Genomic DNA, 576716 nt, shown 5'->3' on the forward strand with positions numbered 1-576716 from the left:
AATTCATGTTAATCCAAAAGACGCCTTAAAATCATGAAACTTCGCATGGTGCCATGACATGGCACCAACATGCTGTGGTAATTTTTTCGGCTGAACTGGAACAAGCTTCTTGCAAACCGGAGCTTCTCTCAAGAAGGCTCGTGGTTCCAAGAGGGAACGTTTCACCTCCGTGTGCGAAACAACATACATACACTGCCTTCTCCCGCCTTAATTTTTTACACAGGCAGATTAGACCAAATAGAAGTATCGTGCTAAATTTTGGAATTATTCAGGGTTCGTTTGGACTTTTTTATACATTAATTGAATATCTAGGCATTTAATGTGCATAATTCAAAATTGAACTACAAGCACATGCTCGAGTGCACCAAAGTTGGTTGAAAAATCACATGTGTGTCCTTGGGTTAATTCCTAGGTCCCATGCAATAAATGGGAATGAAATTCAAACATGTGGCGTCGTCGCTCGGCCGGAAAGATTGAGAAACTTGGATTTTTAATTCATGTAAATGCAAAAGACGCCTTAAAATCATGCTGTGGTAATTTTTTTAGCTGAATTGGAACAAGCTTCTTGCAAACCGGAGCTTCTCTCAAGAAGGCTCGTGGTTCCAAGAGGGAACTTTCACCTCCGTGTGCGAAACAACATACATACACTGCCTTCTCCCGCCTTAATTTTTTGACACAGGCAGATTAGACCAAATAGAAGTATCATGCTAAATTTTGGAATTATTCCGGGTTCGTTTGGACTTTTTTATATATTAATTGAATTTCTGGGCATTTAATGTGCATAATTAAAATTGAACTACAAGCACATGCTCGAGTGCACCAAAGTTGGTTGAAAAATCACATGTGTGTCCTTGGGTTAATTCCTAGGTCGCATGCAAGAAATGGGAATGAAATTCAAACATGTGGCGTCGTCGCTCTGCCGGAAAGATTGAGAAACTTGGATTTTTAATTCATGTTAATCCAAAAGACGCCTTAAAATCATGAAACTTTGCATGGTGCCATGACATGGCACCAACATGCTGTGGTAATTTTTTCGGCTGAACTGGAACAAGCTTCTTGCAAACCGGAGCTTCTCTCAAGAAGGCTCGTGGTTCCAAGACGGAACGTTTCACCTCCGTGTGCGAAACAACATACATACACTGCCTTCTCCCGCCTTAATTTTTTTACACACGCAGATTAGACCAAATAGAAGTATCGTGCTAAATTTTGGAATTATTCAGGGTTCGTTTGGACTTTTTTATACATTAATTGAATATCTAGGCATTTAATGTGCATAATTCAAAATTGAACTACAAGCACATGCTCGAGTGCACCAAAGTTGGTTGAAAAATCACATGTGTGTCCTTGGGTTAATTCCTAGGTCCCATGCAAGAAATGGGAATGAAATTCAAACATGTGGCGTCGTCGCTCGGCCGGAAAGATTGAGAAACTTGGATTTTTAATTCATGTAAATGCAAAAGACGCCTTAAAATCATGAAACTTCGCATGGTGCCATGACATGGCACCAACATGCTGTGGTAATTTTTTTAGCTGAATTGGAACAAGCTTCTTGCAAACCGGAGCTTCTCTCAAGAAGGCTCGTGGTTCCAAGAGGGAACTTTCACCTCCGTGTGCGAAACAACATGCATACACTGCCTTCTCCCGCCTTAATTTTTTGACACAGGCAGATTAGACCAAATAGAAGTATCATGCTAAATTTTGGAATTATTCCGGGTTCGTTTGGACTTTTTTATACATTAATTGAATTTCTGGGCATTTAATGTGCATAATTAAAATTGAACTACAAGCACATGCTCGAGTGCACCAAAGTTGGTTGAAAAATCACATGTGTGTCCTTGGGTTAATTCCTAGGTCGCATGCAAGAAATGGGAATGAAATTCAAACATGTGGCGTCGTCGCTCGGCCGGAAAGATTGAGAAACTTGGATTTTTAATTCATGTTAATCCAAAAGACGCCTTAAAATCATGAAACTTCGCATGGTGCCATGACATGGCACCAACATGCTGTGGTAATTTTTTCGGCTGAACTGGAACAAGCTTCTTGCAAACCGGAGCTTCTCTCAAGAAGGCTCGTGGTTCCAAGAGGGAACGTTTCACCTCCGTGTGCGAAACAACATACATACACTGCCTTCTCCCGCCTTAATTTTTTTACACAGGCAGATTAGACCAAATAGAAGTATCGTGCTAAATTTTGGAATTATTCAGGGTTCGTTTGGACTTTTTTATACATTAATTGAATATCTGGGCATTTGATGTGCATAATTCAAAATTGAACTACAAGCACATGCTCGAGTGCACCAAAGTTGGTTGAAAAATCACATGTGTGTCCTTGGGTTAATTCCTAGGTCCCATGCAAGAAATGGGAATGAAATTCAAACATGTGGCGTCGTCGCTCGGCCGGAAATATTGAGAAACTTGGATTTTTAATTCATGTAAATGCAAAAGACGCCTTAAAATCATGAAACTTCGCATGGTCCCATGACATGGCACCAACATGCTGTGGTAATTTTTTTAGCTGAATTGGAACAAGCTTCTTGCAAACCGGAGCTTCTCTCAAGAAGGCTCGTGGTTCCAAGAGGGAACTTTCACCTCCGTGTGCGAAACAACATACATACACTGCCTTCTCCCGCCTTAATTTTTTGACACAGGCAGATTAGACCAAATAGAAGTATCATGCTAAATTTTGGAATTATTCCGGGTTCGTTTGGACTTTTTTATACATTAATTGAATTTCTGGGCATTTAATGTGCATAATTAAAATTGAACTACAAGCACATGCTCGAGTGCACCAAAGTTGGTTGAAAAATCACATGTGTGTCCTTGGGTTAATTCCTAGGTCCCATGCAAGAAATGGGAATGAAATTCAAACATGTGGCGTCGTCGCTCGGCCGGAAAGATTGAGAAACTTGGATTTGTAATTCATGTTAATCCAAAAGACGCCTTAAAATCATGAAACTTCGCATGGTGCCATGACATGGCACCAACATGCTGTGGTAATTTTTTCGGCTGAACTGGAACAAGCTTCTTGCAAACCGGAGCTTCTCTCAAGAAGGCTCGTGGTTCCAAGAGGGAACGTTTCACCTCCGTGTGCGAAACAACATACATACACTGCCTTCTCCCGCCTTAATTTTTTTACACAGGCAGATTAGACCAAATAGAAGTATCGTGCTAAATTTTGGAATTATTCAGGGTTCGTTTGAACTTTTTTATACATTAATTGAATATCTAGGCATTTAATGTGCATATTTCAAAATTGAACTACAAGCACATGCTCGAGTGCACCAAAGTTGGTTGAAAAATCACATGTGTGTCCTTGGGTTAATTCCTAGGTCCCATGCAAGAAATGGGAATGAAATTCAAACATGTGGCGTCGTCGCTCGGCCGGAAAGATTGAGAAACTTGGATTTTTAATTCATGTAAATGCAAAAGACGCCTTAAAATCATGAAACTTCGCATGGTGCCATGACATGGCACCAACATGCTGTGGTAATTTTTTCGGCTGAATTGGAACAAGCTTCTTGCAAACCGGAGCTTCTCTCAAGAAGGCTCGTGGTTCCAAGAGGGAACATTTCACCTCCGTGTGCGAAACAACATACATACACTGCCTTCTCCCGCCTTAATTTTTTTACACTGGCAGATTAGACCAAATAGAAGTATCATACTCAATTTTGGAATTATTGCGGGTTCGTTTGGACTTTTTTATACATTAATTGAAGTTCTGGGCATTTAATGTGCATAATTCAAAATTGAACTACAAGCACATGCTCGAGTGCACCAAAGTAGGTTGAAAAATCACATGTGTGTCCTTGGGTTAATTTCTAGGTCCCATGCAAGAAATGGGAATGAAATTCAAACATGTGGCGTCGTGGCTCGGCCGGATAGATTGAGAAACTCGGATTTTTAGTTCATGTAAATCCAAAAGACGCCTTAAAATCATGAAACTTGGCATGGTGCCATGACATGGCACCAACATGTTGTGGTAATTTTTTTGGCTGAATTGGAACAAGCTTCTTGCAAACCGGAGCTTCTCTCAAGAAGGCTCGTGGTTCCAAGAGGGAACGTTTCACCTCCGTGTGCGAAACAACATACATACACTGCCTTCTCCTACCTTAATATTTTTACACAGGCAGATTATACCAAATAGAAGTATCATGCTAAATTTTGGAATTATTCCGGGTTCGTTTGGACTTTTTTATACATTAATTGAATTTCTGGGCATTTGATGTGCATAATTAAAATTGAACTACAAGCACATGCTCGAGTGCACCAAAGTTGGTTGAAAAATCACATGTGTGTCCTTGGGTTAATTCCTAGGACGCATGCAAGAAATGGGAATGAAATTCAAACATGTGGCGTCGTCGCTCGGCCGGAAAGATTGAGAAACTTGGATTTTTAATTCATGTAAATGCAAAAGACGCCTTAAAATCATGAAACTTCGCATGGTGCCATGACATGGCACCAACATGCTGTGGTAATTTTTTCGGCTGAACTGGAACAAGCTTCTTGCAAACCGGAGCTTCTCTCAAGAAGGCTCGTGGTTCCAAGAGGGAACGTTTCACCTCCGTGTGCGAAACAACATACATACACTGCCTTCTCCCGCCTTAATTTTTTTACACAGGCAGATTAGACCAAATAGAAGTATCATACTCAATTTTGGAATTATTGCGGGTTCGTTTGGACTTTTTTATACATTAATTGAAGTTCTGGGCATTTAATGTGCATAATTCAAAATTGAACTACAAGCACATGCTCGAGTGCACCAAAGTAGGTTGAAAAATCACATGTGTGTCCTTGGGTTAATTTCTAGGTCCCATGCAAGAAATGGGAATGAAATTCAAACATGTGGCGTCGTGGCTCGGCCGGATAGATTGAGAAACTCGGATTTTTAATTCATGTAAATCCAAAAGACGCCTTAAAATCATGAAACTTGGCATGGTGCCATGACATGGCACCAACATGTTGTGGTAATTTTTTTGGCTGAATTGGAACAAGCTTCTTGCAAACCGGAGCTTCTCTCAAGAAGGCTCGTGGTTCCAAGAGGGAACGTTTCACCTCCGTGTGCGAAACAACATACATACACTGCCTTCTCCTACCTTAATATTTTTACACAGGCAGATTATACCAAATAGAAGTATCATGCTAAATTTTGGAATTATTCCGGGTTCGTTTGGACTTTTCTATACATTAATTGAACTTCTGGGCATTTAATGTGCATAATTCAAAATTGAACTACAAGCACATGCTCGATTGCACCAAAGTTGGTTGAAAAATCACATGTGTGTCCTTGGGTTAATTTCTAGGTCCCATGCAAGAAATGGGAATGAAATTCAAACATGTGGCGTCGTCGCTCGGCCGGAAAGATTGAGAAACATGGATTTTTAATTCATGTAAATGCAAAAGACGCCTTAAAATCATGAAACTTCGCATGGTGCCATGACATGGCACCAACATGCTGTGGTAATTTTTTTAGCTGAATTGGAACAAGCTTCTTGCAAACCGGAGCTTCTCTCAAGAAGGCTCGTGGTTCCAAGAGGGAACGTTTCACCTCCGTGTGCGAAACAACATACATACACTGCCTTCTCCCGCCTTAATTTTTTGACACAGGCAGATTAGACCAAATAGAAGTATCATGCTAAATTTTGGAATTATTCCGGGTTCGTTTGGACTTTTTTATACATTAATTGAATTTCTGGGCATTTAATGTGCATAATTAAAATTGAACTACAAGCACATGCTCGAGTGCACCAAAGTTGGTTGAAAAATCACATGTGTGTCCTTGGGTTAATTCCTAGGTCGCATGCAAGAAATGGGAATGAAATTCAAACATGTGGCGTCGTCGCTCGGCCGGAAAGATTGAGAAACTTGGATTTTTAATTCATGTAAATGCAAAAGACGCCTTAAAATCATGAAACTTCGCATGGTGCCATGACATGGCACCAACATGCTGTGGTAATTTTTTCGGCTGAACTGGAACAAGCTTCTTGCAAACCGGAGCTTCTCTCAAGAAGGCTCGTGGTTCCAAGAGGGAACGTTTCACCTCCGTGTGCGAAACAACATACATACACTGCCTTCTCCCGCCTTAATTTTTTTACACAGGCAGATTAGACCAAATAGAAGTATCGTGCTAAATTTTGGAATTATTCAGGGTTCGTTTGGACTTTTTTATACATTAATTGAATATCTAGGCATTTAATGTGCATAATTCAAAATTGAACTACAAGCACATGCTCGAGTGCACCAAAGTTGGTTGAAAAATCACATGTGTGTCCTTGGGTTAATTCCTAGGTCCCATGCAAGAAATGGGAATGAAATTCAAACATGTGGCGTCGTCGCTCGGCCGGAAAGATTGAGAAACTTGGATTTTTAATTCATGTAAATGCAAAAGACGCCTTAAAATCATGAAACTTCGCATGGTGCCATGACATGGCACCAACATGCTGTGGTAATTTTTTCGGCTGAATTGGAACAAGCTTCTTGCAAACCGGAGCTTCTCTCAAGAAGGCTCGTGGTTCCAAGAGGGAACGTTTCACCTCCGTGTGCGAAACAACATACATACACTGCCTTCTCCCGCCTTAATTTTTTTACACAGGCAGATTAGACCAAATAGAAGTATCATACTCAATTTTGGAATTATTCCGGGTTCGTTTGGACTTTTTTATACATTAATTGAATTTCTGGGCATTTGATGTGCATAATTAAAATTGAACTACAAGCACATGCTCGAGTGCACCAAAGTTGGTTGAAAAATCACATGTGTGTCCTTGGGTTAATTCCTAGGTCGCATGCAAGAAATGGGAATGAAATTCAAACATGTGGCGTCGTCGCTCGGCCGGAAAGATTGAGAAACTTGGATTTTTAATTCATGTAAATGCAAAAGACGCCTTAAAATCATGAAACTTCGCATGGTGCCATGACATGGCACCAACATGCTGTGGTAATTTTTTCGGCTGAACTGGAACAAGCTTCTTGCAAACCGGAGCTTCTCTCAAGAAGGCTCGTGGTTCCAAGAGGGAACGTTTCACCTCCGTGTGCGAAACAACATACATACACTGCCTTCTCCCGCCTTAATTTTTTTACACAGGCAGATTAGACCAAATAGAAGTATCATACTCAATTTTGGAATTATTGCGGGTTCGTTTGGACTTTTTTATACATTAATTGAAGTTCTGGGCATTTAATGTGCATAATTCAAAATTGAACTACAAGCACATGCTCGAGTGCACCAAAGTAGGTTGAAAAATCACATGTGTGTCCTTGGGTTAATTTCTAGGTCCCATGCAAGAAATGGGAATGAAATTCAAACATGTGGCGTCGTGGCTCGGCCGGATAGATTGAGAAACTCGGATTTTTAATTCATGTAAATCCAAAAGACGCCTTAAAATCATGAAACTTGGCATGGTGCCATGACATGGCACCAACATGTTGTGGTAATTTTTTTGGCTGAATTGGAACAAGCTTCTTGCAAACCGGAGCTTCTCTCAAGAAGGCTCGTGGTTCCAAGAGGGAACGTTTCACCTCCGTGTGCGAAACAACATACATACACTGCCTTCTCCTACCTTAATATTTTTACACAGGCAGATTATACCAAATAGAAGTATCATGCTAAATTTTGGAATTATTCCGGGTTCGTTTGGACTTTTCTATACATTAATTGAACTTCTGGGCATTTAATGTGCATAATTCAAAATTGAACTACAAGCACATGCTCGATTGCACCAAAGTTGGTTGAAAAATCACATGTGTGTCCTTGGGTTAATTTCTAGGTCCCATGCAAGAAATGGGAATGAAATTCAAACATGTGGCGTCGTCGCTCGGCCGGAAAGATTGAGAAACATGGATTTTTAATTCATGTAAATGCAAAAGACGCCTTAAAATCATGAAACTTCGCATGGTGCCATGACATGGCACCAACATGCTGTGGTAATTTTTTTAGCTGAATTGGAACAAGCTTCTTGCAAACCGGAGCTTCTCTCAAGAAGGCTCGTGGTTCCAAGAGGGAACGTTTCACCTCCGTGTGCGAAACAACATACATACACTGCCTTGTCCCGCCTTAATTTTTTGACACAGGCATATTAGACCAAATAGAAGTATCATGCTAAATTTTGGAATTATTCCGGGTTCGTTTGGACTTTTTATACATTAATTGAATTTCTGGGCATTTAATGTGCATAATTAAAATTGAACTACAAGCACATGCTCGAGTGCACCAAAGTTGATTGAAAAATCACATGTGTGTCCTTGGGTTAATTCCTAGGTCGCATGCAAGAAATGGGAATGAAATTCAAACATGTGGCGTCGTCGCTCGGCCGGAAAGATTGAGAAACTTGGATTTTTAATTCATGTAAATGCAAAAGACGCCTTAAAATCATGAAACTTCGCATGGTGCCATGACATGGCACCAACATGCTGTGGTAATTTTTTCGGCTGAACTGGAACAAGCTTCTTGCAAACCGGAGATTCTCTCAAGAAGGCTCGTGGTTCCAAGAGGGAACGTTTCACCTCCGTGTGCGAAACAACATACATACACTGCCTTCTCCCGCCTTAATTTTTTTACACAGGCAGATTAGACCAAATAGAAGTATCATACTCAATTTTGGAATTATTGCGGGTTCGTTTGGACTTTTTTATACATTAATTGAAGTTCTGGGCATTTAATGTGCATAATTCAAAATTGAACTACAAGCACATGCTCGAGTGCACCAAAGTAGGTTGAAAAATCACATGTGTGTCCTTGGGTTAATTTCTAGGTCCCATGCAAGAAATGGGAATGAAATTCAAACATGTGGCGTCGTGGCTCGGCCGGATAGATTGAGAAACTCGGATTTTTAATTCATGTAAATCCAAAAGACGCCTTAAAATCATGAAACTTGGCATGGTGCCATGACATGGCACCAACATGTTGTGGTAATTTTTTTGGCTGAATTGGAACAAGCTTCTTGCAAACCGGAGCTTCTCTCAAGAAGGCTCGTGGTTCCAAGAGGGAACGTTTCACCTCCGTGTGCGAAACAACATACATACACTGCCTTCTCCCGCCTTAATATTTTTACACAGGCAGATTATACCAAATAGAAGTATCATGCTAAATTTTGGAATTATTCCGGGTTCGTTTGGACTTTTCTATACATTAATTGAACTTCTGGGCATTTAATGTGCATAATTCAAAATTGAACTACAAGCACATGCTCGATTGCACCAAAGTTGGTTGAAAAATCACATGTGTGTCCTTGGGTTAATTTCTAGGTCCCATGCAAGAAATGGGAATGAAATTCAAACATGTGGCGTCGTCGCTCGGCCGGAAAGATTGAGAAACATGGATTTTTAATTCATGTAAATGCAAAAGACGCCTTAAAATCATGAAACTTCGCATGGTGCCATGACATGGCACCAACATGCTGTGGTAATTTTTTTAGCTGAATTGGAACAAGCTTCTTGCAAACCGGAGCTTCTCTCAAGAAGGCTCGTGGTTCCAAGAGGGAACGTTTCACCTCCGTGTGCGAAACAACATACATACACTGCCTTCTCCCGCCTTAATTTTTTGACACAGGCAGATTAGACCAAATAGAAGTATCATGCTAAATTTTGGAATTATTCCGGGTTCGTTTGGACTTTTTTATACATTAATTGAATTTCTGGGCATTTAATGTGCATAATTAAAATTGAACTACAAGCACATGCTCGAGTGCACCAAAGTTGGTTGAAAAATCACATGTGTGTCCTTGGGTTAATTCCTAGGTCCCATGCAAGAAATGGGAATGAAATTCAAACATGTGGCGTCGTGGCTCGGCCGGAAAGATTGAGAAACTCGGATTTTTAATTCATGTAAATCCAAAAGACGCCTTAAAATCATGAAACTTGGCATGGTGCCATGACATGGCACCAACATGTTGTGGTAATTTTTTTGGCTGAATTGGAACAAGCTTCTTGCAAACCGGAGCTTCTCTCAAGAAGGCTCGTGGTTCCAAGAGGGAACGTTTCACCTCCGTGTGCGAAACAACATACATACACTGCCTTCTCCCGCCTTAATTTTTTTACACAGGCAGATTAGACCAAATAGAAGTATCATGCTAAATTTTGGAATTATTCCGGGTTCGTTTGGACTTTTTTATACATTAATTGAATTTCTGGGCATTTAATGTGCATAATTAAAATTGAACTACAAGCACATGCTCGAGTGCACCAAAGTTGGTGGAAAAATCACATGTGTGTCGTTGGGTTAATTTCTAGGTCCCATGCAAGAAATGGGAATGAAATTCAAACATGTGGCGTCGTGGCTCGGCCGGAAAGATTGAGAAACTCGGATTTTTAATTCATGTTAATCCAAAAGACGCCTTAAAATCATGAAACTTGGCATGGTGCCATGACATGGCACCAACATGCTGTGGTAATTTTTTCGGCTGAATTGGAACAAGCTTCTTGCAAACCGGAGCTTCTCTCAAGAAGGCTCGTGGTTCCGAGAGGGAACGTTTCATCTGCGTGTGCGAAACAACATAAATACACTGCCTTCTCCCGCCTTAATTTTTTTACACAGGCAGATTAGACCAAATAGAAGTATCGTGCTAAATTTTGGAATTATTCAGGGTTCATTTGGACTTTTTTATACATTAATTGAAGTTCTGGGCATTTAATGTGCATAATTCAAAATTGAACTACAAGCACATGCTCGAGTGCACCAAAGTAGGTTGAAAAATCACATGTGTGTCCTTGGGTTAATTTCTAGGTCCCATGCAAGAAATGGGAATGAAATTCAAACATGTGGCTTCGTGGCTCGGCCGGAAAGATTGAGAAACTCGGATTTTTAATTCATGTAAATCCAAAAGACGCCTTAAAATCATGAAACTTGGCATGGTGCCATGACATGGCACCAACATGTTGTGGTAATTTTTTTGGCTGAATTGGAACAAGCTTCTTGCAAACCGGAGCTTCTCTCAAGAAGGCTCGTGGTTCCAAGAGGGAACGTTTCACCTCCGTGTGCGAAACAACATACATACACTGCCTTCTCCCGCCTTAATTTTTTTACACAGGCAGATTAGACCAAATAGAAGTATCATGCTAAATTTTGGAATTATTCCGGGTTCGTTTGGACTTTTCTATACATTAATTGAATTTCTGGGCATTTAATGTGCATAATTAAAATTGAACTACAAGCACATGCTCGAGTGCACCAAAGTTGGTGGAAAAATCACACGTGTGTCGTTGGGTTAATTTCTAGGTCCCATGCAAGAAATGGGAATGAAATTCAAACATGTGGCGTCGTGGCTCGGCCGGAAAGATTGAGAAACTTGGATTTTTAATTCATGTTAATCCAAAAGACGCCTTAAAATCATGAAACTTGGCATGGTGCCATGACATGGCACCAACATGCTGTGGTAATTTTTTCGGCTGAATTGGAACAAGCTTCTTGCAAACCGGAGCTTCTCTCAAGAAGGCTCGTGGTTCCGAGAGGGAACGTTTCATCTCCGTGTGCGAAACAACATACATACACTGCCTTCTCCCGCCTTAATTTTTTTACACAGGCAGATTAGACCAAATAGAAGTATCGTGCTAAATTTTGGAATTATTCAGGGTTCGTTTGGACTTTTTTATACATTAATTGAATTTCTGGGCATTTAATGTGCATAATCAAAATTGAACTACAAGCACATGCTCGAGTGCACCAAAGTTGGTTGAAAAATCACATGTGTGTCCTTGGGTTAATTCCTAGGTCCCATGCAAGAAATGGGAATGAAATTCAAACATGTGGCTTCGTCGCTCGGCCGGAAAGATTGAGAAACTTGGATTTTTAATTCATGTTAATCCAAAAGACGCCTTAAAATCATGAAACTTGGCATGGTGCCATGACATGGCACCAACATGCTGTGGTAATTTTTTCGGCTGAATTGGAACAAGCTTCTTGCAAACCGGAGCTTCTCTCAAGAAGGCTCGTGGTTCCAAGAGGGAACGTTTCACCTCCGTGTGCGAAACAACATACATACACTGCCTTCTCCCGCCTTAATTTTTTTACACAGGCAGATTAGACCAAATAGAAGTATCGTGCTAAATTTTGGAATTATTCCGGGTTCGTTTTGACTTTTCTATACATTAATTGAACTTCTGGGCATTTAATGTGCATAATTCAAAATTGAACTACAAGCACATGCTCGAGTGCACCAAAGTAGGTTGAAAAATCACATGTGTGTTCTTGGGTTAATTTCTAGGTCCCATGCAAGAAATGGGAATGAAATTCAAACATGTGGCGTCGTGGCTCGGCCGGAAAGATTGAGAAACTCGGATTTTTAATTCATGTAAATCCAAAAGACGCCTTAAAATCATGAAACTTGGCATGGTGCCATGACATGGCACCAACATGTTGTGGTAATTTTTTTGGCTGAATTGGAACAAGCTTCTTGCAAACCGGAGCTTCTCTCAAGAAGGCTCGTGGTTCCAAGAGGGAACGTTTCACCTCCGTGTGCGAAACAACATACATACACTGCCTTCTCCCGCCTTAATTTTTTTACACAGGCAGATTAGACCAAATAGAAGTATCATGCTAAATTTTGGAATTATTCCGGGTTCGTTTGGACTTTTTTATACATTAATTGAATTTCTGGGCATTTAATGTGCATAATTAAAATTGAACTACAAGCACATGCTCGAGTGCACCAAAGTTGGTGGAAAAATCACACGTGTGTCGTTGGGTTAATTTCTAGGTCCCATGCAAGAAATGGGAATGAAATTCAAACATGTGGCGTCGTGGCTCGGCTGGAAAGATTGAGAAACTCGGATTTTTAATTCATGTTAATCCAAAAGACGCCTTAAAATCATGAAACTTGGCATGGTGCCATGACATGGCACCAACATGATGTGGTAATTTTTTCGGCTGAATTGGAACAAGCTTCTTGCAAACCGGAGCTTCTCTCAAGAAGGCTCGTGGTTCCGAGAGGGAACGTTTCATCTGCGTGTGCGAAACAACATAATACACTGCCTTCTCCCGCCTTAATTTTTTTACACAGGCAGATTAGACCAAATAGAAGTATCGTGCTAAATTTTGGAATTATTCAGGGTTCGTTTGGACTTTTTTATACATTAATTGAAGTTCTGGGCATTTAATGTGCATAATTCAAAATTGAACTACAAGCACATGCTCGAGTGCACCAAAGTAGGTTGAAAAATCACATGTGTGTCCTTGGGTTAATTTCTAGGTCCCATGCAAGAAATGGGAATGAAATTCAAACATGTGGCTTCGTGGCTCGGCCGGAAAGATTGAGAAACTCGGATTTTTAATTCATGTAAATCCAAAAGACGCCTTAAAATCATGAAACTTGGCATGGTGCCATGACATGGCACCAACATGTTGTGGTAATTTTTTTGGCTGAATTGGAACAAGCTTCTTGCAAACCGGAGCTTCTCTCAAGAAGGCTCGTGGTTCCAAGAGGGAACGTTTCACCTCCGTGTGCGAAACAACATACATACACTGCCTTCTCCCGCCTTAATTTTTTTACACAGGCAGATTAGACCAAATAGAAGTATCGTACTAAATTTTGGAATTATTCCGGGTTCGTTTGGACTTTTCTATACATTAATTGAACTTCTGGGCATTTAATGTGCATAATTCAAAATTGAACTACAAGCACATGCTCGAGTGCACCAAAGTTGGTTGAAAAATCACATGTGTGTCCTTGGGTTAATTTCTAGGTCCCATGCAAGAAATGGGAATGAAATTCAAACATGTGGCGTCGTCGCTCGGCCGGAAAGATTGAGAAACTTGGATTTTTAATTCATGTAAATGCAAAAGACGCCTTAAAATCATGAAACTTCGCATGGTGCCATGACATGGCACCAACATGCTGTGGTAATTTTTTTAGCTGAATTGGAACAAGCTTCTTGCAAACCGGAGCTTCTCTCAAGAAGGCTCGTGGTTCCAAGAGGGAACGTTTCACCTCCGTGTGCGAAACAACATACATACACTGCCTTCTCCCGCCTTAATTTTTTGACACAGGTAGATTAGACCAAATAGAAGTATCGTGCTAAATTTTGGAATTATTCCGGGTTCGTTTGGACTTTTTTATACATTAATTGAATATCTAGGCATTTAATGTGCATAATTCAAAATTGAACTACAAGCACATGCTCGAGTGCACCAAAGTTGGTTGAAAAATCACATGTGTGTCCTTGGGTTAATTCCTAGGTCGCATGCAAGAAATGGGAATGAAATTCAAACATGTGGCGTCGTCGCTCGGCCGGAAAGATTGAGAAACTTGGATTTTTAATTCATGTAAATGCAAAAGACGCCTTAAAATCATGAAACTTCGCATGGTGCCATGACATGGCACCAACATGCTGTGGTAATTTTTTCGGCTGATCTGGAACAAGCTTCTTGCAAACCGGAGATTCTCTCAAGAAGGCTCGTGGTTCCAAGAGGGAACGTTTCACCTCCGTGTGCGAAACAACATACATACACTGCCTTCTCCCGCCTTAATTTTTTTACACAGGCAGATTAGACCAAATAGAAGTATCATACTCAATTTTGGAATTATTGCGGGTTCGTTTGGACTTTTTTATACATTAATTGAAGTTCTGGGCATTTAATGTGCATAATTCAAAATTGAACTACAAGCACATGCTCGAGTGCACCAAAGTAGGTTGAAAAATCACATGTGTGTCCTTGGGTTAATTTCTAGGTCCCATGCAAGAAATGGGAATGAAATTCAAACATGTGGCGTCGTGGCTCGGCCGGATAGATTGAGAAACTCGGATTTTTAATTCATGTAAATCCAAAAGACGCCTTAAAATCATGAAACTTGGCATGGTGCCATGACATGGCACCAACATGTTGTGGTAATTTTTTTGGCTGAATTGGAACAAGCTTCTTGCAAACCGGAGCTTCTCTCAAGAAGGCTCGTGGTTCCAAGAGGGAACGTTTCACCTCCGTGTGCGAAACAACATACATACACTGCCTTCTCCCGCCTTAATATTTTTACACAGGCAGATTATACCAAATAGAAGTATCATGCTAAATTTTGGAATTATTCCGGGTTCGTTTGGACTTTTCTATACATTAATTGAACTTCTGGGCATTTAATGTGCATAATTCAAAATTGAACTACAAGCACATGCTCGATTGCACCAAAGTTGGTTGAAAAATCACATGTGTGTCCTTGGGTTAATTTCTAGGTCCCATGCAAGAAATGGGAATGAAATTCAAACATGTGGCGTCGTCGCTCGGCCGGAAAGATTGAGAAACATGGATTTTTAATTCATGTAAATGCAAAAGACGCCTTAAAATCATGAAACTTCGCATGGTGCCATGACATGGCACCAACATGCTGTGGTAATTTTTTTAGCTGAATTGGAACAAGCTTCTTGCAAACCGGAGCTTCTCTCAAGAAGGCTCGTGGTTCCAAGAGGGAACGTTTCACCTCCGTGTGCGAAACAACATACATACACTGCCTTCTCCCGCCTTAATTTTTTGACACAGGCAGATTAGACCAAATAGAAGTATCATGCTAAATTTTGGAATTATTCCGGGTTCGTTTGGACTTTTTTATACATTAATTGAATTTCTGGGCATTTAATGTGCATAATTAAAATTGAACTACAAGCACATGCTCGAGTGCACCAAAGTTGGTTGAAAAATCACATGTGTGTCCTTGGGTTAATTCCTAGGTCCCATGCAAGAAATGGGAATGAAATTCAAACATGTGGCGTCGTGGCTCGGCCGGAAAGATTGAGAAACTCGGATTTTTAATTCATGTAAATCCAAAAGACGCCTTAAAATCATGAAACTTGGCATGGTGCCATGACATGGCACCAACATGTTGTGGTAATTTTTTTGGCTGAATTGGAACAAGCTTCTTGCAAACCGGAGCTTCTCTCAAGAAGGCTCGTGGTTCCAAGAGGGAACGTTTCACCTCCGTGTGCGAAACAACATACATACACTGCCTTCTCCCGCCTTAATTTTTTTACACAGGCAGATTAGACCAAATAGAAGTATCATGCTAAATTTTGGAATTATTCCGGGTTCGTTTGGACTTTTTTATACATTAATTGAATTTCTGGGCATTTAATGTGCATAATTAAAATTGAACTACAAGCACATGCTCGAGTGCACCAAAGTTGGTGGAAAAATCACATGTGTGTCGTTGGGTTAATTTCTAGGTCCCATGCAAGAAATGGGAATGAAATTCAAACATGTGGCGTCGTGGCTCGGCCGGAAAGATTGAGAAACTCGGATTTTTAATTCATGTTAATCCAAAAGACGCCTTAAAATCATGAAACTTGGCATGGTGCCATGACATGGCACCAACATGCTGTGGTAATTTTTTCGGCTGAATTGGAACAAGCTTCTTGCAAACCGGAGCTTCTCTCAAGAAGGCTCGTGGTTCCGAGAGGGAACGTTTCATCTGCGTGTGCGAAACAACATAAATACACTGCCTTCTCCCGCCTTAATTTTTTTACACAGGCAGATTAGACCAAATAGAAGTATCGTGCTAAATTTTGGAATTATTCAGGGTTCATTTGGACTTTTTTATACATTAATTGAAGTTCTGGGCATTTAATGTGCATAATTCAAAATTGAACTACAAGCACATGCTCGAGTGCACCAAAGTAGGTTGAAAAATCACATGTGTGTCCTTGGGTTAATTTCTAGGTCCCATGCAAGAAATGGGAATGAAATTCAAACATGTGGCTTCGTGGCTCGGCCGGAAAGATTGAGAAACTCGGATTTTTAATTCATGTAAATCCAAAAGACGCCTTAAAATCATGAAACTTGGCATGGTGCCATGACATGGCACCAACATGTTGTGGTAATTTTTTTGGCTGAATTGGAACAAGCTTCTTGCAAACCGGAGCTTCTCTCAAGAAGGCTCGTGGTTCCAAGAGGGAACGTTTCACCTCCGTGTGCGAAACAACATACATACACTGCCTTCTCCCGCCTTAATTTTTTTACACAGGCAGATTAGACCAAATAGAAGTATCATGCTAAATTTTGGAATTATTCCGGGTTCGTTTGGACTTTTCTATACATTAATTGAATTTCTGGGCATTTAATGTGCATAATTAAAATTGAACTACAAGCACATGCTCGAGTGCACCAAAGTTGGTGGAAAAATCACACGTGTGTCGTTGGGTTAATTTCTAGGTCCCATGCAAGAAATGGGAATGAAATTCAAACATGTGGCGTCGTGGCTCGGCCGGAAAGATTGAGAAACTTGGATTTTTAATTCATGTTAATCCAAAAGACGCCTTAAAATCATGAAACTTGGCATGGTGCCATGACATGGCACCAACATGCTGTGGTAATTTTTTCGGCTGAATTGGAACAAGCTTCTTGCAAACCGGAGCTTCTCTCAAGAAGGCTCGTGGTTCCGAGAGGGAACGTTTCATCTCCGTGTGCGAAACAACATACATACACTGCCTTCTCCCGCCTTAATTTTTTTACACAGGCAGATTAGACCAAATAGAAGTATCGTGCTAAATTTTGGAATTATTCAGGGTTCGTTTGGACTTTTTTATACATTAATTGAATTTCTGGGCATTTAATGTGCATAATCAAAATTGAACTACAAGCACATGCTCGAGTGCACCAAAGTTGGTTGAAAAATCACATGTGTGTCCTTGGGTTAATTCCTAGGTCCCATGCAAGAAATGGGAATGAAATTCAAACATGTGGCTTCGTCGCTCGGCCGGAAAGATTGAGAAACTTGGATTTTTAATTCATGTTAATCCAAAAGACGCCTTAAAATCATGAAACTTGGCATGGTGCCATGACATGGCACCAACATGCTGTGGTAATTTTTTCGGCTGAATTGGAACAAGCTTCTTGCAAACCGGAGCTTCTCTCAAGAAGGCTCGTGGTTCCAAGAGGGAACGTTTCACCTCCGTGTGCGAAACAACATACATACACTGCCTTCTCCCGCCTTAATTTTTTTACACAGGCAGATTAGACCAAATAGAAGTATCGTGCTAAATTTTGGAATTATTCCGGGTTCGTTTTGACTTTTCTATACATTAATTGAACTTCTGGGCATTTAATGTGCATAATTCAAAATTGAACTACAAGCACATGCTCGAGTGCACCAAAGTAGGTTGAAAAATCACATGTGTGTTCTTGGGTTAATTTCTAGGTCCCATGCAAGAAATGGGAATGAAATTCAAACATGTGGCGTCGTGGCTCGGCCGGAAAGATTGAGAAACTCGGATTTTTAATTCATGTAAATCCAAAAGACGCCTTAAAATCATGAAACTTGGCATGGTGCCATGACATGGCACCAACATGTTGTGGTAATTTTTTTGGCTGAATTGGAACAAGCTTCTTGCAAACCGGAGCTTCTCTCAAGAAGGCTCGTGGTTCCAAGAGGGAACGTTTCACCTCCGTGTGCGAAACAACATACATACACTGCCTTCTCCCGCCTTAATTTTTTTACACAGGCAGATTAGACCAAATAGAAGTATCATGCTAAATTTTGGAATTATTCCGGGTTCGTTTGGACTTTTTTATACATTAATTGAATTTCTGGGCATTTAATGTGCATAATTAAAATTGAACTACAAGCACATGCTCGAGTGCACCAAAGTTGGTGGAAAAATCACACGTGTGTCGTTGGGTTAATTTCTAGGTCCCATGCAAGAAATGGGAATGAAATTCAAACATGTGGCGTCGTGGCTCGGCTGGAAAGATTGAGAAACTCGGATTTTTAATTCATGTTAATCCAAAAGACGCCTTAAAATCATGAAACTTGGCATGGTGCCATGACATGGCACCAACATGATGTGGTAATTTTTTCGGCTGAATTGGAACAAGCTTCTTGCAAACCGGAGCTTCTCTCAAGAAGGCTCGTGGTTCCGAGAGGGAACGTTTCATCTGCGTGTGCGAAACAACATAATACACTGCCTTCTCCCGCCTTAATTTTTTTACACAGGCAGATTAGACCAAATAGAAGTATCGTGCTAAATTTTGGAATTATTCAGGGTTCGTTTGGACTTTTTTATACATTAATTGAAGTTCTGGGCATTTAATGTGCATAATTCAAAATTGAACTACAAGCACATGCTCGAGTGCACCAAAGTAGGTTGAAAAATCACATGTGTGTCCTTGGGTTAATTTCTAGGTCCCATGCAAGAAATGGGAATGAAATTCAAACATGTGGCTTCGTGGCTCGGCCGGAAAGATTGAGAAACTCGGATTTTTAATTCATGTAAATCCAAAAGACGCCTTAAAATCATGAAACTTGGCATGGTGCCATGACATGGCACCAACATGTTGTGGTAATTTTTTTGGCTGAATTGGAACAAGCTTCTTGCAAACCGGAGCTTCTCTCAAGAAGGCTCGTGGTTCCAAGAGGGAACGTTTCACCTCCGTGTGCGAAACAACATACATACACTGCCTTCTCCCGCCTTAATTTTTTTACACAGGCAGATTAGACCAAATAGAAGTATCGTACTAAATTTTGGAATTATTCCGGGTTCGTTTGGACTTTTCTATACATTAATTGAACTTCTGGGCATTTAATGTGCATAATTCAAAATTGAACTACAAGCACATGCTCGAGTGCACCAAAGTTGGTTGAAAAATCACATGTGTGTCCTTGGGTTAATTTCTAGGTCCCATGCAAGAAATGGGAATGAAATTCAAACATGTGGCGTCGTCGCTCGGCCGGAAAGATTGAGAAACTTGGATTTTTAATTCATGTAAATGCAAAAGACGCCTTAAAATCATGAAACTTCGCATGGTGCCATGACATGGCACCAACATGCTGTGGTAATTTTTTTAGCTGAATTGGAACAAGCTTCTTGCAAACCGGAGCTTCTCTCAAGAAGGCTCGTGGTTCCAAGAGGGAACGTTTCACCTCCGTGTGCGAAACAACATACATACACTGCCTTCTCCCGCCTTAATTTTTTGACACAGGTAGATTAGACCAAATAGAAGTATCGTGCTAAATTTTGGAATTATTCCGGGTTCGTTTGGACTTTTTTATACATTAATTGAATATCTAGGCATTTAATGTGCATAATTCAAAATTGAACTACAAGCACATGCTCGAGTGCACCAAAGTTGGTTGAAAAATCACATGTGTGTCCTTGGGTTAATTTCTAGGTCCCATGCAAGAAATGGGAATGAAATTCAAACATGTGGCGTCGTCGCTCGGCCGGAAAGATTGAGAAACTTGGATTTTTAATTCATGTAAATGCAAAAGACGCCTTAAAATCATGAAACTTCGCATGGTGCCATGACATGGCACCAACATGTTGTGGTAATTTTTTCGGCTGAATTAGAACAAGCTTCTTGCAAACCGGAGCTTCTCTCAAGAAGGCTCGTGGTTCCAAGAGGGAACGTTTCACCTCCGTGTGCGAAACAACATACATACACTCCCTTCTCCCGCCTTAATTTTTTTACACAGGCTGATAGACCAAATAGAAGTATCGTGCTAAATTTTGGAATTATTCCGGGTTCGTTTGGACTTTTTTATACATTAATTGAATTTCTGGGCATTTATTGTGCATAATTCAAAATTGAACTACAAGTACATGCTCGAGTGCACCAAAGATGGTTGAAAAATCACATGTGTGTGCTTGGGTTAATTTCTAGGTCCCATGCAAGAAATGGGAATGAAATTCAAACATGTGGCGTCGTGGCTCGGCCGGAAAGATTGAGAAACTTGGATTTTTAATTCATGTAAATGCAAAAGACGCCTTAAAATCATGAAACTTCGCATGGTGCCATGACATGGCACCAACATGCTGTGGTAATTTTTTTAGCTGAATTGGAACAAGCTTCTTGCAAACCGGAGCTTCTCTCAAGAAGGCTCGTGGTTCCAAGAGGGAACGTTTCACCTCCGTGTGCGAAACAACATACATACACTGCCTTCTCCCGCCTTAATTTTTTTACACAGGCAGATTAGACCAAATAGAAGTATCATGCTAAATTTTGGAATTATTCCGGGTTCGTTTGGACTTTTTTATACATTAATTGAATTTCTGGGCATTTAATGTGCATAATTAAAATTGAACTACAAGCACATGCTTGAGTGCACCAGAGTTGGTGGAAAAATCACACGTGTGTCGTTGGGTTAATTTCTAGGTCCCATGCAAGAAATGGGAATGAAATTCAAACATGTGGCGTCGTGGCTCGGCCGGAAAGATTGAGAAACTCGGATTTTTAATTCATGTTAATCCAAAAGACGCCTTAAAATCATGAAACTTGGCATGGTGCCATGACATGGCACCAACATGCTGTGGTAATTTTTTTGGCTGAATTGGAACAAGCTTCTTGCAAACCGGAGCTTCTCTCAAGAAGGCTCGTGGTTCCGAGAGGGAACGTTTCATCTGCGTGTGCGAAACAACATACATACACTGCCTTCTCCCGCCTTAATTTTTTTACACAGGCAGATTAGACCAAATAGAAGTATCGTGCTAAATTTTGGAATTATTCAGGGTTCGTTTGGACTTTTTTATACATTAATTGAATATCTAGGCATTTAATGTGCATAATTCAAAATTGAACTACAAGCACATGCTCGAGTGCACCAAAGTTGATTGAAAAATCACATGTGTGTCCTTGGGTTAATTTCTAGGTCCCATGCAAGAAATGGGAATGAAATTCAAACATGTGGCGTCGTCGCTCGGCCGGAAAGATTGAGAAACATGGATTTTTAATTCATGTAAATGCAAAAGACGCCTTAAAATCATGAAACTTCGCATGGTGCCATGACATGGCACCAACATGTTGTGGTAATTTTTTCGGCTGAATTGGAACAAGCTTCTTGCAAACCGGAGCTTCTCTCAAGAAGGCTCGTGGTTCCAAGAGGGAACGTTTCACCTCCGTGTGCGAAACAACATACATACACTCCCTTCTCCCGCCTTAATTTTTTTACACAGGCTGATAGACCAAATAGAAGTATCGTGCTAAATTTTGGAATTATTCCGGGTTCGTTTGGACTTTTTTATACATTAATTGAATTTCTGGGCATTTATTGTGCATAATTCAAAATTGAACTACAAGCACATGCTCGAGTGCACCAAAGATGGTTGAAAAATCACATGTGTGTGCTTGGGTTAATTTCTAGGTCCCATGCAAGAAATGGGAATGAAATTCAAACATGTGGCGTCGTCGCTCGGCCGGAAAGATTGAGAAACTTGGATTTTTAATTCATGTAAATGCAAAAGACGCCTTAAAATCATGAAACTTCGCATGGTGCCATGACGTGGCACCAACATGCTGTGGTAATTTTTTTAGCTGAATTGGAACAAGCTTCTTGCAAACCGGAGCTTCTCTCAAGAAGGCTCGTGGTTCCAAGAGGGAACGTTTCACCTCCGTGTGCGAAACAACATACATACACTGCCTTCTCCCGCCTTAATTTTTTTACACAGGTAGATTAGACCAAATAGAAGTATCATGCTAAATTTTGGAATTATTCCGGGTTCGTTTGGACTTTTTTATGCATTAATTGAATTTCTGGGCATTTAATGTGCATAATTCAAAATTGAACTACAAGCACATGCTCGAGTGCAACAAAGTTGGTTGAAAATCACACGTGTGTCGTTGGGTTAATTTCTAGGTCCCATGCAAGAAATGGGAATGAAATTCAAACATTTGGCGTCGTGGCACGGCCGGAAAGATTGAGAAACTCAGATTTTTAATTCATGTAAATCCAAAAGACGCCTTAAAATCATGAAACTTCGCATGGTTCCATGACATGGCACCAACATGCTGTGGTAATTTTTTTGGCTGAATTGGAACAAGCTTCTTGCAAACCGGAGCTTCTCACAAGAAGGCTCGTGGTTCCAAGAGGGAACGTTTCACCTGCGTGTGCGAAACAACATACATACACCGCCTTCTCCTACCTTAATATTTTTACACAGGCAGATTAGACCAAATAGAACTATCGTGCTAAATTTTGGAATTATTCCGGGTTCGTTTAGACTTTTTTATACATTAATTGAATTTCTGGGCATTTAATGTGCATAATTCAAAATTGAACTACAAGCACATGCTCGAGTGCACCAAAGTTGGTTGAAAAATCACATGTGTGTCCTTGGGTTAATTTCTAGGTCCCATGCAAGAAATGGGAATGAAATTCAAACATGTGGCGTCGTCGCTCGGCGGGAAAGATTGAGAAACTCGGATTTTTAATTCCTGTAAATGCAAAAGACGCCTTAAAATCATGAAACTTGGCATGGTGCCATGACATGGCACCAACATGCTGTGGTAATTTTTTTGGCTGAATTGGAACAAGCTTCTTGCAAACCGGAGCTTCTCACAAGAAGGCTCGTGGTTCCAAGAGGGAACGTTTCACCTGCGTGTGCGAAACAACATACATACACCGCCTTCTCCTACCTTAATATTTTTACACAGGCAGATTAGACCAAATAGAACTATCGTGCTAAATTTTGGAATTATTCCGGGTTCGTTTGGACTTTTTTATACATTAATTGAATTTCTGGGCATTTAATGTGCATAATTCAAAATTGAACTACAAGCACATGCTCGAGTGCACCAAAGTTGGTTGAAAAATCACATGTGTGTCCTTGGGTTAATTTCTAGGTCCCATGCAAGAAATGGGAATGAAATTCAAACATGTGGCGTCGTCGCTCGGCCGGAAAGATTGAGAAACTTGGATTTTTAATTCATGTAAATCCAAAAGACGCCTTAAAAGCATGAAACTTGGCATGGTGTCATGACATGGCACCAACATGCTGTGGTAATTTTTTTGGCCGAATTGGAACAAGCTTCTTGCAAACCGGAGCTTCTCTCAAGAAGGCTCGTGGTTCCGAGAGGGAACGTGTCACCTCCGTGTTCGAAACGACATACGTACACTACCTTCTCCCGCCTTAATTTTTTTACACAGGCAGATTAGACCAAATAGAAGTATCGTGCTAAATTTTGGAATTATTCCAGGTTCGTTTGCCCTTTTTTATACATTAATTGAACTTTTGGGCATTTAATGTGCATAATTCAAAATTGAACTACAAGCACATGCTCGAGTGCACCAAAGTTGGTTGAAAAATCACATGTGTGTCCTTGGGTGAATTTCTAGGTTCCATGCAAGAAATGGGAATGAAATTCAAACATCTGGGCATCGTGGCCCGGCCGGAAAGATTTAGAGACTTGGTTTTTTAATTCATGTAAATCTCAAGCACGCCTGAAAATCATGAAACTTGGCATGGTGGCATGACATGGCACCAAAATGTTGTGGTAAATTTTTTGGCCGAATTGGAACAAGCTTTGGTACAAGCTTCTTGCAAACCGGAGCTTCTCTCAAGAAGGCTCGTGGTTCCAAGAGGGAACGTTTCACCTCTGTGTGCGAAACAACATACATACACTGCCTTCTCCCGCCTTAATTTTTTTACATAGGCAGATTAGACCAAATAGAAGTATCGTGCTAAATTTTGGAATTATTCAGGGTTCGTTTGGACTTTTTAATACATTAATTGAATATCTAGGCATTTAATGTGCATAATTCAAAATTGAACTAGAAGCACATGCTCGAGTGCACCAAAGTTGGTTGAAAAATCATATGTGTGTCCTTGGGTTAATTTCTTGGTCGCATGCAAGAAATGGGAATGAAATTCAAACATGTGGCGTTGTCGCTCGGCCGGAAAGATTGAGAAACTTGGATTTTTAATTCATGTAAATGCAAAAGACGCCTTAAAATCATGAAACTTCGCATGGTGCCATGACATGCCACCAACATGCTGTGGTAATTTTTTCGGCTGAATTGGAACAAGCTTCTTGCAAACCGGAGCTTCTCTCAAGAAGGCTCGTGGTTCGAAGAGGGAACGTTTCACCTCCGTGTGCGAAACAACATACATACACTGCCTTCTCCCGCCTTAATTTTTTTACACAGGCAGATTAGACCAAATAGAAGTATCATGCTAAATTTCGGAATTATTCCGGGTGCGTTTGGCCTTTTTTATACATTAATTGAAGTTCTGGGCATTTAATGTGCATAATTCAAAATTGAACTACAAGCACATGCTCGAGTGCACCAAAGTTGGTTGAAAAATCACATGTGTGTCCTCTGGTTAATTTCTAGGTCCCATGCAAGAAATGGGAATGAAATTCAAACATGTGGCGTCGTCGCTCGGCCGGAAAGATTGAGAAACTCGGATTTTTAATTCATGTAAATGCAAAAGATGCCTTAAAATCATGAAACTTCGCATGGTTCCATGACATGGCACCAACATGCTGTGGTAATTTTTTTGGCTGAATTGGAACAAGCTTCTTGCAAACCGGAGCTTCTCTCAAGAAGGCTCGTGGTTCCAAGAGGGAACGTTTCACCTCCGTGTGCGAAACAACATACATACACTGCCTTCTCCCGCCTTAATTTTTTTACACAGGCAGATTAGACCAAATAGAAGTATCGTGCTAAATTTTGGAATTATTGCGGGTTCGTTTGGACTTTTTTATACATTAATTGAAGTTCTGGGCATTTAATGTGCATAATTCAAAATTGAACTACAAGCACATGCTCGAGTGCACCAAAGTTGGTTGAAAAATCACACGTGTGTCGTTGGGTTAATTTCTAGGTCCCATGCAAGAAATGGGAATGAAATTCAAACATGTGGCGTCGTGGCTCGGCCGGAAAGATTGAGAAACTCGAATTTTTAATTCACGTAAATCCAAAAGATGCCATAAAATCATGAAACTTGGCATGGTGCCATGACATGGCACCAACATGCTGTGGTAATTTTTTTGGCTGAATTGGAACAAGCTTCTTGCAAACCGGAGCTTCTCTCAAGAAGGCTCGTGGTTCCAAGAGGGAACGTTTCACCTGCGTGTGCGAAACAACATACATACACTGCCTTCTCCTACCTTAATATTTTTACACAAGCAGATTAGACCAAATAGAAGTATCGTGCTAAATTTTGGAATTATTCCGGGTTTGTTTGGACTTTTTTATACATTAATTGAATTTCTGGGCATTTAATGTGCATATTTCAAAATTGAACTACAAGCACATGCTCGAGTGCACCAAAGTTGGTTGAAAAATCACATGTGTGTCCCTGGGTTAATTTCTAAGTCCCATGCAAGAAATGGGAATGAAATTCAAAACTATGGCTTAATTGGAACAAGCTTCTTGCAAACCGGAGCTTCTCTCAAGAAGGCTCGTGGTTCCAAGAGGGAACGTTTCACCTCTGTGTGCGAAACAACATACATACACTGCCTTCTCCCGCCTTAATTTTTTTACATAGGCAGATTAGACCAAATAGAAGTATCGTGCTAAATTTTGGAATTATTCAGGGTTCGTTTGGACTTTTTTATACATTAATTTAATATCTAGGCATTTAATGTGCATAATTCAAAATTGAACTAGAAGCACATGCTCGAGTGCACCAAAGTTGGTTAAAAAATCATATGTGTGTCCTTTGGTTAATTTCTAGGTCCCATGCAAGAAATGGGAATGAAATTCAAACATGTGGCGTCGTCGCTCGGCCGGAAAGATTGAGAAACTTGGATTTTTAATTCATGTAAATGCAAAAGACGCCTTAAAATCATGAAACTTCGCATGGTGCCATGACATGCCACCAATATGCTGTGGTAATTTTTTCGGCTGAATTGGAACAAGCTTCTTGCAAACCGGAGCTTCTCTCAAGAAGGCTCGTGGTTCGAAGAGGGAACGTTTCACCTCCGTGTGCGAAACAACATACATACACTGCCTTCTCCCGCCTTAATTTTTTTACACAGGCAGATTAGACCAAATAGAAGTATCATGCTAAATTTTGGAATTATTGCGGGTTCGTTTGGACTTTTTTATACATTAATTGAAGTTCTGGGCATTTCATGTGCATAATTCAAAATTGAACTACAAGCACATGCTCGAGTGCGCCAAAGTTGGTTGAAAAATCACATGTGTGTCCTCTGGTTAATTTCTAGGTCCCATGCAAGAAATGGGAATGAAATTCAAACATGTGGCGTCGTCGCTCGGCCGGAAAGATTGAGAAACTCGGATTTTTAATTCATGTAAATGCAAAAGACGCCTTAAAATCATGAAACTTCGCATGGTTCCATGACATGGCACCAACATGCTGTGGTAATCTTTTTGGCTGAATTGGTACAAGCTTCTTGCAAACCGGAGCTTCTCTCAAGAAGGCTCGTGGTTCCAAGAGGGAACGTTTCACCTCCGTGTGCGAAACAACATACATACACTGCCTTCTCCCGCCTTAATTTTTTTACACAGGCAGATTAGACCAAATAGAAGTATCGTGCTAAATTTTGGAATTATTGCGGGTTCATTTGGACTTTTCTATACAGTAATTGAAGTTCTGGGCATTTAATGTGCATAATTCAAAATTGAACTACAAGCACATGCTCGAGTGCACCAAAGTTGGTTGAAAAATCACACGTGTGTCGTTGGGTTAATTTCTAGGTCCCATGCAAGAAATGGGAATGAAATTCAAACATGTGGCGTCGTGGCTCGGCCGGAAAGATTGAGAAACTCGGATTTTTAATTCATGTAAATCCAAAAGATGCCATAAAATCATGAAACTTGGCATGGTGCCATGACATGGCACCAACATGCTGTGGTAATTTTTTTGGCTGAATTGGAACAAGCTTCTTGCAAACCGGAGCTTCTCTCAAGAAGGCTCGTGGTTCCAAGAGGGAACGTTTCACCTGCGTGTGCGAAACAACATACATACACTGCCTTCTCCTACCTTAATATTTTTACACAGGCAGATTAGACCAAATAGAAGTATCGTGCTAAATTTTGGAATTATTCCGGGTTCGTTTGGACTTTTTTATACATTAATTGAATTTCTGGGCATTTAATGTGCATATTTCAAAATTGAACTACAAGCACATGCTCGAGTGCACCAAAGTTGGTTGAAAAATCACATGTGTGTCCCTGGGTTAATTTCTAAGTCCCATGCAAGAAATGGGAATGAAATTCAAATATGTGGCTTAATTGGAACAAGCTTCTTGCAAACCGGAGCTTCTCTCAAGAAGGCTCGTGGTTCCAAGAGGGAACGTTTCACCTCTGTGTGCGAAACAACATACATACACTGCCTTCTCCCGCCTTAATTTTTTTACACAGGCAGATTAGACCAAATAGAAGTATCGTGCTAAATTTTGGAATTATTCAGGGTTCGTTTGGACTTTTTTATACATTAATTGAATATCTAGGCATTTAATGTGCATAATTCAAAATTGAACTAGAAGCACATGCTCGAGAGCACCAAAGTTGGTTGAAAAATCATATGTGTGTCCTTGGGTTAATTTCTAGGTCCCATGCAAGAAATGGGAATGAAATTCAAACATGTGGCGTCGTCGCTCGGCCGGAAAGATTGAGAAACTTGGATTTTTAATTCATGTAAATGCAAAAGACGCCTTAAAATCATGAAACTTCGCATGGTGCCATGACATGGCACCAACATGTTGTGGTAATTTTTTCGGCTGAATTGGAACAAGCTTCTTGCAAACCGGAGCTTCTCTCAAGAAGGCTCGTGGTTCGAAGAGGGAACGTTTCACCTCCGTGTGCGAAACAACATACATACACTGCCTTCTCCCGCCTTAATTTTTTTACACAGGCAGATTAGACCAAATAGAAGTATCATGCTAAATTTTGGAATAATTGCGGGTTCGTTTGGACTTTTTTATACATTAATTGAAGTTCTGGGCATTTATTGTGCATAATTCAAAATTGAACTACAAGCACATGCTCGAGTGCACCAAAGTTGGTTGAAAAATCACATGTGTGTCGTTGGGTTAATTTCTAGGTCCCATGCAAGAAATGGGAATGGAATTCAAACATGTGGCGTCGTCGCTCGGCCGGAAAGATTGAGAAACTCGGATTTTTAATTCATGTAAATCCAAAAGACGCCTTAAAATCATGAAACTTCGCATGGTGCCATGACATGGCACCAACATGCTGCGGTAATTTTTTCGGCTGAATTGGAACAAGCTTCTTGCAAACCGGAGCTTCTCTCAAGAAGGCCCGTGGTTCCAAGAGGGAATGGTTCACCTCCGTGTGCGAAACAACATACATACACTGCCTTCTCCCGCCTTAATTTTTTTACACAGGCAGATTAGACCAAATAGAAGTATCATGCTAAATTTTGGAATGATTGCGGGTTCGCTTGGACTTTTCTATACATTAATTGAAGTTCTGGGCATTTAATGTGCATAATTCAAAATTGAACTACAAGCACATGCTCGAGTGCACCAAAGTTGGTTGAAAAATCACATGTGTGTCCTCTGGTTAATTTCTAGGTCCCATGCAAGAAATGGGAATGAAATTCAAACATGTGGCGTCGTCGCTCGGCCGGAAAGATTGAGAAACTCGGATTTTTAATTCATGTAAATGCAAAAGACGCCTTAAAATCATGAAACTTCGCATGGTTCCATGACATGGCACCAACATGCTGTGGTAATTTTTTGGCTGAATTGGAACAAGCTTCTTGCAAACCGGAGCTTCTCTCAAGAAGGCTCGTGGTTCCAAGAGGGAACGTTTCACCTCCGTGTGCGAAACAACATACATACACTGCCTTCTCCCGCCTTAATTTTTTTACACAGGCAGATTAGACCAAATAGAAGTATCGTGCTAAATTTTGGAATTATTGCGGGTTCGTTTGGACTTTTTTATACATTAATTGAAGTTCTGGGCATTTAATGTGCATAATTCAAAATTGAACTACAAGCACTTGCTCGAGTGCACCAAAGTTGGTTGAAAAATCACACGTGTGTCGTTGGGTTAATTTCTAGGTCCCATGCAAGAAATGGGAATGAAATTCAAACATGTGGTGTCGTGGCTCGGCCGGAAAGATTGAGAAACTCGGATTTTTAATTCATGTAAATCCAAAAGATGCCATAAAATCATGAAACTTGGCATGGTGCCATGACATGGCACCAACATGCTGTGGTAATTTTTTTGGCTGAATTGGAACAAGCTTCTTGCAAACCGGAGCTTCTCTCAAGAAGGCTCGTGGTTCCAAGAGGGAACGTTTCACCTGCGTGTGCGAAACAACATACATACACTGCCTTCTCCTACCTTAATATTTTTACACAGGCAGATTAGACCAAATAGAAGTATCGTGCTAAATTTTGGAATTATTCCGGGTTCGTTTGGACTTTTTTATACATTAATTGAATTTTTGGGCATTTAATGTGCATATTTCAAAATTGAACTACAAGTGCACCAAAGTTGGTTGAAAAATCACATGTGTGTCCCTGGGTTAATTTCTAAGTCCCATGCAAGAAATGGGAATGAAATTCAAACATGTGGCTTAATTGGAACAAGCTTCTTGCAAACCGGAGCTTCTCTCAAGAAGGCTCGTGGTTCCAAGAGGGAACGTTTCACCTCTGTGTGCGAAACAACATACATACACTGCCTTCTCCCGCCTTAATTTTTTTACACAGGCAGATTAGACCAAATAGAAGTATCGTGCTAAATTTTGGGATTATTCAGGGTTCGTTTGGACTTTTTTTATACATTAATTGAATATCTAGGCATTTAATGTGCATAATTCAAAATTGAACTAGAAGCACATGCAAGAAATGGTTGAAGAATCATATGTGTGTCCTTGGGTTAATTTCTAGGTCCCATGCAAGAAATGGGAATGAAATTCAAACATGTGGCGTCGTGGCTCGGCCGGAAAGATTGAGAAACTTGGATCTTTAATTCATGTAAATGCAAAAGACGCCTTAAAATCATGAAACTTCGCATGGTGCCATGACATGGCACCAACATGCTGTGGTAATTTTTTCGGCTGAATTGGAACAAGCTTTTTGCAAACCGGAGCTTCTCTCAAGAAGGCTCGTGGTTCGAAGAGGGAACGTTTCACCTCCGTGTGCGAAACAACATACATACACTGCCTTCTCCCGCCTTAATTTTTTTACACAGGCAGATTAGACCAAACAGAAGTATCATGCTAAATTTTGGAATTATTGCGGGTTCGTTTGGACTTTTTTATACATTAATTGAAGTTCTGGGCATTTAATGCGCATAATTCAAAATTGAACTACAAGCACATGCTCGAGTGCGCCAAAGTTGGTTGAAAAATCACATGTGTGTCCTTGGGTTAATTTCTAGGTCCCATGCAAGAAATGGGAATGAAATTCAAACATGTGGCGTCGTCGCTCGGCCGGAAAGATTGAGAAACTCGGATTTTTAATTCATGTAAATGCAAAAGACGCCTTAAAATCATGAAACTTCGCATGGTGTCATGACAGGGCACCAACATGCTGTGGTAATTTTTTTGGCTGAATTGGAACAAGCTTCTTGCAAACCGGAGCTTCTCTCAAGAAGGCTCGTGGTTCCAAGAGGGAACGTTTCACCTCCGTGTGCGAAATAACATACATACACTGCCTTCTCCCGCCTTAATTTTTTACACAGGCAGATTAGACCAAATAGAAGTATCGTGCTAAATTTTGGAATTACTGCGGGTTCGTTTGGACTTTTTTATACATTAATTGAAGTTCTGGGCATTTAATGTGCTTAATTCAAAATTGAACTACAAGCACATGCTCGAGTGCACCAAAGTTGGTTGAAAAATCACATGTGTGTCGTTGGGTTAATTTCTAGGTCCCATGCAAGAAATGGGAATGAAATTCAAACATGTGGCGTCGTCGCTCGGCCGGAAAGATTGAGAAACTCGGATTTTTAATTCATGTAAATCCAAAAGACGCCTTAAAATCATGAAACTTGGCATGGTGCCATGACATGGCACCAACATGTTGTGGTAATTTTTTTGGCTGAATTGGAACAAGCTTCTTGCAAACCGGAGCTTCTCTCAAGAAGGCTCGTGGTTCCAAGAGGGAACGTTTCACCTCCGTGTGCGAAACAACATACATACACTGCCTTCTCCCGCCTTAATTTTTTTACACAGGCAGATTAGACCAAATAGAAGTATCGTGCTAAATTTTGGAATTATTCCAGGTTCGTTCGGACTTTTCTATACATTAATTGAATTTCTGGGCATTTAATGTGCATAATTCAAAATTGAACTACAAGCACATGCTCGAGTGCACCAAAGTTGGTTGAAAAATCACATGTGTGTCCTTGGGTTAATTTCTAGGTCCCATGCAAGAAATGGGAATGAAATTCAAACATGTGGCGTCGTCGCTCGGCCGGAAAGATTGAGAAACTTGGATGTTTAATTCATGTAAATGCAAAAGACGCCTTAAAATCATGAAACTTCGCATGGTGCCATGACATGGCACCAACATGCTGTGGTTATATTTTTGGCTGATTTGGAACAAGCTTCTTGCAAACCGGACCTTCTCTCAATAAGGCTCGTGGTTCCAAGAGGGAACGTTTCACCTCCGTGTGCGAAACAACATACATACACTGCCTTCTCCCGCCTTAATTTTTTTACACAGGCAGATTAGACCAAATAGAAGTATCATGCTAAATTTTGGAATTATTCCGGGTTCGTTTGGACTTTTTTATGCATTAATTGAATTTCAGGGCATTTAATGTGCATAATTCAAAATTGAACTACAAGCACATGCTCGAGTGCACCAAAGTTGGTTGAAAATCACACGTGTGTCGTTGGGTTAATTTCTAGGTCCCATGCAAGAAATGGGAATGAAATTCAAACATTTGGCGTCGTGGCACGGCCGGAAAGATTGAGAAACTCAGATTTTTAATTCATGTAAATCCAAAAGACGCCTTAAAATCATGAAACTTGGCATGGTGCTATGACATGGCACCAACATGCTGTGGTATTTTTTTTGGCTGAATTGGAACAAGCTTCTTGCAAACCGGAGCTTCTCTCAAGAAGGCTCGTGGTTCCAAGAGGGAACGTTTCACCTCCGTGCGCGAAACAACATACATACACTGCCTTCTCCTACCTTAATATTTTTACACAGGCAGATTAGACCAAATAGAAGTATCGTGCTAAATTTCGGAATTATTCCGTGTTGGTTTGGACTTTTTTGTACATTAATTGAATTTCTGGGCATTTAATGTGCATAATTCAAATTTGAACTACAAGCACATACTCCAGTGCACCAAAGTTGGTTCAAAAAGCACATGTGTGTCCTTGGGTGAATTTCTAGGTCCGATGCAAGAAATGGGAATGAATTCAAATATCTGGGCGTCGTGGCTCGGCCGAAAAGATTGATAAACTTGGATTTTTAATTCATGTAAATCCAAAAGACGGCTTCAAAACATGAAACTTGGCATGTTGTCATGACATGGCAGCAACATGATGTGGTAATTTTTTTGGCTGAATTCGAACAAGCTTCTTGTAAACCGGAGCTTCTCTCAAGAAGGCTCGTGGTTCCAAGAGGGAACGTTTCACCTCCGTGTGCGAAACAACATACATACACTGCCTTCTCCCGCCTTAATTTTTTTACACAGGCAGATTAGACCAAATAGAAGTATCGTGCTATATTTTGGAATTATTCCAGGTTCGTTTGGACTTTTTTATACATTAATTGAATTTCTGGGCATTTAATGTGCATAATTCAAAATTGAACTACAAGCACATGCTCGAGTGCACCAAAGTTGGTTGAAAATTCACATGTGTGTCCTTGGGTTTATTTCAAGGTCCCATGCAAGAAATGTGAATGAAATTCAAACATGTGGCGTCGTGGCTCGGCCGGAAAGATTGAGAAACTCAGATCTTTAATTCATGTAAATCCAAAAGACACCTTAAAATCATGAAACTTGGCATGGTGCCATGACATGGCACCAACATGCTGTGGTAATTTTTTTGGCTGAATTGGAACAAGCTTCATGCAAACCGGAGCTTCTCTCAAGAAGGATCGTGGTTCCAAGAGGGAACATTTCACTTCCGTGTGCGAAACAACATACATACACTGCCTTCTCCTGCCTTAATTTTTTATACAGGCAGATTAGACCAAATAGAAGTATCGTGCTAAATTTTGGAATTATTCCGGGTTCATTTGGAATTTTTTATACATTAATTGAATTTCTGGGCATTTAATGTGCATAATTCAAAATTGAACTACAAGCACATGCTCGAGTGCACCAAAGTTGGTTGAAATATCACATGTGTGTCCTTGGGTTAATTTCTAGGTCCCATGCAAGAAATGGGAATGAAATTCAAACATGTGGCATTGTGGCTCGGGCGGAAAGATTGAGAAACTCGGATTTTTAATTCATGTAAATCTAAAACACGCCTTAAAATCATGAAACTTTGCATGGTGCCATGACATGGCACCAACATGCTGTGGTAATTTTTTTGGCTGAATTGGAACAAGCTTCTTGCAAACCGGAGCTTCTCTCAAGAAGGCTCGTGGTTCCAAGAGGGAACGTTTCACCTCCTTGTGTGAAACAACATACATACACTGCCTTCTCCTGCCTTAATTTTTTTACACAGGCAGCTTAGACCAAATAGAAGTATCGTGCTAAATTTTGGAATTATTCCTGGTTCGTTTGGACTTTTTTATACATTAATTGAATTTATGGGCATTTAATGTGCATAATTCAAAATTGAACTACAAGCACATGCTCGAGTGCACCAAAGATGGTTGAAAAATCACATGTGTGTGCTTGGGTTAATTTCTAGGTCCCATGCAAGAAATGGGAATGAAATTCAAACATGTGGCGTCGTCGCTCGGCCGGAAAGATTGAGAAACTTGGATTTTTAATTCATGTAAATGCAAAAGACGCCTTAAAATCATGAAACTTCGCATGGTGCCATGACATGGCACCAACATGCTGTGGTAATTTTTTTAGCAGAATTGGAACAAGCTTCTTGCAAACCGGAGCTTCTCTCAAGAAGGCTCGTGGTTCCAAGAGGGAACGTTTCACCTCCGTGTGCGAAACAACATACATACACTGCCTTCTCCCGCCTTAATTTTTTTACACAGGTAGATTAGACCAAATAGAAGTATCATGCTAAATTTTGGAATTATTCCGGGTTCGTTTGGACTTTTTTATGCATTAATTGAATTTCTGGGCATTTAATGTGCATAATTCAAAATTGAACTACAAGCACATGCTCGAGTGCACCAAAGTTGGTTGAAAATCACACGTGTGTCGTTGGGTTAATTTCTAGGTCCCATGCAAGAAATGGGAATGAAATTCAAACATGTGGCGTCGTCGCTCGGCCGGAAAGATTGAGAAACTCGGATTTTTAATTCCTGTAAATGCAAAAGACGCCTTAAAATCATGAAACTTCGCATGGTGCCATGACATGGCACCAACATGCTGTGGTAATTTTTTTGGCTGAATTGGAACAAGCTTCTTGCAAACCGGAGCTTCTCACAAGAAGGCTCGTGGTTCCAAGAGGGAACGTTTCACCTGCGTGTGCGAAACAACATACATACACCGCCTTCTCCTACCTTAATATTTTTACACAGGCAGATTAGACCAAATAGAACTATCGTGCTAAATTTTGGAATTATTCCGGGTTCGTTTGGACTTTTTTATACATTAATTGAATTTCTGGGCATTTAATGTGCATAATTCAAAATTGAACTACAAGCACATGCTCGAGTGCACCAAAGTTGGTTGAAAAATCACATGTGTGTCCTTGGGTTAATTTCTAGGTCCCATGCAAGAAATGGGAATGAAATTCAAACATGTGGCGTCGTCGCTCGGCCGGAAAGATTGAGAAACTTGGATTTTTAATTCATGTAAATCCAAAAGACGCCTTAAAAGCATGAAACTTGGCATGGTGTCATGACATGGCACCAACATGCTGTGGTAATTTTTTTGGCCGAATTGGAACAAGCTTCTTGCAAACCGGAGCTTCTCTCAAGAAGGCTCGTGGTTCCGAGAGGGAACGTGTCACCTCCGTGTTCGAAACGACATACGTACACTACCTTCTCCCGCCTTAATTTTTTTACACAGGCAGATTAGACCAAATAGAAGTATCGTGCTAAATTTTGGAATTATTCCAGGTTCGTTTGCCCTTTTTTATACATTAATTGAACTTTTGGGCATTTAATGTGCATAATTCAAAATTGAACTACAAGCACATGCTCGAGTGCACCAAAGTTGGTTGAAAAATCACATGTGTGTCCTTGGGTGAATTTCTAGGTTCCATGCAAGAAATGGGAATGAAATTCAAACATCTGGGCATCGTGGCCCGGCCGGAAAGATTTAGAGACTTGGTTTTTTAATTCATGTAAATCCCAAGCACGCCTGAAAATCATGAAACTTGGCATGGTGGCATGACATGGCACCAAAATGTTGTGGTAAATTTTTTGGCCGAATTGGAACAAGCTTTGGTACAAGCTTCTTGCAAACCGGAGCTTCTCTCAAGAAGGCTCGTGGTTCCAAGAGGGAACGTTTCACCTCTGTGTGCGAAACAACATACATACACTGCCTTCTCCCGCCTTAATTTTTTTACATAGGCAGATTAGACCAAATAGAAGTATCGTGCTAAATTTTGGAATTATTCAGGGTTCGTTTGGACTTTTTAATACATTAATTGAATATCTAGGCATTTAATGTGCATAATTCAAAATTGAACTAGAAGCACATGCTCGAGTGCACCAAAGTTGGTTGAAAAATCATATGTGTGTCCTTGGGTTAATTTCTTGGTCGCATGCAAGAAATGGGAATGAAATTCAAACATGTGGCGTTGTCGCTCGGCCGGAAAGATTGAGAAACTTGGATTTTTAATTCATGTAAATGCAAAAGACGCCTTAAAATCATGAAACTTCGCATGGTGCCATGACATGCCACCAACATGCTGTGGTAATTTTTTCGGCTGAATTGGAACAAGCTTCTTGCAAACCGGAGCTTCTCTCAAGAAGGCTCGTGGTTCGAAGAGGGAACGTTTCACCTCCGTGTGCGAAACAACATACATACACTGCCTTCTGCCGCCTTAATTTTTTTACACAGGCAGATTAGACCAAATAGAAGTATCATGCTAAATTTCGGAATTATTCCGGGTGCGTTTGGCCTTTTTTATACATTAATTGAAGTTCTGGGCATTTAATGTGCATAATTCAAAATTGAACTACAAGCACATGCTCGAGTGCACCAAAGTTGGTTGAAAAATCACATGTGTGTCCTCTGGTTAATTTCTAGGTCCCATGCAAGAAATGGGAATGAAATTCAAACATGTGGCGTCGTCGCTCGGCCGGAAAGATTGAGAAACTCGGATTTTTAATTCATGTAAATGCAAAAGATGCCTTAAAATCATGAAACTTCGCATGGTTCCATGACATGGCACCAACATGCTGTGGTAATTTTTTTGGCTGAATTGGAACAAGCTTCTTGCAAACCGGAGCTTCTCTCAAGAAGGCTCGTGGTTCCAAGAGGGAACGTTTCACCTCCGTGTGCGAAACAACATACATACACTGCCTTCTCCCGCCTTAATTTTTTTACACAGGCAGATTAGACCAAATAGAAGTATCGTGCTAAATTTTGGAATTATTGCGGGTTCGTTTGGACTTTTTTATACATTAATTGAAGTTCTGGGCATTTAATGTGCATAATTCAAAATTGAACTACAAGCACATGCTCGAGTGCACCAAAGTTGGTTGAAAAATCACACGTGTGTCGTTGGGTTAATTTCTAGGTCCCATGCAAGAAATGGGAATGAAATTCAAACATGTGGCGTCGTGGCTCGGCCGGAAAGATTGAGAAACTCGGATTTTTAATTCACGTAAATCCAAAAGATGCCATAAAATCATGAAACTTGGCATGGTGCCATGACATGGCACCAACATGCTGTGGTAATTTTTTTGGCTGAATTGGAACAAGCTTCTTGCAAACCGGAGCTTCTCTCAAGAAGGCTCGTGGTTCCAAGAGGGAACGTTTCACCTGCGTGTGCGAAACAACATACATACACTGCCTTCTCCTACCTTAATATTTTTACACAAGCAGATTAGACCAAATAGAAGTATCGTGCTAAATTTTGGAATTATTCCGGGTTTGTTTGGACTTTTTTATACATTAATTGAATTTCTGGGCATTTAATGTGCATATTTCAAAATTGAACTACAAGCACATGCTCGAGTGCACCAAAGTTGGTTGAAAAATCACATGTGTGTCCCTGGGTTAATTTCTAAGTCCCATGCAAGAAATGGGAATGAAATTCAAAACTGTGGCTTAATTGGAACAAGCTTCTTGCAAACCGGAGCTTCTCTCAAGAAGGCTCGTGGTTCCAAGAGGGAACGTTTCACCTCTGTGTGCGAAACAACATACATACACTGCCTTCTCCCGCCTTAATTTTTTTACATAGGCAGATTAGATCAAATAGAAGTATCGTGCTCAATTTTGGAATTATTCAGGGTTCGTTTGGACTTTTTTATACATTAATTTAATATCTAGGCATTTAATGTGCATAATTCAAAATTGAACTAGAAGCACATGCTCGAGTGCACCAAAGTTGGTTAAAAAATCATATGTGTGTCCTTTGGTTAATTTCTAGGTCCCATGCAAGAAATGGGAATGAAATTCAAACATGTGGCGTCGTCGCTCGGCCGGAAAGATTGAGAAACTTGGATTTTTAATTCATGTAAATGCAAAAGACGCCTTAAAATCATGAAACTTCGCATGGTGCCATGACATGCCACCAATATGCTGTGGTAATTTTTTCGGCTGAATTGGAACAAGCTTCTTGCAAACCGGAGCTTCTCTCAAGAAGGCTCGTGGTTCGAAGAGGGAACGTTTCACCTCCGTGTGCGAAACAACATACATACACTGCCTTCTCCCGCCTTAATTTTTTTACACAGGCAGATTAGACCAAATAGAAGTATCATGCTAAATTTTGGAATTATTGCGGGTTCGTTTGGACTTTTTTATACATTAATTGAAGTTCTGGGCATTTCATGTGCATAATTCAAAATTGAACTACAAGCACATGCTCGAGTGCGCCAAAGTTGGTTGAAAAATCACATGTGTGTCCTCTGGTTAATTTCTAGGTCCCATGCAAGAAATGGGAATGAAATTCAAACATGTGGCGTCGTCGCTCGGCCGGAAAGATTGAGAAACTCGGATTTTTAATTCATGTAAATGCAAAAGACGCCTTAAAATCATGAAACTTCGCATGGTTCCATGACATGGCACCAACATGCTGTGGTAATTTTTTTGGCTGAATTGGTACAAGCTTCTTGCAAACCGGAGCTTCTCTCAAGAAGGCTCGTGGTTCCAAGAGGGAACGTTTCACCTCCGTGTGCGAAACAACATACATACACTGCCTTCTCCCGCCTTAATTTTTTTACACAGGCAGATTAGACCAAATAGAAGTATCGTGCTAAATTTTGGAATTATTGCGGGTTCATTTGGACTTTTTTATACAGTAATTGAAGTTCTGGGCATTTAATGTGCATAATTCAAAATTGAACTACAAGCACATGCTCGAGTGCACCAAAGTTGGTTGAAAAATCACACGTGTGTCGTTGGGTTAATTTCTAGGTCCCATGCAAGAAATGGGAATGAAATTCAAACATGTGGCGTCGTGGCTCGGCCGGAAAGATTGAGAAACTCGGATTTTTAATTCATGTAAATCCAAAAGATGCCATAAAATCATGAAACTTGGCATGGTGCCATGACATGGCACCAACATGCTGTGGTAATTTTTTTGGCTGAATTGGAACAAGCTTCTTGCAAACCGGAGCTTCTCTCAAGAAGGCTCGTGGTTCCAAGAGGGAACGTTTCACCTGCGTGTGCGAAACAACATACATACACTGCCTTCTCCTACCTTAATATTTTTACACAGGCAGATTAGACCAAATAGAAGTATCGTGCTAAATTTTGGAATTATTCCGGGTTCGTTTGGACTTTTTTATACATTAATTGAATTTCTGGGCATTTAATGTGCATATTTCAAAATTGAACTACAAGCACATGCTCGAGTGCACCAAAGTTGGTTGAAAAATCACATGTGTGTCCCTGGGTTAATTTCTAAGTCCCATGCAAGAAATGGGAATGAAATTCAAATATGTGGCTTAATTGGAACAAGCTTCTTGCAAACCGGAGCTTCTCTCAAGAAGGCTCGTGGTTCCAAGAGGGAACGTTCCACCTCTGTGTGCGAAACAACATACATACACTGCCTTCTCCCGCCTTAATTTTTTTACACAGGCAGATTAGACCAAATAGAAGTATCGTGCTAAATTTTGGAATTATTCAGGGTTCGTTTGGACTTTTTTATACATTAATTGAATATCTAGGCATTTAATGTGCATAATTCAAAATTGAACTAGAAGCACATGCTCGAGAGCACCAAAGTTGGTTGAAAAATCATATGTGTGTCCTTGGGTTAATTTCTAGGTCCCATGCAAGAAATGGGAATGAAATTCAAACATGTGGCGTCGTCGCTCGGCCGGAAAGATTGAGAAACTTGGATTTTTAATTCATGTACATGCAAAAGACGCCTTAAAATCATGAAACTTCGCATGGTGCCATGACATGGCACCAACATGTTGTGGTAATTTTTTCGGCTGAATTGGAACAAGCTTCTTGCAAACCGGAGCTTCTCTCAAGAAGGCTCGTGGTTCGAAGAGGGAACGTTTCACCTCCGTGTGCGAAACAACATACATACACTGCCTTCTCCCGCCTTAATTTTTTTACACAGGCAGATTAGACCAAATAGAAGTATCATGCTAAATTTTGGAATAATTGCGGGTTCGTTTGGACTTTTTTATACATTAATTGAAGTTCTGGGCATTTATTGTGCATAATTCAAAATTGAACTACAAGCACATGCTCGAGTGCACCAAAGTTGGTTGAAAAATCACATGTGTGTCGTTGGGTTAATTTCTAGGTCCCATGCAAGAAATGGGAATGGAATTCAAACATGTGGCGTCGTCGCTCGGCCGGAAAGATTGAGAAACTCGGATTTTTAATTCATGTAAATCCAAAAGACGCCTTAAAATCATGAAACTTCGCATGGTGCCATGACATGGCACCAACATGCTGCGGTAATTTTTTCGGCTGAATTGGAACAAGCTTCTTGCAAACCGGAGCTTCTCTCAAGAAGGCCCGTGGTTCCAAGAGGGAATGGTTCACCTCCGTGTGCGAAACAACATACATACACTGCCTTCTCCCGCCTTAATTTTTTTACACAGGCAGATTAGACCAAATAGAAGTATCATGCTAAATTTTGGAATGATTGCGGGTTCGTTTGGACTTTTCTATACATTAATTGAAGTTCTGGGCATTTAATGTGCATAATTCAAAATTGAACTACAAGCACATGCTCGAGTGCACCAAAGTTGGTTGAAAAATCACATGTGTGCCCTCTGGTTAATTTCTAGGTCCCATGCAAGAAATGGGAATGAAATTCAAACATGTGGCGTCGTCGCTCGGCCGGAAAGATTGAGAAACTCGGATTTTTAATTCATGTAAATGCAAAAGACGCCTTAAAATCATGAAACTTCGCATGGTTCCATGACATGGCACCAACATGCTGTGGTAATTTTTTGGCTGAATTGGAACAAGCTTCTTGCAAACCGGAGCTTCTCTCAAGAAGGCTCGTGGTTCCAAGAGGGAACGTTTCACCTCCGTGTGCGAAACAACATACATACACTGCCTTCTCCCGCCTTAATTTTTTTACACAGGCAGATTAGACCAAATAGAAGTATCGTGCTAAATTTTGGAATTATTGCGGGTTCGTTTGGACTTTTTTATACATTAATTGAAGTTCTGGGCATTTAATGTGCATAATTCAAAATTGAACTACAAGCACTTGCTCGAGTGCACCAAAGTTGGTTGAAAAATCACACGTGTGTCGTTGGGTTAATTTCTAGGTCCCATGCAAGAAATGGGAATGAAATTCAAACATGTGGCGTCGTGGCTCGGCCGGAAAGATTGAGAAACTCGGATTTTTAATTCATGTAAATCCAAAATATGCCATAAAATCATGAAACTTGGCATGGTGCCATGACATGGCACCAACATGCTGTGGTAATTTTTTTGGCTGAATTGGAACAAGCTTCTTGCAAACCGGAGCTTCTCTCAAGAAGGCTCGTGGTTCCAAGAGGGAACGTTTCACCTGCGTGTGCGAAACAACATACATACACTGCCTTCTCCTACCTTAATATTTTTACACAGGCAGATTAGACCAAATAGAAGTATCGTGCTAAATTTTGGAATTATTCCGGGTTCGTTTGGACTTTTTTATACATTAATTGAATTTTTGGGCATTTAATGTGCATATTTCAAAATTGAACTACAAGTGCACCAAAGTTGGTTGAAAAATCACATGTGTGTCCCTGGGTTAATTTCTAAGTCCCATGCAAGAAATGGGAATGAAATTCAAACATGTGGCTTAATTGGAACAAGCTTCTTGCAAACCGGAGCTTCTCTCAAGAAGGCTCGTGGTTCCAAGAGGGAACGTTTCACCTCTGTGTGCGAAACAACATACATACACTGCCTTCTCCCGCCTTAATTTTTTTACACAGGCAGATTAGACCAAATAGAAGTATCGTGCTAAATTTTGGGATTATTCAGGGTTCGTTTGGACTTTTTTTATACATTAATTGAATATCTAGGCATTTAATGTGCATAATTCAAAATTGAACTAGAAGCACATGCAAGAAATGGTTGAAGAATCATATGTGTGTCCTTGGGTTAATTTCTAGGTCCCATGCAAGAAATGGGAATGAAATTCAAACATGTGGCGTCGTGGCTCGGCCGGAAAGATTGAGAAACTTGGATCTTTAATTCATGTAAATGCAAAAGACGCCTTAAAATCATGAAACTTCGCATGGTGCCATGACATGGCACCAACATGCTGTGGTAATTTTTTCGGCTGAATTGGAACAAGCTTCTTGCAAACCGGAGCTTCTCTCAAGAAGGCTCGTGGTTCGAAGAGGGAACGTTTCACCTCCGTGTGCGAAACAACATACATACACTGCCTTCTCCCGCCTTAATTTTTTTACACAGGCAGATTAGACCAAACAGAAGTATCATGCTAAATTTTGGAATTATTGCGGGTTCGTTTGGACTTTTTTATACATTAATTGAAGTTCTGGGCATTTAATGCGCATAATTCAAAATTGAACTACAAGCACATGCTCGAGTGCGCCAAAGTTGGTTGAAAAATCACATGTGTGTCCTTGGGTTAATTTCTAGGTCCCATGCAAGAAATGGGAATGAAATTCAAACATGTGGCGTCGTCGCTCGGCCGGAAAGATTGAGAAACTCGGATTTTTAATTCATGTAAATGCAAAAGACGCCTTAAAATCATGAAACTTCGCATGGTGTCATGACAGGGCACCAACATGCTGTGGTAATTTTTTTGGCTGAATTGGAACAAGCTTCTTGCAAACCGGAGCTTCTCTCAAGAAGGCTCGTGGTTCCAAGAGGGAACGTTTCACCTCCGTGTGCGAAATAACATACATACACTGCCTTCTCCCGCCTTAATTTTTTACACAGGCAGATTAGACCAAATAGAAGTATCGTGCTAAATTTTGGAATTACTGCGTGTTCGTTTGGACTTTTTTATACATTAATTGAAGTTCTGGGCATTTAATGTGCTTAATTCAAAATTGAACTACAAGCACATGCTCGAGTGCACCAAAGTTGGTTGAAAAATCACATGTGTGTCGTTGGGTTAATTTCTAGGTCCCATGCAAGAAATGGGAATGAAATTCAAACATGTGGCGTCGTCGCTCGGCCGGAAAGATTGAGAAACTCGGATTTTTAATTCATGTAAATCCAAAAGACGCCTTAAAATCATGAAACTTGGCATGGTGCCATGACATGGCACCAACATGTTGTGGTAATTTTTTTGGCTGAATTGGAACAAGCTTCTTGCAAACCGGAGCTTCTCTCAAGAAGGCTCGTGGTTCCAAGAGGGAACGTTTCACCTCCGTGTGCGAAACAACATACATACACTGCCTTCTCCCGCCTTAATTTTTTTACACAGGCAGTTTAGACCAAATAGAAGTATCGTGCTAAATTTTGGAATTATTCCAGGTTCGTTCGGACTTTTCTATACATTAATTGAATTTCTGGGCATTTAATGTGCATAATTCAAAATTGAACTACAAGCACATGCTCGAGTGCACCAAAGTTGGTTGAAAAATCACATGTGTGTCCTTGGGTTAATTTCTAGGTCCCATGCAAGAAATGGGAATGAAATTCAAACATGTGGCGTCGTCGCTCGGCCGGAAAGATTGAGAAACTTGGATGTTTAATTCATGTAAATGCAAAAGACGCCTTAAAATCATGAAACTTCGCATGGTGCCATGACATGGCACCAACATGCTGTGGTTATATTTTTGGCTGATTTGGAACAAGCTTCTTGCAAACCGGACCTTCTCTCAATAAGGCTCGTGGTTCCAAGAGGGAACGTTTCACCTCCGTGTGCGAAACAACATACATACACTGCCTTCTCCCGCCTTAATTTTTTTACACAGGCAGATTAGACCAAATAGAAGTATCATGCTAAATTTTGGAATTATTCCGGGTTCGTTTGGACTTTTTTATGCATTAATTGAATTTCTAGGCATTTAATGTGCATAATTCAAAATTGAACTACAAGCACATGCTCGAGTGCACCAAAGTTGGTTGAAAATCACACGTGTGTCGTTGGGTTAATTTCTAGGTCCCATGCAAGAAATGGGAATGAAATTCAAACATTTGGCGTCGTGGCACGGCCGGAAAGATTGAGAAACTCAGATTTTTAATTCATGTAAATCCAAAAGACGCCTTAAAATCATGAAACTTGGCATGGTGCTATGACATGGCACCAACATGCTGTGGTATTTTTTTTGGCTGAATTGGAACAAGCTTCTTGCAAACCGGAGCTTCTCTCAAGAAGGCTCGTGGTTCCAAGAGGGAACGTTTCACCTCCGTGCGCGAAACAACATACATACACTGCCTTCTCCTACCTTAATATTTTTACACAGGCAGATTAGACCAAATAGAAGTATCGTGCTAAATTTCGGAATTATTCCGTGTTGGTTTGGACTTTTTTGTACATTAATTGAATTTCTGGGCATTTAATGTGCATAATTCAAATTTGAACTACAAGCACATACTCCAGTGCACCAAAGTTGGTTCAAAAAGCACATGTGTGTCCTTGGGTGAATTTCTAGGTCCGATGCAAGAAATGGGAATGAATTCAAATATCTGGGCGTCGTGGCTCGGCTGGAAAGATTGATAAACTTGGATTTTTAATTCATGTAAATCCAAAAGACGGCTTCAAAACATGAAACTTGGCATGTTGTCATGACATGGCAGCAACATGATGTGGTAATTTTTTTGGCTAAATTCGAACAAGCTTCTTGTAAACCGGAGCTTCTCTCAAGAAGGCTCGTGGTTCCAAGAGGGAACGTTTCACCTCCGTGTGCGAAACAACATACATACACTGCCTTCTCCCGCCTTAATTTTTTTACACAGGCAGATTAGACCAAATAGAAGTATCGTGCTATATTTTGGAATTATTCCAGGTTTGTTTGGACTTTTTTATACATTAATTGAATTTCTGGGCATTTAATGTGCATAATTCAAAATTGAACTACAAGCACATGCTCGAGTGCACCAAAGTTGGTTGAAAATTCACATGTGTGTCCTTGGGTTTATTTCAAGGTCCCATGCAAGAAATGTGAATGAAATTCAAACATGTGGCGTCGTGGCTCGGCCGGAAAGATTGAGAAACTCAGATCTTTAATTCATGTAAATCCAAAAGACACCTTAAAATCATGAAACTTGGCATGGTGCCATGACATGGCACCAACATGCTGTGGTAATTTTTTTGGCTGAATTGGAACAAGCTTCATGCAAACCGGAGCTTCTCTCAAGAAGGATCGTGGTTCCAAGAGGGAACATTTCACTTCCGTGTGCGAAACAACATACATACACTGCCTTCTCCTGCCTTAATTTTTTATACAGGCAGATTAGACCAAATAGAAGTATCGTGCTAAATTTTGGAATTATTCCGGGTTCATTTGGACTTTTTTAAACATTAATTGAATTTCTGGGCATTTAATGTGCATAATTCAAAATTGAACTACAAGCACATGCTCGAGTGCACCAAAGTTGGTTGAAATATCACATGTGTGTCCTTGGGTTAATTTCTAGGTCCCATGCAAGAAATGGGAATGAAATTCAAACATGTGGCATTGTGGCTCGGGCGGAAAGATTGAGAAACTCGGATTTTTAATTCATGTAAATCTAAAACACGCCTTAAAATCATGAAACTTTGCATGGTGCCATGACATGGCACCAACATGCTGTGGTAATTTTTTTGGCTGAATTGGAACAAGCTTCTTGCAAACCGGAGCTTCTCTCAAGAAGGCTCGTGGTTCCAAGAGGGAACGTTTCACCTCCTTGTGTGAAACAACATACATACACTGCCTTCTCCTGCCTTAATTTTTTTACACAGGCAGCTTAGACCAAATAGAAGTATCGTGCTAAATTTTGGAATTATTCCTGGTTCGTTTGGACTTTTTTATACATTAATTGAATTTATGGGCATTTAATGTGCATAATTCAAAATTGAACTACAAGCACATGCTCGAGTGCACCAAAGTTGGTTGAAAAATCACATGTGTGTCCTTGGGTTAATTTCTAGGTCCCATGCAAGAAATGGGAATGAAATTCAAACATGTGGCATCGTGGCTCGGCCGGAAAGATTGAGAAACTCGGATTTTTAATTCATGTAAATCCAAAAGATGCCTTAAAATCATGAAACTTGGCATGGTGCCATGACATGGCACCAACATGTTGTGGTAATTTTTTTGGCTGAATTGGAACAAGCTTCATGCAAACCGGAGCTTCTCTCAAGAAGGCTCATGGTTCCAAGAGGGAACATTTCACCTCCGTGTGCGAAACAACATACATACACTGCCTTCTCCCACCTTAATTTTTTTTACACAGGCAGATTAGACCAAATAGAAGTATCGTGCTAAATTTTGGAATTATTCCGGGTTCGTTTGGACTTTTTATACACTAATTGAATTTCTGGGCATTTAATGTGCATAATTCAAAATTGAACTACAAGCACATGCTCGAGTGCACCAAAGTTGGTTGAAAAATCACATGTGTGTCCTTGGGTTAATTTCTAGGTCCGCAAGAAATGGGAATTAAATTCAAACATGTGGCATCGTGGCTGCGCCGAAAAGATTGAGAAACTTGGATTTTTAATTCATGTAAATCCAAAAGACGCCTTAAAATCATGAAACTTGGCATGGTGCCATGACATGGCACCAACATGCTGTGGTAATTTTTTTGGCTGAATTGGAACAAGGTTCTTGCAAACCGGAGCTTCTCTCAAGAAGGCTCGTGGTTCCAAGAGGGAACGTTTAACCTCTGTGTGCGAAACAACATACATACACTGCCTTCTCCCGCCTTAATTTTTTTACACAGGCAGATTAGACCAAATAGAAGTGTCGTGCTAAATTTTGGAATTATTCCGGGTTCGTTTGGACTTTTTTATACATTAATTGAATTTCTGGGCATTTAATGTGCATAATTCAAAATTGAACTACAAGCACATGCTCGAGTGCACCAAAGTTGGTTGAAAAATCACATGGGTGTCCTTGGGTTAATTTCTAGGTCACATGCAAGAAATGGGAATGAAATTCACACATGTGGCGTCGTGGCTCTGCCGGAAAGATTGAGAAACTTGGATTTTTAATTCATGTAAATCCAAAAGACGCCTTAAAATCATGAAACTTGGCATGGTGCCATGACATGGCACCAACATGCTGTGGTAAATTTTTTGGCTGAATTGGAAGAAGCTTCTTGCAAACCGGAGCTTCTCTCTAGAAGGCTCGTGGTTCCAAGAGGGAACGTTTCACCTCCGTGTGCGAAACAACATACATACACTGCCTTCTCCCGCCTTAATTTTTTTACACAGGCAGATTAGACCAAATAGAAGTATCGTGCTAAATTTTGGAATTATCCCGGGTTCGTTTGGCTTTTTTTATACATTAATTGAACTTTTGGGCATTTAATGTGCATTATGCAAATTTGAACTACAAGCACATGCTCGAGTGCACCAAAGTTGGTTGAAAAGTCACATGTGTGTCCTTGGGTGAATTTCTAGGTCCCATGCAAGAAATGGGAATGAAATTCAAACATCTGGGCATCGTGGCCCGGCCGGAAAGATTGAGAAACTTGGTTTTTTAATTCATGTAATTCCCAAACACGCCTGAAAATCATGAAACTTGGCATGGTGGCATGACATGGTGGCATGACATGGCAGCAACATGTTGTGGTAAATTTTTTGGCCGAATTGGAACAAGCTTTGGTACAAGCTTCTTGCAAACTGGAGCTTCTCTCAAGAAGGCTCGTGTTTCCGAGAAGGCACGTGGCACCTCCGTGTGGGAAACGACATACGTACACTGCCTTCTACCGCCTTAAGTTTTTTACACAGGCAGATTAGACCAAATAGAAGTATTGTGCTAAATTTGGAATTATTCCGGGTTCGTTTGGCCTTTTTTATACATTAATTTAATTTTTGGGCATTTAATGTGCATAATTCGAATTTGAACTACAAGCACATGCTCAAGTGCACCAAAGTTGTTTGAAAAAGCACATGTGTGTCCTTGGGTGAATTTGTAGGTCCCATGCAAGAAATGGGAATGAATTCAAATATCTGGGCGTCGTGGCTCGGCCAGAAAGATTGATAAACTTGGATTTTTAATTCATGTAAATCCAAAAGACGGCTTGAAATCATGGAACTTGGCATGCTATCATAACATGGCACCAACATGCTGTGGTAATTTTCTTGGCTGAATTCGAACAAGCTTCTTGCAAACCGGAGCTTCTCTATAGAAGGCTCGTGGCTCCAAGAGCGTTTCACCTCCGTGTCTGAAACAACATACATACACTGCCTTCTCCCGCCTTCATTTTTTTACACAAGCAGATTAGACCAAATAGAAGTATCGTGCTAAATTTTGGAATTATTGCGGGTTCGTCTGGACTTTTTTATACATTAATTGAATTTCTGGGCATTTAATGTGCATAATTCAAAATTGAACTACAAGAACATGCTCGAGTGCACCAAAGTTGGTTGAAATATCACATGTGTGTCCTTGGGTTAATTTCTAGGTCCCATGAGAGAAATGGGAATGAAATTCAAACATGTGGCGTCGTGGCCCGGCCGGAAAGATTGAGAAACTCGGATTTTTAATTCATGTAAATCCAAAAGACGCCTTAAAATCATGAAACTTGGCATGGTGCCATGACATGGCACCAACATGCTGTGGTAAATTTTTTGGCTGAATTGGAACAAGCTTCTTGCAAACCGGAGCTTCCCTCAAGAAGGCTCGTGGTTCCAAGAGGGAACGTTTCACCTCCGTGTGCGAAACAACATACATACACTGCCTTCTCCTGCCTTAATTTTTTTACACATGCAGATTAGACGAAATACAAGTATCGTGCTAAATTTTGGAATTATTCCGGGTTCGTCTGGACTTTTTATACATTAATTGAATTTCTGGGCATTTAATGTGCATAATTCAAAATTGAACTACAAGCACATGCTCGAGTGCACCAAAGTTGGTTAAAAAATCACATCTGTGTCCTTGGGTTAATTTCTAGGTCCCAGGCAAGAAATGGTAATGAAGTTCAAACATGTGGCGTCGTGGCTCGGCCGGAAAGATTGAGAAACTTGGATTTTTAATTCATGTAAATCCAAAAGACGCCTTAAAATCATGAAACTCGGCATGGTGTCATGACATGGCACCAACATGCTGTGGTAATATTTTTGGCGAATTGGAACAAGCTTCTTGCAAACCGGACCTTCTCTCAAGAAGGCTCGTAGTTCCGAGAGGGAACGTGTCACCTCCGTGTGCGAAACGACATACGTACACTACCTTCTCCTGCCTTAATTTTTTTACACAGGCAGATTAGACCAAATAGAAGTATCGTGCTAAATTTTGGAATTATCCCGGGTTCGTTTGGCCTTTTTTATACATTAATTGAACTTTTGGGCATTTAATGTGCATAATTCAAATTTGAACTACAAGCACATGCTCCAGTGCACCAAAGTTGGTTGAAAAATCACATGTGTGTCCTTGGGTGAATTTCTAGGTCCCTTGCAAGAAATGGGAATGAAATTCAAATATCTGGGCATCGTGGCCCGGCCGGAAAGTTTGAGAAACTTGGTTTTTTAATTCATGTAAATCCCAAACACGCCTGAAAATCATGAAACTTGGCATGGTGGCATGACATGGCACCAACATGTTGTGGTAATTTTTTTGGCCAAATTGGAACAAGCTTTGGTACAAGCTTCTTGCAAACTGGAGCTTCTCTCAAGAAGGCTCGTGTTTCCAAGAGGGCACGTGTCACCTCCGTGTGGGAAACAACATACGTACACTGCCTTCTCCCGCCTTAATTTTTTTACATAGGCAGATTAGACCAAATAGAAGTATCGTGCTAAATTTGGAATTATTGCGGGTTCGTTTGGCCTTTTTTATACATTAATTTAATTTTTGGGCATTTAATGTGCATAATTCAAATTTGAACTACAAGCACATGCTCGAGTGCACCAAAGTTGGTTGAAAAAGCACATGTGTGTCCTTGGGTGAATTTCTAGGTCCCATGCAAGAAATGGAAATGAATTCAAATATCTAGGCGTCGTGGCTCGGCCGGAAAGACTGATAAACTTGGATTTTTAATTCATGTAAATCCAAAAGACGGCTTGAAATCATGGAACTTGGCATGCTGTCATGACATGGTACAAACATGCTGTGGTAATTTTCTTGGCTGAATTCGAACAAGCTTCTTGCAAACCGGAGCTTCTCTCAAGAAGGCTCGTGCTTCCGAGAGGGAACGTATCACCTCCGTGTGCGAAACGACATACGTACACTACCTTCTCCCGCCTTAATTTTTTTACACAGGCAGATTAGACCAAATAGAAATATCGTGCTAAATTTTGGAATTATCCCGGGTTCGTTTGGCCTTTTTTATACATTAATATAACTTTTGGGCATTTAATGTGCATAATTCAAATTTGAACTACAAGCACATGCTCCAGTGCGCCAAAGTTGGTTGAAAAATCACATGTGTGTGCTTGGGTGAATTTCTAGGTCCCATGCAAGAACTGGGAATGAAATTCAAACATCTGGGCATCATGGCCCGGCCGGAAAGATTGAGAAACTTGGTTTTTTAATTCATGTAAAGCCCAAACATTACTGAAAATCATGAAACTTGGCATGGTGGCATGACATGGCACCAACATGTTGTGGTAATTTTTTTGGCCGAATTGGAACAAGCTTTGGTACAAGCTTCTTGCAAACTGGAGCTTCTCTCAAGAAGGCTCGTGTTTCCGAGAGGGCACGTGTCACCTCCGTATGGGAAACAACATACGTACACTTCCTTCTCCCGCCTTAATTTTTTTACACAGGCAGATTAGACCAAATAGAAGTATCGTGCTAAATTTTGAATTATTCCGGGTTCGTTTGGCCTTTTATATACATTAATTTAATTTTTGGGCATTTAATGTGCATAATTCAAATTTGAACTACAAGCACATGCTTGAGTGCACCAAAGTTGGTTGAAAAAGCACATGTGTGTCCTTGGGTGAATTTCTAGGTCCCATGCAAGAAATGGGAATGAATTCAAATATCTAGGCGTCGTGGCTCGGCCGGAAAGATTGATAAACTTGGATTTTTAATTCATGTAAATCCAAAAGACGGCTTGAAATCATGGAACTTGGCATGCTGTCATGACATGGCAACAACATCCTGTGGTAATTTTCTTGGCTGAATTCGAACAAGCTTCTTGCAAACCGGAGCTTCTCTCAAGAAGGCTCGTGGTTCCAAGAGGGAATGTTTCACTTCCGTGTGCGAAACGACACGGATACACTACCTTCTCCCACCTTAATTTTTTAACACAAGCAGATTAGACCAAATAGAAGTAGTGTGCTAAATTTTGGAATTATTCCGGGTTCATTTGGACTTTTTTATACATTAATTGAATTTCTGGGCATTTAATGTGCATAATTCAAAATTGAACTACAAGCACATGCTCGAGTGCACCAAAGTTGGTTGAAATATCACATGTGTGTCCTTGGGTTAATTTCTAGGTCCCATGGAAGAACTGGGAATGAAATTCAAACATATCGCGTCGTGGCTCGGCCGGAAAGATTGAGAAACTCGGATTTTTAATTCATGTAAATCCAAAAGATGCCTTAAATTCATGAAACTTGGCATGGTGCCATGACATCGCACCAACATGCTGTGGTAATTTTTTTGGCTGAATTGGAACAAGCTTCTTGCAAACCGGAGCTTCTCTCCAGAAGGCTCGTGGTTCCAAGAGGGAACGTTTCACCTTCGTGTGCGAAACAACATACATACACTGCCTTCTCGTGCCTTAATTTTTTTACATAGGCAGATTAGACCAAATAGAAGTATCGTGCTAAATTTTGGAATTATTCCGGGTTCGTTTGGACTTTTTTTATACATTAATTTAAATTCAGGGCATTTAATGTGCATAATTCAAAATTGAACTACAAGCACATGCTTGAGTGCACCAAAGTTGGTTGAAAAATCACATGTATGTCCTTGGGTTAATATCTAGGTCCCATGCAAGAAATAGTACTGAAGTTCAAACATGTGGCGTCGTGGCTCGGCCGGAAAGATTGAGCAACTTGGATTTTTAATTCATGTAAATCCAAAAGACGCCTTAAAATCATGAAACTCGGCATGGTGTCATGACATGCCACCAACATGATGTGGTAATTTTTTTGGCCGAATTGGAACAAGCTTCTTGCAAACCGGAGCTTCTCTCAAGAAGGCTCGTGCTTCCGAGAGGGAACGTGTCACCTCCGTGTGCGAAACGACATACGTACACTACCTTCTCCCGCCTTAATATTTTTACACAGGCAGATTAGACCAAATAGAAGTATCGCGCTAAATTTTGGAATTATCCCGGGTTCGTTTGGCCTTTTTTATACATTAATTGAACTTTTGGGCATTTAATGTGCATAATTCAAATTTGAACTACAAGCACATGCTCCAGTGCACCAAAGTTGGTTGAAAAATCACATGTGTGTCCTTGGGTGAATTTCTAGGTCCCATGCAAGAACTGGGAATGAAATTCAAACATCTGGGCATTGTGGCCCGGCCGGAAAGATTGAGAAACTTGGTTTTTTAATTCATGTAAATCCCAAACACGCCTGAAAATCATGAAACTTTGCATGGTGGCATGACATGGCACCAACATGTTGTGGTAAATTTTTTGGCCGAATTGGAACAAGCTTTGGTACAAGCTTCTTGCAAACTGGAGCTTCTCTCAAGAAGGCTCGTGTTTCCGAGAGTTCTATTAATGTGCATAATTTAAATTTGAACTATAAGCGCATGCTCCAGTGCACCAAAGTTGGTTGAAAAAGCACATGTGTGTCCTTGGGTGAATTTCTAGGTCCCATGCAAGAAATGGGAATGAATTCAAATATCTGGGCGTCGTGGCTCGGCCTGAAAGATTGATAAACTTGGATTTTTAATTCATGTAAATCCAAAAGACGGCTTGAAATCATGGAACTTGGCATGCTGTCATGACATGGCAGCAACATGTTGTGGTAATTTTCTTGGCTGAATTCGAACAAGCATCTTGCAAACCGGAGCTTCTCTCAAGAAGGCTCGTGGTTCCAAGAGGGAACGTTTCACCTCCGTGTGCGAAACAACATACATACACTGCCTTCTCCCGCCTTAATTTCTTTACACAGGCATATTAGACCAAATAGAAGTATCGTGCTAAATTTTGGAATTATTTCGGGTTCCTTTGGACTCTTTTTTATACATTAATGGAATTTCTGGGCATTTAATGTGCATAATTCAAAATTGAACTACAAGCACATGCTCGAGTGCACCAAAGTTGGTTGAAAAATCACATGTGTGTCCTTTGGTTAATTTCTAGGTCCCATGCAAGAAATGGGAATGAAATTCAAACATGTGGCGTCATGGCTCGGCCGGAAAGATTGAGAAACTTGGATTTTTAATTCATGTAAATGCAAAAGATGCCTTAAAATCATGAAACTTCGCATGGTGTCATGACATGGCACCAACATGCTGTGGTAATTTTTTTGGCTGAATTGGAACAAGCTTCTTGCAAACCGGAGCTTCTCTCAAGAAGGCTTGTGGTTCCAAGAGGGAACGTTTCACCTCCGTGTGCGAAATAACATACATACACTGCCTTCTCCCGCCTTAATTTTTTACACAGGCAGATTAGACCAAATAGAAGTATCGTGCTAAATTTTGGAATTATTGCGGGTTCGTTTGGACTTTTTTATACATTAATTGAAGTTCTGGGCATTTAATGCGCATAATTCAAAATTGAACTACAAGCACATGCTCGAGTGCACCAAAGTTGGTTGAAAAATCACATGTGTGTCGTTGGGTTAATTTCTAGGTCCCATGCAAGAAATGGGAATGAAATTCAAACATGTGGCGTCGTGGCTCGGCCGGAAAGATTGAGAAACTTGGATTTTTAATTCTTGTAAATCCAAAAGACGCCTTAAAATCATGAAACTTGGCATGGTGTCATGACATGGCACCAACATGCTGTGGTAATTTTTTGGCCGAATTGGGACAAGCTTCTTGCAAACCGGAGCTTCTCTCAAGAAGGCTCGTGGTTCCGAGAGGGAACGTGTCACCTCCGTGTTCGGAACGACATACGTACACTACCTTCTCCCGCCTTAATTTTTTTACACAGGCAGATTAGACCAAATAGAAGTATCGTGCTAAATTTTGGAATTATTCCAGGTTCGTTTGGCCTTTTTTATACATTAATTGAACTTTTGGGCATTTAATGTGCATAATTCAAATTTGAACTACAAGCACATGCTCCAGTGCACCAAAGTTGGTTGAAAAATCACATGTGTGTCCTTGGGTGAATTTCTAGGTCCCATGCAAGAAATGGGAATGAAATTCAAACATCTGGGCATCGTGGCCCTCCCGGAAAGATTTAGAGACTTGGTTTTTTAATTCATGTAAATCCCAAGCACGCCTGAAAATCATGAAACTTGGCATGGTGGCATGACATGGCACCAACATGTTGTGGTAAATTTTTTGGCCGAATTGGAACAAGCTTTGGTACAAGCTTCTTGCAAACTGGAGCTTCTCTCAAGAAGGCTCGTGTTTCCGAGAGGGCACGTGTCACCTCCCTGTGGGAAACGACATACGTACACTGCCTTCTCCCGCCTTAATTTTTTTACACAGGCAGATTAGACCAAATAGAAGTATCAATCTAAATTTGGAATTATTCCGGGTTCGTTTGGCCTTTTTATACATTAATTTAATTTTTGGGCATTTAATGTGCATAATCCAAATTTGAACTACAAGCACACGCTCCAGTGGACCAAAGTTGGTTGAAAAAGCACATGGGTGTATTTCTAGGTCCCATGCAAGAAATGGGAATGAGTTCAAATATCAGGGCGTCGTGGCTCGGCCGGAAAGATTGAGAAACTTGGATTTTTAATTCGTGTAAATCCAAAAGACGGCTTAAAATCTTGAAACTTGGCATGGTGTCATGACAGGGCACCAACATGTTGTGGTAATTTTTTTTGGCTGAATTGGAACAAGCTTCTTGAAAACCGGAGCTTCTCTCAAGAAGGCTCGTGGTTCCAAGAGGGAACGTTTCACCTCCATGTGCGAAACAACATACATACACTGCCTTCTCCCGCCTTAATTTTTTTACACAGGCAGATTAGACCAAATAGAAGTATTGTGCTAAATTTTGGAATTATTCCGAGTTCGTTTGGACTTTTTATACATTAATTGAATTTCTGGGCATTTAATCTGCATAATTCAAAATTGAACTCCAAGCACATGCTCGAGTGCACCAAAGTTGGTTGAAAAATCACATGTGTGTCCTTGGGTTAATTTCTAGGTCCCATGCAAGAAATGGGAATGAAATTCAAACATGTGGCGTCGTGGCTCGGCCGGAAAGATTGAGAAACTTGGATTTTTAATTCATGTAAATCCAAAAGACGCCTTAAAATCATGAAACTTGGCATGGTGTCATGACATGGCACCAACATGCTGTGGTAATTTTTTTGGCCGAATTGGAACAAGCTTCTTGCAAACCGGAGCTTCTCTCAAGAAGGCTCGCGGTTCCGAGAGGGAACGTTTCACCTCCGTGTGCGAAACGACATACGTACGCTGCCTTCTCCCACCTTAATTTTTTTACACTGGCAGATTAGACCAAATAGAAGTATCGTGCTAAATTTTGGAATTATTCCGGGTTCGTTTGGCCTTTTTATACATTAATTGAATTTCTGGACATTTAATGTGCATAATTCAAATTTGAACTACAAGCACATGCTCCAGTGCACCAAAGTTGGTTAAAAAATCACATGTGTGTCCTTGGGTGAATTTCTAGGTCCCATGCAAGAAATGGGAATGAAATTCAAACATCTGGGCGTCGTGGCTTGGCCGGAAAGATTGAGAAACTAGGTTTTTTAATTCATTTAAATCCAGAACACGCCTGAAAATTATGAAACTTGGCATGGTGTCATGACATGGCACCAACATGCTGTGGTAATTTTTTTGGTCGAATTGGGACAAGCTTTGGTATAAACTTATTGGAAATAGGAGCTTTTCTCAAGAAGGCTCATTGTTCCGGGAGGGAACGTGTCACCTCCGTGTGCGAAACGACATACACTGCCTTCTCCCGCCTTAATTATTTACATAGGTAGATTAGACCAAATAGAAGCATCGTGCTAAATTTTAGAATTATTCCGGGCTCGTTTGGCCTTTTTAATACATTAATTGAATTTTTGGGCACTTAATATGCATAATTCAAATTTGAACTACAAGCACATGCTCCAGTGCACCAAAGTTGGTTGAAAAATCACATGTGTGTCCTTGGGTGAATTTCTAGGTCCCATGCAAGAAATGGGAATGAAGTTCAAACATCTGGGCATCGTGGCTCGGCTGGAAATATTGAGAAACTTGTTTTTCATTCCTGTAAATCCAAAACATGCTAGAAAATCATGAAACTTGGCATGGTGTCATGACATGGCACCAACATGCTGTCGTAATTTTTCTATCCGATTTGCGAGGGTGCACACATTAACAATCAACAAATTCATTTTGGAATAAGTGCTGTCATGTTACAAATCGGAAACACAAGTATTGTTGAAACCGTGGGCGTTCTACTTACCAATTACGTGCCGCCACGCGTCCTGTTTTTTTATTGGCTAGGAGGTGTCGTGCGGGGTAGCTATTTGAGTACGGGAGGCGTGCGATCAGACCCCTGCGCGTGGTCATCGCGAGGAGAGCCCTTTGACCTCTATCCGCCGCGCACCTCCCTCCCAACGTCTCCATTAATGGCACCCGAGCTCCTGTTTCACGGCGTGGCTATGTCTCACTGGACTGAGATTTAAAAGAGAAAAGAAAATCAGAAAAGAAAGTTTTGCACGGATCTTGATGTAAGATCCGACGAACCTATATAGCATCGACTGCGACTTATTGGAAGACTGATGAATATAAGGACGATAAAAGTGGATAACAATTGTCTTACATATTTAGGAACATAATTAAAAAAGCCACATGCGGCAACGCCCGAAATACACAAGGGCAAAAGAAGAAGGAAGACAACGATCTGGCTCGCTGACCTCTACTTTCTTGATGCGTTGCTGCAGGCCGCGGGAACTATTCTCCACGGCGAGCGGCGATGGGCTCTTTTGTGTCCTCAAGATGCTGCTTGAGAGCATCCACGGATTCCTCCACCAGCCTTTTGCGCTTGGTGCGCAGCATGGAATTCTCGTCCATAAGTTTCTCGATGATGACGCCGGTCCTCTTCAACAAGGCAGTGGTCTCCTCCTGCTGCTCCGCACTTCTGACGATCTTCACCCTCAGGAGGTCGCGCTCGGCCCGGAGCTTCGCATTGCTCTCATTTAGTTACCGGATGATGCCGGTAGCCTGTTCAACGAGGCTTTCATGTCATCCCGGAACCTCGCCCAACCGGAGATCTGATCCATCTCGCTAAGGACGATGACATGCATGCACCTATAAGAGTCCTCGCCTGCCCGCGAGACATTTTTCCAGGCCGCCACAGCGCGGGAGAACATCTCTGCTGCATTCGCAGCGCGGCGGGACATCTCTACTGCTTCTGCTTCCGCGGCACGGCCGGACCAGTCTGCTGCATCGACGGCGCGGCGGGACCTCCGTGCTGCTTCGGCGGTGCGGCGGGACCTCGGTGCTACTACGGCCGCGCGGCGGGACATGTCGGCTGCTTTCGCGGCAAGGCGGGACATCTCTCGTGCTTCCGCTTCCATGCTCGCCTCTCCCTGGTGGCAATCTCTCGACCTAGAACTCACGCTGGCCATGGCAGACGCAAGGGAACGATGATGAATGACTTGTTCGTTTTTGTGGATGAGGAGTTGAGGAGGATGTCCAGTCATCTCGGAGTAGTAGTATTTATAACCGAGTACTAATACGCTCCTAAGTGGGAAACCGTTTAGGTTTTGATCGGTGTGAACAGGTATGCAATTAAATATAGCATGGTAGTAATTTGGAATGTGACGGGACGCAGGCTCAAAATTTATTGACGGTTCTAAGTGCGGCGCTATTCCCGGACGGCGTAACGTGGGCACACTTTCTCGGCCGCGTACATGGCGTTTGCACCATAGGGTGCACCGCAATAGGCAATGTCAGCACACGTCTTGTTCCAACAACCATGGGCGCTCGTTATTACCATCGCACACGCCTCTTTTAATTAGAATGTGTGCCCGTCTAGCGCACACATGTTGATCTGTCTAACTATTTCTGTTTATTGTGGCTAATCACATACAGTTCATCCGTGTGAAGTGTATGCCATCAATCGCGGACACTTTGATCTGGCTCACCATTTCTGTTCTATTGCCTAATCGCAAACAGTTAATCCTTCTGAAGTGTATGCCCTCAATCACACACACCTTATCTACCTGCCCATTTCTATTGTTCCTCCTCATCACAAACAGTTAACCCGAGTGAACTGTATGCCGTATATCACACACGCCTTCATCTGACTGCCCGTTTCTGTTCTTCTTCCTCATCGCAAACAGTTCAATGAACTGAACCGTATGCCCTGCATCGCACACGCAACTAAAATCGGAACCGTGTTTGATGCATCCATCATCGCAAACGTTTTGCACCTTTTTTGACGGTTTTTTACATCACCGTTTGCGATTAATGCATCGCACACAGTTTCGTCGAAGGGTCTTTGATCGTAGTGTCGCGTTAGCAGCATCCTGCAATAGTGTGCGTTTGCTAAGATCCGATGAATTGTGGGTTTATGATCAGATTATCTATGAATATTATTTGAGTCTTCTCTGAACTCATTTATGCATGATTAAGATAGCTTTTTACTTCTCTCCAATCTATTGATTTGGTTTGGCCAACTAGATTGCCTTTTATTGCAATGGGAGAGGTGCTTTGTAATAGGTTCAATCTTGCGGTGCTTATTCCCAGTGACAGAAAGGGACATGACACGTATTTGTATTGTTGCCATTAAGGATAAAAAGATGGGGTTTGTTCATATTGATTGGATCTATCCCTCTACATCATGTCATCTTGCTTAAGGCGTTACTTCGTTCTTTTTAACTTTATATACTAGATGCATGCTGGATAGCGGTCGATGTGTGGAGTAATAGTAGTAGATGCAGGCAGGAGTCGGTCTACTTTTCACGGACGTGATGCCTATATTCATGGTCATTGCCTTAGATATCGTCATAACTATGCGCTTTTCTATCAATTGGTCAAAAGTAATTTATTTACCCATCGTATGCTTTCATTCAAGAGAGTAGCCTCTAGTGAAACTATGGCCCCCGGGTCTATTTTTATCATGTTATTTTCATACCTATAAAATCAAAAACACAAAAACACCTTGGTGCAATTTATTTACTTTTATCTTATTTTACACTTTTACTTATCTTTTATATCTATCACTATCAGATCTCATCCTTGCAAGTAACTGTGAAGGGATCGACAACCGCTTTATCGCATTGGGTGCAAGTACTTGTTTGTTTATGTAGGTGCAACCATTGGTGACTTGTGTGTCCCTCCTACTGGATTGATACCTTGGTTCTCATCTGAGGGAAATACTTATCTCTACTTTGCTGCATCACTCTTTCCTCTTCAAGGGAAAACCAACGCAAGCTCAAGAAGTAGCAGGAAGAATTTCTGGCGCCATTGCCGGGGAGGATCTACATCAAGCCTACCAAGTACCTATCATAAACTCCCATCTCTTGTATTTGCATTATTTGCCATTTGCCTCTCGTTTTCCTCTCTCCCACCTCTAAAACATTTTCAGAAAAACATAAAAATATTTGCCTTTTTATATGCCTTCTTTCCGTTTGCTTTTTCATTTGCCTTTTGTTTGCTTGTGTGCTAGATTGCTTTCTTTGTCATGATGTCTCAAGAGAATACTAAGTTGTGTTTTTTTCAACACTAATAATAATGATTTTATTAGTACCCCGATTGCTCCCGCCACTAGTGCGAAATCTTATGAAATTAATGCCGCTTTGTTGAATCTTGTTATGAAAGAACAATCTTCTGGTAGTCCTAATGAAGATGTTGCATCCATCTAAATACTTCCGTTGAATCGAGTGATATGCAAAAGAAACTACTATACTCCTAGATAATATTATGGCAAATTACTCTCAATGGCATAGGTGGTACTTTTATGGCAATCACATTAGGAGAAGCTACTATACTCCTAGATAATATTATGGCAAATTACTCTCAATCGCATACCGAAGATCTTCTACTAGTAAAAGAGTGCATGCTATTGAAGAAATTAGTACTTTGAGTGGAAAGACGGATGAACTTATAAAATTGATTGCTAGAAAGAGTGCTCCTATTGATCCTTTATATTCCTTTGTCTACTTTGATTGAGAATAATAATGAATCTATGGATGTGAATTTTGTTGGTTGGAAAAACTTTGGTAATAACATGTATAAAGGCAATTTTAATCCTAGGCCCTTTCTTGTAATTCCTATAATAATTATGGTAATTCCTACAACAATTCTTATGGAAATTATAGTAAGATATCTTCTGATCTTGAGAATAATATTAAAGATTTTATTAACTCCCAAAAGATTTTCAATGTTATGGTAGAAGAAAAATTGCTTAAGATTGATGATGTGGCTAGAAACATTGATAGAATTTCTCAAGAGATTGATTCCTTTAAGATTAGATCTATGCCACCCAAGCTTGATATTAATGAGTCTCTAAAATCTATTCAAATTACTATTAATGAAAGTAGGGAGAGAACCGCTAGGATGCGTGCTAAGAGAGAATGGCTAGAAAACATGTGTTCTTCTAGTTTTTGCGATAATAATGATGAAGGTCTTAAAGTGATTGGCGTGACTCCTACTGAATATTTGTTTGCTAATATAAAAATTTATAAATAAGGTACTGGAGAGGAGTCAACGTTAGCTAGAAAGCATCCCAATAATTTGGAGGGTGAAGATCTTAATGAAAAAATTGATAAAAGTGGGTTTGGTGAGGTCAAAACTTTAACTAGTGATGAGCCCACTCTTTTGGATGTCAAGGATTTTAATTATGATAATTTTTCTTTAATGGATTGTATTTCCTTGTTACAATCTATGCTTAATCCACCTCATGCTTATCATCAAAATAAGGCTTTTACTAAACATATCCTTGATGCTATGATGAAATCTTTTGAAGAAAAATTTTAGTTGGAAGTTTCAATCCCTAGAAAGCTTTATGATGCATGGGAACCTAGTATTAAAATTAAGATTAAAGATTATGAGTGCAATGCTTTGTGTGATTTGGGTGCCAGCGTTTCCACTATTGCAAATACGTTATGTCATGTGCTAGGTTTTCATGAACTTGATGATTGTTCCTTAAATTTTCACTTAGTGGATTCTACTATTAAGAAACCTATGGGAAGGATTAATGACGTTCTTATTATTGCTAATAGGAATTATGTGCCATAGGTTTCATTGTGCTTGATATAGATTGGAATCCTACATGGCCAATAATTCTTGGTAGACCTTTATTTCGAACGATTGGTGCAATTATTGATATGAAAGAAGGAAACATTACATTTCAATTTCCATTATTGTCATGGGGTTAACACGACAGATGCCCTCATGAAAGGACTTAGGTGCGAGGCCATGGCTACGGTGATTAGCTTAAAGGGGTTGAGCGGGACGAGAGACATGAGTTTACCCAGGTTCAGCCCTTCACGGTGGAGGTAAAAGCCTACTCCTGCTTTTGTGACTATTGCTTGAATACCAATTACAAGGGAGCGGATCACTTGACCTAGATTTCGATTGATTGTAACTTAGGTTTACCCACCACAGGGACTCGCCTTTATATATGCAGGTCGAGGCCCTGGGCTTACAAGAGTGCGGGTCGGGTTAAACATCGTAACCGATCCTGGCTCTAAATCACCTTGCCTTCTTTGGCAAGTCGCCATTGGGCGGCTTAGACTTCCGGGTCACACATCGTCTTCTGGTCTTGGGCCTTCAATCGGTGCACCTTCTAAGCCGCCTCTTGGCTTCGTGTCTTGGCTTCTTGGGCCTATCTAAGGCTTCCTTCTTGAGTCGCCAATAGCCTAACCGGGCCCTTTTAGGTCGGGTCTCACAGTGGGGTTATATCCCCAACATTAGGCCCCAGATTGATTTGAACTTGTTCATGCCAATCTTCAATACCTCTGGTTGGCGAGTCTTCTTTAGCCCTTCTAAATATTTTAACCTTGAAAAGATCTTCATAATCCGCCATATAAAAGAATGATATCATCTTCATTAATTCAAAAAAACCTTCATGACGTCGCAACGGATCTTTCGCATTAATCGTCCATTTTGAAAATCGAGGCGCCCCTTTTGCTATAGTAATTATAATGCCTGCTCAATCTTCGCACATGCCTATTACTGTTCCATCCTGTTTTTCCTTATAAATATGCACGGGGGCTATCTTTTTCACTTTTCACCCCCGTCGCCTCCACTCCTTCTTCCTTGCGACGCCCATCAAAACCGGAGCTCCGCTGCCGCAGCTGAGCCATGCTAGCCACTCCGTCGAGGCCGCTGCATCAACCTCTTGTGACCATAACTCAGCGGTATATGTCCGCTCCCCCCCAGCACCGTCAGGTATTATTTTTCTCTTTCCTCAGATTTGCATTAGGTCACCCTAGTTCATAGAGTTCACCGGCATTCATCTAAGTTCATCTTGCTCTTGTGCAAAACTTGTATTTCAATCCAAAATCGGTATAGAAGTAACGCGGTAGAAGTTTTAGCTTTCATCCTTGTATCTCGCATAGGTAGTTTTTCTTCTTCGATTCAATGACAACCCACTAGCTATTCCGCTACCACCGTTAGGTTTTGCAATTATTTCCCTTTTTTGAACTACCGTAGATCCACAAATATAGTTGTAAATTGCGAAATCCGTTTGTTCTATACTTCGCATAATTTCACCAATCTCGGATTCCTTAGATAATTGACCCGCCCTTTACCTTTTGGGCGACTTATCCATGTATTCGTAACTCACCATGGACTATTAGAAATCGCTTCTTTCAGTTAACCCGCCGTTAGCTTAAGACGGCTTATCTTTGTACTTTGCTTTTAACTCGCCTTCATATTTTTAGGCGCCTTAACATGGTCAAAACCACTCTTTGCAACTGGGGTCCTTCTCTGGTCACCGAGTAGATGCTCAAAGATTACGTAGATCAAGGTCTGTTAGTGGCTTAGGAAGAAATTGGCTGGTGGCTCAGCCAAGTGGAAAATTCCCTAATCCTGCCGAGGGAGAAGTGATTGTTTTCACTGACCATATTCTTAGGGGCTTCACACCGCCCGGGTCAAAATTCTTTCGAGATGTTTTGCATTACTTCAACCTCCACCTCAAGACATAGGCCCAAACTCAATAACAAACCTTTGCCACTTCCAATTATTCTGTGAAGTCTATTTGCAAGTAGAACCCACCGTTGCTCTCTTCAAAGAGTTCTTCTATTTGAATCGCCAAACTGAGTGTGCCAGTGGTCAATTTCAAGAACTAGGCGGGATCTCAATTCAGAGACGCTGAGACGACTGCTTTCCTGCCGCTGTTTTGCCTAGCCATCCCAAAGGATGGGTTAAAACCTTGTTCTATTGCAAAAACACTGCCCCGGCAAATGAGAACCCTCTGCCAGGTTACCGGGTTAATCGTCTTCCCATCGATTTTGACCCGCCAAGCAAACTCCTTCCAGCTGAGCATACTGAAGCTCTCCAACACTACCCCAAAGTGTCAGCTTTACTAGCCAATGGGTTGATAGGGGTCGACTAAGCCCGCTATTGGGTTTCATGGAGGATTCTTCCTCTAAGTCGCCGGCCTAATTTAATGTGCGAGTATTCTGGTGAGTCAGATGACCCTCAATGATATCGGTCTCATAATTTTACTGCTGAAGAAGTCTTTCAAGCTGTGAACTCTTTACTTGGGGAGGCACAAGAGAATTGCAACAAAGTTGGGATGCTACCATTCTTCAAGCTCAATCCACCCCAGCAGTAAGTGTTGTTTTATGTCCAAGTTAAAAATACCTTTGATTCTATTCTACAGCTTACGTATCAATCTCCTTTTATTATATAGCCTGGCTCAGCCTTTTGGAAGAGGAAAATAAAATCTGCTATACCCAAGAAGAAGAGTGGTCCGAAACCAAAGAAAACCAAACCAGCTGCCATGGCTAAACCGGCCGCTCCTAGCGAGTCATTGGAAGTTGATGACCAATCTAAGGTAGAATTTGACTCTCTTGGCCATCTCTTTAACGATTTAGCTCATGCTTCTTACTCACAGGATGATGGTGCTGAGAGCCAGGCTGATAATCAAGAGGTAATTTCTATCCCTTCCAGCTCAGACTCGCCACCTCCAAGGGGAATCAGGCGGGTTGTCCAGAAAGTACCGTTTTCTCACCCAAATGCTTATTTATACCCAAACTTTGTTTTGAAGAAGGCTCAATATGATGCAAGACACCAAACACAGAGTGGTGGTTCTGGTGACTTAATGGCCACGTTAAGCCATGAACGTTGCTGTCGTGGTGGAACACGATCACCTATGGGGCCATCGGCCCCTTGTGGTCCGGTGAGGGGGAAGGTCACGTTGCACAAAGAGCAGAAGCCATGAAGCAGCATGACAGTGGTGACACTGGTGGTTTTTACCCAGGTTCGGGCCGCTGAGAAGCATAAAACCCTACTCCTGCTTTGGTGGATTGACGGAAGTATTACGATGGGTATGCAGCGCTCGTGCCCGGCAAGGTCACCTCGGTGAGAGCAGCTACGCGCGTACAAATGTGCAAAGGTATGAATCCTTCTCTAGTTTGCCATGACCCTCCTTTTATATGCTAAGGGGTAACCATAGTGGAAAAACAGTCATTATCTAGCAATTAGAAACCTAACAGTGCTATCATACCTAACTCTGGCAGTTAGGACAAAGTGCATTAAATGCACTGCTAGGTGTCATGCTGAGGATGCAGCCCGCCAAGCCTACTGTGTCGCTTAATCATCTTCTGCTTATCTGCTTGACACGCCCCTGGACAGGTGTCATATAGAGGTAATCTTCCTTCCAAATGGCTACCGCGTGCTTAGTAGAAGCCACTTAATCATCTCGAGGGCTAGACACCGCGTTGATGGGTGATTTGCGTTGTGGCGCGATGGAGCGGTGGAGCTTTGGCGGAGAGATTTGCCCTTGGCGGACCCGGCAAGCCTGCCGGGGAACCCTTGGACTTGCCTTCGAGGCGGCCTCGACCTGACCAGGCTCTCCTGCCCGGGAAGGGAGGCTTTCCCAAAGTGATATCTTATTCTCTTGGCTTGTCTTGGTCTTCTTAATCCGCCCATTGATCTCACAGAGAGCTGCTTCTCTGGCTTGGTCTTGATTTGGATGCTTGGTGTAGTTGTATCCTTGCCGAGCTTTGGCTGCCGGAGACGGTGGTTCACTGTTCGTGCACAAGTCAGGGGAAACATACACCCCTGTTTATGTTCCCCGACAGAAGCCCCCATCCCTAAGCCATACGTGTCACTGGGCACGTTGGGTTAGGCCCCAAACGGTGCGTGGACACGTGTCGATAAAGTGCTTCCTCATGCAGCAGTTGTCATGATAAACAGTCAATCCAACATCCACTCTGCGTAATTTTCGCAGGTCATGGGGTCGTGGGACTGTAACAGTTAATGGATAGTGCGCATGTAAAACGGTAGCTTCCTGAGAAAGGATAGCGCAGAGCCAACCCCTGCGCCTGTTCCCAATAAAAAGGCAACGTGAAGGGGCGCTGCTCATTCGTATCTTTTCCTCCTTGCATCATATTCTTTCTCAAGCTAAGCAACTGCTCTCTCGCCAACATTCACCTCCATCACTCTGCCAAATCTTCCACCCACCCACCCCTCGTCGATCCCAAAGGATGGGACAGAAATCCGCCGCCGCGAGGGGGAAGCGGGTGACTACCGCGAAGGATGCCACAGCGGAGGGGAAGAAGAAGAGGGCGGCGGAGTTGGACTGGAAGCGGCAGGAGGACATGGTCTTCTTTGTGTCAAGCTTGGATGGAAATGCCCTTGTCACGAAGTATGAGTACATGTGGGGGAGGAAGTCCCGAAGGGGCATGGAGCGCCCGTTGTCCTGCCGGAGGGGGATGAGGTCCCGCTGAACTCGTACCGCTTCTTCTGCGCGTTCTTCCTCTATGGTCTCACCTCCCCCTTCTCAGATTTCTTCGAGGCGATGATGGTGGTGTATGGATTCCATCTCTTGGATTTCACGCCAAATACAATGGCGTGCATGGCGATCTTTGCTCATTTGTGCGAGAATTTCATCGGAGTCACCCCCAATGTGGATCTGTTCAGGCACTACTTCTTCCTGCGGGTTGAAGACAAAACTCATCGCTCAGGGAATATAAGTTGGATTCCCTGGGGCAAGAGGGACGTTTGGAATTACTTCCCTGGCTAGCAACACGGCAGATGGGAAGAATTGAGGACAGACTAGTGCTGGATCCAGGATGCGGACGCTCTAGAGTATTGCCGGGCGCGGACGAAATGCATTATACACGGCAGCGATTGGGGGAAGCCAGGCCATACTAACTATAGGCTTCGCCTGACACTGAACAGGGTCGCTCGTCTCAAAGCTGTCGGGCTAACCATCGAACAGGTGGAGGCTGACTTCCTCCGACGCCGCATCGCGCCACTTCAGAAGAGGGACAGATTTGCCTGGCAGTATGGAGATGCCGCAGACAGGATGCACCTATATCCGGGCCTTGCCAACAATCTATCGATGTACGGCCATGGCTGGCTATGCGAACAGCTGTTCGATAGCCTTGGGCCATTCAATTTTCTGGCAAGGGTCGTGTGGCTGCACATCAACTCTGCCAGGGACCAGATTCTGAAGTGGATGCCTGACTACAACGCTTATGGAGTTAAGGCCGATTGGCAATTACCCGAACTTGATGCAGAGATCGAGTGGGTTTCCAATCTGGAAGAAAGGGTTTCCAAGGTAGAGGGCAACATGTTCAAGCGTACCTACATGGTAGAAGTAGACTCCAACAAGAGGCGGATGGAGGAGGACAAAGCGCTCCGGGCTGCCGGGAAGACAAGGCTCGGAGAAGAAGAAGAGGAGGAGGAAGCAGAAGGTGAAGGCTCTTCTTATGAAAGGAGCGAAGAGCGCGTTGCAGAGGAGGCTTTCAGGATCGAGCCTGCTGGGGATGAATTTCTTCATGTCGCGGCAGTAGAAGCCCAAGAAAGATGTGGGGCTGAGGAAGCAGAGCAACTTGACGAAGAATGGCACGCAATGGGCCCTTAAGCTCCAGAGCCAGATCTAGACTAGCGTCCTCGTAGGCGAGCCTGCCGGGGAGCAGCAACTCCTGTTCCTGCGCCAGCCACCAAGAGGGTGAAGAAAATTGCTTGCAAGAGTGACAAGCCAGACGTGGCGTATTGCCATTCCTCCCGCCTTTCCGAGGCCAAGACCCCGCCTGCCAAGCGACGAGGGGTGTCGGGGGTTGATCCGAGCCCCCAGTCAAGTCCAGCTTCTTCACGCAGCTCGACTCCATCGGATTCCCCGACGGCTTCGAAGAGCTTGGTGCTGCCGGGAAGTTCTGCCTCTTTGAGCCTGAAGAGGAGTAGATAGACCCCGCCACCTGCGGAATATGCGCTGGGCTCAATGCTCATAGACCCAGAGTAAGGGGAAACAACTATCTTCTCTTGTCGAGGTATCTTGTACTTGTCGATTTGCTGATTCAATCTTGTTTGCTATCTTGACAGAGATGAAGAAGAGGAACCCCTCATCCACCGGGTAAAACGGACCAAGCAGGCAGTGGCACCGGGGCCTTCGGCAAGCACGGGCCTGGTGAGAGTCAGCACAAAGGATCCTATGCTTAGCCTCCAGCCCAGTCCCTGGCATGAAGGCACGGGGCAAATTTTGCCCGCCCAGTGAGATGTTGAAGAATGCACCCCATCCCCCGCCAAGGACGAGGAGGAGATCTACTAGGGTGAGGCCCATCGAGAGATGTCCACCCCTCGCCAGGTTCAAGTAGAGAACTCAGTGGCAAGAGCCTCCACCGAGGGATCGGCCCACGCCGAGGAGGTGGACACGAGCTGTATCCTGGCAACTGATGTTGCCGGAGAAAGTGATATCCCTCCGCACCAAACGATAACGGGTAACCTGCTTGTTCTTGTACCTTTTTTGTTTGGAACTATCTTATTTCCATGTCTCTGACTCAGCGGGTCGTAGTATCTCCTTATCATTGTCTGTTGATCACGTCTGCAACCCCATTGGGCGAGGAACCTGAGCTGCCGGAAGAAGTGGCCAGTATAGGCAAGGATGTTGTCGAGGAGGCTGCCAAGATTGCTGCCGCGAAAGGCCAAGAACACACCGCCGGGGACATTCAGGAAGCCCCTAAGGAAGTAGAGAGAACCTCCAACAGCGCGTCGAGGTCAGAGGTTGTAGTTGAAGAGAAAATTCCTCTTCAAACTATGGGCCCTCTTCCCTTGTTTGGCACGCTGGCTGCAGTTCTACAACCATCTTCAAGCAAGTTGGCGCTGGTCCTCTCCCAACCTAGGCTTGCAACCCCCAGCTCGTCAATTGCAGTGGGTGTGGACTTTGATGAAGAGATCCAATGCATCTAGGCACCACTGTCCCACAGGGCCGAAGAGACAGATGGTTCCGTTGACGTGGCCATGGACTTGTCCTTCATTGAATCCATGGCTGCAGGGATCAAGGATGTGCAGAGCAGGTACGGCCTGAAGTGGCAGACAATTAAGGAGCAACGTAATTCTGTCGGCCTCATGGATCAGAAGTTGAGGGATGATACGTCTCCAACGTATCTATAATTTTTGATTGTTCCATGCTATTATATTATCCATCTAGGATGTTTTATATGCATTTATATGCTATTTTATATGATTTTTGGGACTCACCTATTAACCTAGAGCCCAGTGCCAGTTTCTGTTTTTTCCTTGTTTTTGAGTATCGCAGAAAAGGAAAACCAAACGGAGTCCAATTGACCTGAAATTTCACGGAGATTATTTTTGGACCAGAAGAAGCCCACGGAGTATCGGAGATGGGCCAGAAGAGTCCCGAGGCACCCATGAGGGTGGGGGCGCGCCCTACCCCCCTGGGCGCGCCCCCTACCTCGTGGCCGCCTTAGAGACCCCCCCGACTTGTTCTCGACGCCAAAACCTCTTATATATACCCAAACTTCCAGAACATAACCTAGATTGGGAATTCCGCCGCCGCAAGCCTCTGTAGCCACCAAAAACCAATCGGGACCCTGTTCCGGCACCCTGCCGGAGGGGGGATCCCTCACCGGTGGCCATCTTCATCATCCCGGTGCTCTCCATGACGAGGAGGGAGTAGTTCACCCTCGGGGCTCAGGGTATGTACTAGTAGCTATGTGTTTGATCTCTCTCTCTCATGTTCTTGATTCGGCACAATCTTGATGTATCGCGAGCTTTGCTAATATAGTTGGATCTGATGATGTTTCTCCCCCTCTACTCTCTTGTGATGGATTGAGTTTTCCTGATGCGGAGCATCCCACGTTCATCCCAATGTACACTCCGACTACTCTCCAAGCCCCAAGAGGACATACGATGAGACCTCGACCATACGCTTTTGGACACAAGGTGAACTCACTCCTCTTCGAACCGTCACTTTCCACATGTGAGACATGGCTACTACCTCATGCATGGAGCTTGCATACACTCAGGTACAACCGCGACGACCATGGAGGATCCAAGGACCAAGGCCAAGCATGGAACAGGAGAAGGAAGAAGAAGCAGGGACAAGCTTCTGGAAAGCCCGGAACTTCCGGCCTCAGCCCGGAACTTCTGGCCCCCGGACCCTCCGGCCTGCCCGGAACCTCCGGCCCCCGGAGTCCAGACCAGCCCGAGCGCGCCAACTCTCTCGATAGCCCGGAACCTGCCCGGAACTTCCGGAGCCCAGAACTTCTGGCCCTGCCCGGAACTTCCGGCCTGCCTACGTGCAAAGACTCGGGCCGCAGCCCATCTATCCCTTTCCCACTTACCCCTTCGTGGCTTAGACTATAAATAGACCACCCCCTCCTCCTAGTTAGAGTTAGCATTGGTTTAGCTCATAGTTGAGATAGAGCTTTGCTCATCCATTACGGATCTACTCCACGAGAGAGACCGCGGCCCCTCTATGGAGAAGACCCCCTTGGATTCAAGACCCCCTCTTGGGTGGCCCCATCAAGACCTCCTCACGGAGAAGAACCGGTTACCCTATGTATCGTCCCTTGTTGATCGTGGATCGTGTATCTCTTTTGTGTTCTTGGATCTAGCGCATGTGTGATCATATTCGTGTTGGTTGAGTGTTTCTCTTGTTTTCCCCCGTGATTTCCCTCATGTTCTTCCGCGCGTTCTTCGTGTTCCTCGTAGGGATCCTCTCCAAACGTGAAAGATCGGCCCCTAGGGTTCCACCCTACATCATCTTGGTATCATGAGCCACGTTGATCACGTTTTTGGAGCCCCTACCCTTTGTTTTCTAGCTTGATTTTGTTGAATTCATCCTAAATCCGAAAATCCCCACCGAAAATAGCCCCCAATTTTTTTTTGTGATTTGTTGGTTTTGATGATGTTTTGTTGATTTTGATCCATGGATTTGCTTGGTTTCAAGTGGATCTAGCATCTCCCCATGTTTCCCCACTTTCCATCCACAAAATCGTCTCAATTTTGCCCTGGGAAATCGAGTTTTTCCGCCCCCGTTCTCAGATATGGAATTTAGGGTTCGTCCCGGAAGAAATTCCACGACCCCCGGGACTTCCGGACACCCCCGGAACTTCCGTCCCAGCCCCGAAACTTCCGGGCTAAGCAGAAAGTTTACCCCAAAAATCCCCAGACTCCCCGCACTTTTTCCGCGACCTCTGGAACTTCCGGCCACCCCCGGAACTTCCGGAGCCCGGAACTTCCGGCCCTAACCCCGGAACTTCCGGCCTAACCAGAAACTTTCCCCGAAATTTCAGCATCAACCTCTTTCACCGTTTTCATCACAACTTTTCGCTCCGGACTCCGATTTGAGTGTTCTTTTGCTCGTTTTGAAGCTATCGACGTGCCGGAGGTCCTCACATTGGTTTTACCACCTTTTGACTCCATCAAATTTTTGAAAATTTGGCAAGTTTGCCTAGGCCTTCCACCATATCATCCGCATAACCACCACCGACTTCCGCAACCTAACCCATTATGATCCCCATAGCATTTGAGGTTGTTTGAGTAGTGACTTGAGTCTCCTAAGGTGTTTAGGCTACTTAGGGATGGTTGCTTTTTCATCAACTACCACCACCACCATAACTTCCGCATAGTTTTGCCCACCTCACAATTCTGCGACCCCAACTTAACCCGATTTTGTTTGTGTTGTGAGTTGTGTCTCCTAAGGTGTTTCGGCTACTTAGGGACCGTGCTTCCAACCCCAACACTGTGTATAGCCCATCATACCCTTCCACATTAACCCATTTTGACCGGGTTTCCACCAATACTTCCGCAACCACCACCGCATTCCCGCTACCACCATTTGACTTTTGTCCTTGAGATTTTGAGTTGTGGTTTTCCGTTTCCTAAGGTGTTTCGGCTACTTAGGGACGAGTCTCCATCATCTTGGTATCTACATCAAGAACACCGCCACTCATCATCGCAACGGACGGTAACCTCGACGACATCATTGTACATTCCCCTTGCAATTGCATTCTTAACCCCTAGCCCATTTTGCATCACTTGCCTATCGAGACTAGCCATTGAGTATTGCCGGCAACGTTACTTGTGCACATTAGTGATCATTGGTCTACACCTCCCATTGCATACATACCATATCATATTGGTATCATATCATCTCGTGTGCCAAAAGTTTGTTCCCGCATATACACAACTGCTATCTTGGTTTGTGCATTTCGCAAAGTGGCCATAAAAAAAGAGAATAAAGCTTTTAAGCAAAAGAGAAAGCAAAGAAGCTTGTAAGCAAGTGCCATAGCATCATACCACATTGCATATAAGATTGTCATATCCGATCATCTTGGATCATCTTGAGAGAAACACCGGGAACAATACATATATAGCATACTTGGGATAGAAAGTTTATCCATTTTGCATATCACAGGTTGTGCACAAGTGTCGTATCCGCCTATTGAGCAATCGTGCTAGCGTCTCTCTTGAGTTGTGCAACACGAGCGTTTTCCGTGGACTCCACATTTTGTGCTCATTCCTTGGTTGCACGACCCCATTTATCTATCCGTGTGTGTGTTTCCGTGTGCCACATATTGCTATTGGTCTACTTGTTTCACTTGCGAATTTGTGAATCTCTTTCAACATTATTGACTCTTGCTAACATTTTGCATCAAATTTTTGTGCCACTATCCTCACCGAGCTCCACCATAAGCCTTACTTGTGTAGGTGTGAGAAACCGACAAGAATTGGTACCAATTGTGCTATTTCCTTGTTACACATTGAGTGATCATTGATCCATCTTCAACATCGGTCAAGGTACATTTGGTATAAGTTCTTCTCTTTCTCCCACTCATATTTGCTCGAGTTTTGTGATGGATAGGCAAGGCATTTCATCTCCGGTCTTCGACAACAACGACGACACGAACAACTACATCACCAAATCGTCAATCTTCGATCTACAACGACAAATGCAAGGCGCACAATCTACCTTGCGAGAGCGCCTCGACAACCTCGCCATCGACATACGACACTCCGAAGCAAGGAAAAGGGACTACATCGACACCAAGTTGGGCGAGCTAAAGGATCAACTACGTGACATGGTGGCCGACTACAAGTCTTCTTCCCCTTCATCATCCTCAAGGCGGCGAGCAAGTCGATCATCTTCGGAGCGCCAATGCGATACAAGCGCAAGTCGTCCACGTCCACATCTCCATGGCGACCATCGCCAACATCGTCATGAAGGGCAAGACACCTCCAAGCATCATCTGCACAACGACGACGAACGACATCTACTACGAGCTCAAGCACGACAACGACATCATCAACATGAAGATGCTCAACAAACGCAAATGCACAAGTCCCAACAAGCCCTACTTCACGCCAAGTCGAAGCTTCATGAGCATGAGAGAAGACCGCGAGACGAGCACCACCAAGACAGAGTTACGGCTACACCAACCACTTCGGCACCTTCGCCAAGTGTTATCAAGGCATCTTCGCCTTTGGACGTACGACATCTTTGCCTACTTCCCACGAGTTCGCCTAAATCGACATCTTCAACAACGCGGCGACCACCTACGAGCGAGGGCGACACTTCCATCTTCGGAAGCCCCTCAAGAAAGATGGCTGAGCATGGTAAATTCCCTTCGGTCATGGAGACGAGCTACGAGGTGCCACATCATATGGGCCTCCAACAACAAGATGGTGACAAGAAGGTTGAGCATGGGACTATCCCTTCAACCAAGGCGGCGATAGGAGTTGAGCATGGAGACATTTGCACCAACATCTCTCCAACACCCACATATCATGAGATGACTCAATTGCCATGTGAGGAGAGCCGCCAACCCATGAGTGAGATGAGTGACTCCACCCTATATGACATTGAGTGCATTTCCTGTGAGAGGATAAGTGTGACCACCACTAGCCCCACACATGAGAGCATGCCACACACCCTATGTGAGGTTGAGAGCCATCTGAGTGACTCCACCAACCATATGAGTGAGTGCATCCTTGAGGGAGTGTGTGAGCCACAACACTTAGTGAGTGAGGTAGTTGACACGGCACATGAGGCCACTATGATTTCTAACGACTTACCCTCTACTCCTAGTGTGTTTTCTCCTTTGGTGCTAGGTCTCCTACATGACGACATGCCTACCCCCGATGAGTCCATACCTCCAATGGAGACGACGATGGCCATGGTGGACGATGATGCACCACCCACATGGTTCCATCAAAATGAAGATGACAACGAGTGGATCTTCGACACCTCACCGACAACACATGAGCGATGCTCTAAAGGTAACATAGGTGATGGTGCTTCTCTTGTCCCACTAGCGGACTATCTCACCAATGATTGCTTGCATGATGTTGACACACCTATTCCCATGCTTCATGCTAGTGCGACTTCTTCATGTCATGACTTACCAATTTATGATGACTATGATGATGAGCATGTTGAGTTGCCTAGTTGTGATGCTATGCTCCATAGGATATCATGTGAAAATTCTATTGGTCACGTCATGTTTGACAATCCATTGAACTTGTCATATGCTATGAGTGAGATCTCCCATATTACATCATTTCAATCTCAACATAGTAACTATGCATGCCCCACTAAGATAAATCCCATTTGCACTTACGGCATAGATGACGAGATGATGGTCATTGGCTTTTGTTTCTCTTGTGATGATATTGCCATGCTTCATTTACATGATTTGCACAATTCATCTACTATGCCATGCCATGATCACATTGTTCCAAATATGCTTTGTTTTGGATGTTGTCAATATTCTCCATGTGATGTTTCTACGAATGCTCATGAGGAGACCCCCATAGTTTCCTCATACATATTAGGGGATTTTGAAGCATTCCATACTTTGCATGATTTTCATAATTGCTTGCACCATATGCATTCCACGCATAACAATGCTCTACATATTTCCCATGATGCATTACATAATTTGAGTCTCCATTATGCTATACATAATAACAAACCTCTCATGATGGATGACATGTTTCTATATCACGCATCTCATTTATTTGAGCATTGGCTATTTAGTGCTAACCAACACAAGCACGTATGCATCATGATGGATGATGCGTACATCTACCACGCACACACAATCTTCCCTTTGTCTTTGTTTTGCGTAGGTACTCACGTATACTCGTCAACCTCTCAATCCCAAGAGTTGACGAAACGAGCTCTTGAGAGCAACGATGACTTGGGATCCCGTGGACTATCCTTACCACCATTCCCTCCGCGCAAGGACTACGCGCATGTCTTCTACTTGGCTCTCACACGGCTATGGGCTATATATCACTTGTTACCTTATGCTCATTTTTCCATGTTCACTTTGCATATAATGCTTGCTTCTATGCCTTTGCCATGCAATTGTGACCCTTGCTTGCACTTACCCATGATTCATCATTCTACTACTCCTATGTGTATTTGCATGCTTGGTGGAGATCCTTTTAGCTATTGCCATGATTTCTTTGTGCCCCATGCTATTGATGCTTGTTGTGTTGGGAGAGTCATGATGACCCATTGCTATTTACATATGGCCGCTCGCCAATACATTGATGATACTTTCCTCATATCTTGCTTTCATGCTTGTGCTATGTCATGTGAAGTATTCATGCACACTATTTGCACCCATGACATGATTGCCATGATTCCTTCTAGTACGTTGCATCTTCGCACTACTAGCTTGCACCACTTGATCGGTATGATTGCTTGCTTTGTCGCATCACCCGTGTTCCATTCTTACTCGCTTTCTTGGGTTGATGACATATATGTTCATGCCTCTCACTTGATTTTTGTTGATCATTGTCTCTTATCTCCATTAGTTGCCTCTATCATATCCCCTTGTATTGAGTGCCAACTTGCTATGCTTATTAATCATGGAGACTTGGACATATTACTTGTGATGCATGCTTGTTTACTTGAGCCTATTGTATTTGGTTGTTCTCGCATCATATGCCTCCATACTATGAAATGCTCCATTGTCCTTTCTTATGATGAGCATGATGCATACACTTGTTGGGTATTTCACCACACGAATGTTTGGTTTTGCCTTTCCGCTAACCTCATTTGTTTTTCCGAGTGTTTGCCATGTTCTTTCATTTTGAGGGATTCACAAGGCGGTGCCATCATGCGACAACTTGGTCATGCGAAGGCATACACGATGCGCAACACCAACATCTTTGACATCCTCATAAAGGTGAACTCCTTCACTTTGAGCCATCCTCAAATACGCATATTGGATGGGTCATTCTTTCATTGTTGTCTCCTTCTTCTTGTCTACATGATACATATATTGGACGGAGGACCAACATTGGAGATGGACCCTATGGACCTTCAAGTTGAGGAGTGCCACGACATCGAGCATTGGTACATCAACACTCCTTTGACACATTGCACCAACACATACATATTTGTTGATTGTGTTCCCATATGTCATGCTCGATGGACATATCATACCCATAGCAAATTTGCATATTATGCATGGATTGACTCACCTTATGATTGCCTTGTTACATCTTGTATTTCTATGTCATCCATGATATATGAGCTTGTGCATTTCCTTAGCAAATTTGTTGTGATCTTTCTTGATGGCATATTCATACATCATGATCATATTACCTACCATCAATTGCATGATAACATAATCATATTGAGCATCCATTGTCATATTCATGCTATCGACAAACCGTCTCACTATGACATCATTTTGCACCGTGGTTGCATTGACCATATTCACAACACATTTGCGTGCACAATGAATGATTTTGCTCCCATGAATGCTTTGCATATCATTCTATATCATCTTGATAAGCTTCATGTGCTTTGTCACGAACAATCTTGTTGCACGGACTCATTCTTACATGATGGATATTTTGTGTGCGCTAACCATTGTATTTCCGAGTGTCGCTTGTGTTTGCTCTTTTGGCATGTCTATCACTCCGGTGACACCTTGGAATACTTGGATTGCGCCATGCCTTCCACTTCGTCCAACTACAAGCCCGTCCACGACAACCGTTTCCATGGTGATGAGGTTTTCGATCCGAGGTCGGATCTTTCCCAAGGGAGGGGAGATGATGCGGAGCATCCCACGTTCATCCCCATGTACACTCCGACTACTCTCCAAGCCCCAAGAGGACATACGATGAGACCTCGACCATACGCTTTTGGACACAAGGTGAACTCACTCCTCTTCGAACCGTCACTTTCCACATGTGAGACATGGCTACTACCTCATGCATGGACCTTGCATACACTCAAGTACAACCGCGATGACCATGGAGGATCCAAGGACCAAGGCCGAGCATGGAAGAGGAGAAGGAAAAAGAAGCAGGGACAAGCTTCTAGAAAGCCCGGAACTTCCGGCCTCAGCCCGGAACTTCCGGCCCCCGGACCCTCCGGCCTGACCGGAACCTTCGGCCCCCGGAGTCCAGACCAGCCCCGAGCGCGCCAACTCTCTCAATAGCCCGGAACCCGGCCGGAACCTGCCCGGAACTTCCAGCCCTGCCCGGAACTTCCGGCCTGCTTGCGTGCAAAGACTCGGGCCGCAGCCCATGTATCCCTTTCCCACTTACCCCTTCGTGGCTTAGACTATAAATAGACCACCCCCTCCTCCTAGTTAGAGTTAGCATTGGTTTAGCTCATAGTTGAGATAGAGCTTTGCTCATCCATTACGGATCTACTCCATGAGAGAGACCGCGGCCCCTCTACGGAGAAGATCCCCTTGGATTCAAGACCCCCTCTTGGGTGGCCCCATCAAGACCTCCTCACGGAGAAGAACCGGTTACCCTATGTATCATCCCTTGTTGATCGTGGATCGTGTATCTCTTTTGTGTTCTTGGATCTAGCGCATGTGTGATCATATTCATGTTGGTTGAGTGTTTCTCTTGTTTTCCCCCGTGATTTCCCTCGTGTTCTTCCGCGCGTTCTTCGTGTTCCTCGTAGGGATCCTCTCCAAACGTGAAAGATTGGCCCCTAGGGTTCCGCCCTACATCATTTCCGTTTGAAGTTATCTTATCGGATTGAGTCTTTAAGGATTTGAGAACACTTGATGTATGTCTTGCGTGGGATACCCGTGGTGACAATGGGGTATTCTATTGATTCACTTGATGTATGTTTTGGTGATCAACTTGCGAGTTCCATAAACTCGTGAACTTATGCATAGGGATTGGCACACGTTTTCGTCTTGACTCTCCGGTAGAAACTTTGGGGCCCTCTTTGAAGTACTTTGTGTTGGTTTGAATAGATGAATTTGAGATTGTGTGATGCATATCTTATAATCATACCCACGGATACTTGAGGTGACATGGGAGTATCTAGCATTAGGGTTTTGGTTGATTTGTGTCTTAATGTGTTATTATAGTACGAACTCTAGGATAGGTCGAACGGAAAGAATAGCTTCATGTTATTTTACTACAGACTCTTGAATAGATCAATCGGAAAGGATAACTTTGAGGTGGTTTCGTACCCTACAATAATCTCTTCGTTTGTTCTCCGCTATTAGTGAATTTGGAGTGACTCTTTGTTGCATGTTGAGGGATTGTTATATGATATAATTATGCTATTATTGTTGAGAGAACTTGCACTAGTGAAAGTATGAACTCTAGGCCTTGTTTCCTAGCATTGCAATACCGTTTACGTTCACTTTTATCATTAGTTACCTTGCTGTTTTTATATTTTCAGATTACAAAAACCTATATCTACCATCCATATTGCACTTGTATCACCATCTCTTCGCCGAACTAGTGCACCTATACAATTTACCATTGTATTGGGTGTGTTGGGGACTCAAGAGACTGTTTGTTATTTGGTTGCAGGGTTGTTTGAGAGAGAGACCATCTTCATCCTACACCTCCCACGGATAGATAAACCTTAGGTCATCCACTTGAGGGAAAATTTCTACTTTCCTACAAACCTCTGCACTTGGAGGCCCAACAACGTCTACAAGAAGAAGGTTGTGTAGTAGACATCAAGCAATTTCTGGCGCCGTTGCCGGGGAGGTGAGTGCTTGAAGGTATATATTTAGATCTTGCAATCGAATCTTTTAGTTTCTTGTTTTATCACTAGTTTAGTTTATAAAAGGAAACTACAAAAAATGGAATTAAGGGTGCCTCATATGCTTCATCTTTTTACTATCTTTCGTGAAAATGATGGGAAGGAAAATTGTGCTCAAGTACTAGAAGAAGAATTACATAGAATGCTTGGCATAAAATATGTGAATGTTGAGCATGATTGCAATGATGTTAGTATGAATTCTTTGAATACCCATGACGCTAATGATATGCAAAGCCACAAGCTTGGGCATGCTATGTTGGATGAAGATGATATGTTTAGTCCCCCAAGTTTTGATGAGCAAATTTATTATGATGAAAGCATGCCTCCTATTTATGATGATTATTGTGATGACACGTATGCTATAAAGAATAAATATAACCATGAAACTTGTCATCATGCTTTTAATTTTCAATTGGATTATGCTTCACATGATAGTTATTTTGTTGAGTTTGCTCCCACTATTCCTAATGAGAAGAAATTTGCTTATGTGGAGAGTAGTAAAATTTCTATACAAGTAGATCATGAAAAGAATGCTTTATGTGCTGGTTATATGGTTGAATTCATTCATGATGCTACTGAAAATTATTATGAGGGAGGAACATATGCTTGTAGGAACTGCAATAATATCAAGTTTCCTCTCTATGTGCTTAAAGTTTCGAAGTTATGCTTATTTTGCCTTCCTATGCTAGTTGATTATTGTTCCCATAAGTTGTTTGCTCACAAAATCCCTATGCATAGGAAGTGGGTTAGAATTAAATGTGCTAGTCATATTCTTCATGATGCTCTCTTTATGTTTCAACTCTTATCTTTTATGTGAGCATCATTGAAATCATCATGCCTAGCCAGGGGCGTTAAACAATAGCGCTTGTTGGGAGGCAACCCAATTTTATTTTTTGTTCTTTGCTTTTGCTCCTGTTTATTAATAAATGATTCATCTAGCCTCTGGTTAGATGTGTTTTTATGTTTTAATTAGTGTTTGTGCCAAGTAGAATCTTTGGGAAGACTTGGGTGAAGTCTTTATGATCTTGCTGTAAAAAACAGAAACTTTAGCACTCACGAGATTAGCTGCCATTTTTTACTGGAGAGTGCTTTTAGGTTTATTATTTGTGTAGATGATTAATAGACAAATTCCTCATGTCCATCAATTTATATCAGAATTTTTGGAGTGACAGAAGTATTCGAATGATACAGATTACTACAAACTGTTCTGTTTTTGGCAGATTCTGTTTTCTATGTGTTGTTTGCTTATTTTGATGAATGTATGAGTAGTATCGGAGGGTATGAACCATAGAGAAGTTGGAATACAGTATATATTACACCAATATGAATTTACAATGAGTTAACAACAGTACCTAAGTGGTGGTTTTATTTTCTTATACTAACAGAGCTTACGAGTTTTCTGTTGAGTTTTGTGTTGTGAAGTTTTCAAGTTTTGGGTAAAGATTCGATGGACTATGGAATAAGGAGTGGCAAGAGCCTAAGCTTGGGGATTCCCAAGGCACCCCAAGGTAATATTCCAGGACAACCAAGAGCCTAAGCTTGGGGATGCCCCGGAAGGCATCCCCTCTTTCTTCTTCGTTCATCGGTAACTTTACTTGGAGCTATATTTTTATTCACCACATGATATGTGTTTTGCTTGGAGCGTCATTTTATTTTCTTTTGCTTTGCTTTCTGTTTGAATAAAATACCAAAATCTGAAATACTTAAATGTTAGAGAGTCTTCACATAGTTACATAATTATTCAACTACTCATTGATCTTCACTTATATCTTTCGGAGTAGTTTGTCATTTGCTCTAGTGCTTCACTTATATCTTTTTAAAGCACGGCGGTAGTTTTATTTTGAAGAAATAGATGAACTCTCATGCTTCACTTATATTATTTTGAGAGTCTTTTAGAACAGCATGGTAATTTTCTTTGGCTATAAAATTGGTCCTAATATGATAGGCATCCAAGATGGGTATAATAAAAACTTTCATATAGAGTGCATTAAATACTATGAGAAGTTTGATACTTGATAATTGTTTTGAGATATAGATATTAGAGTCATGCTAGTTATGTAATTGTGAAATTGAGAAATACTTGTGTTGAGGTTTTCAAGTCCCGTAGCATGCACATATGGTAACCGTTGTGTGACAAATTTGAAGCATGAGGTGTTCTTTGATTGCCTTCCTTATGAGTGGCGGTCGGGGATGAGCGATGGTATTTTCCTACCAATCTATCCCCCTAGGAGCATGCGCGTAGTGCTTGGTTTTGATGACTTGTAGATTTTTGCAATAAGTATGTGAGTTCTTTATGACTAATGTTGAGTCCATGGATTATACGCACTCTCACCCTTCCATCATTGCTAGCCTCTTCGGTACCATGCATTGCCCTTTCTCACCTCAAGAGTTGGTGCAAACTTCGCCGGTGCATCCAAACCCCGTGATATGATACGCTCTATCACACATAAGCCTCCTTATATCTTCCTCAAAACAGCCACCATACCTACCTATTATGGCATTTCCATAGCCATTCCGAGATATATTGCCATGCAACTTTCCACCGTTCCGTTTATTATGACACGCTTCATCATTGTCATATTGCCTTGCATGATCATGTAGTTTACATCGTATTTCTGGCAAGGCCACCATGCATAATTTTTCATACATGTCACTCTTGATTCATTGCACATCCCGGTACACCGCCGGAGGCACTCATATAGAGTCATATTTTGTTCTAGTATCGAGCTGTAATCCTTGAGTTGTAAATAAATAGAAGTGTGATGATCATCATTATTAGAGCATTGTCCCGGAAAAAAAGAAAAAAAAAGAAAGGCAAAAAAAAGAAGAAATATAAATAAATAAAAGAAGGGACAATGCTACTATCCTTTTTTCCACACTTGTGCTTCAAAGTAGCACCATGATCTTTATGATAGAGAGTCTCTTATTTTTTCACTTTCATATAATAGTGGGGATTTTTCATTTTAGAACTTGGCTTGTATATTCCAACGATGGGCTTCCTCAAATGCCCTACGTCTTCGTGAGCAAGCAAGTTGGATGCACACCCACTTAGTTTCTTTTGTTGATCTTTCATACATTTATAGCTCTAGTGCATCCGTTGCATGGCAATCCCTACTCCTTGCATTGACATCAATTGATGGGCATCTCCCTAGCCCGTTGATTAGCCGCGTGAATGTGAGACTTTCTCCTCTTTGTCTTCTCCACACAACCCCATCATTATATTCTATTCCACCCATAGTCCTATGTCCATGGCTCACGCTCATGTATTGCGTGAAAGTTGAAAAAGTTTGAGAATACTAAAGTATGAAACAATTCCTTGGCTTGTCATCAGGGTTGTGCATGATGAGAGCATTTTTGTGTGACGAAAATGAAGCATGGCCAAACTATATGATTTTGTAGGGATGAGCTTTCTTTGGCTATGTTATTTTGATAAGACATAATTGCTTAGTTAGTATGCTTGAAGTATTATTATTTTTATGTCAATATTAAACTTCTGTCTTGAATCTTATGGATCTGAATATTCATGCCACAATAAAGAAGATTACATTGATAAATATGTTAGGTAGCATTCCACATCAAAAATTCTATTTTTATCATTTACCTACTCGAGGACGAGCAGGAATTAAGCTTGGGGATGCTTGATACGTTATAATTTTTGATTGTTCCATGCTATTATATTATCCATCTAGGATGTTTTATATGCATTTATATGCTATTTTATATGATTTTTGCGACTAACCTATTAACCTAGAGCCCAGTGCCAGTTTATGTTTTTTTCCTTGTTTTTGAGTATCGCAGAAAAGGAAAACCAAACGGAGTCCAATTGAACTGAAATTTCACGGAGATTATTTTTGGACAGAAGAAGCCCACGGAGTATCGGAGATGGGCCAGAAGAGTCCCGAGGCACCCACGAGGATGGGGGCGCGCCCTACCCCCTGGGCATGCCCCCTACCTCGTGGCAGCATTGGAGACCCCCCTGACTGGTTCCCGACGCCAAAACCTCTTTTATATACCCAAACTTCCAGAACATAATCTAGATCGGGAGTTCCGCCGCTGCAAGCCTCTGTAGCCACCAAAAACCAATCGGGAACCTGTTCCGGCACCCTGCCGAAGGGGGGATTCCTCACCGGTGGCCATCTTCACCATCCCGGCGCTCTCCATGACGAGGAGGGAGTAGTTCACCCTCGGGGCTCAGGGTATGTACTAGTAGTTATGTGTTTGATCTCTCTCTCTCTCTCTCTCTCTCGTGTTCTTGATTCGGCACGATCTTGATGTATCGCGAGCTTTGCTATTATAGTTGGATCTAATGATGTTTCTCCCCCTCTACTCTCTTGTAATGGATTGAGCTTTCCCTTTGAAGTTATCTTATCGGAATGAGTCTTTAAGGATTTGAGAACACTTGATGTATGTCTTGCGTGGGATATCCGTGGTGACAATGGGGTATTCTATTGATTCACTTGATGTATGTTTTTGTGATCAACTTGCGAGTTCCGCAACCTCGTGAACTTATGCATAGGGGTTGGCACACGTTTTCGTCTTGACTCTCCAGTAGAAACTTTGGGGCACTCTTTGAAGTACTTTGTGTTGGTTTGAATAGATGAATCTGAGATTGTGTGATGCATATCGTATAATCATACCCACGGATACTTGAGGTGACATTGGAGTATCTAGGTGACATTAGGGTTTTGGTTGATTTGTGTCTTAAGGTATTATTCTAGTACGAACTCTAGGATAGATCGAACGGAAAGAATAGCTTCATGTTATTTTACTACGGACTCTTGAATAGATCAATCAGAAAGGATAAGTTTGAGGTGGTTTCGTACCCTACAATAATCTCTTCGTTTGTTCTCCTCTATTAGTGACTTTGGAGTGACTCTTTGTTGCATGTTGAGGGATTGTTATATGATCTAATTATGCTATTATTCTTAAGAGAACTTGCACTAGTGAAAGTATGAACCCTAGGACTTGTTTCCTAGCATTGCAAAACCGTTTACGCTCACTTTTATCATTAGTTACCTTGCTATTTTTATATTTTCTGATTACAAAAACCTATATCTACCATCCATATTGCACTTGTATCACCATCTCTTCGCCAAACTAGTGCACCTATACAATTTACCATTGTATTGGGTGTGTTGGGGACACAAGAGACTCTTTGTTATTTGGTTGCAGGGTTGTTTGAGAGAGACCATCTTCATCCTACGCCTCCCACGGATTGATAAACCCTAGGTCATCCACTTGAGCGAAATTTGCTATTGTCCTACAAACCTCTGCAGATGGAGGCCCAACAACGTCTACAAGAAGAAGGTTGTGTAGTAGACATCAAGGGACAAGGGCAGTGAGTTGCGTGAGTGGCATAGCAAGCAGTTCCAATCCCTTTAGCGGCAATAGGAAGTGATAACCATGGCCAAGGAGGATGTCGCTGCCCGGGAGGTCCGTTTGGCGGAGCGTGAAGCACTTCTGAACGCCAAAGAGAAGGACATCTCTTCCCAGGAAGGAAACCTTGAAGCTACCCTTCGCGGCAAGGATGAAGAACTGGAGGCCCTTGTCCAATAGCGCACCAAAGGACTGGAGGACAAACACAAAGCGACCCTTGATACATTCACCCTTGACTCTGCTGCCCAATTGAAGAAGATTACCGATGATCTTGCTGTTGTTTCTGCTGCCAAGACCGACCTTGATCAACAAGTGGCCAAGTTGACAGAGGATCTTGCTGGGAGTAACAAGGAAGTCATGGCCCTCAAAGAAGAAGCGCAGAAGGCAGAGACCATCCCAAATGAGGCATGATCACATCTTTCCTCCGAGAGCCAGGATCTTGACACTGCCAATAGCACCATTACTGATATGAAGGCGTGGCTTGGTTCCTTGGAAAAGGAATTTGAATCTGTCGGGGCTCACGAGAAATTGCTGATGAAGGACCTGGATAGTGCAAGAATCCTCCGGAAGGATGCAGAGGACAAATTGGCGAATCAAATCGAGCAGCGTGACCTCTCGATCAAGAACTTGGTTGATATCGCCGAGCGCCTCACTACCCAAATTGCAACGATGAACATGAAGAGCTGGGCTTTCTCCACCAACAGGCATGAGGTTCCAAGCATCAAGCTAACGCTTCTTTGAAGGCTTGATCGATGGGCTAAAGACGTACGAAGACGACAAGGCCGCTTGTTTTGCAAACGAGTCTCAGAAACTTGCTCGCGACGCCCTCTTCCTGGTCTTGAGCAACTTTGCTTATCGCCATCCGGACCTCAACCTCTCCGACAGACTCAAGAGGCTGTCACCCGGCGCCGATGTTTCAGCTGCCGAGGCGAAACCAGGTCCTCTTGCCAACAAGGTTCTTTCCATCCTAAGGTTTCCCGAAGATCACCAGTCTTGAGCTCATTCGTGCTGCCCTGTAACCAGACATGATATGTATCTCGTTATTAGGCTTCGTAATATTTTGGCCTTAGTGCTTTGTTGAACTGAAGCTTGTTTAAGTTAATGCATGCTATCCTCATTATGTTTACCCGTTGATATTCATATGGTTAATTAATTTTGCGTACTTTGGTTGCCTGCCGGTAGCATGCTACCGCGATTGCTGTGAGGAACAGGTCCTTACCATTCAATTGGCGAAGATATGCCCCGGCAGGTTTCTCCTTAGCAGTCTTTGACGCAGCCGCCCACTTCGCTGAGCAGGCTCGAAACAAAGCGGGGGCGTGGACAAATACAACAAGGTACCATTATACAAAAGGCTTGCCATATGAAAATCTTGGTTGTCCGAGGGATGAGCGACGCAAGTTCGGGAGGAAAGCTAATGACATGTTAACTTAGCTTTCGTTCATGCTACCCTCATTGCTGGGTACGCATTTGGTCATGCATATCATCCCCTTCCTTGCTCGTGTATCCATCCTTATTCTGAAAAGTCAACAAACGAGGAGGCGCACAAGGGAAAGACTCGGTGGTTTAGTAATCATGCTTCTAGCCCCGGCAATGGCTGGAGAAGCGAATAAGAATATTTGCATCCAATGATGTATGGTTTAGAACTGAAGGAAGGCTCGGCTCCATTTTTCCCTTCCTTATACTCATTAATAATTCCATAGCAGCAGGCACAAAAACTATGCTGACGCGAATGGTTCTGCCCGAGCATGCTTGCCAGAGTGTCAACCAATGGATGTGCACCAGCGCTCCGCTCAGGATCTATCCTTGGCGGAATAGATGCTGGACAAAGCTCGACGCGGGCACATCAACGCTGACGACGCTACCATTGCATAGCTTGATCGTTGACAAGCGAGAAGAGGGGAAGGACGAGAGTCGGCCTCGTACTATTTTTCTCGTCTGCCCGAATGATACTTCTTGGTGTTGGCCATGCTTGGAAGAAGCTCACGTGGAGGGCGATGTCATCGCGTGCCTTGCTTCTTTTCCTGGATGTGGGCAGCACGGTGGCTACACCACCCATGCTACCCATGGTTGTCGCCTTGCCATTGCCCTCCATTCTCATCGCCGTCGCAGCCGCGGTGGAGACGAGCAGCAGAATCTAGGTAGGGCAAGGTGTGGGAATGATGTTCCTTCCTCTTCGGACTACCGACGAAGAGAGCGTTGATGTAGATGACGACGCAGCTTGACGCGCTGTTCGCAACCTCTGATTTGCGCAAGCGCTTTCCCTCTACCTGGTGTGCCAAAGATGTCATGGTGGAACACGATCACCTATGGGGCCATTGGCCCCTTGTGGTTTGGTGAGGGGGAAGGTTACATTGCACAAAGAGTAGAAGCCATGAAGCGGCGCGACAGTGGTGACACTAGTGGTTTTTACCCAGGTTCGGGCCACTAAGAGGTGTAAAACCCTACTCCTACGTTGGTGGATTGAGGGAAGGATTACGATGGGTACGCAATGCTCGTGCCCGGCAAGGTCGCCTCGGGGAGAGCATCTATGCGCGTACAATGGTCCGAATCCTTCTCTAGTTTGCCATGGTCCTCCTTTTATAGGCTAAGGGGTAACACTACAAAAAAAATACACTTCCGTGATGATACGTGTTTGTCATAGTAGGTCATGTTTTCTGTCATGCATGTACATCCATGACGATTTAATGACAGAATCAAGATAGTCATACATGTGCTGTCATAGAAGTGTTCCATGACATTACCAAAATTATCATCACGGAAGTGTCCACTTCCATGACGATAAATCGCGTGCCATAGAAGTGCTTTCATCAAGGGTGACCGACACGTGGCATCCACCGTAATAGGTCGCCGTTAAGCTATCGGGTCCGGTTTTGGATCTGATAACCCGTTAACAGCCCGGACCAATGTGGATTTTCCACGTGTAAAATTCTCATTGGCAAGAGGAAACATGTGTTGGCTCACCGTTGGGACAGGTGTCATCCACTCACTGGACAGGAGGCGCCTATGATACGTCGACATGTGGAACGGCCCAACAGAGGCCCATTCCGGTGAAAAGGCCGGCCCGTTTGACTTGGTCAAAAGGTAACGGGCCGGCCCACGGGAAGCCTATTAACGGCCTGTTCGTATATGGCCCATTTACGGCCCGCTAACTCCCGGCCCGTTACGGCCTATCAGAATTAAGCCCAGTAGTTTCATCTGGGCCGTCCAATATGATTCCAGCCCATTGTAACTTCCGGCCCATTTATGGCCCATGATGTCTTTCGGCCCATATGAGGCCCTTTGTAACTCTGGGCCCATTAAAGGCCCGAGATGAAAGTGGCCCATAATGAACAGTGTATCGCTTTATACCCATTAACGGCCCATTATTCTGTCGGCCGTTTCCAGCCCGTGTTACCTTTCGGCCTTCTAAGGGCCCATTTATTCTTGGGCTCATTTCTAGAATTCGGTTAGTTACGGTTCGTTACTGGCATGTTCCTTTTGTGGGCCAAATTCAGCCCTTGGTTACATTCGGCCCGTTTGTGGCCCGTTAACCCATTGGGCTGTTTTCATAGCGTTATCAAATACGGCCTATTAACGGCCCGTTATGGTCCATGAATAGTATGGCCCATGTTTGGCGAAATGATTATATGCCCCGTAGGAGGCCCATGGATCCTACAGCCGGTAGAAGGCCCATGGATCATACGACCCGTAGAAGGCCCATGGATCATACGGCGTGTAGAAGGCCCATGGATCATACGGCCCGTAGAAAGTCCATGGATCCTACGACATGTAGAAGGCCCATGGATCCTACGGCCCGCAGGAGGCCCATGGTTACAACAGTCCGTGTGTTGCCATGATTATTATTGTGGCCTAGTTACCAAAAACATGTTATTGTGGCCACTAGAAAAATGCGGAAAAAGAACTACAGTGACTACAAGCAAACAACTAAACAAGACAATAAGGAAATAAATAAGCAAGCAACTAACGCTAGCCTATTATAGCTATTACACATATTACATCCACTAGGCATCAAAGTTCGCCACCAGTGCAAATATAGGGAACAAAGCAGCATATTACATACACTGGCCGTCAAAATTGGCCACCAGTGCAAATAAACGCGGCAGCAAAACAAGTCCATAACTGAAACAACTTTAGAAGAGCTCAGGAAACGTTATCCTCGGTATCCACCATGCTGGCAATAAGCTTAGCAAGCTTATTAGCTTTGTCCTGTTTGGCGCTAAAATCCTCCAACGCTTGCTATTGCACCAGAAAGTATGCATCTGAATGCTCCACGGACTTCCACAGTCCTTCCGCTTCTTGTCGCAACATAGCTGATCGATGTCTTTCAGCTTGTAGTTGATACTCAAGAAACCGAACTGATTCAGACAGTGAGTTTGAATAGCTTGTGCAAGCGGTAGTGGCCAGTAACTCGAACACTAAACCAAGACAGGACTTTGGGGTTGTCTCACTGTCTTCAAGATAGTCTTCCTTAGCTGTTTTATCAGCTTTGTTGGAGACCAACAAGGATGTCTCGCTATCCTGAACCTTATCTTCATTACTTCCTTTACCATTGCTTAATAAGGCACTCTTCCGCAATATTCTGTTAGCATTCTAAAAGAAGAAACAAGCAGACACATAACAGGTTTAGCATATACTAGTATATGAAACTCATTTCGGTGAACCAGTTCATTAGTAAGGTAGACAGGATTAAACTACCAAGTCTTCAATTGCCAAGTACTAGTACATAATAAAAGCATCAAACAAACATATATCTATGTCCTATGGTCACTGCATTGTCTTGCCAAATCAAAATAGAGACACGGTTCAAATCATATCAGTTCAGGACAAAGCTGCAGTGAAAGAATACAAAGCATGGGAAACTACACGACACAACAAGATTTCAGATGGGTACCACGGGTCTACATGTACAACAACACTATTGGCTCTTTTGTGATGCTAGTAATGTGCATGATATGAGAAGTCAACTGTATATACAATTGAAATTGAAATCAATAGAGCTATTGATAAGAGCAAACCTGTTAAAGAAACATGCGTGAACATACCTACTGTGCCATTGGAGTTTCGATTAGATCCTTCAATTTAAAAATTAAGTTTGTATGAGTAAATACAGTGATACAAGAGCAAAGCAGTATGCACGATAGCAATGGAATCTTAAATTAGAACAGTTGTTCTTCAGGTTTAAGCACTTGTTCTACATGAACAGAGTACAATAAGACGCAAGAATATAGTTCTTAAAAATAGAAAATGAGCTCATAGACCTTACCACATTCTTGGTTCGGACCAGTACAGAACAAGGCGTTCCCAGTCATCATCCAGTAAATGTGTCTCAGGAGAACGTAAGGGAATTTGATGAGTTTCTTTGCCAATGAAGTACGTTTTCTTCAGGTAATTCCGATACTGCCACCAAGCATTCTTGAAGATAGCAGAGGTATTAGCACATGTTAAATCATCCTGAGTTTCCAAATCGGTCCTTCTCTATAGGGAAAAAATGGGAAAATTTGATGTATTATAACCATCATGGAGGTAGAATGTATGGGACAAAGCAAAGTAATTGCCATGAATAACATTACTTACACATAACTCCTGGGCAAACACCTGCAACTGGCATTTTCCTTCATCTTCAGTATAATATTTCCAAGATGGGAAGATACACACATAGGATTTAACAACATCAAATGCGATAGATGCTAAACTACGACTGGCTGGTTGTGCTTCCTCCACAGGAATAGGCGTACTAATTGGTGGAGTTGGGGTTCGCCGTGGTAGTACTAGCCCTTTGGGCACTGGAGCTGCCTTACTAACTGCTCTTGTTTGGGAGCTCGATGGTGGAGATGGTGCTGTGTCAACAGGAACTGTGTTACTATCCGCTGGGGTTGGGGTTAGATTGGGTGAAGCTGATATTCTGTCCATCGTAGTAGGGGTACAATCTGCGAGAGTCTGGGTTATGTGTGGTAGGACTGGTTCTCGTGCATGTACAACCGGGGTGCTATCTCCACCAAGAGGTAGCACTGTTTTATTTGAAGACCGTGTTTTTACTCCGCTAGATACTACCTTCACTCGCTCCAATTCAAACGGCCGATAAACGGGAAACATTGTTGAATGTACAGACATTTTATGAGAGATAGATGCAATAGATAGTGTGGAAAAAAGAGGGCATGAAATAGTTGACATATATATTGTTTAACTAAAACGGATAGCATGACATAATTTCACATATATGATGTCTATCTAAACTGGATAGCATAGCATAACATAATTCAAAGATATGATGAATAACTAAACAGGATCGCATGGCATAATTCACATACATGTTATCTAAGTAATCAGGATCGCATGATTTAATTCACATATGTGATTTACTAGCAAGATGCCCATGCGTTGCACGGAACATCAAGATGCATTTATATGAGTAGTTTATCTTGTGAGAGAAAAGGACGAACGAGGGAAGGCCTTATTTGCAAATGTGGAGATGGGTGTGGGTATCTTTTTACAAAATTGCCATAGTTTCCTTCCTGTCCGTCAGATATAAATTGGACGGCCTATATTGCAGGATGGCAGGCACACCATCAACACCAACTTTGTTTTTATAAGAGTAGAGATATGCTAAACAGAGGGCATTCGATATGATGTCTGAACTAAGAACATGGTGTTGAATATTGTGTATATGATGTCTAAACTATGCAATGCAAGATACCATATGCATGATATGAGCAGTATAACCGTGGACTTGTGATTTGTCTCTGAATCCATCTCTGAGGAGCTATCGGGACCCAACAAGAGATCTGCTTCGACAGGTAGCACTGTCTGCTCTAAAGGCCTTGTTTTCACTCTAGATTTTTCCATCTCCCACCCAAATGGCTGATTCACAGGAAGAGTAGTTTAATGTACAAACATTGTCGACAAATGGAAATGTAATGAAGAAAAGGATGGGCAAGATATCATTCAAATATATGATGCCTGGTTAAACAAGATGGCATTGCACATTTCACATATATTATGGCTGGGTAAAAGACATGAGACTGCATAATTCCCATGTATGATATAGAAACTAAACAGGTGGCATTACAGAACATGTCTAAACTAAGTAGATGACATATATGATGTCAAAAGTAGGCACTACAAGGCAACATATGCATGATATGACTAACATCATCTTGCCAAGGTAGAGCAAACACCTTGGGGGATAAATATGAGTGGTCAGCTGCGTCTGAATCCGCCTCAGAATAGATATCTTCCTTTGGATTACAATCTGGAGAGAGGGGGGAGGGTTTGCCATTGAACCCACCATGGAACAATGTCTGCATCACATTGTATTGCCGCGCAAAACTCTTCTCTTTTTCTCTACATGTTCAGCATGACTGTGTACAATATCTGACATGCATACGAAAAAAATATGGTGAGATTATTTAAGGAGAGCATGCAGAAATCTAGAGTGATGGTGACAACGAGTGGATGGATCAAAAAATAATGATAGCAGGCTGATGATTGCTTTAGTTTAATAAAAAGACAGATGATGATTGCTTTACTATTTGTTTCCCACCCAAGATGAACAACATAGGCATACCCTAGGTGAACCAGATATTAGACAGAGATACTATTCATTGCTGCCTCGATATGTGCGCACAACTAATTTAGAACTCAAGTTTGAACATTAATTTGGACCTGACATGGAGTCTAAGAAGTGAACAGGACGATAAAGTAGCAGGTAATTTTAAGCAATGCATAACATAAGCAGAAACAAAAGAGTGCGACCTCTCTTGTGGACCCGTGTACTCCTCAGGTTCATCTGCTGAGTCGATGATGGTGATGCCGTTGCGGTGGGTGCCGGCGGCAGGGAAGGAGATCTGAGGCGGCGAAAGACGGCCAGGAGTCGTGATGTCTGGTATGGTGGATGCTTCTGTCGATGGAGCAGCTCAGGTGAGGTGGATGACATCGCGGCAGGAGCAGGACAAACCACACAAAGTTTCCTTCGACACCTACCTGTAACTGAAGTAATTTTGTAAGGGCTCATTTGGCTTGCATGATTCTAAAAACGCAGGGATAGGAAAAACACCGGAATGGGATAGGAATGCACATGGTAAACAGAGCATTTGTAAACACATGATTTATGTCACCTTGGGCGTTTGGTTCACAGGAATTGGAAGAGCAGAGGAATGCAAAGAAACATGGCCAAAATAAAGTGAAACCATATGAAAGCGTGTACAGTTAGAATGTTATTCTGCCACTAATGCACTTGGTTTTGTTTTCATGCATAGGATTTTGAAAAGTAGGTCCAGGTGGATGTTTTGCTCCATTCCTTTCAACAAAAGGCATGAATAATTGAATAGTAGAGTGCCATAGGAAAATTTCCTATTGCTATGTTTTTCCGTTGAACCAAAATAGCCCTAATGGATCGACATGAATGTAAAGTAATAAGTGATGCGACAAGTGTACAACCTCTTTGCCGTAGCCATGTCGACCTCAACATCATTGGCTTGGTCGCTGAAGAAGTTGAGGCAGAGGTGGCTGTCGGAGGTGTGGAGGAAGATCTCAGGAATCTGTAGACGTCGTCCAGGGCACTGCTCTGTTGTGATGGATCGTTCCGTCGTTGGAGCAGCTCCGGTGAGCCGTAAGACGTCAAGGCTGAAGCAGCACAAGACAAACATCGTTAATCTCAAGTGGGATTCTAATAGCATCTCCAATAGATGATGTAAAATGCATTACCAAAAAGTGATAGATGTAAAATTTACATCACCAAAAACCACATGACTACAACAGATGAGGTAAAAACTGTTGACTCTGAACTTAGCTGTCGAAACTGAAATTTACTGTGGAATCTGAATGTTACTGTCGAAACTGAATGCAATGGTAGCAGAGAGGCACCTCACATGGGATAGTTTAGGGAGGGCCTGCAGTTCATCTTCAACCTACACCCCCTGAGCCGCCAGCCACCACCGGTCGAACCCCGCGGCGCATGGCCGCCCCGAAACAACTCCCCACCGCCGGTCCACCGCCGCCTCGCCGCACCGAAACAACTGCCCACCGCCGGTCCGCCACCGCCTCGCCGCCCTGAAACAACTACCCACCGCCGGTCCGCCCCGCCCGGCCAGCCCTCTACCCCCTCCCCCCCCCCCCCCCGCGCCAAGCTTTTTCTCCGGCGATCCCCACGCCACCGCCCCACCATCGCGCCCCCACCGCTGGCGAGCACCACCCCCACCCAGAACCCTAAGATAGATAGTGGGGTACCTCTCCGGCGAGCCCCCTCCCTACTGCGGGTGGTTCTTCCTTAACTCCGGCGAGCCCCCACCCCCCACCCCCTGAAAATCGACTAACCCAAAAGTCAATTTAGTCGACTGAAGTGTAGCTAAATCGGAGCAGAGCAGCAGCACGAGCGAGGGGAAGAGCAGCAGCAGCAGCGCAAGCGAGCGAGAGCCGGAGCAGCAGTAGCAAAGGAGAAGGTGCGATGCGATGAGTGTACAACCTCTTTGGTGGCGCCGAGTAGGCCTCGGCTTCGTCCGAGGAGTTGGTGAGGATGCTGCGGTTCTGGTGGAGCAGGTTAAGGCGGCGCTGCGGGGATGGAGCAGCCGTGATAGACGAGGCGATCGTCGGAGCAGCTCCTTGGAGGTGGAGGATGGGGCGGCTGAACCGGCGGGACGATGAGATGGACGACGGATCCTCATCCGGGAAGGTGGACGAGGGACGTTGAGCTATTGCGGTGGACGAGGGACGTCGAGCTGTTGCGATGGACGACGTCGTCAGGGAAGAGGCTCCGGCTGGGCAGCTGTGAGGTGGTGGACAGAGGAGGGTGGGGTTTCGCGGCTGGAGCGGAGAGGTTATGGCGGCCTGGTATTTCGAATGGCGAAAAGGAGGCGATGGGGGGGCCATGACTTAGGGACGCGCTTGTCCAAAATGTAGGGTGTGTTACAAAAGTAACCCCACCGATTTGAACTAGCAGCCCTTTCGGCTCAGGGTTAGAAGGGGGATTTCGCGTGTCGGGATTTGACAGCTGGAGGGAGTTTTCGCGCGCGTTGTAATTTCGGGATAGCAAGGCGCGGGTTGTGAAGGTGCCAGTTTTGAGAGCACGATATCTGAATTTTCGGGATATAACAAGGCGCGGGTTGAATTTTAGGGACAAGCCTAATGTGTAATATTGTACTTGTACGTACCAAATAAATTTGCACTTCCCTCAACGAAAAAAATGAAAAAATAAAACTATTCACACCACACAAACAGAGAGTCTTGTCCCATTTTACTATACAAATGCTATTCAAAGCTACTCATACCAACATCTTATGTCCAATTGAATTTTTTCGTTGGCTGTATAATGCATGTAACCTACTCATACCAACATTTTAGTGCATTCCAAATGTCTATACTACCGCTATAATTCGAACTAAATTTTAATTTGTTTCTCTATTTCAATAAGAATCTACAATCATGATTGTTGCCAACTTCAACCATCATTCGTGTATTACCTTAACAACACACCACATGATTACTATAGAGATAGATATGAACTATGTGTACTATATGAACTCAAATTCTATTTTTTGAATAAACTTGATGTTGATTCCAAATAATAGTACATTTGATGTACTAAATATATATTCATAATCAAAACCATGTTCCATACATACACCGTGTTTATCACACAAAGTATAGTGCCCCGCCCCCTACTTTATGACAAGTATTTAGCCCTGAGCTGCAAAAGCCACACATTAGCCCAAATTATAATCAATGTTCTATATATTATATGTAGTACCAGCAAGATGCCCATGCGTTCCACGGAACATCAAGATGATCGAGGGGAGGCCTTATTTGCAAATGTGGAGAGGGGTGTGGGTTTCTTTTTTCAAAATTGCCATAATTTCCTTCCTATCCGTCAGATATAAATCGGACGGCCTATATTGCTGGATGGCAGGCACACCATCATTAACAACTCTGTTTTTTATAAGTAGAGATAAAATATATTATATGTAGTATAACATGTTGATAACCACACCATGTGTATCACCATTATATATATTCACGCATGCATTGGTTTAAAACACTATGATAAATTCTTCAAATATCCAAATTCACTTTTTATAATGAATTATGATCTCTATTCGTCTTTTCCACCCACAAAATCCTCTTATCTTTGTAGCTAGCGCCAACTTTCTCTTGTGCATGCACACGCCCGCATCCCTCTGACCCTCCCTCAGCATTCTCTAGCTCCATCACACAAATTCGTCTTCTCACTTTAGGTCGTTCACCCATGGTGTGTGTGTAGGCCCCACAGCTCCTTCTTTACGGCACAAATCTATCGATATGCCTCTCAGCCAGGTGTGCCTACCACAAAAACAAGCTTTCCCTCTTCTCTTCTCACCGTCCATGCCTCACTCCCACCCCTCTTTTCATCGATCTCGTACTCGCACACTCCTTTCCCCTCGATATAGTATGCCTCTCGCACCACACCTCCTAGATGCATCCCTCTCTCTCTATCCTTCTCCCCGGGCCTTATTTGCTTGCAACACATACATGCATGTATATCGATCGATCTCCCTACATATACCTAGGTCGACTTTAACTATTTTCCCCCACCCATCAATCGACGTACCTCACAAGTTATGTCTCTCATCTCTCTGACAAAGGACGATTGATCTTCCTATGTAGTTACATCTACTTACCACAGCCATATCGTCCGCCCTCATCATTCATGCATGCCTCTTATCCCGTCTCTCACACGCACGTGCATAGACAGGCACCATCCCCTCTCTTATTGATATTGCGGGGGTGCCCTCCATTTGTCTAGCAAGCCTCTCCCACCATTTGTTAGAAGCAACTCCACCACCACCCCCTCCAACACTCTAGCTCTGTCTCTCTCCCAACATAATTCCTCTCCTACACATATGCATGGATGCCGATCGATCTCCCTCAATACATGAGGTAGGCCTCTCTCCTCCTCCACACATATACCAGCCATTGTACCTCTATAGTTAATTAGGTCTCCCCCACCCCACCCCCACCACACACCGATAGTCGAGCGTTGTAGGTAGGTATCTATGCCGCAGAGACAAACTGCACATGTCCCCTCTCACGTTCCAGTAGGCCAGTCACCCTATATCTTTGACGTGGGCACACACAAATTCGATGGCGCTCTTTATCGACAGCGCGCGCGCACACACACACACATCATCCCTCTCTTCGATTCTATGGATACCTCAACCTGATGAGACGCACACTCTCTTCTCATGGATCGCCCCTATATATATATGATATATCCAGGATTCTATTTCACACACATTGCATATGTTACATTTTTTGATTGAAATATCATCCACATATATTGCTTGTCTATTTCACACCCCCAAGATAAAAAACACTCACGAACGCACACACTATATCTCTCTACGTTTGTATCTTTCTCACACAACCCCTAGGTGCACGTACTCACGCTTCGTGCCCAGCCACACCCGCGCGGGTACACGGTGGAGCTCATTTCTGTATGAAATGGCAGCCCACGTGCTAATTTGCACGCATGTAGCGGTTGTTTACCTACGGAGGTCGTGTACCACGCGTGCACGAAACAAAGTTCGACTTGATGCGTTGGCGCGTTATTTTTAAATAAAGTTATATCGCTGAATGGCACGTACAGAGAATATAAAATGATTTTTATGGAGAAAAAGGTAGTCCGCTGCACTATATACAATGGAGCCTGCCTGCCTGGGTTTGTCTCTCTTCAGAGTGTCTCACACAAGGTGGCGGTGGTCTCTCTCTCTCACCGTTGGTCACTGATCCGGCCGCATCTCGTCCGCCGGTGGAAAGGGAGGATGTGCATCGTTTCTCTGTTTGTCGGCGCCGAGGCAGCACGTTCCGATCTACGGTACCCACCGTTCTCTCTAACCAAGCTCCGGCGCGGTAGGAACGACGCCACCTGCTCGCTGCCGCAGTATGGGCAGATCCCGCCCGCGACCGCTCTCCTAGTTACATCCCGACGACCCCCAGGTTTCCCCTCCGGCCATGCTCCACTGCCTGTCTTCCCACGTGGCTGCATGTGGAAAATCTTGCATGTGGATCTTCCATAGTTCTTTGCCCAAAATGTAGCTCGTCCGGCGTACTTTCCATATTGCAATCTCGTCCTCACACCGTTTTAGACAAACACAACCGTGTTGTTATCTTCCCTTAGGACAAGGAATATGCTTCTTTTTTGTCGTCGTATGTGTCATCAACTGTTATTGGCCAGTAATTGTTTCCTTTCTACCTCTTTTTTGCAAACAGGGCTATCCATTTCACCTCGTTGCTATTGCGACCTTTTGGTGAACTACACAAATCACTTTTTTCTTAAGAGTGTTTTGTGCAGTTGTACTAAAATGTCACACGGGCAACGTCTCTACATTTCAGTGCGACTACACAAAGGGAGATTAGTTTTGCTCTATCCTCCTCGTCCAACTCCGAGCCTAATATTCTTCAACTATTTGCTTAATCTTCTCCAACTAGTTAGTCTTAAGAGAGACTGCAAAGGTGACCGGCTTCTATTTGTGTGTTTATTGTTTAATCAACAGTCCTCTATTATTGTAATCACACTTAATATCTTTGGAACAGGGACGCTCAGCTCTATTTTAGTGGAACTGCACAAAATGATCGGAATGTTGCATGCTCCAGACATCTACTTTTTTTCCAACATGCCTTGTTGATTTAGACAGAGCTGGGGGACATTGCTGCCAATGGAAGCATGGATCAATTTTAATAACACCTTCTCACAACTTTGTCTTCAGTTGTGATGTAAATATCAGCTCTGATCTGCTAATCATTGAGATGCATTAGCAAGGAAGTTCGTTTTTTATTGTTTTTGAAAGAGCATGGATGGCAAGACACACGAAACAAAAGCTGAAAGCTCAGAGCATTGTACAATTTCATGTCGCTGGAAAATTATTTGTATAGTACGACAATTATGTAAACAAATGTTGGAAGCTTGATAGCATTGCCAGAAGCCTCTTCAGCATCCGGGTCCATGTGCCATGCACAAAATTATACTTCCTCCGTCCCTAAATATTTATCTTTTTACAAATTTCAAATGGACATATTTTAGAGTGTAGATTCACTCATTTTGCTTCGTATGTAGTCACTCGTTGAAATCTCAAGAAAGACAAATACTCCATAGTATATTTAAGAACGGAGGGAGTAGTGCACAACCGCATGGGAGACTCAGCCCGGTTGTTGGGCCGCACTAATAGTGAGTAGTAACGAGCAGTCAAATCATAAGCCCCACCTTTCCCACTGTAAGTTGCTCGGAAGAAGCAACCATAAATACGCTCTTCTTTGAATCCACTCATACTACTCCCTCCGTCACTGTTGAAAGAACATGCGGTGCCCCCATGTTTGGTTTTGGTAATTGATGACAATCTCTATGGACTAATGGTTGCCTTGAGTTATATTTGAAGGATTTGTCCATAGGCATTTCTTGAAGTCCATGTGTTGGTTTCAAGGAGTTTATGTGGTGACCAAGGTGTTATTAAGGAATTATCCAAAGATTGGTCATGTGAGAGTAGAACTTATTGCAAGCATGTCTTGAAGAAGAAGATTGTGTGATCATTCATGTTTACCTTCAAGACATCATCTAAATCAAGAGAATTGGAAAGAGTCAAGGTTGATCAAGACTAAGTCAAGAGTGAATCAAGTTGATCAACACACAAAGCGCACAAGATGTACCGAGAGGGATCAAGCGATCCCATGGTGTGGTAAGCATTGTCAATTACGCTTTGTGTACCGAGAGTTCTTTGTGGGGTTAGGTTGCGGTGTGCAAGTTCAAGTGAAGCATCATGAAGAGATCAAATGCTTGAAGCTCGCCGTCCATTGTGGCGACAATGGACTTGTGAAGATGTTGCGGTGTGCAAGTTCAAGTGAAGCATCATGAAGAGATCAAATGCTTGAAGCTTGCCGTCCATTGTGGTGACAATGGACTTGTGAAGATGTGCGGAAGAGTGGCTCACCCATAGTGGAGTATGGGGGAGCAATCAACTAGTCTTCATCGAGCCAACACAACCAAGAAAGGTGGTCCAACTTGAGGGAGTCAGGATCGTCATCATCTAGCTCAAGTGGACCATGTGCAAGGCAAAGGTTTGCTCTTGATAGGTTTTCTATTTCACCGGTCTCATGATGGTAGTTGGGAGACCGGGTTATAGGATCGATTGCCGTACTATCAAGGGGGGCTCTCGATGAGTAGCTTGATCGTATCGTTCATAGAGAGCTCAAACCATTGCATCCTTGCATCATCTTTGTTGGTTCTTGTTTGGTTCTTCTCTTTGTGAGTTTTGGAGCTTATGGTCATCTTGATGACAAGCTCGAGTTCATCGAAAACGGAGTTCACTCGCATCTTCTATGATGTTTTCGATGTTGGAGGTTATGCCGGTTCTTCTCGGTTGGAGGTTTCACTCCTCTATTTTTTGGCATACCTCCCCTGCCTCTTCTTACTATAACCAGCCGCTGTTTTGATGCTACTCGTCTTTCTCAATCCAACAAGCTTGAGTTTGCTCAATTCGGAGCTCATATGCAGAAGTTATGGCAGTTTTGGTTTCCTAGCGGTAGTACCGCGGCCAGAGCGGCAGTACCGCTTATCACCCCAAGCGGTAGTACCGCTGTCCAAAGCGGTAGTACCGCCTATGGCCATAAGCGGTAGTACGGCTATGGTTCCGCGCTGGTACCGCCTCGATTTTGGGTCTTGCATTTTTCGTGTCGAGTTTTGCAGTAGTTGCACGGCAGTAAGGCACGGCAGTTCCTCCTATAAGCGGTAGTACCGCCCCGATGGGCGGTAGTACCGCCTGTAAGCGGTAGTACCGCTCCGGTCGGGCGGTAGTACCGCTACTGCATTTTTGGTCCCGTGTTTTGCTCCTCCAGCGGTAGTACCGCTGGGGTGCGCGGTAGTACCGCTTATAAGCGGTACTACCGCCCCAAGGTTCATGTTTGGTTGCTCCTTTTCCCTGCTTCTTCCGCCAGAGCGGTAGTACCGCTCGTGGAGCGGTAGTACCGCTCGTGTGCGGGCTGAGCACATAACGGTTGGATTTTTCCCCTTCTATAAAAGGGGGTCTTCTTCCCCAATGAACCTTATCTCTTGAGCTCGTGTTCTTCCCTGATTGTTGACCTTCTTCGAGCTTGCTAACTCTCAATCCCTCCATGGATTCTTGCTAGTTTTTGAGGGAAAAGAGAGAGGAGATCTAGATCCACATTTCCACCAATCACTTTCTCCTCTTTGTGAGGGGAACCCCTTGGATCTAGATCTTGGAGTTCTTGGTGTTCTCCTTCTCGTTCTTCCTCTCATTTTCCTCCCTAGCATTAGTTGCTTCGGTGGGATTTGAGAGAGAAGGACTTGGGCACTCCGTGTGCCCTTGCCATTGCATTTGGTGCATCGGTTTGAGTTCTCCACGGTGATACGTGGAAGTTACAAGTTGAGAAGCTTATTACTCTTGGGTGCTTGGTGCCCTTGAGCTTGTTCCTCTTGGGTGCTTGGGCGCCCTAGACGGTTGGTGGTGTTCGGAGCTCAATCATTGTGGTGTAAAGCTCCGGGCAAGCATCGGGGTCTCCAATTAGGTTGTGGAGATCGCCCCGAGCAATTTGACAGGTACCGGTGACCGCCCCCAAGGGTTGCCAAAGTGTACGGGTTCGGTGACCGCCCCCAAGGGTTGCCATTTGTACGGGTTCGGTGACTGCCCTCAAGGGTCCCTTAGTGGAATCACGGCATCTTGCATTGTGCGAGGGCGTGAGGAGATTACGGTGGCCCTAGTGGCTTCTTGGGGAGCATTGTGCCTCCACACTGCTCCAAATGGAGATTAGCATCCGCAAGGGTGTGAACTTCGGGATACATCGTCGTCTCCGCGTGTCTCGGTTATCTCTTACCCGAACCCTTTACTTATGCACTTTACTTTGTGATAGCCATATTGTTTCTTGTCATATATCTTGCTATCACTTAGTTGTTTATCTTGCTAAGCATAAGTCGTTGGTGCACATAGGTGAGCCTAGTTGTTGTAGGTTTTGTGCTTGTCAAATTAACCGCTAGGTTTATTCCGCATTTGTCCAAGCCTAAACCGTAATTATTTTAAAGCGCCTATTCACCCCCCCCCCTCTAGGCGACATCCATGATCTTTCAACTGTTTATAGAGCGCGCTTAAAAAAAGAACAATCTCTGGGACCAAGGCCACTAGCGATCGGCCCGAAAAATAGCATTGGTAGTTATAGCACGACGTGTATTACTAGAGGAAATAATGCGTACACACATGCATGCAGTGCTTCCACCCCGGGTACACACATGCATGCACTTACTCCACTCCGTAGTACATCGAGAGATAATTGTGGACTTGATTGCGGTTACCACACCCTAATTAATTGAGCATTAAACCAAATGCTTCTAAAGTCTCTCTGATGGTGGAAATGCATGGAGAGAAATTCATCAGAATGAAGCGCGCCCTGTAAACTGTGACGGAGGGAGGAGTAGTATGAAGGTGCAAAACCAAGTACGCGTATGGCCAGTCGGTCAATGCACTTCTTCTTGGCATATCACTGACATGTGGGACCGGAGTGTGAGCAAACCGATCTCAATTGACGGCAAAATGGCCAACCCGCCGTTCCTTGAGAGAGACGAGGAGCGAGAACACACAGACGGGCTCACACGGAGGCCAAGATATATTCGAGCATGGTTGATCTATATTATCATTACATGTTCGATGTTTTTTAACACTACCATTGGGCTGCCGTTTTCCGCCCTTCTCCCGAATAAATGTGTACTTTATCAGAGATTAAAATAAAAGAAGAGTACAAACGCTCCACCATGATGTTCTAGTAGTAGTACTACTCGTACAACTAAACCTTGCGCTTGGCTCTTCACCTCTTTGTGAAGTCGAACAATGATGGTACTCCGCATGTTGGGTACTACAGTGTATGCCTCTAGAATCTGACACCGAATAAACTGCTGCATGTCCACCGCCTGGGCGAGGGTAGGTTGCATTAGTCAAAAGGCGTAAGCGAGCTTCACCTTGCCCTGCAAGCGTCTCCTCATTCTGCAAGTTGATGGGACACACCAAAAAGTAGTGCTAGTCCATACTCCCTCCTTTCCTGTTAATATGGCTTAATCTTTTTTGCGGGTAAATGAGAGAGCTTTATTCATATATAAGCATTCTTAGGACGATCAGCCAAGAGACTACTCACTAGGAAGCGAGGTACCCCGCAAAAAAAGAAGAAGGAAGCGAGGTGTTTCATCAAGCCAGCTCTTGGCCACATTCAAAGTGCAGCAAGCACTGTTCACACAAAGATGCGTCGCAAGGTTTGCTGACCTGTTTACATGCTGAATAACAAAAAAAGAGAAAATATTACTGAGCGCTCCTATTTGTAACAGGATATGAGCCAGAATTAAGCGAGAATTGTGGCAAGTGTTCCATGCAATCAACTTCCATTATAACATGCGAGAACCCTCAAAGACAACCAGATGTGTTGAGGATTGCTTTATCATATTTTAAAATAAAATAAGAGTGCAGACGCTCCTCCATCCGGTTCCTAGTAGTAGTAGATACCTCTATAGTAGTAGTACTAGTACTAGTAAACTTTGCGCTTGGCTGTTCGCCTCTTCGGGAAGTCGAACAATAATAGTACTATTATAGTGCATGCTCTGGCAATCTGACACCGAATTAACTGTTGCATGTCGACCGCCTAAGCGAGCCAGAGCTTGCATTAGTCAAAAGTTTCTCCTAGCCCTGCGAGCCACCGCGCGCAAGCTTCTCCCGTCCTGCAAGCGGACTATGCTTCGGTGCCTTAAGGCACCTGCCTTTGTGTCCATGACATGTGGGTCCAACAGGTGTCTGCCCACATGTCAGTGACACAAAGTCAGGTGCCATTAAGGCACCAAAGCTGCGTCCCCTGCAAGCTTCTCCTCGTTCGGCAATTTGACGGGACACAGCAAAGTAATGCTAGTCCATACTGCCTCCTTTCCGGTTAATATGGCTTAATTTCAAACGAGATAAATAAACTGTCTGTCACTGTATATTTGTAAAAATACGGTCAGTGGACTTCATAATACGCTCATTGCGCTCAATATATACATTTTCCGGTGTTTATACGGTCAGTAGCTCACCCTGGCTGAGTATGTGTGTGCATGCACGTGTAGGTTGAAACTTGGGCGTGACCGTGTCTATTCCGTCGTGTGCTCGGACATGCATGCTTTGTCAAAACGTTGCATGCAAGGTTTAATCATTCGTTGTTCACACATGCATTCCTGATATTAATACATTAGTAAAGACAATTTCTTGAGGAAAACGAGCCCATGAATTGAGTACAAAGGGGACCAATAAGCCAGGACGGAGGGAGTACCAGTAGTGAACCGGAAGGAGGGAGTAGGTACTAGTAGTACTACGTAACAACGTGTAGTAACACAATTCCTCTATGCGCATTCTGTCTACATGTCATGCAAGAAAATAGAGATAAGTACAAGTGAGACTCAGGAATGGTCATACACGTAGGGGAGTACGTGTAGGGGCCACTAAGGAGCAGTCAAATCACATAGTAAGTTAGTCGGAAGAAGCAACAATCATTTCACTCTTCAATGACACGTACACAATATAAAATGGTTGATATGGAGAGAAAAAGAAAACCACTATATATACACTAGCAAGAGCCTAAGCTACAAGCCTGCTTGCTCGGGTTGCTCTCTTCACAAGCATAGAACGACGTTGGGGGAAGGGAACGATGTTCTGCGTAGACGCGGTCGACATCGGCGAGGGAGAAAACCCACAGTCGGTGCATCCCAATCGGGGGTCCCCGCGGTATGGGATGATGCCGCCTCCCAACCGCCCTTCTAGCTACAGCCCGACGTCCCAGGTACATCTTCCTTTTGGAGCCGGCTTGCTCCACTGCTGCAGCTCCCCACGTAGCTCCATCTCCGTGTCGATCTTTCTCTACTTCTACCGGCTTCATGAAGTAGTGCCAGTACTATTATTTGTGATGAGTTTATGTCTCATGAAGTAGTGCCAGTACTATTATTCTAATCACACTTCTTCAATATCTTTGCCATCAAGGATGCTCAACTTAATTTTAGTGGAACTGCACAAAAGCATCATATGATCCGAGGGTGCCAGCCATCTTTCCTTCGACGGGTTCTACCTAGCCAGGAAATTAAATCCTGTTTAGGGTTTAGGGTTTAAGTCGTAGTGACCCCATCAGTAGTTTTTCTTTTATCTTTAGTTGTGAAGTAAATATTGGCTATCATCTGTGAATCATTGAGATGCATCAGCATGCGTGTTAGTTTTCCTTTGTATTTGATGGAATGTTGTAACGGGGCAACCTTGGAGTACGATAACTTTCCCGCCTGCTTGTCGATGGATCGCGCCATGGAGTACTAGCACTACTGGAAGAGATTGACGAGTTGGGGAAGGACAGCTAGCTGTAGCACGAACTCCCAAGAACTTTTAACATGCATGTTGTGGCCGGCTATTGCGACCTTTGAACGCGGAGCAGTCGTGTGCACCGGAAGCGGCGCGGGCGACGCTCTCTCGGCCGATGCGCCGCTTCAATGCCGGCGCCAGTGAGAGGTCGCGTCCGCTATGGCCGGGCATGAATGCGGCACTGACCGTTTCGGGCGGGAAGCATGCGCGGGTGATGAAGAGGGTTTGGGTTGGTCAGGAGTGGGCGTGGTAGCAGTCCGGACACCCGCAAATAAGAGATGATGTACTTAATATTGCTGCGTATATAATTAACAACGTAAATAATGTGCCAGTTGGACAAATATGATTGGAGATGGAGATGGAGATGGAATTTTACATAAACATGGATATGCATGTCTATGTCTATGTGTGTGTGCGCGACGTCTCTCGTGACCTAGAAGTGGGGGCGTGTTTTTGATCGAGTTTTCTTTCTTGGTACGTTAAAAAAATTGTCAGCCAGTTTTTGTTTCCATTTTTCGGGAACACGCGTATTCTATTTAAAACCACTGCTATGGAGAGATTTTTTTTACTCCATTGTATATATAGACTCTTGTTTGATAGGGTTTCTCGCCTCTCGCTCTCTCACCCTCTCCATATCAAAACAAGTTGACAGTGTCCACTCTATCTCTCTCCTAACCGGTAGTCACAGATCCGGCCGAATCCCGTCCGCTGCGGGAGGTGAGAAGGTGCAGCGTTGACGTTGTCGCCGTCGGTGATGGAGGAAGCCAATGCGCACCGTCCTCTCGGAGCCGGAGCTGGCGCGGACGAAGGTCCTCTGCGCCCTTGTTTGCTGCCGTCGTGTGGGCAGATCCCACCCGCCCGCCTAAGCAACATCTCGCCCACCTGAGGTATAACTTCTTGTACTGGTCCAGCTCCCCAGGTCGCTGCATGCGGGTTTTCTTCTATGCGACTACTCCCCAGCTCCCCATGTACAGTAGCTAGGGTTCGTCGGCTGGTCCAACATCACCTACTATTATAGAGGAAATGCCACTCGAAAAGTTGTCCTAGTTTATGCCTCGGTGGAGGTATACATGTTGTTTCGACAAAAAGTACATGGTGGTTGTGCGTTATTGTCCATATGCTCCTATTGCTGCTACTAATCTAATAGTACTATCACTGGTTAATGAAGAAATGCTTTTTTTTCTCGGGTATCCTAGTTTAGTTCCCATCAAGATAATCATGATGCTTCTGTTTGTTGGTGTACTTTTCATTAATTCTTATTAACAATTGAGATGTCGCTGTTAATCTTGTACAACTGCCAAAACAAAGTAACAACACTATATCCATTTTTTATATTTTTGCAAACAGCGATGCGTATCTCCATACCCGGGCATGTCTTCCTCAATTTTAGTGGAACTACACAAAATTGGATGGCCATTGTTGTTCTGCCTCACTGTCCTCTGCCACGTGGTTCTTCCTTCCTCGAGCTTAATTACTGAGAAGAAACAGACCACAGTGAGGATTTGTTGAACTTCATAGGTTCCTCACCCAAACTTGATGCCAAATGGATGATGTATCACCATGATGACGTATCGATGCTCATGGTTGCGCCTCATGGTTGCATCGGCTGGTGAAGCTGATCGATTTTCCATGAAAAACAAGCTGTCTTCCATCAGTGCTCTTTGCTTGTTACCCACAAAGATCCTTCATCAGTTCACCTTGGTTGCGTTGGAGACGCAGTCGTCTTTCACGTTAGTGCAATTTTATCACACAATTGGCTATGAACCAAATGTTTCCTCGAAGAAGGATCAACATTAGTACTAAGAGCAATAGTTTTGTATTGATTTCTAAGCCTTCTCACAACTTTGTCTTCAGCTCCCCTGTGTTTTTATTTTTCCAACTATTAACTTTGATTAAAAAAATGGTGTGGACTAAAAACCTGGATGGACGTAGTAGCCCTCCATTTTTATTTACTCTGCATATTAGATTTGACTGAAGTCAAACTTTGTAAAGTTTGACCAAGTTTAGGCCGAACACAACAAACCAATTATTGAGAGAGGGCAAACTGTACATACTCTCAAACCTTTCCGACAATTGAAATTAAAATTCTTTATTTGTACACACTCTCACACGTTTCTGATAATTTGGCGCATGTGTGGTTGTTCACTTAAGGGAGGGTAGTGCACCGCACGTGAAGGACAGGAAGTGCGACCAGGACGCGTGGATCGTTAGTTCATCAGAAGTAGTAGTTTTCTTCACTAGCACGTTAAATAAAGAGTTTCGTTTTGTACTTACACAATTTAAAACGATTGTTACAGAGAGAATAACAAAACCACTCCACTATATATTAGTAGTATACACGAGTACTATATGGACGCAGCTTCATTGACTTAGTGCACCTGCCTTTGGGTGTATGACAGGTGGACCCAAAATGTGGCTGGCCCACCTGTCAGACAACCAAAGGCAGGTGCAGTTAAGGCACCGGAGCTCAGTCCGTAATACAGTATATATACTATATAAGCTGGAGCCTCAGCGCTTGTTCGCTAGGGTTTGCACTCTCCACACTCTCGCCGCACTACATATATATACACGCTGGAGGCTCAGCGTTCCTTTGCTAGGGTTTGCTATATTCACAGTCTCTCACCCTCTTCACCAGATCTAAACAAGACTGTGTTGGCCTCTGTCTCTCTCTCCCCCCTCACAACTGGTGAAGGAGGCGTCCGGATACTGTCGCACCGGGAAGGGGAGGAGGTGCAACGTTCACTCTATCGCCTTCGGCGAGGAAGGCAATCCACTACCGGCTGCGATGTTCTCTTTCACCCAGTGCCTGTGCGAGAGGGCCACCGACCCCTTCTTCCTCGCTGCCGTACGTAGTGTGGGCAGATTCGGCCTCCCGCTGCATGCCTTGCCACATCCCGACGACCCTATGGTATAAGTTTCTTTGAAACCGTCATTGCTCTAGCTGCATGTGGATCTTTTTCGATTCTGTAGTCGAATCTAGGTCTTGGTTCAAAGAGGAAAGAAGGGTGCGATGGGGTGGAGCATGAATCTAGGACGTGGTTGCAATCCACTACCGGCTGCGTTGTTCTCTTTCACCCAGTGCCTGTGCGAGAGGGCCACCGACCCCTTCTTCCTCGCTGCCGTACTTAGTGTGGGCAGATTCGGCCTCCCGCTGCATGCCTTGCCACATCCCGACGACCCTAAGGTATAAGTTTCTTTGAAACCGTCATTGCTCTAGCTGCATGTGGATCTTTTTCGATTCTGTAGTCGAATCTAGCTCTTGGTTCAAAGAGGAAAGAAGGGTGCGATGGGGTGGAGCATGAATCTAGGACGTGGTTCAATGAGGAAAGGAGGGAGGGAAAGTAGTATAGACTGGCTATCCAGCCGCTTTGTTGGTCGAAAAGGGAAAAAGGGGGTAACCCAGTACACACATTTGTAAGGAACCGATCTCTTTGTTGAAAAGGAAAAGAAACTAGGGGTCGGGTTGTTTGTGCAGGACTAGATTTGCTACCCTCACATAGGAAAAAGGTTGAAAGAGAACAAATATGGGGCCAACGCAGATATGCTGCTTGGCTACATACTCTGCATCACCCATTTATACGTGTGGACGCACATGGTGCTGGCATGTCCCATGTCCCATACAACTATTTTGCTGTTGTTAATCTAAGAATGTTGCGGGAAAATTGAAGCAATGCCACTGTTAAAAGTAGATTACATTCTTAACGAATGTTGTTTTAAGAGAATGTCTCTATTAATATGAATCAATGCAACCGTTTTAGAAATGATACTGTCCTACTTTGTTTTCCATCAAGATAAGTTAGATGCTTCTTTTTGTCGCCGTTTGTTTCATCCTCCTTTATTAGCCAGTAATTGTTTCCTTTTTGCCTCTATTAAAACAGGGATATCTATCCAACTTGTTGCTATAGCAAATTTAAATGTCACACCGGCGACTTTGCTTGATTTCAGTGCAACTGCACAAAACGAGATTGGATTTCCTATTCGTGTTGGCAGATTCGTAGGTGATCTTGTGTGCGTCATGACAGGTTGGTACTTGCCTTCATCCACATGATCGTGCAGTGTGTTTTGAGATGCTGTGCTACTTGTATTGGTACTTTTAAATAAATGTTGAATTGAAGCTATCGTATTGCTCCCTTTTCCCATTAAGTAGTGAACAAAAATGGTACCAACCCAGACATGATGCTTGTTGCTTTGTTGCAACAAACTCTGCATCGCCCCCTTTATAAGTAGATGGAACCACATGGTGTTGTTGTGCTCACTCTCCCCTGGAACTGTTTATGCTTTTTGTTAATCTAATGCCGCTGGTAAAATTAAGCAATGCCACTCTCAGAATTAACTACTGAATCTTAGTTCAAAACTGCAACACTTGTTAGGGATTGGCGGGATTACCATTTTTGTGGCCGCATGTTTCATCCTCCTTTATTAGCCAGTAATTGATTCCTTTTTCGCCTCTGTTAAAACAGGGATATCAACTCAACTTGTTGCTATTGCGACATTTTGCTTCACTACGCGAAACACTTTTGTTTTAAGAGTGTTTTGTGCGGTTCAACTTGAATGTCACACTGGCGACTTTGCTTAATTTTGGTGGAACTGCACAAAAGGAGATCATGGATTTTCATATATGTGTTGGGATTTCTTTCAAGTCCTCCTCGCGAGTTGTTTCAAATCTTGGTCAAGAAAGGTCAGTACCGACTTTCATCCACATGATGCTGCAGTGTGCTTTGAGATGTTGTGCTACTTTTATTGGTATTGTTTTGGATAAATATTGAATTGAAGCTATTGAACTGCTGGCTTTTACCATTAAGTGGGCAAAAACTGTTCCAACCCACACATGATGCTTGTTTCTTTGTTACAACAAAATTTTGCATCACCCCCTTTATAAGTAGATGGAAGCACATGGTGTTGTTGCACCCACTCTCCCCTGGAACTGTTTATGCTTTTTGTTAATCTAATGCCGCTGGTAAAATTAAGCAATGCCACTCTCAGAATTAACTAGTGAATCTTAGTTCAAAACTACAACACTTGTTAGGGATTGGCGGGATTACCATTTTTGTGGCCGCATGTTTGATCCTCCTTTATTGGCCATTAATTGATTCCTTTTTTGCCTCTGTTAAAACAGGGATATCTATTCAACTTGTTTCTATTGCAACATTTTTCTTCGCTTAATTTTGGTGGAACTGCACAAAAGGAGACCGGATTTCCATATATGTGTTGAGATCTCTTTTAGGTCTTCCTCACGAGTTGTTTCAAATCTTAGTCTTGAAAGGTCAGTACCGACTTTCCTCAGAATTAACTACTGAATCTTAGTACAAAACTGCAACACTTATTAGGGATCGGCGGGAGTACCATTTCTGTTAGGGATCGGCTGGAGTACATGTTTAAGAAATGTATTGTTCAGATAATGTCTCTATTATTATATATCAGTTACAGTGTTCTACAAATGGCACTATCCTGCTTTGTAGTTCTTTCTACACTTTTAACCAAGGTATTGTTAAGATAATGTCTCTGTTAATATGAATCAGTCGCATTGCTTTAGGAATGGTACTTTTCTGCTTTGTTGTTCTTTATACATGTTGAAACAAGGCATTGTTAAGATAATGTCTCAGTTAATATGAATGAATCACACTGATTAAGAATTGCTACTCTCCTGCTTTGTTTCCCATTAAGATAAGGTAGATCAGTAATGTTTTTCTTCTGGGAGTACAAGTCATCAACTGTTATTTCTCAGTAATTGTTTCTCTTATACCTATTGTTGCTTACAGGGATATCAAAATTAAAGCTCGATATTATTCCGACTTTGATTTTAGTTGAACTGCACAAAAGGAGCCAATGTGTCTAAGGCAGACTACTGCATTAGTGGGTCCAGTTGGTCTTACCACTTTGCAGAAAGAAGCAATCACTGTTTGTGCTACATTACACAAGGAATGATTGAGAAGCTTTACAAAGTATTAGTAGACGCTGGTGACATGACTAGTCCGCAGAGAGCATAGGAAACTCTACAACACGTGGAGCGCACTGGGCAAAAAGTGCCCAAACAAGTACAAGAAGCCAGGACAGGACTCCAAGTCTGTCAATGTCATTCTAAGCAACAATGATGGGGCATCTGGGTATGGTAATCTGTTTATCGTACTTTCAGTTTGTTAGTCCATCGATTGGTGGGTTGACACTGGGCCAATATTCATGTGTGTGCGATGTGTCTTTGTTTTCTTGCAGCATATAAATACGAAATCCACATGGATGCTCATCTTGATTTTAGTGGAACTGCATAAAAAGTTCAGATGGTTCATGTCCTCCATAATACTTCATCATGCACAATACATCGAATGGTTCTCTAATCATTCGTTGTCACCTTGAGCCACCGGACTATCAAGTGACAAACTGATGACAAACCCTGCCTGTTCCACAATCATAGGAATTACATATTTTGAATGGGAAAAGCTTGTCAAAGTTCAATCATTGATGTTAGATGGAAGACATTAGTTTAATATATTGGAATTGGAAAACCTTGTCAAATTTTTCTCATTGATGTTAGCCAGAAGACATGCATTTGATATTTTTGAGTGGGACTTCCTTTGCTGTGAGCAACATCGATCGTTTTTTCCTATTCCCGTCTTCAGTTCAGAAATATTTACTCTGCTGAGATGCACTCACATGAATGTTGACTTATGTAAGGTATTTTAAGAGTTTGTTCTAAATGTTGTCTATGTAATGCCAGGCCTTGTGAGTTTGTTCTGAATGTTGTCTATGGAATGATGTGGCATGCGGCATCACGAGCTATTCACCGTGCCTCCTGAGAATAATGCTTCATATTGTTTTGCATGTTGAGCTAATGCATGTGATTTGCATGTTATGAAGATCATCCTCTTTTGTTGTTTCTGTGCTTAAGAAGTTCATTGTCTTATGTTTCATTCATAGCCTATACGACAACTCGGGTAGGTTAGAGGTGAAACCATATGATCTTCCGACCAACTCATCATCTTAGGCCGTGATTGGATCATTGTTTTCCAACCAAAACCGCTTGTAAAACTGACGCTTGTAAATAAAAGCAGATGGTCTTGGGCAAAGCGCTTTGTTGGTCGATTTCGACTAGTAAAATATACACTGGTCTCTCAAATTATAGGCGCAACACGCCGGTTTTCGTTATAGACCTCGTGCCCTCGGTTCATTACGCCTGTATTTTACGCGTTGTTTCCGATGACGAGTAAATTACACTTGTTTCTTAATACAGGTGTGAAATAAACCAGAGCTCCCAAGCGCGGCCTTACCGTTTCATGACATCTCAGTCTCTCGAAGGTGCTCATAGGTGTCTGATGATCCTGGTTTCCTGAATGAGCAGCGGGCGCTGTATCAGACCATCCGTAGGGCCCGCGAGGCCCTCTCCGTCGTCCTTCGAGTTGTTGCGCTCGCCATGGCGCTGAGCATTGTCAACATGGTCAACAAACATGAGGATTCAGGAGATCACTTTATTTTGACTGGATGATAGTAGGGACCTGTTGGGGAACGTAGCAATAATTCAAATTTTTCTACGCATCACCAAGAACAATCTATGGAGTCTTCTAGCAACGAGAGGGAAAAGAGTGCATCTACATACCCTTGTAGATCATGAGCGGAAGCGTTCAAGTGAACGGGGTTGATGGAGTCGTACTCGTCGTGATCCAAATCACCGATGCCCGAGCGCCGAACGGACGGCACCTCCGCGTTCAACACACGTACGGTTGGGAAGACGTCTCCTCCTTCTTGATCCAGCAAGGGGAGGGAGAGGTTGATGGAGATCCAGCAGCACGACGGCGTGGTGGTGGAAGCAGCGGGGATCTCGGAAGGGCTTCGCCAAGCTCAGCGAGAGGGAGAGGTGTCACGGGAGGGAGAGGGAGGCGCCAGGGGCTTGGGGTTCTCCGGCAGAGCTTCGCTAAGCACTACGGAGGAGGAGGAGGAGGTGTATGAGGAGGGAGGGCTGCGCCAGGGAAGAGGTGCGGCTGCCCTCCCACCCCTCCACTATATATAGGGGCAAGGGGAGAGGGGGAGGCACCCTAGGGTTTCCCCTAGGGGGAGGCGGCCAAGCAGATTGGATCTCCCTAGGGAAAATCCTAGGGAGACTTGCCCCCCAAGCCAAGCAGGTGGAGGCTTGCCTCCCAAGCCAGGTGGAGGCGCCCCACCTCCCCAAGTAACGTGGGAAACGGTGTGGGGGGCGCACCACCCCTTAGTGTGCTGGTTTGCCTCTTCCCCTTTGGCCCATGAGGCCCTCCAACACTTGCCGGGGCTCCCGAAACACCTTTCGGTCATGCTGGCCATAGCCTGGTACCCCCGGAACACTTCCGGACTCCAATACCCTTCGTCCAATATATCGATCTTCACCGCCGGACCATTCCGGAACTCCTCGTGATGTCCGGGATCTTATCCGGGACTCCGAACAACCTTCGGTAACCACATACTATTTCCCATAACAACTCTAGCGTCACCGAACCTTAAGTGTGTAGACCCTACGGGTTCGGGAACCATGCAGACATGACCGAGACACCTCTCCGGCCAATAACCAATAGCGGGATCTGGATACCCATATTGGCTCCACGATGATCTCATCGGATGAACCACGATGTCGGGGATTCAATCAATCCCGTATACAATTCCCTTTGTCTATCGGTATGTTACTTGCCCGAGATTCGATCGTCGGTATCCCAATACCTCGTTCAATCTTGTTACCGGCAAGTCTCTTTACTCGTTCCGTAACGCATGATCCCGTGGCTAACTCCTTAGTCACATTGAGCTCATTATGATGATGCATTACCGAGTGGGCCCAGAGATACCTCTCCGTCATACGGAGTGACAAATCCCAGTCTCGATTCGTGCCAACCCAACAGACACTTTCGGAGATACCTGTAGTGGACCTTTATAGCCACCCAATTACATTGTGACGTTTGGTACACCCAAAGCATTCCTACGGTATCCGGGAGTTGCACAATCTCATGGTCTAAGGAAACGATGCTTGACATTAGAAAAGCTCTTAGCAAACGAACTACACGATCTTGTGCTATGCTTAGGATTGGGTCTTGTCCATCACATCATTCTCCTAATGATGTGATCCCGTTATCAATGACATCCAATGTCCATGGTCAGGAAACCATAACCATCTATTGATCAACGAGCTAGTCAACTAGAGGCTTACTAGGGACATGTTGTGATCTATGTATTCACACATGTATTACGGTTTCCAGTTAATACAATTATAGCATGAACAATAGACAATTATCATGAACAAGGAAATAGAATAATAACCATTTTATTATTGCCTCTAGGGCATATTTCCAACAGTCTCCCACTTGCACTAGAGTCAATAATCTAGTTCACATCACTATGTGATTGTAATGAATCCAACACCCATGGGGTTTGTTCATATCTCGCTTGTGAGAGAGGTTTTTAGTCAACGGGTCTGAACCTTCCAGATCCGTGTGTGCTTTACAAATCTCTATGTCATCTTGTAGATGCAGCTACCACGCGCTACTTGGAGCTATTCCAAATAACTGGTCTACTATACGAATCCGGTTTACTACTCAGAGTCATCCGGATTAGTGTCAAAGTTTGCATCGACGCAACCCTTTACGACGAACTCTTTCACCACCTCCATAATCGAGAAAATTCCTTAGTCCACTAGTTACTAAGGATAAGTTCGACCGCTATCATGTGATCCATTCCTGGATCACACTTGTACCCCTTGACTGACTCATGGCAAGGTACACTTCAGGTGCGGTACACAGCATAGCATACTGTAGAGCCTACGTATAAAGCATAGGGGACGACCTTTGTCCTTTCTCTCTTCTGCCGTGGTCAGGTATTGAGTCTTACTCAATACTCACACCTTATAACACAGCCAAGAACTCCTTCTTTGCCGATCTATTTTGACCTCCTTCAAAATCTTGTCACGGTATGTATTCATTTGAAAGTACTATTAAGCTCTTTGATCTATCCTTATAGATCTTGATGCTCAATGTTCAAGTAGCTTAATACAGGTTTTCCATTGAAAAACACTTTTCAAACAACCCTATATGCTTTCCAGAAATTCTACATCATTTCCGATCAACAATATGTCAACAACATATACTCATCAGAAATTCTATATTGCTCCCACTCACTTCTTTGGAAATATAAGTTTCTCATAAACTTTGCATAAACCCAAAATCTTTGATCATCTCATCAAAGCGTACATTCCAACTCCGAGATGCTTACTCCAGTCCTTAGAAGGATTGCTGGAGCTTTGCATACTTGTTAGCATCTTTCAGGATTGACAAAACCATCTGGTTGTATCACATACAACCTTTCCTCAAGAAAATCGTCGAGGAAACAATGTTTTGACATCCTGTCTGCAAGATTTCATAAATAATGCAGTAACTGCTAATATAATTCCAACCGACTCTTAGCATCGCTACGAGTGAGAAAATCTCATCGTAGTCAACTCCTTGAACTTGTCGGAAAACATCTTAACGACAAGTCGAGCTTTCTTAATGGTGACATTTACCATCATTGCCCGTCTTCCTTTTAAAATCCATCTGCACCCAACAGCCTTACGACCATCAAGTAGTTCTTCCAAAGTCTATACTTTGTTTTTTATACATGGATCCTCTCTCAGATTTTATGGCCTCAAGCCATTCGTCGGAATCCGGGCCCACCATCGCTTCTCCATAGCTCGTAGGTTCATTGTTGTCTAGCAACATGACTTCCAAGACAGGATTACGTACCACTCTGAAGTAGTACGCATCCTTGTCGTCCTACGAGGTTTGGTAGTGACTTGATCCGAAGTTTCATGATCACTATCATAAGCTTCCACTTCAATTGGTGTAGGTGCCACAGGAACAACTTCTTGTGCCCTGCTACACACTAGTTGAAGTCATGGTTCAATAACCTCATCAAGTCTCCACCATCCTTCCACTCAATTCTTTCGAGAGAAACTTTTCCTCGAGAAAGGACCCGTTTCTAGAAACAATCACTTTTGCTTCCAGATCTGAAACAGGAGGTATACCCAACTGTTTTGGGTATTCTATGAAGATGCATTTATCCGCTTTGGGTTCGAGCTTATCAGCTTGAAACTTTTTCACATAAGCGTCACAGTCCCAAACTTTTAAGAAACGACAGCTTAGGTTTCTCTAAACCATAGTTCATATGGTGTCGTCTCAACGGAATTGCGTGGTGCCCTATTTAAAGTGAATGCGGTTGTCTCTAATGCCTAACCCATAAACGATAGTGTAATTCGATAAGAGACATCATGGTATGCACCATATCCAATAGGGTGCAGTTATGATGTTCGGACACACCATCACACTATGGTGTTCCAGGCGGTATTAGTTGTGAAACAATTTCCACAATGTCTTAATTGTGTGCCAAACTCGTAACTCAGATATTCATCTCTATGATCATATCACAGACATTTTATCCTCTTGTCACGACGATCTTCAACTTCACTTCGAAATTACTTGAATCTTTCAATAATTCAGACTTGTGTTTCATCAAGTAAATATTCTCAGCATCTACTCAAATCATCTGTGAAGTAAGAACATAATGATAATTCCACTGCGTGCCTCATCACTCATTGGACTGCACACATCAAATGTATTACTTCCAACAAGTTGCTCTCTTGTTTCATCTTACTGAGAACGAGGCCTTTCAGTCATCTTGCCCATGTGGTATGATTTGCATGTCTCAAGTGATTCAAAATCAAGTGAGTTCAAACGATCCATCTGTATGGAGTTTCTTCATGTATATCTACCAATAGACATGGTTCGCATGTCTCAATCTTTTCAAAAACGAGTGAGTCCAAAGATCCATCAACATGGAGCTTCTTATGCGTTTTATACCAATATGACTCAAATGGCAGTGCCACAAGTATGTGGTACTATCATTACTATCTTATATCTTTTGGCATGAACATGTGTATCACTACGATCGAGATTCAATAAACCATTCATTTTAGGTGCAAGACCATTGAAGGTATTACTCAAATAAACAGAGTAACCATTATTCTCCTTAAATGAATTATCGTATTGCGATAAACATAATCCAATCATGTCTACGCTCAACGCAAACACCAAATAACAATTATTTAGGTTTAACACCAATCTCGGTGGTAGAGGGAGGATGCGATGCTTGATCACATCAACCTTGGAAACACTTCCAACACATATCGTCATCTCACCTTTAGCTAGTCTCCGTTTATTCCGTAGCCTTTTATTTCGAGTTACCAACATTTAGCAACCGAACCGGTATCTAATACCCTGGTGCTACTAGGAGTACTAGTAAAGTACACATTAATATAATGTATATCCAATATACTTCTGTCGACCTTGCCTGCCTTCTCATCTTACCAAGTATCTAGGGTAGTTCTGCTTCAGTGACCGTTCCCCTCATTACAGAAGCACTTAGTCTCGGGTTTGGGTTCAACCTTGGGTTTCTTCGCTAGAGCAGCAACAGATTTGCCGTTTTATGAAGTATCCCTTCTTGCCCTTGCCCTTCTTGAAACTAGTGGTTTTACTAACCATCAACAATTGATGCTCCTACTTGATTTCTACTTTCGCGGTGTTAAACATCGCGAGTTGCTCAAGGATCATCATGTCTATCCCTGATATGTTATAGTTCATCACGAAGCTCTAATAGCTTGGTGGCAGTGACTATGGAGAACCATCACTATCTCATCTGGAAGATTAACTCCCACTCGATTCAAGCGATTGTAGTACTCAGACAATCTGAGAACATGCTCAACGATTGAGCTTTTCTCCCTTAGTTTGCAGGCTTAAGAAACTTGTTAGAGGTCTCATACCTCTTGACGTGGGCACTAGTCTGAAATCCCAATTTCAGCTCTTGGAACATCTCATATGTTCCGCGACGTTTCAAAATGTCTTCGGTGCCTCAATTCTAAACCGTTCAACATTACGCACTGAACTATCACGTAGTCATCAAAACGTGTATGTCAGATGTTCGCAACATCCACAAACGACGCTCGAGGTTCATCACACCGAGCGGTGCATTAAGGACATAAGCCTTCTGTGCAGCAATGAGGACAATCCTCAGTTTAAGAACCCAGTCCGCATAATTGCTACTATCAACTTTCAACTAAATTTTCTCTAGGAACATATCTTAAACAGTAGAACTAAAGCATAAGCTACGACATAATTTGCAAAGACCTTTTGACTATGTTCATGATAATTAAGTTCATCTAATTATTTAATGAACTCCCACTTAGATAGACATCCCTCTAGTCATCTAAGTGATACATGATCCGAATCGACTAGGCCGTGTCCGGTCATCACGTGAGACGGACTAGTCATCATCGGCGAACATCTCCATGTTGATCGTATCTACTATACGACTCATGTTCGACCTTTTGGTCTCTTGTGTTCCGAGGCCATGTCTGTACATGCTAGGCTTGCCAAGTCAACCTAAGTGTTTCGCATGTGTAAATTTGGCTTACACCCGTTGTATGCGAACGTTAGAATCTATCACACCCGATCATCACGTGGTGCTTCGAAACAACGAACCTTCGCAACGGTGCACAATTAGGGGGAACACATCTCTTGAAATTTTAGCGAGGGATCATCTTATTTATGCTACCGTCGTTCTAAGCAAATAAGATGTAAACATGACAAACATCACATGCAAATCATAAAGTGACATGATATGGCCAATATCATCTTGCGCCTTTGATCTCCATCTTCGAGGCGCGGCATGATCACCTTCGTCACCGGCATGACACCATGATCTCCATCATCATGATCTCCATCATCGTGTCTTCATGAAGTTGTCTCGCCAACTATTACTTCTACTACTATGGCCAACGGTTAGCAATAAAGTAAAGTAATTACATGGCGTTTTTCATTGACATGCAGGTCATACAATAAATTAAGACAACTCCTATGGCTCCTGCCGGTTGTCATACTCATCGACATGCAAGTCGTGATTCCTATTACAAGAACATGATCAATCTCATACATCACATATATGTAATTCATCACATCCTTTTGGCCATATCACATCACATAGCATACCCTGCAAAAACAAGTTAGACGTCCTCTAATTGTTGTTGCATGTTTTACGTGGCTGCTATGGGTTTCTAGCAAGAATGTTTCTTACCTACGCAAAAGCGACAACGGTGATATGCCAATTGCTATTTACCCTTCATAAGTACCCTCTTCATCGAATCCGATCCGACTAAAGTGGGAGAGACAGACACCCGCTAGCCACCTTATGCATCAAGTGCATGTCAGTCGGTGGAACCTGTCTCACATAAGAGTACGTGTAAGGTCGGTCCGGGCCGCTTCATCCCACAATGTCGCCGAATCAAGATAAGACTAGTAACGATAAGCAAATTGAACAAATCATCACCCACAACTACTTTGTGTTCTACTCGTCCATAGAATCTACGCATAGACCTAGCTCTGATACCACGGTTGGGGAACGTAGCAATAATTCAAATTTTTCTACGCATCACCAAGAACAATCTATGGAGTCTTCTAGCAACGAGAGGGAAAAGAGTGCATCTATATACCCTTGTAGATCGTGAACGGGGTTGATGGAGTCGTACTCGTCGTGATCCAAATCACCGATGACCGAGCGCCGAACGGACGGCACCTCCGCGTTCAACACACGCACGGTTGGGAAGACGTCTCCTCCTTCTTGATCCAGCAAGGGGAGGGAGAGGTTGATGGAGATCCGGCAGCACGACGGCGTGGTGGTGGAAGCAGCGGGGATCTCGGCAGGGCTTCGCCAAGCTCAGCGAGAGGGAGAGGTGTCACGGGAGGGAGAGGGAGGCGCAGGGGCTTGGGGTTCTCCGGCAGAGCTTCGCTAAGCACTACAGAGGAGGAGAAGGTGTATGAGGAGGGAGGGCTGCACCAGGGAAGAGGTGCGGCTGCCCTCCCACCCCTCCACTATATATAGGGGCAAGGGGAGAGGGGGAGGCGCCCTAGGGTTTTCCCCTAGGGGGCGGCGGCCAAGCAGATTGGATCTCCCTAGGGAAAATCCTAGGGAGACTTGGCCCCCAAGCCAAGCAGGTGGAGGCTTGCCTCCCAAGCCAGGTGGAGGCGCCCCACCTCCCCAAGTAACGTGGGAAACGGTGTGGGGGGCGCACCACCCCTTAGTGGGCTGGTTTGCCTCTTCCACTTTGGCCCATGAGGCCCTCCAACACTTGCCGGGGCTCCCGAAACACCTTTCGGTCATGCTGGCCATAGCCTGGTACCCCCGGAACACTTCCGGACTCCAATACCCTTCGTCCAATATATCGATCTTCACCGCCGGACCATTCCGGAACTCCTCGTGATGTCCGGGATCTCATCCGGGACTCCGAACAACCTTCGGTAACCACATACTATTTCCCATAACAACTCTAGCGTCACTGAACCTTAAGTGTGTAGATCCTACGGGTTCGGGAACCATGCAGACATGACCGAGACACCACTCCGGCCAATAACCAATAGCGGGATCTGGATACCCATATTGGCTCCCACATGTTCCACGATGATCTCATCGGATGCACCACGATGTCGGGGATTCAATCAATCCCGTATACAATTCCCTTTGTCTATCGGTATGTTACTTGCCCGAGATTCGATCGTCGGTATCCCAATACCTTGTTCAATCTTGTTACCGGCAAGTCTCTTTACTCGTTCCGTAACGCATGATCCCGTGGCTAACTCCTTAGTCACATTGAGCTCATTATGATGATGCATTACCGAGTGGGCCCAGAGATACCTCTCCGTCATACGGAGTGACAAATCCCAGTCTCGATTCGTGCCAACCCAACAGACACTTTCGGAGATACCTGTAGTGGACCTTTATAGCCACCCAATTACGTTGTGACGTTTGGTACACCCAAAGCATTCCTACGGTATCCGGGAGTTGCACAATCTCATGGTCTAAGGAAACGATGCTTGACATTAGAAAAGCTCTTAGCAAACGAACTACACGATCTTGTGCTATGCTTAGGATTGGGTCTTGTCCATCACATCATTCTCCTAATGATGTGATCCCGTTATCAATGACATCCAATGTCCATGGTCAGGAAACCATAACCATCTATTGATCAACGAGCTAGTCAACTAGAGGCTTACTAGGGACATGTTGTGATCTATGTATTCACACATGTATTACGGTTTCCAGTTAATACAATTATAGCATGAACAATAGACAATTATCATGAACAAGGAAATAGAATAATAACCATTTTATTATTGCCTCTAGGGCATATTTCCAACAGGACCCACTAGGGCCATCGCCGTACGTACGCAAGTGCCTCCTTATTATGTACAACTATATTTTCTTGCTTCCTCCTGGTTTCCTGACATCACGGTCCCACAGCATTGTCAACCTATGTAGTCAATAAATGAGAGAATTATACAAGGAGCGGCCGACAGCTGGGATCAAGCAGCTCGAGCAGTATTTGTGTTTTTGAGGTGTGAGCACTGCAGAGTTTTTCTTGAGCGATGTTTTCATTGTTGTTCATAGGAGAGCAGGGTATTAACTGGGCGGGCTGTGGCCCGTCTAGCCCAGGCCAGATATCCAGCCCAGATATTAATTTTTTTCAAGCTGAAAATGGCTAGCCCAGCTATACTTTTTTTGAGGAATACCCATGCAAGGTCAACTTTTTATTCTCCGCCCCGCTGGGCTGCAATCTTTCATAGGAGGGATGCATTAGGCTTAACAAGAAAATGGGCTTTAAGAAATAATAAATGGGATGTAATTATAAAAACTGGGCAGTAACTATAAAAAATTGCAACCAACACGCAATTAGTTTATAAAATATTATTTTTGGATTTTGAAAATTTTAATTTCATTAGTTGTTGCGCGCGCAATGTTTCATTGGATTTTTACGTAATACAAATTTATATTGAAATTGTATTTAATCTGACTAGAAATTCCGGGATAAAAATATTTCGGATCCCATCAAAATGTGGGAAATTTTATTGAATTCTATTTTGAATGGTTGGTTGAAATTATTAATCGTTGTCCTAGCTAGAAAATGGGTTGTACTTTTAACAAACTGTAAATGGGCTATGGTAAATTCCATTAGAATTCAAAAAAGGGCTGTGCATTCTTACAAATCGCAAATGGGCTATATGTTCTCTGCCACACACTTGTGGGCCTACTAAGTTGATGCGTCCCCTAAAAAAACTAAGTTGACGCGTATGCAAGGCTTTGTCAACTTAGAGTCAACACATGGTTCTAGCAGCAGTGGCCGTTGGATGTCCATCCAACGGATGTCGTTCTTCTTCTTCAATCTCGGATATTCTAGCTTCAGCCGCCCAAAAAATGATTCATCCCCCTGACATCTGGGGCGCACCGTTTCGGAGGCTGACCTGTGGGCCTACTAAGTTGACGCGTACCAAGGGCTTTGTCAACTTAGTCAATATAAACGATTCTAGATGCAATGATCGTACGATGTCCATCCAACGGCCGTCATGCTTCTTCAACCTCTGCTCTTCTTGCTCCAGCCGCCCAAAGCAGCGCCGGTCATGCCGCCTGCTACTGCCTCCCGTGGCCGGCTGTGTTGCCGCGGAGGCTTCACCGCCCCCTACTACTCCCACCGCTGGCTAGGCCATCCCTCTACTCACCCACACCCTCTGTCATTGTGCGGCGATGACAGCCTCACACCGCAGCCGAACGAGTGAACCCTCGTACTCCTCTCCGCGTGGGCATCCATTGCCGCGTCTTCCTCGGCTCCGTGTTGTCCCCTTCCTAGGCCTCGCTGTCGTCCACCGCCCTGGTGCTCTCGGCGCAGCTTGTTCAACGTGGTCAAGGAACGACTTCCATCGGAAGGGTACTGTACGTGCAGAGGCCGACAGCTTGGTCCACGGCCGCAGCAAGGAAGTGCCTCCTTATTACGTGGAAAATAATGATTCCTCCACCTGACAGCAGGGACCCACCGGACGGGCCACCGTATTTCATGAAAAAAAAAACGTTTCCCCCTGACTGCTGGGACCCACCAGCTACATCTTCGCACACAAGGAAGTGCGTCCATGTTACGGGCAAAAAAAATTGATTCGCCCCCCTGACTGCTGGGACCCACTAGGTGCATATTCGCACGCAAGGAAGTGCCTGACAGTCGGGACCCACGTGGTCGAAGCGTACGTAGCGTTGTCATTCTGGTCGCGAATGTGTATGTACATACTGGTCGATGTAGAGGCGCACACGTGTCGTAGTAGAGGCGCGCACGTGTCGTAGTAGAGGCGCGCACGTAGCATGTACACATACGTACAGCGGCCAGGGTGCAAGAAAGTAAATACGGCCACGTACATACATACAGATGGGGACTCGAACGCCTACTTGCGCATACGTACGGCCAGGGCTCGTGTACATGGCCGGGTCGGAATGGAGAAACTGCGTTGTCGTCGTGTTCATGGGGAGCCAACCGGCTGGGTCGGAATGGAATGCGTCGTCGTGTTCATCGGGAGCCAACCGGCTTGGACGGAACAGCCGATGGAAACGAGGCCTGGCGTACCGCAGAACGGAGGAAATGGCCTTGTGTTCGACCGGCCACGGTCGAAACGGGATCCTGTTCATCAGGAGGGGTCTGGCGTACAACAAAACGGAGGAAACATACTTCTCTTGGTCGAAATGGGGTCCTGTTGATCGGGAGGGGTGTGGCATACCGCAAAACGAAGGAAACGGACTAGTGTTGGAGCGCTACGGTCGAAACGGGGGTCCTGTTCATCGGGAGGGGTGTGGCGTACCGCAAAATGGGACTCCACGGGATACTATTCATCTCCACCGTCGACCTCCTCCAGCCTCCACGGGCTACTGTTCATCCACCGTCGACCTCCTCTAGCCTCCACCTGCGACTGTTCATCCACGGGCCCGTGTTCATCTAGCCTCCACCGATTAGCACTCCTCCACCGGCTACTGTTCAACCAGCCCTTTCCACAGGGTTCTGTTCAACGACCCCTCCACGGGCTACTATTCATCCAGCCCTCCACCGGCCACTGTTCAACCAGCCCTCCACGGGGTCGTCCTGTTCATCCAGCCCTCCATGGGGTCCCGTTCATCCAACCATCCACGGGGTCATGTTCATCCACCGGCTTGATCGATAGGGGTCCTGTTCATCCAGCGGCAACGGCCACTACTACCACGGGGTCCTGTTCATCCAACCCCCCACCGGGAACTGTTCATCCATACCCCCCCCAACAACGCTCACTGTTCATCCAGAGGTAGCAGGTTCGATCGGCTTCAGTTAGCAGCAGTAGCGAAGGAATCACTCGGCTTCAGTTAACAGTAAGGGATCGATCGATCGCTCGGGTTTAGTAACGCGTAGCCTGCAGTGCAATCGCTCGGGTTCATTTAGATCCCAACGCCTCGCTCGGGTTCAGTTAGAGCCCAACGGCTCGCACACACGTGCGTCCGTACGAGAGAAACGCGCATCGCTCGGCCCCGACCACCCACCGTAACCGGGAACTCCCGCGATATTTTCCTCGCCCTCACTTCTACCACGGTTTTTCCGTCATGGACGGCCCAAAGAATGTCATGCAGATGCGTCTCCGGCCCGCCCAGGACGAATAGCCCATTTTCTGTCATGATTTTTTGTCATAGAAGTAGGAGCCCACCACATCTATGATGATATCGGGTTTTGTCATAATTATCGTCATAGAAGTGTCATAAGCATGACAATTTTTTTTTCGTTCGGCCCAAAATGTCACGGATGTGTCTTTTTTTTGTAGTGTAACCACAGTGGCGAAATAGTCATTATCTAGCGATTAGATAGCTAACAGTGCTATCATACCTAACTCTGGCAGTTAGGACAAAGTGCATTAAATGCACTGCTAGGTGTCGTAATCAGGATGCAGCCCGGCAAGCCTGCCGCGTGATACGTCTCTGTCGTATCTATAAATTTTTTATTGTTCCATGCCAATATTCTACAACTTTTACATACTATTGTAAAAAAATTATATGATTTTCTTGGACTAACATATTGATCCAGTGCCCAGTGCCAGTTCTTGTTTGTTGCATGTTTTTTGTTTCACAGACATCCATATCAAACGGAGTCCAAACACGATAAAAACTTACGGAGATTTTTTTGGAATATATGTGATTTTTGGGAAAAAGAATCAACACGAGACAATGCCCGAGGGGGCCAGGAGGCAGGGGTCGCGCCTCAGGGGTAGGGCGTGCCCTGGAGCCTTGTGGTCACTCCGTAAGGCGGTTGGTGCTCTTCTTCTGGTGCAAGAAAGCTAATATCTGGATAAAAATCATGTAAAAATTTCAGCCCAATCGGAGTTACGGATCTCCAGGAATTTAAGAAACGGTGAAAGGCTATAATCGGGGAGCACGGAAACAAAAGGAAACAAAGAGAGAGCGAGAGAGAGATCCAATCTCGGAGGGGGCTCTCGCTCCTTTGCCGCCATGGAGGCCATGGACCAGAGGGGGAACCCTTCTCCCGTCTAGGGGGAAGGTCAAGGACGAGAAATAAGGAGGGGGGCTCTCTGCCCCTCTCTCCCGGTGGCGCTGGAACACCGCCGGGGCCATCATCGTGATGGCAATCTAAACCAACAACTTCGCCGCCGTCATCACCAACTCTCTCCCCCTCTATGCAGCGGTGTAACACCCCTTCTCCCACTGTAATCTGTACTTAAACAAGGTGCTCAACGCTATATATTATTTCCTAATGATGTATGGCTATCCTATGATGTTTGAGTAGATCCATTTTGTCCTATGGGTTGATTGATGATCGTGATTGGTTTGAGTTGCATGTTTTATTATTGGTGCTATCCTATGGTGCTCTCCGTGTCGCGCAACCTATGGTGCTCTCCGTGTCGCGCAAGCGTGAGGGATCCCCGCTGTAGGGTTTGCAATATGGTCTTGATTTGCTTATGGTGGGTGGTGGTACCTCTTGAGCACTGCGTTGGTTTTCCCTTGAAGAGGAAAAGGGTGATGTAGTAAAGTAGCATAAGTATTTCCCTCATTTTTTGAGAACCAAAGTATCAATCCAGTAGGAGGTCACGCTCAAGTCCCTTGCACCTACACAAACAAATAAGAACCTTGCAACCAACGCGATAAAGGGGTTGTCAATCCCTTCACGGTCACTTACGAGAGTGAGATCTGATAGAGATGATAAGATAATATTTTTGGTATTTTTATGATAAAGAGTATGTAAAGAAAGCAACTAAACAGTAATGGAAATAACGGGAGATTAATATGATGGAAAATAGACCCAGGGCCATAGGTTTCACTAGTGGCTTCTCTCAAGATAGCATAAGTATTACAGTGGGTGAACAAATTACTGTCGAGCAATTGATAGAATTGAGCATAGTTATGAGAATATCTAGGTATGATCATGTATATAGGCATCACGTCCGTGACAAGTAGACCGAAACGATTCTGCATCTACTACTATGACTCCACACATCGACCGCTATCCAGCATGCATCTAGAGTATTAAGTTCATAAGAACAGAGTAACGCTTTAAGCAAGATTACATGATGTAGAGGGATAAACTCATGCAATATGATATAAACCCCATCTTTTCATCCTCGATGGCAACAATACAATATGTGCCTTGCTGCCCCTACTGTCACCGGGAAAGGACACCGCAAGATCGAACCCAAAGCTAAGAACTTCTCCCATTGCAAGAAATATCAATCTAGTAGGCCAAACCAAATTGATAATTCGAAGAGACTTGCAAAGATAACCAATCATACATAAAATAATTCAGAGAAGATTCAAATATTGTTCATAGATAATCTTGATCATAAACCCACAATTCATCAGATCTCGACAAACACACCACAAAAGAAGAGTTACATCAAATAGATCTCCAAGAGAATCGAGGAGAACTTTGTATTGAGATCCAAAGAGAGAGAAGAAGCCATCTAGCTAATAACTATGGACCCGAAGGTCTAAGATAAACTACTCACACATCATCGGAGAGGCTATGGTGTTGATGTAGAAGCCCTCCGTGATCAATGCCCCCTCCGACAGGACGCCGGAAAAGGCCCCAAGATGGGATCTCACGGGTAAAGAAGGTTGCGGCGGTGGAATTAGGTTTTCGTGGTCGCTTCTGATGGTTTGGGGGTACGTAGGTATATATAGGAGGAGGAAGTAGGTCGGTGGAGCCACGAGGGGCCCATGAGGGTGGAGGGCACGCCTGGGGGGGGGGGTAGGCGCGCCCCCCTACCTCGTGGCCTCCTCATCTGTTGCTTGACGTCCACTCCAAGTCCTCTGGATCAGGTTTGTTCCAAAAATCACGTTCCCGAAGGTTTCATTCCGTTTGGACTCCGTTTGATATTCTTTTTTCTGCGAAACACTCAAATAGGCAAAAAAAAACAGCAATTTGGGCTAGGCCTCCGGTTAATAGGTTGGTGCCCAAAATAATATAAAAGTGTATAAATAAGCCCATTAAACATCCAAAACAAAATATATAATAGCATGGAACAATCAAAAATTATAGATACGTTGGAGACGTACCAAGCATCCCCAAGCTTAATTCCTGCTCGTCCTCGAGTAGGTAAATGATAAAAAAGAATTTTTGATGTGGAATGCTTCTTAGCGTAATTCTCAATGTAAATTTTTTTATTGTGGTATGAATATTTAGATCTGAAAGATTCAAGATAAAAGTTTAATGTTGACATAAAAACAATAATACTTCAAACATGCTAACCAAGCAATTATGTCTTATCAAAATAACATAGCCAAAGAAAGCTTATCCTGACAAAATCATATAGTTAGGCTATGTTTCAATATTGTCACACAAACGTTCTCATCATGCATAACCCCGATGACAAGCTGAGCAATTGGTTCATACTTTTAACGCGCTTCAGCCTTTTCAACTCTTACGCAATACATGAGCGCAAGCCATGGATATAGCACTATGGGTGGAGTAAAGTATAATGATGGGGGTTATGAGAGAAGACAAAAAAGGTAGAAAGTCTCACATTGACGCGGCTAATCAATAGGCTATGGAGATGCCCATCAATTGATGTCAATGAGAGGAGTAGGGATTGCCATGCAACAGATGCACTAGAGCTATAAATATATGAAAGCTCAACAAAAGAAACAAAGTGGGTGTGCATCCAACTTGCTTGCTCACGAAGGCCTAGGGCATTTTGAGGAAGCCCATCATTGGAATATACAAGCCAAGTTCTATAATGAAAAATTCCCACTAGTATATGAAAGTAACAACATAGGAGACTCTCTATCATGAAGATCACGGTGCTATTTTGAAGCACAAGTGTGAAAAAAGGATATTAAAATTGTCCCTTCTCTCTTTTTCTCTCATTTTTTGGGCCTTCTCACTTTTTTTACTTGGCCTCTTTTTTTATTTAGTCCGGAATCTCATCCCGACTTGTGGGGGAATCATAGTCTCCATCATCCTTTCCTCACATGGGACAATGCTCTAATAATGATGATCATCACACTTTTATTATTTACAACTCAATACTTTAGAACAAAATATGACTCTATGTGAATGCCTCCGGCGGTGTACCGGGATATGCGATGAATCAAGAGTGACATGTATGAAAAAATTATGAATAGTGGCTTTGCCACAAAATACTATGTCAACTACATGATCATGCAAAGCAATATGACAATGATGAAGCGTGTCATAATAAACGGAATGGTGGAAAGTTGCATGGCAATATATCTCGGAATGGCTATGGAAATGCCATGATAGGTAGGTATTGTGGCTGTTTTGAGGAAGATATAAGGAGGCTTATGTGTGATAGAGCGCATCATATCACGGGGTTTGGATGCACCAGCGAAGTTTGCACCAACTCTCAAGGTGAGAAAGGGCAATGCGCGGTACCGTAGAGGCTAGAAAATTATGGAAGGTTGAGAGTGCATATAATCCATGGACTCATATTAGTCATAAAGAACTCATATACTTATTGCAAAAGTTTATTAGCCCTCGAAGCAAAGTACTACTACGCATGCCCCTAGAGGGATAGATTGGTAGGAAAAGACCATCGCTCGTCCCCGACCGCCACTCATAAGGAAAGCAATAAAAGAACACCTATGTGTCAAAATTGTCACACAACTTTTACCATACGTGCATGCTACGGGACTTGCCAACTTTAACACAAGTATTTTTCAATTTCACAATTACTCAACTAGCACACTCTAATATTACCACCTTTATATCTCAAAACACTTATCAAGTATCTAACTTCTCGTAACATTCAATGAACTCAATATGGAAGATTAATTTCACAATTAAAGCAAATTACCATGTTGTTTAAGACTCTCAAAATAATATAAGTTAAGCATGAGAGATCAATAATTTCTATAAAATACAACCACCGCCGTGCTCTAAAAGGTATAAGTGAAGCACTAGAGCAAAAACTATATAGCTCAAAAGATATAAGTGAAGCACATAGAGTATTATAACAAATTCCGAATCATGTGTGTCTCTCTCAAAAGGTGTGTACAACAAGGATGATTGTGGCAAACTATCAAACAAAGACTCAAATCATACAAGACGCTCCAAGCAAAACACATATCGTGTGGTGAATAAAAATATAGCTCCAAGTAAGTTGCCGATGGTTAAGGACGAAAGAGGGGATGCCTTCCGGGGCACCCCCAAGCTTTGGATTTTTGGTGTCCTTGGATTTACCTTGGGGTGCCTTGGGCATCCCCAAGCTTAGGCTCTTGCCACTCCTTGTTCCATAATCCATCAAATCTTTTACCCAAAACTTGAAAACTTCACAACACAAAACTTAACAGAAAATCTCGTGAGCTCCGTTAGCGAAAGAAAACAAAATACCACTTCAAGGTACTGTATTGAACTCATTCTTTATTTATATTGGTGTTAAACCTACTTTATTTCAACTTCTCTATGGTTTATAAACTATTTTACTAGCCATAGATTCATCAAAATAAGCAAACAACACACGAAAAACAGAATCTGTCAAAAACAGAACAGTCTGTAGTAATCTGTAACTAACGCAAACTTCTGGAACCCCAAAACTTCTACCAAAATAGGACGACCTAGACAATTTGTTTAATGATCTGATGCAATTGGAATCAGTATTTTATCACGTTTTTGTGATTTTTAACAATTGTTTTCGTGAACACAAAGTTTCTGGAATTTTCAGCAAGATCAAATAACTATCATCCAATAAGATCCTATAGGTTTAACTTGGCACAAACACTAATTAGAACATAAAAACAAATCTAACCAGAGGCTAGATCAAAGATTTATTTCTAAACAGAAGCAAAAAGCAAAAAACTAAAATTAAAATTGGGTTGCCTCCCAACAATCGCTATCGTTTAACGCCCCTAGCTAGGCATAAAAGCAAGGATAGATCTAGGTATTGCCATCTTTAGTAGGCAATCCATAAGTGGCTCTCATAATAGATTCATATGGTAATTTAATTTTCTTTCTGCAGAAGTATTCCATGCCTTTCCTTAACGGAAATTGGAATCTAATATTCCCTTCCTTCATATCAATAATTGCACCGATCATTCTAAGGAAAGGTCTACCAAGAATAATAGGATATGAAGGATTGCAATCTATATCAAGAACAATAAAATCTACGGGCACATAGTTCCTATTTGCAACAATAAGAACATCATTAATTCTTCCCATAGGTTTCTTAATGGTGGAATCCGCAAGGTGTAAGTTTAAAGAGCAATCATCAAATTCGTGGAAACCTAACAAATCACATAAAGTTTTTGGAATTGTGGAAACACTAGCACCCAAGTCACACAAAGCATAGCATTCATGATCTTTAATTTTAATTTTAATAGTAGGTTCCCACTCATCATAAAGTTTTCTAGGGATAGAAACTTCCAACTCCAGTTTTTCTTCATAAGATTGCATCAAAGCATCAACGATATGTTTAGTAAAAGCTTTATTTTGACTATAAGCCTGCGGAGAATTTAGCACGGATTGCAATAAGGAAATACAATCTATCAAAGAGCAATTATCATAATTAAATTCCTTGAAACCCAAAATAGTGGGTTCATTGCTATCTAAAGTTTTAACCTCTTCAATCCCACTTTTACTAATTTTTGCATCAAGATCTAAAAACTCCGAATTTTCGGAACGCCTTCTAGGTAAAGGTGGCTCATCTTCAGTCCCATCATTATCAAGATTCATATTGCAAAACAAAGATTTAATAGGGGACACATCGATAAATTTTAGATCTTCATCTTTATTCTCATAAAAATTAGAAGAACACGCTTTTACAAAGCAATCTTTCTTAGCACGCATCCTAGCGGTTCTTTCTTTGCACTCATCAATGGAAATTCTCATGGCTTTGAGAGACTCATTGATATCATGCTTAGGTGGAATAGATCTAAGTTTCAAAGAATCAACATCAAGAGAAAGTCTATCCACGTTCCTAGCCAATTCATCAATCTTAGGCAATTTTTCTTCAAGCAAGGCATTGAAATTCTTTTGAGAAATCATAAATTCTTTAACGCTAGTCTCAAAATCAGAGGACATCTTATTAAAATTTCCATAAGAGTTATTGTAGGAATTACCATAATTATTAGAGGAGTTACTAGGATACGGCCTAGGATTAAAGTTTCCTCTATAAGCGTTGTTACCGAAATTATTCCTACCAACAAAATTCACATCCATAGATTCATTATTGTTCTCAATCAAGGTAGACAAAGGCATATCATTGGGATCAAAATAAACACTCTTATTAGCAAACAATTTCATGAGTTCATCCATCTTTCCACTCAAAACATTAATTTCTTCTATCGCATGCACCTTTTTACTAGTAGATCTTTCGGTATGCCATTGAGAATAATTAACCATAATATTATCTAGGAGTTTAGTAGCTTCTCCTAACGTGATTTCCATAAAAGTGCCTCCCGCGGCCGAATCTAAAAGATTTCTAGAAGCAAAATTTAATCCGGCATAGAAATTTTGTATAATCATCCATAAATTCAAACCATGAGTAGGGCAATTACGTATCATTAATTTCATCCTATCCTAAGCATGTGCAACATGTTCATGATCAAGTTGCTTAAAATTCATAATATCGTTTGTAAGAGAGATGATTTTAGCGGGAGGAAAATACTTAGAGACAAAAGCATATTTGCACTTATTCCAAGAATCAATACTATTTTTAGGCAAAGACGAAAACCAGGTTTTAGCACGATCTCTAAGAGAAAACGGAAATAGCTTCAATTTAACAATATCATTGTCCACATCTTTCTTCTTTTGCATATCACACAAATCAACAAAGCTATTTAGATGGGTAGCGGCATCTTCACTAGGAAGGCCGGCGAATTGATCTTTCATGACAAGATTCAACAAAGCAGCATTAATTTCACAAGTTTCAGCTTCGGTAAGAGGAGCAATCGGAGTGCTAAGAAAATCGTTGTTGTTGGTATTGGCAAAGTCACACAATTTAGTATTATCTTGAGCCATCGTGACAAGCAAGCAATCCAACACACGAGCAAACAAGAAGCAAGCGAAAAAGAGGGCGAACGGAAAAGAGAGGGCGAATAAAACAGCAAGGGTGAAGTGGGGGAGAGGAAAACGAGAGGCAAATGGCAAATAATGTAATGCGAGGGATAAGAGTTTGTGATGGGTACTTGGTATGTCTTGACTTGACTTGGCGCACACCTCCCTGGCAACGGCGCCAGAAATCCTAGTTGCTACCTCTTGAGCACTGCGTTGGTTTTCCCTTGAAGAGGAAAGGGTGATGCAGTAAAGTAGCGTAAGTATTTCCCTCAGTTTTTGAGAACCAAGGTATCAATCCAGTAGGAGGTCACGCTCAAGTCCCTTGCACCTACACAAACAAATAAGAACCTCGCAACCAACGCGATAAAGGGGTTGTTAATCCCTTCACGGTCACTTACGAGAGTGAGATTTGATAGAGATGATAAGATAATATTTTTGGTATTTTTATGATAAAGAGTAAAAGTAAAGAAAGCAAGTAAACAGTAATGGAAATAACGGGAGATTAATATGATGAAAAATAGACCCGGGGGTCATAGGTTTCACTAGTGGCTTCTCTCTAGCATAAGTATTACGGTGGGTGAACAAATTACTGTCGAGCAATTGATAGAATTGAGCGTAGTTATGAGAATATCTAGGTATGATCATGTATATAGGCATCACGTCCGTGACAAGTAGACCGAAACGATTCTGCATCTACTACTATGACTCCACACATCGACCGCTATCCAGCATGCATCTAGAGTATTAAGTTCATAAGAACAGAGTAATGCTTTAAGCAAGATGACATGATGTAGAGGGATAAAATCATGCAATATGATATAAACCCCATATTTTTATCCTCGATGGCAACAATACAATATGTGCCTTGCTGCCCCTGCTGTCACTGGGAAAGGACACCGCAAGATTGAACCCAAAGCTAAGCACTTCTCCCATTGCAAGAAAGATCAATCTAGTAGGCCAAACCAAATTGATAATTCAAAGAGACTTGCAAAGATAACCAATCATACATAAAAGAATTCAAGAAGATTCAAATATTTTTCATAGATAATCTTGATCACAAACCCACAATTCATCGGATCTCGACAAACACACCGCAAAAGAAGAGTTACATCAAAAAGATCTCCAAGAGAATCGAGGAGAAATTTGTATTGAGATCCAAAGAGAGAGAAGAAGCCATCTAGCTAATAACTATGGACCCGAAGGTCTGAGGTAAACTACTCACACATCATCGGAGAGGCTATGGTGTTGACGTAGAAGCCCTCCGTGATCAATGCCCCCTCCGGCAGGACGCCGGAAAAGGCCCCAAGATGGGATCTCACGGGTACAGAAGGTTGCGGCGGTGGAATTAGGTTTCGTGGTCGCTTCTGATGGTTTGGGGGTACGTAGGTATATATAGGAGGAAGAAGTAGGTCGGTGGAGCCACGAGGGGCCCACGAGGGTTGAGGGCACGCCTAGGGAGGGGGGGTAGGCGCGCACCCCTACCTCGTGGCCTCCTCGTCTGTTGCTTGACGTCCACTCCAAGTCTTCTGGATCACGTTTGTTCCAAAAATCACGTTCCTGAAGGTTTCATTCCGTTTGGACTCCGTTTGATATTCTTTTTCTGTGAAACACTGAAATAGGCAAAAAAACAGCAATTTGGGCTGGGCATCCGGTAATAGGTTAGTCCCCAAAATAATATAAAAGTGTATAAATAAGCCCATTAAACATCCAAAATAGAATATATAATAGCATGGAACAATAAAAAATTATAGATACGTTGGAGACGTATCAGGTGGCATGAGTGACAGAAGCACAGACCTGAGTAAGTACGTTGTTTGCGTTTGTGAGTAAAGAGGACTTGAGACTTTAATGCTATGGTGGGTTTTACCTTAATGATCTTTAGTAGTTACGGATGTTTGCTAGAGTTCCAATCATAAGTGCATATGATCCAAGAAGAGAAAGTATGTTAGTTTATGCCTCTCCCTCATATAAAATTGCAATAATGATCACCGGTCTACTTATCGATTGCCTAGGGACAAATAACTTTCTCGTGACAAAAAGCTCTCTACTAAAACTAACTTAGTTGTTTCTTTATCTAAACAGCCCCTAACTTCTTTTACGTGCTCTTTATTATCTTGCAAACCTATCCTATCACACCTACAAAGTACTTCTAGTTTCATACTTGCTCTAGGTAAAGCGAACGTTAAGCATGCGTAGAGTTGTATCGATGGTCGATAGAACTTGAGGGAATATTTGTTCTACCTTTAGCTCCTCGTTGGGTTCGACACTCTTATTTATCGAGAAAGGTTACAACTGATCCCCTACACCTATGGGTTATCAAGACCTTTTTCTGGCGCTATTGCCGGGGAGCAATAGCGTCGGGTGAATATTCTCGTGTGTGCTTGTTTGCTTTATCACTAAGTAGATTTTATTTGTTGTTCTAAGTTGTTCTCTATCTTTAATTATGGATATGGAACACGAAATACCAAAAAAAATTAGGTGTACTAGCTACTCATGGAGATGGAGAACCTCCTAAAACCCTCGATGCTCATTATGTGAAAGATATTATGCATTACTTTAATAATCCTGAGAAAACCCTATTCAACTATATAATGGGAGACACGTTGGATCAACGCGAACACTTTAGGGATTATCGCTTGACTAAAAAAGGGAAACTGTTATGGGATCAAATTCACATGTTGCATTGGTATGCTCAGAATTTATGCTTGAGATATGATTATACTTGTTGCTCTAGGATGAAGGCTCCACACCTTCCCTTTTCTTGTAGATTTAATGATAATTAAACCTTGGCTTCTTATGCTAATGGTAGATATGATTACTATGATGTGGAACGAATAGAATAATTTGTTGCTTTTAAGGGTGCTTATGAAATTGAATCTTTGTTTGAAAAGTATGAAGCTTTTGATGATGATGTTTATAGACCTAAAATTTTTGCTATACTTAAATATTGCTATGAGAATTATGAATATAATGCCGATATTAATGAGTTTATTGATAAAGTCTCCGCTGTCCAAGAAGAGACTAATATTTTGCAGGAATTTAAGGAAGAAGAAATTGAAGACACTATGTGCTCATTAGATGAAAAAGATGAGGAGGAGAGCCGAGAACAAAGGGAGGAAGAGCGGATTGATCACCCGTGCCCACCTTCTAATGAGAGTAACTCTTCAACCCATACATTGTTTAATTTCCCTTCGTGCTTACCGAAGGATGAATGCTATGATGATTTCTATGATCCCTTGGATTCGTTTGAAATATCCCTTTTTGATGAGATTGATGCTTGCTATGCTTGTGGCCAAGATGCCAATATGAATTATGCTTATGGACATGAACTTGCTATAGTTCCTTATGTTAAGAATGAAATTGTTGCTATTGCACCCATGCATGATAGTCCAATTATATTTTTGAATTCTCCCAACTACACCATATCAGAGAAGTTTGCGCTTATTAAGGATTATATTGATGGGGTGCGTTCTATTATTGCACATGATGATTTTGATAAATATAATATGCATGTGCTTGCTTCTCCTACTTGCAATTATTATGAGAGAGGAACTACATCTCCACCTCTCTATATTTCCAATACAATAAAATCGCAAGAAGCTGTTTATGCTATGTATTGGCCTTTACTATGTGTGCATGAATTGTTCTTTTGTGACATGCCAATGCATAGGAAGAGAGTTAGACTTCGTCGTTGCGTGATATATGTTACTTTGTGCTCACTACTGAATCACAAATCATTGTTAATTAAAATTGGCTTTGATATACCTTGGGATCTAGGTGGATCCATTACTTGAGCACTATATGCCTAGCTTAATGGCTTTAAAGAAAGTGCTGCCAGGGAGACAACCCGGAAGTTTTAGAGAGTCATTTATTTATGTTGTTTGCTTTTAAAAGTTTTAAAAACAAAAAAATAAAGCGGGGAACTTAAAAAAAAATTCAAAAATAAAAGCGAAAGTGAGAAAGACGAGCATTGTTAAAGTGGGAGCTGGCCTTGAACTTTGTTCGTGCCCATGGAAACTTCGTGAACCTTGATTACAGAAACTTTTCAACAAAAAGAATTATCCCCTTGTACAAATCCTTTGTATTATAAAAATAATGTGCCAAGATTTTCCTTTAGGATGATTAGATTGCTTGTTTGGTGTGTGCAGTGGAAAAACAGAAACTTTGGCTGTAGCTCGTGAATTTACTTTTTTACTGGAATGTCAAAAGCTTCTGAAACTTTTGGCATAGTACTTATATACGAATTGTTCATTTGTTCCTAATTTTTTAGAATGTTTGGAGTTACAGAAGTATGGTGAATGTGCAGATTGCTACAGACTGTCATGTTTAAGACAGATTCTGTTTTTGATGCATTGTTTTGCTAATTTTGATGAAGCTATCGATTTTATCGGTGGTATAAGCCTTGGAGAAGTTATAATACAGTAGCTACAATGCAAAACAAAATATGAATGGGTTTTGAACAGTACTTAAAGTGGTAATTTGCTTTATCATACTAACGGATCTCACGAGGGTTTTGTTAAGTTTTGTGTGATTGAAGTTTTCAAGTTTTGGGTGAGACCATGATGGATGAAGGAATAAGGAGTGGCAAGAGCCTAAGCTTGGGGATGCCCGAGGCACCCCAAGGTAATATTCAAGGACTCCCAAGCAACTAAGCTTGGTGATACCTCGGAAGGCATCCCCTCTTTCTTCTAACGACCATCGGTAATTTTACTCGGAGCTATATTTTTATTCGTCACATGATATGCGTAAATTCTTGGGGCGTATTTTGTGTCTATTTTTCCTTTTTGTATGCACCATGCTGGTACGAGATAGTCCTTGGTTGATTTATAAAATGCTCTTTGCACTTCACTTATATCTTTTGAGTATGGCTTTATAGAATGCTTCATGTACTTCACTTATATCATTTGAAGTTTGGATTGCCTGTTTCTCTTCACATAGAAAACCGCCATTTGTAGAATGCTCTTTTGCTTCACTTATAATTGTTAGAGCGTGGGCATATCTTTTGTAGAAACAATTGAACTCTCTTGCTTCACTTATATCTATTTAGAGAGTCATCAGGAATTGGTCATTCACATGGTTAGTCATAAAATCCTACATAAAACTTGTAGATCACTGAATATGATATGTTTGATTCCTCGCAATAGTTTTCTGATATAAAGATGGTGATATTAGAGTGATGCTAGTGAGTAATTGTGGATTGGTAAGAATACTTGTGTTAAAGTTTGTGATTCCTGTAGCATTCACGTATGGTGAACCGTTATGTAACGAAGCTGGAGCATGAGGTATTTATTGTTGTCTTGCTTCTGAGTGACGGTTGAGGATGAGCGATGGTCTTTTCCTACCAATCTATCCCCCTAGGAGCATGTGTGTAGTACTTTGTTTCTATAGCTAATAGATTTTTCCAATAAGTATGTGAGTTCTGTGACTAATGTTGAGTCCATGGATTATACGCACTCTCACCCTTCCACCATTGCTAACCTCTTCGGTACCGTGCATTGCCCTTTCTCACCTCTAGAGTTGGTGCAAACTTCGCCGGTGCATCCAAACCCCATGATATGAGACGCTCTGTCACACATAAGCCTCCTTATATCTTCCTCAAAACAGCCACCATACCTACCTATCATGGCATTTCCATAGCCATTCCGAGATATATTGCCATGCAACTTCCATCATCAATATATACATGACTTGAGCGTTCATTGTCATATTTCTTTGCATGATCGTAAGATAGCTATCATGATATTTTCATGGCTTGTCCGTTTTTTACATCTTTTGCTACGCTAGATCATTGCACATCCTAGTACACCGCAAGAGGCATTCATATAGAACCATACTTTGTTCTAGATATCAAGTTGTAATATTGAGTTATAAGTAAATAAAAGTGTGATGATCATCATTATTAGAGCATTGTCCTAGGTGAGGAAAGGATGATGTAGACTATGATTTCCCCACAAGTCGGGATGATACTCCGGACGCAAAATTAAAAAATAAATAAATAAAGAGGCAAAAAAGGAGAGCCCCAACAAAAGAGAAAATAAAAAGAACAAAAAAAGAGAGAAATAGAGAGAAGGGGCAATGCTACTATCCTTTTACCACACTTGTGCTTCAGAGTAGCACCATCTTCTTCATATAGACAGTCTATTGAGTTATCACTTCCATATACTAGTGGGAATTTCCATTATAGAACTTGGCTTGTATATTCCGATGATGGGCTTCCTCAAATGCCCGAGGTCTTCATGAGCAAGCAAGTGGGATGCACACCCACTTAGTTTTCAGTTGAAGATTTCATACACTTATATCTCTTAGTGCATCCGTTGCATGGCAATCCCTACTCCTCGCATTGACATCAATTGATGGGCATCTCCATAGCCAGTTGATTAGCCGCATCGATGTGAGACTTTCTTACTTTTTGTCTTCTCCACACAACCTCCACCATCATATTCTATTCCACCTATAGTGCTATATACATGGCTCACGCTCATGTATTGCGTGAATTGAAAGGCTTGAGAACATTAAAAGTATGAAACAATTGCTTGGCTTGTCATCGGGGTTATGCATGATGAAATACTTTGTGTGATGAAGATGGAGCATAGCCAGACTATATGATTTTGTAGGGAAAACTTTCTTTGGCCATGTTATTTTGAGAAAGACATGATTGCTTTATTAGTATGCTTGAAGTATTATTGTCTTTATGTTAAATGATAGACTATTGCTTTGAATCGCTCGTGTCTTAATATTCATCCCATGATTAGATTATATGATCAAGATTATGCTAGGTAGCATTCCACATCAAAAATTATCTTTTTTATCATTTACCTACTCGAGGACGAGCATGAATTAAGCTTGGGGATGCTGATACGTCTCCGTCGTATCTATAATTTTTGATTGTTCCATGCCAATATTCTACAACTTTTACATACTTTTGGCAACAATTTATATGATTTTCTTGGACAAACATATTGATCCAGTGCCCAGTGCCAGTTCCTGTTTGTTGCATGTTTTTTGTTTCATAGAAAATCCATATCAGACGGAGTCCAAACACGATAAAAACTTACGGAGATTTTTTGGAATATATGTGATTTTTGGGAAAAAGAATCAACGCGAGACAATGCCCGATGGGGCCACAAGGCAGGGGGCGCGCCCCAGGGGGTAGGGCGCACCCTGGACCCTTGTGGCCACTCCGTAAGGTGGCTGGTGCCCTTCTTCTGGCGCAAGAAAGCTAATATCCGGATAAAAGTCGTGTTAAAATTTCAGCCCAATCGGAGTTATGGATCTCCGGGAATTTAAGAAACGGTGAAAGGCCAAAGTCGGGGAGCGCAGAAACAGAAGGAAACAGAGAGAGAGAGAGAGATCCAATCACGGAAGGGTTCCCGCCCCTCCGCCTCCATGGAGGCCATGGACCAGAGGGGAAACCCTTCTCCCATCTAGGGGGAAGGTCAAGGAAGAATAAGAAGGAGGGGGGCTCTCTCCCCCTCTCTCCCGGTGGCGCCGGAACACCGCCGGGGCCATCATCGTAATGGCAATCTACACTAACAATTTCGCCGCCATCATTACCAACTCTCTCTCCCTCTATGCACTAGTGTAACACCCCTTCTCCCTACTTAAACATGGTGTTCAATGCTATATATTATTTCCCAATGATGTATGGCTATCCTATGATGTTTGAGTAGATCTGTTTTGTCCGATGGGTTGATTGATTATCGTGATTGGTTTGAGTTGCATGTTTTATTATTGGTGTTGTCCTATGGTGCTCTCCGTGTCGCGCAAGCGTGAGGGATCCCCGCTGTAGGGTTTGCAATATGTTCATGATTTTCTTATGGTGGGTGGCGTGAGTGACAGAAGCACATACCCGAGTAAGTGGGTTGTTTGCGTTTGGGAGTAAAGAAGACTTGATACTTCAATGCTATGGTTGGGTTTTACCTTAATGATCTTTAGTAGTTACGGATGTTTGCTAGAGTTCCAATCATAAGTGCATATGATCCAAGAAGAGAAAGTATGTTAGCTTATGCCTCTCCCCCATATAAACTGCAATAACGATCACCGGTCTAGTTATCGATTGCCTAGGGACAAATAACTTTCTTGTGATAAAAAGCTCTCTACTAAACTAACTTAGTTGTTTCTTTATCTAAACAGCCCCTGGCTTTTATTTACGTGCTCTTTATTATCTTGCAAACCTATCCTATAACACCTACAAAGTACTTCTAGTTTCATACTTGTTCTAGGTAAAGCGAACGTTAAGCGTGCGTAGATTTGTATCGGTGGTCGATAGAACTGGAGGGAATATTTGTTCTACCTTTAGCTCCTCGTTGGGTTCGACACTCTTATTTATCGAGAAAGGCTACTGATGTCTACTACGCAACCTTCTTCTTGTAGACGTTGTTGGGCCTCCAAGTGCAGAGGTTTGTAGGACAGTAGCAAATTTCCCTCAAGTGGATGACCTAAGGTTTATCAATCCGTGGGAAGCATAGGTTGAAGATGGTCTCCCTCAAACAACCCTGCAACCAAATAACAAAGAGTCTCTTGTGTCCCCAACACACCCAATACAATGGTAAATTGTATAGGTGCACTAGTTCGGCGAATAGATGGTGATACAAGTGTAATATGGATGATAGATATGAGTATTTGTAATATGAAAATATAAAAACAACAATGTAGCAAACGATAAAAGTGAGCGTAAACAGTATTGCAATGCTAGGAAACAAGGCCTAGGGTTCATACTTTCGCTAGTGCAAGTTCTCTCAACAATAATAACATAACTGGAACATATAACTATCCCTCAACATGCAACAAAGAGTCACTCCAAAGTCACTAATAGCGGAGAACAAATGAAGAGATTATTGTAGGGTACGAAACCACCTCAAAGTTATTCTTTCTGATCGATCTATTCAAGAGTCCGTAGTAAAATAAAACGAAGCTATTCTTTCCGTTCGATCTATCCTAGAGTTCGTACTAGAATAACACCTTAAGACACAAATCAACCAAAACCCTAATGTCACCTAGATATCCCAATGTCACCTCATGTATCCATGGGTATGATTATACGATATGCATCACACAATCTCAGATTCATCTATTCAAACCAAAACAAAGTACTTCAAAGAGTGCCCCAAAGTTTCTACCGGAGAATCAAGACTAAAACGTGTGCCAACCCCTATGCATAAGTTCATGAGGTCACGGAACCCGCAAGTTGATCACCAAAACATACATCAAGTAGATCACGTGATATCCCATTGTCACCACAGATAAGCACGTGCAAGACATACATCAAGTGTTCTCAAATCCTTAAAGACTCAATCCGACAAGATAACTTCAAAGGGAAAACTCAATCCATTACAAGAGAGTAGAGGGGGAGAAACATCATAAGATCCAACTATAGTGGCAAAGCTCGCGATACATCAAGATCGTGCCGAATCAATAACATGAGAGAGAGAGATCAAACACATAGCTATTGGTACATACCCTCAGCCCCGAGGGTGAACTACTCCCTCCTCGTCATGGAGAGCGCCGGGATGATGAAGATGGCCACCGGAGAGGGATCCCCCCTCCGGCAGGGTGCCGGAACGGGTCTAGATTGGTTTTCGGTGGCTACAGAGGCTTGAGGCGGCGGAACTCCCGATCTATTGTGTTCCCCGATGTTTTTAGGGTATATGGACATATATAGGCGAAAGAAGTCAGTCAGGGGAGCCACAAGGGGCCCACGAGGATGGGGGCGCGCATAGGAGGGTAGGGCGCGCCTCCCTGCCTCATGGCTTCCTCGAAGCTTCCCTGGCGTCTACTCCAAGTCTCCTGGATTGCTTCCATTCCAAAAATAACTCTCCCGAAGGTTTCATTCCGTTTGGACTCCGTTTGATATTCCTTTTCTTCGAAACACTCAAATAGGCAAGAAAACAACAATTTGGGCTGGGCCTCCGATTAATAGGTTAGTCCGAAAAATAATATAAAAGTGTTTAGTAAAGCCCATAAACATCCAAAACAGATAATATAATAGCATGAATACTTCATAAATTATAGATACGTTGGAGACGTATCAGCTACAACTAATCCCCTACACTTGTGGGTTATCACCGCACCGCTTAATCATCTTCTGCTTATCTGCTTGACACACCCCTAGACAAGTGTCATCTAGAGGTAATCTTCCTTCCAGTTGGCTGCCACGTGCTTAGTAGAAGCCACTTAATCATCTCGAGGGCTCGATACCGCATTGATGGGTCATTTGAGTTGTGGCACGGTGGAGCAGTGGAGCTTTGGCAGGGAGATTTTCCCTTAGCGGACCTGGCAAGCCTGCCGAGGAACCCTTGGACTTGCCTTCGGGGCGGCCTCGACCTGGACAGGCTCTCTTGCCCAACAAGGGAGGCTTTACCAAAGTGATATCTTATTGTCTTGGCTTGTCTTGGTATTCTTGATCCGCCCTTTGATCACTCAAAGAGCTGCTTCTCTAGCTTGGTCTTGATTTGGATGCTTGGTATAGTTCTATCCTTGCCGAGCTTTGGCTGCCGGAGACGGAGGTTCACTGTCCGTGCACAAGTCAGGGGAAACATACAACCCTGTTTGTGTTCCCCAACACTTCTGCTCCTAAACGGCCAGCTGAGGTGCCACATAGTCCAACCTTTTCCTTACCCAAAACTTGCCTTATACGACATCCTCTTAACCCTTGTAAATCTGATTACCAGGAGTCGCCACCTTCTTCTGGTAACTCATCTCAAACATAGCTGCCTGCCTTCATTGTAAAATGAGGGTAAGCCTTTGCTTATAAACATGTCGATCACAGGGCCAAAGCCATTGAGAAGAAAAGAAAAGTTGGCGACTCTTCCACGGCCCCTCAAATTTCTGAATCATAAGAACAGGTACTGGTAACTTCAGAAATTAATCCTGAACAGCCCGAGGAAACTCAAAACAAACAAGATGACCCGCCTCCATAGATCGAGGCAAAAATTTCAGCGGCTATGAATGTTGATGCTGACCCGACGGGTCATCCTCAACCGCCAAGTCCTAAACCTTCTTCTTCGGCTCCACCGGTTAACAAGAACCCTGCTGATGATGACATTGACAACATTGCTATTACTGGGTCGGCTTTTAAGTCGCCCGAGGTCTCTAGAGTGCTAGTTAAGCACTCAGCTAAGGAAGAAACACCCTTATTGGAGAAGGGTAAAGCCAAACTGGATCTGGAGAGCTATACAACCTTCAACGCAAGTGAGCTGCATGCGGGCAATTTAAGCCGCCTTCATACAAGCCGCGACATGGAGGCTGACTTAGTCAACATGATGAAGCAGAATTATGAGGTGCGAATGCATTTAACCCCTCTTTAGTTATCTTGCATATATTTATATCCATATAGCCCCCAAGTCTTAAGTATAGGAAGAATATCGAGTATGCTTGAGACTTGTAAAAATTTCCAAAGTGTAGCCCCCAAAGGGCCGGCTTATCTGACAAAGATGAGCCGGGTCTTCTGTACTGCCTAGTGAAAAACTTCATTGTACATTAGCCCCCAAGTGCCAAGGATATTGCTTGCAATGTGCTTGGGACTTAAATACCAGTGTAGAACATGAACTCAATCATCTTAGCACTTATTTGAACACTATTTATTGTTTGTAACCCTTGGCAGGAGGCTTTGAGTTTGGGCGAGTCAAACATCCCCGATTTAAAGGCAAGCTTGAAGACGAAACAAAGTGAACGTGCCAAGGCTGAATTAAGCCTGAAATCATCCTTAGAAAATATTGAGCAGATTAGGTCCAACTTTTATGCAAAAAGAGCCGCCTGGGAAACTGAGAAGGCCACACTTTTGAAGGGAGCAGAAGATGCTGAGGCTCAACTTAAACCTGTGACAGAAGAGTTGTCCGGCTTAAAACAACATATTTCTCAAATGACGGATGCCATCTTTGGTAAGTGAAGCTTACATTCAACTGCATTGACTTACCTGTTGACTTTTAATATGCTATTTAACTTGCCTGGCAACTCGTGTTTGAAAGGCTTAACAGGTGCGAGAAGTGCAAGCCTTGGACAAAACGCAGTTATGAAGCTGAAAGCTGTGTACTCTTTGACAGGACAATTGTACGCTGGCGCCCTTCGAACACTCGTGGCCACCTCCAATGGAAAGAAGCCGCCTACACTTATCAAGCCTTTTCTGGAACACTTATCCACAGTGCTAGCCCAAGTGGAAGGACTAAAGCTATTAGCCGCCCGCTCGGGTGCCATTACTGCTTTAAGTCGGGCCAAAGCTTGGCAATCAGAATTGGACCCAACAGAAATGGCTAGCGGGTGTCCAGAGTTTAATGACGACAGGTCTGTCTTCGAAGAAGCTAATTTTACCAGATGGGTCAAAGAGATGCAGCCCTTGGCGTGTCAACTGGCGCAGGACCTAGACTTGTCTAAGTACCAGGCGGCTTATGACAGCAACAATGTCTGCATTAAGGCGCCGACCCATGACATTGTAGATTTAACTCCCCCAACGCGTAAGCACACTTTTGCTCCTGACATTGACCCCACTCCTGTTATAAATGATGAAGCCTTCTTTGAAGCCTTAACGGGTATCAACTGGACGCCGGTCAATCTTCAGATTTCCAGCGTAGACCCGGCACAGGATGACCCAGGAACCTCCAGCACAAGGCGCCAAGATGATGGTAACCCGGCGGGGTCTAACCCAGGCGGCGCAAAAGCCGACTCAAAGGAGTGATCTTAACTCCTGAAAAACTTTGGTTGAAAAAACTTTCAGGGTCAGCTGTAGCCTTGTAATAGCTAGTTAAAACTTTTATCTGTCCTGCCATGCCTTCGTGCATGTTCTTATCAAATTGTGGCCAGGCAGTTGAACCTCATTATATATTTAATGAAGCTGTGGATGCGTATTTTGCTTGTCAATATCTCTGTCTTGACATATAATCCGCAGAAGACTCATCAAGCCTTGTACTGGCGACTTATAGTCACAATCCAGGGCGAGTTAAATAACCCAACAATCCAGGGCAACTTATAGTCATATCCAGTCTTCGAAAAGATCACTTTGGCGGCTTATAGCCTCAATAAACTCAACATGGAGCAATATAACCCGGATCTGTTATGACCTTGCAACTCCTCATCTGTAAAAAGTTTCTGCAAAACAGAAATAGAGGACATAAATATGTATATCTCAAATATGCGTTAAGCCAGCTTATAGGGCACGACTCAAAAAGATTGGTTTTGAAAAAACTCAATTTTTGCTTCAAAGAAGCTTGGCATGATAGCCTTTCATCCCGTAAGCTGGCTCTCACGTGACATAAATCCATCGTTCTAATCTTAACTAGTTCAGGGTCTTTCAAGAAGATTGACTGTTAAGAGTATGAACGGGCCACATGGCGGAGAGACTACATCAGACATGTGAGTTTATCCTAGCTCTCTGTAAGCCGGCTCTCATGTGACAAGAACCGCTGTTTTAACCTTGACAAGTTCAGGGTCATGGAAGATTGGCCGTCAAGAGTACATCGGGTCACCTGGTGGAGTAGCAAGTTGCAAAAAGGCAGGTTTAACCCATAATATGGCATGGAAGCCAGTCAAGAGGGTATGAAAGCTAAACTCATTAAGGTGGAAGCCCCCAAGTGACCCATAATATGGCATGGAAGCCGATCAAGAGGGTACGATAGCTATACTCGTTGAGTAAGAAGCCCCCAAGGGACCTTATGATCAATCAATAAAGACTCATGCACACAAAAAATGAGGTGCAACAACAAAGGCCCCAAAATTTGGGGATGCCGGCTTTATTATGCTGATCATAAAAAGATATGTACAACCATGAAAGTATATACAATGATGGGAGCTAGTGGTTCAAGTGTAATAAGGCCGAAGATGAGCAATGTTCCAGGGCCTGCGGGTCTCCTCCTCAGATGTGCGTGAATTCTTGCTCTCACGTATGTCAATGAGATAATATGACCCATTGTTTAGGTTTTTACTGACCACAAAAGGTGCTTCCCAAGGAGATGAAAGCTTATGCATCCCTATCTTATCTTGAATCAAATAGAGCACTAAGTCGCCCTCCTGAAAAGTCCAGCTTCGAACCCTACGGTTGTGATAGCGGTGTAGGTCTTGCTGATAGATTGCTGAACGAGCCACCGCAAGATCACGCTCTTCTTGAAGAGCATCCAAAGCATTCTGACGCACCGTCTCATTGCCAGCCTCCACATAAGCCGCCACTCTGGATGAGTCATGACGGATATCGCTTGGGACAACTGCTTCAGCACCATAAACCATGAAGAAGTGTGTATAACCCGTTGAACTGTTAGGGGTGGTCCTGATGCTCCAAAGAACCAAAGGAAGCTCTTCCACCCAACAACCCTGCGTCCTTTTTAAAGGAACCATGAGCCGGGGTTTGATCCGTCTCAAGATCTCCTGGATTGCATGTTTTTCCTGACCATTGGACCGAGGATGTGCAACTGATAAAACATCAAGCCTGATGTACTCTCGTTGACAAAATTCTACCATGGCACCTTTAGACAAATTCGTCCCATTATGAGTGATGATACTATGAGGATAACCAAAGCGGTCAGCTTCTTGACAATCTGAACTGCAGTAGTCGCCTCACAATTGCTGACCGGCTCTACCTCAACCCACTTAGTGAACTTGTCAACCGCCACCAGAGGGTGGGTCTTCTTATCCTTAGACCTCTTGAAAGGTCCAGCCATGTCAAGCCCCCATACCACAAATGGCCAAGTGATTGGGATCACCCGCAATTCTTGAGCCGGCACATGAGCTTGCCTTGTGAATTTCTGACACCCATCACACTTACTAACAATATCCTGGGCGTCTGCATGACCCGTCAACCAGAAAAAACCATGAAGAAATGCCTTAACCACCAGCGATCATGAGTCGGCATGATGACCACATTCGCCTACATGTATCTCTTGCAAAATTTCACGGCCCTCTTCAGGAGAGACACAACGTTGGAAGACACCAGTCACACTACATCGATGTAACTCGCCATTGACAATAATCATAGACTTAGAATGCCGTGTGATCTGCCACCTCAAATTTTCATCCTCGGGTAACTCACCACGAGTGAGATAAGGTAGATAAGGCAGCGTCCAGTCAGGAATAGCATGAAGAGCCGCCACCAACTGTCCTTCCGGGTCAAGAATAGCAAGATCTTCCTTAGATGGTAATTTGATCGAAGGATTGTGTAGCACATCGAGGAACATATTGGGGGCACCGGCTTACGTTGAGACCCAAGCAGGGATAGTGCATCAGCCGCCTTGTTTTTCAGTCGATCGATATGATCCACCTGATAACCCTTAAAGTGACCAGCAATATTATCAACCGCCTAACAATAAGCCGCCATGAGCGGGTCTTTAGAATCCCACTTGCATGAAATTTGCTGAGCCACTAGGTCTGAGTCGCCCAGGCACCTAACCTGGCTTAAATTCATCTCTTTGGCCATATGAAGCCCATGGAGAAAAGCTTCATACTCAGCTGCATTGTTAGTACAGGGAAACATGAGCCTTAAAACATAACGAAATTTATCACCTCGTGGGGAAGTCAAAATAACTCCAGCCCCCGAGCCTTCCAATTGCCTAGACCCATCAAAGTGGATTATCTAGTAAGTGTTGTTAGCTTCTCCTTAGGTGTTTGCAACTCTGTCCAATCATTTATGAAATCCACCAAGGCTTGAGATTTGATGGCTGTGCATGGCACATACTTCAGATTATGAGGCCCAAGCTGAATTACCCACTTAGCGACCCGGGCAGTGGCTTCCCTATTTTGAATAATATCCCCCAATGGAGCAGAGCTGACCATCGTAATAGGATGCCCAAGAAAGTAATGTTTCAATTTGCCACTCGCCATGAACACCCCAAACACCAGTTTCTGCCAATGTGGATATCTTTGCTTAGACTTGGTCAGGACCTCAGTGACATAATAGGCCGGCCGTTGGACTGGGTACTCTTTACCCGTCTCCTTGCACTCCAGGACAACTGCCACGCTGACAACCTTATTATTAGCCACCACATACAGGAGCAAAGACTCTTTCTCTATAGGAGCAGCCAAGATCGGCGGCTCAGCTAATTGTTTCTTAAGGGCCTCAAACGCTTGATCAGCAGCATCACTCTAAACAAAGTGGTCTATCTTCTTCATCGTCTGATATAGAGGAATTGCCTTTTTTTCCCAGGCGACTTATGAACCGGCTTAAGGCCGCAATACGAACCGTCAGATACTGAACGTCATTGACACACGTCGGCTTAGAAAGTGAACTAATGGCCTTAATCTTCTCCGGGTTAGCTTCAAGGCCCCGTTCTAAGACCAGAAAACCTAGCAATTTACCTGCAGGCACACCAAAGACACACTTGGCCGGGTTAAGCATCATCTTGTAGACCCGAAGATTGTCAAAAGTTTCTTTCAAATCATCCAGGAGAGTCTCCTTCTTCCTAGACTTGGCCACAATATCATCCACATAAGCATGAACGTTGAGCCCAATCTGTTCATGAAAACAATTCTGCACACAGCGTTGGTAAGTCGCCTGAGCACTCTTGAGCCTGAAAGGCATGGAAACATAGCAGAAAGCTCCAAAAGGTGTGATGAAGGCCGTCTTCTCTTGGTCTTTAACTGCCATCTTGATCTGATGATAACCAGAATAAGCATCCAAGAAGCATAAGCTCTCACAACCCACCGTTGCACCAATGATCTGGTCAATACGGGGGAGAGCAAATGGATCAGTTGGACAAGCCTTGTTAAGATCTGTGTAACCAACACACATACGCCATGTGCCATTTTTCTTAAGTACAAGCACATGGTTAGCCAACCACTCAGGGTGAAAAACTTCCACAATGAACCCAATCGCCAAGAGCCAGGCTACCTCTTCTCCAATAGCCTTAGACCGTTCTTTGTTGAAATGACGGAGGAACTGTTTGCCCGACTTAAACTTGGGATCCACATTAAGGTTGTGCTCAATAAATTCTCTTAGTACACCCGGCATGTTAGAAGGCTTCCATGCAAAGATGTCCCGATTCTCATGGATGAACTCGATGAGCACGCCTTCCTATTTGGGATCCATATTATCCCCAAAGTGAACTGCAGAGATGAGTCGCCAGGGACAAAATCCACTTGCTTGGTATCATCAGCTGACTTGAATTTCAACAAGGGGTCCTGCTCAGTAGTTGGCTTTTTCAGAGGGGTCCACTACAAAAAAACCACTTCCGTGATGATACGTGTTTGTCATAGTAGGTCACGTTTTCTGTCATGCATGTACATCCATGATGATTTTATGACAGAATCAAGATAGTCATACCTGTGCTTTCATAGAAGTGTTCCGTGACAATACCAAAATTATCATCGTGGAAGTGTCCACTTCCATGACGATAAATGGCGCGTCATGGAAGTGCTTTCGTCAAAGGTAACCGACACATGGCATCCACCATAATGGGTCGCCATTAAGCTATCGGGTTCCGGTTTGGATCCGATAACCCGTTAACAGCCCGGACCAATGGGGATTTTCCACGTGTAAAATTCTGAATGGCCAGAGGAACCACGTGTCGGCTCAGCGTTGGGACAGATATCATCCACTGATTGGACGGGAGGTGCCTATTGATGAGGACATCAATACCATTGTTACACCCACAACCCCTGCTACTATACATACTGGACCGATTACTAGAGCTCGCGGACGCCAATTAAATTACCAGGTACTTCCGTTTCTTGGTAATGATTCTCATGTTCATGAGAATATGATGCTGCCTAAATTGGATACATTTGTTTTGCTTAGAAATGAAGGGCCTAGCTTGGAGAAGAATGAACATTGGAGCAAGAACAAGCATGGAGTTGATGGCACGCGCAAGGGAGACAAGAACAGAGTTTCAAGTGATGATTTCAAGACTTTGAAGCCACCATAATGAGTGCATGAAGCCTTGGACGAAATATACAAGATGCCACTTCATAATTTTCGTCCAGAGGCTATTCTAGGTGTTGCGTCACCTTATTTTTGGGCCAGGCCCATGTAATTTCGAAATACTTCAATATAGGCTGTTTTTAGAGTCCGTATGTGTGGGGAAACAAGAGTTAGGGTGGGTTTCGGACCCCTCCTCCAAGGGCCACGAAATTCCCCCCTCTTCCTCCATATATACAGCCCCTAGGGCATCGTTTAGACTTTGGGTTTTGTTTAGATTAAAAGTTCGCCATAGCTGCAACTTCGCGTACTTCGTTTGTGTTCAACGACCAGACAAAGGCGTCACAGAACCCCACCTTCATTAATAAGGCTTTCCTCTTTTATTCGCAATATCCAGATTGCAATCTCAGTTTCTTGCTTGTTCTTCGTTTGCTCGCAGGAAATAGACCCTCGTGGTCAGGTTGATCGTGCGCCGGCGTGGTCAATAACCCCTCGGAAGTTGGTTTAGCGATTGCTAAGGCGCGACGTCTTCGCACGATCGTAGTCGGATCGTCAAAGTCGACTCCCACAGAAAACGATTGCTATCTCATCGAAACATCGGGACACCTTTGCCTCTATCAAGTGGTATCAGATTTCCAGGTTGCTCGATGAGATTTTACAGTTTTTCGTAGTTTAGATCGAGTCTGTTCTTCATACCTATAGTCCACGAAAAAGCCAAAAATATATATTAGGGTTAGTTCATCTTAGCCGAACCAATCTGAGCCTTTGCATAATCTTTTCTGTATTTGCTTTGTTGAATTTGCGGTTGCATCGTCGTGTTAAGTTGCCGGTCCTAGCGTCTAGTACTTTAGAGTTTCGAGTTCTGTTCACAAGTTGTCACGCCGCCGCACCATCGTCATCACCGCTGCCATATACCACCATTGTCATCACCGTTGCCATATACCACCATCATCATCACCGCTGCCATATACCACCATCGTCATCATCGCTGCCATATACCACCATCGTCATCGCCGCTACCATATACCACATATCCACCGCCATCACGCTAATCCGAGTCCACCTCCATCACAGATTCGCCACCACTCCGTGTTCCATCGCCCTGCAAATATCCGCCACCAGTCCGAATTTCCACCAGATTCATCTCTGCCACCAGTCCTAGTCCGAGTCCAGTAATTATTGCTTTGTTCTCGATTTCCAGATCACGCGATACTCCGAGTCCTGACAGAGTAGGACTCCCCAACTTCCGAGCCATCCGCAAAAGAAAAATAGTTCCAGTTTTAAAAAAAAAGAGGAAAATTCTGGCTAGGCAGTTTTTAGGACATTTGTAGACTTTTTCGAAAAAAAATTGTTGCGGAGCAAAAAAAAGAGGAAAAAAAGTGAAAAAAGAAAAAAATTCAGAGTGTGCTCCTCCCTTGTTTACGTGCAGCGCCGTGATTTTGTTAGTGTTCTAGGCTCGCGTCTCTAGTACGGTCTAGCCTAGGACCAGCACAGTACCGTCGTTGAGCATTTATTCAACTTTGCATCTCTGAATTGATTATTGCTGACCCTTTTTGCTACCATATTATAAGCCTTCCCAGCTCCACATACATCTACATCGTGCGTTTGACTCTCCCTGGTAAACGCTCTATGCAAGCTTTGAGAGTTTTGACTACATCGATTGCCGATCACCGCCTGCTGCTGGGTAAGAACTGGTAAGAATTTGAGATTTGCTTGACGGATTTGTGACACCCACCACCACCACTTGTTAGTAGTCTATAGGATCATATTCTTGTGTGTTTCTATTGCTGCTAACCATGCCAGGATCACAAGCCGATGAGATTGACTGGGAGAACTTAACGAACAAGGAGCTTCATGATAAGTTTTAGCAAATGATGACTGAACAGGTGCAAGATGTGCTGAACAATTTTGAAGAGGCCATGGAGAAGATCACTGGCCTTGAGAAGACATTCGAAACAAAGCTCGATAATAGATTTAATGAACTACTTGCGCGTCTTCCACCACCGGCTGCACCTGCCGCACCTCTGCAACAACAACAACAATAACGACTACCTCCACGTCGGGAAACAGCCCTCCGCCGAGCGAGTCGTGTCCCTCTTCAGCCTGGCCAAACTGCTGGTGCTGCTGTTGATACTTCTGTGGCTCCTGCTGCTGATGTGGAGGAGGATGATTATGCGGGAGATTACGAGGATGAGGTTGAGCAAAATCATAACTACGTGCAACCACCAGCACCACAACCACCAGGTCGTCCACATGCAAATAATGGCAATGTTAGGGCTCCTCCTCAGGTATGAGATCATGACCATCTCCCTAAACTGAAATTGAATATTCCACCATTTGAGGGTAGATATGTTCCTGATATATATCTTACTTGGGAGTTAGAAACTGAACAATGATTTACATGTTTACAATATCCTGAGGAGAGATGTGTTCCTGCTGCTGTTTGTGCTTTCACTAGCTTTGCATGTGTTTGGTGGTCTGAACATTGTAGATTATATCATGTTCCAGCTACTTGGGATGCTTTGCAAACTGCTATGCGTACTCGTTGGGTTCCACCATATTATCAACGTGAATTACTTCAAAAATTGCAGCGCTTAAGACAAGGAAAATATTCTGTAGAAGAATATTATCAGGAATTACAAACTGGCTTGATTAGATGTGGTATTGTTGAGGAGAATGAATCTATGCTTGCACGTTTTATGGGTGGATTAAATAGAGAGATTCAGACCATTCTAGAGTATAAGGATTATAATAATATCATTCGTTTATTCCATCTTGCTTGTAAAGCTGAACGCGAAGTGCAGGATCGACAGGCATTGGCGCGAACTAACTTTTCTGCAGGTCGACCTTCATCGTGGACACCACGTGCATCATCTACTTCCAGTGCACCATCACCTCCTTCAGGTGCCACCTCCAACCGTGATACAAGAAAGCAGGCACAACCACCACTATCTGCCAAGACCACACCTGCCGGGCCTGCACAGAGCTCTTCTTCTTCCAAGGCGTCAACAGGGCACACAAGTGATATTATTTGTCGTCGTTGTAAGGGAAGAAGACATTTTGCGAGAGAATGCAAATCTCAGCGTATGATGATTGCTACTGAGGATGGTGGGTATGAGTCCGCTAGTGACTACGATGAGGAGACTTTGGCTCTTATTACACATGAAGAACACGGTGGAGATGATTCTGATCATGAGACGCAATACATGGCTGCTGAAGATGCTGACAGGTATGAATGTTTAGTTGCTCAACGTGTTTTGAGTGTGCAGGTTACACAAGTTGAGCAAAATCAGAGGCATAATTTGTTCCATACAAAGGGAGTTGTGAAGGAACGTTCTATTCGCGTCATCATAGATGGAGGGAGCTGCAACAACTTGGCTAGCATGGAGATGGTGGAGAAGCTATCTCTCACCACAAGACCACATCCACATCCTTACTACATCCAATGGTTCAACAACAGCGGCAAGGTTAAGGTAACACGTACTATTCGGGTGCATTTTAGTATCTCTACATATGCTGATTATGTTGATTGTGATGTGGTACCTATGCAAGCATGTTCCTTATTACTTGGTAGACCATGGCAATTTGATAAAAATTCTGTACACCATGGTAGAAACAATCAGTATACTCTTGTTCATAAGGATACAAATATTACTTTGTTTCCTATGACTCCTGATTCCATTTTGAAAGATGATATTCATAGAGCTAATAAAGCAAAACAGGAGAAAAATAAGAGTGAAAATCAGATTGTGGCAAAAGAATTTGAGCAACAAATGAAGCCTAATAATAAACCATCTAGTGTTGCTTCTGAAATTAAATTGAAAAGTGCATGTTTACTTGCCACAATCTGATATTAATGAGCTAGTTTTTAGCAAATCTGTTTGCTATGCTTTTGTGTGCAAAGAGGCATTATTTTCATTCGAGGACGTGCCTTCCTCTTTGCCCCCTGCAGTCACTAACATTTTGCAGGAGTTCGCTGACGTCTTCCCACAAGACGTGCCACCGGGATTACCACCTATTCGAGGGATTGAGCATCAAATTGACTTAATTCCTGGTGCATCGCTACCCAACCGTGCACCATACCGTACCAATCCAGAGGAGACGAAGGAGATTATGCGTCAAGTACAGGAGCTGCTCGACAAAGGTTATATTTGCGAATCCCTTATTCCTTGTGCTGTTCCTATTATTCTAGTGCCGAAAAAGGATGGTACGTCGCGTATGTGTGTTGATTGTAGAGGCATTAATAATATTACTATTCGTTATCGTCATCCTATTCCTAGGCTAGATGATATGCTTGATGAATTGAGTGGCTCTACAATATTCTCGAAAGTTGATTTGCGTAGTGGATACCATCAAATTCGTATGAAATTGGGAGATGAATGGAAAACAACTTTTAAAACTAAGTTTGGTTTATATGAGTGGTTAGTCATGCCTTTTGGGTTAACTAATGCACCTAGTACTTTCGTGAGACTAATGAACGAAGTTTTACGTGCTTTCATTGGACGATTTGTGGTAGTCTATTTTGATGATATACAGATTTATAGCAAATCTTTGGAAGAACATTTGGAACATTTACGTGCTGTTTTTATTGCTCTACGTGATGCACGTTTGTTTGGTAACCTTGGGAAGTGCACCTTTTGCACCGACCGAGTATCTTTTCTTGGCTATGTTGTTACTCCACAGGGAATTGAAGTTGATAAAGCCAAGATTGAAGCTATTGAGAGTTGGCCGCAACCCAAAATGGTCACACAAGTGAGGAGTTTTCTTGGACTCGCTGGTTTCTATAGGTGTTTTGTGCGAGATTTTAGCACCATTGCTGCACCTCTCAATGAGCTTACAAAGAAGGATGTGCCTTTTGTTTGGGGTACCGCACAGGAAGAAGCCTTCATGATATTGAAAGATAAGTTGACACATGCTCCTTTACTCCAACTTCCTGATTTTAATAAGACTTTTGAGCTTGAATGTGATGCTAGTGGAATTGGATTAGGAGGTGTGTTATTACAAGATGGCAAACCTGTTGCATACTTCTCTGAAAAATTGAGTGGGCCTAGTCTGAACTATTCTACTTATGATAAAGAATTATATGCTCTTGTTCGGACCTTAGAAACATGGCAACATTATTTGTGGCCCAAAGAATTTGTTATACATTCTGATCATGAATCTTTGAAACACATTAAAAGTCAAGCTAAACTGAACCGTAGACATGCTAAATGGGTTGAATTCATTGAGACTTTCCCTTATGTCATTAAACACAAGAAGGGTAAAGAAAATGTTATTGCTGATGCATTGTCTCGTCTTTATACTATGCTTTCACAACTTGACTTTAAAATATTTGGTTTGGAGACCATGAAATATCAATATGTGCATGATGCTGAATTTAAAGATATATTGCAGAATTGTAAAGAAGGTAGAACATGGAACAAGTTCGTCGTTAACGATGGATTTGTGTTTCGTGCTAACAAGCTATGCATTCCAGCTAGCTCCGTTCGTCTTTTGTTGTTGCAGGAGGCGCATGGAGGAGGACTAATGGGACACTTTGGCGTGAAGAAGACGGAGGATATACTTGCTACACATTTCTTTTGGCCAAAGATGAGACAGGATGTTGAGCGTTTTGTTGCTCGCTGCACTACATGTCAAAAAGCTAAGTCATGACTCAATCCTCATGGTTTATATATGCCTTTGCATGTACCTAGTGTTCCTTGGGAGGATATATCTATGGACTTTGTTTTAGGTTTACCTCGAACAAAGAAGGGGAGGGATAGCATATTTGTTGTCGTGGATAGGTTCTCGAAAATGGCACACTTTATACCATGTCATAAAAGCGATGATGCTGTTAATCTTGCTGATTTGTTCTTTCGTGAAATTATTCGCTTGCATGGTGTGCCAAATACTATTGTTTCAGATCGTGATACTAAATTTCTTAGTCACTTTTGGAGATGTTTATGGGCTAAGTTGGGGACTAAACTGCTTTTTAGTACTACTTGTCACCCCCAAACTGATGGTCAAACTGAAGTAGTCAATAGAACATTGTCTACTATGCATAGGGCTGTTTTGAAGAATAATAAGAAAATGTGGGAAGAATGCTTGCCTCATATTGAATTTGCTTACAATCGTTCGTTGCATTCTACTACTAAGATGTGCCCTTTTGAAATTGTGTATGGTTTCCTACCTCGTGAACCCATTGATTTGTTGCCTCTTCCATCTCCGGAGAAGGTTAATTTTGATGCTAAACAACGTGCTGAATTGATTTTAAAAATGCATGAGTTAACTAAGGAAAACATTGAGCGTATGAATGCTAAATATAAACTTGCTGGAGATAAGGTTAGAAAACATGTTGTCTTTGCACCTGGAGATCTTGTTTGGTTACATCTACGTAAGGATAGGTTTCCCAATTTGCGCAAATCAAAACTAATGCCACGTGCTGATGGTCCTTTTAAGGTGTTAGAGAAAATAAATGATAATGCATATAAACTTGAGCTGCCTGCAGATTTTGGGGTTAGTCCCACTTTTAACATTACATATTTGAAGCCTTATTTAGGTGAGGAAGATGAGCTCCCGTCGAGGACGACTTCATTTCAAGAAGGGGAGGATGATGAGGACATCAATACCATTGTTACACCCACAACCCCTGCTACTATACATACTGGACCGATTACTAGAGCTCGCGCACACCAATTAAATTACCAGGTACTTTCGTTTCTTGGTATTGATTCTAATGTTCATGAGAATATGATGCTGCCTAAATTGGATACATTTGTTTTGCTTACAAATGAAGGGCCTAGCTTGGAGAAGGATGAACATTGGAGCAAGAACAAGCATGGAGTTGATGGCATGCGCAAGGGAGACAAGAACAGAGTTTCAAGTGATGATTTCAGGACTTTGAAGCCACCATAATGAGTGCATGAAGCCTTGGACGAAATATACAAGATGCCACTTCATAATTTTCGTCCAGAGGCTATTCTAGGTGCTGCGTCACCTTATTTTTGGGCCAGGCCCATGTAATTTCGAAATACTTCAATATAGGCTGCTTTTAGAGTCTGTATGTGTGGGGGAAACAAGAGTTAGGGTGGGTTTCGGACCCCTCCTCCAAGGGCCACGAAATTCCCCCCTCTTCCTCCATATATACAGCCCCTAGGGCATCGTTTAGACTTTGGGTTTTGTTTAGATTAAAAGTTCGCCATAGCTGCAACTTCGCGTACTTCGTTTGTGTTCAACGACCAGACAAAGGCGTCACAGAACCCCACCTTCATTAATAAAGCTTTCCTCTTTTATTCGCAATATCCAGATTGCAATCTCAGTTTCTTGCTTGTTCTTTGTTTGCTCGCAGGAAATAGACCCTCGTGGTCAGGTTGATCGTGCGCCGGCGTGGTCAATAACCCCTCGGAAGTTGGTTTAGCGATTTCTAAGGCGCGACGTCTTCACACGATCGTAGTCGGATCGTCAAAGTCGACTCCCACAGAAAACGATTGTTATCTCATCGAAACATCGGGACACCTTTGCCTCTATCACCTATGATACGTCGACACGTGGCACGGCCCAACAGAGGCACATTCAGGTGAAAAGGCCGGCCCGTTTGACTTGGTCAAAAGGTAGCAGGCCGGCCCACGGAAAGCCTGTTAACGGCCTGTTTGCATATAGCCCATTTACAACCTGCTAACTCACTACCCGTTATGGCCTATCTGAATTGGGCCCGGTAGCGTCATTTGGGCCATCCAATATGATTCCAGCCCATTGTAACTTTTGGCCCATGTATGTCCCATGACGTCTTTTGGCCCATATGAGGCCCTTTGTAACTCTGGGCCCATTAAAGGCCCATGGTGAAACTGGCCCATAATGAACAGTGTAACGCTTTACACCAATTAACGACCCACTATTTCGTTGGGCCGTTCCCAGCCCGTGTTACCTTTCGGCCTCCTAAGGGGCCATTTATTCCTGGGCTCATTTCCAGCATCGGGTACTTACGGTCCGTTACTGGCCTGTTCCGCTTGTGGGCCAAATTCAGCCCGTGGTTACAGTCGGCCCGTTTGTGGCCCGTTAACCCGTTGGGTTGTTATCAAATACGGCCCATTAACGACCCGTGATGCTTGTCGATAGAATTAAGCCCGTTATACATTTCGTCCTATTAACGTCCCTTTATGGTCGCGCCATAAACACATGATTTCCACTCTAGCCCGTTTACGACCCATTTTGAGGACTGTTATTGGTCCACGACCCATGTTTGGCCAATCGATCATACGACACGTAGAAGGCCCATTGATTATACGGCCCCTAGAAGGACCATGGACCCTACAGCCCGTAGGAGGCCCATGGTCACTATAGCAGGTAGCAGGACCATGGTTACAATGGTCCGTATGTTGCCCATGGTTATTGTGGCCCAGTTATAAAAATAGGTTATTGTGGCCACTACAAAAACGCGGAAAAAGAACTGCAGTGACTACAAGCAAACAACTAAACAAGACAATAAGGAAATAAATAAGCAAGCAACTAATGCTAGGCTATTACGGCTATTACATCCACCAGACATCAAAGTTCGCCACCAGTGCAAATAGAGGGAAGAAGCCGCATATCACATACACTGGATGTCAAAGTTGGCGACCAGTGCAAATAAACGCCACAGCAAAACATGTCCAGAACTGAAACCACTTCAGAAGAGCTCAAGAAACAATATCCTGGGTACCCAGCATGCTGGCAAGATGCTTAGCAAGCTTCTTAACTTTATCTTGTTTAGCGCTTAAATCCTCCAGCGCTTGTTGTTGCACCAGAAAGTATGCATCTGAATTCTACAGGGACTTCCTCAGTCCTTCGGCTTCATGTCGCAGCACATCCTATCGATGTCTTTCAACTTGAACTTGAGACTCAAGAATATGAACTGATTCAAGCAGCGAGTTCGAAGAGCTTGTGCCAGCAGTAGTGGCTAGTAACTCAAACACTTCATCAAGACAATTCTTTGGGGTTGTCTCGCTGTCGTCAAGATAGTTTTTATCAGCTTTGTTGGAGACCAACAGGGATGTCTCACTATCTTGAACCTTACCTGCATTACTTCCTTTACCATTGCATAACGGGGTACTCTTCTCCAATATTTTGTCTGCATTCTAAAAGAGAAACAAGCAGACACGTCACAGGTTTACCATGTTGTATACGAAACTCATTTTCGTAAATCAGTTCAATAGTTAAGTGGACATATAACAACATGAAACAAACATATATTTACGTACCATGGTGACTGTGTGGTCTATATCATTCTAGTTTTTGTTGCCAAATCAAGATAGAGACACAGTTCAAATAATATCTGTTTAAGACAAAGCAGCATAGATATAATATAGTGTGGGAAACTACACAACAATAACAACACTTGTAATGTGCATGACATGAGAACATAACTGTTTATTCAATTGAAACTAAAATCAACATAGAGCAAGTTACAACAGCAAACCAGTTAAAGAAACAGGTTTAAAACATACCTATTGCGCCATTGGAGTTTGGAGTTTCAATTCCATCCTTCAAATTTGAAAATAGTTGGTATGAGTAAATATAGAGATGCAAGAGCAAAGGAGTATGAACCATAGCTACAAAACCTGACCTGAGAACAATTATTCTTCTACTTTAAGCATTGAGTTGGGGTTCAGAGTGGTGGTCCTCCTGCTTTGGGCACTGTAGTTGCCTTACTAATTCCTCGTGTTTGGGTGCTCTGTAGTGGAGACAGTGCTGTGTCAACTAGAACTGGGTTACTATCTGCTGGGGTTGGGGTTAGAAGGGGTGTAGCTAGTTCTCTGTCCAACTGGGTAGGAGTACAATCTGTGAGAGTCTGAGTTATGTGTGGGGGGCTGGTTCTTGGGCAAGTACAACCGTGGTTCTATCTGCGTCGACTGGTAGCATTATATTTTCTGAAGACCATGTTGTTACTCCCTTAGATAGTGCCATCACCCCCTCCAATTCAAATGGTTGATAAACAAGAAAAGTAATTGAATGTACATACATTGTATGATAGACAGGTGCAATGGATAGTGGGGAATAAAAGAGGGCATGAAATAATTCACATTTATGTTGTCTAACCAAACAGGATTGCATGACACAATTTCACATATATGATGGCTAACTAAACAGGATAGCATGACACAAATTCAAATATATGATGGCTAACTAAACAGGATAGAAAAACATAATTCAAAATATGATGCCTATGTAAACATGATGACATGATATAACTATATGATGCCATAGTTCACATACATGCCGCCTATGGAAACATGATAGCATGATATAATTCACGGATAGAATGACATAATTCAAAAATATGATGACTGTAACACTAAACAGGATGAGATGGTATAACTATATGATGTATTTATTAAATGGGTTGGCATGCCATAATTCAGATAGATGTTGTCTATGTAAACATGATGGCATGATAAAATTCAAATATACGATTTATATACTAAGCAAGTAAGCAGATTGCAATCGCATATATGATGTAAAAACTAAGCAATGGAAGACAACATATGCATGATATGAGTAATATAACCCTGCCAAGTTTGAGCATAGACCTCAGGGGAAATAGGACTGGTCATCTGTCTCTGAATCCTCCTCTGAGGAGCTATCTGTAACCAGCAAGATGTCTGCTTCAGCAGGTAGCATTGTCTGCTCTGAAGACCTTGTTTTCACTCCAGATGTTTCCATCACCGCTTCAAATGGCTGATGCACAGGAAGAGTAGTTCAATATACAAATGTTGTCGACAAATGTAATACGTAATTCAGAAAATGATAGCATGATATAATTCACATATATGATGATTGGCTAAACAGCATGGCATTGCATAATTCACATATAATGCCTTGCAACAAGATAGCATTGCATAATTCACATATATAATGTCTTGCAACAAGATGGCATTGCATAATTAACATATATGGTAATTAGACACTAAACAAGTGGCATTCACACAAAGCATGTCTAAACTAAGCAGATGGCATAGCAATGCAAGACACCATACGCACGATATGAGCAACATAACCCTGCCAAGTTAGAGCATACACCTCAGGGGGGGAATAGGACTGGTCATCTGTCTCTGAATCCTCCTCTGAGGAGCTATCCGTAACCAGCGAGATATGCGTTTCGTCAGATAGCATAGTCTGCTCTGAAGACCTTGTTTTCACTCCAGATTTTTCCACCACCGTGTCAAATGGTGATGCACACGAAGAGTAGTTGAATGTACTAACATTGTTGACAAATGTAATACGTAATGAAAAAAAGGATGGCCTGATATAATTCACATATAAGATGATTGGCCAAGCAGGATGGCATTGCAAAATTCACATATATGATGTCTGGCTAAACAAGATGGCGTTGCATAATTCACATATACAATATAAAAACTAAACATATGGCATTTACACAAAGCATGTCTAAACTAAGCAGATGACATATTTGATGTATAAAGTAAGTAATGCAAGGCACCATATGCATGATATGACCAACATCAACATGCCAAGTTAGAGCGAATCAAGGGGTAAATAGGAGTGGTCTGCTCCTTCTGAATCCCCCTCAGAACAGTTATCTACCTCTTGATTACAATCTGAAATGGGTGGAGGGGGGCTGCCTTTGCGCCCACCATGGAGCGACGTCTGCATGAAATTTTATTGCCACGCAAGGCTCCTCTCTTTTGCTCTACATATTCAGTTCCATTGTTTACAATAACTGGCATGCACAGGAATAAAACATAGTGAGATTATGTCAGGAGTGCATGCAGAAATCCAGAGTGATGGTAGCAACTTGTGGATAGATCCAAAACCAATTATAGAAGGTAGATAATGGCTTCAGTTAAAAAGTACAGATCATGGCTTCTTTACTGTTTGTTTCCCACCCAACATGAAACTCATAGTAGACACCAGAGATTAACCAGATAGTAGACACATACTATTGATTGCGGCCCCAATATGTACCCCACAACCATTTTAAAACTCAAGGTTGAGCATTAGTTTGGAGCTGACTCAGTGTCTAATCGGTGAACATGACGATAAAGTAGCATGTAATATTAAGCGATGCATAACATAAGCAGACACAAAAGAGTGCGACCTCTCTTGCGGACCCGTGTAGTCCTCGAGGTCATCTGGTCAGTTGATGATGGTAATGCAGTTGTCGTGGCTGCCGGTGGCTGGGAAGAAGAACTGAGGCAGCGAAAGACAGTCTGGAGGGTAGATCCCTACTGTGGTGGACCCTTCTGTCATTGGAGAAGCTGAGCTGGGGTGGACGACGGTGCAACAGGAGCGGGACAAAGCACACAAGGTTTTCTTGGACAACTATCTGTAAGAGAAGTAATTATGTAAGGGCTCATTTGAATTGGAGGATTCTAACAATGCAGGAATAGGAAATACACAGTAATAGGATATGAATGCATGTGCAAAACAGAGAATTTAAAATCACATGATTTCTGTCAATCTGGGTGAATAGTTCACAGGAATTGGAAGATCACAGGAATGCAAAGAAGCATGGTCAAATTAAGTCAAACCACAAGAAAATGTACAGTTATAATGCTATTATGCTACTATCACTTAGTCTTGTTCTTCATGAATAGAAATTTGAAAAGGAGGGCCAGGTGGATATTAAAATTCCTACAGTTTTTCTTTGAAAGAGACACTAAAGGAACAAATCCTACAGTTTTCCTTTGCTCCATTCCTTTCAACCAAATGCATTAATAGTAGTACCATAGGAAACTTTCCAATTCCCTATGTTTTTCCTTCACTTCTCGTTTCAACCACTGGCAATTCTAGTAGGCAAGCTTGAATAGGCAAAAACCTACACGCCAAAAATGTTTTTGTGCTACTTGTACTACTTTGGACCCAGGCCACTGCCCTACTAACTCGACTCCCAGGCCCATCTACACATGCACAACTCAAACGCGCAGAAATAAATAATGATGGCTTTCGAGTGAGTCCATCACGGATAGCTAAGTTGCCTGGTACCTCACTGCTTGTTATATAGGAGAAACTAATCGTATTTCACGTTACTACGTGTGCTCAGTGGACAATATATATAACACGTAGAGTAAAAAAGCGATGCAGCAAGTGTACAACCTCTTTGGCAAAGCCATGTCAATCTCAGCATCATTGGGTTGGTCGCTGAGGATGCTGCGGCTGATGTGGCAGTCGGAGGAGGGGAAGAAGATCTTAGGCACCTGGAGATGGAGCCAAGGGTACTGCTCCGTTGTGATGAAGGGTTTCGTCATTGGAGCAGCTCTGGTGAGGTGTACGACGGCGAGGCTGAAGTAGGACAAGAGAGACAACGTTAACCTAAAGTGGTATTCTAATAGCATCTCCGATAGATGATGTATAATACATAACCAAAAAGTAGTAGATGTAAAATACATCAGCCGCTCATCTCTGAACTTAAATGTCGAAATTGAATTTAACCGTCGAAACTGAATTTTACTGTCGAAACTGAATTTTGCTGTCGAAACTGAATTTTACTGTCGAAACTGAACGCACTAGTAGCAGAAAAGCAATGCACTAATAGTTTTGGCCACTCGAGCATTAATGGTAGAGTAGTGGTGATCTAAATCGGTAGCCGCTCCAGCAGGGACCGTACTACCAGAGAGCAACCGGGGCAGAGCAGCAGCAGTGCCCAGAGCAGCAGCGTGTGCGAGAGCCGGGGCAGCTGGTCGTGTAGCAGCATCTCGGGAAGCGGCAGCAGGAGCTCGAGCGAGAGCCAGAGTTGTTGCTCGTGCAGCAACAGTGCGAGCAAGATTAGACCAGCAACGCAAGCAAGAGTAAGTGAAAGAGCAGTAACGCGAGCAAGAGCCAGAGTAGACCAGGCAGGGGACCGAGAGCAAGAGCAGAGCAGCAGTGCGAGCGAGAGCCGAAGCAGCAGCAGTGCCAGCGAGAGCTGGAGCAGCAGCAGCTCCGACTGATGTGGATGTCGCCGCTGAGGGAGCGACCCCGTGGAGGAAGTGGCCGACGCCGCCGCCATAGATGGAGCCGCGCCATGGCGGCTCGGGACCAAGCCCCGGCAGCACCGTGAGATTGTTGTTGCGCTGATTAGTGTAGAACCTCTTTGGTGGTGCTGATTAAGCCTCAGCTTCATCCAAGGAATCGGTGATGGGCTGCTCTTCCGGTGGTGCAGGTGAAGATGATGTTGTGGGAATGGAGGTGGCGTGAAAGACGAGCCCAACGTCAGGCAGCTCCTTGGAGGTGGAGGACGGGGTGGCTGAACCGGTGGGACGACGAGATCGACAACGGATCCTCATCCAGTGCGGTGGATGAGGGACGCCTAGTTGTTGCGGTGGACGATGTCGTCGGGGAAGTGGCTGCGGCTGGGTGGCAGACGGAGGTGGGTGTGGGGCTTCGCGGGTTTTCGCGGCCTCGGTGTACGAATGGGGGATGAGGGGATGGGAGGGGGGAACCATGGCTTAGGGACGCGCTTGTCCGAAATGTGGGGTAAGTTACGAAAGTATCCCCACCAATTTGAACTACGTGGTTCTTTTGTTCAGGGGTATCACTGGAATTTCGCATATCGGGAATTCGCAGGAGGTGGGAGTTTTCGCGCACGTTGTAATTTTGGGATAGCAAGGCGCGGGGTGAGATGGAGGGAATTTTACGAGCACAACGAGACAAAGAGATATCTTAAAATTTCAGGATAACAAGGCGCGGGTTGAATTTTCCGGACAAGCCTCACGTGTACTGTACCAAATCAATTCACACTCCCTCGACGAAAAAACCAAAAAGAAATCAATTCGCACCACACAAGAGAGTCTAGTCCCCTGTACTGTACCAAATCAATTCGCACTACAAATGCCATTCAAAACTTTGACTCCATGTTATATTCAATTAAAATATTTCGCTACTCAAATGAACATTTTAGTGCATTCCAAACCTATATAGTACTGCTTCAATATGAACTAAATTTGAATTCGTTTCTCTATTTAAATAAGATCTACAATCATGATTGTTGTCAAGTTAAACCATTTGAATTCTTTTTCTATTTTAATAAGATCTACAATAATCATTATTGTCAAGTTAAACCATCGTTCGTATATTATCTTCACATCACACCACATGATTACTGCTGAGTTAGATATGAACTATGTGTACTATATGAACCCGAACTCGATTTTCTGAATCCACTTTATGTTGATTTCAAGTCATAGTACATTTCAAGCTCTAGCTAGATCTTCATAATCTAAACCATGTCTCATATGTATAATGTGTTTATCACATAATGTATGGTGCCCCGCCCCCTACGCCTACAAGTATTTAGTTGTGAGTTGCAAACGCCACACATTATCACAAATTCAAATAAAATGTGAGATTGTTTGATATATAATATGGTTTAGATTGTTCGATATTTATTTATGAGCTGCAAAAGCCACACATTATCACAAATTCAAATAAAATGTGAGATTATTCGATATATAATACGGTTTAGATTGTTCGATATTTGGCTGTGAGTTGCAAACGTCACAAATTATCACATTATAGAATAACATGTCCAAAACAACACCACGCGTATCACCGCTATATTCATGCATGCATAGGTTTATAACACTATGATCTCTTATTCAAGTATATGAATCCACTATCATATTGAATTATGATCTTTGTTAGTCTCTTACACCCACACAATCCTCTAACCTTTGTAGCTAGCACTAACATTCTCTCGTGCATGCACACGCCCTCCCCGCCCTCCCCCTCCCTCAGCATTTTATCCATCGTGCACATTCATTTTTTTCTTTAGGTCGTTCTCCCACGGGCTCCACAACTCCTTATTTCCGATACACACCGATCGATAAACCTTTCTAGCGATGTCTGCCTACCACATACACACACACTTTCCATCTCCTCCTTTCTCTGTCCATGCCTCGTGTCTCTCATACGGTCCCACACACGTGTAAACTCTTGCCCCTCTTTTCATTGATCTCACAATCGTACACTCCACCCCCTATCTAGTAGGCCTCTCGCACCACCACATAGCTCCATCTCTCTCTCTCTATCCGTATCTCTGGGCCTTATTTGCCTCTAACAAATGGATGTACACCGACCGATCTCCCACTATACATATAGCTAGCTAGGTCATTTATAACTCGTTTTCCCCACGCGCCGATCGATCTACCTCATTAGTTATATCACTCCGTTCCTTCGACACACAACAATTGATCTTCCAATCTAGGTAGGTGTACTTACCATACACATGACCCCCTTCATCATCCATGCATGCCTCCCGACACATCTATCATGCGCGCACACGCACACACACACACACACACACAGAAACACATCCCCACTCTTCCTGATATTGCAGTTGTAACCTCGGTTTGTCTAGTAGGCCTCTCCCACCATCTCCGAGAAGCAACTCCACCACCCCTCTAGCACTCTCTCTCTCTCTCTCTATCTATCTCTCTCTCTATCCCAACCTATTTCCCATCCTTCACTAATGTATGGATGTCAACCGATCACTGGTACGCGTCGGTCCTAAACAAACAGTTTTTAACCCCTTTCCGCGACGAAATTTGGAACCGTCGCCAAGTGAGTGTGTGCGATAGGGTTTCCTTCCCACACGACCCAGAAATCGTCAAGGATAGGCCCTCCTGGGACCCAGGCTGGGGCCATGTGCGATCGGGCGAGGCATCGAAACCTAATCATTTCCGTAGGTATGTACATCCCACACGGTAATCCGAGAAAATCATTTTCGTAGGTATGTAAATCCCACACGGTGAATCCCAGAAAAACATTTCCATTCGTATGTATATCACAAACAGTAAATCCAAGGAATACGTTTTCGTTCTTATGTACATCCCACACAGTCAATCCAGGGAAAACGTTTCCGTTCGGACGTACATCCCACACAGTTTTATGTGTAGGCTCGTGTGTGAAAGGTGTAACTATCACACACGGTCTGCCTTGGTTAACTGTTTGCTTTTATCAACTATATCACACATGATTTGATGAAGAAAACTGTGTGGCATTGGGCTATCCATCGCAAGCGCTTTTACTGCTAGAACCGTTTGCAAAGGTCCATGACACATTTAGCAGGTTTATGAGTTTACAATTAATAATTCCAGTATTATGCAAATTCACATTTCATATCGAACAGCTGTTTGCCAATTTCATATCAGGCACATAAATATATTATAACATCACAGTACGGTAGCTACATGAATACAACATAGTACAACATATAGCTAGTTCAACTTCATAAGAACAATATATTCATTTCCCTAATCGAGATCATCCAGGCTCGTCTTATCCACCTCTGCTTTCAGTTCAGTAAGAACCCGTTTTGCACGGGCGAACTGGGAAAGTGCCTCCTCCTTTGCCAACACCATCTTAGCAAAGTCTGATTTAAAAAATCTGAGCTCATTCTCCACCTTCAACTTTTTATCCCACATCTTCAAATATGCTTCAGCATTGACAAGACTTTCTCTAAGCCTACGTGTGTTCTCTTCCACATACATTCTGCAGAGCTTCGCTAGGCACATCTTCAAAGACTGTGGCCACTCTTGATCAACCCACTCCAAGTAAGAACACTTTCGTTCATCCTATAATATTTAAAACTAGATCAGTAACAATTGTAGGGGAAATGGGTTTATAGCAACATAAAAATCACCAATTCTTATTTTGAAAAACTGAAGAAACATGTTAATTATGACATATCTTCTCAAAAAGATCAATGTGCAAATGAAATAATTGGTACTGAGACAACAACCAAATTCTGGAACATCAGAAGCTATAATTAACTACAACGACGCTACAAGTTCTTACTCATGTACAATAAATAACAAATTGAACATTTTATGAGGAAGGTAAATATAACTGCAACAGCATAGCGACAGTGTTTGGATGACAGCAAATTGATACTAACAGGTGTGTACATGCACAAATTTAGTAACATAGAACTAATAGCACTAAGGCCGTCCACTATGTATGCCAAAACTGGGGTAAAGACAACTGTTGCTACATCTCGCACCGGTGCCCTGCACTGGCGAGCCGATGCAGCGAAAAAAAATTAGGGACCCGGACTCCGGAGCATGTAGTTGCTCCGATGCCCAGTTCCTTTGTGCCATAAAGATTTAGTATTTTACTGCTTGGCTGCTCGGATGTGTGGACCAAAGTTGGCTGCACAAACTGCTGAAGCGGTGCCAAATAATTTTCTAATGGCACCACTGATGAGATGGCAACAATTCAAGATACTAGGTACAAGCTGTGACACTGTCTTAGGATGCGTTTGGTTGAAGGTGTGGTATGAATGGGTTGGGACCATGACAGTGTCTGAATCACATCTAACAAATGATTTGTAACAACGAAAGAGGGTCTAACCTTCTCTGCACATGCCAGAAACTTCCTCCCACTGTCCATAATATCAAACTCAACTAGCTTCACGGATGGAGATTGATGGTGACAACGAGCAAATAGATCTTCAGCCACCTCGCTCCATTCATTGCCACTGATGGTCCTAGGGAGCTACAAGAGGAAGAAATGACTCAAATCGACCGCCGGGTAAAAATCCTTCATTCCAAGTCATAGCCCGAGAGAGAGAAGAGAGGCATACCTGGGTGGTGAAGGAGTAGTCACCGAAGGAGGAACCGCTGGAGAGGTCTTTGAAGAAGACCATGGTGACCCCGGCGGTAGGATACGAGACGGCGAGAGCGGGGAAGCGGCTATAGCTTAACAAGGAAGGAAGGAAGGAGGAAACATGGGAAATGTGACTTGTGGTCGGGGAGAAAAGGGGGTGGGGAAGGGGGGAAGGGGGGCGGGGTAGATATTTTGGCGGTAGGCCAAAATTTTGGAAATGTGGAGGGAAACTTTGCGCGCGGTGCCGCCGGACCATTCACTTTGAACGATTGTGTGCATCGCAGACGATTCTTTTGCTTTACGCGCATGGGATGAGTTTGATAATTCAAATTTTGGTGGAAATTTCCCCGAGTACGTCATTGCATAATTTAACATCGCTTTTTAATTTGGGCACACAAAAGAGCGTACAGCAGACAGACCACACTTACTGAATCGAGAAATTTTAGTAATTACACAGAGCCAGTTGACCTAAACATTGCTCTGACAAAAGACCAGCATAAAAAACAAAGCCTAAGTATGCATAATTTTAACAAATCCGCCGCCCCACCGGCCTATGCGTCGCCGGTGTGAGATGAGACGTCGATGACTTGTCCTGTCGACATGCCGCCATTGGTGGACTCCGTGTCCCCCTGCTGAAGTCGACCGCGTCCTCGTCCTCGTCCTCGGCGCCGCCCTCAAGGTTGTAGTACTCGTAGTAGTGGCTGCGCCAGAGCTCGCGTTGGTACTCCACCGCCGATTCCTCGATCTCCGCCGCCTCCTGCATCTCAAGCTCCCGCTCCGCGACCTCATGAGGAAGCACGTGCTCCATGGCCACCGCCGCCTTTTCAGATGTGGGTTGCATACTGGAGTCCGAGGTGCCTGGAATATCCTCGCGTGTGCATCCTCGATCTTGGCGTGGATGGCCTCGACCCGGGCCAGGGCGACATCAGCGGCACAGATGGCAGCTCGAGCGCTCTCGGCATTTGTAGCCGCCGTCTCGGCTGCTGCAGCTGCCCTGTCGGCTGCCGCAGACGCCCTCCCGGCGGAAGCGGCCGCGCTCAATGCGGATGCGGCGGCACTCTCGGCGTAGGTGGCCACGCTCTCGGCGCAGGCGGCGGCGCTCGGGGGGACGCGGCCATCGTACGGGCCTTCACGAAGCGTTTCCACGACGTCATCTTTGCAAGAAGGGGGTGCAGGAATGGGGATCGGGATTCGTGGATTCGGGGGTTGCCGGCACTAGAGCAGACGAGCTGGCGAAGGTTAAGGAGGGAGACTTAAATAGGCCCAGATATTTTCATCGCAAACGGTTCCTAGAAAACAACTGTGTGATGTTGTAGATATTTTTTATTAGCTATGAAAGACGAATTTGGAATAAAGTGCCAACGGATGGTGTTTTAAATGAACGAGAAATTTTGTAGTAGAAATACAATTGTCATGTCAAATTTTGGAAAATTTCAGGGGTCATTTGACCGTTTAAGACATTTAAGTGATTTTCTAGCCATTTAATGACAGTAATTGAAATTTGAACTACATGTACATGCAACAGCTAACCATAACGGTTTGAAAACTCATATTTTGTGTACTTGTGTGCGACTTAATTCCATGTGCAGTAAATTGGAAGGAATTTTCAAACATATTGGTCTAACGGCTATGACACAAATAAGCATGGAGTGACATGGCATTTTAATTCCAAAAAAATCAGAAACACATGAAACCTCGGTTGATGTAATGTCATGCCACCAAGATGATGTGGTAAAAAATTTGGCATGTTTGACGAACGTTTGGACACACACCCCTCACAAACCGGAGCTACTCACTAGAAGGCTTGTGGTTCCAAGAGGGAACAATGCATGTTTGATGACGTACGGGAGATAGCTTCCTCTTACGGCCTTCAATTTTTTTCTACCTCTAACGTGCACTACAACTATAATGTGAAATTTTTGAAAATTCTAGGGGTCATTTGACCTTTTAAAGACATTTAAGTGATTTTCTAGCCATTTAATGACCGTAATTCAAATTTGAACTACATCTACATGCAACGCCTAACCAAAACGGTTTGAAAAATCATATTTGTGTACTTGTGTGTGAGTTAATTCCATGTGTAGTAAACTAGAAGGAATTTTCAAACATATTTGTCTCACGACATGGACACATGCATGCATACGTATGCATGGAGTGCCATGACATTTTAATTCCAAAAAAAATCAGAAACACATGAAACCTTGGTTGATGTAATGTCATGCCACCAAGATGATGTGGTAAAGAAATTGGCATGTTTGATGAAAGTTTGGACACACACCCCTCTCAAACCGGAGCAACTCGCTAGAAGGTTCGTCGTTTCGAGAGCGAACAATGCATGTTTGATGACGAACGGGAGATAGCTTCCTCTTACGGCTTCAAATTTTTTCTACGTCTAACGTGCATTACTACAACTGTAATGTGAAAATTTGGAAAATTCTAGCGGTCATTTGACCTTTTAAAGACCTTTAAGTGATTTTCTAACCATTTAATGACCGTAATTCAAATTTGAACTAGATCTACATGCAACGCCTGACCAAAACGGTTTGAAAAATCATATCTGTGTACTTGCGTGCGAGTTAATTCCATGTGCGGTAAATTAGAAGGAATTTTCAAACATATTGGTCTCACGACATGGATACATGCATACGTATGCATGGAGTGACATGGAATTTTAATTCGAAAAAATAAAAAAATGATCAGGAACCCATGAAATCTTGGTTGATGTAATGTCATGCCACCAAGATGAGGTGGTAAAGAAATTGGCATGTTTGACGAACGTTTGGACACACACCCCTCACAAAGCGGAGCAACTCGCAAGAAGGTTCGTGGTTCTTTGAGGGAACAATGCATGGTTGATGACGAACGGGAGATAGCCTCCTCTTACGGCCTTCAAATTTTTTCCTACGTTTAACGTGCACTAATACAACTGTCATGTGAAAATTTGGAAAATTCCAGGGGTCATTTGACCTTTTAAAGACATTTAAGTAATTTTCTAACCATTTAATGACCGTAATTTAAATTTGAACTACATCTACATGCAACGCATAACCATAACGGTTTGAAAAATCATATTTTTGTGTACTTGTGTGCGAGTTAATTCCATGTGCAGAAAAGTAGAAGGAATTTTTCAAACATATTGGTCTCAAGGCATGGGCACATGCATGGAGTGCCATGGCATTTTAATTCCAAAAAAAATGTTCAGAAAAACATGAAACCTTGCTTGATTTAATGTCATGCCACCAAGATGATGTGGTAAAGAAATTGGCATGTTTGACGAACGTTTGGACACACACCCCTCACAAACCGGAGCTATTCGCTAGAACGTTCATGGTTCCGAGAGGGAACAACGCATGTTTGATGATGAACGGGAGATAGCTTCCTCTTACGGCCTTCAATTTTTTTCCTACGTTTAACGTGGACTAATACAACTGTCATGTGAAATTCTGGAAAATTTAGGGGTCATTTGACCTTTTAAAGACATTTTAAGTGATTTTCTAACCATTTAATGACCGTAATTCAAATTTGAACTACATCTACATGCAACGCCTAACTATATGGGTTTAAAAAAAATCATATTTTTGTGTACTTGTGTGCGAGTTAATTCCATGTGCAGTAAATCAGAAGGAATTTTCAAACATATTGGTCTCAAGGCGTGGGCACATGCATGGAGTGCCATGGCATTTTAATTCCAAAAAATAAAAAAAAATCAGAAAAACATGAAACCTTGCTTGATTTAATGTCATGCCACCAAGATGATGTCGTAAAGAAATTGGCATGTTTGACGAACGTTTGGACACACACCCCTCACAAACCGGAGAAACTCGCTAGAAGGTTCATGGTTCCGAGAGGAAACAATGCATGTTTGATGACGAACGGGAGATAGCTTCCTCTTACGGCCTTCAAATTTTTTCCTACGTTTAACGTGCACTAATACAACTGTCATGTGAAAATTTGGAAAATTTCAGGGGTCATTTGATCTTTTAAAGACATTTAAGTGATTTTCTAACCATTTAATGACCGTAATTCAAATTTGAACTACATCTACATGCAACGCCTAACCATGACGGTTTGAAAAATCATATTTTTGTGTACTAGTGTGCGAGTTAATTCCATGTGTAGTAAATTAGAAGGAATTTTCAAACATATTGGTCTCAAGGCATGGGCATATGCATGGAGTGCATGCCATGGCATTTTAATTCCAAAAAATTAAAAAATGATCAGAAAAACATGAAACCTTGCTTGATTTAACGTCGTGCCACCAAGATGACGTGGTAAAAAATTGGCCTGTTTGATGAAAGTTTGGACACACACCCCTCATAAACTGGAGCAACTCACTAGAAGGTTCGTGGTTCCGAGAGGGAACAATGCATGTTTGATGATGGACAGGAGATAGCTTCCTCTTATGGCCTTCAAATTTTTTCCTACGTTTAACGTGCACTAATACAACTGTCATGTGAAAATTTGGAAATTTTCAGGGGTCATTTGACCTTTTAAAGACATTTGAGTGATTTTCTAACCATTTAAAGGCCGTAATTCAAATTTGGACTACATCTACATGCAACGCCTAACCAAAACGGTTTGAAAAATCATTTTTTTGTGTACTTGTGTGCGAGTTAAAAAATCATTAGACGATGTAAATATCTGGTGTTCAAAAAAGAAAATGTAAAGATCTGGCAAGACAACCGGCCCCCACACGATTGGCACTCTATCTCGCGGCTCTAGGTTTTGTAGGTGATTAGCGGGGATCATTAATCAGACACGGTTCTATATTGGAAACCGTCAGCTATTATGTTCACACACGGATTTTGCTGCGGGAATCGTGTGTAATTCAAACTACAGTACTCATAAATTCCGGCGACCGGCGTGTGTACCGTCCCCGTCGATCAAGATTCTGGCCGCCAATAAATACTTCCTTGCTCACGTCGTCCTGCCTGCATTCTCATCTACATCCTCCCCTCGCTCGCCCTCTCTCTCTCTCTCAAATCTCTGCCATGGCGCCGCCGGTCTACCCACGCGCCGACGAGGAGTCGCCGCCCCCCGAAGACGCCCACTCGATTAGCAGCGACGAGGACCCCTACGCGCCGCCTGACGAGGTTGTGCCGGACCCCCCAACTTTGGATTGGTTTTGGGGCTAGTACAATCTTTGTCTGTGGAAGTCGCTGCCGCCAGCTAAGAAAGCCATGCAAGTGGCGTTCAAGAAGGAGATGGCGGAGGAGGAAACCAGGTACCAGGCGGCCTGTGAAGCCCGTGATGCCGCCTGGAAAAAGGAGGCGGCGGAGCTTTGGGGGCGGGCGCGTCGTCGTGCCGAGGAGGTGTACGAAGACGGGTACTTCGCGAGGAAGGTCATAGGCGCTGGGCGCCTCGTCGCTGCGTGGAGGTGGGCCGATAAGCTCCAGCGTGCCACCGACGAGGAGCTTCGGTGGGCGCCCAACGAAATGGCAAGATCGGCCGCGCGCGTCCGCCAGCAAGAGGCAGATCGGCACGTCAAGCACTGCGAGGCGGAGGACTCGGAGTACTGCCTCCGCACTGGGAAGACGCCGTGCACCAGGGAGCTGCTGGCGAGGGGCTGCCAGAATACTGGCCCCAGGAGGGATTATTAGTTTTAGTATTGTTCGTTTTCAATTTTATGCATTGTACCTAGTAGTTAAGTATCATCACGTATATGTGATGATATTATATATATTCTGTGATGAACTAATGAACAATTAATATATATATATATATATATTATGAATTCCATTTTCTATCTGTTTTTGTATACTAATTTGAATCTAGCTGTTATCATCCACATATACAGAATGGAAAGCGTATATACACACATTGAAACAAAACATATAAGAATGGAAAACAGAGTACACACATTGAAACAGAGCAATACTATGATTGCTGTGAATACATAGCTATCCACGTCGAAATCACTTGTCAAAATAAAACGCGTCCATGAGACCATGACCAACAGCCCTTGCCTAGGGTAGCTCTTGGCTCTGCCTGAACTCGTGCAGGCGTTCGTCGAAGCGGTCGACACGCTCGCGGTACATCTGGAGCGCGATCTCGAGCTCCAAGTTGGCTATTTCATCGGAGATCACCAGCTCGAGGATGCGACGGCCATGTTCCTCTACTGCGCCTAGGTGGACACCTGCGCCAAGGAGGCGGTCGAGCCTATAGACCAGCGCGTTGGCATCCAGCGGGCCGCGGACAAGGCGAACGGCGTGGCGGGCGTCCGACGCAGGTACGGCGTGGCCGGCGTCTGGTGCAAGTACGGCGCTGAGAGCCTCTGCCCACTCTTGGCGAGGAATGGGGGTACTGACGGGACGTGTACCCAGCTGCGATGCCGTGTCGACAGCAGGCAAGCGCCGATGGATCCGCTCTTGCTGTGCTGTGCTCCAACAGTCTCGCCGTGCGGCGAGCCGCAGCCTATCGGCGCGGACGCGCCTAGCTTGCTCTGCGGCGCGCCATCGACCATATTGTGCGGCGAGCTATAGCTTGTCGGTGCTGACATGCCTATCTTGATCCGCGGCGCTCAAGCGCCATGCGCCAAAGGTCTGCTCAACCCTGGCGATGACGCACATCACCGTGTCGTCCATCGCGTTGCCGGGGAGTGCCTCGGCCTCGAGGGGCCGTGGCGCCTGCTCGTTTTCCTCGTCGATGAGGTTGATGGCAGAGGCGGCGCTTTGGTGGGTTGGCATGGTTGGAAAAGGTGGATGTGCTATAGGCTGTCCTTGTCGCCTCCGTGCATCGCGCACCGCCTATGCGGAATATAGCAGGGTGGCGGGAAATGGGTGAGGAAATGGCGGGAAATGGCGGCGTGTTCATAAAACGCCATCAATTAATGGAAACTTAGCATAGAAGGAACATCGAGCTAGCACAAGAAGTAGATGATGATCAGATGAACACGGACCACACTAGGGAACCCGTCGGTGATGAATTCATCAATCCAAAATGGTTGAACACTAGCAAGCGTTTGCCCACAACACACACGGCATATTCCATCACAAACAGGTCGGATGGATCAACTATATTCCACGTATTGCACATTGTCAAAAAGTAATGCGGTAGACCTTCTTTAACATGTGCTAAAAATAAAAAAATAAAAACAAGGACCTCGAGGCACCCATCCAGTCACCCATCTGATGGCTGCTCCAGCCTGAGCACACTTAACTTGATAGTTTTCTTACATGAGCTACTGGTGGAACAGCTAGTCCTTGCTGGTAGGAATGCCTCTTCGCATCCTTATAGCATATCCGAATGACCGCCCGTGCCACAATGGCCAATAGATGTTCTGTAGACAGAGCATATCACATACATCTTATTACAAGCAATCGTCTGTGTTATTATCGGTCTTCGCACACATTTCTGATTACAGACCAGTTTGCCGCGTATCACACACATCTTGTTATATTGAACTGTTTCTGTTCTCTTGCCTAATCACAAACAGTTCATCCGAGTGAACCGTATGCTGTACATCGCACACACCTTGATCGGGTTGACTGTTTCTTTTGTGTTGCCTAATCACAGACAGTTCATCCGAGTGAACCGTATGCTGTACATCGCACACACCTTCATCTGGCTGCCCATTTCTTTTGTTCCTCCTCATCGCAAATAGTTAACTGAGCTGAACCGTATGCCCTGCATCACACACGCAACTAAAATCTGAACCGTGTTTGATGCATCCTCCATCGCAAACGTTTTGCACCTTTTTGACGGTTATTTTACACCACCGTTTGCGATTATGGCATCACACACAGTTTCATCGAAGGGTCTCTGATCGTAGTGTCGCGTTAGCAGCAACCTGCAGTAGTGGATCTCCCTCAACACATAGCTAGGTCTCTCCTCAACACATCTACGAGTCGATCTACATCACTAGCTAGGTCTCCGCCTCCCCCCTCCCCCCCCCCGCCCACACACACACACCGATACATCGAGCGCTCTAGTCATGTCTCCCTACCGCACAGAAACTTGCTCTCTGCCCTCTGACGTTTCGATAAGTCAGTCGCCCTATATCTTTGACGTGCACACACATAATTTCGATGGCTCTCTTCATCGATCTCGCACTCACACACTTGATCCTCTCTTCGACTCTATCCATATCTATGACCCCTCCCTCTCTTCTCGTGGATCGCCCCCTCTATATATGATATAGACAGGCCTCTATTTCACACACATTGCATTGTGTCACATTTTTCTTTGAGATCGACACATATCCTCTAACCTTTGTAGCTAGCACTAACTTTCTTTCGTGCATGCACAGGCCCTCCTCGCCCCCCTCCCTCAACATTATATCCATTGCACACATTCATTATTTTCTTTAGGTCATTCTTCACGGTCTCCACAACTCCTTCTTTCCGACACACACCGATCCGATACACCTCTCTAGCGATGTCTACCTACCACATACACACACACTTTCATGTCCTCCTTTCTCTGTCCAAGCCTCATGTCCCTCATACGGTCCCACACGCGTGTAAACTCTCGCCCCTCTTTTCATCGATCTCACAATCGCACACTCCTCCCCCTATCTAGTAGGACTCTCGCACCATCTCCTAGCTCCATCCCTCTCTCTATATCTGTCTCTCTGGCCTTATTTGCCTCTAACAAATGGATGTACACCGATCGATCTCCCACTATACATATAGCTAGCTAGGTTGTTTATAACTCGTTTTCCCCACACGCTGATCGATGTACCTCATTAGTTATGTCTCTCCCTTCCTCTGACACACAACAATTGATCTACCGATATAGTTAGGTCTGCTTACCAAACACATATGGTCCCCTTCATCATCCATGCATGCCTCCCAAAACATCTATCACACACACGCACACACAGAAACACATCCCCTCTCTTCTTGATATTGTTGGTGTACCCTCAGTTTTTCTAGTAGGCCTCTCCCACCATCTCCGAGAAGCAACTCCACCACCCCTCCGGCACTCTCTCTCTCTCTATGTCTCTCTCTTTCTCTTTCTCTCTCTCTCTCTCTCTCTCTCTCTCTCCCTCTCTCTATGTCCCAACTTATTTCTCGTCCTTCACTTATGTGTCGATGTTGACCAATCTCTCTCAAGACATAGCTAGATCTCTCCTTCTCAACATATATACGAGTCGATCTACCTCTCTAGTTAGGTCTCTGCCTCCCCCCGCCCCCCCACACACCGATACATCGAGCGCACTAGTCATGTCTCCCTGCCACACACAAACTGGCCCTCTACCCTCTGACGTTCCGGTAGGTCAGTCGCCTTATATCTTTGATGTGCACACACACAATTTCGATGGCTCTCTTCATCGATTTCGCACCCACACTTGATCCTCTCTTCGATTCTGTCGATATCTATGACCCCTCCCTCTCTTCTCGTGGATTGCCCCTCTATATAGATATAGATAGGCCTCTATTTCACACACATTGCATTTGTCATATTTTTGTTTGAGATGTCGTCGACACATATTCCCACAAACACATTCATGAAATCCCCCCCCCCCAATAACAAAAAACACTCACGAACGTACAAACCATCTCTCTAGGTTTGTATCTCTCTCACACCCACATAGGTGGCAGACATGCACGAAGAGAAGAGGTGCACACACGGCGCACATACTCCCGTCTCTTTCCCAACCACACCCACGCGAGTACACGGTGGAGCTCATTTCTGTACGAAAAGGCAGCCCACATGGTAATTTGACACGTGTCCTGGTTGTCCACTTGATGGAGGATCGTGTACCACGGGTGAACAAACAAATTGCGAATTGACGCATTATTTAAAAAAAGAGGCAAACCATGTGGGGCCTACCTTAGAGGCAAGGCTCTATACATTGGAGATGCTCTGTACTACTTTTGATGTGTCCTATCAACTCGCAGAATGAGGAGAAGATTGCTTAGTGCACCCTCTCCCCTGCCCATGGGCGCGGTGGCTCGCAGAGTCGCAGGACGAGGAGAAGCTTGCTTACTACGCCTACGCCCGCTCCCTCGCCCATGCGCGCGGTGGCTCACAGTACGAGGAGAAGCTTGCTTAGGCTGTCCATAGTGGTGGTATCTTAGCCGGTATCATGCACTCGGGAATAAAAACATGTTGATGTGGCAGAGAATTAAAGAAGAGAGAGAGGGTTAGAGTAACATAAGTAGAGACCGTATCATGTTAAATGCTATGCTACTTTGTGTCATGCATGACAATAAATAAGATCAGCTATGAAACTACTCTATAATACTATGAACTATGAAGGTAGCATCATACACTAGTATCATATGCATGATACTAGTATATGGTACTCCCCACTATGTGTAGACTTACTATGCCTACGCACGCTCCCTCGCCCACGCACGCGGTGGCTCGCAGGACGAGGAGAAATTTTTTACTACTCCCTCCGTTAGACGTATAAACTCCTCGTCCCTACCTTGGATAGAGAGATTATCATATTATTTGAAATATGTATATGTCTTTAGCAGATTTCAATATGAACTACTAGTACATAGTCCAAACACTGATGTATATAGACGTATTTTAGAGTGTAGATTCACTCATTTTGCTCTGTATGTAGTCCATGTTGAAACAGACGTAGTAGTACGCACTCTCCCTCGCCCCTTGACCCTCGCCTCATGGTGGATGTGCAGCAATTCATTAGGTCTCAGATATCTAGAACCATATACTGTAGTACCATCATTGCTCAACTTCCTGAAGAGGCGAAGAGGCAAGTGCAAGGTTATATTATTTTTTTAGATGCCAAGCGCAAGGTTTATAGGACAATGAGTAGTAGTAGTACTAGTAGTATGTAGTGTATGAGGAAGAAGCAACAAGAATGTATGTTTTGCGTGACAGTCTCTTCTTATAGGACGTGCTAGACCTAGTGGACCACATTGTCGCAATGGGAGTATCTTAGATGGCACGATCCAGAGTCGTGGGCAGCGGGAATAATATTAGGAGCTGCTTAGTCTTAAACCCCATGAAGAAGTCCCATCGAATGGAATAGCCATCCTCTACATGTGCTCCTATGTAAAATGAATAAATGAGACAAAAATAGAAAGAGACAAATTAAAAAAATCACCAGCCTTAGAGCTAGCCCTATTGTATCAGTGAATGATATATCTACGTCGTGATTGACATGGCTATCTTGTTAACCATGCTGCGGAGGTAGCAGCGGATTTTTATTTATTTGCGGAGGTAGCAGCGGATGGATATTCAATGAGGAGTGAAATGATGGCTGCTTCCTCGGTCAAACATAGAGAAAGGTGGGCCTCGTGATTTGATGGCTCATTAGTCATTATTACTAGTGCCTATACTCTTTGCCCATATAATAACCGCGTGGTACAGTAGTTGGCTATACTTCTAAAATAACCATGATCGAAGAGAAGAGAGGTGCACGCACCCACACACGTACTAGCAGCACTCTTTGTGTCTTCCACAACCACACACGTGACATGGTGGAGCTCATTTATGTATGATGATGCAGCCCACGTGATAATTTGACGCGTCGAGTAGTAGTTACTCACTTAAGGGTCATGAACCATGCATGAACGGTGCCGCGTTATTTATAAATAAAGTTTTTTTTCTTCAGTGGCATGTACGCAATATAAATAGGTTCATATCAAGAGAAAAAGTAACCGATCCACTATATACATAGCCAGGAGCCTACATGGTTGCTTGCTGGGGTTGCTCTCTTCACACTCTCTCGCACAAAACGACTGTGGCCAAATCTCTAACATCCGGGTGGATCACGTCCGCCGGGAAAGGGGTGGATGCTTTGTGTAGATGCGGTCACTGTCGCCGACGGCGAAAACCCACTATCGGCACGTCCCGATCAGGGGTCCCCGCCGTTCTCTCTCACAAAGTCGGTGCGGTTGCCTTCGTCCCTTGCTCACTACCGCGGCATGGGCAGTTGCCACCTCCCACCGCCCTCCTCTAGGTTGAGCTACATCCCGACATCCCTCAGGTACTACTTCCTTCACAACGGGCTTGCACCACTGCTCCAGCTGCCCACATCGCTCCATGTGGATATTTCTCTACCTCTTTGCCCCGCACGTACCTCTACTGGCTTCTACTACTGTATTTGTGATGAGTTTATTTCTCATCAACTAGTCCCACTAGTCTTATTCTAATCACGCTTCTTCAATTTCTTTGCCACAGGGATGCTCAGCTCGATTTTAGTGAAACTGCACAAAATGATCCAATGGTCAAAGGGTTGCAAACTTCATTTCTTCGGCAGGTTCGACATCACCAACAAATTAAATCCTGGTTAGGGTTTAGGGTTCAAGGCCTAGGGACTGCATGGATTGTTTTTTCTTTAGTTATCTCCGTTCCAAAATAAGTGTCAACTTTAGTAAAGTTGGGATAAAGTTGAGACACTTATTTTGGAACGGAGGGAGTACATATTGGCTATGATCTGTGAATCATTGAGATGCAATAGCATGCATGTTAGTCTCCTTTGTATTTGATGGAATGTTGCAACGGGGCAACCTTGGACGCAAGATACATGAAACAGAAGCTGGAAGCTTCATACCATTGTACAAATTTATCTCGCTGAGAAATTACAGTACGTACTAGTATGTACTAAAGAGTTGGGCGTTGCACGGTGTCCAGAAAATATGGTGATAGTGTGAGGTGGGCCATGTGATCACTGAGCTGGCGTGTTTTCACTACTTTTACACTCCTTCGTTGTAAGAATGGAGAAAATTGTAAAGAGTTGAGACACTCTACCTCCTTTCGTCGAAACATGGGACATCCAGCATCTGGTGCACGTGTCATGCACCAGAGTAAAATGTACAGTGCAACTGAGACTCACCATGGTCGTACCACCTAAGTAATAATGAACAATGAGCCATCAAATCACATAGACCTGACAGTAAGTTAGATGGATGAAGCAACCATCACTCTTGAATCCGCTTCTCCCTTCAATGTGGGCGCTAGTGAGAGGTTGCGTCCGCTCTGCCCGGGCGATTCTATGGAGCGGTGCAGACTGTTTCGGGCGGGAAGCGCGTGTGCGATGGAGGGGCTTTGGGTGGGCCAGGCTGGTCAGGAGTGGGCGTGGCAGCTGTCCTGATCGTATGTCCGGAAACGAGAGGATGCACCCACTCGCGCGGCTAAATCGTAATACTACACACCATGTCTCTGTAGGAGTAGGTTGATGTGTCGCTCTCTCTAACACACACACACGCTGTTAAAACACACACGCACACACACAGGTTCATAGAATAGGAATAACGTGGGAGTGGGAAGCCACAGGAAGTGAGATAAATGGAGTACGTACAAGAAGAGAAGAGGTACACGCACGTCCGTCAGAGCCTCGCACTATAGCCCAAGCAACCACAACACGACGGCCGGATTTGTGCCTCTCGTCCTGGCGCCGGTGGTCAACCGCTATATCTGCGGCCGCGGGATTTGACGCATGCGGCTGCTGGATTTGGAGCATTCCGGCCACCTACAACTGCTCCTTGCCATGGAGTGTCCGGGTACCGGGTCGCACAATAATGGCAATGCCTCCACATCGCATGCAGGTACTGAATCCGCCTCTAGCCGCTCGGATCTATCCCGTCGGCAGTTCGCCGGCAAAGGCACGGTCGGCCACTGTCCGGGCTCGGCCCTGGCCCAGCGGCTAGTCGGTTCACCGTTGCCGCTCATAAAGTGTGATGGCTACCCACGGCAGGTCCTACGCCGCGTTTCCACCACGCCACAACATCCCGGATGGGTGTTCATCAAGTCCGAAAAAGATAAGGTACCCAATACTTCTTTTGATTCGTCTACGCTCCCTTATTCAGCGCACGTTCATCAGCTTATACTCGAACTTGTGTGTAGGATGGATGCAAGTTTTTGGTTTTGGGAAGAAGAATACATCGATCTATTGATAGTACAAAATTTGGTAGATGCTCGTGCTCTCCTTGCTAGAATAGAGGCTAGAGTTGAGACTAGAGATGATATTAGATGTGAAGCAACGTCTAGTTATTTAGAATCGAAGAAGAAAGAAGTGTGCAAGCTCGAGAAGCCACATATCAACATGAAGACTTAGAGAGAAATTAATTCAATTATTGGGAGCAGTTATGGAAATTTGATATCTTTTAAAATGTCAAATTGTGGTTCTTGTTTTCTTTGGTCTTTATCTACTAGCAAAGAATTGGTGAATGTACTTCCCTGTATCAAAATGTCGTTGATGAAATAAAGAGAAGTGCTAGAAAATAAATGTGTGCACATGGCCGGTGGCCGTATTAATTACGTTGGTTCTGAATTTTTCTTTGTTTATTGGGCTCAACTCATTTTCTTCGTAACAGTCTATTTCACTTCTTTCCACCACATGTTCACATTCCAAGGTGCATTAGATTGATGCATGCAAGGATTAAAAGAAACCAACCAGTGCATGTAACCATTCCTACTCATTTAGTGGTCGTCCATGAATACATTGTAATTAATGCATATTAAAGTTTGAGTATTTTTCTAAACTACAAGATGGAGTACTACATTTCTCCATTCATCACCTGCCTTGGTTGATGAGATTTCAAATTTACGCCCTATCAAGAGGAATGTAGTGAGTAGTGAAATTTTTTGGTCAAACTTTGAAAAAATATATATGACGTGGCGTAAAAAACTGGACTGAGGTAGTACTCCCTCCGTCTAGGTGTTAAGTCATCTTACGAAAATCAGATAATCCTAAAATGTTTAGGCGTCGTCCATTAACTTCGCATCTCAATCCCCTCCTAGCCTCATTGCTAGCGAGCGTTACTTACTCTACCTTTTTATTTCCCCCGGAAACCCAATGCATGGAGTGCAACTACGCGTTGATGAGTCAAGGAATCAAAGCCGGCTGGCATGTGAGTTATACGTGGCCCTGCATGGTAGCTAAAACGACATCTCTTAATTGCCGTGATTAATTGTTTCATTTAGAGAGAGAAATCAGGGCTTTGATTGGAGGAAGGACCGGTCAAGTTTCTCCTTCTCCTCCAATATGCTTGCACCTTGGTCCCGATACATCTTCTAAGGTGACTTATACACCTAGATGAAGGGATTAGTATGAGATACGGTGGCACACTGACTTAGGCCGAATACAAGTGCCCAAAATTATTAGAAGAGAGCAAAGTGTGTACATACAAAATAATTAAAATTGAATTTCTCTTTTTTTTCCAAAACGGAGGCAAAAGATTTGCCTCATCCATTAAATAAGAGGAGAATAGAGTTAGACAGTTTGCAAGTGACCCTACAAATAAATGACATGGCAATTACTCTCAATATGCCCTAGTTTCTTAGCACCCCCTGCAACCCTTAGTACATATGGTGGCACACTGACTTAGGCCAAATACAAGTGCCCAAAATATTTAAACTTGGAGTATGGTGCAACCCACCTTTCTGATATTGTGACCGAATACAAGTGCCCAAAATATTTAAAGTTGGAGGGTCGTGTACCACACGTGAATGATAGTAAGTGCGATCGGGAGGCGTGGAGCGTTAATTTCGAGTTGACTCCTTCGAGCATTAAATTTTCTTCACGTATTAGCTTTGCCCTAGTATTTTTTCCAGTAGTAGTACATTAAATAAAGAGTTCCGTTTCTTGCACAATTCAAAACGATTTTTATGGAGAGAAAAAGAAAAGCACTCCAACTATATACACTGCAGCCTCAGCGCTTGTTTTCTAGGGGTTGCTCTCTTCACACTCTCTCTCCACTATATATATACACGCTGGAACCTCAGCGCTTGTAGTTGCTCTCTACACACTCTCTCACCCTATCTAGATCTAATCAAGACTGTGTTGGCCTCTCCTCTCATCTCTCTCTCCCCTCACTACTGGTCAAAGAGCCAGCAGGATCCCGTCCGTGGGGGAAGGCAAGGAGGCTTAATGCTGACGCCGTCGGCGAGGGAGGGAATCCACTACCGGCGCTGCTGTTCTCTTTCTCCCAGAGGCGATGCGGGAGGGCCTCCGACCCCTTCTTCCTCGCCGCCTTATAGAGTGTGGGCAGATCGGCCTCCGTCTGCCCACCAAGCCACACCCCGAGAACCTTAAGGTATAATTTTCTTAATCCATAAGCATTGCTCTAGCTGCATGTGGAATTTTTTCGCTTCTGCACTTGAATCTAGGTGTTGGATCAAACAGGAAAGTAGTGGGGGACGTTGTATAGCATGAATCTAGGACGTGGTTCAAAGAGGAAAGGATGGGGGAAAGTAGTACATACTGGCTATCCAATGCCTATGTTGGTCGAAAAGGGAAAACAATGACAAACGAAGTGCACACGTTTGTAAGGAACTGATCTTTCTGTGGGTGGGGGACAAGGCTGTATAGTTTGAGTAGGACTAGATTTGCTGCCCTCACATAGTAAAGGTGTCTAAAGATAACAAAAATGGGACCAACACAAATATGCTCCTGGGTTGTTTGTTGCAACAGTGTGCATCACCCCTTTATACATCGGTAGATGCACATGGTGTGTGTGCGTCCACTGTCCCATACAACTCTTTAGCTGTTGTTAATCTAGTAATGCTAGTGGAAAATTGAAGCAATGCCACAGTTAAAAGAAAATTACATTTTTAACAACTTTTATTGTTAATATAATCTCTCTGTTAATATGAATCAATGCCACTATTTGAGAAATGCTATTGTCTTGCTTTCTTTCCCATTTAGATAAGTTAGATGCTAATTTTTGTGGGCTTCTGTGTCATCCACCGTTATTGACCAGTAATTGTTTCCTTTGCACCTTTGTGTAAATAGGGTTATCTACTTCACCTCGTTGCTATTGCGACCTTTCGTTGCACTGCACAAAACACTTTTGTTTTAAGAGTGTTTTGTGTAGTTCAACCAAAATGTCACACTGACAATGTTGCTTGATTGCTTGATCTCAGTGGAACTACACAAGAGGAGATCTAACTTCCGATCCGTGTTGGCAAATTTGTTTCAGATCTTCTTCTTCTGAGTTGTTTGAATTCAGCTTCATGAGAGGTCAGTACTGGACTTCTTTCGCGCGATTGTGTAGTGTGCTTTAATATGTTGTGCTACTTATACGTTAATGTTGCTTGATTTTAGTGAACTGCACAAATGGAGACCGGACTTCCAATCTGTATGTGCACCGTAATATCCCATTAAGGTAAGATAATGATATTTCACAATTGTTGACCTTTTTTTGCTACTGTCATTAGAAAATTAATGTCATTGTTTAGTGCTATACTTGTGCTCCCTAATTGACATGCCAAATCTTACATTGAAGGAGAAGCTTGTTTGTTATTGAACCAAGTGATGAAGGGGAAGAACTAGAGGAAGAAAAACAAAAATCAACTCCCGGTGCTGTAATAAAGCACTGGAACTATGATGACACAAGTAATGATATAGTTTTGCATCTTAATTTACTGCTATGGCTGGAACGAGCAATGGTTTTGCCACTGATTTGATGCCACTCTTAATGTAACTAGGACAATGCCTGTGCGTTTGATGTAGGGCGGAACCCTAGGTGGTCGATCTTTCACGAAAGGAGCGGATCCCAAAGAGGAACTCGAAGAACACGAGGGGGAACACGAGGGAAAACACGAGAGAATCACTCAACCAACAAGAATAGATCACACATGCGCTAGATCGATGAACACAAAGGTGAGATTCAAGATCCAAAGTCAACAAAGGACGATACAAAAGGGTAACCGGTTCTTCTCCGCGAGGAGGTCTTGATGGGGGTCTTCTCCGCGAGGAGGTCTTGAATCCAAGGTGGATCTTCTCCGTAGAGGGGTCGCGGTCTCTCTCGTGGAGTAGATCCGATATGATGAGCAAAGCTCTATCTCTAAATGAGCTAATCCTTTGCTAACCCTAAAACGTAGGTGGAGGGGGAGTATATATAGTCTAAGGGGCGAAGGGGTACATGGGCTTTCGGCCCGGATACACTGCACGCAGGCAGGACGGGCCGGATGTCCGGGCTTTCCCGAGACGCCGGATGTCCGGGCGCTGGGGCCGGATGTCCAGGCTGGCAGGGTCCAGCTTCTCTGATGGGGCGTCGGATTTCCGGGGGCTGGGCCGTGACCTGGTTCAGCTTCGGGTGTCTTCTGTGATGGGCGCCGGATTTCCGGGGGTCGGGCCGGATGTCCGGGCTGGGGCCGGATGTTCGGGGCCTGTAGCCATTGCCTCTTCTTCCTTTTCCTTCCTTTGCTTCCGCGCATGCTTGGTCTTGGTCCTTGGGTTCTCCATGGTCTCCTCGGGTGTACCTGAGTATGAACAAGGTCCGCGCTTGAAGTAGCATCCATGTCTTGCATGCGGAAAGGGAATATTCGGAAAGGAGCGAGTTCACCTTAGGTCCAATGGCGTAGGCTCAAGTGTACATGGGGATGATCGTCGGATGCTCCGCATCATCTCCCCTCCCTTGGGAAAGATCCGACCTCGGATCGAAATCCTCATCACCATGGAAACGGTTGTCGTGGACAGACTTGTAATTGGACGGAGTGGAAGTCATGGCGCAATCCAAGTACTCCAAGGTGTTTCCGGAGTGGTACACATGCAAAAAGAGCAAACACAAACGACACTTGGAAATACAATGGTTAGCACACACAAGGTGTCCATCATGTAAGAATGAGTCCGCGAGGCAAGGTTGTTCATGACAAAGCACATGAAGCTTAGCAAGATGATATGGAATGAGATGTAAAGCATTCATTGGAGCAAAAGCATTCATTGTGCACACAAATGTATTGTGAATGTGATCAATGCAACCACGGTGCAAAATGATGTCATAGTGCGACGGTTTATCAATAGCATGAATATGGCAATGGATGCTCAATATGATTATGTTATCATGCAATTGATGGTAGGCAATATGATCATGATGTATGAATATGCCATCAAGAAAGATCACAACAAATTTGCTAAGAAAATGCACAAGCTCATATATCATGGATGACATGGGAATAGGTGCAACAAGACAAGCATAATGTGTGTCAACCCATGCACAGGGTGCAAACTTGTTATGGGTGGTGTTGTACCATAGCTCGATGTCGTGGTAGAAGTGTTGGTCCGGTGGTGCATCCACTAAGTCCGAGCACTCCTCAACTTGAAGGTCCATAGAGTCCATCTCCAATGTTGGTCCTCCGTTCACGAGATGTATCATGTAGAAACACAAGAAGGAAACAACAATGAAAGAATGACCCATCCAACATGCGTATTTGAGAATGGCTCAAAGGGAAGGAGTTCACCTTTAGTAGTTTCTCAAGGGTGATGGAGTTGCGCATCATGTATGCCTTCTCATAACCAAAATGTTTCGTGATCGTACCGCCTTGTGAAACATTGTGAGGCATAGCATGCAAAGTGAACACAGAAAAATGGACATAATGTAACAAGTGATATATAGCCCAAAGCCGTGTGAGAGCCAAGTAAAAGGAATGCGCGAAGTCGTTGCGCGAAGGGAATGGCGGGAAGGACAATCCACGAGATCCCAAATCGTCGTTGCTCTCAAGAGCTCGTTTCGTCAACTCGTGGGATTGAGAGGTTGACGAGTATACGTGAGTACCTACACAAAACAAAGGCAAAGGAAAAATTGTGTGTGCGTGGTAGATGTACACGTCATCCATCATGATGCAGACGTGCTTGTGTTGGTTAGCACAAAATATCCAATGCTCAAATAAATGAGATGCATGATATAGAAACATGTCATCCATCATGAGAGGTTTGTTATTATGTATAGCATAATGGAGACTCATTGTGTAAAGCATCACAAGAAATGTCTAGAGCATTGTTATGAATGGTATGCATATGGTGCAAGCAACATATGCAAAGTATGGAATGCATCAAGATCTCCTAATATGTATGAGGAAACTATGGGGGTCTCCTCATGAGCATTTGTAGAAACATCACATGGAGAATATTGACAACATCCAAAACAAAGCATATTTGGAACAATGTGATCATGGCATGGCATAGTAGATGAATTGCGCAAAGGAAGCATAGCAATATCATCACATGAAAATAAAAGCCAATGACCATCATCTCGTCATCTATGCCATAAGTGCAAATGGTATTTATTTTAATGGGGCATGCATAGTTACTATGTTGAGATTGAAATGAAGCAATATGGGAGATCTCACTCATAGCATATGACAAGTTCAATGGATTGTCAAACATGAAGTGACCAATAGAATTTTCACATGATATCCTATGGAGCATAGCATCATAACTAGGCAATTCAACATGCTCATCATCATATTCATCATAAATTGGTAAGTCATGACATGAAGAAGTCGCACTAGCATGAAGCATTGGAATAGGTGGATCAACATCATGCAAGCAATCATTGGTAAGATAGTCCACTAGTGGGACAAGAGAAGCACCATCACCTATGTTACCTTTGGAGCATCGCTCATGTGTTGTAGGTGAGGTGTCGAAGACAAAGTCGTGGTCATCTTCATCTTGATGGAACCATGTGGGGGGTACATCATCGTCCACCATGGCCATCGTTGTCTCCATTGGAGGTATGGACTCGTCGAGGATAGGCATGTCGTCATGTAGGAGACCTAGCACCAAAGAACAAAACACACTCGGAGTAGAGGTTAAGTCGTTAGAAATCATGGTGGCCTCACATGCCGTGTCAACTACCTCACTCACTAAGTGTTGTGGCTCACTCACTCCCTCAAGGATGCGTTCACTCGTATGGTTGGTGGAGTCACTCAAATGGCTCTCAACCTCACATAGGATGTGTGTCATGCTCTCAAGTGTGGGGCTAGTGGTGGTCACACTCATCCTCTCATAGGAAATGCACTCAATGTCACATATGGTGGAGTCACTCATATCACTCATGGTGGGGTGGCTCTCCTCACATGGCAATTGGGTCATCTCATGATATGTGGGTGTCGGAGAGACGTTGGTGCAAATGTCTCCATGCTCAACTCCTATCGCCGCCTTGGTTGAAGCGATAGTCCCATGCTCAACCTTCTTGTCGCCGTCTTGTTGTTGGAGGCCCATGTGATGTGGCACCTCGTAGCTCGTCTCCATGACCGAAGGGAATTTCCCATGCTCGGCCATCTTCCTTGAGGGGCTTTCGAAGATGGAAGTGTCGCCCTCGATCGTAGGTGGTCGCCTTGTTGTTGAAGATGTTGATTTAGGCGAACTCATGGGAAGTAGGCGAAGATGCCGTACTTCCAAAGGCGAAGATGCCTTCATAGCACTTGGCGAAGATGCCGAAGTGGTTGTTGTAGCCGTAGCTCCGTCTTGGTGGTGCTCGTCTCGCGGTCTTCTCTTTTGCTCATGAAGCTTGGACTTGGCGTGAAGTAGGGCTTGTTGGGACTTGTACGTTTGCGCTTGTGGAGCATCTTCATGTTGATGGTGTCGTTGTCGCACTTGAGCTCGTAGTAGATGTCGTTCGTCGTCGTTGTGCACATGATGCTTGGAGGTGTCTTGCCCTTCATGACGATGTTGGCGATGGTCGCCATGGAGATGTGGACGTGGACGACTTGCGCTTGCATCTTGTTTGCGCTCCGAAGATGATCTACTTGCTCGCCGCCGCCTTGAGGATGATGAAGGGGAAGAAGACTTGTAGTCGGCCACCATGTCTCGTAGTTGATCCTTTAGCTCGCCCAACTTGGTGTTGATGTAGTCCCTTTTCCTTGTTTCGGAGTAGTGTATGTCGATGGCGAGGTTGTCGAGGCGCTCTCGCAAGGTAGATTGTGTGCCTTGCATTTGTCGTTGTAGATCGAAGATGGACGCTTTGGTGATGTAGTTGTTCACGCCGTCGTTGTTGTCGAAGACCGGAGATGAAATGCCTTGCCTATCCATCACAAGACTCGAGCAAATATGAGTGGGAGAAAGAGAAGAACTATACCAAATGTACCTTGACCGATGTTGAAAATGGATCAATGATCACTCAATGTGTAACAAGGAAATAGCACAATTGGTACCAATTGTTGTCGGTTTCTCACACCTACACAAGTAAGGCTTATGGTGGAGCTTGGTGAGGACAGTGGCACAAAAATTTGATGCAAATTGTTAGCAAGAGTCAATAATGTTGAAAGAGATTCACAAATTCGCAAGTGAAACAAGTAGACCAATAGCAAAGAATGGCACACGGAAACACACACACGGATAGATAAATGGGGTTGTGCAACCAAGGAATGAGCACAAAATGTGGAGTCCACGGAAAACGCTCGTGTTGCAAAATTCAAGAGAGACGCTAGCACGATTGCTCTATAGGCGGATACGACAGTTGTGCACAACCTATGATATGCAAAATGGATAAACTTTCTATCCCAAGTATGCTATGTATGTATGGTTCCCGGTGTTTCTCTCAAGATGATCCAAGATGATCGGATATGACAATCTTAAATGCAATGTGGTATGATGCTATGGCACTTGCTTACAAGCTTCTTTGCTCTTTCTCTTTTGCTTAAAAGCTTATTTTTTTGTATGTATGGCCACTTTGCGAAATGCACAAACCAAGATAGCAATTGTGTATATGCGGGAACAATCTTGTGACACAAGATATGATATGATGATACCAATATGATATGGTATATATGCAATGGGAGCTATGATCACTAATGTGCACAAGTAACGTTGCCGGCAATACTCAAATGGCTAGTCTCGATAGGCAAGTGACGCAAAATGGGCTAGGGGTTATCAATGCAATTGCAAGGGGATATACAATGGAGGGATACCACGATACCAAGATGATATGGAGGTTACCGTCCGTGGCGATGTTGAGTGGCGGTGATCTTGATGGAGATACCAAGATGATGGAGACTCGTCCCTAAGTAGCCGAAACACCTTAGGAAACGGAAAAACCGCGAACTCAAAATCTCAAATCTCAAATGTCAAATGGTGGTAGCGGGAATGCGGTGGTGGTTTTGCGGAAACTCAAAGGGATTGCGGAAATGCAATGATGGGGTTTGGAGAACGCAATGCGGAAGTGGAGGGTAAGGTGGTGGATTATACACGGTGTGGGAGTTGGAAGCACGGTCCCTAAGTAGCCGAAACACCTTAGGAGACACAACTCACAACACAAACAAAATTGGGTTAAGTTGGGTTGGCGGAAGTGTATTGTGGGTAAGCCTATGCAGAAGTTATGGTGGTGGTTGATGAAGAAGCAATCGTCCCTAAGTAGCCGAAACACCTTAGGAGACTCGAATCAGAACTCAAACAACCACAAATGCTATGGGGAACAAATTGGGTTAGGTTGCGGAAGGCTATGGTGGGTTTGCGGAAGTTATGGTGGAAGCCCTAGGCAAAGATGCCAAAGTTCCAACAATTTGATGGAGTCAAATGGGGATGGTAGTATTTTTGTGTTATGGGGGATGTCAATAGCTTCAAAACGAGCTAAAGAACGTCAAAAACGGACTCCGGATGAATTAGTTATGGACAAAACGGTGAAATGGGAAAAACAGAAATGACAGGGGCCGGACATCCGGGGCTCAGGCCGGATTTCCGGGACCTCATGTCCAGAACGCTGCGCGAAAATTCGCTCCAGGAGCCGGATGTCCGGGCTAAGGCCGGATGTTCGGGGTGGCCGGACGTCCGGGGATCGGGCCGGATGTCCGGGCTCCAAATCCGAGGATGAACTCGAGGAACTCGATTTTGGGGGCGGAAATTGATGATTTCAAGGGCAAAATTGCGGAGATTTCGTGGATGGAAAGTGGGGCAAATTGGGGGAAAGCTAGATCTACTCGAAACCAAGCAAATCCATGGATCAAAATCAACAAAACATCATCAAACCAACAAATCACAAAAAAAAATTGGGGCTATTTTTCGTGGGGATTTTTCAAATTTGGGACAAAATCAACAAAACTAGGCTAGAAAACACAACGGGGAGGCTCCGAAATTGTGATCAACGTGGCTCATGATACCAAGATGATGTAGGGCGGAACCCTAGGTGCCCGATCTTTCACGAAAGGAGTGGATCCCAAAGAGGAACTCGAAGAACACGAGAGGGAACACAAGGGAAAACACGAGAGAATCACTCAACCAACAAGAATAGATCACACATGCGCTAGATCGATGAACACAAAGGTGAGATTCAAGATCCAAAGTCAACAAAGGACGATACAAAAGGGTAACCGGCTCTTCTCCATGAGGAGGTCTTGATGGGGGTCTTCTCCGCGAGGAGGTCTTGAATCCAAGGTGGATCTTCTCCGTAGAGGGGCCGCGGTCTCTCTCGTGGAGTAGATCCGATATGGATGAGCAAAGCTCTATCTCTAAATGAGCTAATCCTTTGCTAAGCCTAAAACGTAGGTGGAGGGGGAGTATATATAGTCTAAGGGGCGAAGGGGTACATGGGCTTTCGGCCCGGATACACTGCACGCAGGCAGGAGGGGCCGGATGTCCGGGCGACGGGCCGGATGTCCGGGCGACGGGCCGGATGTCCGGGCTTTCCCGAGACGCCGGATGTCCGGGCGCTGGGGCCAGATGTCCGGGCTGGCAGGGTCCAGCTTCTGTGATGGGGAGCCAGATTTCCGGGGGCTGGCCGGATGTCCGGGCTGACCTGGTTCAGCTTCGGGTGTCTTCTGTGATGGGCGCCGGATTTCCGGGGGTCGGGCCGGATATCCGGGCTGGGGCCGGATGTCCGGGGCCTGTAGCCGCTGCCTCTTCTTCCTTCTCCTTCCTTTGCTTCCGCGCATGCTTGGCCTTGGTCCTTGGGTTCTCCATGGTCTCCTCGGGTGTACCTGAGTATGAACAAGGTCCGCGCTTGAAGTAGCATCCATGTCTTGCATGCGGAAAGGGAAGATTCGGAAAGGAGCGAGTTCACCTTAGGTCCAATGGCGTAGGCTCGAGTGTACATGGGGATGATCGTCGGATGCTCCGCATCAGCGTTGCTATGGGCAACAAGAATCAGATAATCACAATTTAATGATTGTATCGATCAATAAATGAATGATTGTTTGATATCATAGTTGAATTTACATACATTGCGGCAAAATATATATTACCATGATGACCAAAGGCACGTGAAATACAAAAATCGAGCACAACTAAATACTTCCCCAATAATTGGAAAAAGATATTAACTTAGAAATTGAAGAAACCGACAACATGATTTTGAACTTAAACCGACAACATGATTTTGAACTTAATTCATGAAAACATGCATGATTTAACTTTTCATTCTAAGTATGGTAAGTATAATTTTGTAAATTTTATTACCTTGTGAAATCAGTATATTCAGAGACATGAGACAACTCCGGGTGATACGACATTGAGAAAGCCCTAAATGACATAAAAATTATAGTGCTAACTGCCCGTGCGTCGCAACGGATAACAACATATTCTAGTGGTTCCACACAAATTGTGTTAGCATTTACCTTTAGAATCTACATGCATTACCAAGCAACATTGTTTAGGATGATGTAGTAGACTTTTAATACCATTAAATCACCTTTTTTTTTCTCGGCCAGCCACCTATTATCTGTCTCACCACTGCACCGTCAATGGCACATTGGGCGCAGCAGGATTACGGTGCCCCGGTTATATATGCGAGAAATCATTAACCAAAGCTATGATAAGAAAACTCTTTCATGTTACTTGCTGTTTTTAATACCTATCAGAAATTGTTCATGTGTTGCAATGAATGGCAACATATTCTAGTTGTTCCACACAAATTCTGTGAGTATGCACCTTTAGAATCTGCATGCATTATCAAGCGACATTTTTTTAGGATGACATAGTAGACATTTTTATACCACTAAATCACTCTTTTCTCTGCCAGTCACCTATTATCTATCTCACCCAGTTCACTGTCAATGGCGCATTGGGAACCCCCCGATGAAAGAACACAAAATACAATCTACATACGAGCAATGATGTATATAGAGGTAAAATTATGATCAATATACTGGCATAGACAACAAAAATTCAGGGAGGTACCTTCACTTACTGCCTTTGTATGTGCGGTGCTCAACTTCTTGGCTACACAACAAAATTTAAGAGCTACAACCTCAGAATGGCTGCATTGAAGCCTAGAAAAGATAGAAGAAGATGGTATTATCTGTATGACCCATCCAATCGTAACCATCCCTCTAATAGCATGCTTCATATTCGGGGAGGATCATATATGTAGTTAATTAAGTCTGCATCACGTACCTCTCGCTGTTGTCTCATAGATATACATGGCTGTATCACATTCATACTTGAATCCATCCTCAAGTCCTCTCATAGCTACATGTAGCAAAATCTGTCTGCACAATTAATTAACTGACCAGTAGATATAGAAGGTCAGTACGTGAAACTCTAAACATGCCACAGTGTGAATCAGTAAGTCTGACCCGAAGAAACATTCAACAACAATCATTCCAAACTTCCATGACAAAACCTATGCAAGATATATGATAGATTTTTTTGTATTTGGATCTTGCAAGATCAACGAATCTGCACAAATGCCCCATATAAATTTTCTAATGAACCACCAATGGTTCTGTTTCATAAATTTTCTAATGCTTGAACCTATGAGCCTAAAGCAATATTGACGACTCAGTAGCAATTCCTAAAGGTAACAACCGAGGCATGCATTCCATGCCAACATAAGTTTCATATCAGCACAAAAGATCACCATACCTTAAAAAAGACGGCCTTGGAGAAAGTCCTGACAACTCCAGCAATGTCTCATCTGCGTTTTTCCACATACTCCTGATGTAACACCTCGTCAGCACCAAATCCAAGCATAGCAATGCCTCAACTACATACAAGTAGGAACCTGGGAACTATTCATCTACATCCCTATCTTGTCCGTTCTTGAGGAGGCAGATATGGCACTCCAGAACCTTTTCCAAATCCTCCTCGATTCCCTTCTGCCCGTCTCATAGTACTCCCGGTTTTAGCATCGGAACTCCGGGTAGTAATCATCATCCTCATGATCCTGCTTCTCGCCTTCATCCCCGTCAGCGAGCCAGATGCAGAGGCGGAGGCATGCCTATTGGTAGACGTGGAGCCTGGAGCGGATGCGGGCGAGGTACCGCACGCGGCGAACGCGACGACGCGGAGGTGGTCGATCTCTGATGAGGACATCAATACCATTGTTACACCCACAACCCCTACTTCTATACATACTGGACCAATTACTAGAGCTCGCGCACGCCAATTAAATTATCAGGTACTTTCGTTTCTTGGAAATGATTCTAATATTCATGAGAATATGATGCTGCCTAAATTGGATACATTTGTTTTGCTTACAAATGAAGCGCCTGTCATGGATAAAAGGGATGAACACTGGGGCAAGACCAAGCATGGAGATGATGGCATGCGCGAGGGGAACAAGAACAGAGTTACAAGTGATGATTTCAGGACTTTGAGGCCACCATAATGAGTGCATGAAGCCTTGGACAAAATATACAAGATGCCACTTCATAATATTCGTCCATAGGCTATTCTAGGTGCTGCGTCACCTTATTATTGGGCCAGGCCCATGTAATTTCGAAATACTTAAGTATAGGCTGTTTTTAGAGTCCGTATGTGTGGGGAAACAAGAGTTAGGGTTGGTTTCGGACCCATCCCTCAAGGGCCACGAAATTCCCTCCTCTTCCTCCATATATACAACCCTTAGGGCGTCGTTTAGACTTTGGGTTTTGTTTAGATTAAAAGTTCGCCATAGCTGCAACCTCGCGTACTTCGTTTGTGTTCAACGACCAGACAAAGGCGTCACAGAACCCCACCTTGATCAATAAAGCTTTCCTCTTATATTCGCAATATCCAGATTGCAATCTTAGTTTCTTGCTTGTTCTTTGTTTGCCTGCAGGAAACAGACCTTCGTGGTCAGGTTGATCGTGCTCCGGCGTGGTCAATAACCTGTCGGAGTTGGTTTAGCGATTGCTAAGGCGGGACGTCCTCGCACGTTCATAGTCGGATTGTCAAAGTCGACTTCCTCCAAAATGATAGCCACCATCTCATCGAAAGACGGGACACCTTTGCCTCTATCAAGTGGTATCAGATTTCCAGGTTGCTCGGTGAGATTTTACAGTTTTTCGTAGTTTAGATCGAGTCTGTTCTTCATACCTACAGTCCACGAAAAAGCCACAAAAAAATTAGGGTTAGTTCATCATATATGAACCAATCTGAGCCTTTGCATAATCTTTTTAGGGTTTTTGCTTTGTTGAATTTGCGGTTGCATCGTCGTGTCAAGTTGCTGGTCTTAGAGTCTAGTCTTTTAGAGTTTCGAGTTCTGGTCATAAGTTGTCACGCCGCCGCCGCACCATCATCATCGCCTTGCCATCTACCACCATTGCTTATCCGCCATCGCTCTGAATCCGTATCCATATACCACCACCAATCCGTATCCATATACCACCACCAATCCGTATACACATACCACCACCGCTACCATATACCACCACCGCTGCCATATCCTACCACCATATATCCACCACCAATCCGAGTTCTTTTCATATTAGGTTTGTTTTCGAGATCCATCTATTTTCTGTTTCGTGTTTCCTAAAAATATTTTTCCCTATCCTATTTTTAGGCTTTTCTGAGTCTTTTGAGACACTCGCCATCATAGTGATTTTTTGTCGCACTTTTTCGTCGTCGCTGCCCTGATTTCCGAAAAAATAGTCAAAAAAATTTTGTACCCATCCTGTCAGTTTGACCTGGGAAGAGTTTTGAGACACTCGCCATTATAGTGATTTTTCGCAAAAAAAAGAGGAGCGCAAAAAATTACAGAGTGAAAAAAAATTCCAGAGTGTGCTTTTCCCTTGTTTACGTGCAGCGCCGTGATTTTGTTAGTGTTCTAGGCTCGCGTCTCTAGCACGGTCTAGCCTAGGACTGGCACAGTACCGTCGTTGAGCGTTTATTCAACTTTGCAACTCTGAATTGATTATTGCTGACCCTTTTTGCTACCATATTATAAGCCTTCCCAGCTCCACATACATCTACATCGTGCGTTTGACTCTCCCTGGTAATTGCTCTATCCAAGATTTGAGAGTTTTGACTACATCGGTTGCCGATCACCGCCTACTGCTGGGTAAGAACTGGTAAGAATTTGAGATTTGCTTGACGGATTTGTGACACCCGCCACCACCACCACTTGTTAGTAGTCTGTAGGATCGTATTCTTGTGTGTTTCTATTGCTGCAAATGCCAGGATCACAAGCCGACGAGACTGACTGGGAGAACTTGATGAACAAGGAGCTTCATGATAAGTTTTAGCAAATGATGAGTGGACAGGTGCAAGATGTGCTAAACAGATTTGAAGAGGCCATGGAGAAGATAGATGGCATGGAGAAGACGTTTGAAACAAAGCTCGATAACAAGTTTGCTGAATTGCTTTCGCGTTTTCCACCACCACCGCCGGCTGCACCTATCGCACCTCTACAACGACAACAACAACGCCCCCTTCCGAATCAGTTCGGACGAGCGAAGCGTGTTCCTCTTGAGGATGGTCAAACTTCTGGAGTTGCTGTACCTGGTGTTGATGCTTCTGTAGCAACTGCTGCTACTGGAGAGGTGGAGGACCATTACGAGGATGAGGTTGATCAAATCAGAACTATGTGCAACCACCAGCACCACCACCACCAGGTCGTCCTCATGCATATCATTGCAAAGGTAGGGATGCACCACCACATGAGGTACGAGATCATGACCATCTTCCTAAACTGAAATTGAATATTCCACCATTTGAGGGTAGATATGTTCCTGATATATATCTTACTTGGGAGTTAGAAACTGAACAACGTTTTACATGTTTACAATATCCCGAGGAGAGACGTGTTCCTGCTGCTGTTTGTGCTTTCACTAGTTTTGCATGTGTTTGGTGGTCTGAACATTGTAGATTATATCCTATTCCAGCTACTTGGGCTGCTTTGAAAACTGCTATGCCTACTCGTTGGGTTCCACCATATTATCAACATGAATTACTTCAAAAATTGCAGAAGCTATGCTGTAGAAGAATACAAGGAAAAAATTACTCGGTGGTACAAGGAAAAAATTTTGTAGAAGAATATTATCAGGAATTACAAACTGGCATGATTAGATGTGGTATTGTTGAGGAGAATGAAGCTATGCTTGCACGTTTATGGGTGGATTAAATAGAGAGATTCAGACCATTCTAGAGTATAAAGATTATAATAATATCACTCGTTTATTCCATCTTGCTTGTAAAGCTGAACGTGAAGTGCAGGATCGACAGGCATTGGCGCACACTAACTTTTCTGCAGGTCGACCTTCATCATGGACACCACGTGCATCCTCTACTTCCACTGCACCATCACCTCCATCAGGTGCCACCTCCAACAGTGATATAAGAAAGCAGGCACAACCACCACTATCTGCCAAGAGCACACCTGCCGGGCCTGCACAGAGTTCTTCTTCTTCCATGGCATCAACAGGGCACACAAGTGATATTATTTGTCATCGTTGTAAGGGAAGAGGACATTTTGCGAGAGAATGCAAATCTCAGCGTGTGATGATTGCTACCGAGGATGGTGGGTATGAGTCCGCTAGTGACTATGATGAGGAGACTTTGGCTCTTATTACACGTGAAGAACACAGTGGAGATGATTCTGATCATGAGACGCAATACATGGCTCCTGAAGACGCTGACAGGTATGAATGTTTAGTTGCTCAACGTGTTTTGAGTGTGCAGGTCACACAAGCTGAGCAAAATCAGAGGCATAATTTGTTCCATACAAAGGGAGTTGTGAAGGAACGTTCTGTTCGCGTCATCATAGATGGAGGGAGCTGCAACAACTTGGCTAGCATGGAGATGGTGGAGAAGCTATGTCTCACCACAAGACCACATCCACATCCTTACTACATCCAATGGTTAACCAACAGCGGCAAGGTTAAGGTAACACGTACTGTTCGTGTGCATTTCAGTATCTCTACCTATGCTGATTATGTTGATTGTGATGTGGTACCCATGCAAGCATGTTCCTTATTACTTGGTAGACCATGGCAATTTGATAAAATTCTGTACACCATGGTAGAAATAATCAGTATACTCTTGTTCATAAGGATAGCCATATTACTTTGCTTCCTATGACTCCTGATTCCATTTTGAAAGATGATATTAATAGAGCTAATAAAGCAAAACAGGAGAAAAATAAGAGTGAAAATCATATTGTGGCAAAAGAATTTGAGCAACAAATGAAACCTAATAATAAACCATCTAGTGTTGCTTCTGAAGTTAAATTGAAAAGTGCATGTTTACTTGCCACAAAATCTGATATTGATGAGCTAGATTTTAGCAAATCAGTTTGCTGTGCTTTTGTGTGCAAAGAGGAATTATTTTCATTCGAGGACGTGCCTTCCTCTTTGCCCCCTCCTGTCACTAACATTTTGCAGGAGTTCGCTGACGTCTTCCCACAAGACGTGCCACCGGGATTACCACCGATTCGAGGGATTGAGCATCAAATTGACTTAGTTACTGGTGCATCGCTACCCAACCGTGCACCATACCGTACCAATCCAGAGGATACGAAGGAGATTATGCATCAAGTACAGGAGCTGCTCGACAAAGGTTATATACGCGAATCTCTTAGTCCTTGTGCTATTCCTATTATACTAGTGCCTAAAAAGGATGGTATGTCGCGTATGTGTGTTGATTGTAGAGGCATTAATAATATTACTATTTGTTATCGTCATCCTATTCCTAGGCTAGATGATATGCTTGATGATTTGAGTGGCTCTACAATATTGTCAAAAGTTGATTTGCGTACTGGATACCATCAAATTCGTATGAAATTGGGAGATGAATGGAAAACAACATTTAAAACTAAGTTTGGTTTATATGAGTGGTTAGTCATGCCTTTTGGGTTAACTAATGCACCTAGTACTTTCATGAGACAAATGAACGATGTTTTACGTGCTTTCATTGGATGATTTGTGGTAGTCTATTTTGATGATATACTGATTTATAGCAAATCTTTGGAGGAAGATTGGAACATTTACGTGCTGTTTTTATTACTCTACGTGATGCACGTTTGTTTGGTAACCTTGGGAAGTGCACCTTCTGCACCGACCAAGTATCTTTTCTTGGCTATGTTGTTACTCCACAGGGAATTGAAGTTGATAAAGCCAAGATTGAAGCTATTGAGAGTTGGCCGCAGCCCAAAACGGTCACGCAAGTGAGGAGTTTTCTTGGCCTCGCTGGATTCTATAGGCGTTTTGTGAGAGATTTCAGCACCATTGCTACACCTCTCAATGAGCTTACAAAGAAGGATGTGCCTTTTGTTTGGGGTACTACACAGGAAGAAGCCTTCACGGTATTCAAAGATAAGTTAACACATGCTCCTTTACTCCAACTTCCTGATTTTAATAAGACTTTTGAGCTTGAATGTGATGCTAGTGGAATTGGATTAGGAGGTGTGTTATTACAAGATGGCAAAACTGTTGCATACATTTCTGAAAAATTGAGTGGGCCTAGTCTGAATTATTCTACTTATGATAAAGAATTATATGCTCTTGTTCGGACTTTAGAAACATGGCAACATTATTTATGGCCCAAAGAATTTGTTATACATTCTGATCAGGAATCTCTGAAACATATTAAAAGTCAAGCTAAACTGAATCGTAGACATGCTAAATGGGTTGAATTCATTGAGAATTTCCCTTATGTCATTAAACACAAGAAGGGTAAAGAAAATGTTATTGCTGATGCATTGTCTCGTCGCTATACTATGCTTTCACAACTTGACTTCAAAATATTTGGTTTGGAGACCATCAAAGATCAATATGTGCATGGTGCTGATTTTAAAGATGTAATGCAAAATTGTAAAGAAGGAAGAACATGGCACAAGTTCGTTATTAATGATGGCTTTGTGTTCCGTGCTAACAAGCTATACATTCCAGCTAGCTCTGTTCGTCTTTTGTTGTTGTAGGAGGCGCATGGAGGAGGATTAATGGGACACTTTGGCGTGAAGAAGACGGAGGGCGTACTTGCTACACATTTCTTTTGGCCAAAGATGAGACGGGATGTTGAGCGTTTTGTTGCTCGTTGCACTACATGTCAAAAAGCGAAGTCACGACTCAATCCTCATGGTTTATATATGCCTTTGCCTGTACCTAGTGTTCCTTGGGAGGATATATCTATGGACTTTGTTTTAGGTTTACCTCGAACAAAGAAGGGGAGGGATAGCATATTTGTTGTCGTGGATAGATTCTCGAAAATGGCACACTTTATACCATGTCATAAAAGCGATGATGCTGTTAATGTTGCTGATTTGTTCTTTCGTGAAATTATTCGCTTGCATGGTGTGCCAAATACTATTGTTTCAGATCGTGATACTAAATTTCTTAGCCACTTTTGGAGATGTTTATGGGCTAAGTTGGGGACTAAACTGCTTTTTAGTACTACTTGTCACCCCCAAACTGATGGTCAAACTGAAGTAGTCAATAGAACATTGTCTACTATGCATAGGGCTGTTTTGAAGAATAATAAGAAAATGTGGGAAGAATGCTTGCCTCATATTGAATTTGCTTATAATTGTTCATTGCATTCTACTACTAAGATGTGTCCTTTTGAAATTGTGTATGGTTTCCTACCTCGTGCACCTATTGATTTGTTGCCTCTTCCATCTTCGGAGAAGGTTAATTTTGATGCTAAAGAACGTGCTGAATTGATTTTAAAAATGCATGAGTTAACTAAGGAAAACATTGAGCGTATGAATGCTAAATATAAACTTGCTGGAGATAAGGGTAGAAAACATGTTGTGTTTGCACCTGGAGATCTTGTTTGGTTACATTTGCGTAAGGATAGATTTCCTAATTTGCGCAAATCAAAGCTAATGCCACGTGCTGATGGTCCTTTTAAGGTGTTAGAGAAAATAAATGATAATGCATATAAACTTGAGCTGCCTGCAGATTTTGGGGTTAGTCCCACTTTTAACATTGCAGATTTGAAGCCTTATTTGGGTGAGGAAGATGAGCTTCCGTCGAGGACGACTTCATTTCAAGAAGGGGAGGATGATGAGGATATCAATACCATTGTTACACCCACAGCCCTTGCTGCTATACATACTGGACCAATTACTAGAGCTCGCGCACGCCAATTAAATTATCAGGTACTTTCGTTTTTTTGAAATGATTCTAATGTTCATGAGAATATGATGCTGCCTAAATTGGATACATTTGTTTTGCTTACAAATGAAATGATGAGGATATCAATACCATTGTTACACCCACAGCCCTTGCTGCTATACATACTGGACCAATTACTAGAGCTCGCGCACGCCAATTAAATTATCAGGTACTTTCGTTTTTTTGAAATGATTCTAATGTTCATGAGAATATGATGCTGCCTAAATTGGATACATTTGTTTTGCTTACAAATGAAGGGCCTGTCATGGATAAGAGTGGTGAACACTGGAGCAAGACCAAGCATGGAGATGATGGCATGCGCGAGGGGAACAAGAACGGAGTTACAAGTGATGATTTCAGGACTTTGAGGCCACCATAATGAGTGCATGAAGCCTTGGACGAAATATACAAGATGCCACTTCATAATATTCGTCCATAGGCTTCTAGGTGCTGCGTCACCTTATTATTGGGCCAGACCCATGTAATTTCGAAATACTTAAGTATAGGCTGTTTTTAGAGTCCGTATCTGTGGGGAAACAAGAGTTAGGGTTGGTTTCGGACCCCTCCCTCAAGGTCCACGAAATTCCCTCCTCTTCCTCCATATATACAGTCCTTAGGGCGTCGTTTAGACTTTGGGTTTTGTTTAGATTAAAAGTTCGCCATAGTTGCAACTTCGCGTACTTTGTTTGTGTTCAACGACCAGACAAATGCGTCACATAACCCCACCTTGATCAATAAAGCTTTCCTCTTATATTCGCAATATCCAGATTGCAATCTTAGTTTCTTGCTTGTTCTTCGTCTGCCTGCAGGAAACAGACCTTCGTGGTCAGGTTGATCGTGCTCCGGCGTGGTCAATAACCTCTCGGAGTTGGTTTAGCGATTGCTAAGGCGCGACGTCCTCGCACATTCGTAGTCGGATCGTCAAAGTCGACTTCCTCCAAAACGATAGCCACCATCTCATCGAAAGACGGGACACCTTTGCCTCTATCAATCTCGGAGGCGTCGAGCACCATCTTCTTGTCGACGAAGCGACGGAACTGGCGCAACTCCATCTGGATCTCCATCCGCAGTGAGGCCGGGGTTTGGCAGAGGGGAGACGAAGCAGCCCGGAAGATGGAAGCAGATGGAATCGGCGGGACGATGTCCCGTGAGGGATTTCAATGAGGGATTTCGAGAAGGGAACCGACAATTACAACGGCGATTAAGGAGCAGATGAGAGGGAGCGTGCCGATGAATGGGTTGATGATGGGAAATAAATTGGTAAGAACCGGAGACGGACCAAAGAGGGACGATGGTAGGCAGACTAAAGAGAGGTTGATTAGAGCAAATCCAAAGGGCCGACCCATTTCGTCCGCCTGCGTCCGTTTGGGTCGGCGCGGACAAAAGTGGCGGCCCAACACGCCGACCCAAACCCAAATCACGTCCGCGTCGCGTCTGCGCCGACACATTTGCGGCCCAAATTTGCGCCCCAAATGAGTCGGCGCGGACGCCGAACGGACGCTTCGCGCGCCTTCTCGCTGTTGATGAGGACATCAATACCATTGTTACACCCACAGCCCCTGCTGCTATATATACTGGACCAATTACTAGAGCTCGCGCACGCCAATTAAATTACCTGGTACTTTCGTTTCTTGGTAATGATTCTAATGTTCATGAGAATATGATGCTGCCTAAATTGGATACATTTGTTTTGCTTACAAATGAAGGGCCTAGCTTTGAGAAGGATGAACATTGGAGCAAGAACAAGCATGGAGATGATGGCATGCGCATGGGGAACAAGAACGGAGTTACAAGTGATGATTTCAGAACGTTGAAGCCACCATAATGCGTGCAAGAAGCCTTAGACGAAATATACAAGATGCTAGTTCATAACTTTCGTCCAGAGGCTATTCTAGGTGCTGCGTCACCTTATTATTGGGCCAGGCCCATGTAATTTTCAAATACTTGAATATAGGTTGTTTTTAGAGTCCGTATGTGTGGGGAAACAAGAGATAGGGTTGGTTTCGGACCTCTTCCCCAAGGGCCACGAAATTCCCCCCTCTTCCTCCATATATACAGCCCTTAGGGCGTCGTTTAGACTTTGGGTTTTGTTTAGATTAAAAGTTCGCCATAGATGCAACTCCGCGTACTTCGTTTGTGTTCAACGTCCATACAAAGGCGTCACAGAACCCCACCTTGATCAATAAAGCTTTCATCTTATATTCGCAATATCCAGATTGCAATCTCAGTTTCTTGCTTGTTCTTCATTTACTCGCAGGAAACAGACCCTCGTGGTCAGGTTGATCGTGCTCCGGCGTGGTCAATAACCTCTCGGAGTTGGTTTAGCGATTGCTAAGGCACGACGTCATCGCACGTTCGTAGTCAGATCGTCAAAGTCGACTTCCACCAAAGCGATATCCATCATCTCATCGAAAGACGGGACACCTTTGCCTCTATCAGAACTACGTGCAGCCACCAGCACCACCTCCAGCAGGTCGACCTCAGGTATATATTCGCAATGGTAGGCCTGCACCACCACCTCAGGTACGAGATCATGACCATGTTCCTAAACTGAAATTGAATATTCCACCGTTTGAGGGTAGATACATTCCTGATGTATATCTTACTTGGGAGTTAGAAACTGAACAACGTTTTACATGTTTACAATATCCCGAGGAGAGACGGGTTGCTGCTGTTGTTTGTGCTTTCACTAGTTTTGCATGTGTATGGTGGTCTGAACATTGTAGATTATATCCTATTCCTGCTACTTGGGCTGCTTTGAAAACTGCTATGCGTACTCGTTGGTTCCACCATATTATCAATGTGAATTGCTTCAAAAACTGCAGCGTTTACGACAAGGGAAAAATTCTGTAGAAGAATATTATCAGGAATTACAAACTGGCATGATTAGATGTGGTATTGTTGAGGAGAATGAAGCTATGCTTGCACGTTTTATGGGTGGTTTAAATAGAGAGATTCAGACCATTCTAGAGTATAAGGAGTATACTAATATCACTCGTTTATTCCATCTTGCTTGTAAAGCTGAAAGTGAAGTGCAGGATCGACAAGTATTGGCGCGAACTAACTTTTCTGCAGGTCGACCTTCATCATGGACACCGCGTGCATCTTCTACTTCCACTGCACCAGCACCTCCATCAGGTTCCACCTCCAGCCGTGATACAAGAAAGCAGGCACAACCACCACTATCTGCCAAGAGCGCACCTGCCGGGCCTGCACAGAGCTCTTCTTCTTCCATGGCATCAACAGGGCACACAAGTGATATTATTTGTCGTCGTTGTAAGGGAAGAGGACATTATGCGCGAGAATGCAGATCTCAGCATGTCATGATTGCTACTTAGGATGGTGGGTATGAGTCCGCTAGTGACTATGATGAGGAAACTTTGGCTCTTATTACACGTGAAGAACATGGTGGAGATGATTCTGAAAATGAGACGCAATACATGGCTCCTGAAGACGCTGACAGGTATGAATGTTTAGTTGCTCAATGTGTTTGAAGTGTGCAGGTCACACAAGCAGAGCAAAATCAGAGGCATAATTTGTTCCATACAAAGGGAGTTGTGAAGGAACGTTCTGTTCGCGTCATCATAGATGGAGGGAGCTGTAACAACTTGGCTAGCATGGAGATGGTGGAGAAACTATCTCTCACCACAAGACCACATCCACATCCTTACTACATCCAATGGTTCAACAACAGCGGCAAGGTTAAGGTAACACGTACTGTTCGTGTGCATTTTAGTATCTCTACATATGCTGATTATGTTGATTGTGATGTGGTACCCATGCAAGCATGTTCCTTATTACTTGGTAGACCATGGCAATTTGATAAAAATTCTGTACACCATGGTAGAAACAATCAGTATACTCTTGTTCATAAGGATAAAAATATTACTTTGCTTCCTATGACTCCTGATTCCATTTTGAAAGATGACATTAATAGAGCTAATAAAGCAAAACAGGAGAAAAATAAGAGTGAAAATCAGATTGTGGCAAAAGAATTTGAGCAACAAATGAAACCTAATAATAAACCATCTAGTGTTGTTTCTGAAATTAAATTGAAAAGTGCATGTTTACTTGCCACAAAATCTGATATTGATGAGCTAGATTTCAACAAATCTGTTTGCTATGCTTTTGTGTGCAAAGAGGCATTATTTTCATTCGAGGACGTGCCTTCCTCTTTGCCCCCTGCTGTCACTAACATTTTGCATGAGTTCGCTGACGTCTTTCCACAAGACGTGCCACCGGGATTACCACCTATTCGAGGGATTGAGCATCAAATTGACTTAATTCCCGGTGCATCGCTACCCAACCGTGCACCATACCATACCAATCCAGAGGAGACAAAGGAGATTATGCGTCAAGTACAGGAGCTGCTCGACAAAGGTTATATACGCGAATCTCTTAGTCCTTGTGCTGTTCCTATTATACTTGTGCCTAAAAAGGATGGTACATCGCGTATGTGTGTTGGTTGTAGAGGCATTAATAACATTACTATTCGTTATCGTCATCCTATTCCTAGGCTAGATGATATGCTTGATGAATTGAGTGGCTCTACAATATTTTCCAAAGTTGATTTGCGTAGTGGATACCATCAAATTCGTATGAAACTGGGAGATGAATGGAAAACAGCATTTAAAACTAAGTTTGGTTTATATGAGTGGTTAGTCATGCATTTTGGGTTAACTAATGCACCTAGTACTTTCATGAGACTAATGAACGAAGTTTTACGTGCTTTTATTGGACGATTTGTGGTAGTCTATTTTGATGATATACTGATTTATAGCAAATCTTTGGAAGAACATTTGGAACATTTACGTGTTGTTTTTATTGCTCTTCGTGATGCACGTTTGTTTGGTAACCTTGGGAAGTGCACCTTTTGCACCGACCGAGTATCTTTTCTTGGCTATGTTATTACTCCATAGGGAATTTAAGTTGGTAAAGCCAAGATTGAAGCTATTGAGAGTTGGCCGCAGCCCAAAACGGTCACACAAGTGAGGAGTTTCCTTGGCCTCGCTGGTTTCTATAGGCGTTTTGTGAGAGATTTCAGCACCATTGCTGCACCTCCCAACGAGCTTACAAAGAAGGATGTGCCTTTTGTTTGGGGTACCGCACAGGAAGAAGCCTTCACGGTATTGAAAGATAAGTTGACACATGCTCCTTTACTCCAACTTCCTGATTTTAATAAGACTTTTGAGCTTGAATGTGATGCTAGTGGAATTGGATTAGGAGGTGTGTTATTACAAGATGGTAAACCTGTTGCAAACTTTTCTGAAAAATTGAGTGGGCCTAGTCTGAATTATTCTACTTATGACAAAGAACTATATGCTCTTGTTCGGACTTTAGAAACATGGCAACATTATTTATGGCCCAAAGAATTTGTTATACATTCTGATCATGAATCTTTGAAACATATTAAAAGTCAAGCTAAACTGAATCGTAGACATGCTAAATGGGTTGAATTCATTGAAACTTTCCCTTATGTCATTAAACACAAGAAGGGTAAAGAAAATGTTATTGCTGATGCATTGTCTCGTCGCTATACTATGCTGTCACAACTTGACTTCAAAATATTTGGTTTGGAGACCATCAAAGATCAATATGTGCATGATGCTGATTTTAAAGATGTTTTGCAGAATTGTAAAGAAGGAAGAACCTGGAACAAGTTTGTCGTTAATGATCGATTTGTGTTCCGTGCTAACAAGCTATGCATTCCAGCTAGCTCTCTTCGTCTTTTGTTGTTGCAGGAGGCGCATGGAGGAGGATTAATGGGACACTTTGGCGTGAAGAAGACGGAGGACGTACTTGCTACACATTTCTTTTGGCCAAAGATGAGACGGGATGTTGAGCGTTTTGTTGCTTGCTGCACTACATGTCAAAAAGCTAAGTCACGACTCAATCCTCATGGTTTATATATGCCTTTGCCTGTACCTAGTGTTCCTTGGGAGGATATATCTATGGACTTTGTTTTAGGTTTACCTCGAACAAAGAGGGGGAGGGATAGCATATTTGTTGTCGTGGATAGATTCTAAAAAATGGCATACCATGTCATAAAAGCGATGATGCTGTTAATGTTGCTGATTTGTTCTTCCGTGAAATTATTCGTTTGCATGGTGTGCCAAATACTATTGTTTCAGATCGTGATACTAAATTTCTTAGCCACTTTTGGAGATGGTTATGGGCTAAGTTGGGGACTAAACTGCTTTTTAGTACTACTTGTCACCCCCAAACTGATGGACAAACTGAAGTAGTCAATAGAACATTGTCTACTATGCTTAGGGCTATTTTGAAGAATAATAAGAAAATGTGGGAAGAATGCTTGCCTCATATTGTGTTTGCTTATAATCGTTCATTGCATTCTACTACTAAGATGTGCCCTTTTGAAATTGTGTATGGTTTCCTACCTCGTGCACCTATTGATTTGTTGCCTCTTCCATCTTCGGAGAAGGTTAATTTTGATGCTAAACAACATGCTGAATTGATCTTAAAAATGCATGAGTTAACTAAGGAAAACAGTGTATGAATGCTAAATATAAACTTGCTGGAGATAAGGGTAGAAAACATGTTGTGTTTGCACCTGGAGATCTTGTTTGGTTACATTTGCGTAAGGATAGATTTCCTGATTTGCGCAAATCAAAGCTAATGCCACGTGCTGATGGTCCTTTTAAGGTGTTAGAGAAAATAAATGATAATGCATATAAACTTGAGCTGCCTGCAGATTTTGGGGTTAGTCCCACTTTTAACATTGCAGATTTGAAGCCTTATTTGGGTGAGGGAGATGAGCTTCCGTCGAGGACGACTTCATTTCCAGAAGGGGAGGATGATGAGGACATCAATACCATTGTTACACCCACAGCCCCTGCTGCTATATATACTGGACCAATTACTAGAGCTTGCGCACGCCAATTAAATTACCAGGTACTTTCGTTTCTTGGTAATGATTCTAATGTTCATGGGAATATGATGCTGCCTAAATTGGATACATTTGTTTTGCTTACAAATGAAGGGCCTAGCTTTGAGAAGGATGAACATTGGAGCAAGAACAAGCATGGAGATGATGGCATGCGCATGGGGAACAAGAACGGAGTTACAAGTGATGATTTCAGGACGTTGAAGCCACCATAATGCGTGCATGAAGCCTTGGACGAAATATACAAGATGCTACTTCATAACTTTCGTCCGGAGGCTATTCTAGGTGCTGCGTCACCTTATTATTGGGCCAGGCCCATGTAATTTCGAAATACTTGAGTATAGGCTGTTTTTAGAGTCCGTATGTGTGGGGAAACAAGAGATAGGGTTGGTGTTGGACCCCTTACCCAAGGGCCACGAAATTCCCCCTCTTCCTCCATATATACAGCCCTTTGGGCGTCGTTTAGACTTTGGGTTTTGTTTAGATTAAAAGTTCGCCATAGCTGCAACTTCGCGTACTTCGTTTGTGTTCAACGACCAGACAAAGGCGTCACAGGATCCCACCTTGATCAATAAAGCTTTCATCGTATATTCGCAATATCCAGATTGCAATCTCAGTTTCTTGCTTGTTCTTCGTTTGCTCGCAGGAAACAGACCCTCGTGGTCAGGTAGATCGTGCTCCGGCGTGGTCAATAACCTCTCGGAGTTGGTTTAGCGATTGCTAAGGCGCGATGTCATCGCACGTTCGTAGTCGGATCGTCAAAGTCGACTTCCACCAAAGCGATATCCATCATCTCATCGAAAGACGGGACACCTTTGCCTCTATCAGCTGTCCACCGCATCCCCACATGGCGGCCGTCCAACTACCCGCTGCGCACGCGGTCAGCTTAATTTATGACCACGTGCCCATGCGTCAGCGACGGCGCTCGTCCTTTTTTAAGCCGACCGTGCGCCGGGGCCGTCCTCATCCAAAGTCGCCGTCCACATCTGCCAAGCTTTGCTCCCCCATCGCCGGCAAACCCTAGCCACCACAACCACAGCGAGATGGGCCTCTTCTCCGGCGCCAGCGGCAGCAAGGCCAAGGGCAAGGCCCCCGCCACCCCTTTCCCCTCAGAGTTCCTCCCGCCTCCGCCAGCGCCGGCGCCTCGCCGGCAGAGGCAGCGCGTGAACGTGCCAGTGCACCAGGCGGAGTGGCACTGGCAGCACCGCGAGCCTTTGCCGTATCCCGACGTGACCTTGCCGCACGACTGACATCTGGATCCAGATAGGATCCCAGTGCCGGCGGCGCCGCGGACGGCTCGGGCTCACGCGGAGGAGGTGCGGCGCCGGCGGGCGCTGCTGACGCCGGAGCAGTGCCGCGAGGCCGCCTACGCATCTGACTCGCCCAACTGGGCGAGGTGGTTCGCCTTCAAGTACGAGGAGGTGAGGCGACGGGGCGTGTGCAAGGTCGACCAGAGCTCGCCGCCACCGGCGCTCGTCGTTCGCGAGAAGGACCAGGCGGCCCTTGCGGCCGTCTACCGGGAGAGCGAGGAGGACGAGCGGCGCAGGGCAGAGGCGGCGGAGGAAGAGGACGCTCGATACGAGGCGGCAATGGCGCAGGCACTTGCCCACTCCGCGGCGGGCGACAGCATGGTGCCGCCGGTGGCCCCGCCGTCCCCTATCAAGCCGCAGCCGGAGCCGTCCCCCATCGTGCGCTACTCCTGGACGGGAGTAGTGCGTGAGTGGGTACGCGCGCCGTCGGTCTGGATGGGAGCGACGCCGGCGCAGGAGGCGGCGTACCTCGAGCACTGGCGCCAGATCCGGGTGGCGAGGAGTGCCGCGACGGCGAGTACCTCGAGATGCTCGAGCGCAACCTCGAGGAGGAGCAGCACGAGGCCGAGGAGGAGGCGCGCCAGGCCGCAGCTGCACAGGCGGCCGCACCCCCCCCCCCCCCCCCCCCGCGCAGGCACTGCCTGCGCCCGACATGATGGCGCTCTGGAACACGGCGTTCGCCTGGGCCGGGACAGCGCCGACGCTCATCGACCTCACGGACCCCGAGGATGACGACGACGACGCCTAGGGCAGCGCGCCGCCTCGTAGTTTAGGCTGTTTTTATTTTTTGAAATGCAAATGTGGACGCGTGGACTCTCGCCGGCCTTCGTGGCCGGCTTTAATGTTTAATTAATGTTGTTTCTCTTTTTTAATATGCATGCGTTTATTTTTTTCTAGCGCCGTCAATATGGGTCAGGCCGGCATTGGGCGCACGCGCCGACCCAAACGTGAAAGCGGACATCCGTGTCTGCCTGGCCGACCCAAACGGACAAAAAGCGGACAAAATCGCCGTCCGTTTGGGTCGGCCCGTTGGAGTTGCTCTTACCCACGATTTTTGGAAGGTGTTACGATGATTTGGGATGGGAGGAATGACGCGAGGAGGGAGAGTCGGACGAAAGGAAAAGACGTAAGAGGGGAGAGGGAACACTATGTTTCTTTTAGGTATTATATTTTAGTGGAACTGCACAAGAAGGTGTTGGAAACATTAAACTAATCAAGGAGTATATAGTAAGCATGGCAACCACAATAGCTAATAACAGATGGTTCCCGAGAAGTGCTTCATCTGTATGCTCTACACAATAAGCCTCCTGTCAAAGGTTGGTACCGGCCCATGGATTTCTTCTATATGATTGATCTTTGTCATCTCTATTGGTGTTGTGCTACTGTTTTGCTATCGTCATGAGAAAGTGGTATTGTTTTGCATGTTAATCTAAGGCTGCTAATAAATTGAGCACCGCTTTGCCACCATTATAGCCACTGATAAAATAAAGTAATAATACAGTTCAAGTTGAGCTGCTGTCTTTGGTATCATATCATTTCCTATGAGGACAATGAGGATGCATCTCTTTGTGACTATACATTTCATCAGTTACTCCCATTGTTAATGTAATGGCTCTTTTAAATATTTCCTTTTCTTTTTTTCAAGCAAACAGGGATGCTAGCATTTACTTGTTCTCTTGTCTTTGCACAATAGGATTATACTCCTCTGAAGAAGAATATGCCAGGATGAAGAAGCCAAGTCTCTCTTCTTATCAGAAGGGAGCAGTTGAAGGATGGTTACATTACTGCCCACAAGAACAAATTAACTTCAGCTCAAAAGGACTCATGGATCTCCATCTTTGTTACTGTGATGGCCAATACAATGTAGTTTTAGGATTCTTTTCGGTGAGTTCCATTTTTTTAAATGTGTGATCTGCATGGATCTTGTAGGTTGCCTGTTTAAACTGTCAATTCATTGTATAGTTCGCTTTACACTAATCACTTTTTTTGTATTTATGCAAACATGGATGCTCAGCTTGATTCCAATGGGAACTACAGAAAATGAACAGTGAAATCATACAAGCTACGCACGAAGTTGGTTGATTTTAGTGGAACTGCGCAAAAAGAACAGCTGGTTTATTTTGCACGAGGTGACATGTCAATGTCCGAACTGATGGCAAACCCTGCCCATTCCACAATCGTAGGCATTTGATATTTTGGAATTGGAAAACCTTGTCAAAGTTTTCTCATTGTGTGCACAAAGACACGCATTTGATATTTTGGAATTGGACAACCTTGTCAAATTTTTCTCATTGATGTTAGCAAGAAGACATGCGTTTGATATTTTTGAATGGGACGCCTGCTACTTCTTGAGCTTGCGTTGGTTTTTCCCTTCAAGAGGAAAGGGTGATGCAGCAAAGTAGAGATAAGTATTTCCCTCAGTTAAGAACCAAGGTATCAATCCAGTAGGATATACACACAAGTCTCCAATCCATGCACCTACACAAATAATCAAACACTTGCACCCAACGCGATGAAGGGGTTCTCAATCCCTTCACGGTCACTTGCAAGGATGAGATCTGATAGAGCTTGATAAAAAAGATTACTAAAATGTAAAACAAATAAAAGTAAATAAATTGCAGCAAGGTATTTTTGGCTTTTTGGTTTATAGATCTAAAAATATATGATGGAAAATAAACCCGGGGGCCATAAGTTTCACTAGAGGCTTCTCTCTTGAAGGAAAATAGTACAATGCGTGAACAAATTACTGTCGAGCAATTGATAGAAAAGCGCAAAGTTATGACGATATCCATGGCAATGATTATGAATATAGGCATCACATCCGTGTCAAGTAGACCGACTCCTGCTTGCATCTACTACTAGTACTCCACACATCGACCGCTATCCAGCATGCATCTAGAGTATTGAGTTCATAAGAACGGAGTAACGCCTTAAGTAAGATGACATGATGTAGAGGGATAAACTCAAGCTATATGATGAAAACCCCATCTCTTTTACCCTTGATGGCAACAATACAATACGTGCCTCGCTATCCCTACTTTGTCACTGGGTGAGGACACCGCAAGATTGAACCCAAAACTAAGCACCTCTCCCATTGCAAGAAAAACCAATCTAGTTGGCCAAACCGAACCGATAATTCGAAGAGAAATACAAAGATATCAAATCATTCATATAGGAATTCAGTAAAGACTCAAATAATATTCATAGATAATCTGCTCATAAATCCACAATTCATCAGATCTCGACAAACACACCGCAAAAGAATATTACACCGGATAGAACTCCAAGAAAATCGAGGAGAACATTGTATTGAAGATCAAAGAGAGAGAAAAAGCTATCTAACTACTATCTATGGACCCGTAGGTCTGTGGTAAACTACCCACGCTTCATTAGTAGGGCAATAGAGTTGATGTAGATGCCCTCCGTGATCGAATCCCCCTCCGGCAGGATGACAAAAAGGCCCCAAGATGGGATCTCGCGGAAACAGAGGCTTGCAGTGGCGGAAAAGTATTTTGGTGGACGCTTCTGTTGGTTTGGGAATATTTATAAATTTATAGGCCAAAGATTAGGGTTGGAGGAGTCCCATGGGGTCCACAAGCCAGGCGGCGCCCCCCTAGGGCGCGCCCTGAGGGCTTGTGGAGCCCTCTGGACTTTTATGACTTCCTCTCCAAGTCCTATGTGTGTCTTCTGGTCCAAGAAAAATCATCATAAAGTTTTATTCCGTTTGGACTCCGTCTGATATTCCTTTTCTGTAAAACTCAAAAACAAGGAAAAAACAGAAACTGGCACTCGGCTCTGGGTTAATAAGTTAGTCCCAAAAAGAATATACAATAGCATAATAATGCAAACAAAACATCCAAAATAGATAATATAATAGCATGGAACAATCAAAAATTATAGATACTTTGGAGACGTATCAATGCCCTTTGCCGTCAGCAGCATCGATCAATTTTTCTTTATTCTTTAGTTGTGAAGTAAATATTGGCTCTGACATGTGAATCACAGAGATGCATAATCATCGATTGTTTTGAATGTTCTCTATGAATTGCCAGGCCTGTGAGTTTGATTGCAATGTACAGGCACGCTAAAAAGCTGCTCAAACTTTTTGTACGTGTGAAACTGTTGCAAACGAGGTGATCATCGTGCGTCCTTGGAATAATGCTAGTATGTATTGTTTTGCATGTTCATCCAATGCCAGTGATACAATAATTTGAACTAATCGAACTAAACTCGTTCATACACAGCCGTATTTGATATAAACATGCCGGATTTCATTATATTTCGTACATTCTTTAACCAAAAAGGGGTGTGCTGGAGGTATAATTAATTAACCTCATCTATGATCTCCGGCGCCCATTTCCCGTGTCCGGCTGAGCCGAACAAAAGCTTATTCTCCAGCATGGCTCTCTGACTCCACGTCGCCGCTAAGAAGCTAATCCGCTGTCAATGTTCAACCCACCAAGCTTGGTTTCAATCGGAGGGTAGCAGTGGTGGCCTTACTTGGACCCGAGCAGCAGCGACCTACCATGTTCTACTGTTCCTTGTTTTCTGTGTGGCGCAGCTTCCTTGGCAGCGGGGCGGGGCCTCGACGAAGCCGGTGATGTCCTATTTCTCATTGCCAGTGGGGCGGCGCCTCGGCGGAGCGGGGGAAATCCCCCCTCATTGCCGGCAGGGCGGGGCCTCGGTGGAGTCGGCGATGTCCTCTGCCTCGTTGTTGGCGGTGCGAGGCCTCGGTGGAGCAGGGCCTCGCCGAAGCCAGTGGAGTCCTCCGCCTTGATGCCAGCGGGGCGGGGCCTCGGCGGGGCCGGCATTGTCCTCCGCCTCGTCGTCGGTCTCGCCAAACAGCGCCTCGCCCGCTTCATCGCCCTCTTTGTAGGCGGCCGCAACCTCCGCCACCCGCATGCGGTACCGCCAGCACGCGAGGCTGCTCTCACGGTTAGAGCAGTACGACTCGAGCAACGCCTCCTGCTCCGCCCGCTCCGCGGCGATCTGCAACTCCGCCTACAGGTGATCCTGGAGGACATGGTAGTTGTAGGTAGCGTGGGCCTGCGCCTCCTGGAACTACTCCTCATGCTTCTGCCTCACCATGTCCATGTATTGGGCATAGGCCTCACCGATGGTCATGGTGCAATGCACCGCCGAGGATGGCACGGAGGAGGGGGTTGGCACCGGATCAACGACTACCACGTTCTCCATTGGGACGTCATCATCCTCTGGCTGCCTGCCGGCCAGCCAGCAGCAATGGCTGCCTTCTCCTTCTGGTTCGTCGTCCGCCTGTCCCAAAGAGCGCTAGAGCGCGAGGAAGCCATGGTGGGAGTGGCGTGGATAGGAGAAAGGGAACGGGGGCGGATGACTGCGGCTATGGCCGGCGCAACAGTTTATATAGCAATGGTGGGCTGCAAAGGGACAGACGGGTGGCGCTGGAGTAGCCGCCTCGGCAATTGTGTATCATTAATGTGGGCGGCAGACAGACGGCACTTGTGTCATTTGAACACGGAGCAACTGCCTGCACCGGGAGCGGCGCGGGCGGTGCTGACCGTTTCAGGTAGAAAGCGCACGCGGGCGAGAGAGGGGGTCTGGGTGGGCCAGGGCGGTTAGATTCCTGCTTGGCAGCGGTCCAGTCTAGCAGCCGGACATCCTGGATCGCCAGCGAGCTCGCCGAGATGACAATCAGACGATGGATGTGGCTTCCAACCAGGAGCCGACGCCACAGCCCAAGCTGGTTCATGCCGTGTTCACCATAGAGCAGGTGCGGCCGCACTTCGACACCCTAGTGGCAGAAGAGCTACCAACGCAGGAGGACTTGTGCTGCAACCTCCATCTCCTCAACGACCAGCGGCTCGCAGAAGGACGAATCACCGGCAAACAAGCAAACGACAATGCCGTCGCGGACATGTGGCCCTATGATCCTGGCTTCCTGAATGAGCAGTGGGCGTTGTATCAGACCATCCGTAGGGCCCGCGAGGCCCTCTTCGTCGTCCTTCGAGTTGTTGCGCTTGTCGTGGCACCGCCATCTTGTATTGTCAACATGGTCAGCGAACATGAGGAATCAGGAGATAAGTTTAATTGGAGAGGATGACAGTGGGGACCCACCAGGGCCATAGCCGCATGTATGCAAGTGCCTTCTTATTATATACAACTATAATTATTTTTGCTTCCTCATAGTTTCCTAACATCACGGTCCCACACCATTGTGAACCTATATAGTCAATAAACGAGAGAATTGCACAAGGAGCGGCCGACAGCTGGGACCCAGTAGCTCGAGCAGTATTTGTGTTTTTGAGGTGTGAGTAGAGTTTTTCTTGAGTGATGTTTTTGTTATTGTTCAAAGGAGCAGGGTATCAACTGGGCGGGCTGTGGCCCGTCTAGCCCAGGCTATTATTTTATGTCGACCAAATATCTAGACCAGATTTTTTTTGAAGCTGAAAATGGCTAGCCCAACTATACTTCTTTTTGGAGGAATACCCAGCCCAGGTAAACTTGTTACTCTCCGCCTCGCTGGGCTGCAAATCTTTCCTAGAAGGGATGCATTAGGCTTAACAAGAAAATGGGCTTGAAGAAATAATAAATGGGATGTAATTATAAAAACTGGGTTGTAACTATAAAAAATGCACCAAACAAGTAATTTGTTAAAAATATATTATTTTCGGATTTTGAAAATTTTAATTTCATTACTTGTTGCGCGCACAATATTTCGTTGGATTTTTACGTAATACAAATTTATTTTGAAATTATATTTAATCTGACTCAAAATTTTGGGATAAAAATATTTTGGATCCCATCAAAATGTGGGAAATTTTATTGAATTCTGTTTTGAGCGGTTGGTTGAAATTATTAATCATTGTCCTAGCTAGAAAATGGGCTGTAATTTTAACAAACTGTAAATGGGCTGTAGTAAATTCCATTAGAATTAAAACATGGGTTATAAATTCTTACAAATCGCAAATGGGCTATATGTTCTCTGCCACACACTTGTGGGCCTACTAAGTTGACGTGCACGCAAGGCTTTGTCAACTTATAGTCAACACACGATTCTAGCAGCAGTGGCTGTTGGATGTCCATCCAACGGATGTCGTGCTTCTTCTTCAATCTCGGATATTCTTGCTTCAGCCGCCCAAACCACCGCCGGTGATACCGCCTGCTACCGCCTCCCATGGCCGGCTATGTTGCCGTGCAGGACTCACCGGCCCACCCTATTCCCATCGCCGTCGAGGCCATTCCTCTACTCACCAACACCTCCTATTATTCTTCGGCGACGGCAGCCTCACACCGGAGCCGAACCAGTGAACCCTCGTACTCCCCTCCGCGTGGGCATCCACCTGCCTCGTCTTCCCTGGCTCCGTGTCGTTCCCTTCCTAGGCCTCGCCGTCGTCCACCGCCTGGGTGTTGTCCGCACGGCGTGTTCAATGTGGTCAACGAACGACAACCATCGAAAGAGGACTCTACGTGGTGAGGTTGACAGATGGACCCACCAGCTACATCTTCGCACGCAAGGAAGTGCATCCATATTATGGGTAAAAGAAATGATTCTTCCCCCTGAGAGCTGGACCCACCAGCTATATCTTCGCACGCAAGGAAGTGCGTCCTTATCCTCCCTAACAGCTGGGACCCACCCGGTCAAAGCGTACGTAGCGTTTTCTGTCTTGTCGCGAGCGTGTATGTACATACTGGTCGATCAGTCTCTCTGCAACGATGAACCTTAGCCGAGCAAGCAGTGACACGTGTTGTTGTAGATCCCCTGACGTAGCAGTTCAGGCAGTCCCATCTAAACCGTGTACACGTACGTACATCCACATGCCAAAAATACGGCCACGTACGTACATACGGGCGGGGTCTCGAACGCCTAGCTACTCGCGCATACGTACGACCACGCACGTGTACATGGAGAGGCGACGGACGGCAGCAGCGGCGTCCTGTTCGTCGGAAGCCAACTGGCAGGGCCAGAACGGAGAAACTGCGTCGTGTTCATCGGGAGGTGATGTCTACTACGCAACTTTATTCTTGTAGGCTCGTGTTGAGCCTCCAAGCGCAGATTTTTGTAGGACAGTAGCAATTTTCCCTCAAGTGGATGACCTAAGGTTTATCAATCTGTGGGAGGCATAGGATGAAGATAGTCTCTCTCAAACGACCCTGCAACCAAATACAAGAAATCTCTTGTGACCCCAACACACCCAATACAATGGCAAATTGTATATGTGCACTAGTTCGGCGAAGAGATGGTGATAAAAGTGTAATATTGATGGTAGAAATATATTTTTATAATTTGAATAAATACATACAACAAGGTAACAAATAGTAAACGGGCACAAAAAGGGTATTGCAATGCTTGAAAATGAGGCCTAGGGTCCGTACTTTCGCTAGTGCAACCTCTCGACAGTGCTAATTTAATTGGATCATATAACCACCCCTCAAAGTGCGATGAAGAATCACTCCAAAGTTCCTATCTAGCGGAGAACATAAGAAGAAATTATTTGTAGGGTACGAAACCACCTCGAAGCTATTCTTTCTGATCGATCTATCCAAGAGTTCATACTAAAATAACACCAAATAATTTCAGATTCATAATACTCAATCCAACACAAAGAACCTCAAAGAGTGCCCCAAGATTTCTACCGGAGAAATAAAAGACGAGAACGTGCATCAACCCCTATGCATAGATTACCCCAATGTCACCGCGGGAATCCGCGAGTTGAATGCCAAAACACATATCAAGTGAATCAATATGATACCCCATTGTCACCACGAGTATTCATATGCAAGACATATATCAAGTGCTCTCAAATCCATAAAAGTATTCAATCCGATAACAATGAAATCTCAAAGGGAAAAACTCAATTCATAAAAACAAGATAGAGAGGGGAAATCACCATATGATCCAACTATATTAACAAAGCCCGCGATACATCAAGATCGTGACATCTCAAGAACACAAGAGAGAGAGAGAGAGAGAGAGAGAGATTAAACACATACCTACTGGTACAAGCCCTCAGCCCCGAGGGTGGACTACTCCCTCCTCATCGTGGTGGCCGCTGGGATGATGAAGATGGCCACCGGACTTGATTCCCCCCTCCGGCAGAGTGCCAGAACGGGGTCTAGATTGGTTTTCGGTGGCTACAAAGCCTTGCGGCGGCGGAACTTCTGATCTAGGTTAACCCCAAGGGTTTTTGGAATATTTGGGATTTTATAGGGCAAAGAGGGCATGCGGGAGGCCACCGAGGTGGGCATAACCCACCTAGACGCGCCTGGGCCCCCAGGCGTGCCCTGGTGGGTTTTGCCCCCTCGGGGCATCCCCCAGGTGCTGCTCTGGCCCTCTGGTGGTCTTCTAGTCCATAAAAAATCCACAAAAAGTTTTGCGGTGTTTGGACTCCGTTTGATATTGATTTCCTGCGATGTAAAAAACAAGCAAAAAACAACAACTGGCACTGGGTCAATGGGTTAGTCCCAAAAAATGATATAAAGTTGCTATAAAATGATTGTAAAACATCCAAGAATGATGATAAAATAACATGAATACTTCATAAATTATAGATACGTTGAAGACGTATCAGCATCCCCAAGATTAATTCCTACTCGTCCTCGAGTAGGTAAATGATAAAATAAATAATTTATGAACTGTGAATGCTAGCAAAGTGCATAAGTTTGATCAATGATAATTTCAATCACTTTTCCTAGCATCATGACAACAATTCTTTCTTATAAAACTTCTCACGTTAAAGTAGCAACCAATTCACATGTTAAGGTTCAGATAATGAATTCTCTTGAAACTCAACAACCTATGTTCTAAGTCACCAAGCAATTGCAATTCAACTTATTCAACACTGTTTAAGTAAGCGCTCTACATACTCAACCATCATATAGTCTTCTATGATTGCTAACACTCACTGCATACACTTGAGCAAAACGTTTCAACCGGAACATAGAAAGATGGGGGCTTATAATTTCGCCTCCCAACGTATTCACCTCAATGTGATGTCAACAATAATAACTCATGCTACCCATATCCAACTGGATATATGTGCCTAGATCTTTCCTCGCCACATGATGCTTGCCAAAAGAGAAAAATAAAAAGGAATAGAGAGAAAAACTTTGACTCTTTGCATAAAGTAAATACATAAAAGTAAATGATAGGCCCTTCGCAGAGGGAAGCAGAGATTGCCATGCGCTTATTTGTTTGTATGCTCAACCCCTTAGTGCAAAAGAACGTCACGTTGTATTGCCCCTTGTGATGGCAACCTTTATTATGCAGTCTGTCGCTTTTATTCTTCACCATCACAAGTTCGTACAACGCTCAATTTTCTCTTACACTAAATGATCTCACACTTTTAGAAGCACCGATGAGAACTTACTTGAAGGATCTTGCTCAATCCTTAGGTAGGTATGGTGCACTCTTGAATATAATATTTGGGTTTAAGGGTTTTTGGATGCACAAGTAGTATCTCTACTTGGTGCAGAATTTTTGGCTAGCTAGGATGGGGGGCAAGCACCACATGTCGAAGGATCTATGACAATATAATTTCTATGTGAATATGAACAAACATAAAGCATTATGTTGTCTTCCTTGTCCAACGTCAACAATTTTGGCATATAATATTTTGATGGGGGCTCACAATCACAAAAGATTTCCATGATAGTCTATTCGCATGTGAAGGTTCTCTTCCTTATAGTAATCATTCATGAATTGCTTGTATGGCCAATATTGTGATTGTCAAGCTTCAAAAGATTTCACTTTCTAAACCCAATGTGAAGCTACCACTAGGCATGATATAATTTAAACTTCATGATATTCAATTCATTCAACAGTTTACTCGTAGGATATAAGTGGAGCACAAGAGTAAATGACAAGCTACTCCAAAAAGATATAAGTGAAGATCAAGCGAGTAGTTATGTAAATAGGTAGCTAATTGTGGACTCTCTTTTATTAAAAACTTTCAGGCCTAAATATTTTATTAAAACAGCAAGCAAAACAAAACAAAACAAAATGACATTCCAAGAATAGCACACATCATGTGGAGAAGCAAAACCTTAGGATCAACCGATACTAACCGATAATTGTTGTTGAAGAAAGGTGGGATGCCTACCGGGGCATCCCCAAGCTTAGATGCTTGAGACTTCTTGAAATATTATCTTGGGATGCCTTGGGCATCCCCAAGCTTGAGCTTTTGTGTCTCCTTAATTCTTCTCATATCACGGTTTTCCTAAATCTCAAAAGCTTCATCCACACAAAACTCAAAAAGAACTCATGAGATAAGTTAGTATATACTAATGCAAAAACCTTATCACTCTATACTGTAGCAAATCACTAAAATTATTATTCAACATTGCATACTAAATGCCTCTGCATATTTAATACTCCTATCCTCAAATAGGATCATTAAACAAGCAAACATATGCAAACATAATAGCAATCTGCCAAACCAGTACAGTCTGTAAAGAATGCAAGAGTATCAATACTTATTAAACTCCAAAATTTATGAAAATTTTACCACACTGTAGAAAGTTTATCACAGCTTATTTTGAAAAAAGTTTCAACATGTTATCACATTCTGACTTTTCTAGGGAATTTTTGCAACATCGATAAACTTTTTGTTTTGAAACAGCAACATGTAGACTTGCAAAATAAGCATAATAAATGCTATCAATGCCACTTTTATTGAAATAAAAGATGCAAAACATTATTCTAAATAATCACAAGCAAATCCTAACAAAATAAATTGACGCTCCAAGCAAAACACATATCATGCGACGAATGAAAACATAGCTCCAAGTGAGGTTACCGATAATGTTGGAGACGAATGAAGGGATGCCTTCCGGGGCATCCCCAAGCTTAGTTGCTTGGATCCTCCTTGAATATTACCTTGGGGTGCCTTGGGAATCCCCAAGCTTAGGGTCTTGTCACTCCATATTCTCCTCATGTCGACATCTCACCCAAAACTTGAAAACTTCAATCACACGAAAGTTAACGGAACTTCGTGAGATAGGTTATTATGATAAAGAACAAACCATTTCACTTTGGTACTGTCAAAGACAAGATTCATAATTGTTTCCACACAATGCCTACTGTAGCATATCATTTCCACAATTTATATTGAGCAATATAAGCCATAGAAACTAGAAAGCAAGCAAACTATGCATTGAAAACAGAATCTGTCAAAAACACAACAGTCTGTAATGATCTGGATAACTACCATACTTCTGCTACTCCAAAAATTCTGAAAAATAGGAAAACCTGGGTAATTTATATATCTATCACCTGTAAAAAATTCAGATCAAAAGCACGTTGCAGTGAATTTTCAAAATTCCTGGACTGAGCGCATAAGTTTCTGTTTTGGACAGAAACAAGTCAACTATCATCCACACTACCCCAAAGGCTTTACTTGGTACTTTATTGAAACAAAAGCTATAAAACATGATTACTACAGTAGAATAATCATGTGAACACACAAAAACTGTAGGTAAAAGTGTTGGGTTGTCTCCCAACAAGTGCTTTTCTTTAGTGCCTTTTAGCTAGGCATGATGAGATCAATGATGCTCGCATAAAAGATACAGATTGAAACATAACAAGAGCATCACTAATCATAAGTTCCTCTCTCATAATAATTTTAAGTAGCATCATGAAGAGATTCATCAATATAACCATCACATAAAACATTCTTTTCATGAACCACAAGTGTAGAAATTTTATTACTCTCCATATAAGCAATTTTATTCTCATTCACAATAGTGGGAGTATCATATGAAACTTGAATACTAAAAATTGTTCCCACATTAAGAGACTAATGTTCAGTAAAAGGATATTCAAAATTATGACAATAATTATCACTACTTTTTATAACATAAGTATCATCACAATAATCATCATAAGTAGGAGGCATGCAATCATCATAGCAAATTTGGTCATTCAAAGTAGGGGGACTAAAAAGATCATCTCCATTAAGCATAGCATCCCCAAGCTTGGGACAAACATTAATTGTAGAAAATAAATACTCAAACATGTCATTTTCATCAAAAATAGCATCCCCAAGCTTGTGGCTTGGCATATCATAAGCATAATCATTCTCATCATTAATTGTATGAATAGCACCAATGGTATAACAATTGCTATCATCATAATTTCCCAAGTTGGTGCCAAAAAGATTGCCAAGATTATAAGAGGTATCATTATCTTCCCGATCATAATCATCACAACAATCAATAGGCATAACCAAATCATCATCAATAGTGCTCTCAGACATTGCACCATAAGACATAGAAGCAATATCATCATCAAGTGCATCATCCTCCACAATTACTTTTGATTCATTTTTATGAGGCACAACAATAATAGGTTTAGTATTTGGGAGAGATACCTTTTTACCTCTATTCTTTCTTCTTCTTCACCACATCATGTGTAGGTTTAATTAATTTTTTCAAGCTTCTTATTGATGAGATTCGTTGAATAGGGAGCTCCTCCTCGTCACCTATTTCATCATGAGAGACAATAGGAGGGAAAGTGGAAATCTTTACCCTTTCATTAGTATTCCTTTTATATTCTATTGGTTTTCCCATCTTTCTATAGTTGGCCATATAAGCATTCTCATTGCAATTTACCATGCAAAACATATAGATATTCTTTAGTTTAGTTTCAATGTCATCCGTGAGAATGAATACTTCGAACCAACTATTTTTATGTGTCAATTCTTCACTCCCTAGAAATAGACAAAGCTCATTATAAAGTTCATGGGTGATCAAGTTATTGCAATATTTGGCCATGATTCGATCATGAAAAAGTTTGCATTGAAAATTAAGATGACCAACTATCATGGACTTAACACGATAGATACCCTAGCGAACGGACTTAGGTGTGGAGCCATGGCAACTAGGTTAGCTCGAAGGGGTTAAACGGGACAAAGGACACAGAGGATTTACCCAGGTTCGGCCCCTCTCAATGAGGTAAAAGCCCACTCCTGCTTTAGGTTGTATTGCTTGGGTTTTGGTTACCAGGGAGCGAATACGCTTGACCTAGCTCTAGATTGATTGTTACCTGTCCTAACCCGCCGCCGGTTCACCCCTTTATATACACAGGTTGATGCCCGGCGGCTTAGAGAGTCCTAGGCGGCTCATACACAACGTGTCCAGCTCGGTGACTAATTAAGATTGCCTTACAGTACAAGTTAAACATATGGCGGTTCATCCTCTTGGGCCCCAAGTCGCCTCTAGGTCTTGGGCTTTCAATAGGCTTGCTTCATAACCCGCCATCTTCATCTTTAAGTCGCCAGTGGTATGACCTGACCCCTCCTGGGCGGGTCGTACCCAATAGTTATATCTCCAACATTAGGCCCCAGGTTGATTTGAACTTGTTCATATCAATCTTAAATACTTGACTTAGCAGAATCTTCCATCATCAACTTTGTGAATTTGCGGTGATCCGCATGACGTCAGCTCACAGATTTATGTTAACCCGCCATGACGTTATCTTGCATTAATCTTCACACGAAGATGAGAATATCTCATCATATCTTTGTTTTTAATAAACCTCCCGAAAATCGAGGCGCCCGTGCAGCCATATAATCATTTTTTGGCATCCTCGATTCCCGTGCATGCCATTTATCTACTGCCTTATAAATAGGGACAGGGGGCTCTGTTTTCACTTTTACCCCCTACCGCTCCCTCTTCTTCTCCTTCCTCTCGACGCCACCGCGACCAGAGCTCCACCGCCGCCGTTGATTTTCTTCAACAGCCCGAAGCCAGGCTGCTGCATCAACCTGAACGCGTCCAGAAATTGTGGCACTTCTCTGCTGTCCATCAGCCCCAACAGGTATTCCTCCTTTCCTGTAACAGATCTCCATTAGGGTTTGCCCCAGTTCATCGGAGTTCCTCTCCGTTCTTCTCAGTTCTTGCTTAGATCGTGCAGTTGAATCTGAACGTGACGCTGAAGACACACGGTAGTAGTTTTAGCATTCTTTTTCCAATCATAGTAGATACTTTTCCTGCACAAGATCCATCTGAACACATGAATTCGTTCACTGCCCTCACTTTAGGACTAGAATTTTATTTTATTTCCAAACTACTATGGATCCAAATTTTCCGCACCAATCTGTAGAATCTGTTTGTTCAACACTTCGCCATTCCTCACTTATAGATCTGAAAAATGACAACTGTTCGAGCGGCTTAACTAATAATTCGTAACCCGCCATGGACCATTAGTCCTCATTTAAGACAACAATAGATATATCCGCATGACTCAACGCTATCTTCCGGCTTAACATATTAGCTCTTTATAGAACTTTATTTTTAAATCAATGGGCCGGCTTAACAACATAATCTTAAACCGGCAATATTTCTTTCTTTTAGGGCTTCATCCTCAAAAGTGACTAAGACTGTCACCGAATGCAACTGGGTCGTTTCCTGGGTCACTGAGGAAACATTGAACAAGTATGTCCAGACAGGCGTCCTAGCCAAAAAAGATGTGATCTATTGGAGGGTCCCAGGCACAGAAACCCCTCCTAAGCCCAAGGACAGTGAAGTAATTGTCTTCACTGATCATTTGCTCCGGGATTTCAGCCCTCCCGGCTCAAAATTTATCCGCGATGTGCTGCACTTTTTCAAGCTCCATCCTCAAGATATTGGACCAAATTCTGTTTGAAACATCTGCGAGTTTCAAGTGTTCTGCGGGGCGTACCTTCAACAGGAGCCCACTGTAGAACTATTCAGGGAATTTTACTATTTAAACTGGCAGACCGAGTTCACGGACGGGCCCAGCCAAGAATTAGGTGGCATTTCGATTCAAAGGTGGAAAGAAGCCACTTTCCTAGCCGCCAAACTGCCCAGTCATCCCAAGGACTGGAACCAAACTTGGTTTTATTGCCAAGACACTTCTCCAGAAGGGGAAAATCCTTTGCCGGGTTATCGTGCCAGCCGACTTAGCAACATGCATCCTCTTCCTGACCGCATCAGCACAGCGGAACGGAAAAATATATGCTGGTCTTTTCAAAGATCCGAGCCTTAATGGCCAATGGCTTGACTAGAATCGATTTGGTTCGATGCTGGATCGCCTGGAGAGTTTTGCCTTAAGCTATCGCCCCGGTTTGATGTGCGAGTACACCGGCGACTTAAAGATCCACAATGCCGCTGCCAGATTTAGTTGACTGATGAGGATATCAATAACATGACCAAGTCTCTATTGAACGAGGGCTTGGCAGATTGCAGCAAAACCGAACTGAATCCTTTTTGCACTCTCAACAAGCCACCACCTGTAAGCTTGTAAACAATTTTTAGTTGAATCATATTTTCACTTAAACTGTCCTCTTATAACCATTTGATTTCCAAAGGCCGATTCTCCTTTTTGGAATGGGAAGCTGCAGGATAAGCCGGGCAAGACGACCCGGACGAAGAATAAGGCTCAGAAAAAGCCTGGCAAGAAGAATACCAACACCTCCGAGCTATTTGACTTGGATGATATTGAGTCGGAGGTAGAACGTGACTCCCTTGGCTCATTTTTTGTACATCTTATTGACAATTATCACTATCAGGATGACGCAGAAGATTGCCACGCAGATGGCGAAGAGGTAACTATCCTTTCCTCCGACTCAGAACCTCTGCCAAGACAAAAAGTTCATCAAGCAAGCCGGAAAGTAAGGTTTTCTTATCCTTTAGCTTATTTGGATCCCAACTTTATTTTGAAGAAACAACAACATGAAGCTCGCCGCACGACTTGGAACAGCGGTGGCGGGATTCTCTCCTCCGGCTTACCAAACACACTGGCTCCCCGCAAGCGCTGTCCAGAGGTTTCACAAACTTCCAACTTAACTTATCCCAAGGTGGGTCTTTTTCGATAGCCTCTTAACCCTTCCGACTCAAATTACCAGGGAACATCTCATTCCTCCTCTGGCGACTCAACTGGGACCTAAATCCCAGTCTTGAAGACCGTGCCGGGTGAGAATGTTAAGTCTATCCACTTTCAATCATGCACTTAATTTTCGTATTAATCCTATCTTGTGCTTCATTTTCAGCGCTATGGCAAAGCCCAGCAAGAAGCTGAAGGTGACCAAAACAGCTGAAGACTCAAATCTCAATGAACCGAAGAAGCAAACAACAGAAACTTCTCTCCAAGCTGCTGAGGCCACCATTGATGACCCGCCACCAGAGGTGCACAATGTCACCAAAGACCATATGGATGTTGAACCGGTCCCCACTAAGCCGCCAAGTCCCATCAAGCCTACTGAAGAGAAGGCTGGCGATGTTGTCATTACTGGGCTTGGTTACACGGCGCCTGGCAACCCCACTGTCTTGTCAAAGCACAGTGCTAAGGAAGAAATATCCGTTGCTGACAAAAGCAAATGGTCAGTGAATTTAGAGAGCTACGCACAATACAAGCCGTGACTTTGAGGCCGGCTTACTCAATCTTATGAAGGAACATTTTGAGGTAAACGCTACAATCTTCTTCATATAATTATACTTCTGTCAGCCGCCAAGTCTACTAGGTATGATAGAATTGAACATGATGTAGACTTTAGATAGCCTTATGTATATCAAGATCCAAACAAGAAACCGCCAAGGGCCGGCTTAAACTATCAAGTTAAGCCGGGACTTCAAATAGTAGTGATCAACTTTGCACCTGTAGCCCCCAAGGGCTGGCTTAATCAGCAGGAATAAGCTAGGACTTATCACCATAACTGTGAATAAAATCCAAGTATGTAGCCCTCATGAGTCGGTTATAGTCATAATAATGTAGCCGAGTCATCATAGAATTTTCTTCAAAAAAGAGCAATGTGCATTAGCCCCCAAGTGCCAAGTGAAATACTTGTATTGTGCTTGGGACTTTAAATAAAATGATTGCAATGCTGCCTGTCATTTGTATACTACAGGCGGAACTAAATATGAAAGAATCCCAAGTCACCGATCTTCAGCAAAATATCAAGTCTCAATAGTCTGAAACTTCCAAGGCCAAATCAGAATTGACAACCGCCTTGGAAGAAATGGAGAGTTTGAAAAAGGACTTCGAGGCTGACAGGACAAACTGGGATACTGAGAAGACAACCCTGTTGAAGAGAGCCGAGGAAGCGGAGGCTGCCCTTAAGCCGGTGGCTGATGAGCTTTCCGGCTTAAAGCATCAAATTAACATTATGATAGCTGCCATCTTTGGTAAGTAACACTGTACCTCAATCTTTCCGCAGCAATTTATATCAATCATTACCCGGTTTTACCAATACTTTTTCATTAATGCAGGCTCGAGAAGCTCCAGCCTTGGTGAAGACATGCGCGTCAAACTCAAAGCCACATATACTCCTGTGGAGCAATTGTACACAGGCGCTCAACGAGCTATCTCTGCTGCTTTGCACAAAAGTCACCAACTTCTCTGATCAAGGAGGTGCTGGAGAGGCTATCTGTGCTGCCACAAAGAATTGAAGAGTTGAAGCGATCAGCCGCCAGGGTCGGTGCCATCACTGCATTAAGCCGGGCAAAGGCGTGCACTGGTACAGCGACGTGCTATACAAACGGTCTTTAACCCCTTTCCGCGACGGCATTTGGAACTGTCGCCAAGTGAGTGCGGGCGATAGGGGGGTCCTTCCCACACGACCCATAAATTGTCGGGGATAGGCCCTCCTGGGGCCCAGGCTGGGGCCGTGTGCGATCGGGCGAGGCATCCAAACCCAACCATTTCTGTAGGTATGTACACCCCACACGGTGAATCCCAGAAAATTATTTCCGTAGGTATGTACATCCCACACGGTGAATCCCAGAAAATCATTTCCGTAGGTATGTACATCCCACACGGTGAATCCCATAAAATCATTTCCGTAGGTATGTACATCCCACATGGTGAATCCTAGAAAAACATTTCCGTAGGTATGTATATAACACACAGTTCTTTGTGTGGAAACGTTTGTGCAAGGTGGCCTAACGCAAACAGTTCGCTGCCGGAAGCCGTGTGTGATTGTTAGTTGATCGAACACGCCTACTTTCTAGAAACCATGCGGGTTGTTTGAGTTCATCGCCCACGATGCTATCTGAGTAACCGTCTGCAATAGAAAACCCCAATAAGCAGGGTAATTAGCCTATTATTGATATTCCACATAGTAATCAAATTGACATTTATTATAAAACACACCAGATATTTCATATCCGTATAATGGCAACTAGAACTTCATAATCGAATTACACCAGATAGCTTTGGCACTCAGTTATGCCATTATACAACAGCACCAAGTTTCACATGCAACATCGAAACCTTTGGAAAGTAGCATCATACATGGTAAATAGGCAGATGAATCTCATCTGGGAAACTGCAAAAGTGGAAGGCAAATATTGAGCCTTTAGTGATGTTGAATGTCCTCGCAACTTTAGGCCAGTGGCTATGGATAATTGCCCGCCCAACCTTCGTCCTCTTAAGGAAGACTTCAATATTGTACCGTGGGTGTTGAATGAATACCTTCCTCGCCTCTTGACACTGCTTTCAAAAGTACTGAAAACAAAGCTATGCATAAATCGCTATTGTAAATTTTGAAATGGCGCAAGGGGTAAAAACAAGGTAAAAGAGTTGGTACCATCCTATAGTTGACTGATGTCTTCTTCATTGTGCAAACAAAGATCTTGCTGTTATTCATCGCAAGTTTCTTCACCCTAACAATCTTTCTAAGTTTCTTGACTTGACTTATATACATGGACATCTCATTTCCCCATATGCAAAATGGGTCGAACAGTGGGTCTAAGCCTCTGACAGCAGGACCTACATGTGCGAGACCAAATTGTAAGAAACCTAAATATTAGAATGATTCCTGCAACTGCACAATAATGTGCTATTAGCCAAAGGGCCCTGCTTGAACAAACCTCGATGGTAAACCGCAGTGTCTCCCATTGTTTCCCTGCAACACACATAAGGAAGATCTTGATCAGGTTAACTGAGTGTTGCCATACTATCAGTAGAATATGTATTGAGTATAGCCAAATTCGATTGGTGTCACATGCATAACAATACAAAATTGTACCCACAACAAATGAAAATCAAATTACAGAACTGAACCAAACAGTTAAATGGACAGCAGACCAAATGAACCAAAATAGTTAACTGAGCACGACATTGCAGAATAGAAACATGTACTAGAAGATAAGATAGTTAATAAAACAAAGAATGCTTGAGAACTGTACTATGAAATGTAGCAATTGTTGGACCAAAGTGTTAACTGAACATTACATTTTAGAGGAGCAAACTATTAACTGAACATCAGATTGCATATTAACATTACAAAGGACAAATCACTAGAAGGCAATGGCGGTGGCCTAGAGAAAAGATCACGAACTGTATTTTAAAGTAGACAACCGCGTGGCGGTGTCGAAGGTGGCCTCGAAGACGAGGTGCTCCTCGAAGATCTGGCGGTCGACACGCATGGCAGCCATAGCGACCTCGTTCGCGCCTGCGGCCGCATGCTACTGAGCTCCACGTTATACTGCGTGCAAAATGGCTGTGGGCGGCGCTTAATTGGAGGAGGGGGGCAGTGATTTCGGTGGAAGGTTTCGCTCCGTCGGTCAGGGCATGTGGGACGGGAAAGGAGGAGGATGGTGTGGGTGGGTGTGGATTACCTGACCATATCGACGAGGCCACGCAGCAAGAAGAAGGGCCGGTGGCAAGGAGGCCGCGCATCAAGAAGAAGGGTCGCCGGCGAGGAGGCGGCGCTGCAAGAAGAAGGGTCACCGGCGAGGAGGCGGCGCTGCAAGAAGAAGGGTCGCCGGCGAGGAGGCTGAGCTGCCAGTAAGGAGTAGTGAAGGTTTGAATTTGGAATCCAAGGAGGAACAGTGGAAATGTGGCTTTTGGTAGGAGGGAGGGGGCGGGGAGATAGATATTTCCGCGGTGGCAAAAAAAATTAGCTCGGTGCCGCGAGAAACTGGTGCGCAAGTGTGGTTCAAGCGGGGGCAGTGGACTGTAGAGGACGAAGCTTCCTGCGTAAGCCAAACAAGACGGTGCGCCAAGATATTTTATATCGCATCCCACATGATTCTTTCTAGTAAATGGTGTTACGGAGGGAAAGGATGGTGTTTGAATTGCTAGAACATTTACGTACAGTGAACATGCAACTAGTACATGAGTGTCGTGTTTAAATTTGGAATTATTCCGGGCTCGTTTGGCATTTTTATGCATTAATTGAGTTTCTGGGCATTTAATGTGCATAATTCAAATTTGAACTACAAGCACATGCTCCAATGCACCAAAGTTTGTTGAAAATTCATATATGTGTCTTTGGATGAATTTATAGGTCCCATGCCAGAAATGGGAATGAAATTCAAACATCAGGGCGTCGTGGCTCGGCCGGAATGATTGAGAAACTTGGTTTTTTAATTCCTGTAAATCAAAAACACGAATGAAAATCATGAAACTTGGCATGGTGTCATGACATGGCACCAACATGCTGCAGTAATTTTTTTGGCCGAATTGGGACAAACTTTGGTGTAAGCTGCTTGCAAACCGGAGCTTCCCTCAAGAAGGCGCTTTGTTCCGAGAGGGAACGTGTCACCTCCGTGTGCGAAACGACATACGTACACTGCCTTCTCCCGCCTTAATTTTTGTACACTGGCAGATTAGACCAAATAGAAGTATCGTGCTAAATTTTGGAATTATTCCGGGTTCGTTTGGCCTTTTTTATACATTAGTTGAGTTTCTGGGCATTTAATGTGCATAATTCAAATTTGAACTACAAGCACATGCTCCAATGCACCAAAGTTGGTTGAAAAATCACATGTGTGTCTTTGGGTGAATATATATGTCCCATGCAAGAAATGGGAATGAAATTCAAACATCTGGGCGTAGTGGCTCGATTGGAAAGATTGAGAAACTTGGTTTTTTAATTCCTGTAAATCCAAAACACGCCTGAAAATCATGAAACTTGGCATGGTGTCATGACATGACACCAACATGCTGCGGTAATTTTTTTGGCCGAATTGGGACAAGCTTTGGTGTAAGCTTCTTGCAAACCGGAGCTTCCCTCGAGAAGGCTCGTCGTTTCGAGAGGGAACGTGTCACCTCCGTGTGTGAAATGACATAGGTACACTGCCTTCTCGCACCTTAATTTTTTACACGTGCAGATTAGACCAAATAGAAGTATCGTGATAAATTTTGGAATTATTCCGGGTTCGTTTGGCCTTTCTTATGCATTAATTGAGTTTCTGCGCATTTAATGTGCATAATTCAAATTTGAACTACAAGCACATGCTCCAGTGCACCAAAGTTGGTTGAAAAATCACATGTGTGTCCTTGGGTGAATTTATAGGTCCCATGCAAGAAATCGGAATGAAATTCATACATCTGGGCGTCGTGGCTCGGCCGGAAAGACTGAGAAGCTTGGTTTTTTAATTCCTGTAAATCCAAAACACGCCTGAAAATCATGAAACTTGGCATGGTGTCATAACATGGCACCAAAATGCCGTGGTAATTTTTTTTGGCCGAATTGGGACAAGCTTTGGTGTAAGCTTCTTGCAAACCGGAGCTCCCCTCAAGAAGGCTCGTGGTTCCGAGAGGGAACGTGTCACCTACGTGTGTGAAATGACATACGTACACTGCCTTCTTCCACCTTAATTTTTTTACACAGGCAGATTACACCAAATAGAAGTATCGTGCTAAATTTTGGAATTATTTCGGGTTCGTTTGGCCTTTTTTATACACTAATTCAGTTTCTGCGCATTTAATGTGCATAATTAAAATTTGAACTACAAGCACTCCAGTGCACCAAAGTTGTTTGAAAAATCACATGTGTCGAGGATATACCGCACGGCGTAAACCGGCCGGAAGTTTAACCCGGCCGGACATGGCGGTTTACTTGAGACCGGCTGAGACTTAACGATTCACTGGCGACCCGTTTGGACCTGGCGGTTTACGATTCATTAGTAATCCGTCAGGCGGGTCAGAGGAGCGACAAGACCCGGTGGCCCAACGGGCGGTTCATGAAGGCCGGTTCATACTATGGTGGGCCGGTTTAAGAGGAAAGGCGTGAGGAATATTTGTTTTACAAGGATTTAAGACCTGGACTTGTATCCGGGTTGTATTAGAGATAGACTAGTCCTAATCCTAATAGGACTCCACATGTAACCCGCCCCTTCAACATATATAAGGAGGGGCAGGGCTCCCCAAAGAGGAGGCAATACGAAACAATCTCTAGGGCTAGACACAAAGAGCCGGTAAACCGGCGAGCATAATGAGACCTAGCCTCAAACAGCATGTAGGGCTATTACCGGATGATGTTTCCCGGGGCCCAAAGCTGTCTAAATCCTTGTCTTGTGTTGCGTCTCTCGATTCCGATCAACCCCTCTCAAGCTACTACATAGATGCGCTGGCCTCACGACTAAGTCCTCACACTAGGACATCTGCCGTGACAATTCTACGACAGTTGGCGCCCACCTTGGGGCCTGCGCACGGTGGTGTTCGAGTTCTTGAAGGGATCTCTTTAGGGTTCCAGAAGCTACGACCTGCCGGATTAGCAAGAGCCGGCGTGGAAGAATTCACGTCAACTATGAAGTTCATTAGTCAAAGATTGAAAAAGTTTTTCAGTGGCAGCATATACAAGTTTGAAACGAGAGAAGCTAGGGTTCGGCATCCTGTGTGCCGCCGCCGGCGCGGCCTGACGAACCGAAGCCAGATTGATAAAGGAAGCCTACAGGATTTCCACTGAGCCGCCGTATGCCGCATCATATCGATCCGCAAGTTGCCACTGCTGCGTATATACGCTTGAAGCCCCGAGTACGCAGTGTCCCGTTTGCTGTATTGAGAGAATCAACCGTTGTTGTTGTTTCGAGTCCCAAGGGCCTTCACGTGAAGCTAAGCAGAATTGTTTGTGCTTTCATTACCGATCAAGAACTAGTACTTCGATCAGCCGGCTACTAGTGCTAGTGCTTGTCACGTCAAGCTGCAGTTTTTTGGTTCCGAACAGCACGTCAAGTTACAGAGAGCACGCGTCTGGGCGTTCCGTCGAATCCAGATGAAAGATCAATTTTTTGCTGCCACAGTTGCGTGTTGCCGAGATCGACAGGAATTGTGCTGCAAACCGCCGGACGTCGTGTCAGATCAGTCCACGTGAAAACTCAGATTTTTGGAAGGGGTAATCTGTACAGCAAGGTCCAGATTCGTTTTTAGTCATTCTTTTTGATCAGGCCAGCCGCGAGTGCTAGTACGTGAGTCTACTAGTAGTATTTGTTCAAGTTTTTCAAAGGGAAGAAGACCACGACCCGGATTCTGCTCCATTGTCGAGTCGCTCGCGGCGTGCAAATCGCCGTTCATCCCCGTTCAGAGACGCCTGGGTTTCAAACTGACATTTATGCTGATCTCCACCTTGAGCCGTTCCATGTGAATCCGCTGCTAAGTTGCTGCCGTCAAACCGCCTCCATCTTGCACTGCCTCGGGGCCTCTGTCTCCGCTGGCGGGTCTTGTTACTACGGCTGTGTGGCCGCAGCCTATGCCGAGTCACTACGGGCTGGAGGAAAATCCGGATGACCCCACAATAACTTGCCAGCCTGCCACCTCCGCCTTGGGGTACCTGCTTGGTGGGAGGACAGGCGGATTAATCCTGCGCTGTTAAGAAAAACAGAGGTTATCTACGGACATTGCGTACGGATCATCTGTCGTACCAATGCACCAGGTGATATCCATCCAGATTACTTTTTATCAGTAAATACTTGTTAATTTTTTGTGAAAACAACCACTCTGCCCTATAGTGTTGTTATATACAGGTAAATTATTCATTACAAAAGTGGTGTTATACCACGGATGCACGTTCGGCTGTGACGCGTGGCTCCACGGGCACGCGTGTCGCGGTCCAGTTTACATCAAATGCGCCAGCTAACTCGCCCGTCCGCACCACCTTACAACGCCAGGGATGACTCGCCCGTCCGCCCTCACGGCCGGTTCACATGTCCGCGCCAGCTTACAACGTGGAAGACAACTCCCTCGTTCGCAATGGTTTACAACACTATGGGCGATTTACCCGTCCGACCCCGTGGCCGACTCTCCCGTCCACACCGTCTTACAACACCACGGCCGTCTCTCGCGACCGCGCCGGTTTACAATGCCACGGCCGATTCATTTGTTGTCCGGGCGAATCAGGTGATATCCTTTTAAATATAAATTTGGCACATATTCATTTTGTCAAAAAACAATTGCTCTGGCCTATGATGTTTTGTGATGCGGGACAATTGTTCACTACATCAAAATGACGTGATTAACTCGCCCGTCCGTGCAGGTTTACGATACCGGTGCCGATTTCCCCCGTCCGCACCTGGCTTACAATGCCGCGGCCGACTCATCTGTCCGAGCTGCCTCTGATGTTGCGGTCGTCCTTGTCGTCCGTCTCTCGCGGCCTGGTCTACATCAACATACCAGGTCGCACCTGTCTGCATGAGCTGTTTATTGAGTATGAGCAAGTCACAGCTTGGGTAGCCCGGTTTTCTTTCAATAAAATGAAGGCAAATTATCATCAACCGCCGTCTGCACTAGGTGGTTCAATGGGCGGGCGCACAAGTCGTCGCCACTACAGTTTGGTTAACTTCAAATCGCCAGTTGGAAGGAACCATTGGCCGAGTTGCTGACACGGCTCATACGGGATCATTTATAACCCGCCGCAGTCACCTCAACCTTCTGTGGATTCACATCGTGCTATCAACACCAATGATATACAAGTTATGCCGGTTTATATCACGGTCAAATATGCAGAGTCTCAAGCCAAATGCTCGAGTCACCTTTGAGACTCGGGGGCTACGATGACATGACTCAGCAAATCTTGCCAGTTTCAGCAAATTTAAGAACCCCAGGACGTTGGAGGGAAAGATAACCCGGTCCCGGAGGCTACTACCATATTGATGACAATTTGAAGGCCGTCAGAAAATTTCCGGCTTAGAAAGTATATGACAGTTACAAAATCCCGGCTCAATGAAGAAGTTCCGGGTCATCAGAAAGGATTCCGGTTTAAAATCTGGCTCAAGGGAAGTCAGTCTCACTGAAGCTCTCAATATCCGGTTTACAATCCGGTTCAAGGGAAATCTATTCTCCCACAAAGCTCTGAAGCGCTCAAATCTGGTTTAATAATGTCCGGTTCAAAAAGGAATTAACTTCTCGCAAGTTCGAGTTTAAAGGCCGTCAGAAAATTTCCGGTTTAAAATCCGGTTCAAGGGAAAGATGTCTCCCACAAAGCTTTGAAGCTCTCAATATCCGGTTCAAAATCCCGGTTCAAGAAGAATTTATCTCTTGCAAAAAGTTAAAGGGTACCAAAGAGGACCTGCTGCCATGAGGCACGGTTCAAACATGGGTATCATGCCTTATTGTCTTATCATATTATTGATCACTTGAGGGCTTGGTCGTATCCGAACCATAGCTACACCTCTTGATTGGCGCAATACCACAGCATCACTTGGGGGCTTGGTCGTATCCGAACCATAGCTACACTTCTTGATCGGCGTAATGCCACAGCATCACTTGGGGGCTTGGTCGTATCCGAACCATAGCTACGCCTCTTGATCGGCGTAATGCCACAGCATCACTTGGGGGCTTGGTCGAACCCGAACCATAGCAACGCCTCTTGATCGGCGTAATGCCACAGCATCACTTGGGGGCTTGGTCATATCCGAACCATAGCTACGCCTCTTGATCGGCGTAATGCCACAGCATCACTTGGGGGCTTGGTCGAACCCGAACCATAGCAATGCCTCTTGATCGGCGTAATGCCACAGCATCACTTAGGGGCTTGGTCGAACCCGAACCATAGCAACACCTCTTGATCGGCGTAATGCCACAGCATCACTTGGGGGCTTGGTCGAACCCGAACCATAGCAACACCTCTTGATCAAATTTGGGGCCTGGCAGCTCGTGAAAAGCCTCGACTACAACGGACTTTTATTTGCCTTTTGCTGAGTTTTCTTTGTTTTCATAAGATTTGTGACGTTTTTAAACCGGTGTTCATCAACCCGGTTAGGCCGTCAACTACAAGTTGATAGTATACAATCAAATTATAATCCGGAGACTATCAGCCCGGTCTGGTTTTGACTCAAAGTCACCAGTATTATATATGGTTAATCCGGTGTTTATCACAACCCGGCACGGTTTTATCATAAACCGGCACGATATGGAAGGAGTTATCAGTACTCAAGATTGGGATTATCACCCTTACAACAAAAAGTTGGTAAAACCAACAATGTGATTCAATGTCACAGGTATGATATATTTCATATTTGATTATTTTTAAGTGCAGCCTTGGTTATAAACCCAGGTTATATGTTGGGCATTATGACCCGTCCGGTGGTAAACCGCCGGGACACTTTAAACTTGTTGTATGCAGAAACAGGTTGAATAAAGCATGATGATAAATTATCCGGTGTTTATTAAACCGGCCTGGCTTTGGACTATAAGTCGCCAGTATATATTTGGATTGCGCCATTGGAATCATGCGCTTATAAATCATTGGGTTATATTATTCAAATAGCCAAACTTGGCTGAATTTTCATTATGATATTGAATGAATAAGGTTTCATACCGGATTATATTATCTTAAATAGCCAACATGGCTGGATTTTTATGGTTATTAATAACCGGTATTATTGAGGTTTTCAAAGTCGCTTTAGCGCAATGGCTATTATTTTATCGAAGGATGTGATTTATTCTACAATGGAAGGAATAGTCCCGAGTCGCTGCAGGCTTACAACCCGGCACTTGGGGGCTACATTATTCAAATTGAGATTACATGCAAGTCTCATGTCGCTGCAAGCATGCACCATGACACTTGGGGGCTAATGCAAAGTCATTTTTACTAATCTTATTGAAGACCCGATTCATCATATCATAATGAGCCGGCCCTTGGGGGCTACACATCACTGCTCAAATCTACATGATTATATTTACAAAGTCCCTACTCATTATTGCATAATGACCCGGCCCTTGGGGGCTACACTGATTGAAGTTTTTATAAGCAATTACAAGTCCCAGGTTGCTGCAAGCATGACAACCCGGTACTTGGGGGCTACATATATGGAGTATTCAGTTTTTAATAGTGGCTGAGATGAGCAACATGGATTTCTTCAAAGTGGCAGTAATTATGATAGAGGCAAAGGTGTCCCGTCTTTCGATGAGATGATGAATATCGCTTTGATGGAAGTCGACTTTGACGATCCGACTACGAACGTGCGAGGACGTCGCGCCTTAGCAATCGCTAAACCAACTCCGAGAGGTTATCGACCACGCCGGAGCACGATCAACCTGACCACGAGGGTCTGTTTCCTGCGAGCAAACGAAGAACAGGCAAGAAACTGAGATTGCAATCTGGATATTGCGAATATAAGATGAAAGCTTTATTGATCAAGGTGGGGTTCTGTGACGCCTTTGTCTGGTCGCTGAACACAAACGAAGTACGCGAAGTTGCAGCTATGGCGAACTTTTAATCTAAACAAAACCCAAAGTTTAAACGACGCCCTAAGGGCTGTATATATGGAGGAAGAGGGGGGGAATTTCGTGGCCCTTGAGGAAGGGGTCCGAAACCAACCCTATCTCTTGTTTCCCCACACATACGGACTCTAAAAACAGCCTATACTTATGTATTTCGAAATTACATGGGCCTGGCCCAATAATAAGGTGACGCAGCACCTAGAATAGCCTCTGGACGAAAGTTATGAAGTAGCATCTTGTATATTTCGTCCAAGGCTTCATGCACGCATTATGGTGGCTTCAACGTCCTGAAATCATCACTTGTAACTCTGTTCTTGTTCCCCATGCGCATGCCATCATCTCCATGCTTGTTCTTGCTCCAATGTTCATCCTTCTCAAAGCTAGGCCCTTCATTTGTAAGCAAAACAAATGTATCCAATTTAGGCAGCATCATATTCTCATGAACATTAGAATCATTAGCAAGAAACGAAAGTACCTGGTAATTTAATTGGCGTGCGCGAGCTCTAGTAATTGGTCCAGTATGTATAGCAGCAGGGACTGTGGGTGTAATAATTGTATTGATGTCCTCATCAAATTATATGGAAACAAGTCTTAAGCCATCACTATGTTCTCCTCTTTAAGACTTGGAGGCTACAGGTATTATGCATATAAAGGAGGAACGTCTTCAGTTTATCAGTTTTGAGCAAATCAGGAAGATCAATTACATGACCCGGTGTCAACAACAATTATGACCCGGTGCCATCAATATTTATAAACCGGCACTTTTGACAATGATAAACCGGCAAGTTCTACATTTTCAAACCGGTGGATATCAGTTGAATATTTGAAGACCAATATTTTTGTCAAGTCAGCGCATTGAAGGCGGATTCAAATGGATTCTTTATTTACTAAATATCTTCTGCAAGCAAATTGATTATGAAGCTGGTCTATTGACTCGGATTTTCTAGAAGGAGGAAATGACAAGGACTTAAGGATGATCAGATGCCAGTTTACAAGAATTCTTAACCCGGAGCATAATGTGTCAAGTTTGTTCTTGTGTTTATTTTACAGGATCAGCTTAACATGGATAAATCCAAATTAAACTGGGGGCTAATGTCGGGGATATACCCCGCGGCGTAAACCAGCCGGAAGTTTTACCCGATCGGACTTGGCGGTTTACTTGAGACCCGGCTGAGACTTAACGATTCACTGGCGACCCGTTTGGACCTGGCAGTTTACGATTCATTGGTAATCCGACAGGCGGGTCAGAGGAGCGACAAGACCCGGTGGCCCAACGGGCGGTTGATGAAGGCCGGTTCATACTATGCTGGGCCAGTTTAAGAGGAAAGGCATGAGGAAGATTTGTTTTACAAGGAGTTAAGACCTGGACTTGTATCCGATTTCTATTAGAGATAGACTAGTCCTAATCCTAATAGGACTCCACATGTAACCCGCCCCTTCAACATATATAAGGAGGGGCAGGGCTCCCTAAAGAGGAGGCAACAAGAAACAATCTCTAGGGCTAGACACAAAGAGCCGGTAAACCGGCGAGCATAATGAGACCTAGCCTCAAACAGCATGTAGGGCTATTACCGGATGATGTTTCCCGGGACCCGAAGCTGTCTAAATCCTTGTCTTGTGTTGCGTCTCTCGATTCCGGTCAACCCCTCTCAAGCTACTACATAGATGCGCTGGCCTCATGACTAAGTCCTCACACTAGGACATCTGCTGTGACAATTCCACGACAACATGCGTCTCCTTGGGTGAATTTCTAGGTCCCATGTAAGAGATGGGATTGAAATTCAAACATCTGGGCGTCGTGGCTCGACCGGAAAGATTGAGGAACTTGGTTTTTTAATTCCTGTAAATCCAAAATACGCCTAAAAATCATGAAACTTGGCATGGTGTCATGACATGGCACCAATATGCTGCGGTAATTTTTTTGGCCGGATTGGGACAAGCTTTGGTGTAAGCTTCTTGCAAACCAGAGCTTCCCTCGAGAAGGCTCGTGGTTCCAAGAGGGAACGTGTCACCTCCGTGTGCGAAACGACATACGTACACTGCCTTCTCCCGCCTTAATTTTTTTACACAGGCAGATTAGACCAAATAGAAGTATCGTGCCAAATTTTGTAATTATTCCAGATTTGTTTGGCCTTTTTTATACATTAATTGAGTTTCTGCACATTTAATGTGCATAATTCAAATTTGAACTACAAGCACAAGCTCCAGTGCACCAAAGTTGTTTGAAATATCACATGTGTGTCATTGGGTGAATTTCTAGGTCCTATGCAAGAGATGGGAATGAAATTCAAACATCTGGGTGTCGTGGCTCGGCCGGAAAGATTGAGAAACTTGGTTTTTTAATTCCTGTAAATCCAAAACACGCTTGAAAATCATGAAACTTGGCATGGTGTCATGACATGGCACCAACATGCTGTGGTAATTTTTGTCCGATTTGCGAAGGAGCACACATTAACAATCAACAAAGTCATTTTGGAACATGTGATGTCACATTACAAATCGGAAACACAAGTATTATTGAAACCGTGGGCGTTCTACTTACCAATTATGTGCCGCCACGTGTCCCTTTTTTTTATTGGCTAGGAGGTGACGTGCGGGGTAGCTATTTGAGTATGGGAGGCGTGCGATCAGACCCCTGCGCGTGCTCATCGGGAGGAGAGTCCTTTGACCGCTACCCCCGCGCACCTCCCTCCCAACATCTCCATTAATGGCGCCCGAGCACCTATTCTACGGCGTGTCTATATGTCTCACTGGACTGAGATTTAAGAGAGAGAAATGAAAATTTGAAAAGAAAGTTTTGCACGGATCTTGATGTAAGATCCAACGGACCTATATAGCATCGACTGCGACTTATAGCAAGCATGATGAATATAAGGACGATGACAGTGGATAATAATTGTCTTACATATTTAGGAACATAATTAAAAAAAGCCACATACGGCAACGCCCGAAATGCACAAGGGCAAAAGAAGAAGGAAGACAACGATCTGGCTCGCTGATCTCTACTTTTTTGATGCGTTGCTGCAGGCCACGGGAACTAGTCTCCGCGGCGAGCGGTGATGAGCTCTTTCTTGTCCTCAAGATGCTGCTTGAGAGCATCCATAGATTCCTCCACCAGCCTTATGCGCTCGATGCGCAGCATGGCACTCTCGTCCATAAGTTTCTCGACGATGACGCCGGTCCTCTTCAACAAGGAAGTGGTCTGCTCCTGCTGCTCCGCACTTCCGACAATCCTCGCACTCAGCAGGTCGCGCTCGGCCCGGAGCTTCACATTGCTCTCATTTAGTTGCCGGATGACGCTGGTAGACTGTTCAAACGAGGCTTTCAAGTCATCCTAGTACCTTGCCCAGCTGGAGATCTGATCCATTTGCCTAAGGACGAGGGCACACATGCGCCTGTAAGAGTCCTCGCCTACCCGCGAGACATTTTCTCAGGCCGCCGCGGTGCGGGAGGACATCTCTGCTGCATTCGCGGCGCGGTGGGACATCTCTTCTGCTTTCGCGGCGCGGCCGGACCAGTCTGCTGTATCGACGATGCGGCGGGACCTCCGTGCGGCTTCGGCGGCACGGCGGGACCTCTCTGCTGCTACCGCCCTGCGGCGGGACATGTTGGCTGCTTTCACGGCGAGGCGGGACATCTCTCGTGCTTCCGCTTCCAGGCTCGCCTCTCCCTAGGGCAATCTCTAGACCCAGAACTCACGTTGGCCATGGTAGACGCCAGGGAACTATGATGAATGACTTGATTGTTTTTGTGGATGAGGAGTTGAGGAGGAATGTGCAGTCATCGTGGAGTAGTAGTATTCCCTGGTGCGCGTCGGTCCTAAACAAACGGTTTTTACCCCTTTCCGCGACGGCATTTGGAACCGTCGCCAAGTGAGTGTGTGCGATAGGGCGTCCTTCCCACACGACCCAGAAATTGTCGGGGATAGGCCCTCCTGGGACCCAGGCTGCGGCCGTGTGCGATCGGGCGAGGCATTGAAACCCAATCATTTCCGTAGGTATGTACATCCCACACGGTGAGTCCCAGAAATCATTTTCATAGGTATGTACATCCCACACGGTAAATCCCAGAAATCATTTCCTTAGGTATGTACATCCCACACGGTGAATCCCAGAAAATCATTTCCGTTCGTATGTATATCACACACAGTTAATCCAAGGAATACGTTTCTGTTCTTATGTACATCCCACACAGTCATTCCAGGGAAAATGTTTCCATTCGGATGTACATCCCACACGGTTTTATATATACGCTCGTGTGTGAAAGGTGTAACTATCACACACGCTCTGTTTGCTTTCATTAACTACATCACACACGATTTGATGTAGAAAACTGTGTGGCATTGGGCTATCCATCGCAAGCGCTTTTACTGCTAGAACCGTTTGCAAAGGTCCATGACCGTTTGTTCTATTTTTATTTTTGCCTGTAATTTATTATTCTAATTGGAAATTTTGAAATACGAAACGTGCAATTCAAATTCTCAGCACAATGGTTCAACAACGAATCCATAAATAAAATTGCCAGTACAATATGTTCAGTAATTACAGGATTAGGCAGCAATTAACTATGATGAACCGCAATATTTAAAGGCGGTAATGGTGAAGAGACAAGTGTAAATCATTTTGACTGCCGATGATGTTGAAGAAGCGGAATGCCCATAATGTGCCTTCCTGCATGCCATAGGCACGAACCACTTTTGTCCAACCCCTTGTGACGATCGCCCGCCCATCCTTCACCCCTTCAGGAAGACTTCTAGAGCATTGTCATGGTAGCATGAATTATATACTTTAACCTTAGTTGCCTCCACTCCGGTCATGTAGTTTGCAAGGTAATCATCGGTAAATAGCTTCGGAAACCACTGAAAAGAGAAAAATATCAGATACTGAGGTGTAATAGAGTAACTTGTGGGCAGGGAGAAAAGGCAACACATTACTTACCATCCTAAAGTTCACTGTTGTCTTCGACAAAGTGTAAATAAAGCGCTTAATTCCAATCACTCGTTTCTTTCGCCTAACAATCTTTCTTAGTTTCCGCACTTGATGCTTGTTCATGAATATCTCATTGCCCCTTACACAAAAGGGATCAAAGCATGGATCAGTACCCCTCATATATGTACCTACAAGCAACCAGTAAATGTTAGAAGCTAAACTGAGATTGCACAAATGATGTACAATACAACTACCTATGTTCCTAAGTACAAGTTTTTTTTTTGAGATTTCAATATGAACTACATACGGATGTATATAGAATTATAGATATAGTTTAGATTAGAATCTAGATTCACTCATTTTGCTCCTTATGTAGTCTATATTGGAATCTCTAAAAATACTTATATTTAGGAATAGATGGTGTATAAGACATGGGATGCAGCTAACCTCGACGGCAAACAACAACATCGCCCATTGTAGCCCTGTGTAAGTACATGGAAATCCAATGTTAACTACAACAGGGTTAACATCCACCAAAAATAGCAAATGGTAATAAAACGGCAGCATCTGTAGTGATATCTTCATTTCGAAAGAGTAGCACGGTAGCAAAGGGACAGATTAAAAAATGGATACAACTGTTAATTGCAACAGGCTTAACAACATCCTAATTCATGTTTTGTAAGTTTGTAGCCATTGAAATACAACTCTTTAAAAATGGATACAATTGTTAATTGCAACAGGCTTAATGGCCATTGAAACCGGTACTGATAAAAATGCAATTGGCAGAGTTAAACATCACAGGGCAGGTGCTGCCAGAGCAGATAATGGCCCAGTTGTCTATAAAAAGGTAGGGAAAATAGCTCAAACATGTTAGGCATGTTTACTACAACATTCTTAATACATCGACAGTACAAAACATAGGCATTAATTGCAACTGTTATTGGTAAGATTGAACTGGTGGGTACATACTTGGTAAGTCCTGAGAGGTAGTTGCTGGGGCACTTCATCTTGGCCAGAGCCCGCCCAAAGTCAGTGGCGGCGGAGGCGAGCTGTTACTCCGGGTCGAAGCGTGGATCAGTGCCACTAACATGTGTACCTACAGGCATCCAGTAAATGGTAGAAGTTAAACTGCAATTGCACAAATGATGTAAAATACTGTAAGACATGGGATGCACCTAACCTTGACGTCAAAACAACAGCATCGGCCGTTATGACCCTGCGTAAGTACATGGACAAGCATGTTAAGTACAACAGGGTTAGCATCCACCAAAAAAGCAAATGGGGCAACATCTCTAGTATATCTTCATTGTGGAGAGTAGCATCGTAGCAAATGGACAGATTAAAAAATGGATACAACTGTTAATTGCAACAGGCTTAACAACATCCTAAGTCATGTTTTGTAAGTTCATAGCCATTGAAATGCAACTGTTTAAAAATGGATTCAACTGTTAATTGCAACAGGCTTAATAGACATTGAAGCCGGTACTGGTAAAAATGCAATTAGCATAGTTAAACATCACAAGGCAGGAGGTGCCAGAGCAGAGAATGGCCCAGATGTCTATAAAAAGTTAGGGAAGGTAGCAAAAACATGTTAGGCATGTTTACTAGAACATGCTTAATACATCGACCGTACAGAACATAGCCATTAATTGCAACTGGTATTGGTAAGATTGAACTCATGAGTACATACTTGGTAAGTCCTGAGAGGTAGTTGCTGGGGCACTTCATCTTGGCCAGAGCTCGCCCAAAGTCAGCGACGACGGAGGCGAGCTGTTCCTCCGGGTCGAGGCGTGGATCAGTGCCACTAACATGTGTACCTACAGCAACCAGTAAATGGGTAGAAGTTAATCTGCAATTGCACAAATTATGTGAAATACTATAAGACATGGGATGCAGCTCACCTCGACGGCAAACAAAAGCATCGGCCGTTATGACCCTGCGTAAGTACATGGACAGGCATGTTAAGTGCAACAGGGTTAGCATCCACTAAAAATAGCAAATGGGCAGCATCTCTAGTGATATCCTGAGTCATGTATTGTAAGTTTGTTGTTGGTATTGGTGAAATTGAGCTCGACATGGTAATATTTGAACAACACACAGTGTGTAGTACTGAAATAAACAAGGCACGGACATGCTTAATACATCAACTGTACAAATCATAGCCATTGCAAGTGGTATTGGTAAGATTTAGCTGGTCAGATCTTACCTGTTAAGTCCTAGGGGGTAGTCGCTGGGGGACTTCATCTGGGCCAGAGCCTGCATCATGTCGGCGGCGGCGACGGAGGCGTGGTGTTCCTCTGGGTCAACACGCACAACGGCCATCACGCCATGGACCGCCATCAGCTCCTGGCGGGGGGATTTGGAGGCATGAGAATGTTTCACAGGCGCCATTTAAGCAATCAGACCGGGGACGTGATAGAGATCGGTGGGTTACCTGACTGGATCCGAGCAGAACGTAGATGTGGTTGAAGCTGTGGTTGCGGCGGGGGCGGTTTGATATGCCGGTAGGGGGAGGCGCGAGGGAGGGGGGACACTGATGGGAAGGGGATGTAGTTGGAGGAATAAATTCTGAAATCGCGCGCCTAATGAAAATTTTGGTGTGAAATTTGAAACTTGGGCGGGGGAAACACACAACGCAGATGAAGCGCGTAAAATACTCGTGTGCGAGAAAAAAGAAAGTTGGCAGATCCCGTCTCCAAAAAAATGTACACATGTACTTGATTTTTTTGGTCAATGGTACGCCTGGTTTATTAGGAAATATCGCAGAGGTAACTGACTTATGGGTCATTAACACAAAAAACGCAGACGGGTACGGCATAGAAACCGTGTGTTTTGTGATCTTCTAATGATTAACACACAAAAAACGCACACGGGCACACATGCTAATCAACGCTCAAAGCCCTCAAAGGATGCTCTTACCGACATTGTACGTTAATACTACAAACTTAAAGTACTACTGGTAATTTGCTCTAATACTACAAACTTAAACTACTTCTCACATGCTGCCATCAGGGCATGCTGGCCAGACGCCGGCGTTCTCCTTCCTGGCCTTGTAGGCGGCAGCCCACCATGCTTCGATCTCCGCCAAGCTCTCCTCACCACGGCGTGCGGCCTCTTTTTTCTTGCGGCGGCGGGACTCTCTTTTCTTGACTGCTTTCTACCTTTTCCGCTCCTTGTGTGTGGCTTTGGCTGCCTCTAGATCCACCACCCATTCGGCCATGGCAGCCTCAAAGTCCGCCCATGTAACTGTGTGGCCGCCGGCGGCGATGAACTCGGCGCGGCGAGATGCCATCGCTTCCTTACCATGTGTGCGGTCGCGGGCGGTGATAGAGGCAAAGGTGTCCCGTCTTTCGATGAGATGATGAATATCGCTTTGATGGAAGTCGACTTTGACGATCCGACTACGAACGTGCGAGGACGTCGCGCCTTAGCAATCGCTAAACCAACTCCGAGAGGTTATCGACCACGCCGGAGCACGATCAACCTAACCACGAGGGTCTGTTTCCTGCGAGCAAACGAAGAACAGGCAAGAAACTGAGATTGCAATCTGGATATTGCGAATATAAGATGAAAGCTTTATTGATCAAGGTGGGGTTCTGTGACGCCTTTGTCTGGTCGCTGAACACAAACGAAGTACGCGAAGTTGCAGCTATGGCGAACTTTTAATCTAAACAAAACCCAAGGAAAAAGCTACTAGATGGATCTACTTATATAGGAGCAAGGGGTGGCGGCCAAGGAGGTGGGAGGACGTCCCAAGGCAGCCTAAAACCAACCCTAGGTCGTACAAGGCTCATGGGCCCAAGTGGAGGTGATGCAACACCTTTGGACTTGTAGTTTGACTCGGATTCTGGTGCAACGTCAGATTGTTTCGACCATAACTCAATGCTCCGGACGAATTTAAAGGTGAATCCAATTGGGTTGGAAAGAGCACGAAATCTAGTTTCCAACAAAAAAAGAATCACCCAATTCGGAGTCCGTATGAAAAAGTTGTTGGCGTTTTGAGTCAGGTATGTCTGTGCAGTCCGAATCTGAATCCAGAACGTGAGAGACTTGGACTCTATCTTCTCTTGGCCCAAAAGTGACGTGAGAGGACTTTTTGAACAGAACCTAAACTTCTCCTTTTGCCTTATCTTCATATGTGGATTGTACAAATGTCCCATACACCTGCAATTAGACAAAACACAAAAGTGTGTGAAGTATTTTTGTTCTGGATAACATAAATAGATTATTGAATAGTTTGCACTAGAAATCACCTGGCAAATATGCATGTATGCAATATTTTTGGTCGTATCCAAGGTAGTCATGTCCTCATCATCCTCCCCTTCTTGAAAACAAAGCCGTCCTCGGCGTTGCTTAATCTGAAATGTGGCTAACAAAAGAGACAAGGTGTACATGTTGTATATGTATATGTCATCCATTTTTACTTCCCGTGGATTTTGCACATATGACACATGTATACATGAGTAACTTTCATAGTTAATAAAATATAAAGCCAAAATATTATCACAAGAAGTAGAAGGCATGAAAGTATTGCAACTCAGTTTGCACATATAAGTGAAGCTCTTATTCATATGAAAAGATTGACAATATTCATCATTAAACCATCCCAACATTGATGAACCATCACCAAGATTAGAGGTCATATCAAAATGATTAAACATTGGCACAATTATTTTCAAACATATTTGATCCAAATCTGATTTATTCCCTGATTCACTTGATTCTTTTGCATCGATAGTTAATTCAATGGGCTCACTCAAAATTGTTTGATCACATGGCAAAGTCAAATCATCAACATAGTCCTCTAAGGTAGCTGGTGTGATCAAAGTAGTGGGTAGCTCACCGCATGGTGCACTTAAATTGACAAGACATTCATCATACTCATGTGGAAGTGGAAGATTAGTACCTTTGTCATTACCTCTTATGATCAACTCAGATGAGGTAGGCACTCTCGGTGATGATGTGTCACATGGTGGAGGTGATGTAGTCCTCACAACAACGGATGTGGTTGTCATAGTATGCTTAGTAGTTGAAGGGACAACCGTATCAACTCTTGGAATGTGCATCTCGCGCTTGTTCTCCTTGTGCGCAACACGTCGTTTTATTTCCTGTTCAGCTTTGCAAGCAAGATGAAACAAATGGTCCATAGGATAACACTCTTCATGTATTAGTATCTCCTGAATGTCACGATTTAATCCTCCCCAAAATCTATCCATAAAATCTTCTTCACTTTCTTCTAAAGAGGAATGCAGCAAGGTAGTTTGTAAAGTATCATAATATTTCGTTACGGTGTCACTACCTTGTTTTAAATGTTGCAACTTTGTAATCATGTCACGAGTATAATAAGCGGGAACGAATGTATGTCGCATGGCAAGTTTCAAATCATCCCAAGTAGTAGGTATATCATTAGGGTGTAACCGACAATATTCACTCCACCAAACTACAGCATAACCAGTGAAAGAACCAACCGCAACCTTAACTTTTTTACGTACATCAAAATTATTGGAAGCAAATATATTATTTAGGTCAAACTCCCATTCAATATATAAAGCAGGTCTAAAACGGCCATTAAATGGTGGTATAGAAACATTAACCTGATCATGTGCATTTGGATGTTTGTGCACCTCTCGTGACGGTTGTGGTATTTGCATAGGTGATGGCACATCTCCCACGATCGACAAACCCCATGAATTGACTCTAGATCCTGTCATGATTAGTAGAAACAAGAAACAAAATTCAAGAATAATGTTCCTATGAACTACTAGGATGTGGTGGTAAAGCGCTCACAGTAAAGCAAATATCAATATCTTACAAGTTCTTACCAAGCAGCAGGTGGTGACAGGCAACCAGCGGTGTCAAATAACTCCAAAGATTGAGTAAAGCGATTGCCAGGGGAACGTACGTATACACGGTGTAGAAATATGTGGAGCTAGGTTGGCTATATATGGTAGCAAAATATTAGCAATAATCAATTCAGAGATGCAATGTTGAATAAACGCTCAACGACGGTACTGTGCTGGTCCTAGGCTAGACCGGACTAGAGACGCGAGCCTAGAACACTAATGAGGTCACGGCGTAGCACAACTAGCATCAATGAAGGATACTAAGTAGCTCTGGACAGCAAGATATAAGTGAAGATCACAACGACAGTAAAGATAATGATGAAAAACAACTGCCAAGCAGGATATACAACAACTCTCTCCAACTTTCCTCTTGAAAAGTTTGTGCCAATTTTCTGATAATTTTTTTCAAAGAATGCTACTAACTCAAGCTTTCCAATGCAAAAAGAATCACTCAATTCCGAGTTGATATGAGGAGTGAAAGAATTCTGAAACTGGCTTGAAAAACTGGAATAAGCTGTGTCCGCGAACTTCGGAGGGCAAAAAGACCTATTTAGAAGACGATTTTGAGGTGTCAAATATTGAACTAGTCTCTGCAACTATTTAGATGCGGCTCGTCGCTAGCTTTCATTTGAGTACTCGCGGAGTCAAAACGGACTTCGTATGAGGAAGGTATGCCTGTTTTACTAAACAGTGCACAAAACAGATTCCAATCCGAATTCAACTACGAGATTGAGTCTAGATAGATCCGAATTTTGTTTTTTTTTTCTTCTCTCTTTTTTTTTCCTCACACTTTTTTTCTTTCTCTTTTTTTTCTGACTTCTTTTTCTTTTTTTTTCTCTTTTTTTTTCTCTATCTTTTTTTTTCTCTCCCTCTTTCCAAGACAAACTAGATAAGATGCAGATTGGATCAAGCGAAGATGTGAACGACCTCAACTATGATTGTGACAATGAACTATGGGTAGCACATGGTGGAATTTGATGGATGGTGTGGTGGACAGCAGAAGGGATAACGATGCAGCGGCGACGTGACTAATGTGAACAGAACTCGAAACTCTAAACGAACTAGACCCTAAGACCAGCAACTCGACACGACGATGCAACCGATAATTCAATAATGCAAACAATGAATAGAAAATTGCAAAGGCTCAGACTGGCTTGGACAAAAGGATGAATAGATCTAACTTTTTTGTGGCTTTTTCTTGGACAATAGGTAAGAAAATAAATCTAATCTAGGGGAAACTGGAAATTCTCACCGAGCAACCTGAAAACTGATACCACTTGATAGAGGCAAAGGTGTCCCGTCTTTCGATGAGATGATGAATATCGCTTTGATGGAAGTCGACTTTGACGATCCGACTACGAACGTGCGAGGACGTCGCGCCTTAGCAATCGCTAAACCAACTCCGAGAGGTTATCGACCACGCCGGAGCACGATCAACCTAACCACGAGGGTCTGTTTCCTGCGAGCAAACGAAGAACAGGCAAGAAACTGAGATTGCAATCTGGATATTGCGAATATAAGATGAAAGCTTTATTGATCAAGGTGGGGTTCTGTGACGCCTTTGTCTGGTCGCTGAACACAAACGAAGTACGCGAAGTTGCAGCTATGGCGAACTTTTAATCTAAACAAAACCCAAGGAAAAAGCTACTAGATGGATCTACTTATATAGGAGCAAGGGGTGGCGGCCAAGGAGGTGGGAGGACGTCCCAAGGCAGCCTAAAACCAACCCTAGGTCGTACAAGGCTCATGGGCCCAAGTGGAGGTGATGCAACACCTTTGGACTTGTAGTTTGACTCGGATTCTGGTGCAACGTCAGATTGTTTCGACCATAACTCAATGCTCCGGACGAATTTAAAGGTGAATCCAATTGGGTTGGAAAGAGCACGAAATCTAGTTTCCAACAAAAAAAGAATCACCCAATTCGGAGTCCGTATGAAAAAGTTGTTGGCGTTTTGAGTCAGGTATGTCTGTGCAGTCCGAATCTGAATCCAGAACGTGAGAGACTTGGACTCTATCTTCTCTTGGCCCAAAAGTGACGTGAGAGGACTTTTTGAACAGAACCTAAACTTCTCCTTTTGCCTTATCTTCATATGTGGATTGTACAAATGTCCCATACACCTGCAATTAGACAAAACACAAAAGTGTGTGAAGTATTTTTGTTCTGGATAACATAAATAGATTATTGAATAGTTTGCACTAGAAATCACCTGGCAAATATGCATGTATGCAATATTTTTGGTCGTATCCAAGGTAGTCATGTCCTCATCAGGCGGCGAGGAACGCGGCGCGGCGGGACGCCATCGCTTCCTTACCAGTTACTGTGCGCCGCGGTGCCATGGACGACGCCTGGAGAGAGCTCTGGGACGGAGGGGCCAGGCAGCCGTACAGTGCGGTGGTATTCGAGAGCTCAACCACAAACGACAACAGAAATTTGGCTTCCCTTACAATTTTGCTCGTTCATTACACACGGTTCATCTCCATCGCTTCCGGAAACAGTGTGCGCTGAGCTTATTGTGTGTTGCGTTATGATTGGCCGGAACCCCAGCCACGCAGATCGCGCGTGTGCACCGTTGGATGCGCCGCAATTAAATGGCAATCCACGTCCCTCACATCACACCCGTGCACCTGTAGCTGGATTGGATTTATATGCGCTAAATGCCTAGAAAATGCACATAATCCCCTAAATATGGTAAATGAGCCCGGAAAAATGCCAAATTTGAACACGGTGATTTGCAGGGTGTATGTTCATCATAGAAAAAAACTTCAGGGCAGAGAACGAAGAAAATTAGGATTCCCCTTAAATCTTGGGGATTTTCCCTCTCGAAAGCATGGAACTTCCTCGGTGATGGTTCAATTTATGAAGGGCGTGCATGACGATATAAGCCAAACCTTCTCAAATATTTACCAGGGCACTGTGAGGTCATACCATGGTACCATGCCAGGCGTCCTGTTTTTTAAGCATTTATTTCATTTTTTCTATAGTTGAAAACCCAACAAACAAACATTTGTGGTTGACTATTGCCACACATTTCATCAAAATATCTGTCCATTCCTTGTAAAAGGCATGAGAATTTACTAAATGGCACGAGCATGGTTTTCTAGGCCGTTCTTGTGGACCCTTTCATGCATCGATTGTTTGAACTTGAATTATGCGCATTAATGCCTAGGAAATGCATGTAATCCCCTAAATATGGCAAATGAACCCGGAAAAGTGCCAAATTTGAACACGGTGATTTGCAGGTTGTATGCTCATCATAGAAAAAAAAACTCGTGGACAAAGGACAAAGGAAATTTGGATCCCCCTTCAATCTTGATGATTTCCCCCTCGAAACCATGAAACTTCCTCGGTGATGGTTCAATTTATGAAAGGCGCGCACCACGACATAAGGAAAAAATTCTCCAATTTTTACCAGGGCATGGTGAGGCCACACCATGGCACCACGCCAGGCGTCATGTTTTCCAACCATGTGTTTGATCTTTTGTATAGTTGTTAACCGAGTAAACGATGCGTTTATGGTTGACTATTGCCACACATTTCCTTCAAATATCTACCCATTCCTTGTAAAAGGCATGAGAATGTGCTAAATAACACGAGCATGGTTTTCCAGACCGTTCTTGTGCACCTTTTCATGCACCGATTGTTCAAATTTGAATTATGTCCATTAATGCCTAGGAAATGCACATAATCCCCTAAATATGGCAAATGAACCCGGAAAAGTGCCAAATTTGAACACGATGATTTTCAGGTTGTATGCTCATCATAGAAAAAAAACTCGTGGACAAAGGACAAAGGAAATTTGGATCCCCCTTAAATCTTGGTGATTTCCCCCTCGAAACCATGAAACTTCCTTCGATGATGGTTCGTTTTATGAAAGGCACGCATCATGACATAAGGAAAACATTCTCCAATTTTTACCAGGGCATGGTGAGGCCATACCATGGCACCACACAAGGCGTCATGTTTTCCAACCATGTGTTTCATTTTTTGTATAGCACGAGCATGGTTTTCCAGACCGTTCTTGTGCACCTTTTCATGCATCGATTGTTCGAATTTGAATTATGTGCATAATTAATGCCTATAAAATGCACACAATCCCCTAAATTTGGTAAATGAGTTCGGAAAAATGTCAAATTTGAACACGTTCCATTTGAGGCGGTATGTTGATCGTTGGAAAAAAACGAATGACAAACTAGGACGGAAATTTGGATCCCCCTTCAATCTTGGTGATTTCCCTCTCGAAAGCATTGAACTTCCTCGGTGATGGTTCGCTTTATGAAGGGCGTGCATGATGACATAAATCAAGCCTTCTCAGCTTTTAACCAGGGCACGGTGAGGCCATACCATGGCACCATGCCAGCCGTCATGTTTTTCAAGCACATATTTCATTGTTCTATAGTTGATAACCCAGTAAATGACGCGCTTGTGGTTGACTATTGCCATGCATTCCATTGAAATCTCTGCCCATTCCTTGTAAAAGGCATGAGAAATTACTAAATACCACGAGTATGGTTTTTCCAGACCGTTCTTGTACACCCTTTCATGCACTAATTGTTTGAATTTGAATTACGTGCATTAATGCCTACAAAAAGCACATGATCCCCTAAATATTGTAAATGAACCCGGAAAAGTGTCAACTTTGAACACGGTGATTAGCAGGGTTTATGTTCATCATAGAAAAAAAAACTCATGGATGAAGGACAAAGAAAATTTGGATTCCCATTCAATCTCGGTGATTTACTATCGCACACGATTCATCTCCGTCGCCTCTGCGAACCGTGTGTGTTCACTCACACATGCAAAAGGAAAAGAAAACCCTCGCCCACTTTGTCCCCACTCACTCGCCGCGGACTCCTCCGCAACTCTGCACCCTAAGCTCGACGGTTGTTGGCGGTGGGCGTAGGTCGCGCTCCAAACGGCACCGGATTTCGCCTCCACCGCTTTCTGCCGCCTATCTGCAACGACATTCTAGACTCTGGTCAACTGGGGTTTTCTGCGGGATTGGGCCAGGGATATTTCTCATGGAGAAGGTAATCAACTTAATTAGCGAAATATTCACTCATCTCTTATCGCAGTCCGTCCGTCGCTGTTAATCAACCAGCGGAAATCGCCGTGGAATCATTTTTGTTCTAGCTGATTTGTGGGTGTTCATTCATGTGTACACAGTGCGAGCACAAATCGGGCAACTGTGGTCGTGGCCAGTCGGAAACAAAGTTCTATCTCACCATTCTGGATGACTTCAGGGAGCGCTTGGTATGTTCAATCTCAACCTACCACGGTCGGCATGGCCTAAATTTGTGAACATATACCGTCTGTTGCTACATTATCTATATATTTGCATCAAATCTTTGTTACATTATCTATTTTTAATTCTATATTTTGTACTTTGCTTGCATATATATATGGATATGTTCTATCAGTTACTCCCATATTTGCATCTTGCTCGGTTATTTCAATATATCTAATTCACAATCTTAATTTTCATTTCAAGCAGTACATCCCTTGCTTTGCAAGAACAGGAGTAGAATGAAATCTTGGGCTTTACTTTGCTGATGACTCCCAGGATGTCATATTGACAACGCAACATGGATTTACAATGATGGTTAGCGTAAAACTTGATAAAGATGGTCACTCCTATTTTAATGCGGACCTTCGGAGAAAAATGTCTAAGTGTTATGAACTGAAAGCTGGCAATAAAATTCTAGTGCGTGCACCACAGCCTGGTCTAATTAACATGGATGTTTACTTCCCCAACGTCATCAACCGATCAAAGTCTCATCGAGGTTAGTGTCCCTTCAACTTTCTCCATGCTGTCATATTACTATTTAAGCAACCAATTGATCATTATTTAAGCAACCAATTGTGATATCATATTCTGACTCCGTTCCTAGGCAGTAACAAATTCCGTTTACCAATTTTTGCACTATATATTCTTCTGCCATGTTCTGAATAAATAATACCTTTCCACCTTTTAAGCAGGATATGTTGGATGCATAGTGAACGATTCGTATGTTACTAAGCATACCAAATTTCACTGGAAGGACTTGAAGTATGTCATAAACTTTGTTGATAATCTGACAGAGATAGCACAGCGTATGAACGCTGGATTTTGGATGGGATTAATTAGACCTATGGTGCACACACTGAACAAGACCAATTGTGTGCACAAAGCGCTGGTAAAAAGTCTTAATTTAATGTTGATGCTCATAAACAATATATATCTTCAACGATATGTTACAATTGTTTTTTATTCTACATGTCAACAGAAATTGCCCCTGTAGCCGTTCCTGGATCGATTTCCCGGCGTGGTCGAATTACACTTGTGCCCACTAATAACGCCAAAGTGATTTCAAGGTACTGCATGTCCCGCAAAAATGGAACCATTCAAATTAACAAGTTCTCGCTTCTCGTGGCAATGCATCCATATTGGAAAATTGGAGACACTGTTCTACTCCTGCTCTACCAAGGCACAGGAGGGCTCTTCCTCTTCATTGACGAGATGCCAAGTCGCCGTGATCAAGCTGCTTCCAGTGGATAGTTGTGGTTGTTGGCCCTCAGCCTCTTAAAATGTGCTAGCTGTTACTATATATGTTAAGTATGTAGATATGGACCATATGGTTGTTGGCCCTTAGCCTCTTAAAATGTGATAGTTGTTACTATGTTAAGTATGTAGATATGGACCATATGGTTGTCAAAACTATGTGACGAGGATCCTCCTCTTGTCGAATAGTGTAACCACTATATATATGTTACCCAAATGCTGTTACCCAAGTTCATAAATTTTCGTGGAAAGTATTAGTATCGTACACAGTTCATTGAGTTTAAGTGTGTGCCCGATGTCCAGAAGGCATTTGCATATTAACTGTCCATATTGCAAATTCACACACACGTTCACATAAGGAAACATATGTGTAACATACTAATCATCGCACACGAGTACTTGCAGACGCATCGTGTGCGATATTCCTAGCCACCGCAAGCAACTAGTTTGCATTTTTCAATGTTTTTGTACACACAGAATCACACACGAAGTAACTGTATTGACCGTCCGTGTTGTAATTTCTCCTCGCAAACAGTTCATCCGAGTCGGCTGTTTGCCACGTATCACACACATCTTGTTTACATGACTCGTTTGTGTTCTTTTGGCTCATCGCAAACAGTTCATCCATGTGAACTGTATGCTGCATATCACACACATCTTGTTAAGCTGAACCGTTTCTGTTGTGTTCCCTAATCGAAAACAGTTCGTCCGAGTTAACCGTATGCCGTATATCGCACACACATTGATATGGCTGCCCATTTCTGTTGTTCTACCTCATCGCAAATAGTTCGAATGAATTAACCGTGTGTCCTGCATCGCACACACATTGTTATGGCTGCCCGTTTCTGTTGTTCTGCCTCATCGCAGACAGTTTGAATGGATTAACCGTATGCCCTGCATCGCACATGCAACTAAAATCTTAACCGTGTTTGATGCAGCCATCATCGCAAACATTTTGCACCTTTTTGACGGTTTTTTACACCACCATTTGCGATTATTGCATCGCACACAGTTTCAGCAAAGGGTCTCTGATCGTAGTGTCACGTTAGCAGTCTCCGAACAGGTTTGCAATTTGGAATGTGACGGGACGCGGCCTCCCTGTTCTTCTAAAAAAATTGTGACAGGACGCATGCTCAAAATTTACTGATGGTTATAACTGCGGCACTATGCCCGGAAGGCGTAACGTGGGCACGTACGCCTTCTCGGCCGCGTACGTGGCGTTTGCACCATAGGGTGCACCGCTATAGGCAATGTCAGCACATGTCTTGTTCCAACAACCGTGCGCGCTCGTTATTACCATCGCGCACGCTTCTTTTAATTTGAATGTGTGTGCCCGTCTAGCGCACACAAGTTGATCTATCTAACTGTTTTAGTTTGTTGTGGCTAATCGCAAACAGTTCATCCATGTGAAGTGTATGTCATCAATCGCAGACACTTTGATCTGGCTGACCCGTTTATGTTCTGTTGCCTAATCGCAAATAGTTAATCCTTCTAAAGCGTATGCCCTCAATCACACACACCTTGATCTGGCTGACCGTTTCTTTTGTGTTGCCTAATCACAAAAAAGTTCATCCTAGTGAACCATATGTTGTATATCGCACACGCCTTCATCAGGCTGCTCGTTTCTTTTGTTCTGCCTCATCGCAAATAGTTCATTGGACTGAACCGTATGCCCTGGATCACACACGCAACAAAAATCTGAACTGTGTTTGATGGCTCCGCCATCGCAAACGTTTTGCACCTTTTTTGACGGTTCTTTTGCACCACCGTTTGCGATTATTGCATCGCACACAGTTTCGTTGAAGGATCTCTGATCGTAGTGTCGTGTTAGCAGCATCCTGCAGTAGTGGTGGCAAACAGATCTTGATCCAGAAGAATTGGCCAGTGGCTGCCCAAGCATTAAAGAAGACGATTCTCCCTTCAGCGCTGCTGACTTTGCCGAAATAGTAAGGGGAATGTGTCCATTAGCAAGCAAGCTGGCTGAAGATACGGACCTATCCCAGTACCAGGCGGTTTATGATGCTGGAAAAAAGAAGGTAAAAATGCCGGTTCATGAAGCCCAGGACCTTATTCCGCTAATTCGTAAGCACACCTTTGCCCCTGATATTGACCTATCAACACTTATTGATGACGAGGCTGTGTTCAAAGCTTTGACTGGGATCGATTGGTCATCGCCTAACTTCCAGACAATAGAGGAAGAAGAAGAGCCAGCGAAGGATGATCCGGAAGCCTTGACCCGCCAAGACTAGAAGTCTTGATTCATGAGCCGGTTTACCAGCCACAACATTTGGATGTCGTGTGTCTCAAAACACTTATTCATTTTGGCCGCATGATGCCGTGTAATAGGCTAGTTGAAAAAACCATGACCTGCCACGCCATAGTGCGTGTTTGTTTGCATAACACTTTTGAGCCACCCGATTTGACTTGAAGATCCGCTGTTTTATGCTCATAATTATTGTCAATCTTGATGATCATGTCATCATAAGCCCTACACACAAGCAAATAACAAGTGCCCCTGGTGGTTTATCTACGAAACTTGGTAAAAAATGAGCGATAAAATCGCAAGGTCCAGTTAAGAACTCATAAGTTTCAACAACTGAAACTTAAAATTTACTACTATGCTCTCGTGCGGGTCATAATGCCCCATATAAAAGCCACTGGTGACTGTATCGTCCATAACTAGGGCGGATTTATCAAAACCTCATTTATTCATAACAAGTGAACAACATACCTGTAATATTTGTTCATACTGCCGGCTTACCACGCCATATGCAGTAAGGGTAACAGCCCAAAGACTAAGAGCACAACGCCCTGTTCAATTTATTCATACTGACGGTTTACAATGCCATATACAGCAAGGGTATCATCCCAAAGACTTAGAGCGCAAAACTCCAAGCGCATAATCAACACACACTAGCGACTTATCATCCAAAGCCAGGCCGAATTATCAAAACTCTGGATAAATCCAAATATTAATCATAAGGATCGAGGCAACCTGGCCCGAACCAATTTTAAACCATATATCAATATGGTACATAGGATGAACCCAAAAATGTTCAAATCAAAAACAAATCAAGAAAAACAAGGCCTTCAAAGGCTGCCAAGCCTTAACATCAAATGCTATTCAAGGGCCGCACAACCACTGAGTTAATCCTTAATTCAAACCTGTAAACTAGGCCTCACATGACCAATCATCGTTTTAACTTTGACAAGTCCAGGGTCTTTATAAGATTGACTGTCAAGAGTATGGCGAGTCATTCCAGGATTACCTGGTCGGAGTGGCAAGCATACAAAGGCAGGATAACTTGGATTTTTGGTGAATACACCTGGCGTCCAAGCCAATTATAAGGGTAAACAAAGCTCTGTTTCATTAAACAGGAAGCCCCCAAAATAATAATTCAATCCAGGCGTGTCAAGCCGGATCAGTAGGGTGGTCACAACTATGCTCAATGAGCAGGAAGCCCCCAAGTCATTTGTAAACAAGGCATACAAGCCGAATCAAGAGGGTAGTCATAGCTATGCTCAATAAGCAGGAAGCCCCCAAGTGATCTTATGAAGTAACAATAAAGACTCAGATTCTCAGGAATGAAACGACAGAGGCCCTGAATTATCAGGGATGCCGGCTTTATTATACTAATCATAATATATACATTGATAGAAGTATGTACATCACAAGAGCCAATGGCTCAGGTGTAATAAGGCCGAAGATGAGCAATGTTCCATGGCCGGCGAGTCTCCTCCTCAGATTTGCGTGAGTCCTTGTGCTCTCGAACATTAATGAGGTAGTTAGATCTGTTGTTCAAATTTTTGCTGACCGCAAAGGGCCCTTCCCAAGGTGGGGATAGCTTGTGCCTGTTAGTTTGATCCTGGATGAGCCAGAGCACCAAATCCCCTTCTTGAAAGGTCAGGGTTTTAACCCGGCGGCTATGATAATGACGCAGATCTTGCTGGTAAATCACCGAACGAGCTGCCGCAAGGTCACGCTCCTCATCCAGAAGGTCAAGAGCATCCTGACGTGCTTTTTCATCATCGGCTTCAACATAAGCCGCCACACGCGAGTCGTGACGGATGTCACTTGGGCGAACCGCCTTTGCTCCGTAAACCATGAAGAAAGGCGTGTAACCCGTGGATCTGTTGGGGGTGGTATTGATACTCCAAAGCACTGAAGGTAACTCCTCAACCCAACAACCCGGCGTCCTCTACAAAGGGACCATAAGCCGAGGTTTTATGTCGCTCAAGATTTCTTGACTAGCTCTTTCAGCTTGGCCATTCGACTGGGGGTGAGCCACTGATGACACATCAAGACGAATATGCTCTCGTTGACAAAATTCTTTCATAGCACCTTCAAAAAGATTAGTGCCATTATCTATTATAATGCTGTGAGAGTAGCCAAAGCGGAAAATCACCTTTTTGATGAATTGAACCGTTGTCGCTGCATCACACTTGCTAACCGACTCTGCTTCAACCCACTTTGTAAATTCGTCAACCGTCACCAAAAGTGGGTCTTTTTGTCCTTGGATATTTTAAAAGGTCCAACCATATCCAGCCCCCAGACTGCAAACGGCCAAGTAATTGGAATCATCCTCAATTCTTGAGCCGGAATATGAGCTCGTCTTAAAAATTTCTGACAACCATCACATTTGCTAACCAAATACTCTGCATCCGCATGAGCCGTCAGCCAATAAAATCCATGACGAAAAGCCTTAGCCATGAGATACTTAGAACCGACGTGATGGCCACAATCTCCTTCATGAATATCTCATAGAATCTCACGGCCTTCCTCAGGAGAAACACAACGTTGAAACGCCCATGTAACACTGCATCGGTGCAACTGTCCATTGACAATAGTCATTGACTTAGACCACCGTGTTATCTGCCTGGCCAAAGTTTCATCTTCAGGTAACTCGCCCCGGGTCATATAAGCCAAATATGGAACTGTCCAATCAGGAATAGCATGAAGAGCCGCCACCAACTGCGCCTTCGGGTCAGGAACAGCAAGATCTGCCTCCATAGGCAATTTAACCGAAGGATTATGCGGAATATCAAGGAAAGTATTAGGTGGTACCGGCTTAAGCTGGGACCCTAGCCGGCTTAAAGCATGAGCCGCCTCATTTTTCTTGCGATCAACATGTTCCACTTTATCGCCTTTGAAATGACCAGCAATAGCATCAACCTCTCGGTGATAAGCCGCCATGAGTGGATCTTTAGAATCCCAAGTGCCTGAAACATGCCGAGACACCAAATCTGAGTCGCCAAAACACTTCACCTGGCTTAAATTCATCTCTTTAGCCATCTGAAGACCATGTACCAAGGCCTCATACTCAGCTGCATTGTTAGTACAAGGGAACATCAACCTTAAAACATAGCAAAATTTATCACCTCGTGGGGAAGTCAAAATAACTCCAGCCCCCGAGCCTCCCAACTGCCTGGATCCATCAAAGTGAATAGTCTAGTATGTGCTATCCGGCTTTTCCTCAGGCATCTGCAACTCAGTCCAGTCATTAATAAAATGCACAAGTGCTTGAGACTTGATAGCTGTCCGAGGCGTATATTTCAAACCATGGGGTCCAAGCTCAATGGCCCACTTGGCTACCCGACCCGTGGCTTCTCTGTTTTGAATAATATCCCCTAAGGGAGCAGAGCTGACCAGAGTGATGGGATGACCGAAGAAGTATTGCTTCAATTTACGACTAGCCATGAACACCCCGTAAACCAGCTTCTGCCAATGTGGGTATCTTTGCTTAGATTCAATGAGTACCTCACTGACATAATAAACCGGCTGCTGAACCGGATGTTCCTTGCTTGCTTCCTTCCGTTCCACAACAATTGCCACACTGACGGCCTGGCTATTAGCAGCCACATACAACAGTAAGGGCTATTGTCAATGGGAGCTGCAAGGATCGGTGATTCAGCCAATTGCTTTTTCAACGCCTCAAATGCCTGATCAGCAGCATCAGTCCAGACAAAGTGATCTATCTTCTTCATCATCTGATACAGAGGGATAGCCTTTTCACCCAACCGGCTTAAGGCCGTAATACGACCCGCCAGACGCTGCACATCATTAATACATGTCGACTAAGCCACAAAAGTGATAGCCTTGATTTTCTCCGGGTTAGCTTCAATGCCTCTTTCAGAAACCAAAAGACCCAAAAGCTTGCCTGCTGGCACACCAAAGACATAGTTAGCCGCGTTAAGCATCATCTTGTAGACCCGGAGATTGTCAAAGGTCTCTTTCAAATCGTCTATCAAGGTCTCCTTCTTCCTAGATTTCACAACAATACATCCACATTGACACGTAGCTGATAAGTCGCCTGGGCACTCTTGAGCCCAAAAGGCATAGACACGTAGCAGAAGGCTCCAAAGGGAGTGATGAAAGTTGTCTTCTCCTGGTCCTTAACTGCCATCTTGATCTGATGATACCCAGAGTAGGCATCCAAAAAGCTCAAACGCTCACAACCCGCTGTAGCATCAATGATCTGATCAATACGAGGGAGAGCAAAAGGGTCAGCCGGACAAGCCTTGTTCGGGTATGTGTAATCCACGCGCATGCGCCAAGTGCCATTTTTCTTAAGTACCAGCACCGGGTTAGCCAACCATTCAGGATGAAAAACTTAAATGATGAACCCAGCCGCCAAGAGCCGGGCCACTTCTTCACCAATGGCCTTACGCCTCTCTTCATTAAAACGAAGAGGAATTATTTGACAGGTTTAAATTTTGGATCAACATTGAGAGTGTGCTCAGCGATTTCCCTCGGTACGCCTGGCATGTTAGAAGGTTTTCATGCAAAGATGTCCAGGTTCTCAAGGATGAACTCGATGAGAGCGCTTTCCTATTTCAGATTGATATTAGCACTGATACTTAACTGTTTGGATGAGTCGCCGGGAACAAAGTCGACCAGCTTAGTGTCATCTGCCGATTTAAACTTCAACAACGGGTCATGCTCTGTGGTTGGCTTCTTCAAAGGTGTCATATCTGCGGGTCAACATTATCTTTGTAAAACTTCAACTCCTCTGTTGCACAAACAGACTCTACGTAAGCAGCATTGCCCTCTTCACACTCCCAGGCTATGTTCCTGTTCCCATGCACTGTGATGGTACCCTTACGACTCAGCATCTTAAGCTGCAAATAAACATAACAAGGTCTTGCCATAAACTTAGCATAGGCCGGCCGCCCAAACAAGGCATGATAAGGGCTCTTGATCTTGACGACCTCAAAAGTCAATGTCCCAGCTATGAAATCATGATCATCTCTAAAAGCTACTTCCAAAGCTATCTTACCCATTGGGTACGCCGACTTACCAGGCACGACGCAATGAAAAATAGTAGAAGACGGCTTAAGATCCTTATCAGTCAAATTCATACGACGGAAAGTATCATAGTAAAGGATATTGATGCTGCTACCTCCATCCATGAGTACTTTAGTAAACTTGTTCCCTCCAACCTGACTTGGATTGTCAACCCGGGGCGGGTGATCCTCACGGCTCCATACAATAGGAAGTTCGGACCACCGCAGGTAGCGAGGGCCGCCAACTCAACCGCGTTCACTGCCCTTTTATGAACCTTTTGGTCCCGTTTGCATAAACTTGTGGTAAACACATGATACTGACCACTATTGAGTTGCTTTGGATTACTCTAATAACCAGACTGCTGCTACTGATTCCCTTGACCAGATTGCTGATTAAAACCACCTTGACTGTCTTGGCCCTGAAAACCGGAGTTTGAGCCGCCACCACCAAAGCCAGGTCCATGAGAGCCGGATCCTGAGCCGCCATTCGGGCCATGATTATTCTGGAAAAATTAGAATTTCTATACCCCCTCATGATGAAGCAATCCTTCCACAGATGACTGGCCAGCTTCTCTTGCGTACCATACTTTGGGCACGGCTGATTCATCATCGCCTCAATATTAAAGTTTGGCTCTCCAAACCGAGGCGTTGACGCTTTCCCCTTACGACGCTGATTATTGTTCTGTGCATTGGTGTTAGCCACAAAGTATAAACCACCGTCAGCTTTGCGCTTACCATTACCACTTTGACCCGCCGTATTATGTTGCTGCCCCTTTGCATTGCCACTCTTCTTCCCCTTTCCAGCTTTCTCCTCATCAGACTCTGGGTCCTTCGTACTATCAGAGTCGGCATATTTGACAAGAGCCGCCATGAGCTCCCCCATATCATTGCAGTGGCGCTTAAGTCGGCCTAGTTTTTGCTTAAGGGGAAGGAAATGACAATTCTTCTCCAACATCAGGGCCGCTGAACCGGCGTTGATACTGTCCGATGAGTGTATAACGGCCGAGATCCGGCGCACCCAATTGGTTGTTGACTTGCCCTCACCTTGGACGCAAGAGTCTAAATCCAGAATTGACATAGGCTGCTTACATGTGTCTTTAAAATTTTGGATGAAACGCGTCTTCAACTCCGCCCACGACCTAATGGAGTTAGCGGGCAACCCTTTCAACCAAGTACGAGCCGGCCCATCCAACATCATGGTGAAGTACTTTGCACACACAGCATCACTAACATCCAGCATCTCCATAGCCATCTCGTAGCTCTCAATCCAGGCCTCTGGGGGCTGATCTGCCATGTAATTAGGCACCTTGCGAGGGCCTTTGAAATCCTTAGGCAGACGCTCGTTACGCAGAGCCGGCACTAAACATGGCACACCAAGGGTTCTGGAGGTTACACCCGCCTCCACCGGCGCTGATGGGTAAAGCAGAGATTGTTGCTGAGCTGCCAGCTCGGCCTCATGTCGCGCCCTACCCTGGTCCACCAAGGCCTGAGCATCATTACCAGCACACGGCGGGTCAGGCCTACGAGGCTGGTTGTGGTGCCGCTCACTGCTCGACACTGCTGGTGAATCAATGTGCCTGCTATAACTCCAGCTTGGATGCGGGGTTGAATGAATCCGTTCACCACTGTACGAATAAGCCGCCTGTTGAGCCACCGTTGTTTGAAGAAGCTCTCCGGCTAACCGTATGTCCATCGCAGCTGGTGACTCGTCTTGAATAGGAAGAGCCGCCAATCAGGTAGCTGTAGCGACCATATTGTCCAGAGGGTTAGAATAATGACCCGGTGGTGTCGGAACATGCTGAGGCGGAGTCAAATTCAAACATGGGGGTCTGCCACACGCGACTGAACCGACGCCCCGGCCGCAGGTACCTCGACGGCCCGGTTTACCACGGGCGGGTTACTGGTGCCTGCCCCAGGTGTGTTGAAAAGGTTTCTTGCGTCGTACTCCGGAAGTAATCAACTTTGGTGCCTCCTCCTCATAATAGCATTTGAAGCGTTCTGATCCAAGGTGAGCCGAAAAGACTCTGCATGAATCCGTTGTGCCTGAGCATCCAAAGCAGCTCGTTCCGTGTCCATCCTAGAGTTCTCAACCGCTAGTTCTTCCTTGGCTTGAGCTATCTCATCTCTTAGCTTCGCGACATTCACTTTATGTTGTTCTTGAGTCTCCGGGGTTACCTCCGCCCCATTAAATTTAAAGTCGCCAAAGCATCCAACAGCTCGGTCAATGATGTCTACTACACAACCTTCTTCTTGTAGACGTTGTTGGGCCTCCAAGTGCAGAGGTTTGTAGGACAGTAGCAAATTTCCCTCAAGTGGATAACCTAAGGTTTATCAATCCATGGGAGGCGTAGGATGAAGATGGTCTCTCTCAAACAACCCTGCAACCAAATAACAAAGAGTCTCTTGTGCCCCCAACACACCCAATACAATGGTAAATTGTATAGGTGCACTAGTTTGGCGAAGAGATGGTGATACAAGTGCAATATGGATGGTAGATATAGGTTTTTGTAATATGAAAATATAAAAACAGCAAGGTAGCAAGTGATAAAAGTGAGCGTAAACGGTATTGCAATGTTAGGAAACAAGGCCTGGGGTTCATACTTTCACTAGTGCAAGTTCTCTCAACAATAATAACATAATTGGATCATATAACTATCCCTCAACATGCAACAAAGAGTCACTCCAAAGTCACTAATAGCGGAGAACAAACAAAGAGATTATTGTAGGGTACAAAACCACCTCAAAGTTATCCTTTCTGATCGATCTATTCAAGAGTCCGTAGTAAAATAACACGAAGCTATTCCTTCCGTTCGATCTATCCTAGAGTTCGTACTAGAATAACACCTTAAGACACAAATCAACCAAAACCCTAATGTCACCTAGATACTCCAATGTCACCTCAGGTATCCGTGGGTATGATTGTACGATATGCATCACACAATCTCATATTCATCTATTCAACCAACACAAAGAACTTCAAAGAGTGCCCCAAAGTTTCCACCGGAGAGTCAAGACGAAAACGTGAGCCAACCCCTATGCATAGATTCCTAAGGTAACGGAACCCGCAAGTTGATCACCAAAACATACATCAAGTGAGTCAATAGAATACCCCATTGTCACCACAGGTATCCCACGCAAGACATACATCAAGTGTTCTCAAATCCTTAAAGACTCAATTCGATAAGATAACTTCAAAGGGAAAACTCAATCCATTACAAGAGAGTAGAGGGGGAGAAACATCATAAGATCCAACTATAATAGCAAAGCTCGCGATACATCAAGATCGTGCCAAATCAAGAACACGAGATAGAGAGAGATCAAACACATAGCTACTGGTACATACCCTCAGCCCCGAGGGTGAACTACTCCCTCCTCGTCATGGAGAGCGCCGGGTTGATGAAGATGGCCACCGGTGAGGGATCCCCCCTCCGGCAGGGCGCTGGAACAGGGTCTCGATTGGTTTTTGGTGGCTACAGAGGCTTGCGGTGGCAGAACTCCCGATCTAGGTTTCTTTTCGGGGGTTTCTGTATTTATAGGAGTTTTTGGCATCGGTCTCATGTTAGGGGGGTCTCCGAGTCATGCACGAGATAGGGGGGCGAGCCCAGGGGGTAGGGCGCACCCTCCACCCTCGTGGATGGCTCGGGACTCTTCTAGCCCAACTCTTTTACTCCGGGGGCTTCTTTTGGTCCATAAAAAATCATCAAAAATTGCCACGTCAAATGGACTCCGTTTGGTATTCCTTCTCTGTAAAACTCAAAAACAAGGAAAAAACAGAAACTGGAACTGGGCTCTAGGTTAATAGGTCTGTCCCAAAAATCATATAAAATAGCATATAAATGCATATAAAACATCCTAGATGGATAATATAATAGCATAGAACAATAAAAAATTATCGATACGTCGGAGACGTATCAAGCACCCCCAAGCTTAATTCCTGCTCGTCGAGTAGGTAAATGATAAAAACAGAATTTTTGATGTGGAATGCTACCTAACATATTTATCAATGTAATCTTCTTTATTGTGGCATGAATGTTCAGATCCGAAAGATTCAAGACAAAATTTTAATATTGACATAAAAATAGTAATACTTCAAGCATACTAACAAAGTAATCATGTCTTCTCAAAATAACATGGCCAAAGAAAGCTTATCCCTACAAATTATTATAGTCTGGCTATGCTCCATCTTCAGCACATAAAATATTCAAATCATGCACAACCCCGATGACAAGCCAAGCAATTGTTTCATACTTTAGCATTCTCAAACTTTTTCAACTTTCACGCAATATATGAGCGTGAGCCATGGACATAGCACTATAGGTGGAACAGAATATGATGATGGAGGTTGTATGGAGAAGACAAAAGGGAGAAAGTCTCACATCAACGCGGCTAATCAACGGGCTATGGAGATGCCCATCAATTGATGTCAATGCGAGGAGTAGGGATTGCCATGCAACGGATGCACTAGAGCTATAAATGTATGAAAGCTCAACAAAAGAAACTAAGTGGGTGTGCATCCAACTTGCTTGCTCACGAAGACCTAGGGCATTTTGAGGAAGCCCATCGTTGGAATATACAAGTCAAGTTCTATAATGAAAAATTCCCACTAGTATATGAAAGTGACAAAATAAGAGACTCTCTATAATGAAGATCATGGTGCTACTTTGAAGGACAAGTGTGGAAAAAGGATAGTAACATTGCCCCTTCTCTCTTTTTTTCTCTTTTTTTTGTTTGGGCCTTCTCTTTTTTTTATGGCCTCTTTTTTTCGTCCGGAGTCTCATCCCGACTTGTGGGGGAATCATAGTCTCCATCATCCTTTCCTCACATGGGACAATGCTCTAATAATGAAGATCATCACACTTTTATTTACTTACAACTCAAGAATTACAACTCGATACTTAGAACAAAATATGACTCTATGTAGATGCCTTCGGCGGTGTACCGGGATGTGCAATGAATCAAGAGTGACATGTATAAAAAATATGAACGGTGGCTTTGCCACAAATACTATGCCAACTATATGATCATGCAAAGCAATATGAAAATAATGATATGTGTCATAATAAAACGGAACGGTGGAAGTTGCATGGCTATATATCTCGGAATGGCTATGGAAATGCCATAATAGGTAGGTATGGTGGCTGTTTTGAGGAAGATATAAGGAGGCTTATGTGTGATAGAGCATATCATATCATGGGGTTTCGATGCACTGGCGAAGTTTGCACCAACTCTCGAGGTGAGAAAGGGCAATGCACGGTACCGAAGAGGCTAACAATGATTGAAGGGTGAGAGTGCGTATAATCCCTGGACTCAACATTAGTCATAAAGAACTCACATACTTATTGCAAAAATCTACAAGTCATCAAAACCAAGCACGACGCGCATGCTCCTAGGGGGATAGATTGGTAGGAAAAGACCATCGCTCGTCCCCGGCCGCCACTCATAAGGAAGGCAATCAAAGAACACCTCATGCTTCAAATTTGTCACACAGCGGTTACCATACGTGCATGCTACGGGACTTGCAAACCTCAACACAAGTATTTCTCAATTTCACAATTACTCAACTAGCATGACTCTAGTATCTATATCTCAAAACAATTATCAAGTATCAAACTTCTCATAGTATTTAATACACTCTATATGAAAGTTTTTATTATACCCATCTTGGATGCCTATCATATTAGGACCAATTTTATAGCCAAAGCAAATTACCATGCTGTTCTAAAAGACTCTCAAAATAATATATGTGAAGCATGAGAGATCAATAATTTCTATAAAATAAAACCACCACCGTGCTCTAAAAAGATATAAGTGAAGCACTAGAGCAAAATTATCTAGCTCAAAAGATATAAGTGAAGCACATAGAGTATTCTAATAAATTTCGATTCATGTGTGTCTCTCCCAAAAGGTGTGTACAGCAAGGATGATTGTGGTAAACTAAAAATCAAAGACTCAAATCATACAAGACGCTCCAAGCAAAACACATATCATGTGGTGAATAAAAATATAGCTCCAAGTAAGGTTACCGATGAACGGAGACGAAAGAGGGGATGCCCTCTGGGGCATCCCAAAGCTTAGGCTCTTGGTTTTCCTTGAATATTACCTTGGGGTGCCTTGGGCATCCCAAAGCTTAGGCTCTTGCCACTCCTTATTCCATAGTCCATCGAATCTTTACCCAAAACTTAACAGAAAACTCGTAAGCTCCGTTAGTATAAGAAAATAAATCACCACTTAAGTACTGTTGAGAACTCATTCTCAAATTCATATTGGTGTAATATCTACTGTATTCCAACTTCTCTATGGTTCATACCCTCCGATACTACTCATAGATTCATCAAAATAAGCAAACAACACATAGAAAACAGAATTTGTCAAAAACAAGACAGTCTGTAGTAATCTGTATCATTCGAATACTTTTGTCGCTCCAAAAATTCTGAACTAAATTGGTGGACCTGATAAATTTGTCTATTAATCATCTGCAAAAAGAATCAACCTAAAATCTCTCTCCAGTAAAAAATGACAACTAATCTCGTTAGCGAAAAAGTTTTTGTTCTTTACAGCAAGATCGCAAAGACTTCACCCAAGTCTTCCCAAAGGTTCTACTTGGCACTTTATTGAAACAAAAGCTATAAAACATGATTACTACAGTATATTGATCATGTGGACACACAAAAACAGTAGGGGTAAATATTGGGTTGTCTCCCAACAAGCGCTTTTCTTTAATTCCTTCTTAGCTAGGCATGACGATTTCAATGATGCTCACATAAAAGATAGGAATTGAAACATAAAGAGAGCATCATGAAGAATATGACTAACATATTTAAGCCTAACCCACTTCCTATGCATAGGGATTTTGTGAGAAAACAACTTATGGGAACAATAATCAACTAGCATAGGAAGGCAAAGCAAGCATAACTTCAAAACATTAAGCACATAGAGAGGAAACTTGATATTATCGCAATTCCTACAACCACATGTTCCTCCCTCATAATAATTTTCAGTAGCATCATGAATAAATTCAACAATATAACCATCAAATAAAGCATTCTTTTCATGATCTACAAGCATAGAATTTTTATTACTCTCCACATAAGCAAATTTCTTCTCATGAATAGTGGGAGTATCATAAGAAACTCAAAAACTATAAATTGTTTCCACATTAAAAGAGTAATGTTCAGAAAAAAGGTAATCGTAATCATGACAAGTTTTGTAAATATAATCATCACTACTTTTTATAACATAAGTATCATCACAATAATCATCATAAGTAGCAACTTTGTTCTTATCATAATCAATTGAAACCTCTTCCAAGATAGTGGAATCATTACTAAATAAAGTCATGACCTCTCCAAATCCACTTTCATAATTATCACAATAATATTCAACATCCTCCAAAATAGTGGGATCATTACTTCCTAAATTTGACACTCTTCCAAACCCACTTTCATCAATATAATCATCATAAATAGGAGGCATGCTTTCGTCATAATAAATATTCTCATCAAAACTTGGGAGACTAAAAATATCAACTTCATTAAACATAGCATCCCCAAGCTTGGGACAAACATTAATTGCAGGAAATAAATTCTCAAACATGTCATTCTCATCAAACATAGCATCCCAAAGCTTGGGCCTTTGCATATCATAAGCATAATCACTCTCATCATTAATAGTATGGATAGCACCAATACTATAGCAATTATCATCGTCACAATGAGTAATAGGAGCAACATCATTTGCGAGGGATACCTTTTTACCTTTGCTTCTCCGTCTTTTCTTTTTCTTCTTCACATTATGTGTGGGTTTAATCCTCTTTTTGGAGCTCCTTATTAATGAGATTGGTTGAATAGAAGGCTCCTCCTCGTTACCTGATTCATCATAAGAAATAATAGGAGGATATTGGGAAGTATCTTCCCTTTCATTAGTATTCTCTTCATCTTCTATTTGTTTTCTTGTCTTTATGTAATTGACAATATAAGGATTTTCAATGCAATTCACCGCGCAATACATATAAATTTCCTCTAGATGAAAATAAAGAACTTTATCAAGGACAAATTCTGGAAGATCCTTAGTTATACGTTTCATTTCTTCATAACCCACAAGCAAACTAAGTTCATTATGATGCACAAGGGAAATCAAGTCATCACAATTTTTGGACATGATTCGATCATGAAACAATTTGCATTGGATATTTAAATGACCACGTTCATTGCAAAGTTCACAAGGATGGCTAAGAAAATTTAAATTTTCAGCACAAACATCTAGCCTTTCTTGCAACCATTTAGTTTCTAAATACTTATGCCTCTTGCAAAATCTATCTTTCCTATTTGGTGTGTACTTGCAAACTCTATGCACTCCACAAAAATTGACATGCTTATAAGAGACATTTTCATCATGACCAGTGCAATCATCATTAGTACTATGGATATTCAAAGAGTTCGTACTAACAACATTGCAATCATGCACATCATTCAAAGATTTAGTGCCAAACATTTTAACGCATTCTTCTTCTAGCATTTTGGCACAATTATCAGAATCCTTATTTTCACAAAAGATATTAAAAAGATGAAACATATGAGGTACCCTCAATTCCGTTTTTTTGTAGTTTTCTTTTATAGACTAAACTAGTGATAAAACGAGAAACTAAAAGATTCTATTGCAAGATCTAAAGATATACCTTCAAGCACTCGCCTCCCCCGCAACGGCGCCAGAAAAGAGCTTGATGTCTACTACGCAACCTTCTTCTTGTAGACGTTGTTGGGCCTCCAAGTGCAGAGGTTTGTAGGACAGTAGCAAATTTCCCTCAAGTGGATGACCTAAGGTTTATCCATCCGTGGGAGGTGTAGGATGAAGATGGTCTCTCTCAAACAACCCTGCAACCAAATAACAAAGAGTCTCTTGTGTCCCCAACACACCCAATACAATGGTAAATTGTATAGGTGCACTAATTCGGCGAAGAGATGGTGATACATGTGCAATATGGATGGTAGATATAGGTTTTTGTAATCTGAAAATATAAAAACAACAAGGTAGCAAGTGATAAAAGTGAGCGTAAACGGTATTGCAATGCTAGGAAACAAGGCCTAGGGTTCATACTTTCACTAGTGCAAGTTCTCTCAACAATAATAACATAATTGGATCATATAACTATCCCTCAAATGGCGGAGAACAAACGGAGAGTCACTCCAAAGTCACAAATGGCGGAGAACAAACGGAAAGATTATTGTAGGGTACGAAACCACCTCAAAGTTATCCTTTTTGATCGACCTATTCAAGAGTCCGTAGTAAAATAACACGAAGCTAATCTTTCCGTTCAATCTATCCTAGAGTTCGTACTAGAATAACACCTTAAGACACAAATCAACCAAAACCCTAATGTCACCTAGACACTCCAATGTCACCTCAAGTATCCGTGGGTATGATTATACGATATGCATCACAAAATCTCAGATTCATCTATTCAACCAACACAAAGAACTTCAAAGAGTGCCCCAAAGTTTCCACCGGAGAGTCAAGACGAAAACATGTGCCAACCCCTATGCATAGATTCCTAAGTCACGGAACCCGCAAGTTGATCACCAAAACATACATCATAAGGGTATCCCACGCAAGACATACATCAAGTGTTCTCAAATCCTTAAAGACTCAATCCGATAAGCTAACTTCAAATGGAAAACTCAATCCATTACAAGAGAGTAGAGGGGGAGAAACATCATAAGATCCAACTATAATAGCAAAGCTCGCGATACATCAAGATCGTGCCAAATCAAGAACACGAGAGAGAGATCAAACACATAGCTACTGGTACATACCCTCATCCCCGAGGGTGAACTACTCCCTCCTCGTCATGGAGAGCGTCGGGATGATGAAGATGGCCACCGGTGAGGGATCCCCCCTCCGGCAGGGTGCCGGAACAGGGTCCCGATTGGTTTTTAGTGGCTATAAAGGCTTGCGGCGGGAGGAACTCCCGATCTAGGTTTCTTTTCGGGGGTTTCTGTATTTAGAGGAATTTTTTGCGTCGGTCTCACGTCAGGGGGGTCTCCGAGTAATCCACGAGATAGGGGGTGAGCCTAGGGGGGTAGGGCGTGCCCTCCACCCTCGTGGATGGCTCGAGACTCTTCTGGCCCAACTCTTTTACTCCGGGGGCTTCTTTTGGTTCATAAAAAATCATCAAAAATTGGCACGTCAATTGGACTCCGTTTGGTACTCCTTTTTTGTAAAACTCAAAAACAAGGAAAAACAGAAACTGGCACTGGGCTCTAGGTTAATAGGTTAGTCCCAAAAATCATATAAAATAGCATATAAATGCATATAAAACATCCTAGATGGATAATATAATAGCATGGAACAATCAAAAATTATAGATACGTTGGAGACGTATCAGTCAGCACCTGAGCCAGCGGGCGTGCAGAGCCGCTAGCACCAGCCATCGCTGCAACCGTTGAGCTGGAGGTCATAGCCGCGGTGGTCATCGAACCGAGCACCGGTTATGTACCGGCCATGAAGATTGCAACCCTGTTCGGCGGCCCATAGGGGTCCGGAATACTGTCACCATCGGAATAGCCCCCAAGCCTGCCGTCCTATAGTTGATACATCGAATCGGTCTCACCAGTTGAGGACTCACCATCAGAACAGATTACCGTCTCTCCCTGGATACAGATCCATCCTTAAGATCCGCCCCATGGATGAAACCAACAAAGGCATGCTTCACGGCGGCTTGCACCTTGGCGGGTCGTGCGCGCTGAGTCGTCTCGATGATGTCGGTGCAGGTGTCCGGCTCAGGCCCTGACTCACCGATCTTGCCATTGAAGACGTGGATTCCGCCGAAGGGGACCCGGTACCCGTAATCAATTGAGTCGGCTTCGGGGCCCCAGCCAGTGTCATCGATGTAGAGCCTGCCGCGACGACTCTTGGTCATCCGGCCCACGGCGTATCCCTTGATCCCTGCGAAGCTGCCCTTAAAGAACTCGAAACCACCGTGTGCTGGCCCCACGGTGGGCGCCAACTGTCGTGGACTTAACACGGCAGATGCCCTAGCGAACAGACTTAGGTGTGGAGCCATCGCAACTAAGTTAGCTTGAAGGGGTTAAACGGGACAAAGGACACAGAGGATTTACCCAGGTTCAGCCCCTCTCAACAAGGTAAAAGCGTACTCCTGCTTTAGGTTGTATTGCTTGGGTTTCGATTACCAGGGAGCGAATACGCTTAACCTAGCTCTCGATTGATTGTTACCTGTCCTAACCCACCGCCGGGTCACCCCTTTATATACACAGGTTGATGCCCGGCGGCTTATAGAGTCCCGGCCGGCTCATACGCAACATGTCCGGCTCGGTGACTAATTAAGCATGCCTTACAGTACAAGTAAAACATATGGCGGTTCATCCTCTTGGGCCTCAAGTCGCCTCTGGGTCTTGGGCCTTCAATAGGCTTGCTTCATAACCCGCCATCTTCATCTTTAAGTTGCCAGTGGTATGACCCGGCCCCTCCTAGGCGGGTCATACCCAATAGTTATATCTCCAACACCAACCTTATTGCAAAGTTCACAAGTAATAGGACAAAGAGAGCATAATTTTGTAGCAACTTCATCTATCTCTTTGAGCAAAGAATTGGTTCTATCATGTTTATGCTTCTTATAAAATCTATCTTCCCTATAAGGCACGTCTTCACAAACTTTATGCACTCCACAAAAATTGACATGCTTATAAGAAACATTTTTGTCATGACTTGTGCAATCATCATTGGCATTTTGGATATTCAAAGAATTCATACTAACAACAATGCAATCATGCTCATCATTCAAATATTTTGTGCCAAACATTTTATTAACTTCTTCTTCTAACAATTGAGCACAATTTTCCGATCCATCATTTTCAAGAAAGATATTATAAAGATGATCAATAATATGATGCAACCTCAATTCCATTTTTTATGTAGTTATCTTCTATAAACCAAACTAGTGATAAAACAAGAAACTAAAAGCTTCAATTGCAAGATCTAAAGATATACCTTCAAGCACTCACCTCCCCAGCAACGGCGCCAGAAGAAGGTCTTGATAACCCACAAGTATAGGGGATTGCAATAGTTTTCGAGGGTAGAGTTTTCAACCCAAATCTATAGATTCGACACAAGGGGAGCAAAAGAATATTTGAAGGTATTAGCAGCTGACTTGTCAATTCAACCACACCTGGAGATTAATTATCTATAGCAACGTGATCAGTAGCAAAGTACTATGATAGTTTTGATAATAGTGACAGCAGCAACGGTAACGATAACAGTGATAGCAATAGTTTTGTAGCAAGTGCAATAGTAATGATAGTAGTAGTAACTTAGCAAGAACAATATAGGATAAATTCGTAGACATTGGATCGGTAATTTGTTGGATGATATTCATCATTTGACAGTCATAACCTAGGGCGATACGGCACTAGCTCCAGTTCATAAATATAATGTACGCATGTATTCCATAAATAGTCATACGTGCTTATGGAAAGAACTTGCATGCCATCTTTTGTCCTACCCTCCCGTGGCAGCGGGGTCCATATTGGGAACTAAGGGATATTAAGGCCTCCTTTTAATAGAGAACTGAAACAAAGCATTAACACACGGTGAATACATGAACTCCTCAAACGACGGTCATCACCGGGAGTGGTCCTGACTATTGTCACTCCAGGGTTGCCGGATCATAACACGTAGTAGGTCACTATAACTTGCAAGATCGGATCTAGAACATGTATATAATGGTGATAACATAAATGGTTCAGATCTGAAATCATGGCACCCGGGCCTAAAGTGACAAGCATTAAGCATGGCAAAGTCATAGCAACATCAATCTCAGAACATAGTGGATACTAGGGATCAAGCCCTAACAAAATTAACTCTATTACATGATGAATCTCATCCGACTCCTCACCAACCAATGAGCCTACGAAGGAACTACTCACTCCTGGTGGGGCGCATCATGGAATTAGCAATGGAGAAGGGTTTGTGATGATGGAGAACAAAGAGCCCCCACTCCGGAGCCCCAACCGGACTCCAGATCCGGCCTCCTGATGAAGAATAGGAGGTGACGGCGGCTCCATCTCATGGATCGTGATAGTTCTTTCTCCCTGATTTTTTCTGGAAAAATAGGATTATATAACGTCGGTTTTAGGGTCTGCGGGGCCACCAGGTGGGGACAACCCACCTGGGCGCGCCTGGGAGGGCTTGTGCGCACTGGTGGGTTGTGCCCACCCAGCTGCCCCCCTTTGGTGGCTCTTGGCTCTAGAAATTCTCATTTATTGTGTAAAAAATCCTTGCAAAGTTTCGTTCCATTCCGAGAACTTTTATTTCTGCACAAAAACAACACCATGGTAGTTCTGCTGAAAACAGCGTCAGTCCGGGATTAGTTTCATTCAAATCATGCAAATTAGAGTCCAAAACAAGAGGAAAATCGTTAGGAAAAGTAGATACGTTGGAGACGTATCAACTCCCCCAAGCTTAAACATTTGCTTGTCCTCAAGCAATTCAGTTGATAAACTGAAAGTGAAAAAGAAAAAATTTATGAACTCTTTTGCTCTTGTTTGCATAAATAAGTTGAAACAACACCCAGGTTTTCAGCCAACATTATAACTAACCATGCCGACAATAACTCTTTAAAATTATATTAACTCATATCAATGACATAATCAACTAGCGAGCAATAATAAGACATCTCAAACAGCAACACGTTATCAAAACAACCATGATATAATATGACAATAGTGGTATCTCGCTAGCCCTTTCTAAGACCACAAAACATAAATGCAGAGCACCTCCAAAGTTCAAGCAGCGACTAAACATTATAATTCATGGTAGAAAAGATCTAGTCATGATGCACCCAACATTAGCTACACACAATGCATCGGCATGACAGCAGTGCTCTCAGGTTCTGGCACTTATATTAGAAGGTGATGACACAATATAAAAGTAAATAGAAAGTCCCTTCGCAGAGGGAAGTAGTGATTTGCAGAGGTGCCAGAGCTCAAGTTTTTAAAGCAGAGGTAAATGATATTTTGAGACATGCACCCTTCTCATTTACTTCACAACTATCAGTTATCAATATCTTCCATGCTAAGCACGCTAGTGGCGGTTCCCAAGCGATAAAAGTAAAGGTTTACTCCCCCTCCACCATCAATCACACTCCACGACTTGTCCGAAACAACGGGTGCCGTCCATACCAACAATAGTCCCGGGGGAGTTTTGTTTAATTATTTGCATTTTTGAGTTCGAGACTGGGAATCCCTATTACCACCCTTTTCTCGTCCGATGGCGAGTGAATAAACACTCGACCTGAGAATAACCCGCTTAGCATGGAGGATACCGACCACCTCCTGTCGTTCCATGAACGATCCAGACACACAAAAAAGGATATTTATTTGAAGTTTTTAGAGGTGGCACATGCAAATTTACTTAGGACGGCAGGGTAATACCGCATATAGGTAGGTATGGTGGACTCATCTGGAATAACTTGGGTTCAAGGTTTTTGATGTACAAGCAAAATTCCCACTTAGTACAGGCGAAGGCTAGCAAATAGGTTGAGAAGCAGCCAACTAGAGAGCAACAACGACATGAACATGCATTATGCATAAGTAACATTGTACACTAGCATGAGTAGGATATGAACACCATGCACAAAAATATCATAGAGGCTATGTTGGTTTTGATTCAACTACATGCATGAACATGTGCAAATTCAAGCCACTCGAACATTCAGAGGAAGATACCATATCATCATACTACATCACAATCATTTTAACGCAATGTTAATATCCAAGATAAAACATTATCCACTCCTAGCTACTTATGCATGGCATGAGAAACTATAATCTCTAATTGTCATTGCAAACATGTTTAATCTAATGGGCTGAATCATGGATACTAGGCATTTACAAAAACAGAACAAGTCGAGTTCATACTCGTTTCTCTCTGCCACGGCCAGTTTATCGAATATCGTCATTATTGCCTTTCACTTGCACGACCGAACGATATGAAAATAATAATAGTGCAAGAGTGCCGTGGACTAAGCTGGAATCTGCAAACATTTTATTCAATAGGAGAAGACAAGGTAATATGGGCTCTTTGTTAGATCAACAATTATGCAAATGAGAGCCACTCAACATTTTCATCGTGGTCTTCTCCTTGGTACGACTTGAATAAAGAGAAAAGTAATTCAGAGAAACACATTGAAATATTTTTGGAGTTTTTGGTTTTCTTGAACAAGCAAATAAAAGGGAAAAACAAGGAGAAAAACTATTTACACGGGAAAGCTCCCAACAAGCAAAAGAAGAACAAGGAAATATTTTTGGGTTTTCTTTTTAGTGCTACAATTAAGCATGCATAGAAAGTAAACTAACTACCACTAAATTTTTTGGTTTCTCTAAGGTTTTTCAAACACACAAGAAGAAAGCAAGAAAATAAATTTAAGCATGAATAATACAATGAAAAAGACTGAACACCGACAACTGGAATGAGATGTGTAAACATGAATGTAATGTCGGTGAGAAACACGTACTCCCCCAAGCTTAGGCTTTTGGCCTAGCTTGGTAAGTAGTCAGTAGCCTGGATAGTAGTCGGGGTGCTGAGGAGCGGGCATCCATGGATCCCACAGCTGAGGCCTGGTCGTTCCGGTAGGTGATGATATCTGCAGGCATAATCCTATATCCGCCCCTGGCAACAGGATCAAACAAAGCAGGTGCAGCCAATGGGATAATATCACGAGTGCTCACACTGAAAACCAAGTTATACGAAATAGGGATGTTAGGGAAATCTCATGCAATAAAATGGTGGTGTTCCATAGCTGCACGATCTAGGTAGACCTTGGTCAAAGGATAATCATGAAGGCGTATCTCAACATTAAAGCGAGCCGCCAAGCGAGTAGCAAAAATACCACCATGTATTTTACCCTTGGACTTATTAATGTGGAGGCGACGTGCCACAATATCTCCCAAGCTATAAGTGTTGTCGCCCTCTAGTGCACGATGTAAAACAGCAAGATCTAGTGAACTCAGTGCACCCACCTTCTCTCTAGCAAGCAAGCATTTTGAAATGAAAAGAGCAAAATAATGAACAGCTGGAAAATGCAAGCTAGCGGCAGTTATACTCGACACCCCTCTCTCATCACCCACTGTCAGAGCACGATAAAAGCATTCAAACTCTTCAAGTCTTGGCTCTGCTAAACTACCATCAGAAGGAAGCAAGCATATTTCACAAAATTCAGTAAGTGGTATCTGATGGGGTTCAGGATATAAATTAAACTGCACTTCAGGGGGATTATTCCTAGGGAGGTAATTAAAACTTTGAACAAAGATGTTTGTGAGGAGATGATATTGTTCACATTCAGCTACGATGAAGTCGGCGAGGCCGGCATTAGCCGCATATTGTGTAAACTCTTGAAGGATTCCAGCCTCTTCCATGAACGGGGTATGGGGCCATTCGCACGGCCGTACTTCCGCCAACTTCCGGGGGTGGAGATCACTATAAGATGACTCCCCAATAACTCCCTTGGAGTTCTTCTTGGAAGCAAATTTCCTAAAGATATTCATCCTTTTCCTATGAACAATAATTCTGAAATTTTTAGTCCACAAAATTTTTCTCAACAAAACTTGACAAGATTGATATCAATTACTCATAGGGATACATAGAGGCTATAGCAAGCATTAAAACTACTTAGAACTCTAAGAATTCAACATGCAAGCTCATCTACAGCAGCACCAAGAGTAGCTAATTATTCAAAATATAAACCACTAAAACAAAAACTAATTGGACAAACGGAGGAGTCACATACCAAGCAACAATCCCCCGAAACAGTTTCAGAATCCACGGGTTTGAGTGCAAGAACACGAGAGAGAGAGAGAGGGAGAGAGAAAGAGCAATGGTGAATTTTTTCTGGAGGTAGGTGATGATGTGGTCACTACTACAAAAACAGCTATAGCCAATATGGACACTAATGGCGCACTGTGCATGTGGTGCGCCATTACTAAATAGTAATGGCGCACCATGTGTTGGTGCGCCATTAGTGTGCAAATACTAATGGCGCACCATATCCACAGTGCGCCATTAGTAAAAAAAATATTTATTTTATTTTCAAAACTAGTAATGGCGCACCAGGGGATAGTGCGCCATTAGTAATTATGTTTCAATTTTTTTTCAATTTTTTTTAAACTACTAATGGCGCACCGTGGGTGTGGTGCGCCATTATTAGTTGAACTAGTAATGGCGCACCACTCCCACGGTGCGCCATTAGTAATTTGGCCCAAACATTCCCCCGAATGCACCCCCCCCCCCCCGTGGACCGCCTTTTTAGTTTCAAAAAAATAAAAGAAAATGATAGAAATGTCAAAAAAATAAAAGAAAATAAGATTCCCATGTGATATGTGGTCTAGTTGTTAGCAAAATTTACAAACATGAATTTTCGACTTTTTTGCAAAATCTCTCGAGAATTTGTAAAATGGGCATAACTTTTGCATACGAACTCGGATGAAAAAGTTTTTTATATGAAAAATCATCTACTCAAAAAGTAACATCCAAATTTAACCGGGGGAACCCCGTTAAACATTTTCAAAATCCTCAAAAACCTAACAGAAAAAAAGATACGGGGCTTTTAAGATCTGGAGAGGCAAAAAAAAATTCAAAAACATTCAACAAAATTCAAACTTACTAATGGCGCACCTGCCCATGGTGCGCCATTACTATCTTCCCGCCTTCAAAATTCAAAATAAAAAAAAAGTTAGTAATGGCGCACCTGCCCACGGTGCGCCATTACTATGCCGTATATATGGCTGGGCGTGGTCCTCTCCTCCTTACCTCTTCATTCTTCTCCTCCACTCCACCTCTCCTCCACTCCATCTCCTCCTCTCCTCCACTCCATCTCCCCTTCTCTCCTCCACCATACTACCCTCCTCCTCTCCGGCGACCTCCTCCTCCTCCTCTCCGGCGAGCTCCTCCTCCCTCCTCTCCTCCCCTCCCCTCACGGTTTCTCCTCCCTCCTCTCCGGTGATCTCCTCCTCCCTCCTCTCCGGTGATCTCCTCCTCCCTCCTCTCCGGTGAGCTCCTCCTCCCTCCTCTCCTCCCCTCCCCTCACGGTTTCTCCTTCCTCCTCTCCGGCGACCTCCTCCTCCTCTCCGGCGATGTAGGCGAGCGCCTCTCCGGTGACCTCCTCCTCCTCCTCTCCGGTGACCTCGGCCCTCCTCTCCGGTGAACTCCTCTCCGGCAAAAGAACACGACAAAAGAACGTACAAGATACAAAAACGAGAACAAAATTTGAAAAAATATCGTGCAAAAAAATGAGCAAAAAAACGAGCAAAAAATGGGCAAAAAAATCGCGATCCAGATCCAAATTCAAAATTCAAAAATAGCAATGGCGCACGGTGGGGGTTAGACGGTGCGCCACTACTATTTTCCCGCCTTCAAAATTCAAAAATACTAATGGCGCACCGTGGCCTATACTAATGGCGCACTGCCTGGTGCGCCATTAGTATCTGGTATACTAATGGCGCACCACTTGCGCCATTAGTATTAATTACTAGTGGCATGGTACTAGTGGCGCACCAGTAGTGAGCCATTAGTAGGCAAAACTGGTGCGCCACTAGTAGGCCTTTTCCTAGTAGTGGGTGTAAAGGGACAAGTGAGGGGGCCTACGTAGGGACCACAACCCACCAGGGCGCGCCTGGGGGTTCTGGGGCGCCCATGTGGGTTGTGCCCACCTGGTGCACCTCCCTCTGATATTATTTGCACCAGAAATTCTTAAATATTCAGAAAAAATTGTATTAAATTTTCAGAGCATTCTGAGAACTTTTATTTTTGGGTCATTTTTTATTGCATGGGAAATTCAGAAAACAGACAAAACATGATAAAGGTAGGGACAGAAGGTAGTGCTCACTAAATTCATCAACTTCATACCTCTAAAAATGATCCATTAATAAAGTTGATCAGGTCATGTTAACAACCACTTTCGATTAGCATGAAATCAAAGAACTTTCGTAAATCACTAAGTTACCTCAACGGGGATACGAATGTCCCAAAAAAAAAGAAAATTTCATATTTCTTTTTGACAGTAGGTAGAGGTAGTTGAAAACTTCCAATAATGACTGTCGGAGATTTTTGAATAACATTAATACCATTCACTTGGAATTGTTTCTTCGGAAAGTGCACCGTATGCTCATTACCATTGATATGAAAAGTGACCTTGCTTTTTTTGTAACCAATAATAGCCCCTACAGTATTCAAGAAGGGTCTACCAAGGATAATCGACATGTTGTCGTCCTCGGGCATCTCAAGTATAACAAAGTCAGTCAAAATAGTAACATTAGCAACATCAACGTCCACATCCTCACAAATATCGATAGGTATGGCAGTTGATTTATCAGCCATTTGCAAAGATATTTTAGTAGGTGTGAGTTTATTCAAATCAAGTCTTTTATATCAAGACAAGGGCATAACACTAACACCAGCTCCTAAATCACATAGAGTAGTTTTCACATAATTCTTTTTGATGGAGCAAGGTATAGTTGGTATTCCCGGATCTCCAAGTTTCTTAGGTACTCCATCTTTAAAAGTATAATTAGCAAGCATGGTGGAGATTTCAACTTCCGGTATTTTTCTCTTATTGGTGATGATGGCTTTCATATACTTTGCATAAGGAGGCATTTTAAGGATATCAGTCAAGCGGGTACGCAAAAAGACTGGCCTCAACATTTTAGCAAAGTTCAAATTGTTCATCGTCTTTCTTTTTAGTTTACTTGGGTGGAAAAGGCATAGGTTTTCGAACCCACGGTTCTCTTTATTTACCGTGTTTTCTAGCAATAAAATCTCTTTTATCATATCGTGTAGTCTTGGGTTGTGGGTTATCAAGATCAATAGCTGGTTCTATTTCAATATCATTATCTGGTTCTTTTTCATTGTTTGGTTGAGTATCTTCATGAACATCAGCATTACCTTTTGCATTATCACTAGGTGAATGTTCATTACCAGATTGAGTTTCAGCATCAGAAATAGAAACTTCATTATCATTATCAGGAGGTTTTTCTACTTCAGGTTCACTAGAAGCATGCAAAGTCCTATCATTTTTCTTTTTCTTCTTCTTTTAGAAGGACTAGGTGAAGTGGTGTTGTTCCTTCGTGAATTCTGTTCAATTCTTTTTGGGTGTCCCTCAAGATAAAGTGGTTCCTGAGTCATTTTACCTCCTCTAGTTGCTACTCAAACAACAAAGTCACTTATGTTGTTATTCATTTCATCAAGCAATTCCCTTTGAGATTTAGCAACTTGTTCTAACTGGGTTTGTACCATAGAAGCATGCTTTCCCACACCTCTAACATCATTTGAGATTCTAAATAAAAAGTCACTCAAGCGAGCAATAATATCAGAATTGTATTTTACTTGTTTCATAACATTGGCATTGAAGTGATCTTGTTTCCTAATGTAGTTTTCAAACTCATAAAGGCATTGGCTAGGGTGCATATTGTGAGGATTGTCATTACCATTGAATTTCATTAGAGAGTTTACCTCTGCTTCCTTAGGCAGTGGTGGTGTATTAAGCCCATGTATTTCTTCAATAGGAGGTAAATTTTTGACATCCTCAGCTTTAATACATTTTTCCTTCATAGATTTCTTTGCCTGTTGCATATATTCAGGACTGAGATATAATATACCCCTCTTCTTCGGAGTGGGTTTAGGCGGTGGTTTAGGAAGAGTCCAGTCATCATAATTTTTCAATATGTTATTCAATAATTCTTCAGCTTGCCCAACAGTTCGTTCCCTGAAAACACAACCAGCACAACTATCTAGGAAATCCCTAGAAGCATCGGTTAGTCCATTATAGAAGATATCAAGTATTTCATTTTTCTTAAGAGGATGATCAGGCAAAGCATTAAGTAACTGGCAAAGCCTCCTCCAAGCTTGTGGGAGACTCTCTTCTTCAGTTTGCACAAAGTTAAATATTTCCTGTAAGGCAGCGTGTTTCTTATGAGTAGGAAAATATTTTTCAGAGAAGTAATAATCATATCCTGGGGACTACGCACACAACCAGGAGCAAGAGTATTGTACCAAGCTTTAGCATCACCCTTTAATGAGAACGGAAATAATTTGAGAATATAATAATAGCGAGATTTCTCATCACGAGTAAAAAGGGTGGCTATGTCATTCAACTTAGTAAAATGTGCCACATCAGTTTTCATAACCATGGAAAGGATCATATTCAACCAAAGTAATTAACTCTTGGTCGACAGAGAATTCATAATCCTTATCATCAATAAAGATATGTAAGGTAGCAAACTTAGGATCATATTGCATTCTAGCATTTAGAGATTTTTCTTTATACTTGCATAATAATTTCTCTAGATCATCTCTATCCTTACAAGCAAGAATATCTCTAGTTGTCTCCTCATTCATAACATAACCTTCCGGTACCTTAGGCAATTCATATCTACGAAGGCTAGTTCTAGCAGGTGTTTCAGGAGTTTCAATTTCAAGCTCATCATCAGATTCAACAACATCATGTTGTATTACTCTAGCAATTTGTTCATCAAGAAATTCACCTAGTGGCACATCATCATCATCAAGCAAGGTACTAGCATCATCATAAGTATCATTCATAGCAGAAGTAGCATCATCAATAACTTGCGACATATCAGGATTAATAGCATTTGGTGGTGTTGCAAGTTTACTTATAACAGAAGGTGAATCTAAAGCAGAACTGGATGGCAGTTCCTTACCTCCCCTCGTCTTAGAGGGATAAATCTTAGTCTTAGCATCCTTCAGATTCTTCATAGTGATAAATTGATAATAATACCAAGTGACTCAACAAATACAGCTATACTCCCCGGCAACAGCGCAGAAAAGAGCTGGATGTCTACTACGCAACTTTATTCTTGTATACTCGTGTTGGGCATCCAAGCGCAGAGTTTTGTAGGACAGTAGCAATTTTCCCTCAAGTGGATGACCTAAGGTTTATCAATCCATGGGAGGCATAGGATGAAGATAGTCTCTCTCAAATGAGCCTACAACCAAATACAAGAAATCTGTTGTGTCCCCAACACACCCAATACAGTGGCAAATTGTATAGGTGCACTAGTTCGGCGAGGAGATGGTGATAGAAGTGTAATATTGATGGTATAAATATATTTTTATAATTTGAATAAATAAAACAGAAAGGTAACAAATAGTAAACGGGCATAAAAACGGTATTGCAATGCTTGAAAATGAGGCCTAGGGTCCATACTTTCGCTAGTGCAACCTCTTGATAGTGCTAATATAATTGGATCATATAACCACCCCTCAAAGTGCGATGAAGAATCGCTCCAAAGTTCCTATCTAGCGGAGAACATAAGAAGAAATTATTTGTAGGCTACGAAACCACCTCGAAGCTATTCTTTCCGATTGATCTATCCAAGAGTTCGTACTAAAATAACACCAAATAATTTCAGATTCATAATACTCAATCCAACACAAAGAACCTCAAAGAGTGCCCCAAGATTTCTACCGGAGAAATAAAAGACGAGAACGTGCATGAACCCCTATGCATTGATTACCCCAATGTCACCGCTGGAATCCGCGAGTTGAATGCCAAAACACATATCAAGTGAATCAATATGATACCCCATTGTCACCAAGAGTATTCGTATGCAAGACATATATCAACTGTTCTCAAATCCATAAAAGTACTCAATCCGATAACAAAGAAATCTCAAAGGGAAAAACTCAATTCATCACAACAAGATAGAGAGGGGAAATAGCCATATGATCCAACTATATTAACAAAGCATGCGATACATCAAGATCGTGACATCTCAAGAACACGAGAGAGAGAGAGAGAGAGATTAAACACATAGCTACTGGTACAAACCCTCAGCCCTGAGGGTGGACTACTCCCTCCTCATCGTGGTGGCCGCCGGGATGATGAAGATGGCCACCGGAGTTGATTCCCCCCCTCCGGCAGGGTGCCGGAACGGGGTCTAGATTGGTTTTCGGTGGCTACAGAGCCTTGCGGCGACGGAACTTCTGATCTAGGTTAACCCCGAAGGTTTTTGGAATATTTAGGATTTTATAGGGCAAAGAGGGGGTGCAGGAGGCCACCGAGGTGGGCACAACCCAGCTGGGCGCTCCAGGGCCCCCAGGCGCGCCCTGGTGGGTTGTGCCCCCTCAGGGCACCCCCCACGTGCTGCTCTGGCCCACTGGTGGTCTTCTGGTCCATAAAAAATCCACAAAAAGTTTCGCGGTGTTTGGACTCTGTTTGATATTGATTTCCTGCGATGTAAAAAACAAGCAAAAAATAACAACAGGCACTGGGCACTTGGTCAATAGGTTAGTCCCAAAAATGATATAAAGTTGCTATAAAATGATTGTAAAACATCCAAGAATGATAATAAAACATCTTGAATACTTCATAAGTTACAGATACATTATAGACGTATCAGGAGGCAATGGAATGCGTCGTGTTCATCAGGAGCCAACCAGCTTGGCCGAAACGGGGTCTGGCGTACCATAGTACGAAGGAAACGGCCTTCTGTTCGAGTGCCTATGGTCAAAGCGGGGTCCTGTTGATCGGGAGGGGTGTGGCGTACCCAAAAACGGAGGAAACGGACTTGTGTTGGAGCGCCTACGGTCAAAACGGGGGTCCTGTTCATCGGGAGGTGTGTGGCGTACCGCAAAATGGGACTCCATGTGGTCATGTTCATCCACCGTCTACTGCCTCGCTCTAGCTGCCATGGGCTACTGTTCATCCACCGTCAACTTCCTCCAGCCTCCACCAGCTACTGTTCATCCATGGGCTACTATTCATCCAGCCTCCACTGGCTACTGTTCAACCAGCCCTCCACGGGTCCTGTTCATCCAGCCTCCACCCGCTACTGTTCAACCAGCCCTCCACGGGGTCCTGTTCATCCACCCCCAATCGTCTCGGGTGTGTGGCGGCCTCCTCTCGATTGGGGTCATGTTCATCTAGCGGCAACGACCTCTATTGGGTCCTGTTCATCCAACCCCCACCAGGAACTATTCATCCAACCTCCAACAATGGTCATTGTTCATCAAGAGGCAGGTTTGATCGGCTTGAGTTAGCAGCAGTAGCCAAGGAATCGCTCGGGTTCAGTTAATAGCCAGGGATCGATCGCTCGGGTTCAGTAACGTAGCTAGTGCAATCGCTCGGGTTCAACAAGCGAACGCCTCGCTCGGGTTCAGTTAGATCCCAATGCCTTGCACACACGCACGTACGTGTATGAGAGAAATGTGCAAACCACAGTGCATCGCTCGGCCCCGACCACCCAGCGTAACCGGGAACTCCTCGATATTTTCCTCGCCCTCGCTTCTACCATGATTTTTTCCGTCATGGACGGCCCAAAGAATGTCACGCAGGTGCGTCCCCGGCCTGCCCAGGACGAAAAGCCCATTTTTTGTCATGATTTTTTGACATAGAAGTAGGAGCCCACCACATCTATGATGGTACATGGTTTTGTCACAATTATCGTCATAGAAGTGTCATAAGCATGACAGAGAAAAATTCCGTTCGGGCCAAAATGTCATGGATGTGTCTTATTTTGTAGTCGTCATATCAGCCGAGTCAACATTGTCCTTATAAAACTTGAGCTCCTCAGTAGCACAAGCCGACTCTGCACAGACTGCATCACCTTCTTCACACTCCAGGGCGACTTTCCGGTCACCATGTACTATAATGGTCCCCTTTGGCCCTGGCATCTTAAGCTGCACGTAGACATAACAAGGACGGTCCATAAACCGAGCATATGCCGGCAGTCCAAACAAAGCGTGATATGGACTCTTGATCTTAACCACCTCAAACCACAATGTCTCTGCTCTGTAATTATACTCATCACCAAAAGCCACTTCTAGCGATATCTTTCCAACAGGGAAAGCCGACTTACCAGGCACCACACCATGGAAGACTGTGGAGGATGGCTTGAGATGCTTGTCGGTCAGATTCATCCGACGAAAAGTATCATAATACAGGATGTTGATGCTGCTACCACCATCCATTAATACCTTAGTGAACTTATAGCCACCCACTTGAGGGGCCACCACAAGGGCTCAATGACCCCGGTTATCAACCCATGGCGGGTGATCCGCCCTGCTCCACGATATCGTGTGCTCAGACCATCTCAAATATTGCGGAACAACCGACTCTACTGCATGAACCGCCCGCTTATGAACCTTCTGGTCTCATTTGCAAAGACTTGTAGTAAAAACATGGTATTGACCTCCGTTAAGCTGCTTTGGATTACTCTGATATCCTGACCGATTATGTTGCTGCTGGTTGCCCTAACCAGACCGTTGATTATGACCACCATGGTTACCTTGACCCTGATAACCAGAATTTGAGCCGCCACCACCAAAGCCGGATCTCTGAGAACCGGACCTTGACCCGCCAGGCGGCCCATTACCGTTACCATGATGCTGGTTAAGGCTGTGATTTCTGAACTCCCTCATAATGTAATAATCCTTCCAGGCATGAGTACACGGCCTGTTGGGAAGACTATGCTTCGGGCAAGGGTCATTAAGCATTGCCTCAAGATTGAAAGGCTTTGCTCCACCAAAAGGCGGCTTACCATTATTGTTGCGACACTGGTTTTTATGCCTAGTTTTGGTGTTAGGTACTAGATCTGGCCCGTCATCGGGTTGTCTCCGATTACCACCATTACCCTGGTTGTTGCCATTATTCCCTGTCATATTCTACTATTGACCCTTACCATTGCCGTTCTTCTTGCCCTTGTTAGATTTCTCGTCATCATAGTTGGGGTCCATTTTGTTATCGGAGTCTACATACTTAGTGAGAGCCACCATGAGGTCTCCCATGTCATTGCAATAACGCTTGAGCGCCCGAGCTTCTGCTTAAGGGGGACAAAGTGACAATTCTTCTCTAAGACCGGAACTGCTTAACCCGCCGCAATACTGTTAGACGAGTGAATAATAGCGGGGACCCGCCGGACCCAATGGTTGGCCGACTCATATCACGCTTCATGCAATGATCTAGATCAACAATCCCATAGGCTGCTTGCACGTCCCATGATTTTTTTGATGAAATGTGCCTTTAACTTGGCCCATGAGTTAATAGAATTGGTTGGAAAACCCTTCAACCACGTGCGGGCAGGCCCTTCCAGCATCATGGTGAAATACTTAGCACAAACATCATCACTGACGTCTAACATCTCCATAGCTAACTCATAACTCTCAATCCAAGCTTCTGGAGGGAGGTCTGCTGTTGAGGGAGTCCTGGATCAGGGGGTACCCGGGCGTCTCGGCTATGTGATATGGGCCGGACTGGTGGTCCGTGAAGATACAAGATAGAAGGCCTTACCCCGTGTCCAGATGGGACTCTCCTTTGCGTGGATGGCAAGCTTGGCGTTCGGATGTATAGTTTCCTTTCTCTGTAAACGGACTCTGTACAACCCTAGGCCCCTCTGGTGTCTATATAAACCGGAGGGTTTAGTCCGTAGAGGCTAAGACAAATCATACAGGCTAGACATCTAGGGTTTAGCCATTACGATCTCAAGGTAGATCAACTCTTGTAACCCCTATACTCATCAAAATCAATCAAGCAGGAAGTAGGGTATTACCTCCATTAAGAGGGCCCGAACCTGGGTAAAACATCGTGTCCCCTGCCTCCTGTTACCTTCGATCCTCAGACGCACAGTTCAGGACCCCCTACCCAAGATCGACCGGTTTTGACACCGACATTGGTGCTTTCATTGAGAGTTCCACCGTGCCGTCGACAGAAGGTTTGATGGCTCGATCGATCATCTACAATGATGCCGTTTCAAGGGAGACTTTCCTCCCCGGCCAAATTTTCGTATTCGGCGGCTTCGCACTGTGCGCCAACTCGATTGGCCATCTTGAGCAGATCGACAACTACGCCCCTGGTCATTAGATTAGTTTTGGAAATCTGAACTATGTCGCTGATATGCTAGGAGACTTGATCTTCGAAGGGTTCGCGGCCCCAACCACCGCTCTGGCCTTAGATCCAGAGCAGACTACCAGGTCCGAAGATGGGAGTTTAGAGCCCGCCGGACTTTCTGCAATTATGGAGCTCACTACCGGAGATCCGGAGGGGACTGCGTCATCGGCAAACCCGGAGTCGAATCGAGCTCCCCTTGTCACTAAAAAGCCGGACTCTCCCCCGAACTCCAGATCCGAACTCTTGAAGTCCGTAGCAAGCAAGCATGGCCAGGAGGCTCTCACCCCGGCTAGCCCCACGGACTCTCGCTTCCCTGTCCAAACCTCGCTTTTAAACGAGGCTCTGGACTTAATGCGATCCCTCGCCATTACAGAGGAATCGCTTCCGAATTACGCCCAACCGGGAGTAGGGGCTGAGAGCGCGGAATTTCACATCCCACCCACCACCCACTTCATAGCCACTGTCGAAGATTTAACCGACATGCTGGACTACGCCTCCGAAGACATTGATAGCATGCATGACGATACTGGAGACGAACAAGGCCAAGACCCGTCGTTTACCAGACATTGGACGACCACCTTCACATATGACGTGTATATGGTGGACACACCCAAAGAGGATGACAACGACGGCAGGAAGGATCCGGTTGAGGACAAGCCTGCTGAGGCATCTCCAAAGCGTCGACGTCAGCGGCGCCGCTCAAAATCGCGTCACAGAAAAGACAGCAATACCGGCACCGGAGACAATGACACTCCGGAGAACGCCGAAGACCCAGAAGCCCCCGTCGAACCAACATCCGAACAGGATGATTGGGAGGAGGGGCAAGTGAACCCCGATGATCCGGTCGGGAACGAGGAATCGGAGGATAGTAACTGTCCACCGATCTCCGAGGATGATGTGAGCCTTGGCGATGAAGACTTCATCGTACCAGAGGAACCCCTCGAGCAGGAGCGCTTTAAGCGCCGGCTAATCGCCACTGCGAGAAGCCTAGAAAAGAAGCAGCACCAGCTTCAAGCCAAACAGGATACGCTTAATGACAGATGGACTAAAGTCCTGGCAGCCGAAGAATACGGCCTCGAACGCCCAACAAAGAGCTACCCGAAGCACAAGCTACTACCACAATTTAACGACGAGGCTCTTGAGCCAATACCGCCAAAGTATAAAGCTGCAGACGAACCTGGACGACCACCACGTGGGAGGGATAGAGCGGCCACTTACGCCGAACATCAGCCCACACCTCCCCGCCGTAGAGGCAAAGAGGTAGCAGCTACGGGCTACACCTACGACCTATGTAAGGACCTGGACAATAGAGCCGGTCAGACCGGATCAATCTACGGATCAAGGGGGCGTGCTCCAATGCGAGAAAACGGTCATCAGGCCTGGCGTGACAAGCACAACCTCACTCGAGCCGAAAACCGCATACGGACTTCATCCGAACTGCATCGTGACATCGCCCGATACAGAGGCGCCGCACACCCCTTATGCATCACTGATGAGGTAATGGAGCACCAGTTCCCAGAAGGGTTTAAACCCGTGAACATTGAAACATACGATGGAACGACAGATCCCGCAGTATGGATTGAAGATTTTCTTCTCCATATCCACATGGCTCGCGGTGACATCTCCATGCCATCAAGTACCTCCCGCTAAAATTAAAGGGGCCAGCTTGGCACTGGCTGAACAGCCTCCCAAAAAACTCCATTGGTAGCTGGGACGATTTGGAAGATGCCTTTAGAGACAACTTCCAAGGTACCTATGTTCGGGCCCCAGATGCCGATGACCTCAGTCACATAGTCCAGCAACCCGGAGAGTCAACCTGGAAACTCTGGACTAGGTTCTTAATTAAAAAGAACCAAATTGTCGATTGTCTGGACGCCGAAGCCCTTGCGACCTTTAAGCCCAGCGTCCGTGACGAGTGGCTCGCCCGACACCTCGGCCAAGAAAAACCGAAGTCTATGGTAGCTCTCACCACACTCATGACCCGCTTTTGCGCGGGAGAAGATAGATGGTTAGCTCGTAGAAGCAACAGCACCAATGACCCTGGCACCTCTGAAGCCAGAGATGGCAATGGCAAGCCACGACGCAACAAACAAAAGCGTCGAAGCAACAATGAAGATACCGAAGACACGGAGGTCAACGCCGGATTCAGTGGCTCTAAACCCGGTCAGCGGAAGAAGCCATTCAAAGGAAATAAAGATGGTCCATCTAGTTTGGACAGAATACTCGATCGGCCTTGCCAAATCCATGGCACCCCTGACAAGCCTGCCAATCATACCAACAGAAATTTTTGGATCTTTAAACAGGCCGGTAAGCTAAACACCGAACACAAGGGGAAAGGGCTGCCCAGCAAGGACGACGATGAAGAGCCTCGTCCACTGAACATAGGGGGACAGAAGAAATTTCCCCCCAAGGTAAAAATAGTAAATATGATATATGTTACACATATCCCCAAGAGGGAGCGCAAGCGCGCACTAAGGGACGTATATGCCATAGAGCCAGTCGCCCCAAGATTCAACCCATGGTCAGCCTGTCCGATCACTTTCGATCGCAGAGATCATCCGACCAGTATCCGTCATGGAGGTTCGGTAGCATTGGTCCTCGATCCAGTTATCGACGGATTCCATCTCATGCGAGTCCTTATGGACGGCGGCAGCAGCCTTAACCTGCTTTATCAAGACACTGTCCGCAAAATGGGCACCGATCCGTCAAGAATCAAGCCCACTAAAACCACCTTTAAAGGAGTAATACCTGGTGTAGAAGCCCGCTGCACGGGCTCAATAACATTGGAAGTCGTCTTCGGTTCGCCAGATAACTTCCAAAGCGAAGACTTGATCATCGACGTCGTCCCTTTCCGCAGTGGTTAACACGCACTGCTCGGGAAAACCGCCTTCGCCTGTTTCAATGCGGTCCCGCATTTTGCTTACTTAAAGCTCAAAATGCGTGGCCCCCACGGCGTTATTACAGTTATTAATGGAAACATGGAGCGCTCCCTCCGCACTGAGGAGCATACCGCGACCCTCGCAGCCGAAGTACAGGGTGGCCTTATTGAGCCGAAAACTAAATCGGCAGTCAAGCCCTCAGACACTGTCAAACGAGTCCGGTCTACCTTGCAGAATGGCTGTCCGGCTCGTCCAGAGCTAGATTAGCAATTCGGCCTCCGTCCAAGCCCCAACCTGATAGCGGCATACGTACCGCGCGTACATAAATACACACTAAAGATACCATGGGCAAGGACGGCGGCATACTAAAAATAAAGTCCACGGTACGGCTCGACCCTATCCGGAGCTTCATATTTTTTTCACCTTTTTATTTTTATTTTTATTTTTCAGGTTCTTTACACTTTTCAATGATACCAAGGGCCCCTTTCCAGGCCCCTTATGTATACTTGATCGTTGATCCTCTCAAAGGATCATACACCAAGGCGAAAAGCGGCGTAGACGTGCGGCAGAGTGTCCAAAAGATCTTCAAGATCATCTTTCCTTTTTAGGACATGTATACAGCTTTCCCTTGTTCTCGGCATGTAAAATAGCCTTGATGCTTATGGCATCTTCTGTACAAATACGCTTTGACGTACCAATCAGACTATAATGGAAACAGTTTCGCCCAACCTTGTTCGGTACTAGCTTATTTCTTAATCTGTCTTCCCCCTTTACGTCAGATTGGCATATCCACCTCGGCAGGACTTAAATCGCCAGGGGCTCTATTCAGCCATATATATTTTCGAAAACAGAAAGTCCGAACACTCTCAGAGTATACTTCGGCATCCCGAATACTGCATTATATGCATTGGCTCCGAATCATGTCTTTGGTCAATAGTTGGGGACCCCGGCTCCTGTGTTTGCTACCTTACGTTCCGCTTATTCAGCTAAGGTAGTAAAGGGAGAACTACTGCGATTGTGTTTCTCGTTCGCCCGGTCAAGCACCTCAGTAGAGAAAGCCGAAAACTGACTGTCACGATGCGGCGAGAGTTGGTCAGCAATTTGGTGACTTACTAAATCTCTAGCGATTTCTTCCGTATTACACGAAGGACTGGCTCTTTCCACTCACGCGCTTAAGGCATCCAAGTTCGGATAGCCGCATACGCACCAGGGGCTATCTTACAGTCCCATTGTCAAACTCCTATGGCTAAGTGAGAGTGATAAAGCCGCATAGTCAGATTGCCTGGTTTGCCGCACTGACACCTCCTTTACGGACCAAGACATTGGGCCAAGTGTGGTCATGTGCTATTCTGAACACCCCCGTAGTATCTATGTGGGGGCTAAAGCTGACGAGTGGTAAACTCTCAAGAACTAAAAACGGCCGCACAGGAGGAAAAATACTTTAAGATAAAAGGCACAAATATATTACAAAAGCCTTGGTTTATAATACATCGTCCGGGTAGTTCGGATACATTTATTCGAACATGATATCCTTCGAGCATTGACCCCCTATCAAACGGGCACCCTCTAGGACGTCTTCGAAATAGCGCTCTGGCTTGCGGTGGTCCTTGCCTCCTGGCGGGCCCTCGACTGCCACAACAGCGGCCTTCATTTTCGCCCAGTGTATCTTGACACGTGCAAAGGCCATCCGCGCACCTTCTATAGATGACGATCGCTTGACCGCGTCAATTGGGGGCAGCGCGTCGACGAGTCGCTACACCAAGCCGAAATAACTACTTGGAATGGGTTCGGTTGGCCATAGCCGGACTATGACGTCCCTCATGGCCAATCCGGATATCCTATGCAGCTCGGCCCACTGCGCCATCCGGTCATTCAACAGTGTTGGGCGCTCCTGCACCGCGAACTGTGACCAAAATAGCTTCTCCGTCGTGTGCCCCTCCTGGGCCCGGAAGAACTGCGCGGCATCAGCGGCACTCTTCGGAAGATCCGCAAAGGCATCTGGAGCACTCCATAGTTGAGTGAGCAAGGCATACTTCTGATTGCTGAATTTACTCTGTAAGAGAAAGGGCTTACCAGCCGCTATCAATTCGGCCTCCTTGATCTCCTCACGCGCTGCTCGGGATTCGGCCCACGCCTCCTTGGCCTCTTGAAGGTCCTTGGCAAGGTCGGTCGCCTGGGCTTTATTCTTCTCCTCTAGGGACTCGCACTTGCTGGCGGCGTCCTTGAGTGCTTGCTCCACTCCGGTTACCCGCTCCTCGTACTGACGGCGGACGACCTGTTCGGACTTCAAGTTCGCGGCCGCTTTGTTCATCCTTGCCTGCTCCTTGGCTTGGGCAAGTTCACCCCTGAGAGTCTCGACTGCAGAAGCACTGCCTGCAACCATACACATAGCAGCGTCTGAGCTTTAACTTAGAGTATGCATATCAATACAGGCATGAACGAGATATTCTGAAACATACCTTGCGCTTCATCAAACCTCCTGTTGATGCGGACGAGATCCTCATCAGCCAGCCCCAGCTTACGCTTAAGCTCGGATACTTCGGCGGCCTGGGCGGTTGCCGCTAAAAGTAAAGCATGCTTCTTAACATAGAAAATTACAGTATCTCCTGCGAATATTATCGATCCTCTGTTCGCCCCTTTTCAAAAGACGAATAGAGTCTCAGGGGCTACTCTCTATATACAGGCATATTTTTCATATGAAAAGCGGTCAGGCATATTTTTCATATGAAAAGCGGTCATGAATATTACATCGCATACCTTGAAGCCTTTTAGCAGGCTAGTGAAGGCTTCATCCAGCCCGCTCTTGGCGGACTGAACCTTTTCAACCGCCACACCATCAGGGTGCGGTGCTCCTCCATGATGGAAGCACGTTGCAGTGCCTCCATCAATGTGTTCGGTGCCTCCGGATTAGTGGAGGTCGCCGCTGGAGTTGGCGCTCCCCCTCCCTTGAAGGGGGTCGCTTATTCGGTTCCGGAGCCACATGGGTTTCCGGAACGGTGTTCGGCTGGGGGCCGGACTGGTCAAGGCCCCCGCCGCCAGTCTCCATGGGGATTACTCCCCTCGTGTTCTTGGCAGCCAAGGCGTTATCTTCTGGCGCCGTTTTGTCGACCTCCCGTACCGCTCCGTTGCCCGGAGAGGCCCTTCGGGACAGCACTTCGGTGTCGTTCGTGGCGATAGGCGGGGAGGCTCGCGGAGGCGACTCACTCTCCATCATCCCCGGATCCAAAGAATTCCCCTCCGATGATTGTTGGGGGAGATCGCGGGCCGGACTGCATCATACAATGTGTTAGAGGCGAGGGTGTCCCAATCTTTCGATGAGATGATAACTATCGATTTGGTGGAGACGACTTTGACGATCCGACTACAAACGTGCACGACGTTGCGCCTTATCAATCGCTAAACCAATCTCCTGAGGTTACTGACGATGCCGGAAGCACGATCAGCCTGACCACGAAGGTCTATTCCTGCAAGCAATCGAAGAACGAGCAAGAATATGATAATGCAATCTGAATATTGCGAATATATATGAAGTATTGATAGTGGTGGGGATCCGTAAGCGGTCTTGGTCTGGTCGTTGGACACAAACGAAGTACACGAAGTTGCAATGGCTAACTTTTAACTAAACAAATCCCAAGGAAAAAGCTACTAGATGGATCTACTTATATAGGAGCAAGGGGTGGCGGCCAAGGAGGTGGGAGGACGTCCCAAGGCATCCTAAAACCAACCCTAGGTCGTACAAGGCTCATGGGCCCAAGTGGAGGTGATGCAACACCTTTGGACTTGTAGTTTGACTCGGATTCTGGTGCAACGTCAGATTGTTTCGACCATAACTCAATGCTCCGGACGAATTTAAAGGTGAATCCAATTGGGTTGGAAAGAGCACGAAATCTAGTTTCCAACAAAAAAAGAATCACCCAATTCGGAGTCCGTATGAAAAAGTTGTTGCCGTTTTGAGTCAGGTATGTCTGTGCAGTCCGAATCTGAATCCAGAACGTGAGAGACTTGGACTCTATCTTCTCTTGGCCCAAAAGTGACGTGAGAGGACTTTTTGAACAGAACCTAAACTTCTCCTTTTGCCTTATCTTCATATGTGGATTGTACAAATGTCCCATACACCTGCAATTAGACAAAACACAAAAGTGTGTGAAGTATTTTTGTTCTGGATAACATAAATAGATTATTGAATAGTTTGCACTAGAAATCACCTGACAAATATGCATGTATGCAATATTTTTGGTCGTATCCAAGGTAGTCATGTCCTCATCATCCTCCCCTTCTTGAAAACAAAGCCGTCCTCGGCGTTGCTTAATCTGAAATGTGGCTAACAAAAGAGACAAGGTGTACATGTTGTATATGTATATGTCATCCATTTTTACTTCCCGTGGATTTTGCACATATGACACATGTATACATGAGTAACTTTCATAGTTAATAAAATATAAAGCCAAAATATTATCACAAGAAGTAGAAGGCATGAAAGTATTGCAACTCAGTTTGCACATATAAGTGAAGCTCTTATTCATATGAAAAGATTGACAATATTCATCATTAAACCATCCCAACATTGATGAACCATCACCAAGATTAGAGGTCATATCAAAATGATTAAACATTGGCACAATTATTTTCAAACATATTTGATCCAAATCTGATTTATTCCCTGATTCACTTGATTCTTTTGCATCGATAGTTAATTCAATGGGCTCACTCAAAATTGTTTGATCACATGGCAAAGTCAAATCATTAACATAGTCCTCTAAGGTAGCTGGTGTGATCAAAGTAGTGGGTAGCTCACCGCATGGTGCACTTAAATTGACAAGACATTCATCATACTCATGTGGAAGTGGAAGATTAGTACCTTTGTCATTACCTCTTATGATCAACTCAGATGAGGTAGGCACTCTCGGTGATGATGTGTCACATGGTGGAGGTGATGTAGTCCTCACAACAACGGATGTGGTTGTCATAGTATGCTTAGTAGTTGAAGGGACAACCGTATCAACTCTTGGAATGTGCATCTCGCGCTTGTTCTCCTTGTGCGCAACACGTCGTTTTATTTCCTGTTCAGCTTTGCAAGCAAGATGAAACAAATGGTCCATAGGATAACACTCTTCATGTATTAGTATCTCCTGAATGTCACGATTTAATCCTCCCCAAAATCTATCCATAAAATCTTCTTCACTTTCTTCTAAAGAGGAATGCAGCAAGGTAGTTTGTAAAGTATCATAATATTTCGTTACGGTGTCACTACCTTGTTTTAAATGTTGCAACTTTGTAATCATGTCACGAGTATAATAAGCGGGAACGAATGTATGTCGCATGGCAAGTTTCAAATCATCCCAAGTAGTAGGTATATCATTAGGGTGTAACCGACAATATTCACTCCACCAAACTACAGCATAACCAGTGAAAGAACCAACCGCAACCTTAACTTTTTTACGTACATCAAAATTATTGGAAGAAAATATATTATTTAGGTCAAACTCCCATTCAATATATAAAGCAGGTCTAAAACGGCCATTAAATGGTGGTATAGAAACATTAACCTGATCATGTGCATTTGGATGTTTGTGCACCTCTCGTGACGGTTGTGGTATTTGCATAGGTGATGGCACATCTCCCACGATCGACAAACCCCATGAATTGACTCTAGATCCTGTCATGATTAGTAGAAACAAGAAACAAAATTCAAGAATAATGTTCCTATGAACTACTAGGATGTGGTGGTAAAGCGCTCACAGTAAAGCAAATATCAATATCTTACAAGTTCTTACCAAGCAGCAGGTGGTGACAGGCAACCAGCGGTGTCAAATAACTCCAAAGATTGAGTAAAGCGATTGCCAGGGGAACGTACGTATACACGGTGTAGAAATATGTGGAGCTGGGTTGGCTATATATGGTAGCAAAATATTAGCAATAATCAATTCAGAGATGCAATGTTGAATAAACGCTCAACGACGGTACTGTGCTGGTCCTAGGCTAGACCGGACTAGAGACGCGAGCCTAGAACACTAATGAGGTCACGGCGTAGCACAACTAGCATCAATGAAGGATACTAAGTAGCTCTGGACAGCAAGATATAAGTGAAGATCACAACGGCAGTAAAGATAATGATGAAAAACAACTGCCAAGCAGGATATACAACAACTCTCTCAACTTTCCTCTTGAAAAGTTTGTGCCAATTTTCTGATAATTTTTTTTCAAATAATGCTACTAACTCAAGCTTTCCAATGCAAAAAGAATCACTCAATTCCGAGTTGATATGAGGAGTCAAAGAATTCTGAAACTGGCTTGAAAAACTGGAATAAGTTGTGTCCGCGAACTTCGGAGGGCAAAAAGACCTATTTAGAAGACGATTTTGAGGTGTCAAATATTGAACTAGTCTCTGCAACTATTTAGATGCGGCTCGTCGCTAGCTCTCATTTGAGTACTCGCGGAGTCAAAACGGACTTCGGATGAGGAAGTTATGCCTGTTTTACTAAACAGTGCACAAAACAGATTCCAATCCGAATTCAACTACGAGATCGAGTCTAGATAGATCCGAATTTTGTTTTTTTTTTCTTCTCTCTTTTTTTTTCGTCACACTTTTTTTCTTTCTCTTTTTTTTTCTGACTTCTTTTTCTTTCTTTTTCTCTCTTTTTTTTCTCTGTCTTTTTTTCTCTCCCTATTTCCAAGACAAACTAGATAAGATGCAGATTGGATCAAGCGAAGATGTGAACGACCTCAACTATGATTGTGACAATGAACTATGGGTAGCACGTGGTGGAATTTGATGGATGGTGTGGTGGACAGCAGAAGGGATAACGATGCAGCGGCGACGTGACTAATGTGAACAGAACTCAAAACTCTAAACGAACTAGACCCTAAGACCAGCAACTCGACACGACGATGCAACCGATAATTCAATAATGCAAACAATGAATAGAAAATTGCAAAGGCTCAGACTGGCTTGGACAAAAGGATGAATAGATCTAACTTTTTTGTGGCTTTTTCTTGGACAATAGGTAAGAAAAATAAATCTAATCTAGGGGAAACTGGAAATTCTCACCGAGCAACCTGAAAACTGATACCACTTGATAGAGGCGAGGGTGTCCCGATCTTTCGATGAGATGATAACTATCGATTTGGTGGAGACGACTTTGACGATCCGACTACAAACGTGCACGACGTTGCGCCTTATCAATCGCTAAACCAATCTCCTGAGGTTACTGACGATGCCGGAAGCACGATCAGCCTGACCACGAAGGTCTATTCCTGCAAGCAATCGAAGAACGAGCAAGAATATGATAATGCAATCTGAATATTGCGAATATATATGAAGTATTGATAGTGGTGGGGATCCGTAAGCGGTCTTGGTCTGGTCGTTGGACACAAACGAAGTACACGAAGTTGCAATGGCTAACTTTTAACTAAACAAATCCCAAGGAAAAAGCTACTAGATGGATCTACTTATATAGGAGCAAGGGGTGGCGGCCAAGGAGGTGGGAGGACGTCCCAAGGCAGCCTAAAACCAACCCTAGGTCGTACAAGGCTCATGGGCCCAAGTGGAGGTGATGCAACACCTTTGGACTTGTAGTTTGACTCGGATTCTGGTGCAACGTCAGATTGTTTCGACCATAACTCAATGCTCCGGACGAATTTAAAGGTGAATCCAATTGGGTTGGAAAGAGCACGAAATCTAGTTTCCAACAAAAAAAGAATCACCCAATTCGGAGTCCGTATGAAAAAGTTGTTGCCGTTTTGAGTCAGGTATGTCTGTGCAGTCCGAATCTGAATCCAGAACGTGAGAGACTTGGACTCTATCTTCTCTTGGCCCAAAAGTGACGTGAGAGGACTTTTTGAACAGAACCTAAACTTCTCCTTTTGCCTTATCTTCATATGTGGATTGTACAAATGTCCCATACACCTGCAATTAGACAAAACACAAAAGTGTGTGAAGTATTTTTGTTCTGGATAACATAAATAGATTATTGAATAGTTTGCACTAGAAATCACCTGACAAATATGCATGTATGCAATATTTTTGGTCGTATCCAAGGTAGTCATGTCCTCATCACAATGTGTTAAATTACAATCATAAAGATTGGCATATGAATGGCACCCTCGTATACTTATGATGCGGCGAGGGGCTTCGGCCAGGGGCGCCACTCGGGGATGGCTTGAGCATCCGAATCCGAGCCGTCCGGGAGGGATATTTTCCCCCTCTTGGGGCGCCTCCGCCTCTAGGTCCACAGAGGCCGCCCTTTTCTTCCTCCTCCCCTTAGGGGGGGATTGCTTTCTTCCTCCTCCTCTTCATCTTCATCTTCCTCATGGGAGGAATGAGTTTTGGTCTCTCGGGACACCGCGTCCGAAGTACCTTCACGGCAGAGACCACCTTTGGCCTCATTGCTCTTCTTCTTGCCTTTTTCTCCAGCGCCTGATAGGGCGCCGGGACCAGCATCCTCATTAGCAAAGGATCGGCTGGGTTTTCGGCTAGTGGAGCCGGACACCTAATCCGCTCCGCCTTCTTTGTCCAGCCCTGTTTACGGGATGGAATTCTCAGTGCACCCCCTTTGATTGATGAACTAAGTTATGTTCGGAAATTTCGCACTTACCGGGGAGCCGGATGATTGCAGTCGAGGCCGATGTCCTCGGATGTCTCTGGCCACGACTTTGAGTTTGAAGAGCAGCTTCCAGGTCGCTTCGTGTGTCGTGCAAAAGAATCGCTGCAGAGTCCGCGGCCCATCCGGATTAAACTCCCACATGCGGAGAGGCCGGCGTTGGCAAGGAAGGGTTCGGCAGATGAGCATCACCTGGATCACATCAGTGAGGCTGGTGTCCATCTCTATGATACTTTTGATGCGCTTTTGTAGCATCAACACATCGTCGGATGATCCCCAGTCCAGACCCTTGTTGGTCCATGACGCAAGCCGCAGCGGGGGTCCGGATCTGAAAGCTGGAGCGGCCGCCCACTTGGTGCCGCAGGGTTCGGTGATGTAGAACCACTCCTGCCGCCATGTCTTGACGGTCTCCACAAAGGCCCCTCTGGGCCAGATAACATTGGGGGGTTTGCTCACCATGGCGCCGCCTCAATCCGTGTGCTGCCCGTCGGCCACCTTCGGCTTCACGTTAAAAGCCTTGAGCCACAGGCCGAAATGTGGGGGGATGTGGAGGAATGCCTCATAGATGACGATGAATGCCGAGATGTGGAGGAAGGAGTTCGGGGCTAGATCGTGAAAATCTAGCCCGTAATAGAACATGAGACCACGAACAAAGGGGTGGAGGGGAAACCCTAGTCTGCGGAGGAAGTGAGGGATGAACACAACCCTCTCACCGGGCTCTGGAGTGGGGATGACTTGCTCTTTTGCAGGGAGCGTGTGTGTGATTTCCGCTGTCAAGTACCTCGCCTCACGGAGCTCCTTGATGTCCTTCTCCGTCATGGAGGAGGCCACCCACTTGCCTTGAGAGCCGGAGCCGGACATGGCTAGAGTGTTTGGCGGTGGTGGAAAAGATTGAAGCTTTAGCGCTGGAGCTCGAGGATGGGAAGGCTAAGGAAGAAGAAGGCGTGGGGTAAAAAGATGGGTCCTTATCCTCTTATAAAGGCAGTGGATATCAAGCGCCCCCTCACGAGCCTTAAAACTTGCCTATTCCCAAGGGGTCATGCAAACGGCACGGTGGGATTACCCAAACCCGTATTGATGAGAATCCCGCAATAAGGGGACATGATCTCTGCTTTGACAAGACGTGTCAATGAAGACCGCGCCTCGAAACGCGAAACGGGATGCTAAAAAAAGGTTCGAAATAATAATAAGGCCAGGCATAATGTCTCGCCGAAAAAGCTGTCAGTGGACATGGCTTATTTTGTTTAAGTATTTTGCCCTTGTGGTTCAGGGTTGTAACTGCTATACAGAGCCGGATATAGTTCTCTTGTTCAACTGCTTTGGAGTATTCGTCATTGAAGCCTGGTTCAGGGGCTACTGAGGGAGTCCTAGATCAGGGGGTCCCCGGGTGTCCGGGCTATGTGATATGGGTCGGACTGGTGGGCCGTGAAGATACAAGATAGAAGGCCTTCCCCCGTGTCCGGATGGGACTCTCCTTTGAGTGGATGGCAAGCTTGGCGTTCGGATGTATAGTTTCCTTTCTTTGTAACCGACTATGTACAACCTTAGGCCCCTCCGGTGTCTATATAAACCAGAGGGTTTAGTCCGTAAAGGCTAAGACAAATCATATAGGCTAGACATCTAGGGTTTAGCCATTACGATCTCGAGGTAGATCAACTCTTGTAACCCCTATACTCATCAAAGTCAATCAAGCAGGAAGTAGGGTATTACCTCCATTCAGAGGGACTGAAACTGGGTAAAACATCGTGTCCCCTGCCCCCTGTTACCTTCGATCCTCAGGCGCACAGTTCGGGACCCCCTACCTGAGAACGGCTAGTTTAGACACCGACAGCTATATAATTAGGTATCTTGTAAGGACCCTTAAAATCTTTGGGAAAATGCTCATTACGCAAAGCCAATACCAGACACGGCACCTCGAGACCCCTAGTGCTCAACCCGGCCTCAGCTGAAGCTGAAGGAATCACAGGGGGCGACTCATAATCTCCCTGGTTTGCTGCTTCTGCCTCTTGGCGGGCCCTGGCAGCGTTCATGAGCGCTTGAGACACACTTCAAGGATCGGACGTGTTCCGGCATTGTTCACTGCTGGAGACTGCGGGCGACTCAATACACCGGCTATAACTATGACTCGGGAGGGGAGTCGAGTGCACACGATCACGGCTGTAGGAATAAGCCGCTTGCTGTGCGATGGCTGTCTATAAAAGCTCCACCGCATTCTAGGTTTCAACTGTGACTGGTGACTCGCCGGTGGTCGGGATCGCCGCCAGCCGGGTTGCTACTGCTAACATGTTATCCACTGGGTTAGAAAAGTGTCCGGGTGGTGTCAAAACACGTTGAGGCGGTGTTTGATTGGGGGTGGTTTAGGCGCCCGCTCCTCCCTCCGAGCTAGCTCAGGCTGGTGAGCTTGAGCTGCTGTGCGATTCCCTGGCATATCTGTGTTTAACTGAGGGTTCACCCGCGCATCTAGAGTGCTTGGACCTGCCCCTGGTGTGTTAAATAGATTCATGGGCTCGTAATGCAAGGGCAGGCGGGTCTGGTGCCTCCTACGAAGAACTGCGTTGGAAGCGTTCTGATCCAGACTTAGACGCCAAGCTTCTGCCTTCGCGCTCTGACTCAGCCCCAATCAGAGTCTGCACCGCTGCCTTCCTGATATTTTCTGCATTGATATCCTCCTGGGCCTTGGTCATCTGATCCTTAAGCCTCGCGATCTCCGCATTGCGTTCTTTTTGGTTTTCGGTTGTGACCTCGGTCCCCATCAAAGTCGTTAATTCATTCATCAACTCCAAGAAAGTCTGAGCCGGAACCTAAGGGGTCGGTCGCTGCTGCTCCAGCCGCCATGTTGTCAAGAGCCGAAGTCGTGCCTACCGTAAAGATGGCGGTGACACGTCACCAAAGTATCTATCATTTTTTATTGTTCCATGCTATTATATTATCTATTTTGGATGATTTATATGAATTAATATGCCATTTTATATATTTTTGGGACTAACCTATTAACCCAGAACCTAGTGCAAGTTTCTGTATTTCCTTGTTTTTGAGTTTTACAGAAAAGGAATATCAAACGGAGTCCAAACGGAATAAAACTTTATGATGATTTTTCTTGGACCAGAAGACATCCACGGAGCTGGGAGAGGGGGTCAGAAGATGGCCGAGGAGGCCAGAAGCCTGCCAGGCACGCCCTAGGGGGCGCCCTAAGGGCTTGTGGGCCCCTCAGGACTCCTCAACCCTAGTTCTTGCGCTATAAAATCCCAAATATTCCCAAACCACCAGAAGCGTCCACCAAAATACTTTCCGGCCGCCGCAAGCCTCTGTTCCCGTGAGATCCCATCTGGGGCCTTTTCCGGCATCCTGTTGGAGGCAGATTCAATTAGGGAGGGCATCTATATCAACCTTATTGCCCTTCCAATGAAGCATTGCCCTTGTCCCCTTGAGATGTGGTGCAAACTTCGCTGGTGCATCCAAGCCCCGTGATATGATACGCTCTTTCACACATAAGCCACCTTATATCTTCCTCAAAACAGCCACCATACCTACCTATTATGGCAATTACATAGCCATTCCGAGATATATAGCCATGCAACTTCCACCGTTCCGTTTTATTATGACACATATCATTATTTTTATATTGCTTTGCATGATCATATAGTTGGCATAGTATTTGTGGCTTGGCCACCGTTCATATTTTTTTATACATGTCACACTAGAACATTGCATCCCAGTACACCGCTGGAGGCATTCATATAGAGTCATATTTTTGTTCCATTATTGAGTTGTAAGTAAACACAAGTGTGATGATCATCATTATTAGAGCATTGTCCCATGTGAGGAAAGGATTATGGAGGCTATGATTCCCTGAAAAGTTGGGATGAGACTCTGGACTAAAATAAAAAGAGTCCAAAGAGCTCAAAATAAAAAAAAATCAAAGAGCCCAAAAAGAAAAAGAAAAAGAAAAAAGAGGAAAAAAAAGAGAGAGAAAAAGAGAGAAGGGACAATGTTACTGTCCTTTTCCACACTTGTGCTTCAAAGTAGCACCATTTTCTTCATGATAGAGAGTATCCTATGTTGTCACTTTCATATATTACTAGTGAGAATTTTTCGTTATAGAACTTGCTTGTATATTCCAATGATGGGCTTCCTCAAATGCCCTAGGTCTTCATGAGCAAGCAAGTTGGATGCACACCCACTTCGTTTTATTTTGAGCTTTCATACACTTATAGCTCAAGTGCATCCGTTGCATGGCAGTCCCAACTCCTTGCATTGGCATCAACGGGCATCTCCATAGCCCGTTGATTAGCCTCGTCAATGTGAGACTTTCTCCCTTTTTGTCTTCTCCACACAACCTCCAACATCATATTCTATTCCACCCATAGTGTTATATCCATGGCTCACGCTCATATATTGTGTGAGAGTTGAAAAAGCTGAAGCACGTTAAAAAGTATGAAACAATTGATTGGCTTGTCATCGGGGTTGTGCATGATAAATACTTTGTTTTAAGAAGATGGAGCATGACAAGAATATATGATTTTAGGGATAACTTTCTTTAGCCATGATATTTTGGAAAGACATGATTTCTTTCAAGTATACTTGAAGTATTATTGTTTTATGTCAATATTAAACTTTTGTTTTGAATCTTACGGATCTGAATATTCATACCACATAAAGAAAGATTACATGATAAACATGTTAGGTAGCATTCTACATCAGAAATTCTATTTTTATTATTTACCTACTTGAGGATGAGCAGGAATTAAGCTTGGGGATGCTTGATACGTCTCCAATGTATCTATAATTTTTTATTGTTCCACGCTATTACATTATCCATCTTGGATGTTTTCTATGCGTTATTATGCTATTTTATATCATTTTTTGGACTAACTTACTAACCTAGTGCCAAGTGCCAGTTGGGAGGAAAATGAATCGACATCTCGATGTGATACAACCCTTTCCATTTTCGTTGGGAAAGAACAACAAAGTCCATCCGAACCCTCCACTAAAGAAATAAGTGGAGAGCAAAGCGCTAATGGCGCTGCTTTTTCCTTGTTTTTGCCTTTACAGAAAATCAATACCAAAAGGAACAAAACTTTTTAACGATTTTGCTTGGACCAGAAGACACCCTAGAAGGTTCGTCAGGAGGCCAGACGGTCCACGAGAGAGCCACAAGCTCGAAGGGCGCACTCTAGCGGGGGGCGTCCCAAGCTTGTGGGCCCCCCGTGGCACTTCCAACCCTAATTCTTCTTCTATAAACACCCAAATATTCCCCCCAGAGGGTACTCCAAAAATACTTTTCCGCCACCACAAGTTTCTGTCCTCATGAGATCCCATCTGGAGGCCTTTTCTGCTACTCTGCTGGAGTGGGATTCGATCACGGAGGGCTTCTACATCAACCTTGCTGCCCTTCCAATGATGTGTGAGTAGTTTACCACAGACCTACGGGTCCATAGCTAGTAGCTAGATGGCTTCTTCTCTCTCTTTGATCTTTAATACAATGTTCTCCGTGATGTTCTTGGAGATCTATTCGATGTAATCTTCTTTTTGCGATGCATTTGTTGAGATCCGATGAATTGTGGGTTTATGATCAGATTATCTATGAATAATATTTGAGTCTTCTTTGAACTTTTTTATGCATGATTAAGATAGCTTTGTACTTCTCTCCGATCTATTGATTTGGTTTGGCCAACTAGATTGATTTTTATTGCCATGGGAGAGGTGCTTTATGGGTTCAATCTTGCAGTGCTTATTCCCAGTGATAGAAAGGGACATGACATGTATTTGTATTGTTGGCATTAAGGATAAAAATATGGGGTTTGTTCATATTCATTTGGTCTATCCCTCTACATCATGTCATCTTGCTTAAGGCGTTACTCTGTTCTTGTTAACTTAATACACTAGATGCATGCTGGATAGCGGTCGATGTGTGGAGTAATAGTAGTAGATGCAGGCAGGAGTCGGTCTACTTTTCACAGACGCTATGCATATATTCATGATCATTGCCTTAGATATCGTCATAGCTATGCGCTTTTCTATCAATTGATTAACAATAATTTGTTTACCCATCATATGCTTTCGTTCAAGAGAGAAGCCTCTAGTAAAAACTATGGCCCCCGGGTCTATTTTTATCTTATTATTTTCATACCTATAAGGTCAAAAATAAATTGCAGGAAGGTATTTTTGGGTTTTTGGTTTTATAGATCTGAAAATAATATGATAAGAATAGACCCGGGGGCCATAGTTTTCACTAGAGGCTTCTCTCTTGAACGAAAGCATATGATGGGTAAACAAATTACTGTTGAGGAATTGATAGAAAAGTGCATAGTTATGACGATATCTAAGGAAATGATTATGAATATAGGCATCACGTCCGTGAAAAGTAGACTGACTCCTGCCTGCATCTACTACTATTACTCCACACATCAACCGCTATCCAGCATGCATCTAGTGTATTAAGTTCATGGAGAAACGGAGTAATGCAATAAGAACGATGACATGATGTAGACAAGATCTATTCATGTAGGAATAGACCCCATCTTGTTATCCTTAATAGCAATGATTAATACGTGTCTTGTTGCCCCTTCTGTCACTGGGAAAGAACACCGCACGATCGAACCCATCATTAAGTTAACAAGAATGGAGTAACACCTTAAGCAAGATGACATGATGTAGAGGGATAGATCCAATCAATATGAACAAACCCCATCTTTTTATCCTTAATGTCAACAATACAAATACATCTCATGTCCCCTTCTAACACTGGGTATGAGTAGTGCAAGATTGAACCCAATACAAACCACCTCTCCCATTGCAAGAAAAATCAATCTAGTCGGCCAAACCAAATCAATAGATCAGAGGCAAATACAAAGCTATCTTAATCATGCATAAAAGAGTTCAGAAAGACTCAAATAATATTCATAATAATCTGATCATAAACACGCAATCCATCGGATCTCAACAAACGCATTGGAAAAGAAGATTACATCGAATAGATCTCCAAGAATATCAAGGAGAACATTGTATTGAAGATCAAAGAGAGGGAATAAGTCATCTAGCTACTTGATATGGACCCGTAGGTATGTGGTAAACTACTCACACATCATCGGATGGGCAACCATGTTGATGTAGAGGCCCTCCATGATCAAACCCCCCTCCGGCAGAGTACCGGAACAAGTCGACAAATGGGATCTCACTAGTACAGAAACTTGCGGTGGCGGAAAAGTATTTTTGGTGTGCCCTATGGTATACGGGGAATATTTGGGTACTTATGGAGCTGAGATTAGGGTTGGAGGAGCATCAGGGGGCCCACAACCCTGGGGGCACGCCTCTCGAGCTTGTCGCCAACTGGTGCCCCCTCTGACCCCCTCCCGAAGGATCTTAGGTGTCTTCTGGTCCAAGAAAAATCCTCAAAAAGTTTCGTTTCATTTGGACTCCGTTTGGTATTGATTTTCTGTAAAAGACAAAAACAAAAAAACAGCAAGTGGCACTTGGCACTAGGTTAATAGGTTTGTCACAAAAAATGATATAAAATAGCATAATGATGCATATAAAACATCCAAGATGGATAATATAGTAGCATGGAACAATCAAACATTATAGATATGTTGGAGACGTATCAAGCATCCCCAAGCTTAATTTCTGCTCGTCCTCGAGTAGGTAACCGATAAAAATAGAATTTTTGATGTGGAAGGCTACCTAACATGTTCATCATGTAATCTTTCTTTATGTGGCATAAATATTCATATCCATAAGATTCAAAACAAGAGTTTAATATTTACATAAAAAACAATAATACTTCAAGCATACTAAAAAGTAATCATGTCTTCTAAAAATATCATGGCTAAAGAAATTTATCCCTACAAAATCATATGATAATGTCATGATCTATCTTCTTAACACAAAATATTTATCATGCACAACCCAGATGACAAGCCAAGCAATTGGTTCATACTTTTTAATGCTCTTCATCCTTTTCAACTTTCACACAATACAGGAGCGTGAGCCATGGCTATAGCACTATGGGTGGAATAGAATATGATGGTGGAGCTGTGTGGAGAAGACAAAAAGGAGAAAGTCTCACATCGACGAGGCTAATCAATGGGCTATGGAGATGCCCATCAATTGATGTCAATGCAAGGAGTAGGGATTGCCACGAAACGGATGCACTAGAGCTATAAGTGTATGACATCTCAAAAGAAAACTAAGTGGGTGTGCATCCAACTTGCTTGCTCACGAAGACCTAGGGCTTTTGAGGAAGCTCATCGTTGGAATATACATCCATAATGAAAAATCCCACTAGTAACATATGAGACTCTCTATCATCAACAACATGGTGCTACTTTGAAGCGCAAGTGTGGAAAAGGATAGTAACATTGTCCCTTCTCTATTTTTCTCTCATTTTTTACTTTTCTCTTTTTTTCCTTTTTGGGCTCTTTGGCCTCTTTTTTCGGGCTCTTTGGCCTCTTTTTATTTATTTAAGTTCGGAGTCTCATCCCGATTTATGGGGAAATCATAGTATCCATCATCTTTCCTCACATGGGACAATGCTCTAACAATGATGATCATCACACTTTTATTTACTTACAACTCAAGAATTACAACTTGATACTACAACAAAGATATGACTCGATATGAATGCCTCCCGCGGTGCACCGGGATGTGCAATGATCGAGCGTGACATGCATAAAAAATATGAATGGTGGCCAAGCTACAAATACTATGCCAACTATATGATCATGCAAAGCAATATGACAATGATGGTATGTGTCATAATAAAATGAAACGGTGGAAGTTGCATGGCAATATATCTCGGAATTACTATGGAAATGCCATAATAGGTAGGTAGGTGGCTGTTTTGAGGAAGATATAAGGTGGCTTATGTGTGAAGGAGCATATCATAGCATGGGGTTTGGATGCACCGATGAAGTTTTCACCAACTCTCAAGGTGAGAAAGGGCAATGCACGGTACCGAAGAGGCTAGCGATGGTGGAAGGGTGAGAGTGCGTATAATCCATGGACTCAACATTAGTCATATTGAACTCACAAACTTATTGCAAAGGTTTATTAGCCCTCAAAGCAAATTACTACTATGCATGATCTTAGGGGGATAGATTGATAGGAAAAGACCATCGCTCGTCTCTGACCACCACTCATAAGGAAGACAATCAAAATAAATCATGCTCTAACTTCATCGCATAACGAGAGACCATACATGTGCTTCGGGAATCACAAACCTTAACACAAATATTCTTCCTAAACCAAATTACTCACTAGAATGACTATAATATCACCATCTTTATATCTCAAAATAAATGCAAGGAATCAAACTTCTCATATATTCAATGATCTTCATGGGAGTTTTTATTTTATCCCTCTTGAAGACCTTATCATATTAGGACTAAATTCATAACCCAAGAAAATTGCCATTCTATTTATAAGACTCTCAAAATAATATAAGTGAAGTACGAGAGTTCATCAATTTATTCAAAATAAAACCACCACTGTGCTCTAAAAAGACATAAGTGAAGCATTAGAGTACCTACCTATCTCAAAAGATATAAGTGAAGCACATGGAGTATTCTAATAAATTAACGATTAACGTGCGTCCCTCTCAAAAGGTGTGTACAGCAAGGATGATTGTGGCAAACTAAAAAGAAAAGACTCATATAATAAAAGAAGCTCCAAGCAAAACACATATCATGGGGTGAATAAAAATATCGCCTCAAGTAATTTACCGATGGATCGTAGACAAAAGAGGGGATGCCATCTGGGGTATCCCCAAGCTTAGATGCTTGGTTATTCTTGAATATTACCTTGGGGTGCCTTGGTCATCCCTAAGCTTAGGCTCTTGCCACTCCTTATTCCGTAGAACTTCACAACGCAGAACTCAATAGAAAACTCGTGAGATCCGTTAGTGAGACAAAGCAAATAACCACTTTTAGGTATTGTTCTAAACTCATTCCAATTTTATATTTGTGCTATATCTACTGTAGTCTAACTTATCCATGGCTCACACCCCCCGATACTACCCATATATTCATCAAAATAAGCAAACAACACAATGAAAACAGAATCTGTCAATAACAGAACAGTCTGTAGTAATCTGGACTTTAGCCAAACTTCTGTAACTCCAAAAATTCTAAAAACTTAGGACAACATGGGCAATTTGGAAAAATTCATAATTTTTCGTCTCTCCAGTGATTTTTAACAATTCTTCTACTAGACGTAAAAGTTTCTATTTTTTCACAGAATCAAAGCAACAATCTTCCAAACCATCCCAAAGGACTTACTTGGCACAAACACTAACTAAAACACTAAAACACAATCATAACAGAATCATAATTGCATATTTATTGAAAAGACAGAAGCAAAAACATATATATATATATATAATTGGGCTGCCTCCCAACAAGCGCTATTGTTTTACGCCCCTAGCTAGGCATATTGCATAGATCTAGGTATTGTAGTAAGAGTGAGGAAAATCATCCATGCTCATATCATATTCCCTCCTTCGGGCATCGAGCTTTCTTTGTGGTAAGCGAAAATAATCAAAGGGGCTAAATTTAATAGAATACGGATCTATAAGATGAAGTTTAAGAGGAGGAGGTTCCTCCTTTGGCCCTTTATGTGTGATCACTATTTCTTCATTATAGACATTCCTTTGATTGTGGTTCCTAAGCCTTTCCTTAAGAACATGACCTAGCACATTATTTTGCATAGCAAAATTATCATTGAGTTCAGAAATCTTGTCAATCAAAACAGTTGGAGGAACCATTTTCCTTAGGTTTTCATTGTAAGCAGCATAATCTGTAGATTGTAATCTCCTTATCTCTTCTTGATTAAAAATGAGCTCCTCTATAGGAGGGAAACCACCATTAATATTGTAATGAGCAAGGATTTCACTAGCTTCTTTCATGATATGCCCAAATTCATGATCTAGAAATATAGTTGTAACACGCTTAACGGAAATTCATGAATAATAGAAAATTCTCAGAAGATACTTTGTATGCAAGGATGCATGTGAACAAATTGTCCTTCAAGTTCAACTATAAGCAAAGAGATAGCATCCACAGGACTAGAAGTTTTGTTGAGAATTGAACCTCCTAGCATAGGTAACGTATCGGCACAAGTAAAGAAATCTTGGATAACACCTTTTCCAATAATATTACCGTTACCTACACAGAGCTTTTTAGTGTGCATGACAGTAGGTTCTTCCTCATGAGGATCATCATTAGCAAAATCATCAAATTTTCCCGCAAGATTATTACTAGTTTTTTAATGGTAACCTCCCCAGATTCAGACGTGATGGCAAAGCAAGCAATCTAGCACACAAGCAAATAAAAAGCAAACAAAAAGACGAACGGAAAGAAGGCGAATAAAAAGGCAAATATTTTTGTCTTTTTCTGAAAACGTTTTAAAAGTGGGGGGGGGGGAGGAAAACGAGAGGCAAATGGCGAATAATGTAAATGCAAGAGATGAGAGTTTATGATGGGTACTTGATGTCGCTTGAACTACGTCGGTATTTCCCCAAAGAGGAAGGGATGATGCAGCTCAACTATGGTAGGTATTCAATCCAGTAGGAGAACCAAGCAACACTATGTAAACGGTACCTGCACAAAAACAACAAATACTTGCAACCCGACGCTTATGAGGGGTTGTCAATCCCTCTTACGGGAAACGGCGTAGGAAATTGTCAAGTTGACGGGATAAAATTGTCATAGATTGGATAAATGGATCTCCATAAAACGCGAAATAAAATAAGTAACGGAAAATTGCAGCAAGGTATTTTTGGGTTTTTGGAGTAATAGATCTGAAAATAAAAGCAAATAAAAATAGATCTCAAAGACAAATAATAGATCGGAAAGGAAATATGATAATGAATAGACCCAGGGGCCATAGATTTCACTAGTGGCTTCTCTCAAGAAATAGCACACGGTGGGTAAACAAATTACTGTTCGGCAATTGATAGAACTTCAAATAATCATGGCGATATCCAGGCAATGATTAATATATAGGCATCACGTCCAAGATTAGTAGACCAACTCCTGCCTGCATCTACTACTATTACTCCACACATCGACCGCTATCCAGCATGCATCTAGTGTATTAAGTTCATGGAGAAACGGAGTAATGCAATAAGAACGATGACATGATGTAGACTAGATCTATTCATGTAGGAATAGACCCCATCTTGTTATCCTTAATAGCAACAATCAATACGTGTCTTGTTGCCCCTTCTGTCACTGGGAAATAACACCGCACGATCGAACCCATCACAAAGCACCTCTTCCCATGGCATGAAAAATTGTTCTAGTCAGCCTAACTAAACCAAAGATTTAAAGAAGAAATATGAGGCTATAAATAATCATGTATATAAGAGATCAATGAAGACTCAAATAAATTTCATGGATAAAATATATTTGCTCATAAACTCAAAGTTCATCGGATCTGAACAAACACACCACAAAAAAAAGTTACATCAAACAGATCTCCAAGAGACCATTGTATTGAGAATCAAAAGAGAGAGAGGAAGCGATCTAGCTAGTGCATACGGACCCGTAGGTTTACAATGAACTACTCACGTATCATCAGAGAGGCACCAATGAGGACGATGAACCCCTCCGTGATGGTGTTTAGATTGGATCTCGTGGTTCTGGAACTTGCGGCGGCTGGAATTGTGTTTCATCGACTCCCCTAGGGTTTTAGGAATTTTTGGGTATTTATAGGGCGAAGAGGCGGTGCGGGAGGCCACCGACGTGGACACAACCCACCAGGGTGCGCCTGGGCCTCTAGGCGCGCCCATGTGGATTGTGCCCCCTCCCCTCTCATACTTCTTTGGCCCATGTTGTTCCTTCTGGTCCAGAAAAATTCTCCAAAAAGTTTCGCTGCATTTGGACTCCGTTTGGTATTGATATTTGGCGAAGTAAAAAAACAAGCAAAAAACAACAACTGGCACTGGGCACTATGTCAATAGGTTAGTCCCAAAAAATGATATAAAGTTGCTATAAAATGATTGTGAAACATCCAAGAATGATAATATAACAACATGGAACAATAAAAAATTATAGATACGTTGGAGACATATTAGCATCCCCAAGCTTAATTCCTACTCGTCCTTGAGTAGGTAAATGATAAAAACAGAATTTTTGATGTGGAATACTGCCTAGCATGTTCATCACATATTTTCTTTTGTTTTGTAGCATGGACATTTGGACTTTTATATGGTTCAAAGCAATAGGCTAGTTTTGACATGAAGATTTCAATACTCAAGCATATCAACAAGCAACCATGTCTTTCAAAATATCAACACTAAAGCAAGTTATCCCTAACCCATCATGCTCAATCATTGATCCATTCATGAAACACACTCGCATATTAGCTACACCCAATGCTCAAGTACGATCATAGTGCCCTTAGTTGGTGATTTATAATAGAAGATGGAGACCCAAATAAAAATAAAAATTGCACAAAGTAAACAGAAATGCCCTTCGTAGAGGGGGGTAGGGATTTGTAGAGGTGCCAGAGCTCAAAGCTTAAATTGAGAGATAAAATGATGCGGTGCATCCCACGATCATCCCCATGTACACTTCGACTACTCCCCGAGCCCCAAAAGGACATACGATGAGACCTCGACCATACGCCATTGGACATAAGGTGAACTCACTCCTCTTCGAACCGACACTTTCCACATATGAGACATGGTTACTACCTCATGCATGGACCTTGCATATACTCAGGTACAACCGAGATGACCATGGAGGATCCAAGGACCAAGGCCAAGCATGGAAGAGGAGAAGGAAGAAGAAGAACAAACAAGACAGCACTTGCCCGGATCATCCGGACCCCCAGCCGGATGATCCGGACCGAGCCCGGACGATCCGGACGACTACCCGGACGATCCGGCTATCTGCGTCAAGGACACCCAAAGGTTTCACCTGAAGCCGGATCATCCGGACGGCCGCCCGGATCATCCGGACCCTCGACACCCGGATCATCCGGGCCACCATCCGGACCATGCCTGCGCGCGTGACTTGGGCCGAGGCCCGTGTACCCCTTCGCCCCTCACCCCTTCGTGGCTTAGCACTATATATAGACCCCCTCCTCCTCCTAGTTAGGGTTAGCAAAGTAGTAGCTCATTAGAGATAGAACTTTGCTCATCCATATCGGATCTACTCCACGAGAGAGACCGCGGCCCCTCTATGGAGAAGATTCCCCTTGGATTCAAGACCTCCTCACAGAGAAGACCCCCATCAAGACCTCCTTATGAAGAAGAACCGGTTACCGTTTGTATCGTGCGTTGTTGACTTTGGATCTTGTATCTTACCTTTGTGTTCATCGATCTAGTGCATGTGTGATCTATTCTTGTTGGTTGAGTGATTCTCTCGTGTTTCCTCTTGTGTTTTCCCTCGTTTACCCCTCGTGTTCTTCGTGTTCATCGTCGGGATCCGCTCCTTTCCTGAAAGATCAGCCATCTAGCGTTCCACCCTACATCATCTTGGTATCATGAGCCACGTTGATCACGATTTCGGAGCCTCCCCGTTGTGTTTTTCTAGCCTTCTTTTGCTTGATTTCATCCTAAATCCGAAAATCCCCACCAAAAATAGCCCCAAATATTTTTGTGATTTGTTGGTTTTGATGATGTTTTGTTGATTTTGATCCATGGATTTGCTTGGTTTCCAGTGGATCTAGCATCTCCCCAAGTTTCCCCACCTTCCATCCACAAAATCTCCTCAATTTTGCCCCGAAAATCCCCCATTTCCGCCCAAAAATTCGTCCCCGAGAGGAAATCCCGAGCAGTTCGACCTGCCCGGATCATGCGGACCTTCTCCCGGATCATCCGGACATCCCCCGGATCAGCTGGATGCCCCCCCCGGACGTCCGGATAACCCACGCACCCGAATACCCGAACCGGAGCTGACGAACCCGGATCATCCGGAAGTACACCCGGATCATCCGGACCAAGCCCGGATCATCCGGACCTCCTCCCGGATGTCCGGTTAACCCTGAAACTCACACGGCTGAAATTTTGTTTTGGTCATATCTAATTCATCCGAACTCCGTTTTTGACGTTCTTTAGCTCGTTTTGAAGCTATTGACATCCCCCTTCCCACAAAAATACCACCACCATCATTTGACCCAATAAAATGTTCTGAATTTTGGCATCTTTGCCTAGGGCCACCACCATATCATCCGCATTACCACCACCGACTTCCGCAACCTAACCCATTTTGACCCCATTGCATATGTGGTTGCTTGAGTAGTGATTTGAGTCTCCTAAGGTGTTTCGGCTACTTAGGGACGGTCGCTTCTTCATCAACCACCACCAACACTTCCGCATAGGCTTGCCCACCATATACTTCCGCCACCCCAACTTAACCCAATTTTGTTTGTGTTGTGAGTTGTCTCCTAAGGTGTTTCGGCTACTTAGGGACCGTGCTTTCAACTCTGACACCGTGTATAGTCCACCATCATAACCTCCACTTTCGCATTGCCTACTCCAAAACCCATCATTGCCTAGTGTAAAACCACCATCGCTTTCCGCTACCACCATTTGACTTTTGTCCTTGAGATTTCGAGTTGTGGTTTTTCCGTTTCCTAAGGTGTTTCGGCTACTTAGGGACGAGTCTCCATCATCTTGGTATCTACATCAAGAACACCGCCACTCATCATCGCAAAGGACGGTAACCTCGACGACACCATTGTATATTCCCCTTGCAATTGTATTGATAACCCCTAGCCCATTTTGCGTTACTTGCCTATCGAGACTAGCCATTTGAGTATTGCCGGACCACGTTACTTGTGCACATTAGTGATCCACCCTTCCATTGCATACATACCATATCATATTGGTATCATCATATCATCCCTTGTGTCACAAGATTGTTCCCGCATATACACAATTGCTATCTTGGTTTGTGCATTGTGGCCATATCAAAAAAAAGAATAAGCTTTTAAGCACAAAAGAGAAAGAGCAAAGAAGCTTGTAAGCAAGTGCCATAGCACCATACCACATTGCACATAAGATTGTCATATCCAATCATCTTGGATCATCTTGAGAAACACCAGGAACCATACATACATAGCATACTTGGGATAGAAAGTTTATCCATTTTCCATATCATAGGTTGTGCACAAGTGTCGTATCCGCCTATAGAGCAATCGTGCTAGCGTCTCTCTTGAGTTGTGCAACACGAGCGTTTTCCGTGGATTCCACATTTTGAGCTCATTCCTTGGTTGCACGACCCCATTTATCTATCCGTGTGTGCGTTTCCGTGTGCCATTCTTTGCTATTGGTCTACTTGTTTCACTTGTAGATTTGTGAATCTCTTTCAACATAATTGACTCTTGCTAACATTTTGCATCAAATTTTTGTGTCACTATCCTCACCGAGCTCCACCATAAGCCTTATTTGTGTAGGTGTGAGAAACCGACAAGAATTGGTACCAATTGTGCTATTTCCTTGTTACACATTGCGTGATCATTGATCCATTTTCAACATCGGTCAAGGTACATTTGGTATAAGTTCTTCTCTTTCTCCCACTCATATTTGCTCGAGTCTTGTGATGGATAGGCAAGGCATTTCATCTCCGGTCTTCGACAACAACGACGGCGTGAACAACTACATCACCAAAGCGTCTATCTTCGATCTACAACGACAAATGCAAGGCGCACAATCTACCTTGCGAGAGCGCCTCGACAACCTCGCCACCGACATACACCACTCCGAAGCAAGGAAAAGGGACTACATCGACACCAAGTTGGGCGAGCTAAAGGATCAACTACGAGACATGGTGGCCGACTACAAGTCTTCTTCCCCTTCATCATCCTCAAGGCAGCGACGAGCAAGTCGATCATCTTCGGAGCGCAAACAAGATGTAAGCGCAAGTCGTCCACGTCCACATCTCCATGGCGACCACCATCACGTTCGTGATCCACATCGTCATGAAGGGCAAGTCACCTCCAAGCATCATGTGCACGACGACGACGAACGACATCTACTATGAGCTCAAGTGCGACAACGACACCATCAACATGAAGATGCTCCACAAGCGCAAACGCACAAGTCCGAACAAGCCCTACTTCACGGCAAGTCCAAGCTTCATGAGCAAAAGAGAAGACCGCGAGACGAGCACCACCACGACGGAGCTACGACTACACCAACCACTTCGGCATCTTCGCCAAGTGTTCTCAAGGCATCTTCGCCTTTGGACGTACGGCATCTTCGCCTACTTCCCGTGAGTTCGCCTACATCGACATCTTCAACAACAAGGCAACCACCTACGAGCGAGGGCGACTCTTCCATCTTCGGAAGCACCTCAAGGAAGATGGCCGAGCATGGGAAATTCCCTTAGGTCATGGAGACGACCTACAAGGTGCCACATCATATGGGCCTCCAACCACAAGACGGTGACAAGAAGGTTGAGCATGGGACTATCCCTTCAACCAAGGCGGCGATAGGAGTTGAGCATGGAGACGTTTGCACCTACACCTCTCCAACACCCACAAATGAAGAAATGCCCCAATTTCCATGTGAGGAGAGCCACCCCACCATGAGTGACATGAGTGACTTCACCATACATAACATCGAGAGCATTTCCTATGAGAGGATGAGTGTGACCATCACTACCCCCACACTTGAGAGCATGAAACGCATCCTATGTGAGGTTGAGAGCCTTTTGAGTGACTCCACCAACCATACGAGTGAGAGCATCATATTGGGAGTGAGTGAGCCACAACACTTAGTGAGTGAGGTAGTTGACACGGCACGTGAAGCCACTATGATTTCTAACGACTTAACCTCTACTCCTAGTGTGTTTTCTTCTTTGGTGCTAGGTCTCCTACATGACAACATGCGTACCCTCGACGAGTCCATACCTCCAATGGAGACGATGATGGCCATGGTGGAAGAAGATGCACCCCCCACATGGTACCATCAAGTTGCAACCTCACCTACAACACATGAGCAACGCTCCAAAGGTAACATAGGTGACAATGTTTCTCTTGTCCCACTAGTGGACTATCTCACCAATGATTGCTTGCATGATGTTGACACACCTATTCCCATGCTTCATGCTAGTGCGACTTCTTCATGTCATGACTTACCAATTTACGATGACTATGATGATGAGCATGTTGAGTTGCCTAGTTGGGTATCATGTGAAAATTCTATTGGTCACGTCATGTTTGACAATCCATTAAACTTGTCATATGCTATGAGTGAGATCTCCCATATTGCATCATTTCAATCTCAACATAGTAACTATGCATGCCCCATAAAGATAAATCCCATTTGCACTTACGGCATAGATGACGAGATGATGGTCATTGGCTTTTGTTTTTCATGTGATGATATTGCTATGCTTCCTTTACATGATTTGCGCAATTCATCTACTATGCCATGCCAAGATCACATTGTTCCAAATATGCTTTGTTTTGGATGTTGTCAATATTCTCCATGTAATGTTTCTACTAATGCTCATGAGGAGACCCCCATAGTTTCCTCATACATATTAGGAGATTTTGATGCATTCCATACTTTGCATGATTCCCATAATTGCGTGCACCATATGCATTCCATGAAAAACAATTCTCAACATATTTCTCCTGATGCATTACACAATTTGAGTCTCCATTATGCTATACATAACAACAAACCTATCATGATGGATGACATGTTTCTATATCACGCATCTCATTTATTTGAGCATTGGCTATTTTGTGCTAACCAACACATGCACGCACACACAATTTTTCCTTTGTCTTTGTTTTGTGTAGGTACTCACGTATACTCGTCAACCTCTCAATCCCAAGAGTTGACGAAACGAGCTCTTGAGAGCAACGATGACTTGGGATCTCGTGGACTATCCTTACCACCATTCCCTTTGCGGAAGGACTACACGCATCTCTTCTACTTGGCTCTCACACGGCTATGGGCTATTTATCACTTGTTACCTTATGCCCATTCTATCGTGTTCACTTTGCATGTTACACCTCTTTCCATGCCTTTGACATGCAATTGTGACCCTTGCTTGTACTTACATATGATTCACCCTTATGCTACTTCTATGTGTATTTGCATGCTTGGTGGAGATCCTTATTGCTATTGCCATGTTTATCATGTGCCTCATGCTATTGTTGATTCTTGTGTTGGGAGAGTCATGATGTTCCATTGTTATTTACATAGGACTTCTTGCCAATACAATGATGATACTTTCCTCATATCTTGCTTTCATGCTTGTGCTATGCCATGTGAATTATTCATGCCCACTATTTGCACACATGACATGCTTGCCATGATTCCTCCTAGTACGTTGCATCTTCGCACTACTAGCTTGCTTGACTTGATCACTACGATTACTTGCTATGATGCATCACCCATGTTCCATTCTTACTCGCTTTCTTGGGTTGATGACATATATATTCATGCCTCTCACGTGATATCTTGATATTTGTCGTTTGCCTCCATTAGTTGCATCTATGCTTATTGATCATGGAGACTTGGACATATTACTTGTGAAGAATGCTTGTTTCATTGAGCCTATTGTATTTGGTTGTTATCGCATCATACGCCTCCATACCATGAACTACACCGTTGTACTTTCTTGTGATGAGCATGATGCATACACTTGTTGGGTATCTTACCACACGAATGCTAGGTTTTGCATTTCCGCTAACCTCATTTGTTTTCCGAGTGTTTGTCATGTTCTTTCGTTTTGAAGGATTCACCAGGCGGTACGATCACGAGACATTTTTGTTATGAGAAGGCATACATGATGCGCAACTCCATCATCCTTGAGAAACTCCTAAAGGTGAACTCCTTCCCTTTGAGCCATCTTCAAATATGCATATTGGATGGGCCATGCTTCCATTGTTGTCTCCTTCTTCTTGTCTACATGATACATATATTGGATGGAGGACCAACATTGGAGATGGACCCTATGGACCTTCAAGTTGAGGAATGCCACGACATCGAGCATTGGTACATCAACACTCCTTTGACACATTGCACCACCACATACATATTTGTTGATTGTGTTCCCATATGTCATGCTCGATGGACATATCATACCCATAGCAAATTTGCATCTTATGCATGGATTGACTCACCTTATGATTGCCTTGTTGCATCTTGTATTTCTATGTCATCCATGATATATGAGCTTATGCATTTCCTTAGCAAATTTGTTGTGATCTTTCTTGATGGCATATTCATACATAATGATCACATTGCCTACCATCAATTGCATGATAGCATAATCATATTGAGCATCAATTCCCATATTCATGCTATTGATAAACCGTCTCACTATGACATCATTTTGCACCGTGGTTGCATTCATCATATTCACAACACATTTGTGTGCACAATGTATGATTTTTCTTCCATGAATGCTTTGCATATCATTCTCTATCATCTTGATAAGCTTCATGTGTTTTGTTACGAACAATCTTGCCGCAAGGACTCATTCTTTCATGATGGACACTTTGTGTGCGCTAACCATTGTATTTCTGAGTGTCGTTTGTGTTTGCTCGTTTTGCATGTATACCACTCCGGAGACACCTTGGAGTACTTGGATTGCGCCATGTCTTCCACTTCGCCCAACTATAAGTCCGTCGACGACAACCGTTTCCATGGTGATGAGGATCACGATCCGAGGTCGGATCTTTCCCAAGGGGGCGGAGATGATGCAGTGCATCCCACGATCATCCCCATGTACACTTCGACTACTCCCCAAGCCCCAAAAGGACATACGATGAGACCTCGACCATATGCCATTGGACATAAGGTGAACTCACTCCTCTTCGAACCGACACTTTCCACATATGAGACATGGTTACTACCTCATGCATGGACCTTGCATATACTCAAGTACAACCGAGATGATCATGGAGGATCCAAGGACCAAGGCCAAGCATGGAAGAGGAGAAGGAAGAAGAAGAACGGACAAGACAACACTTGCCCGGATCATCCGGACCCCTAGCCGGATGATCCAGACCGAGCCCGGACGATCCGGACGACTACCTGAACGATCCGGCTATCTGCGTCAATGACACCCGAAGGTTTCACCTGAAGCTGGATCATCCGGACGGCCGCCCGGATCATCCGGACCCTCGACACCCGGATCATCCGGTCCACCATCCGGATCAACCGGACCATGTGTCACGACCGGTTTTCCAATAAAAATATTTATTGAGAGACCGATCCCTTTTACGGACCAGTAGAGAAGAACTCCTTCTTACTGGTAGACAAAATCTTGATCACAGAAGAAAAATACCAGGAGTACTGAATATAATACAAGGTTGAGCGGAGACTGCTAAACAATTTATTACAAGCGCGCCAACAATACATAAAGGCGGATAGGGTGGCATAACTACTAACTCACGATAAAAGCGGTGGTGGATATATCACAGCGCAGTGGGTGATATGACTCCTGAAAACTAACAGCTCTTCGAGCGTCGGAGTGAGGCTCGAGGAGACTTATTGTGGGTGGCGGAAGCGTATATGATACAAGTGACCAATATCAGGATCGCACGGGACTGACTGGGATTCCTCTAGGCGTCGGACTCACTATCAAACTCTTCATCCATGAGATCGCCTTCGTCAACATCTGGCCAAATCAACAAGCCAGGTGAGTACTATGAAAGTACTCGCAAGACAGTTCGGACATAGGATATAACAAATGTAAACATGATGCATATGAACAGATTAATAAGCGCACTCAGACATAGAGATAATAATGCATGGGAAATAAAAGAGAAGTCGGGCGGTTGTCCTCCCGAAATCCCAAAATAATACCGAGGGCCAAACGAGTGTCTGAATGACTCCTCGAGAGGAAACAAAAGAAATAACAATGCCGCAGTCGGGCGTCAAGGCGACGCCACGTAAAGGGCTTATAATAGAATGTAAATAACAGTGCATGCCACAGTCGGACGTCTGAGCGACATCACATAAAGGGCTTATATCCAAAGTAAATAACAAGAGTGCCACAGTCGGACGTCTGAGCGACATCACATAAAGGGCTTATATCAAAGTAAATAACTAGAGTGCCACAGTCGGACGTCTGAGCGACATCACATAAAGGGCTTATATCCAAAGTAAGAGTGCCACAGTCGGACGTCTGAGCGACATCACATAAAGGGCTTATATTTCACAACTTAAAATTTAGTAGCTCATGAATTTAATATCACAACAAGGGAATATTCAGATATGAGATAAACAACAGGGTTAGTCCATCCACAGGAATAACGTTCAACCGATTTACCACTCAAACTTGTTCACCGGGGAAAAATACCACGAGGATGTGACATAGATATGGATACGCTGGTCACGGTCCTTGACCATGGATACGATGACTCGGAAGGATTTGACTCTGCAGAGTTTGTACTTTAACCACAGCCAACGGATTTCAGTAGTCATGGGGACTAGTTCCGTTTACGGTGTTTTGGAAGAAACACATCTAACCAGTACACACCCATTCAACATTCCGAAGCCAGGAATCACCCTCGGCAACGTTCAAGAAAAACTTTGAGACGGGGAGGCTACAACCTCGCGTAGCATGGGATCAAATTTATATACGCGCGCTCTAAGGGGTGCCCCCCTCTCGGTCCCAACCGGAAACACCCATGCCCCCTGACCGGATGACTGGCTTTAATCCAGGGCCATGGAACCCTCATCCCGGCCCCTCCATTTGGTGTGTACACGGAAAGAGGTTATCAACTTACTAAACCGTACTCTTTGCAGAAAACATGTGGCGGCACGGAAGGGGAAGAACGGTAACGTGACTCAGTCCACGTTGACGTCGGAGTTTATCGGATGTCGTAAGGCTGGCATGCTACAACAATACCACCTTACTGCCTTTCATGTCACCACATGACTAGGCCATCTCTCATCAGAAATCACAGTAACTTCGGAACTCACGGATAGTTGCCTCACATGCAACGAGATACTCACCGATGCTCATATGCCATGCACAAACCATTCAAGCAAACATGCAAAACACCCGTCATATCAAAGGTTCAAACATGCTTGCCTGGTTCGGAGAAGTCGGAGTCTAGCTCGGCGAAGTTCGCGGCTCCGTCACCTCTTCCGGAACCTACGGTATGGCGAAAACGTACACTAACGTGAAAATTAACGCGTGCATAAAATTTGTTCCAAAAATTTTCCAAATAAATACTATAAAAAACTAGACAAAAATACAAGACTGACAGAAAAAGAATCACTCAAAAATCATCTTTTATTAAAAAGTTATAAGAGTTTTAGTCCAGGGACTAATCTGTGATGAAATAGAAAAGATCCAGGGACTTAACTGAGAAAACAGAAAACGGTTCGAAAAGAAACGCGCCAGCCCAAAGAGAAAACGTATTTGCCCGAAGGCGCCAACAGAAAACGGTTCGAGAGAGAAACAGAAGAGAGGCTGACGGGGGGGTCCCACATGTCAGGTTTAAAAACCTCGCCGGCGCCCAAAGACTGCGGTGGTCGCCGGCGTTGAACCACGGCGAGGCAGGGAGATCGGAGTGTACCAAGAGGTTCAGTGCGTCCTTCCGCGTCGGTGGGTGGTGGTCTTGGTCGACGGAGAGCACCACGTCGACGGCGACACTTTCTCCGGCGGACGGCGGCTCGGGCGATGGTGGAGAACTCCGGTGGGTACTGCAAACTCCGAATTGAAGCGCGGGTCAGGAGAGTGGATGCGTAAGGAAGCTACTGGCAAGAGCTGAGAGGTAGAGGTGCACGCACGGGAGCGAATCGAGCTGGATCCCGTGGCGGGTCGCGGCGGCCGAAGTTGGGGAAGGAGGCTCCCTAGGGGCTCTTCCAGTGGCTAGGCGTGGTGTTCGAGGTGTGTAGAGGTCGTGTGGGTTCGAGTTTGAGCTCGGGGCCTCTATTTATAGGCGATCCGAGGGGGTGGCCGTGAACGGGATTTCTCCGGCGAGCGATTACGGCGAGGCAGTGGTTGAGCAGTGGGTTTAGGAGGCTGGGCACCATCAGTGAGACTTACTGGTCCCGTTCCGCTGCTAAACTTGGTCGGGCTTGGCGTAATAGCGCCGGTCTTCGACGGGGCGGCCGTACGGGCACGGCGGCGGCAAAGAGCGCGCTCCGCGCCTAGCAGTTCACGACGAGGGTGGCGGCGCGCACGGGGGAGTGGATGGCCACGCGGCGGCCTCCGGTGGCTTGGGCGGCGCTGGACGGCGCCGTCTGCGCTGCGCCCCTCTCTGGCAGCCGCAAAGCCGCCGCTGCCGTCGCTCACGGGGTGGCGCACCTCCTCCTGCTCGTCGCCGACACCCGCAACCTTCCAGGCGTTCGTGCGGCGCAGGGACATGAAGGAGGGGACGGGGAGCAAGGCGCCACCGCGGCACTGTCGAGATCGACAACAAGTTCTGAAGAAAACGACAGCAGCTCTGAAACTGTTACTGAATTAACTGAACATGATAGCAACAGTGTCCAGCAGGTGTTCGATGAAATGATTTGGCATGAAGAAAAAAATTTCTGGAGCTGGGACTTGGTGAGGTGACCTCTCAATGCACCCAGAGGCTGCCTGAATTTTCTCAGATTTTTAGGAGAAGAATTCAAATGAATTTCATCAAATTTGGCAAATCTGGTCCAAACTTGCAGCAAGTATAGTTTGAAATATTTGAACTGGAGACCAGTGGATCTTCATGGATCTTGGTTGAGGGCTCAAAGGACTAGCTAGGGAAATTGGTTTGGAGGCAAAACTCAAAGCAGAAAGGGTAGCTCCTTTGAAAATCTCCAAGAGCTAGAATAGAAGGCAGAAATTGTTTTTGATGAGAATTAAATGGAAAAGAAATTATGGGGAGGTTCAAACTGCTGGATTTGAAAAGTAACTTGACACAAAGATGGGGAAAGGCTTATGGGAGTGGATTTCCACTTAGGTCATGGCAAGAGGGATTTTTGGAAGGGGAAAAAGATCACTCAAATACCATAGGGCCCTTTAAAAGATTTTCAAAAGAAATTTTTCCAAGTGAAAAGCATTTGGTTTTGAGTCCAAACAAAAAGGGAAAACCTCCAAGACCAAGGACCAAGTCTTGGGTGAATCCAAAACAAAACACTTGCCATAAAACAAAATATTTTGAGAGGGAGAGTTCTTCAGAAGAAAATTTTAAATAACCTCCCGCAAAAAGTTTGAAAAAGTCAAATAAAATTTTGGGTGTCACAACACCTACCCCCTTAGGAAAAATCTCGTCCTCGAGATTTCTGCTGATCCTCAAATAGATATGGATACTCTGCCTGAAGAAAATCTTCTCTTTCCCATGTAGCTTCATCCTCGGTGTGATTGCTCCACTGAACCTTGAAAAATTTCGTCGTTTTCTACCGGGTCCTCCTTTCAGACTCTTCCAATATCTTTACTGGCCGTTCTCTGTAGGTGAGGTCTGGTTGCACATCAATAATTTCATGAGATACATGCTTCTCCGGGTTTCTCACACATTTTCTCAATTGTGAGACGTGGAACACGTCATGGACGTCTGACAGCTCCTTGGGTAGGTCTAGTTTGTAGGCCACTGTGCCTCTTCGTGCAACTATACAGAATGGTCCAATAAATCTCGAGGCTAGCTTCCCCTTAATTTTGAACCGTTGCAGGCCCCTCATCGGAGACACTCGTAGGTATACGAAATCACCGGGTTCAAAGCTGACCTCACGATGTTTTTGATCGTAATAGCTCTTTTGTCGGCTTTGAGCTGTCTTGAGTTTGTCCCTGATCTGTTTAACTTTCTCCTCGGCATCCTTGAGCATGTCTGGGCCGAAGATACGACTGTCACCTGTCTCTGACCAATTTAGTGGGGTACGACACCTCCGTCCGTACAATGCTTCAAAGGGTGCCATTTGTAAGCTGGCTTGGTAACTGTTGTTGTAAGCAAACTCGGCATACGGCAAACTTTCTCCCCAACTGGATCCGTAGGTGAGCACACAGGCTCTCAGCATGTCCTCTAGGATTTGATTCACGCGTTCCGTTTATCCATCAGTCTGGGGGTGGTACGCTGTACTGAATGTTAGTTGAGTGCCCAGAGCTTGTTGTAAGTGATCCCAGAATTTAGAGACAAATTGAGTGCCTCGGTCGGATATTATAGTCTTTGGGACTCCATGCAAACAACTATACGGGAGAGATAAAGCTTGGCGAGTCTTTGAGTGGAGTAGGTCGTCTTCACGGGAATGAAATGTGCCACCTTGGTTAGCCTATCTGTGATGACCCATATGGCATCATTTCTGCGTTGTGATCGAGGTAGCCCGACGATGAAGTCCATTCCAATTTCATCCCATTTCCACTCAGGTATCCTGTTTGGCTGGAGTAGCCCTGCTGGCTTTTGATGCTCGGCTTTAATGCGCTGACAAGAATCGCAACAAGCAATAAATGCGGCTATATCTCTTTTCATACCGTGCCACCAAAATCTTTCCTGAATGTCTTTGTACATTTTTGTTCCTCCAGGGTGGATCGAGTATGGAGCGGTGTGGCTTTCGGTTAGGATTTGTTGCTTGAGTTCTTCAATGTTTGGTACGCAAAGTCTGTCCCTGTACCATAATATTCCTTCCTTGTCTGTGACGAACTCTGAAGTTTTGCCAAGGCTCATTTTCCTCTTTATTCCTTCGATGCTGGGGTGCCCTTGCTGAGCCTTCTTAATTTGTTCCATTAGGGTGGGATGTATTTCCAGATTTGATACGGTGCCCTCAGAGACCAACACCATGTTGAGTCTAGCGAACTCCTGCTGAAACTTAGGCCTCAAATCTTGTGGACTGTCGTTGCCCAGGCTGGGGTTCCGACTAAGAGCATCTGCCACTACATTTGCTTTCCCTGGATGGTAGTGAATGCCGACATCATAGTCCTTGACCAATTCCAACCAGCGTCGTTGGCGTAAATTTAGCTCTGGTTGTGTGAAAATATATTTAAGGCTCTTATGGTCCGTATATATTTCACAACGATTTCCCAACAGAAAGTGCCTCCATTCCTTGAGTGCATGGATGACCGCTGCTAGCTCTAAGTCATGAGTTGGATAATTTTCCTCATGCTTCCGTAGTTGCCTGGAAGCATACGCGACCACTTTGCCATCTTGCATTAGTACACATCCGAGGCCCTTCCGGGATGCGTCACAATATACTTCAAAACTCTTGTGTATGTCTGGCACAGTTAAGACCGGTGCGGTTGTTAGTTTCTTCTTGAGTTCTTGGAAGCTTTTCTCGCATGCTTCCGTCCATACAAACTTCTTGTCCTTCTTGAGCAACTGTGTCATTGGTTTTGCCACAGTGGAGAATCCTTCAATAAATCTTCTGTAATATCCGGCCATTCCTAGGAAACTCCGCACATCTGTCACGTTGGCTGGTGGTTTCCAGTCAAGTATGGCTTTGACCTTTTCTGGGTCTACGGCCACGCCTTCTTGGGTTAATATATGGCCTAGGAAACCAACTTGCCTTAGCCAAAATTCACACTTGCTAAATTTGGCGTACAACTGATGTTTCCTTAATTCTCCCAAAACAATTCTGAGATGCTCAGCATGCTCTTCTGGTGTCCTTGAATATACCAGAATATCGTCAATGAACACCACAACAAATTTGTCCATAAATTTCATAAACACTTTGTTCATGAGGTGGACGAAATATGCGGGGGCATTCGTCAGTCCAAACGGCATTACTGTGAACTCATACAATCCGTATCTGGAAGTAAACGCTGTCTCAGGGATATCTTTTGTCCGTACTTTCAATTGATGATATCCCGATCTTAAATCAATTTTTGAGAACACCTTGGCTTGAGCGAGCTGGTCAAACAAGTCATTTATCCATGGCATCGGATATTTGTTTTTGATGGTGACCATATTGAGAGCTTGATAGTCTATACACAATCTCAGTGTCCCATCCTTTTTCTTGGCGAACAACACTGGTGAACCCCATGGTGAGGAGCTGGCTCGAATAAATCCTTTGTCCAATAATTCCTTTATCTGCTTCTTCAACTCTACCAATTCTGAGGGTGCCATTCTATAAGGTTTCTTATAGATGGGAGCGGTGCCAGGTGCTAGTTCGATGCTGAATTCTATCTCTCGGTCTGGTGGCATGCCTGGTAGTTCTTCAGGGAATACGTCTGGAAACTCGCACACTACTGGAACTTTTCTCAGTTCTGAAATGTCCACTTTGTTCAGCTTTGGTTGCCGCGACTGTGGCCTTTCTTGAGCTGTAACCTTTATTGTCTTGCCGTGATGATGAGTGAGAATCACAGTCCGATTGAAACAGTCAATAAATCCTTTGTTGGTGGTCAACCAGTCCATCCCTAGGATGACATCCAGTCCTTTATTTTCCAACACGATGAGATTAGCTTGAAACTTTAATCCTTCGAACTCAATGATCACTCCTTGGCAGTCGCTCTGAGCGATCTGCTTATTTCCGGGGGACTTGATGATCATAGATTTTTCCAAGGTAAGTATCGGAAAACCATGTTGTAAAACAAAACTCTTCGAAATGATTTGGCATGAAGAAAAAAAATTCTGGAGCTGGGACTTGGTGAGGTGACCTCTCAATGCACCCAGAGGCTGCCTGAATTTTCTCAGATTTTTAGGAGAAGAATTCAAATGAATTTCATCAAATTTGGCAAATCTGGTCCAAACTTGCAGCAAGTATAGTTTGAAATATTTGAACTGGAGACCAGTGGATCTTCATGGATCTTGGTTGAGGGCTCAAAGGACTAGCTAGGGAAATTGGTTTGGAGGCAAAACTCAAAGCAGAAAGGGTAGCTCCTTTGAAAATCTCCAAGAGCTAGAATAGAAGGCAAAAATTGTTTTTGATGAGAATTAAATGGAAAAGAAATTATGGGGAGGTTCAAACTGCTGGATTTGAAAAGTAACTTGACACAAAGATGGGGAAAGGCTTATGGGAGTGGACTTCCACTTAGGTCATGGCAAGAGGGATTTTTGGAAGGGGAAAAAGATCACTCAAATACCATAGGGCCCTTTAAAAGATTTTCAAAAGAAATTTTTCCAAGTGAAAAGCAGTTGGTTTTGAGTCCAAACAAAAAGGGAAAACCTCCAAGACCAAGGACCAAGTCTTGGGTGAATCCAAAACAAAACACTTGCCATAAAAGAAAATATTTTGAGAGGGAGAGTTCTTCATAAGAAAATTTTAAATAACCTCCCTCAAAAAGTTTGAAAAAGTCAAATAAAATTTTGGGTGTCACACCATGCCTGCGCGCGTGACTTGGGCCGAGGCCCGTGTACTCCTTCGCCCCTCACTTACCCCTTCGTGGCTTAGCACTATATATAGACCCCCTCCTCCTCCTAGTTAGGGTTAGCAAAGTAGTAGCTCATTAGAGATAGAGCTTTGCTCATCCATATCGGATCTACTCCACGAGAGAGACCGCGGCCCCTCTACGGAGAAGATTCCCCTTGGATTCAAGACCTCCTCACGGAGAAAACCCCCATCAAGACCTCCTTACGGAGAAGAACCGGTTACTGTTTGTATCGTCCGTTGTTGACTTTGGATCTTGTATCTTACCTTTGTGTTCATCGATCTAGCGCATGTGTGATCTATTCTTGTTGGTTGAGTGATTCTCTCGTGTTTCCTCTTGTGTTTTCCCTCATTTACCCCTCGTGTTCTTCGTGTTCATCATCGGGATCCGCTCCTTTCGTGAAAGATCGGCCATCTAGGGTTCCACCCTACATCATAAAATTGTTGAGAGGCATACTTTTCCCGTCAACGAAAACAACCGAGTAATTCCCAACACTTTCCATGCTAGATATATCATAGGCGGTCCCCAAACAGAAAATAAAGTTTATTCCTTTTTCCACCATTCTTTCACATTCCATGGCCAGCCATATCCACGGGTGCCTTCCATACCAACACTTTCCAAGGAATTTATTATTTGACAACATAAAGTAAATTTCTTTTTCATTTCAGGACTGGGCATCCCTATTACCGTCGTACTCTCGTGCAATAAGTGGATAAACACTCATCTTGAGAATAACACATCTAGCATGGAAAATATTGGCCAACCCCTACCACTTCCTGAGTGGTACGAGCACACAAAAAGGAAATTTATTTTGAAAATTAGAGATGGCACATACAAATTTGCTTAGAACGGCATGAGAATACCGCATATAGGTAGGTATGGTGGACTCATATGGCAAAACTGGGTTCAAGGATTTTGGATGCACAAGTAGTATCTTGGCTTACTACAAGTGAATGCTAGCAAATAGATTGAGAAGTAACCAACCAAGAAACGAAAAATCACATAGATGAGCATTAAGCATAATAACACCCAATAATGCACCAAAAGTAGGATGTAATTTCATTGCATAACTATTGACTTTCGTGCTTGCATAGGGAATCACAAACCTTAACACCAATATTCTTACTAAAGCATAATTACTCATGTTGTGGGAAACCACAGCCACCTATGGGGCCATGAGCCCCTTTGTGGTTCGGTAGGGGAATGGGCACGTTGCACAAAGAGCGGAGAAGCGTAACACAGCACGACAGAGATCACACGGGCAATTTTACCCTGGTTCGGGCCGCCGCGAGGCGTAAAACCCTACTCCTGCTTTGGTGGATTGATAGTTGATTTTGGTGGAGAATGCGGCGCTCTTGCGCGACAGGGTTGCCTCGGGGCGAGAGCGGCTACGCGCGTATGGATATGCGAGGGTCCGAATCCTCTCTACGATTGCCACGGGCCTCCTTTTATAGAACAAGGGGTCACCATAGTGGCAAATCAGTCATTACACACTGATTAGATAGCAAACAGTGCTATCATACCTAACTCTGCAGGCGGACAGAGCGCATTAAATGAGTCGCTTAGTGTCACATCAGAACATGCCCGGCAAGCCTTGCCGGGCTGTTTTGCCAGCTTCGCTCCTGCTTGCCTGACACGTCTCAGGACGGGTGTCATTTGGAGGTTTTTTCCATAGGATGTGGCTGCCATGTGGTAAGAAGCAGTCACTTAGGGGCTTGACACCGCACTGATCTATGACTTGCGTCACTGTGAGGTGGAGCGGTGAAGCTTTGGCGGGGCAGTCTGCCCTTGCTGTGTCCGGCAATCCTGTCGGGGTGGTCTGGTGGCTTGTCTTTCGGGCAACATCGCCCTCGCCAGGTTCGCCTGTCCAGCAAGGGAGGTTTTTCCCTTCGCGTTATCTTGTCTCTCTAGCTTGACTTGGTCTTCTTGATCCCCATTTTGGTTCTTCAAAGAACTGTTCTCCAGTGTTTGGTCTGATCTTGGGTGCTGCAATCTTGTCATTAGGCATGTGCACAGTCTGGGCAGCAGAATAGGGTTTGTTGCACCGACAGGAGCCCTCGGGCCGAGCCCGAACGCGCTGTCGGGCGTCGTCGGGGTAGTCCCTAACTAGTGCATAGGCAGGAGTGTAGCGGCGACTCGCTCTTTGAGATCTTCTTTGCTTCTTCATTAACCTGAGCCCAAGTCAGTTTCCGGTTCTCCCGCGCGTCATGTAACGCCAATTGTAGTGGGGCCACTCTTGTAATGGCTCGTGAATGACTTTAACGCATGACGAGTAACTGCCAATTCACTCTTCCCGCCACGCTCTTCTCCTTAGCCACATATGCTGCATGCATTGAGTGGGGTAGGTAATGGAGGCGCGTGGTGCAGGAGAGCTTCAAGGCAGGGGCCCGGTCATCTTGGATTGGTGAAGGAGGACGGCGGTTACCCGCCGGGATATCACCCCCCAGCCCTAGCCCGCCTATAAAAGGAGGGGTGTGGGAGGAGTGGGAGTTCCCATCCATACACCTCTCCTCATCCATCCTCTGCTTTCTTCTGGGTATGTCGAGAGGGAGAGCCCGGGGCCAGGCCCCGGGCCCTAGCTTGGGGTCGGGGATGTTGAATACTTGCGTCGTCGCTTGGAGAGTAGGTGAAGGATGCGGTCATGCCTCTGCTGGGGTATGATCCTTTTCCTGGCTTCATGCAGGCTCAATGGGAGTGAGCGGGCGACATGGTGGTAGCAACCAGAGGTGGCGACTCCAGTGTGCTCGTCACCGCGCCGCCCGTGGCTTCAATCTTAGTGAGGGACGACGCAAACGACACCATGTCGTGGCCCATAATGGACGCCGGGCGTGGTAGTCGATTGTGTCTTATTCCCTCTTCTTGGGGTACTGTTCGTCCGGCGCAGTCGGGCTTCTTGTCCTATGCATGCTTCTTCAAAAGGCGGTGGCTTTCTATCTTCGGGTCGTTGGGGGACGACCATGCTCTCTGTAGAGCCGCCCGAAGCGCCTGGTGTCCGTCCTGGCCACCGCGGTGGGGGCTTCGAGTAACGGTGGTGAGGAAGGCGGTGGCAACCCACGTCAAGAACGGGGACGACCGTTCCGACAAGGCATGCTTACCGGTGGCATCATCGACACTGGCTGGGCTTCCGGCAGCGCCATTATCTGCACTGACCCTCTGGTTACTACCTCCCAGCCCGGGGGCGGTGCCATCCTGATCCTGGGGAGGCGCCGAATCCCAGTCAGGCCCTCCCTCCGTCTTCTTCATCTCCCCCTGTAGTTTTGAAGAAGGGGAGAACAGAGTGAAGGCATCATGGGCTTTTTATCTTTTTTTTTAACCTAAAATCTATGGGAACTTGCCAAATTTTAGTTTGAATTATGTAATCTATTTAATCCATGTTTGTGTTCTGTAAGGTCTATACATGTTTGATCAGCATATTAATGAAAAAGATAAACCTTGCCGAAGACCCGTGCATGTAATATGTCCATGCAGAGGTGGGATGCGTCTATACTTTTAAGTAAACAAGTTTCCCCCGGCAGGCTATGCTGCCGGTACCCTCAGTTTGTTCCCGCGGAGTTAGGCCTACCGGGCACAAATCGTAAAGAGGGACCAGCCCCCACCAGTCCTTTAACCCCAAAGGCCACTGCGACCATCCTAACCGAAGCAACGTTCGGGTCAAGGGATGGGAGCACCTAAGTTTCAAAGGCAGCGATGTTTCCTTATGCACAAGTCCCTACTTACAGAACACGTATGGATAAGAGAACAAACTTATCTGTTTGGCTTGCCGGGGATCGCGATGTAGGCTCGTCTTCTCATCTCCTCTTTTATACCAAGTCCATGGCAGGAGCCTGTAGTTTATGTAGATGAAAACGATGCCAGATGCAATCTTATCTACATGAACATGCAATGCTCATCGTATGCTTATGCATGCATGAAATTTGTCAGCCCCCCCCCAACGCTTCATTTATTTCTCTGTTGCACAGGGTCTACGCTTGGCTTTGTACAAGCGGTTACATGCAACTGAGGCAAAGCCTGTACAAAAGGGGGCTGTCGGGCAGGACCCGACAGCTGCGCCTTACGGGTAGAACTTGCGGAGATGCTCAATATTCCATGAGTTTTGCAACTGAATGCCATCTCCGGTGTCCAGACGGACTACGCCAGGTCTGGTGACTCGTACTACCTGGTAAGGGCCTTCCCACTTCGGCGTCAACTTGTTTGCACCCTTGGCGGACTGAACGCGCCTAAGGACAAGGTCGCCTTTCTCAAAACACTGGGCGTGAACCCTGCGGCTGTGATAGCGACGCAAGGCTTGCTGGTAGCATGCAGCACGCGTAGCAGCCCAGACATGGTTCTCCTCGAGAAGCATAGCATCGTCACGCTGGTGCTATTCCTGTGCTACTTCATCGTAGGCAAGCACTCGAGGTGACCCGTAAATGAGTTCTGTGGGGATAATTGCTTCTTCCCCATAGACTAGGGAGAAGGGAGTCTGCCCGGTAGCTGGATTTGGTGTCGTTCTGAGGGACCAAAGAACCACCGGCAGCTTGTGGATCCATCGTCTGCCACACTTCTGCTGCTTATCAAATGTTCTTGTCTTGAGTGCTCGCAACACTTCAGCGTTCGCCCTCTCAGCTTGCCCATTGCTCCTAGGATGTGCAACATAGGCAAATGAGATCTTTCTTCCGAGGGCATGAACATATTGCATGAAGGCATGGCTCGTGAATTGGGTGTCGTTGTCAGTGATGATCCGGACAGGGACTCCGAAGCGGCACACCAATCCTTTCAAGAACTTGATAGCTGACTGAGCAGTCACCTTTCTCACGGCTTCTACTTCCGGCCAAACGAACAAGAATTCAAAGCCCCCGGTAGCACGGGGCAAATGGACTAGGATATCGAGCCCCGATACCAAAAACGGCCATGACAAAGGGATTGTGTCAGATTTCGGGTTCCACAGACCCTTGAGAGATTCGAACTCTGGGGTGCGTGCGAAGAACTCAACCTCCCCAGTCTGCCTACTCGCTGATCTCACAGCCTAGCTCGTCAAACTCAAAGGAAAAGGGGACTCGGCAGTTTACCCAGGTTCGGGCCACCTTGCGGTGTAAAACCCTACTCCCGCTTTGTGGTAGATTGGCCTCAGAAGGCTGAGGATGAACTAGTACAATGGGAGAACAACCTCAGGAGGTGTGTTCTTGAGGTCAAGTAAGCTGGTGAGCTGGTCCGGGTGGAATGGATCCGATCCCCCTCTATTGTGGTGGCTAGATCCTATTTAAAGTGGCCTTGGTCCTCTTCCCAAATGAAGGCGGGAAGGGATCCCACAACGGCCAAATTCGAAGGGAGACAATTAGTACGTCTTATCCTGACAAAAGTAGTCTGTGCCTGCAAAAGCCTCTGGTTGTGACGCTGCAATGGGCTCGGTGATGACCTCCGTCCTGGCGGTCTTGGTTTTGCTGCACGGGAATGGAAACCTTTGGCTGATGGGACTCCGCGCCTGCGCTTGCCCCTTTAGCACCAAAGAGGAAACTGGTACACTGCGCCCACTAGCGCCCGCCTGGCCTTGGTCGTCATGGCTCACGTCATCTGAGCCTCGCGAGGTGAGACTTGCATAGAGATCTCCGACCCTCGGGAGCCAGCCTGAGGAGGCTGCTCCTCGTGGAGGTCTTGGTGTCGTCCGCCTCGCGAGGCTTGGCCTCTCGCGAGGGTCTTGAGTTGTCGATAGCGAAGCTGGGCCGTACCAGGCCGTCGATGGAGCCACGCCGTGGGCCGCAGGTAGGCAAGTTTGGGTACCCCCATTCCCAGAATGCCGACAGTGTAGCCCCCAAGCCCAAGGCACGCTCGGACTTGGCTTCGAGGCGAAGCCAAAGCGCAAGTGCGGAGCGCCGTGGGCCCTAACCACCTGCGTCCTTGGTCGACGCGTGGTGATTGATGGGACGTGGGCATCTCTGCTTCCCCATGCTGCCTCGGCAACCGTTCGACTTGACGAGTCCCTGCTGCACGCAGAGAGAAATCATCATTGCATGGGATCATGGAGGCCGACGGTTGGCCTTCCTCCGGCTATAAATGAGGGGAGGGGAGGAGCCCCCCTTGCTCATCTCCATCTTCTCGTTGCCTTTTCCTCCTTCTTCCTCCTTGTTACCCCGTCTGGCCGTAGCATCCATGGCGCCGACGAGGAGGTTCTCCGCCGCCGAGAAGGGGAAGGCCCCCAAGGAGGGGCCGGGTTCATCGCCGCCCAAGATAGGCCGCGGCCGTCCCTGCAAGTATGCTGCGACCCCGGCGGCAGCCCCTCGAGGGCGCTGGCGCACTCCTCCGGGGGCCGGCATCACTTTGGGCAGCCGCGGCGGCACTTCTTCACATGGTGGGGGCCGCCGAGGACGGGGCAGCACCTGCGATGAGGGGAGGCGCTATGTTTGCCCGGCCTCCTCCACCGCGCTTCCACTCGGCGAATGTGCCCCGGAGTTCGTCGTTTGGTCGGAGAGGCCCGCCAGCACCTAGCTCCAGCTTCCGTGCTTCTTCGCTGGCGAGCTGCCGGCCGTGGGGCTTGACGGCCTCTGGCTACAGGCTGACGGCTGCTGTAGCAGGGCCTCATGGGCTGGGGTCGAGGTCATCGCCGCAGGCAACGTGGCCTTGACCCGTGGTTGGCTGGCATTTGCCCGCGCACGAGGCCTGAGCGGAAGGTGCACCCTCCACTTCAGGTACGACGGCCTCGCGACCCTCTACATGAGGGTGTTCAGGGTAGACGGCCACCGCGCGGGGTGCTGCCCAGAAGACGGCAGTGGCGATGAGCCTGGCCTTGACGACGGCTGCGACGGTGACGAGGGTGAGCTTTCCCTTGGCGATGGTCGTGCTTCCTTCAGCAGCGGCGGCTCCCCCTCGGGCGAGAGCACCAGCAGCGGCTACGACCAACCGCCATGTCGCCGAGCTCGCACCTGGGAAGGCGGTGGGTCTTCTCGTCGCTGTGCTCCGGTGAAGCGGGAGGAGGGCTCGGACTGAGCCCGCGGCTGCCGGAGCCTGGCTTCAGGAGCTGCTGCGGTCGTGCGGGCCACTTTTGTTGAGCCTTTCCTTTCTCCTGCATTTGAAAAAAGTAGATGGCCCCGCTGGGGTGTGTAATGAACTCTGGCATTTATGCCACAATTCTATGATTATTATCTTGATGCTATGCCGTGATATCTAGGTTCCGAGTAGGTGCGGTTAGGGTAACTTAGCTCGATATGCTTGCGACAGCTTCCCACCTCGCGAGGACACGACCTTCGATATCTGGCGGAGCTCCCCTCCTGGCGACTCAGGAGCCGTCGGCCTCAGGAGCTGCTGTAGAGCTGCAGAGTTGTTAGAAATCTTGACGAGGCATCTCGTTCTTCCTTACGGGAGCCCCCAGGCAGGGGCAGTTGTGGCTCAGTGCACCGTCGTGCTGCCCAGGAGGCACGGACTTAAGAGGGTGTGCACGCCCATGAGCTCATTTGAGAGCGTCTCGCGAGGGTTAAAGAAGCCGAGGCTTCGGCGAGGTGTGTTTGCGGTGCCGGTGAACCCAAACGCACACACCTGCCTAGCCCCCACACACGGGACGCGCGAGGAGGAGCGACAGGTAACTGCCGCTCTTCCTGGGTCAAGACTGAGAGGCGATCAAAGTAAGAGGAGAAAAATTCCAACTTGGCAAACAAAAAACGCGAAAACTCCAAATTCCATTAAGAAGTTGCAAAGCAGCTACAGAAAGCAAGCTAAAGAACAGCCGCGTCCGGCACCAAGACTAGTCTTCTCACTAGCGTGGAGCTAAGTGCTGCCACTAGGATGTGGGAGGGAGCCCCCGTGAGGCCCACGGGCGACACGCAGGAGACTCCGGGGCGTGTACAGCCCCACTCATTATTACGAGAGAGTGTCACGAGCGGAGACCTTCACAGGCACGGGGCCTTGCTTCATTGGTAGAACTTCTGGAGGTGCTGGATGTTCCAGGCGTTCTTGATGGGGATCCCGTCCTGTGTCTCCAGGCGCGCGGCGCCAGGCCTGGAGACACGGGTGATCCTGAACTGGCCCTCCCACACGGGTGAGAGCTTATGCAGCCCCTCCCTAGAGAGCACCCGCCTCGGGACGAGATCACCCACCTCGAGCGTCCTGGAGCGCATGCTGCGACAGTGGTACCGCCGCAGCACCTGCTGGTACTTCGCGGCTCAGAGCGAGGCTTGGCGACGGCGTTCCTCCCCAAGCACGAGGTCCATCCCCCGCGAGGCGTCCTAGCGTGCCTCATGAAACGCCAAGACCCGCGCGGAGCTTTTCCTAAACTCGTGAGGGACAACCGCTTCAGCTCCGTAGACGAGGCAGAACGGAGTTTCGACCGTCGGCTTGGTCGCGGTGGAGCGGATGGACCACAGCACGGACTGGAGCTCGTCGAGCCAGCCCCTACCACAGACCTCGAGCTTCTTCAAGAAGGTTCTTGCCTTGAGGCCTCTTAGGACCTCCGCGTTAGCGCGCTCGGCCTGGCCATTGCTCCAGGGGTGCGCCACGGAAGCGTAGAATATCTGCGTTCCATGGTTAGCACAGTATGTTTTGAAAAGGTTGCTAGTGAATTGCGAGCAGTTATCGATGATGATGCGATTGGGAACCCCGAACCGGCTCACGAGGCCCTTGATGAACTTGACTGTCGAACCGGCTGGGATGGCATGGACGGCCTCCACCTCCGCCCACTTGGTGAACTTGTCGATGGCGACGTAGAGGTAGCGGTAGCCCCCAGGCGCTCGAGGGAACGGGCCCAGGATGTCCTGCCCCCAGACCGCGAACGGCCATGAGAGCGGGATGGTCTAGAGGCACTAAGCAGGCTGGTGGATCTGCTTGGAATGGAATTGGAAGGCTTCAGAGGATCTCACCAGCTCAGTGGCATCATTGAGCGCCGTGGGCCAGTAGAACCCACTGCGGAACGCCTTGCCCACGAGGGTGCGCGATGAAGAGTGATGCCCACAGTCCCCGCCATGTATGTCAGCAAGCAGCTCGTGTCCCTGCTCCCTGGAGATGCACCATAGAGAGACGTTGTTTGGCCGCTTCCGATAAAGCTCACCATCCTGGATTTAGTATGCAGTGGCCTGGCGAACCACACGCTCCGCATCTTCCTCCTTCTCTGGCAGGGTCCCCTGAAGCAAGTACGCCTTGAACTCCTCAGTCCAGCCCCCCTCCTGAGGCTCGAGGGCGAGGAGTAGGCGAGCTCCCGAGGCTGGGCCGCAAGCTGGGGCACCAGTCGTAGGGGCTCTGGGGAGGTTCTCCTGAGGTGGTGCTGATTACACGGGCGGGGGGGGGGGGGGGGGGGGCTGCTGACGGCTTGAAGAGCCGTTCCTCGAAGACGCCTGGCTCCTAAGGCAGTCGTCGGGATGCTCTCTTGGCAACGTTGTCCGCCTACTTGTTTGTGCCTCGTGGCACATGCTGCAATTCCAAGCCTAAGAATCATTTTTCCATTTTGCATACCTCCTCCAAGTATGCTTCCATGTGCTCGTCCTTCGGCATGTACTCTTTGTTGGAGAAGTTGATGAGGAGCTGGGAGTCGCCCTTGATGGTGAGGCGCTTCACTCCCAAGGCTGCCGCGGCCTTGAGCCCGGCGATCAGGCCTTCATACTCTGCGATGTTGTTGGAGACCTTCTCGCCTCGCTGGAAGCAGAGCTGTACGGCGTAGTAGAGCTTGTCGTGGGTGGGCGAGATGAGGACGGCTTCAGCCCCCCCCGCCCTGACAGGCAAACGCGCCGTGGAAGTACATGACCCAGCCGTGTGGCGCCTCATCTCCGGGCAGGAGAGAACGGTCCTCGCGTACTTCACGGCCTGGGACGTCGGCCCATTCTGCCACGAAATCTGCGAGGACCGCGCCCTTGATGACCCTGGTGGTGCTGAACTCCAGAGGGAATGCCGAGGCCTCAGGAGCACCGTCCTGAAGCCACTGCGCTTCAATCGGTTGCTGAGTGCTGTTCTGCTTGCCCTTGGCCGGGCGCTCCTCTCGGACCGCCACTAGCGCTGCGCTAGCCAAGTGAGGCGTGGCGGCCAAGTAGAGCACCAGGGGCTCGAGGGGGCGTGGCGCTACCATCATCGGTGGGCTGGTGAGGTACTTCTTGTGGTCTTGGAATGCTCCATTGGCCTCCGGAGTCCACTCAAATGGTCCTTTCTTTTTCATCAGCTTGAAGAATGGGAGGGTGCGTTCTCCCAGCTTGGAGATGAAGCACCCTAGCAAGGTCACACTGCCTGCCAGGTTCTGCATCTCCTTGAGGGTTTGTGGCGGGCTCATCCTTTCTATCGCCTTGACCTTCTTTGGGTTGGCCTCGATTCCCCTGTGCGACACCAGAAAACCCAGTAGCTTGCCAGAGGGAACGGCAAACACACACTTTTCCGGGTTAAGCCACAGATCCACCTTGCGCAGACTAGCAAATGTCTCCTCCAGGACTTCGATGAGGGTCCTTGCCTCCCGAGACTTCACCGCTATGTCGTCGACGTAAGCCTCGGCGTTCCTCCCAAGCTGCTGGCCCAGAGCGATGTGCATCAGCCGCTGGAAGGTTGCACCGGTGTTACGCAGCCCAAACAGCATGCAGGTGTAGCAATACACCCCGCATGGGGTCAGGAAGGTTGTCTTCTAAACATCTTGCACCACCATCTTGATTTTGTGGTAGCCCGAGAAGGCGTCCAGAAAGCACAACAGGTCGCACTCGGCGGTGGAGTCGATGATATGATCAATGCGCGGGAGCGGGAAGGGGTCTTGAGGGCAAGCCTTGTGGAGGTTGGTGAAATCAACACACATGCACTCCTTCCCAACTTTCTTAGGGACGACGACCGGGTTTTCCAGCCATTCCGGGTACCGCACCTCCCGAATGACACCAGCATCCTGCAGCTTGCGAGTCACTTGGATGATGAATGCTTGCTTCTCCGTGGACTGCCGTCGCGACTTCTGCTTACTGGGCGCACGTTGGAGCACACCCTCAGGTGATGCTCGATTATTCCCCTTGGGATCCCAACCAGATCCTTGGGCTCCCACGCGAATACTTCCTTTTTGGCGCGTAAGATGCTGACCAACGCCCTTTCTTGATCTGGGGGGAGCCCAGCACCTATGGTGAAGGTGGTGCCCGATGCTCCGTCTTCATCAACCGGCACTTGCTTCGTCTCGGCACGATCTTGGGAGAACAACTTTTTCTTCTTTGCTGGTGCAGCCCCCGGGGCCTCTGGGGCTCCTTCCTCACTTGGTTGTGCGGCCGCCGTGGCCTTGTAGGCGAGCTTGAGGGCCAACAACGCTTCCTTGGTGTCTCCTACCACGGTGAGGACGCCGCTGCTCCCCGGCATCTTCATGAGGTTGTAGGCAGGGTGAGTTGTTGTGATGCGGAGCATCCGACGATCATCCCCATGTACACTTGAGCCTACGCCATTGGATGTAGCGACCTGACCCAAATGGATCAAGTCTCTATGCTTAAGTGTCATCCCTGGATCGGTATGCTGACACACACAGTACTCGAGGATTTATAACAGAGGTAAATCACATGTATAAAGCAACGTAAATACTATTACCTCAATCCAAATAGCGGAAGTAACAAGGTTGTGGATTCCCATCAACACCAACGGCAAAGTTGAGTGTAGAAATCGTAACCCTAACGTATCACTTACTCGTCGTAAGAATCCTGCAACATGAAACGTTGCAGCCCGAAAACGGGTCAGCACATGGAATATGCTGGCAAATTCACACCATAGAGAAATGATGAACAAAGGCTATCACTACATGCATATATGGCTGGTGGAAAAGCTCTATGGTTATAAATATTTTTGCGAAAAGCCAATTTTTCCCTACTGTAAAGGAATAAATTTTATTTAACTAACATGGTAGTTGTGAAACATTGAGATGGTTGACAGCATCTCAATCCCAATTAAGTATCATCATTAACCCAACAATATTAATTAAAGTAACATGATGAGATCAACGGGATAATCCAAGAACTAGATACTCAAGATGTCCAGAACCGGGGACACGGCTAATCATGATTAGTTTGTACACTCTACAGAGGTTTGTGCACTTTCCCCCACAAGACTCGATCGGCTCCGCTTGATTCTCGCACTACATGAGGTTTGAGAAACGGATGACCGAGACACAGTCTTTCAGAAGCGTTAGCACCTTACGATGGGTAGACCGGTACACCTACATCCCCTACATCTGCTAGTCTACCACTGTAAGAGTTCACACAACTTAATCAACTATGCTAGAGCCCATAATAGCTTGTGGCTGCACACGGAAGTTTCTAGCATGAATAATCTCATGATCCTTTGAACCTGGGTGGCGGTCCAAAAGAAACAGGCAATCCTGGAATACCCAGGTACCTCAATCCACCCAGATGTGAGTTTTAGTTGCCACCTTAAGTAAACCATTAATTAACAATCTCACATCTGTCATGGAAATTCACTCAAACCCAATCCACGTCTACGAGCTAGCATAGCAATATAAGCAAACGTAGAAGTAACTCCCAAAGGTTTGATAATAAACAGGGCAATAGGTACTACCTCATCTACTTCCCAATACCCACAATTTAATTAGATCCTAATCATGCAATGTTTGAGGGTTGATCTAATGCAATAAAACTGGGTAGTAAAGAGGTATGATCAAAGTGTTACTTGCCTGCAATGTTGATGAAGATGATTCACACTCATAACTCTTGATAGATCTACTCGTCACACTCCGTTTCAATCTATCGTAAGCAAGCAATAGTAACCATACATAAGCAATCACTCAAAAGATCAGAAAGAACGAAGAAGACGATTCGGAAAACATCAAAACCAAGCAAATAACTCTTGCAACATAAAACAATTTCTAACATTACCAAAATTATATGAATTTGGCCTTATCAGAAAATTTAGGTCAAGAGCTTCGATTTGCAAAAAGAATCAACTAAATCGGAGCTACAAAACTCAAGTTACGATCAAAAGAAGATTCAAATTCAAATCTGATCTAATTCAAATTTTAAAATTTCAAAAACATGTTTGAGTTGTTTTACTGGATAGAGGAGATCATAACGAAGAAGTGGGAGTTGGTTTCGTTGGATTTGGATAAACGAGTAAAAAGTTGTGACCGTTTGAAGAACAGGGACTAAACTGTAAATAAAATCATCACAGATAGGTCCCTGGCGAAAAACTAAAATAGAAGAAAAAGACTAAATAGCGAACGTTCGTTGCCGAACGCTAACTGGCGAATCTGTTCACTGCTGAACCTAACCTAATGAACGTTCGCCAAATAGCTAGTAAATTAAAAAGACAAGTTTTATAAAAAAACCGAAACGAAAACCGGTCGGTTTTATTACCGGTTTGGGCGGTTCGGCGAAACCGTCGGGTCGGCAAAAACCGGCGAGATCCGGCAGCTAGGCCATGTCCGGCGAGTCCGGCGAACGGCGGCGGACGGCTCCGGCGAGCGGGGCGTCGGTGGCGTCGGCGGTCGTGCTACGCGGCGGCGGCGGACTGCGGCGGCGGCGGCAGCAAGTGGGCGGCGCGGGCGGAGGGGAGGCAGCGGCGGCGGCGACAGAAGGCGGCGGGGTGGATCGGGCGAGGCAAGGTGAGGCGAGGAAAGAGAGAGAGGGGCCCGGGGTTGCGGCTTAAATAGGCGGGGAGGGCGGCGGCGATGCTTGGGGAAGGGGGCAGAAGAGGCCGGAGGCGGCACGGCGTCCATGGCGGCGGCGGTTGGCGTCGTGCCCGAGCGGGACTACGGCGGGAGCTCGGGGACGAGCGGCGCTGGGGCCTGGGCCGGCTGGGCCGTGGCTTGGCGAGCAGGGCCTGCCCGGTCCGGTCGGTCCAAAGTTTTTTTTTAATAATAAACATTTTTTTCCACACAAACAAAAATAAAAGAAAAAACAAAATAAATTAAAATATTATATAGGCATATAATATATCAGAATTTTCAGGAAAAGATTTTCTTCAACGTGGACATTTTTACAATGCCAAATAAAATTCACACAAATTTAAATAAAGCAAAGAGTGCTACTATTCTAATAAAATCCAGTAAAAATCATTTTAAAAATACTAAAATGATTTCAAATTTATTTCTCTCCAATTTTTTGATGTAGGGAATGATGTTACCCTATTTTCCATATATTTTATTTTTGGAGAAAAATAATTTGAATAAAACCCAAATAACTCCAAATTAAAAATAATTCCCAAAAGGACTTTGAATTTGATCCTTTGAAACTCCCAACTCATATTTCATATATTATGAAGAAGTCATTTTATCTTCTCTCGTGAAAATCATTGAGTTGCATAAAGTTTCTGAATTGGGAATATTCTCAAATGAAATTCAAATATTTTCAACACCCCCTTGTCATTTAAATAAATGGAAAAAGTCATGTCATCTTCTCTCCAGGGTTTTGTGGTGAAAAGAATTTGAATTCACGGAGATCATAAAAGCAAAATGAAAGTTTGGGAAAGTCCTTTTATTCCCTCTCATTTAACTTTCAAAAAGTTTTGAATTTCACTCAACTTCACACAATCAATCAAACAATCAATCAAATCTATCTATTTATTATAACATTCCAAAATTTAGAATTTTGGGATGTTACATTGGACCTAAGGTGAACCCGCTCCTAAATGCTTCTCCTTTCCATTCATGTGAGACATGCTTGCTACCTAATGCAAGGATACTACATATGCCTAGGTACCAAGGAGACCCTCTCGGAGATGCTCGGAATGATGGACAAGTCCCCAAGTACAAGGATGAAGGAGCACGACGAGAGGAACCGGAGAAAGTCTACAGGCCCCGGACATCCGGCCCTCGCCCGGACATCCGGCCCCTGAAGATGTGAACAACAGCAGCAGGCCAGCAACCGAGGTGCTACAGGGCCCGGACATCCGGCCAGGCCCCGGACATCCGGCCCCTCCCACAAGCTCGGACATCCGGCACCAGCCCGGAAATCCGGCGCCCATCACAGAACGTCCAGAAGCTGGATCTCACCAGCCCAGACATCCGGCCCAGCGCCCGGACATCCGGCATCTCTGGAAAGCCCGGACATCCGGCCCCTCCTGCCTGCGTGCAGTGTATCCGGGCCGAAAGCCCATGTACCCCTTCGCCCCTTAGACTATATATACCCCCCTCCACCTACGTTTTAGGGTTAGCAAAGGATTAGCTCATATGTGAGATAGAGCTTTGCTCATCCATTACGGATCTACTCCACGAGAGAGACCGCGGCCCCTCTACGGAGAAGATCCACCTTCGATTCAAGACCTCCTCAGGGAGAAGACCCCCATAAAGACCTCCTTACGGAGAAGAACCGGTTACCTTTGTATCGTCCTTTGTTGGATTTGGATGTTGTATCTTACCTTTGTGTTCATCGATCTAGCGCATGTGTGATCTATTCTTGTTGGTTGAGTGATTCTCTCATGTTTTCCCTCGTGTTCTTCGAGTTCCTCTTTGGGATCGGCCACCTAGGGTTCCGCCCTACATCATCTTGGATCAGAGCTTAGGTTTATCACGAATTTGGAGCCTCCCCGTTGTGTTTTCTAGCCTAGTATTGTTGATTTTGTCTCGAAAATCCCCACCAAAAAATAGCCCAATTTTTTTTGTGATTTGTTGGTTTGATGATGTTTTGTTGAATTTGATCCGTGGATTTGCTTTGTTACTTGTGGATCTAGCTTTCCCCCAATTTTCCCCACTTTCCATCCACGAAATCTCTCCAATTTTGCCCCCGAAATCATCAATTTCCGCCCCCAAAATCGAGTTCCTCGAGTTCATCCTCGGATTTGGAGCCCGGACATCCGGCCCGTAGCCCCGGACATTTGGCCCCCCGGACATCCGGCCCGTAGCCCGGACATCCGGCTCCCGGAGCGCATTTTCACGCGCGGTTCTGGACATCAGGTCCCGGAAATCCGGCCAAACCCCCGGATGTCCGGCCCCTGTAACTTCAGCCATCACCGTTTCACCGTTTTGTCCATAACTAATTCATCCGGAGTCCGTTTTTGACGTTCTTTAGCTCGTTTTGAAGCTATTGACATCCCCCATAACATAAAAATACTACCACCCCCATTTGACTCCATCAAAGTTTTGGAACTTTGGCATCTTTGCCTAGGGCTTCCACCATAACTTCCGCAAAACCACCATAGCCTTCCGCAACCTAACCCAATTTGTTCCCCATAGCATTTGAGGTTGCTTGAGTAGTGATTCGAGTCTCCTAAGGTGTTTTGGCTACTTAGGGACAGTTGCTTCTTCATCAACCACCACCACCACCATAACTTCCGCATAGGTTTGCCCACCATACACTTCCGTCACCCCAACTTATCCCAAGTTCGTTTTTGTTGTGAGTTGTGTCTCCTAAGGTGTTTCGGCTACTTAGGGACCATGCTTCCAACTCCGACACCGTGTGTAGTCCACAACCTTACCCTCCACTTCCGCATTGCATACTCTAAACCCCATCATTGCATTTCCGCAATCCCTTTGAGCTTCCGCAAAACCACCACTGCATTCCCGCTACCACCATTTGACATTTGAGATTTTGAGTTCGCGGTTTTTCCGTTTCCTAAGGTGTTTCGGCTACTTAGGGACGAGTCTCCATCATCTTGGTATCTACATCAAGAACACCGCCACTCATCATCACCTCGGACGGTAACCTCCATATCATCTTGGTATCGTGGTGTCCCTCCATTGTATATTCCCTTGCAATTGCATTGATAACCCCTAGCCCATTTTGCGTTACTTGCCTATCGAGACTAGCCATTTGAGTATTGCCGGCAACGTTACTTGTGCACATTAGTGATCTACACCTCCCATTGCATACATACCATCTCATCTTGGTATCATATCATATCTTGTGTCACAAGTTTGTTCCCGCATATATACAATTGCTATCTTGGTTTGTGCATTGTGCAAAAGTGGCCATAAAAAAAAGAGAGTAAGCTTTTAAGCAAAAGAGAAGAGCAAAGAAGGTTGTAAGCAAGTGCCATAGCATCATACCACATTGCATATAAGATTGTCATATCCGATCATCTTGAATCATGTTGAAAGAAACACCGGGAACCATGCATATATAGCATACTTGGGATAGAAAGTTTATCCATTTTGCATATCATAAGTTGTGCACAAGTGTCTCATCCGCCTATTGAGAAATCGTGCTAGCGTCTCTCTTGAGTTGTGCAACACGAGCGTTTTCCGTGGACTCCATTTATCTATCCGTGTGTGTGTTTCCGTGTGCCATTCTTTGCTATTGGTCTACTTGTTTCACTTGCGAATTTGTGAATCTCTTTCAACATCATTGACTCTTGCTAACATTTTGCATCAAATTTTTGTGCCACTATCCTCACCGAGCTCCACCATAAGCCTTACTTGTGTCGGTGTGAGAAACCGACAAGAATTGGTACCAATTGTGCTATTTCCTTGTTACACATTGAGTGATCATTGATCCATCTTCAACATCGGTCAAGGTACATTTGGTATAGTTCTTCTCTTTCTCCCACTCATATTTGCTCGAGTCTTGTGATGGATAGGCAAGGCATTTCATCTCCGGTCTTCGACAACAACGACGGCGCGAACAACTACATCACCAAAATGTCCATCTTTGGACTACAACACGAAATGCAAGGTGCACAATCTACCTTGCGAGAGCGCCTCGACAACCTCGCCATCGACATACGACACTCCGAAGCAAGGAAAAGGGACTACATCGACACCAAGTTGGGCGAGCTCAAGGATCAACTACGAGACATGGTGGCTGACTACAAGTCTTCTTCCCCTTCACCATCCTCAAGGCGGCGAGCAAGTCGATCATCTTCGGAGCGCAATACGGATGCAAGCGCAAGTCGTCCACGACAACATCTCCATGGCGACCACCATCAAGTGCGTGATCCACATCGTCATGAAGGGCAAGTCACCTCCAATCATCCTGTGCATGACGATGACGAATGACATCTACTACGAGCTCAAGTGCGACAACGACACCATCATCATGAAGATGCTCCACAAGCGCAAATGTACAAGTCCCAACAAGCCCTACTTCACGGCAAGTCCAAGCTTCATGAGCAAAAGAAAAGACCGCGAGACGAGCACCACCATGACAGAGCTACGGCTACACCAACCACTTCGGCATCTTCGCCAAGTGCTATCAAGGCATCTTTGCCTTTGGATGTACGACATCTTTGCCTACTTCCCATGAGTTCGCCTATGTCGACATCTTCAACAACAAGGCGACCACCTACGCGCGAGGGCGACACTTCCATCTTCGGAAGCCCCTCAAGGAAGATAGCCGAGCATGGGAAATTCCCTTCGGTCATGGAGACGAGCTACGAGGTGCCACATCATATGGGCCTCCAACAACAAGACGGCGACAAGAAGGTTGAGCATGGGACTATCCCTTCAATCAAGGCAGCGATAGGAGTTGAGCATGGAGACATTTGCACCAACATCTCTCCGACACCCACATATCATGAGATGACCCAATTGCCATGTGAGGAGAGCCACCCCACCATGAGTGATATGAGTGACTCCACCATATGTGACATTGAGTGCATTTCCTATGAGAGGATGAGTGTGACCACCACTAGCCCCACACATGAGAGCATGCCACATATCCTATGTGAGGTTGAGAGCCATTTGAGTGACTCCACCAACCATATGAGTGAGAGCATCTTTGAGGAAGTGAGTGAGCCACGACACTTAGTGAGTGAGGTAGTTGAGAGTGCACATGGGGCCACTATGATTTTTAATGACTTAACCTCTACTCCTAGTGTATTTTCTTCTTTGGTGCTAGGTCTCCTACATGCCTATCCTCGACGAGTCCATACCTCCAATGGAGACAACGATGGCCATGGTGGACGATGATGCACCCCCACATGGTTCCATCAAGATGAAGATGACAACGAGTGGATCTTCGACACCTCAGCTACAAAACATGAGCGACATTCCAAAGGTAACATAGGTGACAATGCTTCTCTTGTCCCACTAGTGGACTATCTTACCAATGATTGCTTGCATGATGTTGATCCACCTATTCCCATGCTTCATGCTAGTGCAACTTCCTCATGTCATGACTTACCAATTTATGATGAATATGATAATGAGCATGTTGAGTTGCCTAGTTGTGATGCTATGCTTCATAGGATATCATGTGAAAATTCTATTGGTCACTTCATGTTTGACAATCCATTGAACTTGTCATATGCTATGAGTGAGATCTCCCATATTGCTTCATTTCAATCTCAACATAGTGACTATGCATGCCCCATTAAAATAAATCCTATTTGCACTTATGGCATAGATGACGAGATGATGGTCATTGGCTTTTGTTTTTCATGTGATGATATTGCTATGCTTCCTTTACATGATTTGCGCAATTCATCTACTATATCATGCCATGATCACATTGTTCCAAATATGCATTGTTTTGGATGTTGTCAATATTCTCCATGTGATGTTTCTACAAATGATCATGAGGAGACCCCCATAGTTTTCCTCATACATATTAGGAGATCTTGATGCATTCCATACTTTGCATGATTCCCATAATTGCTTGCACCATATGCATACCATACATAACAATGCTCTAGATAACACTAGTGATGCATTACACAATTTGAGTCTCCATTATGCTATACATAATAACAAACCTCTCATGATGGATGACATGTTTCTATATCACGCATCTCATTTATTTGAGCATTGGCTATTTTGTGCTAACCGACACAAGCACGTATGCATCATGATGGATGATGTGTACATCTACCACGCACACACAATTTTCCCTTTGTCTTTGTTTTGTGTAGGTACTCACGTATACTCGTCAACCTCTCAATCCCAAGAGTTGACGAAACGAGCTCTTGAGAGCAAAGATGACTTGGGATCCCGTGGATTGTCCTTCCCACCATTCCCTTCGCGCAATGACTTCGCGCATTCCTTTTACTTGGCTCTCACACGGCTTTGGGCTATATATCACTTGTTACGTTATGTCCATTTTCCCGTGTTCACTTTGCATGCTATGCCTCTTGCCATGATTTTGCCATGCAATTGTGACCCTTGCTTGCATCTACCCATGATTCACCATTATGCTACTCCTATGTGTATTTGCATGTTTGGTGGAGATCCTTGTTGCTATTGCCATGTTTATCATGTGCCTCATGCTCTTGTTGATTCTTGTGTTGGGAGAGTCATGATGTTCCATTGCTATTTACATAGGACTTCTTGCCACTACATTGATGATATATTGCTCATAACTTGCTTTCATGCTTGTGATATGTCATGTGCTTTATTCATGCCCACTATTTGCACACATGACATGCTTGCCATGATTCCTTCTAGTATGTTGCATCTTCGCACTACTAGCTTGCTTGACTTGATCGCTATGATTGCTTGCTTTGTCGCATCACCCATGTTCCACTCTTACTTGCTTTCTTGGGTTGATGACATAGGTGACATATATGTTCATGCCTCTCACATGATATATTGTCACTTGTCTCCATTAGTTGCACCTCTCATATGCCATCGTAGTGAGTGCACCCATGCTATGCTTATTGATCATGGAGACTTGGACATTTTACTTGTGATGCATGCTTGCTTGTTTAAGCCTATTGTCTTTGGTTGTAGTTGCATCATATGCTTTCATACCATACCACACCTTGTCCTTTCTTATGATAAGAATGATGAAAACACTTGTTGGGTATCTCACCACTCGAATGATAGGTTTTGCATTTCTGCTAACCTCATTTGTTTTTTCGAGTGTTTGTCATGTTCTTTCATTTTGAAGGATTCTCAAGGCATTTCCATCACGAGACATATTGGTTATGTGAAGGCGTATATGATGTGCAACACCAACATTCTCGACATCCTCATAAAGGTGAACTCATTCCCTTTGAGCCATTCTCAAATAAGCATATTGGATGGGTCATTCTTTCATTGTTGTCTCCTTCTTCTTATCTACATGATACATATATTGGATGGAGGACCAACATTGGAGATGGACCCTATGGACCTTCAAGTTGAGGAGTGCCACGACATCGAGCATTGGTACATCAACACTCCTTTGACACATTGCACCAACACATACATATTTGTTGATTGTGTTCCTATATGTCATGCTCGATGGACATATCATACCCATAGCAAATTTGCATCTTATGCATGGATTGACTCACATTATGATTGCCTTGTTGCATCTTGTATTTCGATGTCATCCATGATATATGAGCTTGTACACTTCCTTAGCAAATTTGTTGTGATCTTTCTTGATGGCATATTCATACATCATGATCATATTGCCTACCATCAATTGCATGATAACTTATTCATATTGAGCATCCATTGCCATATTCATGCTATTGATAAACCGTCTCACTATGACATCATTTTGCACCGTGGTTGCATTGATCACATTCACAATACATTTGTGTGCACAATGAATGCTTTTGCTCCCATGAATGCTTTACATGTCATTTTACATCATTTGGATAAGCATCTCATGCCTTTTCATGAACAATTCCTTCGGATGAACTCATACTTACTTGATGGACACCTTGTGTGCGCTAACCATTGTATTTCCGAGTGTCGTTTGTGTTTGCTCTTTTTGCATGAATACCACTCCGGAGACACCTTGGAGTACTTGGATTGCGCCATGTCTTCCACTTCGTCCAACTACAAGTCCGTCCACGACAACCGTTTCCATGGTGACGAGGATTTCGATCCGAGGTCGGATCTTTCCCAAGGGAGGGGAGATGATGCGGAGCATCCGACGATCATCCCCATGTACACTCGAGCCTACGCCATTGGACCTAAGGTGAACCCGCTCCTAAATGCTTCTCCTTTCCATTCAGGTGAGACATGGTTGCTACCTAATGCAAGGACACTACACATGCCTAGGTACCAAGGAGACCCTCTCGGAGATGCTCGGAATGATGGACAAGTCCCCAAGTACAAGGATGAAGGAGCACGACGAGAGGAACCGGAGAAAGTCTACAGGCCCCGGACATCCGGCCCTGGCCTGGACATCCGGCCCCTGAAGATGTCAACAACAGCAGCAGCCCAGCAACCGAAGTGCTACAGGGCCCGGACATCCGGCCAGCCCCCGCACATCCGGCCAGGCCCCGCACATCCAGCCCCTCCCGCAAGCCCGGACATCCGGCACCAGCCCGAAAATCCGGCGCCCTTCACAGAACGTCCAGAAGCTGGATCTCGCCAGCCCGGACATCCGGCCCAGTGCCCGGACATCCGGCGTCTCGGGAAAGCCCGGACATCTAGCCCGTCGCCCGGACATCCGGCCCCTCCTGCCTGCGTGCAGTGTATCCGGGCCGAAAGCCCATGTACCCCTTCGCCCCTTAGACTATATATACCCCTCCACCTACGTTTTAGGTTTAGCAAAGGATTAGCTCATATGTGATATAGAGCTTTGCTCATCCATTACGGATCTACTCCACGAGAGAGACCGCGGCCCCTCTACGGAGAAGATCCACCTTGGATTCAAGACCTCCTCATGGAGAAGACCCCCATCAAGACCTCCTTACGGAGAAGAACCGGTTACCTTTGTATCATCCTTTGTTGGATTTGGATCTTGTATCTTACCTTTGTGTTCATCGATCTAGCGCATGTGTGATCTATTCTTGTTGGTTGAGTGATTCTCTCGTGTTTTCCCTCGTGTTCCCCCTCGTGTTCTTCGAGTCCCTCTTTGGGATCCGCTCCTTTCTTGAAAGATCGGCCACCTAGGGTTCCGCCCTACATCATGCTGCCATGAACTTGGCCAAGGCCGGGTACCCGAGGATGGCATTGTACGGGAGGTTGATGTGGGCGATGTCGAAGTCGATAATCTCGGTGCAGTAGTTGTCGCGGGTGCCGAAGGTGACGGGGAGGTGGATCTGCCTCAGGGGGCAGGTGGAGCCGTCGACGACTCCGAAGAAAGGCTTGGTGGGGCAGAGCCAGCCATGGGGCACGTGAAGCAAGCCGAACGCCTCCATAGAGAGCACATTGAGGCCGGCTCCGCCGTCGATGAGGGTCTTGGTGCCCGCCATGTTGCAGATGGTGGGGGTGCAGAGAATCGGGAGTCCGCCGACACCTGCGTAGTCGTGGGGTGATCCCCTAATCGAAGGTGAGGTCAGCTTTAGGCGCCGCCCAGCCCAGGGGAGTTCCCTGTTGTATGCGGGCGGCACCCACCTGGCGAAAGAACTGCTTGACATGGCAGTCCGAGGGCGGCGCCTGTGAACCACCAAGGAGGGCTGCTACGGCGTGAGGTACCGGTGCCACGAAGCGCGCGATGAAGAGGCCGCGCAGCTCCTCCCAGGAGGCCACTGAAGACCCTGGCAATTTGAGCAGCAAGGCATGCGGCGCTCCCACGAGGGCCCTGGGGAGCCAGTTGGCCATGACCTTGTCGTCGCCGCCGGCCGCTCAAACTGCCTCCTTGTATGCTTGGAGGAAACTCGCTGGATCTGCCATGCCGTCGTAATAGGGTGGCAACTCCGGCCTGAACTTGGGTGGCCACTGCACCCGTCATAGGGCGGGGGTGAAAGCTCGGAGGCCCTCGGCTCCTCCGAAGGCGTGCGTCGATCCTGTCGATGGAGGGGCGTCCGCCATGAGAGCCGACAGCGGAGCGTAGCGGACAGAGTGGCGGATCTTCGACGCACCCCTACCTGGCGCGCCAAATGTCGAATTTCGGGTTCCGCAGACCCTTTAGAGGTTAGGACTCTGGGGTGAGTGCGAAGAACTGAACCTCCCCAGTCTACCTACTCACCGATCTCATAGCCTAGTTCGTCAAACTCAAAGGAAAAGGGGACACGACAGTTTACCCAGGTTCGGGCCACCTTGCGGTGTAAAACCCTACTCCTGCTTTGTGGTAGATTAGCCTCGGAAGGCTGAGGATGAACTAGTACAGTGGGAGAACCACCTCAGGAGGTGTGCTCTTGAGCTCAAGTAAGCTGGTGAGCTGGTCCGGGTGGAATGGATCCGATCCCCCTCTATGGTGGTGGCTAGGTCCTATTTATAGTGGCCTTGGTCCTCTTCCCAAATGAAGGCGGGAAGGGATCCCACAACGGCCAAATTCGAAGGGAGACAACTAGTATGTCTGATCCTGACAAAAGTAGTCTTCGCCTACAAAAGCCTCTGGTTGCAACGCCACGGTGGGCTTGGTGATGACCTCCGTCCTGCCGTCCTGGCGGTCTTGGTCTTGTTGCACGGGAATGGAAACCTTTGGCTGATTCCTCGGGACTCCGCGCCTGTGCTTGCCCCTTTAGCACCGAAGAGGAAACTGGTACACTGCGCCCGCTGGCGCCTGCTTGGCCTTGGTCTTCATGGCTCACGTCATCTGAGCCTCGCGAGGTGAGACTTGCATAGAGATCTCCGCCCCTCGGGAGCTAGCCTGAGGAGGCTGCTCCTCGTGGAGCTCTTGTTGTCGTCCGCCTCGCAAGGCATGGACCCACCCTCGTGAGGTTCTTGAGTTGTCGATAGCGAAGCTGGGCCGTATCAGGCCATTGATGGAGCCACGCCGTGGGCCGCAGGCAAGCAAGTCTGGGTACCCCCGTTCCTAGAATGCCGACAGATTGTCTGAAGAGCTTGGGCAGCCAGATGGATATTCTTAGAATGGAACTGGCACGATTCACATTTGGTGACTAGCTTGACCGCATCTTGGAGGGCTGTGGGCCAATAGAATCCTTGCTGGAATGCTTTCCCAACCATAGCCCTTGATCCAATGTGGGAGCCGCACATGCCTTTGTGTATTTCTGTCAGCAGTTCCTTTCCTTGTTCCCGGCAAATGCACTTCAATTTCACACCGTTGGGCCTTCTTCTGTATAGGGTGTCATCGATGAACTGATACATATTGGCCCTCCGGGCTACTCTTTCAGCTTCTTCTTGCTCTTACGGAAGTTCTTCGATTTGGAGGAAATGAACTATGTGTTGCGCCCAAGTTGGAGCATGGGGCTCGGCAATGAAGACTAGCGACACCTCCTCCTTTGTGGGAGCGCCCCCCTCGACAATGGGGACCAGGGGTCTGGTGGGAGGGGGTATCTCAGCAGCTGAAGGGGAGGCCTGGAAGAGGAGGAAACTGGACTCCGGCAAGCCTCTCCCAATAGAGCCTCTCGAGGCTCCCGACAGAGAGCTTCCGTCAAGCTCTCTGTCGGGAGCCTCGAGAGGCTCTACTGGGAGAGCCTTGCCGGAGTCCAGTTTCCTCCTCTTCCAGGCCATTGTTGCCGGGGATACGGAGAGCTGAGTTAGATGGAGAACAAAAGTTCCTGGTTCCACAGGGAGCTTTTGCGCAGCGCACTTTGACAGATGATCAGCAATGTTGTTTATCGCACGAGGTACATGCTCTATTTGTAATCCGTCAAAGCGCTCCTCCAGCTTTCTCACTTCTTCAAATTATGCCTCCATCAATGGACTTTGGTAATCCTTGTTGACTTGTCTCACCACGAGTTGTGAGTCTCCGCGGATGATCAACTTCTTGATTCCCAACTCCGTTGCAATCCTGAGCCCGGCAAGGAGCCCTTCGTACTCGGCAGTGTTATTGGTCGCTTTCTCCCGGGGAAAATGCATCTGGACGACGTACTTCAGGTGCTCTCCGGTGCGAGCAACTTGAAGCACGCCAGCTCCTGCACCTTGCAGGGAGAAAGCACCATCAGAATACATGATCCATTCTTGGGGCGCTTCCTTGCCGGGAATAACTGTCTCCAATACTTCTTCATCAGGGGTTGGCGTCCATTCTGCAATAAACTCTACCAATGCTCTACTCCGGATTGTTGATGTGCTTTCAAACTTTAAACAAAAGTTGGATAACTCCAATGCCCACTCCACTATCCTGCCAGTAGCCTCAGGGTTTCGGAGTATCCATTGCAAAGGAAAGCGGGTGACAATCGCGATCTCGTGGGCTAGGAAGTAGTGGTGCAGTTTCCTTGAGGCCATGACAAGGCCAAAAATCAACTTTTGCACACCAGAATACCTGGATCTAGCCCCCTGCAACAGGGAGCTGACGAAGTATACTGGGCGCTGCACCACCTTCTTCCTTGTCGCGTCCTTGGAGTTGCCTCCGCTGTCGTGCTCTCCTTTGTCTTGATCTACGTCTGGCCTTGCCGATTTATGCTCACTCTCTCCCCTGGAAGGGACACTGGCTAAGGCTACTGCTTCTTCCACTTCCTGCTGCGCCACTAGTGCTTCACTAACCACTTGATTAGTTGCCGCCAAGTATAGCAGCAACAACTCTTGTGGTTTGGGAGCAACCAAAGTGGGCACAGAGGACAAGTAGATCTTCAAATATTACAGTGTCGCATTTGCCTCCAGAGTCCACTTCATGGGTCCTGCCTTCTTTAAGATTTTGAAGAATGGCAAGGCGCGCTCGGCAGACTTGGAGCTAAATCTGCTAAGCGCGGCAACACACCCAGTCAAACGCCTCACATCCTTAACTGTCTTGGGTGCCTGAATCTGCTCGATAGCCTCGATCTTATCGGGGTTGCCCTCTATCCCGCAGTGGGACACAAAGAAACCAAGTAGCTTGCCGGAGGGAACGCCAAACACACACTTCTCCGGGTTCATCTCCAAGTTGATCTTGCGCAAATTAGCAAGCGTCTCTTCTAAGGCCTGGATGAGGGTCGATCTGTCCTTGGTCTTGACCACAATATCATCCATGTAAGCTTCAATGTTTCTGTGCAATTGTGACTCAAAACCAATCTCGACTGCCCTTGCAAAAGTGGATCTGGCTCTCTTCAACCCGAAAAGCATTTGCACGAAGTAGTGTGAGACACATGGGGTGATGAACGAGGTCTTCTCTTCATCTTCCTTGGACTTAAAGATTTGATGATATCTAGAGTGTGCATCCAGAAAGGAGAGCAAATCACATCCGGATGTGGAATCCACAATCCGGTCGATGCGCGGCAAGGGAAATGGGTCCTTCGGGCATGCCTTGTTCAGATCCGTGAAATCTATGCAAAGCCTCCATTTCCCATTAGCCTTGCGCTCGACCACTAGGTTTGCTAACCACATTGGATGTAGTACTCCTCTGACCAAACTAGTTGCCTCAAGTTTCTTGATCTCCTCGGCAATGAACTGCTGCCGCTCCAAGGCTTGCTTTCGGACCTTCTACTTGATGGGTCGGGCATGTGGGCAGACAGCAAGCTGGTGCTCGATTACCTCCCTAGGAACACCGGGGATATCAGATGGTTGCTAGGCAAACACATCGATATTCGCCCACAGGAAGGCAATGAGCGTGCTTTCCTATTTGTCATCATGGGTGGCGCTGATAGTGAAAGTACCATCAGCGCCAACCAGCCCTGTCGGGACCTTTTTCACAGAGGGTGTAGTAGCCTTGGATCTCTGCTGTTGGAACCCTCCGGCAAGTCATCAACGGGTGCAATGTTCTTCGAGGAGATATATTTCCCGGATTCCTTGCTGGCGTCCTTGCTACCTCTCTTCTTTCTCTTGCTTTACTTGGTGGGAACAGCGACCTCAGCGGCCTCCGCCGCGACCGTGTCCCGGTACATCTTGTCCATGCAAATGATTGCGTCCTTCTCATCTGATGGAATGGAAATGACGCCCACTAGCCCCTGCATCTTTAAGGTGTTGTAGGCATAGTGGGATGCCGCCATGAATTTGGCCAGAGCTGGGCGTCCAAGGATTCCGTTGTACGGCAGGGGGAGGTCGACCACATCAAACACAACCTTCTTAGTCCGGTAATTCAACTCTCCCCCGAACATCACCGACAACGTGATCTTCCCCTTAGGACAACTCCTGCCGGGGTTGATCCCTTGGAACGTGCCAGTAATCTCAAGCTCTTCCTCTGCTACGTGAAGTTTGTCGATACCTTCGGAGAAATCAGATTCAACCCGACCCCGCCGTCAACCAAGATCTTTGTGACTTTGAGGTTGCGGGTCGTTGGTGAGACCAACAACGGCAAACACCCTACCGCAATGGTGCGGTCGGGGTGGTCCTCTTCGTCAAAGATGATGGGCGTGCGTGACCACTTGAGCAGCTTCCGAGAATCTGTTGCTGGCTCCATGGCATTGACTGCATGCGCCCACTATTTAAGCTGGCGGTGAGAGGAGTGCAGTGATGCACCCCCGTCAATGCACAGGGCGTCAGTGGCCTTCCGGAATTCCTGATTGCTGGTTTCCTCTTCATCCCCTCCATCACTTTCATCATTGCAATCTTCCTTCTTACGGCCCCTGGCGGGTTTTCCTTGATTCCGAGGAGCCTTGCCGGGGCGACTTGCTTCGCCGCCTCGGCCCTTCCCGCCAGTGCCATTCTGACCTTTCTCTTTATCACGCTTCTCATACTCAGCCCTCTGCTTCTTGACGAATTGTTCAACTTGATGGCACTCCTGGAGATCGTGACCTTTGGTCCGATGAATCTTGCAGTACCGCCCATCACCTTTCCCAGCCTTCTCGGTAGCCACAGCCTCCCGACAATCAGTGCACACGGCAACTTCCTTGCCGGGGGCTTCGGCCTTAGCCTTCTTGCTGGTACTAGGTGTGCCCGATCCCTCAACGATCATTACTGCCTTATCTTTGCGCCTCTTGTTGTTTTTCTTCTGACTGGTGGCCTCGTCATCATCCTCTGAGTCGATGTCGAGGCCATCTTCTTCCCCAGGGAGTTTCCTCCCCTCCTCCACCCGAGCACACTTGTCCACCAAGGTGTAAAGCTCCTTCACAGTCTTGAGCAATCGAACATTCATCTTGGAACGTTTCCGATGATTGCACATGTTGGATTGGAACGCAGCTATCACAGCTGCGGGGTGGATGTCTGGAATATTTCTGTGGACTCGGCTAAACCTCTGCATGTACTTCTGTAGAGTCTCTCCTTCCTTCTGCGGGAGAAGCTGCAAATTGCTGGGCCGCCCTGGCTCTTGATGGCCGCCCGTGAAGGAGCCAATGAACTCATGGCACAGATCAGCCCAGGTCGAGATGGAGTTCTCTGGCAAGTGCAGCAGCCAAGACATCACATTTTGCTTGAGTGCCAAAGGGAAGTAGTTGGCAAAAACCTTATCATCTCTTCCCCTGGCAGCTTGAACAGCGATGGTGTAGATGCTCAAGAACTCTGGCGGGTTCAGTCTCCCATCATATTTCTTTGGTATCTCTGGCTTGAACGTGCGAGCGGACGGCCAACGGACTTGCCGCGGCTCACGGGTGTAGGCGGGGCACCCTGCCTCGAAAGGCAGGTACCCGCCCCCGCCGAGCGCGGGCTCGTCGTCGTTGGGGCCATCGCGCACATCGGACTGGAGGTGGTTCTGGCGGCGTCGCTCGGTGGTGACGCGCGCGCCTTCCCTTTGCCCGTCTTCTAGGGCTCGCCGTTGGTCTTGACGTGCTCGAGGATTGGGTGAAGCCATCGAGACATCATCAAGCTCTTTGTCGCGTGGCCCTCACGCTGGTTGCCCCAGTGGGGATTGCACCGTGGGGGTGGCCCCTCCCACATGGCAAGCAGCGTGGGCTGCCTTCGTCGCCTGGGGAGGCCGTGGCGGGCCAGCTTGCTGTGATCGTCCAGCCTTGACAAAGCCAGTCAGGCTCTAAATGGTGGCTCTCCACTCATCCATCTGATCAGCCGTCGGCGGAAATCTTAGCAGTAGCTGGGACCGCGCCATGTCCTCCGAAGTGGTCATTGGCATAGGTGATGACGATGTAGATCGCAGCGTCGCTCGGCTCCTGGCGGTGCTGGTAGTGGCTGCGCCGGGCCCCCGCCGTCGGGTGTCAGCCGCTTGGATGGCGTGGTGATGAGGTGGTGGAGCGTGTGGACCAACGGCTCCCTTCGGAGCATTGGCTGGGTCAATTTGCTCCGGGGGTGGTGCATGTCCTGCGACCGCGCCCGCGTTGGGGGCGGCTGGAGGATTGCGAGTCGCCCCAGGGCGAGCATCACCACCGTGGCTATGCTCCTTGGCTGGGCAGGGAGGTGTAGAAGGAATAATCTCTCTACCCGTACCTCATTGAGCATGGTCACTGGGGTGGTGTTGGTGTTGTCCTTCTCCAGTGCCTCCTGCTCCTGCTCTGGACGCGGGGGAGGTGGTAACAACACCGCCTGCGTCGACCACATCCCTCGCAGCGTCCACATCCCCATGCGTCCCCGCAGTCCCCGCGACGTCGGCGGTCTCGGGTGGTGGGGCCTTCAAGGTGGACGGGTGAGCTGCGGCACCGGGCTTCTTCTTGGGTGCTATAGTTGATGGAGCCATCGATGAAGAAAATGGCGATAAAGATGACGCGCTGCTTACACTCTCGGGTTTGCGCAAGTGACTCCCCCTACCTGGCGCGCCAAAGATGTCGTGGGAAACCATGGCCACCTATGGGGCCATGAGCCCCTTTGTGGTTCGGCAGGGGGATGGGCACGTTGCACAAAGAGCAGAGAAGCGTAACACAGCACGACACGGATCACACAGGCAGTTTTACCCAGGTTCAGGCAGCCGCGAGGCGTAAAACCCTACTCCTGCTTTGGTGGATTGATAGTGGATTATGGTGGAGAACGCGACTTCCTTGCCCGGCAGGGTTGCATCAGGGCGAGAGTGGCTACGCGCGTATGAATATGCAAGGGTCCGAATCCTCTCTACGGTTGCCACTAGCCTCCTTTTATAAAACAAGGGGTCACCACAGTGGCAAATCAGTCATCACACACTGATTAGATAGCAAATAGTGCTATCATACCTAACTCTGCAGGCGGACAGAGCACATTAAATGCGCCACATAGTGTCACATCACAGCGTGCCCGGCAAGCCTTCTGAGTTGTTTTGCCAGCTTCGCGCCTGCTTGCCTGACACATCTCAGGACGGGTGTCATTTGGAGTTTTTTCTGTAGGAAGTGGCTGCCATTTGGCAACACGCAACCACTTAGTCACTTAGGGTCTTGACACCGCACTGTTCGATGACTTGCGTCACTGTGAGGTGGAGCGGTGAAGCTTTGGCGGGGTAGTCCGTCCTTGCTGTGTCCGGCAATCCTGTCGGGGTGGTCTGGTGGCTTGTCTTTGAGGCAACCTCGTCCTCGCCAAGCTCGCCTGCCCGGCAAGGGAGGTTTTTCCCTTAGCGATATCTTGTCTCTCTGGCTTGACCTGGTCTTCTTGATCCACACTTTGGTTCGTCAAAGAACTGATCTCTAGTGTGTGGTCTGATCTTGGGTGCTGCAATCTTGTCCTTAGGCATGTGCACAGTCTGGGCAGCAGACCCAGGTTTGTTGCACCGACAACTCACCAACATGACTCACGTATCACTATCATCATATTGCAAAACTATTACAAAGAATCATGTTTATTTTTTCCAGTGATCTTCATGAAAGTTTTTATTATATCCCTCATGAATATCTATCACTTTGGGACTAATTTCATATGTTGCTTTTGATAAGCTCAAAGAAATCTAAGTGAAGAACATGAGCATAAAATTTTCATCTCTCAAAATAATATACGTGAAGCATGAGAGAATTTCTTCAAAAATATTAAAGCACACCATGCTAAAAAAGATATAAGTGAAGCACTAGAGCAATTCCATAGCTCAAAAAATTTAAGTGAAGCATAGAGAGCAATTCTAACAAATCATAGCATAATTTTGGCTTGCTCAAATAGGTGTGTCCAACATGGAAAGATGACACAGACTAAAAATCAAAACAAGCAAAGACTCATATAATACAAGACGCTCCAACCAAAACTCATGATACGTGACGAATAAAAATATAGCTCCAAGTAAAATACCGATGGTCGTTAGAAGAAAGAGGGGATGCCTTCCGGGGCATCCACAAGCTTAGTTGCTTGTTTCTCTTTGTATAATAACTTGGGGTGCCATGGGGCATTCCCAATCTTAGGCTCCTTATTCCTTCATCCATCGTGATCTCACCCAAAACTTGAAAACTTCAATCACACAAAACTCAACAAAACCTTCGTGAGATCCGTTAGTATAACAAAGCAAATCACCACTATAAGTACTGTTGCAAACCCATTCATATTTTATTTTTGCATTATATCTACTGTGTTCCAACTTTACCATGGCTCATACCTCCCGATACAACCATAGATTCATCAATATAAGCACACAACGCAAAGAAAACAGAATCTGTCAGAAACAGAACAGTCTGTAGCAATCTGAAAACTTCATATACTTCTGTAACTCCAAAAATTCTGAAAAAAATAGGACGATGTAGACAATTTGTATATCAACCTTGTGTAAAAAATTCAGAATTTTAGACACTTCTGTGATTTATTGAAATTATTTTACTGAACGCAAAAGCTTATGTTTTCCAACAAGATCAAATCAACTATCACCAAACATTATCCCAAAGGCTTTACTTGGCACAAACACTAACTAAAACATAAAAAACACAATCATAACAGAGGCATAATTGTGCAAACTCTCAAGAACAGAAAGAAAAAGGAAAAAATAAAAATTATTCATTGGGTTTCCTCCCAACAAGCGCTATCGTTTTATGCCCCTAGCTAGGCATAATGCATAGATTCAAGTATTGTCATCTTTATTTCTAGATCCATAAGATGCCCTCATGATTGATTCATATGGTGGCCTAATTCTTGCTCTGGGGAAGTGTTCCATACCCTTCCTTAGTGGAAATTGAAATTCAATATTGCCTTCTTTCATACCAATCATGACACCTATAGTGCGAAAAAACTGTCTACCAAGTATAATCAGACAAGACAGATTGCAATCAATATCAAGAACAATAAAATCTACGGACACATAATTCCTATTAGCAAGAATAAGAACATCATTAATTCTTCCCCTAGGGTTTTTAATAGTAGAATCCGCCAAGTGCAAATTAAGAGAACATTCTTGAATATTAGTAAGACCAAGCACATCACATAGAGATTTCGGAATTGCGGAAACACTACCACCAAAATCACATAAAGCAAAACACTAGTAATTTTTAATCTTGACTTTGATAGTAGGTTCCCACTCATCATGTAATTTTCTAGGAATTGAAATCTCTACTTCAAACTTATCTTCTAAAGCTTTCATCATGGCATCTACGATATGTTTAGTAAAAGCTTTTTTTTGTTCATAGGCATGAGGTGAATTTATCATGGATTGCAACAAAGAAATACAATCAATCAAAGAGAAATTATCATAATTAAAGTCTTTTTAATACAAAAGAGTGGGCACATCATTAAGATCAATAGGAGAATTTTTATTAGCAACCAATTTCATAAGAGCATCAACCTTTTCACTCAAAGTAGAAATTTCTTCAATCGAATTAACTTTTTTACTAGTAGGTGCTCTTTCGGTATGCCATTGTGAATAATTTGCCATAATACTATCTAGCAATTTAGTAGCTTCACCCACAGTAATTTCCATGGAAGTACCACCCGTGGTGGAATCTAAATGATTTCTGGAAACAAAATTCAATCCCGCATAAAAAATTTGTATAATCATCCAAAGATTTAAACCATGAGTAGGACAATTTCTTAGCATCAATTTCATTGTTTCTCAAGATTGTGCGACATGCTCATGCTCTTAAAATTCATGATCTGAGTTCTAAGGGAAATAATTTTCACAGGCGGAAAATACATAGTAATAAAAGTATCGTTGCACTTATCCCAAGAATCAATACTATTGCGAGGCAAAGAAGAAAACTAAATTTTTGCACGATCCCGCAAAGAGAAAGGAAATAATTTCAACTTCACAATACCATTGTCCACATATTTTTTTCTTTTGTATATCGCATAATTCTATGAATGTGTTAAGATGGGACATGGCATCCTCATTAGGAGTGCCGGAAAATTGATCTTTCATGACAAGATTCAACAAAGCGGCATTAATATCACAAGACTCCGCACTAGTGGCGGCAGGAGCAATGAGAGTGCCAATAAAATCATTATTATTGGCATTAAAAAATCACACAATTTGGTATTTTCTTGAGACATCGCAACTACACAAACAAGAAGATAGATCTGACGAGAAAACCACGAATGAAAAAGAGGGCGAATAAAACGACAAATTTTTGTGAGGTGGGGGAGATGAAAACAAGAGGCAAATGGAAAATAATGTAAATTGCAAGGAGATGAGATTTGTGATTAGGAACCTGATAGATGTTGATGATGTCTCCCGGCAACGGTGTCAGAAATTCCTTTTGATGTCGCTTGAACTATGTCGGTATTTCCCCAAAGAGGGAGGGATGATGCAGCACAACTACGGTAGGTATTTCCCTCAGTTATGAAACCAAGGTATCAATCTAGTAGGAGAACCAAGCAACACTATGTAAATGGTACCTGCACACAAATAACAAATACTTGCAACCCGACACTTATGATGGTTTGTCAATCCCTCTTACGGGTAACGGCGTAGGAAATTGTCAAGTTGACGGGATAAAATTGTGATAAATTGGAGATGTAGATCTTGATAAAACACGAAATAAAACAAGTAACGAAAAATTGCAGCAAGATATTTTTGGTTTTTCTGGAATAATAGGTCTGAAAATAAAAGAAAATAAAAATAGATCTCAAAGACAAATAATAGATCGGAAACCAAATATGATAAAGAATAGACCCGTGGCCGTAGATTTCACTAGTGGCTTCTCTCAAGAAATAGCACATGGTTGGTAAATAAATTACTGTTGGGCATCACGTCCAAGATTAGTAGACTGACTCCTGCCTGCATCTACTACTATATCTCCACACATCGACCGCTATCTAGCATGCATCTAGTGTATTAAGTTCATGCAGAAATTGAGTAATGCAATAAGAACGATGACATGATGTAGACAAGATCTATTCGTGCAGGAATATACCCCATCTTGTTATCCTTAATAGCAACGATCAATATGTGTCTTGCTGCCCCTTCTGTCACTGGGAAAGAAGACCACACGATCGGACCCATCACAAAGCACCTCTTCCCATGGCAAGAAAAATCGATCTAGTCGGCCTAACTAAACCAAAGATTCGGAGAAGAAATACGAGGCTATAAATAATCATGCATATAAGAGATCAATGAAGACTCAAATAACTTTCATTGATAAAATTGATTTGATCATAAACTCGAAGTTCATCTATGCCAACAAACACACCGCAAAAAAAAGTTACATCAAATAGATCTCCAAGAGACCATTGTATTGAGAATCAAAAGAGAGAGAGGAAGACATCTAGCTATTGCCTACGGACTTGTAGGTCTACAATGAACTACTCACGCATCATTAGAGAGGCACCAATGAGGATGATGAACCCCTCCGTGATGGTGTTTAGATTGGATCTCGTGGTTCTGGAACTTACGGCGGCTGGAATTGTGTTTCGTCGACTCCCCTTGGGTTTTGGGAATATTTGGGTATTTATAGGGCGAAGAGGCGGTGCGAGAGGCCACCGAGGTGGGCATAACCCACCAGGGCGCGCCCATGTGGGTTGTGCCCCCTCGGGGCTCCCCTCTGGTACTTCTTTGGCCCATGTTGTTCCTTTTGGTCAAGAAAAATTCTACAAAATGTTTCTCTGCGTTTGGGCTCCGTTTGGTATTGATTTTCTCCGAAGTAACAAAAACAAGCAAAAACAACAACTAGCATTGGGCACTATGTCAATAGGTTAGTCCCAAAAAATGATATAAAATTGCTATAAAATGATTTTAAAACATTCGAGAATGATAATATAACATCATGGAACAATAAAAAAATTATAGATACGTTGGAGATGTATCAGTACTTGGTAAGCTTGATGTAGATCCTCCCCGATAATGGTGCCAGAAATTCTTCCTGCTACTTCTTGAGCTTGCGTTAGTTTTTTCCTTGAAGAGGAAAGGGTGACGCAGCAAAGTAGAGATAAGTATTTCCCTCAGTTAAGAACCAAGGTATCAATCTTGTAGGACGAACACACAAGTCTCCAATGATAGCACCTACACAAGCAAACAAACAAACAAACACTTGCACCCAACGCGAAAAAGGGGTTGTCAATCCCTTCACGGTCACTAGCAAGGGTGAGATCAGACAAAGATTGATAGAAAAGATAAGTAAAAGTGTAAAATAAAGTAAAGATAAATAAATTCCAGCAAGGTATTTTTGGGTTTTTGGTTTTATAGATCTGAAAATAATATGATAAAAATAGACCCGTGGGCCATACGTTTGACTAGAGGCTTCTCTCTTGAAAGAAACATACAATGGGTAAACAAATTACTGTTGAGCAATTGATAGAAAAGCGCATAGTTATGACGATATCTAAGGTAATGATCATGAATATAGGCATCACATCTGTGATAAGTAGACCGACTCCTGCCTGTAGCTACTACTATTACTCCACACATCGACCGCTATCCAGCATGCATCTTGTAAGTGCATCTAGTGCCACCCCTAGTTGGTTTTGGAGTATTGACGACAAACCTGGTTGAGGGACTAATGTGTTTGTGAGAATTGCAGGATAACACAGGTAGTAGTCCCTCATTGGTTCGGTTTACCTACCGGAGATGACCCCTAAAAATGTGTGAAGACATTGAAGACAATGGTGGTCTGTGAAGATATTCACAATGAAGACTATGACATGAGAAGACATCGCATGAAGACTATGGAGTGCGAAGACATACTTGTTTCGTAGTTTCCTTTCCTTCTTTGTTGAGTCATAGGAACCACCGCACTGTTAAGTGGGGTCCAAGTGAACAAAGTTAGAGTGACTGAAGTGATGCTCAACGAAATCCTATGTCTTCCAGCGAAGACAATGAGAGAAAATCTTATCCAGAGCTGGATAAGTCAGCTTTACTTGTAGCCCAAGTCAAGCTGCCGCGTGTGTTTGAAATCTGACCATTGGAAATATGTGTCTTGCTGCCCCTTCTGTCACTGGGAAAGAAGACCACACGATAGGACCCATCACAAAGCACCTCTTCCCATGGCAAGAAAAATCGATCTAGTCGGCCTAACTAAACCAAAGATTCGGAGAAGAAATACGAGGCTATAAATAATCATGCATATAAGAGATCAATGAAGACTCAAATAACTTTCATTGATAAAATTGATTTGATCATAAACTCGAAGTTCATCGATGACAACAAACACACCGCAAAAAAAGTTACATCAAATAGATCTCCAAGAGACCATTGTATTGAGAATCAAAAGAGAGAGGAAGCCATCTAGCTATTGCCTACGGACTCGTAGGTCTACAATGAACTACTCACGCATCATTAGAGAGGCACCAATGAGGATGATGAACCCCTCCATGATTGTGTTTAGATTGGATCTCGTGGTTCTGGAACTTACGACGGCTGGAATTGTGTTTCGTCGACTCCCCTTGGGTTTTGGGAATATTTGGGTATTTATAGGGCGAAGAGGCGGTTGGAGAGGCCACCGAGGTGGGCATAACCCACCAGGGCGCGCCCATGTGGGTTGTGCCCCCTCGGGGCTCCCCTCTGGTACTTCTTTGGCCCATGTTGTTCCTTTTGGTCAAGAAAAATTCTACAAAATGTTTCTCTGCGTTTGGGCTCCGTTTGGTATTGATTTTCTCCGAAGTAACAAAAACAAGCAAAAACAACAACTAGCACTGGGCACTATGTCAATAGGTTAGTCCCAAAAAATGATATAAAATTGCTATAAAATGATTTTAAAACATACGAGAATGATAATATAACATCATGGAACAATAAAAAAATTATAGATACGCTGGAGATGTATCAGTACTTGGTAGGCTTGATGTAGATCCTCCCCGACAACGGTGCCAGAAATTCTTCCTGCTACTTCTTGAGCTTGCGTTACTTTTTTCCTTGAAGAGGAAAGGGTGACGCAGCAAAGTAGAGATAAGTATTTCCCTCAGTTAAGAACCAAGGTATCAATCTTGTAGGAGGAACACACAAGTCTCCAATGATAGCACCTACACAAACAAACAAACAAACAAACAAACACTTGCACCCAACGCGAAAAAGGGGTTGTCAATCCCTTCACGTCACTAGCAAGGGTGAGGTTTGATAAAGATTGATATAAAAGATAAGTAAAAGTGTAAAATAAAGTAAAGATAAATAAATTCCAGCAAGGTATTTTTGGGTTTTTGGTTTTATAGATCTGAAAATAATATGATAAAAATAGACCCGTGGGCCATACGTTTGACTAGAGGCTTCTCTCTTGAAAGAAACATACAATGGGTAAACAAATTACTGTTGAGCAATTGATAGAAAAGCGCATAGTTATGACGATATCTAAGGTAATGATCATGAATATAGACATCACATCCGTGATAAGTAGACCGACTCCTGCCTGCAGCTACTACTATTACTCCACACATCGACCGCTATCCAGCATGCATCTTTAAGTGCATCTAGTGCCACCCCTAGTTGGTTTTGGAGTATTGACGACAAACCTGGTTGAGGGACTAATGTGTTTGTGAGAATTGCAGGATAACACAGGTAGTAGTCCCTCATTGATTCGGTTTACCTACCGGAGATGACCCCTAAAAATGTGTGAAGACATTGAAGACAATGGTGGTCTGTGAAGATACTCACAATGAAGACTATGACACGAGAAGACATCGCATGAAGACTATGGAGTGCGAAGACATAGTTGTTTCGTAGTTTCCTTTCCTTCTTTGTTGAGTCATAGGAACCACCACACTGTTAAGTGGGGTCCAAGTGAACAAAGTTAGAGTGACTGAAGTGATGCTCAACGAAATCCTATGTCTTCCAGCGAAGACAATGAGAGAAAATCTTATCCAGAGCTGGATAAGTCAGCTTTACTTGTAGCCCAAGTCAAGCTGCCGCGTGTGTTTGAAATATGACCGTTGGACACGTGTCAGTTCCTTAGTGACCCAGGGTCATTTCGGACAAATCAGGTCGGGTTGCCTCCTGGCTATAAATAGCCCACCCCCTACACCATAAATTGGTGGCTGCTCAGAGTTAGTGCACGGCTTTTGTCGTTTGAGAGCAACCCACCTCCGAAGCATTTGAGAGAAAGATCCTTGCGAGGACAAAGCCCAAAACACCCAGAGCCAAAGAGTGTTAGGCATCGCTGAAGTCTTTCTGTCTGCGTGACCTGAAGACTTGTTACACTTGAGGACTGTGAATCCTCCAGCCGGTTAGGCGTCGCGTTCTGAGCATCCAATAGTCATTGTGGATTGCCAATGAACGAAGTCTGTGAAGGTTTGGAAGTCTACCTTGAATACTTACCAGAGTGATTGGGCGAGGAGTAAGTGTCCTTAGCTCAAGGGGAATAAGGTGGAGACGCGGTCTTCTGAGTTGAATCTCAGCCTCCCTAACCAGACGTACAGTTGTGACAGCAACTGGAACTGGTCCAACAAATCCTTGTCCTCACCAAGCAACTGGTTCTATCTCCTCCCTCACTTATTTACAGTTTGTCTTCGTGAAGTCAATTTCATGCTTGCCTAGTCTGTTTGACTTCACTGTGTGACGACTATTATTGTTTGGTTTCATACTATCTTCCATCCTGATCTATACTACCTAGCTGCTAATAGTCTTCGTGCTTTCACTTCATTACTTACTTGACTATGGCTTGTCTAGTGTAGTCTACCTTTCGCTGCATATCAATAGGTTCATTTCTATCGTTTGTCTTCAAAGCCCTCATGTTTTGAAGACTTTCATAAAAATCGCCTATTTACCCCCCCCCCCTCTAGTCGATAACTAGCACTTTCAATTGGTATCAGAGCAAGGTGCTCCCTTGTTCTGTGTGATTTGGTTTAACCACCTGAAGTTTTAGCTATGTCGACTGCAGGGATAATCAAAGTCTCCGCTGCGTGCCCTGTCTTCGATGGCAATTATTACCCCTACTGGAAGAATAAGATGCGCATGCATCTTGAAGCCATTGATGTCGACCTCTAGTATGTTGTCAAGAACGGCGTTCCCAAGACTGGTGAAGGTGTCACCCTTGCTGATGTCAAGAAGTTCATTCAACTGGATTCTACTGCCAAGAACATCATCTGTGGTCATCTGACCAAAGGACAGTATGGCCGTGTGAGCGCTCTGGAAACTTCGAAGCTAGTCTAGGACTTGTTCTCCAAGGTCAACGAAGGCGTCTCAACCGAGAGAGACTCAAGGATCAGTGTTCTTCGCAACCTCTTCAACCGCTTCAAGAGAAACAACAATGAGAATGTCCAGCTCACGTTTGATCGCCTCACTGATATCACAAATGAGCCTCATGCACTTGGCGCCACTGAGATCACCAAGCATGAAATCATCAAGACACTCCTAAGATCACTTGACAGCTCATTTGACACCCTAGCCCTGATGATTCAAGAACGCCCTGACTTCAAGACTCTCGATCCGTCTGACATACTTGAGAGGCTCAACACACATGAGTTCCAGTTATCTGAGAAAAGAGATATCTATGGTCCTAGCTATGCACGTACTCGCGCTTTGAAGGCAAAGGTTGTTTCCTCATTAGAAGAAGAATCTGACTGCAGTTCTGGGGATCCTGAAGACATCGGAAAGGAGCTTGCTATGCTTGTGAAGAAGTTCCAGAAATTCACCAAGAAGAAAGGCTTCAGAAAGTCTTCAAGATCCAGCTCGAGAAATGATGAAGCTTCTACTCAGGACCACAAGAAGAGAACATGTCACAAGTGCAAGAAACCTGGTCACTACATCTCTGAGTGTCCTCAATGGGACAATGAGAAGAAGAAGAAGAAGAAGAAGAGCAAGGAATATGATTCTGATGACAAGAAGAAGAAGAAATCCTCAAAGTCTTCTTCCAAGTCTTCGTCCAAGTCTTGATCACACAAGAAGGGCTCATCTAGCAAGGCTCGTGCTTTTGTTGGTAAGGAGATGGATTCAGAGGAGGAGTCTGCTTCTGAGGAGGCAGAGGTGGAGTCTGAGGAGGAGTCCGACTCTGGCGTTGCAAGTCCGGCTCTAGCTACAGCCTATGTTGCCAAGTCCATCTTCAACACTGAAGACAATGACTTCATCACCAACGCTGATGCTAATGACAAGGACGACTCTGCCCCCACCTACTGCTTCATGGCACGTGGTGCCAAGGTAATCTCACGCGATGCTTACTTTCAAACATCAAGTGAAGATGACTCTGACTGTGAATCTAAACCTAGCTACAAAACACTTGCTAAAATTGCAACTGAACAACAGAAAGCTATGGAACATATTCAAACATTGTTAGACAAAAGCGATGACCGGTTGGACGCGGAAATGACCCGATCTCAGTCATTAATTGAAGACATAAAAAATCTTCATGTTAAGTACGAGGAACTTGAAAGTCGTCATGAAACGCTCTCAACAACTCATGAAAAGCTTTCCTACGATTATCTTCAAAGGAAGCAAGAACTTGAGAAATTGAGAGCGGCTCATGAAGATCTTCAAAAAGAGAACGAGTCACTTCGCGCTCAACAGATCAGTCCCGCTCAGGAAGGATTGGAACCACCATGTCTAAAATGCCTTGAGCGTGATAACGCCACTTCTGTTGCTGAATGTTCCACTGCTGCTACTGTTACAATATATTCAACTGCTGATGTGGTAACTAACCCCTCTGCTGAGGATACCACTACTATTGCTGATGAAAATGCCAGGTTGAAGACATTGCTTGAGACAGGAATGTACAAAAGTCTCAAAGGGCATCAGACACTATGCGATGTCCTCAAAAAGCAGATTCTGAATCGAAACCCTAGGAAAGAGGGTGTTGGGTTCGAGAGGAAAATGAATGTTGATGGTTCTTACTGGAAGCCTGAGCAGTACCCCAAAACCACATGGGTTGCTGCAAAGGGACCTTCAGTGGATCCATCCACCTTATCTGGCTTCACTTGTGCTAACCCGATTATCATTGATGAATCCTTTGATGCAAACTATAAACTGTTTAAGAATCAGAATGGTGAAGTGTTTGCGAGGTATATTGGTACTAACTGTAGGAATGGGCCACCTATGAAGAAGATCTGGGTACCCAAAAGTTGCCTTGAGAATCTTCCTGTGAATGTCATCATGACACCACCTGGGAAGAAGACAAACCCCAGACCAAAACCTTCATATGGTCCAAAGGCTTCATACAGACAGACGACTCGCCAGAGTCACCCTAACGCCAAATGTTTTGCAGGGAAATCATACTCAGACTCATGAATATGAGCGTGTATCATCAAACCGCTATGTTCATAAGACTAAGAACTATTCTGCTTATTCATATGAGTATTATTCACCACCTACAAGGCTATTTGCAAGGGCTCCAAAGCCGAAGTTCTCAGATGCTGCACTTAGGCCCAGTTCTTTTGCTAGAATCTGGGGATTCTCCCAGAATCTGACCCCTACCCAGCTTCTCCCAGAATGTTTGAGCCCAATTTGTTTTACAATCCTATCTTGTTAGACTCATTGCTTCGAAGCCACCCCTGAAAATGTGGGTGGTTAAGAAAACTTAACTCTCTTTAGCAGGGAAAGGTCTCCAGCCGGAAATCAAAGGCATCTGATGCTTATGCCGGGGACCTGATGAGGACATGGCTACCTTGGATACGACCAAAAATATTGCATACATGCATATTTGTGAGGTGATTTCTAGTGCAAACTATTCAATAATCTATTTATGTTATCCAGAACAAAAATACTTCACACACTTTTGTGTTTTGTCTAATTGCAGGTGTATGGGACATTTGTACAATCCACATATGAAGATAAGGGAAAAGGAGATGTTTATGTTCTGTTCAAAAAGTTCTCTCACGTCACTTTTGGGCCAAGAGAAGATAGAGTCCAAGTCTCTCACGTTCTGGATTCAGATTCGGACTGCACAGACATACCTGACTCAAAACGCCAACAACTTTTTCATACGGACTCCGAATTGGGTGATTCTTTTTTTGTTGGAAAGTAGATTTCGTCCTCTTTCCAACCCAATTGGATTCACCTTTAAATTCGTCCGGAGCGTTGAGATATGGACGAAACAATCTGACGCTGCAGCAGAATCCGAGTCAAACAACAAGTCCAAAGGTGTTGCATCACCTCCACTTGGGCCCATGAGCCTTGTACGACCTAGGGTTGGTTTTAGGCTGCCTTGGGACGTCCTCCCACCTCCTTGGCCTCCACCCCTTGCTTCTATATAAGTAGATCCATCTAGTAGCTTTTTGCTTGGGATTTGTTTAGTTAAAAGTTAGCCATTGCAACTTCGTGTACTTCGTTTGTATCCAACGACCAGACCAAGACCGCTTTCGGATCCCCACATTTATCAATACTTCATCTATATTCGCAATATTCAGATTGCATTATAATATTCTTGCTTGTTCTTCGATTGCATGCAGGAATAGACCTTCGTGGTCAGGCTGATTGTGTTTCCAGCATCGTCAGTAACCTCGGGAGATTGGTTTAGCGATTGCTAAGGCACAACGTCGTGCATGTTTGTAGTCGGATCGTCAAAGTCGGCTCCACCAAATCGATTGGTATCATCTCATCGAAAGATCGGGACACCCTTGCCTCTATCAAGTGGTATCAGTTTTCAGGTTGCTCGGTGAGAATTTCCAATTCCCCCTAGATTAGATTTATTTTCTTACCTATTGTCCAAGAAAAAGCCACAAAAAAGTTAGATCTATTCATCCTTTTGTCCAAGCCAGTCTGAGCCTTTGCAATTTTCTTTTCATTGTTTGCATTATTGAATTATCGGTTGCATCGTCGTGTCGAGTTGCTGGTCTTAGGGTCTAGTTCGTTTAGAGTTTCGAGTTCTGTTCACATTAGTCACGTCGCCGCTGCATCGTTATCCCTTCCGCTGTCCACCACACCATCCATCAATTTCCACCACGTGCTACCCATAGTTCATTGTCACAATCATAGTTGAGGTCGTTCACATCTTCGCTTGATCCAATCTGCATCTTATCTAGTTTGTCTTGGAAAGAGGGAGAGAAAAAAAGACAGAGAAAAAAAAAGAAAAAGAAGTCAGAGAAAAAAAGAGAGAAAGAAAAAGAAAAAAGTGTGAGGAAAAAAAGAGAAGAAAAAAAAAACAAAATTCGGATCTATCTAGACTCAATCTCGTAGTTGAATTCGGATTGGAATCTGTTTTGTGCACTGTTCAGTAAAATAGGCATAACTTCCTCATACAAAGTCCGTTTTAGTCCGCGAGTACTCAAATGAAAGCTAGCGACGAGCCGCATCTAAATAGTTGCAGAGACTAGCTCACTATTTGGCACCTCAAAATCGGCTTCGAAATAGGTCTTTTTGCACTCCGAAGTTCGCGACACAACTTATTCCAGTTTTTCAAGCCAGTTTTAGAATTTTTTGACTCCACATATCAACTCGGAATTGAGTGATTCTTTTTGCGTTTGAAAGCTTGAGTCAGTGCCATTCTTGAGAAAAGTTATCAGAAAATTGGCTCAAACTTATCAAAAGGAAAGTTGGAGAGAGAGTTGTTGTATATCCTGCTTGGCAGTTGTTTTTCATCATTATCTTTACTGCCGTTGTGATCTTCACTTATATCTTGCTGTCCAGAGCTACTTAGTATCCTTCATTGATGCTAGTTGTGCTACGCCGTGACCTCATTAGTGTTCTAGGCTCGCGTCTCTAGTCCGGTCTAGCCTAGGACCAGCACAGTACCGTCGTTGAGCGTTTATTCAACATTGCATCTCTGAATTGATTATTGCTAATATTTTGCTACCATATATAGCCAACCCAGCTCCACATATTTCTGCACCGTGTATACGTACGTTCCCCTGGCAATCGCTTTACACAACCTTCAGAGTTATTTGACACCGCTGGTTGCCTGTCACTACCTGCTGCTTGGTAAGAACTTGTAAGATATTGATATTTGCTTTACTGTGAGTACTTTACAACCACATCCTAGTAGTTCATAGGAACATTATTCTCGAATTTTGTTTCTTGTTTCTACTTATCATGACAGGTTCCGGAGATAGACGTTCTTGGACGACGGACACATCTTCACCATCACGAGAGTTGGGACAACGCACACAAGCACATGGTCAGGTTATCTCTTTAACGTCATTTGAGGGTAGATTTAATCCTGCTATTTATCTAGCTTGGGAGCTTGAAGTAGAACAAGTTTTTAGTCACCATGACTTTTTTGAACTTGAGCGAGTACGAGTTGCCACTAGAGCATTTACTGGTTTTGCTTCTGTTTGGTGGAGTGTGCATTGTAAGAAAAACATTGATAACCAACCCACAACTTGGAAAGATTTAAAAAATGTAATGAGACAACAATTTTTCCCTCCTTACTATCGTCGTGAATTGTTTCGCAAATTTGAACAATTTAAACAAGGCAACAACACTGTTTATGCTTACTACCAAGAGTTCAAATCTTATATGCATCATTGTGACATAGAAGAATCTGAGGATGATACAATGAATATTTTTTTTGGTGGTTTGAACCATGATATTCAGGCACGATTTTAGTATATTCCTTGTTGCATTACTGGTATGTATGTTCGTGCTTGTACCTTTGAGAGACAGTTACAGGAGGATGCATTGGGTGACTACAACTACTATTCTAGTTCATGCTCACCACCACCGCTTGGTTCCTCCACCATTTCACCTACTAGAGCAGCCACACCTCAGATTGTGAGCGCGACATCATCTCAAGAGTATGGTACATTGCCATCATCCGTACCTACATCAGCTACATCTTTGCGACAAGGTAACTGTAAAGGTATTCATGATATAACTTCACATGAGAATGGTGCATGCCTTGTTAACTTGAATACATCATCTGTTGAGTTACCTGTTGATTTGAGCGCATCACCTATTTTAGAGAATCATGTTACTGTCATGAATGCGTCATGTGATCAAACAACTGAAATACCAACAATTTTGAGTGCACCCAATGAATTAAGTGTTGATGCAAAAGAACCAATGTTTAATCATTTTGATATGACCTCTAATCTTGGTGATGATTCTGTGTCAAATGACTTATTGCATGTTTGCTTATTTAAGCATGTTGTAGCATGTAAATTTGATGCAAGTAAGGTTTATTCACCAATGTTGGGATGGTTTAATGATGAATATTGTCAATCTTTTCATATGAATAAGAGCTTCACTTATATGTGCAAACTGAGTTGCAATACTTTCATGCCTTATACTTCTTGTGATAATATTTTGGTTTTATATTTTATTAACTATGAAAGTTACTCATGTATACATGTGTCATATGTGCAAAAATGAAGGGAAGTAAAATGGATGACATATACATATACAACATGTACACCTTGTCTCTTTTATTAGCCACATTTCAGATTAAGGAACGCCGAGGACGGCTTTGTTTTCAAGAAGGGGAGGATGATGAGGACATGGCTACCTTGGATACGACCAAAAATATTGCATACATGCATATTTGTCAGGTGATTTCTAGTGCAAATTATTCAATAATCTATTTATGTTATCCAGAACAAAAATACTTCACACACTTTTGTGTTTTGTCTAATTGCAGGTGTATGGGACATTTGTACAATCCACATATGAAGATAAGGGAAAAGGAGATGTTTATGTTCTGTTCAAAAAGTTCTCTCACGTCACTTTTGGGCCAAGAGAAGATAGAGTCCAAGTCTCTCACGTTCTGGATTCAGATTCGGACTGCACAGACATACCTGACTCAAAACGCCAACAACTTTTTCATACGGACTCCGAATTGGGTGATTCTTTTTTTGTTGGAAAGTAGATTTCGTCCTCTTTCCAACCCAATTGGATTCACCTTTAAATTCGTCCGGAGCGTTGAGATATGGACGAAACAATCTGACGCTGCAGCAGAATCCGAGTCAAACAACAAGTCCAAAGGTGTTGCATCACTTCCACTTGGGCCCATGAGCCTTGTACGACCTAGGGTTGGTTTTAGGCTGCCTTGGGACGTCCTCCCACTTCCTTGGCCTCCACCCCTTGCTCCTATATAAGTAGATCCATCTAGTAGCTTTTTGCTTGGGATTTGTTTAGTTAAAAGTTAGCCATTGCAACTTCGTGTACTTCGTTTGTGTCCAACGACCAGACCAAGACCGCTTTCGGATCCCCACCTTTATCAATACTTCATCTATATTCGCAATATTCAGATTGCATTATCATATTCTTGCTTGTTCTTCGATTGCCTGCAGGAATAGACCTTCGTGGTCAGGCTGATTGTGCTTCCAGCATCGTCAGTAACCTCGGGAGATTGGTTTAGCGATTGCTAAGGCGCAACATCGTGCATGTTTGTAGTCGGATCGTCAAAGTCGGCTCCACCAAATCGATTGGTATCATCTCATCGAAAGATCGGGACACCCTCGCCTCTATCAGGACCTAAAACATCTTGTAGGGCGCAAGATACAATGCCCAAATGGTCTTACTATGTATTTTGTTCCTGAATCGCTTGCCAATCATCCTATTAGTCCTAACCTTGTTCTGAGCTTTCATAATCCGCTTGTCCGTCAAATGTTTATGCTTCATAATACCCTTGGTGAAGCCTATCCCCCTAACTGCACTGTAGGGTATGACACCACATGCTTCAGAATGGATTATGGACAGTGGATGCACTAACAACATGACTGGTGATCGAAGTCTTCTCATGGACTCAACCTTACGTCCATCTGACAAGAGTCATATCACATTTGCTGACACTGGTAAAAGCAAAGGTATTGGGTCTAGGTAGAGTTGCAATCTCAAAGGATCAGCACATGGATAAAGTGATGCTTGTTGAATCCCTTGCTTTCAACTTAATGTCTGTCTCAATGCTTTGTGATTTGAACATGATTGTGATATTTGGAAAATATCGTTGCCTTGTTCTAATGGAATTTGACAAGTATCTAGTCTATGAAGTGTATCGGAAAGATGATCTATATATGGTAGATTTCTCAGCAGGACCACAATTGGCCGTATGTCTTCTAGCAAAAGCTTCAGAGTGCTGGCTCTAGCATCGGAGGCTAGGGCATGCTGGCATGAGGAACTTGTACACTCTCGCGAAGAAGAAACATGTCGTAGGCATCGAGGGCGTCAAGTTCAAGAAGGATCATCTGTGTAGTGCCTGCGAAGCTAGAAATATGACTAGGGCCAAGCATCCCTCGAAGACAATTGACAACCCACAAGTATAGGGGATCGCAATAGTTTTCGAGGGTAGAGTATTCAACCCAAATTTATTGATTCGACACAAGGGGAGCCAAAGAATATTCTCAAGTATTAGCAGTTGAGTTGTCAATTCAACCACACCTGGATAACTTAGTATCTGCAACAAAGTATTTAGTAGCAAAGTAGTATGGAAGTAACGGTAATGGTGGCAAAAGTAACAATAGTAGTTTTGTAGTAATTGTACCAGTGGCAACGGAAAAGTAACTAAGCAAAGAGTAATATGTGAAAAGCTCGTAGGCATTGGATTGGTGATGGAGAATTATGCCGGATGCGATTCCTCATGCAATAGTTATAACATACGGTGACACAGAACTAGCTCCAATTCATCAATGTAATGTAGGCACGTATTCCGAATATAGTCATACGTGCTGATGGAAAAGAACTTGCATGACATCTTTTGTCCTACCCTCCAGTGGCGGCAGGGTCCTATTGGAAACTAAGGGATATTAAGGCCTCCTTTTAATAGAGTACCGGACCAAAGTATTAACACTTAGTGAATACATGAACTCCTCAAACTACGGTCATCACCGGGAGTGGTCCCGATTATTGTCACTTCGGGGTTGCCGGATCATAACACATAGTAGGTGACTATAGACTTGCAAGATAGGATCAAGAACTCACATATATTCATGGAAACATAACAGGTTCAGATCTGAAATCATGGCACTCGAGCCCTAGTGACAAGCATTAAGCATAGCAAAGTCTTAGCAACATCAATCTCAGAACATAGTGGATACTAGGGATCAAACCCTAACAAAACTAACTCGATTACATGGTAAATCTCATCCAACCCATCACCGTCCAGCAAGCCTACGATGGAATTACTCACGCACGATGGTGAGCATCATGAAATTGGTGATGGAGGAAGGTTGATGATGACGATGGCGACGGATTCCCCTCTCCGGAGCCCCGAACGGACTCCAGATCAGCCCTCCCGAGAGAGATTAGGGCTTGGCGGCGGCTCCGTATTGTAAAACGCGATGAATCCTTCTCTCTAATTTTTTCCCCGAACATGAATATATAGAGTTGGAGTTGAGGTCGGTGGAGCACCAGGGGGCCCACGAGGCAGGGGGCGCGCCCTGGGGGGTAGGCGCGCCCCCCACCCTCGTGGACAGGGTGTGGGCCCCTTGGCCTTGATTCTTTCACCAGTATTTTTTATTAATTCCAAAAATATTCTCCGTGAAGTTTCAGGTCATTCTGAGAACTTTTATTTCTGCACAAAAATAACACCATGGCAATTCTGCTGAAAATAGCGTTAGTCCGGGTTAGTTCCATTCAAATCATGCAAGTTAGAGTCCAAAACAAGGGCAAAAGTGTTTGGAAAAGTAGATACGATGGAGACGTATCAACAATCATGACGACATCTCAACCCTTCGAGCTGCTTCACATGGACTTATTTGGCCCTACTCACTACTCTACTCTTACTACCACTGCTTGCCTCTATGGCTTCGTCATTGTTGATGATTATACAAGATATACATGGGTGTATATAATCCTCTACAAGAATGAAGTGCAGGATGTCTTCAGACGCTTCGCCAATCGTGCCATCACGAACTATGGCATCAAGATCAAGCATATCAGAAGTGACAACGGCACAGAGTTCATGAACACAGGCCTCGACACTTATCTTGATACATTGGGCATCACTCACGAGTTCTCTACTCCATATACACCTCAGCAGAACGGCATCGTGGAGCGCGAGAACAGGACACTCATTGAGATGGCTCGGACGATGCTTGATGAATACAAGACTCCAAGGAAGTTCTGGCCTGAAGCCATTGATACAGCGTGTCACGTCATCAACCGTGTTTATCTTCACAAGCTTCTAAAGAAGACATCCTATGAGCTCCTAACTGGTAAGAAGCCAAACGTCAGTTACTTCAGAGTATTTGGTGCTAGGTGCTGGATCAAGGATCCACATCACACTTCAAAATTTACACCGAAAGCACATGAAGGTTTTATGCTTGGTTACGGAAAGGACTCGCACTCCTACAGAGTCTTCAACCTCTTTCACTATAAAGTGGTTGAAACTGTAGATGTGCGGTTCGATGAGACTAACAGCTCGCAAAGAGAGCACCTGCCAAATGTGCTAGATGAAGTCCCTCCTAGTGAATCGATTAAGCTAATGGGAACTGGAGAAATCATACCTTCAGAAGCTCAGGCTGAAGAAGAACTCATTATTTCTACGCCTAGTCAACCTGAAGACAATGCTCACCCTGAAGCCAATACTCAAAATGAAGACAATGATCAGCAAGTGCAAAATCTTCGTCCAGTTCATCCTCGTGTTGCACATGAAGTACAGATTGAGAAGATAATTGATAGCATAAATGCACCTGGTCCACTCACTCGTTCAAGAGCAACACAGCTAGCAAATTTTTGTGGACACTTTGCATTTGTCTCAATATCTGAACCCAAGAAAGTTGCTGAAGCCTTCATGGAACCTGAATGGATTCAAGCTATGCAAGAAGAGCTTCAACAGTTTGAGCTGAACAATGTGTGGGAATTGGTCAAGCGTCCTGACCCTCGCAAGCACAATATCGTAGGCACCAAGTGGATCTATCGCAACAAACAAGATGAGCATGGTCAAGTTGTCAGAAACAAGGCTCGTCTCGTTGCTCAAGGATACACTCAAGTTGAAGGGATTGACTTCGATGAAACATTTGCTCCCGTGGCTAGGCTTGAAGCCATTCGCATACTGCTAGCCTATGCCAACCATCACAACATCCTTCTATATCAAATGGATGTGAAGAGTGCCTTTCTCAACGGCAAGATTGAAGAAGAAGTGTATGTTGCACAACCACCTGGTTTTGAAGATCCAAAACATCCTGATATGGTATACAAGCTCAACAAGGCACTGTATGGACTCAAACAAGCCCCTCGTGCTTGGTATGACACACTCAAAGACATCCTGAAGAGCAAAGGCTTCAAACCTGGTTCTCTAGATCCTACACTCTTCACAAAGACATATGATGCAGAACTGTTTGTGTGTCAAATCTATGTGGATGATATTATCTTCGGCTGCACTGACAAGAGATACAGTGATGAGTTTGGACACATGATGCAAGAGAAATATCAGATGTCCATGATGGGTGAGCTGAAGTTCTTCCTTGGTCTTCAAATTCGTCAGCAAAGCAACGGTATCTTCATATCTCAAGAAGAATACCTCAAAGATTGCCTGAAGAAGTTTGGAATGCAAGATTGCAAAGGATACACGACGCCAATGCCAACCAAAAGTCATCTGAGTCCCGACGCCAATGGTAAAGAGTTCGATCAAAAGGTATACCGCTCCATGATTGGTTCTTTACTTTATTTATGTGCATTTAGGCCAGATATAATGCTTAGTGATTCCAAGCGGCACCAAAGGAATCGCATCGCGTAGCTATGAACCGAATTCTTTGATATTTGGCTTACACCCCAACGCTAGGATTATGGTATCCAAAGGGCTCAGAGTTTGATCTAGTTGGATTCTCAGATGCTGATTATGCCGGTAACAAGGTTGATCGTAAGTCTACATCAGGCACATGTCACTTTCTGGGACGATCACTTGTCTGTTGGTCTTCAAAGAAGCAGAACTGTGTATCTCTCTCTACTGCTGAATCTGAATACATTGCTACTGGATCTTGCTGCGCTCAGCTTCTATGGATGAAGCAAACTCTCAAGGACTATGACATCCATCTGAAGCAAGTGCCTCTCTACTGCAACAATGAAAGCGCCATCAAGATTGCCAACAACCCAGTTCAGCACTCGAAGACAAAGCACATTGAAATTCGTCATCACTTTCTCAGAGATCATGTCATGAAGGAAGATATTGATATCATTCACGTCAACACTGAAGAGCAATTGGCAGATATCTTCACAAAGCCCTTGGATGAGAAAGGTTTTGCAAGTTGCGGTGTGAGCTAAATATCTTAGAATCCTCAAATGTCCTGTAATTGGACACACATCCTAACCCTTATGCATGTTGATGACTTAGATGTGCAACACACGAAGTAACGTATATCTTCAAACACTGAAGACATACACTCTAAGTGTGAATACATCAACGCGGAATTTGACTTCGGAGTGCCAAGATAATTGTGCGCCGTGTCTGGGTCTAATACTTCCTATACGGTGGGTAACGCCACCACCACCAAACCTTTGTTTGAAGTGTTTCATTTGGCATCACATTTGCAAAGGCTTCGCATTTGGTTCGTCTTCAACATTGATTTAACTTCATGTTTATCTACACAATGTTGATTTGGTCTTATTCAGATATATACATATATTTGTGTTCTGTCGTCTACAGCATTCACTTATAGCTATGTCTTCATGCTTGAATCTTTTGATCTAAGTGAATGTGATCGGACCCTAACCCCTTATGTGCTTCTACCTCAAATTCTATCTATCCAAATCATATGCATTCTATTGAAACTGTCAAATGTCTTCTCTGCGTCCTTGTCAGCAGAAGATACAGAGACAAAAGTTGAATCTGTTTTAAATGCTATATACCTGAAACCCGGAGAAGCCGGAACGACCACCCGACAGTCCAGGCATGCGTGGGAACATGGAACAACTTCCAATGTGTTGCATGCTTGCCATGTGTCCCTAAGATGTGAACTGCCAGGGGCACCTGCGTAATTGCGCTGTGCAGTCCCTTTCCTTATAAATACACAACTCACCGCGATCACAATCTCTTCTTCCACCTCGCCACCTCGCACAAACCCTAGCGCCTCTGCTAGCCCGCGTCGACGCCGGAGAAGAAGTGCTTAGCTGCTGCGACCTCTTCGACGCCATCCTCACGCCGGTCGCGGACTTCATCCTCTCCGTAGCCGCCGTAGGTGTCTTCCGTCGCCAAGTTAGGGCACGGGAGATTGAACTGCTCGGCGTCCCTCTCATCTTCGTCTAGCAGTTCTTCGTGTGGTAATTATATCTTACTTTTACTGCCTTTTTGATCCATCAGATCCATCTATGTTCACCAGATCTATCTTATTCTGAATCTCATATCATGCCTAGTATATTCACTTATGCTTCACAACTAGTTAGATTCCTCACTTGTACTTATTCTTGGATTCGTGCAAATCTGGAACCAACTCTCACCATATAAGTGAATGTCTTCGCGAGGTCAATGTCTTCAAACTGATTTATCTTCAAAATCTTCTGAGAATGCATATGACCTCTTCCCTTCCCTTGCACCTCTCATGCTATCACAGGTACATGTCCGTGGAAGAATCCCTTGGTTCTCATAGTCTGCATTCATTTGCAGAATTCTTACAGCGTCACATCAATTCTCCTAAAGCCCTTTCCTGTCTGACCAGCAGACGGAAGCCTTTGACAGTTCTGAAGCCATTCAGCTTGAACTTCATGGCCACTGAAAAGTCAGCTAGAAAGGGTGGCAGACAGCGCCGTGGGAATACATCCAAAGATTTGCCACCTGATATGTATAAGACAGATCCTGAAGAAACCTATGGCGAACGCAAGACTCAAATCCAATGGATTCGAAGATATTGGGCAGAGGAATGGTTCAAGTACAGATTCGTCACTGCTGAGTATGCGGAGAAGAATGCCATCAAGCGACCATGGGGAGATATTCTCTACAAAAATATTCAACCCAAGTCCAAGTCTGAAGCCATTGCTCAAGGCTTCTATCCTTGCATGGTCCGAGGACCACAGCCCGAGAATGCCGACCCATCCTCTCTGCTATGGTGTTGCGATGATAATCTGTTCAAGCGCAACTATAAGTTTGCCAAAGATTCTGCTGCAAAGAACAAGAAAGCATTTGGACTTGACTTCAACCCTGGTCCATCTGCTCCAAGGGCTGATGGCACCCGTGATGCTGAACCAAATGTCATCGGCCCCTTCTACAACCTCGAAGGCCTCCTCATTCACATTGCTGTTCAAGGGGCAGCCGTGGAGCACTCTATTGATGATGCAGATTCTAGTGAAGTACCAGCTCCACCGAAGCCGCAAAAGCAGAAGAAATCAAAGGCTTCAAAGCCCTCTACTGCACCAAGAGCTTCGCGTGCGAAGCCACTGGCCACTGCACCTCCCAGTGTGCAGTCTGAAGATCTTTCTCGTGTCTCCAAGAAAACGGAGAAGCCCAAGAAGAAGAAGCCCATCAAGAGTTCCGGGCAAGAACTGACCCCAGCTACCGTTCTGAGGAACGAAAATGAAGTCATTGATCTGTCAAGCGACGAAGATCTTGGTGATGATGCTCTTGAGCTGCTGATAAAGAGCAAACAAGAGGCGGAGATCTTCAACGATCTGCCCCTCTTTGATGTGGATATTTTGAATAACTTCATTGATGAATGGTTTGACAACCCAAGCCTCAACATCATTGATCTTCAGCTTCCAATTGGCATCAGTGTCTCTTTCCATGGAGCCATTGCTGATGAGCTGGCTCTGGCTCAGAAGATCGTCGAACTGAAGAACAAGATTGACCATGAGAAAGCTCAATTCAAGAGGAACATGGCCAAGCTTAGTGTGGTAGATGTTCAAAGCTTCAAGCAGATGTTGCATGACCTCAAGGAGCAGTTTCACAAGAAACGTGAAGAAGCAAAAGGATCAAGAGAGCGGATGAAACTCTCCGCAATTAAATGTGTTCAAGTTCATAATGAGGCTGAAAGCGCAAGGCACTTGGGCGTCCAGGCATCGACCCCAAGATGGCTGCCAAACAGAAAAAGAAGCCTGTTGTGGCCCCAAGCTGAAGCATCAGGGCGGGAAGCACCTCGCATTGTCTTCCCTGCCAGCATGACAGACTCGAAGCCTAAGGTCCCCACAGCAGCTTCAGAACTGAAGAAGACAAGGGCAGCTGAGGCCGAAGCCAGAAAGCGCAAGCACAAGAATGCCACTGATGATGCTCTACCGACCAAGAAGCCGAAGACAAAGTCTTCGCGGAAAAATCGTGCTGCTGCCACAGAGCCACTTGTTGTCGAGCCCATCTCAGTTGCTCGTCCTGCATCCGCAAACCAAGAGCGTCAGCTAGTACTTCATGAGCCTGCTTCCACAGAGGCTCCTGAAGCTGAAGACATTCCAGCTGTCGACCCCATCACAGCTGAAGACATTGGTCATCACGACAATGTAGATGATGATGAAGTCCTTCCTCAGATCGAGCACCAACCGGTATCATCGCCTGTTCTCATAAACAACGAACTCATCAGCATTGGTCGTCCCCTAACGCCAATTGCTCAGGATGCATCGTGGGCTGATCACCCCCAACAAGACACACCAAGCCAAGACACACCCAGTACTCCCCCTCCTCAAGTCACCACTCCGGTGCTTGACGATGACATTTACATGGTGCAGACCACCCCATCTCCAAAAGTGTCGCCCGCATTCCACAGGCTTCGCAAAGGCCCTAGGCCATAGGTCGCCATGCCGAGCGTTCCAGAAGGAGAAGTGCAACACAACTCAGTAGCACGTCAACTGTTTCCTGACGCCACTCCAACTGTGAACGTCTCTGAGTCTGAAGCAAAAGTTACTGAAGACATTCCGGCTGCATCAGCCGATGACAACCAAGAACCGCGTCATGAAGAAGAGAGAGTTGTCACACCCCCCATCACTCAAGAAAATGTTCTCGAGGAGAACGAGTCTGTGCCCGACCCTCCTACTACTCAAGTGGAGGTTGAAACCACTGAGGCGGCCACAAACAACATTGATGAAGCCAATGACGTAGTCATGGCTGAAGCCAATGTGGCGCCTGAAGCGAATGTTGCACCTGAAGCCAATGTGCATCTTGAAGCGCATGTCAATGCCAATGCTCCTGTACCGCCTCCAAGGCCTCACGTCATTGAGCAAGCATTTGATCGCGGCCAACTTGTCACTGTCCGATGGCCTATTCTGGTTCCTCCGCCTGCTCCCGGACCACAATTTGACTACCATGTGGAGCATAGGCCTCAGGTCCAGAAGCGAAAGCCCGGCTGCCAAGATTTCCCGGCGCTGCAACTTCCCCAGGATCATTCAATGTCAATAGCTTCAGGGCTCACAATACCTTCTTTGACAGTGCAAAGAACCCTTACTCAAGGCCAAGAATATCATCTGATCGCTTCTGGAGCTATCAGCAGCGCAGCTATTACTCATGCATCCTATACAATCAAGGGCGAATCTTTCCTGACATGCATCTGGATTGTGAAGCCATTGCTGGTCTGCCCTGCTTGGAAGAAGCTCTAGACTGCTTCAGAGATGCTGGACTTCTGCAGTTTGTCACTGACAAAGAGCATTGGAATGAGGAGCTTCTGCTACAATTCTATGCCACTCTTCACATTCGCGGCTACAACAGGGATCCGAAGACTTGGGTCCTTGAGTGGATGACAGGTGATGTACACCATGAAGCCAAAGCCCAAGATATAAATGAGCTTACTTCCCTGCCCACTCCAGGTGAACTCTATGAACCTGGTTGTCAGCTTCACCGCAATGCACTGGAGAGCATATTTCAAAAGCCTGAGCCAAACATGAGTCAAATGCTCAGCATGATGAAGCCACTGCCACGAGATGCTGAATATCCAAAGGAATTCTTTGTCGAGGACTTAGAGTATCTGCCCCGCACCATTTATCATATTATAGGCGAACTATATGGCCTGTCAAAGGACATTCTCCTGCAGCCAAGCTTGAAGGCGCAATGAAGACATTGGTTTTCTATATCCTCAATGGCATCAGCTTCAATGCTCAAGATTTCTTCATCAGGCAACTTGCTGCATCTGGAATTGATCTCTTTGGCCTGAAGTTTCATGCTCCATGGGTGATGCGCTTAATCAAGCTTCACTCTTCTGTCAACTATCAGCCCTGTGCGCGCAACCATCTTATCTTCTTGCCAGAGATTGATATGTCTGTCGAAGCCATCTACCCTGAACCTGCCAAGGAGCCTATATATCTTCACAATGTCGATCGCCAAAGCTTCACGCAACCCATTGAAGGAGTTCTTGCTGCAACTCGTATTTATCCTCTGGCTGGTAACACACGTGCACCTCATCTTGCAACTATTGAAGCCACTGAAAGCACTATTGCTCAAAGACCTCAGAAGCGATCTCGCGTACTCAATGACCGAGAGCTTCTCGCGGCCTTACATCAGAAATAGGGTAAGCACCATGACTGGCTGACGCGTCAGATGCAAAGCCTCTTGGTGGATGTTAATCGCATTCAAAATCTTGCCACCAAGAATGCCTTCGTATCTCATGAAGCCTGTCGGAGGTCATGGAAGAGTCTGACTTTGCTAAGCTCTGAAGATGATCTTCACGAAGATGGCTTCACTGAGCGCTACAAGTTTGATTCCACGCCTCCCCGCAATGCCGTCTTGCGCTGTACTCCTTCCTTAGAAGACTCAGAGTACTCATCCTCGGCTACAACGGTTAATGCTCGAGTAGTCGATGACGAAGATGATGCCACTTCTCCAACCACTACTTCACCGCGTCTCGACACTGCACCAGGCCCCTCTGCACCACCGGACTCCAACGTCGACCCTGCACCTTCATCTTCTCCCGATGGGAACGAGTAGATGCTCTATGTCTTCAAACCTTTTTGGTCCTTACTCACAAAAGGGGGAGAAGCATATGAGTTGATAGTCTTCAAGCGGGTCCATATGGGTGGTTGCCTTATATTTTGCCAAGTGGTTACAACTCTCGTTTTGATACTTTTGGTTCTTTGGGTTGTAACACTTAAACTTGATGGTCGTCTGCTACTTTGTCTACTATTCTGTGATGCGATGATAAATTCCGCATGAAGTCATTCCGCAGACATCCATTTTTCATTATGCATGTCATAATCTTCGTTATACCTTTATATGCATGATGAATTGTCTTCTTATGTTGAAAAGGATCTCCACAAAGTAAAACCAGCCATGTGCATTTGCATACAAACGCAAACTATTTATATGCACATCTTCAGGGGGAGCCTTTTGCTACTTATGAAGACAATACCTAATCCTTACAATTTCACATACTTTTATCCCCATTGAAAACTTCAACCAGTTTGTCATCAATCACCAAAAAGGGGGAGATTGTAAGTGCATCTAGTGAGGGACTAATGTGTTTGTGAGAATTGAAGGATAACACAGGTAGTAGTCCCTCATTGATTTGGTTTACCTACCAGAGATGACCCCTAAAATTGTGTGAAGACATTGAAGACAATGGTGGTCTGTGAAGATATTCACAATGAAGACTATGACATGAGAAGACATCGCATGAAGACTATGGAGTGCGAAGACATAGTTGTCTCATAGTTTCCTTTTCTTCTTTGTTGAGTCATAGGAACCACCGCACTGTTAAGTGGGGTCCAAGTGAACAAAGTCAGAGTGACTGAAGTGATGCTCAACCAAATCCTATGTCTTCGAGCGAAGACAATGAGAGCAAATCTTATCCAGAGCTGGATAAGTCAGCTTTACTTGTAGCCCAAGTCAAGCTGCCACGTGTGTTTGAAATCTGACCATTGGACACGTGTTAGTTCCTTAGTGACCCTGAGTCATTTTGGACAAATCAGGTCGGGTTGCCTCCTGGCTATAAATAGCCCACCCCCTACACCATAAATTGGTTGCTGCTCAGAGTTAGTGCACGGCTTTTGTCGTTTGAGAGCAACCCACCTCCGAAGCATTTGAGAGAAAGATCCTTGCGAGGACAAAGCCCAAAACACCCAGAGCCAAAGAGTGTTAGGCATCACTGAAGTCTCTCTGTCCGCGTGACCTGAAGACTTGTTACACTTGAGGACTGTGAATCCTCCAGCCGGTTAGGCGTCGCGTTCTGAGCATCCAAGAGTCATTGTGGATTGCCGGTGAACGAAGTCTGTGAAGGTTTGGAAGTCTACCTTGAAGACTTACCAGAGTGATTGGGCGAGGACTAAGTGTCCTTAGCTCAAGGGGAATAAGGTGAAGATGCAGTCTTCTGAGTTGAATCTCAGGCTCCCTAACCAGACGTACAGTTGTCACAGCAACTTGAACTGGTCCAACAAATCCTTGTCCTCACCAAGCAACTGGTTCTATCTCCTCCCTCACTTATTTACAGTTTGTCTTCGTGAAGTCATTTGCATGCTTGCCTGATCTGTTTGACTTCACTGTGTGATGACTATTGTTGTTTGGCTTCATACTATCTTCCATCCCGATCTATACTACTTAGCTGCTAATAGTCTTCGTGCTTTCACTTCATTACTTACTTGACTATGGCTTGTCTAGTGTAGTCTACCTTCCGCTGCATATCAATAGGTTCATTTCTATCGTTTGTCTTCAAAGCCCCCGTGTTTTGAAGACTTTCATAAAAATCGCCTATTCACCCCCCCTCTAGTCGATAACTAGCACTTTCACATCTAGTGTATTAAGTTAACAAGAACGGAGTAACGCCTTAAGCAAGATCCAATCAATATGGTAAAAACCCCATATTTTTCATCCTTAATGGCAACAATACAAATACGTGCCTCGCTACCCCTACTGTCACTGGGTGAGGACACCGCAAGATTGAATCCATCACAAAGCACCTCTCCCATTGCAAGAAAGATCAATCTAGTTGGCCAAACCAAATCAATAGATCGGAATGAAATACAAAGCTATCTTAGTCATGCATAAAAGAGTTCACAGAAGACTCAAATAATATTCATAGATAATCTAATCATAAACCCACAATTCATCGGATCTCAACAAACACACCGCAAAAGAGGATTACATCGAATAGATCTCCAAGAACATCAAGGAGAACATTGTATTGAATATCAAAGAGAGAGAAGAAGCCATCTAGATACTAGCTATGGACCCATAGGTCTGCGGTAAACTACTCACACATCATCGGAAGGGCCGCAAGGTTGATGTAGAGGCCCTCCGTGATTGAATCCCCCTCCGGCAGAGTACCGGAACAAGTCTCCAGATGGGATCTCACGAGGACAGAAACATACATTGGATAAAAAGTATTTTTGGTGTGCCCTCTGGTATTCGGGGAATATTTGGGTATTTATGGAGCTTAGATTAGGGTTAGAGGAGCATCAGGGGGCCCACAAGCCTGGGGGGGGCGCCTCTCGAGCTTGTCGCCGACTGGTGCCCCCTCCGACCCCCTCCCGAAGGTTCCTAGGTGTCTTCTAGTCCAAGAAAAATCCTCAAAAAGTTTCGTTCCGTTTGGACTCCGTCTGGTATTGATTTTCTGTAAAAGAAAAAACAAGGAAAACAGCAACTGGCACTGGGCACTAGGTTAATAGGTTAGTCCCAATAAAATGATATAAAATAGCATATTGATGCATATAAAACATCCAAGATGGATAATATAATAACATGGAACAATAAGAAATTATAGACACATTGGAGACGTATCAAGCATCCCCAAGCTTAATTCCTGCTCGTCTTCGAGTAGGTAAATTATAAAAACATAATTTTTGGTGCGGAATGCTACCTAACATGTTTATCAAGTAATCTTTGTTATTGTGATATGAATTTTTAGATCCATATGATTCAAAACAAAAGTTTCATTATGACATAAAAACAATAATACTTCAAGCATACTAATAAAGCAATCATGGCTTTTCAAAATATCATGGCTAAAGAAAGTTATCCCTACAAAATCATATAGTCTTGTCATGCTCTATCTTCATCACACAAGTATTTATCATGCACAACCCTGATGACAAGCCAAGCAATTGTTTCATACATTTGACGTTCTAAAGCTTTTTCAACTTTCACACAATACATGAGCGTGAGCCATGGATATAACACTATGGGTGGAATAGAAGGTGGTAGTAGACAAAAAGGAGAAAGAAATTCTCACACCAACTAGGCAAATTAATAGGCTATGGAGATGCCCATCAATTGATATCGGTGCAAGTGAGTAGGAATTGACATGCAACAGATGCACTAGAGCTATAAATGTATGAAAGCTCAAAAGAAAACTAAGTGGGTGTGCATCCAACTTGCTTGCTCATGAAGACCTAGGGAAATTTTGAGGAAGCCCATCATTGGAATATACAAGCCAAGTTCTATAATGAAAAATTCCCACTAGTAATATGTGAAAGTGAGAACATAGGAGACTCTCTATCATGAAGAACATGGTGCTATTTTGAAGCACAAGTGTGGACAAAGGATAGTAACATTGTCCCTTCTGTCTTTTTCTCTCATATTTTTTTATTTTTTTTTATTTTTTTTATTTTTGGCTCTTTGGCCTCTTTTTTATTTTGGGCTCTTTGGGCTCTTTTCATTTTAAGTCCGGAGTCTGTTCTCAACTTGTGAGGGTATAATAGTCTCCATCATCCTTTCCTCACATGGGACAATGCTCTAATAATGATGATCATCACACTTTTATATACTTACAACTCAAGAATTACAACTCGATACTAGAACAAGGATATGACTCTATATGAATGCCTCCGGCGGTGTACCGGGATGTGCAATGATCTAGCGTGATATGTATAAAAAATATGAACGGTGGCCAAGCCACATATACTATGTCAACTATATGATCATGCAAAGCAATATGCCAATTATGGTGTGTGTCATAATAAACGGAACAATGGAAATTTCATGGAAATATATCTCGAAATGGCTATGGAAATGCCATAATAGGTAGGTATGGTGGCTATTTTGAGGAAAGTTATAGGTAGTTTAATGCACCGGCGAAAGTTGCGCGGTACTAGAGTGGCTAGCAAAGATGGAAGGGTGAGAGTGTGTATAATCCATGGACTCATTATTAGTCATAAAGAACTCACATACTTATTGCAAATTTATTAGCCCTCGAAACAATGTACTAATACGCATGCTCCTAGAGGGATAGATTGGTAGGAAAAGACCATCGCTCATCCCCAACCGCCACTCATAAGTAAGACAGTCAATAATAAATCATGCTCCAATTTCATCACATAACAAGAGACCATGATAGAGGCAAAGGTGTCCCGTCTTTCGATGAGATGGTGGCTATCGTTTTGGAGGAAGTCGACTTTGACGATCCAACTACGAACGTGCGAGCGTCGTGCCTTAGCAATCGCTAAACCAACTCCGAGAGGTTATTGACCACGCCGGAGCACGATCAACCTCACCACAAAGGTCTGTTTCCTGCAGGCAAATGAAGAACAAGCAAGAAACTAAGATTGCAATCTGGATATTGCGAATATAAGAGGAAAGCTTTATTGATCAAGGTGGGGTTCTGTGACGCCTTTGTCTGGTCGTTGAACACAAACGAAGTACGCGAAGTTGCAGCTATGGCGAACTTTTAATATAAACAAAACCCAAGTCTAAATGATGCCTTAAGGGCTATATTTATAGGGAAAAGAGAGGGGATTTTGTCCACCCTTGGCAAGGTGGGACTAAAACACCTCCTAAGTCGTTTCCCCTACAATATGGACTTTAAAAATAGATTACATGGGCCTGGCCCAAAATAAGGTCGCGGCACACCAATAATAAGCTATGGACGAAATTTATGAAAGGCCATCTTGTATATTTCGTCCATCTTCTTGTATGTCATCATGGTGGCTTCAAAGTCCGGAAATCTCCACTTGAACCTCCGTTCTTGTTCTCCTCGCACGCACCTTCATCTCCGTGCTTGACCATGCTCCAATGTTCAACCTTCTTGTCCGTGCTAGGTCCTTCAATTGCAAACAACACAAATGTATCTAAGTTAGGCAGCATCATATTCTCATGAACACTAGAAACATTACCAAGAAATGAAAGTACCTGATAATTTAATTGGCATATCTGAGCTCTAGCAATTGTTCTAAGAGGTAAAACAGCAGGGGATATGGGTGTAACTGGGGTGGCCATGTCCTCATCATCCTCCCCTTCTTGAAAACAAATCCGTCCTCGGTGTTGCTTAATCTGAAATCTGGCTAACAAAAGAGACAAGGTGTACACATTGTATATGTATATGTCATCCATTTTTACTGATCTCAGTTGGGGCACATGTGACACAGTTATACAAGAGCACCCTTCAAAAGTCATGAAATATAAAGGCTATATATTATCACAAGAATTCAAAGGCATGAAAATATTGCAACTTAGTTTGCACATATAAGTGAAGCTCTTGTTCATATCAAAAGATTGACAATGCTTATCATTAAACCATCCTAACATTGATGAATCATCACCAAGATTAGAGGTCATATCAAAATGATTAAACATTGGCACAATTAATTTCAAACGTATTTCATCCAAATATGATTTATTCCCTGATTCACATGATTCTTTTGCGTCAATAGTTAATTCAATGGGTTCACTCAAAATTGTTTGATCACATGGCAAAGTCAAATCATGAACATAGTCCTCTAAAATAGCTGGTGTGATCAAAGTAGTGGGTAGCTCATCGCATGGTTCATTTAAATTAACAAGGCATTCATCATACTCATGTGGAGGTGGAAGATCGGTACCTTTGCCATTACCTCTTATGATCAACAAAGATGATGTAGGCACTCTAGGTGGCGACACGGCACATGGTGGAGGTGATGTAGTGCTCTCAACAATGGATGTTGTTTTCATAGGAGACACAGTGGTGGAAGGAACAACCATCGCAACTCTTGGGATTTGCACCTTCCGCTTGTTTGTCTTGTGGGCAACACGTCTTGTTATCTCCTGTTCAGCTTTGCAAGCAAGACGAAACAAACGGTCCATATGATAACATGTTTCATGAATTAGTATATCCTGAATGTCACGGTTTAATCCGCCCCAAAATCTATCCATAAAATCTTCTTCACTTTCTTCTAAAGAGGAATGCAACAAGGTAGTTTGTAAATCATCATAATATTTCGTTACGGTGTCACTACCTTGTTTTAAATGTTGCAACTTTTTCATCATGTCACGAGTATAATAAGCGGGGACAAATGTATGTCGCATGGCAAGTTTCAAATCATCCCAAGTAGTAGGTATATAATCAGGGTGTAACCGACAATATTCACTCCACCAAACTAAAGCATAACCGGTGAAAGAACCAACCGCAACCTTAACTTTTTTATGTTCATCAAAATTATGGGAAGCAAATATATTATTTATGTTGAACTCCCATTCAATATATAAAGCAGGTCTAAAACGCCCATTAAATGGTGGTATAGAAACATTAACCTGAACATGTGCATCTGGATGTTTGTGCACCTCTCGTGACGGTTGTGATATTTGCATAGGTGGTGGCACGTCTCCCGCGATCGGCAAAGCCCATGAATTGACTCTAGATCCTGTCATGATTAGTAGAAACAAGAAACAACATCCAAAAATAATGCTCCTATAACTACTAGGATGTGGTGGTAAAACGCTCACAGTAAAGCAAATATCAATGTCTTACAAGTTCTTATCATGCAGCAGGCGGTGATCGGCAACCAGCGGTGTCAAGTAACTAACTCCAAAAGTTGGTTAAAGCGATTGCCAGGTGAACTATAGATACATGGTGTAGAAATATGTGGAGCTGGGTTGGCTTTATATATGTGGAAAAAAATGCTACAACCATGTTAATTAATGCAAGCTGAAAATTCGTTCAAAGTGGTCGAGTGCTGGTCCTAGGCTAGACTGTACTAGAGACGCGAGCCTAAGACACAGACGAAATTCACGATATGCCGCGAACACCAGCCCGTATTGTTCTTCTAACCACAGTTTTTTTTACAGCAACAAGACACGTGGTACAAGCCTCCTTTCACTTTTTCTTTTATCCGTTCTCCAAAGAAATCCAATCGAGTGGGGCAACCTCTTTTTTTTTACCACAGCCAAAGTACTACAACGTACTAGTAGTCTATATCACAAGGATCACTATTTTTTTCTTACCTAAGCCCCACGTGGCAATGAAAAAAATTGACACGTGATTCTCTCCTTTTTTTTGAAGCTCCTTCTCGTTCTCCAACAAACCAGCCGAAGTACCTCTGTTTTTTTTTTCTCTTGGTTCCCAAAGAAACAGATCCACACTTTAATGCTCTTTCCGTTTAAAAATTTCCAACAGATAATGATTTTTTTTCGTTGGAAACTGAACTTGCCAATCAAACCGAAATAACCCTTCCAAATATCACGTGAGCAACCTCAATTCTAGGAACTATTCACTTTTTTTTCTTTATGGCTGATCTTACTTGCCTTTTCCAAGGAAAACAATAACAACAACCCTTCCAAAAGATGCGGCTGAAGCCTTTAATTCGTGCTCTTTTTTTTTTTTTTTTTTCTGATTGTTTCCTTTCCTTATTCTCTTTGCGTGGAGAGACCCAAACAGCAGTTTTTTTTTTCAATCTGGCCGATCCAAACTGCCCAATATAGCACCAGTATCCCTTCACGTATCCTCTCCTTTTATGCACTTTCCAAACTCAAAACGTGGACACTATCTAATAGGATACCCACGAATCTATCATTCCAAATATCAGCAGTATTTTTTATTTTAGTTCGGGTCAGCACAAGTGCACCGATCAGATCTCACTCCCTATTTTTTTTATAAGCCGATCCAAACCTGCCAATCATAAAAAGATGCGCTGGTGGCTTTCCTTGTAACGTCAATTGTTTCCTTCCTTCTTGATTTCCACAAACACAGGGATTTATCAAAGAGAGCAACACGCCAGCACTTGCCTTTTTTCTCTGTCTTTTATTTCTTGCTAAATGCAAAAACGTGGCTGACTAGTACACTTTCCAAACAAACAGCACAACAACCGGAGCAACTTTCTTGGCAGAATCTTCCAACCAAATCAATTCGTTTTGCCTTCCAAACCAAGTACTAGTACTCCAATCAAATATGTTTCCTTTCTTTTCTATTCGGATCAGCCCCACGTGTAAAGAACGGCCTGCTCTCTTTTTTTCCAGGTAACAGTAGACGTGCAAGTTGGCAGAACGTGGATGTCTTTCCTTGTGCGCCTAGGAGAAGAATTTTTTTTTACTTTTGCTGATCCACACGTCCTCTTTATCTCCAAAAGAAAAGAACAAACCAAACTCCACGTATTGTTGTTCTTGGAAACCAAAACGAATCTTGCTGGGTTTTTTTTCCTCTCCAAACACCAAACGTGCCACACAAGGACACGTCCCCAAGAACAACTAGTCTAATTCCTGTTCCTTTGTATTCTGCTATGTGACGAAGATGTGATGATGGCAAAACAACTGATGGATGACGATGATGGCGACAGCGGTGGCGAAGAAAATGAATGGCAGTGGAAAACGATAAAGAAGTGGATGATGGTGTATGCGAAAGCGCGTGACAAAAACGTGACCAGAACTCGAAACTCTAAAAGACTAGATACTAAAACCAGCAGCTCGACACACGATGCAATTCAACAATGCAAAAACTAAGTGATAATAGCGAAAAGGCTCAGACAGTCTTGGACACGGATGAACTAATCTAACTTTTTTTGTGGCTTTTTTCTTGGACTATAGGTATGAAGAACAGACTTGATCTAAACGACGAAAAACTGTAAAATCTCACCAAGCAACCTGGAAATCTGATACCACTTGATAGAGGCAAAGGTGTCCCGTCTTTCGATGAGATGGTGGCTATCGTTTTGGAGGAAGTCGACTTTGACGATCCGACTACGAATGTGCGAGGACGTCGCGCCTTAGCAATCGCTAAACCAACTCCGAGAGGTTATTGACCACGCCGGAGCACGATCAACCTGACCACGAAGGTTTATTTCCTGCAGGCAAACGAAGAACAAGCAAGAAACTAAGATTGCAATCTGGATATTGCGAATATAAGAGGAAAGCTTTATTGATCAAGGTGGGGTTCTGTGACGCCTTTGTCTGGTCGTTGAACACAAACGAAGTACGCGAAGTTGCAGCTATGGCGAACTTTTAATCTAAACAAAACCCAAGTCTAAACGATGCCTTAAGGGCTATATTTATAGGGAAAAGAGAGGGGATTTTGTCCACCCTTGGCAAGGTGGGACTAAAACACCTCCTAAGTCGTTTCCCCTACAATATGGACTCTAAAAATAGATTACATGGGCCTGGCCCAAAATAAGGTCGTGGCACACAAATAATAAGCTATGGACGAAATTTATGAAAGGCCATCTTGTATATTTCATCCATCTTCTTGTATGTCATCATGGTGGCTTCAAAGTCCGGAAATCTCCACTTGAACCTCCGTTCTTGTTCTCCTCGCACGCACCTTCATCTCCGTGCTTGACCATGCTCCAATGTTCAACCTTCTTGTCCGTGCTAGGTCATTCAATTGCAAACAACACAAATGTATCTAAGTTAGGCATCATCATATTCTCATGAACACTAGAAACATTACCAAGAAACGAAAGTACCTGATAATTTAATTGGCATATCTGAGCTCTAGCAACTATTCTAAGAGGTAAAACAGCAGGGGATATGGGTGTAACTGGGGTGGCCATGTCCTCATCAGACCATACGTGCATGCTTCGGGAAATAAAAACCTTAACATAAGTATTTATATTAACCCACAATTACCAACTAGCATGACTCTAATATCACCATCTTTATATCTCAAAACAATTGCAAGGAATCAAACTTCTCATATATTCAATGATGTACATGAAAGTTTTTGTTATACCCCTCTTGAATATCCATCATATTAGGACCAAATTCAACATAAGCAAATTGTCATACTATTTTTAAGACTCTCGAAATAATATAAGTGAAGCATGATATTTCATCAATTTCTTCAAAATAAAACCACCGCCGTGCTCTAAAAAGATATAAGTGAAGCACTAGAGCAACTACCTAGCTCAAAAGATATAAGTGAAGCACATAGAGTATTCTAATAAATTCACGATCAATGTGTGTCCCTTTCAAAAGGTGTGTACAGAAAGTATGATTGTGGTAAACTTAAAAGAAAAGACTTATATTATACAAGACGCTCCAAGCAAAACACATATCATGTGGTGAATAAAAATATAGCCTCAAGTAATTTTGCCGATGGATTGAAGACAAAAGAGGGCTTGCCATCCGGGGCGTCCCCAAGCTTAGATGCTTGGTTTTACTTGAATATTTCCTTGGTGTTCCTTGGGCATCCCCAATCTTATGCTCTTGCCACTCCTTATTTCGTAGTCCGTCAAAATTTTACTCAAAACATGAAAACTTCACAACACAAAACTGAACAGAAAACTCGTGAGATCTGTTAATGAACAAAGCAAATAACCACTTTTAGGTACTGTTGTAAACTCATTCCAATTTTATATTGGTGTTATATCTACTGTATTCTAACTTCTCCATGGTTCATACCCCCTGATACTACCCATAGATACATCAAAATAAGCAAACAACACAATGAAAACAGAATCTGTCAAAAACAGAACAGTTTGTAGTAATCTGGACTTTAGCCAAATTTCTTAACTCCAAAAATTCTGAAAAAATAGGACAACATAGGAAATTTGTATATCAATCTTGTGTAAAAAATTCAAGAATTTTTCATGTTCCAGCTGATCAGTTCAATTCTTTTACTGGGCGCAAAAGTTTCTGTCTTTTAGCAAAATGAAATCAGCTATCACCCGAATCATCCCAAAGGTCTTACTTGGCACAAACACTAATTAAAAAACTAAAAACACTAAAACACAAATATTATTGAAGTAATATTGCATATTTGTTTATGAACATAAGCAAAAACGAAAAACACAAAATAAAATTGGTTTCCTCCCAACAAGCGCTGTTGTTTAACACCCCTAGCTAGGCATATTGCATAGATATAGGTATTGTAATAGAAGTGAGGGAGATCATCCATGCTCATCTCATACTCCCTCCTTTCAGTGGCAAGCTTTCTTTGTGGTAAGCAAAAATAATCAAAGGAGCTAAATTTAATAGGGTATGGATCTATAAGATCAAGTTTGGGAGGAATAAATTCCTCTTTTGGCCCTTTATATTTGATAACTATCTCTTCATTATAAATGTTCCTTCGATTAAACTCCCCAAGTTTCTCCTTGAGCACAAACCCTAATCCATTATTTTGTATAGCAAAATTATCATTGCGTTCAGAAATCTTATCAATCAATACATTGGGACGGACATTTTCCTTAGGTTTTCATTATAAGCAGCATAATCTAGAGATTGCAGTCTCCTAATCTGTTGATTAAAAATGATCTCCTCTATGGGAGGGCAACCCACTACAACAGGAACGCCCCTACAGCAATGCATCTATGCGTTGTTGTATGTCCGTATAAGTGTTGCACTGGTCTACACCAACAAATTAATATGCGTTGCCGTTGGTGGCGTTGCAAGGGTCTACAACAACGTATATGCATCCGTTGGTAAACAACGTCTAGAAACGTTGCTATCTAGCAACGTATAGGGTTAGAGTCTAACAACACTACATATGTGTTGCTGGTCACCGTGCACAAAGGCTTTTCAAATGGATATCCAACCCAATTCAGCCCAATATGGGTTGGGCTATTCTAATGGGCATATATATAATATTGCCATCCAACCCAATATGGGTTGATCAGTCAACATTTCTATTAGGCCGTTACGATCTCTGCTATTTTCTGTTGGAAAAAATCGCAACAATTATTAGCTGGCTAAATTCCATAGAGGCTACTTTTTCCATTGACCAAGTCAATTACCCAACACAGGGTATTTTCACATCACATGACAAATAATTACTCTATAAATATCAATGCCAATCCACATCACGTTTCATAGTTCACATTCCCCATAAGACAAAATAACACAAGCTATATATCAACCTGATACAACATGCAGCATCAATAGACACTAAGAAATATATTAACAAATGAGTGTTCTCTTGACTCTCATACACAATTGTATAGCTCTCCTCTTCAAAGTTACATTTGTAGGAGGACCTTTCTCATGGCATATTGAAGCCAGCTAGGGTTGCTTTGGTCTTTATTTGTCCATCCCAACTTCTTGAAAGATGAGCTGCATATCATCCCATCAAAAGAATATGGCTAGAATCTGCAACAAAGATTTTAACATATCAGTAACCATGAGTTAGAAAAATATATCTACCATTGCAACAAAATTCTGAGTTTAAATTAACCATGTTCTCCTTACTGTAGCTTATATAAATATTACCTAACAATATACTACTTTTCATAATGTTCATGATGACATTTTACATATGCTGATAAGAGAACCATATCCAAATGAAAATGATAAATAAAGCTAGTGGCTCGAGAGATCACTTTATCAACTAATCCGAACAAAAGAAGACATAATCTTCCTCACACAAACCACCAAGATCATTACCATCATGGATCTGCTTGTCAAATCAGGCACCAATTTTTGAACACCCATTTGTTCAGAAGAAAGCATCACTCTGCCTCGATAACCATAGCTTCCCCCCCCCCAAAAAAGACCAACCAAAAGATTTATCAACATGTATATGTTCAGAATATGGTCATCATGACAAAAAAGGCAGTCTATGTTTTGTCCGAACTCTAATACACACATATATAGTCAAGACAACAAATTCATTATTATTGCAAATGAGGTGATCATTGTTGATTGAGTTCTACAATGAATTCTGCCATCGTCGTAGTTTTCGCTGTATTGACTCTTCCCTTGTCCTTGCACACTTAATATTGTGTGATTTATTATGTGATCTTGTCACAAGGTTTTTTTTTGCTGTCTCTGGAGATAACAACTCATGCTCCACAATCTGCAATAGTATCAATGGCGCCTTTCTCGTGTATAATGCAGTGTTGCTACTGTAGTAACTAATCAGTTCGTAACCTTCCCGCAAAAAAATCAGTTTGTAACCTGTTAGCTCTGAATGGTGATCCAAAGCTACTACTTGAAATTATGCTAAACTGGACATGTATACATTTAGAAATCAACCAGATTAGTTGGGGATTCCCTCGTGAGTTGGGTAGCATAGTTGGGAGAATAATATATATTTTGACACTTGCATTTGCCATTGCGAAATTAATCAGATATGCATGCACCTTGTCCCTAGCTAGGATTTGACACGCAGAAATCAATCAGACAGACTAGCTATAGAGACTACAACATATACTTGTGGAGAAGTACTACTACTTATTAGTACCTAGTGAGTATCCTGAGAGTACAAGAATTCAGCCATCTCACCATAGTGGAACTGCAATAGTAATTTGTAAAATATCCTGAGCGGTTCCTCTGGCCAAATTTGGATGACCTTTGATGAAGCTAGCATTATGGATCTCACACCTCATTTACCCTGCGAAGGAGAACATAGCAGATTAGATTACATAAAATGGTTAGTGAACTGCAAGCTTGCTTGGAATCAGTACTAATTAGTTGCTACTTGAGTAGAGGACAGTACTGCCGTAGGGGATGCTTATTAGTAGTAATTGAGTTGGCACTTAAGCAGATCCATGAAGTTAGCAAAAGTATGAGGATGCTAGGTATGGACGAGAGTAAATTGCATATCAGTGTGGAGAAGCTAACAAAGGTGAGTTAGCCTAAAAAAGTTAACAAAGGTGAGTTGAAAATCCATTGGTGAATTAGTTTAAGTTGTTAGCAAGCAATCAAACAAGCGGGCGATAGGGGGAGAAAGCACCTGGACTATTGCGGGTTGAGCCATACACCGGCCTTGAAGGTGCACGTACCATGCCGGCGGTGCTGCCGCGGCGGGAAATAGGCGAAGCGACTACGAGGAGGCATTGGCGAGGTGGAGATACCTGAGGCGAATGGACGTGCCACGAGCGGGGCTGCTAGCCGGAGACCATTGAGGAGGCGATGCGGATGGAGCCCGAGCTTACGCCGTCCCACATCGGAGGTGGCCCAGTGTTGACACCCAATTTTGGCATGGTCAAGAACTTAATTAAGATGATCTCAAATGAAGAAGTGGTCTACATGAAAAAGTTTCGTATTGTCAAAGTGAACATCTTTTAAGTTTGGGCCATTGCTATCCGATCTCATCTCGAGGGCCGAAACTATACTCGAAGTACTCAGATTTTATATTCAAAGTATTATTCGGCTGATTACGCCCCCAAGACTGCCTCGTATGGAAAATGATCTACACGGGTGATGAGGACATGACTACCTTGGATACGACCAAAAATATTGCATACATGCATATTTGTCAGGTGATTTCTAGTGCAAACTATTCAATAATCTATTTATGTTATCCAGAACAAAAATACTTCACACACTTTTGTGTTTTGTCTAATAGCAGGTGTATGGGACATTTGTACAATCCACATATGAAGATAGGGGAAAAGGAGAAGTTTATGTTCTGTTCAAAAAGTCCTCTCACGTCACTTTTGGGCGAAGAGAAGATAGAGTCCAAGTCTCTCACGTTCTGGATTCAGATTCGGACTGCACAGACATACCTGACTCAAAACGCCAACAACTTTTTCATACGGACTCTGAATTGGGTGATTCTTTTTTTGTTGGAAAGTAGATTTCGTCCTCTTTCCAACCCAATTGGAATCACCTTTAAATTCGTCCGGAGCGTTGAGATATGGACAAAATAATCTGACGCTGCAGCAGAATCCGAGTCAAACAACAAGTCCAAAGTGTTGCATCATCTCCACTTGGGCCCATGAGCCTTGTACGACCTAGGGTTGGTTTTAGGCTTCCTTGGGACGTCCTCCCACCTCCTTGGCCGCCACCCCTTGCTCCTATATAAGTAGATCCATCTAGTAGCTTTTTCCTTGGGATTTGTTTAGTTAAAAGTTAGCCATTGCAACTTCGTGTACTTCTTTTGCTTCCAACGACCAGAGCAAGACCGCTTCCGGATCCCCACCTTTATCAATACTTCATCTATATTCGCAATATTCAGATTGCATTATCATATTCTTGCTTGTTCTTCGATTGCTTGCAGGAATAGACCTTCGTGGTCAGGTTGATTGTGCTGCGGCGTGTTCAATAACCTCTCGGAGTTGGTTTAGCGGCTGCTAAGGCGCAACGTCGTGCACGTTTGTAGTCGGATCATCAAAGTCGTCTCCACCAAATCGATAGTTATCATCTCATCGAAAGATCGGGACCCTCGCCTCTATCAAGTGGTATCAGTTTTCAGGTTGCTCGGTGAGAATTTCCAGTTTTACTAGATTAGATCTATTTTCTTACCTATTGTCCAAAAAAAGCAACACACAAAAAAGTTAGATCTATTCATCCTTTGTCCAAGCCAGTCTGAGCCTTTGCAATTTTCTTTTCATTGCTTGCATAGTTGAATTATCGGTTGCATCGTCGTGTCGAGTTGCTGGTCTTAGTGTCTAGTTCGTTTAGAGTTTCGAGTTCTGTTCACATTATTCACGCCGCCGCTGCATCGTTATCCCTGCCGCTGTCCACCACCCATCCGTCAATTTCCTGTACGTGATACCCACCGTTCATCGTCATAATCATAGTTGAGATCGTTCACATCTTCGCTTGATCCAATCTGCATCTTATCTAGTTTGTTTTGGAAAGAGGGAGAGAGAGAAAAAAGACAGAGAAAAAAAGAAAAAAATTCAGAGAAAAAAAGAGAGAAAGAAAAAGAAAAAGAAGTGTGAGGATAAAAAGAGAGAAAAAAAACAAAATTTGGATCTATCTAGACTCAATCTCGTAGTTGAATTTGGATCGGAATCTGTTTTGTGCATTGTTCAGTAAAACAGGCATAACTTCCTCATACGAAGTCCATTTTGGCTCCGCAAGTACTCAAATGAAAGCTAGCGACGAGCCGCATCTAAATAGTTGCAGAGGCAAGTTCAATATTTGACACCTCAAAATCGGCTTCTAAATAGGTCTTTTTGCCCTCTGAAATTCGCGGACACAGCTTATTCCAGTTTTTCAGGCCAGTTTTAGATTTCTTTGCCTCCTCATATCAATTCGGAATTGAGTGATTCTTTTTGCATTGAAAAGCTAGAGTTAGTAGCATTCTTTGAAAAAAGTTATCAGAAAATTGGCTCAAACTTTTCAAGAGGAAAGTTGGAGAGAGAGTTGTTGTATATCCTGCTTGGCAGTTGTTTTTCATCTTTATCTTTACTGCCGTTGTGATCTTCACTTATATCTTGCTGTCCAGAGCTACTTAGTATCCTTCATTGATACTAGTTGTGCTACGCTGTGACCTCATTCGTGTTCTAGGCTCGCGTCTCTAGTTCCGGTCTAGCCTAGGACCAGCACAGTACCGTCGTTGAACGTTTATTCAACATTGCATCTCTGAATTGATTATTGCTAATCTTTTGCTACCATATATTCAAGCCTTCCAAGCTCCACATATTTCTACACCATGTATACGTACGTTCCCCTGGCAATCACTTTACTCAATCTTTGAAGTTATTTGACACCGCTGGTTGCCTGTCACCACCTGCTGCTTGGTAAGAACTTGTAAGATATTGATATTTGCTTTACTATGAGCGCTTTACCATCACATCCTAGTAGTTCATAGGAACATTATCCTTGAATTTTGTTTCTTTTTTTTACTAATCATGATAGGTTCCGGAGATAGAAGTTCTTAGACGACGGATACATCTTACCATCACAAGAGGTGGGACAACAGACACAAGCACATGGTCAGGTTATCTCTTTACCGTCATTTGAGGGTAGATTTAATCCTGCTATTTATCTAGCTTGGGAGCTTGAAGTAGAACAAGTTTTTAGTCACCATGACTTTTCTGAACTTGAGCGAGTACGAGCTGTCACTAGAGCATTTACTGGTTTTGCTTCTGTTTGGTGGAGTGTGCATTGTAAGAAAAACATTGATAACCAACCCACAACTTGGAAAGATTTGAAAGATGTAATGAGACAACAATTTTTCCCTCCTTACTATCGTCGTGAATTGCTTCGCAAATTTGAACAATTTAAACAAGGCAACAACCCTGTTCATGCTTAGTACCAAGAGTTCAAATCTTATATGCATCATTGTGACATAGAAGAATCTGAGGATGATACAATGAATAGATTTTTTGGTGGTTTGAACCATGATATTCGTGCAAGATTTCAGTATATTCCTCGCTGCATTACTGGTATGTAGGTTCACACTTGTACCTTTGAGAGACAGATACAAGAGGATGCATTGGGTGACTATAACAACTACTATTCCAGTTCATGCTCATCACCATCAGTTGGTTCCTACACCATTGCACCTACTAGAGCAGCCACACCCCAGATTGAGAGTGCGACATCATCTCAAGAGTATGGTACATTGTCACCATCCGTACCTACATCAGCTACGTCTTTGCGACAAGGTAACAGTAAAGGTATTGATGATATAACTTCACATGAGAATGATGCATGCCTAGTTAACTTGAATACTTCCTGTGTTGAGTCACTTGTTGATTTGAGCACACCACCTATTTTAGAGAATCGTGTTACTGTTATGAATGCGTCATGTGATCAAACAACTGAAATACCAACAATTTTGAGTGCACCCATGGAATTAACTCTTGATGCAAAAGAAACAACGTGTAATCATTTTGATATGACCTCTAATCTTGGTGATGATTCTGTGACCAATGACTTATTGCATGTTTGCTTATTTAAGCATGTTGTAGCATGTAAATTTGATGCAAGTAAGGTTTATTCACCAATGTTAGGATGGTTTAATGATGAACATTGTCAATCTTTTGATATGAATCAGAGCTTCACTTATATGTGCAAACTGAGTTGCAATATTTTCTTGTCTTCTACTTCTTGCGATAATATTTTGGCTTTATATTTTATGATCTATGAAAGTTACTCATGTATACATGTGTCATATGTGCAAAAATCAAGGAAAGTAAAAATGGATGACATATACATATACAACATGTACACCTTGTCTCTTTTGTTAGTCACATTTCAGATTAAGCAGCGCCGAGGACGGCTTTATTTTCAAGAAGGGGAGGATGATGAGGACATGACTACCTTGGATACGACCAAAAATATTGCATACATGCATATTTGTCAGGTGATTTCTACTGCAAACTATTCAATAATCTATTTATGTTATCCAGAAAAAATACTTCACACACTTTTGTGTTTTGTCTAATTGCAGGTGTATGGGACATTTGTATAATCCACATATGAAGATAGGGGAAAAGGAGAAGTTTAGGTTCTGTTCAAAAAGTCCTCTCACGTCACTTTTGGGCCAAGAGAAGATAGAGTCCAAGTCTCTCACGTTCTGGATTCAAATTCGGACTGCACAGACATACCTTACTCAAAACGCCGACAACTTTTTCATACGGACACCGAATTGGGTGATTCTTTTTTTGTTGGAAAGCATATTTCGTCCTCTTTCCAACCCAATTGGAATCACCTTTCGTCCGGAGCGTTGAGATATGGACGAAAAAATCTGACGCTGCAGCAGAATCCGAGTCAAACAACAAGTCCAAAGTGTTGCATCATCTCCACTTGGGCCCATGAGCCTTGTACGACCTAGGGTTGGTTTTAGGCTGCCTTGGGACGTCCTCCCACCTCCTTGGCCGCCGCGCCTTGCTCCTATATAAGTAGATCCATCTAGTAGCTTTTTCCTTGGGATTTGTTTAGTTAAAAGTTAGCCATTGCAACTTCGTGTACTTCGTTTGTGTCCAACGACCAGACCAAGACCGCTTCCGGATTCCCACCTTTATCAATACCTCATCTATATTCGCAATATTCAGATTGCATTATCATATTCTTGCTTGTCCTTCGATTGCTTACAGGAATAGACCTTCGTGGTCAGGTTGATTGTGCTGCGGCGTGGTTAATAACCTCTCGGAGTTGGTTTAGCGACTGCTAAGGCACAACGTCGTGCACATTTGTAGTCGGATCGTCAAAGTCGTCTCCACCAAATTGATAGTTATCATCTCATCGAAAGATCGGGACCCTCGCCTCTATCAACGGGTTGTCTTTGTCTCGTCCAAACGATCAATTTTGATATACAAATCGTTCCAATCCGAGTTCGTATGCAAAAGTTAGAGCCATCCGAATGCAGCCCTATCTGGAGGGAAAAAATGGCGTGCCCCACCAGACACCCTGTCTGATGGGTAGCGCGAATAATAGCCTGTTTTGCGCAAACGATCGATAGCCTATTTTGATCAAAAAACGTCAACATGAAAGTTGTTCGTCTCGTCGAAATGGTCAAGATTGCTTTTGGACTCGTTTCCATCCGAGGTCGTTTACCACCACAAAAAAGACCCGCAAGGTTCAGCTAGTTTAAACCGAACAGTTTTGGAAAGTTCGAACAAAACCAATCTGAATTTGACTAGGGTTTTGGACGTGAATCCAAGCCTTTTCCTTGTACGGGAAGTCCAGCCGCCTCTTATGTACCTAAGGGGTGATGACCGATTGAACAACACACAATCGAACAAATCTATCTACCACTTTTACCTTTACTTTTATCTCTCACCCTTGTTCTTCTTCTTCCTTGTTCTTCGTTCGTTCTTCTTCTTGCAGGGCGGTGAACCTCGAGGCCCTAGGGGCAATCAGGTCGACCTAGGGCAGCCCATAGCTGCCGCGCGCCCTGACGGGGTCCCTCCCGGGCGTGTGGGGTTTCGGGTCATCAAAAGCGCCTGCCGGATTGCTTGCGTGCCGCGCTTCCAGACGGGTCTCTTTCGATGTGAGCTGCGGTGCATCACCCCCAGCGTCGAGGGTACACATGACGTGTTCGTGTGCGAACACACTTTTTGGCGACTCCGCTGGGGACGAAGCTTCGAACGGTCTCCGGCCCGTTCTTGTTACTAAGAGATCGTCATCAAGAAGTTGTGATCTACAAAGGTAATATGAATACCCAATTCCCCTTTGTAGATGCAAATAATTCATATGTTGTTGCTGGATCGCTTAATGAGCATAGTGTATCGGCTAGCCCTAATTTCATCAATCATGCATCTAATTACGTGCAAGGGCCGATGCAAAATAATCTTCATGCTTCAAATTCTTATGATTTTAGCAACATACAACATATGTATACTAACTCTCATCCGTCGGCAACCCCACAAATTCATATGCCGATGAACAACATGATGGGTTTAGGCAATTTGAAACACCACATGTTAAAATTTCCAATAGCATACAAGAAAGTGTTTCACCCTTTTATTCATCGGCAACTAATTTGCAATATGTGAATCCAACCTTGCCGATGGATGAGGGAATTGGCCATGCTACTACTAGCTATTCGGCCAGTTACTCTCAACCATCATATGCTACACCTCATGTTAATATTTTTCAGCACCATATGCAACTGTAGATGTTCATAATTCGGCCCCGCACCTTCATGGTCATATCCGAATAAGTGAAAATTTTACAGGAACACACGTGTCGTCATCTAATACTGTAGCATATAATGCATGCTCTACGCAATTCGAGAATTTCGGCAACACTCACGCATCATACCCGAAAGAAACTGTAAGTATTGCGAAGCAATCCCTTCCAGAAGCGGTTGTGGCTGCATTAAAAAAGAGCTTGGCACAAAACAAGAGGATTAGTGCTCTTTGCCTTGAACAATATGAAAAGGGGTTGTTTCCTGATTATGCTGCAATAAAGGCTAGAGTTCTGCAGGAAGATGAAACTTCATCAATTGATATTATTTGTGAGAGAGCATATGGTTATACAGCAGTGCATACACCTCCACCTAGTACCACATCATATTATACACCCCCTACACAATTGCAAAATTTTGGCAACACTAACACTTCATTGCCAAAAGATCCTAAAAGCATTGGGGGGGGCAAACTAATCTAGAGCGGGCGGAAATTGAGAGGGGAGTTAAAGCTTTGCGCGATAGGGTGCAAGTACTTCACCAAGAGAGAATTGATAGGGAATTAGCTCAAAGAAAAGAAGCCTTGCCAATTGATATAACCGGTGAAAAGAATGATGATTCGGAAACAAAAAGTGCTTCGGCTGAAAAAGCCGAATCAAGTAGTATATATACCGAATCCATCAAATCCAAAGAGACAAACATTGTTGAGAAAGGGCATGGAAAGTACAACAAGACAACCATACTTGATTTTTTTGAAGTTAATGGAACCTACTTCCTGCCCTATGAGTTTCGTGCCATAGAAATTGACGAGCTTCAAGAACAAGAACAAGTAGCGGAATAAAGTTTGGTGGACAAAGATCTTCAAACTAATGATGCACGAAATCAAGAAAAAGATGATGACAAGGCGTTGGGGAGCTATCCGAAGGCGGAGCAAGATATTCTTCAAGTCACACCACCATCATGCTCTCCCAACATATTTGAAGAGGTATGTCTAGCAATTAATTTACCTGTTTTCAGATTTGGTCATAACTTAGTTGTTGATGCATATATTAGAAAAATCTTCATAAGAAATATAGAGAGACCAAAGAAGAAGGGTAATTTATTTTTTAGCAATCAAATTGTCACAAAGCATATCGGTCAACATATTGCACCATTCAGAAAGACCGATAGAGAAAAATTATTGCAGGCAAGGCTTTCCCCATTGCTTTATCTAAAGCTCATATCTAATTGGGTAGCTTTGCTTATTCCTACTTGCCTTACACTTGGTCTCAATTGAGACATGTATGTTCTAACTATTTTCGTTTCAGAAATTTAAAGCCAATGTTAAATTCTTTTGAGAAATCCGATGCTAATATAATATCTTATCAAAAGACATCGGAGATAGAGTGCAAAACACATTGCATAGCCGAATGGGGAGATTCCAAATCTGAACCATTCGTTTGCTTACCCCCAAAGTCGTCCTCACAGCAAGACCGGCTAGACAATAAGAAGTATACCTTCAATTCAAGCATCTGTGATCAAATATTTGATTTGTTGCTGAAAAATAATTACATTAGAATTCCTTATCACCATGTCAAGCCATCAATCCAGGGATGAATGTATTGTAAGTTGCATGATTCGTCCAAGCATAATTTTAAGGATTGCAACATGTTTCGTCAAATAGTTAAATCGGCCATTGAAAAATGACGATTGAAATTTGTTGAAACACCAAGAGATGACCACTCTATTCCGATTGTTCCTGGTGGCAAAAAGTTTTTGCATCGGCTGCTTCAAGCCAATCCATTTAAAGAGAAGGTAAAAGCTGCATGTGACGGGATCAAGCTTTCAAGTAAAGAAGTTGTTGAAGAGCATGATGAACATAATCTTGAGGGCGAGAATTCCATCGAGGCTACAATGAAGACGCCAAGGACTGGGGGGCAACAAGCAAATCCAATGATCAATGGAAACAAACCAAAAGAAAACAAAGGCCGAAATAAGCGCAAGTGTAAGAAATCAAAAATCACCTTCGCTGAACTATTGGATAAATATCAAAAGAAGAGTGAAGAGAAGAATGCTTATCGGCCAAATCATGCAAAGAAACCAAGATCACCCCCTAGGTGCAAATATGAGGATCAGTATTGGCAAAGTGAGAATTTCAATGCAACATATTCATATCCTTATTTTGGGCCGCCAATGCCAATGCCGTGGATGCCTCCCTATGCTCATTTAAATCCATATTCATCATGGGACAGGTATGATACAAGGGCACATTCTCCATCTTATTTTAGACCATCTCGCCAATACTATGCGGCTCCAAGAAGATCAACATTTGAACAATCATGCGTCAAAGACCGTTTCAATCATAAGGAATCGGTCCAGAGCTCAAGGAAGAAGAAAGAGGTGGTAAAGCAAGTTTACCGCATGAAAAGAGATGGTTGTAAGTGTGCTACTTAAGATTTGATCTCAAATAACAAAGAGCCAGTTAAAGTGTTGACATTGGCTACAAAAGGCAAAGAAGTGATGCAATCAATTGATAAAAATCTGTGCCAAATCTAAAGAAAAGAAGTTGAGGGTGCACAACGCCCAAAAAGGGTTGTTATTGGTTGAAACAAAATCACAGTCGAGGTGCTCACTCGGCTTATCGTATTGGCAAAAGAAGGAGTTACAAAAGCTTAGTGCACAAGAACTTGAAGAAAAGAACATGGCATGGGTTCCCAAAGGAAGTACTCAAAATAATAATTATGTGCAAGCTTCCATTATAAGAAGTGCGGCAAACGTGAAAAAGGAAAAGAGTGAAAACTATGAAGGACCAAGCCGAAGGTTTCAACATCTTCGGTCTACACATTATCCATATTCTTCAACTATGCCATTAACGCATATGCCATGGAATTCGTCACCAGGTATGATTGGTAACCCTCAATGGGCTTATTTTAATCCATGGATGCAATATAATTTCTTACATCATTAAAGGGTATTGCCAAATCACTATACATTTGATTATCTACAAGTTTGTTGCTGATCCAAAGAGTCGAAATACTTGATTTGTCATTTCATTTGTTTATTTCGGCTATGTGATTTGAATGAAGTTTACATGGTAATGGCCGATATTTATCTATCGTCCTAAGATTATGTCAATGCATGGCCAGTGTAGTACTCTAACATCGTCCTTAGTTCGATTGGAGAGCGAGATAAGGTACGTGCTCATGGAAATTTATATGTATGCCTATATTATTGATTGAACGGAGTTGAGACATCATGACCGATGTCATTGAATATATGTTGCATAGACCAATTCATAGTTGCAGAATTGGCTAGTGGGCTTATACTTTGTTCGGATATGATTTGGCTTATGTACCTTTGAGATCTATAAGAGGCCAAATCGTAGCTGATTTTATTACTGAACATCGGATTAATGACATGCATAATATTGATATTAGCCTTGTCTCTCTAGTACTATGGAGATTATGTTTTGATGGTTCAATTAATAGCAACGGCCAAAGTGTTGGTGTTGTTTATATATCTCTTTATGGTACTATTTTTGAAGCCTCATGCTGATTAGAATATTTTTATGCATGATTAATCAAAGCCGAATATGCATTGTTATTCGGATTGAATCTTTTACTTGCTATAGGTGTTATACATACTGAGGCTTTCGGTGATTCGTTATGAGTAGTGCAACAAATATCCAGGGTTTATCAATGTTTTGACGAATCACTTATAGTATATCTTGGTGTATGTCTAGATGCAAAATTTACCTTGGGTTGCTTTAATATTCTTCATATATCTAGACATGACAATTGGAGAGAGTTGGCATAGCAAGCATCCGGTACCATATCCGTCATGGTGTATTGCACATCTATCAATAGCCGATGCTTATTGTTGCCAACATAGGTAAGGCCGAATTGGAGCTCACCACCTCAGCCACTAATGAAATTATTATGCAGGCAAAGCAAGGATTGGAGGAAGTTCATTCTTGATTATCTGTAAAATCCTAGCGAAAGGGTGAGTAATATGGTTCGGAGGATGGCTTTGAGATACATATCTATGGAACCTTATCATCGGATTGTTATATAAGTTGAGAAGTTTTCACCCTAGTTGCATCAAGAGGTTCAAACAAGCAATGGCCAATATATACTTATTGTCCTAAGCACATACAAATGGTCGATGGAGTGTTGACATCGTGCTTAGAACAAACTACGTGCAGGTTATTTTTCGGCACAAAAGTTTTGCCGAAAAACAGGGGGGCATGTGTTGACACCCAATTTTGGCATGGTCAAGAACTTAATTAAGATGATCTCAAATGAAGAAGTGGTCTACATGAAAAAGTTTCGTATTGTCGACGAGAACATCTTTGAAGTTTGGGCCATCACTATCCGATCTCATCACGAGGGCCGAAACTATACTCGAAGTACCCAGATTTTATATTCAGAGTATTATTCGGCTGATTACGCCCCCAAGACAGCCTCGTATGGAAAAATGATCTACACGGATTGTCTTCGTATTGTTCAAATGATCGATATCGATATAAAAATTGTTCCAATCCGAGTTCGTATGCAAAAGCTAGAGCCATCCGAATGCAGCCCTATCAGGAGGCAAAAAATGGCGCGCCCCACCAGACACCCTGTCCGACGGGTAGCGCGAATAATAGCCTGTTTTGCGCGAGCGATTTGACCCTCAAGATGACTTAGCATCAAAAACCGTTCAACATGAAAGTTGTTCGTCTTGTCGAAACAGTGAAGATTGCTTTTGGGCTCGTTTCCATCCGAGGTAGTCTCCCACCAAAAAAGACCCGCAAATTTCCGCCAGTTTAAACCGAACAGTTGTGGAAAGTTCGGACAAAACCAATCCGAATTTGACTAGGGTTTTGGACGTGAATCCAAGCCTTTTCCTTGTATGGGAAGTCCATCCACCTCTTATATACCTAAGGGGTGACGGCCAATTGAACAACACACAATCGAACAAATCTATCTACCACTTTTATCTTTACTTTTATCTCTCACCCTTGTTCTTCTTCTTCCTCGTTCTTCATTCGTTCTTCTTCTTGCAGGGCGGCGAACCTCGAGGCCCTAGGGGCGATCAGGTCGACCTAGGGAAGCCCATAGCTGCCGCGCGCCCTGACGGGGTCCCTCCCGGGTGTGTGGGATATCGGGTCATCAAAAGCGCCTGTCGGATTGCTTGTGTACCACGCTTCCGGACGGGTCTCCTTCGACGTGAGCTGCGGTGCATCACCCCCGGCGTCGGAGGTACACGTGACGTGTTCGTGTGTGAACACCCAGTGTCGTGGACCTTGCCGTGAGAACGACGAAGGCAGTGAGGGTATGGGTGGCGACCGACTTCCCCACGGTGCTCCTCTTTGTCTTGGCGGCGCAAGGTAAACGAGCGGCGAGAGAACGACGGGGAGGGGTTAACCGGATGGAGAGGAAAAACAAAGGAGAGGCTAGATCTGGTGGGAAGGCGAGCCGTGAAGGCACGAACAGCGGCGGGTCAGATGAGAGCGGCGGCGCTACTATAGGGGGCAGTTGCAGCGAGAGAGCGGGCGGCGTTGCGGAGGCGTTGCGGTAGTGGGTTTGAGGGAAATAAAATTTCTTTTAGAGCTAGAGTAATAATATATGGCCACCTGAAATTTCATAGACCCCGCCACGCACATCCAAAAACATCTCGCATCGTGCGCTCACTTTTTCATATATATTGCACGATGTTTTTCCCTGTTGGGTTGCCATGTTACATTATTATTAGTTTTGACTAATCTGGTTGGTTCGAAAATTCTTAGATATACCACTTACTTTGTTCGTCTCATCAAATTTAACAAAGCAAAAATTCTTAGATATACCACTTACTTTGTTCGTCTCATCCACTTACTAATAATGTCCGTATACGACGTTTTTTTAAGTTTTGAACTACAAAACCGTCTTATATTTAGATATAAAGGACATAAATATTTAGGGTATCTTCAAAGCGGACCCTTAAAATGCACATCCGAACCATGATGTCCGGATGTAATTTTTCATCTAATATGAACCCCTATTTGTATGTGGGCACGCCCGCGTGTCCATTTTCCGCAAAGTGGAAGGTTTGTGGGCGTCCCAACTGATGCCACATACGCACCTGACACCCCGGTCTTACCGAAAAATAATTCTGGCGCCTTGCCCTCTCACACGCAACCGCCCTCCGCTGGTCGTGCCACATACATGATGGCCCAGCACGGACACGACCTGTCACTGGAGCCGGAATTGAAGTGGCACGACAGCCGACAGCGTCGCCCGTGTCGCGTCCCTGTCTCCGCGCATGTTCCATGCCGGAGGAACATGATGCGCACGGGGCGACGAGACGACTATCTAATGCATTGAAGTCGGCTGCCCGTCCATCCTCCCACCGACATTAAACTATCGCGGAGATCGGGAAACCCACTATGATCGCCCACATTGAAACAACACGCTGCACGCAATCGCGCACTCCACGATCGCTTTTGTTCCTCCTCTGTGCACCACCTCCACCATGACGGCGAGCTCTAGCGCGTTGTGGGAGACCCTCTCGACGGAGCAGAAGTACGAGTTAGTTGGTCTTGCGGCTGGCTTGCTGGCGAGTTCGTCCGAGGTGAGCGACAATGACCCTGCGATGGAGAAGGCATCCGACTATGACCCGGTGCCTGTGCCCATGCCGGTCCATGCCGTCTTCACCATGGAGTAGGCGTAGTGCACACTTCAACATCGTCATGGCGAAGGAGCAGCTCGCGCCACCGGTGTCGGCGTTTCGGCTAGCGCAGAAGGGCCAACACTACAAACCTCACCCTCCTCATGCATCACCGGTTGGTGGAGGGCCAAATCTATGGCGAGTTCGTGAGCGAGGAGGCCGTGGTGAATGATTACCTTTGCCGCCACCACCATGTGCCATTGTCGCCTCCACCATGTCTATGTCACCAAGGAACCAATACCCAAGGGAAAGTGATGACGTACTAGAACCAATAACAGGGGAAAGGGAGGGGTCACCACTCCTCAAGCCAACGACGAGGTCGTTGGACCAAAGAAAGGAAAGGCACCGAGACAGTGACAAGGAACCCTAGGATTTTTATGTTTTTTATTTAGAATATTTTTATATATTATTTTTTAAATATACAATGAGCTTTTTCTAATTGCGCAATAACATTTTTCAATATGTGATGAACATTTCTAAAACACGATAAACATTTTGAAATATATATTAAACAGTTTTAAATTTTGGATGAACATTTTGAAATACACAACGAACACGTTTAAAATACATTATGTACCTTTTTTTTCTCAGATACGTATTTTCCTTTTAAATATGTGAGTATTTTTTAAAATACACGATGAACACGATGAATAAATTTTGAATACACAATAAATATTTTTAAAATTCACTATTACTTTTTGGTAATACATGATAAGCATTATTCAAATATACAATGAACAATTGCTAAATACATGATATTTTTTTCATGAAATAGAGCATGTATAATTTTTCAAATAGACAATGAAAATGTATAGAATACAGGATAAACATTCTTTTAAATGCACGATGAACATTCTGAAAATACACGAAGGTTTCTTTTCCAAAAAAATTGAAAATTCCATGTTTTCTGAGAAACGAACTCTCCAAAATTACAAAGAACAATTTTCACTTGCATGAACAAAATTTGCACTACTTGTTTTTTGACATAGTTATATAAAAGTACTAAAATACAAATATTTTTATAAATAGATTCTTTATTTGATAAAATGTCGGATTTCAAGTGAACATACACGTACAAGTAGCAACTTCATTTTGAGTGTAACGTACAAGTAGCAACTTCATTTTGAGTGTAATGTACAAGTAGCAATCTTTCTTTTGGAGAATTTGTACAAATAGATATTTTTTGTGAGTAAATTCCAAGTAGCAACTGAGCGACATTAAAAATTAGCGGCAGCCCATTTTGCTAGGCCCCGTGTGCACGTTCCTGGGCCTGTACTTGCTTTCTTTTTTAGAAGCGGGCCTGGACTTGCTAAGTCCCAGGTGCGTGCACGTTGCTTTATTTAGAAGGAATCTTAGTGGAAACAACGCGAGGTAGTTGTCTAAGGTGGTTTGTAACTTGCTTAATAACCGTGAGGTTGCTGGTTCGAGTATCATGTGGCACTTTTTCCTTTTTCATTCTTGTGATGGAATAATAACATTTTTCCTTTTTCATTCTTGTTATGGAATAATAACATGTGATCTACACAGCGCACCTATGAATTATGTCTAATTGATATTAAACTAACTTTTAAAGTAGCAACGCATAGCATGCATCACATAGTATTCGTTGTTGTTCACACCTCTAGAAACAAACAGAGTACCAACGCATATATGCGTAGGTATAGAAGAAACCTGACAACACATCCTTAAAGCGTTGCAAATCATGCGTTGTTAAAGGGGGGTTCTTGTTGTAGTGACCACACTTTATATTGTAATGAGAAAATATTTCACGTGCCTCTTTTATAATATGCCCAAATTCATAAGCTAGAAATATAGTGGTGACACGCTTAACGGAAGGATCATGAATATTAGAAAATTCTAGGAGGATCCTTTGTATGCATGGATGCATGTGAACAAATTGTCTTTCAAGTTAAACTATGAGTAAAGATATTGCATCCGCAAAGTTATAAGTTTTGTTAAGAATTGACCCTCCTAGCATAGGTAACGTACCAACACAAGTAAAGAAATCTTGAATAACACCTTTTCCAATAGTATTACCGCTACCCCCACAGAATATTTTTAGTGCGCATGATTAGGTTCTTTTTCAAGAGGATCATCATTAGCAAATTCATCAAGATTATTACTAGTTTTTTCGATGATAACCACCCCAGATTCAGACAATATGGCAAGCAAGCAATCTAGCACACAAGCAAACAAAAAAGCAAATGAAAAGACGGAAGAAAAGAAAGCGATAAAAAGGAAAATATTTTTGTGTTTTTCTGAAAACGTTCTAGAAGTGGGGCAGAGGAAAACGAGAGGCAAAAGGCAAATAATGTAAGTGCAAGAGATGAGAGTTTGTGATAGGTACTTGGTAGGCTTGATGTAGATCCTCCCCGGCAATGGTGCTAGAAATTCTTCCTGCTACTTCTTGAGCTTGCGTTGATTTTTCCCTTGAAGAGGAAAGGATGATGTAGCAAAGTAGAGATAAGTATTTCCCTCAGTTAAGAACCAATGTATCAATCTAGTAGGAGGAACACATAAATCTCCAATAGATGCACCTGCAGAAACTAACAAACACTTGCACACAACGCGAAAAGGGGATTGTCAATCCCTTCACGGTCACTAGCAAGGGTGAGACCTAATAGAGATTGATATAAAAGATAAGTAAAAGTGTAAAAGAAACTAAAGATAAATAAATTGCAGCAAGGTATTTTTGGGTTTTTTGTTTTATAGATCTGAAAATAATATGATAAAATAGACCCAAGTGTCATAGGTTTCACTAGTGTCTTCTCTCTTGAAAGAAACATACCATGGGTAAACAAATTACTGTTGAGCAATTGATGGAAAAGTGCATAGTTATGACGCTATCTAAGGCAATGATCATTTATATAGGCATCACGTCTGTGACAAGTAGACCGACTCCTGCCTGCATCTACTACTATTACTCCACACATCAACCGCTATCCAACATTCATCTAGTGTATTAAGTTAACAAGAACAGGGTAACGCCTTAAGCAAGATGACATGATGTAGAGGGATAGATCCAATAAATATGGTAAAACCCCGATCTTTTTATCCTTAATGGCAACAATACAAATACATGCCTCGCTACCCCTACTATCACCGGATGAGGACACTGTAAGATTGAACCCATCACAAAGCACCTCTCCCATCGCAAGAAAGATCAATCTAGTTGGCCAAACCAAATCAATAGATCGGCGAGAAATACAAATCTATATTAATCATGCATAAAAGAGTACAGAGAAGAATCAAATAATATTCATAGATAATCTGACCATAAACCCACAATTCATCGGATCTCAACAAACACACCGCAAAAGAAGATTACATCGAATAGATCTCCAAGAACATCGAAAAGAACATTGTATTGGAGATCAAAGAGAAAGAGAAGAAGTCATCTAGCTACTAGCTATGGACCCGTAGGTCTGTGGTTTAACTAATCACACATCATCGGAAGGGCAACAAGGTTGGTGTAGAGGCCCTCCGTGTCTGAATTCCCCTCTGGCAGAGTACCAGAAAAGGCCCCAAGATGGGATCTCACGAGAACAGAAGCTTGCAGTGGTGGAAAAGTATTTTTGGTGTGCCCTCTAGCGTATGGGGAATATTTGGGTATTTATGGAGCTAGAATTAGGGTTAGGGCGGTCTCGAGGGACCCACAAGCCACTACTGCAGGATGCTGCTAACGCGACACTGTGGTGTATGAAAATGGTGTGCAATGCAATAATCGCAAACGGTGGTGTATGAAAACCGTCAGAAATGTATAAAACGTTTGCGATGACAGATGCATCAAACACGGTTCAGGTTTTAGTTGCGTGTGCGATGAAGGGCATACGGTTTAGTTCAATTAAATGTTTGCGATGAGGAGGAACAAAAGAAACGGGCAGCCAGATGAAGGCGTGTGCGATACACAACATACGGTTCACTCGGATGGACTGTTTGTGATTAGGCAACACAAAAGAAACGGGCAGCCAGATGAAGGTGTGTGCGATATACAGCATACGGTTCACTCAGATGAACTGTTTGTGATTAGGCAACACAAAAGAAACGGTCAGCCAGATCAAGGTGTGTGCGATATACGCATGTGGTTCACTCGGCCCTTGTCGTGAGTGTGTGACCTCCGTGGCAACCGTTCGCTCCCCAGGCGCCTCTTCGTGTACTGTGGCAACTGTCCACCGCCTCTTCACCTTTCCCTCTCAATTTAGAACTGCTGTCCACACTCTTCCTCCCTCCATTTGCCTTCACCCTTCCTTCTGCCATTGTTCGATCATCTTCTCCATGGAGGGAACAGGCCGGAAACGACCCCGTTATTCTTGCCCCAGTCTAAAAGATGACATGGTGGAGGAACTCATTGGTTCGTGCGACATCATCACCTCGGCTAGCATGGCAGGTTCGTTCAAGACCATTCTCGACTCAATTAATAACATCATTACAAGGAACCCATGGGTCCAGGAGCGGTTTGATCTCCCCTATCTTCTTCGCCGTGACCCTGCTGACTGGCGCGGGGACAAGGGAAGCCTCGCCTTGTGCAAGTTGATGCCGCTTGATAATGATACGTATGATGTTAAGATGCCATCACTTGAGGGCAAAGCTTGGGCAGGCGCAAATGGAGATTGGGTTGTTTATATTGGGTACAACTGCGAGTGGGAACTTGTGAATGTGTACACTCGTCACCGGGTTCCACTTCCAAAAATCTCAGACGACTGCCCAGAGGTTGAGTACACCGGTATTCTACGTGAGTTCAAATACGATCATGGTGACTGCCGTCTACGGAAGATAGCAATTTGTCGAGTTCCCAACCGCTCTTGGGATTACACGAACTATTAAGTTGTTGCTATCTTCGACAAGCTTGTTGCCTTCTCTACTTCCATGCCTTGATGGATATTGCTCAAAAATCAATTTCTATACACGGATGAGTACTGTGATGCAATTCAATACGAGGGTCTTGTGTTTGCTGCCACCACTCGTGGCACTGTTTTTGCATGGAATCATCATGCCTTCGGTACGTTTGTCTTCCACCGTAATTATAATTGTTTCATCCACATGCATGCGGGTTAGCTAGTTTCCCTTTACTAATTAATTAACCTTCTTGTGTTTCCAAGGTCCTGTGAACATTCCACCACCTATACTTGAAATTTTTTATAACCAAGGGGGAGATGACGATGCTGATGATCACGAGCATGAGGACGAGCAGGACCCATATACTCAGTGGCGCCTGGCAACTTATTCCGATGGATCACCTCTTCTTGTCTATATACAGGGCACTGCTGATGTTACTAAGGAAGCAGGTGTTGTCTCGCATGGTCGCACTCTCCGGACCTATTCCAACATCCGTTGCAGGGTATTCGGGATGGATACTAGTGTACTAGCGCCAACACCTTCTCCCTGGTTCAGTATTGAAAGTCTTGGAGGAAACTCGCTCTTCCTTGGACAAAACTATCCAATGATGTTGGAAGGCGATCCAGCTGCTGTTGACACAACGTTACTACCATTTATGAGAAGCAACCGTATCTATACCTCGAACATTGCTATGCTTCCCTACCGTCCCAATATGGGTCCTGACATAGGCCGCTTCAGCATGGATGATCAGTCCTGCGTTGGTCTTGAGATTGACAGTAGCTGGCCCTTCCCAGAGAATCACTTCTGGTTCAAAGCAAGCGTTTCCAACGCCGACGAGTGGTTGAGCTGAAGTTCATTTCATCGCTTTGTTATTTGTTGTGTGAGAAAAACTTTACTAGAATGTTTTGTTGGAAATGATCTATAATCCAACGTGTATCCTCGTTGTCGTTGTGGGCTAACGACTTGTTGTATGTAATCAATGGTACATTTGCATACGCGTCCATCAACTCACGCCTGCTAGTGGTGTCCATATGAACAGTGCTAGTGATTTTAGTTGCAAAAATTAGATAGTGCTAGTGATTTTTAGCTGCATATTTTGACAAATCGCAGTGTTACAAGGTTGACAAATGGCAATGTTACTAGATAAACAAATGTCAATCTTTCCAGTTTGACAAATGGCAACATACCCTAAATGGCCCATATGCAAATCTTACCCAATTGTTTGTACGTGGTTGCACACGGGTCATGCAAAACAACCGTTTGCGTTGAAGGGATGCAGAAATCCTGCTCGGCACATTTTCCCTTGGCTTCCTGGGGAAGCTGTAGGTTTGCATCCGGGTGTTTTAAATAATGCGATGAGTGTTTTATATTAAAAACCATTGACGTTTTTTTCAAAAGAAAATCGTTTGATAAGTCTGTACATTAAGAGAGAAAAACACCAGTTCGTTCAAACCATATCTTTCATTTAGTCACACTGCAAATTTATATTCATATGATCGAGAATTTGAGATACAGTATTAAACCCCAAAAAAACTATTTCTGGCGGCGGCGGAGGCGGCGTGCTGCGCCGTCGTTGTCGTTGTCGTCCTTTGGGACGCCGTTGTTGAAGTCTTCAAGGCAGCACAAAATGTTCATCACTTGTAAATCAAACATCATGTCGTCGCGCGATCGACGGGCGGGGCGCGGGAGGACGGCAGCTGGCGCCGCTGACAGGTAGCGGTCGATGGCAGCGTCCCATGCCGCTGAGGGGGGCGCGCGCACGGGCACGGGTGCGGTGGGTGCGGCCAAACGCACGGGGGCCGACTCCATGGTGGGTGGAGGGGCATGCATGGGCACGGGCATGGGCGCTGGCGCTGGCATGTACGCAAGCTCGCGCGGATTCGCGGAGACCTCGCTGATGCCCGCGGCTTCCTGCTCTGCGAGAGTGCTCGGCGGCCAGCTCGTCAATGCTACGGAGATGGTCGCTGGCGCGGGCGCGGGGATGGGAGCGAGGGCAGCAACCGCCGCGGTGAGCTCGTTCTGGGCCATGGCCATGAGGCCCCATTCGTCCTTATTTTCTATATCCTCCGGCTCATAGTCGACTTCACCAAACTTGAAGACTAGTGGCAAATGATCGTTCTACGCCATGGCGTTGGTGGAGGTCTGCCGGAGGGAGGGGAATGGGAGGCGAACAGTAAGGCCGCCCGTATTAAACAGCAGCTCGGGCGCCATTAATGGAGAGGAAAGCGAGCGGCCATGGAAGTCAAAGGGCTCGCTTCCCAGTGAGCCTACGCAGCATACAGCTCGCACGCATCCCGGTGAGCCTGCGCATTGGAGGACAGCTTGCATGCCTCTCGGTCAGCCTATGCACCGGACTGCTCTCGCACGCCTCCCGTTCAGTCAAGGTCAAGCAGCTATCCGCACGGCACCTCCTACATCCATTAAAACCAAGACACGTGGTGTCACGAGAATGGTTAACAGAACGCACACGGTTTGAATTCTACAAACGTTTGAGATATTAAAGTGGCAGCTATTTTTCAAAATGCCTTTGTTGGCTGTCATTATTCGAGTGCGCCTTCTCTCAAAATGGACACGAAAAATGCCACAGCATGTCGGGTTCCATTCCATGAGAACATGCCAAGTTTCATGAATTTCAGATGAGTTTTGGATTTACTAGAATTTAAAAACCAGGCATCTCAATGTTTTGCCGGCAATCAACGGTGCCCTGGTGTTTGAAGTTCATTCCCATTTCTTGCATGGGACCTAAGCATGCACCCAAGGACACAGATTTGATTTTTCAACCAATTTATATGCACTGGAGCATGTGCATTTATTTCAAATTTGAATTATGCACATAAATGCATTGAAAACTCAGTTAATGCATTAAAATGTCCAAGCGAACCCCGAAAAATCCTAAAAATTGACACAACAGTCCTGTTGTTCTATCTTGACACGAGAAATTTTTTGAAAGCAATAAGAGGCAATGGATATTGTTACGTCCCCAAAGGTGGGACGTTCCCTACCGAAACCATCATGCTTGTTGTGAGAAGCTCTGGTTTGTGAGAAGTATATACCCGAACCTGCCCCGAATGGGACAATTTTTTTACCACGGCATGTTGATGCCGCTCCATGATAGCATGCCAAGTTTCAAGAATTTCAGACGAGTTTTGGATTAACTAGAATTTAAAAACCAGGTATCTCACCGTTTTGCCGGCAATCAACAGTGCCCTAGTGTTTGAAATTCATTCCCGTCTCTTGCATGGGACCTAAGCATGCACCCAAGGACACACATGTGATTTTTCAACCAATTTATATGCACTGGACCATGTGCATCAAGTTCAAATTTGAATTATGGACATAAAATGCCTAGAAAACTCAGTTAATGCATAAAAATGATCAAATGAACCCCGAAAAATCCCAAAAATTGACACAACACTCCTGTTGTTCTATGTTGACACGAGAAATTTTTTGAAAGCAATAAGAGGCAATGGATATCGTTTCGTCCCTGAAGGTGGGACGTACATTCCCTACCAAAACCATCAGGCTTGTTGTGAGAAGCTATGGTTTGTGAGAAGCATATACCCAAACCTGCCCCAAATGGGAATTTTTTTTACCACGACATGTTTATGCCGCTCCATGATAGCATGCCAAGTTTCATGAATTTCAGACGAGTTTTGGATTTTCTAGAATTTATAAACCAGGCATCTCAATGTTCTGCCGGCAATCAACGGTGCCCTGGTGTTTGAAATTCATTCCCATTTCTTGCATGGGACCTAAGCATGCACCCAAGGATACAGATTTGATTTTTCAACCAATTTATATGCACTAGAGCATGTGCATGTAGTTCAAATTTGAATTATGCACATAAATGCATTGAAAACTCAGTTAATGCATAAAAATGTCCAAACGAACCCTGAAAAATCCCGAAAATTGACACAACACTCCTGTTGTTCTATGTTGACACAAGAAAAAATTTGAAAGCAATAAGAGCCAATGGATATCATTTTGTCCCCAAAGGTGGGACGTTCCCTATTGAAACCATCATGCTTGTTGTGAGAAGCTCTGGTTTGTGAGAAGGTTATACCCGAACCTGCCCCAACTGGGACAATTTTTTTACCACGGCATGTTTATGCCCCTCCATGATAGCATGGCAAGTTTCATGAATTTCAGACGAGTTTTGGATCTACTAGAATTTAAAAACCAGGCATCTCAACGTTTTGCCAGCAATCAACAGTGCCCTAGTGTTTGAATTTCATTCCCATCTCTTGCATGGGACCTAGAAATTCGCCAAAGGACACACATGTGATTTTTCAACCAACTTTAGTGCATTGGAGCATGTGCTTGTAGTTCAAATTTGAATTATGCACATAAAATGCCTAGAAAACCCAGTTAATGTATAAAAAGGCCAAACGAACCCCAAAAATTCCAAGATTTAACACAACACTCCTGTTGTTCTATGTTGACACTAGAAATTTTTTGAAAGCAATAAGAGGCAACGGATATCGTCCCGTCTCCAAAGGTGGTACGTTCCCTATCGAAACCATCATGCTTGTTGTGAGAAGCTTATACCCAAACCTGCCCCAAATGGGACAAAATTTTCACCACGGCATGTTGATGCAGCTCCATGATAGCATGCCAAGTTTCGAGTTTTGGATTTACTAGAATTTAAAAACCTGGTATCTCAACATTTTGCCGGCAATCAACAGTGCCCTGGTGTTTGAAATTCATTCCCATCTCTTGCATGGGACCTAGAAATTCACCCAAGGACACACATGTGATTTTTCAACCAACTTTGGTGCATTGGAGCATGTGCTTGTAGTTCAAATTTGAATTATGCACATAACATTCCTAGAAAACCCAGTTAATGTAGAAAAAAGGCCAAACGAACCCCGAATATTCATTCCCATTTCTTGCATGGGACCTAAGCATGCACTGATGGACACAGATTTGATTTTTCAACCAATTTGTATGCACCGGAGCATGTGCATGTAGTTTAATTTTGAATTGTGCACGTGAAATGGCTAGAAAACCAGTTTAATGTATAAAATGTCCAAACGAACCTAGAATAATTCCAATTCTTTTACGACACACATATAGTTGCATGTTCCCTGCAGATAAAAGGTCTAGCATTTAGCCAGCGTCCATTGCCGATGTGACCCCATTTTGTAATTCAAATCAAGTAGATCCCACACAGTTTATTATCACCAACCGTGTGAGATGTAGTACAAAATATCTTGGAGCACCGTTGGTGTATAGTACGCCTATGGCTTACGCGAGAAGGTGCGTCGGCTACAGTCCACAGCCGGCGTGTCAAGCACACTAGCTCACTCCCCAAAAACTCCCGCCTTTGCATCCCTCGCAATCTCGAAATATCTACCGCCTGGAAGGTTTTAATGTTTGATAGCACACGATTAGAATGTGAGGATCGTGTGTGATGTATGTTACTCCCGCTCTGCTTCAGTCCCTTGATTCAAATTTCCAGTAGCCCCGGCATATTACTCCCGCCTCTGCATCCCTCGCAATCTCAAAAATATCTGCTTGCCCTTGATCCAAATTTTCAGTAGCCCCGCCTTCTTACTCCCGCCTAGTAAAATTTTTAGTTGACGCAGTATTTCCTCAAACACAACCTTGCCCCCCTCCACACACACACCAAAACCTCCGCTCACGCAGACACACACAACCCTTGAAACCATTGGTAGGTCGCCGCCATCGCTGGCGCCTCCATCCTCAACCTTTGCCCGTGTGCTGGGGAGCTCGAGGAGCCAATGGCCAACAAGAGGTTTATCGCGGCCTTTTCGCCTGACGCCGGCGAGGTGGCCGCCGAGGTGTCCCCGTCGTCCTCCGCGGGCCCGATCCGCCGTCGCCGGTCCCCCGATCCGCCCGCCGCCGCGCCCCTACGCTAGTTCGAGGAGTTCCCCGTCCTCCCTCGGACCCGGCAGCCGACGAAGTCCTACCTCGGGGTCCGGCAGTGGCGGTGCGGGACATGGGTCGCCGAGATTATAGATCGAGAGACCCACAGCCGCCGGTGGCTCGGTAGCTTCCACACGGGCGAGCTCGCGGCCATGGAGTATGACCGTTGGCAGGTCCTCTACCACGGCGCGACGGCTAGGCTCAATTTCCCCTTCGGTACATATCCGGTCCACCTTGTTCCGCCGGAGCCAGGGGTGGTGAGCTCGGCTATGGCGCGGGAGGACCGCGAGGCGTGGGGCGCCTCGAGGCCGAGGCCGCCGACGAGGCCTACATGCAAGAGCTTCACCCGTAGCACCCGGAGCTCATGGTGGCGGAACGGGCGATCTTTGCCGGCGCGGAGGGCGGCGAGGTTATCGCGATCTACTCCGATAACGAGGTCGAAGGTGGCGAGGACGGCGACGTGGAGGGCGGCGAGGTTACCGCGCTCTCCTGTGATGACGAGGTCGAAGGTGGCGGCGTGGAGGGCGTCGAGGTGGGCCCCGAGGACGAGGAGATCGATGTTGACGAGTGGAGGAGTGCCTTCCCCAACGATCCTAACGACGGTACTGGCCCGAACCCAGCTCGCGGCACACCGTACATGACGAGAAGGATTGGCTCGACCTCTACTTCGACCGAAAGTAGTTTAGCTTAGTTTAAATTTATGTTTTATGTTCGGTCATGCAAAACTATCTATGTTTATGTTTGAATGCATGCTAGTTTCGGTTGAACCTTCTTTGAACTTGATCAAATTGAAGTTTGCAACCTTAAGTTTAGGGCATCGACTAGAAAAGGCTAAAAATTCCTGGAGTATATATATATATATATCCACTAAGGGTTTTAGTCCTTTAACTTTTTAAGGATCACCTAGAGATGTCCTTATGACTTGTTTATTTCAGTTCTTCACAATGTGATGCTCTATATGTGCAACTATTTGCCGTGCAGTTCAATTTCATCAATAACAGTTTCAACAATACCACTATAAATTACGATATTTGGTTGCTGTTAAGGATATTCCAGTTAACATGCCTTTTCGTTTTTCAATTGTTGTTTAGCAACATGCATTGTCCTGAATGACAAAATATGCAATCCCAGGCTACATAGCAACAAGGAAGAGTGTTACCTTAATGTTCTGATGATGTCTAGATATACATGTAATAAAATCTTATATAATGGGATGAATGGAGTGTTGTACTACATCATTTTTCAATTGTTGTTTAGCTTCTAATATTAACTTGGTGCTTTTAGGTACATATATCATTGCCAAAGATCCACACTTCGACCCTTTCTGCGTATGGGGCAATGAGATATTCATGAACCAGCATCAAGTGAGGAAACTGATAAAGATTGTTATTAAAATGGGTCAAAAGATGTCAATCGAACAATTTGTTTACACTTTATGCAAGACAACAATGAACTGTAGGATGGTAAGTAAGAACCCTGTAGCCTTCTTTTTACTGCCCATAATGAGTTGTGTTAGATGACAATATCTGAATCTTTTTTCTTTTGAAGTGGATCCTGAAGCAGTTTACTCAAGATTACCTCTCAAACTACATGATTGGCGGCCGGCCATCACAAGGGGTTGGACTAGAGTCCTGCATGCCTTCTACATCCAGGAGAGCACAATAGGGCCATTCCGATTCACCTTGTTCAGCAACTGGAATGTCTGTCGCCTCTTTCTTTACCATTTGTAATAGTACAAGTATAGAACCTTGGTACATCATTCTTTATTTGGTGCTTATGTAATTCTTAAACATATGTACCTGTGAATCAAATAATGTATTGGTTGTTTGAACCTGATGGATATGAATAAAGCTATAGCCTACTTTCAAGTTTAAATTAGGTACAATTTTAAATAGCAGCAATTAAATTAGGGCGAAATTACGTTGTGCAGGTCGTTACGGCACACATGGTTGGTAAAACACAAACATTTGCGATATACACCATAATCCGAGCGGTTCACAGAGAGGAAACGTGCGCAAGCATGCACACAGTTGCCGTTTGCAAAGCGTGTGTGATGTCAGACACTATCACATACGGTGCGGGGAAACTAAATGTGTGTGATTGCCTACCCATCGTACACGGTTTATAATCATGAACTGTTTGTGATGTGCCAGGCATCGTAAAACTCCCGTGCCTAGAATCTGCCTGGAAAACTCCCGTGCTAGGAATCTGCCTGGTTTTAGGCAGAACCACAAAACTCCGACTGCGATGGCAATGCGAGCACAAACGAGTAGCAAGGATGAAGCGTTTGGGATATTCGAGATATCGGAAACGGTTATATAGGGACAACTATATGCATCAAGGCTCCCTATCCCCGACGGTTTCTGGGTCGTGTGGGAAGGACCCCCCTATCGCCCACACTCACTTGGCGACGGTTCCAAATGCCGTCGCGGAAAGGGGTTAAAAACCGTTTGTTTAGGACCGACACGTACCAGTGAGCCTGGGGCACCCCCCGGGGCGCGCCCAGTGAGCTTGTGGCTCTCTCGTGGCCCCTCTGGCCTCCTCCCGAAGCTTCATGGTTGTCTTCTGGTCCAAGAAAAATCCTCAAAAAGTTTCGTTCCGTTTGTACTCGGTTTGGTATTGATTTTCTATAAAAGACAAAAGCAAGGAAAAAATAGCAACTGGCACTGGGCACTAGGTTAATAGGTTAGTCCCAAAAATGATATAAATAGCATATTAATACATATAAAACATCCAAGATGGATAATATAATAGCATGGAAGAACAAAAAATTATAGATACGTTGGAGACGTATCAAGGAGAGATATACTCTGGGCCCCTCGTGTTATCCGACCAAGATAAGCATGGCCATGTGACATGGATTAGGAGATAATCCGGTTTGTGGTCGGCATCATTGGAACAAGAAAGAGGTCAGGCTAGCACAAGGATGATAGACTCGCCTTGAGCCCGACAACATATATCGTGTGACAAAGGGAACAGAAGTGTGACACGTTGTCTAGGTTCGCCAACCGGCTTCATAGTCTACTTGGTCGTTGGCACGCCTTGCTAGAGGCCGCTACCAACCGAGCTGGTCGGAGGTGATCCGACCTGCGACCAAGCTGACTTGAACCTAAGGGGTCACACGCTTAAGGGAAGGAACCTATGAGGCGTGATCCGACTCCACTAGTCAGATGTGATCCTACCCGGACTCGGATCCAGGCCGAGCGGATTTTGGGCTTTAGGATCTGTGCGAGGACCAAGTGTTGAGCCCACGGCGGATGCCTATATATAGTGGGGGTGCGGCACACTCATTTGGTTGATCGCTTCAGCACCGTCACTAGGGCTTTGCATGTCCTACAACTAGCCACCTCCACTTGTTGGCGACTGTGTGATCGGACCTAGTAGTCCCGCCGCACGGTGTTCCTCCTGCACGTGCGGATACCGTTAGAGGCGGTGCACTTGCGCTACTCCGGCGAACCTGTTCGAGGGATCCGATCAGCTACGTGGGAGATCAACGAGGAGGAGACGACTCCGGAGACGCGCTACCCCAACTCTTCTTCTGCTGCACGGCACTATGCGTGTAGTGGTAATGACTTGTGATCCATCTCTCGTAGCATGTTCCTGGATGTTCCGCGGGTAGGAATTTTTAATTTGAAGTTGACGCACCCTACCGTAGATCCCAATAGTGGTATTAGAGCCTCCGCTATAGGATTTGGATTCAGATCGTATGCATATTAGATATGTGGAGGCGGCAAATGAGATCTGTTGTCGTTTATGAGATCAGCTATGTGCACGGTTGATGTGATCAACCACACATGGGGATTGATGTGGCTATGTTTTCTGATGATCATAATCGATGAGGTCATGACACAACTTACCCCTACCGGTCGGTATATGCCATCGGGGTTAACAGTGAAACGTAAATCCGAATCGGATTTGTGATCACTACTGCAGGATGCTACTAATGCGACACTACAATCAGAGACCCTTCGACGAAACTGTGTGCGATGCAATAATCGCAAACGGTGATGTAAAAAACCGTCAAAGAAGATGCAAAACGTTTGCGATGACGGATGCATCAAACACGGTTCAGAATTTAGTTGCGTGTGCGATGAGGGGCATACGGTTCAGTTCAATGAACTTTTATGATGAGGCAGAAGAACAGAAACAGGCAGCCAGATGAAGGTGTGTGTGATATACGGCATACGGTTCACTCAGATGAACTGTTTGTGATTAGGCGGAACAAAAGAAACAGACAGCCAGATCAAGGTTTGTGTGATAGAGGGCAAACAGTTCACTCAGATGAACTGTTTGCGTTGAGACAAGATAACAGAAATAGTTCAATTTAACTAGATGTGTGTGATACGTGGCAAACATGTATGTAATCAGAAATGTGTGCGAAGACCGACAATAACACAGACGATTGCTGCTAATAAGACGTGTGTGTTGTGCGGTGGGATTGAATACAGAACAACAACATATATATATACACACTTACAAGGACATGGTTGCATAACAAAATTAAACATCCAATTACATAGGTGGCTACTACACACATGACATTTGCACACACCAAAGTAAACTATTACATTCATAATTACATAGGTGGGTACTACACACATGACATTTCCACACACCAAAGTCAACTATATATTACATGCATAATTAACTAGGATAAACGATCATCTAATCATCATCTACTTCTTGTGATGCTTGCCGCTACTGCTCTGCTTGTGGCTCGATCTGGCCTCATCAATTTCAGTAACGAGGCACTTCCTCATGTCAACGATCCACCTGTGCATCTCGTAGCATGTGTACACGCTCTTGGACGCGAACCTAAGGTGAGGTTCATCCACTTGCCGCATTCAGACCCCGTGCCAACATATGAAACATGTTTTGTTGTCATCGTGCTTCATCTTTTCGTACTACGGGTCAGTGATGGTAGAGGCGAGTTCAACCAGGGAGTCCTTCTTCGTGCTGCCCCAGACCCTGTAGTGCTCACGGATTTCAACAAGGTTCTTGTATGCCAAGCCCGTAATCCTGAGCGCTTTTACATCGTCGGTGGTTTCCAACGTAGTGAACTTGTAGTCGGTGCTGTTGTCGGATTTCGGGTTCCGGCAAAACCCTCACGGTTTGAACACTGGGGTGCGCACAAAGATCTCTCCCTCCCCTAGCTCGCACGCTCACCGCGACCTCAAAGCTCAGCACATCGAATTCGCAGAACAAAGGACACAAGGTTTATACTGGTTCGGGCCACCGATGTGGTGTAATACCCTACTCCAGTGTGGTGCGGTGGATTGCCTCTTGGGCTAAGGAAGAACTAGTACAAGGGAAGAACAACCTCCTGAGGAGAGGTGTTCTTGAGCTCGGTGAGCTCGTGTGGTTGAGGATGATCTGAATGATCTAAGATCAATTGCCTCCTACTGCGGTGGCTAGTCCTATTTATAGAGGCCCTGGTACTCTCCCCAAATGTAGGCGGGAAGGGATCCAACAACGGCCAAATTTGAAGGGAGACAACCAGTACAAGTTATCCTAACTAAAGGTGGTCTTCGCCTGCCAAAGGCTCTGGTGGTGACGCCGTCCTGGGCTCCACGGTGACCTCCGTCCTGCCGTCCTGCTGGTCTTGGTCTTGTTGCACCGATATGGAAACCTTTGCCTGATGCCTCAGGACTCCTCGTCTGCACTTGCCTCTTTAGCACCAAAGAGGAAACGAGTACACTGCGCGCTGGCGTCCGCCTGGCCTCGGTCGTCATGGCTTGCGTCACAGGGACCTCGCGAGGTGCCCCTTGCCTTGATCTCTCCGCCCCTCGCGAGCCAGCCTAGTGAGGCTGCCCCCGAGGAGGTCTTGTGTCATCCGCCTAGCGAGGCTTGGCCCCTCGCGAGGGTCTTGAGTGTTTGCTGATGAAGATAGGCCATACAGGGCTGCTAGCGGTGCCATGCCGTGGGCCGCAGGCAGGCAAATTTGGGGACCCCCGTTCCCAGGACGCCGATAGTAGCCCCCGGGCCCAAGGCGCGCTCGTACTTGGCTTTGAGGCGAAGGCAAGGGCTAAGTGCGGAGCGCCGCGGGCCCAAACAGCCTGCGGCCTCGGTTGACGCATGGCGATTGACGGGACGTGGGCGTCCTCGCTTCCCCACGCAGCCTTGATATCCGCCTGGCTAGGCGGCCACCGTGACCTATACAGTTATTCCCTCCTTACTCGTGACGCACTTCCCCAACTCTTCCGCCTTCCCAAAACAACAAACCCCTCTCCCAATCCGACCTGAGCTCGCCCCCCCCCCCCTCCGTTGCCATGGCGCCGAGCCGAACGGAAAAGGGGAAGAAGAAGTCCCAGTCTTCAGTCGAGCCACCTCCGGCCATTGAACCGGCCGTTGGTCGGTCGCTGGTGCTCAACCAGGAAGCCATGGACAAGGTCCGCCCAACGCTTGCCGCCGGCTTCAACGAATGGGGGAAGACGGTGGCTTGGCCTGCATCCCGCGCTTCTGTTGATAGGACGGCCACCGAGGTCCAAATCTTCATTGACGCCCTTTGGGCCGGCCTGGTCCCTCCTTTCTTCACCTTCTTCAACGTCGTGCTTTCCCACTATCAGATTCATATGCTGCACCTAGATCCCCAATCCGTTGCTCTTCTCGTCGTCTTCGCCTTCGTCTGCGAGGCCATGGTGGCATCGCTCCTTCTGTGGCTCTGCTACGCCATTTCTTCGCGCTACACCTGACCTATCCTCAGCAATGCTCGGGATGCCTGAGCTTCCAGGCTGTGGCCGTGACGGCCGGCTCGGGGATCGACTTTGAGCTCCCACCGTCTGCGAGCGGGTTCTGGACGCGGTGGGTGTTTGTGGACGTCGGCGTGCTCAGCCCCCTGCTCTCACTTCCGTCGGCGCCCGCTGTTCCTAGCTCCGGCTGGGGCCACGAGAGGCTCGCGGACCCACGCCTTGCCTTCATCTGGCTCCAATTGAAGAGGATGAAAGATCTTGGCGTGACTGCACCCATGGTGATAAAGGAGTTCATCCGACGCCGCATCGCTCCGCTCCAGCGCCATTATCGACCGATGTGGGCTTGGTCTGGCAGCAAGGACCGTATGAGGCACCAAGAGTCCGGGCTTCCCCTCGAGGCGCGACGAATGGTGCTTGAGGTCCTCATGGGCGACCCGTCGCCAGCCAACATGCCGGAGGAGGGTTGTCTCTTGTACTACTGCTCAAACAAGGTGGAGTTCGCGAAGCAGATGCCTCCTTTCGATGAGTGGGGGCTGCATCCTATCGGTCTTGAAGGGCCCCGCGAGAACCCCGTATCCGTGGTTCCCGTGCTTGCCGCCAGCGTGGTGCTCACCCCAAGAGTGGGTGCAGGGGGGAGCGCTATCGAGCGCTGGAGACGTGACTGTTGTGGTGCCGATGCCGCTCGAGGCTCCTAAGGCGCTGTCTCCTGGTGCTCATGACCTCCGTTCTGAGGAACCGGTTGGGGAGGCGGCACATTCCGCTACTCCCGAGGCCGAAGCCCGCGAGGTCGCACCTTTAGGAGCTTCACCAACCGCGCCCAGCGCTGGGGACCGCGTCCGAAGCTTCGGCCGGCTTCGACTGAACTTCGATGCGCTCCGTAAGAGGAAGGGGTCCCCAAGCTGCAGCGGTGATACCTTCCGGCCATTGAAGCAGAGGAAATACATCGCCATGGACGAGTGAGTACCTTATCTCTGTCATTTCTCGAGTGCTGCATCCTCTCCTGACTATGGCTCCCCAGGGTCCCATCTGCTGAGGCGGCGAAATCTCGTGAGGAGGGACCTCCTCCCGCCTCGGGTCCCCCGCTGGCCTTGAACTCTCCAAGCCGGTCTGCCGCGCTCATCGCGAGGTCGGCTGAGGGGACAAGCACGCCAGCTTGGTGCCTCGACCCCGTGCTCCTGTCGCTCCTCCTTCGCGGCCTTACCCGGGGCGCGACCGGCGTGCCAAGGGCTCCTCCTTTGGCCGTCGACCGCAGCTGGGTGGCCTCAGCCCTGGCCTCTCCTTCAGGTGACGAGCCGCTCTTCCCCAGGGCTCTTGACAGGGCCCGAGGGGTGCCCAGCAAGGCACCAGCCCCCAGCCCCCTGCTGGGGGTGTCGGGCCCCCTCAGACATATTCAACGACTTCCGGTGCAAGGGACGGGCCTGGCCGCGCGTTCGAGCTCGCGCGCAAGTGGGGTGCCGTCCTCCACGATCTCTTTCGGGAGGCGATGGGTGCGCTGAGCCGGCTTGGGGACAAACTTGTGGACGTCGACGCCCGTCTTGAAGATGAGGGTCGCCGGCTGATGGACGAGTGGCACCAACTGAAGGTCGCCATCAACCTCGGGCGCCGTGAGCATGCAACGCAGAAGCTGAGGCAACCCTGGCTACCGCGTGCGAGGCCAACGCCCGGGCCCTGGAGGAGGCCAGGGAGGCAGACCACCAGCGCGATATTGCCGAGCAGCGCTGGCAGGAGCTCTAGGCCCTGAGCGCCTCCCTGGAGGAGTAGGTGGAGGTGCGCAGAGCTGCCTTGGCGTCGATGAAGGGGGCGCCGTCCGACGCGAGGAAGGTCTTGAGGCGTGGGAAGCGCTGACGCTGGAAGCCACGCAGCGCAGTATTGAACTTGAGTGGTTGGAGACAAGGGAACGCCAGGTTTCCAAAGCGGAGGACGCTGTTAGCACCCGCGAGGCCAGGGCCCAGGAGGAGATTGACCGCAGGGTGGCCAAGGCTCGGGCCGATCTTGCCAATAGGTACAATCTGAAGCTGAAGCTCGTGGAGGCCGAATCTGATGGTAGGACTGTCGCCCTCAGGTCAGGGTTGGCCGAGGCGGAGCAGCGCGAGAAGGCCGCCGCAGCTGCCTTGATCTCCGTCCAAGCTGAGCTGACCTCCGCCCGCGCCGAGCTGCTCCCGCTCTGGTAGCGGGTTACCAGCACCGAGTCCTTCACGCAGCGGAGCAGGGAAGAGGCGCTTTGCCGGCAGACGCTACTGCACGAGCATGTTCCCATGCTTCAGGACCTCAGGACGCGGGCCAATCAGGCGCTCGGTACCATCTGCGATGAGCACGCTCCCCACCCACACGCCGAGGACTATGCTGACCATCTTCGCTTCTTCACCGACGTCGTGACGCGCCTGGAGAACCGGGCTGAGCGGGCTCGCAAGCTTGTGGATGAAAAGAGCCGAGGCCTCCTTGGGCGCGCATTCTTTCGCGTCTTCAGCCATCTCCTGAACACCAATCCTGACTTTGATTTTGACGCCGCCATTCCCCCAGTGCCTGAGGTCATCTGGGACAACCTAGCACACTGGGTGGACGACAATGTGGATGCTCTAGTTAGGGCCTTCACTTCTGATGACGATGCGGTGGTGGTCACGGTGAATGAGGGCGGCGTGGTTGATGACGGTGACGATAGCGCTAGCGACGGTGCCAGCTGTCTGTTCGGGAGCGACTCGGGAGACGAGGCGAGTGACATGTCTGACTGAGCCCGCGCTCCTTTACTTTGAACCTGCACAAAAAGGATTGGGTACGGCCCCTCACAATGTAAGAGCATTTTGGGGAGGGGGCGCCCCTCATGTAAATAGACTACCATTTTACTTCTTAGGCTAGGTTAAAAACACGCTCTTGTGTGCATGCGAGCCCCTTGTGGGTCTGCTGCCGTTACTTACTTTGGTCCAGTTGGTCTTCAAACTGATTTGGCAGGTGCGGATGTGGATTTCTTCTGAGGGGAGCTCCTTGCAAGCTCGTGAGGTTTTGGTTTCCTGAGGGGTCCGCTAGCCCACCCGAGAGGGCCTCGCGAGAAGCGAACGTCAGCGGTGGCGAGACGCACGCGCGGTGCACGTACGCCGCTGCCAGCCCCAGCTCACGAGGGGCTCGGGGGGGGGGGGGAAGACAGCGGACGCAAATCCCAAAATAAATCGCAAATCCAGAAACACACGAAATCGATACGAACGAGAAAGGATGCCCCCCATGATTGCCAATCAAAATACAAGTTCAGATTCAAGTTCAAAGGGCTCCAAATTTGAGCTTCAAAAAAAGAGGTCAAAAGCAAATAGCCGCGTCCGACACCTAGCTTGTCTTCTTGTCTTCCCACCAGCGCGGAGCTAAGTGCTTTCACTGGCTATGAGCATAGTCATTGGGGGACAGTGTCGACGACCAGCGCGGAGCATGGTGCTTCCACTAAGACGTGGGCGGGAGCCCCCGAGGCCCTAGGGCGGCACTCTGGAGACTTCGGGGCGTGTACAACCCCACTCATTATTACGTGAGAGTGTCACGAGCGGAGACCTTCACAGGCGTGAGCCTTGCTTCATATCGCCAGCCGAGGGCCCCGCCTTGCGCCACCCTCGACCACCTTTGGGGCGTCCGGAAACCAGGATGATGCCAAGGGGCAAAGGGGACGCCAGCGGCGCCCTCGGCGACCACGGGCCCTCTGCCGGGGGGAAGGCTCGCCAGTGCCTCCCCGGCAGAGGGCCTACCTCCGGGCAATGCCTTGCTCCGCGTGATGCGGGGAGGGGCCTTGCTCCCAGCTCCTCCCACGCAGCCCCCAGTGCGCTTCCCCTGGTGGAAGGGGGGCTGCCATGCCCGGGACGTCGTCCACCGCCGTGACCTGATCCACTTGCGACCCATGGTTAGCGTAAGCCTGGTCCTGAGAGACTAGTGGTACCCTGTAGCTGTTGTCGCTGGCGTGGTCGGCGAGGCTCCCGGGCGGCTCCTGGAAGGCCTCAACTTCCAGCGTCTCCTCTTCCCAACCCGGCTCGAGGAACGAGCCGGGATCATCCTCCGGCGTGTACTCCTGGTCCATCATGTGGGGAACATAGGCCTCCGGAGCCGCTGCCCCAGAAACCTCCCTGAAGTGCCCCGCGCTCCACGTCGCCCAGCTCGGCACGCTGCTCTAAGGATGGAAGGGCGGCATCCTGCCGGAGCCATGAGTGGCAATGTTCATGCGTGCGCCCATCGGGGGAGGCACAGGTGCAGTTGGGTGTCCGGCGCCGCTAGCTGTGCCTATGCCGACGAAACCTCCTGGTGTGTTTGGGGTATGCGAGCGCGGCGAGGCTCACCGTGCGATCCGGCCGCAACCTGAGGCATAAGCGAGGAGTAGAAAGGTGGCGTACCCCTGGCAGCGGCGTCCAACAGCTCGGCGATGCGCTCCAGCAATGCATCTCGGTCGCTCTCCCCCATTTGGCACAGCAGCGGCTCTCGCGCCACTGTGAGCGCGGCCCTCATGTTCGCTTGTTCCCATCGGGTGTACGGCACCGTCGCCGCGGCGTAGCTTGAAGCCCTTGCAGCGGCCCGCGCGCACCGCGGGGTAACGGTAGACGGCATGGGACCGCGCCGCACGCACCCCGCGGCGTTTGGCGGTGCGTGTGCCGCCTGGGGCGTGGAGTTGAGGTCTTCTTGGGCGGACGACGCCGCCCGGGCTGGCCAAGCTGCCCAGTGGTCGGTGTTGGCCCTCAGGTCGCCGGACATCGGCGTTGCAGAGTGCTGGCGGGCCTGCTGATGAAGAGAGGCTTCAGTGCACCCCTACCTGGCGCGCCAAATGTCGGATTTCGGGTTCCGGCAAAACCCTCAAGGTTCCAACACTGGGGTGCGCATGAAGATCTCTCCCTCGCCTAGCTCGCACGCTCACCGCGACCTCAAAGCTCAGCACATCAAACTCGCAGAACAAAGGACACAAGGTTTATACAGGTTCGGGCCACCGATGTGGTGTCCCTACTCCAGTGTGGTGCGGTGGATTGCCTCTTGGGCTGAGGAAAAACTAGTACAAGGGAAGAACAACCTCTTGAGGAGAGGTGTTCTTGAGCTCGGTGAGCTTGTGTGGTTGAGGATGATCTGAATGATCTAAGATCAGTTGCCTCCTACTGTGGTGGCTAGTCCTATTGATAGAGGCCCTGGTCCTCTCCCCAAATGTAGGCGGGAAGGGGTCCAACAATGGCCAAATTTGAAGGGAGACAACCAGTACATGTTATCCTGACTAAAGGTGGTCTTCGCCTGCCAAAGGCTCTGGTGGTGACGCCGTCCTGGGCTCCATGGTGACCTCCGTCCTGTCGTCCTGCTGGTCTTGGTCTTGTTGCACCGATATGGAAACCTTTGCCTGATGCCTCGGGACTCCTCGCCTGCACTTGCCTCTTTAGCACCAAACAGGAAACGAGTACACTGCGCGCGCTGGCGTCCGCCTGGCGCCCGCCTGGCCTCGGACGTCATGGCTTGCGTCACAGGGACCTCGCGAGGTGCCCCTTGCCTTGATCTCTCCGCCCCTCGCGAGCCAGCCTAGTGAGGCTGCCCCCGAGGAGGTCTTGTGTCGTCCGCCTAGCGAGGCTTGGCCCCTCGCGAGGGTCTTGAGTGTTTGCTGATGAAGATGGGCCGTACAGGGCCGCTAGCGGTGCCACGCCGTGGGCCGCAGGCAGGCAAGTCTGGGGACCCCTGTTCCCAGGATGCCTACAACTGTTGACAAACCTGGTGAAACGGTCGCAGGCTCTCTGGCCATGCAGTAGTGGTAGATGAGGACATGATGGCGCACGCACAACTGGGTGACGGCAACCTTCTGATCTTTGCCTGGAAGATCGACGGTGTACTGGAGGTCGATGCCGACCACCTTATACTTGTCTCCAGCAAGCAACTGCTCCATGGTGTTGATGTAGTCCTCCACAACGGCCGGGTCGATAGTGTACACCACCGTGAGATCCATCTCCCTCGTGTGGGTCTTGACTTTATGCTCACCGAACTCCATTGGAGCACCGCTAGATATCCTCGATGTACGTGTCGTCGTGGGTGTGCTTGTTGTGTTGTGGGGCGAGATCGAAAGGTTGAACAGACTAAGGTTATAATGGCCGCGGGAGATAATGGGGAAGCCGGACGGACTGGAATATCCGCACGCCCGGATGGCAGTTCTAATTTGCAGCTCGTAACTCCATTGTGCCACACGTAACTGCATCCTGGCAGCGCGCGCGACGCAACCGCATGCATATGGGCCCCCAACGTGATCGTGCGCAGGCCCCAACCACTGGTAGAGAGCACGCGCAGGGACGCGAGCAGAGCGGTCCGCGGCGCCTCAATGACGAGCAACCATATATATGCATATAGCAGTTGAACACGCAAGGAAAAGCTGTCCATAATCCGAGCGTGTGGAGGTACACAAGCAGAGCGTGCCAACGGAGAGCAGAGTGCACCGACAAACACGAGAAGAGCGCGGTGTTGCGTCTAACGGCGAGCAGAGCGCTCCATGGCGCCTAACAGCGAGCAGAGCGCGCCGTGGCGCCTAACGGCGAGCAGAGCGCGCCGAGGGACGTGAGTAGAGGCCGACACAGTGATACGTGGCAAATAAGATGAACTGTGCGAGCAATGGCGGAGACATCACGCACGAATCAGATTAGAGTTGCGTGTGTGATACAAGGCATGTAGTTGATCCATCCGAGCTATTTGTGATGGAATAAGCCGTGTGTGTTGTGGGCAAACGCTTGCTGGTATATAACCGTTTGCGATTGATGAATTCATCACCGACGGGTTACCTAGTGTGATCCGTGTGCGATGTGATATGCTCTGTCTGCAGAATATCTATGCTCTGTGTACAGAAGAACAACATATATATACTTGTAATAGGACATGATTGCAAGATCAAATTAAACATCCAATTACGTTATATAACAAATACCATAAATATTGCAAGGTTCAAATTCCAGCATTACAAGGCCCAAATTCAAATATTACAAGGTTCAAACTATTCAGACACATAAAATTCATCTTCTTCAGAATCTTTTTCATGCATTATTTATGCGAGAGGATCAGCCATTGAGATGTCATATAACGGCTCGATACAGTTATTTCCGAATAATCTATCATATGAAGTTACAAACTGAAATTCAGCTTGTGCAGAGCCTTTTCCATTCAGCTGTAGATGCCTGCGCTCTTTAGCAATCCATTCACTTCCACGATGTAAATATAGGGCAAACCACATTACCTTGAGCAGCCTTGCTTTTGAAGGAAATATGCCCTAGAGGCAATAATAAAGTTGTTCATTTATATTTCCTTATATCATGATAAATGTTTATTATTCATGCTAGAATTGCATTAACCGAAAACTTGATACATGTGTGGATACATAGACAAACATCGAGTCCCTAGTAAGCCTCTACTAGACTAGCTCGTTAATCAAAGATGGTTAAGTTTCCTAACCATAGACATGTGTTGTCATTTGGTGAACGGGATCACATCATTAGGAGAATGATGTGATGGACAAGGCCCATTCGTTAGCTTAGCATTATGATCGTTCAGTTTTATTGCTATTGCTTTCTTCATGTTAAATACATATTCCTTCGACTATCAGATTATGCAACTCTCGGATACTGAAGGAATGCCCTGTGTGCTATCAAATGTCACAACGTAACTGGGTGATCATAAATATGCTCTACAGGTATCTCCGAAGGTGTCTGTTGGGTTGGCATAGATCGACATTAGGATTTGTCACTCCGAGTATCGGAGAGGTATCTCTGGGCCCTCTCGGTAATGCACATCATAAGAAGCCTTGCAAGCAAAGTGACTAATGAGTTAGTTACAGGATGATGTATTACGGAACGAGTAAAGAGACTTGCTGGTGATGAGATTGAACTAGGTATGAAGATACCGACGATCGAATCTCAAGCAACTAAGATACTGATGGACAAAGGGAATAACGTATGTTGTCATTACGGTACGACCGGTAAAGATCTTCGTAGAATATGTGGGAACCAATATGAGCATCCAAGTGTCTCAGTCATGTCTACATAGTTCTCGAACATGTAGGGTCCGCACGCTTAATGTTCGATGACGATTTTGTATTATATGAGTTATGTGATTGGTGATCAAATGTTGTTCGGAGTCCCGGATGAGATCACGGACATGACGGGGAGTCTCGAAATGGTCGAGAAGTAAAGATTCATATATAGGACGATAGTATTCGGACACCGGAAGTGTTCCTGGGAGTATCGGGTACATATCGGGTCACCGGAAGGGTTTCCGGGCACCCCCGACAATTATATGGGCCCATGGGCCAAGAGGGGAAACGCAGCAGCCAGCATGGGCTGCTGTGCCCCCATGTAGGTCGAATAGGAAGGGGGAGGAAAGATGGAAGAGAGAAAGGAAGGGGAGGGATTCGGCCTCCCCCTTCTTCCTTTCCCCTCCGGAAAATATGGTAGGGGGCGAATTGGAATAGGGCCCACAAATGATTCCTCCTACTTGGGGCGCCCAAGGAAGTTCCCCTCCCCCTCCCACCTATATATACATGGCGAGGGGGCGCCTAGAACACACACCAACGATTGTTAGCCGTGTGCGGTGCCCCCCTTCAAAGTTTATGCCTCCGGTCATATTTACGTAGTGCCTAGGCGAAGCCCTGCGTGGATCACTTCACCATCACCGTCACCACACCGTTGTGTTGACAGAACTCTCCCTCGACACTTTTATGGAAGAAGAGTTCAAGGGATATCATCGAGCTGAACGTGTGTAGAACTCGGAGGTGTCGTATGTTCGGTGCTTGATCGGTCGGAACGAGAAGAAGTTTGACTACATCAACCGCGTTGTCAAACGCTTTCGCTTTCGGTCTACGAGGGTACGTGGACACACTCTCCCCCTCTCGTTGCTATGTATCTCCTAGATAGATCTTGCATGAGCGTAGGAATTTTTTTGAAATCGCATGCTACATTTCCCAATAGTGGCATCCGAGCCAGGTCTATGCGTAATTTATATGCACGAGTAGACCACAAAGAGTTGTGGGCGGTGATAGTCATACTGCTTACCACCAACATCTTATTTTGATTCAGTGGTATTATTGGATGAAGCGGCCCGGACTAACCTTACATGACCACGTTCATGAGACTGGTTCCACCGACAGACATGCAACTAGTTTTGCATAAAGGTGGCTGGCGGTTGTCTGTTTCTCCAACTTTAGTTGAATCGAATTTGACTACAGCCAGTCCTTTTTGAAGGTTAAAACAGCAAACTTGACGAAACACCGTTGTGGTTTTGATGCGTAGGTAAGAACGGTTCTTGGTAGAAGCCCGTAGCAGCCACGTAAAACTTGCAACAACAAAGTAGAGGACGTCTAACTTGTTTTTGCAGGGCATGTTGTGATGTGATATGGTCAAGACATGATGTGATATACGATGTTGTATGAGATGATCATGTTTTGTAAAAGTTATCGGCAACTGGCTGGAGCCTTATGGTTGTCGCTTTATTGTATGAAATGCAAACGCCATGTTACTTTATCACTATGCATTAGCGATAGTTGTAGAAGCAATAGTTGGCAAGACGACCACGACGCTACAATGGAGATCAAGGTGTCAAGGCGGTGACGATGGAGATCATGACGGTGCTTTGGAGATGGAGATAAAAGGCACAAGATGATGATGACCATATCATGTCACATATTTTGATTGCATGTGATGTTTTTCTTTTATGCATCTTATTTTGCTAAGTACGACGGTAGTACTATAAGATAATCCCTTACTAAAATTTCAAGGTATAAGTGTTCTCCCTGAGTATGCACCGTTGTGACAGTTCGTCATGCCGAGACACCACGTGATGATCGGGTGTGATAAGCTCTACGTTCACATACAATGGGTGCAAGACAGTTTTGCACATGCGGAATACTCGGGTTAAACTTGACGAGCCTAGCACGTATAGACATGGCCTCGGAACACTGGAGACCGAAAGGTCGAACGTGAATCATATAGTACATATGATCAACATAGAGATGTTCACCATTGAAAACTACTCCATCTCACGTGATGATCGGACATGGTTTAGTTGATATGGATCACGTGATCATTTATATGACTCGAGGGATGTCTATCTAAGTGGGAGTTCTTAAGTAATTTGATTAATTGAACTTAATTTATCATGAACTTAGTCCTGATAGTATTTGCATATCTATGTTGTAGATCAATAGCTCGCGTTGTAGCTCCGCTATGTTTTTGATATGTTCCTAGAGAAAACTAAGTTGAAAGATGATAGTAGCAATGATGCGGATTGGGTCCGTGATCTGAGGATTATCCTCATCGCTGCACAGAAGAATTATGTCCTTGATGCACCGCTAGGTGACAGACCTATTGCAGGAGCAGACGTTATGAACGTTTGGCAAGCTCGATATGATGACTACTTGATAGTATAGTGCACCATGCTGTACGGCTTAGAACCGGGACTTCAAAACAGTTTTGAACGCCATGGAGCATATGAGATGTTCCCAGAGTTGAAATTGGTATTTCAGACTCATGCCCATGTCGAGAGGTATGAGACCTCTGACAAGTACTTTTCCTACAAGATGGAGGAGAATGGCTCAGCCAGTGAGCATGTACTATGAATGTCTGGGTAGTACAATCGCTTGAATCAAGTGGGAATTAATCTTCCAGATACGATAGTGATTGACAGAGTTCTCTAGTCACTATCACCAAGCTACTAGAACTTCGTGATGAACTATAATATGCAAGGGGATGACGAAAATGATTACCGAGCTCTTCGCGATGCTGAAATCGGCGAAGGTAGAAATCAAGAAAGAGCATCAAGTGTTGATGGTTGACAAGACCACTAGTTTCAAGTAAAAGGGCAAGGGAATGAAAAGGGAACTTCAAGAAGAATGGCAAGCAAGTTGCCACTCCCGTGAAGAAGCCCAAAGCTGGACCCAAGCCTGAAACTGAGTGCTTCTACAACAAAGGGAATGGTCACTGTAAGCGGAACTACCCCAAATACTTGGCGGATAAGAAGGATGGAAAAGTGAACAAAGGTACATTTGATATACATGTTACTAATGTGTACTTTACTAGTGTTCATAAGTAACCCCATGGTATTTTGATACCGGTTCATTTGCTAAGATTAGTAACTCGAAACAGGAGTTGCAAAATGAATAGAGACTAGTTAAGGGCAAGGTAACGGTGTGTGCTGGAAATGATTCCAAGGTTGATAAGATCACCATCGCATACTCCCTCCACCTTCGGGATTAGTGTTGAACCTAAATAAATGTTATTTGGTGTTTGCGTTGAGCATGAATATGATTGGATCATATTCATTGCAATACGGTTATCCATTTAAGTCAGAGAATAATTGTTGTTCTGTTTACATGAATAAAACCTTCTATGGTCATACACCCAATGTAAAGGGTTTATTGAATCTTGATGATAGTAATACACACATTTATAATATTGATGCCAAAAGATGCAGAGTTGATAATGATAGTGCAACATATTTGTGGCACTGCCGTTTAGGTCATATTGGTGTAAAGCTCATGAAGAAACTCCATGTGGATGGACTTTTGGAATCACTTGATTATGAATCATTTGATGCTTGCGAACCATGCCTGATGGGCAAGATGACTAAAACTCCATTCTCCGGAACAATAGAGCGAGCCACTGACTTATTGGAAATAATACATACCGATGTATGCGGTCCAATGAGTGTTGAGGCTCATGGCAGGTATCGTTATTTTCTGATCTTCACAGATGATTTGAGCAGATATGGGCATATCTACTTGATGAAACACAAGTCTGAAAAATTTGAATAGTTCAAATAATTTCAGAGTGAAGTGGAGAATCATCGTAACAAAAAAATAAAGTTTCTATGATCTGAATGCGGAGGCAAATATTTGAGTTACGAGTTTGGCCTTCATTTTAAACAATGTGGAATAGTTTCACAACTCACGCCACCTGGAACACCACAGTGTAATGGTGTGTCCGAACATTGTAACTATACTTTATTGGATATGGTGCGATCTATGATGTCTCTTATCGATTTACCACTATTGTTTTGGGGTTATGCATTAGAGACAGCTACATTCACGTTAAATAGGGCACCATCTAAATCCGTTGAGACGACACCATATGAACTGTGGTTTGGCAAGAAACCTAAGCTGTCGTTTCTTAAAGTTTGGGGTTGCGATCCTTGTGTGAAAAAGCTTCAGCCTGATAAGCTCGAACCCAAATCGGAGAAGTGCGTCTTCATAGGATACCCAAAAAGAAACTGCTGGGTACACCTTCTATCACAGATCCAAAGGCAAGTTCTTTGTTGCTAAGAATGGATCCTTTCTAGAGAAGGAGTTTCTCTCGAAAGAAGTGAGTGGGAGGAAAGTAGAACTTGATGAGTTAATTGTACCTTCTCTCAATTTGGAAAGTAGCTCATCAGAGAAATCTGTTCCCGTGATGCCTACACCAACTAGAGAGGAAGCTAATGATAATGATCATGAAACTTCAGATCAAGTTACTACCGAACCTCATAGGTCAACCAAAGCATGTTCCGCACCAGAGTGGTACGGTAATCCTGTTCTAGAGGTCATGTTACTAGACCGTGACGAACCTACGAACTATGAGGAAGCGATGATGAGCCCAGATTCCGAGAAATGGCTTGAGGCCATGAAACCCGAGATATGATCCATATATGAGAATAAAGTATGGACTTTGGTGGATTTGCCCGATGATCGGCAAGCCATTAAGAATAAATGGATCTTCAAAGAGGAAGAAAGACTCTGATGGTAATGTTACTATCTACAAATCTCGAATTGTCGCAAAAGGTTTTTGACAAGTTCAAGGTGTTGACTATGATGAGATTTTCTCACTCGTATCGATGCTTAAGTCTGTCCGAATCATGTTTGCAGTTGCCGCATTCTATGAAGCCTGGCAGATGTCAAAACTACATTCCTTAATGGATTTATTAAAGAAGAGTTGTATATGATGCAACCAGAAGGTTTTGTCGATCCTAAAGGTGCTAACAAAGTGTGCAAGCTCCAGCGATCCATCTATGGACTGGTGCAAGCATCTCGAAGTTGGAATATACGCTTTGATGAGTTGATCAAAGCATATAGATTTATACAGAGTTGCGGTGAAGCCTGTATTTACAAGAAAGTGAGTGGGAGCACTACAGCCTTTCTCATAAGTATATGTGAATGACATATTGTTGATCGGAAATGATGTAGAATTTTTCTGGAAAGCATAAAGGACTGTTTGAAAGGAATTTTTCAAAGAAAGACCTCGGTGAAGCTACTTACATATTGGGCATCAAGATCTATAGAGATAGATCAAGAAGCTTGATAAGACTTTCGATGAGTACATACATTGATAAGATTTTTGAAGGAGTTCAAAATGAATCAGTCAAAGAAGGAGTTCTTGCCTGAGTTGTAAGGTATGAAGTTGAGTAAGACTCAAAACCCAACCACGGTAGAAGATAGAGAGAGAATGAAAGTCATTCCCTATGCCTCAGCCATAGGTTCTATAAAGTATACCATACTGTATACCAGACCTATTGTGTACCTTGCCATGAATTTGGCAAGGGGGTACAATAGTGATCTAGGAGTAGATTACTGGACAGCGGTCAAAATTATCCTTAGGTACCTAAAGAAGACTAAGGAAATGTTTCTCGATTATAGAGGTGACAAAGTTTTCCTCGTAAAGGGTTACGTCGATGCATGCTTTGACACTGATCTAGATGACTCTAAGTGTCAATCTAGATACGTATTGAGCGTGGGAGCAATTAGAAAGAGTAGCTCCGTGCAGAGAATTGTAGCCACAGAAATTTGCAAATATATACGGATCTGAATGTGGTAGACCCGTTGACTAAACTTCTCTCACAAGCAAAACATGATCACACCTTAGTACTCTTTATGTGTTAATCACATAGCGACGTGAACTAGATTATTGACTCTAGTAAACCCTTTGGGTGTTGGACACATGGTGATGTGAACTATTGGTGTTAAATCACATGGCGATGTGAACTAGATTATTGAGTCTAGTGCAAGTGGGAGACTGAAGGAAATATGCCCTAGAGGCAATAATAAAGTTGTTATTTTATATTTCCTTATATCATGATAAATGTTTATTATTCATGCTAGAATTGTATTAACCGAAAACTTGATACATGTGCAGATACATAGACAAAACACCGAGTCCCTAGTAAGCCTCTACTAGACTAGCTCGCTAATCAAAGATGGTTAAGTTTCCTAACCATAGAGATGTGGTGTCATTTGGTGAACGGTATCACATCATTAGGAGAATGATGTGATGGACAAGACCCATTTGTTAGCTTAGCATTATGATCGTTCAGTTTTATTGTTATTGCTTTCTTCATGTCAAATACATATTCCTTCGACTATGAGATTGGGCAACTCCCCGATACCGGAGGAATGCCTTGTGTGCTATCAAGCGTCACAACGTAACTGGGTGATCATAAAGATGCTCTATAGGTATCTCCGAAGTTGTCTTTTGGGTTGGCATAGATCGATATTAGGATTTGTCACTCCGAGTATCGGAGAGGTATCTCTAGGCCCTCTCGGTAATGCACATCATAAGAAGCCTTGCAAGCAAAGTGACTAATGAGTTAGTTACAGGATGATGTATTACGGAACAAGTAAAGAGACTTGTCGGTAATGAGATTGAACTAGGTATGAAGATACCGATGATCGAATCTCGGGCAAGTAACATACCGATGGACAAAGGGAATAACGTATGTTGTCATTACGGTACGACCGATAAAGATCTTCGTAGAATCTATGGGAACCAATATGAGCATCAAGGTTCCTCTATTGGTTATTGACCGGAGAGGTGTCTCGGTCATGTGTACATAGTTCTCGAACCCGTAGGGTCCGCACGCTTAACGTTCGATGACGATTTTGTATTATATGAGTTATGTGATTGGTAACCGAATGTTGTTCGGAGTCCCGGATGAGATCACGGACATGACGTGGAATCTCGACCAATGGTCGAGAAGTAAAGATTCATATATAGGACGATAGTATTCGGACACCCGAAGTGTCCCGGGGAGTATCGGGTACATATCGGGTCATCGGAAGACACTACAAAAAAAGACACATCCGTGACATTTTGGGCCGAACGAAATTTATTTCTGTCATACTTATGACACTTCTATGACAATAATTGTGACAAAACCCAGTATCACCATAGATGTGGGGTCCTACTTCGAATGACAAAAAATCATGACAGAAAATGGGCTTTTCATCCTGGGCGGGCCGGAGACGCAGTTGCATGACATTCTTTGGGCCATGCATGACGGAAAAAACCGTGGTAGAAGCGAGGGCGAGGAAAATATCAGGGAGTTCCCGGTTACGGTGGGTGGTCGGGGGCCGAGCGATGCGTGTTTCTCTCGTACGTACTCCCGTGCGTGCGAGACGTTGCGCTCTAACTGAACCCGAGCGATTGCACTGCAGGCTACGCATTATTGAACCCGAGCGATCGACCGATCCCTTGCTGTTAACTGAACCCGAGTGATTCCTTCGCTACTGCTGCTAACTGAAGCCGATCGAACACTGCTGCCTCCTTCCCTGGATGAACAGCGAGCGTTGTTGAGGGGGTTTGGATGAACAGTTCCCGGTGGGGGGTTGGATGAACAGGACCCCGTGGTAGTAGAGGCCGTTCCCGCTGGATGAACAGTACCCCGATCGATCGAGCCGGTGGATGAACAGGACCCCGTGGAGGGCTGGATGAACAGGACCCCGTGAAGGGCTGGTTGAACAGCAGCCGGTGGAGGGCTGGTTGAACAGTAGACGGTGGAGGGCTGGATGAATAGTAGCCCATGGAGGGGTGGTTGAACCGGACCCCCATAGAGAGGGATGGTTGAACAGTAGCCGGTGGAGGAGCGGACGGTGGAGGCTGGATGAACAGGAGTCCGTGAATGAACAGTCGCAGGTGGAGGCTGGAGGAGGTCGATGGTGGAGATGAACAGTATCCCGTGGAGCCCCGTTTTGCGGTACGCCACACCCCTCCCGATCAACAGGACCCCTGTTTTGACCATAGCGCTCCAACACAAGTCCATTTCCTCTGTTTTGCGGTACGCCACACCCCTCCCGATCAACAGGACCCCGTTTCGACCGTAGGAGGTCCGTTTCCTCCGTTTTGCGGTATGCCACACCCCTCCCGATGAACAAGATCCCGTTTCCACCGTGGCCGGTCGAACACAAGGCCATTTCCTCCGTTATGTGGTACGCCAGGCCTCGTTTCCATCGCCTGTTCCGTCCAAGCCGGTTGGCTCCCGATGAACAGCACGCGTTCCGTTGCCTCCCGATGAACACGACGCATTCCGTTGCCTCCCCATGAACACGACGACGACGCAGTTTCTCCGTTCCGACCCAGCCATGTACATGAGCCCTGGCCGTACGTATGCGCGAGTAGGCGTTCGAGACCCCGCCCGTATGTACATACAGTGTCGTATTTACTTTCTTGCACCCTGGCCGCTGTACGTACGTCTACATGCTACGTGCATGCCTCTACTACGACACGTGCGCGCCTCTACTACAACACGTGCCCTTCCTTGCACGGCCACGGTTTACCGCTGTAGCCTGCAGACAGACCGATCGTATGTATGTACACGTTCGCGACCAGAATGACAACGCTAAGTACGCTTCGACCGGGTGGGTCCCGACTGTCAGGCACTTCCTTGCGTGTGAAGATGTAACTGGTGGGTCCCAGCAATCAGGGGGATACGTTTTTTCTTGTGAAATACGGTGGCCCGTCCGGTGGGTCCCTGCTGTCATGTGGAGGAATCATTATTTTGCGCGTAATAAGGAGGCACTTCCTTGCTGCGGCCGTGGACCCAGCTGTCAGCGTCTCCACGTACAGTACTCTTCCGATGGAAGTCGTTCGTTGACCACATTGACCACGCCACGCCGAGAGCACCAAGGCGGTGGACGACGGCGAGGCCTTGGAAGGGGACGACGCGGAACCGGGGAAGACGCGGTAGTGGATGCCCACGCGGAGAGGAGTACGAGGGTTCATTGCTTTGGCTGTGGTGTGAGGCTGCCGTCGCCGCAGGGCCTCGCCAGCGGTGAGAGTAGTAGGGGGCGGTGAGGCCTCCGCGGCAGCACAGCCGGCCATGGGAGGCAGGAGCAGGCGGCACGACCGGCGCTGCTTTGGGTGGCTGGAGCAAGAAGACCAGAGGTTGAAGAAGCACTACGGTCGTTGGATGGACATCGTACGGTCACTGGAGCTAGAATCGTTCATATTAACTAAGTTGACAAAGCCCTCCGTCCCCGTCAACTTAGTAGGCCCACATGTCAGCCTCCCACTATGATGGGTCCCAGCTAGCAGGGGGAGTATTCATTCTTTTTTGTGCATAATAAGGAGGCAGTTCCTTGCGTGCGAAGATATAGCTAGTGGATACGACCTGTCAGCGGGGGGAACGTTTTTTCACGAAATACAGAGGCCCTTCTGGTGGGTCCCAGATGTCAGGTGGAGGAATCATTATTTTGCGCGTAATAAAGGAGGCATTTCCTTGTGTGCGACCGTGGACCCAGCTGTCAGTCTCTCCACGTATAGTCCACGTCCGATGGATGTCGTTCGTTGACCACGTTGACCACGGCACGCTGAGATCACCAGGGCGGTGGACGATGGCGAGGCCTTGGAAGGGAACGACATGGAGCTGGGGAAGACTCGGCAGTGGTTGCCCACGCGGTGGGGAGTACGAGGGTTTACTGGTCTAGCTGCCGTCGCCGGAGAATAACAGGAGGTGTGGGTGAGTAGAGGAATGTCCTGGCCAGCAATGGAGTAGGGTGGGGCGGGGCGGCCTGTGCGGCAGCACAGCCGGCCACGGGAGGCGGGAGCAGGCAGACCCACCGGCGCTAGTTTGGGCGGCTGGAGCAAGAAGATCAGATATTGAAGAAGCAGCACGACCGTTGGATTAACATCCAACGATCACTGCTGCTAGAATCATTTGTGGACTAAGTTGACAAGGCCTTTCGTACACGTCAACCTAGTAGACCCACAAGTCAGCCTCCAAATCTGTCCCAAACAGCATACAGCCCGAAATTTCTAGCGAGATTCAAATTAATTTAAAAACTAAACATACCTTAATTTAAATCCAATGAAATTTTACCCGCACAAAAACAATGAAATTTAAATATCAAAATCTGAAAGAAAAAAGTATTTTGGAACTAATTGCCTATTTGCTGTATTTTTTCATTTTACAGCCCATTTAATATTACTTATAGCCCATTTCTTATTACTTATAGCCCATTTTTTGGGCAAAATGCACCCCTCCTCGTCTTGAAAGATTTCCGGCCCAGCAGGGCGTAGAAAAACAAGTAGGCCTACGTTGTCATTCTGCAAAAAACAAAATAGCTGGGCTAGCCATTTTCAGAAAGGAAAAAAACAAACTGGGCTGGTCATGTGCTAGACGGGTCACAGCTCCCGAACAACCCAGTTGATACCCCTCCGTCACGAAAAAACAAAATTACTGCGTGCACTGTTGGGTCCCTACTGTCATCCTCACCATGTACAATCATCTCCTTATTCCTCTCGGTTGTTGACCATGTTGACAACACCGGAGGGCGGCGTCGCGGCGAGCGAACCAAGGCGGAGGATGATGGTGAGGCCTCGGACAGGAACGAACAGGAGACGGGGAAGATGCGCAGAGTTTTAGGGTGCGATGTGGCCACGATGCGTGCGCGGCAGCACAGCCAGCCGTGGGAGGTGGGAGCAGGCGGTTATCCCCTTTTGCTCATAAATAAATAAATAGCATAGGCCCTTTTGGTAATAAATAAATAAATTAGCAGAGGCCCTGTCGGGTCAGCTTTGTTCCCATTCGAAGACGTCGAGTAAATTGCAGTCCAATAGCAAACTATGTCATCAAATTCAAGTTTCACAGCCAAATATGAGTACAACTAAACAACAATGTCATCATGTTTTAGTCATCATACAATCACCAAACACAAATGAACATACATAACAAGTGATGTTCTCACTGCAAAATACTAAACAACACGTTCATCAGGTTTCAGTTGTCATAGCAAACACAATTTCACGTAGTAGATAAAAAAATCATCTTCTGACAGGCAAATACGACAAAAGCAATCTAATCATCATCCATAGCAGCAGCGTCAACATCTTCGCCATGTGTATCAGTCTGAATCGTAATTCCTCAGAGTGTGATCTTCTTCTTCATCCTCAGTGTCCTCGAACGTTGGCTTCTTCTTGATCAACTCTTGTATGTCCACAGCACGACAGGCAATCTTTTCGCCAGCGTCATTGACGTGATGGTTCTCAAAGATATTAGGAACATCTGTGGAATCTTGTACATCAGGAGCAGTGTAAGCATCATCTTGTTTGTGCAACTTCATTAAACAAATTCCTCTACTCAAACCTTTGCAATACTCTCCAGTCATCGCTACATGCAAATGTGTCTTCCAAGAAAAATATCTGTGTTGCTTGATTTTCCAAAATAAAAGGCTCGTTGGTCTGGTACGCCGCCTTGACATTGATGGGTTTGAAATAATCATCAGCCCTGGGTTTTGCGATCCTGGAAAACAGGTTATACCAACGACAGCACAACAGAACCACACACCGATGATCCTCGAAACTGGAGATGTACTGCAACTGAACAATGTCTGTTATGTTAGCATACATTTCAGTTTTCTCTCTGCCGTACGTATCCGTGCTCATGATGGCACTGTTTTGTGTCTTCCTGCCTTCGTCGCGTGCAAGGGTGTTGTAGCGCACATCTCCAACAACGCAAGATTCATAATGTCTTACCCGAGTATCAGGACCCATTGCTAGTTCGTAAAGGGCATCATCAACTACCTGCCCATCCTCCCGCATCTTCTTAACCTATGGTTAGAAAATAGACTAGCTGATCATCTTATGTACTCAATATATTAAAAAAACTAACAGTGCAATTCAAAAGCTTACATGGCTCTTGAACCATTTCGCAAATCCTGCCATAACTAGTTTGTCAATGTTTCTTGGATTTTGTGGCAGTAACTCCTTTTTGTAGATGCTGCACAACATAGTGATTGCGTCAAACATCTAAATATATAAGAATGTGCTGCAAGTTTAGTAGATTACGATGTATAAGCTGCAGTACTTAGCACTTACTTGATATAAGGTAGTATCTTAGGACAGTTATTCAACACATACCAAACCATTTTGTCCAAATCTTTAGGTTTGTCCTCTTGTCGACTCTTCCCTGTAACTCGAACAGAAAAATCGAAAACATTGAGCCCGGGATTGTCTTCACCCACCTCTTTGCTAAGCTGATCAGCTGCTTCAATGTATTTTGAGCAGAATGTCAACGCTTCTGTAGCAATGTAGGCCTCTGCAATGGAACCCTCAGGTCTAGCTCTGTTCCTAACATAGCCCTTGAAAGTGCCGAGCCGCCTTTCAACAGGGTACATCCAGCCATACTGTACTGGACCTCTAAGTAGTGCCTCATCAGGTAGATGAACAACCAAATGCACCATCACATCAAAGAAGGCTGGAGGATATATCTTCTCAAGGTCGCATAGGATAGCTGGTATCTTGTCTCTAAGACGCTCCAAAGCATCTACCCTGATATTTCTACTGCAGAGTTCCCTAAAGAATTGTCCGAACTCTGCAACTGCTCTGTATAAGTCAGGACGGCCCAATCCTCTAAGGATAACAGGTCAAACCCTTTGAAGTAGAACGTGGCAGTCATGAGTTTTCAACCCTTGTACCTTGTTTCCATCTGCACTGACTCTCCTTTCAGGGTTGGAAGCAAATCCATGTGGGAATCTCACATGTGACAGGACCTCGCAGAATTATTTTCTTTTTGCCTTGTTCAAGGCGTACACAGCTGGTGCCATATCCTGTGGTTTACCTTCATCTTGCACCTGCAAATCCTTTCTGATACCCAGGTGTGTCAAATCAATCCTAGATTTTAAGGTATCTTTCATCTTGCCTTCAATATTAAGAAGTGTGCCGATAATGATGTCACATATATTTTTCTCGATGTGCATCACATCAAGATTATGCCGCAGATCCAAATCTTTCCAATACTCCAAGTCCCACAAAGTGGACCTGCGGGTAAACAATAATCTCTCTTCTGCCCTGCCACGCTTCCTTTTCCCACTACCATTATCAGGATGGTTTCCTGGTGTAATATGCCCGACCTTCTCTAATTCCACTTGCAACTCATCGGCGGTGAGCCTCTTTGGCGCATCGCGGTTTTCATGCTTTGCATTGAACACATGTCTTCGGTATTTTGTACGATGTGGCTTGTCCTTGGCAAGCAAACGGCGGTGTCCAATGTAACAGATCTTGCTAAGTATTGCGCATGACAGCGGATTCCTGTCACAGCGAAAACATGCATTGTAACCATGTGTCGTTCGCCCTGACATAGTGCCCAAAGCCGGATAATCATGGATGCACCAAATTATAACAGCACGCAGAAAGAAATCAGCTGGTGGGCTGCTATATAGGTCTCGAGTGAGAACACCCCTCCATAGATGTTGAAGTTCCTACACAAGAGGCTCCATGAATAAATCAAAATCCTTTCCAGGACTTTTTGGACCTGGGATGAGCAAGGCCATCATGTAGTTTGATTCTTTGGTGCAGACATTTGGAGGCATGTTGTAAGGGATAACAAGCACTGGCCACATGCTATATGTGGCCCTCTAGTGGCCAAATGGGTTAAATCCATCTGAAGCTAAGCCAAGTCTAATGTTTCTCGGGTCAGCAACAAACTTTTTGTGTTTCTGATTGAAGCTTTTCCACTCACTACCATGTGATGGATGGCTCATTACATTCTGATCTTTGTACTCCTGGTTCCTAGAATGCCACAGTACATTCTCTCTTGTTTCAGCATCATGAAACAACCTCTACAATCTTGGTGTAATTGCAAATGTCTCAAAACATTATGAGGAATCCTCTTCACAGCATCGCCATCTTTCTATCTTGATGATTTGCATTTAGGGCATTCACTTAAGTTGGCATAATCCTTTCGGAATAGAACACAATTATTCTTACCAACATGGATCATATCATATCCAATTCCATCTGCGCGAAGGAAATTCTTCATTTTACTGTAGGTGTGTGGCAGCTCAGATGCATCTGGGAAATCTTTGCGGAAAGCAGCCAACATCGCATCGAATGATTTGTTGGTCATCCGCTCAGATGTCTTCACCTGAAGAAAGGTGACCATAGCTAAGAATACTGACAGCTTATTTCCCGGGGTGACAGCCACGTTGCATTGTTCCAACATGCGGGCCCACCGTTTTTCTTCTGCAGGTGAAAGTTCATGAAATGCACGAGCATTTCGTAGCATTGTTTCAATGTTGGTCAAACTCACTAGCTCTGCCACCACCACCTCCTCCTCCTCTTCCACCTGAGCATCAGGCAGATCAAGATGGTGATCTGCTGCTTCCACGAAGTCAGTAACATTGACGTTCGCAGCTTCACCATGATGAACCCACATAGTATATGTGACCGACATCCCATACAAGTGTATATGATTTTGCACAGTTGACAGGGGTCTTGTAACTGAATTCATACAACTGCTACATGGGCAGAGCACATCTGATTTCGGACCACCGTACTCAGCTCTGATAAAGTTCATGAAGTTTTCAACCCCCTCGACATATGCAGCGGAGAATCTTCGAGCAGAAGTTATCCAAGTCATGTCCATCTATTAGACATACAAATTAGTTCTTCTACTAGATATTACAGGAAAAACATATATGTTTTTTATGAAGTCTAGACAAAAATACCTAGGTCGATGTCTAAAGCTATGGCAAGATATTTGGACGAGCAGATCTAAGTAACGAAATATATTTAAAGCTAATTCAGCAAATAGATTTGAGTGCTAAATTATGGCAATCTATCGAAGGCCATTGAACTATCGAAGGCCATCGCAGCAACAAAGATCGAGTATAAAACAGTGTAGAGCTATTTCACCTAACAGATTGGCTACTAGACCATGGCAATCTACGTCACAATAAATATATGGCAGGATATTTTAGCAACTAATTGGGCTTGGCATGCCATCTCAGCTAAGCAGATTGAGTGCAGAACAGGGCAGGGAAGCTTCTTAAGCAGAGCATATTGACTATAAACTACTTCGGCAAACAGTGAGATTAACATCGTCTATCAGCTAACATTCAGCGCTACACCGACATGCACGGGGCCTCGGTCTAGAATGCGCATATCGTGGGAGAAGCTGACCGCCGTGCGTCTCCACACGAACGTCGCCAGCGGTGGCGGCGCTGACCGCCGTGCGCCTCCCCAAGAGCGTCGCCAGCGGTGGCAGCACGGCTCGATGACGGCAGTCTACGAGAGCGAACTGTGGGAGCGAGAGGATCGCCGTGCGTCCCCTCGATGAACCGCAGTGCCAACTTATTGGCGCGGTGGGGAGGGCGGCTTTGGCGGAGCGAATGGAGTGGAGGAGGACGGGGGGAGCGGGTTTGGGGAATATTATTGGCTAGTTGGCCGAAGGGCGGTTGAATTTGGGATTTGGGGGGAATTTGGGGGGGGGGGTTCGCGCGGTGGGCGGGGGCAGTTTGGTGCCTGGTCGGTTTCTCCAAGTGCAATCCCATGTGTCAGTGAAGAGGCAAGCCGAAGCGCGTTCCGTTTGTGTGAGCCGTGTGCAGGACCGAACAAGTGTGGGGTGCAATGCGACCGCTACAGGGGTGCTGTGAGTGTACCCCCCTTTTCCTTTTAAACTAGGTGCTTCGCCCCCTCAAAAAAAACTTGGTGCTTCGCGCGATCCATCGATACTACTACTAGTAATCCCGTAATCCTGACTAAAATGGCACGGCCGGGTCTTTTCCCGCGCGATATGCTGGGAGGTTGGCTTAGTTGGGTTTTTTTGGACGAGTAATGCTACACCTACATAATCCTAGTTACGTAATTAACGTAATGTGAAACATGTGAGCTGTTGATTGTAGATTGGGGGGAGGGAGGGGCCCACCACCATGAAAATCAGGGAGGAGAGAGAGAGGCAATTTACGTTAACCCTTTCATAGGTTCTCGTAGATGTAGAAAGATGTGAAATGCATGAATGTGTAGTGGACGTACTATTGGAGTGCCTAAGATAAATTGTGTATGCAGACCCTATGTGCATGTTAGCTTTGTCTCGGTTCAATAAAAAGCAGAGTTGGTGATGATGGTCTGCCTGCCATCCTGCAATATAGGCCGTCTGATCTATATCTAACGGATAGGAAGGAAACTATGACAATTTACCCGCAATCCTCTCCACATTTGCAGGTAAGGCCTTCCCTCGTTCATCCTTTTCTCCCACAAGAACTTGATGTTCCGTGCAACGCACAGGCACCTTGCTAGTACTCCTACAATATACTATATTATTGTGAAAGTTCATATACACCGGCCGAGATTAATGCAAACACGGCAGATTTTCATTACATTTCAAACTTTTATAGGACAGAGAAATAAAATAAACCCGACCCTAAACCTATCCTACGGCGGCGACTGACGTCCTCCATCTGCGATCTCCATGTACGGGGGCGGGGTTCAAGACGAAGGTGCGGTCTCCGGCGAGGAAGAGTAGAACACGGGAGACGGACCGACCAGTTGGCACACCATGCCCTGCCGCCTCCCATGCCCTACTCATACTCGGAGGAGTCCACGACCTCGGCGGTGCTGGACGTTGGACGACGGCAAGTAGGATGTGTGGCTGACGGTGCTCCCGTCGTCGGTCGCCGTCGTGGCCACCGCTTGTGCGGTCACGTCCGCGTCCGGCTACGCCGCTATTGCGTCGCGAGCGGCGGCTTGAGCGAGGGCGGCGACCTCGAGCTTAATCCCCGAAGACAAAGCTCTCTCGAAGAGCGTTCGCGCTCGCGGTCATGGCAGATGTCGTGCCAGTTAGCAGGACGATGCACTATGGTGTGGAGGTTAGCTGGGCATTGCCGCTTTAAGTAGCGCATTCCGGTGAGGCCAAAGCATTCGGGCGCGTCATTAAGTCTCCGAAGTTTGTTCCTCGGGCGCCGAGCCTCTTAACGACGGCATACGGACATACGACATGAATGAGGGCAGCTGGCGTCGGCTGGGAACGCACCACGCGACGACGCGTGGGACGAGGGTTTTTGGTGTGCCAGGGTAGTCAGCAGCGGTCGTGGCAACGTTGGAGATGCCCTTGGCTCACATGCGACCCCACATGTCATTGAAAAAGCAAGACGACCCGGCATGGTCTCAGGTCCTGGGGATGCAGTTGGCCGCGCTACACCACTCCACGGACGCGTCGCGGCGCGCGCACACTTCGGCGCCCCGTTCATCCTCGACGAGCCGGGTGTTGATCTGCTGGTCGTGCCACAGCGCTAACGCCACCCTCAGCACACTGAAACCGACCGTGTCCAGCGACGATGAGCGTGCCGCTCACCGCGGTCGCCCTATCCAGATGCGGTGCTGGAGCTGCGCCACGTTGCTGGCCCCCACGACCCACATGAACGGTTGCCGGTGGCGAGGAGGTCGTGGGTCAGCTCCTCCATTGGACTAGTCTGCGCCACGTCGTCCCGACAGGTGTGCCCCACATGTCGGTTTCCCTATTTTCCCGGCCATATTCGAGCGTCAGTGCTCCACGTTGCGCATTAGGCGCAGAACAGGTGGTTTTTGTGCCCTGGTTCAAATGTGGTACTGATGAGGACATCAATACAATTATTACACCCACAGTCCCTGCTGCTATACATACTGGACCAATTACTAGAGCTCGCGCACGCCAATTAAATTACCAGGTACTTTCGTTTCTTGCTAATGATTCTAATGTTCATGAGAATATGATGCTGCCTAAATTGGATACATTTGTTTTGCTTACAAATGAAGGGCCTAGCTTTGAGAAGGATGAACATTGGAGCAAGAACAAGCATGGAGATGATGGCATGCGCATGGGGAACAAGAACGGAGTTACAAGTGATGATTTCAGGACGTTGAAGCCACCATAATGCGTGCATGAAGCCTTGGACGAAATATACAAGATGCTACTTCATAACTTTCGTCCAGAGGCTATTCTAGGTGCTGCGTCACCTTATTATTGGGCCAGGCCCATGTAATTTCGAAATACATAAGTATAGGCTGTTTTTAGAGTCCGTATGTGTGGGGAAACAAGAGATAGGGTTGGTTTCGGACCCCTTCCTCAAGGGCCACGAAATTCCCCCCCTCTTCCTCCATATATACAGCCCTTAGGGCGTCGTTTAGACTTTGGGTTTTGTTTAGATTAAAAGTTCGCCATAGCTGCAACTTCGCGTACTTCGTTTGTGTTCAGCGACCAGACAAAGGCGTCACAGAACCCCACCTTGATCAATAAAGCTTTCATCTTATATTCGCAATATCCAGATTGCAATCTCAGTTTCTTGCCTGTTCTTCGTTTGCTCGCAGGAAACAGACCCTCGTGGTCAGGTTGATCGTGCTCCGGCGTGGTCGATAACCTCTCGGAGTTGGTTTAGCGATTGCTAAGGCGCGACGTCCTCGCACGTTCGTAGTCGGATCGTCAAAGTCGACTTCCATCAAAGCGATATTCATCATCTCATCGAAAGACGGGACACCTTTGCCTCTATCAGGTACATTACCAAGTTGTTACCCTAGCCCCAAGTGTGGTGGTTTTGGGTACGGTGCCACCCTTTTCCTTTTCAAGTAGTGAAGCGTAACACTTGATTAAGTAGCCGGATGGTGTGCTAAATGTAGGTGTCCGACTGTTTGAAAGAATATTGAGGTGTGCCCGATCCGTGCCCGCATTTAGGGGTCCAACTTACCATGTTCCGGCAGTAGTAACTATACTAGTACCTACGTACTCCCTATGTTTTTATTTACTCCGCATTTTAGCTTTGCTCAAAGTCAAACGTTGTAAACTTTGACAAAGTTCATAGACAGAAATAATAACATATACAATAAAAAAATCAATACCATTAGATTCATTATTGAATATACTTTCACATCATATATATTTGCTATTGTAAATGTTCATATTTCTACTTACTAGCAAGATGCCCGTGCGTTGCACGTAACATCAAGATGCATTTGTATGACTAGTTTATCTTGTGAGAGAAAAGGATGAACGAGGGAAGGCCTTATTTGCAATTGTGGAGAGGTGTGTGGGTACCTTTTCGCAATAGTTTCCTTCCTATCCGTCAGATATAAATCGCACGGCCTATATTGTAGGATGGCAGGCACACCATCATCACCAACTCTGTTTTTTATAAGAGTCTGTCCGATTTATATCTACGGATAGGAAGGAAACTATGACAATTTTGCAAAAAGATACCCACACCCCTCTCCACATTTGCAAATAAGGCCTTCCCTCATTCATCCTTTTCTCCCACAAGATAAACTACTCATACAAATGCATCTTGATGTTCCATGCAACGCACGGGCATCTTGCTAGTGTACATAAAAAGCAGAGTTGGTGATCATGGTGTGCCTGCCATCCTGCAATATAGGCCGTCCGATCTATATCTAACGGATAGGATGGAAACTATGACAATTTACCCGCACTCCTCTCCACATTTGCAGATAAGGCCTTCCCTCGTTCATCCTTTTCTCCCACAAGAACTTTATGTTCCGTGCAACGCACAGGCACCTTGCTAGTACTCCTACAATATACTATATTATTGTGAAAGTTCATATACACCGGCCGAGATTAATGCAAACACGGCAGATTTTCATTACATTTCAAACTTTTATAGGACAGAAAAATAAAATAAACCCGACCCTAAACCTATTCTACGGCGGCGACTGACGTCCTCCATCTGCGATCTCCATGTACGGGGGCGGGGTTCAAGACGAAGGTGCGGTCTCCGGCGAGGAAGAGTAGAACACGGGAGACGGACCGACCAGTTGGTACACCATGCCCTGCCGCCTCCCATGCCCTACTCATGCTCGGAGGAGTCCCCGACCTCGGCGGTGCTGGACGTTGGACGACGGCAAGTAGGATGTGTGGCTGACGGTGCTCCCGTCGTCGGTCACCATCGTGGCCACCGCTTGTGCGGTCGCGTCCGCGTCCGGCTACGCCGCTATTGCGTCGCGAGCGGCGGCTTGAGCGAGGGCGGCGACCTCGAGCTTCATCCCCGAAGACAAAGCTCTCCCGCAGAGCGTTCGCGCTCGCGGTCATGGCGGATGTGGTGCCAGTTAGCAGGACGATGCACTATGGTGTGGAGGTTAGCTGGGCATTGCCGCTTTAAGTAGCGCATTCCGGTGAGGCCAAAGCGTTCGGGCGCGTCATTAAGTCGCCGGAGTTTGTTCCTCGGGCACCGAGCCTCTTAACGACGGCATACGGACGGACGGCATGAATTAGGGCAGCTGCCGTCGGCTGGGAACGCACCACGCGGCGACGCGAGGGACGAGGGTTTTTGGTGTGCCAGGGTAGTCAGCAGCGGTCGTGGCAACGTTGGAGATGCCCTTCGCTCACATGCGACCCCACATGTCGTTGAAAAAGCAAGACGACCCGGCATGGTCTCAGGTCCTGGGGATGCAGTTGGCCGCGCTACACCACTCCACGGACGCGTCGCGGCGCGCGCACCCTTCGGAGGCCCGTTCATCCTCGACGAGCCGGGTGTTGATCTGCTAGTCGTGCCACAGCGCTAACGCCACCCTCAGCACACTGAAACCGACCGTGTCCAACGACGATGAGCGTGTTGCTCACCGCGGTCGCCCTGTCCAGATGCGGTGCTGGAGCTGCGCCACGTTGCTGGCCCCCACGACCCACATGAACGGTTGCCGGTGGCGAGGAGGTCGTGGGTCAGCTCCTCCATTGGACTAGTCTGCGCCACGTCGTCCCGACAGGTGTGCCCCACATGTCGGTTTCCCTATTTTCCCGGCCATATTCGAGCGTCAGTGCTCCACGTTGCGCATTAGGCGCAGAACAGGTGGTTTTTGTGCCCTGGTTCAAATGTGGTACATTACCAAGTTGTTACCCTAGCCCCAAGTGTGGTGGTTTTGGGTACGGTGCCACCCTTTTCCTTTTCAAGTAGTGAAGCGTAACACTTGATTAAGTAGCCGGATGGTGTGCTAAATGTAGGTGTCCGACTGTTTGAAAGAATATTGAGGTGTGCCCGATCCGTGCCCGCATTTAGGGGTCCAACTTACCATGTTCCGGCAGTAGTAACTATACTAGTACCTACGTACTCCCTATGTTTTTATTTACTCCGCATTTTAGCTTTGCTCAAAGTCAAACGTTGTAAACTTTGACAAAGTTCATAGACAGAAATAATAACATATACAATAAAAAAATCAATACCATTAGATTCATTATTGAATATACTTTCACATCATATATATTTGCTATTGTAAATGTTCATATTTCTACTTACTAGCAAGATGCCCGTGCGTTGCACGTAACATCAAGATGCATTTGTATGACTAGTTTATCTTGTGAGAGAAAAGGATGAACGAGGGAAGGCCTTATTTGCAATTGTGGAGAGGCGTGTGGGTACCTTTTCGCAAAATTGCCATAGTTTCCTTCCTATCCGTCAGATATAAATCACACGGCCTATATTGTAGGATGGCAGGCACACCATCATCACCAACTCTGTTTTTTATAAGAGTTTGTTCGATTTATATCTACGGATAGGAAGGAAACTATGAAAATTTTGCAAAAAGATACCCACACCCCTCTCCACATTTGCAAATAAGGCCTTCCCTCATTCATCCTTTTCTCCCACAAGATAAACTACTCATACAAATGCATCTTGATGTTCCATGCAACGCACGGGCATCTTGCTAGTGTACATAAAAAGCAGAGTTGGTGATCATGGTGTGCCTGCCATCCTACAATATAGGCCGTCCGATCTATATCTAACGGATAGGATGGAAACTATGACAATTTACCCGCACTCCTCTCCACATTTGCAGATAAGGCCTTCCCTCGTTCATCCTTTTCTCCCACAAGATCTTGATGTTCCGTGCAAGGCACGGGCATGTTGCTAGTTTTCTATAAACTTGGTCAAATTTTATGAAGTTTGACTTCAACCAAACCTAATATGCAGAGTAAATAAAAACAGAGGGAGTATCTTACTCCGTCACCAGGACGGAAGGGAAAACGAGACAACTTATTGTTTATTTGAGCCATTCAAGTATAATCATGTTGCGTTGCTTATATCTCATTCCTCTCCAACCCTCTTCTCCATCGATCATGCCGCCCTCCGGTCGAGTCCATCCTCCCGCATGTGTCATTTGAACATTCCGCCGAGTATCATTCGCTTGTATTTCCAATGTTGTAATTTGTATGACATGCATACAAACAAACAGTTCGTTCAAAGTTTCACTTTGCCTCCACTACGTGTCGCTTCCCATCTTAGTTTTGACATCCCATTCGGTTCATGCCCCGACACATCTTGACGAGATCGATTGATGTTTGAGAGATCAATTATGTGTCGTGCAAGGAGATAAAGGTTTGGTCCGTTTCTATGATAGAATGATAGAAATGACCCGCGGGGGGGGGGGGTCTGTGGGGATCAGAGGGAGTATATTCTACGTTCATAAGCAAAACGAACGTATTGTACCCACCCTAGTCCTCTTTCAATCAATCTCCGGACCTCGAGATGAAATCGAGAGAAAACGAGTGGGTGCATGTGTGATACCTAAGGCGGATTCAAAATTTTGAACCGGTGATCATAGCATCCGCAAATCATATATAAAGGGTATTCAATGTTCGTTTCGCTTTTGAACATACAATATACTCCCTCCGATCCTTTCTAGTTTACATATAAGTTATATGTGTAGTCAAAGTATCTCTACTTTGATCAAACTTACAGAAAAAAGTATCAACATTCAACAACGCCCAATCAATATTGTTAGATTCGTACGTACTCCTAGATTTGTATTCAAATAGAGATGGTTTCCAATTTGTTTTCAACCACGTGAATGTGCTTGTTCTCGCACATGCTCTTCCTACTAGGATTTCGCCACATATAGCCAGTCCAACAGTAACTTTTTTTAAGCTCCCTGTCCAATAGTACTAGTGGAGTACTGACAACATCTGTAGTAGAGTATGCAGTGCTCATAGTACTCACTCCTTCCATTTATATAGGGCCTAAGAGCAAGTCTAATAAGGCCTAGTCAGCAGGCTATAAGACTTCTCATGTCATTAAAATCCTACTTGGAGGAGTGAGAAGAGACGAGAGAGAGTGAAGCGGGCTCTTATATTTTACAGCCCGGCCATAACACATAGATCAAGAAAAGAAAGTATGCATGCAACTCTGTTCCAATCATATACCTTGCTCATGCAAATATTAAATGCTTAGAGCCAACCTAATAGCCATAAAGAGCCAACTTACATGGCACTTTTGCCGATGTGAAGGAGAGAGATGTGAAAAGTAAGGGGAGTGAGCTCTCATGCAAGAGCCTAGCTATATATGCATTCCTAGGTAAATACAATAAATATGAAGAAAGAGATAGTAGAGAGGAGATGGGAAATAGTACTAATACAATAGCCAACATTTTATATTATTTTTTGTGGGAAATAGCCAACCTTATAGCCCACACTATTGTAGGAGTGCATATAGATGATGGCTATAGATGGCATGGCAGTTCCTTATAGCCATCGGCTGGCTATATTATTAACCATGCTCTAATGCGTTTTTCAAAACCGCCTTTGACTATTGACAAGATTAATAGTACATGAGATGTATAATGTGAAAATTATATCATTGTAAGCTCCTTTCACATACGAATTTGACCGTGTGCTTTGTGTAAGTTGCATGTCATATATTATTACTCTAACATTTGGTGAAAGTTAGCCTTGAAAAACGCATTAGGCCCTGTAGATGGAAGGAGGGAGTAGTAGTGGAAGTGGATCCTCTGACGTAGGATCCCTGCCTTACCCTCCCTTTCGGTCACTTACTGGCGGACCCACGCTTGCTAGGCCCCGCATGTTAGTTACTCAATGGGTTCGGCCACGTCAGGGGATCCTCATCCGTAGTATACTCCCTCTGTTTTTATTTACTCCGCATAAAACGGAGGGAGTGGTAGTATAAGTGACGCAGGCGGGGGACGGGGAGGGACGTCGGTTTGCTCTCAACTGAGGTCCCACAAGCGAGCGAAAACGCAAGACGAAGCGCGTTCCATTCGGTGAACAACGTGGAGGGTCCAGCGTGCCAGGGTGCAACGGGAACGCGACAAAAGCGATGTACAGTCAAAACCGATTGACCTTCGATGCTCGGTCAGAACCACTATTCACACTAGAACCTTCGCTGCTCAGCCTACGCCAGCTACTGCCCCAAAACCACACCTCCTCTCCAGCCCATTCCCCCACCTTTCGATCCCCTAGCCCGCATCAAGCGTCCCCTAGTTCGTCGGAAAGCCATGGTGCACCGCAAGATCACGTACTACAAGATGCCGACGCCGGAGCGCCGCATAGAAATCGCGGCGGCGGTTGGTGCCACAGACCTCCGTTCCCAAGCTCGCTTTGCGGCGGGCCAATCCCTGAGTTCTCTGGAGCCAAGCTACGAGGAGGAGGAAGCCGATCCAATGTTCATGGCGGAGGTCGCGGCGCAGAAGGCCCCCGTTGGTTATGAGACAATGGACGTCGACTTCATGCCGGCGTTCGGGTCCTCCATGGTGCAGGCGGACCAGCGGTTCAACCTAGGGATACTAAAGGAGGACCGGGAGGCAGAGGCTCAACTCGACGCGGAGCGCGCGCTTCCCGCTGCCATCGAGGCTCTCCTGCAGGCGGAACCGGATGTCGTGGATGTGAACCGGGCGGCGGAGGCTCAACTCGACACGGAGCGCGTGGATGCCGCTGCCATCGAGGCCCTCGTGCAGGCGGAACCGGACGTCCTGGACTTGAACCGGGCAGCGGAGGCTCAACTCGACGCGGAGCGCGCGGATGCCGCTGCCATCGAGGCCCTCCTGTAGGCAGAACCGGACGTCCTCGACTTGAACCGGGCGGTGCTCTTGTCCGTGCAGAGCGCCCGCACGCTCCGTGTGAACGAGTAGCTGGAGGCCGAGGACAACCACGGTGCGGAGACACACGTCGGCAGCTACGGCTGGTTCGCGCCGGCAGCCAAAGACGACGAGGCCGTCTCGTTCCGCGAGCAGTGATAGTTTTTCTTTATGTTGTTGTTTTTAGGGATCTTTTGCTGTGTAAAAACATATATTGTGATGCAAGTCGCCTGACTTTCATCATTTGGGTCAGTCTACCATTTCAGGCGGTTGGATGAATATCCTACGTCCCCTAACCCTTCTTCCTCACCTCTTCTTCTTCCCCCAACACACCACCACACGGGCCGTACGGATCCACCCAACATGCGGTTGGACAAACATAATGTATGAACGAAAATTATCTGTCAGCGGTAGCACGTGTCAGTGAGGGTCCGTTCCCTTGGTTGGGTTTGCGGCGTGCAGGAGCGACTGTGTGAGGGTGCGGTGCGACCGCGGCGTGCAGGAGCGACCGTGTGAGGTTGTGGTTCGATACAAATCATCGTTTGACGTGTCAATTAATGCGTATTTTTTCTCCAAAGCCCAGAGAGCTAACCATCTCACTCCTCATCGCTTGATTAATGCAGCGCCATGCAAACAAACCTTCTCATTTCCGCATGCACGCGAGGGTATATTAATGTCCTTGGTTGCTAGTACGAGGCAAATCCCATCAATTTTGCCTCGATTAGTGTTAGTGGCCTTTTGCAAATTGTAATTTTGATATACTGGCCTGGTGTACAAAGTGCATTCGACGGAGAACACCATTGAGGGAGACCACGGTAAGTCGTTCGCAAGTGCCGCCTGCAAGCCGAGACAACGGCCTTATTTGCATCCAGGAAGTCCGTTGAACCAAAGGACGCGTAAATGTACTAGTACTACTAGTACACAATAGCGTCGTCCGTCCAGCTTAGTGCGGTGAGGTGGTTTGTCGAAGAAGATGATGGAGAAGCGGAGTCAGCGAAGAGTGAAATGATGGTTGCTTCGTCCGTGCTTTGTGATTTGACGCCTCACTGCTTTGTGATTTGTGATAGAAGGGACAGGGGAGTAGACTCTATGCTCTATACTGTACATGCGTCCAAGCATGGGAGAAAGAGGAGAGACATTGCATTTTTCTATTCCTTCAATCAATCAATCAGGGAGCTTCGGTTCCATCTTTTTGGCTTTGGCAGCACTGTCCACAAATGGTTCCCATCGATGACAAAAGCTATTTTCACCTTTGGCTACATATTGTGGATGCCCTTAACCGTACCACTTGGTTTTGCTCCTGTGTGCTATCTATACAAATCTCAATTATATTGATCTAAAAAATTATATAATCAAGATTAGTAAAAAGGAGGTAATTTTGCCGCGCGGATGGCGGGGTAGGTTTCTTATTTTTAGAGGACATTGGCCTGGCGGTTTGCTAACATGCGGTCCCACGTGTCAGTGCTTTACCAAGCCGATCCGCGTCCCACATGAGGCAGAACAACGGCAGAAGCAACACGTGGTTAACTTGAAGAAGATGAGGGAGAAGCGGATTCAGCAACGAGTGAAATGATGGTTGCTTCGTCCCTCCAACTTATTTTTTTACTAGCATTATTATTACTTCGTCCCTCCAACTTAACTGCGGGAAAGGTGCAGCTTTCTGATTTGACGCCTCATTGCTCATTATTACACCGGTGCCATGACTGGGGTGCTTCACCCCTACTGCTCTGCACTGTATTTCAGTATGGCACGTGGACCCGGTAGCTTGATGTCCCACATGTCGGCGAAAGGGACTAGAACATTTATGAAAGCGAGCGCTCCACTCTTACGACGGAGGAGTACACCACACGGCGGCCCAGTGAACTGTCACTAGTACTGTAGTTTTGCTGTTTTGCACGATCCATCGATACAAACCCGATTAAACAGGAAAGGGCGGGATTTTTCCCACGCGGTAGATGATACTGGCCATACATTTCAAAGGCAATTTTAATGTGTGCAAACTGAATAATTAAGTAACAATATGATATCTAGTAAAACTAAAAACACATATGATTTATTGTGTTAGAGTGTAGTAGTAGTGATGTATTGCATAGTTGTTAGATGTAACATGCGAGAACGTGTAGAGATGTAGTTTTGGAGGGCCTATAGAGAGAAAGCATAATACAGTCACCGAACTTCAGAATACGCTCATTACGGTCACTATATACGTTTTGTCGTGATTATACGATCACTTGCTCACCGTTCAACATCGATTGCACTCTATTGACCGGCCAAATAGTCTGCGTGGCACCATGTTGACTAGTTAAATTGACCACGTTCCTTGTGGATCCCACCTGTCAGTTCGCATAGGAAAAAGGTCAGATAAACACAAATTTACGCAGGCGCGACAAGACTCCAACCCGTGCGTGGGAATCACCTGGTTGTGTATATGTGTGTCAGGGCCTCATGTGTGCGCATGCACGTGTAGGTTGAGCACTTTAGCGTGAGAGTGTGTGTTGGTCGTGTGGTGTGTGCATGCATGCATGCGTGTGTGCGTGTGAGTGTTGCGTGCGTGCGTGGCTGCATGTGTACGTGTGAGTGTTGCGTGCATGCGTCGTTGCATGTGTTCGTGTGAGTGTTGCGTGCATGTAGTTCGTGTGCATGCGTGTGTGTGTGTATAATCACCACACCAGCTCCTATGTGTTAAAACAGACGGCTCAGCATACCAATACAAGGCCACCTTGTCCGCTGTGCCCGCGGTCATGACTTCGAACCACCGTCCAATATTTTTTGTCGTTTGTTTTCATTCTTACTAGCAAGATGCCCGTGCGTTGCACGTAACATCAAGATGCATTTGTATGACTAGTTTATCTTGTGAGAGAAAAGGATGAATGAGGGAAGGCCTTATTTGCAAATGTGGAGAGGTGTGTGGGTACCTTTTTGCAAAATTGCCATAGTTTCCTTCCTATCTGTCAGATATAAGTCGGACGGCCTATATTGCAGGATGGCAGGCACACCATCATCACCAACTCTATTTTTTATAAGAGTGTAGAAGAGTAGATACAAGCCGACAGGTGGGCCCAATGGTAGTGAGATAATGTGATGCAACACTAGAGGTGCCACGTGGAGCGTTTAACTGGTCAACTAGTCGTGTCTTGAGCAAATACAGAGCTGTACGGTGAGCTCGTGACTGTATAATAACCACAAAATGTAAATGGTGACCGTAATGAGTGGATTCTGAAGTCCAATGTACGTATCGTGCTTTCGCTCCAAATACAATGATCTTCACTATATATATCGCGAGAGAAAGATGAAACATGCGTGAATGTGATGTGGGCTTAATTTTAGAGGACCTGGAGATAATTTGTGTGCGTACGTGAAAGGGGCGTAGAGGGGTGTATGCGATGGGGAGAGAGATGCTCTTCGTTTCTCTTTATTATGACTAACTTTATATATAGTATAAAAATATAAAAATGCATAGTGCGGAATAAATATCATTGTGGGCACCATGCAACAAATTAACGTTCATACTCCTCCATATAACTTTGTAATGTTGTATATATGTAGAAATTCTAAAATAATTTTTTGGCCACACTTTATTCAAAAGGAATGTTGTATGCGAAATAAACGTGAAGAGAGGGCTTTTTAGATCAATGGGGTACGTGATGTAAGATGTGTGAATGTGTAGTTGATGTATTTGGCAGGGACTAGAGAGGTATGTGTGTGTATTACGTATTCGAGAGAGGCATGGATAGAGGGGCCGGCGGGTGGAGGGGGGCGTGGGAGAGATAGCACGAGAAATGAGAGAGGTCTAGAGAGAGAGAGACTGATATTATGTCACGGCGAGAGATTCCCTTGAGTGTGTATATGCAAGGGGGAGGGGATAGAGGCATGAGGAGATTTTTTTGTGGTGTCTGTGTTGGTATGTGTGGGTGTGAGAAGATAACGAGACCTGGGGACAGAGGGTGTGTCACCGCGTAGGTCCGGTGGGTCGAGGTGAGGCCCTTGGTTCGGTTCTTGCGCCACATTGGTCGGCCCGTGATGCATTTAGGGAGACCCATGGATGACTTGTCGTACAAGACAACGATAGCAGAATTGTGAAGGACTCTGTGTCGACTGACAAAGCCGGCTAGGATTTGTAACCCTGGGTTCACGGACTAAGGTAACCCCTTATCTCTGATATTACTATTCATCCAACCTAACTTTAAGGGGCATCCTACAGAATGCTCTGCTAGAATCATACTCGTCGAGTAGGAAGAGAGGTGTGAGACAATGCGTGAGAGACAAACCTAAAGATAATGTGCGTACAGGAGACACATAGGCAGGTCTATGTATATATAAAGGGTCGATGGGGATTGTGCGTGTGTATGCTTGTGAGAGGAAGAGTGCTTGTGATAAAGGTTAGTGAAAACAGTCGTAAATGGTTACGAGAGGGAGGGAGGGTTATATAGAGAGCATGTATGCGAGAAAGACACCTCGGGAGAGAGTGTGTGAGCATGTGTGGGAGACCACCGATGGAGAGTGAAACTACACGTAAAAGACTGATGTACACATTGATTAAAGATATAAATTGTATCCAAATATTAGGATCGGATCATGATATTTGCAATTCGCGTAAGGAACGGTCGTTGATCCATCAGACATCTAGATTCTATCGAATTTGAGCATGTCTATGTTATTATTCGACATAATTGATCCACATAGTTAGTATTTTGAACTCCAGACAATGCATCGCTTTAGCAATCGAATATAAACATGAGTATAGTTCATGTTGTGTGTGTAAAGCACATTATACATACGAAAGTTACACAATGAACATTATAAATAGCTAGCTATGAACTAGGATACATTTGAATTCAACTTAAGGTGGTTTAAAAAAAATCGAATTCAACATGAAGTCCATTCAATTATTTGAATTCGATATCATGGCATTTGTAAATCATACCTAAATTATGGGGGCACCAATCTTTGCTCTGATTTTGTACATAATAGCATATATAGTCGTGTACAAAATAGATTCAAATTTAGCTCCTCCATTCCAAAGTAATCGTAGTTATAGGATTTTCAAGTGTCAAAATTTCAAAAAGAAGCGGATAATTTAATGAGGTTTTCAAACATAGAAGGTCAAATTTAACGTTGTCTATTTAGGTCAATCCTCAAAGTTCAAGAGTACTCTAAACGTGAATGCTTCTGTTTCGAAATTTCGAATGAAGTGCCAAAAGAGCCTGTACTCGCCCGAAACCGCGTCAGACCAATGTTTGGTAGTAGATGGAAATTACTTTTCTAACTCCGACCCATGAAACGTACCGGCCCGACGTCCAAAGGTCTAAACCGGGGTAGGTTTGTAGCTTCATCTAGATGCCAGGCAACCGCCTCCGAAAAACATTCATACACAATCGCCGCCTAAGCACACATGCGCGCGGCCGAAATCGCTCCCGCCCACTATTTGGGACACCTGGGATTACCATCCTACCCCTGACCCGCAGTAGGTCCGAAATTTAAGAGGGGGCAAAGTTTGTACTTTCCCCAAATTTCAAACGAACGCGTCCCATCTGTTCAAAGAAGTCAAAAACAAGCGCGTCCCAGACCGAAACATGGTTCTCCCTTAGCTGCCCCCGCCCCCCGCCCCCCATCCGATTCCCCATTCGTACTCCGTGGGCGCAAAAACTACCTCTCCACCAGCCGTGACACTACAACAAGAACCCCCCTTCAGCAACGCATTGATGTGTTGTCGTATGTCCATATAAGCGTTGCTAAGGTCTACACCAACGAATTTATATGCGTTGTCGTTGGTGGCCTTGCGAAGGTCCACAACAACATATATAAATGCGTTGGTAAGCAGCATGAATATGTGTTGTAAGGCGGCAACATATAGAGCTGGAGCCAAACAACACTCTGTATGCGTTGGTGACTACCTAGAAAAAGATCCTTATAATTCCTAGAAGCATTGTCGCATAGCTTGGACAATTAATTTATTTTGCATATCAAAATTCTAAATTATTATGTTAATGTTGATAGTGCCTAGGAAACACAAATATAATAATTATAAAGGTCACATATATTAAATCAACTCGGTTGCTTTACAAAGAGCATGATACAAAGATTACAGTATGTGAAACTATCTAGTAGTAGTCTGATTCTCAACCTTGCAATCAAGATGCCAGCCATCTAAAACATAATGTTTGAAACATTGACCTGAATGACATTCTAATAACCTAATCTAAAACTATCTAGTAGTAGCCACCTTCGTGATCTTGCAACCAACTTCCGAGCCATGCTTCATCGATTCATATTGGCAATCTACAACAACAAAGAAATGGGGAAAATAAGGTGCCACAAAATAAAATCAAGGTAATAGGGCAGTAAAATTCAAACAAAGAGCAACATATGAAGCTTGAAGGCTATGTGATAGTTCATCTTGCTATATGAACAATAGTTTTGTTTTAGTGGTTGTATCGACCTAGAATCAATTACCAAGTTCAACACCCTCAATTTTTGTTTTATATTCTAGGTCGGTACTTTGGAGTGTAGCAAGAGAAACATTCTTGTTTAGATTTCCCAAGCTAAGCAGGAACTACAATGAGCGTTCATATTGCAAAAAGAATGATCAATAATAAATTGTTGCTCAACCATGTTGACTTCCAAACAGTAGAGAAATGAGCATACCTTATCTTTAGATGGATGTTAGTTTGATGCTCGCATCTCCGTATCAAAGAGAAAGTTTCACTTCAGATACAATATGTTGCTTCACTAAACACGTTAGTTCAAAGTTTTACTTCTCTGAACACCCAAGTCAAAGCAAGCACCAGAACAGAATAATCATTCCATCATCCAACATACGTCATCACCTGTGAAGGGCTTTGATATATCATAATTTGAACACTTCTTTACAGTCCCAGCCATAGCACTCAACTCTATAGACAGAGAAAAGAGAGCCTTATGAACAGACCATTCATATGTTAATTAGTTAATAAACACCTTACAAAGAATATAATGAATGAGGTAAATGCCCAAAAAATATGTCCGCCGACAAATAGAGCATGCTTCATTGCAAACACAGATATGTAGTTACCAAAACAGTGCATATATAAATGCAGAGATTTAAAAATGTCCAGAAATACTTGAAGTTGATAGAAAATAATTCGCACAAAGCTAAATCAGGTGGGTGTATTAAATGTTAACAAGTGTGTTTTCTAGTGATTTTCATTTTTATATATAATTCGCACAAAGCTAGCCACGATCGTACATGGATTGCCTGCTGGCTTTGGGATTCTCTAATTTTGTCCCAGTTCATTAACATATTGGCTAATGAGTAATTAGCTGCGGCCAGCCGGCCATTAGTGTGTACATACACAACGGTGCAAGCCAACAACCACAACGGTGGATCAGGAATACTATAATACTTAAAGGAAATTGCTAGATTATTGGTAATTTTTTCTACAAGGTAGACACCTTAATCTTCACTCAAAGTCGGTCATCAGCAGAACATATTAAAATGAAAATGCCCAAACAACATACTTATTTTCCAGTCGCAGACCTTATCTTCTGTTGTCACCTTCCAAGGAAGGTATAAGATGAAATCCAGCATATTACCAGCGCAAGTAGAATCTCTGTTCCAAAGGATTGGGAATATACAGGGTTCATCAACCAGCCACATATCAGAAAGTAGTACCGCATACCTACAAAAACACCCAGAATTGGAAATCTCCATTTTAATAGCCAGCATGAGTGTTTGCCTGTCTCGCAAATACCAACAACCTGGGCCGATCGAGTGAACTGGCAGCAAGCAAAGAGAGAGGGGAGAAAATACAAAATTACCATGCCGTTGAGGTTGGAGAAGTCCTTGGCGAGGATGTGGTACTGGCAGAATCGGTGGACAAGCACGAACAAGCTGACGGCGGCTACGAGGATGGAGATGAAGGAGCTGCAGGTGGTCTTGCCTCCGATGAAGACTCTCCTGCTCCAGAAGGTTCCGCACCATCTGGTCCGGCAAGTCGCCGCCTCGCCGGGCGGTCGACATTGTCACACTCCGTCGATGCCGCAGGGTTGGCGTATACTATAGATTGGTCTGGGTGGGAGTGGAGGGAGGTGCTCGAGAGATGGGGAAGTCCTCGACATCGAGATCACGGGGCGCAGTTGACGCGGCTGAGTGTGGAGTACGGAGACGAACAGGAGGAATCCGGACCAGGGATCACAAGATAGAACGAAGGTAGGTGGGGGCGACGTGTGCAGTGTGCCTACCTATCGGGAGGAAGTGGGTTGTTTCCTTTATTTTTATTTTGGAAAAATGAAATTTCCTTAATTGTCGTAGGGAGTGGTTAATAGTCGTGGGAAGTGGTAGCGGCAATCCCAGCAACACATGGCTATTTCGTTGGAAGGTATGCGTAGCTATAGAGGGGTTCGTGGTGTAGTGTGAAACCTCGGCGTCCTCCGTCCGCCACCCCATCCCACCCATCAACCGCCGCCCTCCTCCATCACGCCGGAGCCGATATCCCAATGTCATCGTCCACCGCAACCTGAACCGCAACACCCTCCAAGGCTAGTAGTTGAAGCCGAGGCCGAGCCGTCCGTACCCGAGCCAGTTCAACCACGCTGTCCTGCGCCTCACCGCTGCCGCTCCAACTTCGCCACCGTCCACCGCACCGGAGCTGTTCCTGCTACGCCGTCCTTCACCGCCTCGGATTTGCTTCCCCTCCTCCGACATACGGCCACGGCAACACAGTCAACAATTTGGCCATGGGTTCGTCCAAGCCTGCACCCTCCTCCAAAACATCGGTTTCCCCGGCAAAAAGAAGAAGATCGGCGCGACATGTGGAGGCGACCACACTGGCAACCGGAAATGGTACTCCTCTTCCCTTATTCGTGCAAATCTTACGTGTGTGCTTGCACGATATTCATCCCACATAAGACACTAGTTGACCGCTTCTTCTTGATACTAGATGTTCCTAGTTACTCGCGATGCAAAAGGTTTCTCCTCATGACGAGGACATCAATACCATTGTTACACCCACAACCCCTGCTACTATACATACTGGACCGATTACTAGAGCTCGCGCACGCCAATTAAATTACCAGGTACTTTCGTTTCTTGGTAATGATTCTAATGTTCATGAGAATATGATGCTGCCTAAATTGGATACATTTGTTTTGCTTACAAATGAAGGGCCTAGCTTGGAGAAGGATGAACATTGGAGCAAGAACAAGCATGGAGTTGATGGCATGCGGAAGGGAGACAAGAACAGAGTTTCAAGTGATGATTTCAGGACTTTGAAGCCACCATAATCAGTGCATGAAGCCTTGGACAAAATATACAAGATGCCACTTCATAATTTTCATCTAGAGGCTATTCTAGGTGCTGCGTCACCTTATTTTTGGGCCAGGCCCATGTAATTTTGAAATACTTCAATATAGGCTATTTTTAGAGTCCGTATGTGTGGGGAAACAAGAGTTAGGGTGGGTTTCGGACCCCTCCTCCAAGGGCCACGAAATCCCCCCTTTTCCTCCATATATACAACCCCTAGGGCATCGTTTAGACTTTGGGTTTTGTTTAGATTAAAAGTTCGCCATAGCTGCAACTTCGCGTACTTCGTTTGTGTTCAACGACCAGACAAAGGCGTCACAGAACCCCACCTTCATTAATAAAGCTTTCCTCTTTTATTCGCAATATCCAGATTGCAATCTCAGTTTCTTGCTTGTTCTTCATTTGCTCGCAGGAAATAGACCCTCGTGGTCAGGTTGATCGTGCTCCGGCGTGGTCAATAACCCCTCGGAAGTTGGTTTAGCGATTGCTAAGGCGCGACGTCTTCGCACGTTCGTAGTCGGATCGTCAAAGTCGATTCCCACAGAAAACGATTGTTATCTCATCAAAACATCGGGACACCTTTGCCTCTATCAAGTGGTATCAGATTTCCAGGTTGCTCGGTGAGATTTTACAGTTTTTCATAGTTTAGATCGAGTCTATTCTTCATACCTATAGTTCACGAAAAAGCCACAAAAAATAGGGTTAGTTCATCATATCCGAACCAGTCTGAGCCTTTGCATAGTCTTTTCAGTATTTTGCTTCGTTGAATTTGCGGTTGCATCGTCGTGTCAAGTTGCTGGTCTTAGCGTCTAGTTTCCCTTAGAGTTTCAAGTTCTGTTCACAAGTTGTCACGCCGCCGCCGCACCATCGTCATCACTCCTGCCATCTACCACCACCGCTTATCCGCCACCAATCTGTATCCATATACCACCACCAATCCTTATCCATATACTACCACCACCGCTGCCATATACCATCATCGCTGTCATATACCACCACCGCTGTCATATCTTACCATCATATATCCACCACCAATCCGAGTTCTTCTCATATTAGGTTTGTTTTCGAGATCCGTCTAATTTCCGATTCGTGTTTCCTTGCCTGAGTAGGTTTCGGAAAAAAAAGAGGAGCGCAAAAAAAAGAGCGAAAAAAAACAGGGCGATTTTTTTTCCAGAGTGTGCTTTTCCCTTGTTTACGTGCAGCGCTGTGATTTTGTTAGTGTTCTAGGCTCGCGTCTCTAGCACGGTCTAGCCTAGGACCAGCACAGTACCGTCGTTGAGCGTTTATTCAACTTTGCATATCTGAATTGATTATTGCTGACCCTTTTTGCTACCATATTATAAGCCTTCCTAGCTCCACATACATCTACGTCATGCGTTTGACTCTCCCTGGTAATCGCTCTATCCAAGCTTTGAGAGTTTTGACTACAACGGTTGCTGGTCACCACCCGCTGCTTGGTAAGAACTGGTAAGAATTTGAGATTTTCTTGACGGATTTGTGACACCCACCACCACCACCAGTTGTTAGTAGTCTATAGGATCATATTCTTGTGTGTTTCTATTGCTGCTAACCATGCCAGGATCACAAGCCGACGAGATTGACTGGCAGAATTTAACGAACAAGGAGCTTCATGATAAGTTTCAGCAAATGATGACTGAACAGGTGCAAGATGTGCTGAACAATTTTGAAGAGGCCATGGAGAAGATCACTGGCCTTGAGAAGACGTTCGAAACAAAGCTCGATAACAGATTTAATGAACTGCTTGCGCGTCTTCCACCACCGGGTGCACCTGCCGCACCTCTGCAACAACAACAACCACCACAACAACAACGACTACCTCCACGTCGCGAAACAGCCCTCCGCCGAGCGAGCCGTTTCCTTCTTTAGCCTGGCCAAACTGTTGGTGCTGCTGTTGATACGTCTGTGGCTCCTGATGCTGATGAGGCCGAGGATGATTATGCGGGAGATTACGAGGATGAGGTTGATCACAATCAGAACTATGTGCAACCACCAGCACCACAACCACCAGGTCGTCCACATGCAAATAATGGCAATGTTAGGGCTCCCCCTCAGGTACGACATCATGACCATCTCCCTAACTGAAATTGAATATTCCACCATTTGAGGGTAGATATGTTCCTGATATATATCTTACTTGGGAGTTAGAAACTGAACAACGATTTACATGTTTACAATATCCTGAGGAGAGCCGTGTTCCTGCTGCTGTTTGTGCTTTCACTAGCTTTGCATGTGTTTGGTGGTCTGAACATTGTAGATTATATCCTGTTCTAGCTACTTGGGCTGCTTTGAAAACTGCTATGCATACTCGTTGGGTTCCACAATATTATCAACGTGAATTACTTCAAAAATTGCAGCTCTTAAGACAAGGAAAAAATTCTGTAAAAGAATATTATCAGGAATTACAAACTGGCTTGATTAGATGTGGTATTATTGAGGAGAATGAAGTTATGCTTGCATGTTTTATGGGTGGATTAAATAGAGAGATTCAGACCATTCTAGAGTATAAGGATTATAATAATATCACTCGTTTATTCCATCTTGCTTGTAAAGCTAAACGTGAAGTGCAGGATCGACAGGCATTGGCGCGAACTAACTTTTCTGCAGGTCGACCTTCATCATGGACACCACGTGCATCATCTACTTCCACTGCACCATCACCTCCTTCAGGTGCCACCTCCAACCGTGATACAAGAAAGCAGGCACAACCACCACTATCTGCCAAGAGCACACCTGCCGGGCCTGCACAGAGCTCTTCTTCTTCCATGGCGTCAACAGGGCACACAAGTGATATCATTTGTCGTCGTTGTAAGGGAAGAGGACATTTTGCGAGAGAATGCAAATCTCAGCGTGTGATGATTGCTACTGAGGATGGTGGGTATGAGTCCGCTAGTGACTATGATGAGGAGACTTTGGCTCTTATTACATGTGACGAACACGGTGGAGATGATTCTGATCATGAGACGCAATACATGGCTCCTGATGATGCTGACATGTATGAATGTTTAGTTGCTCAACGTGTTTTGAGTGTGCAGGTTACACAAGCTGAGCAAAATCAGAGGCATAATTTGTTCCATACAAAGGGAGTTGTGAAGGAACGTTCTATTCGCGTCATCATAGATGGAGGGAGCTGCAACAACTTGGCTAGCATGGAGATGGTGGAGAAGCTATCTCTCACCACAAGACCACATCCACATCCTTACTACATCCAATGGTTCAACAACAGCGGCAAGGTTAAGGTAACACGTACTGTTCGTGTGCATTTTAGTATCTCTACATATGTTGATTGTAGAGGCATTCCTGGTCCGTCGCCCCCCTGGATTTCAATTCCTGGTTAGTTGATTCCCAATTAACGGGAGCATTCCCCGGTGTAACATGCGCTAGTCCGCCTATTACGCCGGGGAAGCAGCGCCTCGGTGTTTATCTTAGGGGCGTGTGGGGCCTAGAGCTGCTGGCGTCCGATCTGGAGGTCGGCCGAGATTAAAGGGATGGCCTGGGGGCGCTGCCAAGCACGGCGGTGGAGACGGTAAACGTAGCTCTGGAGTTGATGGCCTCACTCCCAATGAACCACCATCCCAGGTGCCTGCTTTAACTTCGCGGTGTCATATGTAGTTGCATATTGCATATGGTGTCTAGCTTGTATTCGAAAGGCCGAGTCGGTCTTTATTAAGGTAAGGAAAGATATTTTGTGCATGAACCACCATCCCGGGAGCATCAGAAGTCAAATGGCTAGTCAGGGCACTGGCCGAGCCAGTGACAAGCCCAACACAGACAGGCATCACCTGGAAGCCAACTAAAAAGCCACGATGGTGGCGAAGCAGCCCGCCTCCCACCAGGCTCTCAGGTCCTAGATGATCATGCTCACCACTCTAGCCGGATGTCTAGCTTGTATTGCTTCCAATTTTGTTAAATTGCATCTGCTTAGCTTACACACTATACCTTTGAATATGACATGCCTTCCTGTTTTTGGTACATACTAGTACATTTGTCTATTAACCATGTTCTTACATCAAACTAATGTTCTTGTGTATCCCTCATCAATCACTTATGATGAGGCAGTCAGGCAAGTGGACTACTGTGAGAAAATATCCCCATTTAAAGATTGCAGCGTCAGCCTCCCCACATGATTCTCAAGAAACAGCAAGGCCAGATGAAGATAGTGAACGTAGCTCTAAAGTTGATTACCGCATTTCCCCTACACTAGCATCGCAGATGCTTGCTCTAACTTGGCAGTGTGATATGTGGTTGCATGTTGCATATGGTGTCTAGATTGTAATTCTTCCAATCTGGTTAAATTGCATGTGCTATTCTCCTTAGTTTATACATTATACCTGTTAATGTGACATGCCTTCCTGTTTTTAGTACATAGTACATCTGTCTATTAAGCATGTCCTTACATAAAACTATTGTTTTTTGTATCCCGCATAAATCAATATGACGAGACACCTTTAGTATATGCTGTGTGATATTAGTTGCATCTTTCATATGATTTATAGCACGCGCTGCTTCTAATTTGTTGAAATGTCATTTATGATGGGACGCTTTTAACTTGGCAGAGTCATATTGGTTGCATCTTTCATGTGGTGTCTAGCTTGCATTGCTTCTTATTTGTTGAAATGGTTTCTCCTTAGTTTACACAAACAATTGTGAATATGCCATGTCGTCCTGTTTTTCGTATTATTCCATCCTGGAATCATGTGTTTGCCTTACATCAAAGTAGTGATTGTCACTATCATGCATGAATGAGTTCTGAAGAGTGAATTTTATTGCTTTTTCTTGTCCGTTTTACTTGACAATTCAAAATCAATAAAGCGGAAGGAAGTTAGCAAGGCAGCGGATGATGGTGCTCCTTCCAAACGGAGGGCTTCTACAGATTCTACTCCTCCATCCCCCCAAGATGATTTCCAAGACAACACATGCATAGACACTCAACGTAGATGTGTTGATGATGAGCATGTCTCCCCTAGTGCACCATCACAGGTGCTCCCTCTAACTTGGCACTACTATATGTGGTTGCATGTTATGTATGATGTCTAGCTTGTATTGCTTCTAATTTTGTTGAATTTCGTCTGCTTACTTTACACATTATACTTGTGAATAAGACACGTGTTCCTGTTTCTAGAACATACAATATCTGTCTAACAAACCATGTTCTTACATCAAAGTACTACTGTTGTGTAACCTGCAACAATCACTTATCATAAGACACGTTTGACTTGGGAGTGTGATATAGGTTACATCTCGCATTCTTTTCTAGCTTGTACTACTTCTAATTTGTTGAAATGGCACTTATGAGGCGACAGTTTTAACTTGGTAGAGTGATATTCATTGCATCTTTCATATGGTGTCTAGCTTTCATTGCTTCTAATTTGTTGAAATGCCTTCTCCTTAGTTTACACATCATAAGCTGTGAATATGCAATGGCACTAATGACGAGAGACCTTTAACTTGGTAGTGTGATGTTGTTTGCATCTTGCATATGATTTATTTCTTGTACTACTTCACATTTGTTTAAACGGCATTTATGATGAGACACTGTTAACTTGGCAGAGCGATATTTGTAGCATCTTTCATATGGTGTCTACCTTCCATTGCATTGCTTCTAATTTAGTGAAATGTCTTCTACTTAGTTTACACATCATAGTTCTGGTTATCTCATGCCGTCCTGTTTTTCGTACATATTACATCCTCCTATCATGTGGTTGTCTAACATCAAAGTTTAGTTCGTCTGTATCACGCATCAATTTTTTCTGAAGAACTAAATTGTTATTCGTTTTTCTTGTTGGCTTGACTTAACATGGCACAGAGAAAGAGGAAGCACGACAGAACGACAGGGAAAGGGAAGCGGAAGAATCCTGCAGATTTTGCTGGTACTGATGGTGCAATAGAAGGTCAAAGTCCAGCGGAAAATTGTACCGACAGGGTATCCCGTGCTACACGAGCTGCAGAACAAGCGAAGCAAAAACAAATAGCTCCCACCAAACAAGCAGAGACAGCCCTAGTTGTTGCAACACCTTCCACAGTACCACCAGCTGCACGATTTACTCGTTGGTCAACTCAGCTAGCAGCACGTTCCCAAGCTCCCTTACCACCTGACACTACTTCCGAAGCACTCTTGACACAAGATGAGTTGGCAAGATCAGATGAACTTTGTGAGCTTCAACAGCAAGAAGGTAGTTGCTGGAGTCAAGTTACAGTTGCATGCTTCTTTATATGTAGTCTCGCAGTTTGATGTACACTAACACTTCCTATGTTCGTTGTTGGACTAGTACCTAGGTGTAAGAGGAAACAAACATCAATGATAATGCTCGATAGGTTAACTAAATCTAGAGGAGGAAGAATGGAGATCCGTTTTGAGGCTGGTTTAAAAAGGCCATGTGATGCTACAAAGTCAGCCAAGTTAGTATCAGAGGCAGCGATTGCTGTTAGGTGTCATGTACGTATCCTCCCAACATGGATTCAGTACAGGAATGACAAAGACAAAACCCAGTTCAACACCTTCCTCGACCATTTATCTATAAGTATGGTTATGTATGGAAACTAGTAATATCGTCTTGCTCTGTCCAACACTTTCTAGGTTGCTGATAATGAGACTCCCATAATTGTCAACAGATGAGGTTCAAGTTGGATAGCCAAGATGATGCAACCAGACAAGCTTGCACCCATGTTTTCAAGTCTGCTCTGCGACAGTATCGGTATAACTTGAGGAAAACTCACTTTGAAGGCAAGGCTAACAGTGAACTTGCCCAAACATCTCCAGTGGAAAATATATCAGATGAAGACTGGAGAGGCCTCGTTAAACACTGGTCCGATCCGAAGTATCAGGTACATTATATATATATGTGATAAGATCACATGTTGAAGTCCTATTTACGCATGTGCCACACAAATCTATCTTCTTGTAGGTGAACTGTTCAAAGAACAAGGCCAACCGTACGAAAGTGAAATTCCAACAGACGACAGGATCTCGTAGCTCTATTGCACACTGCGAGGCTCTTGTAATTAGCTGCTGTTTCACTCTATTCGATGTACCATATTATCAGATCTATATTGACTTGTTCCAAATGCAGAAGAAAGCCCGCAAGGACCAAAAAGTACCTGAACCAAATGCTGTGGAAATCTTCAAGGACTGTCACACCAGCAAGACGAAGGGCATGACTACACCAGTCAAAGCCGCTGTTGTAAGTCCTTAATCCTTATGCCTTTTAACTACTACTTACTCTGACTTGTGCCTTGAACTGCATGGTTTGCAGACAATGTCTATTACCCTTTTCAATTTTATACACAATTGTCTTAGCGTATCATTGCACCTTACAAGGTTTAAAAGAGAGCAGTGATGTTCCTTTGATCTTGACCTATAATCTAGTTCCGTGCTAGACTTGCCCACACAACGTTACAATTGCCTGTTTGTCTGTTATCAGTTGTTTTGTGATATGAATGATGTCATATTATGCTTACCGTATTATAAACTTTGCCTCTTTATCCTTAGCTGTCAATACAATGTGAAGAAATAGACAATACATTAGCCATGGTACATAGTCATATGTTTGGAACCTGGTTTTATTATGTACTTTGCAGTAAAATACAACTAATGTTTTACATGGGTTCACCAGAATAAGTTATGTATATAGACCAAAGCTATTTTGTTTGGTTTTGCTGCCTCCTTAATATCTTTTGTTCTGGTACTAACGTAAAAACTCAACTTTTCAGCAAGCTATGGAAAAAAATGGTGGAAGAAGGTGGCGAGGCAACTATAACCGCAATGTCAGCTCTTGCTGCAGTGGGTCACTACCTGTCCACTAACAGTGCCAAAAGCACATTCCTGCGTAATACTGGGTTGGTTGTTAAGGCAATCTCGTCCAAACTGCCTCATGATCAAGATATGCAAGCTCAAAACAATGCTATATCTGCACTCCAGACACAAGTCCGTTCCCTAACAGAGACCCTTTGCGAAACAAGGACAGACATTGTTCGATCTCGTCAAGATATGCATGGTTTTGAAACCAGACTATCAGACATTTGCCATGTTGTTCAGGAGCCTAGGAGAAATGAAGGCGAAGGTTATGGTGCTCCATCGGACAATATAGCATGAAAACGTAACTGTCAGGTCAAATGAACTGAGCTTCTGAACTTCTGGTGGTGCATTTATCTTCCAGGCTGTTAACTTTTATGCCAGCCTTCCTTTTGTTTTATAGTTGTAATTTGTTTTGTTGCGGTACAAAATTTGTTCTTAACGTGCAGCCACCGGCTGAAGAAAACAGCACGCCATTTTTGTATAGTGTAGGGTGTTCCCTATATTTGCACTGGTGGCGATCTTTGATGCCCAGTGGATGTAATCTGTGCAATCGCCTTAATAGCCTAGCGTTAGTTTCGGGCTTATTTATTTCCTAGTCTTCTTTTTCCCTGGTTTGCTAGTGGCCGCAACAACCATGGGCCATATAGGGCCCGTGGTAACCATGACCCTGCTACGGGCCGTAGGATCCATGGGCGTCTTTAAATGGGCCTCCAACACGGCGTTAGAATCGGTGGGCCTCGGGCCGTCGGATAAATAGGTCTACATGGGCCATAACCGGGTGTAATTGGTGTCGGCCCAGCACGGTAACGGGCTGTTAACAGGCTGGAGGACAGCAAAGGCTTAATTCTGTCACAGGCATAACGGGTCGTTAATGGGCCAGAATATAGGACGGGCTGGAAACGGCGCAACGGGTTAACAAGCCATGAACGGCCCAACTCTTGCCACGGGCCGAATTTGGCCCATTAGGGCAACAGGCCAGTAATGGGCCGAAAGTAATCGAGGGCCGGAAAGGAGCCCAAGAACGTATGGGCTGTTAGTAGGCCGAAAGCTAACACGGGCTGGAAACGGCCCATGTGAATCATGGGCCGTTAACGGGTACAAAGAAATTTATTGTTCATTCTGGGCTAGAGTCACCGTGGGCCTTTAAAGGGCCTAAAGATACGAAGGCCTCATATGGGCCGAAAGACGTCGTGGGCCATACATGGGCCGAAAGCGAAACGGGCTGGTGTTATATTCGACGGCCCACATGACGTTGTTGGGCCGATTTCGGGTAGGCCTTAACGGGCCGTGAGTTACCGGGCCGTAGGCTATTTGCGAAGAGACCGTTAACAGGCTTTTCATGGGCGAGCCCGCTAACTTTTGACCAAGTCAAACGGGGCAGCCTTTGTAAGCTAAATGGGCCGGTGGTGGGCCGTCGCACGTGTCGACATATCATAGGCGCCTATCTGACCCACTGACGAGCTGACACGTGTTTCTTTCGGCCAATCATAATTTTACACGTGGAAATTTCCCATTGGTCCGGGCTGTTAACGGGTTATCGGATCCAAAACCGGCCCCGATAGCTTAACGGCGACCCGTTACGGTGGATGCCACGTGTCGGTCACCCTTGACGAAAGCACTTCTGTGATGATAATTTTGGTAATGTCATGGAACACTTCTACGACAGCACAGCTATGACTATCTTGATTCTGTCATAAAATTGTCATGGATGTACATGCATGACAGAAAACGTGACCTACTGTGACAAACACGTATCATCACGGAAGTGTATTTTTTTGTAGCGAGGGGTTCCGGGCACCCCCGACAACTATATGGGCCTACAGGGCCAAGAGGGGAAACGCAGCAGCCAGCATGGGCTGCTGCGCCCCCATGTAAGCCGAGTAGGAATGTGGAAGGATAGAGGGAAGAGAGAAAGGAAGGGGTGGGATTCGGCCTCCCCCTTCCTTCTCTCCCCCCTCCTCCTTCCTTTTCCCTCCGGAAAATATGGTAGGGGGCGAGTTGGAATAGGGCCCCCAAGTAGGATTCCTCCCCTACCCCCTCCCACCTTTATTTGTAGGATTTGCAGGATTTCTAAAATAAACAAAAAGAGTGAAATGCCACCTTCAATCTTTCATGATAAACATTTATCACGAAAGCATGTCGGGTGAACGAATAAAACGTGTAAAACACTAGCATCTCAAAAATATATGTATTGAAATCCTCCAAATTTCATTTAGAAATCGTTCTACATTTGTCATTGTAATCATGGGTAAAAGTAACAAAAAATTGAGCTCTGTTGTGGTTAACAATTAACAGGAAAGGAGCATCACCTTGATGTATAGGTTCTCCGTGCAAGGAAAGCATCTAAGGAATCTAACAACTTCATCCAGATCGGGGCCGACAGATTGTAGTGCCAAGATCTTCACTTTGCGCACAGGCCGGGTCAAGCTTGTGGGAATCATTTTCTGGATGACAGGCGAACATACAGATCAACAACAATTAGATAAAATGTGTTGTCTGAAAATATATAAGAAGGAGAAGAATAAGACTATTGTACCTGAACGGATAATGATCTAGTAACAAGTTCGTTGAATTCAGGACACAAATAGCCCAACACTGTCAATTTCGGTGCGTGAATGACCCTGATTCTTGCTGGACCTAATTTTTCATGTACATACAAACGCTCGAGGAAAGGCACATTCTCAATGACAATATCGTGAAACACCTCAACTGACAGCCTTGGGCGGCACCAACAATGCACATAAATCGCACGGACATTCGTCAAGGTGATGTGGAGGCTACTGAACCCATCCATCGCATGAAGACAAAGGCACTCAAGCGCTGTACAGCCGATGAGCAGGCGTTCCAAATCCTTCTTCGAGATGCGGACGACAATGAGCTCGAGGTGCTTCGGTTTAGGGAGATGAAGACCGCGCGGCGCATCGATCCAGGGGAAAATGCACTGCCTGTATGTAGCACGACGCAGCGTGGGCACGAGGCGGAACATGGACGGCGGCAACGAGGAAGGACGTCTAGCATGAAGGCTGAACTCCTCAAGCCGATCCAGGGCTGGGATAGGAACCATTAGTGCAACCTGGGTTTGGTCTTGTTGTGGGGATTGAGCCTGCCGATAGCAAGGCGTCTGACCGGCCCAGGGTGCGCGTGGAGGATGTGGGACAATGCGTCCAGGCTTTGCTGCGTCCCGCTGCAGAACTCGTGGTCGACGATGATGTCCAGGGGGTGGTGTGCCAGAGGGGGCGCCACCGCCGCGAGAGGATAGTGGTCCGCACTCCATATTTGATGGGGAGGTGGGATATAATGGTTACCAACATCTTGTTGGGGAGGCTTCTGATGAAGTACACGTTCGCCGGAGGCTCTTCCAATTCTGGCTCGACCCACCCCCGCTTGTTAGCCGGCTCGTCCTCCATCTCGTAGCAGGTGGCGGTTCTTATAGATGAAAACGGAGGACTGTTCTACGTACCTTCCCGAGGCGGCCAAAACAAAAGTCCAAAACCAGCAATAAGTTGCAGCCCTTGTAGAGTGCGAGGCGGACAGCTCACAGTCGTCCCGTCTAATGAAACAGTTGCCCGCAGTAGTAAATGGTTAGTTGAACGCCCATGGTTGGACCAATACGACCGTTTGCAATAATGACATGGTGGCTATTTGTTAAAAATGCCTAGGAAAATCAATGTATACAAAGGCGAAACGAACCCTGAATAATTTCATATGTTTAGCATAGTTGCATGTTGCCTCTGTAAAATAAATCAAGGCGGGAAGATACATCGTATGTCGTTTTGCACAAAGATCATGTGACCAAGTTCCTGTCGTTACCATGAGTCTTCTTGATAGAAGCTCCGGTATGTATGAAAGAAAATATGGGTCAAAGCCTAGTTGAAAAGGGCAACAATATATAACCCCAGCTTACAGAAGGTGCAAAAGCATGATGATTATTTGTTCATCAGGTTTACACACAATCTAGATTGAACAGGACAATAACAACTAACTCAACCAATGTTTTCGGCAGTCACAATCAAATGGATCGGTCTGGTCCATAAAATCAAGATCCTAGAGCAGAAAATCTACTGGTACATGAAGACAAGTTGTTGTAAATAGAAGCCAAGCACGTTCAGAAGCCCTTTTGTCCACCCGAAACTTCTTTTTTTGCTGTTCAACATGTCCATCCGGTGAGAAAGTTTTTGTTAAAAAACTTAGTCCTCATGGACAATAGTACTCTCGCATTCAACAGGAAGAATGTGACAAAGCTAGTGTTTGCATGGTTGGATGCATATCCTTCCAGCATTATTGTGCTCAAACGAATGTCATGAGAACTAAGAAAATCTCGGTGCTTCTTATCCCACCGATTAGTTATACCTTTTTGTCCATGTCCTTTAGCCTAAATATACATGAAGACTGAAAACAGTTAATGTCTAAAAAATAGTACAGCTGAACGGTTAGTTCTAGTAAAGTATATCAATGTGCTTGATATCATCACCTCTATATACAAATTCTCCAGACATGGAAAGCATCACAACAAGCCGATAATCATGTTCAGATCAAAACACCACGTACAGATATGTAAGGTCTTGACAGAATCCAGCACCATTGATAGGGTACCCATGGACAAACTCTTCATTGAGCATAGAACCTAATATTAGTACCAAAAGTGTACTCCAAGATTATATAAAGATTATGCGCACAAATGAAAAATGCAGCTTATGATTACAAAAGTGTTGATGATATTAAACTTACGCACACAAATGAAAAATGCAGCTTATGATTACAAAAGTGTTGATGATAATATACAGTACCTAAATAAGTGTGGAGCCAACCACCATCTTGTAACCTTCAAACGGATTAGGAATTACACCCAAGGTCTCCAGTTTAGGCTCAGAGACCACAGATATTGTGAAGGTGCATAACCATAATCAAGGAGCAGCCTTTGGAGTGAAGGGGCGTCTTTGATGATGAGCTCCTCTCCTTTAAAGCAAATTCCAATGCTTACAAGGTGAGGCGACTTTATTTGGAGACAACGGATACAAATTTCTTCTCGTAAAACAAGCAGCAAGCACTCCAGGGCAGGGCAGCAGGAGTGGATGATGCTGTGTACTGAGGCCTTTGACAGATCGACCACCACAAGCACGAGGTTTTTTAGCAGTGGGAGTCGAAGCATTTATACCAGATAGTCTGGTAGATGACACCAGGCCAGGGTGGTGGTGTGGAGAGAGGAGGAAAACCATGAGATGGACACTGGTGGTGTGGGCACAACTACAACGCTTGGTGGATAGCTATTTGCATAGTAATGGTAGAACTCAGGATGTTGGAGTTTTTTGAATTGACGGGATGTCATCCAGGAATTCACCGTGCAGGGTATGTGCAGCAGGCAGCATGCCAGGATGCACAGGCGTTGAACTGAGCCCTGGTGGGAGGAGATGATGGCTCCGTGGAGTTCAAAATCATGAACGACAGATAGCCGACAACAGTCAAGATTAAGAGGTGCGGCGCGCCATATAGTGCGCCACCGAGATGCGAGGACCTATGTGCGGCAGCCATCCTTGGCGGGGAGAAGGAAGATGGTCTCCCTAAGGATGGCGTCCAGGAGATCGCTGATGCGGTCCGCCCAATATTCTATGGGTTCCTCAGATCCAGGGGCATGGCTGCTTCTGCCCGCGCTGCCGTGTGTAGGATCTACAGCCGGCGGCGCCGCTGCCGGAGCCTCATCTGTGTACATAGCAATCTGGAAGGAAAAAAGGCAGAAACATACATGTAGGACATTCAAAATCAATTCTCAATATCTGGAAGAAAAAAGGGCACAAACATATATGTAGGACCTTCAAAATCAATTTTCAAGATCTAGCTATGAATTATTAGCACGCACACTAACCCTAGTCGAATTATTAGCAAAACAATCATTTGCACAGAACAAACAATTAATCACTAACCATAGATACCATTCAAACAATCAATACACTACACGGATCTAACGAATCTTACTCTGATTTCATGGACTGAGTGAACATAACCAAGGGTTTCTGTTCCCAACAAAGGGGGGGGGGACTAACCGGTTTTCCGTCGGAGTCATTGCCGGAGTAGCTGTCGACCTCCGGCTCCGGCTCCGGCTGGGAGGCACGATGACGGCGATGAAGTCAAGGTCGCCCTGCTGCCCGCGTGAGACCTCGTCGGCGGTGACAACAACCTATGCGCCTAGCTTCATGCGTTGCCCAGGTGCTTCACCAGCCACGGCGTTGCCACTCCCACCGATGGTGTGCTTCGGCAAAATCCTAAGACACTCCATGCAGCGGTGACAACTGCGAACGGGGTGTGCGGCCATCTATTATGACCAGCGGATCAGGCGCGCCAGTAATATGGAGCAGCGGGAGGGAGGTGGGCGGCGGCCAAAGGGCTGTCTCGCCTCCTGGTGAGCCTACGTAGCGGACTGCTGGCACGCCTAGTGTCATTTCACACACGGTGAGTGCATAGCGAACACGTGCATGCCCCGGCCTCCCGGTCTGCCTGCTAGCATGCGTCTCGTCAGCTCACGCATGCTCGTACAGCACACGGGACGCGTGCGCGGCACATATTATATTGATTTTTCCTTTTTGATGATTAATTTTGCCGCTTTATTGCTTAACCGAAGCACGCCACTTACATTGATGGTCTAATGCACACGGTTTGAATAAAGAGTTCGTTTGCGATATTGGTTGATATTTGTTTATAATTTCCTATATGTATGAAGATTATATCAAAACTTGTCTCAAATTTGAAAAACAATATCACAGTCTATTGGTGTCCATATGACACCACGATAAGTTTCATGAATATGAACTTAGTTTTGGATTTATTGGATTTTAAAATCAAGATTCTAGATGTTAGAAATTTCTTGCATGGGGACTAAACATGCACCCAGGGACACGTACACATATGATTTTGCAATCCATTTTCCTGCAGTATCACAGGTCTCATGTAGATCAAATTTGATTTTTGCACATTTAATCCCTGGGAAATCAATCAATGTATAAAAAACGGAGAGATGTTATCTATTTTTTTCAATTTCAACACTAAACTCCTTTGGTCGCATGTTCGCTGCAGAAAAAGTTTGACATGCATCTTTGGGCCACATGCACGCGGTGGTCCTAGGACACTCACTTGCATGGGCCCGCGAGGTCGCCATCCAGCATTATGACATGCGATGAGATAGGTTAATTTGACAAACAAGGATGGTCATTTTTTGGTTTTTGTTATACGTACGGTAGGAGTATATATATAGTACGCGTTGAAGAGGGTGTCCGGGGGCAATACTACACGTCATATAGGACACTCACTCGCGTGCGATGCTTCTATCCGTGGGCCCGCGAGGTTGTCCTCCATCACTTTGACCTAGCAAGGGAGTTTCTTTTTGGGTTGTGTTGCGGTAGGAGTATATAGTACGCATTGAAGAGGGGAGGAGGGGCCGGGCAGCACATATATACTACACACACGTCATGAATCGATCTCGCTGCGTGTAGGGACTTTTCGATTTCAGAGGCATGTGCCGCAAAGAAGTTGTGCATATTGGGTATTAAAAACATCACCAACACATTGGGCCACGTGCAGATGATGGTTGTCACTCATTCGCCCACGGCTCTTCCCTCCATGGGCCCGCGAGGTCGTCGTCCATCTAATATATGACACAACGAGAAAGGTAATTTGATGAACAAGGAGGATTATTTTCGGGTTGTGTTATGGTACGTAGGAGTATATATTACGCGTCGAAGAGAGGAGGGGGGCAACATATATATACTACATGTCATGAACCACGGTTCGTGTAGGGGACTTAAAGGTTTCCGAGGCAGGTGCCACATCAAAGTTCTGCATACATATTAGGTATTCAAACATCACAACCACACATCTCCACACATGTGTTTGGCCCACAAGAAAGCGATGGCGGTTGTCCTCTAGCACTCACTCACGGGGTTATTGGTGAGATGCTTCATCCATCTCTGTGTGCCCGCTTGGTCAATCACTTCGACCGACAGCGATAGAGGTTAATTTGACTTATAATTAGGAGGGGATTAAATTTTGGTTCATCTTATACGGTTCGGTACATGCAACTATACTTCGCGCGCATGTGTACGCATGAATCCCTCCCACCGGGTTGAAGTGGGGGCGGGGGGGGGGGGGGGGCGAGCACGCGACGCATCATGAACCAGATCTGTGTGGGGACTGTGCATTTTTAGATGCATGCATGCGCCACATCGAAATGTTGTGCTTTTGGTATTCAAACATATATGCATGCATCACGCATGTCCATACATATGTTTGGGGCACATACATGCAGTGGTTGTCTTTGGACACTCTCCCTCGCTTGGTTATCATCGACGACCTATATATTCGTGGGCCCGCATGGACGTCCATCACTTTGACCAACAACGCGATAGAGGTTACCAGGGTGGATTCTTCTTGTCTTGGTTCGCGTTACCGTATAGTCGTACGTCGATCATGGTGAGATTCGAGACCTAAGTTCGAGGGCTCGCATACACTTGAATCCCTATATATATAGTATGCTACGCGTCGTGAACCCTCGCTCCGTGTGGGGACTTCCCGGTTCCAAATGCACGCGGACACATCAAAGTTGTGCATTGGGTATATTCAAACACCAATGACACTTCATACATATGTTTGTCACACATGCTCGCAGTGGTTTTCTTCAGGCACTCCCTCACATGGTTATCGGCGACAAGCTAGTCTATTTTGTGGGTCCACGTGTGGAACGTCAATGCATGACTTTGACCCAACAAACAAGAGAGGTTATACGATCAAGGTGGTGATTCTTCTTGGTCGGTCTTACAATACGCCTTGGTGAGGTGCCCCCTCCCACCGACTCAAAGTGTGTGTGGGGGCACAGTACTACTTCCTACTAGATGAACCTCCGTGGCGTCGGGGATGCCCGGTTAATTTGCGATGCACATGTGCCACATCAAATTTGTGATTTTGTTATTTAAATATCATAGCACATCGTTTTCACACACACACACACGACCCCCCCCCCCCCCCGCACACACACACACACAAACACATCGGGCCACCCGCGGGTGTGGTTGGTAAGTGGTCTCACACATCTAACGGTAGAAGAACACATCTGTGGGCCCGCACACGGTCCACATTTGATCAGAAGCAAAGGGGGGAGGGGGTTTGATGTACTCCTTTCGGTTTTGTGTTATGGTACGGTGAGATGTTAGACCTAGCTATTTGGGGGCATGCGTTCATAGCTAGGATTCCCCTCCCGACAACACGAAGTGTGTGTGTGTATGTGTGTGGGTGTGTTTGTGTCACGCCCAAGATGCGACCCTATCCTAAAGGAACTCGAAGGTCCCACCAATGATAGAAGCGCATCTTGAAGACGCTTTTGCAAGGTGGATATCATTACATGAACATTACATAATAGATGGGGATACATACAAGGCATGCCAATGCCGCAAGAATACATCAATATACAAGAGAACAACATCCGACGACGGATGAAACACAAACAGAAGCTCAAACGACATCCACCCTGCTAGCCCAGGCTGCCGACCTGGAACCTATCCCCTGATCGAAGAAGAAGCAGAAGAAGAACTCCAAAACAAGAAACATCGCTCCCGGGTCATGATCATCGCATAACCTGTACCTGCAACTGTTGTTGTAGTAATCTGTGAGCCACGAGGACTCAGCAATCCCATCACCATGGGTATCAAGACTAGCAAAGCTTAATGGGTATGGAAAGGATAAGTGGTGAGGTTGCAGCTGCGACTAAGCAATGTATGGTGGCTAACATACGAAAATAAGAGCGAGAAGAGAAGCAACGGAACGGCGTGAAACTAGCAATGATCAAGAAGTGATCCTAAAACTACTTACGTTCAAACATAACCCAAAAACCGTGTTCACTTCCCGGACTCCGCCGAAAAGAGACCATCACGGCTACACACGTGGTTGATGCGTTTTAATTAAGTCAAGTGTCAAGTTCTCTACAACCGGACATTAACAAATTCCCATCTGCCACATAACCGCGGGCACGGCTCTCGAAAGTTTATACCCTGCAGGGGTGTCCCAACTTAGCCCATTATAAGCTCTCACGGTCAATGAAGGATATTCCTTCTCCCGGGAAGACCCGATCAGTCTCGGAATCCCGGTTTACAAGACATTTCGACAATGGTAAAACAAGACCAGCAAAGCCGCTCGATGTGCCGACAAATCCCGATAGGAGCTGCACATATCTCGTTCTCAGGGCACACCGGATGAGCAATCGGTACAACTAAAACCAGGCCTCGAGTTTTCCCCGAGGTGGCGCTGCAAAGGGCTCTAGTTTGGACCAACACTCAGAGGAGCACTGGCCCGGGGGGGTAAAATAAAGATGACCCTCGGGAGCGCGACTCCCAAGGAAAAAAGACTTAGGTAAGCAAATGGTAAAACCAAGGTTGGGCCTTGCTGGAGGAGTTTTATTCAAAGCGAACTGTCAAGGGGTTCCCATAACACCCAACCGCATAAGGAACGCAAAATCAAGGAACATAACACCGGTATGACGGAAACTAGGGCGGCAAGAGTGGAACAAAACACCAGGCATAAGGCCGAGCCTTCCACCCTTTACCAAGTATATAGATGCGTTAATTAAATAAGAGATATTGTGATATCCCAACATAAAAATAATCCAACATGGAGCAAGCTTCATCTTCACCTGCAACTAACAACGCTATAAGAGGGGCTGAGCAAAAGCGGTAACATAGCCAAACAATGGTTTGCTAGGAAGGGTGAAAAAGGTTAGAGGTGGTTTCATGGCAATTTGGGAGGCTTGAAGAGCAAGTGATAGGTAGCGCAGCACAGCGATAGAACGAAGCAACTAGCATAGCAATGATAGTAATGAGATCCAAGGTTACGGTCATCTTGCCTGAAATCCCGCTAGGAAGAAGAATGAGTCCATGAAGAAGATGAAGCCACGAAGACGAACCAAGCGTAGACGAACGAATCCTCACGATCGCAACGAAACGGGAACTATCGAGAAGAAGCACACAACATGGTAAACACACCACACATGAACAAGGCATGATGCTCAACCAAGCCGGAAGCATGACAAAGCTACATGAAGCTACTCATGGCAAGAGATGATGCATACAAGAGCAACACATCAAAGCAAGTTTAAATGAGGCCGGAAACAACATATGACAATTCCGGTAAGTCCCCATATGCAAATTTCGAAATTGGTCCAGATCTGAATAAACCTTATGTTCAAGTTGTTAAACAGCAAGTTAAAATGCACCAAGATGATCTACACGAAATTCTAGTCAAGTTACATATAAAGTTCATTTAGTTCGGAGCTACGGCTTAGAAGATATGAGCAAAACAAGTTAAACATAGCATTGATGCAAAATGCATTCAAACATCAAGCAAACACACTCAAGACATGGATGCAACAAGGTAACATGAAACTACATGCAAAACTAAGCAAGTTTCATATAGAGCAAGCTCAATAAGGAGCAACGGTGCAACACATACACTCCAAACAAGATATAGCAACAATCTGTCCAAAACAGCAACTAGGCATCTTACAAGTATCAAAACAATATGCTACAGCACCCCAGCATGAACACAAAAGGCATGGATGTGATGTACAGGTAAAGCATTACAAAACATGAACACTGTGCTATCTCTAGAAATCAACAGAGCATGCTCAAAAGGACATGGCGAGATTGTAAATAATAACAGTTTCACAGACTTGGCAGAAATCACTGCACATGGCAGAAATAACATCAGGTTGCTAAGTTTAGAGCTATCAAACAACATCCTACAGGAACATATCATAGCAAACAAAGGCATGGCATGAATCTATTAATTGCGTAGAACAAAATACACTTACTGATAACGAGCCAAAAAGGCACAGAAGATATGATGGCACCCATGTAAACATAGCAAGTTTCATAAACAGATTCAGACTTAGCAGAAAAACTGAGCATGGCATAAACAGAATTATAAAGGCATCTTTGCGAGCTAAAATCACTCATCGCACAGCATTTCATGGTATGTGAAGGCATCCAACAGTAAGATGGCATCATTATGAAGCTAAGCATGGCAAGAGAAAGTTCATAGGGTGCATGGATCACTAGAAAAACACATGTCAAAACTGAACTTCATGTTAACAGGCTGACAGCAACATTATTTAGCAATTTGAGAGCAAGTTTGCAACAAGCTACAGCAGGCTATAAATGCAACCAAGGGCATGGATGGATACATCATAATATGTATAACAAAACATACTTAGTGAACATCTCCAGATTATGCATAGAACTCATGGTGACAGCAGGTTTACATGGCATCACAATGTTACAACAGAAATGACTTAAGTCACAGAAATCAGCAACATCATGGAGGCTACTTTGCATGCTTGTGCTAGTCACCACATAGATCACAAAAATACAAGACAAGTACCCCTATAAAGATGGAATGATGTAGTTCAAAACACATGTAGAGCTCATACTCATAAGATGCACACACAAAACGCAACGAAAGTAACAAATCAGCAAGTTCTGTAAACAGACAGCAGTTAACATCATATAGCACGCTTGCAACGATGATTAGGGCATCAAGATGGACTCAAACAATCATGGCACAATGGAACAAAATGACGAGCATCTCACAATGAACATTCCGACATATTATATGCATGAAACGGAGTAGCACAAATGAAGTTATGGCATGATAAACATGGGTACATACTGCAAAAATTCTCAGGGACATGGTGGGATTTTACCCTCGCGAAACGGGACGAGGTCGAACCGGGACGGAGGGATCCGAGCGGGATGGCGCGCGTTTGCTTCGTGGACTTGGTGGATCTCGTCCACCCCGGCTCCGGCGAGGTCGGAGGCGACTCCGGCGAGGTGCGGGGACGTTGGGGAGGCGCGGGGACGGCGCGGCCAGGGCGCGGGCGACGGTCGTCGGCGAGGCGAGCGATGGCGGCGAGCAGCGCGGGCGGCGTCTGATGGACGGCGGAGGCGCGGGGCGGCGCGCGGGAGGCGGCGGTGGTGCGCGAGGACAGCGGTGGTGGTGCACGAGGGCGGCGCACTCCGGTGGGGTCGAGGCGGCGGCGGACGATGAACGCCGGCGAGGTGGCGACCCGGGCGCGCGGGGCATGTGGGCGGCAGCGGGCGGGCTTCGGCGGCGGCGGTTCGGGCCCGTGCGGGCCCGCGATGGGCTCCGCGGCCGGCGGCGCGGAGGAGAGAGAGAAGGCCGGCGGTGGCGACGTGGCGGCTCAGGATTGGTCGAGAGCGGCGGCGCGGACATGTCCAGCGGCGGGGGATTTGTCCGGTGGCGCGAGGTGGAAGGAGGCTAGGATTTCATCCACGAATTTCGGGGGAGAGGGCCTATTTATAGCTAGAGGGAGCTAGGAGACTCCAAATGGGGTGCGGTTTTCGCCCACACGATCGTGATCGAACGGCGGAGAGCATGGAGGGGAGTTGGATGGGCTAGGTGGGCTGTGTGAAGAGGTGCTGGGCTGCAAAGAGAAGGGGGTTTCGGGCTACGCGGTTAACCGTTGGGGCATCAAACGACCTCCAAATGGAACGACATTTGACGGGCGGCCTGCCGGTGATATACCAAGGCCACTCGGCAAATCTCGGCCCATTCCGAGAACTTTTTTTCTCCCGCTCACGAAACAAGGTCTGAGAGGGGCGACGGGCGCGTGTGGGAGTGTCGGATCGTGAAACGGACAATGCGGAAAAGGACCGGATGCAAGTTTTGAAAAACATGCAGATGAAATGCAGATGATGACATGGCAAAATGCAACACGCAAGCAAATGACATGGCAACAACGACGAATAACTGGAAGACACCTGGCGCATCGGATCCGGGGCGTTACAGTTTGGGCGGGGGGCTAGCAATACTAACGTGCGCGTTGTGCGACAGGTGCCACATCAAAGTTCTGCATTGGGTATTTGAACATCAAACCACCGTTTTCATACATATATTTGGTCCACATGAAAGGGTGTTCGTGTTCTGACCCTTTCCCGTGTTTTTTGGCCAAAATTTTAAACAGCAGATGCGTCGGACGCAGCAACCGTCTGCGATCGGGTACGAGACCGACACGGTTCCCTAGGACTACCCGTGTGCCATGCCCCTGCCCCCCACATGATCACAGTAGATTGGGCTCCACGAGGCTTCCCTACCCCTCTTGAAAATATATACTCCCTCGCAATCTCGAAAATATCTACCAGCGTAGATGGTTTTTCTGTTTGATAACACACGATTAGTATGTCTGGACCGTGTGCGATGCCTTTTACTCCCACTATGCTTCAATCTGTAGATCCAAATTTTCAGTAGCCCTTGCATTTTACTCCCGCCTCCATCCCTCGCAATCTCAAAAACATCTGCTCGGCTGGAGTGTTTTTCCGTTTGATAGCACACGATTATTATTTTTTGACCGTGTGTGATGTTCGTTACTCCCACCCCACTCTGCTTCAATGCCTTGATCCAAATTTTCGGTAGCCACGCCATTTTACTCCCGCCTAGTAAAATTTTCAGTACCCGCGGCATTTCCTCAAACACCACCTAGGACCCCCTCCACACACACACACCCCAAATCCTTCGCTCACCCCAAATCCCGCGCTCACACACATACACACCACCCCTCCCTTGCTCCAAACCTAGCTAGGTCACCGCCACCATCGCCTCCATTGTCAACCTCTGCTGGTCTGCCCTTGCAGTTTACCCACCGATATACATGCCCTCGCCGCCCTGAGTTTCTTAGATGACGCCTGTGAAACACCGCCTTTCCAGAGATCCCCTTCCCCACCCCCGTCCCTCACTCCATAGCATCACAGCCTAAGCCCGGCTACACTTACCGGGGAGCTCGAGGAGCGAATATCCTAAAAGAGCTTTACCGCGGCCTCTTCGCCCAACGTCCGCGAGGTGGCCGCCGAGGAAGCTGACGACGATGACTGGACCTGGATTGAGCCTTTCAATCAGCAGGCTAGAGTATTCTGGCATGTCGCGGACGCCGACCACGACATCGAGGTCGTCGACACCGATGGCTTGATGCGGGTTATGTCACAGGTTAAGTTGCCCACCCCCAACCCTTTGGGTTCGACAGCCGTCGATCTCATCGATGGCCCTGCCACTGATCTCATGCGGCTTGTTACGAACAATTTGCCATCCTTCATCGCCATGGAGCCCCTTTTGTCATTTCTAAAGGACACGTTCTGCGACGCTGGCTTGGGACCCTCAGCTGGCAAGTCAGACCTCATCGACGACGACCATGAGGAGGAGCCAATATGTGACAAGTGAGGAAACCCATGATTTGTTTTCTCGAACCCCTTTTGTAGTGAGAACCTGTCCAGTATTTATTGCTATATTTGGTTGTTTGCATTACGCCTTGTTAATTTCTACGGTTTATTGTTGTTCGGTTGTTTGTAGTTAGCATATGTCCAGTCTCAATTGCCATCTTTGGTTGTTCGTACTATGCCTTGTTTATTTCAGTTATTAACAATGTGATGTTCTAATGTGCTATTATGAACTATGCAGTTCAATTTCATTAATAACAAATTTAATAATAACTCTATGAATGACTATATTTGGTTGCTCTTAAGCATGTTTTACTCCCTCCGAATCTTTTTATTTCGCATATAAGATTTCTCTAAAGTCAAGCCTCGTAAAGTTTGACCAACTTTATAGAACAAAATACCAACATTCACAATATGAAATAAATATCAGTACATGTGTCATGACTTAAATTTTCATAATGTATAACTATAGCATGGTAGATGTTGATATTTTTTCATATAAATAAGGTCAAACTTTATGAAGTTTGACTTCAGAAAATTCTTATATGCAAAGTAAAAAGGACCGGAGCGAATATTGAACACGCCTTTCCATTTGATTTAACAATGACACTGTTTGGATACTCTAACTTAGCTAGAGGTTAGAGTTAGTTTCTAGCTCATGACAGTTAAAAGGGAGAGAGAGAGAGAGAGATTGGTGGAATAGTTGATTGTATTGCTTGAGCCTCGTGGGCATATATTTAGGAGTACTTGCTCGTTACAAATTATCTTGCTATCAAACTACTCGCTACTTACAGTTTCAGCACTTGCAGACATTACCTTACTGAAAACTACTTGTCATTTCCTTCTGCTCCATGTTGGGTTCGACACTCTTATCGAAAAGAGCTACAATTGATCCCTATACTTGTGGGTCATCAACCCTCGCGAGGGGCCAAGCCTCGCGAGGCGGACGACGCCAAGACCTTCCAGAAGTAGCTCCCACCTTATGCTGACTCTTGAGGAGCGGAGATTTCTATGCGAGCCCCCACCTCGTGAGACTCGGATGACGCAAGCCATGACGACCAAGGCCAGGCGGGCGCCAGCGGGCGCAGTACAACAGGTTTCCTCTTTGGTGCTAAAGAGGCAAGCGCAGGCGTGGAGTCTCGAGGCATCAACCAAAGGTTTCCATTTCCATGCTACAAGACCGAGACTGCCAGGACGGAGGTCATCGCCGAGCCCACCATGGCTTCATGACCAGAAGCTTTGCAGGCGAAGACTTCCTTTTGTCAGGATAATATGTACTAGTTGTTTCCCTTCAAATTTGGCCGTTGTGGGATCCCTTGCCGCCTTCATTTTGGGAAGAGGACCAAGGCCACTATAAATATAGCCTAGCCACCACCATGGGGGGGCGGATCACTCATTTCATGCTCACCCTCACCAGCTCACAGAGGCACAAGCACACACCTCCTGAGGTTGTTCTTCCACTCTCCTAGTTCGTCGTCAGCCCACCTCGAGGCAAATCCACCACAAAGCAAGAGTAGGCTATTACACCGCAAGGTGGCCCAATCCTGGGTAAACTGTCGTGTCCCATTTCCTTCTAGTTCATCGAGCTAGGCCGTGAGATCGATGAGTTAGCAGACTGGGGAGGTTGAGTTCTTCGCATGCACCCCAGAGTTCGAATATTTCTTGGGTCTGCGGAGCCCCGAATCCGACACCTGTGGCACACCATCAAGTGGTGCTTAATCACATCTCGTCGGACGCCGACCAGCGCCTCTTCCTAGTCCGGCGGAAGGCCAGCACCTATGGTGAAGGTGGGGCCGGAGCCCCCCATCGTCGATCGGCGCTTGCTTCATCTTTGCCCGGTCCTAAGAGAACAACTGCTTCTTATTCATGGGCGCGGCCTCCGGGGACCTCCGGACCGTCTTTGGCGCCTGACCGTGCCGCCGCCGCAACCTTGTAGGTGAGCTTGAGGACCAGGAGTGCATCCTGGGCATCCCCTGTGGTCGGTGCAAAAGGTGCACTTCCCAAGGTTACCAAACAAACGTGCATCACGTAGAGCAATAAAAACAGCACGTAAATGTTCCAAATGTTCTTCCAAAGATTTGCTATAAATCAGTATATCATCAAAATAGACTACCACAAATCGTCCAATGAAAGCACGTAAAACTTCGTTCATTAGTCTCATGAAAGTACTAGGTGCATTAGTTAACCCAAAAGGCATGACTAACCACTCATATAAACCAAACTTAGTTTTAAAGGCAGTTTTCCATTCATCTCCCAATTTCATACGAATTTGATGGTATCCACTACGCAAATCAACTTTGGAGAATATTGTAGAGCCACTCAATTCATCAAGCATGTCATCTAGCTTAGGAATAGGATGACGATAACGAATAGTAATATTATTAATGCCTCTACAATCAACACACATACGCGACGTACCATCCTTTTTAGGCACGAGTATAATAGGAACAGCACAAGGACTAAGAGATTCGCGTATATAACCTTTGTCAAGCAGCTCCTGTACTTGACGCATAATCTCCTTCGTCTCCTCTGGATTGGTACGGTATGGTGCACGGTTGGGTAGCGATGCACCGGGAATTAAGTCAATTTGATGCTCAATCCCTCGAATAGGTGGTAATCCCGGTGGCACGTCTTGTGGGAAGACGTCAGCGAACTCCTGCAAAATGTTAGTGACAGCAGGGGGCAAAGAGGAAGGCACGTCCTCGAATGAAAATAATGCCTCTTTGCACACAAAAGCATAGCAAACAGATTTGTGGAAATCTAGTTCATCAATATCAGATTTTGTGGCAAGTAAACATGCACTTTTCAATTTAATTTCAGAAACAACACTAGATGGTTTATTATTAGGTTTCATTTGTTGCTCAAATTCCTTTGCCACAATCTGATTTTCACTCTTATTTTTCTCCTGTTTTGCTTTATTAGCTCTATTAATGTCATCTTTCAAAATGGAATCAGGAGTCATATTAAGCAAAGTAATATTTTTATCCTTATGAACAAGAGTATACTGATTGTTTCTACCATGGTGTACAGAATTTTTATCAAATTGCCATGGTCTACCTAGTAATAAGGAACATGCTTGCATGGGTACCACATCACAATCAACATAATCAGCATATGTAGAGATACTAAAATGCACACGAACGGTACGTGTTACCTTAACCTTGCCGCTGTTGTTGAACCATTGGATGTAGTAAGGATGTGGATGTGGTTTTGTGGTGAGAGATAGCTTCTCCACCATCTCCATGCTAGCCAAGTTGTTACAGCTCCCTCCATCGATGATGACGCGAACAGAACGTTCCTTCACAACTCCCTTTGTATGGAACAAATTATGCCTCTGATTTTGCTCTGCTTGTGTGACCTGCACACTCAAAACACGTTGAGCAACTAAACATTCATACCTGTCAGCGTCTTCAGGAGCCATGTATTGCGTCTCATTTTCAGAATCATCTCCACCATGTTCTTCACGTGTAATAAGAGCCAAAGTCTCCTCATCATAGTCACTAGCGGACTCATACCCACCATCCTCAGTAGCAATCATGACACGCTGAGATTTGCATTCTCTCGCAAAATGTCCTCTTCCCTTACAACGACAACAAATAATATCACTTGTGTGCCCTGTCGATGCCATGGAAGAAGAAGAGCTCTGCGCAGGCCCGGCAGGCGTGCTCTTGGCAGAGAGTGGTGGTTGTGCCTGCTTTCTTGTATCACGGCTGGAGGTGGCACCTGATGGAGGTGATGGTGAAGTGGAAGTAGAAGATGCACGCGGTGTCCATGATGAAGGTCGACCTGCAGAAAAGTTAGTTCGCGCCAATGGCTGTCGATCCTGCACTTCACGTTCAGCTTTACAAGCAAGATGGAATAAACGAGTGATATTATTATAATCCTTATACTCTAGAATGATCTGAATCTCTTTATTTAATCCACCCATAAAACGTGCAAGCATAGCTTCATTCTCCTCAACAATACCACATCTAATCATGCCAGTTTGTAATTCCTGATAATATTCTTCTACAGAATTTTTCCCTTGTCTTAAACGCTGCAATTTTTGAAGTAATTCACGTTGATAATATGGTGGAACCCAACGAGTACGCATAGCAGTTTTCAAAGCAGCCCAAGTAGTTGGAACAGGATATAATCTACAATGTTCAGACCACCAAACACATGCAAAGCTAGTGAAAGCACAAACAGCAGCAGGAACACGTCTCTCCTCAGGATATTGTAAACATGTAAATCGTTGTTCAGTTTCTAACTCCCAAGTAAGATATATATCAGGAACATATCTACCCTCAAATGGTGGAATATTCAATTTCAGTTTAGGGAGATGGTCATGATCTCGTACCTGAGGTGGTGGTGCCGGCCTACCGTTGCGAATATATACCTGAGGTCGACCTGCTGGTGGTGGTGCTGGTGGCTGCACGTAGTTCTGATTTTGATCAACCTCATCCTCATAATCGCCCGCATAATCGTCATCCTCCTCAGCCGCCGCAGGAGCAGGAGCCAAAGAAGCATCAACAGTAGGTGCAGCAGCACCCGAATTTTGACCAATCTCAATTGGAACGCGCTGTGCCCGTCCCACTTGATTTGGAAGACGGCGTTGGAGATGTGGTTGTTGTTGTTGTAGAGGTGCGACATGTGCAGCCGGTGGTGGTTGGGGAAGACGCTTGAGTAATTCAGTAAACTTGTTATCCAACTTTGTCTCAAACGACTTCTCCACGGCATCTATCTTCTCCATAGCCTCTTCAAATCTGTTTAGCACATCTCCCACCTGGCCACTCATCATTTGCTGAAATTTATCATGCAACTCCTTGTTCGTCATGTTCTCCCAATCAGTCTCATCGGCTTGTGAACCTGCCATGGTTAGCAGCAAAAGAAACACAAAAGAATATGATCCTGCAGACTACTAGAAGTGGTGGTGATGGTGGTGTGTCACAAAACCTGCAAGCGAATCTCAAATTCTTACCAGTTCTTACCCAGCAGCAGGTGGTGATCGGCAACCGTTGTAGTCAAAAAACTCTCAAAGCTTGGATATAGCGATTACCAGGAAGAGTCAAACGCACGATGTAGACTTATGTGGAGCTGGGAAGGCTTATAATATGGTAGCAAAATGGTAAGCAATAATCAATTCAGAGATGCAAAGTTGAATAAACGCTCAACGACGGTACTGTGCTGGTCCTAGGCTAGACCGTGCTAGAGACGCGAGCCTAGAACACTAACAAAATCACGGCGCTGCACGTAAACAAGGGAAAAGCACACTCTGGAATTTTTTTTCGCTCTTTTTTTTTTGCGCTCTTTTTTTTTGCGCTCCTCTTTTTTTTTTTTGCGAAAAATCACTATAATGGCGAGTGTCTCAAAACTCTTCCCAGGTCAAACTGACAGGATGGGCACAAAAATTTTTGACTATTTTTTTTTCGGAAATCAGGGCAGCGACGACGAAAAAGTGCGACAAAAAAATCACTATGATGGCGAGTGTCTCAAAACACTACCCGGGGCCTAAAAATAGGATAGGGAAAAATATTTTTGGTTGCCGAAATTTTGGCCTAAAAACTGCCCGGGGGTCTCCAGACTCGTTTTTTTTTTCGAGACCTACTCAGGCAAGGAAACACGAAACGGAAAATATATGGATCTCTAAAACCAACCGAATATGAAAAGAACTCGGATTGGTGGTGGATATATGGCGGTAGGATATGGCAGCGGTGGTGGTATATGGTAGCGGTAGTGGTATATGGATACGGATCGGTGGTGGTATATGGATACGGATCGGTGGTGGTATATGGATACGGATTGGTGGTGGTATATGGATACGGATGCAAAGCGGTGGCGGATAAGCAATGGTGGTAGATGGCAAGGCGATGATGATGGTGCAGCGGCGGCGTGACAACTTATGACCAGAACTCGAAACTCTAAAAGACTAGGCTCTAAGACCAGCAACTTGACACGACGATGCAACCGCAAATTCAACAAAGCAAAAACCCTAAAAAGATTATGCAAAGGCTCAGATTGGTTCGGATATGATGAACTAACCCTAGTTTTTTTGTGTGGCTTTTTCGTGGACTGTAGGTAGGAAGAACAGACTCGATCTAAACTATGAAAAACTGTAAAATCTCACCGAGCAACCTGGAAATCTGATACCACTTGATAGAGGCAAAGGTGTCCCGTCTTTCGATGAGATGATGGATATCGCTTTGGTGGAAGTCGACTTTGACGATCCGACTACGAACGTGCGAGGACGTCGCGCCTTAGCAATCGCTAAACCAACTCCGAGAGGTTATCGACCACGCCGGAGCACGATCAACCTGACCACGAGGGTCTGTTTCCTGCGAGCAAACGAAGAACAAGCAAGAAACTGAGATTGCAATCTGGATATTGCGAATATAAGATGAAAGCTTTATTGATCAAGGTGGAGTTCTGTGACGCCTTTGTCTGGTCGCTGAACACAAACGAAGTACGCGAAGTTGCAGCTATGGCGAACTTTTAATCTAAACAAAACCCAAAGTCTAAACGACGCCCTAAGGGCTGTATATATGGAGGAAGAGGGGGGGAATTTCGTGGCCCTTGAGGAAGGGGTCCGAACCCAACCCTATCTCTTGTTTCCCCACACATACGGACTCTAAAAACAGCCTATACTGATGTATTTCGAAATTACATGGGCCTGGCCCAATAATAAGGTGACGCAGCACCTAGAATAGCCTCTGGACGAAAGTTATGAAGTAGCATCTTGTATATTTCGTCCAAGGTTTCATGCACGCATTATGGTGGCTTCAACGTCTTGAAATCATCACTTGTAACTCCGTTCTTGTTCCCCATGCGCATGCCATCATCTCCATGCTTGTTCTTGCTCCAATGTTCATCCTTCTCAAAGCTAGGCCCTTCATTTGTAAGCAAAACAAATGTATCCAATTTAGGCAGCATCATATTCTCATGAATATTAGAATCATTACCAAGAAACGAAAGTACCTGGTAATTTAATTGGCGTGCGCGAGCTCTAGTAATTGGTCCAGTATGTATAGCAGCAGGGGCTGTGGGTGTAACAATGGTATTGATGTCCTCATCACCCTGCCATAGTGAGGATGCCGCTGCACCCTGGCGTCTTGACGACGTTGTAGCCGAGGTGCGTTGCTGCCATGAACTTGGCGAGAGCTGGGTACCCAAGGATGGCGTTGTATGGGAGGATGATGCGGGCGACATCAAAGTCGATGAGCTCGGTGCGGTAGTTGTCGCATGTGCCGAAGGTGACGGGGAGGCGGATCTGCCCCAGGGGAACGACAAAGCCGTCGACCACCCCTGAGATGGGCCTGGTGGGGGCGAGCGGGTCGTAAGGCACATGAAGTTGAGCGAAAGCTTCCACGGAGAGGACGTTGAGGCCAGCTCCTCCATCGATGAGGGTCCTGGTGACTGCGACGTTGCTGATGGTGGGTGTGCAGAGCATGGGGAGTGCACTAGTGCCGACCATGGTCTTGGGGTGATCCCTGAAGTCGAAGGTGATGTCGATCTCAGGCGCCGTCCTGCCTGGAGGGGGCCTCCTGTCGCTTCCGGGTGGCTCCCACCTGTCGGAACAGCTGCTTGATGTGGCGGCTTGAGGTCGGCGTCTGCGACCCGCCGAGGATGGCCGCAACGACGTGGGGCACCGGTGCCGCGAAGTGCGCGATAAACAGGTCGCACAACTCATCCCAGGAGGCCAGCGAAGATTCTGGCAGGTTGAGCAGCCAGGAACCCGGCACACCTGTGAGAGCCATAGGGAGCCAGTTCGCCATGACTTTGTCATCGCTGCCCGCCGCCCAGATGACCTCCGCTTACACTCGGAGGAACTCCGTGGGGTCCGCCGCGCCGTCGTACCACGGCGGTAACTCCGGCCTAAACTTGAGCGGCCATCGCACCTGTCACAAGGCGGGGAAGAAAGCTCATAGGCCCGTGATGCCCCTGAACGCGCCTGGCGGCCCGGCAGGTGGAGCAGCGCCTGCCATGGGAACCACGCGGCGCGAGCGGAGCACGGCTGATGAAGAAGCGGATCTTCGACACACCCCTACCTGGCGCGCCAAATGTCGGATTCAGGACTCCGCAGACCCGAGAAAGGTTCAAACTCTGGGGCATGTGCAAAGAACCCAGCCTCTTCAGCCAACCAGTTCGTCACCCCCACAGCCTAGCTCGATGAATAAGGAAGAAGATGGACACGACAGTTTACCCAGGGTTGGGCCACCTTGCGGTGTAAGACCCTCACTACTGCAGGATGCTGCTAACGCGACACTGCGATCAGAGACCCTTCGACGAAACTGTGTGCGATGCATTAATCGCAAACAGTGATGTAAAAAACATCAAAAAAGATGCAAAATGCTTGCGATGGCGTGTACAACAAACATGGTTCGGATTTTACTTGCGTGTGTGATGCTGGGCATACGGTTGATCCAGACAAACTATTTGCGATTAGACAGAACAACAGAAACGGACAGCCATATCAATGTGTGTGCGATATACGCCGTACAGTTCGCTCCGATGAACTGTTTGCTATTAGGGAAAGCAACAGAAACGGTCAGCCAGATCAAGGTGTGTGTGACATACGGCATACAGTTCACTCGAATGAACTGTTTTCGATTAGGGAAGAGAACATAAACGGTTCAACTTAACAAGATGTGTGTGATACGCGGCAAACAGGCCCGGAGGTTAATTTGAGAACAAGTACAAAGAGGTTAATTTGACATACATGACTTATAAGTTTCACAGAAAGCATACCACTTTTTTTGGAAAACATTTAACTACATTGAATGTATATAGTGCTCCGTCCTATTAGTTGAATTAACCTTGAGGTCCATGTTTTGGAAACATGTCGTAAAGTAACAGGATAGACCTTCATTCAAGCCAACCAACATGTGTTCAAAAAATAAAAATTGTCAAAAAGTAACGAGATAGACCTTCTTCAAGCTTATCAACAAGTGTTCAAAAAACAAAAAATGTCAAAAATTACAAAATAAGGACCTCGAGGTGAATTCAACTAATAGGAGGGAGCACTATATACATTTAAGACAATTAAATGTTTACAGTGACCCATCCCATCAGTTAATTTAACATCGAGGCCACTTCCCATCCAGTCACCCATCTGATGACTACTCAAGCCTCAGCACCGTTAACTTGGGAGTTCTGTTAGATGAGCTATCAGTAGGGAAGATGGTCCTTGTTGCTATAGGATCCCTCTTTGCATCCTTTATTGCGCACCCGGATGACCGACTGTTGCCGCCCAATGGTCAATGCCATGTCCCCCGCGAATGTAGAAGCTTCCCTCCATTGGATGAGTGGCAAACGGTTAATCAAGAAGAATTGTTTGCGATGATGCAGAACAACATAAACAGGCAGCCAGATGAGAGTGTGTGCGATATACGACATACAATTCACTAGAATGAACTGTGTGTGATTAGGCAACACAATAGAAAAGGTTCAACTTAACAAGATGTGTGTGATACACCGTGGAGCGGCTGTGTGCTACTACCGCCGTCTTGGTCTGTTAGTCCCATTTATATTCTTTGCCATATTTTGACCTTAAATTTAACCAACAAAATGTTAATGCATGTTACAAAAATTATATAATTGGAAACTATGTTCAGATACGAATCCAACGATATAATCTTTGGCGACATGCATTCATATTTTATTAGTTAAATCCTACGCATAAACCAGGACGAGGGTATAGCAGGTAATTATATCGCAAACGTTTTTTATTAACCGTATGTGTACGTGTCCTTTCGTCCTCCTCTCACACGTCTTGTCACCACGCTACCGCGGATGGCTTCGAGCGCAAGCTTGAGCAGCACGTGGGGGCGTTCTTTTGCCAAACGTGGTGAGCCAGTTCCCGCACAACCGCGCAGGTTCCCGCGCAAGCTTCCCGCCCGTCTCAGTGAAATCTCCCAAAATCCCAATGCTTACCAGCCTACTATATAAACCCTCACGGCCGGCGAGTCCTGCGTCGCATTTTCCCCTTCCTCCCTGTAGCTTATCTCGTCTGCTTCTCTCACAATCGCCAATGGCACCGGTCTGTCGTCGTCGCTCAGCCACTCCACCGTCATCAGAGGACAGCTCCAGCTGGGAGGCAACAGCGCGGCGGCGGCGCAGTCCCCGGCATAGTGTAGTGCGCGTGGCGTCCCTATTGGGTGTGCGCGGAACACCCACCACACGCTCTGCCGTCGCTGCCCGTCGGCAGCTGTTGCTGCCACACCATCGTCAAAGCCAGGGCCATCGCCCGTTCCGCCGCCGTGGCCCGAAGGCGGGAGGTGGCCGCCACCCCACTGCCGCCCACCATGGCCATCACCCGATCCGCCATCGCGGCCCAAAGGCGAGAGGTGGTGGTCGTGGCCACCACCCCATCATTGGCCGCCGTGGCCGCCAGCCCACCGTCGACCGCCGGGATCATCACCCACTCTGCCACCGCCGCTCGAAGCAGGGAGGCAGAGGTGGAGGCCCGCACGTGCGTCAGTGACCTTGCGCGCTACATTGACTTCCTGCGGGAGGAGGAGGAGCGCCTCGTCGAGCATGCAAAGAGCCTTACCGCAGCCGTGGCCGTAGCACACGCCGACACAGAGGCGAGGAATCAGGAGATCTATGAGCAACCCGGCTGCTTCGAGAGGGGTCGTCTGGAGCAGCAGAGGGCGTTCAAGGTTAGCGTTGCTGAAGGTGCAGTAGCGGCAGGCACCGTACTGTAGTTGTCCAACTCGTTGGTAGGCTCCTCCTCCTCTTCCTCTTACTGAGCGCGCTCGGCAGAGAAGAGGCTGCCAGAAGTAGTACAAAGCCCCTCCTTAGTAGTAGTATTTAGGGGCTATTTTGTTCAGTTCATCTGACTATAGATGTGGTGGAACTGTACAACGTACTTAAAATTAGCTAGTATATATAGTTGAACTAGCTATTTCCGTACATGGTTGGCAACGATTGGGGAAATTTTGGTCGGTTCAGCTGTCGAGTTGAACTATTTGTATAAATTAAGAATGACTGCTTAATCTATGAATGAAATCTATGCTTAATTACTGAATTTTAGTTGCAAAAATTACATAGTGCTAGTGATTTTTAGCTGCATATTTTTAAAAATTGCAGTGTTTCAAGGATTGACAAATGGCAATGTTAGTAGACCAACAAATGTCAATCTTTCCAGTTTGACAAATTGCAATATACCCAATATGATAGATGCAAATCTTAGCAAATTGTCTGTACGTGGTTGCACACGGGTCATCCGAAAAAACCGTTTGTGTTGAAGGGAGGTACAAATCCTGCTTGCCAGATTTTCTCTTGGCTTAGCGTCGAAGTCTCGCTTTGCATACCTTACTCAATCTAAACCGTTTGCGTTGAAGAGATGCACAAATCCTGCTTGGTGAATTTTCCTTGGCTTACTGCGGACGACCATAGCTCTCACTTTGTATACAGGTGTTCTATCTAAAACGTTTGCAATGAAGAGCTGCACAAATCCTGCTCGGCGCATTTTCCGTTGGCTTGCTGGGGAAGTTGTCGGTTTACATACGGGTGTTCTATCTAAAACGTTTGCGATCAAGAGCTGCACAAATCCTGCTCGGCACATTTTCGCTAGGCTTCCTGGGGAAGCTGTCAGTTTGCATACGGGTGTTCTAACTAAAACATTTGTGATGAGTGTTTTATATTTAAAAACCGTATTAAATTGCGGCTTGGGCGCCATTTATGGAGAGGATGTGAGCAAGGCGGGCGGCCATGGAAGTCAAAGGGCTCGCTTCCCAGTGAGCCTCCGCGGCGTACAACTCGCACACTTCCCGGTGAGCCAGTGCATTGGAGTATAGATCGCACCCCTCCCGTTTAGTCAAGCACCTGTCCGCATGGCACCTCCTAGCCATTAAAAGAGTGAGGCATGGCGTCGCGTGAATGGTTAACAGAATGCACACAATTTAAATTATACAAAACGTTTCAGATGTTATAGTGGCAGCTGTTTGTTTCAAAATGCCTTTGTTGGCTGTTATTCGAGTGCGCCTTCTCTCAAAATGGACACGAAAAATACCACAGCATGTCCGGTGCCATTCCATGATAGCATGCCAAGTTTCATGAATTTCAGATGAGTTTTGGATTTACTAGAATTGAAAAACAAAGTATCTCAACGTTTTGCCGGCAATCAACAGTGCCCTGGTGTTTTAAATTCATTCCCATTTCTTGCATGGAACCTAAGCATGCACCCAAGGACACATATTTGTTTTTTCAACAAATTTGTATGCACTGGAGCATGTGTATGTAGTTCAAATTTGAATTATGCACATAAAATGCCTAGAAAACCCAGTTAATGTATAAAACTGTCCAAACGAACCCCGAAAATTTCCAAAATTTAACACAACACTCCTGTTGTTCTATGTTGACACTAGGAAATTTTTGAAAGCAATAAGAGGCAATGGATATTGTTTCGTCCTCAAAGGTGGCACATTCCCTACCGAAACCATCAGGCTTGTTGTGAGAAGCTCTGGTTTGTGAGAATCTTATACCCAAACCTGCCCCAAATGGGACAAAAAATTTACCATGGCATGTTGATGCCGCTCCATGATAGCATGCAGAGTTTCATGAATTTCAAACGAGTTTTGGATTTACTAGAATTTAAGAACCAGGTATCTCAATGTTTGCGGCCGAGTGATGGTGGCAGGGTGTTTGACATTCCCATTTCTTGCATGGGACCTAAGTATGCAACCAAGGACACAAATTTGAATTTTCAGCCAATTTATATGCATTAGAGCATGTGGTTGTAGTTTAAATTTGAATTATGAACATAAATGCATTGAAAACTCAATTAATGTATAAAAATGTCCAAACGAACCCCCAAAAATTCCAAAAATTTAACACAACACTCCTGTTGTTCTATGTTGACACTAGAGAAAAAATTGAAATAAGAAGAGGCAACGGATATCGTTTCGTCCAGAAGGGTGAAACATTCCCTACCGTAACCATGAGGCTTGCCGCGAGAAGCTCTGGTTTGTGAGAAGCTTATACCCCAACCTGCCCCAAATGGGACAATATTTTTACCCCTGCCTGTTGATGCCGTTCCATGATAGCATGTCAAGTTTCATGAATTTCAGACGAGATTTCGATTTACTAGAATTTTAAAACCATGTATCTCAATGTTAGCGGGCGAGCGACGGTGGCAAAGGTGTTTGACATTCATTCCCATTTCTTGCATGGGACCTAAGGTTGCATCCAAGGACACCTTTGATTTTTCAACCCGTTTATATGCACTGGAGCATGTGCATGTAGTTCAAATTTGAATTATGCACATGAATGCATAGAAAACTCAGTTAATGTATAAAATGTCCAAGCGAACCCTTAAAATCCCAAAAATTGAAACAACACTCCTGTTGTTCTATGTTGACATGAGAAAGATTTTGAAAGTAAGAAGAGGCAATAGATATCGTTTCATCCCCCAAGGTGGCACGTTCCCTACCGAAACCACCAAGCTTGTTGTGAGAGAAGCTCTAGCTTGCGAGAAGCTTATACCCAAGCCTTCCCCAAATGGTACAATATTTTTACCACGACAGGTCGATGCCGTTCCAAGATATCATGTCAAGTTTCATGAATTTCAGACAAGTTTTCGATTTACTAGAATTTTAAAACCATGTATGTCAATGTTAGCGGCCGAGCGACAGTGTCAAGGTGTTTGACATTCATTCTTGTTTCTTGCATGTGACCTAAGCTTGCAACCAAGGACAAACATTTAATTTTGCAAACCATTTTTATGGACTAGAGCATGTGCATGTAGTTCAATTTTGAATTATGCACATAAATGCCTAGAAAACTCAGTTAACGTATAAAAATGTCCAAACAATCCCCGAAAAAATCCAAAATTTAACACGGCACTCTTGTTGTTCTATGTCCACACCAGGAAAAAAATTAAAAGGAAGAAGAGGCGACGAATATCGTTTTGTCCACAAAGGTGACACATTTCCCTAACAGAACCATGAGGCTTCTTGTGAGAAGCTCTGGTTTGTGAGAAGCTTATACCAGAACCTGCCCCAAATGGGACAATATTTTTTACCCCAGCATGTTGATGCCATTCCATGATAGCATGGCAAGGTTCATGAATTTTAGACGGGTTTTGGATTTACTAGAATTACAAAAGCAAGTACCTCAACGTTTGCCGGAGAGCCACGGTGCCATGGTGTTCGAAATTCATCCCCGTTTCTTGCATGGGACATAAGGATAAACAATTGGACACATATATGATTTTACAACCCATGTTGGTGCACCGGAGCATGTGCATGTAGCTTAATTTTGAATTGTGCACCTGAAATGGCTAGAAAACCAATTTAATGTATAAAATATCCAACGAACCCTGAATAATTCCATTTTTTACGACACACATATAGTTGCATGTTCACTGCAGATAAAAGTTCTAGCAATTCAAACACCCTCCATTGCCGCTGTGACCCCATTATCTAATTCAAATCAAGATGGAAAATCAAGTAGATCCCACACAGTTTATTATCACCAACCGTATGAGATGCAGCACAAAATATCTTGGAGCACCGTTGGTGTAGCCTATGGCTTACGCGAGAAGGTGCGTCAGCTACAGTCCACAGCCGGCGTGTCAAGCACACTAGCTCGATCCCCAAATATCATTGCACTGTTCAATCGTCGCCGGTGAAAGATGGCGACGTGGACCCTCGTCGTGAGGGCAACATCAGCGGCCCACTCCAGAGAGAGCGCAGCCGCAGCCGCCATGTGCGTGCTAACAAGCTTCGTGAGTGCAGCCGAAATCTGCGACCGGGCAAACAAGGCAGCCCAAACGGCCGCTGTTGCCTCTCAGGTGGCGGCAGCAACATCTGCCTCGGGGATAGTAACTGGAGAGAGCGGCACAGCAGCTATCTGTTCTGCGGCGACGGCCTTAGCCCTGATGGAGGCCGCCCACGACCATGTCGAGGCCGCCCACGCCCAGCTCGTGGCGGTCACCGCACAAATTGGACGAAGCTTCTCCGACAATGGTCGGCAACCCACGACTAAAGAGTTGCCAATCACCGAGAGCATTCGAGCAGCCGTCCATTCCTCCGCTACATACCTTGCCACGACGGAGCCCGTCCAAGCCCAAATCGCGGCCGCCCACGCCTAGCTCATGGCGGCCTTTTCCAAAGAGATGGCGGATGCGGATGGTGAGATGCTTGCCGAGTATGGTGCGATGGATGCCATGGAGCCCCTTCCCCAGGAGACCGTCGGGCGCAAGATGGACATGGAGGAGGCGGCGGAGATCGATGAGCACTAGCCGTAGTGGTACTCTTTGTTTTGTTTAAGTAAGAGCGCTGGTCTTTAATTTGTTAGAGTAATGTTTAGGTTAGCTAGCTCTGTTTAATTGCTAAACTTGCTCGATTAAGAAGTGTGGGTGTGCTGTAGTCTCCATTGTTAACCCAAATTATGCAATGACGTAAATGACCACTGTAACCATGGAAATTTGAACCAAAATTTGTGATGCTCAAACTCATCACACACGGGTTAAGCTATCTGAATCGTTTGTGATGTTCACACATCATACACAGTTATGAATAAGGGACCGTGTCTCATGAGACTTTGCGCACCAGTTTTTTCGCTGAACCGATTCAAAAATTTCGGCTTCCGCGGAAATATCTACCTCCCCGCCCCCCCCCCTTACCAAAAGCCACATTTCCCCTATTACCGCCTTCGTTTCGAAGTTGAAACCTTCACTCCTTGCTTGCAGCGTCGCCTCCTCATCGGCGACCCTCCTTCACGCTGCTCGGCCTCGTCTATCCAGGCAGGTAATTCACACCCGACCCCCATCCTCCTCCTCCTTCCACATCCCACATGCCCAAACCGTCGGCGCAACACCTTCCACCCAAATCACCGACCCCTCCACCAAATAAGTGCCGCCCTAAGCCATGGCGCATGCAGTATAGCCAGGAGCTCAAAGAGCATTTTGCAGGGGAGAAGCAAATAGCGGCCGCATGTGTGGATGAGGTCGCGATGGCTGCCATTCGTGCCGACCCCCTGATCTTGGAGGAGAACCTCACCGTCGAGGCCACCGTCGACGCCTCGCGCGCCGACAAGGCGATGCGGTTGGCTGCTTTAAACGATAGTTCGTGGCATTTTGTTGAGGCCACCCTGATGACCCACAAGTATAGGGGATCTATCGTAGTCCTTTCGATAAGTAAGAGTGTCGAACCCAACGAGCAGCAGAAGGAAATGACAAGCGGTTTTCAGTAAGGTATTCTCTGCAAGCACTGAAATTATCAGTAACAGATAGTTTTGTGATAAGGTAATTCGAAATGGGTAACAAGTAACAAAAGTAAACAAGGTGCAGCAAGGTGGACCAATCCTTTTTGTAGCAAAGGACAAGCCTGGACAAACTCTTATATAAAGGAAAGCGCTCCTGAGGACACATGGGAATTATCGTCAAGCTAGTTTTCATCATGCTCATATGATTCGCGTTCGTTACTTTGATAATTTGATATGTGGGTGGACCAGTGCTTGGTTACTGCCCTTCGTTGGAAAAGCATCCCACTTATGATTAACCCCTCTTGCAAGCATCCGCAACTACAAAAGAAGTATTAAGGTAAACCTAACCATAGCATGAAACATGTGGATCCAAATCAGCCCCTTACAAAGCAACGCATAAACTAGGGTTTAAGCTTCTGTCACTCTAGCAACCCATCATCTACTTATTACTTCCCAATGCCTTCCCCTAGGCCCAAACAATGGTGAAGTGTCATGTAGTCGACGTTCACATAACACCACTAGAGGAAAGACAACATACATCTCATCAAAATATCAAACAAATACCAAATTCACATGACTACTTATAGCAAGACTTCTCCCATGTCCTCAGGAACAAACGTAACTACTCACAAATCATACTCATGTTCATAATCAGAGGCGTATTAATATGCATAAAGGATCTGAACATATGATCTTCCACCAAATAAACCAACTAGCATCAACTACAAGGAGTAATGAACACTACTAGCAACCCACGGGTACCAATCTGAGGTTTTGAGACAAAGATTAAATACAAGAGATGAACTAGGGTTTGAGATGAGATGGTGCTGGTGAAGATGTTGATGGAGATTGACCCCCTCCCGATGAGAGGATCGATGGTGATGACGATGGTTATGATTTCCCCCTCCCGGAGGGATGTTTCCCCGGCAGAACAGCTCAGCCGGAGCCCTAGATTGGTTTCGCCAAGTTCCGTCTTGAGAGGCGGCGCTTCGTCCTGAAAGCTTCCTTCTCATTTTTTCCAGGGCAAAAGACTTCATATAGCAAAAGATAGGCACCGGAGGCCTGGCAGGGGGCCCACGAGGCAGGGGCGCGCCCAGGGGGTAGGGCGCGCCCCCACCCTCGTGGACAGGATGTGGCCCCCCTCTGGTGCTTTCTTCGCCCAATATTTTTAATATATTCCAAAACTGACATTCGTGGAGTTTCAGGACTTTTGGAGTTGTGCAGAATAGGTCTGTAATATTTGCTCCTTTTCCAGCCCAGAACTCCAACTGCCGGCATTCTCCCTGTTCGTGTAAACCTTGTAAAATAAGAGAGAATAGGCATAAGTATTGTGACATAATGTGTAATAACAGCCCATAATGCAATAAATATCGATATAAAAGCATGATGCGAAATGGATGTATCGACTCCCCAAGCTTAGACCTCGCTTGTCCTCAAGCGGAACCCGATAACGAAAAATATGTCCACATGTTTAGAGATAGAGGTGTCGATAAAATAAAATACGGACATGAGGGCATCATGATCATTCTTAAAATAACAACATATATATTTATTGTCATATGATTTCTTATGCTAAAGTAACAATCTATTCACAATGTCAAGTATGAATCAGAAACTTCATTGAAAACTAACAAACTATGATCTCGGTCATTGAAGCAATTGCAATTTATCATAACATCGGAAAGAGTCAATATAAGAGCTTTTCAGCAAGTCCACATACTCAGCCATCATTTAGTCTTTCACAATTGCTAACACTCACGCAATACTTATGGGTATGAAGTTTTAATCGGACACAGAGAAAGATAGGGGCTTATAGTGTTGCCTCCCAATCTTTTACCTCAAGGGTAATGTCAACAATAATAGTTTATGATAACTTACATCCAATTGAATATATATATATCAGGATCTTTCCAACACAATGTGCTTGCCAAAGGATAAAGTGTAAAAAGGAAAGGTGAAGATCACTGCGACTCTTGCATAAGACATAAGACAAAAAATAAAAGATAGGCCCTTCGCAGAGGGAGGCAGAGGTTGTCATGTTCTTTTATGGTTGGGTGCACAAAATATTAATGCGAAAGAACGTCACTTTATATTGCCACTTGTGATAGGGACCTTTATTATGCAGTCTGTCGCTTTTATTTCTCCCATATCACAAGATCGTATAAAGCTTATTTTCTCCACACTAATAGATCATACATATTTAGAGAGCAATTTTTATTGCATGCAAGAATGACAACTTACTTGAAGGATCTTACTCAATCCATAGGTAGGTATGGTGGACACTCATGGCAAAACTGGGTTTAAGGATATTCGGAAGCACAAGTAGTATCTCTACTTGGCGCAAAGAATTTGGCTAGCATGAGGGGGAAAGGCAAGCTCAACATGTTGGATGATCCATGACAATATACTTTATTTCGGATATAAGAAAACATAACCCATTACGTTGTCTTCCTTGTCCAACATCAACTTTTTAGCATGTCATATTTTAATGAGTGCTCACAATCATAAAAGATGTCCAAGATAGTATATTTATATGTGAAAACCTCTCTTTCTTTATTACTTCCTATTAATTGCAACGATGACCAAAACTATGTTTGTCAACTCTCAACAACTTTTATTCATCATACTGTTTATATGTGAAGTCATTACTCTCCATAAGATCAATATGATCTGTTTATTTCTTTTTATTCTTTCCTTTTACTATTATTCCCTCAAGATCATAGCAAGGTAACCAAGCCCTCGACTCAAAACTAATCTTTATTATATATAGCTCCCGGACTCGATTACATAGAAGGATCATAAAGCAAAACTCAAAACTAGATCATACTAAAACTGTATTCTACTAGACCAAGATATTACCAAAAGGATCGAACTAAGAAAAACGGTTAAGATAGGAGTGTGAGGGTGATACAATACCGGGGCACCTCCCCCAAGCTTGGCAGTTGCCAAGGGGAGTGCCCATACCCAATACTCAGTTCTCCTTTGGTGGTGATGAAGGGATTGTTGATGACGTAGGCTTGTCGTCCAACATCGAGCGTAGGAGGTGCTCCAACTTACGAATAATGCCCTTGAGTGCGGTGATATGCTCTTGCAACAGAATATTTTCACGAGTTAGATACTTGTTCTGCACCCAAACTATTTCAATCATCTTGAAAGCTTCAATTTTAGTAGGGGTAAGAAGATTGTAATGAGGTTGAAGGATGTCTTCTTCTTCTTCTGCTCCCGGAGCTTGATCCTCTGTGGCCTTATTGATCCTATCAACCTTGTTGATCTCCAAGGTTCTTCTCTCTTCAGCTCTATCTTCATTAGCCAAGCATCGTCGCCCTCATTGTTGGAGGAGGGGGACGACATGATCCCTGGCCTTGACAACTCTGGCAGAAAACAGCTCGAAACAAAAGCAAGAGATCTTTGCGTGGTGGAGTGGTCAAAACCTTCGGGAGATTATACAATGAATTTTTACCGACCAAAAGAAGTATCGTGCAAGAAAATGGAGTCCGGAGAGTAGACAAGGTGCCCACGAGGCAGGGGCGCGCCCAGGGGGGTAGGGCGCGCCCTCCACCCTCGTGGATGCCTCGTGTCCCTTTCGGACTACTTCTTATTTTCCTATTTTCTTAAATATTCCAAAACAGAGAAAAATTGCTATTAGGATTGTTTTGGAGTTGGTTTACTTACCGTACCACATACCTATTCCTTTTCGGAGTCTGAAACATTCTGGAAAGTGTCCCTTATATACTCCTCCGGGGTTACGGTATCAATAACATAGGTTTCAACATTTATGGAATTACGTGAGATATAATGTTTGATTCTTTGACCGTTCACCACCTTCGGATTTGTGCCTTCGAAGTTGTTGATTTTTACGGCACCGGAACGATATACCTCCTCAATAATGTAAGAACCTTCCCATTTAGAGAGAAGTTTTCCTTCAAAAAATCTTAAACGAGAGTTGTATAACAAAACATAATCACCTACATTAAACTCACATTTTTGTATTCTTTTGTCATGCCATCTTTTAACTTTTTCTTTAAACAGTTTGGCATTCTCATAGGTCTGGGTTCTCCATTCATCAAGTGAGCTAATGTCAAATAGTCTCTTCTCATCGGCAAGTTTGAAGTCATAGTTGACCTCTTTAATGGCCCAGTATGCCTTATGTTCTAGTTCGAGAGGTAAGTGACATGCTTTTCCATAAACCATTTTATATGGAGACATACCCATAGGATTTTTATTTGCAGTTCTATAGGCCCATAATGCATAATCAAGTTTCTTGGACCAATTCTTTCTAGATCTATTAACAGTCTTTTGCAAAATTAATTTAATTTCTCTATTACTTAGTTCTCCTAGACCACTAGATTGTGGGTGGTATGGAGATGCAATTCTATGATTAACATCATACTTAGCAAGCATCTTACAAAAAGCACCATGAATAAAATGTGAACCAGCATCAGTCATTAAGTATCTAGGGACTCCAAACCTCGAAAAAAACTTCTTTAAGCATCTTAATAGAGGTGTTATGATCAGCACTACTAGTTGGAATAGCTTCTACCCACTTAGTAACGTAATCAACAGCAACCAAAATATGTGTATACCCATTAGAGGACGGAAACGGTCCCATAATCAAAGCCCCAAACATCAAATAGTTCAATAACAAGTGAATAGTTCATAGGCATTTCTTGACGTCTACTAATATTACCAATTCTTTGACATTGATCACAAGACAAGACAAACTTACGGGCATCTTTGAAGAGAGTAGGCCAATAAAAACCGGATTGCAATACCTTATGTGCAGTTCTATCTCCAGCGTGGTGTCCTCCATAAGCCTCGGAGTGACACTTGCGTAGGATCTGTTCCTGTTCATGCTCAGGTACACAACATCTAATAGCACCATCTACTCCTTCTTTATAAAGGTGTGGGTCATCCCAGAAGTAATGTCTTCAATCATAGAAAAACTTTTTCTTTTGCTGGTATGTGAAACTAGGTGGTATAAATTTAGCAACAATGTAATTAGCATAATCAGCATACCATGGAGCGGTACGAGAAGCATTTATGACAGCTAATTGTTCATCGGGAAAGCTATCATCACTAGGTAGTGGGTCATCAAGAACATTCTCTAACCTCGATAAGTTGTCTGCAACGGGGTTCTCAGCTCCCTTTCTATCTTTAATATGCAAATAAAATTCTTGTAGTAGGAGAACCCATCTAATAAGTCTAGGTTTAGCATCTTTCTTTTCCATAAGATATTTAATAGCAGCATGATCAGTGTGAACAGTTACTTTGGAATCAACAATATAAGGTCTGAACTTATCACAAGCAAATACAACTGCTAAAAATTCCTTTCTAGTAGTAGCATAATTTCTTTGGGCACAGTCTAGAGTTTTACTAGCATACTGGATAACATTTAATTTCTTATCAACTCTTTGTCCTAGAACAACACCTACAGCATAATCGCTAGCATCACACATAATTTCAAAGGGTAAATTCCAATCAGGACGGTGAACAATAGGTGCAGAAATCAAGGCTTTCTTAAGTATTTCAAATGCTTCAACATAATCATCATCAAAGACAAAAGGAACATCTTTTTGTAAAAGATTAGTCAAAGGCCTAGAAATTTTTGAGAAGTCTTTAATGAACCTCCTATAAAAACCGGCAAGACCAAGGAAAATTCTTATACCTTTAATGTCCTTAGGACACGGCATCTTTTCAATAGCATCAACTTTAGCTTTATCAACTTCAATACCTCTTTCAGAAATTTTATGCCCCAAGACAATACCTTCATTAACCATAAAGTAGCACTTCTCCCAATTCAAGACAAGATTAGTTTCTTCACATCTCTGCAAAACTCGGTCAAGGTTGCTTAAGCAATCATCAAAAGAAGTTCCATATACGGAAAAATCATCCATGAAAACCTCAACAATCTTTTCACAAAAGTGAGAGAATATAGCAGTCATACATCTTTGAAAGGTAGCAGGAGCATTGCATAAACCAAAAGGCATACGTCTACAAGCAAAGGTACCGAAAGGGCAAGTAAAGGTGGTCTTTTCTTGATCCTCTTTTGACACGGGTATTTGAGAGAAACCAGAATAACCATCTAGAAAGCAAAAATGTGTATGTTTGGATAACCTTTCTAGCATTTGATCAATAAAAGGTAAAGGGTAATGATCCTTTTTAGTAGCTTTATTTAGTTTGCAAAAATCAATTACCATTCTATGACCTGTAACAATTCTTTGTGGGATCAATTCATCCTTGTCATTAGGAACAATAGTAATACCTCCCTTCTTAGGGACACAATGGACAGGACTTACCCACTGACTATCAGCAACAGGATAAATTATACCTGCCTCTAGAAGCTTTAGTATTTCTTTTCTTACCACTTCTTTCATCTTAGGATTTAACCATCGTTGGTGATCAACAACCGGTTTAGCGTCTTTCTCCAATTTTCTTTTGATTTGGCATAGAGTGGGACTAATGCCCTTAAGATCATCCAGAGTATATCCAATAGCAGCACAGTGCTTCTTCAGAGTTTTCAATGATTTCTCTTCTTCCTGCTCTGAAAGGTTAGCACTAATAATAACAGGATATATCTTCTTTTCATCAAGATAAGCATATTTAAGAGTATCAGGTAATGGTTTAAGCTCAAACACGGGATCACCCTTGGGTGGAGGAGGATCCCCTAGAATTTCAACAGGCAAATTGTGTTTCAAAATAGGTCCCTTCTTGAAGAATACTTCATCTATTTTCCTTCTTTCATTCATAAACATATATTGATAGAGGCAAAGGTGTCCCGTCTTTCGATGAGATGATGGATATCGCTTTGGTGGAAGTCGACTTTGACGATCCGACTACGAACGTGCGATGACGTCGCGCCTTAGCAATCGCTAAACCAACTCCGAGAGGTTATTGACCACGCCGGAGCACGATCAACCTGACCACGAGGGTCTGTTTCCTGCGAGCAAACGAAGAACAAGCAAGAAACTAAGATTGCAATCTGGATATTGCGAATATAAGATGAATGCTTTATTGATCAAGGTGGGGGTTCTGTGACGCCTTTGTCTAGTCGTTGAACACAAACGAAGTACGCGAAGTTGCAGCTATGGCGAACTTTTAATCTCAACAAAACCCAAAGTCTAAACGACGCCCTAAGGGCTGTATATATGGAGGAAGAGGGGGGGAATTTCGTGGCCCTTGGGGAAGGGGTCTGAAACCAACCCTATCTCTTGTTTCCCCACACATACGGACTCTAAAAACAGCCTATACTCAAGTATTTCGAAATTACATGGGCCTGGCCCAATAATAAGGTGACGCAGCACCTAGAATAGCCTCTGGACGAAAGTTATGAAGTAGCATCTTGTATATTTCGTCCAAGGCTTCATGGACGCATTATGGTGGCTTCAACGTCCTGAAATCATCACTTGTAACTCCGTTCTTGTTCCCCATGCGCATGCCATCATCTCCATGCTTGTTCTTGCTCCAATGTTCATCCTTCTCAAAGCTAGGCCCTTCATTTGTAAGCAAAACAATCCAATTTAGGCAGCATCATATTCTCATGAACATTAGAATCATTACCAAGAAACGAAAGTACCTGGTAATTTAATTGGCGTGCGCGAGCTCTAGTAATTGGTCCAGTATGTATAGCAGCAGGGGCTGTGGGTGTAACAATGGTATTGATGTCCTCATCATCCTCCCCTTCTTGAAATGAAGTCGTCCTCGACGGAAGCTCATCTCCCTCACCCAAATAAGGCTTCAAACCTGCAATGTTAAAAGTGGGACTAACCCCAAAATCTGCAGGCAGCTCAAGTTTATATGCATTATCATTTATTTTCTCTACCACCTTAAAAGGACCATCAGCACGTGGCATTAGCTTTGATTTGCGCAAATCAGGAAATCTATCCTTACGCAAATGTAACCAAACAAGATCTCCAGGTGCAAACACAACATGTTTTCTACCCTTATCTCCAGCAAGTTTATATTTAGCATTCATACGCTCAATGTTTTCCTTAGTTAACTCATGCATTTTTAAGATCAATTTAGCACGTTGTTTAGCATCAAAATTAACCTTCTCTGAAGATGGAAGAGGCAACAAATCAATAGGTGCACGAGGTAGGAAACCATACACAATTTCAAAAAGGGCACATCTTAGTAGTAGAATGCAATGAACGATTATAAGCAAACTCAATATGAGGCAAGCATTCTTCCCATATTTTCTTATTATTCTTCAAAACAGCCCTAAGCATAATAGACAATGTTCTATTGACTACTTCAGTTTGTCCATCAGTTTGGGGGTGACAAGTAGTACTGAAAAGCAGTTTAGTCCCCAACTTAGCCCATAAACATCTCCAAAAGTGGCTAAGAAATTTAGTATCACGATCTGAAACAATAGTATTTGGCACACCATGCAAGCGAATAATTTCACAGAAGAACAAATCAGCAACATTAACAACATCATCGCTTTTATGACATGGTATAAAGTGTGCCATTTTTGAGAATCTATCCACGACAAGAAATATGCTATCCCTCCCCTTCTTTGTTCGAGGTAAACCTAAAACAAAGTCCATCGATATATCCTCCCAAGGAACACTAGGTACAGGCAAAGGCATATATAAACCATGAGGATTGAGTCGTGACTTAGCTTTTTGACATGTAGCGCAGCGAGCAACAAAACGCTCAACATCCCGTCTCATCTTTGGCCAAAAGAAATGTGTAGCAAGTACGTCCTCTGTCTTCTTCACGCCAAAGTGTCCCATTAATCCTCCTCCATGCGCCTCCTGCAACAACAAAAGACGAAGAGAGCTAGCTGGAATGCATAGCTTGTTAGCACGAGAAACAAATCCATCATTAACGACAAACTTGTTCCAGGTTCTTCCTTCTTTACAATTCTGCAAAACATCTTTAAAATCAGCATCATGCACATATTGATCTTTGATGGTCTCCAAGACAAATATTTTGAAGTCAAGTTGTGAAACCATAGTATAGCGACGAGACAATGCATCAGCAATAGCAATAACATTTTCTTTACCCTTCTTGTGTTTAATGACATAAGGGAAAGTTTCAATGAATTCAACCCATTTAGCATGTCTACGATTCAGTTTAGCTTGACTTTTAATATGTTTCAAAGATTCATGATCAGAATGTATAACAAATTCTTTGGGCCATAAATAATGTTGCCATGTTTCTAAAGTCCGAACAAGAGCATATAGTTCTTTATCGTAAGTAGAATAATTCAGACTAGGCCCACTTAACTTTTTAGAAAAGTATGCAACAGGTTTACCATCTTGTAATAACACACCTCCTAATCCAATTCCACTAGCATCACATTCAAGCTCAAAAGTCTTATTAAAATCAGGAAGTTGGAGTAAAGGAGCATGTGTCAACTTATCTTTCAATACCGTGAAGGCTTCTTCCTGTGCGGTACCCCAAACAAAAGGCACATCCTTCTTTGTAAGCTCGTTGAGAGGTGCAGCAATGGTGCTGAAATCTCTCACAAAACGCCTATAGAAACCAGCGAGGCCAAGGAAACTCCTCACTTGTGTGACCGTTTTGGGCTGCGGCCAACCCTCAATAGCTTCAATCTTGGCTTTATCAACTTCAATTCCCTGTGGAGTAACAACATAGCCAAGAAAAGATACTCGGTCGGTGCAAAAGGTGCACTTCCCAAGGTTACCAAACAAACGTGTATCATGTAGAGCAATAAAAACAGCACGTAAATGTTCCAAATGTTCTTCCAAAGATTTGCTATAAATCAGTATATCATCAAAATAGACTACCACAAGTCGTCCAATGAAAGCACGTAAAACTTCGTTCATTAGTCTCATGAAAGTACTAGGTGCATTAGTTAACCCAAAAGGCATGACTAACCACTCATATAAACCAAACTTAGTTTTAAATGTTGTTTTCCATTCATCTCCCAGTTTCATACGAATTTGATGGTATCCACTACGCAAATCAACTTTGGAAAATATTGTAGAGCCACTCAATTCATCAAGCATATCATCTAGCCTAGGAATAGGATGACGATAACGAATAGTAATGTTATTAATGCCTCTACAATCAACACACATACGCGATGTACCATCCTTTTTAGGCACAAGTATAATAGGAACAGCACAAGGACTAAGAGATTCGTGTATATAACCTTTGTCGAGCAGCTCCTGTACTTGACGCATAATCTCCTTCGTATCCTCTGGATTGGTACGGTATGGTGCACGGTTGGGTAGCGATGCACCGGGAATTAAGTCAATTTGATGCTCAATCCCTCGAATAGGTGGTAATCCCGTGGCACGTCTTGTGGGAAGACGTCAGCGAACTCCTGCAAAATGTTAGTGACTGCAGGGGGCAAAGAGGAAGGCACGTCCTCGAATGAAAATAATGCCTCTTTGCACACAAAAGCATAGCAAACAGATTTGCTGAAATCTAGCTCATCAATATCAGATTTTGTGGCAAGTAAACATGCACTTTTCAATTTAATTTCAGAAACAACACTAGATGGTTATTATTAGGTTTCATTTGTTGCTCAAATTCTTTTGCCACAATCTGATTTTCACTCTTATTTTTCTCCTATTTTGCTTTATTAGCTCTATTAATGTCATCTTTCAAAATGGAATCAGGAGTCATAGGAAGCAAAGTAATATTTTTATCCTTATGAACAAGAGTATACTGATTGTTTCTACCATGGTGTACATAATTTTTATCAAATTGCCATGGTCTACCAAGTAATAAGGAACATGCTTGCATAGGTACCACATCACAATCAACATAATCAGCATATGTAGAGATACAAAAATGCACACGAACAGTACGTGTTACCTTAACCTTGCCGCTGTTGTTGAACCATTGGATGTAGTAAGGATGTGGATGTGGTCTTGTGGTGAGAGATAGCTTCTCCACCATCTCCATGCTAGCCAAGTTGTTACATCTCCCTCCATCTATGATGACGCGAACAGAACGTTCCTTCACAACTCCCTTTGTATGGAACAAATTATGCCTCTGATTTTGCTCTGCTTGTGTGACCTGCACACTCAAAACACGTTGAGCAACTAAACATTCATACCTGTTAGCGTCTTCAGGAGCCATGTATTACGTCTCATTTTCAGAATCATCTCCACCATGTTCTTCACGTGTAATAAGAGCCAAAGTCTCCTCATCATAGTCACTAGCGGACTCATACCCACCATCCTCAGTAGCAATCATTACACGCTGAGATTTGCATTCTCGCGCATAATGTCCTCTTCCCTTACAACGACGACAAATAATATCACTTGTGTGCCCTGTTGATGCCATGGAAGAAGAAGAGCTCTGTGCAGGCCCGGCAGGTGCGCTCTTGGCAGATAGTGGCGGTTGTGCCTGCTTTCTTGTATCACGGTTGGAGGTGGAACCTGATGGAGGTGTTGGTGCAGTGGAAGTAGAAGATGCACGCGGTGTCCATGATGAAGGTCGACCTGCAGAAAAGTTAGTTCGTGCCAATGCTTGTCGATCCTGCACTTCATGTTCAGCTTTACAAGCAAGATGGAATAAAGGAGTGATATTAGTATACTCCTTATACTCTAGAATGGTCTGAATCTCTCTATTTAAACCACCCATAAAACGTGCAAGCATAGCTTCATTCTCCTCAACAATACCACATCTAATCATGCCAGTTTGTAATTCCTGATAATATTCTTCTACAAATTTTTTCCCTTGTCGTAAACGCTGCAGTTTTTGAAGCAATTCACGTTGATAATATGGTGGAACCCAACAAGTACGCATAGCAGTTTTCAAAGCATCCCAAGTAGCTCGAATAGGATATAATCTACAATGTTCAGACCACCATACACATGCAAAACTAGTGAAAGCACAAACAGCAACAGCAACCCGTCTCTCCTCGGGATATTGTAAACATGTAAAACGTTGTTCAGTTTCTAACTCCCAAGTAAGATATACATCAGGAATGTATCTACCCTCAAATGGTGGAATATTCAATTTCAGTTTAGGAACATGGTCATGATCTCGTACCTGAGGTGGTGGTGCAGGCCTACCGTTGCGAATATATACCTGAGGTCGACCTACTGGTGGTGGTGCTGGTGGCTGCACGTAGTTCTGATTTTGATCAACCTCATCCTCATAATCGCCCGCATAATCGTCATCCTCCTCAGCCGCCGCAGTAGCAGGAGCCAAAGAAGCATCAACAGTAGGTGCAGCGGCACCCGAATTTTGACCAGTCTCAATTGGAACGCGCTGTGCTCGTCCCACTTGATTTGGAAGGCGTCGTTGGAGATGTGGTTGTTGTTGTTGTAGAGGTGCGACAGGTGCAGCCGGTGGTGGTTGGGGAAGACTCTTGAGCAATTCATTAAACTTGTTATCCAGCTTTGTCTTGAACGACTTCTTCACGGCATCTATCTTCTCCATAGCCTCTTCAAATCTGTTTAGCACATCTCCCACCTGGCCACTCATCATTTGCTGAAATTTATCGTGCAACTCCTTGTTCGTCATGTTCTCCCAATCAGTCTCATCGGCTTGTGATCCTGCCATGGTTAGCAGCAATAGAAACACAAAAGAATATGATCCTACATTCTACTAGGAAGTGGTGGTGATGGTGGTGTGTCACAAATCCTTCAAGCGAATCTCAAATTCTTACCAGTTCTTACCCAGCAGCAGGTGGTGATCGGCAACTGTTGTAGTCAAAACTCTCAAAGCTTGGATAGAGCGATTACCAGGGAGAGTCAAACGCACGACGTAGATGTATGTGGAGCTGGGAAGGCTTATAATATGGTAGCAAAAAGGGTCAGCAATAATCAATTTAGATATGCAAAGTTGAATAAACGCTCAACGACGGTACTGTGCTGGTCCTAGGCTAGACCGTGCTAGAGACGCGAGCCTAGAACACTAACAAAATCACGGCGCTGCACGTAAACAAGGGAGGAGCACACTCTGAATTTTTTTCTCTTTTTTTCAATTTTTTTTGCACTTTTTTCCTCTCTTTTTTGCTCTGCAACAATTTTTTTCGAAAAAGTCTACAAATGGTCTAAAAACTGCCTAGCCAGAATTTTCCAGACTTAGTTTTTTTTGAAACTGGAACTAGTTTTCTACTGCGGGTAACACAGAAGTTTGGGAGTCCTTCTCTGTCACGACTCGGAGTATGGCGTGATTTGGAAATCCAAAACAGAGTAACAAAATACTGGACTTGGACTAGGACTGGTAGCGGAGATGAATCTGGTGGAACTCGGACTGGTGGCGGAGATGAATCTGGTGGAACTCGGACTGGTGGCGGATATATGTTGCAGGTGTACTCGGATTGGCGTGATGGCGGCGGATATGTGGTGGCGTATATGGACTCGGATTGGCGGTGAATATGTGGTGGTGGTATATGGCAGCGGCGATGAAGTTGGTGCGGTGGTGGTATATGGCAGCAGCGATGATGATGATGCGGTGGTGATATATGGCAGCGGCGACGTGACAACCTGTGAACAGAACTCGAAACTCTAAAGGACTAGACGCTAAGACCAGCAACTTGACACGACGATGCAACCGCAAATTCAATAAAGCAAACACAGAAAAGATTATGCAAAGGCTCAGATTGGTTCGGATAGCATGAACTAACCCTAATTTTTTTTGGCTTTTTCGTGGACTATAGGTATGAAGAACAGACTCGATCTAAACTACGAAAAACTGTAAAATCTCACCGGGCAACCTGGAAATCCGATACCACTTGATAGAGGCAAAGGTGTCCCGTCTTTCGATGAGATGATGAATATCGCTTTGGTCGAAGTTGACTTTGACGATCCGACTACGAACGTGCGATGACGTCGCGCCTTAGCAATCGCTAAACCAACTCCGAGAGGTTATTGACCACGCCGGAGCACGATCAACCTGACCACGAGGGTCTGTTTCCTGCGAGCAAACGAAGAACAAGCAAGAAACTGAGATTGCAATCTGGATATTGCGAATATAAGATGAAAGCTTTATTGATCAAGGTGGGGTTCTGTGACGCCTTTGTCTAGTCGTTGAACACAAACGAAGTACGCGAAGTTGCAGCTATGGCGAACTTTTAATCTCAACAAAACCCAAAGTCTAAACGACGCCCTAAGGGCTGTATATATGGAGGAAGAGGGGGGGGGGGAATTTCGTGGCCCTTGGGGAAGGGGTCCGAAACCAACCCTATCTCTTGTTTCCCCACACATACGGACTCTAAAAACAGCCTATACTCAAGTATTTCGAAATTACATGGGCCTGGCCCAATAATAAGGTGACGCAGCACCTAGAATAGCCTCTGGACGAAAGTTATGAAGTAGCATCTTGTATATTTCGTCCAAGGCTTCATGGACGCATTATGGTGGCTTCAACGTCCTGAAATCATCACTTGTAACTCCGTTCTTGTTCCCCATGCGCATGCCATCATCTCCATGCTTGTTCTTGCTCCAATGTTCATCCTTCTCAAAGGTAGGCCCTTCATTTGTAAGCAAAACAAATGTATCCAATTTAGGCAGCATCATATTCTCATGAACATTAGAATCATTACCAAGAAACAAAAGTACCTGGTAATTTAATTGGCGTGCGCGAGCTCTAGTAATTGGTCCAGTATGTATAGCAGCAGGGGCTGTGGGTGTAACAATGGTATTGATGTCCTCATCATATATCATTTTCATGGTCTAGCAAATATTGTTCTAAAGGATCGTTAGGAGGCACAGCAATAGAAGCAAGACCAATAATTTCATCTTTACTAGGCAATTCTTTATCATGGGGTTGCCTACGAAATTTAGCAAAATTAAAATCACGAGACATAGTAACAACATCCTTTTTGCAATCTGTCTTAGCATTAACAGTATTCAAGAAGGGTCTACCAAATATAATGGGACAAAAGTCATCTTGTGGGGAACCAAGAACAAGAAAATCAGTAGGATATTTAACTTTCCCACACAAGACTTCAACATCTCTAACAATCCCAACAGGTGAAATAGTATCTCTATTGGCAAGCTTAATTGTAACATCAATACCTTCTAATTTAGCAGGTGCAATATCATGCATAATTTCTTCGTATAAAGAATGAGGTATTGCACTCGCACTAGAACCCATATCACATAAGCCATGATAACAATGATCTCATATTTTAACAGAAATAACAGGCATGCCTACAGCAGGTCTATGTTTATTTTTAGTATCGGGTCTAGCAATTCTAGCAGCTTCATCACAGAAGTAAATAACATGCCCATCAATATTATCGACCAAGAGATCTTTAACCATAGCAATACTAGGTTCAACTTTAATTTTCTCAGGGGGTGTAGGTGTTCTAGTATTAATCTTACGAACCACAGTTGAAGCTTTAGCATGATCCATTATTCTAGCAGGGAAAGGTGGTTTCTCAATATAAGCGGTAGGAACAATTGGATCAACATTATAAGTGATAGTCTTTTCTTCAACTTTAATAGGTTCAACTACTTTTACTTCAATGGGAGTATGATATTTAAACCAGTTCTCCTTAGGGAGATCAACATGAGTAGCAAAGGATTCACAGAAAGAAGCTAGCTACTATCTCAGAGTCAAGTCCATATTTAGTGCTAAATTCACGAAAAGCATCGGTATCCATAAAAGATTTTAACACAATCAAACTTAGGTGTTATACCTGACTCCTTACCTTCGTCGAGTTCCCAATCTTCAGAGTTGCGTTTAATTATTTCCAATAAATCCCATCTGAATTCAATAGTCTTCATCATAAAAGAACCAGTACAAGAAGTATCGAGCACGGAGCGATTATTGAGAGAAAGTCGAGCATAAATTTTTTGAATAATAATTTCTCATGAGAGCTCATGATTGGGGCATGAATATAACATTGACTTAAGCCTCCCCCAAGCTTGAGCGATGCTTTCTCCTTCGCGAGGCCAAAAATGATATATATAATTATGATCATGATGAACCAGATGCATAGGATAAAACTTCTGATGAAATTCCAATTTCAATCAGTTGTAGTTCCATGATCCAATATCATCGCATAGCCTAAACCATGTCAATGCCTTTCCCTTCAAAGATAAAGGGAAGACCTTCTTCTTGATAACATCCTCGGGCATACCTGCAAGCTTAAATAATCCACAAACTTCATCCACATAGATTAGGTGCAAATCGGGATGCAATGTTCCATCTCCTGTAAAAGGACTAGCTAGCAGTTTCTCTATCATACCCGAAGGAATTTCAAAGTAAACATTTTCAGTAGGTTCAGTAGGTTGGGGAGCAACTCTTTGCTCTACTGGCCGGGGTGTAGATACCCCGAACAAGCCCCTCAAAGGATTACTTTCCGTAGTAACAAGTGACAGTAAATTTCAGCACACTATATAAAATTATCCTTACCAAATTCCACTTACCAAAGGCGCTTCACTCCCCGGCAATGGCGTCAGAAAAGTCTTGATGACCCACAAGTATAGGGGATCTATCATAGTCCTTTCGATAAGTAAGAGTGTCGAACCCAACGAGCAGCAGAAGGAAATGACAAGCGGTTTTCAGTAAGGTATTCTCTGCAAGCACTGAAATTATCAGTAACAGATAGTTTTGTGATAAGGTAATTCATAACGGGTAACAAGTAACAAAAGTAAACAAGGTGCAGCAAGGTGGCCCAATCCTTTTTGTAGCAAAGTACAAGCCTGGACAAACTCTTATATAAAGGAAAGCGCTCCCGAGGACACATGGGAATTATCGTCAAGCTAGTTTTCATCATGCTCATATGATTCGCGTTCGTTACTTTGATAATTTGATATGTGGGTGGACCGGTGCTTGGGTACTGCCCTTTCTTGGACAAGCATCCCACTTATGATTAAACCCTCTTGCAAGCATCCGCAACTACAAAAGAAGGATTAAGGTAAACCTAACCATAACATGAAACATGGGGATCCAAATCAGCCCCTTACGAAGCAACGCATAAACTAGGGTTTAAGCTTCTATCACTCTAGCAACCCATCATCTACTTATTAATTCCCAATGCCTTCCCCTAGGCCCAAACAATGGTGAAGTGTCATGTAGTCGACGTTCAGATAACACCACTAGAGGAAAGACAACATACATCTCATCAAAATATCGAATGAATACCAAATTCACATGACTACTTATAGCAAGACTTCTCCCATGTCCTCGGGAACAAACGTAACTACTCACAAATCATATGCATGTTCATAATCAGAGGGGGATTAATATGCATAAAGGATCTGAACATATGATCTTCCACCAAATAAACCAACTAGCATCAACTACAAGGAGTAATCAACACTACTAGCAACCCACAGGTACCAATCTGAGGTATTGTGACAAAGACCGGATACAAGAGATGAACTAGGGTTTGAGATGAGATGGTGCTGGTGAAGATGTTGATGGAGATTGACCCCCTCCCGATTAGAGGATCAATGGTGATGACGATGGTGATGATTTCCCCCTCCTGGAGGGATGTTTCCCCAGCAGAACAGCTCCGCCAGAGCCATAGATTGGTTTCGCCAGGTTCCGCCTCTAGACGACTGAGCTTTATGCCGAAAGCTTCCTTCTCATTTTTCCAGGGCAAAAGACTTCATATAGCAAAAGATGGGCACCGGAGGCCTGCCAGGGGGGCCACTAGGCAGGGGGCGCGCCCAGGGGGGTAGGGCACCCCCACCCTCGTGGACAGGGTGTGGCCCCCCTCTGGTGCTTTCTTCGCCCAATATTTTTAATATATTCCAAAACTGACTTTCGTGGAGTTTCAGGACTTTTGGAGTTGTGCAGAATAGGTCTCTAATATTTGCTCCTTTTCCAGCCCAGAATTCCACTTGCCGGCATTCTCCCTCTTCGTGTAAACCTTGTAAAATAAGAGGGAATAGGCATAAGTATTGTGACATAATGTGTAATAACAACCCATAATGCAATAAATATTGATATAAAAGCATGATGCAAAATGGACGTATCACACCCTCGGTGCCTTCGACGAAGACTACGAGGTGTTTCCTCAGCGTGAACGTGCTTACCTCAACTCGAGAGCCAGCAGGTTGGTGCCCGAAGTGGCTCAGGAACCTCACCACTACGACGAGGGCGCCCATGATGCAAAGGCCTCGCCCTCTTCCATGTCCAAGGACCAATCGTCATTGATATCTCCGATGATGAGGAGTAGCTTATCTTATTAGCTCACTATATGGACCCATGTTAAGTTTTCTAGCTACTGTCTTTACTTAACAAATTCTAGTGAATTGTGCTATCTACTTTTACCATTCAATCTGTTGCTCTAGTGTATATGTTCTATATGTCGTGCAATGTGGTGCTCACTTATTAACTGTTTGGTTAATTAGTTGTCGTGTTCAGTTAACTGTTTGGTTCAATTATGCAAATGTGATGTTCAATTCTTCAGGGTGCAATTTTGTATTGTCTTCCATGTGAGAAATAAATCGAATTTTTCTTTACAAAATACATGAGAAACAAATACAATTGCTATATTTCCAGTTGTCAAGCATGCTTGGTTTGGTTAACTGTCTGATCTTCTAGTATGTTATACATTGTGCAATGTGGTGATCAGTTAACGTTTGGTTCATTCGTTGTGGTGTTTAGTTAACTGTTTGGTTCAATTCTGCAATGCGATGTTCAATTGTTGTGCGTGCATTCTGCTTTTTATACCATGTGAGAAATAAATCGAATTTGGCTGTACTAAATACATGAGAAACAAATACAATTGCTATATTTCCAAGTTGTTAAGCATGGTTGGTTTGGTTAACTGTCTGATCTTTTATTAGGAGTATGTTATATTGTGCAATGTGATGCTCAGTTAATGTTTGGTTCATTTGTTGTGGTGTTTACTTAACTGCTTGGTTCAATTCTGCAACGCGATGTTCAATTGTCGTGGGTAGAATTTTGTATTCTTGTGCATGTGGGGAATAAATCGAATTTGGCTGCACTTAATACATGAGAAACATATACAATTGCCATATTTCCTAGTTCTTAATTATCCTTGGTTTGGATAAATGGGTTTTCCATGTGGCTTGAATTAATCTGATGAATCTGCAATGTGCTTATTTTCCATCAACATATTTTACTAATAGCATGCTGTGGGGACCCCAACTCATAAGTCGTGATCACCAAATGCACGTGTACAGTGTAGCGACCCGACCTCAGACGGTCAAGTCTCTGTGCTTAAGTGTCATCCCTGGATCGGTATGCTGACACACACGATACTCGAGGATTTATAACAGAGGTAAATCACATGTATAAAGTAACATAAATACTATTACCTCAATCCAAATAGCGGAATAAACAACAAAGTTATGGAGTTTCCAACAACACCAACGGCAAAGTTGAGTGTAGACATCGTAACCCTAACGTATCACTTACTCGTCGTAAGATTCCTGCAACATGAGATGTTGCAACCATGTAGGTCAGTACATTGAATGTACTGGCAATTTCACCCTGTAGAGCAATGCTAAATAATGGCTATGACTACATGCATATATGGCTGGTGGAGGCTCTAAGTTTAATTTTTGCATGAAGCTAATTTTTCCCTACAACAAAGGAATATATTTTATTTAACTACAAAGTTGATTACATTAATTGAGAAGGTAACCCCAACTCAATTCCCAAATCATTAATAACCCAACAATTTCATTAAATATAGTGATGAGATCAAATCAATAATTCAAGTACGAGGTACTCAAGATGTCCATAACCGGGGACATGGCTAATCGTGATTAGTTTGTACACTCTGCAGAGGTTTGCGCACTTTTCCCCACAAGACTCGATCTCCTCCGTTAAATTTCTCGCACTGCATGGTGTTTGAGAAACGGATGACCGAGAGTCTTTCAGAAGCGTTAGCTTGTTACGACGGGTAGACAGTACCACCTACATCCCCTACATCTGCTAGTCTACCACTGTAAGAGGTCACACAACATACTCAAGTATGCCAGAGCCCATAATGGCTTGTGGCTGCACACGGAAGTTTCTAGCCTGAATAATCTTATGATCCCTTTGAGCCTGGGTGGCGAACCATAGGATGATCACACGGGTACCCCGGGATCTCCTTGGACAACACATTCCCCAGGTGCCCGGGCAAGCCACTGGTATCCCCAGGGTGCCCCAACCAATCCACCCAGATGTGTATTAAAGTAGCCACCTTAAGTTTCCCTTAGATAACAATAACTCTCACATCTTTCATGAATTCTCTCAAACCAAACCACGTCTACGAGCATAGCATAGCAGTATAAGTATAACGTAGTAACACCCAGGGTTTGAATGCAAGACAATAGGTTCCTACCTCATCAACTACTCCCCAATACCCACATGTTATCAAACCTACTCATGCAATGTTTGAGGGTTGAAAGTAATGCATAAAAACTGGGTAATAAAGGGGATATGATCAAAGTGTGAACTTGCCTTGTACTATTGATGAAGATGATTCACACTCATCACTCATGATAGTTCTACTCGTCACAGTCCGTTCAATCTATCGTGAGCAAGCAATTGCATACATAAGCACTCATGCAAAAGAATCGAAGAAAAGATCTCGGAAAACTTCGAAAACAAGCAATTAACTCTTGCATCAGAAAACAATTTCTAACAGTACCAAAATTGGGTGAATTTGGTCATATCAGAAAGTTTAGGTCAAGAGCTTCAATTAGCAAAAATAATCAATTCAAACGGAGCTATAAAACTCGAGTTATGAACAAAAGAAGTGTGAATTCAAAATATGTTTGAAATCAAATTTTAAACTTTCAAAATTTTGTTTAAGTTGTTTTACTGGATAGAGGGGATCAAGACGAAGAAGTGGGCGTTGGTTTCGTTGGATTTGGACAAGCGAGTAAAAAGTAGCGACCGTTTGAAGAACAGGGATAATCTGTAAGAAAACTAATTACATCTAAGTCCCTGGCCGAAACTAAAACAGAAAAAGGAAAAATCTAACGAACGAACGTTCGCTACGCAGGCTTATCAAAGGAAAACGTTCGCTACAAAGGCATAACTAGTGAACGCTCACTAAATAGATCTAACTTGAAAAAAGAAAACCGATCTAAAAGAAAAATCGAAGAAAACATAAACCCTAAAAAAAGTAAACCGAACCGGGGCGGTTTTTTGCCGGTTCAAGGCGGCGGGTCGGGCGGTGAGTCGGGGCGGCGTCGGGTGAGGCGGCGGCGCGCAGACGGTGGCTTGGCTACGCGGGGCGGCGGCAAGAAGCGGCAGCGGCGCGGCGCGCTGCTAACTACAGCGGCGAGCGGAGCGTGCAGTGGCGGCGGAGGGCGGAGGCGTGCAGCGTGGGGCGGCAGCGGTGGCAAAGTGCGGCGGCTGCGGCGAGATGCGGCAGCGGGCGCGGCGAGGTGCGGCAGCGGTGTGGCGAGGTGCGGGCGGCGGCTGGCGGCAGGGATGGGGTCCAGGGGCCTCGAGGTGGAGTATATATAGGGGGGCGGCGAACCTCGGGAGGCGTGCCCGGGTCAGAGTCCCCGGCGGCGGCAACGTGCGGGCGACGGACTCGTCGCGGGAGGAGGAAGGCGGTGCGGGCGCTGGGCCGCGGCCTGGCTGAGCTGGGCAGGCCCAATTCGACGAAGATAGAAGTTTTTTTTGCAGACAGACAAGGAATAATACAAAAAATACAAATATAATATAATATAGACATATAATATATCAAAATTTTCAGAAAAAGATTTTCTACAACATGAACATTTTTCTAACATCAATTAAAATCCACAAAAATTTCAATAAAGCAAACAGTGCTGCTGTGCAATAAAACCTCATAAAATCATTTTAAAAATACCAAAATAATTTCAAATTCGTTTTTCTCCTATTTTCTTATGTAGGGAATCATTTTACCCTAACTTCCATATATTTTATTTTTGGAGAAAAATAATTTGAATAAAATCAAATAACTCCAAATTGAAAATAATTTCAAAAGGAATTTAAAGTTGATTCTTTTAAACTTCCAACTCATATTTCATATGTTTTGAAGAAGTCATTTTATCTTCTCTCATGAAAATCATTGAGTTGCATAAAGTTTCTGAATTTGAAATATGTCCAAATGAAATTCAAATAATTTCAAAAACCCTTTTCATTTAGTTAAAATGGAAGAAGTCATATTATCTTCTCTCTAGGGTTTTGTGATGCAATGAATTTGAATTCATGGAGATCAAAAATACAAGGTGAAAGTTTGGGAAAGTCCTTTTATTCCCTCTCATTTAACTTTCAAAAGTTTTGAATTTCACTCAATTTCACACAAGCAACCACACCACAATCAAACAATCAATCAGAACTATTTATTTAATATCACATTCCAAAATTTAGAATTTTGGGATGTTACGAACCTACCACCCTTAAAATGAATCTCGCCCTCGAGATTCGGAGAGGCTAGCAAAAAATAGGTTAGGTTTGGGGGTCTTCTCAAAATCCATCGATCGTCACAAGGTGTCTGGGGTGCTACCACCCTTAGAAGCATGGTTACGGTTCCATCAAAACTCATATACTCCATCCTTATTGTTGATAGGGTCAGTCTTCTGAGATTCTCGGGAAAATTCCTACTCTGGCCTCTTCCGATAGTGGCATAACCTTTTTCCTCAATTCGTGTGTCCATTTCATCTTGGTACTGTTTCCCTGTGACTGGGTCTTCTTAGCTGACAGGTCTGGCGCCAATACTAAACAACTATCGATATCTCCTGGGGGTCATCAAACAATTTGACTGGGTCCCTGCAGAAAACGGGTCTGGGCTTCATTCTCACCGTATGACCTACGATTGGCTACAACTGACTTGTACAAGGGAAAATTGTCATACCATTCTAAGGTTTAAGCAAGGTTTTGATCGTTATCTCTCTACTATAGGTAAGTCACTCAGATTTACCATCCCATATAGCAGAGGCGAATAAGAAGAGTAAGTCAGTATAGTGATCAATCCATCCCGCACCCAAATCATTACCTTGTACATGGTTTAGCGAATCTCGCATTCTAACACTCGGTCATCCTCACAAGCATTGCAGAATTTCTATTGTCGACGAACCAAGTTCGGATAAATCCATTGATTCTGCAAAGATGAACAAACATATATCGTTCCTTCACAACTCTTAGGTTTTGCGTAAACTCCTATAAGATCGTATGTTGATAAAGTCATATCTTCTTCCAGGGTTTTTCCTTCAGCAAGAGTGTGCTTGCTCCTTGGCAGGTCCTGGGGCCTGTGGGTTATGGCCCATCTCATTGCTTGTAAACCTTGAACTCATCCTTGGGCAACTGATCACTATTCCAACATCCAGCTTCCTAGCATTCTTAAATCCATCCAATTGTACTGTCTCCCTTCCTTCTGTTGGTGCCAAACTAAGACGTGATTACTCAGACTCATCATGGAGTTAAAATTGCTCCATATTACCAACATTATACCTCCTCTATATCCAATAGTACTTCATCCCTTCATATTCTTGGGGTATCCCACATATCGTGATAAAACTCGTACTTATTTGTCCATAGTCCACTCCGTGGAATATCATTATCTTTTCAGGGGTCAAGGGTCCTCACAGGGTACTACCACCCTTAAAATGCTCAAATTCTTCCATAGACCATATTTCTCATATCCTCGAAAATGGTCAAAATCCAATTCAGTACCAACGATGCTAACTTTATTGATTCTCAAATTATTACAATCTCCTGCGTTTCCATTACATGCCTCAGCTCAACACCTCAATATAAAAGAGTTGTTCCCACTACTACTACTACTACTACTATATTTCTTTTGTTGCAAACTCAACTATTTAGCACAAGCCTCCTTCTCTTTGGGACAATCTCTGGCAAAGTGCCCTGCTTCATTATAGCAGAAACATATTACTTCTGACAAATCTCGAGGTTTCCTTGTGATTACATAGCCTCCTTGGGTCCTCGGCTTCCTTTTAGGGCAACCACTGAGGTAGTGCCCTGAATCTCTGCACCTAAAGCATATGATATGACGTAGGTCCTTCTGGGAATCTAATCTATTTCTCTTCCTGGACTTTTCTGTTCCAATCAGGGCTTCTATTTCATGTGGGTCATACTCTACTTCCTCTGTCGGGAATTCTACTAGATCCCCATTCCGACAATTTTGGGAGATGTGTCCTTCTTCTCCACATGAATAACATGACTTGGTGCAGGGTTGAATTGGGTATTCTTAGGGTGTGTCCTCCACCTCTTCATCACAGGTTCTTCTAAAATTTCCATGAGGGCTCCTTTCATTGCTTCTTTCTTCTGCTGTACGGTTCTTTGTACCATGGGGCAAATGTGACACTGAGCAGGGTAGTGGGTAGTCCCTTGACACAAGAAACAAGTTACCTACCTAGTGGGGCATTCTTCTCTGGGTGACTTTCTTCACAATGAGGGCATTCATCCCTGTGTTCCTTATGGTTGTGTCCTATTTCTCCACAGAGCTTGCATGCACAAGGCTTCTTCATATCATTTCCATAAGGCTTCAATTTCTGGTACACAAGACGAGACTTTTGCAGAGTCCACTTAAATTCCTTCCAAGTGGTTACTCCTTGCCGTCCATTGATGGTTTGGTACATCCTCCACCAAGTAGCATCACCTCTTTCAAAGCACTGAAGAGCATGCTGGGCTACATCCTTTCCGGCTATAGTGTTATTCTCCATATGATCTTCCATGTTCTGAATCCATTGGTCTGTGTCCAATTGACTTATCGGTCCCGGAAATGTGAGTTCATCTCCATTCATCCTCTATTGGTTCCGGGGTTTGGGGTGAGATAAGAGAGATAGAGAGAGGATACACACAATACAGACAATAGTTTTGAAAACACAGATTTTTGTTTGTGGCTGTCGGAGAAACATCAAACAAATGACAGCTCACAATCGTCGCATCTAACGTAGGTATATAACAGGAGCTTGGTCTTCTAAACGACAATAAATCTTCAAAGTCGCCAACTCTTCAAGTCTTGCTCATGTCTCCGATGGCTTCTTCCGATCGTGCTTGTCCTTCTCAAGTTCTCTTGCCAGATCATCTCTGTTGACGCGAACTCTCTCGTGACGTCCTTTAATATTCTGGAGTTGCGTTCCAAACTTCTGGGTTTCAACATCCTTGGTATGAACCACGGTCCTACTATCCTTCAGCTCATATCGAATCTCCGGTGTCTCGAGGTTTAGCTCCTCCAGCTTGGCTACTTCCAGCTTCTGGGTCCTGAGTTCTACACAAAATGCTTCCTTGTTGAATAAGGCTTCCAGAAGGTCCATATTAAAACTCTTGATGTAATACTCTAGATCCTGGTGATACACCAGCTAAAGTTAAAAGTGCATCCTTTGCTGATAGATGCTCCATGAGCCTTCTACCATCCAATCCTTTCGAAGAAATGCATGCTTAACTTAGCACGGTGACAATAGCATAAGCAGGCGGTAACATCATGGATAGCCGTGTTTCTGCCCTTGTCATTACCATGAGCTATCATTCCTGCCCAAGGGCCTTTCTTGACAAAAACTTTGAGTTCTAACGCTCCATGTTCCGGTCTTTCTCCGACACACCTTGATCTCGGGTACTAACAGCTTTCAATAGTCTGACAAATTCCATAAGGGTTGCCTTCCTAGGTCATACTAATCTGGAAATTCTTCAGAGCCTTCAAAATTCTCCTAGTCTTTGGAGTCTTCAACCGTTGTAGTTTACATTATTCAGATGCATGGTAAAATCCTCTTTATTCCGAAGTGGTCTTAGTTGTCTGATATCTTCTACTTCTTGGAGTGGTCTCATCAGTCGACTATTCGGGTGGTCAAAAGGGGAAAGGGGTATAGTCTAACTAAAAGGGAATATTTGATAAAGCTCAGAAAAGAAGAGAGGTAAAAGATCTTTTTGAAAAGATAAAGTTTTAGAGAAAATCTTTCCCATGGGTTGCCAGTTTCTAGGGGTCACGTCCTACAGTCAACATGTGCTCTAATACCATCTTGTAGCGACTCGACCTCAGACGGTCAAGTCTCTGTGCTGAAGTGTCATCCCTGGATCGGTATGCTGACACACACAATACTCGAGGATTTATAACAGAGGTAAATCAGATGTATAAAGTAACATAAATACTATTACCTCAATCCAAACAGCGGAATAAACAACAAAGTTATGCAGTTCCCAACAACACCAACGGCAAAGTTGAGTGTAGACATCGTAACCCTAACGTATCACTTACTCGTCGTAAGATTCCTGCAACATGCGACGTTGCAACCATGTAGGTCAGTACATTGAATGTACTGGCAATTTCACACTGTAGAGCAATGCTAAATAATGGCTATCACTACATGCATATATGGCTGGTGGAGGCTCTAAGTTTAATTTTTGCATGAAGCTAATTTTTCCCTACAACAAAGGAATATATTTTATTTAACTACAAAGTTGATTACATTAATTGAGAAGGTAACCCCAACTCAATTCCCAAATCATTGATAACCCAACAATTTCATTAAATAGAGTGTTGAGACCAAATCAATAATTCAAGTACGAGATACTCAAGATGTCCATAACCGGGGCCATGGCTAATCATGATTAGTTTGTACACTCTGCAGAGGTTTGCAGCACTTTTTCCCACAATACTCGATCTCCTCCGTTAAATTTCTCGCACTGCATGGTGTTTGAGAAACGGATGACCGAGACACAGTCTTTCAGAAGCGTTAGCTCATTACGACGGGTAGACAGTACCACCTACATCCCCTACATCTACTAGTCTACCACTGTAAGAGGTCACACAACATACTCAAGTATGCCAGAGCCCATAATGGCTTGTGGCTACACACGGAAGTTTCTAGCCTGAATAATCTTATGATCCCTTTGAGCCTGGGTGGCGAACCATAGGATGATCACACGGGTACCCCGGGATCTCCTTGGAAAACACTAGATTCCCCAGGTGCCCGGGCAAGCCACTGGTATCCCCAGGGTGCCCCAACCAATCCACCCAGATGTGTATTAAAGTAGCCACCTTAAGTTTCCCTTAGATAACAATAACTCTCACATCTTTCATGAATTCTCTAAAACCAAACCACGTCTACGAGCATAGCATAGCAGTATAAGTATAACGTAGTAACACCCAGGGTTTGAATGCAAGACAATAAGTTCCTAGCTCATCAACTACTCCCCAATACCCACATGTTATCAAACCTACTCATGCCATGTTTGAGGGTTGAAACTAATGCATAAAAACTGGGTAATAAAGGGGATATGATCAAAGTGTGAACTTTCCTTGTACTGTTGATGAAGATGATTCACACTCATAACTCCTAATAGTTGTACTCGTCACAGTCCGTTCAATCTATCGTGAGCAAGCAATTGCATACATAAGCACTCATCCAAGAGAATCGAAGAAAAGATCTCGGAAAACTTCGAAAACAAGCAATTAACTCTTGCATCAGAAAACAATTTCTAACAGTACCAAAATTGGGTGAATTTGGTCTTATCAGAAAGTTTAGGTCAAGAGCTTCAATTAGCAAAAAGAATAAATTCAAACGGAGCTATAAAACTCGAGTTATGAACAGAAGAAGTTTGAATTCAAAATCTGTTTGAAATCAAATTTTTAACTTTCAAAAATATGTTTAAGTTGTTTTACTGGATAGAGGGGATCAAGACGAAGAAGTGGGCATTGGTTTCGTTGGATTTGGACAAGCGAGTAAAAAGTAGCGACCGTTTGAAGAACAGGGACTATTTTGTAAGAAAACTAATTACATCTAAGTCCCTGGCCGAAATTAAAACAGAAAAAGGAAAAATCTAAAGAACGAACGTTCGCTACGCAGGCTTATCAAAAGAAAACATTCGCTACAGAGGCATAACTAGTGAACGCTCACTAAATAGATCTAACTAATAAAAGAAAACCGATCTAAATGAGAAACCAAAGAAAACCGAAACCCTAAAAAAAGTAAACCGAATCGGGGCGGCTTTTTTACCGGTTCACGGCGGCGGGTCGGGCATTTAGTCGGGGCAGCGGATCTGGCGAGTCCGGCGGATGGCGGCGGCTCCGGCAGCGTCGGGCGAGACGGCGGCGCGCAGCCGGCAGCTTGGCTACGCGGGGCGGCTGCAAGGAGCGGCAGCGGCGCGGCGCGCTGCAAACTGCGACGGCGAGCGAAGCCTGCAGTGGCGGTGAAGGGCGGTGGCGTGCAGCGTGCAGCGGCGGCGGCGAGATGCGGCAGCGGGCGCGGCGAGGTGCGGCAGCGGCGTGGCGAGGTGCGGGCGGCGACTTGCGGCGGGGACGGGGTCCAGGGGCCCCGAGGTGGAGTATATATAGGGTAGGCTGCGAACCTCGGGAGGCGTGCCCGGGTCGGAGTCCCCGGCGGCGGCAGCGTGCTGGCGATGGACTCGGCGCGGGAGGAGGAAGGCGGTGTGGGCGCTGGGCCGCGGCCTGGCTGAGCTGGGCCGGCCCAATTCGACGAAGATAGAAGTTTTTTTTGCACACAGACAAGGAATAATACAAATAAAATATAATATAGACATATTATATATCAAAATTTTCAGAAAAAGATTTTCTACAAGATGAACATTTTTCTAACATCAAATAAAATCCACAAAAATTTAAATAAAGCAAACAGTGCTACTGTTGCAATAAAACCTCATAGAAATCATTTTAAAAATAGCAAAATAAATTCAAATTCATATTTCTCCAATTTTCTGATGTAGGGAATCATTTTACCGTAATTTCCATATATTTTATTTTTGGAGAAAAATAATTTGAATAAAATCCAAATAACTCCAAATTGAAAATAATTTCAAAACGACTTTTCCAACTCATATTTCATATGTTTTGAAGAAGTCATTTTATCTTCTCTCGTGAAAATCATTGAGTTGCATAAAGTTCTGAATTTGAAATATGTCCTAATGAAATTCAAATATTTTCAAAAACACTTTCATTTAATTAAAATGGAAGAAGTCATATTATCTTCTCTCTAGGGTTTTGTGATGCAATGAATTTGAATCATGGATATCAAAAATGCAAGGTGGATGTTTGGGAAAGTCCTTTTATCCCCTCTCATTTAACTTTCAAAAGTTTTGAATTTCACTCAATTTCACACAAGCAACCACACCACAATCAAACAATCAATCAGAACTATTTATTTAATATAAGATTCCAAAATTTATAATTTTGGGATGTTACATACAGTGATCCCAGAGATCAATGCTCATTGAACACACAGAAGCTGAATAACAAGAGTCTTACATCCATACATACCGTTTTACACTATTATGACCATTATGGTCAAGTCTTACATAGATAAAGCCTTAAGGGCTGAACATCAGATAAAACACAAGCAGCGGAAATCTTCGTCGATAAGTAGAACCCATGCCATCTGCCTTAACCCTACAGGCATTCTGACTGGGAAAGCGTCCTAGTTCGCATGTTCATCTCGAAAGAATTCTTCTTCAAACTCCTGCTCTTCCATGCCTGGCCAATTAAATAACAAGTGGCAAGCCAATGAGTACTTTGGATGTACTCTCTAGCAACCCATGTTTTGGATCAAGGTAACAATGCATGGCATATAACTAAGTAACTTGCAAAAGGCTGGTTTGAGTGAAACGACATGATCAAGCCTCTAGTAAAGCATGCATCATAAGGATTCAGATATTCGTGTGCACAGGTTACAAATATCAACATAAATAGAGTTTAGAACAACTCTAGCTTAATCAACATGTCAAGTGTTTACTTGACCCAAGTAGCTTACACATACCAAGTTTGTAAAATACTGGACATAGTTTAAGTAGCACCACCCAACTGTCATTGACCGTGGACACAACTATTCGAATAGTTTTGACACTCTGCAGAGGTTGTACACTTCACCCACATGATCCGGGAAGCTTTCATGTCAACCACGATCCCGCACTACCTCAAGTACTCAGGGGAAGCACCTGATCACTATCTTTCCCTAGGCGACACTAACATAGGGTCCACTTGTTGGTACACGGCCCTCGTGTATAAGCATAAAGATCTTGGGACTCCGCCCTTTCATCATCACACATACATGAAGGGACCAACGGTGTGTCCGGTGCCCTGTAAAAACAGTCATGGCCGCCTATCCAAGATCGACCCCGTCTCGAGAGTGAACTCACGTCACACCCGTCACTAGTAATGTGGGCACCATGCTAGTATCAGACTAGGTAATCAATAATGCCCCATCCCATAAGAGGTAGTGTGGTTGTACGAGTTTGGTTGGGACGATAGTCACACCTTAAATCTAATCCATCTTTTACTCACAAAATGGCTTTGGCACACCACTTCTTCACCAAGTGGCGACCTAGTTCAATATCACCCACGGGCATTAGGGGCACCCAATGGGGTTTTCGAAAGATTGTAATCAAGTGATGATCATGACACAGATGCATCATCATGCTTCAACATCAAGTGTTTATCGTATCTCTAAGCACAAGGTAGAGTACGAACATGCAAGTATCAATGGGTAGGTAACAAATGCAATGGTCATGACAACTCATCATCAACATCATCATCATGCGGATGGAGGGTTACCGATGAACAACAGAGGGGTATCATGGTCAAAGGGCTGCTTGCCTTGGTTGGCTTGATCGTCAGAGTCTTCAAGTCCTTCTCCAACTCCTCTCTAATTGAGGGAGTCCTGGATTAGGGGGTCCTCGGGTGTTCGGACTATTCGATATGGGCCGGACTGATGGGCCGTGAAGATAAAAGCAGGAGACTTTCCCCCCGTGTCCGGGTAGGACTCCTGTATGCGTGAACTACAAGTTTGGTGTCCAGATATACTATTCCTTCCTCTACAAACCGACTCTGTACAACCCTAGATCCCTCTAGTGTGTATATAAACTGGAGGGTTTAGTCCATAGAGAGGATCAGAATTCTCATAGGATAGACAACTAGGGTTTAGCCATTACGATCTCGAGGTAGATCAACTCTTGTAACCCCAATACTCATTGAATATAATCAAGAACGACGTAGGGTTTTACCTCCTTTAAAAGGGCCCGAACCTAGGTAAACATTATGTCCCCATTGTCCCTTGTTACCATTGATTCTCAGACGCATAGTTCGGGACCCCCTACCCGAGATCTGCCGGTTTTGACACCGACATTGGCGCTTACATTGAGAGTTCCACTGTGTCATCGACAGAAGAATCGATGGCTCGACTTGTCATCGGTGACGATGCTATTTCCAGGGAGACTTTTCTCCCCGATCAACTCTTTGTTTTTGGCGGGTTCGCTCTGCGTGCCAATTCGACTGGTCACCTCGAGCAGATCGATAGCTACGCCCCTGGTCAACAGATCAGGTTTGGAAGCTTGAATTACATCGCTGACATCCGTGGAGCTTGGGCTTCGAAGGGTTCTCGGCCTCGGCCGCCGCTCCTCATCTATATGAAGGAAACCCTTCGGATCCGCCATCAAATTACGCTCAAGGATCGACTCTCATGCCTGCCTGGCCTTAGATCCAGAGCGGACCGTTCCGAAGACGGGAGGATAAACCCCGCCGGACTCTCTCCCGTTACGGAGCTTCCTGCCGGAGACCCAGAGGTGATCATGATGTCGGCAAGTCCGGAGTCAAATAAGACTCTCCCTGTCATCGGGAAGCCGGACTCATCTCTAGATGTCAACTCTGAACTCTCGAGATATGCGTCCACCGAGCTTGGTCAAGTGGTGATTACTGGACCCAGCTCCGCATGTCCTCAGCCACCTATCCAGCTTTCGCTCCTAAACGAGGCGCTAGACTTAATGCGATCTCTCGCCATTACGGAAGAGTCACTTCTGAACTACGCCCAGTCTGAACTGGGGGCTGAGAGCGGGGAATTTTACGCCCCACCAATCACCCACTTAATTGCCACTGTCGAGGACCTAACCGACATGCTAGACTACGCCTCCGAAGACATCGACGGTATGGACGACGATGTCGGAGCCGGACCAGGCCAGGGCCCGCCTATCACTGGGCGTTGGACGGCCACTTCTACTTACGACGTGTACATGGTGGATACGCCCGAAAAGAAGGACGACGATGGCACTCAAGATCCAATTGAGGACAAGCCCGCCGAGGCACCACTAAAGCACCAACGTCAGCGGCACCGCTCACAATCGCGTCAGGAAAAGGAAAGCAATACCGGCACCGGAGATAATGACACTCCGGACAATGCTGAGGACTCCGACCACCCCGTCGAGCTTGCGATCGAGCAGGACGAGTGGGAAGACGGCCAAGTCAACCCCGACGGACTTGTTGATCATGAGGATTCGGAAGATAGTAACTACCTACCAGCCTCCGAGGAGGATGTCAGCCTCTGTAACAAAGATTTCATTGTCCCAGAGGAACCCCTCGAACAATAACGCTTCAAGCAACAGCTCATTGCCACAGCCAGGAGCCTGAAAAAGAAAGAACAACAGCTGCAAGCCGAACAGGATACGCTCAACGACAGATGGACCAAGGTCCTGGCTGCCGAAGAATACGGCCTCGAGCGCCCGACAAAGAGCTACCCAAAACGCAAGCTACTACCACAATTCAAAGACGAGGCCCTTGAGCCAATACCGTCAAGATACAACCATGCTGATCAACCAGACCGACCACCATGTGGACGTGATAAAGCGGCTAATTACGCCGAACACCAGCCCGCGCCACCTCGCCATAGAGGCAAAGAGGCCGCGGCTCCGGACTACACATACAACTTACGTTAGGACCTGGACAATAGAGCCGGCTGATACATCTCCAACGTATCTACAATTTTTGATTGTTACATGCTATTATATTATCTGTTTTGGATGTTTATGGGCTTTATTAAACACTTTTGTATTATTTTTGGGACTAACCTATTAACCCAGAGCCCAGTGCCAGTTCCTGTTTTTTCCCTTGTTTCGGTGTTTCGAAGAAAAGCAAACGGAGTCCAAACGGATGAAACCTTTGGGAGAGTTATTTTTGGAATGGAAGCAATCCAGGAGACTTGGAGTGTATGTCAGGGAAGCAACGAGGTGGCCACGAGGCAGGGGGCGCGCCCACCCCCCTGGGCGCGCCCTCCACCCTCGTGGGCTCCTCGTGGCTCCCCTTAACGACTTCTTTCACCTATATATCTCCATATACCCTAAAACCTTCGGGGAACAGAATAGATCGGGAGTTCCGCCGCCGCAAGCCTCTGTAGCCACCAAAAACCAATTGGGACCCTGTTCCGGCACCCTGCCGGAGGGGGGATCCCTCACCGGTGGCCATCTTCATCATCCCGGCGCTCCCCATGACGAGGAGGGAGTAGTTCACCCTCGGGGCTGAGGGTATGTACCAGTAGCTATGTATTTGATCTCTCTCTCTCTCGTGTTCTTGAGGTGATACGATATTGATGTATCGCGAGCTTTGCTATTATAGTTGGATCTTATGATGTTTCTCCCCCTCTACACTCTTGTAATGGATTGAGTTTTCCCTTTGAAGTTATCTTATCGGATTGAGTCTTTAAGCATTTGAGAACACTTGATGTATGTCTTGCGTGGGATAACTGTGGTGACAATGGGTTATTATATTGATACACTTGATGTATGTTTTGGTGATCAACTTGCGGGTTCCGCCCATGAACCTATGCATAAGGGTTGGCACACGTTTTTGTCTTGACTCTTCGGTAGAAACTTTGGGGCACTCTTTGAAGTTCTTTGTGTTGGTTGAATAGATGAATCTGAGATTGTGTGATGCATATCGTATAATCATACCCACGGATACTTGAGGTGACATTGGAGTATCTAGGTGACATTAAGGTTTTGGTTGATTTGTGTCTTAAGGTGTTATTCTAGTACGAACTCTATGATAGATCGAACGGAAAGAATAGCTTCATGTTATTTTACTACGGACTCTTGAATAGATCGATCAGAAAGGATAACTTTGAGGTGGTTTCGTACCCTACCATAATCTCTTCGTTTGTTCTCCGCTATTAGTGTCTTTGGAGTGACTCTTTGTTGCATGTTGAGGGATAGTTATATGATCCAATTATGTTATTATTGTTGAGAGAACTTGCACTAGTGAAAGTATGAACCCTAGGCCTTGTTTCCTAGCATTGCAATACCGTTTACGCTCTCTTTTACCACTTGTTACCGTGCTGTTTTTATATTTTCATATTACAAATACCTATATCTACCATCCATATTGCACTTGTATCACCATCTCTTCGCCGAACTAGTGCACCTATACAATTTACCATTGTATTGGGTGTGTTGGGGACACAAGAGACTCTTTATTATTTAGTTGCAGGGTTGCTTGAGAGAGACCATCTTCATCCTATGCCTCGCATGGATTGATAAACCTTAGGTCATCCACTTGAGGGGAATTTGCTACTGTCCTACAAACCTCCGCACTTGGAGGTCCAATAACGTCTACAAGAAGAAGGTTGCGTAGTAGACATCAAGCTCTTTTCTGGCGCCGTTGCCGGAGAGGCTAGGTAAGCGGCACTCACACCCCGTCAACTAAGCTCTTTTCTGGCGCCGTTGCCGGGGAGGTGAGTGCTTGAAGGTATATCTTTAGATCTTGCAGTCGAATCTTTTAGTTTCTTGTTTTATCACTAGTTTAGTTTATAAAAGAAAACTACAAAAAAAAGGAATTGAGGTTGCCTGATATGCTTCATCTTTTTAATGTCTTCCGTGAAAATAAGGATTCCGATAATTGTGCTCAATTGCTAGAGGAAGAATGCATTAAAATGTTTGGCACTAAATATTTGAATGATGAGCATGATTGCAATGTTGTTAGTATGAATTCTTTGAATACCCATGATGCTAATGATATGCAAAGCCACAAGCTTGGGGATGCTATGTTTGATGAAGATGATATTTTTTGTCCCCCAAGTTTTGATGAGCAAATTTATTATGATGAAAGCATGCCTCCTATTTATGATGATTATTGTGATGACACGTATGCTATAAAGAATAAAGATAACCATGAAATTTGTCATCATGATTTTAATTTTCAATTGTATTATGCTTCACATGATAGTTATTTTGTTGAGTTTGCTCCCACTACTATTCATGAGAAGAAATTTGCTTATGTGGAGAGTAATAAAAATTCTATACTTGTAGATCATGAAAAGAATGCTTTATGTGCTGGTTATATGGTTGAATTCATTCATGATGCTACTGAAAATTATTATGAGGGAGGAATATATGCTTGTAGGAATTGCAATAATATCAAGTTTCCTCTCTATGTGCTTAAAATCTTGAAGTTATGCTTGTTTTACCTTCCTATGCAAGTTGATTCTTGTTCCCATAAGTTGTTTGCTCACAAAATCCCTATGCATAGGAAGTGGGTTAGACTTAAATGTTCTAGTCATATTCTTCATGATGCTCTCTTTATGTTTCAATTCTTATCTTTTATGTGAGCATCATTGAAATCATCATGCCTAGCTAGGGGCGTTAAACGTTAGCTCTTGTTGGGAGGCAACCCAATTTCATTTTAGTTTCTTGCTTTTTGGTTCTGTTTAGGAATAAATAATCCATCTAGCTTCTGTTTAGATGTGTTTTTACGTTTTAAATACTGTTTGTGCCAAGTTAAACCTATAGGATCTTCTTGGATGATAGTTATTTGATCTTGCTGAAAATTTCAGAAACTTTCTGTTCACGAAAACAATTGTTAAAAATCACCAGAACGTGATAAAATACTGATTCCAATTGCAGTAGATCAATAAACAAATTATCTAGGTCGTCCTATTTTGGTAGAAGTTTTGGAGTTCCAGAAGTTTGTGTTAGTTACAGATTACTACAGACTGTTCTGTTTTTGACAGATTCTGTTTTTCGTGTGTTGTTTGCTTATAATGAATCTTTGGCTAGTAAAAGAGTTTATAAACCATAGAGAAGTTGGAATACAGTAGGTTTAACACCAATACAAATAAAGAATGAGTTCATTACAGTACCTTGAAGTGGTGTTTTGTTTTCTTTCGCTAACGGAGCTCACGAGATTTTCTGTTAAGTTTTGTGTTGTGAAGTTTTCAAGTTTTGGGTAAAGATTCGATGGACTATGGAATAAGGAGTGGCAAGAGCCTAAGCTTGGGGATGCCCATGGCTCCCCAAGGTAATATTCAAGGAAAACCAAGAGCCTAAGCTTGGGGATGCCCCGGATGGCATCCCCTCTTTCGTCTTCGTTCATCGGTAACTTTACTTGGAGCTATATTTTTATTCACCACATGATATGTGTTTTGCTTGGAGCATCATTTTATTTTATTTTGTTTTTCTTGTTGTTTGAATAAAATACCAAGATCTGAAATTCTTAAATGTTAGAGAGTCTTCACATAGTTGCATAATTATTCGGCTACTCATTGATCTTCACTTATATCTTTCGGAGTAGTTTCTTGTTTGCTCTAGTGCTTCACTTATATCTTTTAGAGCACGGCGGTGGATTTATTTGAAGAAATATATGAACTCTCATGCTTCACTAATATTATTTTGAGAGTCTTTAGAACAGCATGGTAGTTTGCTTTGGTTATGAATTTAGTCCTAATATGATGGGCATCCAAGAGGGATATAATAAAAACTTTCATATAAAGTTCATTGAATACTATGTGAAGTTTGATTCCTTATGATTGTTTTGAGATATGAGGATGGTAATATTAGAGTCATGCTAGTTGAGTAGTTGTGAATTTGAGAAATACTAGTGTTAAAGTTTGTGATTCCCGTAGCATGCACGTATGGTGAACCGTTATGTGATGAAGTCGGAGCATGATTTATTTATTGATTGTCTTCCTTATGAGTGGCGGTCGGGGACGAGCGATGGTCTTTTCCTACCAATCTATCCCCCGAGGAGCATGCGTGTAGTACTTTGTTTTGATAACTAATAGATTTTTGCAATAAGTATGTGAGTTCTTTATGACTAATGTTGAGTCCATGGATTATACGCACTCCCATCCTTCCACCATTGCTAGCCTCTCTAATACCGCACACTTTTCGCCGGTATCATACACCCACCATATACCTTCCTCAAAACAGCCAGCATACCTACCTATCATGGCATTTCCATAGCCACTCCGAGATATATTGCCATGCAACTTTCCACCGTTCCGTTTACTATGACATGCTCCATCATTGTCATATTGCTTCGCATGATCATGTAGTTGACATCGTATTTGTGGCAAAGCCACCGTTCATAATTCTTTCATACATGAAACTCTTGATTCATTGCATATCCCGGTACACCGCCGGAGGCATTCACATAGAGTCATATTTTGTTCTAAGTATTGAGTTGTAATTGTTGAGTTGTAAGTAAATAAAAGTGTGATGATCACCATTTTTTAGAGCATTGTCCCAAGTGAGGAAAGGATGATGGAGACTATGATTCCCCCACAAGTCGGGATGAGACTCCGGACTAAAAAAAGAGGCCATAAAAAGAAGAAGAAAAGGCCCAAATAAAAAAATGAGAGAAAAAGAGAAGGGACAATGTTACTATCCTTTTACCACACTTGTGCTTCAAAGTAGCACCATGATCTTCATGATAGAGAGTCTCCTATGATATCACTTTCATATACTAGTGGGAAATTTTCATTATAGAACTTGGCTTGTATATTCCAATGATGGGCTTCCTCAAAATGCCCTAGGTCTTCGTGAGCAAGCGAGTTGGATGCACACCCACTTAGTTCCTTTGTTGAGCATTCATTTACTTATAGCTCTAGTGCATCCGTTGCATGGCAATCCCTACTCACTCACATTGATATCTATTAATGGGCATCTCCATAGTCCGTTGATACGCCTAGTTGATGTGAGACTATCTTCTCCTTTTTGTCTTCTCCACAACCACCATTCTATTCCACATATAGTGCTATGTCCATGGCTCACGCTCATGTATTGCGTGAAGATTGAAAAAGTTTGAGAACATCAAAAGTATGAAACAATTGCTTGGCTTGTCATCGGGGTTGTGCATGATTTAAATACTTTGTGTGGTGAAGATAGAGCATAGCCAGACTATATGATTTTGTAGGCATAACTTTCTTTGGCCATGTTATTTTGAGAAGACATAATTACTTTATTACTATGCTTGAAGTATTATTATTTTTATGTCAATATTAAACTTTTGTCTTGAATCTTATGGGTCTGAATATTCTTGCCACAATAAAGAGAACTACATGGATAAATATGTTAGGTAGCATTCCACATCAAAAATTCTGTTTTTATCATTTACCTACTCGAGGACGAGCAGGAATTAAGCTTGGGCATGCTGATACGTCTCCAACATATCTATAATTTTTGATTGTTCCATACTATTATATTATCTGTTTTGGATGTTTATGGGCTTTATTAAACACTTTTATATTATTTTTGGGACTAACCTATTAACCCAGAGCCCAGTGCAGTTCATGTTTTTTCCCTTGTTTCAGTGTTTCGAAGAAAAGGAATATCAAACGGAGTCCAAACGGAATGAAACCTTCGGGAGAGTTGTTTTTGGAACGGAAGCAATCCAGGAGACTTGGAGTGTACGTCAGGGAAGCAACGAGGTGTCCACGAGGCAGGGGGCGCGCCCTCCACCCTCGTGGGCCCCTCATGGCTCCCCTTACCGACTTCTTTCGCCTATATATCTCCATATACCCTAAAACCTTCGGGGAACAGAATAGATCGGGAGTTCCGCCGTCGCAAGCCTCTGTAGCCACCAAAAACCAATCGGGACCCTGTTCCGGCACCCTGCCGGAGGGGGGATCCCTCACCGGTGGCCATCTTCATCATCCCGGCGCTCCCCATGACGAGGAGGGAGTAGTTCACCCTCGGGGCTGAGGGTATGTACCAGTAGCTATGTATTTGATCTCTCTCTCTCTCGTGTTCTTGAGGTGATACGATATTGATGTATCGCGAGCTTTGCTATTATAGTTGGATCTTATGATGTTTCTCCCCCTCTACACTCTTGTAATGGATTGAGTTTTCCCTTTGAAGTTATCTTATCGGATTGAGTCTTTAAGCATTTGAGAACACTTGATGTATGTCTTGCGTGGGATAACTGTGGTGACAATGGGTTATTATATTGATACACTTGATGTATGTTTTGGTGATCAACTTGCGGGTTCCGCCCATGAACCTATGCATAAGGGTTGGCACACGTTTTCGTCTTGACTCTTCGGTAGAAACTTTGGGGCACTCTTTGAAGTTCTTTGTGTTGGTTGAATAGATGAATCTGAGATTGTGTGATGCATATCGTATAATCATACCCACGGATACTTGAGGTGACATTGGAGTATCTAGGTGACATTAAGGTTTTGGTTGATTTGTGTCTTAAGGTGTTATTCTAGTACGAACTCTATGATAGATCGAACGGAAAGAATAGCTTCATGTTATTTTACTACGGACTCTTGAATAGATCGATCAGAAAGGATAACTTTGAGGTGGTTTCGTACCCTACCATAATCTCTTCGTTTGTTCTCCGCTATTAGTGTCTTTGGAGTGACTCTTTGTTGCATGTTGAGGGATAGTTATATGATCCAATTATGTTATTATTGTTGAGAGAACTTGCACTAGTGAAAGTATGAACCCTAGGCCTTGTTTCCTAGCATTGCAATACCGTTTACGCTCTCTTTTACCACTTGTTACCGTGCTGTTTTTATATTTTCATATTACAAATACCTATATCTACCATCCATATTGCACTTGTATCACCATCTCTTCGCCGAACTAGTGCACCTATACAATTTACCATTGTATTGGGTGTGTTGGGGACACAAGAGACTCTTTATTATTTAGTTGCAGGGTTGCTTGAGAGAGACCATCTTCATCCTATGCCTCGCATGGATTGATAAACCTTAGGTCATCCACTTGAGGGGAATTTGCTACTGTCCTACAAACCTCCGCACTTGGAGGCCCAATAACGTCTACAAGAAGAAGGTTGCGTAGTAGACATCAAGCTCTTTTCTGGCGCCGTTGCCGGAGAGGCTAGGTAAGCGGCACTCACACCCCGTCAACTAAGCTCTTTTCTGGCGCCGTTGCCGGGGAGGTGAGTGCTTGAAGGTATATCTTTAGATCTTGCACTCGAATCTTTTAGTTTCTTGTTTTATCACTAGTTTAGTTTATAAAAGAAAACTACAAAAAAAAAGGAATTGAGGTTGCCTGATATGCTTCATCTTTTTAATGTCTTCCGTGAAAATAAGGATTCCGATAATTGTGCTCAATTGCTAGAGGAAGAATGCATTAAAATGTTTGGCACTAAATATTTGAATGATGAGCATGATTGCAATGTTGTTAGTATGAATTCTTTGAATACCCATGATGCTAATGATATGCAAAGCCACAAGCTTGGGGATGCTATGTTTGATGACGATGATATTTTTTGTCCCCCAAGTTTTGATGAGAAAATTTATTATGATGAAAGCATGCCTCCTATTTATGATGATTATTGTGATGACACGTATGCTATAAAGAATAAAGATAACCATGAAATTTGTCATCATGATTTTAATTTTCAATTGTATTATGCTTCACATGATAGTTATTTTGTTGAGTTTGCTCCCACTACTATTCATGAGAAGAAATTTGCTTATGTGGAGAGTAATAAAAATTCTATACTTGTAGATCATGAAAAGAATGCTTTATGTGCTGGTTATATGGTTGAATTCATTCATGATGCTACTGAAAATTATTATGAGGGAGGAATATATGCTTGTAGGAATTGCAATAATATCAAGTTTCCTCTCTATGTGCTTAAAATCTTGAAGTTATGCTTGTTTTACCTTCCTATGCAAGTTGATTCTTGTTCCCATAAGTTGTTTGCTCACAAAATCCCTATGCATAGGAAGTGGGTTAGACTTAAATGTTCTAGTCATATTCTTCATGATGCTCTCTTTATGTTTCAATTCTTATCTTTTATGTGAGCATCATTGAAATCATCATGCCTAGCTAGGGGCGTTAAACGTTAGCGCTTGTTGGGAGGCAACCCAATTTCATTTTAGTTTCTTGCTTTTTGGTTCTGTTTAGGAATAAATAATCCATCTAGCTTCTGTTTAGATGTGTTTTTACGTTTTAAATACTGTTTGTGCCAAGTTAAACCTATAGGATCTTCTTGGATGATAGTTATTTGATCTTGCTGAAAATTTCAGAAACTTTCTGTTCACGAAAACAATTGTTAAAAATCACCAGAACGTGACAAAATACTGATTCCAATTGCAGTAGATCAATAAAAAAATTATCTAGGTCGTCCTATTTTGGTAGAAGTTTTGGAGTTACAAAAGTTTGTGTTAGTTACAGATTACTACAGACTGTTCTGTTTTTGACAGATTCTGTTTTTCGTGTGTTGTTTGCTTATTTTAATGAATCTTTGGCTAGTAAAAGAGTTTATAAACCATAGAGAAGTTGAAATACAGCAGGTTTAACACCAATACAAATAAAGAATGAGTTCATTACAGTACCTTGAAGTGGTGTTTTGTTTTCTTTCGCTAACGGAGCTCACGAGATTTTGTGTTAAGTTTTGTGTTGTGAAGTTTTCAAGTTTTGGGTAAAGATTCGATGGACTATGGAATAAGGAGTGGCAAGAGCCTAAGCTTGGCGATGCCCAAGGCACCCCAAGGTAATATTCAAGGACAACCAAGAGCCTAATCTTGGGGATGCCCCGGATGGCATCCCCTCTTTCGTCTTCGTTCATCGGTAACTTTACTTGGAGCTATATTTTTATTCACCACATGATATGTGTTTTGCTTGGAGCGCCATTTTATTTTATTTTGTTTTTCTTGTTGTTTGAATAAAATACCAAGATCTGAAATTCTTAAATGTTAGAGAGTCTTCACATAGTTGCATAATTATTCGGCTACTCATTGACCTTCACTTATATCTTTCGGAGTAGTTTGTTGTTTGCTCTAGTGCTTCACTTATATCTTTTAGAGCACGGCGGTGGATTTATTTGAAGAAATATATGAACTCTCATGCTTCACTAATATTATTGAGAGTCTTCGGAACAGCATGGTAGTTTGCTTTGGTTATGAATTTAGTCCTAATATGATGGGCATCCAAGAGGGATATAATAAAAACTTTCATATAAAGTTCATTGAATACTATGTGAAGTTTGATTTCTTATGATTGTTTTGAGATATGAGGATGGTAATATTAGAGTCATGCTAGTTGAGTAGTTGTGAATTTGAGAAATACTAGTGTTAAAGTTTGTGATTCCCGTAGCATGCACGTATGGTGAACCGTTATGTGATGAAGTCGGAGCATGATTTATTTATTGATTGTCTTCCTTATGAGTGGCGGTCGGGGACGAGCGATGGTCTTTTCCTACCAATCTATCCCCCGAGGAGCATGCGTGTAGTACTTTGTTTCGATAACTAATAGATTTTTGCAATAAGTATGTGAGTTCTTTATGACTAATGTTGAGTCCATGGATTATGGGCACTCCCATCCTTCCACCATTGCTAGCCTCTCTAATACCGCGCACTTTTCGCCGGTATCATACACCCACCATATACCTTCCTCAAAACAGCCACCATACCTACCTATCATGGCATTTCCATAGCCACTCCGAGATATATTGCCATGCAACTTTCCACCGTTCCGTTTACTATGACATGCTCCATCATTGTCATATTGCTTCGCATGATCATGTAGTTGACATCGTATTTGTGGCAAAGCCACCGTTCATAATTCTTTCATACATGAAACTCTTGATTCATTGCATATCCCGGTACACCGCCGGAGGCATTCACATAGAGTCATATTTTGTTCTAAGTATTGAGTTGTAATTGTTGAGTTGTAAGTAAATAAAAGTGTGATGATCACCATTTTTTAGAGCATTGTCCCAAGTGAGGAAAGGATGATGGAGACTATGATTCCCCCACAAGTCGGGATGAGACTCCGGACTAAAAAAAAGAGGCCGTAAAAAGAAGAAGAAAAGGCCCAAATAAAAAAATGAGAGAAAAAGAGAAGGGACAATGTTACTATCCTTTTACCACACTTGTGCTTCAAAGTAGCACCATGATCTTCATGATAGAGAGTCTCCTATGATATCACTTTCATATACTAGTGGGAAATTTTCATTATAGAACTTGGCTTGTATATTCCAATGATGGGCTTCCTCAAAATGCCCTAGGTCTTCGTGAGCAAGCGAGTTGGATGCACACCCACTTAGTTCCTTTGTTGAGCATTCATTTACTTATAGCTCTAGTGCATCCGTTGCATGGCAATCCCTACTCACTCACATTGATATCTATTAATGGGCATCTCCATAGTCCGTTGATACGCCTAGTTGATGTGAGACTATCTTCTCCTTTTTGTCTTCTCCACAACCACCATTCTATTCCACATATAGTGCTATGTCCATGGCTCACGCTCATGTATTGCGTGAAGATTGAAAAAGTTTGAGAACATCAAAAGTATGAAACAATTGCTTGGCTTGTCATCGGGGTTGTGCATGATTTAAATACTTTGTGTGGTGAAGATAGAGCATAGCCAGACTATATGATTTTGTAGGCATAACTTTCTTTGGCCATGTTATTTTGAGAAGACATAATTACTTTATTACTATGCTTGAAGTATTATTATTTTTATGTCAATATTAAACTTTTGTCTTGAATCTTATGGGTCTGAATATTCTTGCCACAATAAAGAGAACTACATGGATAAATATGTTAGGTAGCATTCCACATCAAAAATTCTGTTTTTATCATTTACCTACTCGAGGATGAGCAGGAATTAAGCTTGGGCATGCTGATACGTCTCCAACATATCTATAATTTTTGATTGTTCCATACTATTATATTATCTGTTTTGGATGTTTATGGGCTTTATTAAACACTTTTATATTATTTTTGGGACTAACCTATTAACCCAGAGCCCAGTGCAGTTCATGTTTTTTCCCTTGTTTCAGTGTTTCGAAGAAAAGGAATATCAAACGGAGTCCAAACGGAATGAAACCTTCGGGAGAGTTGTTTTTGGAACGGAAGCAATCCAGGAGACTTGGAGTGTACGTCAGGGAAGCAACGGGGTGTCCACGAGGCAGGGGGCGCGCCCTCCACCCTCGTGGGCCCCTCATGGCTCCCCTTACCGACTTCTTTCGCCTATATATCTCCATATACCCTAAAACCTTCGGGGAACAGAATAGATCGGGAGTTCCGCCGTCGCAAGCCTCTGTAGCCACCAAAAACCAATCGGGACCCTGTTTCGGCACCCTGCCGGAGGCGGGATCCCTCACCGGTGGCCATCTTCACCATCCCGACGCTCTCCATGATGAGGAGGGAGTAGTTCACCCTCGGGGCTGAGGGTATGTACCAGTAGCTATGTGTTTGATCTCTCTCTCTCTCGTGTTCTTGAGGTGATACGATCTTGATGTATCACGAGCTTTGCTATTATAGTTGGATCTTATGATGTTTCTCCCCTCTACACTCTTGTAATGGATTGAGTTTTCCCTTTGAAGTTATCTTATCGGATTGAGTCTTTAAGCATTTGAGAACACTTGATGTATGTCTTGCGTGGGATAACCGTGGTGACAATGGGTTATTATATTGATTCACTTGATGTATGTTTTGGTGATCAACTTGCGGGTTCCGCCTATGAACCTATGCATAAGGGTTGGCACACGTTTTCGTCTTGACTCTTCGGTAGAAACTTTGGGGCACTCTTTGAAGTTCTTTGTGTTGGTTGAACAGATGAATCTGAGATTGTGTGATGCATATCGTATAATCATACCCACGGATACTTGAGGTGACATTGGAGTATCTAGGTGACATTAAGGTTTTGGTTGATTTGTGTGTTAAGGTGTTATTTTAGTACGAACTCTATGATAGATCGAACGGAAAGAATAGCTTCATGTTATTTTACTACGGACTCTTGAATAGATCGATGAGAAAGGATAACTTTGAGGTGGTTTCGTACCCTACCATAATCTCTTCGTTTGTTCTCCGCTATTAGTGTCTTTGGAGTGACTCTTTGTTGCATGTTGAGGGATAGTTATATGATCCAATTATGTTATTATTGTTGAGAGAACTTGCACTAGTGAAAGTATGAACCCTAGGCCTTGTTTCCTAGCATTGCAATACCGTTTACGCTCACTTTTACCACTTGTTACCTTGCTGTTTTTATATTTTCAGATTACAAATACCTATCTCTACCATCCATACTGCACTTGTATCACCATCTCTTCGCCGAACTAGTGCACCTATACAATTTACCATTGTATTGGGTGTGTTGGGGACAGAAGAGACTCTTTGTTATTTGGTTGCAGGGTTGCTTGAGAGAGACCATCTTCATCCTACACCTCCCACGGATTGATAAACCTTAGGTCATCTACTTGAGGGAAATTTGCTACTGTCCTACAAAGCTCTGCACTTGGAGGCCCAACAACGTCTACAAGAAGAAGGTTGCATGGTAGACATCACCGGCCAAACTAGATCAATCTACGGGTCAAGGGGACGTGCTTCAATGCGAGACGACGTCCATCAAACCTGGCGCGACAAGCATAACCAAGTTCAGGCCGAGACCGAACACGAAGGTCATCCGAACTCCATCGTGATGTTGGCTGATACAGAGGCGCCGCACACCCCATGTGCTTTATCGACGAGGTAAAGCAACACCAGTTTCCGAAAGGGTTTAAGCCTGTGAACATCGAGCCTTACGATGGAACGACAGATCCCGCTGTGTGGATTGAAGATTTTCTTCTCCACATTCACATGGCTCACAGCGATGATCTCCACGCCTTTAAATACCTTCCTCTAAAGCTGAAACAGCGAGCACGATACTGGTTGAATAGCCTCCCAGAGAACTCCATTGGCAGTTGGGAGGATTTAGATGATGCTTTTCAGGACAACTTCCAGGGCACTTATGTCCGGCCACCGGATGCTGACGACCTGAGTCACATAGTCCAGCAACCCGGAGAGTCAGCCCGCAAACTCTAGACTCGGTTCTTAATTAAAAAGAACCAAATTGTTGACTGTCCGGACGCCGAGGCCTTAGCGGCATTTAAACACAGCGACCGTGACGAATGGCTCGCCCGACACCTCGGTCAGGAAAAGCCGAAGACTATGGCAGCTCTCACTACACTAATGATCCACTTCTATGCGGGCGAAGACAGCTGGTTGGCTCGTAGAAGCAACAGTACCAGCAACCCTGGTACCTCTGAGGCCAGGGACGACAATGGAAGGCGACAACCAACAAAAATAACCGTCGAAACAACAATGTCGAAACCGAGGATACGACAGTAAATGCTAGATTCAGCGGCTCTAAACCTGGTCAGCGGAAGAAGCCGTTCAAAGGAAATAGAGAGGACCCGTCCAACTTGGATAAAATACTGGATAGGCCCTGTCAGATTCATGGCACCCCCGATAAGCCTGCCAACCACACCAACAGAAACTGCTGGGTTTTTAAACAGGCCAGTAAACTAAATACCGAACATAAGGGGAAAGGACCTGAAAGTGAGGACGATGACGAACCCCGCCCTCCAAACACCGGGGGACAGAAGAAGTTTCCCCCCGAAGTGAAAACAGTAAACAAGATATATGTCACACATATCCCCAAGAGGGAGCGCAAGCGCGCACTAAGGGACGTCTATGCCGTAGAGCCTGTCGCCCCAAAATTCAACCCATGGTCGGCTTGTCCGATCACCTTTGATCGCAGGGACCACCCAACCTGTATCTGTCACGGAGGTTCGGCGGCCCTGGTACTCGATCCCATCATCGAGGGATACCATGTCACTAGAGTCCTTATGGATGGCAGCAGCAGTCTCAACTTGATTTACCAAGACACTGTCCGTAAGATGGGTATTGACCCGTCAAGAATCAAGCCTAGTAACACTACCTTCAAAGGAGTGATACCTGGCGTAGAGGCCCGCTGCACGGGCTCCTTAACACTGGAAGTGGTATTCGGCTCTCCAGACAACTTTCGAAGTGAAGACTTGGTCTTCAATATCGTCCCTTTTCGAAGTGGTTATCATGCACTGCTGGGATGAACTGCTTTCGCCTGCTTTAATGCAGTCCCACATTATGCTTACTTAAAGCTCAAAATGCCTGGACCGCGCGGCATCATCACAGTCAATGGGAATACGGAGCACTCCCTCGGTACTGAAGAGCACACTGCGGCCCTAGCAGCCGAGGTACAGAATGGCCTCATCATGCCGAACAGCTCATCGGTCATCAAGACCCATGATACCGCTAAGCGAGTCTGATCTACATTACAGTGCGACAGCTCGGCGGATCCGGAACTTGAATAGCATCTCAGCCTCCATGAATCGCCCCATAAGGTCGCTGTATATGTACCGCGTGCACATCATTACGCGCTTAAAATACTTTGGGCAGCACCGAAGGCATACTGCGGATCATGTCCATAGTATGGATGGACCCTATTCGGACCTTAACCTTTTTTCTCCTTTTCTTTTTCTCTCTCCCTTTTACCACAGGTTTGTTAAAAACCTACCTACTCTACGGTTGTAGAGGGGCTCCTTCATGGGTTCCCCTTTCTTATAAACGACCATTGATTTCCTCCTATCAAAGGATTTCTCACCAAGGAGAAACGACGCAGACGTGCGACCACTGCTTTTCAGGCCCTGTGTAAAACTTTCCCTTGTGTAAACTCTCGGCATGTAAAATAGCCTTGATATTAATGGCATTATCTATAATAGCACGTCTCGACATATTAAACAAGATATAAAGGAAACAGTTGCTCACCACTTTCGTTTAGTACTGATTTATTTTGTCATCTGTATTCCCTCCTTACTTCAGATTGCCACACGTGCTTTAGTCCGGCCTTAAACACCGGGTGCAGTATTCGGCTCCGCACGTTTTCAAGTCCGAACACCTATAGGGTACTATTCGGCATCCCGAATATTGCACTATATGCATCGACTCCGAATCATGTCTTTGGTCTATAGTTGGGTTGCCCCGCTCCTGTGCTTACCACCTTACGTTCCGCTTGTTCGGTTAAGGTAGTAAAGGGAGAACTACTGCGATTGTATGCCTGGTTCGTCCGGTCAAATACCTTTGTAGAGAAAGCCAAAAACTGATTGTCATGATACAACGAGAGCTGGTCGGCGATTCGGTGAGTTACTATAAATCGTTCGTGATTCACTCCATGTTATACGAGGGGCTGGTCTTCGTCCAGCCGCATGGAAAAAGGAACCTTAGTTCGGGTTGCCGCACACGCACAAGGGGCTAGTACTTAGCCCCACCGTCAAACTCCTATGGCTAAGTGAAAGTAATAAAGCCGCATAGTCTGATTGCCTGGTTCACCCCGCGGATGCCTCCTTTATGGACCAAGACGTTGGATAAAGTGCGGTCACGCGTTACGCCGAACACCCCCGTAGCATCTGCGTGGGAGCTAAAGCCGTCGACTAGGCACTTTCAGAATTAAACGGTCGCACAGGGGGAAAATCGCTTAAGATAAAAGGCGCAAATATATTACAACCATGGGACCATAACATAGTTTTTACAACCCGCATCATCTAATCAAATATCACGTCCTTAGAACACTAGCCTTCTACTATTCGGGCCTTGTCCAAGACATCTTCAAAATTCCTCTCCGGCTTGCGGTGGTCCTTGCCTTCGGGCGGACCTGCGGTCGCCACATCGGTGGCCTTCATCTTTGCCCAGTGCATCTTGACGCGGGCGAAGGCCATCCGAGCACCCTCTATGCAAGCGGAGCGCTTCACAGCATCAACCCGGGGCAGTGCGTCGACGAGCCGCTTCACCAAACCGAAGTAGCTACTGGGCATTGGTTCGGCTGGCCAAAGACGGACTATTAGATCCTTCATGGCCAGAGCGGCCACCCTATGCAGCTCCATCAGCTGCTTCAACTGGTCGTTCAGGGGCGTCGGGTGCTCCGGCGTAAGATACTTCGACCAGAACAACTTCTCGGTCGAGTTCCCCTCCTTAGCTCGGAAGAACTGTGCGGCATCGGCAGCACTCCTCGGAAGATCCGCAAATGCATCTGGAGAACTCCATACTCGAGTAAGCAAAGCATATCTTTGACCTCCAAAAGTACTGATGCGGAGCATCCTACGGACATCACCATGTCAAGAGTCCATTTGGCAAGTGACACGTGCGACATCTACTTCACATACACAAAGGTGAATCATCTCCTTTACACGTGGTCACTTGACCCTCTCGAGGATGGTATACTACTTGACACTCCTTCCATGTGCATGCATAGGTATTGTCGGAACATCACGGATGTCGAGGAGGAGTGCGAGCGCAAGTGTACGTCTACACCATTCGCGAGGGAAGCATGGAAGAGAGGAAGGAAGAAAGGAGAAGAAGACGGAGCAGCTGCTGATGCTAGCCCGGACGTCCGGACTGCCGTCCGGATCATCCGGACCCAGCCGGATCATCCGGGTCCCCTTCCGGATCATCCGGATAACTACGCTGAGGACACCCGAAGGCTTCCACCAAAGTCGGATCATCCGGGACTCCGTCCCGATCATCCGGACCCCCGACGCCCGGATCATCCGGGACCCCGCCCGGATCATCCGGCCTTGCCTACGCGCATGACTCGGGCCGAGGCCCATGTACCCATTCTGCCCCCTCACTTACCCCTTCGTGGCTTAGACTATAAATAGACCTCCTCCACCTCCTTTCTAGGGTGAGCAAAGTGATAGCTAATTTGATAGAGAGCTTTGCTCCTTGTACCACTCTACTCTTGAGAGAGAGAGAGACCACCACTCCCATGGAGTTCAAGACCTCCATGTGAGAAGATCCCGCGGGATATATCGATCAAGACCTCCTCATGGAGATGAACCTTACCTGGTATCTTTCCCTTTGTTGTTCATGTACCTTGTGGATCTTGTGTGTTTGATTGTCTAGTGGATGTGTGATTGGACTTGTTCTTGAGTGTTCCCCCTTGTGATTTCTCTCCGTTCTTCCCCGTGTTCTTCGTGTTCTTCGAGGGATCCTACTCCAATCGTGAAAGATCGGCCACCTAGGGTTCCACCCTACATCATCTTGGTATCATGAGCCTCGTTGATCACGATTTCGGAGCCTTCCCCACCGTTTTCTAGCCTTCTTTTGCTTGATTTCGTCCTAATTTCGAAAATCCCCACAAAAATAGCCCCAATTTTTTTTGTGATTTGTTGGTTTTGATGATGTTTTGTTGATTTTGATCCATGGATTTGCTTGGTTTTGAGTGGATCTAGCATCTCCCCAAGTTTCCCCATCTTCCATCCATGAAATCTCCTCAGTTTTGCCCCGAAAACCACCCCATTTCCGCCCAAAAATTCGTCCCCGAGAGGAAATCCTGAGCAGTTTGACTTGCCCGGATCATCTGGACCTTCTTCCGGATCATCTGGACATCCCGCGGAACAGCTGGACGCCCCCCCCCCCCCGGACGTCCGGATAACCCACGCACCCGAAAAACAGAACCGGGCTTGACGAACCCGGATCATCCGGCCAAACACCCGGATCATCCGGACCTCCTCCCGGATGTTCGGCTAACCCTGACACTGACTCGGCTGAATTCTTGTTTCGGCCATAACTAATTCATCCGAACTCCGTTTTGGACTTTCTTTAGCTTGTTTTGAAGCTCTTGACATCCCCCATCCCACAAAAATACCACCAACATCATTTGACTTCATCCAATTTTCGGAATTTTGGCATCTTTGCCTAGGGCCACCACCATATCATCCGCATTACCACCGCCGACTTCCGCAACCTAACACATTTTGATCCCCATTGTATATGTGGTTGCTTGAGTAGTGATTTGAGTCTCCTAAGGTGTTTCGGCTACTTAGGGACGGTTGCTTATTCATCAACCACCACCAATACTTCCGCATAGGCTTGCTGATGAGGACATCAATACAATTATTACACCCACAGGCCCTGCTGCTATACATACTGGACCAATTACTAGAGCTCGCGCACGCCAATTAAATTACCAGGTACTTTCGTTTCTTGCTAATGATTCTAATGTTCATGAGAATATGATGCTGCCTAAATTGGATACATTTGTTTTGCTTACAAATGAAGGGCCTAGCTTTGAGAAGGATGAACATTGGAGCAAGAACAAGCATGGAGATGATGGCATGCGCATGGGGAACAAGAACGGAGTTACAAGTGATGATTTCAGGACGTTGAAGCCACCATAATGCGTGCATGAAGCCTTGGACGAAATATACAAGATGCTACTTCATAACTTTCGTCCAGAGGCTATTCTAGGTGCTGAGTCACCTTATTATTGGGCCAGGCCCATGTAATTTCGAAATACATAAGTATAGGCTGTTTTTAGAGTCCGTATGTGTGGGGAAACAAGAGATAGGGTTGGTTTCGGACCCCTTCCTCAAGGGCCACGAAATCCCCCCCCCCTCTTCCTCCATATATACAGCCCTTAGGGCGTCGTTTAGACTTTGGGTTTTGTTTAGATTAAAAGTTCGCCATAGCTGCAACTTCGCGTACTTCGTTTGTGTTCAGCGACCAGACAAAGGCGTCACAGAACCCCACCTTGATCAATAAAGCTTTCATCTTATATTCGCAATATCCAGATTGCAATCTCAGTTTCTTGCCTGTTCTTCGTTTGCTCGCAGGAAACAGACCCTCGTGGTCAGGTTGATCGTGCTCCGGCGTGGTCGATAACCTCTCGGAGTTGGTTTAGCGATTGCTAAGGCGCGACGTCCTCGCACGTTCGTAGTCGGATCGTCAAAGTCGACTTCCATCAAAGCGATATTCATCATCTCATCGAAAGACGGGACACCTTTGCCTCTATCAAGTGGTATCAGATTTCCAGGTTGCTCGGTGAGATTTTACAGTTTTTCGTAGTTTAGATCGAGTCTGTTCTTCATACCTACAGTCCACGAAAAAGCCACAAAAAAAAATTAGGGTTAGTTCCTCATATCCGAACCAATCTGAGCCTTTGCATAATCTTTTTAGGGTTTTTGCTTTGTTGAATTTGCGGTTGCATCGTCGTGTCAAGTTGCTGGTCTTAGAGTCTAGTCTTTTAGAGTTTCGAGTTCTGGTCATAAGTTGTCACGCCGCCGCCGCACCATCATCATCGCCTTGCCATCTACCACCATTGCTTATCCGCCACCGCTTTGAATCCGTATCCATATACCACCACCGCTGCCATATACTACCGCCATATATCCACCACCAATCCGAGTTCTTTTCATAGTCGGTTTGTTTTAGAGATCCATATATTTTCCGTTTTGTGTTTCCTTGCCTGAGTAGGTCTCGGAAAAAAAAAAAGTCTGGAGACCCCCGGGCAGTTTTTAGGCCAAAATTTCGGCAACCAAAAATATTTTTTCCCTATCCTATTTTTAGGCCCCGGGTAGTGTTTTGAGACACTCGCCATCATAGTGATTTTTTGTCGCACTTTTTCGTCGTCGCTGCCCTGATTTCCGAAAAAAAAAATAGTCAAAAAATTTTTGTGCCCATCCTGTCAGTTTGACCTGGGAAGAGTTTTGAGACACTCGCCATTATAGTGATTTTTTCGCAAAAAAAAAAAAAGGAGCGCAAAAAAAAAAAGAGCGCAAAAAAAAAAAAGAGCGAAAAAAAAAATTCCTGAGTGTGCTTTTCCCTTGTTTACGTGCAGCGCCGTGATTTTGTTAGTGTTCTAGGCTCGCGTCTCTAGCACGGTCTAGCCTAGGACCAGCACAGTACCGTCGTTGAGCGTTTATTCAACTTTGCATCTCTGAATTGATTATTGCTTACCATTTTGCTATCATATTATAAGCCTTCCCAGCTCCACATAAGTCTACATCGTGCGTTTGACTCTCCCTGGTAATCGCTATATCCAAGCTTTGAGAGTTTTTGACTACAACGGTTGCCGATCACCACCTGCTGCTGGGTAAGAACTGGTAAGAATTTGAGATTCGCTTGAAGGATTTGTGACACACCACCATCCCACCACTTCTAGTAGTCTGCAGGATCATATTCTTTTGTGTTTCTATTGCTGCTAACCATGGCAGGTTCACAAGCCGATGAGACTGATTGGGCGAACATGACGAACAAGGAGTTGCATGATAAATTTCAGCAAATGATGAGTGGCCAGGTGGGAGATGTGCTAAATAGATTTGAAGAGGCTATGGAGAAGATAGATGCCGTGGAGAAGTCGTTTGAGACAAAGCTGGATAACAAGTTTACTGAATTACTCAAGCGTCTTCCCCAACCACCACCGGCTGCACATGTCGCACCTCTACAACAACAACAACCACATCTCCAACGCCGTCTTCCAAATCAAGTGGGACGGGCACAGCGCGTTCCAATTGAGATTGGTCAAAATTTGGGTGCTGCTGTTCCTACTGTTGATGCTTCTTTGGCTCCTGCTCCTGCGGCGGCTGAGGAGGATGACGATTATGCGGGCGATTATGAGGATGAGGTTGATCAAAATCAGAACTACGTGCAGCCACCAGCACCACCACCAGCAGGTCGACCTCAGGTATATATTCGCAACGGTAGGCCGGCACCACCACCTCAGGTACGAGATCATGACCATCTCCCTAAACTGAAATTGAATATTCCACCATTTGAGGGTAGATATGTTCCTGATATATATCTTACTTGGGAGTTAGAAACTGAACAACGATTTACATGTTTACAATATCCTGAGGAGAGACGTGTTCCTGCTGCTGTTTGTGCTTTCACTAGCTTTGCATGTGTTTGGTGGTCTGAACATTGTAGATTATATCCTGTTCCAGCTACTTGGGCTGCTTTGAAAACCGCTATGCGTACTCGTTGGGTTCCACCATATTATCAACGTGAATTACTTCAAAAATTGCAGCGTTTAAGACAAGGAAAAAATTCTGTAGAAGAATATTATCAGGAATTACAAACTGGCATGATTAGATGTGGTATTGTTGAGGAGAATGAAGCTATGCTTGCACGTTTTATGGGTGGATTAAATAAAGAGATTCAGACCATTCTAGAGTATAAGGATTATAATAATATCACTCGTTTATTCCATCTTGCTTGTAAAGCTGAACGTGAAGTGCAGGATCGACAGCCATTGGCGCGAACTAACTTTTCTACAGGTCGACCTTCATCATGGACACCGCGTGCATCTTCTATTTCCACTTCACCATCACCTCCATCAGGTGCCACCTCCAGCCGTGATACAAGAAAGCAGGCACAACCACCACTCTCTGCCAAGAGCACACCTGCCGGGCCTGTGCAGAGCTCTTCTTCTTCCATGGCATCGACAGGGCACACAAGTGATATTATTTGTCGTCGTTGTAAGGGAAGAGGACATTTTGCGAGAGAATGCAAATCTCAGCGTGTCATGATTGCTACTGAGGATGGTGGGTATGAGTCCGCTAGTGACTATGATGAGGAGACTTTGGCTCTTATTACACGTGAAGAACATGGTGGAGATGATTCTGAAAATGAGACGCAATACATGGCTCCTGAAGACGCTGACAGGTATGAATGTTTAGTTGCTCAACGTGTTTTGAGTGTGCAGGTCACACAAGCAGAGCAAAATCAGAGGCATAATTTGTTCCATACAAAGGGAGTTGTGAAGGAACGTTCTGTTCGCGTCATCATAGATGGAGGGAGCTGTAACAACTTGGCTAGCATGGAGATGGTGGAGAAGCTATCTCTCACCACAAGACCACATCCACATCCTTACTACATCCAATGGTTCAACAACAGCGGCAAGGTTAAGGTAACACGTACTGTTCGTGTGCATTTTAGTATCTCTACATATGCTGATTATGTTGATTGTGATGTGGTACCCATGCAAGCATGTTCCTTATTACTAGGTAGACCATGGCAATTTGATAAAAATTATGTACACCATGGTAGAAACAATCAGTATACTCTTGTTCATAAGGATAAAAATATTACTTTGCTTCCTATGACTCCTGATTCCATTTTGAAAGATGACATTAATAGAGCTAATAAAGCAAAACAGGAGAAAAATAAGAGTGAAAATCAGATTGTGGCAAAGGAATTTGAGCAACAAATGAAACCTAATAATAAACCATCTAGTGTTGTTTCTGAAATTAAATTGAAAAGTGCATGTTTACTTGCCACAAAATCTGATATTGATGAACTAGATTTCAGCCAATCTGTTTGCTATGCTTTTGTGTGCAAAGAGGCATTATTTTCATTCGAGGACGTGCCTTCCTCTTTGCCCCATGCTGTCACTCACATTTTGCAGGAGTTCGCTGACGTCTTCCCACAAGACGTGCCACCGGGATTACCACCTATTCGAGGGATTGAGCATCAAATTGACTTAATTCCCGGTGCATCGCTACCCAACCGTGCACCATACCGTACCAATCCAGAGGAGACGAAGGAGATTATGCGTCAAGTACAGGAGCTGCTCGACAAAGGTTATATACGCGAATCTCTTAGTCCTTGTGCTGTTCCTATTATACTCGTGCCTAAAAAGGATGGTACGTCGCGTATGTGTGTTGATTGTAGAGGCATTAATAATATTACTATTCGTTATCGTCATCCTATTCCTAGGCTCGATGATATGCTTGATGAATTGAGTGGCTCTACAATATTCTCCAAAGTTGATTTGCGTAGTGGATACCATCAAATTCGTATGAAATTGGGAGATGAATGGAAAACTGCATTTAAAACTAAGTTTGGTTTATATGAGTGGTTAGTCATGCCTTTTGGGTTAACTAATGCACCTAGTACTTTCATGCGACTAATGAACGAAGTTTTACGTGCTTTCATTGGACGATTTGTGGTGGTCTATTTTGATGATATACTGATTTATAGCAAATCTTTGGAAGAACATTTGGAACATTTACGTGCTGTTTTTATTGCTCTACGTGATGCACGTTTGTTTGGTAACCTTGGGAAGTGCACCTTTTGCACCGACCGAGTATCTTTTCTTGGCTATGTTGTTACTCCACAGGGAATTGAAGTTGATAAAGCCAAGATTGAAGCTATTGAGAGTTGGCCGCAGCCCAAAACGGTCACACAAGTGCGGAGTTTTCTTGGACTCGCTGGTTTCTATAGGCGTTTTGTGAGAGATTTTAGCACCATTGCTGCACCTCTCAACGAGCTTACAAAGAAGGCTGTGCCTTTTGTTTGGGGTACCGCACAGGAAGAAGCCTTCACGGTCTTGAAAGATAAGTTGACACATGCTCCTTTACTCCAACTTCCTGATTTTAATAAGACTTTTGAGCTTGAATGTGATGCTAGTGGCATTGGATTAGGAGGTGTGTTATTACAAGATGGCAAACCTGTTGCATACTTTTCTGAAAAATTGAGTGGGCCTAGTCTGAATTATTCTACTTATGATAAAGAACTATATGCTCTTGTTCGGACTTTAGAAACATGGCAACATTATTTATGGCCCAAAGAATTTGTTATACATTCTGATCATGAATCTTTGAAACATATTAAAAGTCAAGCTAAACTGAATCGTAGACATGCTAAATGGGTTGAATTCATTGAAACTTTCCCTTATGTCATTAAACACAAGAAGGGTAAAGAAAATGTTATTGCTGATGCATTGTCTCGTCGCTATACTATGCTTTCACAACTTGACTTCAAAATATTTGGTTTGGAGACCATCAAAGATCAATATGTGCATGATGCTGATTTTAAAGATGTATTGCAGAATTGTCAAGAAGGAAGAACTTGGAACAAGTTTGTCGTTAATGATGGATTTGTGTTCCGTGCTAACAAGCTATGCATTCCAGCTAGCTCTCTTCGTCTTTTGTTGTTGCAGGAGGCGCATGGAGGAGGATTAATGGGACACTTTGGCGTGAAGAAGACGGAGGACGTACTTGCTACACATTTCTTTTGGCCAAAGATGAGACGGGATGTTGAGCGTTTTGTTGCTCGCTGCACTACATGTCAAAAAGCTAAGTCACGACTCAATCCTCATGGTTTATATATGCCTTTGCCTGTACCTAGTGTTCCTTGGGAGGATATATCTATGGACTTTGTTTTAGGTTTACCTCGAACAAAGAAGGGGAGGGATAGCATATTTGTTGTCGTGGATAGATTCTCGAAAATGGCGCACTTTATACCATGTCATAAAAGCGATGATGCTGTTAATGTTGCTGATTTGTTCTTTCGTGAAATTATTCGCTTGCATGGTGTGCCAAATACTATTGTTTCAGATCGTGATACTAAATTTCTTAGCCACTTTTGGAGATGTTTATGGGCTAAGTTGGGGACTAAACTGCTTTTTAGTACTACTTGTCACCCCCAAACTGATGGACAAACTGAAGTAGTCAATAGAACATTGTCTACTATGCTTAGGGCTGTTTTGAAGAATAATAAGAAAATGTGGGAAGAATGCTTGCCTCATATTGAGTTTGCTTATAATCGTTCATTGCATTCTACTACTAAGATGTGCCCTTTTGAAATTGTGTATGGTTTCCTACCTCGTGCACCTATTGATTTGTTGCCTCTTCCATCTTCGGAGAAGGTTAATTTTGATGCTAAACAACGTGCTGAATTGATCTTAAAAATGCATGAGTTAACTAAGGAAAACATTGAGCGTATGAATGCTAAATATAAACTTGCTGGAGATAAGGGTAGAAAACATGTTGTGTTTGCACCTGGAGATCTTGTTTGGTTACATTTGCGTAAGGATAGATTTCCTGATTTGCGCAAATCAAAGCTAATGCCACGTGCTGATGGTCCTTTTAAGGTGTTAGAGAAAATAAATGATAATGCATATAAACTTGAGCTGCCTGCAGATTTTGGGGTTAGTCCCACTTTTAATATTGCAGATTTGAAGCCTTATTTGGGTGAGGAAGATGAGCTTCCGTCGAGGACGACTTCATTTCAAGAAGGGGAGGATGATGAGGACATCAATACAATTATTACACCCACAGGCCCTGCTGCTATACATACTGGACCAATTACTAGAGCTCGCGCACGCCAATTAAATTACCAGGTACTTTCGTTTCTTGCTAATGATTCTAATGTTCATGAGAATATGATGCTGCCTAAATTGGATACATTTGTTTTGCTTACAAATGAAGGGCCTAGCTTTGAGAAGGATGAACATTGGAGCAAGAACAAGCATGGAGATGATGGCATGCGCATGGGGAACAAGAACGGAGTTACAAGTGATGATTTCAGGACGTTGAAGCCACCATAATGCGTGCATGAAGCCTTGGACGAAATATACAAGATGCTACTTCATAACTTTCGTCCAGAGGCTATTCTAGGTGCTGAGTCACCTTATTATTGGGCCAGGCCCATGTAATTTCGAAATACATAAGTATAGGCTGTTTTTAGAGTCCGTATGTGTGGGGAAACAAGAGATAGGGTTGGTTTCGGACCCCTTCCTCAAGGGCCACGAAATTCCCCCCCCCCCCCTCTTCCTCCATATATACAGCCCTTAGGGCGTCGTTTAGACTTTGGGTTTTGTTTAGATTAAAAGTTCGCCATAGCTGCAACTTCGCGTACTTCGTTTGTGTTCAGCGACCAGACAAAGGCGTCACAGAACCCCACCTTGATCAATAAAGCTTTCATCTTATATTCGCAATATCCAGATTGCAATCTCAGTTTCTTGCCTGTTCTTCGTTTGCTCGCAGGAAACAGACCCTCGTGGTCAGGTTGATCGTGCTCCGGCGTGGTCGATAACCTCTCGGAGTTGGTTTAGCGATTGCTAAGGCGCGACGTCCTCGCACGTTCGTAGTCGGATCGTCAAAGTCGACTTCCATCAAAGCGATATTCATCATCTCATCGAAAGACGGGACACCTTTGCCTCTATCACTTGCCCACCATATACTTCCGCCACATCAACTTAACCCAATTTTGTTTGTGTCGTGAGTTGTGTCTCCTAAGGTGTTTCGGCTACTTAGGGACCGTGCTTTCAACTCCGACACCGTGTATAGTCCACCACCATAACCTCCACTTCCGCATTGCCTAGTGCAACACCACCGATTTCCGCTACCACCATTTGACTTTTGTCCTTGAGATTTTGAGTTGTGGTTGTTCCGTTTCCTAAGGTGTTTCGGCTACTTAGGGACGAGTCTCCATCATCTTGGTATCTACATCAAGAACACCGCCACTCATCATCGCAAAGGACGGTAACCTCGACGACACCATTGTATATTCCCCTTGCAATTGTATTGATAACCCCTAGCCCATTTTGCGTCACTTGCCTATCGAGACTAGCCATTTGAGTATTGCCGACAACGTTACTTGTGCACATTAGTGATCATCCCTTCCATTGCATATATACCATATCATCTTGGTATCATCATATCATCCTTTGCGTCACAAGCTTGTTCCCGCATATACACAATTGCTATCTTGGTTTGTGCATCGTGGCCATATAAAAAAAGAATAAGCTTTTAAGCAAGAGAAAGAGTGAGCAAAGAAGCTTGTTAGCAAGTGCCATAGCATCATACCACATTGCATATAAGATTGTCATATCCGATCATCTTGGATCATCTTGAGAAACACCGGGAACCATACATACATAGCATACTTGGGATAGAAAGTTTATCCATTTTGCATCTTATAGGTTGTGCACAAGTGTCGTATCTGCCTACTGAGCAATCGTGCTAGCGTCTCTCTTGAGTTGTGCAACACGAGCGTTTTCCGTGGATTCCACATTTTGAGCTCATTCCTTGGTTGCACGACCCCATTTATCTATCTGTGTGTGCGTTTCCATGTGCCATTCTTTGCTATTGGTCTACTTGTTTCACTTGCGAATTTGTGAATCTCTTTCAACATTATTGACTCTTGCTAACATTTTGCATCAAATTTTTGTGCCACTATCCTCACCGAGCCACTCCATAAGCTTTACTTGATAGGTGTGAGTGAACAAGTCCGGTACCAATTCCACTATTCTTTCATCTCACATTGAGTGAAACGGGATACATCCTCAACTTTGGGAAAAGGTAACTTGGTATTGTTTATCTCATTTCCTACTCACCTCTACTCGAGTCTTGTGATGGATAGGCAAGGCATTTCACCTTCGGTCTACAACAACAACGACGAGTTTGATGCCACGAACAACTCCAACGACGCCAAGATGCAAGCTCAAATGGAGGACATCAAAGCCCTCATCAAGTCCTACAAGAGATCTCCCTCATCTTTGAGAAGACGCTCAAGAGCACATTCTTCTGAGCTACCATCTCCGGCAAGATCACATCGGCATCGACACCAACACCGACAAGAACGTGAAGGTCAAGAGCTCAACACCAACAACCGCTCAACGACTTCACCATCTCCCTTGGCATCTTCGCCAAGCGACTTCAAGGCATCTTCGCCTACGGACATACGACATCTTCGCCAACAAGGACCCTAAGACTACGCTCAAGAGAAGCTCCCCAAGCTCAAGTCCGCGACTTCCACGAGCTACTACGACCTCGACACCGACCACGAGATTCCTTTCTATGGGACTCTAGAACCCGAGGAGTATCTCGAGTGGGAGCGTTTGATGGACGACTACCTCAAGCTACATCAAGTTCCTCCCGAAGATCAAGTGAAGTGCGCCACAAGAAACTTCCACGACTACGCCTCGACATGGTGGCTTCACACACCTTCGGCGAGCCACGACATGAGTTGGCCCAAGACGAAGAGAGCTTTGCGGCGAGAGTTTGTGCCTCCAACCTACACGGAACAACTTCTACGCCAATTGGAGAACACCATCCAAGGATCCAAGTCCGTCGACGAGTACTTTAAGGAGATGAAGATTGCCTTGCGACGAGCCGGCGTGGACGACCCCATGTCGATGAAGTTCCGCTTCATGATGGGATTGCACATTTGATGAGGACATGACTACCATGGATACGACCAAAAATATTGCATACATGCATATTTGTCAGGTGATTTCTAGTGCAAACTATTCAATAATATATTTATGTTATCCAGAACAAAAATACTTCACATACGTTTGTGTTTTGTCTAATTGCAGGTGTATGGGACATTTGTACAATCCACATATGAATATAGGGGAAAAGGAGAAGTTTAGGTTCTGTTCAAAAAGTCCTCTCACGTCATTTTTGGGCTAAGAGAAGATAGAGTCCAAGTCTCTCACGTTCTAGATTCAGATTCGGACTGCACAGACATACCTGACTCAAAATGCCAACAACTTTTTCATACGGACCCCGAATTGGGTGATTCTTTTTTTTGTTGGAAAGTAGATTTCGTCCTCTTTCCAACCCAATTGGATTCACCTTTAAATTCATCCGGAGCGTTGAGATATGGATGAAACAATCTGATGCTGCAGCAGAATCCGAGTCAAACAACAAGTCCAAAGGTGTTGCATCACCTCCACTTGGGCCCATGAGCCTTGTACGACCTAGGGTTGGTTTTATGCTGCCTTGGGACGTCCTCCCACCTCCTTGGCTGCCACCCCTTTGATGAGGACATCAATACCATTGTTACACCCACAACCCCTGCTACTATACATACTGGACCGATTACTAGAGGTCGCGCACGCCAATTAAATTACCAGGTACTTTCGTTGCTTGGTAATGATTCTAATGTTCATGAGAATATGATGCTGCCTAAATTGGATACATTTGTTTTGCTTACAAATGAAGGGCCTAGCTTGGAGAAGGATGAACATTGGAGCAAGAACAAGCATGGAGTTGATGGCATGCGCAAGGGAGACAAGAACAGAGTTTCAAGTGATGATTTCAGGACTTTGAAGCCACCATAATCAGTGCATGAAGCCTTGGACGAAATATAAAAGATGCCACTTCATAATTTTCGTCCAGAGGCTATTCTTGATGCTGCGTCACCTAATTTTGGGCCAGGCCCATGTAATTTCGAAATACTTCAATATAGGCTGATTTTAGAGTCCGTATGTGTGGGGAACAAGAGTTAGGGTGGGTTTCGGACCCCTCCTCCAAGGGCCACGAAATTCCCCCCCTCTTCCTCCGTATATACAGCCCCTAGGGCATCGTTTAGACTTTGGGTTTTGTTTAGATTAAAAGTTTGCCATAGCCGCAACTTCGCGTACTTCGTTTGTGTTCAACGACCAGACAAAGGCGTCACAGAACCCCACCTTGATCAATAAAGCTTTCCTCTTATATTCGCAATATCCAGATTGCAATCTTAGTTCCTTGCTTGTTCTTCGTTTGCCTGCAGGAAACAGACCTTTGTGGTCACGTTGATCATGCTCCGGTGTGGTCAATAACCTCTCGGAGTTGGTTTAGCGATTGCTAAGGCGCGACGTCCTCGCACGTTCGTAGTCGGATCGTCAAAGTCGACTTCCTCCAAAACGATGGGCACCATCTCATCGAAAGACGGGACACCTTTGCCTCTATCACCCTTGCTCCTATATAAGTAGATCCATCTAGTAGCTTTTTCCTTGGGATTTGTTTAGTTAAAAGTTAGCCATTGCAACTTCGTGTACTTCGTTTGTGTCCAACGATCAGACCAAGACCGCTTGCGGATCCCCACCTTTATCAATACTTCATCCATATTTGCAATATTCAGATTGCTTTTATCATATTCTTGCTTGTTCTTCGATTGCATGCAGGAATAGACCTTCGTGGTCAGGCTGATCGTGCTTCCGGCATCGTCGGTAACCTCACGGAGATTGGTTTAGCGATTGCTAAGGCGCAACGTAGTGCACGTTTGTAGTCGGATCGTCAAAGTCGTCTCCACAAATCGATAGTTATCATCTCATCGAAAGATCGGGACACCCCGCCTCTATCAAGTGGTATCTCCACAAATCTTATTGCATGTTTGCTTATTTAAGCATGTTGTAGCATGTAAATTTGATGCAAGTAAGGTTTATTCACCAATGTTGGGATGGTTTAATGATGAATATTGTCACTCTTTTCATATGAATAAGAGCTTCACTTATATGTGCAAACTGAGTTGCAATACTTTCATGCCTTCTACTTCTTGTGATAATATTTTGGCTTTATATTTTATTAACTATGAAA

This window comes from Aegilops tauschii, chromosome 2, assembly GCF_002575655.3.
Source record: "Aegilops tauschii subsp. strangulata cultivar AL8/78 chromosome 2, Aet v6.0, whole genome shotgun sequence".
In the NCBI taxonomy this organism is placed as follows: Eukaryota; Viridiplantae; Streptophyta; class Magnoliopsida; order Poales; family Poaceae; genus Aegilops; species Aegilops tauschii.